Source organism: Mytilus californianus, unplaced genomic scaffold (genome assembly GCF_021869535.1).
Source record: "Mytilus californianus isolate M0D057914Y unplaced genomic scaffold, xbMytCali1.0.p SCAF_1, whole genome shotgun sequence".
Lineage (NCBI taxonomy): Eukaryota > Metazoa > Mollusca > Bivalvia > Mytilida > Mytilidae > Mytilus > Mytilus californianus.
Window position 1 is genome coordinate 122685268 of NW_026262581.1, and position 482385 is coordinate 123167652.

Sequence of the window (482385 nt, forward strand, 5' to 3'; positions counted from 1 at the left end):
ATGCTGAATCTAACCATGAATTTAGATTTTTTATTTGTGGACCCCGTTATCTAATTGGTTCATATTGAGGTCAAAAGGGTCCAAAATTAAACTTTGTTTGATTTCATCTAAAATTGAATTATTGGGGTTCTTTGATATTCCAAATCTAACCGTGTATTTAGGTTTTTAATTTTGGGTCCTGTTTTTTAAATTGGTCTACATTGAGGTCCAAAGGGTCCAAAATTAATCTTAGTTTGATTTGACAAAAATTGAATTTTTGGGGTTCTTTGATTTGCTGAATCTAAACATGTGTTTAGATTTTTGATTATGGGCCCAGTTTTCAAGTTGGTCCAAGATAGGGTCCAGTATTTAAACTTTGTTTGATTTCAACAAAAATTGAATATATGGGGTTCTTTGATATGCTGAATCTAAACATGTATTTAGATTTTTGATTATGGGCCCAGTTTTCAAGTTGGTCTAAATTGGGGTCCAAAATTAAACTTTGTTTGATTTCAACAAAAATTGAATATATGAGGTTCTTTGATATGCTGAATCTAACCATGTATTTAGATTTTTTATTTGTGGGCCCCGCTATCAAATTGGTTCATATTGAGGTCAAAAGGATCCAAAATTAAACTTTGTTTGATTTCATCGAAAATTGAATTATTGGGGTTCTTTGATATGCCAAATCTAACCGTGTTTTTAGATTTTTAATTTGGGTCCCGTTTTTTAAATTGGTCTTCATTGAGGTCCAAAGGGTCCAAAATTAAACTTAAGTTTGATTTTAACAAAAATTGAATTCTTGGGGTTCTTTGATATGCTGAATCTAAACATGTGTTTAGATTTTTGATTATGGGCCCAGTTTTCAAGTTGGTCCAAGTTGGGGTCCAAAATTAAACTTTTTTTGATTTCAACAAAAATTGAATATATGGGGTTCTTTGATATGCTGAATCTAACCATGAATTTAGAATTTTTATTTGTGGGCCCCGCTATCAAATTGGTTCATATTGAGGTCAAAAGGGTCCAAAATTAAACTTTGTTTGATTTCATCAAAAATTGAATTATTGGGGTTCTTTGATATTCCAAATCTAACCGTGTATTTAGATTTTTAATTTTAAGTCCCGTTTTTTAAATTGGTCTACATTAAGGTCCAAAGGGTCCAAAATTAAACTTAGTTTGATTTTAGCAAAAATTGAATTCTTGGGGTTCTTTGATATGCTGAATCTAAACATGTGTTTAGATTTTTGATTATGGGCCCAGTTTTCAAGTTTGTCCAAGTTGGGGTCCAAAATTAAACTTTGTTTGATTTTAACAAAAATTGAATATATGGGGTTCTTTGATATGCTGAATCTAACCATGTATTTTGATTTTGGACATTGGACCATAATAGGTAAATTAAAAAAAAATCAAGTTCTTAGACCACATTCTTTCTGTGTCAGAAACCTATGCTGTGTCAAATATTTAATAACAATCCAAATTCAGAGCTGTATCAAGCTTGAATGTTGTGTCCATACTTGCCCCAACTGTTCAGGGTTCGACCTCTGCGGTCGTATCAAGCTGCGCCCCAGCGAAGCATTTTATTAGTTCTTTTCTTTGAAATAAGGGAGATAATCAGCTACTTTTGGTTTAACATAGTCACTGCCAGTGTCATCTGATGGCTTACTTTTTACTGATTCCAAAAATGTAGGTTTTTTTTGTATTTCTCTTTGAAATAAGGGAGATAATATTGGCTTCTTGCAGTTTATAAAAACGCCACTTCCAGTGTTATATTTGATAGTTTTCATTACACTGGTTCTAAAAATAAATGATTTCTAATTTAATAGTGAAAAGTAATGTCACAACTTACAATTTGCCAATACCGTATGTTAATAACTTTTACAGTTACTGAGGAGTTGTGATAAAAAGCAAAGTTCAAATTTTAGAACATGACCTTGACCTCAAATTTTCTGCTTATGGACCAGGAACCTTATATCACAATCCTCTAGGTCTATATGACTTATGGTTTATGAGTCACACCAACATAACACTCAAGTCATGCACCAAAGGGAAATAACTCTTTTTAAATGTTACCTGACCGCTTTAGTCCAAATTTAACAGATCATCCTGAAGAAGTAACAAATATCTTGGAGAAAAAACTTCAGTGATAACTTTTATGCTATCTGAGGAGAAGTGATAACAAGAAAAACAGTATACAATGTACTAGGATTTAGTTCCCATATGGAAAAGTTTTCTGTTATAAAGGGTGAGTTTTAAAAGCACAATAACTGTTTGGTGTCATTTACCAAATATCTTACTGGCATTTCAGACACAAAAGTGGCAGAGGGAATCAGAACAAAATCAAAAGGTCTTGCCACCGTTCTGTAAAAACCCATATTATAACAAATATTTAATCAGAAATGTTAGTAATTACACTTGGGACATGAGTACAATTAGACTTGATGTTTCACACATGTACTGTTATTGTCTACGAGTAAAGCCACATCTAATGAATTTCCTATCAAGGATAATGAATTGCACTAAACAAAGGAAACAAAAAAGGTTGTGATAAAACATGTGTTTAGATTTTTGATTATGGGCCCAGTTTTCAAGTTGGTCCAAGTTGGGGTCCAAAATTAAACTTTTTTTGATTTCAACAAAAATTGAATATATGGGGTTCTTTGATATGCTGAATCTAACCATGAATTTAGAATTTTTATTTGTGGGCCCCGCTATCAAATTGGTTCATATTGAGGTCAAAAGGGTCCAAAATTAAACTTTGTTTGATTTCATCAAAAATTGAATTATTGGGGTTCTTTGATATTCCAAATCTAACCGTGTATTTAGATTTTTGATTTTAAGTCCCGTTTTTTAAATTGGTCTACATTAAGGTCCAAAGGGTCCAAAATTAAACTTAGTTTGATTTTAGCAAAAATTGAATTCTTGGGGTTCTTTGATATGCTGAATCTAAACATGTGTTTAGATTTTTGATTATGGGCCCAGTTTTCAAGTTTGTCCAAGTTGGGGTCCAAAATTAAACTTTGTTTGATTTTAACAAAAATTGAATATATGGGGTTCTTTGATATGCTGAATCTAACCATGTATTTTGATTTTGGACATTGGACCATAATAGGTAAATTAAAAAAAAATCAAGTTCTTAGACCACATTCTTTCTGTGTCAGAAACCTATGCTGTGTCAAATATTTAATAACAATCCAAATTCAGAGCTGTATCAAGCTTGAATGTTGTGTCCATACTTGCCCCAACTGTTCAGGGTTCGACCTCTGCGGTCGTATCAAGCTGCGCCCCAGCGAAGCATTTTATTAGTTCTTTTCTTTGAAATAAGGGAGATAATCAGCTACTTTTGGTTTAACATAGTCACTGCCAGTGTCATCTGATGGCTTACTTTTTACTGATTCCAAAAATGTAGGTTTTTTTTGTATTTCTCTTTGAAATAAGGGAGATAATATTGGCTTCTTGCAGTTTATAAAAACGCCACTTCCAGTGTTATATTTGATAGTTTTCATTACACTGGTTCTAAAAATAAATGATTTCTAATTTAATAGTGAAAAGTAATGTCACAACTTACAATTTGCCAATACCGTATGTTAATAACTTTTACAGTTACTGAGGAGTTGTGATAAAAAGCAAAGTTCAAATTTTAGAACATGACCTTGACCTCAAATTTTCTGCTTATGGACCAGGAACCTTATATCACAATCCTCTAGGTCTATATGACTTATGGTTTATGAGTCACACCAACATAACACTCAAGTCATGCACCAAAGGGAAATAACTCTTTTTAAATGTTACCTGACCGCTTTAGTCCAAATTTAACAGATCATCCTGAAGAAGTAACAAATATCTTGGAGAAAAAACTTCAGTGATAACTTTTATGCTATCTGAGGAGAAGTGATAACAAGAAAAACAGTATACAATGTACTAGGATTTAGTTCCCATATGGAAAAGTTTTCTGTTATAAAGGGTGAGTTTTAAAAGCACAATAACTGTTTGGTGTCATTTACCAAATATCTTACTGGCATTTCAGACACAAAAGTGGCAGAGGGAATCAGAACAAAATCAAAAGGTCTTGCCACCGTTCTGTAAAAACCCATATTATAACAAATATTTAATCAGAAATGTTAGTAATTACACTTGGGACATGAGTACAATTAGACTTGATGTTTCACACATGTACTGTTATTGTCTACGAGTAAAGCCACATCTAATGAATTTCCTATCAAGGATAATGAATTGCACTAAACAAAGGAAACAAAAAAGGTTATCTAAGACTTTCAAAATTATGATTTTATTTATTTGTGAATACAGTAATAAAATCTGGAGACTTTAAGTACTGAATTTCAGTAACTGAAAGGTCACTTGTAAAGTCGTTATGAAGTCATAAACATTTTGAAATTGACATACTTGACCTAAAATTGCCATTTTCACATAGCTTTTGTCGAGCCTGCGACTTTTGTCGCAGAAAGCTCGACATAGGGATAGTGATTCGGTGGGGGCGACGTTAACTAACTTTTTTACCTACTATATTTGGTGTATGGAAATATTTTATGATGCACATGTCAGTCTCGCAGGCTTTATTTGACTTTGACCTCATTTTCACGGTTCATTGCTCAGTGTTAAGTTTTTGAGTTTTGGTCTTTTTTTCTAATACTGTATGCAATAGGTTAACAATATTTGGTGTTTGGAAATATTTTATGATGCACATGTCAGTCTCGCAGGCTTTATTTGACCTTGACCTCATTTTCATGGTTCATTGCTCAGTGTTAAGTTTTTGTGTTTTGGTCTGTTTTTCTTAAACTATAAGCAATAGGTCAACTATAATTTTTGTATAGAAGGATTGTAAGCTGTATATGTCTGTCTGGCAGGTATCATCTGACCTTGACCTCATTTTGTTGGTTCATTGGTCAATGTTAAGTTTTCATGGTTAAGTTTGTTTCTTAGATACTATAAGCAATAGGTCAACTATATTTAATGCATAGGTTGATTGTAAGGTGTACATGTCTGCCTGGCATGGTTCATCTGACCTTGACCTCATTTTCATGGTTCATTGGTCAATGTTTAGTTTTCTTGGTTGAGTCTGTTTCTTAGAAACTATAAGCAATAGGTCAACTATATTTAGTGTATTGAATGATTGTAAGGTTGATAGTTGTAGTAAAGCTTTATATTTAGGACTATCAACATAATATCAATGGTTAGTAAAGAAGGTGAGACATTTTAGCGTGTGCACTCTTGTTGGACATAATAGATATGAGCAAATGCCTTACCATAAAGGATAATTGATACAAAACATGTTTATAAAATACATTTTGTAGCAAGTAATATTTTGGTTAAAGCCTTATCTCGTATCTAAATATTAATGAAAAGTTATCAAAATGAGGCTATCCAACTGAACAAGGTATTTTTATGCCCCCGACGTAGCGGAGGGGCATTAAGTTTTACCCTTGTCCGTCTGTTCGTCCGTACGTACGTACGTCCCAAAGTTGGTTTCCGTTCTCTAACTTTAGTTTGCCTCAACCAATTGGTATGAAACTTATACACAATGCTTATAACAACAAAATACAGATAAAGTTTGAATTTTGGTGGCGTCACTTAAACCTTTCTAGAGTTATGCCCCTTTACAATTGGAAAAATTGCTAAATTTTTCATTTCTGTTCTCTAACTTTAGTTTGCCTCAACCAAATGGTATGAAACTTATACACAATGCTTATTACCACAAAATACAGATCAAGATTGAATTTTGGGTGCGTAACTTTAATCGTTCTAGAGTTATGCCCCTTTACAATTGGAAAAATTGCTAAATTTTTCGTTTCCGTTCTCTAACTTTAGTTTGCCTCAAATAAATGCTATGAAACTTGTACACAATGCTTATTACCACAAAATACAGATCAAGTTTGAATTTTGGGGGCGTCACTTTTATTGTTCTAGAGTTATGCTCCTTTACAATTGGACAAATTGCTGAATATTTTGTTTCCGTTCTCTAACTTTAGTTTGCCTCAATCAAATGGTATGAAACTTATACACAATGCTTATTACTACAAAATACAGATCAAGTTTGAATTTTGGGGGCGTCACTTAAACCGTTCTAGAGTTATGCCCCTTTACAATTGGAAAAATTGCTAAATTTTTCGTTTCCGTTCTCTAACTTTAGTTTGCCTCAATCAATTGGTATGAAACTTATACACAATGCTTATAACCACAAAATACAGATAACGTTTGAATTTTGGTGGCGTCACTTAAACCTTTCTAGAGTTATGCCCCTTTACAATTGGAAAAATTGCAAAATTTTTCGTTTCTGTTTTCTAACTTTAGTTTGCCTCAACCAAATGGTATGAAACTTATACACAATGCTTATTACCATAAAATACAGATCAAGTTTGAATTTTGGGGGCGTCACTTTAATCGTTCTAGAGTTATGCCCCTTTACAATTGGAAAAATTGCTAAATTTTTCGTTTCCGTTCTCAAACTTTAGTTTGCCTCAAATAAATGGTATGAAACTTGTACACAATGCTTATTACTACAAAATACAGATCAAGTTTGAATTTTGGGGGCATCACTTTTATTGTTCTAGAGTTATGCTCGTTTACAATTGGACAAATTGCTGAATATTTTGTTTCAGTTCTCTAACTTTAGTTTGCCTCAATCAAATGGTATGAAACTTATACACAATGCTTATTACTACAAAATACAGATCAAGTTTGAATTTTGGGGGCGTCACTTAAACCGTTCTAGAGTTATGCCCCTTTACAATTGGAAAAATTACTAAATTGTTCGTTTCCGTTCTCTAACTTTAGTTTGCCTCAAATAAATGCTATGAAACTTGTACACAATGTTTATTACCACAAAATACAGTTAAAGTTTGAATTTTGGGGGTGTCACTTTTATTGTTCTAGAGTTATGCCCCTTTACAAATGGAAAAATTGCTGAATATTTTGTTTCTGTTCTCTAACTTTAGTTTGCCTCAACCAAATGCTATGAAACCTATACAATTTGCTTATTACAACAAAATACAGATCAAGTTTGAATTTTGGTGGTGTTGCTTCAACCGTTCTAGAGTTATGCCCCTTTACAAATGGAAAAATTGCTGAATTTTTCGTTTCCATTCTCTAACTTAAGTTTGCCTCAACCAAATGTTATGAGACTTACACACAATTATTATTACCACAAAACTCAAATCAAGTACAAATTTGGATACCTTCACTATTACCGTTCTTCAGTTATGTCCCTTTATAACTTTATATGATATGCAAGCTGGGGCATCATCTGTGTCCCATGGACACATTCCCCATTTATTTTTATTTCATTTACATTTTTTGGTTGATTTTTGACATCTTAAAAATTATTATAGATAGTTTAAACAGCTAAAATTATCAGTTTGAAAAGATCTTTAATCAAGTTAACACAAACTCCTTATAGGATTATTGTCTGGTGATGACAATTTTTACCCATTTTTGCATATTTGGCTTTTATCTTGAAAATTATAATATTTATAAAGAACGTAAACAGCTAAGGGAGTATTTTTATCTGTTTTAAGTTAATTTACAAACTCCTTTAATAAAGGATATGAACAATGTGCTGAAATTGAATGAATTAGTGTGGTAGATGTCAATTAGATCATAACAGGCATATCCAAATAAAGTTCCCTGAAGTCACAAACAACTTCCCCCACTTGAATCTCTAGATCCACTACTGATGCAATATTTTATTTATCAATAATAATATAAATAGAAATTGTATGCATGTATGTTTGTTATAAAGATAAAAGTATTTAAAATTTTTGGGGATTGAGATTTTCATGTTTTTGGAAGGGTTGAATTTATTTTCCATCATCAAGGTGTGGACTTGACACAAATATGAGAAATTCCAATGTTTCCTCCCAGTTATTCTATATATTTTTGCACCCCATTATTCTCTATTCTTTAAAAAAAATTAGTTTTTCTCTATTCATTATTTTTTGGGCCATTATTCTCTATTTTGTAAACCCCATCCAGACCCTCATCTATCAAAGACAACAGACAAAATGTGGCCAAAGCTCTCCTGGCCTTTTTAAATTGTCAGGCCAGAAACAAGATATAAACTTACTTGGCTTGGTATATTCATGCACATGTATCAAATAAAGTAAACATGTATAAATTCAAGTTAAAATAATATTTTAAAACAACTTAAAATATGAAAGTGTGAAAAGAAATGTGTTTGATATATGCTGAACAAAAATTGTGTTTGGGATTGGCCATGAAAAAAACACCATGTTTTCTGTTCTGGGTAAAAAAAAAGATTGACTTGAGGTACAAATCCCTGCCCCACCTCTTAGATTCAAATGGTTGCTCCCTAAAGGGATCAGCTAGAAAAAGATCTACAAGATAAGTCAAACATGGAAGAAAACATCAATTGACTCATTATTGGAGTTATTGCCCTTATATAACAATTGTTTACCAATTATATGCAGTTTTGGCTATTTTTGATATATTCAAAACTGTAATAATGTATATACATGTACTTTAGAGTAAGACTGTCATCGATTCATGCTCCTGGGAGCATCTAAAGTCATGATTTAGGAAGCCAAATTTTAAAAATATCTGGATAAAAGGGATTATTTTTAGCTCACATGGCCTGTGCTTTAGTCGTAACTTCGCGTCCATTAATTGCCCATCCTTCTGTAGTAAACTTTTTTTTAAATCTTGTTCTCTGCAACTTCTTGGCCAAAAGTTCGTAAATTTTACCTGAATATTCCATAGGCAATCTAGTTTAAAGATTGTATCCGGAGATTTGATCAATCAACAAATGGGGTTGTTGTTAAAAATAGAATGAAGAGGTAAAATGCAGTTTTTGGCTTATATCTCTAAAGATAAAGCATTAGGAGCGAAAGTGAAATGGGTCAAAATTATCAGCAGGTCACGGTATACTGAAATATTTAAAAAACAAATTGAATAACCAATTTTGGAGTTTTTGACCAATACATGTCGAATTTTAGACAATTGCACCGTTTTTGACCTGTACCTTAAAAAACTAAAACAGTTGGAGCAAAACTTACAGGATAATAGTGATCAGCAGGACAAGGTCTGTCTCAAATGAAATTTTCAGAAAAATTGGAAAACCAATGTTGGCCCTGAAATGTCATTTTTTTATACGACCGCAAAAATTTTGCTGTCGTATATATTGGTATCTTGTCGTCGTCAGCGTCGTCCGAAGACATTTGGTTTCCGGACAATAACTTTAGTAAATGTAAATAGAAATCTATGAAATTTAAACACAAGGTTTATAACCACAAAAGGAAGGTTGGGATTGATTTTGGGGGTTATAGTCCTAACAGTTGAGGAATTAGGGGCCAAAAAGGGACCCAAATAAGCATTTTTCTAGTTTCCAAACAATAACTTGTGGAACGGTGTATGGATCTCTCTGATATTATACCACAAGTTTCCATACCACAAAGAGATGGTTAGGATTGGCTTTGGGGGGTTATGGCTCAAACCGTTTAGGAATTAGGAGCAAAAAAGGGGGGAAAACAAGGGTTTCCTGGTTAATGGACAATTAAAAAAAGTAAAATGTTATGTTTGGATTACCTCCCTTACACTGCTTTTAAATTATGTATAAAGAAATGTTGTATTGTCTTGAGGTGATTAGCTGTCAATTTATTTTTAGAAGTTACTATTTAAAAATGCTGATTAAGGAATATTAATTTTAGCCATGATTATGTATGTCATTTTCTATTTTAAGACTTTTATGATGTATTTAAATGGGTAATTATGGTTGCAAACTCCATTGGAAACTTGAATTGAGATTATGACCATATCTTGAGGGAAAGAATTTTTTTAGGGGGGAAAAAGGGGGGGGGTCAATTCGCAACAGCATAGTGTATTGCACAAAAGCAACAAAAAAGGGGGGGGTCAATTCGCAACAGCATAGTGTATTGCACAAAAGCAAAAAATTGAGTTCTTTGACTACAGTTATTCTATGTCGGAAACCTATTATGTGTCAAATATTTAATTACAATCCAAATTCAGACCTGTATCAAGCGCGAATATTGTGTCCATTTTTGCCCCAACTGTTCAGGGTTGGACCTCTGCGGTCGTATCCAGCTGCGCTCGGCGAAGCAACTTATTCAAATTTCAAGTTCTTTGTTATTACTAGTATCTTGAAAGCTATAACAGATAGAGATACATTTTGACAGTAAAATTGACCAGAACAGACCCACAAAGTGATCTTGGAAGAAATCGTCAATTGATTGCTTATAGGAGTTATTGTCAATAACTGGCCTGACGGGTATCCCTTTAACTATGCTGCCACCATCTGCGTTTACAGGTACACAGGGGACCTTAATAGACTAGAAATAGCTAGTATTAGACAGAGAATGGTTTAAACACGGTGTACTATCTTTATTATTTATTTAGAAGTTATTATCTCATGGGGGGACTTTTAACTAGGTCGAAGGGGTCAAAATACCTCGGAAATATTTAATCTCAATATTAAAACGAGTGAATAACTCAAATAGGGGGAGGGGCGAAAAGGGTTAGGAATATTCAAATACGCTCTAGTCTGTGGAAATGATCACACTCCTGTCGTGTAGTTTATAGAACAGATTGTCTCTGTAAGGTAGAGGGTGAACCTCTAAATTGTCAACATATAAACTATCAATCAAGAAGTGGAAACGCAAGGAACGGTACCAACAGACTATCACACAAATGAATATTTTCTGTCCGACAATCAAATAGTCTCTTGTCTAGGCGTAGCAAGAGGATCTATTCTCACATGAGACAGTGTTATGACACCAACAACCAGAGACAAAGTTGGACTATTATTGTGTAAGTTTACTGATGGATAAATAAGATATTTAAGAGCATAATTTTGTATTATTAGTAAAGCATTTCATACAGATATCACAGTGAACCAAATTACAGTTTTAACATTTTCAGAAGTATAAATATATTTCGAACTATCAATGTATCCAGTTATTTGCCACATTGTTCAACCAACTACCCAATAATCTATATATTATATCTTTGTTTTACATATATGTATATATACCATCTTCTATTAAATTATACATTTAAAAAAACAGTACTTCGTTTTTATTTAATTAACATCAGCCTCCTGGAGTAAGCACAGGAAGGCAGACTTCAATCACATTTGAGATTGAGAGTATTTAAAAGTGAAATTTAATTGTCCTAGCTTCTTACTATTCCTATCTTAGAAAGTATACAGAAATTATTTATGTTCTCTCTGATTACTGGAACAACTCAGCAAACAGGATACTTAACAATATGTCTTAAACAAAAATGGAGAGGAAATGGGGAATGGGGAAGTCGAACTTTATTCCGTTTTGTCTCAAAGAAACAGGTTAGCAAATGAAAACTAGCCTGAATACATAGACCCGCTATTTATATTTCCATTGAATTAAATCCATGTTTGGTTCTGATCTAAGTCCAGAATACTAAACTTATAGTGTCCAAATATTTGGTAATTTAGAAAAATCAACTGCACTAAACAATTGAAAAAACTACACAAATGTGTATTTAAAAAGCCAAATATTCTTATAGCTGCAGTGAAACTGCTTAAAATCTCATGAAATTCATGATAAAAATATGAAAAACTTCAGCGAATGTGAAATATACGACAGTAATAACTGACCGTAAATCTGGAAATGTATCTGTAGGTCTGACTTAGGAGGAAGAGCCCCCCGGCAAACGGGTGCAAGGTTTTTGTCTCGCCTTGACGGAGTCAACAAGCGAGATATAAGTATGCTGTTTCCGGAGGCGGCGGCATCAACAATGTATTAGTTTGTGATTAGGTCTAGTTTAAGGTGAACCACTAGTGGTTGGTCAATGATATTTGGTATGCAGTTGTATAAGCATTGGCATATCTCATTTCCATGGAGAATATTTGGTCCCGCCCCCACAGTCATGGTCTATTGACTTGGAAACCTTTGCTTAGTTTACATGTATTAGTTTGTGATTAGGTCAGTTCAAGGGGAACCATTAATGGTAGGCCAATGTTAATTGGTATGCAATTGTATAAGCATTAGCACATCTCATTTCCATGATAAATATTTGTTTCCGCCCTCTCAGTCACGGTCTATTGACTTTGAAACTTTTGCTTAGTTTACATGTATTAGTTTGTGATTAGATCAATTTAAGATGAACCGCTAATGTTAAGTCAATAATATTTGGTATGCAAATTTATTGGCATTTGCAAGTCTTGTTTCCATGGAGATTATATAGCCCCACCCCTTCATCATGGTTTATTGACTTTGAGTTTATTATGCTATTACCTTTGAATGATGAGTTTTACACTTTTTGCATTTTTTTTAATGGAAGTTATAGTAAATAAAGTGAATCTTTGAATAGTATAGATTTTCAACAAATTAAGTTTTCATTGAAGAAATCGTCTATTGATCCCTTATGAGAGGAGTTATTGCATTTAAAAGACGATTATTGTCCACTTTTTGGGGGTTTTATTTGCAGAAATAGAATAGATGGAGAGAAGTTTTGAGAAAGCAAAAATGGTTAGCAAAATAAGATATATAATTAAGTCAACATAAGCGAATTTGTCAATTGAACCCTTGTAGGAGTTATTGCAATTAAAAGATGATTTTTACCCATTTATGCAGAAACCATGATAGAGAGAAGTTGTTAAAAGCAAACATGTTAAGCACAATAAGATCTAAAAATAAGTCCACGTGGCTAAAATTGTCAACTGACACCTTATAGGAGTTTTCGCCAGTGAATGATACTTATTTCCCATGTAATGAATTTTTAGCAGAAACTATGATGATGATGGATGGCTGCTTAACGTCCAGCGGCAAATTAATATGCATATTCAGGACGAGAACATGTTAATGTAATATGAATATTTACCCTGCTTTGTACTAGACCGACACGCTGAGCCGGATTTTTAACGTGCTAGTTCATAAGGTAACAGTCCGCAGGAAGACATGTCACCTTACCCGGACATATTATTCTGACTCCGAGCCGACCAGTCTTTGCTTTTACTCCTTAATTCCGCGTGCTTAGCGGAGAAGCAGCAAATACCAATTTTAAAGTCTTTGGTTTGGCCCGGTCGGGATTCGAACCCACGACCTCCCGCACTCGAGGCGAACACGCTACCACGAACCACCGAGAAACTATGAATGAGAGAAACAATATAGGTACTGGCTACGATTACATTGAAATGTAACAATAATAAAAAAGTTATTGTTACATTGGAGACTAATTGCCGGAATGCAGGGTTGGGTAAGGAACCGATTGATTACGAATGTAACAACAATATTCGTGTCTACGGTTACATTGTGTTATTGTTACGTTAATGCACTTCAATGTGTGCTGGGACTAGTAATATGTATTGAAATTAAACTTGAAAACTTTTATTTTGATTTTACAATATTACATACATTTTTTTTTATTTACAATGGCAGTTCCTACACATCCAGTATGTTGTTTCTGGTCCATGTTTCAGTCCGACGTATTTTTGATGAAACCACTCTAGGCAGCCATCACAAACGAGTGAAACAGCAATGTGCACGTAAGTTTTGCAGACTTTACAATTCCACTCTGCAATATCCCTTTTTGAAGTTATAGAAACTTTCAATGTCTGCCATGCTTCAGGTGAAAAATATTTTTCTTAACATCGAACCATTAAACTATATTTTTCGCCTTTGGCACTACTAAACTGTAGTAGTATCTTGAAGAATATTAAACAATTATTACTTAAAACTATTTAAACACTATTTGTTGAATAATAATAATAATAATAATAATAATAATATCATTATTACTATTATTATTATTATTATTACTATTATTATTAAGTACATATCGCAGAATTAAGCAACAAAACTAAAGAAGGTTAAAGTTGAATAAATCTAACGTAGCAATAACACAACGTAACCGTAGACACGAATATTATTGTTACATTTGTAATTAATCGGTTCCTTACCCAACCATGCATTCCGACAATTAGTCTCCAATGTAACAATAACTGTTTTATTATTGTTACATTTCAATGTAACCGTAGCCAGTGCCAACAATATATTGGAAAAGATCTACAGACAAGTCACCAACATGGTTGAAATCGTCAATTGATCCTTTAAAGGAGTTATTGCCCTTAAAAGGTTTTTTTTTTCATTTTTGTGTATTTGGCGGACTACAATAGATAGAGCGGAACAGTTAAAAGCGGCAATGTACAGCACAATAGATTTTGAAATCTACAAAAAAGTCATCTTACCCAAAACTGTCAACGGTCTAATTGAATGAGTTGTTTCCGCTGAGGGATGAATTTTACTCATTTTTTTCATTTTTGTCAATCACTATAGTGAATAGAAGCAAAAAATATCAGCAAGTATTTCTTGCCCTTAAAGGGCCTTGGGAGGCTCTTGTTTTCCGTGATAAAGGAATTCACACCTGTATTAGAGTATTAACAGGAAAATGCTCCAATGTTTGTTTTAATGGACGAAGGAAGAATAGCACATAATAAAAGAGGACATTAAATAACAAAACACGCCTTAATTTTATATACTTTTTTATAACGTACGGCTTTAGTCACTATCAATAACATCAAAGTTAAATTTCCTTTCAGTATTAAGTAAAATCAAGGATGCACATGAAGAAAAGGCTAATATTTGGGTCGTGAAATAAATTTCAGTTAGGTATTTCTTTGAAAAGTAGATCGCGATCACTTTCACACTAACATGAGCATAGTCCATGCATGGTTTACTTTAAACATCTTTATTTGGGTGAATATGTTGCAATCAATGAGATGATTATCTATATAGTTAAACCTTTTAGTTATAAAATATACCCTTCTTGTTGCAATAAAAAAAATGCTACCCTACCCCAAATATAGCTTTCGTTAGTAGAGTGATGACTTTCCTACAGTACTTGGGTTCACGCCTATATATATTGGCACTTTTATATTGGTGAGTTTCTTTTTTTAAAGAATTTCAAAGCAACTTGTTCAGTACTTCTAAGGGAACTGAATATTGAGCTTTTGACTACAGCCGATTGCATTGAGTGTGTAGGTAAAGGTAATATCTTTGGTTAGCTTGCTTGCTAGCGGAACCGTGAAGTCATTATTAGGTTAGGTAAACTACCCTCCTTTAAGAGTAGACTAGTCCGGCGGATAACCAATCTATCTGTCTGTAGGACTAGGCTACTTCGAAAGGAAGGTAGTATACCTTACCTAATAATGACTTCACGGTTTAGCTAACACGCAAGCTAACCAAAGATGTTACCTTTATCTACACACTCAATGCAATCGGCTGTAACATTTCCATTTAAATAGAACTTTCTCTCTTTTTGTTTCTTTTGTCTATGAACTATAACTTTTAGGATATCGCTATAAAGATTTGTAAAGTCTGATTCATTGCAGTAAAAATGTTCATACAAGTATAATATTCGTTCGTGTACAACTTTAAATGGTACATTTGACTTTTATGATAGAAAATTGAAAAAGCAGAGGAAATATGTATCTCTCTTCGATGGAAATAAAACTGCTGATTATTTGATTCTCAATAAAATCATGGTGCAAAAAAATGAAACAACATACGTCCTGAGCGCTTCTGAATTTATCTTCACCAGGAACGCTCACAACCGAATATTTGAAAGCCAAGGATGTATAAGAACCGAAACAGTTGAAGAGCTATATGACAAAAAAAAGTTATAAATAAGTAGCTAAATCCGTATATCGCTAACTTTGCCCGAGGGAGTTTAAATTTATTTTATGCCCCCTCTGCGGTGTTACCCTTGTCCGTCTGTACGTCCGTACGAACGTCCCAAAATTAGTTTTCGTTCTCTAACTTTAGTTTGCCTCAACCAAATTTATGAAACTTAAACAAAATGTTTAATACCCTAAAACACAGATTAGTTTAAATTTGGGTGGCGTCACTTTTACAGTTCTCTAGTTAAGTCCTTTTATAAAGTTACATGTATATGCAGGCGGGGGCATCATCTGTGTCCCATGGACACATTATCCATTTATAAACGGACAATTTTAGAAAGTTTCGTTATAAATCATGTCAGTTCCGATGTACTGACAACTAAGCTGAAGGTAGCCTTGGGGACTGATAATCCACCAGCAAAATACCAATTCGATGCCAAATTTTAAAAAATCGTAAAGCTTTCATTTTTTTTATCAAAATGCGTGCCTTCAACAGCAATATGAGTGCAGCGCTTCATAACATTTTTATATATGGAAATATGTATTAAAAAAAAACGAAAAAAAACAACAACATATATATGTAAATTGAATATTCAATTTCTAATAGGATTTGACAACTTTTGAAATTTTGATCCCGTGAGTGAAATAAATACTGGGGAAGTTGGCCATATCTCCTTATTCCGTGAGTGAAATAAATACTGGGGGAGTTGGCCATATCTCCTTATTCCGTGAGTGAAATAAATACTGGGGGAGTTGGCCATATCTCCTTATTCCGTGAGTGAAATAAATACTGGGGGAGTTGGCCATATCTCCTTATTCCTATCTTTTGTAGACTTGACTTTACATGGTTGTCTTTGGTTTAGGATCGACCTGTACACGTTTTTTCTGTCGTTGGTGAGCCATCTCATTGACGCATATCTCGCATCGCTTGATATATATATATATACACGATTTATTTCATGCAACATTTCCAGAGCATGGTTCCATAGAAAAAATTTCTCGGCTGCGATGAGGGAGAAATTGTCCAAATGTCAAAAAATTACCCCCTTTCTGACAATTTTCAAAAATCGATAGACCTTAATCAAAGGGCATAATATTTATCTTCAAAATAAGACCAAAATCGCCGTCAGGTATTTCGTTCCATTACATTTTTTAATTTACCCTATTTGTCACCGTACTAATTGTACTTGCGGGATTTCTTATCTATTTAAAATGTAAACCTAACACGTTGTTTGCATGGCAAAAGTAAACTTGCTAATTTATTTAAAAAAATTTTAAAAAATGCTTTTAGTCATACAATGCATTGATCTCTTTCTGGACAAATTATTTATATTTACCGTTTTATGAGAATCTAATGTCTGTTATACCAATATATATTTTAATGACAAGCTCTATATTTCTGATAATATATATCAAATCTAACTTTTTATTATGATGTTTTGATCCAAAAAGTCATTAATTTTCATACCATTACTCCAAAAATACTTTAAAGTTTAATTATTTCAATGACGTCTTTTAAACACTTTTACTTGCTTTACATCATGTTGTGTATCTTTCCAAATGAACAATTCTAAAAACAAATTTACGAAAGAATTTTCTTATATTCAATAGCGTATACTAGTATATAAAATGTTAAATTAAACTTTTAAGGTGTTTCAATGTATGTAGTGATAATAACAATTATTTTAATTGATCTAAGCAAGGATTTGTATACTATATACTAATCCTTGATGTGAGTAAATATATGTAAACTTGCTTGTTCATTATGCATTAACAACGATTCATTAGAATATCACATTCAACAACGGTGGATGGAACATACTATATGATGCTGCTACTGTTATTTTTGAATGCGTTTATTGTAATTAGAACTGGTTTGGGGTATTCCGCTGAAAATGTTGTTAACTTGAAGAAAACATTATTTAAAACATACGATAAAGATGTCAGACCATCACTGGATTTTTCAAAGTCGTTGGATGTAGATGTTAAATTAGTTTTTCACGAAGTTGATGAAGTAAATGAAAAAAGTCAAAGCATATCTGGTTCGGGAAAACTGAAAATAAAATGGAATGACGATTATTTGACATGGAATGAATCAAACTTTTATGACATTAACCAAATTCTTGTACCAGAAGAAGCGATCTGGAAACCGGATATAAGAATTCATAATGGACGAGCTTCGATAGGCAGTTCCGAGTCGAAATCGAAACAGGTGAAAATAGGGAAGAATGGGGATGTCACATGGATACACTTTTTGTGGTTTGAAACCCAATGTGCTATCGATGTAAAATATTATCCTTTTGACAACCAGTCATGTGACATTGAATTTATATTCCTAAATGGTGATGGTATTTGGATTGACTCTGCAGTTGTTGATACAGATGTTACTGAAGTTAAAGATGATTGGATAATAGAAAAGACTAATTCTAGAATAGTAAATAGAAACAATATACAGAGAGCTCAGTTTAAATTGTACATCAAACGCAAGCCATACAGAGTCCTTCTAGAATTTGTTTTTCCTGTAGTCATGATGGCCGTGCTGGATCTGTTCACGTTTTGTATTCCTTGTGATAGCGGAGAGAAAATATCTTATACAACAACCATGTACCTTGCATTTTCAGTCTATACCTTTATTTTGTCGTCATATCTCCCAGAATCATCAGATAATTCTGTAATAGCAATATTTCTAAAGGCGATGATGGTACTTGAAACAGCCATTGTAGCAGTAACAGCCATACAATTGAGAATAAATCACCATAGCATCAACACGAGCCCTCCATCTTGGGTGAAAGTTATTTGTCGACTTACTAATAAAGTAACTTGTTACAGTAATAAGAATAAAGTTACAGTTATCAAAGAAAAATATTCAGAAGATTTGGATGTCGACGAGGAGATTTCTGAAGAAGATGTAAAACGAACTTGTGACAATTTGGACAGGATTTTATTTTGGCTTTTCGCTGTTGCAATGTTTTTGACCTCTCTCTCCTGTCTTCTTATAGTATCTTGACGAGCAGTTTAAATTCTTAACTTTTGACTTTGATTGGTTAAATATGTCCTTAGTTATCAATTTTTACTTTTCATTTAATGAAATTGGGATAAGGATATAATTTAAGGTCACGTGAGTTATCCGAAAACTTGGGTGAAGGTTATAAAGTTTATAAATTGGACCAAATTGTCTAAATTAAATTGTATCAGTGATAATTCTAAAATATACCAAATGTAATTGAATGAAAAGTCAAAAAGAGTATCAAATTGTAATTTCCATAATAAATAAAAGTTTGTTGAATAACATATAGCATTCTCCAATATCTGTTACTCGATGTACACATGTTCAAGTTGAAACCCTGAACTGTATGCATACAAGTGAACATCAAAGCACTTACTTTAAGAGAATAACACTTGTTGCAGAATAGAAAAACATTTGTGTGTTAACATGATGTTCAATTTATATTTCAATCTCCATCGTTGAAGATACTATAGTAAATGTATATTTAGTTATTCTAAGACTGCGGAAATTTCTGCTTTACCTAAATAATCTACACTTCTGTCCCACGCCGGACAAATCAGATAATGAACAATTTGAAGATGACCTTAACATTTAAGCCATAGATTCCTAAGAACGGTTATCTCCCCAACATAAATTATGTAGACGTATAAGAAGACAGTATCACCCCGGACTAGAACAAGAAGACCCTAAAATTTTAAATTTTGAACAAACAAAAATCCAGCTTTATCAAAATTAAAAAAAAGGTGTTCAGGATTTCCTTCGGTGCAAGGTCACTGAAAATTTAAAACTATTTGTGAATAAAAAAAATCATAAGGGGTTCCGCGGAACCCTGTGTCTGGCCTGCGATTACTGCTGTCCGTGTAAAAGTGTAATATTGACCCAAAAAAATGAGTCCATTTATCAGTAAAATACAGAATTAAAAAAAAATCAAACTTTTTCTTTAGATGGTATTTAATGGTCTTGAAGATTAGCTGCTCTCCAAGTTTCATAACAATCCATGAAGGTTTGCAAATGCATCATGTCAAAGAAGTTTAATCCCAGACTGTCTGTAAATTTAACTGTAAAAAAACTACGTCCATCTATCAGAAAAATACTAAAAATGTAAAAAGTATATTTTCAAAGGTTCGCTTCAGACATCATCTCTTAGACCCCGTTCACACTAGGACATTTAGATCGATTTAAACTAGATCGGTTCACTTTAGATCGATTTAAGGGCCAATGTGAACGCGTTGAATCGATCTTCAATCGGTCTAAACTAAAACACTAAAAGAGGTGGTTTAGTTTGAATCGGTCTAAAGTGAACCGATCTTACTTTAAATGTGAACGCAGAGATCGGTTTAAACTAGTACGATTGAATCGAAAATAATGTATGCGCATGTATAGCGGCACAACTATATCAATGGTTCGTTGTTTGACCAATATTTCTCTGTTAACAGACCTTTGTGTACATGCACGTAAAAACAAACTGAAAACATTATTGTCTCACTATCTATGTTCGAGCACATCATATTAATAAACAGTTATAAACAGTTTACCAATAAAATGTCTTTATTTAGTACAGTACTCACACTGATTACGATCTATTGTGTGTGTCATGAAGTAGATCAACAGTTTGTGTCATTGCATAATGGCAAAACTACAGGAAGGTCACCCTTTATCAAATCTTACCCAAAAGACAGTGAAGATCATCATGCTTTGTTATTTGCTCCAAAAATTACCATTACAGAGAACAAATTTGTATCCATGTATTTTTGGTTATATCATTCATGCAAAATACATTGCTGCAATAAAGCATTACACGCAACTTTGAAAAACCACCACTTGCTGCTAAAAATTTTATTAAGCGGCCAAATTGAACTCAACCCAGGCCCTAGAATGCCACGCTGGCCATGTGGTTCATGTGGAAAAAATGTCACTTGGAAATGTAAAGCTTTAGAGTGCGACTCTTGTAAAACTTGGATCACGTAGACTGTCAAGGAGGTATGCAAACTACAATGTATAACATAATGGACAACAGTAACCTGTCCTGGAATTGTATTAAATGTGGACTACCAAACTTTAGCAGTTCATTTTTTAACCATACTGACCTATCATCATCTGTCACAAACAATTCTTTTTCGTTGTTAAGTGACATTGGTAGTCCTGGACAGCCACATGCTTGTTCATCACCAATATCACAAAAGGACACCAGAAAACAAAACAAAAAAGGTACAAATACCCAAAATAAGTTACTCAGACCTTTAAAAATAGTAAATATTAACTTCCAGTCTATTAAGAACAAAAAACCAGAAGTAGATATTCTGATCGATACCACACAGCCTGATATAATAATAGGAACTGAAACCTAGTTAGATCCTAAAACATCATCTTATGAATATTTTTCAAAAGATCAATATACGGTATTTAGAAAAGATAGACCACCAAATAAAAAAGGCCAATGTCATGGAGGCGTACTCATAGCTATATCAAATAATTTTTTATGTACAGAAATCAAAGAACTAGACACAGGATGTGAAATGATATGGGTAGAACTTTTAATATCAAATGCACGTAAATGTTATATATGTGCTTATTATCGACCTCAGCCAGATGATGATACATCTTTAGATTTGCTAAATGAATCAATAAGTAGAATAAACGCCAGCTCAAAGTCAGCCATAATTATTGGTGGGGACTTTAATTTAGGGAACATCAATTGGGAAACAACAAGCGTCATCCCTGGAAAAACAAATCAAAAACAACATCAGCAATTTTTAGACATAATAAATGACTATTCTTTAGCACAAGTTGTAAACATACCAACTCGAAATGATAAAATATTAGATCTTGTGTTAACAAATTATCCAGCCATCATTGAAAAAACTGAAACCATACCACCATTAGGAGAGGCAGACCATGATATTGTATATATAGAATGTTTATTATCATTAAAAAGATGCCAAACCAAGCCACGTAAAATCTATAAATATAAAAATGCAAACTGGCAAAAAATAAAAGAGGATATAGATCAAACATATCAAAAGATCATGCATAAAAAGGATAGTGAAGATACAAATACACTTTGGCTAATATTTAAAAACTCATTACAAAACACTATCTCTGAGAACATACCACAGAAAATGATGAGAAACAGCAAAAATCTACCTTGGATAACAGACAGTCTTAGAAGACAAATGAAAAAGTACAAGAAAAAATATCAAAAGTACAAATTGAAAGGCAAAGGGAAACAAGACCAACTCAAAAAATTAAAACATGAAATACAAAAACAACAAAGAACATCTTATTGGAATTATATTGAAAATATGATATGTGGTATACCAGTTGATGACAACCCTACTACTATATCAAAGAGCTTCCCCAAAAATCTGTTCAGTTATATAAAAACACAAAAGTCTGAAAGCTCTAACATACCACCACTCCGAAAAGAGGGCTCACTTACATCTGATTCAAAAGCAAAAGCTAATATTTTAAATGAGCAGTTCAAAAAAGCATTCACACCTGTAACAGATGATCCAATACCAGATAAGGGCGTCAGTAAACATCCACAGATGCCTGATATTAAAATACAAAAACAGGGCATAGAAAAACTTCTAAATAACATCAATATCAACAAAGCAGCTGGGCCTGATCTCATCCATGGAAAAATTTTAAAAGAGTGTAAGACATCTATCACTCCCATCTTGTCAATCATATTCCAAACATCACTGAACTCTGGAAAGATCCCAGATGACTGGCGTCACGCAAGTGTATGTACAGCATTCAAAAAAGGCGACAAACACGACCCTATAAACTATCGCCCCATATCATTGACTTGCATCTGCTGCAAACTACTAGAACATGTTGTAGCTAGTAATATAATGAAACATCTGGAAAAAAATAAAATTCTATATGACTTACAACATGGTTTTCGATCATCTCGCTCCTGTGAAACTCAGCTAATATCATTTATTCAAGATCTTGCAAATTCAAATAATAAAAACATTCAAACAGACATCATAATAATGGATTTTGCAAAAGCATTTGATAAAGTTTCACACCACCATCTCATGTATAAAATCGGTTTCTACGGTATAAATTGCAATGCATTACATTGGATTCAAGATTTTTTAACAAACAGAACACAAACAGTAGTCCTTGAAGGTGAAACATCAAATAAAATTCCTGTAACATCTGGGGTACCTCAAGGCACAGTGCTTGGTCCAATTTTATTCTTAATATTTATAAATGATTTGGCAGAATATATTGAACATAGTACATTAAGATTGTTCGCAGATGACAGTATCATTTATAGGGAAATTAAAAAAACCAGATGACACATATAAATTACAGTCTGACTTGGAAGCGGCCGGCAGATGGGAGCAGGACTGGCTCATGCATTTTCACCCTGATAAGTGCAACATTCTCAGTGTAACTCAAAAACGCAAACCTTTAGACTTCACTTATAAATTACACAATCACTCTCTAGAAAAAGTTGACTCTACAAAATATTTAGGACTAACTCTTCAATCAAATTTAAAATGGGACAAACATATCAATAACATGACATCAAAAGCAAATCAGTCTCTTGGATTTATTCGTAGAAACCTTAAAATAGCCTCACCTAAAGTTAAAGCACATGCATTTAAAGCTCTTGTCCGACCAAAACTAGAGTACTGCTCAACTATTTGGGATCCACATCAAAAACAGCAAATTTCACAAATTGAAAAAGTTCAGAGAAGAGCAGCGCGCTTCTCATGCAACCGCTTCCATAACACCAGCTCAGTTACTGAAATGATGACAGACTTAAATTGGTACCCACTTGAAATTAGGCGTTTACGATACAGACTTGTCTTCTCCTACAAAATTATACATGAAATTGTTGCAGTCCCTACATTTAACCTTTTGATCCCACTAGACAATAGAACTAGACATAGCAATCCACACTCATTTAGGCAAATACAAACATCTAAAGACAGTTATAAATATTCATTTTATCCACGAACAGTTATAGATTGGAATCTTCTGCCACAACAAATAGTATCATGCAGTACAGTACAGGGATTCAAGAGTATGATCTCAGAATCTGCTCTCATCCCCATTTTCTATCCCTAACTATTTTGTTATCAAATGTATATAGTTTTATCTAAATGAAATTTTACAAATGCACATACATTATTTTGATTTTTTTGATTTTGTTTCTTTTTATTTTTCTTGCTACAATGTAAATTATAAAATTTTATAGTCGACGCCCGGCGAATAATCTTCAATAATTGAAGGATCGCTAGAAACTTAAAGAAGAAAAAAAACATATTGTTTTCGCCGTAGCATAAAATTGATGTATGATTTGCTTATCAGCTATGGACGTGTAAAATATATCTAACCACAAATGGGATATTAAGCTGGATAACGTGAAAGTTAGATGACGAAACTTGCTACATAGCTAACAGACTATATATGTAATGTAAAAACTTCGTAATATTTTATAAATCAATATCATTTGAGAACTTTTTTGAAACGCTTTTGAAACGGGTTCTAATCAAAACAATAACAATGGCGACCTCCATGGCCAAAGAAAGTGAACACAGTTCTGACCATTTGTTAACGAATTCACAACCTATTATTAATTCACCATCTCTGAATATCAACAAAAGGTCTAACCCTGATAGTCCAGATAACCTCCCTGCAACCCAAAAGCAAAATACACGACAGATTAGGCGTCGCAACTCCATAGGCGACCTACGAGATATCGTAAAAAAGACACCAGCAACACGTAAAAACATTACAGACAAGGTCATTGAAGCACTCACCAGTCCAGATGTTCTCAACACAATAATTCCAGTATTGGCTGAAAAAATCAGTGAAACCTTAACTCCACTAATTGAAGAACAAGTGCAAAAATGCATCGCAGCACACGTTGAACCAATTAAAAAGTCTGTCAATGAACATGAAGCCAAAATAAATGACCACACAGAAAAAATATGTAGACAATTCATATGGATAAATAAAATAGACACTCAGTTAAAGGAAAATTCTAGAATTTTGGACCTTTGGGATTCCGAGCTTGAGGCACTCCATAAAAAAACCAAGGATATAGATAGTAGATTAGAAAGCCAAGAGCAGTATTCTCGTCGGACCAGGCTCCGCTTTCATAACATCCAAGTACCAGTTGACGGACACGGACAAATTCTTCACCCAGTCAATACGGATGACAAAATCCTAAGTATTTGCAACAGCCAACTTGGCCTCGACCTCTCTATTAACGATATTAGTAGAAGTCACGTCATTGGTAAAGCTAAATATGGCAAGTGTCAAGTCATTGTTAGATTTATGTCTTACCGTACTAGAGACATGGTATATACAAACAAAAAATATCTGAAACACAACGAAGATGGTATTTTCATAACTGAGAATCTTACCAAATTCAGAACAGACCTGACAAAAAAACTATCCCAGATGAAATACAACAACCAAATACACGCCTATTGGACTTCAGATGGTCGTATATTTGTTAAAAGGGCTGAAAATAGTCGAAAGGAACTGATAAATAGCTTTGATGACATCTCTGACATCGAACGGGGCATTACCGAATCACCTAACCAACAACGTTCAGATACTGATAGGAGTCCAGAAACAAATGAAGTTAATAACTCACAACAGTCTAATAATGGAGAGTAAAACTGTTTGAACAAAACTTAACTGTTTTTCTTGTCTAGTTTGAGCTGTTGAAATAATTGCTATACAATGTATATTGACTTTCCGTCGTTAATACCATAAACACGTTTGTCTGAACTTGAGAATTTTAGTAGTAATCAGATGGTCTAATCCAACAAAAGCTTTTTTCTTTGTTTTTGTTTTAGTTATCTGAATAATTTCATTCAACTGCTAGTTACATCATTTATCCAACACACTCTCTTTCCTCTGTTCACTTGTACATACAATTGCAACTTATTTCTTTTTTCCACTAATATTATTAATTCCAGGCTTGACAATTCAAGTATAATTATCAAACTCGTATTGTGACGATGTCTGTTTAAGTTCCTAAGTGACTAAATACATTTGAAAAAACACATAATATGTGATACCCCCCTTTTTTAAACTGGATATAACAGTGAAAATTTGTACCCTTTAACAAAAAAATAAAAACTTTATTCATATTTAATGCTTTTTTCTCACCTAAATAAAATCAATACAAATAATCTAAATTTAATAAAACATTTTTTTGTAAACCCGATAGAGTTTACTGCTGTGATGATAAATGTAATATGACTTCTTTTTGTTGAAAACTTCAGATGCCTCCACCTTTAAAGATTTATGTAAACAAATTGTTATAACCATGCAAAAACATGCAGTTCACTGACGTATACTTGGGTTTTTGTTTCAAATTTATGATAACAAATACCTAAGTATGAACAACTATATTGAACACTTTTGAATGATATTGAAATATAAAAGAAGATATTATTATCAAAACGTATTATTGATGAAAAAAACCTGCTTTACTTTAAAAAATTGAAGCAGTTATTAATACTGTAAACCCTCACGGCCTCTTTTGACGTTAATTGACACTGAGAATGAAGTTATCTATTTAAATTCGGGTGCGTTTGACTAGAAAGTCCTAAAATATTAAAGACTTCTTGAAATTTGAATTCGCAATTACATATACGAATATAGCTATATCGCTGTTATTATTTTTTTTTGTCTGTACTGCACCATGTAATGTATATGATGTATTTTGTTGTATTGATGTCACTTGTAGTATTTGTTTTCATCTTGCGTGGCTCTATACATAAATGTTGAGTTTATAGGTGTTTCCTTTTTTTACTTATTTAACTTTTTTTAATATTTTATTTAGAACTAATAAATTCTTCTCAATCACTCAATAATTCTTAAATGCAATTAGGTAAGAAGTTTGTAAACTTCCATAACCATATGATTTTACACGTAACAACATATCAGTATAATGCTTTTTAAAAAAAGTTCGAAGTCTTCAAGTAGTAAATCATTTCCCATTTCAAATACAAATGCTTTCTCTCATATTCCAAACCTTGTTTCTTTTGTTTTGTATATTTTTCTTTTATTTGTCTTTTTTGAATTTTTCCTCAGTTATATGTGATGATGTGTGTGGTTGTTGTGATTTATATATTTCGTTTTGCTGCCTTATTATATGTATTATGATTTCTATGATAAAACCCAACGGGTAATTGTATAGAACAATATAGGGCAGCTATCGGGTTATTTAACTTATGTAGATGCACTTTTAGACTCGGCAGCTTTAACTCACGAACTAGTGATAGCTCTTTAAAAGAAATATTACTTACCAATTTCAGATGCTCGTTACTCGTCGTCTCTCTCTCACTTCTCCAGAGCTTAAATCCGAATATAGATATTGTTTTTCTGTTATTTGTTTTAAATGTCATCCTAATTATAGGAAATATTGAGACTAATCCAGGTCCGAATACAGATATTATAACTGACTCTACTAGTATAAATGAAACCTCACTATCCATATGTAACATAAACATACGTAGTCTACGAAATAAGCTTAATTTTCTCCAAAACTTTACTGACGAATTTGATATATTAACTATAACTGAAACTCATTTGGATCCAAGTGTTAACATTGACGATTTGCAGCTTTCCTCATTTTCAAAGAATATAATCCGAAAGGATCGTAACAGTGCCGGCGGAGGCATTGTCATCTATGTAAAGGATGATATATCCGTCGTACGTAAAGGTGAACTCGAAAACCACATTGATGAGACAATATGGGTAGAGATTAAAGGTAAAGGTCAGTCATTTCTTCTTTGTTGTACTTATAGGCCTGAGTGGACGGACAATGACTATTGGACAAGACTTAATTATTCGCTGGGATTGAGTTACCAACTAAGCGAGAATATTGTGATAACAGGAGATTTGAACTCTGATTTATTTTCAATCCATAATAATAAATTATATGATACAATGAATCTTTTTAATTTAGAAAATGTAATAAATAAACCGACAAGGGTGACTGGACACAGTAGCACATTACTAGACCCGATAATAATCAGCGACACAATTAAATATTCTGTTGCCGACGTACTTAAATTACCGTCGGAAATAAGTGATCACGATGCTTCTTTAATATTTTTAGAATGTCCGAGATTTGCATCCAAATCATTCAAAAGAGAAATTTGGTTGTACGATAAAGCAGATTTAAAAAAAATTTCTTCCGGACTTGATTCTGTCAGTTGGGATGCACTTTTTTCTGATGTTGAGGATGTCGACGAGATGTGCAATAAATTTACTCAAAAAATCCTTGCCCAGCAAGACAGAGCATCCCAACTCGACATGTTTATATACGAAACAATGACAGACCATGGTTTGACAACGAGTTAAGGAAAGAAATCCGCAGAAGAGATCGATTTCGTAAAAAAGCCTTAAAAACTAAAAAAGATTCTGACATTAATAAATACAAAAAGCAGAGGAATAAAGTAAATAATTTGAAAAAAGCTGCAAAAGAAAAATTTGAAAGAAGCTTGGATAATATCATCTTAAATAACGTGGCTAACCCCAAAACTTATTGGAAGATAATGAAAATGCTTATTAAATCCAATAAGGGTTCTGGTGATTTACCACCACTTAATAATATTATTCACGATGAAGATGTAGTGTACGGAGACGACGAGAAATGTAATCTGTTGAATAAATATTTTAGTCTAATTTCTTCCCTAGAGGAGGAAGGTGTTCCCATCCCTGAAGTTGAACCAAGAACCAATATTATTTTAAATGATTTAGTAATTGAAAAATATGAAATAGTTGATATAATTAAAATTTTAGATCCTAATAAGGCATCTGGTCCAGATGTCATAAGTCATAAAATGCTGAAAATGTGTCCTGAAAAAATAGCAATTCCTTTAAAAATAATATTTAATAAATCCCTACAACAATGTAAATATCCCACCAGCTGGAAGACTGCAAATGTAATTGCTTTTTTTAAAAAGGGAGATAGTTCGCTACCATCTAACTATAGGCCCATATCGCTTATAAGTTGTGTAGGGAAAATAATGGAGCGAGTTGTTTATAAACATGTCTTCAATCACCTACATAGAAATAAGTTAATATATGAATACCAGTCTGGTTTTCTTCCAAAATGTTCAACAGTTCACCAGCTTTTAGAAATTTACAACTGTATTTTAAATTCACTAGAAAATAAAGAAATTAGCTGTTTCGTTTTCTGTGACTTTTCTAAAGCTTTTGATAAAGTTTGGCATCAAGGATTGCTATATAAAATGAAGTCATACGGTGTGGACGGGAAATTATTGAATTGGTTTAAAAGTTACCTGAACAACAGACAACAGCGAGTTGTTATTAAACAATCGTCGTCAGAGCTTTGCAGTATTTCAGCTGGTGTCCCACAGGGTTCTGTTTTGGGACCGCTCTTATTCATTATTTATATTAATGATATTGCTGAAAATTTGATATCTTTATGTAGATTATTTGCAGATGACACATCTCTCAGCTACTCTAGTCGTGACACGTCACAAATAAAATCAGTGATCAGTCACGACCTGAGTGAGCTGAGCGATTGGTCTAAGAAATGGCTGATGTCCTTTAACCCAGAAAAAACAGAAATTATGTTGTTTTCATACATTGAAACTCCGGAAATGAATTTTATATTCAATGGTAAGAATATTAAAGTTACAGATTTTCATAAACACTTGGGTGTTACATTTAGTAGAGATGCTAAATGGAACACTCATGTGGAAAGTATCATAAAAAATGTATCGAAACATTTGAATGTACTTAGAAAACTAAAGTACAGATTAAGTAGAAATAACTTAGAAAAGCTATACTTGACTTTTATAAGACCGTTACTCGAATACGCCTGTGAAGTTTGGGATAATAATTTGGGGTTATAGTAACAAATTAGAGCAGCTGCAGCTTGAGGCAGCCAGAATTGTAACAGGTCTTCCTATTTTTACTAGTAGTAGAATTATTTATGATGAGATTGGTTGGGAAACTCTAGCTGAACGAAGAGAAAGGAGGAAGTTACAATTATTTTATAATATTCAACATAATAATGCACCAGCCTATCTTTGCAATTTAATTCCACCAACAATCCAAAGTACAGCTGTTTACCCCTTACGTAATGGGAATGATATAATATACCCTTTTTGTAGACTTTCATTGACCCAAGAATCCTTCATACCTTCAACTATACGACTGTGGAATAACCTTAATGTGCTGACCCGCAACATTGACTCTTTAGGTAAATTCAAAACTGAATTAAAAAATCTTAAACTGAATTCAAAAGCCCAAGTACCCAAACATTATAAATTTGGCAATCGTAAACTCAACATCATTTTGACTCAACTTAGATGCTCAGCCTCGTTTTTGAATTATGATCTTAACAGAGTTAATATAATTTCAGATCCGTCTTGTAGCTGTGGTGCTAAGCGTGAAGATTCATTTCACTTCTTTTTTGAATGTCCTAATTATACGAATATAAGAATCAAACTATCTAATAATCTGAACTGGTTACCAGAGAACTCTCTATTAAATTTGAACATCTTAACCTCCGGTGATTCGTCATTAACTAATGATGAAAATGAAAGAATTTTAAAAAATGTATATGAGTTTATTAAAGAGTCAAAGAGGTTTCTAATTGTGTAATACAGCACACTAAAGTGCATATACATGTATATTGTGTACAACCATTCACATCATCACACATCATCTTTTACATATCCAATATATACAATGTATTGTTTGCATGCATGCTTTGTAAAAAATTCTATTGTTATAAATTGTTCATGGGAGAAGACTTCATAAGTTTGATTAACTTGTGTCTCATCCCTTTTGCATATTTAAGCAAATAAAATATGTTTAAACTAAAAACATAAATTTGCGAAATCTGTGTCTTCTTTTTTTAGTTGATTTTTTTCTTTTCAGGAACCGCAGTATTTCGTCGTGTTGTAACTTCGTTGCTACAGTTTTTTGTTTCAAAATCATAGAAAACTGCAAGAACACCAGTATCAAAATTTGAACTTGTGATTCAAGAGAATCAATAATTAACTTCATCCAATTTTTTTTTCAAGTGTGTGTATCAGTGTATCAACACATCCATTTGAAAAATTAGTTCTATTTATACACAATGTTTACAGTTTTACGGGTAATAAGGTCAGATCAATTGCATTTTTACATCGCGATGACCTTGAGGTCACTCCGATGTATTGCTATCGCCTAGATTTCCATTATGTAAATTAGTTTTGGGTTTGTAACCGATCTATAAACATGATAAATATGCGCACATAAACGAGTGCAAAATAACATTCCTTGTCATTTGATATAAATACATCTCTTCAATGAATACTGATAAAAATATTTTTGTTTACAACATAAATTAATAATGTGAAAATGTTTTGTAGTTAGATATATATATATAAGTAAAAAATCATTGATAATATCAATGCACACGTACCGAAAAATTGTGTTAAAGCATGCGGAAGAATATCTCAAAGAACGTTTTGCGACAGGACCGGTAACTCTGTAATTGTTTTTGCGGGAAAATATGAATGCCTACTCGTATCCAATCTTAGAAAAATCGAATTTTTACAGAAAAGTGTCCACCATGCACTTGCATTGCACTATTTTTAGACTGACAGTAGAATAGAATGATATACAAACGGATGCAAATCATATATATATGTAACTGTTATTTTAATATAATATATAACAACAAATCAGTGTATACTGATTTGTATCACTACAATATAATAGTTATTACGGTGAAGTTGAATTTCCTGTCATTTATTCATCATACTCGCACGCACTTGTCTAGAAAAAAATATATCTCTGTACATTAACCTCAGTTTCAGGTAAAGAGATATGTTGTTTTTTTTTCTGAGACAAGTGCTTTTGACCATCCTCAAGAACTTGTGGTCATCCGATGTTCAGTACTTCAGTACTTTGATTAATGGCAGTTGCTATTTGTCCGGCTAGCCGGACGAATAGTACCAGGACTATTTGTCCGGCCAATACAATGCGCATGTCACTATTTGTGTGTGCGTGTGCATGTAATATTATCTTCATCAGCACCAGGGGGTTGCAAATTATATATATGGACATTTAAAAAGCAATGTTTTGCAATCTTTAATTGTTAGGCCCCAATATTGTTACTGGTAATTGAAATTGTTGTTTTCTTCATATAATTATAGTCCAATGTGGACAACGTATATAATTTGAAAATTTTTTCATACATATTCCATATTTATTTCTTTATCTGTGGCTTCACATTGTAAGAAGAGGGAAGAAATTACTTGTAAAACAAACTTGGGTCGTGATTGACTCATGCATTTTAGGTTAACGTAAGGATTTGGTCTAGTTGAAAAAGATACAAAATTGTTATGTCTGAAGCTGTCAAACAGAATTATAGACCCCCTTAACATAAAGTTATCCATATTTTGAGTGAGAGTTGGTAGATGTTTCTATAATGTTTTCCCCAAAAAGTAAACAACACTGTAAAAATCTTATTAGGAAATCCCAGGTGGGATTTTCTTTTTATTTGCATTTATTGTTCTAACTGAGAAATACACTACGTGAGGGGGTCGGGTGACACATGGTTTTCCTTTTTCCAAATCACTCTATTTTCTTTTTTCCCCAGATCCAACCTTTGTTGTCCCCTATATTCCATATTCCCACTTTTTACAACCTATATCCCACATCCACACCTTTTATATCCCACTTTTCCTTGTGATTTCTCTAATTTTTGAGTTCCTTTTATAAAATAAGATCTTTCTTTGAAGTTCATACTATCGTATTCGCTTGCCAAATTCTGAAACTGAAAAATCACAAATATTGATATCGCTGTTTTCAGCCATGATCTCAAAATTGTAAATCAGTGATCGGATTACACGCAATCCCCTAGTTCTGCTGAAGATAATATGACACGCACTTCCGCACGCACATAAAGTGACATGCGCATTGCCATGGCCGGACAAATAGTCCTAGCACTATTCGTCCGGCTAGCCGGACGAATAGCCACTCCGTTGATTAATTGTAGTGTGAACGCACTGGTTCAGATTGGACCGATAGAGATCGTTATGATTAAAGATAATGTGAACGCTAACTGGTTTTATTTAGATCGATTCAAATTAGATCGATTAAAGAAAAATGCTAGTGTGAACGGGGTCTTAATCATTAAAAAGCTTCTGCCAAAGTTTCATAAAACTCTGAAGGTTTGACAAAGTAAATGATCACGGTGTAACAAACTTTAACCCCAGACTGTATCTATTTGTTATCAGTAAAATACGGAAGCCGATAAGGGCCATTCAAAAAAAAAAAATTATGTCGTAATTACGACATAACATGTCGTAATAACGACATCACTATGTCGTAATTTCGACATAACATGTCGTTAAAACGACATCGCTATGTCGTAATTTCGACATAACATGTCGTTATAACGACATCACTATGTCGTAATTTCGACATACCATGTCGTTATAACGACATCGCTATGTCGTAATTTCGACATAACAAGTCGTAATTACGACATCACTATAGCTATGTCGTAATTACGACATAGCTATGTCGTAATAACGACATCGCTATATATATAAAAGAATATGTATTATGATTGCCGGGCGACTAAATGACACAGAAATAAGCAACTATAGGTCATCATAATGCCCTCAATAATGAGAAAAGCCCCCGCATAGTCAGCTATAAAAGAGGGACGAAAGATACCAGAGGGAGAGTCCCCGAAATGACAGCTGTTTAACAATTTAATTCAAACGAGTGAAAACAACGGTTTTAATAATGTACAAACAAAGACCGAAACACGAATATGTAACACAACAACAAATGACAACCACTGAATTACAGACTCCTGACCGCTATCTGATAATAACGACAACCTTATACATGTAGTTTAACTTTTCACTTTTTGAAGCGATAGGAATTTCAAAATGGTCGCCAGTAAAGGCAAAGTTTGTATCGTAAACAAATTCATCTTTTTTTTTTAGAATAATGAACACTATATTCAATCAAGCTTAATTAAAGTTATTCACTAGCACCTCAGACTTGCACATACTAGAACTTTATTTATAATCAAGTCAAATGAGACCCAGTTGAATAGGGGAGCAATTCAAGCTCCCTGGATCCTCTAATTATGTTTGGCATTGCAGGTTATGAATAAGATGAATTTTAAGCTTTTCCCAATAAAGACTATGTTAAACTTTGGACTCATAGTGCTCAGACCCACGGATCTCTGTACCTTCATTTGTACACACTTGAATCTTAATGTACTACTGAGGCTTGATGCAAATTATAACTGCATTGCTATTGTTGGTTCTTCATGAGATTCTTCAAGCGTCCTCCCCATTGAAGCCCTATTAAAACTTTGTACCCCAAGTTCTTTTAACCACTGTTCCCCAGGACAACTATTCCTACAAACTTAGAGGGAGGGTTGGGATCCCGCTAACATGTTTAACCTCGCCACATTCTTAATGTATGTGTCTGTCCCAAGTCTTTAATTTACATATTTGTTTTTCGTTTATTTTTGTACATAAAATAGGTCGTTTGAATTGTATTACATTTGTCATTTCGGGGCCTTTTATAGCTGACTGTGCGGTATGGGCTGTGATCATTGTTGAAGGCCGTACGGTGACCTATAATTGTTAATTTCTGTGTCATTTGGTTTCTTGTGGAGAGTTGCGTTTTTGAACAAACCAGCGTATCTCAAAGCCTTGATAACCTCTGTAGGCCCCAAATAAGACGAAAAAACATCAAAATTGGAGAGAAAACTGAAAGTAAATGGTTTCTAACCTCAGGGATATTAACCCTTGGCATGCTGAATTGTTATCAGAAATTGTCTAAATTTCGAGTATTTGTAAAAAAATATGCAAATGATATGCAAATGAGCTGTACCCTGATGCTGATGCATACTGATTGCATTAAATCTAAGATAGCCAAGGGTTAATATCCCTGAGGTTAGAAACCATTTTTTTCAGTTTTCTCTCCAATTTTGATGTTTTTTTCGTCTTATTTAGGGCCTACAGAGGTTATCAAGGCCTTGGGATACGCTGGTTTGTTCAAAAACGCAACTCTCAACAAGAAACCAAATGACACAGAAATTTACAATTAAAGTCACCGTACGGCCTTCAACAATGATCACAGCCCATACCGCATAGTCAGCTATAAAAGGCCCCGAAATGACAAATGTAATACAATTCAAATGAGAAAAACTAGCGGCCTATTTTATGTACAAAAATAAACGAAAAACAAATATGTAAATTAAAGACTTGGGACATACACATACATAAAGAATGTGGCGGGGTTAAACATGTTAGCGGGATCCTAACCCTCCCCTTAAGTTTGTAGGAATAGTTGCCCTGGGGAACAGTGGTTAAAAGAACTTGGGGTACAAAGTTTTAATAGGGCTTCAATGGGGAGGACGCTTGAAGAATCTCATTAAGAACCAACAATAGCAATGCAGAAATAATTTGCATCAAGCCTCAGTAGTTACTGTACATTAAGATTCAAGTGTGTACAAATGAAGGTACAGAGATCCGTGGGTCTGAGCACTATGAGTCCAAAGTTTAACATAGTCTTTATTGGGAAAAGCTTAAAATTCATTTTATTCAGAACCTGCAATGGAAATGCAGGACTTCATAATTTACACAAATATATACATGCCAAACATAATTAGAGGCTCCAAGGAGCTTGAATTGCTCCTTTATTCAACTGGGTCTCATTTGACTTGAATATAAATAAAGTTCTAGTATGTGCAAGTCTGAGGTGCAAGTGAATAACTTTAATTAAGCTTGATTGCATATAGTGTTCATTATTCTAAAAAAAAAAAAGATGAATTTGTTTCCGCTACAAATTTTGCCTTTACTGACAACCATTTTGAAATGCCTATCGCATCAAAAAGTGAAAAGTTAAACTATAAGGTTGCCGTTATTATCACATAGCGGTCAGGAGTCTGTAATTCAGTGGTTGTCATTTGTTGCTGTGTTACATATTCGTTTTTCGGTCTTTGTTTGTACATTATTAAAACCGTTATTTTCACTCGTTTGAATTAAATTATTAAACAGCTGTCATGTTGGGGACTCTCCCTCTGGTATCTTTCGTCCCTCTTTTATAGCTGACTATGCGGGGGCTTTTCTCATTATTGAGGGCATTATGATGACATATAGTTGTTAATTTCTGTGTCATTAAGTCTCTTGGCAATCATAATACATATTCTTATATATATATATAGCGATGTCGTTATTACGACATAGTGATGTCGTAATAACGACATGTTATGTCGAAATTACGACATAGCGTTGTCGTTATAACGACATGTTATGTCGAAATTACGATATAGCGATGTCGTTATAACGACATGTTATGTCGAAATTTCGACATGCTATGTCGTTATTACGACATAATTTTTTTTTTTGAATGGCCCTTATCGGCTTCCGTAGTAAAATACGGAAAAATAAAAATAAATATTTTCAAAATTTTGATCTGGATACTGTATTTTGGCCATACACAAGCTTCTGTCCAAATTTCATAAATTTCCATGAAGCTGTGACAAAGTCATTGATGACTGAAAAACTTTAACCTCAGACTGAGCCTGATTGTTAACTGTAAAAAAAATTAGGTCCATTGATAAGTAAAATACGGAAAAATCAAAATAAATATTTAGAAAATTTCGATCTGGATAGTCAAAAATGAACAATAGATTATTTTTTCTATGCAAACAATCGATATAGTTTTGACAACAGGTTTTTGCTGACTCCTGGCCAATCTGTTGATAAAAGCCTCAGGTAATCTTCGAAAATATAAAAGAAGTTGAAAAACACCATTGATATTGTATGTCTCTGCTGAATCTATAGTTGACAATGTTATTTCAACTGATTTTATTGTTTGTACTTATGTTGTACTGTTACACCACTGTCCCAGGTTAGGGAAAGGGTTGGCGCCTTCAAAAATGTTTACCCCCGCCACATTCTTTATGTACCTGTCCCAAGTCAGGAGCCTGTAGTTCAGTGGTTGTCGTTGGTTCATGTCTGTCATAGTTGTTTTTCGTAAACTGTTTTGTTATAAATTAGGCCGTTAGTTTTCTCATTTCTGGGCCTTTTATAGCCGACTATACGGTATGGATTTTTCACATTGTTGACAGCCGTACAGTTGCTTATAATTGCTTACATCCACCTCATTTCAACTTTGGTGGATAGTTGTCTCATTGGCAGTCATACCACATCTCCTTATTTTCAAATAGATGTTTTTCTCTACGCAACCAGTCGATTAAGGTTGTATGTCAATCGATATAGGCTGTACAACAGTTTTTTGACTGACTGAACACCCATCTGTTGATTAAAGTACGACTGATATCTGATTTGCAAACACATATACGGCTTACCTTAATATCTACTCAACTGTGACGAGCAGTACTTGGAAATAATAAAGGAAGCGACCACAATCACAAGTTGAAATAAGACCATGACCACAAGAACAAAAGGTAAACAGACAAGAAACACTCTACAAAACACTACACAGTAAACAAAACAACACTTGAATTGATGTGCTCCGAAAGTTAGACATTTAGCTCGTGCTACATTATTGGCACCCGATTTCTTAATTTTCTATCTTCAGTATTCAAGAGGATGATTGTTTGTAATTTGCAAAACCACAAAAATATGTATCTCAATCAATGTACATGCGTATTCATTATGTTGATAAGTCAAAACAGATGTGTGGTCGTCATGAACTGAGCGCAAGCTAGACATTCCACTCCGACTTATCATTAAACCAAAGCAATTCTTAACCCAACTACTTATATTAAACTACAACTGACCACAACATGGCCTGGTCTAGAAAAGACATATTTTTTTCGAAATATTGTATAAGAAAAACTAAACGAATTGGCACGAGATGGTATCAGTGACCTTCCTATTAAAGTGGCTGTTGACCTGTTAGTGTATTTGTATTAAATTGGTTGTTTACTAGCAGTTTCAATTGTCTCTGAAGAACAAAAAGTTGCTGTAACGCTTTCGTTGTTTTTTCACATAGCGCAATATGATTGTTTGTTATATGGAACATTTCTTTATTACTTTATTTCTAAGATTTTGTACTACCTCGATCCTGTTGAAACTGTCATGTTTACTCTTTTTTTTATTTCCATCAACTATTTTTTTAAATTGTTACATATTTTTCAGCAAGTTGGTTGAATTATTATTTGGCATAAAGTTCGTTGAAATTGTTATTTATTTATTTTATTTTTTGCCTTTGTAAATTTACACAATCAGACGGTGGCATCCAACCTTAACTTGAGACATACACATAACTTTTTCAATACTACTTTTATGAATATCAAAGTCTTTCATTTTCTTTGTCAAATAACAGAAGAAAAGGAACCATATATAATCATTTCCGAAAAGAAGTCTATTGGTAGTTCATTTTTAATGCTGCGAAAAAATGTCCAAATTTCGGTCTATTAATTGCTGCTATAACATGAACCTTTAAAATAGTAACTGGATTTTTTTTCATCCCACTGTAAACTATACAGGAAATATAGGTTAATATCCGAGATTTATGGTTAAAAAAAATATTGCTCAGAAACAAATTTGTACTGTGATCTTGGTCTTTGACAAACTGATTATAAAAAGATTATAAAAAAATAAAAGGAATCCTTTTCTTTCTATAAATAGACATATTATCCAGATAAATTTGGTGAATTCGGTGAAGGTTCGATATATGGTTACAACGGAAATCACAACTGCCCAAATTTCAGTCTATCAAAGCTGCTATGACCCTGACTTTTGACTAATTTGACCCCAAATAAATAAGGGTCTTCTTCACCCCTGGGATAGGCACATGATGGTGTAACCGGCTTAAATTACTTGTCTTATATATCTGAATGAACAACTCTGAAACTAAATGTGAACTTTAACGAATTATAACACATACATGCAAAATGAAATCAATTCTATATCTCATGGGAAAATAACAACTGCGTTTTCCTTGGAACGTTTAAAGTATGATGACCGCAATTCATTAAAACAAGTATATAGATCTATATTATTTTTACCAGTCTGCATATTTTTGTATTCACATGGTACTGCTACTTCTCTCTCTACATATAAGATATTATGAAATATAAAAAGACATATATTGTCTTATTTACGGTATATGTATTTGCATTTATTAGAAGTAATTTTTTTCCGAATATGTACAACTTCCACAGAAGTAAATCATCCTTAACATGAAAAGTGTGATTCAATTTAATGTACTTTACTTTAAGTATTTATGCAAATGTTAATAATTTGAAAATATTTAGGCTGAAAAACAATTTTTGTAAATTTGATAGAACTGTTAAAATAATGAAAGTACAGCCTATATTTCTTCTAGTGTCAATCTAATGAAAATATCGATCTCTGATTTCGTTATCCTCATATGAGTATACGAGCACGCGAGTTAATTTAGATATGAATTTTAATTAGATTCTACAAGTGTTTGACTTATGCATTTGTTGTCATCATCAGACTGATGGTATGAATAGAAAAATAATAAAAACGACGGCGGTGCTTGATAACTTAGCTAACATGTACTTGATAACTTTAGCTAACATGTCCTTGATAACTTTAGCTAACATGTACTTGATAACTTTAGCTAACATGTACTATATAACTTTAGCTAACATGTACTATATAACTTTAGCTAACATGTCCTTGATAACTTTAGCTAACATGTACTTGATAACTTTAGCTAACGCGTACTATATAACTTTAGCTAACATGTACTATATAACTTTAGCTAACATGTACTATATAACTTTAGCTAACATGTACTATATAACTTTAGCTAACATACAGTCATACCCTTCAACAAGACTTAATTGAGTTTTTTTTTCGTATATATGATGATTAAGGAAAGCAAATCGTTTACAGAATAATCTACAGCCTGGCGTATAAGTTACTAGAACTAAATATTTTATAGCTTTATCGTTTCCTATAGTTCTTGGTTTGAATAAACTGACTGTAAAATTCGATATATTTCAACAGGCAAAGAGACTTTACACAAAATAACAAGTCAGGACTCTAAATAAAATGTCGTCTAATGAACTTTGGGAATTATCAAAATAGAATACAAGAAACCCCATGTCAAAGTGCTGAATCGTATACAAAAATATAAATTGCCTTTGTTTTAAGAAATGTTAAATATTTGTTAGCTTTGCTTCGGACAATACCATACAAAGCTGGGAGTAAAGTGTTACTGATTGGAATAAGAATAAAGATTCACTTATAAAACATTATATAATACCATATTTTTAAATATCCTGCGATTTCCTGCTTGTTGTCGCAAGTTTTGTGAAATCTGAGCCGGACTCTAGGCATAATATATTTATGGGGAACACACATCCAAAGATCCATAGAGGTAATAACAAATCGTGAAGGCAGATTGTATTTCACAACTTATTAGAATTCATTTAAACAGGCTTTAATACTATAAATAAAACTGTACCCAAGTACTTTCAATGCTGAATTATAATATTCTAACTTAGTTAAGATGCTCCTCATATATCTTTAATAATAACTTGTGTAGAGCTGGTAATTTCCTACTCTTCATGTCTATATGTGTGTTACTTTGGGGATGTAAACCACTTTTGCCTTGGTGCTATCTGTACAAACAATCTAATTAAAATTCATAGCTATATTAACTCGCGTGCTCGTACATATATAACTCATATGAGTATAACGAAATCAGAGAACTATATTTTAATTAGATTGCTGTACAAGCAAAAGAGAAATTCTGATGAGCAACCACAGATGGCTTACGGCTGAAGACCTTACATTGAATGTTAAGTACTGACATCTGGTATTACGAATCTCTCGTATATGAAGAAACGATATTTAAAGACGTATTTGGATTGATTAAAAGTCTGGAAGATTTCTTCTTAGACGATATATTCATCGTTGTATTGTTAATAATCTTTTGCAGCTGTTGACATTTTTTCTACACATTTATATATATACACAGTCAATGGTTTTAGGTTATGTAACATGTATGTTACAATAAACTGTAGAGAAAAATACATTTATCCTGGCTGCTTATCTCGATGGAAGAAACATGTTTTATTCAACATTGCCCTGTTATCTTACTTGCAGCCACCATTTGTTTTGGTTTACAACTAGTTGTTTCCATTTCTATTTGTCTTTTTATTTTATTTTTATTAGGAAAGGAGAACGAGGTGGGATATAATAACCAACAAAACAATTCAACATATATATCAGCTTTTATTATATTTTAACAGATTCAAAAGATTAAAAGTGTTAATACCCTTAATCTAATAACATATCGAGGCAAATTATCTAACCATTGATAAAACAATGAAGAACACCCTAATCACAGATCAATAAAATGATAAAGTGTGTATCATTACATAATCGTTGCACTATTTAGGATAATTGTTATAGTTTTTTCGTGACATTGCTTCTTCATTATCGTTTTATAACATGTAACAAAAATAAATATTATATATAATAGTGGCAACAAAAATAGGGTACAAATGTTGAATCTGCAGAAATGGTTTCTTCAAGTATGGGTTTGATTGCGAAAAGATGTTCGTACAATGGGACATCTTTCAAGATCCACAACAGTGAACATGAAGTTGTAGAACTTGAATCAAATTCATACTAAAATATCAAATAAGCTGTATCAAAACTTGAAGAAACTTTATTAATTGCAAGGAAACTTATGGATCTCTATGCAAAATAAGTTTATGTTTAAAAAATCACTGGTCGGTTTGGCAATACATTGTATCATCTCTATGTCCAATTGGGTCTAATACAGGGAATGCGCGAACAAATTTCCCTTCGGAAAAAATCATTTCACACCAGTAACAAGGAATGTTATATCCAACATAACCAATAATGTCATCGAATTCCCGAAACTGTCTGTCTAGTGACGCAATCATTTGTGGCTGTTTCCATGTATTAACTATTGCCTCCGTCATCAGCTCGTCAGAAACGAACCTTGGCAAAGGACCACCACTATTCTGCTGAAAATCGTTGGCAGAATAAAGATAGCGGTCGTAATTTCGTTCTAATTGTTCTACCAATTCATCTTCGAATAAGAATTTTCTTTTGGCATACTTTTGCCAATTGTCTTCTGAAAAGTGTACGGCTTGTTTGAATGCCGCTTCTCTGACAAGATCAAAACACTTCATATGCGCATCTTTCTTGAATGATGAAACAGGATTCACAATTGTTTTCTGTCTGTTGTCTTCTGTCGACACTGTGATGTTGTCAGCAAGATCTTGTTGAATTGATGGAGCAATTGTGACAACAGACGATACTCTCATCTCTTGCTCGTCTGGTGAAGTTCCCTTTTCGCCTGTTGAATGTCGGTTAATTCTTATATTCTTTTGGACCTGTTCAGACATTTTACCTTTAAGACTGTCTGTCCTTGATACAGATTTGCGTGAAGAATTTCTTTCCCATTCGTTCGACACTTGTTTCTCGTGTTTCATGGACTCTTTTCTATCATATTCTCTTTCCTCTATTTTGTAATCAGTTCTTTCACGTTTATATAACGATGTATGCTCCTTTGAAGCCCTTTCCTCGCGTTGGCCAGGTGATTTTCTACGAGATTCATCTGATATATATCTATCATGTTTATGTGGATTTGTTTCAAAAAAGTCACTGTGTGATCGATAATTTCTTTTCTCATTTTGAGTATAGTTGGAACGTTCATCTCCAGTGGAAAATCTACGTGTTATTGTTAAATTTTTGTAGCTAGGGACTCTAATCTCTGAAGTCCTCCATTCGAAAGAAGGCCTTGTATATATATTATCGGTACAACGTTCTTCGCTAGTATGTTTTAATGTCGCGGTGTGATTGTAATAGTGTTCCCTTTCTTCGCTATATCGATATTGCGTTCTCGAATGCTCAGACGATTGATAACGATAATGTGCAGACGGAGTAGGACTTTCACATTTTGATTCGAAACTTCTGTATTTTCTTATATAATCTGACACAGATTCGTATGGTTTTCTCATATGTTGTAATGTTCCGTATCGTGAATAGTTTCTACCTCTGTATAGAGAGGGTCTTAAACTACGACAAGATGGTCCATCGGTACTGTATGGTCGTCTTTCATTTGCTTCTATTCTATTTCTCAGGTCGTGTTGATCTGTTGTAGATTCATTGGGTAGATAGTCTACACCTCTCCTACTTGAATAATCAAACCAATCAAATTTGGATCTGTTATTTTGTGTTTCTCTAGTAGGTAGTGAGCGTCCTCGCGACAATGATCGATAAGATTGAGATCTTCCTCTGTATGGCGGTCGACCCCTTAAAACTCTACTATAGCGACCTCTAATATATCGAGAACTATATCGGAGACTAGTACTTATATACTTACTACCTCGCCTTGTTAATAAATACCGTTTTAATGAACTACTACCGTATTGTGCTGAAGTTTTACGTTTGTCCTTTTTTGTCGAGTCCACCTCGTCACGAATTTCCCCTGGTTCTAAATCATCGATTTCCCTGTTTAAATCTCTTGTCTTACATTTCGATTTCTCTTCTTTATTTTTTATCAGAAGTGATTTTTTGTTTTGAAAATTCGTTATGATTTCATTTGACTCGATGTTCGTTGGTTGGCCATTGACGTTATTACCAAAAGGAACACCTGTTTGGAAGAAAGAATAGTATGGATTATAAATGCATTTGTTGTTGGTATTTAAACTTTTTTTTATCTTTCAATCAAAATCTGTTACTTCTTCATCTAAAGTTTATATGAAGTCTGTATTATTGAACTTTTAAAACATTTTAAGAAGGACAATGTCTGCTAATTTTATAGAATCTGTAACTTCATTATTTGTCTCATAATATTATTTATCAGTTGTGTGCTCGTAGCAGATTTACTTTACCTGTTGAACAGCCTGTTGAGGTTTCACGGCTTTTGCTGGGACACGATCTCGAACTTCCAAGGCGAAGTTCATATTTCTTATCTTCTATACATTCACACTCAATATGATCTAATATGTAATTCATTGTATCAAGACATGTCTCCTGTATATTCATGTTGTCTAAGTTTCCGATAAAGTTAAAACTACCTAACTGAACTTTGTGTGTTTGCTCTGGACTGTCCACAATGCTGTGTACTTGGTGTTGACTTACATTAAAAACTGCATTACTTTTCAAAACACGTTGTCGTTTATTAATACTCTTCGTTTTACTGTGAAAATTATCCGCAACCGATCTCCGCTTTGATACGTGCCTGGTTCTATGTTTACAATTTAAGAATTTCGAATATTTTATTCTTTCATTTATTCCATCGTCGAATTCCATTTCATCGTCCGAGAAAAATCCTGAGGACGATCCATCGTAATCCGACGATTCATTGAATTCACTACTTTCTGTTGTATCCTGAACTAGTTGCTGTACATTTTCTATTGTATTGTAAACTAGTTGTTGGGTATTCTTTGATGTATCGTTAACTAGTTGTTGCGTATTTTCTGTTGTATCGTTAATTAGTTGTTGGTTATTATCTGATGTATCATAAACTAGTTGTTGGGTATTTTCTGCTGTATTGATAACTAGTTGTTGGGTATTTTCTGATGTATCGTATAATAGCTGTTGGATATTTTGTGACGCAGTTGTACCTAGTGATTGCAAAACATAATTATTCTTTTGCAAATTAGCTGTTAAATAATCTCTTTTAACATGAGAATCTTCTTCTTTGTTTTCCTGTTCTAAATGTGATGACGAGCTGCTAAGGACTGTTTGATTATCACTTTCGCTGGAATTTCTTTTTTCCGGAATGTTTTTCTCTTCGCTAGTATTTTTTACTCGTCTCTTGGCAATACTCTTCTCGCCGAATTTGTGTGATTTAGCTGTATGATTTTCAGAATGTCTTTCATTTTGGGACTCTCTGTTGCATATGGTTGTCCCTAAACCATTATCCTTATTGTTTTTTGCTTCTTTAATATATGTATTTCCTTTTGCTTCTAGAAACTCATCTATTGACTTAATTGTATCTCTTACGCTGATTATTTTTCCATCTTCTGAGTAATTGTCTCTCAGAAGTATTGACTTTTCAACATAAATTTCTACACGAATTTCGGTAAATGAGTTATTCATATTTATTCATTAGTGCTTTAACTTCATGCGTAATGGATTTTTGGTGATCCTACAAATACAAAACAAAAACAAAATAAATTTCTATTCAAATTACTTGACATAAGAATTCGACTGTTTCAAAAGTATAATTGTGTTATTGATAAATAAACTAGAGGCTCTGAAGAATCTTTGTTGTGTGCATTTTGAATACTGAAGACTAGATAATAATTCATGAATAAGATTTATTTTTTGTAAATCTTGTATTGCTGAAGACTAGATAATAATTTACGACTAAGATTTTTTTTTTTTTTTAAATCTTGTATTGCTGATAATTATTATTTCAGTTTCTTTCTGTATACTATAGTTTCGGTCCAAAATACCAAAACAAATGGATAAAAATCGTCTTTCAAGGATAAGAAGTGAAATTACAATTTCGGCTTTGTTAACCTAATTGTAGATCTTGACTTGCTTGTCATTATTACTGTTAACTGCTTTCTTTGTATTCTGTAGCTATAGAGTTTTATTTCTCAACATGTTACAAAATTTTAAATGCCTAAAGATAGCTCAAAACTGCAATATTTTTAGGTTTTGGTAAAGTCTGAGTTGAGACATTCTTAACCAAAATCAAAATTCTACTAGACGTAATGTTTTCAGATAGAAGTTAATTCACGTCGATTAAGGATATCCTTCAATGCAAAATATGGCAAAATTCTATCAAATCTGTCTTCCAATGTCTAGCATTAAATAACATTTAGATTGTATGGATATGCGTGCAATCATTGAAAAATATTTTAAGTGCAATATATAGATTCTTCAATATTCAAATTCTAGGTAATTGGTTTCAACAACTTGCGGATTTTGACCATGCGAGCCACGAAAGAAAAAAAAGGATAATGTTCCTACTTCCTTAGAGTTTCTGGATCATTTTAATTTCAAAATCATTGATTTTGTATCAATATATTTTAAGCGATCAATTATTTACAGAAATTTTATACGTCAATTGCGGTCGAAAATAAAAGTTACATTCTATACTTCACACGGATAAACGTGCAGCGATGCATATTATTGTATTATTTAGTCTTCCTCCTATATACGGGTTGTTCTAATGATCTATTATATATGGAGTTAAAGTAGGCTACATGCGTGTGATGTTTGAACACAATACATGGAGCCTAAGACCTAAAATATTAATAGTATACTAATCCCAGACAATTTGAAAGTCACACTTTAGCTTATATGTTCGTCCGTGTAAACTTTAACTGACGTGTGACTAGCACATGCTAGTTGATAGTTTAAAGGAAATTAATATATGAAATGCCATAATTAACCACTCAATATTAGAGTATATATGGTGTAAAACGTGTGACAGCTGCTACGCCAGTAGCCCTAGGAGTACGATACTAAAAGTCCTCGAAAATTAAATCTGAAATCGTAATGGGGATGAGGGAACAGGTGCTTTACAAAGAGTCATTTAATTATTTGTGCCAACTTTCTGGATTATACAAACATTTATATCATATTATTTAGATTGTTCTCAAGTACTTTTCGTTTCCTCCTTTTACTAAACAACATATTATATACTTGAAAAGGAAGTCATTGCACTTGAAATCTTGTACACACCATGTACACGGTCAGTGCATGTTTACAGTATAAGGCAATCTAATAAATATAAAAAGTCTATGAATGTGAGTGAACTTACCTTGCCACGTTCGATGTACTATACGTCTTATCCTCCAAGATTAATGTTCATTAGTGTTGATAGAAGATCTGTGGTATATAAATACATTTTACAGATAGCGACGTAACAATTTGTTGATAATGTACAGCAGTGTGCAAATATCATATGATATCTTGCCGCATATCAGTAACCTAGTATTTTTAAATACTACTTGTTAAAAAATACTAATGGTTGTTCCTTGATGTCATTTCTTAGTTTCACAAATCTCAACTTGATTTTTTTTTATATTATCATCCTGGCACTAAATCGGTATTACAATCTACCAACTAACGAGTGGTCACAATACAAACGGAATAACAGATTAAGTGGATAATTTTATAATATCAGTTTCAACATTTAACATGAAATGAAAAATGACATATAACGAGAATGTCAATGGATAATAGGGTCAAAGGGCATTTCTAGATGTTAGAAGATAATTGGTTCCTCGAGTTGGTGTGTCGTTTTAATATGTATGGAGAAACAGTAAAATCGATTAATTTAAACAATTATTGATATCCCAACATTAAGTTTGAAAATGACTTTGAAATGAGACACAAATATGGTTGGCCACTTTTTTCTGCTCGAAGAGTGTACACAACATTAAACATACTGCCTAAAACATCTCCATTCAAAATAAATGCAATGTGAACTTAATACTTTATACTTAACAGTATTATATAAATTACGCTTTGTCATAAGGCATGTCATAAATACTTATTTTTTTTTAATTTATTGGTTCTCGATACAGGCATCGCGTCAGACGAAGACTTGAAAATTGAGATGTCCTGCCTCTCTGCTATGTGCGGCAAGTAAGAGTAGGAGCAAATATTGATCGGCTCTGAGTCATAATAGTGTGTCCGGGTAGGGTGATTTCCTGAAGACTGAAACTATGTGATCCAGCTCATTTAAAATACGACTCGGCGTGCATTTGTCTAGTCTAGAGCGGGGTTCATATAATCATACCACATCAATGTTTATGCATGTTGTATTTGCTACTGGACGTTAAACAGCAATCCATCCATTTATCAAGATTCAGTCAAGTGTGCACATGATTTACATATTTACGTTTTGGCTAAAAAAAATCAAATTAAAGATGAAAAAAAATGTAGTTAGATAACACTCCTAACAATAATGGTACATAAGTTGATTCGTGTACCATGGAATTCATATTACCGTGGCTTCGGACGAGATTGAAAGAAGTGAAAACATTACTAAATCTTGACTATAAACAAAGAAACTTAAACTGACAGAGTCTCAGTCTGGTATTGGCCTCAAATTTTATTTGCCTTTTGTCCCTAGTCCCTAAACAGCTTTCTTGCAATACATATAACCAATCAGTTTCACTTGATAAAATCGAGAAAAAAAACACGATATGAATGAAATGCCTGCAATACTTATCTTGTAGAAAGTAAGTTGTAGTTTTTGGTAGTACGAAAGTTTGCAAATAAATGGCCTTATACTTTAAGCCATCATTTTATACAGTGAATGAATTTGTCTCCTATCAGTCTTTTATCTGGAGACCTTGGGATAGAAAAAAATGTTGATTGTGAGGTCAGGATTTGTCTGCTCATCAATTAAATTACAAAATATTGTTATATTGCCATATAAAATCCTTTATACTATATTTACTATAAAGTGTGTATACCATTGACTTCTTTATTTAAGGCTTACATTCGGTGTTGCACTTGCTTTTTCATATGTATAAGCCTGTATATAGCAGTGTCCTTGTCTTGCTAATTGTTTTACCCCTTCCACTAAAATAATCTTAAAAGTTTGTTTAGGTATATAAAAACAATCATGTAATATCATATCTCAGATATGATTTACCTGGTTAAATTATATCTTTGATATAGTTATATAAAAATGTATGTTTTTATCATTATAGAGTCTACACTACAAAGCTAATTTAGAACCCTTGTATCTAGTACTTCATAGTCTCAAATCTACAGTTACATATTAAATATGTAAGATTATTTAATATGCAAGATTATTTATACATGTTCTGAATTGTTTCATTATGAAATAGTTTACAATTTAGTATATAAAGGCCATTTGTTGTGATGAAATATCTGTCAATACGATTTCATTTTATCTTTTATCAATATCATTGCACAAATCTTAATAAAGGCTTTTATAAATTTTGTTGTTTTTGCAGTGTTGTTGTTGGATATTTTGTTAATTTGCCGCATGGTTGTTTTCTATAGACTCTTATTTTATTTTCTGAATAACCTGTATATTGTAACTAACATGATCCCAGTGGATTTGAGTTTCTATTTTTACCAACATGAAGAACTATTAAAAACAAAAATAGTGGAATGCCAAAAATACACATTCATCCAAGAACTGAGTTAATCTAAAAGTGCATTTCTGAAGAACAATAGATGCAAATAATGTAAAAAAAAACCCTGGGAATAGTATACTAACTAGTTAATATATCAAGCCTTAGAACTCATGACCCAAACAAATTTTTTACAGTGTGGACCCCCCCCACCTCCCCTTTTTGCTTCTGTTTTGTACATGGAGCATGAGAAGATGGATTAAGGTGTACGGAATAAAATTTAAAAAAAATAATGCACTGTCAATACTGGGGACTCTGTTTAACAACAAAACATTGTGATTCTTGAGCCAGTATTGGGATGTCAAAGATACCTGTCTATGTAAGTATGGGGATGTCAAAGATACCTGTCTATGTAAGTAAACATACCAATACACGCTTGCTTAGTAGCTTAGTATTGAATTCATTATTTTTTAATTTTTATATTGGATAAAGCACAAGATTAGAGAACAAAATACACGTTTACAAGATATCTTAAAAATGATAGATATACTTGTTTTAAGGGGAGACAACACTGTAAACATCCTTTTTTGCAGGAGAACATACCCTGAAGCCAGACATTTTCAAAAGACTAGGTAAAAACCTATGAAAGTCATACAGTTTTGAATATCTGGAATATGTTTGTATCATGCCTACATTGGTTTACACAGGACCTGATTTCAGGTTTTTTATGTTGAGATGGGGCAATTTTTGTTTTCATCTTCTATAGGTAGAACTGTTTTTATTATGTTAAAAAATTATACTTTATTTTTATTTCATTATAAACTTTAGAAAATTTTGATTCCAGTAATATCAAGTTTTAAATAAATAATAAACAATACCACTACTAAGGGGTAACTTATACATGGTCCCTAAAATTATGACACCAGGAATAAACCGGTAAATTAAACCCTCATAATCACCTGAAAACCAAACAAAAAACAATCAAAATTTTTAGGTAACTAGTTATGGGGTTTAACTCTTGATCAGTAATTGTCAAAATCAAACTTGACCTGTATCTATCATCAATAATATTGTGTTCAAATTTCAAAAGATTTGGTCATGTGGTATTTTAATTATCATCCTGAAACCAAATAAAAATACCAATTTTTAAAGTAACTAAGGACATAACTCTTGAACGGTTAATGTCAAAACTATGAAAATTAAATTTTTTAAAGCATTTTATGGTTCATGACATTGTGTTTAAATTTCCTAAGATTTGGTTATGTGGTACTTTAACAATCATATGAAAACCAAACCTTTGACAGACAGACAGACTAAATGACGGATGTTAGCACCACTATATTCCCCTCATCTTTAAGGGGGTATAATAACCAGAGAAACCTTCTTACAAATGCAAAATTTAAGTATCAATTAAACAACAAATGTGTTTCTATAAAATATTTTTGGTAATCAGAAACAATGAAAAGTAAGCATGTCAATGTACAAAGTAAATTTATTCATTTTGTACAATTAAAACAAATAAAACAATTAAAATAATTCATCAAACTATAATAAGAGTAAAGAAACAGAAAAAAAGAAATGAAGAGTAAGAAAGTAACAGTAAAACAGCAAAAGAAAACAAAAGGTGACTAATAAATTTTAAATTAGTAATAAACCTGTACTTTCATCTTTCATTCTTATTTTCATCTCATATGATTAAGCAGGGTTTACAGTAAACTTCTGTAAAACATGTACATTTATGATTGAATAGGTTTTTGATAGTGACATACATAAATCTATATTGAAACACATCTGTCATCTTTTAATTAATATACACTAGCATTTCTTGCACCTATTCCAGATATAAAATCAGTCAAGACTTCTATTTCCTACTCATTGTTCTTATACTGCTGCCCTGTTGAGATTGTTCAAATTATACAAAATTCACCAGTAAAATGAATTTGTTATGAAAGTTGCAGCAGAACTAAGCCAACCACCTTCCCTTTTGTTATCAGCTTTATTTCTTGCTAGAGGTTTAGTGTGAGCTTTTGGACTGTCTACATCCTCTGGTAGATAATCTGGCAATGTTGTATTCTCCTTGTCCACGTCTCTCATGTTGGAACCAAATGCTATAAGTTTCTGTAAAAAAATATTGTATACACTTAAAAAATATGATTATAACAACATTATAAGTAACAAGATACTGACAAAGGGTATGAAGATTGATACTGTAAAATCTTTATATAGGCATAAAAAACTCTACCGAAAAACACAAAATTTTACATATAAGGAAATCCATTTTTTTGGAGGGTAGATAAAACTTGCCACGTAGATAATTCAGCATTTTACACTTTTATCCTACCTTCTAAACAATAGCCGAGAATTGCCAAAAAAGTTAAAAATTTAACAAGAGAGAGAAAGATTTTCTAAATGAATGCAAATATGGCTCTGAGTTTCATAAACAGAAATGAGACAGTATTGGGTTTTAAGGAGTTAAAGAAGAGAAACATCAAAATAAAGATATGATAAAAAAAATTAACAATCCAGAACATATCCTCTAGAAAATACAGAAAGGAAACATAAGGCTTTAATTTTTAGGCAATAAAATAAGAAGCATCAAGATTTAAACAGATCCTTAATTTGTCTGTATAAACTGAATAATAAAATTTAAAACAGCTCTATCGAAATTTTTAATCAGTTTTGAATGTAAAATGTGTAAATTTCATTGTTAACAAAATATACATAGACCAACTTTCATATAAATTTAATAATAATATTGAGTACAGTACCTCCTCTCCATTTTCATCTCTAACCACTTGTTGGGCTGTCATGGTTTGTGACTTTGCTACAGCTTGGGCTAAAGTCTGGAAACAGAAATTTACACTAGCTTTATAATACTCTATATAAAAAGTCAGTCTTAAAAATGTCTAACTCAAAAACACATGTTTCTTATTAGACAAAAGGAAAAGGCACTTTTAATTTAACCCTCCCATGCATAAAATTTTAAGTAATAATTTTATATAAGTACTATTGCTATCTGTCTAAAATAACCACCACCCATCAAATTTTAGTGAAAGTGCTATCCAAACCCCCCCCCCCCCCCCCACCCCAATTAAATTAATGCTGGAAAAGCCCTTATTATTTCTACTTATTGTAGAAATTTTTAAATAAATATAGTTTTAATGTCATTTTGACCCTATAATTATACCATCTCTTTTGCGTTCTTAGTTAAAAAAGATACTTGCATGAAGTATTGATAATTATAATATACTGATTTAAATCAAAATGAATTTGAACAAGTTATGTTATTCTTACATTTAAAGTCTATTTTAACAAGTAAGAATAAATATTAATCTACAAATTTAAATTTAGTTTTTCAAAATTATGGTCAATATAGGAGGGATCTAATTTCAATAGATTATTCTATAGATACAGTGTAAAATGTATTAGATTTCTTTAACAACAAAGTCATCATTCTTCAGATGCAGATTATACATTCTCAGTACTATTAATGAATAAAATTGTAAGTAAAAGTTATGTCTTGTCTGCATGTTAGCAGACAAACTATTTGTTGGACTATTTCATGCATTATTTGCATTGCTATAAGTGGACATGACTTAAAAGTATGTCTTACAATTGAACACCAAACAATGAAAATTAATTTCAGTATGACTTAGGAGACCACCTCTTAATTTTCTTGAAATTCTTTGAAAAACTGATGCAACAGTAGGCAAAATAATAATAGTTGACCAAAAGTACTTCTTAATAACTACATTTTTATGGTAAAGAATTATGATTGATGATATTTGGATGTCAGTTTGTACTTCATTTTGAAATCCTACCTCTGGTTTGACATCTTGTTTTGTTCTCATTATACATCTCTTCTGATTTAGGTCAAAGGTTATACTAACAACTCCTTTAACATGCAGTAGCAATCTCATTACAACATCTTTGTCATTCTGAAAGACAAATATTTTGTAAATTGTTTAAGATTTCTTTTAAATCTTGATAAAAGGCAACATCTTAATTTTTAGTAGTTTGGTTGCCTCCCTTTTAGCTAGGTCACTTTATAGCAAATTATTCCCTATTAACCCTGACATATTGTGATCTGATGATTCACTGAATTGCAACAAGCAACCTTGACAAAAAGTCCTCATTATCTCATTTTTCACTGCTAACAAATAAACAACTTTGACTACAAGTCTTATCATATGTCGATCCACTTTATGTAACACAAGCATCCTTGATAACTTGTCTCTTTATTTAATATCTAGATGTCCTTTTGGGTTAATAGTTTCATTGAGTTGCTGTCACATTGATGTATAGCCCTTATCTCCTTTAATTCATAAAGGAATATAACACCGTTTAACTTGACCACTTGATAAAGTTTTAACCCCTTACTTACCTTGACTACAAGTCCTCGTATCTGTAATATTATATGCTTTGTCCTGCCACCATTTACACTTTTGTTTTTACTTGATCCTTGCCTGAAAAGATATATTATACATATATGTCGACATATTAGTTCTCACAGTTTTGTTCATGACTGATAGTTCATTGATATTTATTTTTGTTGTAATGAAATATAGATTGTATTCCAATATTAATTTGTTGAAAGTTTTAAGATAAAGGTTTTAACTACAAGTATCACATAAACTTGACATTATTAATGATAAATTAAAATGAAATCAAAGTTAAATATTATATGGACATGTACACTTTACAATCATTACATACACTAAATATGGTTAACCTATTGCTAAAAAAGTATCCGATTAAACAGACATGAACCATAAAAATGAGTTCAAAGTCAGATGAAATAAGTAAGACAAACATGTAAACCTAATAATCATTCAATATGCCAAATATACATTTTGTATTTTACCTTTTGCTAGTATCTGAGAAAAGGCCATTACCCATAAAACTAAACTTTGACCAGTGTTAGTTGAACCTCGCTAAATGGCATGCACATCTTACAATCATTTCATAAACCAAATTTTGTTGACCAATTACTTATAGTATACGAGATATGGACCTGACCACAAAAACTTAACCTTGATCACAGTTCCATGAAATTAGGTCATGGCCATGTGAACCGTGTTTGACAGACATGTAGACCTTGCAAGGATCTCAATACCCATAAGTGAGAAATTCATACGATAAAGAAAAACATACAGTTTTTAAGCAGTCACTGAAACATGAAAATGAGGTCAAGGACAATGGAGAAGACAACTTAAGATTATACAAGAAATGAAGTATCCAGGTCTTCTTCCTTCTTAAATATAAAGCTTTATAAAAATATTTTACACCAGTGCTTAGCATCTTTATGTCTTACAGGCAGGACAAAAAGTGGCTTCCATTTAATTGCATCTTCTAATTCAGTAATCCTTCTATTTTCAAAAGAATGTACACAAACAATTATTTCCTGTCTTTTTAAAAAAAAATAAAAATATTGGTATAGGTCTTCAATTCCTATTAATTGACTAACTACATCTGAGCAGGAGTGCACAGGCTGAAATATCTTGCATATTTTTCTAATTACTTTGTATTCATTTATTTTCATGGATACAAATTTTCGTGTATTGAGGAAAACTTGTATTTTTGTGGATATTAGATTTCTTGGATTCGTTAAAGTCTGTGTAAATGCATTTAGAAAACGTGTACTTTGTTGAACATTTACAAATACCTACCAAATGTTATCATAAATCTACCAAATTTTATCATATACCTACCAAATGTTATCATAAACCTACCAAATGTTATCATAAACCTACCAAATGTTATCATATACCTACCAAATGTTATCTATCATATACCTACCAAATCCACCAAAACTGGTATCCCATAAATAATAATGAGTCCACAGTATGACCTAAGAAACTCCAGCGGCAAATTAATATTCTGGACGAGAACATGTTAATGTAACATGAATATTAACCCTCCTTTGTACTAGACCAAGATGCTGAGCCGGATTTTAAAGTGCTAGTTCATTCTGCAGGAAGACATGTCACCTTACCCGGACTCATTATTCGGACTCCGAGCTGACCAGTCTTTGCTCTTACTCCTTAATGCCGTGTGCTTAGCAGAGAAGCAGCAAATACCAATTTTAAAGTCTTTGGTTTGACCTGGCCGAGGTTCAAACCCATGACTTCCTGCAATTGAGGCAAACACGCTACCAAGAGACTACCAAGGCGGTCATTGACTATTGAACTATAATAAATGCCTTAGTAGTGTTTTGGAATTTTACCAACCTTGAAAGGGGAGGTTTTGATTTGATCACTTAAAGTTTCTTTGCAAGAAAGCATATTCCAACACTTTTCATTTACCTTTGGTTTAATTTATGAAAGGAAAGACCTCTCAATTCTCCAGGAACAAAATTTACCTAATTATTATTGTTAACAGTCAAAGTGAAATTGTTGAGACCAAAGAGTTTGATTCAGGAACCTGAAGAAAGTTTGATTTAAACAGCTTTCACTTTTTAGAGTAGATGCTGCAACAATTTTAACAATTTATCTCTTGTAGGAAAACAGATTAAGAAATGAACATCCTCTGTTTTAAAGAACCATCCATGATAGAAGGACAAAAAGACAGGACTTTTATCTTCTTACCTTGATTTAGTTCCTGATGAATTAAATGAATCTTTTAATGGTGCATGTTTCTCTGGTTTCTGTGTTAATAAATCATACAATCTTTCTGCAAGGTTAGCAATATTTTCATTTTCTCTACAAAAAAATTGATGAGGATAAAACAGAAGTGTTTTTAGTACAAACACTTATTATTCAAATTTAAGATTGCTTATAATTTTTTTACAACTCTGTATCCAATATGCTCTTCTAATCATACATAGACCTATAAATGAAATAGATGGATAGTACCTTCATGCTTATAAATCAAGACATACTTATTTCCTTTCATTTCCCCAATCCTGAAAACAACGGAACTTCCTTGAAACCTGAGATTTATGTCTTAAAAATAACATGAATCAACATAATCTGTTTTTTAATCATTTCAATAGGATCCAGTCACCTTCTCCTTTACATGACCTTCTAATGAACTATTAACCTTCATAACAATTGTTGCACAGTGAACTTACCTGTTTAGTAGGATCTCTACTTGTTCATTCAAACCAATAAATGTTGATAGTGTTGGTCTGTACTCTGACACTTCAGCCAGAAGGATTAATGTCTGCAATAACAAGTAGATAGTACGCTGAAAATCATTGCTACTGCATAATTTAAATTTTTTATATGTGCTGTGGATTCAGTTATTTTTATGGATATTCACTTATGAGGATTGAGGAAAAATTGTACATTCATTGATATTTGGGTTCATGGTTTTGCCAAAGTCTGCACACAAGATTATCCTATAGAAAATTGGTCTTTGTTCAACATTTTATTTGTGGTTTACCAAGGCCCACGAAATCCCAGAAATCATGTATCCAACGAATAACACCAAGTACATGAAATGAATAAAATAAGTTGTTATAACAGATAAAAGCATTCAACACATGTTCGGGACAAAAATTTACAAAATCATTTCTTTCCTCCTTTTTTAGAACATTATACATATCTTTTCGTTTGTTAAAAAAACTACATAATGTTAAAAAATACAATTTTTTGTATTGTAAAGTATGTGATATTATATTAAAATTGTTAGGCATATAACACATTTCCACTATCACTATATCTTGGTACTGTATAGTACAGTATTAACACTTGAGATTTTGGATTTTTTAAAGTGGGAAGCCCTAAATGTTATTGTGGAATAAACAGGATGTTTCATTGTAATCTATGTAAACAGTCATTATATGCAGTGGCCAGTCACTACATATAGTCACAGATGGTGTAGTACGATGCAGTCCGGTAAATCTGTCCACATAAGGCTTTGATCGTATGTATTTCTGCTTATGTACAAATTGTATCAAATTTAATATAAATCGATTCACTGACAAATCAATTTTGAGAAGTTTCTCATTTCCTAAAAAATATCAGATACCGGACACTACTGTATATCACTATCACCATAATCAGGCAAATTCTAATTACACTATGTCTGCACTTAGTTGATCTTAAAAAATATCCTTTAAATTGAACATTATATATGTTAATACCTCTAGAGCTGTTGTGACAATTTTTACATCAGGATTAGATAATACCACAACAAGTCCTCCTAAAAATGTTCCATCCTAAAAAATAAATTACATTGTTAGCATGATATTTAATAAAGGAAACAACATGTTATTATGTATAGCAAGAAACAGCAATTGAATTATCATCTTAAGGAAACCAATGCAGTAAGAAAGGTTCATCAACAGCATATAAAAGAAAATTAACATAAGGGCATATATATGATACAGTTTTACTGAAGAAAATTACATTTAAGTTTTTTTTTGCATTTTTCTCTCTCCTTTGGATGGATGAGTGGATAGATTGCTGTTTCAAATCCAGTGGCAAATGAAATGCATATTCAGAAAGAGAACATGATCATGTGATATGAATATAAACCCTGCTTTGAACTAGACTAAAACACTAGGCCAAATTTTTAAAAAGGCCAGTTCACATGGTAACAGTCCTCAGCAAGACATATCACCCTTCCCAGACATATTATTCTGACATCAAGTGGACCAGGCTTTGCTCCTACTCATATCACCAGGCTTCAGTTGGTTTTTAGAGACAATTTTTCTGATTTTACAAGAAAACTCAAAATATTCTCTGGGAGAAATAACCTTGCAACGATTTTGTGAACAATGTTTGCTTTATAAACAAAGATAAACCTTCACAAAAGAAAGGTATTTTTATGTATTTATCGTGATTCCTTTACATAGTAAATAAAATGAGATGTGGGGTATGCAATAAGACTGCAATGTCTAAATACTCTCAATGAGACCGCTACCTTTCGACAAAATTTAAAAAAAAATAAACCTACAGTACATAACATGTACAATGTATATTATAAACAATTTACTGATGATCTTCAAAAAGTGCTCAGAACAACTTTGCATGAGTCAAAATAAATTATCTAAGTCAGTAAATCATTGTTAATATTTGGAAAGCAGATTTCATTTTTACCGAATATTATTTCAGGTTGCCAGATAACATTTTTTATGAATCCTATATAAGATAGTACAATATCGGCTTACTTCCTCATGTGTATATCCTCATCATCTCCTAAGTTAGGCAGCAGGATAAGTAGAAACTTAACAATTAACATGAATTAGGTCAATCTTTATTCATCTCATCAATGAAATATAAAGAAATTAAATGTAAAATTTTCCAACCTTACCTTTACTATGAAACCTCTCTTCTTAGAATCACTTGCCATAGTCTTCAGGGAAGTCAATGCATCTGCAGACAAGGATTTATCTACAAATATTTAAAATTATGTCAATTTTATACACATCAATAAATATTATATAAATTCACTGACAATGTAAACTCACAAACAGGAGAAAAAGGTCTAAAAAAGAACTTCATTCGAGTTACTTTTATTGAAAGAGAATTTAATTAACCTATATTGCAAGAAAACGTACAACATGTACAATTAGGCTTTTCGACCAGGTGAGCTGAAAAAGGAGAAAAGAAAAGTGATTGTTGCAAATTCTCAAGTTAAGTGTAGCAGGTTCCCAAATAGAGTTTTAAGGTCTATACACAATCTTTCAATTAGTGCATTTTCCTGGAAAAATTTGTAGTCACAAAGCAAATATCTGTCTGTGAAAAATATGTTGTAGTTCACAAAAGCTTTGGTATATAAATAACAGAAATAAGAGCACATGTAGCTTACTGAATTTTGAAGGCCCATTTGAAGGCATTGGGCTTTTAGCCACAACTTCGGTGTTCTTCCAGCTGGTACCACTCAATAATAGTTCTAGGAAAAAGTGATTGCTTGTTAATTTCACTGTTTGTATCAATAGTTTTACGGCACTATTATAAACTTATAACTGTTTGTTTGTATATTCTGAACTCAATTGTTCACTTTATAGTCATGTAATTTAACTGTCGACCTAATTCGTCACTTTTTTTTTTCAGTAAGATAGTGTGGTGGATCAATCGCTTGGACCAGCCCCCAGCTATTTTGAAGAGGAATGTCAGTCTTAGCTCTCTCCTATGTTCCGGAGTGTCTGGAGTTCCAGATTACCCAGTAATCGAATAGTCCCTTCTTCTCTTGAGTTTATTTCTGCTGATGAAGCTGACACCCCTTTGTTGTATTCGTTCAGTCCATTTTTTTATGTGATCTTTCATGTAAGGGTCCTCAATTACAATCCATTGGTCCATACTTGAGTCAATCTCACAAGTGAAATGTAGGTGTTTTTCCTGCAAGATGATGAACACAGTCGTAAATTTCTACGGAGAAAGCCTAATGTTGGCCATGTTGCAGATATTATTATTGTGGGTGTTCCATTTTAAAAATCTTCTGAAATCATAATTCCAAGCAGAGACATATGTGTATATATGTCTCTGTTCCAAGGTACGTTTATTTTAGTACTGCTTGTCTAGTTTGAGAAGTATGATGCCCCACTTCTTCACCCATGATTCTAGATGTTTGAGGTCTTCTTGAAGTTTCAGGTGGTCTTCTTTTGATCTTATTGGCCAATTCAATAAACAGTCATTAGCCAAAAAAGGTGTACTTTTGATTCAACAACATCTTTTGATGCGATTCCCCCACATTTGATAGTTACCCCATGTCAACAGGGCTATGGTAAACCACAGGAATCGGAAATTCTATCAATAAAATTCTGTAAATAATAAAGTTGACTATCAATAGAGCTTCTTGCTTCTCTACGAGAAGCTCTATTGATAGTCGACTTTATTATTTACAGAACTTTATTGATAGAATTTCCGATTCCTGTGGGTAAACTGATCATAAAACCCAAGTACTGGGACTCTTACACTTAAGGGGACCTTGTACTTCAGGGTTAGGTTTTAGGGCTAGATCTATAATGTGCATCCAAGGGTTGGTATTAGCCTAATCTATTATTGTCATATTGATTAACTTTTAGGGTTAGGGTTAATTCGGTATCGCTATCAACCTGAGACTACTATAACACATTTGTTATAGAAGTCTCAGGATCAACTAAAGTAAATGCAGGACTATTACACAGTGAAATTTCATGCTAAAAATGTGTGGTTTAAATCAACACATACATCCTCGATTTTCTTGCATTTTCAAAAAATTCTTGGCTCAGCCTTTTTGTGTATCGTTTTTAATATTGAAATTCCCACGTATATTAGCTCTAATTTGATTGGCGAAAGAATGTAAAATTAATTCCGATTGGACAAACGTTTGACAGGAAGTGAAGTTCGAATGAATGGCGGCGACACAATATTATCAATTTAGCCTGTTTTACTGATATTCCGCTGGTTTTAATCTACTGTACGTAATAGTCATCACATTTTCCATACATGATCTATGAGTTTTATTTTGTAATTATTATTTTTTCGAAATGTAATGAAGTTTCCCATAAGCAAATTAGTGTAACACTACACAGTTCCTCTGGCTCTGCCAGTGCTAACATGATCAAGTTCCTCTCTGAAATATCAGATCATTGTCATATTATTAGTTAAATACAGCTTACCTTCAATCTATAAATTGATGAATCACCATCAAAATTAAAAAAAAAAAGAAAGAAAAGTTATGTCAGAAAAGCAGTTGATACCTTTTTGACCAAAAATTATGATATTATGGTCTTTATTCATACACCTTATCACTATTTGGAAATCTGTCCCGCTTGAACTTTTGACGTCATACAACAATCACTTTTCCATTGTGGCGTCAGATATTTTCTATTATGACGTCAAAATTTTACAGGAACTTTTGTGATGTCCAGTAATGGCGAACAAATAGCGATAAGGTGTATTAAGGTATGCTGGAGCTACACTCTGGAATGAGCTGCCTGACGTGATCCGTGCACAGTTAAAGTATGATCAACAACTGGAATGGCAACTCATGCAGATGTGGCTCCTGCAGATCTTAATGTATTGATTTTTATGTTGAGTTTTCCATGCAGCTTTTAGAACTAGTTTTGCTTTATTTATTTCGTCTGCTTTGCATGTGCTTATAATCTGGCTTAGTAAATTACTTGTTTGTGCTTTGCTTTTATATATTTTTTGCTTATGCAATATAGCTGTCTTACATTGTATGTCTGTTGTGCATGAGTTGTGTATGTTTTATATGTCTTAATATTGTATGTGTTGTTATTGTTATTAATGTCGGCAAAAAGCTCTACAGAGCTTATGTATGTAATGTTTCATGTAAACCCGGCTTAAAATAATTTTTTTCTATTCTATTCTATTCTATTCATGTTGATTACCATGTATGTCTGCTACAAAAGTATTTCATTAATATCAACATATTACTACAAAACTGGTTAATTACACAGTGCTTTGGCAATATTCTAGAAATCCAACAAAAAACATTCAAGTCTCCCCAGCAAGTATCAACTCCTAACTGGTATAAATATACTAGTAAATTCTGTAACCATGGCCTTTTCATACTAGTAATAAATCCGCCCGGACACATTTTACAAGGACTAATTTATCTTTTACACATACAATGTATATTCTCCAATACACTTTATCCCTATTTGTTTGCCTTATTGGACATAATACACCAATTTTTTAGTTGTTTTTTATGAATGAGTTACACAGGTTGACCTCAGGTCAATCGGAGTAAAAGATGTCATTGAACAATCAGTTCTTACTGTGACTTAATAACATAAGCATTGTCATGATTGTGACATAGGACATTTACGGGAAAATGCAAGAATCCAAAGGGGTGCAAGCTTAAGACAACTCAGCCTTGAGACAACTTGGACCATCTACAAAAAAAGACATATCCGACCATCTAAGAATTTGCTATCAAATATTATGTTTTCCCTAGGCTCTTCGAGCATTGCGGTACCGCTACGCATAAATTTCGACCGCCATGCTTTCATCATTGCCGCATTGCATCCTGCTAGTGTGAAAATTATAAATGTGTAAAATATTTATTATCAATATTTTGAAAGTGAAGTGACAAGTGACAACACTCCACAGGTGTTTTAAACTCATCCGACTGATAATTGGATGCATCACGCCGCGTGTGCTGGGATTTTACAACCTTCTTGATAAGTTGGTTATACATCGAGACTTCGGTTACATAATAGAAGTTGCAAGTTAGCTGATAAATAAATAGTCAGATTAATCTCCAATGCATATCTTTCAGTGCTAAATAAAAAGTTTAACCTTTTCCAGTATAAATTTCACCTTTAAAACGGGTGTTTGACATCCTTATTTAACTGATCTTTAAAAAGTAGAAATTTAAAATTTGGTATAGACTCTGGTATTATAAAGTAAAACTAACGTAATTTTACCGGGGAATGGACAAAACATTTTTTTAATAAAGTTTCCCAGTTATTTCCTCAGCAATATTCACATCGATGAATTATTTTTTGATTGGTCACAACAATCAGTTATTTTTAGATAGTTGCGGTTGATTGATTATATCAAAGAATACACATCACCCCCACTGGGTCGAGAAAAAGAAATGTCTTATGAAATATTTAAAAGATTTGATAGAAGTTATTTACGGAAATATTGTTTTTAATAAACTTGTGTTGTGCTATTTTTATATCAATGGGTCACAAGCTTAAGTGTAGCAGATTCATTTCCCATTTTTTACACAAGTGGGGCTAAATTTCTTTCACTTCGGCAAGATAGGATTTTCACAATTATGAAGCGTTATAAATAAATCGGACACGGATGTATTTAATAAAATAGTTAATTGTCATGAAATAAAATGTCAGCTTAGCTTCCAAACAGGTAATTGCCAAATATGTCATCTGTATGTCCGTATGTCAGGTATTCTTCATTGACGACTTCTGTAATTAACGCAAATAAACTTTTTTTTTATTGTTTCCTGTAAAATCTCTGTGAAGCAATGATGATATTCAAAGTTTAACAACTTGCTGTTGATGCCATTCTATCAGCAAAATTCGAAGAACAATCATCATTTTAACAACCCACTGTGTAACAACCATGTCCAAGCAACCATCAAAGAAACGTCGCCTTACTGGCCCAACTTTTTTGACAAGTTGGTTAGAGAAGTCTACTCCTTCATCAAATATTAGTCAGACAGATGAAAATCATCACCATGAGGAAAGCCCTGAAGTCGAAATTCAACCTGAACCAGAATGCACTGAAAGTCAACATGTACCAACAGACACAAGAAACCCTACCAGCAATGACCAGTACCACTGTATCACTGACAGAAAATACGAGAATCACAAAAGATCAAAAGCAACGCAAAACAGTATCTTTGTCTGTCTAAATATGCAGCAATTGGTCTTGTCTTGCCAGTTTCAACAGCTGATTGTGAAATGTGTTTTTCATGTTTAAACAGAGTTAAAACACCTTTGATAAACAGACTATGACAAAAAGTGCTGAATTGCTTAATGCATATGTCAATTGAAGGACCAAAGGAGGAAGATTTTGATTTTGAAAAATGTGTGGTGACCTTTGGAAAGTTGAAACAGAGGAAGATATCAAGAAAATAATGTGTACATGACATTAATTTGTAAATAACTATTGCAGACTGGATTATTTTTATTATTGTTTTTTAAGGTCTTTCATTAATTCCTCTCATCTGTGATAAATACTTTAAAGTTCCATGACTTATATGAATTGCTGTACCTATAATAAAACAATTAGATTGGTCATGTTGGTATATGGTTTTAAACATATAAATTATGTAGTGTAACTAATTCTGAAAAAGAAGCGTCGCACGCCGCGTTGCAAATTCACCATGGACCCACCATGCATGAAAAATTTTCTGGGGAAGACACTGAATTATAGACACGTTTTTCAATTATCACCCGTAGTAATAATCTTCGCCGCTTGGCTCTGTAATTACGTCCGCCATTACAGTAATGATAAAGCGTAAACAAAGCATTCAATCGTAACGAGAAATATATAAACAAGTGAAGTTCATCATGTCTACTGAAGTTAAAAGTTCAATGCCAGAAATTTTCAAACAAATAATGGACTGGAATGACGATATGAGGAGTTGGCCAAATTTAATGTACAGTAACATTTATAACTAATTGGTTAGATCATAGGCAGTTGATGGGGAAGAAATGAAAAACTTTAAGAGTTTACAGAGTTACAATTATTTTCAAATTGGAAATGTAGACAAGATATTGTATTTCAATGCAACAGATAGCAAAATAGTTATGAAGGCGAGTGTACGATCATCCCAGACTGTGAGTAGACTTAATGATGCCTATGTTATGTGCACAAGGGAAGGTGCAGTGGAACAAGCCTGGTGTATGTGCATGGTTGGTTTAGGACTTTCATGCAGTCATGTCGGAGCATTAATGTGGAAGATCTAGTATGCTGTGAGAAATAGCATGACTGGAGTGAGTTGCACAGACGAAACTGCCAAGTGGAACCGAGGAACTACCAGGAACATTGAACCGAACCCACTTGTCAGTATTCAGCTGAAAAAAAACAAAATTTGGTGAAAATATGATGGGTAACACAAGTGTCCCTGGACTGCTAGATACACCATTTTATGTTTCAAAAGAGGAATTTAAAGAAGCCATCAATGCCTCACCAATGCTACCTTTATTTGAAATCAAAGGAACAATCATGAATAAAAGTTTTAAAAGTAATCCGTCAGTTCGTACTAAAGAAAGTATTGAACAAGTTCATGGTGAACATAATGATTTGTCATCATGTGCTAAATGTGTGCAGTTTCTTTCTAAATATGTGTTCCTGACGGATTCCCAAGTAGTTAAATTACAGACTGCAACAACACTTCAGTCCAAAAGCACATTATGGAAAGACTGTAGAAAACTAAAAATAACTGCCAGCAGTGCTCACAAAGTGACAGTTAAGGAAACATAAGACAGCACGAACTTTATACGTGAACATTTACACCCAAATTTTGTTGGGAATAAATACACTAAACATGGCCAGCAGGGAGAAATAGATGCAAAAGTGTATCTGAACTCTAATGGACATCAAGTCCAAGAGAAAGGCATTTGTGTGTCACAACAGGAAAACTGGTTGTCCGCCATTCCAGAATTAAACAGGGACAATAGTCGTGCATTTCACCATGTAATTCACACATTGATTTCTTCCATAAAGTTTTTTTTTTTTCGATTATTGGAACAACCATGAACTGAACATGAGTTCCCACCACCTGTTTTGTATTTATTTTTACTCTTCATAACAAAACGAAAAAGAAAATAGTGGAAAACAGAATGTAAACAGAAGATCGATATTGTTGTGATTAAAGCACGAGCCTTATCTATCATTAGTGCTATGGCTGCGGCACCACGTGATAGATTAATGGCAGCGCACATGATAATTAGGTCAGATCTTGAAAAATTTGTCTATACATATTCATTTCAAATTATCCAATCTAATGCATAATATATTAAAGATCTTCACGTTTGTATGCATTTTAGCTTGAGTTATTATTATTTTTCTAATCATTTGATCATTTTTTTCTTTAATAAATTTAGATATATATATTATGTTAAATCAATTCAGATAACATACCACTTAATGTTTCCAAAATTAATTTAATTTAATTATTATGACTGTCATGACTAGGTAAAATGAAATGAGATTTTAGAAACAAAATTAAATATAATGAATAACGGATTCAATTAACGGATAAATTAAGTTTGTTTAATGAATTGATGAAGATTTTATTCTAAATATAGAATCACCATGATTAAGTACAAATTAAAATCTACATAAAATCAATTATTGCACAGCAGTTCAAATGCAGCAAGATTCAAAGGATACTTTTATGTGTAATGTAACCTTTTATCATATAAATAGCCCTAACTCTTTGTTTATACTTTGTTATAGTTGGCATTATAGACGGTCCAAGTTTACTTTGAAATAATTAATATAGAATTCAACAAATAAATAAAACAAATTCAACCTAGACATTTTTGCTTAGATTAAGTTATATAATAAATTGATAAAGATAAGTAAAAATTTGAATTCACATGAAACAAAATAATACAATATGTTTTGCAAATTCAGCAACATGCAAATGATCTTGTCATGTAAAATATAACATTTAATAATTTATAGAGTTCAAATCCTCTTTTAATACTTTTTCTGAGTTGTCATTTTAGACTTGGGGTTGACTTATTAGTCAGTCTGAGTTGAATTATAATAATGTCTGAGTTGTCCCGCAATCTTGGAAAGTCATCTATAGACGTTTTCAGAAAATTTTGATGTCAATAAAAAAAATGTCTGATGCCACAAAAGAAACTAACTTCGTGTACTGGCAGTCAGGGGTACTACTTGTACAAGTAATTTTTATTTACTTGAAGAAGTAAATATTAATATACTTATATAAGTAAATTTGTAGGATACTTATACAAGTGTATTTTATTTACTTGTATAGGTAAAAAAAAATTGGGCTTAGTTATGTCCCTTAGACATTCAGATTTTTTTACTTATACAAGTAAAAAAGTCATCCTATCTTCTTTTCTTGAATTCTTAGGACTTCTTTGCTCTAATAGAATTTTTAATTGTCTGTCCTTTGCAGATGACTTTACTAATCATTTAAGTGTAATTTCATGGACAATGAAAATCTCATTTGTCTGTTATCTTCAGAACACTGCTCATTTACAAGCCCCCAAGGGGCAATTTTTGAAGGCCTTGCCCAAATACTTAAGATCTTTGCACAATAAGGTTCTTTGTTGAATTAATGAGGTGAAACATTGAACTCTAATCAAAAATTATGAGCTAACCTGAGAAAAATTGTTAAAGGCATGTTTTTACATCTCAAAACTAGAGAATTTTTGTGGGATTGTAAAAAAAATTTACTTATACAAGTAAATTTTTGAGAAAATTAAGGGGAGATTATTCAACATTATAATTAACTTATATAAGTATATTTTATTTACTTCTTCAAGTAAATAAAGATTACTTGTACAAGTAGTACCCCTGACTGACTGGGTGGTCATTATCCTGTATGATACAATTTTTATTTTATAAGTCAAGCGAGTAATACACAGATCTTTTATGGCAGAAATATCCTTTTGATTATTATAAGCTAGGAGAGTAATACACAGATCTATTTGCATAGTCGCAAATAGCGATAAGATATACTGTATGCAATCTGACAGCTGGCAACCAAATACAAATGTATGGAAAAATGCACAAATTTGATTGATTGATTGATTGTTGGTTGCTTTACATCCAGTGGCAAATATTCATGCATGTTTCGAGATAAGAAATAACTAACAATAAATACAAAAGGTAGGTCCTGTAAAAAGTGAGTACCGGGATGAAGGGTAGACTTTTGGACTGCCACTGGAAAATAATGGTAAATTGGATAGGAGCAGAAATTTGGCCTTGCAACAGGCCACCTATGTACCTCTCAAAGAGTTGTTGCAAGGGTTCTTAACTGGCTGAGAGTGTAGCACTCTTGACACAGGCATCAGATTTAATGTCCCAATTCTGACCAGACGTTTGAAAGTCGTCTATCCGTCTCTTATGCAAAGAGGACTTGGGAACAATAGTTCATTTCATTCACTCAGATACTGGTCTTGCCTCGGCAAATAACCATCACTTGCTTGAACTCTCACAAATAATTGATAATTGTAGGCTCTGCGTAAAATTTAGAATTATAGTAGAAAAATTAGAAATTTATTCTGAACCAGTTTTACATGCAGCCACTAGTGCACAGCTCTGCAACTGTCAATGCAAATGTGGATTAAATACTTTCTTCATCTCATAGAATACATGAGTAGAAAACTGTTTTGCTCTGGGATAAAATGAAAGGAATTCTTGCAAACACTCAGTCAAAGGCATAACTCTATAAAAAACTAAATTATCTCGTTTAGATTTTAAAGTATATTAAACTTTTACCAGGTGTTGAATACACCCTTTACTTAGAAACCAGCGGTGTGCCTTTAAAAGGCAGGATTTTCGAAAAGACAAGACAAAAGCAGACGTTTGAAGATATTTTTTTTTGTACCAAGAGAACAATCATAGATAAGACTATAAATTTAGTGAAAACAGACTACACTATGAAAAAAAAGAAAAGATGAACAGACAAAAACCATCCATGAACCACTTCACAGAAACTTAGGTTGAACAACATTCTTCAATCCCTTTATTTTCCTCTGTCATCACGACAGAGATTGAAGATTAAAGATTCTGTGTCCAGAGCAATTTTCTGTTTTGGTCCCCTCTTAGCTGGGGCAGAAGGCAGCTAAATCAGAAAATTCACTGTACATAGAATCCCAAAAAGGATGACAGGGACTTCAATAAAAATTTGGGGAGAACTTATTACTGCTCTAGAAGGGTAGGCAATGATTGTAAAATAAATACAAAAAAGTCCAGTTATATCGTTCATTAGATAAATCCTTTTATTTAGCTAACATACCAGCTATGTTTAATGAACTGACCTTTTGGACAACTGAAAATACTGGCCAGCATTGTGTTGGTATGTGAAAAAAACATGACATGGTAAAGGGAGACATGAGAGAGGAGAGGGGTGAAGAAATGATAAAAACAATGAAATAAGGAGACAAAAAAACTATAAAGACAAATCCAAGAAATTCCTCATAAAAAACTGAAAATGTGAAAAAAATACATCTTTATAATATTTGAATTTTTTTTATAAAGAACAAATATCAATATGAAGTGAATCAAAATGGGTACATTGGTAAAATATTCAACAAGAAAGGAGAAGAAAGATTCAAAGGTGACTAATTGAAACGTTGTAACTCTATGGAAAATTCTCATTCATGTACTCCAAAAAACTTCATTTCAATTTTAAACTCTTGCAATCTGCCAATCATGCAAATCATTCTTAAACATTTAAAAAAAAAAGACAGATACAAATTTCCATGTTGTTCATGCAGTAAAACCAATGATACAAGCACTTTATGTCGTAACTTCTGTTATGAAATTGACATTTTGTCTTTTGTTCTATTTTCAGTATTTCAAGGCATGCAGATTTAAGACTAGTGTGATAATTTTTACAGTGTAAAGTATGGATATCATTGATGATTTAGTGGTAGTTGTGAGACTGATTTTAGATTACATTGGAATTGATCCAGAAGATGTGGTAATTAATTCATTACATGTATTTCATTGGATAATTGATGCACAGGTGTATATACACCTTATCGCTATTTATAATTTATTCCTTACCGGATAAATTCTAAAATTACACTACTTTTCAAACCAGTTGAAGCTATCTGGGCCTTGTTCAAACAATGTATTGTGCATAAAACTTTTCATAGAGACATGTTTAAACCATCATAAACACATCAAATAAAGCATTTTCAATGACTTTAATTTGTCTTTTAAAAATTGATTCTAAAACTATCAAAATTTTTAAATGTCCACTTCCCCCCTCAACTCATTGCTGATGACCTTTGTTTTGCTCCACTTGACCTCAACAGGAAGTTGTCTAAGTAACTGATTTTCCTGGATTGGACAAAATATTGATGAGGTGTATTGTGATAAACAATGTATTTGTAATATATGTAATAATTACACAATATATGGGTTTGTTGACATGAGATGGTAATATATGTATTAATTACACAATATATGGGTTTGTTGACATGAGATGGTAATATATGTATTAATTACACAATATATGGGTTTGTTGACATGAGATGGTAATATATGTATTAATTACACAATATATGGGTTTGTTGACATGAGATGGTAATATATGTATTAATTACACAATATATGGGTTTGTTGACATGGGATGGTAATATATGTATTAATTACACAATATATGGGTTTGTTGACATGAGATGGTAATATATGTATTAATTATACAATATATGGGTTTGTTGACATGGGATGGTAATATATGTATTAATTATACAATATATGGGTTTGTTGACATGGGATGGTAATATATGTATTAATTACACAATATATGGGTTTGTTGACATGGGATGGTAATATATGTATTAATTACACAATATATGGGTTTGTTGACATGGGATGGTAATATATGTATTAATTATACAATATATGGGTTTGTTGACATGGGATGGTAATATATGTATTAATTATACAATATATGGGTTTGTTGACATGGGATGATTGACTGTAAATAGATCTATACACTGATGATACAGTGGTGTTGTGGTCAATAAATTTCATATAACAACATAACAAGCAAATGATCATGAAGTATGTTGGGAGACTCCTTTTTTAGTCAACTCAGCAAAACATTTCCGAAAGTTGTCTATACGGACAGTTATGCCGACACCCAAACCCTATGCAGACTAAAAAATAGATGGGTTGTATCAAAATGTAGAAATATTCAAAACTAATTTTGATTGGATTTCTATATAAACTTGCAAAAACACTGTAAATGTATTCAAGTCCAACTTTTTAATTATGTGAAAGAAAGAAGGGCTTTGAAATGGTAAAAGGGTTGATTCAGTATATGAAATTATATCTCTTCAAAATAAGATATCCCATCATTTTCCCCTTTCTCTCTGTTTTTTTTTTCTTTTTGTCAGATGCATATTTGAATATTTTAATCGCAAATATTTTCTAGCAACTCTTGAGTGTTTTTTTTTATACAAGGCTTTACAACATTCAAAGATACAACATAAATTGACAGAAAATAAAGTACGTTTGTGTGAAAACATAAATAAGTGTTTAATCTTTACAGAAGAGTCAATTCAATTGCCATGATAAGCATGTAAACGAATGTCAAGGTAATACTTAGTTTTCCTATTTTACTCCTTTTATTTTTTAATATGGGCCCATGTAAAATCATACCAAAACTGTAAGTTGAATAAAATATTCCAACTTTTTGAACATGTTTTATGTTACAGAGAGCTTTATTAGAAGAATTGAATGCTAGGAGAAGAGTGAGGTTTTATCAAACTCGTCATGCTATCACCTATAATTGGAATCATGTTGTTTCCTTTCGTCAGCGTACAATCAACAGAGTAAATAAAATACAATCAGATGTACGACACAAAAGTTTGATGAGAATCATAGGGTCATATATATCAATGAAACCTGTTAAAAGAGTAAGAATACAGGTAAGTACTGACTTAGAAAATAGCTTTTAAAAATTGTTTCATACGAAGATGAACAGAAATAGTGTTGTCTTGACAGTATAAAAGTACTTGCCAAATGGCAGAGGAACTACTAAATAAAGAATAAACCTCAAGATGTCTAATATGCATATGCCCTATATCTTTATGTTTAATTTTTGTAGTTAATTTGTACGTAAAAGTGTTGACTGAAGCACATTTTTGTATGAAAGGCCCTTCAAGGGCAGAAGTGCTTTTACAACAACTAAGTAGAATTAAATCAAGCTTTTTGTTTGTTTTGTTTTTTTAAGTGCCAGTCTTTGTAAGAATCAGGCAATTTAGAAAAAATTTAAAACATGGGCGAAAAAAACCCACCGACATAACTGCCCTATTTTGAAGTTACCCTCATCTTGAGTTTGAGTTAGAAATGGTAGGTCTTTCGTTTCTGTGTGTCTGAGAAATATCTAGATAAATTTTGGCTAGAATGATAGCAAATTACAGAGTTATCTCCCTTAATTGTTAATTTCTAGTGCATTTCAACCAAATTATATCTTGAATTACCGGAACAGGGAAAGGAAACGAATGTTATATTCATGCACCATTATACATTCTGAACCTAAATTAATGTAAAGTTGAGTGGGTTTTTGTTTGTCATGTTTTCACCACTGCCAGATTCTTAGGCAGATTGGCACTTTAATATTCCTATGCAGTATTGGAGCATTGTCACAGTCATTGACAGTGAGTCTGTGCAGTCACTTTTTATTGGGAAATAAGCTACTTTAAACCTGAATGTTGTGTGCAAATCTAAATGATGAATTCCTGATGAAACATCTATATTTATTTAAAATTGCTATTAATCCAATTAAAATCAAATTCCATGTTTCTATTGTTAAAAGATTGGTCAGTTTAAAATTATTGAGATTTGACATGGTTACAGTGATGGAGAGATGACCCAAAATTGCAAAATATGTCAAAACTTTCAGTTATAATACAATAAAAATCCCAATGTAATAATCCATTTCTGTTTATTATATTTGATTTATAAGATGAAAAAAGATGCAAAATCAGATAGATTAAGATCAAATTGATTCCTTTTATCTTAATTCCACACATCTACACAAATATGATGATTCAGTTCAGACAAAAAGGTAAATTAACAAACCATCATGACCTTTCTTGTTTCTCAACTGGAAGTACAATATTTTTTGTTCAAGTCCTGACCATAAAACTTTCATTTCAGAATCACTTGTTACAGTCTCGGTATCCTAAATACATGTATGACAGTGATAGTGACGATTCTGTTATATCAACGACAAGTCTTGGAACATCTACAGATGATGATGTTGTCTGGGTGGAGGAAGAGTTAGGTGACAACTGTGTCAGGATTAGGTAGGTACACTATAAGTCAAGTTAGGTGACAACTGTGTCAGGATTAGGTAGGTACACTGTAAGTCAAGTTAGGTGACAACTGTGTCAGGATTAGGTAGGTACACTGTAAGTCAAGTTAGGTGACAACTGTGTCAGGATTAGGTAGGTACACTGTAAGTCAAGTTAGGTGACAACTGTGTCAGGATTAGGTAGGTACACTGTAAGTCAAGTTAGGTGACAACTGTGTCAGGATTAGGTAGGTACACTGTAAGTCAAGTTAGGTGACAACTGTGTCAGGATTAGGTAGGTACACTGTAAGTCAAGTTAGGTGACAACTGTGTCAGGATTAGGTAGGTACACTGTAAGTCAAGTTAGGTGACAACTGTGTCAGGATTAGGTAGGTACCCGGTACACTGTAAGTCAAGTTAGGTGACAACTGTGTCAGGATTAGGTAGGTACACTGTAAGTCAAGTTAGGTGACAACTGTGTCAGGATTAGGTAGGTACACTGTCAGTCAAGGATAAACGGTTAACAACTTAGAATACGATACAGTTGGAAGAAGATACTTTTGACATAAGTAGACACAAATGATGAGCATCAGCTATTGATGTGCATTATTTTTTAGATGTTGTTTAAACAGAGTTGGAATCAACAGCTGATATTGTCTTGGTAGAAAAAATATGGGAGGCATATGTGTCGGCTTTGAGTTTACTTATACTTTGTAAAAATACTGAATTTACATTTTGAAATTCTCATATCATTGGCTTACAGTTAATTACATGAAAATTTAGATTCCATAGATCAAAGTTTTGAAATTTTCCACATTGTTATAAATGTTTCAATGTGGAATGAACGAAAGGACATACAGTAAATACTCATGAGGCAGCATAAAAAAAAATACTTTGGAACAAGATGTGATGGTATGATGTGGATGCTTGCATCAAGGCAAGAGGGGTGCATTCTGTGAATCTCCCAAATTGAAAGGAATAGCAATGCAACCATGCTCAACAGTGAAAGTTGTTTAAGGGTCTTTTTCAAAAAGAAAATCTCCCACACCTCTAAGCTGGCTTCTATTAAATATTGTGTCAAGTTTTTGTTAAGACAGGCTATTAAAATAGTTGTATTTGTATGACCCCACCATAGCGAAGGGGGCATTAAGTGTTACCAATGTCCGTCTTTCCTGTCTGTCCATCCCGAACGTCCCCAAAATTGGTTTCCGTTCTCTAACTTAAGTTTGCCTCAACCAAATATTATAAAACTTATACACAATGCATATTACCACAAAACACAGATCAACTTCAAAATTGGGTGGTGTCACTTTTACTGTTCATGAGTTATACCCCTTTATAAACATAAAAATTGCTAAATCTGTTGTTTCCGTTCACTAACTTTAGTTTGCCTCAACCAAATATTATATAACGTATACACAATGCAAATTACCACAAAACACATATCAAGTTCGAAATTGGGTTGCGTCACTTTTACTGTTCATGGGTAATGCATGTTTTTAAACATAAAAATTGCTAAATCTGTCATTTCCGTTCTCTAACTTTAGTTTGCCTCAACCAAATGTTATGAAGCTTATGCTTTAAATCACAAAACTGTCTTAACTACGTGAATCCTGCATCTGTATGTGGAAGTTGACTCATGAATTTTTACAAGCGGGGGCAATAGACACACTCTCCATTTATTTAAGATATTTCTTTTAGACATGGTTTTGGGTACATGAAACTTTATTTCCAGTGATATACAAACAACAAAATATATACGTTGATTTTGAGTGATCCACAGATCCAGTCTGAACCTATCAGTAAACATGGTAAATGGCTGGTTGAGTTAAGATTTAAATTGTTGAACTTTCCTTGTATTAATATATTCCTTTTATTCTCAGAGCACAGAAAAGGAAACACTTTGAAAATGATGCTGCTCTTGATGAGTTAGATGCTGATTTATGTATATCTCGACCCAGCTTATCTCCTATGAGTTCTACTATGATATCCTCAGTGTCTACACGACAAGATCCTGAGCAGACACAGAAGTTATCAGTGATGGAAGAAGAGCTAAATAACTTACGACTACAGATAGCCATGCTGGTGGAAGCTCAAGAACAGATCAATAAATCTCATAGTAAATATTTTCTGAATACAGCTTTTCTCAGTAGAGGATACATTTTTTGTTATCTCACGATTAAACTGTTTATCAGTACTATTCTTCCAATGATTTGTAGGATTTTGACTGACTTTTAATCAGATTCCTATAACATTATTTTAATTATGTTCACTTTTGGTATTTCTTACTATGGTAAAAGAAAAGTATGTTAGTAAGTTCTGATCCGTGATGAAAATAATTGCCCTTTGAATTTTGATATCAATGAAAATAATCCTTGTGATGGATAGTATATTTATTGTCTCGCCTGGGACGAAAGTTGCAGTATGCAAGACATAGGTATTACTATCCGGCGGCAGTGGCGTAAACTATTTCTATAAAGCTTTATATTTCAGAAGGTAGAAGACCTGGATGCTTCATATCTTGTATGCAGAAACCTTATGTTACCTTGACCTCATTTTCATGGTTCATTGGTCAATGTTAAGTTTTTGTGTTTGGTCTGTTTTTCAAGAACTATAAGGAATAGGTCAACTATATTTGGTGTATGTAATGATTGTAAGGGGTACATGTCAATCTGGCAGGTTTCAACTAACCTTGACCTCATTTTCATGGTTCATTAGTCAATCTTAAGATTTTGTATTTGGTCTGTTTTTTAAGTACTATAAGCAATAGGTCAACTGTATTTGGTGTATGGAATGATTGTAAAGTGTAACTGTCTGTTTGGCAGGTATCATCTGACCTTGACCTCATTTTTATGGTTCATTAGTCAATCTTAGAATTTTGTATTTGGTCTGTTTTTTTAAGTACTATAAGCAATAGGTCAACTGTATTTGGTGTATGGAATGATTGTAAAGTGTACCTGTCTGTCTGGTATGTATCATCTGACCTTGACCTCATTTTCATGGTTCATTGGTCAATGTTAAGTTTTTGTATTTGGTCTGTTTTTCAAGGATTATAAGCAATAGGTCAACTATATTTGGTGTATGGAATGATTGTAAAGTGTACCTGTCTCTCTGGCAGGTATCATCTGACCTTGACCTCATTTTCATGGTTCATTGGTCAATGTTAAGTTTTTGTATTTGGTCTGTTTTTCAAGTTCTATAAGCAATAGGTCAACTGTATTTGGTGTATGGAATGATTGTAAGGTGTACCTGTCTGTCTGGCAGGTATCATCTGACCTTGACCTCATTTTCATGGTTCATTGGTCAATGTTATGTTTTGTATTTGGTCTGTTTTTCAAGTACTATAAGCAATAGGTCAACTATATTTTGTGTATAAAAAAAATATAAGGTGTATATGTCTGTCTGACAGGGTTTATCTGACCTGAGTTTCTGTGATGCTTTTAGTAAAACCTTTATCTTTTAAGACTTTCAACATAGAATCAATGGTCAGTAAAGCAGGCGAGAGATTTCAGTGTGTGCACTCTTGTTCCTTTTTTTATACTTTTTTTTCAATTTATTCATGTTTATTGCATCAAATAGAGAGTGGCAAATGTAAACTGTAAAAAGTTAGATTGTAAATTATAATGTAGAGATTTTGTCCAGTTGGAAAAGGTAAAAAATAAGAATAATGAAGCTGTCAAACTGTATTCAAGATAAATTTGTCTATATTTTGAGTTAGAGCAGTAGATTTTTCTATAAGTTTGACATATATATTTGGAAACAAGAATCCATTTTCATCATCTGAAAGTGGTTTATTTTTCAAAAATAAACCTGGCATTTCTTCATTATGGTTTCACTTAAATGATGTTTCTTTAAGCCAAAGCTTATGCATAAATATTATAAGAAGATGTGGTATGACTGCCAATGAGACAACTCTCAATCAGATACCAAATGACATAGAAGTTAATAACTATATGTCATCATACATTCTTCAACAAACAGGCAAAAGTACATACCGCATAAATAACTCGGTGTGAGCCAAGGCTCCGTGTTGAAGACCGTACTGTGACCTATAATGGTTTACTTTTATAAATTTTGACTTGGATGGAGAGTTGTCTCATTGGCACTCCTACCACATCTTCTTATATCTATAAATGACAAATGTGAAACAATTCAAACAACCTGATTTATTTACAAAACAAATATGATATATGGCAAAAAACGACAACCACTGAATAACAGGCTCCTGACTTGGGCAGGCACATAACCAAATCCTCCCCCTTAACTGGGACAGTGGGGTAAAAGTACAACATAAGAACATACAATAAAAATCTGTTGAAAAGGGCTTAACTCATCAGATTGATACAAAGCACATGAAAACCCTAACTGTTCACAAAAGCACACTAGACACAAAATACAGATCTGAGATTTCTCGCAGTTGCTGAAAGCTAGTTCAAAGACAAAAACGACTTATAAAAAATCATATATTTAAGACTAAAATATCAATCAGTACACATCCAACATCAATGGATTTAGTGTAAAGACATCATTAACAGTTCGAGAAAAACATGACTTTATGCAATGCCAAAATATAGGTATCAACAGATTATAGAACCGTTATTGTACTGTGTATAACAATAATATTTAGTTTGGATTTAATTTACTGATAAAAACAATATTCAAAAATCCTTCTAATTTTTTAAATAAAGTTATTTATTATAAGAAAGAGAATAACTTTGATGTATAAATTTGAAATAAAACATTTTGTGTTATATTATTTACAGTACCGGTACCTCCACAGTCTTTCCAAGAAGAAAGGTTACCAATAGAGGATAATGTACCAGTGCCACCACCTTGTCCAATTGCCCCTCCCCCACCACCACCACTCCCAGCAACAAAGCAGTCAACACCAATTGTTACCCAGACTGCAACAGAAAAACAGGTAAGATGATACTGTGCTGCACTGATAATAATATAATATCAAGAAAAAATGTTGTGCAGTCTGTCATTCATGGTTTTAAGTTTATTTAGTGTATGCAAAACTATTCAAAGAAATATTGATGGTTTTAAGTGATTTTTAGAAGTCCCTTGTACCTCCTCACATCCAATTCAATGGAATAGCATGAATGTATTTTTAGAAATTACATTCTATAAAGCAGTGCACATTCTCCCTAAAAAAACAGTAAGTAAAAGACTGAAAAAAAGGTGTTCAATTATTTTTTTAAACAACTTTGTCCATTGCTTTAGTTTTTTTTTTTACTTTTAGACAATAGTGCTACAGACAATACAAGACAACAGAAATAGTACTCCTGAAAATCCCCCAAAACAGGCAACATTGACAGATGTCCTGAAAGGTCTTGGAAGTGTGAAACTGAAAAGTATTCAAAGGTAATTAGTGTGCACAATGAATTTAATCAATTTATAACAATGAGTTGGCATTTATAAAAAATGTTAAAAAAAAGTAGGTTTATGTGGAAATCATTTAGTTTCATATACTTACCTACAGCTTCTTGCCATCAACAGGACAAATTCTAATTTTTATGCCCCACCTACGATAGTAGTAGTAGGGGCATTATGTTTTCTGGTCTATGCGTTATTTCGTTTGTCCATCTGTTCATCTGTCTGTCCGTCCGTCTGTCCCGCTTCAGGTTAAAGTTTTTGGTCAAGGTAGTTTTTGATGAAGTTGAAGTCCAGTCAACTTTAAACTTTGTACACATGTTCCCTATGATATGATCTTTCTAATTTTAGTTTTGACCCCAATTTCACGGTCTACTGAACATAGAAAATGATAGTGCGAGTGGGGCATCTGTGTACTATGGACACATTCTTGTTGTGGCATCTTTTTTAGTTGAAAAATGGGCAAAAAACTCTAAATAGCAATTTTACTTAGTCAAATGAGTAAAAAAAATATTTTCAGGTTTTCAGGACAGCATTCAATCAACAGGACAAATTCTAACTTTTATTGGCATCTTTTTTATGTTGAAAAATTGAGCAATCATATCAAGGAAGCAATATTACATTGTTGAATAAAATTGCAAGAGGAAACAAATTATTCATTGTCAAGCCAAATTTCAGGCAGATGGATTAAGAAAAGTGGATACAGGTTTCATGTAATCAAATGTTCCTACAGGTTTAAACCCAAAGCCTTCAAACTTTCTAGAATCTAGGTACATCGAGCAATGTTGTGCACCTCACTTTTTTTCTAGATGGTGAAACTCAGTCAGTTTTCCTCAGTATTTTGTAAACAAAACAGATCAACTCAGAGCCTTCAAACCTTTTAAAATGTATGTTTATACATTGGAGATTTTCACTTTACTTTTTAAACACATTTGGACAAAGCCATGTAGCCCTGCAAATCAAAATTTGGCTGCTTTTCACTTTTAAAATATATTTTGGTTTATATTTTGCTTCAAATACTATACTAATGTTATTATCATTTGTATGGCCTTTCAAATCAAAAACCATAAAAATCTGGCTATCATAGTCTTTGACCTCATTTTTAATGTTTACTGTTGGGGCTTTGCTGATGTTTTTGTAACAATTATACCATCTTCAAAATTTTTTCCTGTAAATTTTACCTTTCCTTGTTTCCTGATCACATCTCTCTTATAAATCTAAACTGAGAAAGAAGTCTTACAATACCCTGTACATCAGTGACAGCTCCAAATTTGTTTTCTGTTTACAGGTCTCCTGGAGGAACACCATTAAAACCAAGAAGACGAGAATCTAATAATGATCCTGCATCAGTGATAGCTCAAGCTTTGAAAAAGAAATTTGCCAATCAAATAATCAACAGTCCAGATGTTGATAAGGAAAATGACAGTTTTAATTTCAGTTCTCCAGAACCAAATAGCCCTTTTAATGTAAGTGTGGTATAGTTTTATTTCTGATTCAGTTTCTGAGATTGTGTTAATTTAACATAATCAGTTGCTTGTTACAGTTCACTAGATACCAAGCTTATATACCCCCTGCTTTTTGAAGTGGGGGTAAATAGTGATGGCGGCGTCCATCTGTCTTTGACCTTCTATCCCATTTTTAAAAATTTTTCATCTAAAGGATTTTTAGGGGTAATGATTGCATTTCAATCAAAACCCTTATGGTACTTACTTGATATAACTTCCAAGGTTTATGACTACCTTTAATAGTTCAAATAAAATAGTGCAGTGAAGTGTTCATTCTTAAGTTCTGAACAGTCAATGTCATGCAATTTATTGATGATATGTTTAAATACTAAGATGTTTAAGTTAGAATATTATTTGTATTTGAATTATCATATTTGTAAGAAAACTTGTTTAAGGTAACTCTACCTCAAATTTATAATTTGCCTAATAGCTAAATACAATTCAATGTTTTATTTTAAATTCACAAAATGAAAGCAATCTTTACCCTTCAGTGCTCACACGCACTTAGATTTATTTTGGAGAGGATGGATGACATAGACCATCATATCTGCATACTTTTGTACACATTTGTATCCACTTCTTTTACTTTTAATGTCTTATCATGATTTATAGAAATTTTCTCAAGATCTTTACCTTATACTGCCAATGGGCACCTATTTAGTTGGTTTTTTTTGGTCAAAATTAATTTACGGGTTTACTGTTACCAAGGCATGGACTTTGGTTAATTAGTTCTATAGGGTCAGTTGAACCCAGATTTATTCCTGATCATTCGATATTATGCTGGGAAATGGAAAGTTATATGTGTGGTAATATTGAAAAGGAAAATATCAATGTAAAAAATCAAAATGTTCAGAAACGTGTTATATATGATGTAAAAAATATTCCGAATAGTTGGTTTGAAGATGAAAATGTGATTAATAGTATAAATTCATGTATTAGAGATATAGAAAAAAGTAATGGTGATCAAGATGATGTAGATAATATATATTGTGAATTTGTTAATATAATGCATAATGAGATGAATTCCAAACTAAATACAAAAACAAAACTTTTGAATAGTTGTAACAATAAAAAAAAGACGTTTCAAGAAACCGTGGTGGTCCAATGACTTGACTTCAAAGTGGAATGAGACATGTTCGGCTGAGAACCAGTATCTGCGTTGTACGAACAATAGCAATAAATCTGCATTAAGAACTCTGTATTTGAACAAGAGAAAGGACTTTGATAAACTTGTTCAACAATCTAAACGCTGTTATTGGCACCAATGTCAAGAAGACTTGTTATATATGAACAATAATGACACCAAACAATTTTGGCGGAAAATTGGTAACATTGGTATAGGAAATGAAAGGCAATCGGCTATTCCGAATGAAGTTGTGCTGTCAGACGGCTCTGTAACAAACAATTTGGACTCAGTATTGCATAAATGGAAAGATTGTTTTTATAATTTGTTAAATCAGAGTAACAACTCAGATCCTAAACTTGTAAAAGAAGATTTAAATTTAGAAAATATTATTGTTTCTGATTTATTAGATAATGAAATAACTTTTGATGAAGTTCATAATATTGTCATGAGTTCAAAGAATAATAAAAGTCCAGGTGTAGATTTAATTCAATCTGAATTGTGTAAAAATTTCTTAGTTATTTGTACTTTAACAAAATTATTTAATTTATGTTTTAAATCTAGTAAAATTCCAAATACTTGGAATAAAGGTATAATTAATCCAATACCAAAATGTTCAACTTCTGATCCTAGAGATTCATTGTCATACAGAGGTATTACTTTAGCACCATGTGCATACAAACTTTATTGTAGTGTTTTAAATAATAGATTAACAGAATGGTTAGATGAAAGGGAGATAATTAATGATGAACAAAATGGTTTTATCAAAGGCAGGAGTACTATTGACCATGTCTCCACTTTAACGTCAATAATTGAAACTAGGAAAAAATGTAAATTGTCAACTTTTGTCTCTTTTGTAGATTTTAAGAAGGCATATGATACAATTGACAGGTCACTATTGTTTAACAAATTAACAGATTTAGGTATAAGTACAAAGTTTATGTGTGCTTTGCAAGCCATTTATTCAAATATAGAATGCTGTGTTCGTGTGAACGGTAATACTACTGATTGGTTCAGTGTAAATACTGGTTTGAAACAAGGATGTGTTTCATCCACAGTCATGTTTAATATTTTCATTAATAACTTAATTGATGATATAAAAGCATTAAATATTGGTATAGACATTGACGGTGAAAAGGTTGCTATTTTATTATATGCAGATGATCTTGTTTTATTGTCTGAAAATACAGAAGATATGCAGAAATTGATTAATGTATTAGGTGTATGGTGTAATGATAATTGTTTAAAAGTTAATTTATATAAATCAAAAATCATGCATTTTAGAAACCCCTCTGTGATAAGATCAGATTTTGTTTTTAATATAAATGGTGAAGTCATTGATTATGTTTCTAGCTATCAATATTTAGGATTAGTATTAAATGAATTTTTAGATTATAAAGTTATGGCAAAGGCAGTTGCAAAGTCAGCAAGTCGGGCATTAGGCCTTCTTATAGTAAAATGTAAAGCACATGGTGGCTTTCAACACAATATTTTTACCAAATTGTTTGACACTTTAGTTTGGTCAGTCATCAATTACGGCTCAGCTATTTGGGGTACAAGTGAGTTCTCCTGCATTTCAGCAGTTCAGAACCGAGCCATGAGATTTTATATGGGAGTTGGAAAGTATACCCCCAATGATGCTGTTTCAGGTGACATGGGTTGGAAGCCTCCATATGTTAAACAGTGGTCTAACATTTTAAGACACTGGGCAAGATGTACAAAAATGGATAAAGACAGGATAAATTATAAAGTATTTATATGGTCAATTAGAAAAAGCAGTTAAAAAATTAAAAATTGGAGTTATAAAGGTATAGATATGTTGAAACTTTACAATATGGACAGATTTTGTAATGTAGATGATTATATACTGGATAAAAATATAATTTATCAGTTAGAAGTTAATATTTTTGATAATTATAAAACTGAATGGAGTACAAGGCTTGATTCTTATGGTCAAGGAAATAAGTTGAGAACTTATAAATTGTTTAAATTTTCATACTCTACTGAACAATATTTGTTGCAAAATATACCTATTCGATATCGCAGTGCATATGCGAAATTTAGATGTGGAGTAGCACCTTTAAAAATTGAAACTGGTCGTTACGAAAGATTAGATTTAGATAAAAGATTATGTTTCAATTGTGATGATATAGAAGATGAAAAACATGTACTGTTAACATGTCCATTATATGAAGATTTAAGGCAGTCTTTATTTATTGATATAATTCAACATAATAATATGTTTTTAACTTTGTCAGATGATGAAAAATTTATATTTTTGTTCAAAAATGAAAATGTTTGTAGTTCTGTTGCCAAAACCTGCCATAATATTTTATTACGACGAAATAGTATCTTATACTGTTAAAAAATTATTGTTATTTTTTTTTTTATGTACATGTAACAGGTTTTATCCTTGAATGTGCATGGTGATATTGCACTTTTATGTTTTGTGTAAATAACAAAATTATGTTTTAATTCTGTTGTTTTATAATTGTATATAACAGTCTCTCATAGTTCTTTTAAGAATGGCACATGCATTCTAAATTTTTATATTGTGTACTTGATATTATAATGTGTTTATACTTGTATGTATGTGGTGAGACTTTAATAAACTATTGAATCTGAATCCTATTCATGCCCTATCAGCGTTTCCAGTAAAATTGTTACCGGATTGTGTAACACACTAATTAACTGACAATGGCATAAAGTTAAATACCTTGCCTTTGGCTGTTTTATCGCCTTTGTTAATCATTGTTTACTGCTAATTAGGTGATTAAAGATAATTGAACAAGTACTAGATATTTAATACAGAATGTCCACATGTTATCCATTTGTAATGTTTATGTACAGCATGTACACCTGAAAAACTTTATTAAGTAGGCATTAAAGAAAATAAAATTTTAAATAATTTTAAAGGCATACTTAGTTATCAATATTATAGACTGGTATCAGCAATAAAACATTTAAATTTCTGATGATTATTTTCCTTACCAAATATGTACAAGTTTGTTTAGATTAAAATTAAAATAATATGATTTGCTTCATGGTATGATAATTTGAAAAAAAAGTTCTTACTGGAACCAACATCAAGAACACAATAATTTCTAAATATGCTTGAAATATAACTAATTTCCTCCAGTTGAGCCTAGCAATATTCAATATAATTTACACTGTCCAACAGTGCCCTTACAATCTGGGTTATTGTGCTAAAGTGCCCTTTTAGATAACTAGCACCCTTCTGCCCTGAGATTCAAGCTGGAACTCTGTATAATGCTTTTGTGCATCTTTATTTTGATCAGAATTTATTTTCGAGGCTTCCTTCCGAAAATCATGTGCGTACTATCTAGAATACCATGGCCATATCTGCACACTATAGTAAATTTATGTACCTGCGATATCCTGTAAACAATACTCCAACTCAGAGCGCTAAAACCCATTGGGATCAATAGTTAAGAGACCTCCAAATTTCAGTACACCACTCACTCTATTCTCTTAATTTATGTATCTGCTCCTCCTAAAGCCCTAATTATTATATAATGAAACTTATTCAAAATCTTTACCATATAAAGCAATTTTACAACTCCTAGTTTGATTTTTGGTTTCCCTTGGCAAATCATGGACTTTGCAAGGGGCTGGGGATATTATTTTGTGAGCTTTGCTTGCAACTACTTACCTCTAAAAATATTCCAAGATAGTAACATTTTTTAGGACTTGTTTTGGAACGTGGGATGTCACTGCGCAGTCCATATATAAAAACATGGAAAATGACAACCAAGTTCAGGAAGCAAGTTTCTATCTCAAAAAAATAAAAGATCCATTTTCAAGTAGATAAATCATTGATCATTTGATTCCTTATCCATTATACTACATGAATATGTACTGTTTATTCATGTGCTTGCCCCTGATAGCACAAATGAAAGCATTATTTCCATGAACCCCCCATTTTGTACTTCTGGATCTTTTACCATTTCAAAATATAAACTTGAGCCTTAGTTATTTAATACTGTTTTTGTAGTTTATTCCTTGTAGTTAAATTTGGACATTCTTCAATTATCCACTGTCAACAAATTATCCACTGTCAACAAATTATCCACTGTCAACAAATTATCCACTGTCAACAAATTATCCACTGTCAACTAATTATTCACTGTCAACTAATTATCCACTGTCAACAAATTATTCACTGTCAACTAATTATCCACTGTCAACTAATTATTCACTGTCAACTAATTATTTACTTTTGGTAAATTTATAGATGATTATCTTTTACATTAAGATGAAGTTTTATCATGTCATATCTACCTAACCCCTACAGAATACTTTGGGGAAAACAAACACATTTATGATGGCCTAAATGGTTGAATATATATTTTTCAGATTGGGTCAGGTCACAGAAGAATCAGAAAGAGATCTGTGTTGTTTGACGACAAGAATAGACTGTCTGGACCACTAAGATTATAGACTTAAAATGAAGGATTAATTGTTTTTATCAGTGATATTGTCAATTGTGCTCAATTTTAATAAACAGTTTTTATTATATCTATAACAGACTGCTATTTTATTTTACTTATTGTATGTAACTGTACAGGGCTGTTCCAGAATCAATTGTATGGGGGGCAAAGGAGACACTTTTTACAAAATTGGATGGGAGGTAATTATTTTAGAGAGATAGCCTGAAAAATTATAGGAAATATTTAATTAAAATTTTATGTAAAGATTATGTATGGTTGGGTAAAATAAAAAATGCCCCCCATCCTACAGTTATTTCTGGATTAGGCCACAATAGTTAGTACTGCATAATTGGAAGATTTACGATAGTAGAGGGGCATTATGTTATTCTGTATGATCGTCTGTCCAGTATCAGCTTAAAGTTATTGGTTAAGGTAGTTTACCAGGAAGTTGAGGTAACATCAACTTGAAACTTTGTACACATATACATTATGATAAAAACTTTTTAAATTATCTGCTAGATTATGGAATTGATTTTGAGTTCGTGGTTCACTGGTCATATAAATGTGAGTGTGAAACCAGTACATTTCAGGTTAAGTTTTTGGTTAATGTTACAACAAAGTTGCGGTTTGACCCTGATTTCACAGTTCACTCTGAACATAGAAATGTGATAGTGCAACCAGGGCATTATGTTCTATAAACTTATATTCTTGTATTCAAAAGATAAAAGTTAGAGGCAAACAATGCAAAATTGTATAACAACACAAAGAATCAGCTTCATGAAAATATAACAGTGTCAGAAGTAAATTTTATATTTAGTTTGCCCATATTTATATAGAAACAATGTTTATAAAAATCTCAAATAAAGGGATACTGTAGTGTTATCAGATATAATCCCATATATAGCTTGGATTGATCTTGTTATCAGACATTTTTTGATTAAAAAAAAAAAGACTACTATGTGATGCAATGTTGTTTATGCTAGTAGATGTCTATTTCTATGATGAGATCCAATTGGACATTTCCTTCTGTTAGTCCAATGAAAAGGACTGTAACAGATAAGAATGTCTACCAGTATATTATAATTTTGCTGCCAAGTAAGACATATAATTCAAAGCTCAGTCCTTCAGTATTGATACATTTAGTGTTCTGTCTTTTTTAGCATTGAAATTTAATTATGTCTAAATTTATAGTATTGCCTTCGACAAAAGTCTCAGATTGCAAGACAAAGGAATGCTTATCATGTCACCAAGGCTTAGACTAATTGTACTAAGCTTTATATCTAAGAAGGTAGAAGACCTGCATACCGTTCTTCATATCTTACCTTAAATTACAAAGTTTCTGTCGGATATATGTCCATTGTCCTTGACCTCATTTTCATGTTTCAGCAACTGATTAAACAAAATTGTGTAATCTTTTTATCACATGATATTATAACTATTATGAGTGATAGGACAACTGTTTGGTATAGGATCATTTCAATGTCTTACATGTTTCATGCCATACCATACATGGATCAGTGATAATGTTAAGTTTTCATGGTCAAGTTTTTCAGATATCAACTATATTTTGTGTATAGAATGATTTGTAAAGTGTACATAATCTACTGGCAGGGTTCATTCGACTTTGACCTCTTTTTCATGGTCCATTGTTCAGTGTATAGTTTTAATGGTTAGTTCCATCTCTCAGATACTTTGCAATAGGTCATATTTAGTGTATGGAATGATTGTAAGGCGTACATGTGTCTGGCAGGGTCTGTCTGACCTTGACCTCATTTTCATGGTTCAATGGTCGATGTTAAGATTTCATGTTTATGTCTATTATCAGAAGTGTAAGCAATAGGTCAACTATAATTGGTGTATGAAATGACTAAAGGTTTGCATGTTTGTTCGCCAGTGTTCATTTAACCTTGACCTCATTTTCATGGTTTACCAGTCAATGGTAAATCCTTATCTCAGATTTTTATGCCCCCGCCGTAGGCAATGGGGCCATTAAATGTTACCCTTGACCGTCCGTCCCATTTTTGTTTCCAAACTCTAACTTAAGTTTGCCTCATGCAATATTATGAACCTCATACACAGTGCTAAGAACCAAAACTTGCAGAAAGTTCGAATTTAGGAGCCTAGTCCCTTGCCGTTCAAAAGTTATTCCCCTTTATAACTTGGAAAATTGCAAATTTTTTTATTTCTGCACTCTGACTTAAGTTTGCACACACAAATTTTATGAAACTCATAATGCTAAAAACTACAAAACGCAGACAGAGTTCGAATTTGGGCAGTGAGTCATTTATTTGTTCTAGAGTTATGCCCCTTTTTAACTTGGAAAATTGCAAGCTTGAGCAGGAGTATTCATGTCCTCAGATACATTTTTCTTTTATTTAGACAATAGGTCAACTAATTTTGGTATAGAATGATTATAAGGTGTACTTGTCTGTCTGACAGGGTTCATCTGACCTTGACCTTAATTTTTATGGATTATTGATTATGTGAGGTTTATGTGATATATGTAGTTTCTTCAATAGAATTTCAACATAAATTCAATCCTAATCAGTAAAACAGGCCAGACATTCTTGTTTTAAATTTGGATCAGGAAAGGGAAGATTATTCTACCATTATATTGACTGATGACTGCATCATGTGGCAAATATTACTTGCATATTCGGGAAGATATCATGTTACTGAAATATAAATAGACCCTACTTTGTACTAGACTGACACACAGAGTTAGATTTTTAACATGCTAGCTTACAAATGACATCCTACTATATGCCAACTACTCTTTACTTTAATCCAAAATGCTGCATGCTTGGAAATAACAATTTTACAGACCCAGCAGAGGATAAAAACTCGGGGCCTTCCGACACACTAGACATCAGATTTTTCTGAGAGTTAATGATAAAAACTAAACATAACAGCAATAAAAACGCTGTTACTTTGCTTTTTGTGTGTTTCTGTTCTTGTATTGATTTTGTGTCATGGATGGATACTCATATCCTTTGTTTTTTCTATTATAAAGGGTCTAGGACAAAGCAGGGTTCATATTACATGGACATGTTCTCGCCCTGATATGGTTGTTATTATTACCATTTGACCTTAAACACCAGCCCATCATTATCACATCAAACAATGGATGGATTTGGGTTTTAACAACCAGTGGCAAATACAACATGTATATCAGGATGAAAACATGTTAATGTAATATGAATATGACTCCTGCTTTGTAGTAAACTGCTACTTTGTGCCACATTTTTTACTTGCAAGTTTACAATGTAGCTGTGAACTTGAAGACATGTCACCTACCCTGACATTATTCTAAAACACAGCTGGTCAAGTCTGCTCTTACTCCTAGTAACTAGTGCACATCAAAATTGTATGATTTGAAAATAAACAGAATGAACTTCAAAAAATTTAATATTTATTGGACGGATTATTTTTGTAAAGAGAACAATTAATAATTTTAAACAGTGATTGAACCAAGAAGTTATATCACTTTTTTCAGAACTGCATATCACTAACACCTTTTCAATGTTAGATTAATTCTTTAAATTTATAATCATAAAATCTCAATTATATAAAACATTCATATTTCAATTTCATAAATTTTCAACAAAAAAATTGGCAGTAAATATAAAACAAATATTTCATAAACATCACAGATAGTTTTTATAAATACATATATCTCTCTATAAATGCAAAAGTTTTTTTGAAGGTTTTTATCACAGTTTCAATGGTGGTCTATCTTCACTATCTAAAATACATTCAAACACATTCTCCATTTTGTCCAACATGTCTCCAACAATATAATATGCCTGAAAAAAAAATAGATTAATAAGTTTAATAGTTATTTATTGTCTTTAAAACAAAATCAAGGATTTATACAATATATTTTATGGTATATAATAAAAAGCTTTTGAATGATAGCAAGATTTGTCTCTCTTATTAATTTTTAATATAGCAATATTTCTTACTTTATTGCTAATTTACATGAATGTGGGAAGACAAAACATTACAGACATAATATTACTGTGGATTCGTTTATTTTCTTGGATACCAACTTTCATGGATTGAGGAAAATATGTATTTAAGTGGGTATTTGATTTCATGGTTTTGCCAAAGTTTGCATACAAGAGTTTTAAGAAATGATACTTGGTTATACATTTAAATTTGTGGTTTACCCGATATACTCAGAAAAATTGGTATCCGTAGAATAATAATAAATTCACAGTATTATAAAAGTACTTGCTAAACACTTAATGCAAGCAATATATCATACACTTTTTTTGTATTGTAACTGTTTCCTGTAATACCAATATAATTGAATTAAATACTTTTTTCTGGTTAGATTTTAAGTGTTTTTATTAGAAACCGTATCATCTGTTCTTCCTACTGTTTATGTACCTTTATTTTGGGTGCTTATTTCTATTATCATATAGAAAAACTGTTTGAATCTCTTTTCTGTATGCAGTTCATCATCATTTGCAAGCCAAATGAAAATAAGGTCTGCTACTTGTAAAAGTTTTAAACAATAATGACCTACTAAAATTTCTTGAAATTTTCCTGTTTTTATACTTTTGAGTATATAACCTATCCAGGATAGGTTATGCATTTTATACACTATAGTATCATGATTGGAAAAAAGGGTCATGCTGAAAATATTTGATGTCATAATTAAAAACTGATTGTTGTTTGATGTCAGAAGGTTATTGGAGAAATATCTAGGGTCATTCAGAGACAACATTCAGCTAAATACCGAAAGTGTCAATATGTCTATACATTGAACTCTTATTATACCTTAGCTTGTAATTTTTCCTTGTATTTTCTATATAAAACTGGATCAGAATCTGGTATTGGGCTCTGTGGTGCACTAGTTGGTGTTTGAGTTCTATCTCGACTTTCAGGCTGTAATGCTCCTGGTGTTGCAGATCCTCTACTAGGACCTTTCTTGGCAGGCGGACCAGGAGTTGTCTTCCCTTTGGTATCTGCCTTACCAGCCTGTGAATTTTGATAAATTGGTATCAACTAAAATCTATTAATCTATTAATCAATAAAATGAAATTTATGGTAAAGAAAAGTGAAATAACAGAGTTTCTAAATTGTATTTTGTCAGCATCATTTCTATTTCTTAGCATAATAGTGGATATTGAAAACCAGATGTGCAATTAAAAAATGAAATTGATATGACTCAAATGAACTGAATGCCAATGGTTTTATTGTCATACACTGACACTAATACAAATATTTTACTCTTTTTTTTGATGTGATTGTACCTTTCTTCATGAGATACATATTTTTATGGATTTGCGGTTACCAGTACACAAATTGTAAAATTGAATAATGAACAAAATGCATATTTCAAACTGATTTGTTTTGTGCAAACCCAGAAATTCAGTAACATTAAAACAAAAGATATAAAATTATGTTCCTACCACAAACTAACAAATTGCAATTCATGAATTATTAAACTTTTCAAGCTATTCCAAAGACTTCTAATTCATGTATACAGTATATATATCACTGTTTAAGATATCTCTTTATTATACATACATCTTTTCCTTTAGCTGGTTTGGCATCCTTGGCAGGAGAAACTTTCTTATCTAATGATGGTGTCTTATTACCCTTTGACTTAGAACCTATATCAAATAAAGTAACATATTTTAAATATACTAATAAAGAAATCGATTGTTTATTGGTTGGTTAAAAGTTCACATTAACCAAGACATGTTAGTCATTATTACAATCAAATTTTATACTAAAAGAAATGCTGTGAAAAGCTAATTTCATTTTCCCCATAGAACAATTGAATTAAAATGAGAGTTTTTTTTTTTAGTTTTTTTATGAAACACATGAACAGATGATATTTAAAAAAAAAAATAGGAATAACATATTGACATTCTATAACTATATCCATCTCAAATGTCTATGAGATGGTACCACTTGATAAAACAATAAAAACAACATGCACAAAAACTGAAACAAAATAAAGTAACTATCTTCAAGACAATTTGTATGCTATTCTCCACAACAGATTGTGTGCTGTTAACAACAAAAGTGCAGATTGATTTTACTGTTTAATCAACAGTTCATTCATTTAATCGTTCCATGTGCTCAGTTATGTGCAAATACTCGGTTTTTTATCACATCATTGCCAGTGTTCTCATGCTACCATATTGTGAGAAAGAACAGTGTTCTCATGCTACCACATTGTGAGAAAGAACAATTGGGAGAACTTCGAACTCAACAAACATAATTTTCAACTTATCTATGTTGACTATTATGTAAACGTATGCAAACAAATATATACTTGTGTATGTTTCTCTTTCACAAGTGAAAGATTTATAAAGTAATGAATGTCATTTATCTTGCATTCAGTTAAGTTTAATGTTGTAAACATTTTTTTGGGGTTCTTTTTCTTTTGCAGTGTCAGTTGATCAATATGGCACCAAAATGGTCTAATTTATAACAAATTTGGTGAATATTGTGAAATCAAATATATATTTGTCTATGTGTCTCTTCAAACAAATGAAAAGTTTACAAACTAAGGAATGTCATTTGTTTAGAATTTCAGTTGAAGCTAAACAATTTTGTTTGGTTTTCCCTGCAATATTTGCTTAGCTATTTTGTATGAGACAAAACAAGGCACAAAAAGGATGAATTTATAACAAGTTAATAAAATTTTAACAATAAATTCAAGAGAAAACTAATACAGCATGCTAATACCCTTAGGCGGGGAGTCAGGTATTGGCGGCAAGGACTTTTTTAAAGTTCCTATTGTAGTAGCTGCCGCAGTCAAACGTCTTTCGCTAACTCTTCTTTCTTTAAATCTTTTTCCTGAATTAAAATGCTTTTATTCTATTTTCTTATTCAAGTATAGGTATTTTTACAATAAAGTAAATTAGTTTCCATATTTACATTGATACAAGCTAATTCATTGTATATAACAAGTTATAAATGAGGTATGTATATATAAAAAAACTGAACATCTTGCACTTCCACCTTTAAGCCAAAAATAAAAAAGGTTTTCCTAGTGTTGTCCATCCATTCCTTTTGATAATTACTGATATATTTCCTTTTAAACATTTTACTAATTCGGTAATTTTTGGTAAAATTGGGGTATCTTTAAAAATCATTTCGTTTCATTTAACTTATCATCTGGAAACAGAGGATTTTAATAGTTTTTCTTTTCTTAACAAGAATAACTACATAATAAAGTAAAAAAAAAGTTCTCATGAAGTGAGGATAAAAAGTAAGAACAAACTATCATTATCACCCTTCATCAAACATACTGATAGACTTATATTAGGTATACACTGTAAAGGGAACAACTTTTTGAGGGAGTGTTGGCATACAAATTAGTCATATACCCATTCTTTAAAAAAAACGTGGAAGCCAACAGCAAACAAGCAACTGACATTATATTAACTGAACATATTTTAAGTCTTTAGACCTTATCCATTAAAAATATATAAGCGTTAGTAATATATATATATACCAGTACATGCTTTTCTATGTTATAGAAATACCTTTAATACGATGATCTACCAAACAGTATAAATGAATTGTTTAGAGATTTGTATAGAGTTCATGCTTATAAATATATTATATATCTTCTAATTTCATATGGTCCTAAGACTCCCGACTTATTTTAAGAGAGAATATATGTATAACCATACTCCTTAACATACTTTTAAAAAACTCAGAGATTTTCAACATGAAGTAAAAGATTCATATAAAACCATTTTTTACTTATCATTTAATTATGTTTTATACATGATATTATCATAAGCAGATTGATGTTATCTAAATAACATAGCTTTGTCATTCACATGAAATATAGAAAAAAAGGAGAATTATTGTTAGTTTCATTATTTTAATCGTTTACATCTTTTGTTAACACTGAAACAGCATAAGTTTAAGAAATGCTATAAACAAAAAGAAACGTTATATAAAGTATTAATCTTCTCAGAGAAACAGCATTTTATAGAATTTTCAGATGAAATTTGTAGAACAGAACTAAGCATTTAAACCTAAATCTACTTAAAATAACATAAGTCTAAGAGGAGCTATGAACTGAAGATGGTCATGCCATTTAATGGGAGACAACTCACTATCACTGTCCAAATGGACGGAAGATGTTTCACGAGAATATCCTTCTGTAACTATGATATGCACAATAAAAATGAAAGAAATTTCAGGGTGTTATTAACATTTAAATAGCTGAAAAAGTACATTAATACTAGTTTTACAAAGATCAAAAATTTTTCTGTCAACAGAACTCTATATTAAATATTCATTAACATTGAAGGAAAATAATTGTTATAGAGTGACATTTTTTTTCAACCTTTGTTAAAATAGACAAGAAGATAAAAAGATTAACAAAAAACAAAAATGATGTAAATATATGCATTATGATAAAAATCTAAACTGAGTAAACCCTTTATCCAAATATAAAATACTCCAAGATGGCAGTAATGCTTTATATAATATGAAGGTATCATAATCCAACAAGCCATTTCCACATGCAGATCTTGGTAATGATCCATACACAATTGGGAAAATGATTATATTTTAAATGACACTTCAGTTAGAGTTGCATGTTATAATGTGACACAAAGTTGATAACTTACTGTCCTCTATTTGATCCAAAGATTCTCTTTCAGGCAGTCCCATCACTTGTCTTATAGCTATGGACTCACTCACTATATTATCTACTGTCTCCAATAATAACTCATACCTGAATTATAAAAATTAAAATAGGGTTAAATTAAACTACCCGTATCATCAAAATTATACTAAAATGGATGTAAATAATAATAAATAATCTGAAACAAATGTTAGTACTAAAAGAAAAAAAAAAATTCAAATAAACAATAAAATCCTACTCAAAGATTTGTAAATTTGAATACATGCATTCGGTCTTGAACCAATCACCTGTAAAGAATCAGAAATAATACAATTGCGTTGTTTATCCGATTAATCTATATTGCTTTAAAAAAGTCTGCCTTGAAAGGTTAGAACTGTTGGATCTTTTTTCGGAGGCTCTTACCCAGCTTTATATAAATCTTTTTTGATAGGATTGCTTGGACTATAGGACATTTTAGACACATGGGTATTCATCTGGTGGAGGAAATCTTCCTTTCTTTCATCGTCATCATCCATTGCCATCAACTCCTGTAATAAAACATATATAAAGTTAGGAACACATATTCTATAGATTTAGATCCATAGCAAGGACAAAAAATATAAAATGAAACCATTCCTTGGAAGTAGTGTTTTCAAGGTATTACTATAAAAAGAAGTTTATGAAAAATTAAAAGAACATAACATAACTCTATATACAAACTTCTGAAACAGTTTCATTGCAAAATTAAAAAAATACTTATAAGAATCTCTTTAATTCAATAATTCAAAACAATTTTTTTTTTCAATACAAAAGGTCAGAAGCACCATATGAGTGGCTTTCCCAAATAAAAAGGTCAGTACACCTGGCTTAGCTGTTGGCATAAACCAGTAAATAATATAAAACATGACTTTCTCAATTGCAAAAACAACCCCTCTTTACAAGTAATTATCTAAGTAACTTACATCTTTCAGATCTTCCACAGATAAATCCCATATCCTGTCCTCTTTCTCTTCAGGGTTTATTTCAGCATACAACTGTTTCAGTGCCTGGACAGCATCATGAGTGTAGAAAAGCTATTAAGAATATAAAGATCAAATTAAAAAATTTAATTGCACCAATTCGTTGCTTAAATAGAAGAAGAATGTGTCAGAGAACACGAATGCCCCCTCTCAAGCTTTGCAATTTTCCAAGTTTAAAAAGGGGCATAACTCTAGAATGGTAAGTTACTCACTGCCAAAATTCGATCTCTGTCTGCAAGTTTTGATTTTTAGCATTGTTTATGAGTTTTATAAAATTTGGATGAGGAAAACTTAAGTTAGAGTGCGGAAACGAAAAATGGGATGGACGGAAGGACGGTCAAGGGTAACACTTAAACCCCCCGTTGCCTACATATTTACAGTTGTTATTTCATTTTTTATTTTTTTTTAAACAGTCTGTAATTTTTTTTTTATCTAAATCATCAGTAGAACATTACAAGTTCAATATTCAGAATCATTATTTTAACAGTTTTTACCCAAAACTAGAAAAACAAGAATGTGTCCATAGTACACGGATGCCCCACTCGCACGATCATTTTCTATGTTCAGTGGACCGTAAATTTGGGGTCAAAACTCTAATTTGGCATTAAAATTAGAAAGATCATATCATAGGGAACATGTGTATTAAGTTTCAAGTTGATTGGACTTCAACTTCATCAAAAACTGCCTTGACACGGGACAGACGTTCGAACGGACGGCGGAACGAACGGATGAACAAACAGACGCACAGACCAGAAAACATAATGCCCTATTACTGTCGTAGGCAGGGCATAAAAATTTGTAATAATGTTATACCTTAGGATTATTCCTAGAGAATATTTCCTCCTCAGTTATATAAGCATCTACAGGTGACGGTGGTCTATCTTGTATCTTGATACCATTGATGATATTATGGAGGATATTTCTTACAATCTGCTCAGCTTGTTTCTGTTGTAAATCTCTCTGTAAGATAACAAAAAAAATAGATGAACAATTTCAGATTGTATAATGCAATCAAGTTAAACCTTTATGCACCATTTTTTAATTTAAATTCTAAAATTAACTGAACTAATTAAACACACGAAGACTCATAGAAATTGGAAATCAGTGCCAATAATATCAATAAATACAATGCTTCAACACAAAAATAATTTTTGAGTCCTTTTGGGGAAAAAAATGCTTATTACTCTTTACAATATTTTGGTACATTGTATTATACAAAAAGTAGGCATTTAACTTTTGAAGTGTTGGACCTAAAGTGGTCCACTTACATTTAATTAGCTATGAATGTCATACTGTTGTTCTGTTAACTGCATGCTTTCATTTAACTGGCATATACCGTAATACCATGCTTGCAAATCTTGTTTCTTTTTTTAAACAAACAGCATAACAATAACTTAGACCCTCAGACCTTAACTGGTACCCATAATCTCAGGCTTCAGATAACAGTATTAACTTTCAATATAATGGGTCAAACAAAATAGATATTGGTCTTGAATACAGCCAACAGCTTTTTGCAAATATTTTAATTCAAATTTACAAAAGAACTTTTCAATAACAAACATCACTTTCAACACTTATTTTGAAAATTATTTTTCACATACCTCAAGTTGTTCTCTTTCCTTTTGGAATTTATCTTCCTGTAAAGCAATACCCCTTAATGTAACTATTAATGAGGCTCCTCCACATAACACTGGACGGGTCTCAAATTTCCACTGTTCTGTGAACACACCAGCATTGGGGGATTTGAAAACAAATGGAAACTTCATTGTTTCTCCTGGTAGAATCACACCTGTAAGACAAAAAAAAATGTTTAAGGAACAACAACTTTTCATAGTTTCTGTGCAAAATCATTCATTCGATTATAGGCAAAGTTTTTCAAACATTTTTTTTTTTAATTTGAATTGCTATCTGCATGATCTTATGGGAAATACTATGTATTTTTACCTGCTGGGGTCTTGAGGAAAACACTGGTACTTACACCTACTGGATCTTATGGGAAACACTATGTATTTATAAGTGTAGGGAGTTTCATTCAAATTCATTGAAATACAGACTTTTTTCATTTAAAAAGCATTTGACTCGCTAAGTAAAATTAAGAATTGGAAATATAAATCTCAAAGCTTGATTTCTGTACAAAAACAGGAAAACGTAACAGCACAATAGAGTCCTCAATAAGTGTGTGATTGCCCTGAAAAAGGACCAATCTCAAAAAACAAGTTTACAAATGTTATATTTTTATAACTCAATATAGTACATACCACTACTGTTATTAAAATAGAACCTCTGAACCTGCTGGTGTACCAAATCAAATGGGTTATCTTTAGGTAGTTTCTGAAGAAAAGAAAATGTTATGGGTAAATACTATAAATTTGTCATTTAAGTGTTAACTAGATTCATTCATCCATTTTATGCTTTAATGTTTTCATTCAATGGAATTGTGAACTGAAACAATAAAGCCAAGTTTCACATGACCAATGAATCTAATTTTTTTCAAAATGTCAAGCTCTAAACACCTTTTAAATATTACCTGTCAACCAAACAAGCCAAGTTATGTTTAGCTGATTCATGGCAACCATAATAACATAAATGGTGATCAATACCAATATTATTTTTTATTGGTGTATACAATTTTCATTGTTCTTTTTTCAAACAGTGTAAACATTGTTGATGTTGGTTTTGAGTTGAAAATGATAAATTGTAATATCAACTGTTAATGAGAAATTACATGTGCAGAGAATAAAATCAATTATTAATGTTTTAGGCTTAAATGTCTGGGGATTATAATTAAAATTTTAATTAGTTTCTTTCAACAAACTAATAACAAAATTCTCAAAACATCATATTTTCAAACAACAAAAAAAAGAACAAAATCTGAAACTCTAATAATCAATAACACATGTACCATATCAAAATAATCTTCTTTTGAAGCTATCTAAAAACAGAAATTACAAATACAACTTTCAAAATGCTGAAAATATTTTATTATAAAACATAATAAAATAAGAAAACATTGCTGTGTGTCTGTGTACCTCAGTGCTAATTATTGGTACAGTTTAGATTCAGACAAAAAATATTTCTAAATGTGCATCTTTATGACTTAAATAGAAGCACATCAAAATTTCAAAGTTTTTTAACATAATAATTATCTTTTATATTTAGTTTCAATAGTTTTATGAATCAATGATACATATGAAACCCTTGAAAGTTAAATTTTAGAAGTTTACCTATAAAGACCTACTGTAAACCAACTTATTTTTGTGGATACTTTATTTCGCGATTAGCCCTTTCTAGTCTATTTCACGGTGATTTAATTTCGCGATTCTCAAATTTACTTGATGTAGTTAAATTATGGAATAATCCAAGTTTTACATATTCGCTACGATTTATATTCGCATTATTTTCTACTCGCGAAAATCTCGAATATAAATCGCTCGAGAAAATTAGTTGGTTAACAGTATTTATTGAAAGAGATAAAAAACTTTTTAAAAGATAAATGTCTTCTAGTTCATAAAGCCACCATTACATGTTTCCCTCAACATTCCACTACAGTCAAATCCAAATATATGTACTCAACAACAAAAGAAATGCACCACCTTCATTAGTTTCTTTGGAGTAAATTTTTCTATTGCATATTATATTTCTATAAACCGTTAACACAGAGATATGTCTCGCCTATTTGTTATTTTGATAATGCAAATGTTGAAATTAAAATAGCAATACTTCAACATGTAAGTTATGCAAATATTCAAAGACAATGAACCATGACTGATGGTACAGGGCTAAACAATCTCCATGGAAATGAGATCTGCCAATGCTAATACAACTTCATACCAAATACCATCGACTTTTCATAAGTCGTTCAATTAAACAAACCTAAACACAAACATTAACTTGTAAACTATGTAAAAGTTTCAAGTCAATGAACCATAATGAGGGGGTGGGGTTATATAATCTCCATGGAAATGAAAATTTTAAATACCAATACACTTGCATACCAAATATCATTGACTTAACATTAGTGGTTCCCCATAAACCGACCTAATCACAAACTAATACATGTAAACTAAGCAAAGTTTCTAAGTCAATAGACCATGACTGAGAGGGCGGGGCCAAAAAATCTCCATGGTAATGAGATGTGCAATGCTAATATAATTGCATACCAAATATCATTGACCTGCCACTAGTGGTTCACCATAAACTAGACCTAATCACAAACTAATACATTGTTGCCGCGGCTGACGCCGGAAACAGCATACATATGTCTCACTTTTCACCAGAAATCAAGGAAAATGACTTTGGTTTTCAGTTTCATAATCCGATTCTTGTCTAATAACCAATGTGAAATTGACTTTTCTCAGACTTTTGATTTTTGACTTTTGAGGTTTAATTCTTCATTGTCTCCACTAACTACTGAATGACAGGTTGATACTATCATGCATCTAAACCTACCTTCCAGTCATAGTACACAGCAGTGGTTCCATCATTAACAATGTACAGATAAGATGTCACCCTGTCACCAGAATATGTCTCAAATGTCACCCTTCCTTCAATACCAACTTGTCCCTGGTAACTATAACCATCACCAATCCATCTAGCTGGCTGGCCAGCAAAGTTCAGTGAAGGTCCAAAAACATTTTGGTTGGTCTGATCTCCTGGTTCCTTCTCTGCATCTCTATAAAAGGAACAAGTTTATGATGACAATACTAGTTATCAATAACAAATTGTAGAATGCAACATTCATGGAAATTGCAATGTAAATTGAGAAAGAATACATTTGAACTATAAGTTTTTTATACTATTAATGTCAATTTTTACTTCTAAACCTACTGATTCCTATCAGAGAGATCTTCAGTCAGAAAGTACTTACATGTCCTGGTCATCTAAATCATCCAAAGACATTCTATCTTCATGTACAAATTCTACTTCAGATTCAGGTCTCTTCATCTGAGGCTGGTTTGTTCCTATGATTTCAAGGGCATCAAATTCCTGAAATATGGATTGATGGCCTCTTTTAAATAAACATATTACATTCAGAGTATTACAACACATGTACTGATAAATAATTTATGATGCAATGTTCAAATGATTTTTATGTTAGATTTGTTGAACAAAAATACAGAATAAATTCTATACAAAATAGAAAGAGTAACCATTGATAGTATTCATCTACTATTGTGATATATTTAGGACACTAAGCGCGAGAATTTCTTCAATGAAACATAAAAACATGTAAACATCCACAATATTTTAATTAGTAGAAATAGTGTACTGTATTACTACTCCGAGGCTTGTGCTAACATTTATATTCAATGTGTCAAGAAGTGTCTATATAATACTTACTGGTTTATGAGGATCTAGTTCCTTGATATATTTGCCCAGTTCTTTCTTCCTTTTCTCCAAGTAAGGAGCTTTGTGCCATGGATAATGGACTGGTGCAGTATGAGTAGGAGCCCAGTGCCAACCTTTCTCATCACGTATACTCTTAGGTATACCTACATGTGTTACTGGCTGGGGATATCCTTTCTCGTTCTGTGTCAGAGTCATACTGTAAAGATATTAACATTATTCCTCAGCTGTCAATAAATCTTCTATAAGTCAAAAAGTTTTCAACAAAAGGATGAAAATATTTCCAAAAATCCATAAAAAATAAAAAATCCATCACATTTTTTAAATATAAGTAGCATCAACAATGGAGATGGAAAGAAAGCTACAAATATTGATACCTTACAACAGAAAAACCACAAAAAGGTAGAATTACACAGAATCCATCTACAAACTTTGTTACCTACCTTAATCCTGAACACAAACTTAAATCAGTTGGATTACGTCTGAAATGTCCATTTATAACATCAATTTGGACAAACTAGGGAAAAATAATTGTTTAATGACCTTATAATAACAAATAGATTACCAAACTGTTTTCTTTCCTTACAAGGATATTATTTTTAAAAGTAAACTGTTCAACTGTTTAATATTTATTTAATAATGTAAATATGAACAAGAAATGATTGTAACAGGATGCTGTTACGAAGTCTCCCAAACGAAGCTCCCATAATTCGAAATTCCCAGGGTCGCCTGACATTGGGCAACGTCCAGTGAAAATTGGTTTGGTCCAGTAAAGTTATATGCATTAGTGATGCCTGGGGACTAACCTTGTATATCATTCAAATCATCTTGGCATGACAAACCAGAATATATATGGTTTAGGGGTGGAGATCTCAACCATTTACAAGATACTAGAATATTGGGGGTGGGGAGGAACCCCTGGGGACTGGCCCTATACATCATTCAAATGTTCATTACATGACGAACAGGAATATATATGGTTTAGGGGTGGCGATCTCAACCATTTACAAGATATTAGAACATTGGGGGTGGGGGGAACCCCTGGGGACTGACCGTATACGTCATTCAAATGTTCTAGACATGACAAATAGGAATATATATGGTTTAGGGGTGGGGATCTCAACCATTTACAAGATATTAGAACTTTCTCAAATGGCAGGGGGTCGGGATGACCCCTGGGGACTAACCCTGTCTATCATTCAAACCATCTTCGCATGACAAAGCAGAATATATATGGTTTAGGGGTGGGGATCTTGACCACTTAGAAGATATTAGAACTTTCTTAAATGGCAGGGGGTTGGGGTGACCCCTGGAGACTAACCCTGTATTTCATTTGATGTGCTTTATCATGACAAACCGGAATATATATGGTTTAGGGGTGGGGATCTCGACCATTTACAAGATATTAGAACTTTCTCAAATGGCAAGGGGTGGGGATGACCGCTGGGGACTAACCCTGTATAACATTTGATGTGCTTTATCATGACAAACCAGAATATATATGGTTTAGGGGTGGGGATCTCGACCATTTACAAGATATTAGAACTTTCTCAAATGGCAGGGGGTCGGGATGACCCCTGGGGACTTACCCTGTATATCATTCAAACCAACTCAGCATGACAAACCAGAATATATATGGTTTAGGGGTGGGGATCTTGACCACTTAGAAGATATTAGAACTTTCTTAAATGGCAGGGGGTGGGGGTGACCCCTGGAGACTAACCCTGTATTTCATTTGATGTGCTTTATCATGACAAACCAGAATATATATGGTTTAGGGGTGGGGATCTCGACCATTTACAAGATATTAGAACTTTCTCAAATAGCAAGGGGTGGGGGTGACCGCTGGGGACTAACCCTGTATAACATTTGATGTGCTTTATCATGACAAACCAGAATATATATGGTTTAGGGGTGGGGATCTCGACCATTTACAAGATATTAGAACTTTCTCAAATGGCAGGGGGTCGGGATGACCCCTGGGGACTTACCCTGTATATCATTCGAACCATCTCAGCATGACAAACCAGAATATATATGGTTTAGGGGTGGGTATCTTGACCACTTAGAAGATATTAGAACTTTCTTAAATGGCAGGGGATGGGGGTGACCCCTGGGGATTTACCCTGTATAACATTTGATGTGCTTTATCATGACAAACCAGAATATATATGGTTTAGGGGTGGGGATCTCGACCATTTACAAGATATTAGAACTTTCTTAAATGGCAGGGGGTGGGGGTGACCAATGGAGACTTACCCTGTATTTCATTTGATGTGCTTTATCATGACAAACCAGAATATATATGGTTTAGGGGTGGGGATCTCGACCATTTACAAGATATTAGAACTTTCTCAAATGGCAAGGGGTGGGGGTGACTGCTGGGGACTAACCCTGTATAACATTTGATGTGCTTTATCATGACAAACCAGAATATATATGGTTTAGGGGTGGGGATCTCGACCATTTACAAGATATTAGAACTTTCTCAAATGGCAGGGGGTCGGGATGACCCCTGGGGACTTACCCTGTATATCATTCAAAGCATCTCAGCATGACAAACCAGAATATATATGGTTTAGGGGTGGGGATCTTGACCACTTAGAAGATATTAGAACTTTCTTAAATGGCAGGGGGTGGGGGTGACCCCTGGGGACTTACCCTGCATAACATTTGATGTGCTTTATCATGACAAACCAGAATATATATAGTTTAGGGGTGGGGATCTCGACCATTTACAAGATATTATAACTTTCTTAAATGGCAGGGGGTCGGGATGACCCCTGGGGACTAACCCTGTAAATCATTCAAACCATCTTAGCATAACAAACCAGAATATATATGGTTTAGGGGTGGGGATCTTGACCACTTTCAAGATATTAGAACTTTCTTAAATGGCAGGGGGTGGGGTAACCCCTGGGGACTAACCCTGTACTTCATTTGATGTGCTTTATCATGACAAACCAGAATATATATGGTTTAGGGGTGGGGATCTCGACCATTTACAAGATATTAGAACTTTCTCAAATGGCAGGGGATCGGGATGACCCCTGGGGACTTACCCTGTATATCATTCAAACCATCTTAGCATGACAAACCAGAATATATATGGTTTAGGGGTGGGGATCTTGACAACTTAGAAGATATTAGAACTTTCTTAAATGGCAGGGGTGGGGGTGACCCCTGGGGACTAACCCTGTATTACATTTGATGTGCTTTATCATGACAAACCAGAATATATATGGTTTAGGGGTGGGGATCTCGACCATTTACAAGATATTAGAACTTTCTCAAATGATAGGGGGTGGGATGACCCCTGGGGACTAACCCTGTATATCATTCAAACCATCTTAGCATGACAAACCAGAATATATATGGTTTAGGGGTGGGGATCTTGACCACTTACAAGGTATTAGAACTTTCTTAAATGGCAGGGGGTGGGGGTGACCCCTGGGGACTAACCCTGTATTTCATTTAATGGGCTTTATCATTTAGAACATTTTCAATTAAAAAGTTTGTGTCTATCACGAACGGTTTTCAATTTATAATCATTTGAAAATTTTAAAAAATAAAATCCCATAGGGTTCTATAGTAAAACCCTCTTTTCTTTTTGCCCCTCAAAGTATCCCTTTAAAAACCCCATTGCAAAAACAAAACCCTGATTGCACCACTAGACATGTTAGTCTAACATATTGTGAAACCCTAAGTTAATCCGACAAGCGGTTTTGGAGAACGGGTGCGGACAAGTTCAAATTTAAAAGCGGCGGAAGAAGAAGAAGAAGAAGAAGAAGAAGAAGAAGAAGAAGAATAATAATAATAATAAGAACTGAGCAAAAACAATAAGTCTTCCCAAACTTCGTTTGGGAGACTTAATAAAAGAAGATAAGGGTCATACATCAATGAGACAGATGTAACCCTTTAAATGAGACTGCAGTAACCCTTTAAATGAGACTGCAGTAATGCAGTAAATGAGACTGCAGTAACCCTTTTAATGAGACTGCAGTAACCCTTTAAATGAGACAGCAGTAACCTTTTAAATGAAACTGCAGTAACCCTTTAAATGAGACTGCAGTAACCCTTTAAATGAGACTGCAGTAACCCTTCAAATGAGACTGCAGTAACCCTTTAAATGAGACTGCAGTAATGCAGTAACCCTTTAAATGAGACTGCAGTAACCCTTTAAATGAGACGGCAGTAACCCTTTAAATGAGACTGCAGTAACCCTTTAAATGAGACTGCAGTAACCCTTTAAATGAGACAGCAGTAACCCTTTAAATGAGACTGCAGTAACCCTTTAAATGAGACAGCAGTAACCCTTTAAATGAGACTGCAGTAACCCTTTATCCACACTTACTGAATGCCTGTATCGTCATCTCCAAATCTTTCCTGTTGTTTCCAAAATTCACTCCCAACACGATCTTTAAATAGAAAAGTTTACTTCACAGGTGATATTTTACTATATCTACATGCAAGAAAACCTGATAGTCAACTAATATCTTGCTGCTTTTTAATTCTAAATTAGAATACACAATCAAATAAATAATTTGCTGCATTGAACAATAGTTGTGTTGAAATCATACAGATCAATTAAACTGTGGATAAAGTTTTTGTATGGAAATTCAAGTGTTTTCTAACTGTAGAATCATAATTGGAATTCAAGAATTCATATTTTAAAATATCATTAATTCCTTTAAAATACACTTACATCCTTTGCCATAGTCAGTAAGGGGTATAGTTCTATCAAGTATATATCTCTCCTCTTGGATCTTACGATAATTATCTGCAGCATTCATTGCTAAGTCTTCAGGATTCTTTTGTAATAATTCTGAAAATAATATTGGTATCATAGTTAACAAAAGATCGTATTAAAACAGACATGTCTGTATACTTTTATTTTAAAAAATTCTTAGAATATTACCTTAGTTTAAGACAAAGTCATGCTTTTCTTTATTTAAAACTAATTTTTCATGAACATGTGCATATTTCAACAATTTTGCATGGCAATCAAAATTAGAAAATTATACTGTCATGAACAGGGAAATATAGTGTAATACAGTATTCTTGGAAATTGAACTGTCCCAAGTAGAGAAATATCATATGGTGTCCTACTAGAAGCTTGGTAAGACCAGACTAATATATAATTTTCTATCTTACAAATAACAATCAATTCATCTAAAAAGTCTTACTAGATATATAGCCTTGCTGCTTCTTTCTTTCAATCATTTTCATTTGCCAGTTATGTAAAGCTTTGTTCTCATTAGCATGAGATGGTGGTTGGTGAACACGTTTTTTCTTCTCATACTTAAGTGTTGGAACACTAGTTTCTCTTTCTAGCTCCCCTCCTGGTACTGTTACATCCTAAAATTGAAAGCAAGTTTTAATCAGTTTTATATATCACAGAAAATACGCAAACAGATCTGTGATAATTAATCTAAAAGAATGTGTAGAAAAATTTTATTAAGATTTGTATATTAAATCTCTGAGAGTTAAAATAATAAGAGTTTTTTTTCTGTTTCAAGTTTGGGGCCTCAACTGTTTTTTTGTCTTTACATAAACGTTATCTAGATCCAAGTTATCAAATGTCTAAACTAATTGTCTACAAAGAAACCAACAATATTAAACAATCAGGATCTTATGCAATGGCCATACAGTCCTGTCAGTTAAAAGGAATTTTACTAATGTCTTATTCTAAAATATAACCCCCCTTCAACTGAATTAATTGAATCTGCAGAAGATTAAACATACCAGGAGGTCTCCTTTTTCCAAAGCTATCTTCTTGAATTCTGAGAAAGTACCAAGTAAACTGTGTGGTAAAACTGACCCATCTTGTGAATATCTTGGTCCAGCAAAACCTAGGAAAATTCAAAGTTGCACAATAAGGAGTGAGCAACTCATCATGTTTACCGTAACACAGTTTTAGTGCAAAAGAAAAGCCTTTTCAAACATTAACCACTGTTCAATTTTGATTTTTAATAACTAATTTTGTGTTTTATACATAAACATATATATGTCTTCCGAAATTTAAAGATTAACACATTAATATAAGGATGATACCTACCAGAGTAGTCTGGTACCTTTATAGGTGCATCAGGTGGAGCAGGTCGGGCAACAGTCACACTATAAAATAAACAGAAAACCGGGTCCTTTCATCAATTTAATAAAAGCATATTGTATAGGTATATTTTGTAAAGCAGTAATATCGTATTTTAATTCTAAATATTAAAATTAAGGCATAGAATTATAAAAAGTTTTTTAACTTGTACTTTTTGGGGGTGGAGTGCTTTTCAATGCTTACATGATCTAAGCTTTCATACGAAAAAACTTTCTTAATTTGGAATTGATAACAATTTGTTAAAAAGGCTTCAATATTCAATGTTAAATAATCAATTATTCAGTAAATGATTTTAATTTTTTCATGGTATCCTACAATTAGTAAATTACTATACACATATTGTTTTATATAAGTTCTAATTGGAAAAAACTCATGTTTCTTAGATCAAATATTTATCAAATAATTAAAAGTCTCACATTTTAGGCTTTGGTTTGTTCAATTCTGACTCAGGTTTCATTTTCTTGACAATGACCTTGGCAGTTTTTGGTGACCTCTCCTTTTCTTTTGGTGGTGATGTATCAACAATCTAAATTCAAAACAAATTTAATTTATACATCAAACATTTCTAAAGAAACACTGAAAAAGTCTGCCTAAAAGTACTGCTAAATTTAATGAAACATAACATAAAAAATATTCAAGAGCAACCAGAATTGCTTGATAGTAGAGTTGTCAATGTGGGGCAGAAAAATATGAAAGTCATTCTTCTGTTAAATAAAACTCCATTTAAGCTTCCAGACAAGGCAGAATTCACACACAAAATAACAAATATGACCTTTAGACAGAGAAATGAAAAACGGGAACATAATTTCTACAAAAATATCATAATGGTAACTATTGGATACATGATAAAAACATATTACTAGTAATATATTTAATAGACACTGATAGTTTCTTAAAATTTCAGTCTACACATAGTTTATTGTGACCTTGATCGTTTGAGCTCTATACTTTGAAATCAAATGAGATTTTCCCCTTCAAATGACTGAATGGATTATTCAAATATATTATCCTGAAATCAAATATCAATCTATTTAGTTATAGTAGTTGCAACCTTGACTTTTGAGTCTTTGGTCATTGATTTCAGTTTCTATAGAGGCTGTTCTCTCTCTTGAAGGCATTATTAACATAAGATTAATACATACTATGAGTATGATTCAAAAGTCAAAAGATATCTTAAAAAAATTATGTCTGCAAATAGAAATACAGTGCATTTTTGTCGTACTGCCACCTTGTGGGCCAAGTAAAATTGTTTCTATTAGTGAGGATGGTTATGTAATGAAATTTATATGACAACTAATACATTTTCAAAAAGTGGTCTTTGGAAATAAATGGAAGAAAGTGTTGGACAATCATTATAAAGTAGCATTAAATTGAGGGAGCACTGTATTAACTTATAACCAGACCGTCATCCTTAATCATATCATATTAACATAAACCAAGATTGACAAAGTTCCAAGTAAGTTTATGAGGTGCAAGAAATGAAAGGCAATTTTCAAAAACAATCTGATTAGAATACTGATCTTGTGTTCAAGCTTTGCCTACAAGGATCTAACTACAATCCGTTTTAGTTTCTGTTCTGGTAATTATTACATAAGCTAATGAAATTTCAGTCTTCAAATTTTTTAAGGTGTGTATTAATACGACAAAACCAGAGGATCCTAAAGGTCTTTAAAAGAGAAAGCAGAATGGAGTGTTTTCAGATCCTTGTAAGCAAAGCTTGGACACAATGTGCTTTTGTTTATCATAATTCTATTGACAATTATGTTGAATAACTTTTGTATCAAGAGCAAACTGATATCAAAATGGTTTTTTATTTAAATTCTTTGACATAGTTGAAAACAGAATAACTATGAGAACTTTCAGTCAGGGAAAACATGGTTTGTTTATTAGTTGAAGTTGGCTTTGAACTAGCTTCAGTAACTGTGAGGTCTCTTTAAGATTGGTACTTTTGTGTTTTTTGTGCTTTTGTTAGCTTTTTTTTTGTACTTCAGCGGTTGTTGGTTGCTGTCTGCTATATCTGGTTTTTAGTTTGTTGTTTATAGCATATAACAGGCAGTTTGTTTCAAAGTTTGTTGAAGGTTGTACAGTGCCCTTTAGTTGTTAACATACTGTTTCTTTGTTGTCTCATGTGAATAGTTCTCATTGGCAATCAAACACCACATCTTTGATTTTGAGACTGGAAATAGACATTTCTTTATATCAATGAATCCTCCTAATAAAAAGGATTGACATCATTGACTTATCTTTCAGGAAATTTTTTTTCATTTTCAAACAAAAGAAATAAAAAATTGCTTAAACATGTCCCATAGATGGGTAAATTACTACATGTACTAATAATAATCTTACATTCTTCAGGTCTTCCTCCTTGATTTGAAGCTTCTCAATCTCTTCATTCCAAAGTACATTTCTGGTGGGTGACTGATTTTCATCAGTAGCATCCTGTGATGGGGTAGCTGATTTCTCTGGTGTCCCTCCTTGGTTCTTTCCTCTCTTTATCTTATCTGGAAATAAATATCAAATTATTTAATTTATGCTGATCATATTAAGAAATGTATATATTTGATGACCAATTTATATAACTTGGAATGTGCTTTTTATGATTACCCCTTTTCTTTTAAGATATGTCAAATAGAAAATGTTGTGATGTTTGTCTTGTCTTCTAGACTAAAAATTTTGTAATGTTTTTGAAAGGTAATTCTAATAAGACAAATTGTACTTTATTACCTTTTCAATCATTAATATTCCCATATCACAAAAGGTCGAGAACAGATGGCTGATATCATTTTTGAGCCCAAACATTTTACCAAATATTGCTCATCTATATATATTTTCACAAATATGAAAAAAGATAAGTCACAAGAAGTTTTGAACTGAAGTGTAATGAATGATATGCAGTAAAGACCAAGCAATAAAATATTTTGATTAGCACCTTTACTTGAAAGCATCAAAGACTCAATATATGATCAGATTCTATTACTATTTCACTGTGAAATGCGTCTTATGTAGTTTTACGTGTGAAAAGAAAAGTGATAGAATGAGTGTAATAATGACGTAAATCTCAAACGAAAAATGTTTTTCAGTCAACACTTTAAGTGTCATTTAAATAATAAAGGATGCATTCAATATTCTTTTACAAAAAAAAAATGAAAATATAAAAGTGAAATTGAAGAGAAAGTTCTTAAATGTTTGTGGGAAAACACATTTCTTTTATGTCAAATAAAAAATAAGAATGTGCATTCAAAATGGACCTTTTCATCGTAGTTCATGTTTAGTGAAAAAACAAGTGTCATCAAATCTCCATACAACAAATAGTCAGCAGGTAAAAAGTTCGTAAATTTCAATAAACTGTCACTGTGAAGAGTTTAAAAGGACAAATTTTAGGTCCATAAAATTTTCTACTCAGTTGACATTAAGAGGTCCTTTACAAAATACATAATAAACATGAAATTTCATGACAATTCAAGAGCTTAAACCATAGTTGGTATGTCTGACAGGATATCATAAGTGCAATTAAAATAATAAAATAAAAAATTACCTAACAACCTTTAACCATGTTTTTCAATGTACTTTTCTCCACAATATTAAACTGCCATATAAATAACTTACGCATTCTATTCAAATATGAAGACCATTGACAATAACTATGATGCACTAATTTATTAAAGTATCCTTCAAAACATCAAAAACTACTTTGTGAAGAAAAAAACCCATGTGAAAAAATATAAAAACATAGAACAATTATAGCATAATTGGAGTTTTGGATATTTGTCAAAATGTCTGAGTGTGGTAACTAACACACTGTAGAATTAAAAACAATCAAAATAGATTAAATATCAAAATTATCTCACAAATCAACAATTAAATGCTTATTCAATGGAACATAAATATATACTGGTTATCAGCTCACAGTAAATTGTGCTGTTTATCTAACCCTATACCCAAAACATCATTAATTAGGCAGAGTGTTTATCTAGCAACTGAACCCCCTTACAAAGTATTATATAATTCTTAGGAATCAAGACCCCCCAAAAAGCACTATTCATTTAATTACTAAATCTATCAAGATAAAATTACAGCCACATATATACCTATATATGTACTAGTACATGTATATATATACATTTTTGAAGAGAACAATTATTACAAATTTGAACAGAACTTAAAACATGTGATCAGTAATCTCATACTGAACCTGTCCAACATATTTCAAAATAATGTGAGTATATTTTTCACTTTTTCCAACATTTCCTACTTTTTCTTCTTTTTTGTTGACTAAAGGACTCATTTACATCCACAAATTGAAATAAATTAAGGAATATTTTAAAAGGAGAGTTTTTAGTCATCTATCCAGTATCTTAAATCTTTTTACAAGTTAAATTCCAGAACTAATATTTCTAAATAATTTGAACAACCTATGTAAAAAATCTTATTAAAAGAGTGATAGCTTATAAGTATTTTGAGCTTTCTTTCAGTATTTCAAGCATTCCTTTATAGGTCAGTATAATTTGTTTTTCATTTTGTGTTTTTGCGATCTGTTATATTGTTATGATAAGAGTTATTAAAGTGCTTTTCATTTTTTAAATCTACTGATCAAGATTTAAAAGGGGGAGGGTTGAGAACTACAACAACTAGTTTACCCCCCACCCCCATCCCGGTATATATTGTATACCCAATATCTTCATTTACTAATATTCAGATTATACTTGGTAAATTTTTAATGACTAAAATCGCTTATATAAGAAAAATTAAATGTAAAAACCTTTAAAATGAACAAAGAAACATTACGTAAAATTCATCAATCATTTCAAGGCAACTTGCTTGATCAATAGACAGACCCATAATTAATCAAATAGGAACTTTGTGCTTTAAACATTATACAACTAAGAATAAAAATAAAATTACATAACCTCAATATTGTGAGACATCCAAAACAGATAGACAATAGATACAGTAACAATATTAAATTGTCTCTACAAACAATAAACTGTTAACACAGAGATATGTCTCGCCTTTTTGTACTTTTGATAATGCAAATGTTGAAATTAAAATAGCAATACTTTAACATGTAAGTTATGCAAATTTTCAAAGTCAATGAACCATGACTGAAGGTACATGGCAAAACAATCTCCATGGAAATGAGATGTGCCAATGCTAATACAACTGCATACCAAATACCATAGACTTATCATAAGTAGTTCCCTTTCAACAAACCTAAACACAAACATTGACTTGTAAACTATGTAAAAGTTTCTAAAAATCAATGAACCATGATGAGGGGTGGGGCTTTATAATCCATGGAAACGAGACTTGCAAATGCCAATACATTTGCATACCAAATATCATTGACTTAACATTAGCGGTTCATCTTAAACTGATCTAATCACAAACTAATACTTGTAAACTAAGCAAAAGTTTCAAAGTCAATAGACCATGACTGAGGGGGCAGGACCAAATATTCTCCATGGAAATGAGATGTGCTAATGCTTATACAACTGCATACCAAATATCATTGATCTACCACTAGTGGTTCCCCATAAACTGACCTAATCACAAACTAATACATGTAAACGAAGCAAAGTTTCAAAGTCAATAGACCTTGACTGAGGGGGCGGGGCCAAATAATCTCCATGGTAATGAGATGTACCAATGCTAATACAACTGCATACCAAATATCATTGACCTACCACTAGCGGTTCACCATGAACTGGACCTAATCACAAACTAATACATTGTTGAAGCCGCCGCCGCCAACAGCATACCTATGTCTCGCTTTTTGACTCCGTCAAGGCGAGACAAAAATCTATAAACAAACTATTAAACAAGAGTGCACACGCTGAAATGTCTCGCCTGCTTTACTTATGATTCAATTTATGTTGAAAGTTTGTAACATGAAGGTTTTACTACAAGTATCACATAAACTTAACATTATCAATGTTCTATGATAATGAGGTCATGGTCAGATGAACCAGACCAGACAGACATGTACATCTTGCAATCATTCCATACACCAAATATAGTTGACCTATTGCTTATAGTACTTGAAAAACAGACCAAAACACAAAAACTTAACATTGACCAATGAACCAAGGTCAAGGTCAGATGAAACCTGCCAGACTGACATGATTCCATATACCACATATAGTTGACCTACTGCTTATAGTATCTGAGAAAAGGACCAATCATGTAACTTTAACCTTGATTACTGATCCATGAAATGAGGTCGAGGTCAGGTGAACCCTGTCTGACAGACATGTAGGCGTTGCAAGGAACCCATATACCAAATATAGTTATCCTACTACTCATAGTAAGTGAGAAATTCACATGACAAAAAAACTGTAATTTTTTTTCAAGCAGTCGCTGAACCATGAAAATGAGGTCAAGGACAATGGACATATGACAGACGAAAACTTCGTAGCATAAGGTATCTGCATACAAAGTATGAAGCATCCAGGTCTTCTAAATTCTGAAATATAAAGCTTTATACAAATAGTTTACGCCGCCGCCACCACCGGATAGTAATACCTATGTCTCGCATACTGCGACTTTTGTCGCAGGCGAGACAAAAAATTATCCATTACAATGTTTGCATTGTAGAAAAATTTCTAAATTCTGCTATAGACTGTGCAATTCTTAATTCTTTCAAAAAGGCGAGTGGAACTAATGAAAATAGATTAAAGCATAAGTAAGAAAGATGTATTGCAAAACTTTCAGCTATTTTTCATAATTAAATTTTCTAATACAATAATATAAACGTTAATGCATAAACAGGATAAGTATTACAAATAAAATATCAATAGTGCCTTCATTATTATCAAACCTTTAAACAATAGCAATATAAAATATTAATGTCTCAATTTAAAATAACAGCCACTGATGCTGATATTTCCATCATTTCAAGGATATAGAAAATGAATCATTGATGAACATTTATTGATGATACTTGTCAAGCTTCATGAAATGTTCATGAAATTTTTGTAGCACTAGCTTCAACAGCCAATATTAAAGCACGAGTCATATTATTTCTTTTTATTGAACATATTTTACTGTTCAGACAATTATCTCAATCCAAATGAAAGATCAGGACTGGGTTTTTTCAGCTATGTTTGTCCTCTAGTAATAAATTTTCATAAATAATACATATATAATTTTTTTTAACTTTTTTTGTTAACAGATTTCTTCACTGGTACAGCTATTTCAGTGGAGATCCCTGTATATTAGTACCTAAAGACCAGGGTATCTTCAAGTATATATTTATAATTCTTATATTTCTGAAATATATAAAACAGACTCAGCAATTCTCATGCACACGATGTCCATAAAACTATAGTATATTGATGTCCCCCCAACATGTAAATAAGCAAATTTTGACACCATTTTAGAAAAATTAATAAGGTTTATTCCATGTATAGGCAATAAGGGGTCTCAGTTCAACTAACTTTGTACTATGATCATCAATGTATGGTTTTCTTCCATGCACACAAATAACATACCTTTAAGTAGTGGTGAAAAATTTTGCCAAATATCTGCCTCAAACTGAAAGGTGTACTCAAGTTTCAGAGCAGAAACTATTTTTGTACATATGGACAAGGGTGACTAATTTGAATGAAATTTTTACCATGACATTCAATGAAGTTTTCCGTCTTGAATGAGTGAAACCTTCTAGTAGTGGTGGATAATCTTACCAAGTTTTATAACCAAACTCTAAAGAGTTTTAAAGTTAGAGAGCGGAAACCACTGCAGTACATACTACATACGCACAGCGGTGGCTTAGTTGAATTAAGAGTTTTACCAAGACTTTCAATGTTCTGTTCTTGTTTAAAACACTTTCTAGTAGTGGTGAATAATTATGCAACGGTTCATAATCAAGTTCCAAGGGGTTTTAAAGTTAGAGAGTAAACACAATTTGTGTACATATACACAGCAGTGTTTTAAGTTTTTGAGTATTTTGTATTTCATTTTACATGCTAGTGTACATGAAACACCTTCTTGCTGAGTTGAATGATCATGCCAAGTTTCATCATTTAATAACTCCTAGGGGTTTTTAAGTAAGACAGCTGAAATATTTGTGACTGACATACATGTACACACAGATGGTTGGACAGTAAAGCTGATTACTATAACCTTATAATAAACAAATATTATGTGAAATGTCAAAATATGAAAAATGGCATCATGATCTTATTGGAAAAGAGAGGCAAAAGATACTAAAAGGACGTTCAAATTCATAAGATGAAAATAAACAGACAATGCCATGGCAAAAAAAGAAAAAAAGACCAAAAGACAAACAACAGCACACAAAACGCAACATAGAAAACTAAAGACTGAGCAATATGACCCCACCAAAAACCAGGGGTGATCTCAGGTGGAAGTAGAAAAAAAAAATATACATTCCATTTAAGAAAAGAAAATTTCAGTCATTTTCCCCTCATTTTCTAAAAATTATCTGACCACTCAAATCAAGAGCCACACAATTTCTATGTCATGATTGGGTGATTGATTGATTGTTGTTTGATCAATGTCCAGTGGCAAATATTTCATGCAATTTCAGCATGTGATCAAATTATATGCTGAATCAAATGGGATTATAGGTGGTTCTATAAAACAGGTTGTCTATGACCATATTTCATATTTATGTTCTGCTCATACAGAACCTGAAACACATAATTAAGTAATCCAATTTTCATCTTAGTAACTAGGTTTGATCATATGACCCCTTTCACCAGGTAAGTAGAAAATCTTAATGATTTGAAATTTGAGATTTACTTTAAAAACAATGAAACAACATTACTGATATATGGTTTCCTATTATTCAAACCTGAACATTTCTAAGAATATGTTATTAACCAAGAGACAGAATAAACAAAACCATTATCATAAGAATTTGAAAAACGTATATCAATGAAATTTCTATAAAACAGAAACATTATATCACATAAAATTGACTTTAAACTTACGCCCAGTTTGTGATAAAACTGACATGCGTCTTTCTCTTGGATGTCCATGATCTTTACTTGGACGACGAGGTTTTAATTCTTCTTTAACCATGTTAAATGATTTAAGTTATAAGTTTGCTTTCATAAATCCAAGTCAAATACCCCAAATTTTACAGTTTGTATATTTTTCCAGTGATAAATATATCACAAGACCTAAACATGAAAAAGTCCAATATGTTTCAGTCTTTTGAATTTCAATAAATATAAACATGGATCAAACACATTTCTCCTTTATTCATATAAACTAGAAGTTTTAAATGTTCTTTATGTGGAAAAAGTTCCTGTGGTCCGGTAGATTATAAATCAATGACTGATTTCCAAATAGCGTTACTAGTCCTCCCCAACAAGTGACAATACATAAAGTATTCCAATAATGATTTTTTTTCCTCTGATACACTGAAGTAGTTTTACATCAATTCTCCACAGCAGGACTAATTCTCATAGAATAGAAAATCCACTTCAAAATAAGTAGATTAACTTTTCATTTCATACTTTTCTATAATGATTATTTGCACAGAACTTCCAATCTACACAAAAACTTATCTGTCAATTATTTGTAATAAAAACTTATCCCATCTGAATATGTCAAACTTACAAAGACACGTAATTAAACAATTATTATCACAATATCTCAACTCAATGTACTTTGTCAACCAAAACTTAGAAATACAGTCAATTCTGTGTTCAGTATGCGTAGGTATTGAGGATCTACACGATCTAGCTAAGAATGACAGTTTAAACACCCGTCACATAGACAAATCTCTCACTCTGATCTCATCATGACTAAGGTAAGCTTGATATAAGAATTTGCAAGGATCCAACTTTAAAAGTGTCAATTTTATAATCTATGTTTTGTGTTTATAATAATTTGAATAAATATTGTAATACAAATTGCAATTAAATAGTTCTAGAATTACAGTATGGTGATTATATAACATTTGTAAGAGATGATATTAATAAAGTGTATTACTAAAGTTTTAAAATCACATTACAAATTACTAGTTTTGCTTGATTTTTTTTAAAATATGCATATACAATTTCTAAATAATTATTCCATTTTAAATCCCTTTGTTTTTTTATACTTATTCCAATCAATTCCCAAGTCTATTATAGTTAATAAACTGAAAATTAAACTTTCAAATAAATTTCCATAAAATCTAATTATATAACACAGCATAACAACCTTTAATACATTCATTATGCACCTGTCCTAAGTAAGGAACCTGTTTCACTGGTCGTTGTTTGTTGATGTGGTTCTTAAGTGTTTCTCGTTTCTTGTTTTTTATATAGATTGGGGCCCTTTAAAGCTTGCTGTTCGGTGTGAGCCAGGTGTGAGCCAAGGCTGTGTGTTGAAGGCTGTACTTTGACCTTTAATTGTTTACTTTTTACACATTGTGACTTGGATAGAGAGTTGTCTCATTGGCACTCATACCACATCTTCTTATTTCTATTAAAATGTAATTTGAAAATTTAATATACTTTTGAGACAGATTAGCAAATTATTTAATTTTGGGATATAATTTAAGAAAATATCCAATTATGAATCAATAAAAGGACATGCATTATAATGCATCCTTCAGAGATCTGCACAAAAGAAATGATCACAAGTTCTTTGTTAAAAGAGGAGACATATAATACATTGTTTTGTAAGCCCATAATTTTCTTGTAACAATAAGGCAACTGTAATTTTTAATCTAAAATTCTGACTTAATTCTTCAAGGTAGGATACAAAAAATTGCCAAAAATAAAAATGAAGATAACCAATCACAAAACTGTCAATAAATTGACAAAATATAAAACGAAATGATTCAAATAATGCAAACTATGCTGTACAGATTCAGATTCAGATTCAGATCAGAATTTAAAGTTGGTCACTATGACCCATTAAATGTTGAAGAATTATACTATTTTAAAAATGATAATTCTACTAGTGATATATTGCTGATATATTGTTATTGAACCCTAAAAGGAAAACTGAAGCTGAGCAATCTTATGCTAAATTTAGGTCAAGGTGACATGATAATTATTGAACTGTGAACTTTACTTTCTAAGAAAACAGAGTGCTGAAATGTCTTTTATATAGTTAAACAAATTTTTGAGAAATGAGATAAGTGCAAACATAAATAGTGTGCAATTAAATGAACCAGAATCTTGTGTGCCATGGAGCATGAATATGATGATCCTACTGAGCAAAATCTCTAAAAACATGGCCTTTTTTCCAGTCATAGAAAGGTGTATGCAGAGAGAATTATGAATCAGATGTCAGTATAATAAACTTTGTTGACAGCTAACTGGTTCCTGTGTTAACCCTGATACAAATTTAGGTTAGAAATGTCAATGTTCCAAAAATCTAACCTTTTAGTTAATATTTGAATTGTAAAATTAGTATAGTTTTAAAACTCTAAATGAGCAATATCTGAAATTTATTTAACTAGTAATAATAGAATAAACTCATATGATATCTGCTAATGTCTCTTTTAATATAATTAGAGGTACATGTACTATAATATGCTCACAAAGGAGGGTATGACGTTTGGGGATGTTTTTTTACAGTTGATCCTAAAAGTCATTAAAAAAATATTTCAGAAGGATAGTGAAAAAGTTTGCTTCTATTGAAATTAGTAAACAAATAAAAAAAACAACATTGATAAAAAAAAATCTTGTTCCTTTATGTCATTGAAAAAAAAAGGTTTGTTTTTCATTAATATGAAGGAAAAAAAACTCCCCACACACACATGCAAAACATTTTAAATGGTCAGTTCTAAATTTCTTTTTGATCTTTTGTGATGTTAACATATAATTATTAACAATTCTGTTTTACTTGAAATATTAATATTTGTATAAAAATAAGGAGATGTGGTATAATTGCCAATGAGACAACTATGTGTGTACGTCATCAGAAAATGAATTTGCTTCACAACAAAATTATATGCAAAGAAAAAAAAAATTGTAACATTTTTGCTTCTCGAAAACAAGTTGAATAAAATCCATTTAGAAAGGACTCCACAAAAATATGGCTTGATATGAAATACATTAAGTGAAAATAAACAAGCATACTGTGAGTATTGCATGGCAATACATAGTCCCCTACCAGTTAAAAATTCATTGTACTGGAACAAAATTCTAACTTGATCTGTAACTTGTCATGGTGTAAACTATATAACAAATATCAAGTCAACATCTTCAAGCATGACGAATAAAGTGTTGAAAACTGATTATTTATAGATAAATTTTCGAAAGTCCAAGGACCATAACTCTGCACAAAATCATCAGACCGGAACAAAATTCAAACTTGAACTGTAACTTGTCATGATAAAACTATATACCAATTATCAAATCAATATCTTCAAGAATGACCAATAAAAGTGCAGAAAACTGATTATTTTAGTGAATTTTCTAAGTCAAAGGACCATAACTCTGCACAAAATCATCAGACCGGAACAAAATTGGAACTTAATCTGTAACTTGTCATGAAAAAACAATATACCAAATATCAAATCAATATCTTCAAGCATGAAGAAAAAAAGTGTGGAAAACTGATTTGCCGGACTGACAGATGGACAGACAGACAGAGTGCAAACCTAAAGTCCCCTTCGACTTCGTCGGAAGGGGACTAAAATTTGATGAAGATATCCTTACAAGAAGTGTAAAAAGGATTTACAAACATATAAACATGTGGTAAGATACGAAAAAAGGGAGTATGAGATTTGGAGGAGTTCTGAATGCAATGTATATCCATTTTTTAGATCTTGTGCATTTTGCATGTGGTTTAGAACCACTTGTTCTACATGATTTCCTAAAAATTCTGTTTGAAAAATATTTTTTTCAAACTAAAATCAATGAAAGGGGAATTAGCAATAGGATGGATGTATTGGTGTTCAACTTCCAGTGGCAAATATTACATGCATATCAGGACAAGATCATGTTAATGTAAATTGAATATCCACCTTGTCTTGCACTATAGACTTATACGGGATATTAAACTGCTAGTCCACTAGGTAACAGGTCATAAAAGGACATGTCACCCTACCTAGACATCATTCAGACTCGAGAGTTGACTAGTCTTTGCTCTTACTCCTATTTAAAATGCTTCATGCTTAGCGAATATTATATAAATATATCAAGGTACAAAAGAGAACAGCGGTCAGTCACTGTTAAATTTGTATGTAGAATGGAGAAATTCTCCCTCTAAATATTTTGTATCTGTAAAAAGGGTAAGACAACTTTAATTAGTTATGTAATCATATTCACCAAAAATGGGAATTATTTTTTCAGAAGTAATCATGCAGCTATATCAAATATGAGAATTGTTTTTATTAATGGTCAATGTAGATAAAATTAAATTTATTAGCACATGAAAAATGATTCAATTTAAAGTTATTACAATTATAAAAGATACATTAATCACCTATAGTAATGTTAATTAAACACCTGGACTCAGCAATTCAATCTTTATCTCATTTATTTTTAAGTATATACCATACAAAGTTATTCAAACGGTAGATATATTGAATTGTTGTTACACAAGCACAGAGATGGGTCCATACACATCCATAGAGATCACGAACTTGATAGTCACTTGGATATTTTAAGAACCACTACATGTTCATTGACAGACAATAAGATAGATCAAAATACTTCTCAAGGATCAATATAGCACATGCCTGCAAATAGGTTATGTAGTAGCTTGGTTAAATATTCATTTCCGTCTTCTTTTATCTGGTAATTCAAAACACTTGAAAACAAAAAATTATAAGGGATCTTTTGGTTCAAATGGCATTTATACTAAATAAAAGGTCAGAACAGATTATTAACACTGTTTTAGTGGTTGCTTCTATGACTTTATTCAGAATAACTGTGTAGTTCTTAGGATATTTTTATACTTTAAGACACAATAAGTATCACCATGCATCTATTAAGACTACATCTTTTATAATATTTTCTTATACATTGTATACACTTTCATTTGTTTGGACTAAATATGCCAATTTCCCTGAACTTGCTAATTTGTATAACACAGACTGTAAAAATACTAATCAAACTGACAAATCTATCATAAAACAGAAATAAACTTTATTTACATCATTTTTGAAAGAGACATTATGTGATGATATTTGAGTCATTGCATTTTTTTCTCCCCTGTGAAATCTCCAGCCTCTGAAAACTGATGTAAATGCATAATCTCTTTTTAGGTCATTTGTACAGAATGCCCTAATAAAAGCACAAGTTTGTACAAGCTCAAATTAATTCAAATTAGAATAATATTTTTCTCCTTTCCTGTCATGAAACTTAAATTATTAAGCTCATACTACTTTTTCTTTATACCTTTTGTATTTTCTAATAAATTCAAATTTGTAATGTTGAACTCATAGCAACACTGGAGTATAGAAATATGTAATTTAATAAGATATTAAATTCTCATTACCTTTAAAAATATGATAAATTACATGAATGGTTGAATATAATTTCAAACCAGCAGGATGAATAATTATTCTTTTTATATTCTGATGTTGTTTGTTCAGAATACACAAATGCTCATGACAACATAATTCAAAGGGTAAACAGAAATAAGGGGAGTAACTCTTTGCATAATAAAATAAAATGCCTTGTTTTGATGAGAGAAAACAAACTAAATGTATCTATAATTATATTAAATTATGTAACAACTGAAAAATGTTATGGCAATACAAGAATTGATTTATTTTTTATGTCCAGTGGTAAATTAACCAGAAATAAAGTTTCAGACATTGCCATATGACAATCAAAAAATGTTGCAAATGATTTCCAGTGGGAATGTTACTTTTAAAATGCATTAAACATAATCAGGCTAAAATATGGAATGATATCATACTTAGGAAGTTATAACACTGCCTGCGCTTCGGCACGATTTTATGATTTAGCTTTAATTCTAAGGTCAATTAAAGCTTTTTTGGTGACATAATCTGTTAAAAAAAAAACGTGAAAATCAGGATTGAATTCCAAAGAAACTTCCATTCAAAGTTTCCTGGATCCCTCCTTAATTTTGAGCATAAAGAAAGACTAAGCCTAACTTTGAGAAAATGTTTCTATTAAAAAATATGATCACTTTGAATCTGCTAATGTGGAGACAGTTATATAACTGTTGGCAAGGCAATAAAGATAAAAGGCAGAACAAAATCGTACTGTTCCTTCTATATATATTGATATATCTTCTTTAGAACTTTGCACAAAATAGTGCAAAAATCATACAGTGAAACCTATTTTTACCAGAAATTAAAAACAATTATAAGAAAATGACATTTAACCCAAAAATTTTACAAAATTTGATCCGATAACATTATTAGAAAATCATGTTAATGAATGTTGCCTTTGCATTAAATATTTGTTATTTATATCTGATTTCTTTTTCTAAGATATAAATGAGGTTTAGCTGCATTTTCATACTTTTTTCCGTGTACACATGTATTAATTTTGTAAATGATCTTACGTCTTGTTCCATTAGTTCCTATGATAGAGACAGTGGAATGTTTCCTATCACTACCTCTCCTTGAGGAAGCTGAAGGAGGGGCAGAGTTATGTTTCCTCCCACTAGATATAGGATTAGACACTGATCCTATTTGTACAGACATTCTTCTTTTGGCAATAGGGTCCATGTTCCAAATTTATCAAAATAAATCTGAAGTTTCTCACAACACCAAAAATTGTTAATGTTTTTTTTCCCAGTTTAACAAAAGTAACATACAAGTTAATTACTTCCTAAAATAGTTCTTCACAACAGAATAAAAACATTTCACTGCTAAATATCTATTTTGCTATAATGGTCATATCATCCACTTTTTCTACCGTTTCTCCTATGATTTATCATTCACATGTACAAATAAATTCTTAAAATAATATCTCCCAAAACAACCTTTACCAAAAAAAATACACAAAGTCTTCAAAAGAAGACAGAAGAATGAAATTTCTAAGTCAAGATTCTGTTGTCCGTAGACATAATTTAGTCTTTCATTCAAATCCCAGGAAATTAACCTTTAAAGGATATATTACAATGTAAATTTGACAAGCTAATTATGAATGATACCCTAACTGCGTTTGTTTAACATCAAATAAATGTTTGTTTAATATCAGAGCCCTTGTTTGATTTTCACAAGCACTTTCTTGTGCAGGTAATGCCACATCACTTAAACATTCAAACATAACTTAAACCAGAAAACATTTGATCAATACACTTTCCTTGTATCCAATCCGTTTAAACATTGAACACTTTTGCAGTTGTCTGGTACAGAATTACTTTATTTTTGTTATAAACTTATACCCCTTACCGTGCCTTACATTTGAATAAAACAAATTATAAAGAATACAATATCAATATGTGGTCAATAATGGAGTTACATGTGCGGTCAAGGATCATAAATAGAAAAGGGTAAGTTTTTTCCATAATTTCATAGCAATTTGCTGCAAAAGTTTAAAAATTAATCTAAATTTAAATTTATTTCCTTGTTCTTATTTGTCATGGATACTTAAAAAATAATTTGTTGGAGATATTGTTTTTTTTTCACTGGTGAACTCGCTAGGGTCTAAAAAGGTGAGTACACACTGTAAAATATTCTTAGTGAGAACCCAGGGGAGGGTTCAGTACTTAGAAACCATCACGTATTTATGAGCATATCCCAAGTCAGGAATTTCATCAACGGTCTTTTTTATATTCCAGGGTGTTTTTTTTTTTAGAGATAAAGATTAAAATATGGTATGTCATATTCCTGGCAAAACTATGACCTAACCTTTATAAGTTGACTTTGATACTTAAAAATAAACTTTTAGATATCAACATATGGACTTTAACATGGTCTAATTTCTAGAGTTCAACCTCTAAATGGTATTTTTTCTATTGTTGTATACACCACATAGCCGTTTATTCATGTTTAGCAATACTGGTAATCTGTGATGAGCAGAGTTTGAATCATGTCTTCCCCCCCTGGTGATATTTGGTAGGAACATATTTATACAGGTTAATATCCAGTTGAAATTAAACAAAAGAAATGGAACTCTTTATTAGAGAAGGTTAAAAAAGCCAAGTTGGTATATATTTGAATTGTTTTCATCTGTTTCTATGGGCTTAAAAGTTAAATGTGGGTGCATAATTTAGTATTTTTCGTATCTTATATATAAATTTTTACTTAAATTATAGAATGGAACATCGAGATATTTGTAAACTTTTGAATTAAAGACAAATTTTCACAAAACATTCGATTGTGGTAGGTACAAAAACATGTGGATCTTTTTTGTGCATAAGCATAAATTCCACCAATAAAAAATTCCACAGAAAGATGAATGATCTTCATAACCATTAATTTGCATCTCTGCCCTCGGCGACAGTTTTTTGTGAAAAAATCCTAAAACTGGGCAATTATCTCATCAAAAAGAGAAAGTTGAGTACACCTTTTCATGTTCAGGCGTGTTTGAGTTGACTGTTTTGTCTTGAAATGTATAAAGCAAACATATTTGATACATCATCTCGCTTCTAATCCTATTATTTTTATATATTTAGGATACAGGTTTATACAAAACCATTAAAAATTCACAGTTCTAAAAAATGAAATATAAGGGTCAAGTGAAATGCCTTTCTAATGAGTCATAATAACAGAGTAGGTGTGTTTGAATAACAAATTTTTAGTAAAAGTACTTGACGACAGACTTTCCAAGTGGATCTTAAAAATTTAATTTTTAGTGTGTGGTATTTAGGGTTATAAGTCTTCAACCTCTGAAAATATCTAGTCTGCCCTTCCACGAAATACTTAATTAGATTTTTTTTAATATTATTTTAACTTTCGAAAATTCCCCTTGGCAACCGATCAGAAAATTGTTTAAGTGGAAAAGGCCTAAAATTACATTAAATGATGCTTAACAGCCAGTAGATAAATTTGTCTTTTAACATACAACTGTCATGTAAGAATTATAATGAAGCTATGTGGATAAATTCATCGGTTTTCAAGAGCTAAATTGACAGCGCGTCATCCCTACAATGGCTTCCATTTCAACGCTTTAAAAAATTAGGTGGCGTAATGGGGAGATAATGTTGACGAAGTAGAATCCTAACTGTATAATTGTAGTTCACAAACTAGTTAATGGGCTAATTAATATAGGCATTGTTTACATAAGTTTTTGAAATGCTGTTGTGGAAGGGCTGCTTTAGATATCAACAATATGACCTTGTTAAAAGATATTTTTACTTAAAACATCTATATTTTACAAAATCATTAAAACATCCTCTGACCATATGGTATAAGGGAGACAATCCTATTTAAACTCATCATAGTAACAATCAAAATTAAAACATCCTCTGACCATATGGTATAAGGGAGACAATACTTTTTCATCTCTTATAGTAAAATGAAAATTAAATCTCCTCACTGGCAAGCACAGTGACCAAGCATAAAAAGTGTAGAGTCTGGAGATTTAATCTGAATTAGATTGCATTTTTTCTTACTTGATTTCAATGAAATTTTAACCATTACACTCTGATTTATTTATGATACTTTGTTATCTTATCTTTAAAAGCACTTAGTTATGAAAGGTGGTGCAAAAAATTAGGAATTAATACAATGTCTTGGGATATTTTAAGAAATTTGAGGAGCTGATTACACAAATGGGCATCTTCAATCGAGGATGCTGCTGAAAATAGACTATGTTTTATCATCTGGAAAAACTGCAATAATTCCCCAAAGGTAAACTGACAAAGTGAAGGGTCATCTTCAATGAATATCCAAACATTCTAGAAAGTTTGAAGGCGGTTGGCTGCAAAGTGTAAGAGAAACTGATTTTACAAAACAAAAAAGCTCCTTTACAAACTATTCTGCCCAATGTTCACCTTACCCATACAATAACTTGGATTTACATACCTATGCAGCCTGGGAAAAAATAGCTGACTTTTGGCAATGTACTTTAAATATGCTAAAATGAATCAAGAAGTTGTGACACCTCTTTCCATAAAATTTCTCTAAAAAAATTTATACAAGTTTTAGGGGAGGAGGGTCTATAAAATATACCTACAAGTCAAATCCTATTATAAATGTTATCAATGTTTTCCCCTTAAAGATAATATTTAAATATCTATGATTTTGTATACAAAGTCAATTGCATAATGCTAAAATATGTATTGTTCAAACTTCATCATAAAATGTATCACTACTTCCTTACCAACCAACACAGAAGCTGCTAATCTTTTGTTTGTATCGCCCCATTTGGATTTTTTCCCACTGTCATCTGAACTTCCATTATTCCTTTTTGATGAATCTCCCCCTCCTGAATTAGCCACAAAAGCCTTTTTAAGTAATAAAGTAGCTCTTCCTATCCCAGCCATCTCTGATCATCAGCTGTGGACGATTGCTTTATTTAATTAATGTACAAAATGTTTCTATCATCTTTATGACAAGTTATTGTCACATAAATTACTTTCTAAATTCCTATTTATCAAAAATGGTATCAACATTTGAAACTTTATAGATCCACAAAATCTTTAATAAATGACACACCTCGTATGTTACTAAAATATTATAAAAAAAAACTTTCTATAACTTTATAAAATAGAACTATTTTTACCAATTACTTAATGTTACTCTTATACATAAGATTTTTTTCTCTTTTACAAATCAGACATTTTTTTTGCAATTACATATATATATATTAATTGAATAATGTCTTGAAGAAAGTGTGATGTTAACTTTCTGTGCATAATGTTTAATTGTTTTTTTCTAAATATTATCATCATACATGAATTGTACCTACTTCAGAATATCTCAAAACCTACCTTATGTAAGAAAACAATAGAAAATCCGATAGCCAAACTTAACATGTAAACAAACTGCAGGAAATGCTTTCAGAATTTAGGCCCCAAAAAATTCAAAACTAAATAGTGGTTTCTATTTGGTGTATAAACAATGTTTCCTTCAAAGAATTTCAAAGGAATAAGTGACAACCATGCAAAATAATACACCATTCAGTTCACATACATGAGTAAACACAATATTGTATTGAACTAAAATACTATAACTAATGAAGGTTCTGTCCAAATATTTGTTATTTTTTCTGACCAAATAAAAATACCTTTTCTTGTTACGCTACAATCAGATATTTGATATGGCTATTTCTAACCCGTTAGATTTCCCTATAATGACTCCTATTATTATTTGATATGGCTATTTCTAACCCGTTAGATTTCCCTATAATGACTCCTATTATAAGTGAAATTTTGTGAATTGAAATAAATAAAAGAATAAACAATGTTCCATTAGATTTCACAAAGTTTACACTAGTTAATTGTGCTACCTTTTATCTGTTTCTTTGTTAATGTCCATTTACACAAACCTTGATTGGTGCTCAATTACAAAACTTTATCTTTTAAACAAATATTGTTTTGAAAAAGAACCAAAAAAGAAAAATGTTCATGGTACAGAAAAAATACTTCTAAGGGATAAGTTAATTAATTTTTACAAAAATTCCATAAATATACAATTCAGATGTGTAAATTTCAGCATGGAATTCGATAAGAAAAAATTCTCCAAAATTTCTATATTCAATAGTTAATGAAAAGTTACCTTTCTGATACCCCTAAATAAAGTGGTGAAAAGCAATTAAATATGTCAATATTTGTCTGATATATCACAAGCGTTTCATGAACACTACTCTGGTTTTAATGAGAGAAATTTAATTTTCAGATGGTAAAGGGTACTGCTGATTCCATGTAGAGATAAAGGTAATAAATAAAATTTTATTATAATAATCTTAAACATATATTTCCTCGTTTTTGCAGAAATTTAAAAAAAAAAAAACTGAAAATAATATAATTATTTATGATATATATAAAAATTCTGAATACTTAATATTGTAAATGATGGGATATGACCATTGCCTTTTTATGTATTTCAAAGTAACATTCAATATACAGCACTTCTATCTAAAAATGTGATGGTCACTTGATTTCATTTCATATAAATTTTCAAAACACAACATTCAATTTTGAATAAAATTTGTGATTTGTTAAAAAGCATAATTGTGTGCACATAGTACAAGATCAATGGGAAAAAAACTGTTAATTAGGTTAATGGAGCTAATAATTCTATAATCTTGGGTCACTTTCATATGGCATGTGTTGTTTTCATACTCAATGAAAGCATATGACGGATGTTGACAAATATGACATTGGTTGACCATATTCTTTAAATTTCATCTCACAATTATATGTTACATGTAAGTGCGAAGTCAAAGTACATGCTGAAACTTCAGGTACACTAATCTATAACCAAAGAACAGATCATCTTATGAACACAAACCTGGTTTATGTTTTAAGGTTAATTAAAATAGTATTCATAGTACAATGTAGCTGTAGTATTCAAAATAGTAATCATAGTAGCTGTAGTAGTCAAAATAGTAATCATAATAAACTATACTAATCATAGTAGGTGTAGTACAGTTAAAATAGTATTCATAGTACCTGAACTGTTCTTTGGTTACAGATCAATGTACCTGCAGTACATATATTCATTCCTCACAGATCTTTTTGAAACTATTTTTGGTATAAGCAGCCACCCAATTTTTCAGCTTTAAGAAGAATCATTATACCAACCTCAATACACAAAATGAAATAATTTTAAGACGAAGTTTCAAGAGCCTGTTTCCAAGTATTTCCCATATGATCTCATTTTAAACTAGGCTCAATGAAATTATCTGATTTTTCCCCAGCATCTGACATTTCTCCCTTTTAAATTAATTTTAATGGTTTAACATTTCAAATACAATATCAAGCCACGTCTAATGTCTACTTTTTTTAAAGGCTTTGTTCTGGTTTCTGAACAAAATAAACTTATTAATAAAAAAATATAACTTTTTTATTATATTTGGACCAACAAAATATTTTATAAAATAGAATAAAACTATGTTGATTTGCAGTATCATCATAGCCTGAAGTTCAACGCTTGCTACTTCTACTAATTTTTCACAACCACTAAGCAAGCTCAGTGACCCATAATTTTAACGATGTATTTTTGAAAATAGCTCGATGTACACTACATTTAGGCAAAGTATAAACGAATTTTGTCAGTTTTTGTTTACTGTGGATTAGTTATTATTCCTGGGCTATCAATTATCATTGATATCGTGAGTATAGGGAAACCACAAATTTATGTTCAGTGAAGTATAAATCAAACACATCCATGAAATACATGTACTATTTTTCCTCTATCCAGGAAAATTGGTACCCACAAAAATAAATGAATCCACAGTATACTTCAATATTACATTATAAACACAAAATAAGGTCTTCCAACTCATAACATGAAAGATCTAAATGAAAAATTATTTACTTATCTGACTTATCTGAAAGACATACATGCTTGCTAATGTAATAACTATTATAAAGTACCAAATTCATCTCAACTTTATTCCTGAAAATTTCCATTGTTGCTATAATATGAGTTATTCCTTTTTACAGTGATAAAATTGTTTAACTGGTTCAACTTGCCAAAGAACTTACTAAAATTGACAGCAGCATATGTTACAAATGATTTTTAAAAAGTTGCATGTCTTACATCTGGTTTTGAAGCTGTACATGTGTTTTAACCTTTCAAAAGGTTTGGTTATGGTAATTCAAATATTACAAAGTCAATAAGGTGGTATTATTGCCAATGAGACAACTATCTGTCAAAGGCCAAAGGACAAGGATAAAAATTTACAAGTCACCGCACAGCCTTCAACAATGAGTGACACCTATATTGTGTACAGTGTAGCATAAGCTCAAAAAGTCCCTAGATGACCAGATATGAAACACTTCAAAAGAGAAAATCAAAGGCAATATAAATTTTAATTAATTTATCAATATGTTAATGACAAATATTTTTTTTTAGAAATTTTAATCAAGTAAATAATGTGGAAGAAATGCTGAAAAAGAACATCACTGAATGTTGGCTGAGAAAACAATGCTTTTGTTACAGATATTACAAACATTTAAAGTTAAACACATGTTTCCTAAACTCACATATATTTTTAAAGACGAAATATTTGAAGGCTTGGGTAAAATATATATAAATTTGATCACTACAGTGTTCTCCCCAGGCCTTTTAAGCACTTCTGACATGTGGTCCTACCATTTCAGAGCATGGTCCTATATTTCTAGCCTGTGGTGCTATAATTTTCAGTAGCTAGCCTGTCAATACTCAGGTTGTGAGTTGGAACATTGCTCATGGCAAGGTGTGTTTGACTCTGATCTTAATTTCTTAATTTAATTTTTGCTAATTTTCCTGCCCAAAGGTCACTTTAATAGACTTCCTCCAATAACAACTGGCCACCATTAAATAGCCAAGAGTGCTAAAAGTAGTGTTAAACACCAACAATCAATCAATCATACATATACAAACATGTATAAATAAGATGTTACTTACTGGACTTATTTAATCTAGATATCATTCTCAATGTATGTACAGAACCTCTTAGTTTTATCAAAGCTGGTAAAGGTTCTTTAGAATTGAGCTTCATATCCCTATTGCCTGAACTGTGAGGTACACTTAATCCTGATTTTATTTCTTTTTCTTTTCCAATTATGTACTTTGATTTAGATCGGGACACAGCCTTCATTCTCAGTACATGTTAAATCCAAACACATAAAAAATGAATGCAATAAGCTATTCAATTATAACTATAATGTTGTCCAGTGTGTGCTGAGTGCTAATTGTAAAGATACAATTGATTCTACAGTTGACATCTATGTAAACAATGTTAGCAATACTTCTATGTTTATAAACAAGACATCATTTCAAATCATTATTTCTAAATCTTTACGAGAATTTTCACTTCAAGATAATTCAAATCCTTGCGCAAGTTTCTATACTTGACACTTTAATTTCAGCTTATTTCTAAGTTCTATAGTAATAAAGCAGATCTTATTGTTATTAAAAATATCTTAAATAAAATATTCCATATCTCCAATACTTCAAAAATTAGTAATATAATCAAATTCTCCACTTATCCCCTTCTTATCACAGTTCATAAATATTGAGAAAAATCTTGTCCAGGACATTACATATCTTTCATCAATACAAGTCATAATTTAGTTGAACTTAAGCAAGCAAATTTTATGTTAAAACTACATGTATTTCCATCTTAAGAACACTTGATTGAAAGTTTAATTGTAGATTATACCTGGATAAGAAGTAAAGATAAAGACTGTAATTTAATGTCTATTATAAATGTATGATCTTATGTCTTATGATCAATATTCATAAAATTTCTGGTTTACACCTATGACAATTAATTACCCTCATAACCATAAACAAAGAGCTTATCTTTATTCATGAAATATTCTCCTCCAATAGATAAGTGTTCTGGTCAATTGACAAAGTGTGCATACATATACAACATGTACTAAATGTTCTTTCAAAAGCAGGTCAATCATAATGAAGCTTATGAAAGATCTGAAACTGGCATTTCAAATTATTTACAGAGAATTGGCTCAATATCTACTCTCGGGCCATAACATGAAAAACAAAACAAAAGATTTTCTTGCAATTGTCTAGGTTATGGGAGATAGGATTGTACTTTAGTTTAAAAAAATATGTCAACTCTAACTTAATTTTTATGTTATCTATAATTACTCATTTTACAATCATTCTCCCTAGACCCTAGGATGCTGGAAACAATCATTTTTATGAAACTTGAGATTGTCATCTTTAGGTCACAAGATCATAACAATACTCATATAAGATAAAGAAGACAAAAAACAATGAAGAAACCTGTTATTTCAATGAAATGCCCATTGGCATTCATACCATACCTTCTTATTTTTATAATAGATGTTTTGGGCCTTTTGGGTTGTAAGAGTTCCTGTCAACCCCCCATGGCAAAGAGTTGAGTTATTAGTAATTTTTTCTGATGTTTTACAGTCAACTTTTACTCTCCCACACCCCACCCCCCTTAATAGTTTTGTTGGGTCACTCCTGTCCAAATCCCCAAAATAATGTTGTTGGAGTTGCTCCTGCCCATACCACATCCCCCCTTCCCCCAATATTTTGTTGTGTACCACCTGCCTCATCCTTTGAAGGTCCTGGATTCTCTTCTCTGATAAAAAAAACCCCAGAAAAAACAAGAATGTGTCCATATTACACGGATGCCCCACTCGCACTATCATTTTCTATGTTCAGTGGACCGTGAAATTGGGGTAAAAATTCTAATTTGACTCCTATGTTCTATTTTTAGCTATGTCGGCCATCTTGATTGTCAGGCAGGGTCATCAGACAAATTTTTGAAAGAAGATACCCTAATAATGGTTGTGGCCAAGTTTGGGAAAATTTGGCAAAGCAGTTTCAGAGGAGAAGATCTTAGTTAAAGTCAACAGACGGCGGACAACACCGATGGACAACGACAACCACCAAGTGATGGCAAAAGCTCATATTTAGGGCCAGGTGAGCTTAAAAAGAACACCTTACAATCAATCAATACACCAAACATAGTTGAATTATTACTTATAATTTCTGAGAACGGACCTAATCATGTAGCTTTAACCTTGACCAGTGATCCACGAAATGAAGTCAAGGTCAGGTGATCTGTCTGACAGACATGTAGACCTTGCAGTGATCCAATATACCAAATACTATAACCCTATTACTAATTATAAGTGAGAAACTCACATCTTGAAAAAAAACTGTGCAGTCCATGCAATGAAAATAAGGCCAAGGAGAGTGGACATATGATGAACCAAATATTCTTAACATAAGGCATGTATATATTCCGGTTGACAAGTCTACTTCGTTTTTGTTTTTATTGACCGACCGTGCAAGGGCTGTATAGCCAGTCAAGGTCATTAAAAACTTCCATATATATACTTCGTTTTTGACACGGATGGCAAAGTGTTATTTTCATGCGACATGTTTGCAATTTTCATTTCACATGTTTTCATGCTTGAAGCTCATTAATTACTCAGCATTTATCCTGAAAATTAATACAAAGCAATTTGTAGCTTTTATTTCTCGTTCATGAAATGGCCATTTATTTTCCTGTTTGTCCATGGACATAACGTTTCCGTGGATATAATGTTACCCCCCTTTTTATGATGCATGCATTGTATCATTACTATGTTGATCTATGTTTAAAACAGCTCAGCAGTAATATTTGGAGCAAAAATTTAAGAAATGATGACAAAATAGCATACCAAAAATATCGTTAGTAAGCTGAAATATATATTTATTTTCTACATATTTATGTCTTGTAAGATATTTTTTTTTCTTCTTTTTTTTCCAACCGACCGACCCAACTTTTTCATATAAAAAATGTTGGACACATGTTTCATATTATAGTTAAAATGCAATAGTGATTCTTTGCTTGATTGGTGTATCAATCAAGTGATTGGTTGTGTAAATAAACAAAAGCATGACAAATCGCCCCACTACCCAATCCACCCCATTTTATCAGCTCTCCCGCTCATGAAAAGGAGTCAAATTTCGCTGAATTTAGGCATGCCAACTTGCACCATCAATGAAAAGGAGTCATATCCTGCTGAATAAAGATCTGCCAACGCGACCCACTTATAAAAAGGGGTTTAATCTAAACTAACATCCCAACTTAACATAATAATAAGCTGCCTTCCTAAGGTTTTTATCAGTTAGTGGTGCAAGTTGGCAGGTTTCTATTCAGTGGAATTAAACTCCTTTTCATTAGTGGAGGGAGTTGGTTGGTCTAAATTCAGGGGAATATGACTTGTTTTCATTTATAGTAGGGCGAGTTGGAAGGTCTTGATACAGCAATTTAGCATGCCTATATTCAGCAGGATTAAACTTTTTTCATTTGTGGTACATGTTTGTTATAATGAGTGGGTGAGTTAGTCTGGAGCAATTTTGCAATAGGTGAGATGTCATGGATTCTAAATAAACTGATATTTAGACATAAAATGCATAACCATAAAAAGTAGTGTTCTCTTCATGGTCTATACTTCATCTCAGACAGATCTTGTTACTTCCATCCACTAACAACAGGTATCATGTGTTGTTACATGCTCCTGAAGGGAGCATAAATGGTCCATTTGGGTCTATACGACTATTCCTTAAAATAAACATCAACAACATAGGGACTATTATTTTCCTGTCGCATGATCTTGTGTGAAAATGGGAGAAAGGTTTTCTGTTCTTCTCAGGATTTTTCCTCAAACATCATAAAGGAGCAGATTTGTATGTGAGGAGCAAATGATTTAAAGTAAATTTGCATAACTGATTACTTAAAAAGTATAATATTATGAGAACAATTACAATGTCCTAAAAAAACACTAAAAAATCAATACACTAGTGTATCAAATATCCTTAACTTTTTTTTATGTTTATACATGTTTACAAATGTACATTACCATCATGACAGCAGCTGCCTGTGACAAGAAGCAACAAGAAGAAACATATAGTGACAGAAGATAAATTAAGCGAAAAGAAAGTTTAGTTACTTCGAAAACAAAGAGATTAATAAAAAAATCAATGAATTACATTTGATTATTTGATGATCAATATTGATGTATACCACTGTGTATCTATTTTACCTTTTTTGGTTTGATTTGGTTTGAAACTTTTAAGAAGATATTCAAACGTGCCAACTCCACATAAATCTTGATTCATTTATATTATATACACTATGATGAAACCAGAAAATATATTATCTTATACATTTCCTTGATTATATATAATGAAAAAACCTCAACATTTCCTATTTTCTTGAACAAATGTTTATCTTCTTTTATCAGTACACAGCTGTGTATCAGTGTAATGAAATATTGAAAATCACTTTATTACAAGTATATTTAAAAATCACTTTAATGCATGTTTCTATATTTATTCATTTGAAATAATTAATAGTTAGATTTCTAATTGAAGCTAAATTTGTTTTCTTGTTGCTTCTTGGCGCTAAATTAGTCTTCTTGTCTTTAATACTGAGACCAGAGACTGCCATGTTATAAAGCATCACAAATTAGTGTATTTGTTTACCAAAAAGTATCATAAACTTTCACAGGTAACAGTTGCCTCATATTCAGGGTTTCAGCTATGATTTTGAGGGCTTTAGTCACTTTTGCGCGAGATGAAAATCAACCTTGTTTTGGGTAACAGCAAGGGATCAAGGACGTATATTACTAGCTATGCATATGCCTAAGTCCTTCAAGGACTAGGATTTTTGAAGGCCTTAGGCATGGTACAAATGTTTGCAGTTACTGCATGATTTGACTGATGTAATGCTTAAATATGAAGATAAGAACAGGGATCTGGAAATCTAGTTCACAATTTCACTTAAGTTATTTTCAGGGGACATTCCTGATCAACAAAAGTTGGGTGCCTCTTTTTTAAAACCACAGCATAATTGAACTTTTAACGACTATTTCACTGCATAATCATTATCCTTGTTAATACATTTAAATCGATATTTGGAATTCATTTCTTTAAAGTTGGAAACAAGGACTTGTATCAATCCTTATTGGAAAGATTCTAATGACTAAATTGTAAATTAATAGAGAAATGATCACGTTTACTTTCGATTTTTAATCGAAATGAAAATGGGAAGTGACAATTGGATAATAAATTCAGAATGAATCCGGATTCATCTACGGATTAGTTTGTGTTTAACAAAAGGCAGGAAATTATCATTTTTTTAAATTAAGTTGCTTAGTAAGAAATATATTTGTCTCTTTCGTTTAATTTGATACTAAATGTTTTTGTATTTTACGTTTTAGTGTCTATAAATTTATATGAATACTTTCACGCATGTGCAGTACATAGTTAAGGAAGCACCTGTTTGACTCCTGAAAAGATTTCTTAACGTTTTGAATAAAGTTCCATCTTTTTAATCAAAATTGTCGAAAGGTTTTGACAAAAAGTTATATCAAATATGACAAAAATATGTTCATATGACTAAACTACGACAAACGAACTGCAAAATGTGATCGTCGGAAATTAAAACGCGAACTGTCCAGGGGAAAACAATTTTGTTCAAATGACAAAACTACAATAAACAAACTGCAAATTGTGGTCGTTTGACAAATATTAAAATTGAAATGCCGACTGACTGATTTTACTGGGATAAATAATTATGATGGTCAATTATGAGGTTTATTAATAATTAACGGATTAGTGACCCATCTGATGGCGATCAGCGGATTACCTGTAATCACAACTTTTAACACCTGTTGTAAAAGTTAATAATTAGCTGAGGGTCATAAAATTGTCAGAAACATGAAGAGAGGTAGAATAATAGTATTTTCATGCGAAAATATTTTTACACTTTCCAAATTTAAGTGACAAAATTGATTTGAAATACTTTCGTCATTTTGAAAAATGTTTCGTAAATGACAAAAATGACGAGTGCTAGCAAAATCACTGCTCCTATCATCTAAAACAAACAAAAACCAGGTAACATATTGATTGAGTATTTTTGGGGGTAGAAATGAGATCATGTAGATGAGCACTAAAAACCGGTCTTACTAATTTGCGAAAAAGAAGAATCTTAGCGACAAGAAGCGTCAAGAAGAAAAAATTAGCAACAAGAAAGTTTAAATGCTATCAAAAAAATAAATTTATAGAAAAAAAGGTTAATTAATAACAGCTGATTTTTTGTTTAATAGTTTCAAATTTTATTTCATTTAGTATCACTACAGTTTTGCAATGAATTTTTAGTGAAAACAAAAATTACATTCTTTTAAAGTATGTACAATGTATCAATATGAACATTTTGAAACAATCCCTGAATCATTATCACGTCACAACAGGGAGTTGGTATTAAATTGTGTAAATAAAAGCACATGGCAATACTCTAAATATAAGAGAATACATGAGGAGCTTATCCTTCAATTATCTGTTTATACAAAGTGCATAAAGAATTAAGAAGAATGGCTAAACAAAAGTAAATAATAAAGAAATGACCCCCACCCCCATCCTACACAAATCCAACCATTCATTTACCTTATGATTTTTGTCGAGCCTTCGACTTTAGTCGAAAAAGCGAGACATAGCGATCCTACATTCCGTCGGCGTCGTCGTCGTTGTCGGCGGCGGCGTCCACAAATATTCACTCTGTGGTTAAAGTTTTTGAAATTTTAATAACTTTCTTAAACTATCCTGGATTTCTACCAAACTTGGACAGAAGCTTGTTTATGATCATAAAATAGTATCCAGAAGTAAATTTTGTAAAAATAAAATTCCATTTTTTTTGTATTTTACTTATAAATGGACTTAGTTTTTCTGCCGGGAAATATTACATTCACTCTGTGGTTAAAGTTTTAAAATTTTAATAACTTTCTTAAACTATCCTGGGTTTCTACCAAACTTGGACAGAAGCTTGTTTATGATCATAAGATAGTATCTAGAAGTAAATTTTGTAAAAAAAAAAATTTCCTTATTTTACTTTTAAATGGACTTCGATTTTCTGCCAGGAAACAACACATTCACTCTGTGGGTAAAGTTTTAAAAAATTTAATAACTTTCTTATACTATTTTGGATTTGTACCAAACTTGGACAGAAGCTTGTTTATGATCAAAAGCTAGTATCTAGAAGGAAATTTTGTAAAAAAATAAATCCATTTTTTCCGTATTTTACTTTTAAATGGACTTAGATTTTCTGCCAGGAAACAACACATTCATTCTGTGGTTAAAGTTTTAAAAAATTTAATAACTTTCTTATACTATTTTGGATTTGTACCAAACTTGGACAGAAGCTTGTTTATGATCAAATGCTAGTATCTAGAAGGAAATTTTGTTTTCTTCCAGTTAACATTACATTCAGTCTGCAGTTAAAGTTTTTAAACATTTATTAGATTCATAAACTATCCTGGATTTTTACCAAACTTGGACAGAAGCTTCTTACAATCAAAAGATAGTATCAAGAGGAATATTTTTATTGATTTACTTCCTTATTTTTGTTGAGCCTGCGATTAACAGAAAAAGTAGGCGAGACACTGGGTTCCGCGGAACCCTTACGAATTTTTAACTACATAAGTAGTGATTATACACTTATACTAAAAAAACAACCTTTTAATGCATGTTTCGGATCAACTGAACTTGGCGACCACAATACTTGTATACTAGTATTGTCAACAATACTCATATATAATGTACAAGTATTGTACAAAAAATTTTAAAAATCAATAGGGTTTGTTATTATTCATTGATGTGTTTGATTAACAACTTGTTGGTGTTTTTATTTATTCATGATAACAAAAACATACTTAAATTAATCTGGGACTATTATACTAACAGTATAATAGACCCAGAATTAATACACAAGAAAATATGTACAAAGAAATCACAATAATAAATCAGAAATGTTCATATGCTGCAGCTGTAAGGAGGGTGATTCTCATCTGGTCAATTGTCTTTGTGTCCATGTCTGTATGCTGACACATGATGTTGATGAATTATAGTCATTTCGTACCCTAACCATATCGTACCATGGCAAAAAAACATTCGTACCCTGACCATTTCATTACAAAAAATGAATAAATGTTTCTAATTTTCTATCCTGAAATACATATTTTTCAAATCATTACATCACTTTTGAATATTTTTGAGTAAAGGCAGTAATAATTACTCTACTTCAATGTATTTATATTTTATATAAACAATACTATCAGTCTTCACGCTAAACCACAGGCCCAGCAGCCCAGGCTTGTAAAATTACTCTCGGGCCTATTAAAATCATATCTACAGGCTAACAGAATCTAACTAAAATTTTCCAAAAATTAAGCTCCGGGCCTGTAGATTTTAAAGTTCATCGTGAAGACTGTTCTATGACAATACTTGTACATTAATTATATACGAGTATTGTTGACAATACTAGTATACAAGTATTGTGGTCGCTAAGTTCAGTTGATCCGCATGTTTCTATAATTATTTATTTTAAATTATTAATATTAAGATTTCTTGACGCTAAATTAATTGTTCTTGTCGCTAAACTATTCTTCTTGTCGCTAATTAGCGAGACCCCCTAGAAACTATCTAATTCTTAACGGGTTGCCCTTTCCAACCATTATGATGGTGGAAATCATTCCACTTGAGCTGTAATTCATCTGCTAAATTTTAAATGGATCGTTCAACAAATGGTACAACGGATAAAAGAAGGAAATATTAGATGTCAGAATGTTTAGGGTTTTTTTTTCATCGTTTATAACTATAAGTTTACACTATACACATTTTCATTAAGATTTTCTTCTATTCATTTTGTTACACACCACCAGATTTTGGTCTTTGCAGACTTGACTGCTTTCCTTTGACTTTTGTGCTCATATTGATCTATATGCTTTTTGTCAATAATGATTGCGTTCACTCGGGTGCCCGTTCTCAAATTCTGGCGGCCATATTGTTTCTTGGCAACTAAGGAAAAATATCGCGAGATTATACGAAGTTTCCGGTTTGGGGTAAATCTCAAACTTTTATAAGGCTTTCTCAAAGTACAGAAAATCTAGGTTCTCGCCTCTGATCATATTTTTTTCTGTTTTTAAAATATTCATAGTGCAATGAAATTAACAACAAAATCGTCAATTCATTATATAGTAATAATGTGATATCAAAATTAAAAGTTGTTAATTAAATTTGATAGTATTATATGTATAATACATGAACTCATGAAAATCGAGTCAAATTCAGTCAAAACTTATTAGAAAAATAATCAGCAGAAACTGTTATCAAGCTCGGAGGTAATTTTTTTAAATTTCATGAAAATTGTAGAAAAGGTGAAAATATATTTTTACATTATTTTTTATTTAGGCAAGGATTTATAATAATAGTATAAGTACTTGATTAGGGCCTATATAATATTAGGGAAATTTGAAAAAGGACTGCTGTGACTATAGTTCACACAGTGCAACGATTTCTGCTTTCATAAGGAAAAAAAAGGTATATATTATTTTTAGATCTGAAGCCACATGTGGAGCAGGAGCACCTGAGATCACCCCCAGTTTTTGGTGGGGTTCGTGTTGCTTAGTCTTTAGTTTTCTATGTTGTGTCATCTGTACTATTATTTGTCTGTTTGTCTTTTTATTTTTGGCCATGGCGTTGTCAGTTTGTTTTCGATCAATGAGTTTGAATGTCCCTCTGGTATCGTTCGTCCCTCTTTTAGGAAACAATCACTGCACTTTTATATCTATGATATCATTCGGTAGTATTCTGCATACCAGTGGTCAAGAATCTTTATAGTACTATTTGAATAAATCATTGCTGTGGTGCAGTAACAATTTTATACCACTGGCTCAGTTTTCTCTGTCATTTTCATAATGGATTCCCCGCATGTTTTTTCCGTGTTCCAGCGTCAAAGTCGTTTTGCATTCCGACCGTAGGTTATATTGACCATTTTGATTAGCCTGTAAACTGGAATCCGCTCGTATTTATGCTACGCTCAAAGTGTGGTAGTAAGCCGAGAACCAGCTTAATTAGCCTGGCATCCTGACCCAACCTTCTTTTCGCGCCAGTAAGCAAGCAGTTAGCCAGGACCCCAGGCTACATTTAGATAAGGGACCAGGGAATAAGTCGTTCGCACTGTGCCACAATCATATTCAAGTCAAGTCTTACAGATTTTATTGGCCAACATCAGCCGAATGCCTTCTTAAACAACAAACCTAATGTTTTACTCATTTAAGATTCAAAAAACCATAAAAAATTCAAATCTTATTTTATCAATCAGACCTTTCACTCCCGGGCCTCCCGACTCGCTATTGTCGCCGGGTGTGTATCTGAAAACGCAGCGACAAACATACGTAACGGAGCAGAGTGATAGAATCAAAATGAAATATCTTTAAAAGTAGCGTAAAAGATTAGAGTATTTTACCGTGTTTATATTATTGGCATGGTAAATAGACGTACGACATTAATACTCGATCATACTTACATGTACACTGAATTTCTAAGCTTTCACTAACAATAATGATAATTTGTGGTAGACACGAAACAATCTGGTGTATACAGTTTGATAACAACTGTTTATGCTGAGACTAATATTATAGTAGTCTCATGTTTATGGAAAACTTGACTAATTATAGACATTGACTATATAAAGTTCGTGGTAGCGACCGCAACATTTAAAGATACTGATAATTATATCCATAAACTTCTAAAGAAATGAAAGATAATTTTTCGACCCTCAAATTTATTTTTGTCTTTTCTTTCAAGTGAAATTGTAGAAGTTGTAGTTGTAGATGTAGATTTAGTGCGTGTTCTTCAGCTTCTTACCTTTATTGGCACTGCTTAGTTTCATTCTTGTAATGGCTGATAATGTCCTTGCTGAAGGGGTCCTGTCCAAAGATCTTGATGAACTTCTTCCAAATGACATTGTATCTGATTATTCCCTGTTTGTGTAATAATATACTTTGCTTGTATTTTTCAGATATTAGATAGATCCAATTCAGAAGCCAGCATTTAAGAAGTACTAAAAACAAAATGTTCGATGTCGTCTTGCTATAATAGTCATGGAGAAGAAAAAGACTAAATATTTTTAAATGTATTTACATAAATATGGTTTCTGTTTCTCTCTTTGTATCGTGTGTGTTCGCAAATGTAATAGTCGAAAATACGATCGTTTAAAAGTTATTACATTGTTCCATTGCATCAATTTTATGGGATCATTTCCATGTATTATATCAAAGGAAAATTGATCCATCGATTCCAACAAATTACTTTCTTTGATCAATTTTTATGTGAAATTCGAATGTAATAGCTACAACTCTAATTCTCATATAAGTGAATGTACAAATTCTCATCATAAGTACATTTAAATTCATAGGGTTTGTTAAAAAAAACGATTTGCAAAAGCAGTTTTATGTTATAACGAAAAGAGCGTGACACATACATTTGTACTTTGTTTTGTCGATACAAGCCTGCAAGAAATTGAAAAGCCTGATTTTGTAACTATTTTTTATGAAACTATTAAGTCAAATGTACAAAAAAAAACTGCAGGTGTATGACCACTTTAATTAAAACAAATTTGTTTCAAAGTTACGATGATAACAATAAGAAGATTTTAATTTAGATCAGAATATAGTGATACAAGAAGTTTGAAAATTGAATATTAAGGGACCCTCTATCAAAACATCAGATCAATTTTCAGTGCTCCTGGAAATTCTAAGCACAATACATTTTGTCGAATTACCGTGACCAATTTTGTGTACAACTGTTTCACGGGAATTTCCAATAAACTATATTATATCCTTGTAATTATGACCCCTCGCAGAGTCTCGTCAATATGCACTCACAGACTTGACACAGATAACGTCAAATTGTTGATGGCGGAGTTTTTAGTTTGTAAAGAATTTTTTTTGTTTCCATGACACTGCATCAAAATATATCACTTACCTTTATTGCCACTAAATAAGGACAGGACAAGCCAATTATATCTCATTCAAATACCGTCAATTATTTATTGTATTACATGTATAGTGAGCAATAAACTGGCACGTAATTAACTATCATTAATCAATACAGGTTCTTTAAACAAATACAGAAAAGGTTTCATTTTCGTTTGTCCAAGCAACAAAGAACTTTTTAAGAAATCGATGTTCTCCAGATGACTATTTCTTTGGAATATTTTCTTTTTCCATTGCCCCAAAAATTTAACTTGAGAAATCAAAAGTTGTTTATATTAAACGTAGAAGATTCCATATTTTTACTACACCCAAGATGTCTCAGAAAGGAGTACGTTCACGAAGGGTTAAAATTGGCCCTAAGATGTTAATGATTTTGATGATCAGGCCAAAATACTAATCATTTCTCATAGAAATAGTTGTGATATTACTATATCGATACAAAAATCAAAGTACTGAAGTACTGAACATCGGATGACCGCAAGTTCTTGTGGATGGTCAAAAGCATTTGTCACAGAAAAAAATCACATCTCTATACCTTAAACTGAGGTTAATGTACAGAGATATATTTTTTTCTGAGACAAGTTCGTGCGTGGATGATGAATAAATGACATGAAATTCAACCTCACCGTAATAACTATTATATTGTAGTGATACAAATCAGTATACACTGGTTTGTTGTTATATATTATATTAATATAACAGTTACATGTATATATAATTTTCATCCATTTGTATATCATTCTATTCTACTATTCTAATAATAGTGCAGTGCAAGTGCATGGTGGACACTCTTCTGTAAAAATTCGATTTTTCTAAAAGATTGGATATGAGTAGGCATTCATATTTTCCCGCAAAAAACAATTACAGAGTTACAGGTCCTTGCCGGGATTGTCGCAAAACGTTCTTGGGATATTCTTCCGCATGTTTTTACACAATTTTTCGGTACGTGTGCATAGATATTATCAATGATTTTTTACTTATATATATATATATCTAACGACAAAACATTTTCATATTATTAATTTATGTTCTAAACAAAAATATTTTTATCAGTATTCATTGAAGAGATGTATTTATAACAAACGATAATGAATGTTATTTTGCACTCGTTAATATCCGCGTATTTATCATGTTTATAGATCGGTTACAAACCCAAAACGAAAGTGACGTAATGGAAATCTAGGCGATAGCAATACATCGGAATGCCCTCACGGTCATCGCGATGTAATAAGTTCATTTTGGCACATCACATTAAAAATGACTAAATGACCGAAGTATTGACTTCTGAAGTATGCATTATTTGTGTTGTAACGTCAGTTTTGGTCAAATTTTCAATAATACTTTATAACAGTTTTTAGGATAATTTACTTTGGCCGCCACCCATGATCCAGAAAGTTTTTGTGTCTAGGGATTCAATATTTGCAACGTTTGGTTACAGAACATAAGCTTTTAGGTCCGAAGAATGCACAAAATACGAACGAGACAGGTATACAGACTACAATTGATAAACAACAGGGAACACTTGAAACTAATAAAGCTTTGGAAAAAACAAACTAAGAAAACAAAAACGTACGAGAGTAACACCAGGTGCTTCTAATCCGAAAAAATAGACACTGTATTGTCCTCTTTAATTGTTTAAAGTTGGCAATTAAAAACCATTTAGAGTCGGAAAAAAACACAGACAACATGGCCAAAAGAATGTTAACAGAAATAGACAAAACAGCTGTTTAAGTTATCAAAACTAAAGGTCCAGCAATTTAAACGCCAACAAATTCCGGGAATGAACTGAGGTGAATCACTAGAGCAAAACGATTGGAAACCTTACTACCGAAATAAACCAAACATATTGAAATTTCGTGATCTTACGAATTCTTGAAATAAAACAACATGTGATTAACAAAGGGATGAAGACTTGCTAAGTTGAAAATCTTGTGTTTGATCCTTTTTTCGTTGTTTTGGACAATAAAATGTGTTTGAACTAACAAAGGGATTGACGTTTTGGATAACATTGCTAGTAATTATATAACCCGGACAATTGTTCGTACCTTATTGTTAATTTTCCTGTAAAAAAAAGGTTTTCCTTTTATTGGACGGGGATGTTCCTTTGGCGCCATCTTACAGTGTTTGTTTATCTTAACTCGTTCACGATGCCCGTGTAGATGTAGTGACGTTTTGGATTTCAATGAACGTAATCTATGTATTACTGGTAAATTATTGAGTCAAGGATTTCGTTACCACAAACTACACAAAAAACCTTTACTAAATTCTTCCAGAGATTTGGTTTGGAAGTTTGGCTGTACCTATAGAAAACTTATTACAAACGGGATAACACACCCTAATTTTTACGATAATGTTGTTTACCGATCCGGGTAAACTTATCGATCCTTTAAATAAACTTATTCTAAAAGGTTACCAATCCAACACTGTAATTAGACCTCTGAATATTGTTTTTATCGTTATAAATATTGATTTTGTTATCAGTAAATTAAAACCAAACTACATGTTATTGCTATACACATATGTACATTTACGCTTTTACAATCTGTCGATACCTATATTTTGGCATTGCACAAGGTCATGTTTTTCTCTGACTGTCAATGACGTCTTTACACTAAATGCATTGGATGTTGGTTTTGTACTGATTGATATTTTAGTCTTAGAGACATATGTTTTTTTTTTTTTTTGTTATCGGCTTTGAACTAGTTGTCAGTAACTGCGAGTATTCGCAGATCTATAATTTGTGTCTTTTGTGCGTTTAAGGGTTTTTATGTGATTTGTATCGATCTAACGAGTAAAGCCCTTTTCAACTGATTTTTATAGTTTGGTGTTATGTTGTATTGTTACACCACTGTCCCAGGTTAGGGGAGGGTTTTGCGCCAGCAAAAATGTTCAACCCCGCCACATTCTGTATGTGCCTGTTCCGAGTCAGAAGCCTGTATTTCAGTAGTCATTTGTTGCTGTATATCAACTTTGTTTTTCGTTTATTGTTTTGTACATAAATCAGGCCGTTAGTTTTCTCGTTTAAATTGTTTTTCATTTGTCATTTTATAACTTACTATGCGGTATGGGCTTAACTCATTGTTGACATATAGTGGTTAACTTCTATGTCATTTGGTTTCTGGTGGAGCCTGTGACTTGTCAGTCTCATTTGCAATCATACCACACCTTCTTATTTTATATATTGATTATATTCTTACTGTTTATAATGTCTCCGTACCATGAATTTTGGTTTATGACAACAAAGATATATAAGTACAGCACATTAGAGGTCCACTTCTTGTTTCTTATGAATATTACAAATATGAGTATGAAAACAATAGAATTAAATGATAAGGCGTACTTTTCATTGTCATTAACGAGAAGAGGAGGATGGAATGACTACAACAATAGGAATAAATCAGTGATCACCCGTGACAAAGAAATTCCACAACGGACAAAGTAACCACGAAGACGTCCATTAAACTTTTGAAGAGATGTATTCAACTTTCATTGATACATATAACCATCATCTCCTTTAATTCCTATTCAAAGTTCTTAATCTGGTCATGCATACAGACAATATGCCGCTCTACACTCTAATATCGGCCACTACAGTGGCTTTCGTGAAAACGTGTTTAACAAGGCAGAAAGACCGTGATATGCAATGTCACAAATAATTTGTGTAGGCTACAGAATTTAAACACTGAAAAATATAATAGAAATAAGGGAATTGATATTAACCATCACAAAACCCCTATATATGCAGTTTACAAAACTAAAAGCAAAAGAATATAACTGTTATTGCTTTTCTTTGTCTTGTTTGTTTCATACAGCAATATTATTAGAGAAAAACGGCGTGTAAAATTAAACTTTTTATAAAGTTCCTATAAGAGGAATCAAACTGTTTATAAAGTTCATACAAGAGGAATTATACTTCCTTAATAAATTCCTATATTCCTATATACATTTGTGATTAAGTTGAATAAAAGATTGAAAAATTTATGACATTGTATATCATGCATATCATGTTGATAAAAATAAGAGACATGCATCATTGCAAACAGTCGCATATCAAACTAACAGGGAAATGTACACACTGAAAAAAGAAGGCAACAGAAGGAAACAATCACCGAAGAAGGAGACTTAGCAATGGGAATGAAGATCACCGTGGGAAATCTCAAGTTCTAACAACGACGATGACCATCTTTTAACGTTGGATTTAGCAAGGAGGTTATAACCTCCTTGGATTTAGTAAGAATTGGCCATTCATCTAGGATTTTCAGGTCATGATCGATTACTGTTTGTATTTGCAATCTATCATCACTCGAATAACTGAGAGAAGTGTCATCTGCAAAGAGTCTAGTAAGTGTTAATAGATTCTCGGCAATATCGTTTATATAAATAATAAAAAGAAGAGGTCCTAGGACCGTCCCTTGGGGGACACCGGCTAAAACAGGGGCGTGTTTTATTGGTCTCTTCTGCACATCTCCAGAATGTCTTCTGGTGAAGAGTCAAAAAAAATGAATCTGGACCTCTTCTGGAGATATTCTACGGAAGATCAATAAAACAAAAATTCAATTTGCCGTCGAATATAGCAGATTTTTGTTATGTTGGATGACATAAATGAATTTTACGATGATTTTATAGAAAATTAAGATACATCCGGTAGACTTGACTGTAAAAGTGTGCTCTGTTCGTGACATTTTTCTTTGTTGTTTCCTCTAACTCAATTATGCTAGACAAATCAGGCTTAAACCCCCACTATATGATTGTTAAGAATAATCTTAAACTGCACAAAAATTCGTCAATGTTTGTCTCGAATATAATCAAAAAGGACATCTTGTCTATCCAATTTTTTTAAAGTAACCAAACTGGATTATTTTTGTATAAAGCAAAGATATCGGAAAGTTCTCAAAATCATTTTTCTCTAGTGGTCCTTGAAGCAAATCTTCTGGTCCAAACTATTATTTCTATTGCAAAATTTCGATGGTAAAATCCTTCGGACCACCACTTTTAAAAAATTTTCATTGTATATGGATCTATATGCAAGTATACAATGTATAACGTTACCAGACATTTCTCAGACTGTTTCTTTTTTTTTTTTTTTTTTTTAACAAATCCGTTGGTTGTGTACTGATTGATACTTCAGTCTGGGAGAACAAGTTTTATTTCAGTACTAGTTGTAATTAGCTTTGAACAAACTTCCAGTAATTGCAAATACTCTTATTTCGGTGCTTTGTGTCTATTGTCTTAATGTAAGTTTTTTTTGTGTGTCTCGTACCGATCTTTTGAGTCAATCTAATTGCAATTGATTTGTGCAGGTTGTTCTTATATTGTACTGTTACACCACTGTCCCAGCTTCGGGAAGGGTTGAGCGCTCACAAACATGTTCTTGTACTGTTACACCACTGTTCGAGGTTAGGGGGCGGGTTGGGCCGGATCCCACTAACATGTTTAACCCCACCACATTCTGTATGTATGTGCCTGTCCCAAGTCAGGAGCCTGTAATTCAGTGGTTGTCGTTTGTTGCTGTGTTACATATTTGTTTTTCGTTCATTTTTTTTGTAAATTGATTAGACCGTTAGTTTTCTCGTTTGAATTGTTTTTACATTTGTGATTTCGGGGCCTTTTATAGCTGACTATACGGTATGGGCTTTGCTTATTGTTGAAGGCCGTATGGTGACCTATAGCTGTTAATTGCTGTGTCATTTGGTCACTTGTGGAGGGTGGTCTCATTGGCAATCTTCGTTTTTATATCAACCCTGCCATATTCTTTGTGTGCCTGTCCCAAGTCAGGAGCCTGTAGTTTAGTGGTTGTCGTTGGTTCATATCTCGACTCATAATTGATATTTTGATTGTAAATTATTTTGTTATGTATAATTCAGGCCGTTAGTTTTTTCGTTTGAATTGTTTCTCACACTTTTCACTTCGGGCCTTTTATAGACGACTTTTAATACAGTATCGGGTTTTGTCATTGTCAGTGAAGGCCTTAATTACGGTTGCCTATAATTGCTTACATCCACTTCATATTTAAACACCGGTGGATAGTTGCCTCATTAGCAATCATACATCTCTTCGTTTTTATATTATATACCTGACTTTTAAACTCGTGTTTTCCTCAACCGAGTCCTGAACATGCATGACATATTTGTCACTGGGCGTTAAAAATTAGCAACAAACAATCAATTTAAACTTGTGTTAAATAAGAAGAAAAAACATTTGATATTTATTCATTTATTGGGGTGGGGGACAGGAGGATTTCATATATGAATATGGTTGCCTGGTAAGAGCTGAAAAATAGGCATAATTAGCGACAGATTAAAAAAGTTAATAATGCCCTTTCCTTCCATATTCTTCATCTATAAATTTAAACTGACCCGGCACCACGGAATAGCCCAACTTAGTGTTGAAGTAGCGCTAAACACCAATCAATCAAAATCCCTTCCCTAGAATAACAAATAGTCGTCCCTTAACTGTCCGTGTAGTTCTTATATTTATCCAGCTTATCGTCCTACAGGGATGTCCTACTAAGACTGTCATACCATAAAAACGTTTATAACACAGCTCACATTCTAATATATCTGCATTCATAAATTTATTAATGTCATTTAGACTAAACGACGCCATGTTTGTTATGTGCCTCTGCCGTCTAAACTACCTATCAAAAAAAGAAGAGGTGGAAGAGAGCCCGAAGATCTTCCCTATGCAAAAAAACAGAAATGGACCTCTTCTGGCTCACTACCGAAGAACAAAAAAACACGCCCCAGATCTTTGACATGACTGTTTGATAACTACCCTTTGTTTTCTTTCATTTAAATACCTATGGAACCATTTATGTAAGTTACCTTGAATGGTCGATAATTAAAGGGAAGGAAACTATCCCCCTTTTGAATATAGCGATAACACTGGAAATGTTCCAGCTTGATGGATATTTTGACTGCTTAAGGGATTTATTAAAATAATTTGAAGGGGTATATGGCTATCTTTTCAAGACAAATTTTTAACATCTTATGACTTATTACATTAGGTCCCGATACCTCCTTTAGATCTAGAATCATAATAACATCGACAATTTCGTTTAGATTTATAGTGATGCCATTTATGAAAAAATCAGTTATTTGTTGTTCAACATTTAGCAGAGGAACGTTTTCTTTTTCTAATGAAGAAATTAAACTAAAATATTTGTTCAAAAGTTCGCATTTCCCATTGTCCTAATATAGACAATGTCATCTAAACTTTCATCTTTTATTATATTTTGAAGTGGAGGGATATTACATGAACCGATGTGATTAAATACAAACAGCAGAAAAACAAGGTCAATAATTTAAAATAAAATGCAAAAGAATATTTTGAACAAAATATAGAAAATATTACTTTAGAAAATATATAAAATCCAAAAACCTACTGGAAAATTATGAAAATGCTTATAAAATCAAATAAAAGTTCATGCATTTCAATTTGTATGCCAATTAGTAAAAACAGTTGTTAGTTTTATAACAAAAGGATAACACTAACGATTGCAACAGTAAAGTCCTGATTTATTGAAAGCCACTTTTATAAAACAGGAAGACTTGATATGGTGATATGGAAAATTCATATGCAGAGAAGAGAAAAACATAACTAATCCCTAAATGAATGTAATTTATCAGACTCCAAAAGCTTTTATACACACCATAAATAGTAAATAACAATTGAGATACAAGTTGTCTCAAAATAAAGGAAAACAGTCCTGTTTCTAAAGCTCATTCAAATAAATTTTATATTTTCCGACAATGTACATATATTGTATATAACCTCTATCTGTACCTGGTTCCAAAAGTGTCAGATTTTCCTGACGCAATCAAACACGACCATTTATAAATAAGGAAAATTATTGGAAAATCGTAGTCACCAAACATGAGGCAAACAATATACGAATGTCCGCACTTTAAAGTAAAAAAGGGATCTAAATTCAAAACAATATAGTGTTTCATACTTTGTCAAAATATAGTTTATACCGTGCCAATTTCAAAAATATAATAAAAAGTCTAGATCACCGAGATTTTTCAAAGCTACAGCATAGTCAGATTCTGTAAGGACTATACATGGAAAACACTTTTGTGTGATAAGAAAGAAAACTAAATGATATAATTTTATAATAAAGAATGAGAATATCAGTAGCTTGTGAAAACATGACAGGAAAAATAAATGATAAGACTGACGGTTTTTAGTTGTCTCATTGGCAATCATACCACATATCCTTATTTCTTTTATCTAATTATAAAATAGAATATGAGACTATATATATAGTTCTTGCGGTATACCATCTTTTCCGCAAGTTTATTGTTTTCTGTTTGGTATTAAATCAATAATTAAGATCCATATTATGTTATATCTATATCTAGTGATCCGCATATTTGGCAATCGCCATGGCAGTCAGCAGGGTTTAAGAACATCCGTTGTTCGACCTGTTAGTCAAATGCGTTTTGTTTAAATATACTTTTTCACTTTTTTTGGTCTTTTGGAAAATGTTTTTTGTGCTGTATTTAGACCCCTCTACCAAGAAATTTGTTATGCATGCACACGTATAAAAATTGCGGTTTTTATCCAACGCAATTATAGGTTTGAACGTTGTTTTCAATTTAGACTTGTTTATAGTTCTTATAATATATATGCTTTAAGAAAATGAAAATAAAAAGTGGGTTCATCGTTCTCGTTCTCTTGCCAGACAACAAAATAGATAACTTTACTTTACATTCCTTTCTAAGAGTAAATTATCTGTGTTTGTTCTCTTTTATGATAAAGAGTAAACATTTTGAATTAATGGAATAACGTTACTCAAAGATAAAATCAAGGATTTGTATAGTAAGAATCAATACAAATCCTTGATAAAATCATAAAAATTTCGTTATCGAGTAGAAGAAAACCTGACAAATCAATCCGTATTTGAATCATTCTTTTTCTAATTTCAGTAAAAATCTGTACCAAATATTTCCAATCAAAAATTAATTTCAATAACCAAATCTGCCATAATGATAATTGATATCATTAACTGCCATCTTGGTCAACACAAAAACATTCTATAATGAACAAATTTAACCTGCCTCGGGAATATTTCAACTAAAAATATTCAAACACAAAAAAAAACCAAAAAGGGTCATAGACCCAATCGCCTGTGGTATTGTTGTCTTTCTTTCTTTGGTATGCAAGCTTTTATAAATAATTAGTTATGCAAGTTTTCTTGACTTCGAAGTTTTTGTCCATATATGTTCCGGATATATCATTGATTTCCTTAAATGGTTCTGCGAATTACAATATTCGTTAAAAACATTTTACAGACAAAGATTTAAAGTCAAAAACACGCATTTCCGGTTGCCCGGAATGGGAACCTACCAGATTGTTTTTGATAAGAACCAATGAAATAAACCAAATTTAGACAGTTTACTGAGTGCTTTGATTATCTACGCAATGTCTTACAAGGTAATGATTCAAAAGAAGTCTGATTTTAAACCAGAACATATTTCATAAGCTCTCTGTTAGTCTGACATATCCGATTGATGGATTGGTGTTTAACGCCTGGCAATTTTTACGTGCATCGATGCAATACGTTTCGGCCACACTGGTCTAATGGTTATGACTGCAGTGCTGAAGGTCCCGAGTTCGATTCTGACTAGGGGACTTAGATATTTCAGTACTTAAGAAAGGTGATTTTCATCATCCCCCACACCTCTGGTACCCAGACCAGAGTTAAGCTAGAATGGGCACTTTGATTGTCGACTTTGACCTAGAGATCAATCTGCTGATATCTTTTTGGTTTGTCTGTTTCTGACCTGTAGCCTGTTTGTTCTCTCTTGAGTACGTCAGCTTCCTCCAGCAAAATAAACAGACTTCCTGCTGTTCTAGCACTACCTTTGTGTTGGGGTGGGGATAGTCCTTGTAAAAAATGTTGTAAATACCTTAGTGATACATCTCCATAATCCAGATAGGGAGTAACATGGATTCCACTGTACCCTCACAGCTCTCGAGCAGTGCTCTGAATAACAGAGAAATCTACCTGTACATACATACATACATACTGCCAGTTTAGCCACAGTTGTTTAAACAAAATACATGCATACCAGAACATGTTGATGTAATAAAAATATGGACCCTGCTTTGTACAATACTGACACCTGAGTCATGCTTTTTAACATGCAAGTCTGGCAAGATAACGTTCCACAGGAGGAGAGGGGTGGCTATTTTCTTATTGTGCCACCCCCTGAATCCCTTATAGCCACAATAAACATTCTGGAAAATTAACCACACTTGGATCCAGTGGTTTTTTCATGGACAGGCTCCTGATTTGGGACATAAAGACTGTGGCAGAATTAACAGATTAACCATGTTTGTGAACGCTAAACCCTTCCCTAACCTGGTGTAACTGTACCAAATAAGGCCAAACTGTGAAAATCAGTTGGAAATGACTTGACTGAAATGGATAGCAAAAAACAAATAACATTAAGACAAAAGACTCAAAGTACCGATCTAAGGTCTCTTAGTCATGTTAGTTCAAAGCCAATTGCAACTAATAAATAATTATAAAGTTCTTGAGGACTAAAGTATCAATCAATACACATCCAACAGATAATGAGATTTAGCTCAAAGACATCACAAACAGTCTGAAAAAAGCTGAAATTGTGCAATCCCAAATTGAAAATATAAGTAAATAGTGTCCATAGCATGGAGGACCATAAGTTTTCATCATGTTCATAACTGTGTAGCCATATATATTTAATATGTATGTTTCTATTTATCAAAAACAAAATCAATGTTAGTACCCTAGTATTGATAAAACAATATTCAGAGATCTTACGACAGTGTTTAATTTTAATTGATAATTTAAAGAATAAGTTTATTCACAGGATCAATTAGTTTAGCTTGTTACTTAATGTATGGGCCAGGTGTATAAACTTGGATTATTCTATTGTCAACCAAATTTCATTGAAAGTATTGGAATGTCATATGACTAACACTTTCTTAAATTATCATCAAAATTATATTTAACCTTTGTTACAATTTAATTGACTTTATATTGTTTATGCAAATTATACATGTACATTTTGTGTAGGACCATGGATTTAATAATGCTTTGAACTTTTACATGTTTTTAAACCATTAGGGGGAGGTACATGTACATGTATTTGAGGTGGCTAAGAAAAATGGTATTATATACACATCAAAGTTGAATTTCAGAAATTGCAGTGTTTTGAATAGGTATGTTCTATGTTGTGAAGAAAGCATAAACAATTGAATTTTCATAGGAATCTAACATCAAGGCATCAAAATGCATCAAAAAAGTATTGTTCGATTGTCTTTCAGAAAGAAACCCCTTCAGATCAACAGCTTCACCTTGCTGCACTTCAGGGTAACTTGGAGAAGCTAAAAAGAGTATTAGACAGTGGTAAAGTTCATGTGGATTGTAAAGACAAGGTTAGAATTTAAGCTAAAACTAGTATTTGAGATCATTAAAGTTCACTTAGACTTGGGTTTATTGGAATAAAACCAATGTACTACAATGTACTATTAATCTTCATACTTTATATATGATAGGGTAACATTTTGTTGTTCCATCTCAGAAACGTTAAGTGTATAAAATAAAGATATGTGGTATGACAGCCTTCAACAAAAAAAGCAAAACTAAAAATTACAAAGGAAAATATTGTTTTAAGTTGTGATTTGTAGTGTGTATCCAAGTACATGCCTATTTCATCATTGTGCATGTTCATTTCTAGCCATTCTCAAATTATATACGGATATAAGAATCAGGAGATGTGGTCTGATTGATTACACAAATATAGTCACTTATAGTTACCCATATCAGAAATTGTTAAATTTGTGTTCATATAATTTTCATTTGAAATGAATGTAATCAGTTATATATACCAGGACATTTTACCAAATATAAAACACAGTTAAGTAAATTTAGAACCCACTGTGTGCATCCATCAACTTAAGCTGTGGTGTAAACACCTGTTATTGTGAAAAAAAAGTTTCAAACAGTAATTTGATTTATATTTTCTAGAATTAATTTGCAAACAGGCATATTTCTAATGTCCACATCAATGAATTGCATGTTTTAATTCAAAGTCTGTTCAATAATTGATTATTGTTGAATTTTAAGGAAGGAACAACCCCATTGATATTGGCAGCGGCTAATAATCACTTAGACTGTGTTAAAGAATTACTGAAGCAGGGAGCAGATCCAAATTCCAGGAGACTGGTGGGTTTTATTTTCATGGTTTTTGTCGAGCCTGTGACTTCTGATGCAGAAAGCTTGACATAGGGATAGTGATCCGGTGGCGTTAACAAACTTCTTAAAAGCTTAATATTTCAGAAGGTAGGAGACCTGGATCCTTCATATTTTGTATATAGATGCCTTATGTTATGAAGTTTCCATCTGTCGTATGTCCATTGTCCTTGACCTCATTTTCATGGTTCAGTGACTACTTGAAAAAAAAGTTCAGATTTTTTAGTATTCTTAATTTCTCTCTTATTATGAGTAATAGGATAACTATATTTGGTATGTGCGTACCTTGCAAGGTCTTCATGCCTTTCAGACAGTTTTTACTTGACCTCGACCTCATTTCATGGATCAGTGAACAAGGTTAAGTTTTCGTGGTCAAGTCCACACCTCAGATACTATAAGCAATAGGTCTACTATATTTGGTGTATGGAATGATTGTAAGGTGTACATGTTCAACTGGCAGGTGTCATCTGACCCTGACCTCATTTTCATGGTTCAGTGGTTAAAGTTAAGTTTTTGTCGAGCCTGTCGCAGAAAGCTTGGCATAGGGATCCGGCGGCGGCGGCATTAACAAACTTCTTAAAAGTTTAATATTTCAGATCCTTCATACATGATTGGTCAATCTTAAGTTTTCCTGGTTAAGTTTGTTTCTTAAGATACTATATGCAATTGGTAAACTAAATTAAAAGCATGTAATGATTGTAAGGTGTACATGTCTGTCTGGCAGGGTTCATCTGACCTTGGCCTCATTTTCATTGTTCATTGATCAATGTTAAGTTTACCTGGTTAAAATTGTTTCTAAGATGTGCAATAGGTCAACTATATTTGAAGCATACTTGGCGTATGGAATGATTGTAAGGTGTATATGTATTTCCAGTTAGGTTTATCTGACCTTGACCTCATTTTTTTTTGGATCAGGTTAAATTTATGTGATAGTTGTAGTAAAGCTTTAAATTTAGGACTATCAACATAATATCAATGGCTAGTAAAGAAGGCGAGACATATCAGCGTGTGCACTCTTGTTATTATGTGGTTTCATTTTGATCATGAGTATATGTGTACTGAAAATTTTCAGTGAGCTTTATTTTTTTACATTTTTAATGCATTGATTGTTTTGGATGGCCTGAATTCTTCTTCTTCAATGAAAATTTTATGTAACATATTTTATAGGATAATCTGCAATTTTTTGCCTTTTGGTTATTCTGATCCAATCTGTGACTTTAAAACTTGAAGTTGATGGGCACTGAATGAATTTAGTGATATTTAGTAAAACTTCTGGACAGGTGGTACTGTGAATAACTGATGACTTGTTAGCAAGATTTGTCATGAAAATGTATTTTCAGAACAGTTACCGTGCATAAGAATGTATAGGTAATCATAGTTTTTTTATTTTAATTTAATTTACTTTTAATAATAATAACATTTTAAATGGGCTTGGAAAAAAATAACAGTAATTTTTTTTCCTGCCTCAACATAGTCACAAATGTCAGACTAAGGCGTGCTGTTTCCAGAAGTGGTGGCAATGTCAACAATGTATAAATTTGTAGTTAGGTCAGTCTAATGGGAACTGCTAATGGTAGGTCAATGATAATTTGTATTTCATTTTCACAGAGGTTATTTGGCCCTGCCCCCTCAGTCATGGTCTATTGACTTTGAAACGGTTTGTTTACATGTTAAAGTTTGTGATTAGATCAATTTAAGGGGTAACACTAATGGTAATTCTAATATGACGACCTATATATCATCAACCAGTATAATCACAGTATATCTACTTTTGGCGCAGACACATAGATACACAAAATTGGCTGTTCCGCGTTACGCCCATCTTATTTACACGACCAGGTAAACTCAAATTTTGACAGTAAATCCCATGTTTTACGTAGGCCAAGCTTCAAATACAATACGGTTATCTCTTTTCTGACGCAAAATAAACAAATCGGTCCATTTCAGTTATTATTTCGATGTAAAATATCAAAAAACAAAAATTCCGTGAAATGATGTTATTGGTTTTGGCAACTAAACAAGGTGACATCATTTGTATGCTTCGGGCATCAAATGTAAACACCGGGCATTTTAAGGCTTCTTGTATGCCTCAGAATGTAATGAAGTAACACAAAAAGAACAAATTTAGGTGAAGAATGTGAGTTTTTTCATTTATTAATGTCGGCCATTCTGTAACTTTTCTTCATAGGAGATCAGTGATTTCTCACTAAAAGTACAAGTAACTTTCCTTCCACCATAAAGTTAAAAATAGTCCATCATCAGCTATATACATATATAAACATCCTGTACATTTGACTAAAACACATTGTTTATATACAGCAAATAAAAGTGTCTCTTCCTGCTAGTTATTTCATCACACATCTAAAAACTCATACATGTGATGTATATAAATACTGTAGAAACTTAAATGAAGTATTTAGTTGTTTTGCCTATTTAAAATTAAAAAAATTTTAATTCATTTGGTTTAAATTAAAATGACATTTATTAATAAAATCTAAAATAGGGTATAATTAAAATTTTGATTTTGTTACAAGGGAAATAACTTGAAATGGTCTTGCTAAAAGATGATTTGCAGAACCGATATTAAATTACGGAGGGGCTTCCTAAAATACGACGGAAAAGGGGCGTGGCGCCAAATTTTTTTCCTAAAAAGGGCAGGGCATCAACAAAAAATGGCAGGGTGCCATACCACGCCAAAACCTCCTGCAGGAAACACTAATTATTGAATAATATAATATCATTTATATTATTATATGTGGGGTAAAACGGAACAGCCAAAACAGTATCATGTGTATAGGGTTTTCACAGTTGACAAAATTACAGAATTTGTCCTATTAGAATCGAAATAATTCATGGCAGCCGTAGATTTGTTTTCATTTAACCATGGGTTGAGCATTTATATTCATATTTTACCTCTCGCTGGTGCTCAGGATAAAATAATCGAATATAAATGCCCAAACCATGGTTAAAAGAAAACAAATCTACGGCTGCCATGAATTATTTCTTAAGCATATAACATTTGGTATGCAGTTGTATTAACATTTGCACATCTCATTCCCTGGTAGATTATATGGCTCCACACCCTCAGTCATAGTTCATTGACTTTGAAACTTTTGCACACTTTACATAATAAAGTTTGTGTTAAGATAAGTTTAAAGTGAACTACTTATGATAAGTCATTGGTATATGTTATGAAGTTGTTTTAGCATTGGGATTTCTCATCTTCAAGGAGATTATTTAGCACCTTCAGTCATGGTTTATTGACTTCAAATGTTTTGCATAGTTTGTATGTTTAAATTTTGCCATTTTGATTTTAAGTTGCATTATACAATAAAAATTACATACAGACAAGACATACCTCTGTGTTAATAGTTTATTAGTTCTAAGAATTGCTTATCAGTTATATAAAAAAAATATATTTCATACAAATTATTGTTTCATAACCCTTATTTTGTTTAGCTAATTGGTATGAATGCAAAATAAGTTAATCATTATATTATACATATACATTGTATATTATATTTAAGTGAGTTAAATATTTAAAATCCCAATTGTTTTAGACTGGAACCTGTGCACTGTTTTTTGCTGCTCAAGGTGGATTTTTAGATATTGTTAAATTATTATTAGACAGTGGAGCATCAGTAGATTTAGCCAGTTATGTAAGTATGAAAATATATATACAGAATTCCTTACCTTTTTGGAGAATTTATTTTGTTCCCAGTATTTAACCCAATACATAATTATGTGATGTCACATATTCAACAGTCTCTTCTTAATCAGGAGTGCATCCCCATTTCTCGTGTTGCCTTTCAGCATTCAACTGTGGTGACATCACCTCTGTTGTCTTGCTGGTTTTTTGTGTCATTGTCACTCCTGTCGCACATGTTTTTCTAATGTTTTATCTGTGTGATTTAAGGGGTTTTATCTATTGTAGCCATTTCATCTTTCATCAGATTGTTATTTCTGCAACTCCTTGAAAATGGCTTTACAGAATTTTAGCAAACTTACTCTGATTCTTCTACAGGAAATTAAGTTGTGCACCTGTTATTCTTGTTACTGATTTGAGTGTTTTCTGTTTATTGTCCCCCACGAAACACGTTGCGGGGGACATGGAAATACTGGGCGTCCGTCCGTCCGGTCTTGTTAGCACTCTCAGGTGTACAGTTCTTGCCAGATTTTTATGAAACTTATATCATAGGTTTATATCAGTAATGTCTTGGACAAGTTCATAAAAATCAGTGCGGATTAATTATTTTTAAAAGAGTTATGCCCCTTGGAAACATTAATTATATGGAAAATTGCATCGTTAGCGCGCTTATGTGTACAATTCTTGCCAGAATTTTATGAAACTTATATCATAGGTTTATATCAGCAATGTCTTTGATGAGTTTGGAAAATCAGTGCCAATCTATTATTTTTAAAAGAGTTATGCCCCTTGGAAATATTAATTATATGGAAAATTGCCTTATGAGCTCTCTTATGTGTACAATTCTTGCCAGATTTTTATGAAATTTATATTATAGGTTTATATCATCAATGTATTTTAGGAGTTCGAAAATCAGTGCCGATCAATTATTTTTAAAAGAGTTATGCCCCTTGGAAATATTGATTATATGGAAAATTGCATTCTTAGCACTCTCATGTGTACAATTCTTGCCAGATTTTTATGAAATTTATATTATAGGTTTATATCATCAATGTCTCAGACAAATTTGAAAATTGGTGACGATCCATTATTTTTAAAAGTGTTACGTCCCTTGGAAATATTGATTATATGGAAAATTGCATTGTTAGCGCTCTCATGTGTACAATTCTTGCAAGAATTTTATGAAACTTATATCATAGGTTTATATCAGTAATGATTCGAACTCTCAACCTCAGTGTTGACTAGCTAGTGATATAGTAGTTCGACTACTTAGACTACTCGGCCACCGAGGCCCCCGTTTGTCTAAGATATTTATAAATTGTGTTAAAGAACAAAAAAAAGTACTTTTTTTATACGACCGCAAAAAATTTTTGCGGTCGTATATTGGTATGACATTGGCGTCGTCCAATGACGCATTAGTTTTCGCACTCTAACTTTAGTTTAAGTGAATGGATCTCTATGAAATTTTACCATAAGGTTCAATACCACAAAAGGAAGGTTGGGATTGATTTTGGGGGTTATGGTACCAACAGTTAAGGAATTAGGGGCCAAAAAGGGGCCAAAAATAAGCATTTTTGTAACTTCCAGACATAACTTGTGTGTTAGTGTATGGATCTCTCTGACATTGTACCACAAGGTTTCATATCACACAGGGAATGCTGGGATTGATTTTGGGGGTAATTGCCTCAAAATATTAAGAATTAGGGGCCAAAAAAGGGGCAAAAAACTAGCATTTTTCTAGTTTCATGACAATAACTTATGTGTTAGTGTATGGATCTTTCTGAAATTGTACTACAAGGTTCCATATCACAAAGGGAAAGCTGGAATTGAGTTTTGGGGTAATTGCCCAAAACATTTAGGAATAAGGGGCCAAAAATAAGCATTTTTCTAGTTTCCAGACAATAACTTGTGTTCAAGTGTATGGATCTCTCTGAAATTGTACTGCAAGGTACCATACCACAAAGGGAAGGCTGGGATTGAGTTTGGGGGTGATGAATCATAAGGGGGTTCAAAAAATTTGGGGGGGGATTTTTTTTTTTCCTTTTTTTCTTTCTTTTAAAATTTTCCATTTTAAGTTGGTTATTTCTGTTTTATATTTAAAAGCAAATAATAATGATATGGTAGGAGATACACACCAAACAGGATGTTTAAATATTATATAATAAGTATTGTGCAATAGCAAGAAATTTTCAATTGCACAGTATTGCACAATAGCAAGAAATCTTCAATTGCACAGTATTGTGCAATAGCAAGAAATCTTCAATTGCACAGTATTGTACAATAGCAAGAAATATCCAAGTGCACAATATTGCGCAATAGCAAGAAATTGTCAATTGTACAGTATTGCGCAATAGCAAGAAATATTCAATTGCACAGTATTGTGCAAAAGAAGATACTTCGTATAAATTGCTTATTTCTTGACCAATTTCAATGGGGTTTTATTCTTGAATTCTTGGGGTTCTTTAATATGCTGATTCTAACCGTGTATTAAGTTTTTGGATTTTGGGCCCCGTTTTTAAATTGGTCCACATTGAGGTCCAAAGGGTCCAAAATTAAACTTTGTTTGATTTCATCAAAAATTGAATTATTGGGGTTCTTTGATATGCCAAATCTAACCGTGTATTTAGATTCTTAATTTTTTTTGGGCCCCATTATCAACTTTGTCCTCATTGAGGTCAAAAGGGTCCAAAATTAAACTTTGTTTGATTTCATCAAAAATTGAATTCTTGGGGTTCTTTGATATGCTGAATCTAACCATGTATTTAGATTTTGGATATTTGGACCATAATAGGTGAATGTCCAATTTAAAATTTTTAAGTTCTTAGACCACATTCATTCTGTGTCAGAAACCTATGCTGTGTCAAATATTTAATCACAATCCAAATTCAGAGCTGTATCAAGCTTGAATGTTGTGTCCATACTTGCCCCAACTGTCCAGGGTTCGACCTCTGTGGTCGTATCAAGCTGGGCCCAGCGGAGCATTTTATTAGTTATTGCCCTTGAATAGATAAAATATGTGCAATGTGGGGGACATTGGAACTCTGTTCTTTTGTATTATTTGGAGATGGCAGGCAACACATGTATGTCTTCCATTGAAGACGTACATATTTTATTATTATTGTTTTCCCTTAAAAATAATACTTGATTAAATAAATGGGCTTAGTAACATAAGGGATGTGAGTTAAAAGGATTATTTCATCAAAAACTCCAATGTAAGTACAGTCAAACCTGTATTAAGCAGTTACTCATGGGAAGAAAAAGAGTGACCACCCAAAAAGAGGCGACCTTTTAAATGAGGTTTCAAAAAATTCTAATTCCAATATCGCCCTTGGTCAATTGTTTTAGTGTTTTCAATTGGTAGAGTTATCAGTGAAATTAAAAATGGCAGATTCCTTCCTTGTAAATTGGGAAAAAACACTCTTAATAGGTTAATAATTGTGGAGAACTAAGTCTGTGATACTGTTTTCAATGGGAACTGAAAGAAGTCGAACACAAGGAATTCATGAATTCACCTCATATTGCACAATCCTCGTAGCAAACGGGTTACGATTCTCATTTTGAATTTGATACTGAACACATATATTTTGTCATCATTATATTGAGAAAACGTTTGGGAGGGTCTAAATTTCTAAAAGTGACAGTTAGAGACAGGTGATCGTTAAGGTTGGTTTGACTGTAACTAGATTTCAATAAAGTTTTCAATGATTCTTCAACTGGTTACGCATGTTGAAACTTCTATATTTATATTTAAACTTTTTGGAATTCTGTAGGGAATAATTGCCTAAGTTATCAAATTAGGTTTGTGTGAGTAGTTAAAGTTTGCAAAGGTGATAGCTCTGTGCAAAGTACTAAGCCTGGTGGTATATGTGTGTGGATTCGCCTCTATGTTTTAGTATCTTTAAATAAAATCATATATGAAATTATTAGATTTATATAAGAAGTCTTTATCTTGAAGAAGAATTTTATCTTGAAGATCAAATTGTTTGAGGCTTTAAGTACTATTATTGAAAAAAGAAACAATCATGCAATTAAATTTGTTAATGCAGATATTTAAACTTATGGCAAAAATAGCAACAATTTCTAAATATAAATATATTATATTAAGCACCTGCATTTTTAAATAATATTCAGGATGGAGGTACACCATTGTTTGTTTCCTGTCAGTGTAATCACCAGGAAGTTGTTGATGCATTATTGAATAGAGGGGCAGATCTTCATGCTCAGATGGTCGATGGTGCCACGGCCCTCTTTATAACAGCTCAGAATGGTCATGTACGATTAATGAAATACCTCATCTCCAAAGGTGCTGAAGTTAATTTATCTAGACAGGTATGTTTAATTTGGTAAAAAATGTATTTTTATTCATAAAAGTTGAAATAGCAAAATTGAACTAAAACTTTTCTGTTTTCACAAAAGCAGTTCATTCATTATTCGTGAGATGAGCATAAAAGACAATACAGTGTTTTAACTGGTTCTTTTCAGGTATTTTTTTTAAATTACAAGAAAAACAGATGTAAGTATTTTTTCCTGAATATGATTGATGACTATATGAATTTATTGATTGTTGTTTGCTTAATGCCATGTGGCAAATATTACATGCATAAGAATAAATTATATATATAGAATCAGTTAGATATATCTTAAAAATTTGAATATACTGGAACGATCATTGATTAGATAATTTTGATCTCCTTTAGAGAGGATGTTGTGCAAGGTCAAAAATTTTACATTGCAACAAGTTTTCCAGGGATTTCAAATAATGAGTTGTTAAAAGAGTTCTCAAATGTACCAAAAGTGGCGATCTCTCCAAACACAAGTATTTGATTATTTGATATATAACCTCCCCTTTCTAACCATACGTGACTGCATGTTTATAATTTCAGTAATCCAAGTTGATGACATCTTCACAAGGGTCTTAATGCCAAATAGGAGAGGTATAACTATGCTACATAAACTATTGTGAATTATATTGGCACATTTGTAAAATTCTTCGTAAATAATAAAATGATATAGTACACTGACAGTAGTGATTTATTTATATTTTACAGGATCAAGCCTCACCGTTATGGATTGCCTCCCAAATGGGACATACACAGGTTGTTAAAGAATTATTAACATTAGGTGCCAAAGTTGATGCCATTAGAGAGGTTTGAATTTTTTTAATATATTTTTTACTGTAAACCAAGTACTGACCTCACCAGTTTTAGTTTCTTTTTCTTTAATGCAAATATATTTTATTAAAGTATTCTTTCACACATGTAAGCAAATAAAGCATTTTGCTTTATACAAAAATAATAAAAAGAGCTCTTGAGGTTTTTAGTTGATAAATAAAAAAACACATGGCATACTTTCCCAATGGTCAATACTACTGTTATTTTCAGTCATTAAAGAATATTTGTCATTATTATAAATATATGAAATTGAGAATGGAAATGGGGAATGTGTCAACGAGACAACAACCCGACCAACAGCTGACGGCCAGCAAAAGGTCTTCAACACAGCGAGAAAATTGCTGGCCCCTTAACAAAAATGTATACTATTTCAGCTAAAATGGACATCACACTAAACTCCGAAACATATAAAGGAACTAAAATTGAAAAAAACATACAAGACTAACAAAGGCCAGAGGTTCCTGACTTGGGAAAGGCGCAAAAATGTGGCTTGGGTAAACATGTTTTGTGAGATCTCAACCCTCCCCATACACCTCTAGCCAATGTAGAATAAACAAACACACAGCAATACACACATTAAAACTCAGTTTAAAGGAAGTCTGAGTCAGATGTTAGAATAGGTAACAAAAGAAACTAAGCAAAATGACAATGATCAATATAAATTAACAATGGACTACTAGTAGTTACTGACATGCCAGCTCCAGAATTCAATTAAACTGATTGAAAGGTTATGTTTTCATCATATGAAAATCAAGCACAATCCCTCCCGTTAGGGGTTTAGTATAATACCGTCATTAAATATACGAGAAGAACATAACCCATATCATGCCAACAACTGGTTTTAGAATAAATGTGTTTATTTCCGATACAAAGACCCTATGAGTGAATCAATATTGATTTCAAAGAATGCCATCTTTAATGACCTGACAACAGTATTGTAACTATATCCCTTTTGAATAAGTGTGTTTAAAGGTTTGGTTAGCTTTTGAGGTGAATGACGACATTTTTGTGCTTTGTTTAGAATATTACCATAAAAGATTGGATGTGAAATACCTGAATTTATAAAATGTCTGCAAGTTGATTTATATTTATGAATGATGTCCTTGTACCGATGACAAAATTTAGTAAATGTTTTGACAAGTTTGTGACATTCAAAACCCTGGTGTAATAATTTTTCAGTAATACAGAGATTTCTTTCATTTAAATCAAATACGTTGTTACATACACAAGCGAATCAAACAAGTTGAAATATATAAACACATATATATACAAACACCATAAGATGGTGACAAGGGAATGTCACCATCTAAAAATGGATAATTAACAATAGGAAATGAAAAATCATCTCTTATCATAAACATTGGTATTAAGCTTCCCGTTAAAGGTATAGATATTAAGATCCAGGAAAGGGCAGTGTTCATTGTTAGTATTAGCTTTATTTAAAGTCAGTTCAGCAGGATAAATCTCTTTTAATAGTGTACATACTGAAGTCCTCATTATTGAGAGCCAATATATCATCCAAATATCTAAAAGTGTTATTAAATTTTTGTATCAGATGTTGTTTCAATGGGTCATTGCTTTACATGTATTTACATTTTATTAATTTCTTTGTAAGTCAACCTAAACTTATGTGTTAGTTTGAGGTAGTCACCAGGATATTATTTCAGTTATCATTGATTTTGTGTTCTATATAATTTCAGGATGGAGCCACTCCTCTGTTTAAAGCTTGCCATAAAGGTCATTTAGAGGTTGCAGAGCAATTACTAAAATATAAACCAGAACTAGGAATACTAAAGGTACAGTCATACAAAGGGATACCTTTTATGTTCATAAACTGATTCAGTCAAAATCATAAACATAATTAGTCAGTGACCTCCTCATTGGATTCATTGTTACATGCTTGCTTTGTGCTAGGTCTTTAGTTCAACCTCTTTTAGGTTAAGGATGTACTTAGGTGAAATTAATAAAATCTAGAATATAAGATTGATACTATAAGTCAGAAGAGCATAAGTTAAGGAACAAAATAAGCTAAAAATATTGATAGGTTATGGAGCTCCTTTTTGAGATATTTAATTTTCGAAAAAATGGTGGGAAAAGGCTGACTCGGACTTTTACCTTATATTTGCATTGGTATTATGTAGGTCTCGATTTAAAAAAAAAAGAAATCTAGAATCTGCTTAAATTTTGGTAAATGACCTTTTATGAGCTATTGAAGTTTTATTTGAAAAGAAAAATGGGTATGTTATGTTTACCCTGTATCGTAGGGAAAAAACAAAGGAGTCCGAACATTTGACAAAAATTCCTAAACCTCACCTAAGTACATCCTTAAATCAGAGATTTTAGAATTGGTTTTGCTACCTTTCCTACTCATACAGTTGCCATTGTGACCAAAAACATACAATAACTTATTAGCGTAAAAGTGATAGGTCATCATGGTGACCTGGTGAACTAGCACATTTTAAATTTTCAACTCATTAACTGGATTTTCAAAGTAAAAATCTGTTATTGATTTGGGAATGTACGGCGGGCAGGCGGGAGGCTGACAAACAGTGTCCGTTCATTTACATTTTTAGATATGTTGTTTCCTGTGACTAAATGAAGGTCAAGTTCAATTTTCACGATTTTAGCTTTTCTCGTTGTTTAGTTATAGCTTTCCCAAGAATTCAATTTTTGATGAATTAATCCATTTCCGTACAAAGGGAAATAACTCATTTTTAAACGACATTGTATTAATGATAAATGAAATTTTGGATTTTTTTTTCTTTTCTTTGGTAAATTGTTTGAAGAATTTTGTGGAAGGTTTGTTTGTTATTCTGTATAAACTAATTTTCTGAATGCTATATATATAATTTTTTTTTATGAAATGAACTCCTTTAATTAGATAATAATCTATTTTTATTAAAGGATATATTTCATTACATTACATTTGTTGACATTGATAGATAAGTTGCAGATCTATATTAGTTTGTGACAAATGAAAGAAAAATGTTTGGAACTATTAATTATATTTGATTATAATTTGAAAATAGATATACATTGTGTTACATCATATCTAATTTTAGAGAACTATTTTTAGTGATTAATCATATCTAATGTTAAGAGTACTATGTTAAACCATATTTCTGTTCAAAGGGAAATAACTCAAACTTATTCCATGAACCAGTAAAGATAACATCTTTATAACTATTTTTTTAAAGTCATGTGTGTTATGAAGATAGATGTCACAGTTGTTATGTGGTATTTTATTTTTGTTGTGTGTGTTAATGTTCAATTTTTACATGATCCTGTTTGGGGTTCAGAATTACAAATATCATTTTTAGTCCCCTACCGACTAAGGGGACTTTAGGTTTGCACTCTGTCTGTCTGTCTGTCCATCCGTCAGTCCGGCAAGTCAGTTTTCCACACTTTTTTTCTTCATGCTTGAAGACATTGATTTGATATTTGATGTATTGTTTTATCATGACAAGTTACAGATCAAGTTTGAATTTTGTTCCGGTCTGATGATTTTGTGCAGAGTTATGGTCCTTTGACTTAGAAAATTCACTAAAATAATCAGTTTTCCACATTTTTTTTTGTCATTCTTGAAGATATTGATTTGATAATTGGTATATAGTTTTATCAGGACAAGTTACAGTTCAAGTTTGAATTTTGTTCTGTCTGATGATTTTGTGCAGAGTTATGGTCCTTGGACTTAGAAAATTCACCGAAATAATCAGTTTTCAACACTTTTTTTTGTCATGCTTGAAGCTATTGACTTGATATTTGTTAAATAGTTTACACCATGACAAGTTATAGATCAAGTTAGAATTTTGTTCAAATACAATGACTTTTTAACCGGTAGGGGACTATGTATTGCCATGCAATACTCACAGAATGCTTGTCATTATTAATTAGATAATAATCTATTTTAAACATTTAATCACAATCCAAATTCAGAGCTGTTTTATTAAAGCTTAAATGTTGTGTCCATACTTGCTCAACTGTTCAGGGTTCGACCTCTGCAGGAAAATCCGGTTAGCTGTCACTTGACAGCCTCTTGTTTTTTTAATGTAGTACAAAACAGGGTTAATTTATATAAGAGAAAATCATGTTATGCTGATTGTTGAATAAACATGTCTTATTTGCCATTGAATATGAAAAAAAAACATCAGATATTATTCAGTTACAACATACTTCAAGATAAATTCACTTATGAACATATGCACCTGGCAGATTTATTTTCTATGACCAGTGTGTTGACCTCAATTTATGAGTTCATTTGAATTTATACTTTTTATTAATATGACTAAAATGAGATGATGGGATAATTTAAATGAGACAGCAACCCAAACAAAAAAAAATGTGCCAAATATTTTTCATTTTACAAATTTCATCTTTTTTTTTCCTTTTCAAAAGACTTTGTCAGTTTTATTTTCTTTATGAATCGTAAAATAGAAATATTGAAGTTTCTGAGTCCAAGGGTCCGGAAACGGTCATATTTGCCAGTCATGACCTAAACTGAAAGCTATTTGTCCTAAACGGCAGATTGGGATTTAGGACAAATTTTATTTTTTACAGAAATAATTTCTGTCATTTCATTGAGATCGGGTTAACTAATCGCCATTTTACACTTGTTTTTGTTTTGTAATCCCTTTCCTGTAATAAAACTGCCACTCCAGTATAGTATGATAATCCTGAGGGCCCTCCTAATAACTATATTAATGCCTGCAGGAAATATTGGCTTATGATCGCTAATCACTTTTTACCTGTGTTTTAAATTCACACCTGAAATTGACCACAAGCTCACAATTAATTTAATCATAAAGAAATTAAAATTCCATGACAAATGCCTTCATTATTTAATTACTTTTCAGCAAAGACATTTGTCAATTCTGATTTCAATATTAACACTTAATTTAATTTACGTAGAAAAAAGTAATTTTTCACGAGTACACATGTGCTTTATTTACTGTGTAATACGCATGCGTGCATATTGTCTTCAGTAGATGAGACACTTAATCGTAAAATGCAAAATGATTTCATGGTAAATTATACGAATGCAGCTATTATCTGTAATATTCAAACACTTTTAAAGGTAATAAAATAAAAAAAAGTCGGTGATTTCCTGTCAATTTGATAAACAAAACGAATTCCGGAAATGAATCCGGAATTACTCGTACTTTAAGTATTGTCTCAGAACTTCCGGTTTTAATTTCGTCTTCAAAATCGAAAGAAACGTTAGATTTGTCTGAGAAATTTACCATTTTGAGTCATTAAAATCATTTCAATTTTAAACTGTTGCCTTCCCTAAACTGTTCTTGAACGTTTTTAGAAAATGGTAAGAAAATTCATGAAGTAAATGCGATGAAACAGTCGATACAAGTTCGTTGATGCTATGTGTGATTTCGACAATTTGAAAAAAAGGCACCAACTTTAAAGTCATCTCAAAATGACCGAAATTTGTGTGAAAAAATTTCCGGATCCTTGAGTTTCTCCAAAATAACTTGAATATGAATCAACAAAGTATATTTGTAATATTATATTTTAAACTTAATACTAAATAACTACCAGTACTGATCACAGATTGAGTGATTGTTTTACAAAACTCAAGTTTGTGGCTAGTAATATCTTACTTTGTAATAATAATGGCAAAAGGAAGATTTCAGCTTTCAAGGACTTCAACGAATCATTTAAATATATATATCAAGCGATGCGAGATATGCGTCAATGAGATGGCTCACCATCCATGTATGTTGTTCCAGAGTATTGCCCCTAAATAATGAAGAAAGTAAATAAATTTCAAATCAAGTTTCAAATTGAGTTCTTCTAGTATCATTTGCAAATGGCTGTTTTTGAATCCTTGACATTTCTAACTTTGACTTCAGATTTGTGATGTTGCAATCCTTTTCCAATTTCATGTTATATCCCCTGCTAATATATTCCAAATCACCCTGTTTTTTCTTTCAAATAATGATACAATAAAAACAGATTAGTCAAGATATTAGTTTTCTTAAATATTGCATAGTCTCTCTAACACTGAGGTTGTGAGTTTGAATCCTGCTCATGCAGCTGCTATTTACTTCGATCATAATTGTCAGAGTTGGATTGCCATTCTACCTGTCGAATGTCAGTGGTTCCCTAAAGGCACTTCAGCATCTACAACTAATGATAACTTTCCACCAAGATAAAACCAAGAGTGCTGAATGTTGAGTTAAGCACTAACAATCAAACAAATCATATATATGATAAAAGGTTGTATGTAGATTATGTTCAATGATGCTGTAAAGCTGAACATCATTTATACAGTTGTGATTAAAGTTCATATTTGTGGGGTTATATTGTGATCATTTGTTTTTCTTTTTTCTTCAGAATGGAGAAACCCCACTGCATGCAGCTGCCTTATTTGGTCATCTCAAAGTAATCAAATTACTTATGTCATATAATGTAGACACAAAAATCAAAAATAAGGTAAGTTGTTTGATTGTACAATGTATTCATTAAGATCATGATTCAAACTATATATATTTTTTTAAAACCATTGAATGAAAAACCAAACATTATGTGTTTCTTACTAACAATATGTTAAACTGACCAGAAAAATGTTTGATTGGTTCTTCATTCTGTAAACATGTAATAGATTTAGATTTAATCATTGTTTGGTGATTGTCAGTCATTTTATGTTTTAAAATTTTGTAGAAGTACACAGAAATATTTCATTTGTCCATGATTATGCCCCTTTACATTGACATTTTGACCCTGTGCAATATAAGCCATATTATTTTAGCACCTCTTATATGATTTAATGTATCTACATAAAACTTTGTATTTAGATACAATCTCAATATGCAAATTTATATTTGGAAAGAGTTCTCATATCACTTTCAATTTATTTATTTGATATGTAATTTGGAATACTGACCCAAATGAATATCTACCTTCTAAGATGATTACATGTTTGAAGATGTAAGTTGATACATTGACTAAAGGAAGGTTTTATATTTGACTATTTTATTCATATTCAGGAGTTATGGCCTATAATTGGAATAATAGTGACACAAATAAATGCAAGAACAATCTTGTTGGCTGTCAATCTGACAGCTTCTCTATGAATTATAAATTAAATTTGTAAGTTTTAAAGTGTTGTTTCGTGATAAGCTTAATATACCATTAGATTTGATTGTACTTTAAACAGGAAGGAAGAACTGCTGCAGAGCTTGCCAGAGAAGCTGGAAATGAACATATAACCAAATTTATAGAAAGTTACCAAACAAGTACAGACAGACGTAACAGCATTCCTAATGGTACATCCACTCCCTCACCAACGTGATGGGCTGATGCATAATAATTCCAAAGCTTCAGAAACAATGTATACTATCAATGTGTAATATTATTTACACTGCTGAAGTGATATTGCCTATACATTCAATGTGAAATATTATTACACTGCCGAAGTGTAACTGCCTATACATTCAATGTGTAATATTATTTACGCTGCCAAATTGTTATTGCCTATAAATTGTGATTTATACAGAATTTAATGCCAGTATTGAATTTTAATTTGCTGGTTGGTATAATAAGTCATGTAATTTGTTTTTACAACAAAGTATTTCTGTTTGAAAGCACCAATTTTGTTGGTATATATGGTTCAAATTTATCATTATGAATTTCTAGATATGTAGATCATTTCTTGGTACCTTATAAAAGCATTTAAGTAAGGACTTAGGGAAGAAAATTTAAACATTAAAACATATGATAAAGCAGTATTAATGTTTGTTCAAATTTTTATTGGAAAATATTTTATTTACCCTACACAATATCTTATTGAGTATAAGTATCCTTTCAAATTTATCTTGTAAGTGTCTGTTATTATATAGTAATCCATACTTGTTATTACCTCAAAGTGAAAGATTAAGAATTCAATTTTAAGATGATATTTGTTTACATGTTTTTTACAATGTTTATTGTTACAAACTTAAAAATACACTCTACTCTACACTCTCATCCATTTTTAATTGAAAAGCTGTTCGTTTGAACTCCTAAAAATAATTGCCTTTAAATCCTTTTCTGCATTCAATCATAGTTTGTCCCCAGTTTTGATGCATCTAGGAAGAGGTTAAATACAAGGAATTTAGGAGTTATTAAATATAAACCCTATTAAAGGCTAAAAAAAAATTTTTAAAGTTATTTTTTTTTATGAAGAAAAACTTATCTTAACTAAAATAGCTATCTATGCAGATGTTGCATACAGTAATGTTATGTTTATTGGTTATGTTATTTTGTCAAGTATATGATACTCATTTGAAACCCTATATTTTATATAAAGTAAAATATGAATACTGAAGATTCATTTATTTTTCGTGGGTACCAATTTTCATAGATTGATGAAAATTGTATTTTTGTGGATATTTGATTTCATAGTTTTGCCAATGTCTGCATTAAAGCCTATAGACAATGTGTGCTTCATTGAAAATTTTAAATCCTTGTTCATCTTTACCCAAATAATCCACAAAATCCACCAGGAATAATAATAAATCCACAGTATTGAATTTTGTGATAAATAGTTTGTACGAAGGCATAACTGGGAGAGACAGTTTAAATAAGAATTTTGAAGTTTTCTAACATGCTGAATTAATTGATAAGTGCTATCTATTATGGTGCAAAGAGTTTTTCAGTGTGATTTTCGTAACTTTTAAGTGCTGATTTCATACATTTTTGTTGCAATATCATGTTGGAAGAAATACAATCACATTAGTTTCTAGTGCTTTAGACTTAAGATTAACAAAACTATTATAGCCATGATATTTTTGTGAGGATTCCGAAATTAAAAACAGTCATGAAGATATATTAAACAGATTAAAAAACAAATCAAACATAATTTTTCTTACCAGCTTTTGAAAAAAATTGTTAGTTTGCAGTTAATTTTAAAATACATTCAGCTGCTTCAGATAAAAAATTGAAATCTTTCAAGCACTTGTGTATGTAGTCTGAAGGAGTGCTTGTTTTTTTTTTTTAATTTCCTAAATGCTTAGTTTTGAATAAATTGAACCTAATCATTTAACCCTTGTCCCAAAATATATGAATTATGGTAAAATTTAAACAAAATTGGGCACAAAATATTAGCCAACGAATATTTAACCAGTATTGTAGATGTTATTAGGTTGTTAGAATAGATTATTTCTATACTAGTAGTAAATAAAGTGGTTTCAGCATATTTATTAGTGATAGACTATGTTTTATTTATATGTAGAAAATTTGTATATTTATTTACATGAATTATGTATGTGATAGAGTTTAAGTTGATGTATGATAATTAATCTATGCATATTGCATTAGAATAATATACAACAGTTATTAAAGTGTGTGGTATACTTCTTTGAAATAATCAGTTACCAGTATACTTTTGCACTATGAATTATTATTGCACCCTTATTGATTTTTTTTTATGCAGCTAACAGATATTGTTTTATAATTGTTTTGAAATTAGAAAAAATGAAATAGATATAGATAGAGGATTAAATCTCAAAGTTGATTAAATAATATATGACCTATTTATAGTTCTTTAAAGTTGATACAAGTATTTGCATGAAAGACTTGTGCATTTTACATTTGGTATAAAGATTTAATGAACACAATGTTTGATATTAAAAGTAATGATGCAAGTTTATTTCCTTTTTTCTTTGGATATAAAATTATGTTACCAAAACAAACAGATTTTTTAAATGAATTGTTTTAATTCCAACTTTGTTTTTAAAAAAGTAAAATTTAAGATGAATACCTTAGTCTTTACTAATTTCCAAATAGGTCAATTTAAATAGAACAATAACTTTGTTCATTACAACTTTCCTCTATCTTTTAGACTTTCGAAATAATTTCGCATATTTTATATTTCTAATAAAAATAATTAGTTTATCTTTCAAAGTTCTTATGAAATTTATTAAACTTCTGTTTGACAATTTGATAAAATAAACTATGATGAAATCTGAAAAGAAACTAGCGTGTTGACATGTAAAGTTTGTCAAGTAAATCACCTACACATACAGGGTATTTCAAGGTAACAATTTCAAATGTTAAACTTTCTAACAAGATGGTTGAATAAGTAGAACTGAAACTAGACCATTGATATTTGGTATGCTAAGACATAAGCATATATCTTATTCATGTGACTTTTGAATTTTTGCTATTTTTAAATGTCATATTTCCTGATTAAGTGTGTTTATAAAGAATAAATTATGCTAAAACATTGATATTTGATGTACTGTTGTGTAAGCATCCTAATATTTCAGTTTCAAATAGGATGTCAGGCTTGCTCCTTAGTTATGCTTCAATGACTTTGGATTTTTGCTTTGTTCAAAACGTTCAGTCATTTTTTTTTCATTTTTTGTGGCTGCAAAGTGTTGATGCATACCTCTTTGACAACAGTTATTTTTTCTGAGTGTTGAAAAATTTTTTGACTTTGAAAAATAATCACAGTCATATTATCCTTAATGTGTAACAAATATCTTTGGTATGTGGTTAAAAAAGGTATGACAGATATTACAATTACTAGTTCAAAGTATCAGATGATGTGTTGAAATTAAGTCCCTGTTTTGTATGGTATTTTCAATCAAATATTTGTATCCCACCACTTTCTATATTTTTATAATTTATTTAATGGCATATCAGGTTGTGCAATGAAGTGTATGTGTGTGATTTTTTAATTGATTCAGAGATGTATTAATAATGTGATAATCTTGTGACATCTTTTTTTTTATCTCTCTTTTGAATGACAAAAATTAATGGCCAATTCAAAATTGTAACCAATTGAAATTGGACTGGATGTAAAATATGAAAAAAAAGATACCAAATAACTTTCTTACTTTCTAAAAATAAACTGTCAATAATCTTAGGATAAAACAAATTGAGAATCGGTTAAGGCAAATATGATTTTCTCTTGGTGTTACAGACTATTGGAAGTGACAGTACTGTAGGATAATCCATAAACTTTAAAAAAGAGTTGTAATGACATATTTGATTTTGATGGCAAAGTTAAAATTCTTCAATCTTTTATGAACAGGGTTTACAATTTTGTGATTTAAGTGTATATTGCGCATGTTTTTTTGTGTTATGCTAACTTAAAAAAATATATAAAATATGTACATAGATATATATTTGTTTCCAAGTTTTTGTAATTTTATTAAGAAAAAATATTTTGTTTCACTGATAAAAGTTTCTAGCATATTTTTTTTCTCTTTATGTAGATACAATTATTGTTTGTACTTACATAGCTAACCTTTGCTTCTTATGTTTAGTTCAGTTTTATCATAGGGCTAAAAGACATGTAGTTTTTGTATAATTTTGGTTTTGGTGCTTATATTATGAATAAAAGTGAGATGATGAGTATGGGTCAATTAGTATTCCAAATTCACCCCTCTAAAAGAATCAGAATAGACATTTAGAGGTCACCAAAAGGTCATTAAGGATAGGTATATGCCAAGCACTGAATCATCCAAGTCCTAATAAGTTGTAGATAAATTTAACTGATACTACAAAAGTCTGTACTGAGAATATGCATATTACCAAGATATACAAAAGTCCATACTGAGAATATGCATATTACGAAGATAGGGGTAAAGGATTTTATTTTAATTTTTTTTAAAATGTCTACATATTTTTAATTCACATCAAGACATAAAAAAATAACAAAGTAATGGTATAATAAGATTTCTCTTAGGTTATAGTAGGTATATAATTGGTGTAAATTTAATTTGACAAATCACTATCTTTTATAGTTAAAGAGGTTGTATTTAGCACTGAGTATCATTGTATCATTTTTCATTTACATTTTAAAGAATGTATGTTTACTGCATACATAGGATATTACATTGCACTCTGATAACTGCAGTTAGTAACTGTATTGCATATAGTGTATGTGTGTTATATATTTTGCATTTATCATGGTGCTAATATCATTAACTTGTGTTTGTGTGTCTGTGTTGATAATAACTGACTTTGGTAACTTTTAACTTACTAAACTTCACACCAGTGCCAAGTCTTATTCACTGCCTTCTTAAGTGCTTAAAGTGACATATCTTTCAATGAATTTTTCATTCCATGGTGATCTAGAATTTTTATACGACCGCAAAAAAATTTTTGTGGTCGTATATTGGTATGACGTTGGCGTCATCGTCGTCCTCGTCTTCGTCCGGCATTGTCGTCGTCGTCCGAAGACACATTGGTTTTCGCACTCTAACTTTAGTTTAAGTGAATGGATCTCTATGAAATTTTACCATAAGGTTCAATACCACAAAAGGAAGGTTAGGATTGATTTTGGGGGTTATGGTACCAACAGTTAAGGAATTAGGGGCCCAAAAGGGCCAAGATATACAAAAGTCCATACTGAGAATATGCATATTACAAAGATAGGGGAAAGGGATTTTATTTTAATTTTTCAAGGGCCAAAAATAAGCATTTTTGTAACTTCCAGACATAACTTGTGTGTTAGTGTATGGATCTCTCTGACATTGTACCACAAGGTTCCATATCACAAAGGGAATGCTGGAATTGATTTTGGGGGTAATTGCCTCAAAACTTTAGGAATTAGGGGTAAAAAAAGGGGCAAAAAACAAGCATTTTTCTAGTTTCATGACAATAACTTGTGTGTCAGTGTATGTATCTTTCTGAAATTGTACTACAAGGTTTCATATCACAAAGGGAAAACTGGAATTGAGTTTGGGGGTAATTGCCCAAAACGTTTAGGAATAAGGGGCCAAAAATAAGCATTTTTCTAGTTTCCAGACAATAACTTGTGTTCAAGTGTATGGATCTCTCTGAAATTGTACTGCAAGGTACCATGCCACAATGGGAAGGCTGGGATTGATTTTGGGGGTAATTGCCTCAAATTTTAGGAATTAGGGGCAAAAAAGGGGCAAAAAACAAGCATTTTTATACGACCGCAAAAAAATTTTTGTGGTCGTATATTGGTATGACGTTGGCGTCGTCGTCGTCGTCGTCGTCGTCCAGCGTCATCCGGCGTCGTCCGAAGACACATTGGTTTTCGCACTCTAACTTTAGTTTAAGTGAATGGATCCTTATGAAATTTTACCACAAGGTTCAATACCACAAAAGGAAGGTTGGGATTGATTTTGGGGGTTATGGTAATAACAGTAAAGGAATTAGGGGCCAAAAAGGGGCCAAAAATAAGCATTTTTGTAACTTCCAGACATAACTTGTGTGTTAGTGTATGGATCTCTCTGACATTGTACCACAAGGTTCCATATCACTAAAGGAATGCTGGGATTGATTTTGGGGGTAATTGCCTCCAAATTTTAGGAATTAGGGGCCAAAAAAGGGGCAAAAAACAAGCATTTTTCTAGTTTCATGACAATAACTTGTGTGTAAGTGTATGGATCTTTCTGAAATTGTACTACAAGGTTCCATATCACAAAGGGAAAGCTGGGTTTGAGTTTGGGGGTAATTGCCCTAAACATTTAGGAATTTGGGGCCAAAAAGGGTTCAAAAAACACATTTTTTTCTAGTTTCCAGACAATAACTTGTGTTCAAGTGTATGGATCTCTCTGAAATTGTACTGCAAGGTACCATACCACAAAGGGAAGGCTGGGATTGAGTTTGGGGGTGATGAATCATAATGGGGGTTCAAAAAATTTTGGGGGGGGATTTATTTTTTTTTCCTTTTTTTTCTTTTTTTCCTTTTTTGTTTCTTTTAAAATTTTCCATTTTAAGTTGGTTATTTCTGATTTATATTTAAAATCAAATAATAATGATATGGTAGGAGATACACACCAAACAGGATGTGTAAATTATTATATAATAAGTATTGTGCAATAGCAAGAAATTTTCAATTGCACAGTATTGCACAATAGCAAGAAATCTTCAATTGCACAGTATTGCGCAATAGCAAGAAATCTTCAATTGCACAGTATTGCGCAATAGCAAGAAATATCCAATAGCACAATATTGCGCAATAGCAAGAAATTGTCAATTGTACAGTATTGCGCAATAGCAAGAAATATTTAATAGCACAGGATTGTGCAAAAGAAGATACTTCCTATAAATTGCTTATTTCTTGACCAATTTCAATGGGGTTTTATTCTTGATTTCATGGGGTTCTTTAATATGCTGAATCTAACCGTGTATTTAGTTTTTGGATTTTGGGCCCCGTTTTTAAATTGGTCCACATTGAGGTCCAAAGGGTCCAAAATTAAACTTTGTTTGATTTCATCAAAAATTGAATTATTGGGGTTCTTTGATATGCCGAATCTAACTGTGTATTTAGATTCTTAAATTTTGGTTCTGTTTTCAAATTGGTCTACATTAAGGTCCAAAGGGTCCAAAATTAAACTTAGTTTGATTTTAACAAAAATTGAATTCTTAGGGTTCTTTGATATGCTGAATCTAAACATGTATTTAGATTTTTGATTATGGGCCCAGTTTTCAAGTTGGTCCAAATCGGGGTCCAAAATTAAACTTTGTTTGATTTCAACAAAAATTGAATATATGGGGTTCTTTGATATGCTGAATCTAACCATGTATTTAGATTTTTGATTTTTTGGCCCCGTTATCAACTTTGTCCACATTGAGGTCAAAAGGGTCCAAAATTAAACTTTGTTTGATTTCATCAAAAATTGAATTCTTGGGGTTCTTTGATATGCTGAATCTAACCATGTATTTAGATTTTGGATATTGGACCATAATAGGTGAATGTCCAATTTAAAATTTTTAAGTTCTTAGACCACATTCAATCTGTGTTAGAAACCTATGCTGTGTCAAATATTTAATCACAATCCAAATCCAAAGCTGTATCAAGCTTGAATGTTGTGTCCATACTTCCCCCAACTGTTCAGGGTTCGACCTCTGCGGTCGTATCAAGCTGCGCCCTGCGGAGCATTTTATTCTAGTTTCAGGACAATAACTTGTGTTCAAGTGTATGGATCTTTATGAAATTGTACTGCAAGGTACCATACCACAAAGGGAAGGCTGGGATTGATTTTGGGGGTAATTGCCTCAAAATTTTAGGAATTAGGGGCCAAAAAGGGGCCTAAAAACAAGCATTTTTCTAGTTTCCAGACAATAACTTGTGTTCAAGTGTATGGATCTCTCTGAAATTGTACTGCAAGGTACCATACCACAAAGGGAAGGCTGGGATTGAGTTTGGGGGTGATGAATCATAAGGGGGTTCAAAAAAATTGGGGGGGGGGGATATTTTTTCCCTTTCTTTTCCTTTTTTTTTCTTTAAAATTTTCCATTTTAAATTGGTTATTTCTGATTTATATATAAAAGCAAATAATAATGATATGGTTTGAATAGGTAAATTAAAAAATTTTAAGTTCTTAGACCACATTCATTCTGTGTCAGAAACCTATGCTGTGTCACATATTTAATCACAATCCAAATTCAGTGCTGTATCAAGCTTGATCCATACTTGCCCCAACTGTTCAGGGTTCGACCTCTGCGGTCGTATCAAGCTGCGCCCAGCGGAGCATTTTATTTTATTTAAGATGTAAAATTTCAAAGTTGGTATCAGTACAGATAGGTTGATGGTCATGAATCTCAATTTTCTCATAAAAATGTCTCAGCATTAGTATTATATAAATAGATAAACTAAAAAAATATAGAGTGTTAATATATGCAGGGTCTCTACTTTATAAAAAATTTCAAAATGATTCATTTTTTTATGATAAATGGTCATTCAGTTGACTTAAACCATGACACATATTGAATTGATTACTTATACTAGTATTGATGAAGTTTCCTTTAAACAAAATACAGTAATGTACAATAAAATGACAAACAGTAAATGTTGTACGTGTACAATTGAAATAAATATTGTACATGTACAATTGAAATAAATGCTGTAAATGTACTATGAAATACACGTTGTACATGTACAATTGAAATAAATGTTGAACATATACAATGGAAATAAATGTTGAACATGTACAATTGAAATAAATGTTGAACATGTACCATTGAAATAAATATTAAACATGTACAATTGAAATAAATGCAATGAATCTTGTATTTATAATTGATAAAGATTGCTCAGAACTCACAATCACAGTTCCTTTGTTTTTGATATATTTTTTCAATATTTACGAGGCTTTGGTGTATATACACCAGTTGATATGTGATGAAACACTTTGGTATATTGTTGGTGCTGTTATAAGAGAATTTACTGCATTTTTATTTCATGTTATTTTAATGCAGCATTATCCCTTTAATGTGACAAAAAAATTCAGTACTTGAGAAATTGTCAACGTCCTTCATTAAACTTTTTCTGGAGAGAGCATAATAAGGGTCAGTGTAACCTTTTTTCATCACTGGTCAGTTGGTGTTGATTAAGTCTGTCAATCTACTTCAGTGTTAACATTAAATTTCTGGGGAGAATACTAATCCTGTCTGATATCTGACACTTTGATATTGTATATTAAAAAAATTGTTGGAAAATATATTTTTTCTTCTCTGCCTTGTTATTGCAGTCTTAACTTGACAAGAATATTTTTAATATTTTGCTGTAAGATATTTTTTATGGAATTCAAATGTATGCATAAAGACCATCTTACTGATGAGTGCTCCTTGGATTTTCTAGTTTTTGATCAGTTGTCATATAGGATAATGAATGAAAAAAATCTTCTTTATGTAAAAAAATGTTCTTTTCCCCTATAAATTTGTTTCTTTTAACTCATTCTGTAAAGTATTGTTAAGTGTATTACTCCAACATTGATGATTAAAAGCAACAAAATGTTTCTGTGTAGCTTGTACAATTAATAGTTTATTTATGACACTGTATATGTATTTAAATTATTTTTGCAGTTCAACTGAAAATATGTTCAGGAGTCGTACATAGAAACTTTCTGTAGAATAAAGAAACCAGGATTGTTAATGACATGTATGTATGATGTACTGAAATTTGTTGCTTAGTCTTTCTGCAAGTTTCTATATACAACAATAAAGTATCTAAAAGCATTATTGATGTCAGTAATTTATATATATATACTGTCTATCCAGAGATGAATGAAGCTGAAAGCAAAATAAACATGTAAGTGAATTAAACAAGTTGTACAAAGCTTTAGTTTTTAGTGTGAACAAAAAATAGATAAATTAGATTTTACAATTTAAAAAAAAAACTTCATTTCCAATTTTCCAAAACTTTACCTTATTAAAATAAGATAGAAATATTTTTGTGACTTTTATGGTTCAGTGACTTGCAACAATGAACTAGGATGAGGTAAATTATCAGCAAGTAGAATACTAAGACCCATAGTATTCAATGTATGCTACAGCAATAGCAATATTTTCACAAGAAGGTTAGAATATGTTCTCAATTAATGTACAACAAATTTAGTGGCACTTAAATGGAAAAATATTCAAATAAATAACAAGGGACAAGAATAGCCAACCAGAGAGTAATAGCAGTTACTTAGAAAGAGATAAAAATTCAATTTGATATTGGATATGAGTAAGTACACCTCTGAACAGATTTAATATTAAGAAAACTGTTTTAAAATAGGAGGACCTTGTGCAATGTAAAAACAAATTGATGTAGCTTAAATTAAAAATGTGGTAAAACATCATGTCATAGCTCTTGAAATCTGTTCAGACAACTAATATTAACTCACATGCATGTTCAGGGAAGAATCAAAAACTGTGATGAAGACATATATAAAACTTGTATATTACATATTATAAGTTCATTTCACAAAGTAAAATCATTTCAGTGCTTTGACATCGATATTGTCCAAAATGTGAAGATGTTGTCAAACTTTGAGAATAAATATTCACTTAAATTAATTTGTTTTCCACATATTATAAAAGAAATGTACCATGATTAAACACTGTAAAGAGAAGTGAGGGTCTGGATGAGGGGGTCCTTCATTTCTGTATTCTTTAATATTTTATGTCATTTTTCTCTTTTCTGTATATTTTAGCAGCCTTTCTCTATTCTTTATTTTTTTGTTCAAATTTTTCTCAATCCTTTATTTTTTGTTGTCCATTTTTGGCATACGATTGCTGTCAAGCAATCTGTAGACTTTTACGATTGACTCCTTTCCAAGGCTCTCACATCAACCGTTTTGTGCTTTATATTAAGGAATAACTCCAATTCTTAAGATTTTTCTGTTTTAAAGAGTAAAACAAACAAACATTGAATGTAAACAACTTTTCGTTAGTTTTCTTCTCATAATCCTCATTTTTTTCCCCTTTTTTATTTGCGTTTATTGTACAATACGGAAAATCAGTATTAAGCAGTATCTATATTTAGGGTTTTATATATTTAGCATCACATCAAAGTGGGAATTCCGCTATTTTGTTAAAATGCGAGAGTGGTTCCTAAATACAACTTTCCATCAGATGAGTACTGAAGTGGTGTTGTTCCTATTATGTTACCTTTATGAAGCTTTGATATTGAAATTCTATAAAGAAATGGAGAATCACAATTGAAAAGTGTTCCTCAATCAAAACATAATTTTAACGGTTTGTTTATGTAATTAAGCCTGTGCGTAGCTTTTTTTTACCTTGAGAGGCATCTGAATAAATGGTTGCTCTGGATTCCCCACTCCATTGATTGATTTGCAACTCAAGAGATCCTTTCTGTGTTTTTATCCGCTATTTAGGGTTATTTTTGTTGCATTATTAACTTGAAAAATGTAGTTAACTGCATAATGGTAGAAGTAGAAGTAGAACACTCCCTCACCCCAAATAGAGTCTTCCTTATTATAAACGCTATTAAGAAACTTACATGCCACTTGTTGCTCACTGTTGATCAAATGTTTTAAAAAAAGTCAAATTCATTTCACATGTTTTAATAAGAAAGTAATCATCAGCTGTGTTTATTTGCTATTATTCCTGTTTTGTTAAAAATCTTGGTAGAACAATAATGAACTCAGGCATTAATAGATTGCCTGTGGATAGATATTCCATTCAAGTCAGGGGTTAAAATCTGTTATAACTTCATGGAATGGTGACTTGTAATAATCAAAAGACTGTGTCCAGAGGAAAATTTAGAAGAAAAATAATGCTTTTGTCTGTGTATTACTTACATACTTATTAACTGCCCTGTATGCCATTGGCATGAAGGGCAGTAACGAAGATTTTCCATTTTTGTTGTTCGTTGGCAGTTTTCTGTAGTGTGCCCCATGTCTGTTGATGTTGACTAGCCTCTGCCTCTACAGTTCTCCTCCATGTCATTTTGGTCTTCCTCTCTTTCTTTTACCTTCTAGGGTCCAGTGGAGTGCTGTCTTAGTGATTTCCTCGTTCTCTTTCCGTAGGACATGTCCAATCCACCTCCAGCGTCTTCTCACCATTGGTAGTAACAGTGCTGCCAAGGTATGTGAAGGTGTCAACATGTGGTAATGTTTTTCCATCCAGTAAAACTGGCCCTGGGTTGTTTACATTTAGTGTCATGATTTCAGTATTCTTGATGTTGATTTTCAGCCCCATTTGTCCTCAATATTTTTGTAGTTATGTGGTCTTATCTTGAATATGTTGGTGTGTGTGAGACATTAATGCTGGGTCGTAATCAAAATCTAGATCTTCCAAGGTGGTGAAGGTGCCCCATCTAATGCTCTTGGTGCATCATCAGTTGTTTGTCTCATTATCCAGTCTATGACTAACTTGGAAGTATATGTCACTATATCCAACCTTGCACATGAAGCTGTTGTAGAATGCCTTTATGAGGTTTATAAGATGATGTGGAATGCCATATGGTCGTGATATTTTCCAAAGACTATCCCTGTGGATGCTGTCAAACGCTTTCTCGAAGTCGACAAAATATATGTACAGTTGCCGTTGCCATTCTGTGCATTGTTCTATGATATTTCTTAATGTAAAGATTTGGTCGATGCAACCTCTCCTGGGGGCGAAAACCTGCTTGTTCTTTACACAGGAGGTCATCAATTGAGTCTGCAATTCGTAATATAATAATTTTTGCCATGATATTTCTTGGGATGGAAAGTAGTGTAATGCCGTGACAGTTGTTACAATCATTAAGTGCTCCCTTTTTCTGGTATTTTTATTATATTGCTGCCATTATTCCAGTCGTATGGTATCTGAGCTTTTTTCCAGATGTCTTTAAAGATGTTATAGAGCAGGATGGCAGATAAGTCCGGGTCTATTTTAAAGAGTTCAGCATTCAGATTGCCATTTCCAGGTGATTTTCAACTTTTTAGATTTTTAGTCGCAGATATTATCTTATGCTTTTCAGGTGGTTCTATGTTGATTTCAAGTTCATTGTTATTCTCTGCTATATTAGGGAGTTATGTAGGAGTTGGTCTATTTAGTAGCTCACTAAACTGTTCTGTCCATCTTTGCTCTTGTTCACTTTCCGATGTTAACAAATTCCCTAACTTGTCTTTTACGAGAACATTAGATGGTGCTGTGTTTTGCCACAAATAATTTTGGTGATTTTATAAAGGTTGCCTTGCTCACATTTGCTATCCGCTTCTTCCGCCTTTTCAGCAAGACTATCCATGTACGTTTTGTCATTTCGTGCCATTCTATTGACATTTCTGTGTATTTGGCTATATTCATGTTGGTATTGTTCCTTCAGACGGTGTGATTTTACCTCATTCAATTTCTTCTTTGCTTTTCTTCTAATAATAATATTGTACCATGTTCCAAGTGTGATTCAATCTTTATGCTTCTGTTTTTGTTTAAATCCAATAGTTTCTTCTGCACTTTCAGTGAATACTTCAGAAATTTCCCCCCATTTATTATCAATTGTTTCTGTGTCTTCTTCATCATTTAAGTTTTCCAAAAGGTGGTATCTATTTCTTATCAAGGTTGTATATTCATTTCTTACTTTGCTCTCATTAAACTTTCCTATGTCAAACTGTTTCCAAGATCTTGTGTTTTTCCATTAGCCATTAGTTTGAGTTTAATATCAGCTGTTACCAAATGATGATCACTCCCAACATCAGCTCCTCTCTTGAATTTTAACATCCAGCAGTAATCGTCTCCACATTCCATTTATCATGATGTGATCTATTTGGTTCTTGGTTAGGAGGCACCATGTCAATTTATGAATGTTACGATGTGGAAAAATTGTCCCTCCTATTACATAGTTGTTAGTGGTACACAAATCTGCTGGTCTTTCACCATTCTCATTCATATTACCGCATCCATGATTTCCCATAGCTCTTTTAAAGCGGGTGTTACTTGACCCAACTTTGGCGTTCATATCTCCCATGATGATTTTGATATCATGTTTTGGGGGTTTGTCTATTTCCTGTTGGAGTTGTTCCTAAAATGCATCTTTGGTTTCCTCGCTGGAATCGTTTGTTGGAGCATAGCATTGTAGCATAGTCATGTTGACTTGTTTCCCTTTTAGCCTTGCTATAATCAGCCTGTTATTTATTGGTTTCCATTCTATGAGATAGTTTGCCATTCCTTTCTTCAAAATAATTGCTACCCCTTCATGATGTGTAGTTTTTCCAGTTCTTGTTGTTATTCTTCCAGAGTCTGTCCATCTACTTTCACTGATGTCTGAAATATGAAGTTTGTAACGTCGCATTTCAGATGTAATTTCTGCAAGTTTCCCAGCAGAGTACATTGTACGGACATTCCAGAACCCAATTATAGTTTTAGTTTTGACCGTGTTAAGGGCCTCCATGCTCTTGTTGGAAGTTTTCTCTCGGCTTTAACTGCCAACAGTCATACTTGCTCATCTGTTGCTTTGGAGGCTCTCTTCCACAGTTGTAGAAAAATTCTTCGTTACTGTTTCTGTAACATAGCTTTTTTACAAGGTAGGGGTAGTCAGCCCTAAGTTCAACTTCTTACGTGGAGATCGGGTTTTTCTGTCAGGATGTTCCTTCCTTTAGACGATTGCTGCAAATGAGCTAACGAGTTCCATCTACCCGATTTTTATGTCTGGATTTACTTCCGTATCCTTTGACTTTTCCTAGTCATCAACAAGGCAGTGGAGCTATTTATCCCATAGCTGGGGGCTAGGTTTGCAGGCATCAGGGCGTGTCTGGGGGTCTAGTCTCCTCCGAGACCCTGTATTTCTGCCTGGATCGTATGATACCCAGGTTACATCTGCCACCTCGAGAAGGATTCCATATCTGGCCACATTGGTATTACTGCATGAGAGGCTATTACTGGCAGGGAAGACTTACGCACTCGGTTTCCTTTTCACAGCAAGCTGCTATCCAGTGGTGAGGCTGAAGTGAGTGACAAGCACAGACATCACAACACACACACTGTACGCATCATATAGTCATTCCAGCTGTGTATTACTAGTAATTGGAATTGGTTGGGTTTTTTTTACTGTTATCTTTAGGTTATTTTGGCTATTTTTTAAAGTGAAAAAATATCTTCAGATTGAATCAAATAGGGACTACATGTGCAGTTGAATTATTTTTGAAAAAGAATACTAATATCAATGGAAACAATGGTGATCGTATCCCTCAGAGCGATCAAGCTCTTTGGTTCTATAGATTTGGCCCATTATTCTCTACTCTGTAAACTCCATCCAGACCCTCAGAATTGGTGGTTATTATAAAAAAAAATAACAAAAATTACATTTTCAAATAATTTTTGACCACTTTCATGACATCTTTTTAGTGGATCAAACTTGAGACTCCAATGAACCTGAATCGCATATATGGTACCATATTGAAATATATATATATCAAAATAAGATACTTAGTAATCGGGACTAAAGAAATATCTAAAACCATTAATAGTCAATTAATGGTTTTGGACTACTAATCATGTTTGTAGTTTCTATGTATCTATTATAGTTTTCGAGATAACAGACAAAAAGCTAAAACTTGCCAAATAAGTCGTGTAAGGCCAATAACTCCAAAAAATGCAGATGAAATGTTTTAAATAATACATGTACTAGCATTTTTTTCAGATCAAGTATTTCTGATGATTTTTGCTCTTAACAGTCCATGTCTATCTGTTATGGTTTTCAAAAACGATAAAAACAAACAATTAAGGGCAATTATTCCTGTAAGAGGTTGAATTAGCATTTCATATATAAGGCATTTTGTAGATCTTTACTGCTGATAATTTTTGCTGTTTCTAGTTTCTGTCTATTTTTAGCCAGGTTGGAAGAAGTCTTATAGTATGGGGATTTCAGGGGATGGGAGGACGGGCGTTGAAAAGTGGGTACCTAATTTGAGTAATTAACTCCTCCTACAGTTTTGCTTGAGCATTTTTTTCACTTTTTTCCAGACTTCGGATCTAAGTCATTTTTAAGAAAAATTTATGAAAGAAGGTACACATTTTTAACTTCTACAGTTTTCTACCCAGATCCCTGAAACTTCACAGGAAGATACATATAGGTTGAAATTGTACACCTGCTATGATGGAATTTTTGAAAAATTTGTTCACATTATTCCAGACTTGGGAACCTAGTATTTTTCCAGAAAAATTTACAAGCTTCATGTAATTGCTACAGACTTGGAGGAGCCAGTACGTTAATGATATTTGATTGAAAATACTATACAAAACTCATTTTGATACTTGAACTATTAAATTTAATACCTGTCATGCCTTATGCAAAGATGAAACATACAAGTACCCATCCTAGATTCTGTCATGGTTTTCTGTATTCAGTTCCGGATTCAGTCTGTGATTATAGTTTTTTAGACATTAATAACTTTCTCAAACCTTTATGTAAGTTAATGAAACTTGGACGGAACTTTCTTCGTGTTCAAGAGATATGTCGAGCAAATTTTCAATTACTATGTTTTCTTTTATTTTTCTGTATCTATAACTGTAAAACTGACCTAGTTTTTTGCAATTCTTAATTTTTCGAATATAATGATAAAAAGACTTACGTTTTTTCGCAGTTAACATTTATACAGACTAAGGTTAGAGGAAGCCAATTTTTTTGTACACATTTGTTTCCTGCATTTTGTGCCGCAGAATTTTCCGTTTTATCCCGACTAGTGCAAAGTTATTTATTGTAAAATCTAATCAGGTCAAGTTATTCATTTTGCGGTGATGATGGCGTAAACTATTTGTCAAAAGCTTTATATTTCAAAAGATAGAAGACCTCGGGATGCTTCATACCTTGAACGTATATGCCTCATGTTACGAAGTTTTCGTCTATTATATGTCCTTTGTCCTTGACCTCATTTTAACTCTATTCGGTATATTGGATCCTTGCAAAGTCTACATGTCTGTCAGACAGGGTTCACCTGACATTGACCTCATTTCATGCATCAGTGATGAAGGTTAAGTTTATGTGGTCAAGTCCATATCTCATATACTTTAAATAATAGGTCAGTTGTGTTGAATGTTTGTAAGGCTTAGATGTCAGACTAGCAGGTTTCATCTGAACTTAACCTCATTTTCATGGTTCATTGGTCAATGTTAAGTTTTTGTGGTTGATACTATAAGCAATATGTCAACTATATTTGGTGTGTGGAATGATAGTAAGATGTACATGTCCGACTGGCTGGTTTCATCTGAGCTTAACATCATTTTCATGGTCCATTGCCCATTGGTCAATGTTAAGTTTCTGTGGTTTGGTGTGTCTCTCAGATACTATAAGAAACAGATCAGCTGTGTTTGGTGTAAGGAATGATTTCTGTGGTTTCACCTGACCTTGACCCCTTTTTCATGGTTCATTGGACAATAGTAAGTTTTTCTGGTTTGGTCTATTTCTCAGATACTATAAACAAGAGGGCCACTATATTTGGTTAAAGGAATGATTGTAAGGTGTACAAGTCTGTCTGGCTAATTTCATCAGACATTGACCTCATTTTCATTGTTCATTGGTCAATGTTAATTTTTGATGGTTTTGTCCCTTATCTGAAATCATAAGCAATAGGTGTGTGGAATGATTTTTAGGTGAACATGTTTGTCTTGCAGGGACCATCTGATATGCACCTCATTTTTATGGTTCATTATAGTCAATTGCAAGTTTTCATAATTAGTAGATATAAGAAGATGTGGTATGAGTGCCAATGAGACAACAGGTCTGTTTATCAGATTCTATAAGTGAGTACAAGACCACTCCAACTGTCTACAAAAAAGACAACCCAGACCGTCTATGAAGACAACTTTGACCGTCAATAAGTCAACTCGGACTGTCTATAATGCCAACTCAGAAAAAGTATAAAATGAGGGTTTAAACTATATAAATGATCCAATGAGCATCTATGACGAAAAAGACAACTCGGATTGTGTGTGAAGAGAAGCTGAACAGTCAATAAGTCATATGACCGTCTATAATGTCTGTAATGGGATTGTGGATTATGAATGGAGTACTTTATTTTAACTCTGGTGGATTATATATATAGTTGTCTCATTGGCAATCATACCACATCACCTCTTTTTTATATTATCAATTTCTTGATCATTTAATTAGAATAATTAAATTTACATTACAGATAATTTAATTATTATGACTTTAGGTAAAATGCAATGAGATGACAATACACAAATATCATAAATATTGAATCAAATAATGGATAAATCATTCATTCATAAATGAGATTAAATGAACATACAATTAGTGAATATAAGTAAACGTCATAATTACAAACAAAATATCGGTATGAGAGCAAAAAGAATAAAGTAAATACATAATAGATAGATGACTGTTTATACAAGCAATATTAAAAGTATTGATAACATATCATGTATTGGCACACCCAATATCACTGTCTCAGAGATCGACTATATTCTGCTACACACTGGACAACATGTGTGTGACACAGCTTGAGAAACTGGACAGATTCATCCATGTTTTTTAATTGAATTAATAAAGATTTTGTAAAAAATGCAGATTCGCCATGATGAAGTAGAAATTATATTATTTACATTAAACCAATTATTAGTGACGTTTAAACCGAGAAAAACTGAATCAATGATAATATCTAGAAAAAAAGACCCTGATCATCATCCGTCATTAATTATGGATAGTAATATAATCAAAACTGTCGAGTCACACAAACACCTTGGATTACATTTTTCGAGTGAAGGCAGCTGCAAAACACAAATTGATGACATCAGCAAAAGCATATGTCCGTCTGAATAGGTTGAGAAGGCTTAAGTTCAAACCGGACAGGAAAACGCTTGAAGTCATGTATTTTTCGTTTGTTCGACCTATTTTAGAGTATGCCGATAAACTGTCCAGAGCATTTGAAAGATCGACTGGAACAAATTAATTATAAGGTAGCACGTATAGTTACTGGGGCAAAAACTCTGCAAATTCTTCTAAAAGAGACCGAATGGGAAACTCTCAGGGAAAGGCGAAAAAATCACAAGCTTATTTTGTTTCATCAGATAGTTAACAATAATTTTCCAGCCTATATCTTTCCAATTTAGTCCCTACCAACTATGGCCAATCACATCCGTATGGGACACGTAACGCAGGAAACGTGCCTAACATACATACAGGAACGAATTATTATCATTACAGTTTTCTTCCTTCTTCTGTCCGTCTGTGGAACGAGATTCCGATTCATATCAAAAATTCTTCCTTATATATTTTTAAGAAGTTTTTAAAGAAAACTTTGGTTGTCCCAAAATATTTTTACAGTGGTAGTAGACTAAGACAAATTTTGCATACTAGAATCAGAACTGAGAGCAGTGGTCTGAATGAATATTTGTATAGGAAAAAATTAGTTACCGATCCTTTTTGTAAATGTAGACAGATTGGAACATCTGAACCTTTTTATTGCGTTGTCAGCAATACCAATTACTTAGAGAGTGTATGCTGAGTAACTTGTCATGTCAGCCTAATATACATAACTTACTGTATGGTAATCCTTAAAGTTTGATACCCGACATTGAGAATACTGATAACTTTCAAGATTGTATTCTTAAAACAAAGAGATTGGTGTGAATTTCATAAACATGCATTGAGATATATAATTATGTATAAAATAAATTGTCGTTAACTAATATTTATATTACCTGTGTAGTTTGGTAGCACTGTAGTACAGTAGTGGATTTGGTCAACAAACACTTCTTATTTCAGTCTGAGACTACTAGTAGTCTCAGTTTCAGTTAAAAAAAAATTTTGACGCCATCCATCTACTATTATATCATATATCATATGGGAGAGGAATTTGTAAAAGTGAAAAATTCACATGTTTTCCAATCCTAATAAAACTGTCATATTGTCATGTTTACGTTAATATTTTCAAAATAAAATAATATTGTTTACACTAAACCAATTATTTTGTTGAAATATCCCAAACTCTATGTTTATAGTCTATGGTGCAATAAGGTATTGCTGTGTGTGTGTAATTTTGAGGTTGTTGGAATTTTACTTTTAATTTCAAAACTTATTGTATATTTGTATTATAATTCTTAATTAGAATATCAATTTTAATATACATGCTTTGCTTTGCATATGTACTATATTTTTTAAAAAGATTTGTTTTTTTTAGAGACTTCTTATTAAAGTGTACGTAAAGTAACTTATAATTAAACAAATTATGGGAAATTCTTAATTAGAATTCAATTTTAATAAATAAAAATAAGAAGACGTGGCATGATTGTCAATGAGATAACCAAAGTTCAAAATATGCAATATGGATGCGTTGCTTATGTATAAATTTGTTAAAGAAGACATTTTTTTTCTTTACAGATTTCTTATTTAAGTGTATGTTTCTATATTTCTTTCTATTCTTAATTAAGTTAACTGAAAATCTTTAATTAAGTTTGGCAAAATAGCGAAACTCTTTATAAGGCATAGGAGGCTATTTTCCCTGAGAGCAGACAAAATAGGACCAAATAGTCACTGCCTATTTTTATTCCAAGACAAAAATTAAAAAAAAATAGCCTTTGGTTTTATCAATCTTCATTTTTAGATTTTATTGCATTGTATACAACCAGAACTCCATGAATGTCATGGACCTCTGATATTACGTATAGATAAATAAGAATAAGAATATTGTATTTCCAATCTGAGATGTTATAGTAGTCTCAGTGATAGTTCCAATAAAAGCTGAGACTACTATAACGTAGTCTCAGATAAAAGGGCCCTACTAGTAAACCTTTTATCACATTAAATACAAATTCATAATATTAGACATAAATTGAGAAACATAAAAGAAAACAACTCAGTTTTACAATAGCTGTTTTATAAGGCCAGGACAGAACCAGATAATACAAATAACATCGTATAGATTTTTATTTTAAAAAAATGTTTCGGGTTTTATTATTTGGCGGGAAATGAGTTATCTAACTTTGTCCAACCGAAATCTTGATTGTTGTTGCTAGTAGTAACGCCAAGCGCTTTACCTATTTCCTGCTTTATTTCATGCTGTTTACCTGTTTTCATCAACCAGTGCAGCAAAGATCAGGTAAGATAAGATTGACAAACATCATAAATGAATTAGGTGCTAAATGAAATACTACACATTCTGACTTACGATCCTCAATCAAGGATCAACAGTCAGTACAGTTAACGGGTAAGGTAAAAAGAAGATGAGTTCAAAATGTGGCCCGGTTGCAGTACTTAAGGCATTTATATTTTTTATCAAATTTGTAACAGTAGACCTTTTTTCTAATCTTTCATTTACAATTTGAAGATATCCCAGTCCTGGTACAGCTTGACAACGATTAGTCTTAGGATCAGTACTGGCCAAACAGCCAGTTACTGATATAAAATCAGATTTTCTTGAATATTGTCTAATAGGAATTCTGTTGCAGCTAAAGCTTTCTTATCAATGTGATCAATTGCGCAGATGACATCATCGAACAATTGACTTACTGTGACGTAATAAGATAAGCATTATGTGACATCAGAATTGTACGGGAAATTGCACAAATGTGAAAGTCTTTGAAAAGGGTACGAGGACCTGTTACTGTCGCTTCTTAATCTAACCATTGATAAAATAGACCTATCTACACTTTTATGTATTTAGCTCTGAATGACCCTAGGTCTGTCTCTGAATAACCTTCTGGTGTCATGTAACAAATTTTCAATTTATACTACGTCAAATGTTAAATTTTTACGGGAACTTGTTTGACTGTAAGTTATGGCAGACAAATTTGCATACAACACTTAATGGGACATTAATCTTATATTATTGCTATAATTGTGTATCAAAATGAAACGAAAGAAGGCACATGTATGTAAAATGAACTAAACAGTTGTCATCATTCCGGCCATTAGTCTAGTTTAAATATTTATGAGGTCTGTGTAAGGCTATTTAAAATGATTTTTTTGCTGTGACGCCTTCATGGGAAGTTGGCACAGCAAAAAAATAAAAAATAAAAATAGTCTTACAAAAAGACGTGTATGTTAATTTCGTCTTCTTCCTTCTCTAAATCTGAACTTATCAAATATTTATGCCACTTGAAATTTAACAATTTACACTGTATAAAAAAAGATAAGTGTAGAGTTTAATTTTGAAGTTTTTAGTTCCTATGAAATAAATTGACATACATGTACTTTAGCAAGCTTAGATATTGCTTTGTCTGAAAATGATAAAAAAAATTCCAAAGTCGCAGATGTCATATAGCAATATTACATCATGTCCATGCAGGTGTATCTTCTCACAACATGTTGAAATACAGAAAACAGAGCATTTCCTTATATATTTTAATAAAATCAACCAAAAGAGAGAATTTGTTACAAATGAAGTAAAATTATTTGTCAGAAGATATTAGCATTAAGTGGTATGTATGCATAATTGTTATCCCTTGGCAATGTTTCAGTGAAATTCCTGTTTCTCTCATTTCATTTGCAAACTTGTGCAATTTGAAATTTTGTGGACATCATATACTAATTTTAATTTTTTTTATGTCAATGAGTTCTACCTGTTGAGCTGGGATCAATACTAGAGTTCTGAGAGTCTGTTTTTCTGCATCCAATTTCATTTTACAATCAAAAGTCACACGATTACTTCAGAAATCTATGCAATGTTTAGATCAATATAAAACGTAATATGCCATTTGGTAAATTTGTCTGTGTGAAAAACTAAACCGATGCATAGAAAAATGTCATGTGATACAATAATTTCAACTTCCACATTGATATAACGACTATCCTCGAACTCTCTCTCCTACAAGTGTATATGATGTCCTAACATGAACTTTGACTCTTACTGTGACATAATAACATAAGCATTGTGATATCAGAAGTGTACTGGAAATTTTACAATTGTAAAAGTCATCTTCAAGGAAATACTGCTGAATATAATTATGCAATATATTTCTAATTATACTGTGAAAAAATCCCCACCCCCCCCCCCCCAAAAAAAAAAAAATCATGGTAAAAGCTAGTTTGAATTTTGTACACAGAAATAGTTTGTTCTTGTAAAGTTTCAGACTGCAATTCTAAATATTATTACGACAAAAACTTTTTTAATAATGCAGGGTATCTGGGTATGACACTAAAAGCTTGCCTGGGACAAGTGAAAGTCATTCACATGCAAGTAAAAGCTGTATTGTCAAATGGGCAAGTAAAAAAGTTGAAACTTGGAAAAATGCCGAATTCAGACTCAATTATTTCTCTTTTTATCATTAAATCATCATATCAATCAGCTCTGACAATATTGTCAAATTCTCTTATTTTTAGTAGACCCTGTATTTTCCCTTTCTTACTATAGCGGCAGTGTAGCCATCTAAATGATATTGATTGACCAATCATAGTACGATTTGGTTGTTGACACACATTTTGATAGACAAATCATCTGAGACCGAACTATTTTAGGTAAAACTTTTAAAGAATGCATGACACAATGATGTAAACCCAAATCGCCAAATATGAAATTAAGGATATAAAAAATATATAAACAAATATAATGAGCTCTCTCATGTTCAGTCACTAATTTATTTGGAGTTTTTTTTTGTGGTAAAAAGTATGTCCATATAATTTCTGTATTATTAAAGCAATATGCATATCAAAACCAAATCAAAATCAATCCCAAATTCAAGATGAACGTGGCAGCTTAGTTAGGACAAGTGCTTCTCACTTTCAGACACCTTGTTAAAAAGTTAATGTTGAACCCAGAAATGTCAAAGGGAGATAACTTTTTTACAGCTCAAAAGATTTCTCCCTCTTATTTCAGATAAGTTGAAAAAATCTGTTGAGCTGTAAAAAAGTTTTCTCCCTTTGACTGATCCTTTTTCAGATGGTAGATAGTAATATTTTGTTGATCAACCTTTACAAGTTTATAAAAAATGTACTGATAATTCCTGCCTGCAGTCATTTCATTTCTTATAAAGTGGTTCTCAATTAGTACCACCTAAATATTGGTAGATGCTAGAATCTGTCTTAAAATTGCTGTTTAACTCAAGCCTTTTTAGTTCATCTTTGAAAACCTCCAGCCAGTGTCAAGATAAAGAGCAGCAATCAATTTGTACTACAGGATACATTTGTTATTATTATTTTGTTTCCTATTCACATGTTCCAAGATATGATCCCCAAGTAAATAACATAGATTTTACCAGTATGAACACTGTTGAAAAGCAGTCAAAATAAAATCTTATTCTTAGGAGGACCCAAATTACATGTGAAGGAAGGGATTGTCCAAAGTTAATATGTTAAATTTTAGAAATGGTGAAAAATGATGCTCAACCTTATATTTTTATCTTTGCTAAAAAAGTTGTGCAGCGAACTTTTCATTCCAGTACATGTTTTTTCATAAAACTTCATAGTCAAAAGTGAAAGAGTTTTAGGTGTGAAAGAGTTTTAGGTGTGAAAGATTATTATTAAAAATTGTTTACTCTGATTTACACTTGTGACGTTCATCCACCATCCAAAGATGTGACAAAATTATTTATATATACATGAAGTGTTACATCTTGTACATTATTAAATGGAGGAAGAAGATTTCAATATTGAATCATTACTCAATGTATAGTTTTGTCTTGCCTGTATTGAATCAATATCTTTATTGTCAGTAGCAGCCTGAATCAGAATGTTTCCTTTGGTTAGGGCTATGTTTTTTTGTTTGTTTAAGAATCTGGAAAATACCGCTGAAAGCAACTACTTGATTGAAATGTTTTTTTTTATTTTCAACTTTCTATGAACAAAAAACGAAAGTAGTAAAATTTATCTAGACATAAACTTGTCCGGTAAAATGAAATTTTGACAGGTATTCACTGTAATAGTTTGAGATAAACCAATAAAAACCACTTCAAAGACCTTTTTTTCTCTAAAACTTTTGACAGAGTGTTACTTAAAAATACACCGGTTGTTAGATCTGTACCCATTGTCATTTAAGTTTATATGTTTATTTTGTTGCCCCACGAATTATTACAATGAACAAGATTTAAGTTGGATATACACTGTACATGTAACATTTAAACTTATTGTAGGCTAATTATGGTGTGAACTACAAATATACTAGTAAAGTTACTGTTTAAACAGCTGATAATCTTCAACTCTCTTAACACTTTTGAACTTTATGGTCACGATTTCATCTTTGACCTTATTTGAATTATACATTATGGTCACGTTACAGTGAATGTGTCAAGTCACAGATTTTTATAAGAGGAAAAACACCATTTTGACTAATGTATTCTAAAAAATCAAGTTGATGACCCCTAAAACTATTTTACACCATTACATTTATATGACAACAACATATCAATTTTTTAGACAAATCAATGCAGTGGGTTGAGAGAAAGGAGCTTTTAAAGATAATTTGAACTAATTTTCTGCTAGGTTTTATAAACATTCTATACAAATATTAAATTTTTTTCTAGATTTTCATTCAATGATATATAATTTAGCAAGTTTGACAGTTACCATAAAATATTTTTTTTGATTTTTAGTTAAATTTCAAGGTGTAAAAGTTGTATGCAAAATTTTAACAAAAATCAGTGACATATTATCTCATTCACTGAATGAAGGTCCATATTTAAGATTTATAAATATAAATTGCATAACAATGTTATTTTATCACACTATTTAGTATGTAAATATTAAAATGTTAAAAATATTTACAATGCGATAAAAAATAAACGCTATATGGGTCAACTGGATTTATAAGGATATGTAGTTCCGGTAAATTAATATGCATTCCTACGCTAATAAAATTAATACCATAATTTTTTCTAATGTTTACATTTAGATTACAGTTAGAAAATTTTATTAGTTTTTATTTATATTTTAATAAGTGCACAGGTCGACAGGTCGACAAGTTGACATTGTAACTATGTAATGAAATTGCAAATACCAGTTGACTGGTCGACAGGTCAACTGTTGAGGTTGACAATTTGACAAACTGAATATCATTATGGTTGACAAGTCGACAGCTTGAAAATTTGATATACATAAAAATACAATTATAATGCACAAGTTGACAAGACAATAGGTCTACAGATTGACAATTTGATAAAATGAAAAATACCAGATACCAGGTTGACAAGTTGACAATTTAGAAAAATAAAAAAACTATCATATCGACCTTCGAAATAAAACCTTTTTTTTTTGCTCACCTGGCCCAAAGGACCAAGTGAGCTTTTCTCATCACTTGGCGTTCATTGGCGTCGTCGTCGTCGTCCGTCGGCGTTAGCTTTTTACAAAAATCTTCTCCTCTGAAACCACTGGGCCAAATTTAACCAAACTTGGCCACAATCATCATTAGGGTATCTAGTTTAAAAAATGTGTCCGCTGACCCCACCAACCAACCAAGATGGCTGCCATGGCTAAAAATAGAACATAGGGGTAAAATGTAGATTTTGGCTTATATCTCTGAAACCAAAGCATTTATAGTAAATCTGACGTGGATAAAACTGAAATTTTCAGACAAATCTGACAACCTGTTGTTGGGTTGCTGCCCCTGAATTGGTAATTTTAAGGAAATTTTGCAGTTTTTGGTTATTATCTTGAATATTATTATAGATAGAGATAAACTGTAAACAGCAATAATGTTCAGCAAAGTAAGATCTACAAATAAGTTGTCATGACCAAAATTGTCAGTCGACCCCTTTAGGAGTTATTGCCCTTAATAGTAAATTTTTAACAATTTTTCGTAAATTTTTGTAATCTTTTACAAAAATCTTCTTCTCTGAAACTACTGAGACAAATTTAACCATACTTGGCCATAATCATTATTAGGGTATCTAGTTTAAAAAATTTGTCCGATGACCCCACCTTCCAACCATCATGGCCGACTTGGTTAAAAATAGAACACAGGGGTAAAATGCAGTTTTTGGTTTATATCTCTGAAACTAAAGCATTTAGAGCAAATCTGCCAGGTGGCAAAAATGTTCATCAGATTTAGATTTATCTGCCCTGAAATTTTCAGACGAATCCGACAACCCGTTGTTGGGTTGCTGCCCCTGAGTAAGTAATTTTACAAAAATTTTGCAGTTTTTTGTTATTATCTTAGATATCATTATAATATCTAATATCTAATACTATTAATTATGATTTTAACCTTATTTTACATGATTTACAAAGCATCAGTAAATACAGGTGAGCGACACAGGCTCTTGAGAGCCTCTAGTTTTTGGTAACATCAACTTTGTCGACCTTTGTAGGTAAACAATGTTTTATCAACCTGTTGACCTATAACAGCAGATAATTGTTTGGTGTTATTGTCAACTTGTTGACCTGTCGACCTTTGTAGGTAGACCATTTTTGTCGAGCCTGCGACTTTTGTCGCAGAAAGCTCGACATAGGGATAGTGATCCGGCAGTGGCGTTAGCTAACTTCTTAAAAGCTTTATATTTTAGAAGTTGGAAGACCTGGATGCTTCATACTTTGTATATAGATGCCTCATGTTACGAAGTTTCTGTCAGTCACATGTCCAATGTCCTTGACCTCATTTTCATGGTTCAGTGACTACTTGAAAAAAAAGTTCAGATTTTTTGGAATGTTAAATTCTCTCTTATTATAAGTAATAGGATAACTATATTTGGTAGGTGCGTACCTTGCAAGGTCCTCATGCCCGTCAGACAGTTTTCATTTGACCCTGACCTCATTTCATGGATCAGTGAACAAGGTTAAGTTTTCGTGTTCAAGTCCATATATCAGATACTATAAGCAGTAGGTCTACTATATTTGGTATATGGAATGATTGTAAGGTGTACATGTCCAACTGGTAGGTGTCATCTGACCTTGACCTCATTTTCATGGTTCAGTGGTCAAAGTTAAGTTTTTGAGTTTTGGTCTTTTTTTCTAATACTGTATGCAATAGGTCAACTATATTTAGTGTATGGAAATATTTTATGATGAACATGTCAGTCCCACAGGTTTTATTTGACCTTGACCTCATTTTCACGGTTTATTTCTCAGTGTTAAGTTTTTGTGTTTTGGTCTGTTTTTCTTCAACTATAAGCAATAGATCAACTGTATTTGTTGTATGCAGGGGTGTAGCTACCTTCTTAATGAAGTGGAATCACAAACTATAGGACGAGGGGTCTGGGGGCTGCCTAAGGCCCCCAGTAGGTCCAGGGCAAAGCCCTGGTAGGGGGGCCAGGGGGGGCAAAGCCCCCGGAAGCTCCGCATATATAGCGTTTCAAAAGAATCACAACCGAAATAAAACTTGGACATTTTTGTTGTGGTTTTTTGGTCAACTATTTGTTTAAATTCGAGTCGAATGAAGACTTAACATTGTCGCTTTTGTTTTTTGTACGTGAAAGCTTTTAAAATCACGGAGATTTGTTCCATATGCTAGTATTTGTATTGAGCAAAGTAGATTTAAAAAAACAAACAATGAACATAAACACAATACTATATGTGGAGTTTCTGTTAGCAAAACATCATGGATACCAAATACTTGGTGGACACATTCTCATATATTTTGCTTAACATATGTATTTAGATGTTTAAAATTTTTGTGGGTAAACTCTACAAGAGAAAGATGGGAATTTCGCAATTTTACGTAGTTAGGAATATTCGAAGTTGAAATTAAAGAACTTTTTCAGAGTAAATGGTACTTTGATCTGGATCTTTTTCATGATCTGCGTTTTTAATTAGCCAGCTAATTAACAAATGCATATGCATTCGACCAGTTGTATGGCAATATCAAGATGATAACCGTGAAGATACGTGTAATAAAAGTTTGGTGTATCTTTCGAACAAGAATCAGCAGTTTAGTGTCCTACTCGGACAGACAGTTCTTTATAAAATTGAATGCCCTAATAGTCCAGTATAACGAGTTAGAATTAACAATTTATTCAAATGGTTTTACAATCAACCATTCGTATAGCCGGCCCATATAGAAACGACTTCGAATTATCGAATCTATATAAAAGATTTTTTTTGTAAAATAAATAAAAACGTAAAACATGTACTGGAAAATGTGTACTTTTTTTTATAATAACAGTTCCAACTTCTCATCTACTAGCATACAGAAACTATTGATTGATTGAATGGTTATTAATGTCCGGTAGCAAATATTACATGCACACAGGACGAGATACGTTGACGTGATGTGAAAATGAACTGTTCGTGTTGTCAAGACCTACATACTTAGTCAATATTGAACTAGTCAAGTTCACAATTAAGGTTACAGTCATTTTTCCCGGATCGATACGAGTTGAAGAGTCTTCATTCTAGTAAGATGTGTACTTTGGGGCGAAGCAGAAAATAATAATTTTCAAGTTTTTTTGTTAACCCTAGAGGGATTATTTTTTTTTTTACACTCAAAGCGAGTATATGGTATGGTTGTGGTACCAACAACTATGTAGCTGGTATTTTCTAAATAAAATTGAGAATGGAAATGGGGAATGTGTCAAAGAGACAACAACCAGACCACAGAACAGACAACAGCAGAAGGCCGCCAACAGGTCTTCAATGCAGCGAGAAATTCCCGCACCCGGAGGCGTCCTTCAGCTGGCCCCTAAACAAATATATATACTAGTTCAGTGATAATGAACGCCATACTAAACTCCAAATTGTACACAAGATGCCCTTAATATAAAAAGTTCCTCTAAGTTTACACCAGTTGTATGTATTTATCGTACACATACACGTCTTACAGGATTAAAAATTCCGCTGCATGTGTATTCCTCTTGCTTTTATTCTTTGTGTAGTTTTTAAAATGCATACATAGAAAGACCAATTCCTATGTGTTCTCTCTCTCTCTTTCTTTTTTTTTTTTTTTTTTTTTTTTTTTTTTGTGAAAACGACGTGGATGCACGTGCTGCCGTGGCTCCTCGTAGCTACGCCCCTGGTATGGAAGGATTGTAAGGTGTATATGTCTGTCTGGCAGGTATCATCTGAACTTAACCTCATTTTCATGGTTCATTGGTCAATGTTAAGTTTTCATGGTTAAGTTTGTTTCTTAGATACTATAAGCAATAGGTCAACTATATTTAATGCATAAATTGATTGTAAGGTGTACATGTCTGTCTGGCATGGTTCATCTGACCTTGACCTTATTTTCATGGTTCATTTTTCAATGTTAAGTTTTCTTGGTTAAGCAATAGGTAAACTATGTTTGGTTTATTGAATGATTGTAAGGTGTGCATGTATTTCTCGTTTGGTTTATCTGACCTTGACCTCATTTTCTTGGATCATGTTAAGTTTATGTGTTACTTGTAGTAAAGCTTTATATTTAGGACTATCAACATAAAATCAATGGTTAGTAAAGAAGGCGAGACATTTCAGCGTGTGCACTCTTGTTTTTGTTAACGACAACTTGTCGACCTTTGTAGGTAAACATTTTTTTGTTTGAATTGCAGATCTCAAGTTAGGTTTATATTAACCGTATCACTTATATATCTAAAAAAAAAGTTTGCAAGGAACTATATGTCCTTATACTCCAGGTACTGGATTATACAGATATGTAGACAAACTAGCTTCATTGTGCGTGCATCTATCTAGGTGAAATCGGATGCAGATAAGAAACTTTTCCAGCTCATTGTACATTGAATTTTGTTGCCTAATTAATAATTTCAAAGTTTGGATGAAGTTCAAGATTATTCATTTAATTATGAAACTGTTGTTGAAGTAAGGTAAGTTTGCAACGTCCATTGGCCAATAATACAAAGATATAAAGGATGATATTACATAATGAACTATTCTTTATCTTTCCTGTATCTTTTCTCATCTTTTTCATTGAGACCATCAGGTTCTTAAGTATGGAGCTGGTGGATCCAAAAGTTTTCTCTTCTCGATCTCGCCGTGGTGTCCCACTCAGTGTTCACTTCTATAATTTGAAAAGTAACATTATCAAAAGGATGTTTCTTTGAGCAAAGATGTCTTGTGAGGGGACAGCTTTTGTCTCGCCTTGACGGAGTCAAAAAACGAGACATAGGTATGCTGTTTCCGGCGGCATCGTCAATGTATTAGTTTGTGATTAGGTCTAGTTTATAGTGAACCACTATATTTTGTATGCTGTTGTATTAGCATTGGCACATCTCATTTCCATGGAGATTATTTGGCCCTGCCCCCTCAGTCATGGTCTATTGACTTTGAAACTTTTGCTAAGTTTACATGTATTAGTTTGTGATTAGGTCAGTTCAAGGGGAACCATTAGTGGTAGGCCAATGTTAATTGGTATGCGGTTGTATAAGCATTGGCACATCTCATTTCCATGGAAAATATTTGGCCCCGCCCCCTCAGTCATGGTCTACTGACTTTGAAACTTTTGCTTAGTTTACATGTATTAGTTTGTGATTAAATCAGTTCAAGATGAACCGCTAATGTTTAGTCAATGATATTTTGTATGCAAATTTATTGGCATTTTCAAGTCTTGTTTCCATGGAGATTATATAGCCCTACCTCCTCATCATGGTTCATTGACTTTGAAACTTTTACATAGTTTACAAGTTAATGTTTGTGTTTAGGTTTGTTTAAAGGGAACGACTTATGATAAGTCAATTGTATTTGGTTTGCAGTTGTATTAGCATTGGCACATCTCATTTCCATGGAGATTGTTTAGCCATGTACCTTCAGTCATGGTTCATTGACTTTGAATATTTGCATAACTTACATGTTAAAGTATTGCTATTTTAATTTCAACATTTGCATTAGCAAAATTACAAAAAGGCGAGACATATCTCTGTGTTAACAGTTTATTGTTGGTTTTGTACCATGATCGATGGTTATTTAGCCGAATATTAAATTTGTTCACTGTTTCTCCCACGTACTGAATGCCACAGGTGTTACATGTTAATTTATAAATTGAGTTCTCCGTTTTACAGTTGAAATTCTGTAGATGTTCTAACTTTGTTTTGTAAAGGAGCTGATGAAAGAACTGCTAGTATTGACAGCTTTACAATATAAGCAATTCCTTCTCCCACAATGTTTATATATATATATATATATATATATATATATCACTGCAACAATTCTGAAATATAGTCCTAGACAATTCCACAAGATTTGGATAAGCATGATACATATTTTATGCATTAGCTACTTTTGATATTTTTTTCACATTTTGGTCTGTATTAACTGCATCGGTGATATTCTACAAGTGGCCAAATGCATTATTATGGTATTTAAAAACACATAAGTTCTTAATGAACACAAACGTGTCAATTATTGTAACCAATATGTGTAAATGATTGACCAGCAAGTCTTCAGTATTCATTTATTAAGAACTTAATAAGTCTAAGTGAAAGTTTTTATAGCTGTTTTATATTTGCAAATGATGATTTTTTTTTCTACAATCTTGTACCATTTGTTGTTGTTCCCATGCCTCTGTTGTTTTCTAGGAAATAAAAAGATAAAATGGTTTGTTTTGGGAATAAATATGGTTTATATCTTATTTTCTGAATGCCTAAGAGATGATTTATATTGTATTTCAGTGAAATAGTGAAATTTAATTATCTAGAAAATAGTGTTGATTGTACGAAGTTTCTCTAAGTGTTCAATATTTATTCAATAATTACCAGGGTTTATCTTATAAAAATGGGTTTTATGCATAGAAACGGATTAAGGCGTTGCATTAAAGTAGGATTAATTAATAAACTTGGCATGGTATCAAAACTTCTTAAAGGAAAATATATATATAAGGTTCATACAAAAAGGCTAATTTAGTCTGAGGTCCTTTATAGCTCACTTTGGGCCAGTCTGAGCTTTTAATTTGCCATCTCTTGGCATTTGTCCTCTATCTTCCCTTGTAAAAAAATTCAAAACCCTTCCCATCTTAAAAGGTATAGAACCACTAATTCGGGCCCATTCTGAAAGAACATACCAGAAAGTAGTACATATTTAACAAAATAGTTTCCTATCTTTGTCAATAAGTAAAATATTTGGGTAATTTTGGTATGAAATGAAAGCTTAAGGACTTGGGATCACTATAGAACCCTTGTTGAAAGTTTCTTATCAGTAATAAAAAAAAATATGAAAATAAGATAGGAGGGCTATTTGCCCTGTTGTTCAGATCAGAAGTACTTGGTTTTGTACTTCTAAACTTCCCTGAACCAGTGTGCTCTAATATACAATTAAAGGTATGTTGAATTTTCAGCACAAGTCAGGGTAAGGTATAGTTTTGACATGAAATAACTGTCACATTATTTGAACTTAAGGCAATAGCTATGAATACTTGAAATTGCAGATTTGAACATAGAAAGCAATGGGGCTATGAATTAGTGGTTTTATTCCAAACCTTTACATGTAAGTTAGGGAGCTACCATTTGATTTTTATGGCGGGCTAGGATGAAATTTGAAAAAAAAGGGCGGACAGGAGTTTTGAGTTAAAAAAAAAGGCAGGGTGAGCAACTTGGCAAAAAAAAAAGGCAGGATGACATGACAATTTATGTAAAAAAAATCAGGATAAATTAATGAAAAAAAAGGCAGGACCTAATAGAGTGAAAAATAAAAAGGCAGGACAGAGATTACAACTAAAAAAAAATGCAGGACAAAATTTTTCATTCTAGCCCCCCCCCCCCCCCATAGAAATCAAATGGTAGCTCCCTTAATAGGAACCAAACTTGGCCTGTCTTTGGCAGATCTGGTTTAAACCTTTTGTCCAATGATTTTAAAATAAATTGTAGCTGATATAAATTAAGGGTAAAATATATATTTTAGTTGAATATTTAGACATTTATTATAGATAAGAGAAATGCCAAATGATGTAAAATGTTCAGAATATCAAGATCTGCCTACATTCTATTGCTACTGATATCATCGTCCTTGTTGGAGTTATTGCCCTTGAATGACCACTTTTACCTTTAAATCTGGAAAAATATAATAGCTAGATAGTAACTGGTAGCAGCAAAAATAGGAGCAATACAAAATCTACAAAAAAGGCTTGATGACTGAAACCATCAATGGATTCCTTATAGAAGTTGTTGCCCTTAAATGGTATTTTGCCTATTTTCTTGAAAATTATAAAATATAGACAGAAACTGTCATAAGCAAAATTGCTAATAAGACTGAAACCATAGATTTGCTCTTGTGAGAGGTTGTTCTTAAATTTTGGCCTTTTTAACATTGAACTCTATTACAGCATTATATGCCTGTGCTGTATCTATGCATTGAAATATATGCATCTTATCTGCAAGCGTTCTGTTTTAATATATGTTATTTATATTTGGTAAAGAGCTCTCAATAGCTTATGTTTGTACTGTTATATGTGAGCCAAATCATTTATTCAATATAAAACTTTTGTATTCATAAAGTATCTATACTATGATACTGAAATTGTGAATAGGAGGGGAAAATTCAGCTATACATCTACAAAAATTATGATATGACTGTAACCATAAATTAACTCTTTAAAGGAGTGAATGTCCATAAATGGCAATGTCTAACCAATTAAAGCATTTTTATATTGACGGGACGTATTATGGTATACAAATGTCCGGTGTCCGTCCGTCTGTCCGTCTGTCTGTCCGGCGTAAACATGTCCCACCGTAACTTGAGAATGACTTATCCAAATTTCATGAAACTTAACATAGTTGTTTCTTATGATGGTCAAACGATCTGTATACTTTTTGGTGAAAATAAGATTAAAACTTTTTGAGTTACGGGACTTAGTAACTAAAACAGGTGTGTGTTTTTTTTCACATGTCGCGCCGTATCTTAAAAACAAATTTATGATTATTGCTTAAAACTTTACACACTTCTTAGTTATATTAATCTTAAGATCTGTATACTTTTTGGTGATGATTCAAAATTTTATTTTAGAGATATTGAGTATTTTGTTAAAAAAGGGGGAGGGGTTTTTCACATGTCGCGCCGTATCTCAAAAACAATTTATGATTATTGCTTAAAACTTTACACACTTCTTAGTTATATTAATCTTAAGATCTGTATACTTTTTGGTGATGATTCAAAATTTTATTTTAGAGATATTGAGTATTTTGTTAAAAAAGGGGGAGGGGTTTTTCACATGTCGCGCCGTATCTCAAAAACGATTTACGATTATTGCTTAAAATTTTACACACTTCTTAGTTATATTAATCTAAAGATCTGTATACCTTTTGGTTTTGATTCAAAATTTTATTTTAGAGATATTGAGTTTTTTGTAAAAAAAAAGGGGGTTTTCGCATGTCACGCCGTATGTCAGAAACTATTTATGCTTATTGCAAAAAAATTCACACACAAGACGACAGGCGTATCATGCGCTCATGGCGCAGCTGTTTATTGCTTTTTAATTTTTTTTTTAAGTAGATAGGAAAAATCAGCAAGGTGTATGGAAATAGAACCAAAATAGTCAAACAATGCTATAATGTATATTTAGGAGATAACTGTAGTGTACTTGAAGCTTTGCTGATGTCCATCTGTAGTTTTACTGTCACAAATTGAGTTCACCTGGTGACACATAGTGGAGACAGATAAACAGATATTTGCAACAGTAAAACTACCGATGCACATCCGCAAAGCTTCAAAAACAATACAGTTATCTCTATTCTTATGCAAAATAAACAAATCGTTCAATTTCAGTCCTTATTTTGGTATAAAATTTTCATTAAACGAAAATTCTGCGAAATGATGTTATCTTTTTTGGCACCTATACTAGGTGGCGTCATGGTATGCTTCTGGTGTCAAACGTTATCACGGGGCATTTTCTGACTTCTTGTCTGCCTTGGAATATAATGAAATCATATATAAAGAAGATTTCTAGATGCAAAACATGAGCTTTTTTACTTATTATTGGAGAAATAACATGTCAATACATTCCGGAATTCAAAATGGCGGCTTCCCTAAGTTACAGACAGGTAGATAGAGAATTGTAAGCTGATTGCCATCCAATCAGAACCATTGAGACAAAATAATTGCATTAGAATTATAGTTATTAACTATTAATGATGATTTATAAAATTTAAATGCTTTGAAGATATAAATAATAATAGATTGGGAGAAACTGAAAAAAGCATGATTGATAAACAAGCAAATTGAAGTTTACAAATCCTGTTATTGGTTCTTAATGTTCTGACAACTATGGAATTTCCACTTTTATTGTTTTTGTTGTTGTCAGAGCATTACTATGCTCATTCTCACTTTATATACGTCAGTTTCTGTCATCTTAATAATAATTACCTATAGCATGATATTATTGATTAAGGACTTGAAAGCAAGCAGTTTTCTTTCTCATTAACTATAGATTTGAGCTTAACTTCCTCAGGAGGATTTCATGAGGCAGTATATAGTTATTCTATGTCAGGACCTGATATAGCACTTTATAGATTGTTAATTTCATTTGTATCCATTTCAGATTGTTGTGACAGGTGTTGTAGACAGGTGATCCTATGTGTTAATTGATCAATTGATGCACAGTAAATAGTTATGAACAGTTATCTGGCTATGGAACTGACATAGAATCTGTCATCATGGTAAATATTAAACTGGTGATATGGTGGAAACTCATATGATGAAAGAAGTTTCCAACAATAATCAGTCTGAGATGTTAAATGGAGAAGCTGCAAACCCAGCAGAAGAGACAAAAGAACCTCAGACTTCAGAGGAAGAACCAAAACAGCGTAAATCTACTGCTTACGAACGCCTTTCATTTGATTTAACAAATGATCAAAGATGCTTGAAAGAAATAACTTTAGGAAAAAGGATTGGGTTTTACAGAATTCGTGGAGAATTAGGGAGTGGAAATTTTTCTCAAGTTAAAATGGGAATCCACGCACTAGTCAAAGGTAATTTAAATGTTTAAAAATATTTTTTCAAGATATCCCTTTTTTTGGTATAAGATATATGTTGTAAATATTTATTATTTTTTTCCATTTTATCCTTAAATAATTCTTCATTTACATGATTTAAAGGTTAACTTTCTACTCTCTTACATTACTCTCATAAATGTGTACTATGAAAATGAAGAAGGTGCAGTGTTGGATTATCAATTGGAGACATGAAAGTTTATATTTTAACCACTGAAGACAGTTTTAATTAAACAGTGATTTGTAAATAATTTCAGATATTAATTTTCTATCTTAAGGTCATATGACACAATTGCAAAAATGTACAGTAGAGGTAATGACGTTGCTAACATAAAATGTTATTTTTTGTGATGTCAAACTTTGACATATTGAGAAAGATGCATTTGACGACTGATTTTAAACATTAGCTTGAAAACAAGTACATGGACCCCTCTTTTTTAAAAAGACATTTGGCTTGATAATGTATGAAGATTATTTGTAACATTTTTATGAACAAATCACATGATTTTTTTTTAAATTAGATAAATATACAGCGAAAAATGTTGTTGTTGTTTTTTTTTTAATCTTAAAAAGAATAAATAAAATGAATTATTTCCAAAGAATTATTACACAAATTAAGATCATACTTATGTAAAAAAGATATTCCAAATAATTTTCACAAAAATCGGCTTGTGTTTATTTTTTGTAACAAAAAGTTAGGTATATCTGTCAGAAGGATAGAATTGTCAAAGAAACCAAAATTTTTAGTAAATATCTAAAATTTCAACTCAATTTATCTCTAAAAGCAGCACATTATAATATATTTTTTATTGCATATTTTAATTGAATAGGTGAAAAATAGCTTTCATGCAAATTTTTGTAAAAAAATCACAGTGGGATCATAACTGTATTGTATGCCCTTAAATGAAACTTATTAAGTCCTTTAGATTTTTTACTCATCCATCTTTTATCTGCAGTTCCACCAAAACCACTGATTAGATTTCAATGAAACTCACAGATTCTCACATGTTATTGTGAACCTGCTAATTTGTTTTTGATCCAATGATTAGATCAAATATCAAATATCTTACTATACCAATAATGGACCTACAATAAACAATCATATTTTTATATATAATCAGGTACTGCTACAAACAACATATTCAATGCAAAGTATAGAACACAAATTCTCAATACAAGTTTGTAGAACAAAGTTGTTGCTTACATGTAGATGAGTTTGGAATTCAGTTTAAGGTTTATATAGACTGTCAATGACAAGGCCTGAGGAAACAGCAGTGACTTCACAAATGATTGCAGTATTGCAAGAAACACCAGGGTACAAGGCTTTTGTATCCTAGATTCTCCCTGTTTCTTGTCCAGGAAAGAAGGCAATGACAAAAATATGTTGAAAAAAATTAAAAACACAAGAGGTGAATGGAACAGTGTCTTGAAACTATTTGTTGATCTGCAGGACAAACCAATGATTTATGGTGTTTCTCTTATATATCTGGTACAACGGACAGGATATCTATAAAACTTTCACAAAAATCTTTTTCACATTATGCAGTAATGAACCTATTATTTTTCTTTATCTAAACAACGTTTGTGTTTCACTAAGTATACATTGTACCATGAACTTTGCCATAACTTTATATGTAAATAAAAAAATAATTGAAACATAATATGGAAGAAAAGTTCCTTGTGTGTTACTTACCAAGTAAATAATGGAGGGAACTTAGTTTATACAATAGAGCATATATAGGAAAGATGGTTTGTAGATTGGTTGCTAAGATTATATGTCATATGGCCTTAACTTCAATATCATGCTCCAGTTTTCAGAATGAGATCTGGCTGGTTCTTAGGAGCTATGCATGAAATATGGTCAACACTATTTGTTGCAAGGAATTTAAATCTGTCTTGCATATATATATGTTATATGGAAGAGGCTTCATTTCCTGTGGTAGTTGAAGCTTTTGGCTCTCAGATATTATACAATAATTACATTTACATAAACTTGTGTACTGTCAGATTTTTATTGGACCAATTAGGGGACCTTAGTTTGAGTGTTCATTACCTTAAATAACATTGGTAAAATTTTGAACCTTTGTCTTTGATTGACTGATTGATATTAATTACCACAAGCAAAAATAAGACAAGTCATAAATGATCTACGAAATCAGAGTGTACCCTGTTTAAAACTAACCATGTTTCAAACGGCTAGTCAAAAAAGAAATCACTTTTTAGACTATCTGTTTAAACCATTTTGTAGCTTTATGTATATTAATGCATTTGGTTCTGAGCATTCTGATGAAGATTTATCCAGAAAAGCTTATTGGGTATTTTGATAACTGTATATTATACATCAGACTTTGGTTAATATTCACTGTATTATATATCTTCAATGGCACCAGTCCTCTGATTAATTATACAAGAACGTTAATGTGTCCAGGGTAAATATATTTACTTAACAGAATCAGTGTTTTAGTAGGGAATTCACGTGTGAACTGCATTGATTTGGTGATGAGAAATATGACAGTATTGACTAGCAGAATAGATATTTTAATTCTGTTCTAGGCATTCTGTTTTTCTAATTTGTCTTTTAATTTTTTTTCCCTGCTTTGGTCTTTGATTGTGACACCAAAGTTAATTTGATCAGTTTTCAGCTACATGAAATATGTATTGTATTTTATTAATGAAACAGAGCACAATATGATTGTCAAAGTTTGAATTAGATATACTTTTATGCTACATTGCCATCAGTACTTCATTTTACTTGAGAGCAGTCTCATGGCATTTTATTTACCTGCTGGGGAATAAAAAAAAGATGTAACCCCCAATCCTATTTCTTTTGTTTTTAATATTTGATGTTTAGTTGTTATAATTGCTTAAACTATAGCCTTATAGTGTGCTAATGGGTTCCAGTGATGTATATGCTAAAATATCTTTTTGAGTTGTTCTTTGTTAAGTAAAATTGTCTTTTAAATAAAACATTTGTACATAATGATATGCATGAGTCTGACAACAGAATGTTTATTGAAACCCAAAAAATGGGCTGATCTTTTGACTCTTCCTTTTGAAGATTATGTCTCATATTGCATTCATCAGAGGTGTTAATTTTTTCCTTCTTGGTTAATAAGTCAGCACAGATTACTGTTACATACAGTAAATATTGAATATCTATTGTTACAAAAGTAGAAATGAAGGTGATAACAGGTCATTTTTTGCTTATTCAATGTAAATTTTTTTATTGTAAAAAATAATTATTTATATTTGTAAAATAAATGACAATTGGATAAATTTAACTGTGTTTTCTTGGATGGATAGGACTGTTAAATTTGAATATTTTGAAGAAAAAAAGTCTGGAAACAAAAGGGCAAGAAGAATTAAGTTTAGGTCAAGGTCACCTGATGAGATTTTAGAAAAAGTTTTTTATGTTCTATACACCTTGCGCATTTTACCTCATATATTCACAAAAGATGGTGCAAAGGTTAGCAAAAAAGGAAAACTTGAATTTCAATGTCAGAGGTCAATGATAAATGTATACGTAAACTGACAGACTGCATTGATATTAAAGCTTGTAGACTTTACTTTATTGTTTAATGTCCACTTTTCATCAAACCAGGCACAATGGTTTTCAATGAGAATATGATGAACCCCATTAAAATCATTGTAAAACCAAAGGAATCACCTCTAATATAAGACATCACAGAAACTGCCCAAACTCAAACTGTACATCATAGTTCAAAGGTCAAGGGCACCAAATTTAAAAACAGCTATTCAAATACAAGGAATTTTGAGAGGATCTGACCATTTTGAATTGCCCTTGTTAATTTTAATTTTATTTGCAGTTATGTATTTTATGATGCCAGGGTAGTTAATAGTTTTCACAGCCTATAATAAGATTACTTAAGATTAGTTATATACCTGGCAGTTTATTGCTTTAATGACCTGAAGAATTATATGAAACCCTGTCCACATGCAAAACAAGATAAAAAAATTAAATATTACTAGCTTTTTAAAAATGAATATAATAGATATTTATGACATCAGCATATCACAATACAAGTTCAAAAACCTTTGATGACCAGATAAAGATTATAATGTTTTGCTCCAAAAAAAAAAAGAAAGAAAATTGAAAGAAAAAATATGAACTGAAAAAGCTGCAGCTTAAAATGAATAGCTGGATTGCTGTTGTTTTGCATATAAAGAGTTTGGATTTGAGAATGTTCTATTTTAACTGCATGTAAATTTGACATGCAAATACATGATAATAGAAAGTGTATCTGTGTTTTTGATTAATGGAATCTTCCGTATTAAAAAGTTGATAATCATTTTTTGAAGACTGTTTCAGTGAAATAAATAAAAAAATTGTCAAACCAATTTGTGGTGCCCTTTTTAGTTGAATTTCTTAGGGACAAACATGAAATAGCCAGACCTGACAGCATTTATACAACTGTTTTTAAAACTTATAGTAAATAAAGAATGTTTCTCTACTATTCAAGATCATTCAAGTTAAATTACTAGAAATATTTAAAAAAATGATATGAAGCCAAGGTTCTCATACAGTCAAGCCAAATTTAACAGTGTTTTTAAGATTTCTATTCCCATTATACTCTGTAATCTGTTAATATTATTCCACATCTGTGTACTTCAATGTACAGCTTTACAGATCTCAACATCTACACAACAATAACAGTGCTGTATCTTTGCTTTGGATTTTATCAAGTGCTTTCAAGGGATTTCGTGTCATGAATTAATACACCATGTCTCTATTACTATGTTTAGAACTTCTGATTTGTATTATATTTTACACATTAATATTGATCTATTTTCAGAAAAAGTTGCAATAAAAATAATAGATAAAACAAAGCTAGATCAGAAAACACAGAGACTTCTTTCTCGTGAAATATCAAGTATGGAAAGACTTCATCACCCAAATATTATACGTTTATACGAGGTAGTAGAGACATTAGCAAAAATGCACATTGTAATGGAATATGCAGGAGGAGGAGAACTTTTTAATAAGATATCAAATGATGGAAAGATGGCAGAATCAGAGGCTAAAAGTATTATGGCTCAAGTTGTAGCAGGAGTTAGTCATATGGTATGTATGATTCCTAAACATTCTGTTTTTCATCAAAGTGATTGACAATTGATTTCTGCCAAAAATTAAATCCTTCAAGTCATCTTATGCCAGTCAGAACAAAGCTCATGATTTTGATTGGACAATTTTCAAATAATAACTTTTTTGTGTGTTTCACTTTCTACGCTGTATAGGAATTAGGATTGATAGCTCTAATAGTTTAGTGCTGAATTATTGGATCACTTGTGAACTATTTAGCCATTAACAAAAAATTCATCAAAGATACCAGGCTTACAGTTATAATTTTGTGTAAATGAGTCCTCCTTGGAATTGATTTTGAAAACTTGATGTAGGTTTTATACATCTCCATGAAAAATAGATTTACTCTCATATCTTTACACATATTCCACAGCATTTGGGTCATTGTGACCTACTTTTCACACTAAATTAACCAAGTTATGTTTCACAATGTAATGGTATAAAAAATGTCATTGATAATTTACCACTACAGTAAATATACTTTATGGTAAATCACAGTTGTTAATAACTTATCTTGCTTGTTTTGGTCCACTTGTGTTTACTTTTTATAAAGGGAAGTTCTTAAACGGTTTTACATCCTTGTTTTGCAGACACATTAGGAAATTTTATTTGATTTTTATAAATATCTTTATACATAAAAAAAATCAATTACATGATAAGTCAGTTCCAGACCACTAAAAAAATTTGGGTGTAACATTAAAATGAAGTATTTTCGTCATACCTAAAGTTAACTTTTATGTTTGAGCACGTACATTTTAAAAAATTATTTTACTACTATGAGAATATATTGCCTTTTATGTTATTAATGCTGTAATTAATCAAAACCAAGGAAAAGACTTTGATCAGACATAATGTACTAAATTATGAATTGATGGAGTATTCCCATGCAGCTCAATATGAGATAGCTAATGGCACTTGTTATATCATATTGATGCAGTGATTTAAATGGGGCAAAGTATAACGAGTACCTGAACACCAATTTTTTAATGGATTTAAAAAAATGAAAATATAGATTTTAATTTTAAATACCTTGTTAAAAGATTGTGTAATTTATGAAAATACTTGACAACTTGAATGTCATCAACCTAAAGATTTTTCATGTGAAGAGTAAATCTGACTGTTTATTATAAACAGATACAGAAGAATCTTGAGCACTTTATTAAGTTTGATCAATTGTACCCCCAGGACAGTTAAACATTGTGACCATAGTGATCAGCCTATTTACCTTTTATATCGCATATTATATAATGAAGAAAATCAACATTGGTATGCATTCCAAGTTATTGTATTATAGTTTTTATATAGATAACTACATGTATATATATTTTCATACCTCATCTCCCTCCAGTAATTATAGTAGCAAAATATGTACTGAATAAAATGATTAGATTTACATGTCTTAAAAAATGTTCAGACATCCTATGTATGGCTTTTAAAAATCATTATAGTTTTTCTTTAATTTTCTTTTTTTTTCAAATTCTGTACTTCAAATTCATAACACCATCACTGTTTTCTGTATACGAAAGAAACTATCAAGTGAACTTTTTAATGTGTTCCATTCAACTGTAATTAGGATTTTTATTTTACAACACATATTCCATATGAGAATCAAACTTAATTTAATGTGTCCTATTTCAAAAGTAATTAGGATTTTTATTTTACAGCACAGATACCATATTATTCACAGAGATCTTAAGGCAGAAAATGTGTTCTACGCAGGACCAAATATTGTTAAAATTGGAGACTTTGGTTTTAGTACAATAAGTCGTGTAGATCAAACTCTCAATACTTTCTGTGGTTCACCTCCTTACGCAGCTCCAGAGTTATTTAAAGATGAGAATTATTATGGAATCTATGTGGATATTTGGGCTTTAGGAATAATGTTATATTTTATGGTGACTGGCATTATGCCATTTCGTGCAGAAACTGTTGCTAAATTGAAAAAGTGTATATTGGATGGTGCTTATACAATACCTTCATATGTGTCTACTACATGTCAGTTTCTAATTAAAAGTATTCTCAAACCAATTCCACAGGACAGATTTACACTCGAACAAATAGAAAAAAGTGAGTGGTTAGAAGGTTGTGAATTCCCAGAAGAGTTAGAGCCCTATAATCTTAATCCAAACCATAATAATGGTGAACTATCAACAGAAGAAAAAGAAACTCGTCAAATTTTATTAGATTTAGGAATAAGCGATGAACATTTTAAATCAGGACATAGAGATTCTCGCAGCAGTATCACTGGTGCCTACAGAATAATACTACACCGAGTACAGAAGAAAAGTCATGGTATGCTAGAGTCTGAAGAGTCCCAACAAAAACTGAATCAGAGTATTAATCCTCGGGATGCAGCTCCTGGTGCAGCACAACAGAAACAGTCCAAACTTTGTGTTATATTATGATGATTGTCACTTTTAGATTAGTAATTATTTTATTCTTCATGTCACCATGTGGCATGTAATTGAAGTATGAAAAAAAGGGAACTGCCAAAACTTCTTTTTTATTTGTGATCAGTATTAATTTTTGTTTGGCTCTTCTGAGATCAGTATTTTGATGACAAGGATAAACTTTGTAATTTAAATTATTCATGAAAATTGATTAGTTTATAGTATAAAATTCAAAATAATAATACATTGCAAATTGAATTTCCTCTTTACAGGAAATGTTATTAATTTTTTTCTAACTTTTTCAAAATTACACAAATTGATGGTTAAATTTTCATTAAAACTGGCAAATTCAGTAATAAAAAAGATTATAAAACATTTCTACTGAAATGGAATTCGAAGAAGAGTAAGGAAAATGGGAAATCATGTTTTCTTTACCAATACACAAGAGTAATAGAAGTAAACAAATCTACTGACAATTGCTAAATAGATTGGTAGTGAAGAACAATGATCCTGTCATTAAATTGTATACACAAATCTTATGCATGTAATAGCAAGTTTTATGTAGCAATAGCTTTTAACTAAAATTGATCTATAAACCTTACAGATTTCCTGAGTATAAAAATAAGTGGTTAAAATATTGATTATTATGAGGTAAAAATCTATTGAAAGTGCTGAGATTATCTTTAAATGAATGATTATCATGAAACAAATACTGGTAGTAATTATACCCCTGCTTTAAAGGACTAGGAATACTGGTTTACTTCTGTCTTTGCTCCTGTACCCCTGCTCTAAAGGACCAGGAATACTGGTTTACATCTGTCTTTGCTCCTATACTCCTGCTTTAAAGGACTAGGAATACTGGTTTACTTCTGTCTTTGCTCCTGTACCCCTGCTCTAAAGGACCAGGAATACTGGTTTACTTCTGTCTTTGCTCCTGTACCCCTGCTCTAAAGGACCAGGAATACTGGTTTACATCTGTCTTTGCTCCTATACTCCTGCTTTAAAGGACTAGGAATACTGGTTTACTTCTGTCTTTGCTCCTGTACCCCTGCTCTAAAGGACCAGGAATACTGGTTTTACCTCTGTCTTTCCTTCTAATATATGTGCCAGTCTTTCTATCTATCACACAATAGACTAAGCTTGTGAGTAAATGGTACAAAATGTTTTTTGGACAATTTAAACTGTGTGACAAGTTTTTCGGATCATTTGCCTGTGTACCTAATGTTTGTTAAATACATGTTATTACACTTACATTGTTGTACACATGCAGCTACAGATCATGAGAGCCATTTTTAAAAGTTCCTTAAACATGTAGCTTTACCCAATAACACATTTTTAGGTCAATCATCTCTTGTCAACTTTGTTTTTGTCAAATTCATGTATTTTCTTCCAAGGTTAATACTTAAATATAAAATTGCTGTGACATTTTTTAGGAAGTACTATTTATAGCTTCTCGATATTTAGTATCACTATAAATTATGCTTGATCTATTCATAAGCCATGAAATGAGATTTGTTTCAGATGTTGGTCCCTTTCTTTTGTTTCTCATTTGCCAGATACATAGGCTCCTTCATTTGAAATAAACATACACATTTAAATGTAAAAAAAATAGCATTTTCAGCAAATAGTAATCAAAATTTCTTGACATAAATGGTACAACATGCTAAACCCCCTGTAGCATGTATTGATATTGACAGTTTGTCTACATCATGTAAGCTGATAACGTATTTCCAGCAAGACCTGGGGTATATATTAATGAGCCAGTAAATTATATTGAAAATGTTGATTATGAATAAATATTTTGTTATAAAAAATGTTGATTACCGGTATTATAAAGGAGTAGGTCCAGTAAGACCCCTTTTTGGACCCAAAATATAGCAGTTTTACAAAATTGTTAAAATGTAAACTTTTAGCTATTTATTGAAAAGTAGAATACTTCTGCTACATAAATTCGGGCTTTTTTTGACAATACAATGCACATATATCGAGTACTAACATCATTAATTCAGGGTAAATTACTGAAATCTTCACAACTGTAGCATTTGAGTTAAATTTTAGACGGTTTCTGTCTTAAATGGAAGTGGCCGCATTTGTGTTCATTCTTTATATTGAAATGTAAGTTGTATTTGATGATAATACATAACATATATAAAGGGTGAGAGTGAACACGGATGCGGCCACTTTCATTTTTGACAAAAACCATCTGAAAAGTGATATATTATGGCATATTTGATCGATTTTTCATATTTAAGCTTGAATTTGAGCGTCTGAAATGACTAAATCAGTTAAAATCTTTCACATTAACTAATTGAATCGACTGAAGTAGACACTTAAGTGTTTAAAAAGTGTCCAAAATCTTTCATCAGATGAACCTGAAATTTGAGGCCAAAATCGGCCCTTACCGGTCCTACTCCTTTCTTCTTATTAAAAATGTGATTATCATATTTTAAAAAAACAACCCTTATTGTCATATTGGTGCAAGTGTGAATACATTTGTTGATTTTATGATTTATTTTTTAATGTAACTTTAATAATTAACAGAAATGTACTATTGATAATAATGAGAAAATTGTCTGAAACCTTGTTAAAAAGTTTCTAGACTCCCCAGATTAGTTATAAGTGCTATTTGTAAGATTTCATGGCATAAAGATTGTGTTAGCTTTTGCCATAACTTTTCATCTGTAAAAAGACTCATCCATCTGTGAAATTTTATTATTTTAACTTATAGTATGCATTGGCTGGTTGAAACCAAATTCCTCCCCCCACCCCCATTTACTCAGATTATATCAACCTTTTCTCAAGCATCTTTGTCACTTTAAACCAACTAAATAAAAGAATACAGATTGTTAATTTGGACATGATAACTTGTAGCAAAATCATTAGCCTATAAAGAAACAAAAAACAGGCAACCAATTAAAAACTGATAGGACAGCCAAAATTTGAATAGGCAAAGTGTTGCAACTTCTCAACTCTCCTCATTCTGAAAATGCAAACATAGTCATATTTGGATGATGTTCAACTGTTCATGCATACATTTACAGTTTTATATAAAGCTCATTAGTTTGATATGAAGTAGGTCAAATTACCAGTAAATTCAACATGAAAAATATTGAATCACTTATATGTTTAGAACTTATTTCAAGGATTGAATTTATGATGTGCAAAGAATGATTTTTATTATTCCATACTCATTTCTTTATAATATCTGCTTATTAATAAGGCAATTAATTTTTTTAGTTAGTTTACTTAGGTTTTATTATTTTAATTTTGGTAAGTTTTCTGGTCCTTTAGCTGTTACAGAAAGTGTTCAGTGTTGATGGATGTACAGACAAGAAATCCGAAAATTGGCTAGGGAAAAAACATTAGCAATGGTGATGATGAGACTTTTATTTTTTAGTTTGAGTCCCATCCCAATCAGGTGATACTGTGAGCCTCTGATTTCTGTAATTTAATATTTATTTTTTTGTATATATACATAAATGTGATCTGAATTAACAAGGCTGTGATATTTTATGATGTGGTTTCATTTTTAATTCTTGAAAACAATGTTGAAGAACAGATTTTCTGTTTCATATTTATGTATACATGTACTTTGAGAATAAAGTACATATATTTATCCTCTCTAGATAAATTTCATTATGATAATTTCAATGCTAACATATACACTTTTTCTGTGGAGAAATCTTAGGAAAATATTTTTTAATATATATCGTCTTTTTACAATTTTTCATAAATATTTATATACTGTTTTGTAATATGTGTTACACAAATTTAGAAAGTTTAATTTACATAAATTGTATTACTGTTTTTGTCAATAATATTAACAACAGATTAAAGATATTTGTTGTTTTTTATTGATCCTGAAATTAAACACAAAACGTGATATAATTTTAATGCAGCATATTTTGATTGTTAACGTACGTGATTACAACATTTATGACAGAACCTAGTAATGAAATTGTTTAATTTTCCTTATATTGATTTGAAGATAATTGTATTATTAAAGTACAATCAAAATGGAAAGTAACTAAATTATGTTTTAATTTCCCTTCTGGTCTCATTTTTGTTTCAAAATTAGTTTACATATTTAAATCCCTAAGAAAGTTGTTAGTTAACATGTACTGAATCAAAAGGCCCATATAAAAACTAGAACAAGCCTGTATATTATACAAGCTGTATTTAAAGTTTAGCCAGTGTTTATATTTGTTTAATAATACACTGTACTGTTACTATTAATGAACAATGAACTGCGTGACAGGTTATTTAACTGATCTTATTTTGAAGGCATGGCTTTAGAGAAGGATTTGTATGGAAAAACATTGGACAGTTTATGACCCTGATAAAAAAGGAGGCAAAAACTTCACGTTTTTGTTTTTTTATTTTTTTTTATTTTTTTTGTGGGGGGGGGGGGGGGGGGGGGGATAGAGGTTAGGATGCATTTTGGACAACCATATTTATATTAAGAAGGAAATATTGTGAATATATGAAAATGTGAATTTAAATGCAAAAAAAATATCAATGTAAGAAAATCCACGTCATATAACTACACTACTGTCTACATATTCCATTATATTAATGTTCTGTTTCTATATATTTATTACTGATGTCATTAGGTCTCTGGTGGAGAGTTGTCTCATTGGCATAGAAATAAAGAAGAGTTAAGGATACTTTTCAGATTAGTGCTTACATTGTTAATTTTAATAAGAATTCAAGTAAAATACAGCATTACAAAGTTATAAGACTTGTTATTAGATCTTATTTTTATGAAATATTTGTTAAAATCTTAGTATTATAATCTATATTTTATATGAAGTTGTCGATAAGAGGATTTTTTGAGTGGCAAAGATGAAACCAACCCTATAGAAGAAATTCTTTCATATTTTCTGTGTTGCTGCACTAAAATCATGTGGTAAAACAATTACCCATCAGTATTCTAAATCAAATATTTTAAGTTGTTAGTTTGGTTTCTTTTTACATTGTTACATGGTAATGTGTATTAGTTCAATGTCCAAAAGGGAGGGAACATAGATAACAGGAAACAAATTTATTTGAAAAAAAAAGAAAAGATTGTTTGATTCAGAGGAGGAAACGAGACAAGAATATGTAATTGTATTGTTGACTGATGTTTTACATTTTTTTATTGCAAAGCAATACTTAAATTTATAAAATTTCTTTGCATTTGTTCAAATTTCATCCAAATGCATTTCCAAAAACAATAAGTAGAATCTTTGTACACATTTACATTTGGATATTTGATTGAATCTCCAACAATTTGTGATCTTTCAGTGTGGTAGAATAGGAATTATTTTGTGTGTAATTTTGTATAAATTGTTAATTATTGTAGACATTCCAATCTGGTTGTTGACAATTCATTTACAAATGAAATAAAAAATAAGAATAAGTCTTCATCAGTTTTATTTTTCCCTGGTTTCCCTACAAAGATATGCTCTATAATTTACCCAAAAAAAAGAGTTATGTTTGGCTTGTTGACTGTAAATTGACTGATGACCAATTCAATGTAGTGTAGTTAAGATAACGATGTTTATTTATAAGTGCTCTACCAGCCACTTTGTAATTGCAGCATATTTTAATTGTAGCAAAGTTAACTTTGCTAAGAGCAATGTGTCCAAAATTTAGAGACATATCATAATGTTGACTGGTGGTTCAAAGTTTTTAAAAAACTTGGTAAATATACTTGGTAGTGCAAATTGTGGTCACCACATGTGAAAAGATTTGTTAGTGTGTTTTATCGCCCTTGCCAACAAGTGGTAAGAGGAATTAGTTTTGCCTTTGTCAGCATTTTCCTTGTTCTGTCTTTGTAAGTCAGTTGTTCATTACGTTCTTGTAAAAACATTTTTATACGACCACAACAAATTTTTGCAGTTGTATATTGGTATGACGTTGGCGTCGTCGTCCGAAGACACATTGGTTTTCGAACTCTAACTTTAGTTTAAGTGAATGGATCTCTATGAAATTTTACCATAAGGTTCAATACCACAAAAGGAAGGTTGGGATTGATTTTGGGGGTTATGGTACCAACAGTTAAGGAATTAGGGGCCAAAAATAAGCATTTTTGTAACTTCCAGACATAACTTGTGTGTTAGTGTATGGATCTCTCTGACATTGTACCACAAGGTTCCATATCACACAGGGAATGCTGGGATTGATTTTGGGGGTAATTGCCTCAAAATATTAGGAATTAGGGGCCAAAAAAGGGGCAAAAAACAAGCATTTTTCTAGTTTCATGACAATAACTTGTGTGTAAGTGTATGGATCTTTCTGAAATTGTACTTCAAGGTTCCATATCACAAAGGGAAAGCTGGAATTGAGTTTGGGGGTAATTGCCCAAAACGATTAGGAATAATGGGCCAAAAATAAGCATTTTTCTAGTTTCCAGACAATAACTTGTGTTCAAGTGTATGGATCTCACTGAAATTGTACCACAAGGTTCCATATCACACAGGGAATGCTGGGATTGATTTTGGGGGTAATTGTCTCAAAATATTAGAAATTAGGGACCAAAAAAGGGGCAAAAAACAAGCATTTTTCTAGTTTCATGACAATAACTTGTGTGTAAGTGTATGGATCTTTCTGAAATTGTACCACAAGGTTCAATATCACACAGGGAATGCTGGGATTGATTTTGGGGGTAATTGCCTCAAAATATTAGGAATTAGGGGCAAAAAAAGGGGAAAAAAACAAGCATTTTTCTAGTTTCAGGACAATAACTTGTGTGTAAGTGTATGGATCTTTATGAAATTGTACTACAAGGTTCCATATCACAAAGGGAAAGCTGGGTTTGAGTTTGGGGGTAATTGCCCTAAACGTTTAGGAATTTGGGGCCAAAAAACAAGCATTTTTCTAGTTTCCAGACAATAACTTGTGTTCAAGTGTATGGATCTCTCTGAAATTGTACTGCAGGTACCATACCACAAAGGGAAGGCTGGGATTGAGTTTGGGGGTGATGAATCATACGGGGGTTCAAAAAATTGGGGGGGGGGGGGGGATTTTTTTTTCTTTAAAATTTTCCATTTTAAATTGGTTTTTCTGATTTATATATAAAAGCAAATAATAATGATATGGTTTGAATAGGTAAATTAAAAAATTTTAAGTTCTTAGACCACATTCATTCTGTGTCAGAAACCTGTGCTGTGTCAAATATTTAATCACAATCCAAATTCAGTGCTGTATCAAGCTTGAATGTTGTGTCCATACTTGCCCCAACTGTTCAGGGTTCGACCTCTGCGGTCGTATCAAGCTGCGCCCAGCGGAGCATTTTATTATAACATACCATTTCTGATTTTTAGCTGAGTTGCTTAAAATGTGATGTATGAAATCTGGGCATCTGGAGTCAACATTTTGATTTCGGAACAACAAATTTTAAGCCATGATAATATCTTCACCAAACTTTCAAAATGCCTCATTGGGTGAGGAAGATCACTATTTATTGTGAACTCACTAGGTCAAAGGTCACAACAGCAATTCATAGTCTGAAATTGGCCATAATTTAAATTTCCATTGTTTTCCTTTGCACCATAGTCCAACTATTACCCAATTTGGTTAAATAATGCCCCACTGAATTGAAAAACCCCTTATTGGTTTCAAGGTCCTTAGTTCAAATTTAAGGTCACAGAAGCAATTGATAGATTGAAATTGAGATAAAATTTGATTTACAGATGATGATATACAAACCATATCTTCATCAAACTGAGCTTAAGTCATATTACAATAAATAAACTGAAATAATTGGAATAGTGTCTTCTTCTAGAAAACCGCTTAATGGATTGAAACCAAACATGGTATGAATGTTTCTTTTGAGGTGCTGACCAAGTGTGGTTACTTTGTAGCTGATTTTCATCCAAGATGGCTGCCAGCAGGGGGAGTAAGTTTAACATAGGACCCTATGGGAAATACATACAAATGTTTTCTTCTAGAGAACCACTGAATAGAATGAAACCAAACATGGCATGAATGTTCCTAATGAGGTGCTGACCAAGTGTTGTTACTTTGTAGTCGAACCATCATCCAAGATGGCCGCCAGCAGGGGACTTAGTTTAACATAAGACCCTATGGGAAATACATACAAATCTAGAGGAGCACTGAATGGAATGAAACTAAACATGGCATAAATGTTCCTTATGAGGTGCTGATGAAGACCTTAATACATGTATTTTTATAGATTGAGATCTACTGTAAACTGCAAAAATATCAAGAAAAAAGATCTACACATGAGTCAACATGAGCAATATTGTCAATTGACATCTTGTTGGAGTTATTGTCCTTATAAAGTCATTTTCTACTTTTTCAATGAATTTATTGGTAATTTCTGTAAACTTTACAAAAGTCTTCTGCTTTTGATTAAATTACGGGGCTAATATTAAACCAAATTTGGCCTCAATCATTATTAGGGTATCTGTTATGATTTTAATCTATTTTTACATGATTTCCAAAACCAAAGTAAAATCAGGTGAGCGACACAGGCTCTTGAGAGCCTCTAGTTTATGTTTGGGAGAGTAGGGCAAAGGTCAAGTTCACAAGACAGATGTTTTGGCAAATGCTTTGTTTCAAGCTTGGATTTTAGTTAATGCCAGATGGCATATAAAAAATGCAATAATTTGACATGACTGTTTTGCACTCATCTAGAAAAGCTACAAATAAGTCACCAATATAAGATGTGCACTTTGAAGAAGAATCCTACCTATAACCTTATATGACTGAAATATATACTCTAGATAGTAATAAGATGGAATATTGAAAGAGTAGTTACAAGAAGCCAATTTAGAAGGGTATGTAGTAGTTTTGAAATTTCAATCAAATTTTCAAATTTTAGCGCTTGTTTTTCCAATCGAAAAATGTACTCTTTAAAAAAACCAACTTTGCTCTATTCAAACTAAAACTTAAAAATTAATATTGAAAAGTAATATACTATCAGCTCAAATAATCATTTCTCTGTATCGTTTTGTCTGCAACAAAAATCATAGAATGTGAAACTCATGAATGCTTATCAGCGGCTTTAAAAAATAATCAAAAAAGCTTAATATTTCATAAGATAAAGGTGTTAGACAAATCATATTTATGGCTTATAGTCTAGATCAGAAGTTTCAGTTTGGTGTATGAGTGGTTCTGAAGTCAATTTCGTGCTTTAATGACTTGCTAAAATCAATAAGTTTTTGTTGAGCCTGCGACTTTTGTCGCAGAAAGCTCGACAAGGATAGTGATCTGGCGGCGGCAGCGGCATTAGCTAACTTCTTAAAAGCTTTATTTTTAGAAGGTGGAAGGTCTGGATGCTTCATACTTTGTTTATGGATGCCTCATGTTACGAAGTTTCCGTCAATCACATGTCCAATGTCCTTGACCTCATTTTCATGGTTCAGTGACTACTTGAAAAAAAAGTAAGATTTTTTGTAATGTTAAATTCTCTCTTATTATAAGTAATAGGATAACTATATTTGGTATGTGCGTACCTTGCAAGGTCTTCATACCTGTCAGACAGTTTTCACTTGACCTTGACCTCATTTCATGGATCAGTGAACAAGGTTAAGTTTTGGTAGTCAAGTCCATATCTCAGATACTATAAGCAATAGGTCTAGTTTATTCAGTGTATGGAAGGACTGTAAGGTGTACATGTCCAACTGGCAGGTGTCATCTGACCTTGACCTCATTTTCATGGTTCAGTGGATATAGTTAAGTTTTTGTGTTTTGGTCTGTTTTTCTTATACTGTATGCAATAGGTCTACTATATTTGGTGTATGGAATGATTGTAAGGTGTACATGTCTAGCTGGCAGGTGTCATCTGACCTTAGCCTCATTTTCATGGTTCAGTGGTCAAAGTTAAGTTTTTGAGTTTTGGTCTTTTTTTCTAATACTATATGCAATAGTTCAACTATATTTGGTGTATGGAAATATTTTATGATCTATTTGTCAGTCACACAGTTTTTTTTTACCTTGACCTCATTTTCAAGGTTCATTGCTCAGTGTTAAGTTTTTGTGTTTTGGTCTGTTTTTCTTAAACTATAAGCAATAGGTCAACTATATTTGTTGTATGGAAGAATTGTTAGCTGTACATGCCTGCCTAGCATGGTTCATCTGACCTTGACCTCATTTTCATGGTTCATTGGTCAATGTTTAGTTTACTTGGTTAATGTTAAGTTTATGTGACAGTTGTAATAAAGCTTTATATTTAGGACTATCAACATAATATCAATGATTAGTAAAGAAGGCGAGACATTTCAGCGTGTGCACTCTTGTTATGATTAAGGCAGATTTTATTATTACTATGAATAATACATGTAAATAAACTTTCTTTTTTATGTGGAATAATTGTTAAAGGTGTACTCTTGATGTTTAAGATTATATACTTTGAAGCTTACGTAGATTTGTTGTTTCCCATTTTGACCTTCATCTCATATTTGTTTGACGATTAGCGTAACGTTTTCATAGTAGGTCAGAAGGGAGATATTAGTTTCAGTCTACTATAACAGTTACTCCAATTTTTGAAATAAAATTGAAGTTTGCTTAATTGATCCCTTAAGTTGATCATTACCAGGTGTTGAGATCAACAAGCATTTGCACTTTCAGAGTCAAACGCATGTTCTATGTTCCTGTGTCTTTAAAATGAAGTTGCATCCTATATTAAAAAAAAATAGCAACATTTTAAAATAAAGTCTCACATCAATATACATGTATGTTGTTAATTTGCATTTTAGGTCGACCATGTGCTTTGTCTCAACTTACGTTTTGTTCCAGCTTATGCTTACACTCATATTTTGGATTATAATAGTTGTGGGATTATGGAAATGGGAAGTTATTGCTCCTTCCTGCAAAGTGAAGACCACCGACTCTAAAAAGGAAGAGATATCAGACAAATGTCAATGAGTCAGCAACCGAAGTTCAACAACACAAAACCAAAAGACACTTATATCTACTTCTTATACTTGCTTTTTCAAATTCTAAAATCTTGGAGTGACAACATGAACTAACAGGTTTTTTTTATTCTAATTTTATTGTATAATTGGGTTGCTTTTTCATTGACCTGAACTGGTAATTTTTGTAATCAAATCTTTCAGTTAAAGCAAAACCCTTTTCTTGCATGATGATTCAAAGTTTGGTGTGTGATTTAAGCAGTTCTATATAATGTCAGTTTGGAAGGCACAAAAACATTATTTATATGAATAAAACGAAAGTTGGTAATACATCATTGAAACAGCGAAAAAAATAACCAAACCCCAGTTATTGAGCAACAGACACAGTTTTCGACAATCCTTGAAGGTTTCATACATGAAATTTGATCTTGACGACATAGAATTTCAATATTTTCTGGTCAGATTTCAAAGGCAGGGCATTTTTGCTTGTCTATTGTTGTTTATTCTTAAATTGCTTATGACAATTGCTAAGATAACTTATAATTCATACTATTTGTTCAACTCTTTTATTGTGTTGCATTAGCTATATAGGAAGATGAACACACGTTAATCCAATTTATTATACTTTATGTCAAAATGCCAGATTTTGATTGGTTAATACGAGGGAGACAATTTACTCTATTCCATGGCAAATACTCTATTACCCTTCACGGAGACGCTTGCTCAAGTGTGCGCTTTAATAAATACGGATGATTATGTACAAGACGACATAGTTTATTACTTTGAATTTGAAATTTAATAGACAGTAATAACAGAACATTCAGTATAATAAATTAAATGACACATATCTGAGAGGGGGATAGAGCAGATTGTTACCCCTCGAAAAGACATTGTCAACCTTGGCTTCGCCTCAGTTGACAATGTTTTCTCGGGGTAACAATCTGCTCTATCACCCTCTCAGCTATGTGTTATTTATACATTATTTCTGTGTGCATTTAGCTGAAAGAAAAAATATTTAATACATTTGATTTTTCCAATAAAATTCAAGTTAACTCTTTATCTCTTTATAATGTGCGATTTAATTTAAAATAAACAAATAACTATTATGGCCAACAGTATATTTAGAATTTTCTGTTTTATCATTTCACAAATCGCAAAAGAGAGTTTAACACCTACAATTATTTCACCGTATATAAGTTGATGAATAATGTATAACTTCTGTTCAAATGCACCAAACCTGCTATGCTATCACTCATTGATTACAATAATTGTTTTGTGTTGTTTTCTGTTTATACATGTTCTTGGATACCATATAGATCTCATCAGTCTAATGTTGTAGTATGAAGCAAATAAGTGATCCATAAATGTAAATTTTCGTTTTCATTTTCTTGGTCTGAATTCTAAATGAATTGTGACAATAATGTTTTAAAATTTGATGTCGTGCAAAGTTCAAGAAATGGAAATTCCTGCAAAACAGCTAAGTTTGCCTCTGGAAAATTTAGGGGTTGTCGAGAAGAAATGAGACATTCATGTCCAGAAAAAAAAGAAATCTCATATGACTTTACAAGCAAATTCAAACATCCAATTGCTTAGAAGCCGCCATGTTAAAATTTTGAACAAACCTGTAAGTTGTCATATGACATGATGTTCTTCAACATCATACTTTAAGTTTATTTGGCCTTTTAAATTTTTTTATCCGAGCGTCACTGATGGGTCTTTTGTAGACGAAACTCGCGAGCGTCTGGCATACATTTTGTTTCATCCTGGTATCTGTGATGAGTTTATTTCCTCCTTATTCTTCACGACATGTTAATGTATGGCAATGTATTCGTCTACTATCAATTCTCAGCTAGAACAAGAATGTGTGTCCAATGTCCATAGAACAACATGCCACACTCGCACCCTTACATATTTCCATGTTAAATGAACCGTCATATCTAGGCCCAAACCATAATTCGGCATATATTTTGGAAAATTCACATTATAACGGAACATGCAAACAAAGTATCAAGTTTATGTGACCACAAAATCGTGGTTAACTAGCTTTAACCAAAACTTTAACCTGATCAAATCGTGGTTAACTAGCTTTAACCAAAAATTTAACCTGATCAAATCGTGGTTAACTAGCTTTAACCAAAACTTTAACCTGATCAGTCAACTGCAAAATCTGGGTCCAAACCCTTATTTGTCATTTATTTAAAAGTTCACATCATAATGAACATGTGTACTAGGTTTAAAGCTGACATGACCACAACTTTAACCTGATACGGGACGGAAGGACGCACAGACGGGGAAACATAAAGCCTCCATCTATAGAAGACGAATTGAAGGACGCACAGACGGAGAAACATAAAGCATCCATCTATAGAAGACGAACTGAAGGACACACAGACGGAGAAACATAAAGCCTCCATCTATAGAAGACGAACTGAAGGACGCACAGACGGAGAAACATAAAGCTTCCATCTATAGAAGACGAACTGAAGGACGCACAGACGGAGAAACATAAAGCCTCCATCTATAGAAGACGAACTGAAGGACACACAGACGGAGAAACATAAAGCTTCCATCTATAGAAGACGAACTGAAGGACGCCGAGACAGAGAAACATAAAGCCTCCATCTATAGATGACGAACTGAAGGACGCACAGACGGAGAAACATAAAGCCTCCATCTATAGAAGACGAACTGATGGAAAACAGAAGGAGAAACATAAAGCCTCCATCTATAGAAGACAAACTGAAGGACACACAGACGGAGAAACATAAAGCCTCCATCTATAGAAGACGAACTGAAGGACACACAGACGAAGAAACATAAAGCCTCCATCTATAGATGACGAACTGAAGGACGCACAGACGGAGAAACATAAAGCCTCCATCTATACAAGACGAACTGAAGGACTCACAGACGGAGAAACATAAAGCCTCCATCTATAGATGACGAACTGAAGGACACACAGACGGAGAAACATAAAGCCTCCATCTATAGATGACGAACTGAAGGACGCACAGACGGAGAAACATAAAGCTTCCATCTATAGAAGACGAACTGAAGGACGCACAGACGGAGAAACATAAAGCCTCCATCTATAGATGACGAACTGAAGGACTCACAGACGGAGAAACATAAAGCCTCCATCTATAGAAGACGAACTGGTGGAAAACAGAAGGAGAAACATAAAGCCTCCATCTATAGAAGACGAACTGAAGGACACACAGACGGAAAAACATAAAGCCTCCATCTATAGATGACGAACTGAAGGACGCACAGACGGAGAAACATAAAGCCTCCATCTATAGAAGACGAACTGATGGAAAACAGAAGGAGAAACATAAAGCCTCCATCTATAGAAGACGAACTGAAGGACACACAGACGGAGAAACATAAAGCCTCCATCTATAGAAGACGAACTGAAGGACGCACAGACGGAGAAACATAAAGCCTCCGTCTATAGATGACGAACTGAAGGACGCACAAACGGAGAAACATAAAGCCTCCATCTATAGAAGACGAACTGATGGAAAACAGAAGGAGAAACATAAAGCCTCAATCTATAGAAGACGAACTGAAGGACACACAGACGGAGAAATATAAAGCCTCCATCTATATTTGACGAACTGAAGGACACACAAACGGAGAAACATAAAGCCTCCATCTATAGATGACGAACTGAAGGACACACAGACGGGGAAACATAAAGCCTCCATCTATAGATGACGAACTGATGGAAAACAGAAGGAGAAACATAAAGCCTCCATCTATAGAAGACGAACTGAATGACGCACAGACGGAGAAACATAAAGCCTCCGTCTATAGAAGACGAACTGAAGGACACACAGACGGAGAAACATAAAGCATCCATCTATAGAAGACGGGGTATGAACACATCGTTTGCCCACCTGTTCTCGTAAAATATTGCTTTGCCAAATAATGCTTAGAATACATTAACCAAACTTTATTGGAATAATCCTTAGAACGTTTTCTTAAAGTTTTACTCAGACTAATAGATAATTTTCTAATATGTTACCATGACTTGATTATAAATGTTGCCTTCCTTCCTTTGCAATCAGATAAAAAAAATATCGAATTGTTCAACCAATATAACTGATAACTTTTAATCCAACTTAAACACGTAAGAAATGTCAGGAATATAAATGCACAATTAAAAATTCTTGCATACATTTTGAATTTATTGATTTGAAGTTTACTGTTAAAGTGCTGAGATTTATAATGATGATTTCCGTAATTATTTGTATTTGTTAGTTCTTTTTTATAATTCCTTTCAAAAAGTGTTCTTGCTTACCTTACAGTTGGCTCTGTATACTAGTTATTAAAATCAAAGTCATTCAGCAACGGTATGCTTTTATTGATTGATTGGTTGGTTGTTTCATTTTGGTTTTGTTAACATGGCAAATAGTTCATGCATGATAAGGACAAAAATAAATTTACAAAAATTCTTTGAAGCATCGGATTTTACATGTTCATTCCGACCGTTCCTGACATGACTACTTTGTAAAACTTGATCTAATTTCTAAATCCGAAGTACAATGGGGATCTTTTTTTTTTAATTGCATGCAAAAATACTTAAAAATGGGCAAAGGCCTACTTCCATTGCTTATTGGATAGCCCTTAGTTTCTCTGAAAAAGTGTCTTGCAGTGTAATAATATTTTCCTTTATAATATTCTTCTTTCTTAAATCCGTCCATGATCTTTGTAGACACTGACAATGTTGAACTTTTAAAGACAATTGATATAATGTTTTTTTTATTACAAATTGACATTTTGTGCAATTCAAATATCAGTATCACATCCATTACCTGCTTCATAAGAAGGAGCTAGCAGGACACACATCACCAAAGAGAGGAAAGTTTAAAAAAAAAAGATGAAAATTTTCCCCGTGTTTCACTTTAAATTTGACCAGATATGACGAACACCTTATATTAAGGACTAACTGTAAACACAAGAAGAAAACAATCACCTTTCAAATAGAGATTTATTTTGAACTTGGTGATATTTGTTAAAATTTAATGCAACTGAATAGGTTTACGGATTTCGCTGTATATAATAAGCTATGCAAGTTGCTGTCTCAAGAAGGAAAAGGCACACTTCATCATCGTTTTATGAATTAATCTGGTCTACTCAAATCTAGCATTGTTTATTCATCTATTTTTAGTAACATACATTATTTTTTTTCAAATCAGAAGTAACTTTTTTCATATGTTTTCCCACATTTCATTGATGCGATCTTTATTTGTCCATATGTTGCATACAGTTCTTTTTATAACGTTTCTTTATCCCTAAACATTAAATATTTTATGACCTTCGGAAATGGTTATGCTCATTAAAGCAATGCATTATAAGAAAAATGTTTTTAATACGAAGTCATTGACTGGTAATAAAAGATTCGATTATTAGCAAACTAGTAAAACAGGCATTTAATGGCCGAGGTGAGAGGTATTGTCCTTAAGTTAGAACAATTTGCTGGACATAAGATTCTAAACGTATCATAGCCAAACTCATACAATCAGTAATTCTAACAGTGTTAAAGGTCAAATTCTGACTAAATAAGGTCATGTTAGATTTTTTTCCGTCATCCCATGTTTCACAACCCATCGCACAGCAAGGAAGAAGAACAAACACACGTGAAATAAAAGCAAATTAACTTAAATGCAATACAATTTTACTCTGTTTTTCAACAATGATTTAATCAATCAAACTTTTGATGTACAAGTACCCGGCCACGTCCACTTGTATTTGTAGTATTTGTATTTTTATCCATCTGATGAGTTAAGCCTCTTTCAACTGATTTTTATAGTTCGTTCTTTTGTTGTACTGTTACACCACTGTCCCAGGTTAGGGGAGGGTTGGGATCCCGCTAACATGTTTAACCCCGCCACATTCTGTATGTATGTGCCTGTCCCAAGTCAAGAGCCTGTAATTCAGTGGTAACCCGTTGTCGTTTGTTCATGTGTTAAATATTTGTTTTTCGTTCATTTTTTGGTACATAAATTAGGCCGTTAGTTTTCTCGTTTGAATTGTTTTATATTGTCATTTCGGGGCCTTTTATAGCTGACTGTGCGGTATGAGCTTTGCTCATTGTTGAAGGCCGTACGGTGACCTATAGTTGTTAATTTCTCTGTCATTTGGTCTCTTGTGGAGAGTTGTCTCATTGGTAATCATACCACATCTTTTTTATATTAACATTGTATCTGATTTAGGACAAAGTTCAAATGTGCCCTTAACCAAATTTCCAAATTTTGAAATGGTTTGTTTATGATTTAAGATAATTATTTGCTTATGATTGATGAACAATCTAAAAAATAATAGTATTTGTTCATATATTTCATTTCTTTTATATATATAATCTTAATTATATTTCTCGACTTCGGTACAACGTGAAGCTAATACCTATTAATTTATTCTCATGTTTACAAATCAATACAATATGTTTCTTAGATATTGATTGTACTGAACATATTTTTTTCTTGTTATTGTTTTAGTGACAATTATTTACAAATACGCCATAAAAGGATGTTGAAATATTCTTTTTTTTTAAACTTGGCAAAAATTGCACCCCAAGCGATAACGTTCACATCACGGGTGTCATTCGCTTTATCGAGAAAAAAGATCGCGAAAGAATACCTAACGGTGGTCAAGTATAACGATTGGATCGTGAAAGCTCTGGTATAGGATCGTGAATTCAATCTTATCGAGAAGACATATGCAAGGTCAATTAATAATCTAATATAATGAATTATACGGACAAATTTACCAAAAAAATAAAACTGTCTGTCAAAAGGGTTTAACATAATGATCAGTATCTGAGAAAATCAAGGTTCAAAAGTAAACCGTTCTTATCAAACTACAAAAGGCAGATTGCTCCTCGACATTTCAATGACATTAAACATGTAAACAAACAAGATTTTTTTCATAATTCGAATGACTAAACAACTTTTCTTTGAAAAATGTCATTCCATTTTAATGATTCAAATGGTTCTTACAGTTATTTTGTGTTAGTGTAATCAGAAATTTTGCAAAAATGGAAATATTTACACAAAACTGATTTTTTTTGGATCGTGAAAGATCGTGTACCGCTTTTTGAAGATCGTGAAAAGGATCGTGAAAGTTCTGATGCTACGATAACTCAGCCAGGAAATAAACAATAAATTAGCCAATATTGTCATACGATGTACGCATGAACGATACTCCTTATTCACTTCAAAGGTAACATCCCTTAAACAAAAAAGAAATAACGTACACATAGATATAAGAAGATGCGGTATGAGTGCCAATGAGACAACTCTCCATCCTAGTCAAAATTTATAAAAGTAAACCATTATAGGTCACAGTACGGTCTTCAACACGGAGCCTTGGCTCACACCGAAAAGTAAGCTATAAAGGGCCCCAAAAAATTACTAGTGTAAAACCATTCAAACGGGAAAACCAACGGTCTAATCTATATAAAAAACGAGAAACGAGAAACACTTATGAACCACATCAACAAACGACAACTACTGAACATCAGATTCCTGACTTAGGACAGGTGCAAACAAATGCAGCGGGTTTAAACGTTTTAATGGTACCAAACCTTCACCCTTTTTCTGAAACAATAGTGTAACATCACAACATAGAAAGACACACTATAAAATATCAACTGAAATAGCTTAACTCAATCAAATGACATATTAACACCATTGAACATACACTGAACAAATAAATTTGACCTATGACACAATGTAAATACAAAATAAATAAACTAAGGGAAGAATAATAAAAGTAACATATTATATCGGTAAGAAATGTTAAACAATTAAAGAAAAACAATATGCTCGAACAAAAATACCATCCATTTGCAATAACTTTAAACACAGGTAAATGAAAATAATTTTGTTGTTAGGTATACGTGTGCAGTACCAATAGAGAAAGGAAATATTTTTACAAAATAAATAATTTAGAATACAAAATAAATAAACTAAGGGAAGAATAATAAAAGTAACATGTTATATAGGTAAGAAATTTTAAACAATAAAAGAAAAAACAATATGCTCGAACAAAAATACCATCCATTTGCAATAACTTTAAACACAGGTAAATGAAAATAATTTTGTTATTAGGTATACGTGTACAGTACCAATAGAGAAAGGAAATACTTTTACAAAATAAATAATTTTGATGTTCATAGTACGAAGTAAAAAGTTCAAAGGAACATCGCCGTCTAAAAAAGGAAAATTAACAATAGGGAATGAAAAATCGTCTCTTATGTCGTAAATTTTCGTATGGAGTTTTCCTTTAGAGATTGAAATTTCCAAATCCAGAAAAGGACAACTACTGCTGTTTATGTTAGATTTAGTTAAAGTAAGTTCTATTGGGTAAATTTCAGTAGTATATTTAGAGAACTCTGGATTATTTAACGAAAAAATTTCATCTAGATAACGGAAGGTATTGTTGAATGTATCAACCAAATGTAACAATGACGTGTCTTTACTGAGTTTGGTCATAAACTGAGATTCATAGCAATACAGGAATAAATCTGCTATTAAAGGGGCGCAGTTAGTGCCCATAGGAATACCTACTACCTGTCGATACATTCTATCGCCGAAACGTACATATATGTTGTCCAGGAGAAAATTTAAAGCTTCAATCATATCTTCACATTTCCAGTAAGTGTATCTAGCATACTTTCCTTTTTCGTTACAGAAAAAGGCTTTAAACGAGTTACAGCAAATAAATTTGTAATTTTTCAAAAGACCATTTAATTAAATATGAAAACTTTTTCTTGATAAGATTGTGTGGAAGTGTAGTATAGAGAGTAGAAAAATCATAACTGTCAACAGAATTAAAAGGACCATCAAAAGCATGTATTTTATCTAAAACCTCTAAAGAATTTTTAACACTCCAAAAATAATTAATACCATTATTTTCATAAGCTTTATTACAAAAGTTAATAACAAGTTCTTTGATAGTAGTAAGGGAGGTAGTTAGAAGCACTGATAGATAAGTAGTAGAACACTTACTAGATGCGGAGATGAAACGGAATTTAAATGGTTTTTTGTGCAATTTAGGTAACCAGTACATAGTAGGGACTTTCAAATGTTCGGAAGAGGCCTTAAGCTGGGTAGTGGCAGTGATATGCTTGTTTACAATTTGACTCTCTGTGGAGCGTACGGACCTGAATGTAGATGAATTTGTAATTTCGTTTTGGAGAACTTCCGTGTAGTATATGCGTCACACCACCACTACATTATTTGCTGCTTTGTCTGCCGGTACGAACACAAACCGCTTTGCGAGTACTTGGAGTTTATTTTTTATTCTGGAAATGGGAATATCATGGACCCTTTTACTAATTTCAGAATTGTTTTCAAAATGAGATATACGAATATTAACAGTATTCATAATTTTATTCAAATAACTGTCTAGAGATTTTTTATCAGATTTTTCACGTTTACACCAATTTTTACAGTAGACAGACAGAGCGTCTTTAATGATCTGACGACACTGTTTCCAATCTATTTTAGATGGAGGACGATATTTCGGTCCTTTCTTAAGAAAAGTTATGACCTCACGGTCTTCGACGATGTTGAGGTCTCCTGTAAGGACATGACCATAGGGAACATATCTAAAACTAGATGTTTCACAATCTCAAGTGGAAGGAACATTATTTTCTATATTGACGTCTGATGTAACTGACGTATAATTAAAAATCAAACTTCTGCTGGTTTTTTTTTTATAAGAATACGAAATAATAGGTGGTTCTATATTATCAAAATATGGAGGTATTTAGCTTTGGATGGTAGAGTCATTGAATATACTAGATAAGTTAATAAAATCAATACCTCTATTTATATATTTTAATTTAAGAAAATGCCGTTTATGATTTTCAGGTTTATCGATACTAGGAAATAGCCTATGATGACAAAAGGCTGTAATAATACGGGTGTATTCATACATTGGGCTATATTTCCATGGCAGATGCATTAAGCATTACAGATACATATATACTTTCACTTATTCAAAAATTTACGCTCCTGCGGGTCCCTTTATCTTGAAGATCTACTTATCTAGACACGTTTTTAGTTATTTTAATAACTTTGAAGGAAAAGTGTTGAATTAAAAAAAAGTGAAACAAAATGAAAGCATTAATGTTCATACTTATCAAAACAATTACACGCTTCAACTAGCTGCAGGTATATCAATTGGTAAAAGAAATATTGTTTTTGATTATTAAGTCTGGTACGGCGCTGGACAATTGCGCTTTTTGACAGGACATTTGCACTTTTTAAATTGAAATTTGCGCTTAAATGTTTAGGATATTTGCACTTTTTAAAAAAGGACATTTGCGCTTTTTCAATAGAACATTTACGCTTTCTCAACATAACATAAAAAAATCATTTAATATAAAAAAAACACAAAACATTCATACATTTATATACAGCTAAACACACGCATATCAGTAGGTATTTTCCCTTTGGACCGATCGTTTGGTATACACCTTGGGTGTGTTTGATTATTCAAAATTAAAACGTTTGATATCCATTGAGCAGTTTCTATTATTTTCTTGTTTATAAATATTGTAATAACAATTAATGTTGTTTATTTAATTATTTTTCATGCCTTCATGCTTATTAGAAAATTACAAATTTATGTAATGTGCAATATAAATATAATGTATATTCATGTAATGTGCAATATAAATATAATGTATATTCATGTATATTATGGAGAAGACGGAACTAAGTTGAAAAACTTGTGTCTAATCCATTTGTTTTGTACAATAAAATATGTTTAAACTAAACAGCTAAAAGCATCAACCTTTCCCCTTCATGCTTGTGTCAGATGAAAACGACAACACTCCAAGAGAGTTGATGGGAGAAAATCCTTAAAACAACCATGACTCTTTCTAAAATTCAACACGTACAGCAGGTGGTTTAAAAATTAAAATTTAGGTCTTCACAAATTGAAAGGATCTTAGATAAACTATGATGGTACAGTTCATCAGACTATCCATGCAACAGAATAACCACAAGAGGAACATAATTTCCAATTTTAATCCACTAATAAGGAAGCTAATTGAAAAATTTCGGTCAAAATTTAAAAGTTTCGTCAAGTTTCTCTATCGTTTACCGAGAAAAACCGGTGCATTACACTTGCGCGCATTACCATTACATTTGTGCGTAAAAATCATTACGTTTGTGCACAGCTTTTGATTACATTTGCGCGCATTCTTTTAGAGGTAAATAAGGTAGATTATACTTATCAATTATTATTTTCGAGCAGGATAAGTCAGTTGTATTACGCACACGCACTTAGTCCTGGAACAATATACAGATAAAAATGCAGTAAATAGTAAATCTGAAGATTAAAAGTACTAACACGTCGTAACATGCTCAAAAATATACGTAGTACTTTTGGATTCTGCTGGATGCCCAAAAACTTGAAGGAAAATGGGAATCCGGCGAAATACCTTTGCAATTATTTATGATGCATCTCCATCTCTATATTAAATATCCCCTGACTTAAGTGTTTTGTCTATACGGAAAGTTATTCCATCGTACACACCCCCCCCCCCCCCCCCCCCCCTCCCGATTTGTTTCTGACAAACGAAACTCCATGTGTGTGTCTTGGTGTAATTTTACAAACAGAATTTAATTATTCATAAAATTGTCATTCGGTGAAATAAGGAAACAGAATGATATGTATTCTGAAATATTCGCATATGTAAGCAGAGGCTGCGCGCAAACGTAAACAGAAATTAATCCCATAATGCGCGCAAATCAAATGCGCCCCTAGAAACGTATACTATATTCTTTATAATATGTCTGGTTTATCCGATAATTTTTTTTCTGAATTTCTCGTTTGTTCGGATGAACTTTCAAAGAATATATGAACATCTTTCCATGACTTTGGTAAATTTTCTAAAGATTACAGGTATACAACTATTATAGGTAAAAAGCGCAAATATCTTGTCAATTTTGTCCAGATTTATCAAAGTTAAAAGCGCAATGGTCCTTTAATGTTACAGGTGAAAAAAAACACAAGCGTCCTTCGTCTGTCTGTTCACGCATTGTCTTTCACGATCGAGATAATGCGTTGCCCGATCTTTCACGATCAATTTTTATGAAAAGTCAACAAAATTCGGTGTTTTTAAAAACAAAATGAACGGTTTCAAGGAAAAAAAAACTTTTATTACATTGTATTATCGGTCACACAAAGAGTCAGTTTCAAATATATCATTTTATATTGGAATGTAGTCATTATAGGTACAAAACGTGTTCTTTTTTAATAAATCCCATAGACTTGTGTTGCGCCTTTTGTGTTTTCTCCTAAAGTACTGCATATTTTATTTATCTTATTGCACAGTATTAATGAGTAAGTTGAATCATTTTGACAGACATAATTTTTTTTCGGATTTGTTCCGCGTTTTGAAAATACAGATTTTGAAGTAAAATTTCAATTAATTAGATTCACGATCCGATACCAGATCTTTCACGATCCAATCGCAATGCTTGACCACCGTTAGGTATTCTTTCACGATCATTTATCTCGATAAACCGATTGACAGCCGTGACATCTGAGACTACAATATGTGTTGTAGAAGTCTCAGTTCACATCTCAATATTTTTTTCTTATGTTTAAACAAAACTTAAATTACTCCAACAAACATTTACTAGAGACTCCATAGATTCTGCTAAATTGACCACCTGGAAAATGCCAAAATGGATACTTATGTAAAAATCTAGATTAAAACGGTAAGTGAATTTGTGTATTTTGCTATTTTTCTAATCCTTGAAAAATTTGTCAATTTTTCATAATATTTAGCTTTAAATCTGCTCCATGACTAATAATTTTTGTCTCGCATGCGATGAAAGTCGATGTATGCGAGACATAGGGATTACTATCCAGCGGCGGCAGCGGCGGCGGCGGCGGCAGCGAAGGCGTACACTATTTGTATAAAGCTTTATATTTCAAAAAGTAGAAGACCTGATTGTATGCAGATACCTTATGCTACGAAGTTTCCGTCTGTCATATGTCCATTGTCCTTGGCCTTATTTTCATGGTTCAACGTCTGCTTGAAAAAAAATCGTCTTGTTCACCTGACCTCGACATCATTTCATGGGTCAGTGATTAAGATTAAAGTTACATGATTATGTGGTGTATGGAATGATTGTAAGGTGTACATGTCTATCAAGCAGGTATCATCTGACCTTGACCTCATTTTCATGGATCTTTAAAAATGTGTGTATGTGATACTTGTAGTAAAACTTTTATCTTTGCGACTTTCAACATAATATCAATGGTCAGTAAAGCAGGCGAGACTTTTCAGCGTGTGCACTCTTGTTTTATTATATCAACAAAAAATAGCACTATATAAGCTAGATTTTGGCAAAGTATGCAAAAGTTCTGCCATTTTTCCCCATACTCCAATAAAGACAATAACTCCTACTGGTAGTTGATAAAATGTTGCAGACATATTGTCATTCTTGTAGATCTTGTATTGCTGGTAATTGTTTTTTACTGTTTCTGTCTATTAATAATAGCTTTCAAGATAGAAGACAACTACTAGTTTCTGTCTATATCTATCATATTTTTCAAGATAAAATGCAAACAGGTCTAAATAAATTTATGGTTCAGTCCTGGGACATAATTTTGACGTTATACTATTCCCAGGTTCAGTCATAGACACAAATTTGTAGGTTTTGTATTGCTAATCATTTTTGCTATTGTAAATATCCTTCGAAAAACATTTTTCAAGATAACAAGGGGAAAAACCCGCTTGAAATGAGTGAAAAATCTTCTTTAACGACAAAAAAGACAATAACTCCTACAAGATATAGAATCTCTATCTATCAATTATATAATTGCACCAATGATAAATTAAGGTATAACTAGAAAGTAAGTTCCAACTCCCTCAGGCAAAATTTACTTTAGATGAATTTGGCTATACTTTATAGGTCTCTTTTGGTCATATAGCTTCTACGTATTTATTCATTCCTGGCTTTCAAATGTTTGGGTTTTAGCGTACTTAATGAAGGTTAATCCACTGAGAAAAGCGCTTCGGACCCACGAAATAAATAACGTGTTATTTTCATTTTCATACCGGGCTTGCACAAACATAAGTAAACGCTAAATGATGTTATTCCACTGTTTAAACATATTGATAGTTTAATCAATATTTGATTAGTTGAGACTATCCCACGTGTCATTGAACAAATCTTCATATTCCATTCTGAGGATCATATTCCCCTCTGAAATGTCGGGATTACTTCGTGCAACGTTACGCGCGGTTAATGTACATAACGTTTTGAACTTCTTATTCTTCTTAAAATAGCGATAGCAAAAATCATTATCATGTTCAAATTTATTTCAGACGATAAAACAAAAAGACTTATAATTAAATTTTGATCCTCACTGTTTATCAATGGGTATGTCGTGTTTAGTTTGACTTACAAAAACAAGCGGATAAGAAAAAAAATGTATGCAAAATAACATTTAATGTATTGATAGTAAACAAAGCATAGGCAGTGGAATAAAACATTCATTTCCCTTTGCCTCGGGAGATATGAAGATTAGCTCACCCTCGAAAAATCATATTTTCCTCGGGCAGAGCCCTCGTGAAATATGAATATTCTTGGGTGAACAAATCTTCATATCTCCCTGCGGCACGGGAAATAAATGTATAATGACCGATTTGTGTTTTATGTCCAATGGCAAATATTACATTTCAGTTCAACCATCTGAAGTAAAGCCACCATAGCTAGTCTAAATGTTGGTGTCTCTATGCTATAGAAAATGCCATATGCAACTAAGGTCGATTCATCATTACCCGCAGCGGCTATTAGTTTTCTTATTGTTGAAGGCCATACAATTACTTCGTTGTCCTTTGTCCTTTGGTGGATAGTTGTATATCATTGGCAATTATACCACATCTTCCTATCTTTATTGGAGGCATTTATACATTGATGATTATAGATCTGTTAATTAAATAATCAGTCGAATAAGATCTGTCCGTCACGACAAGATATTAATATTCCATGAGTTATTTAATTCACTATGATGTTAACAAAGAAAAATGAGTGATTACTAGTATTCAAAGATTTACATTTGATATTTGATATTTGACATTTCCGTTCAAAGTGTTTGTAACCGAGAGAAATCAATCACCAGAGAAGCTCAAAGCCAAAAGATCAGGCTACAAAGTATGTCTTAATACACAGTGAGCTTTATTAAAGATGCTTAATAAGAATACCAAAGGCTGCCAAAATACAGAAAACCGGGTATCTTACTTTTACTACAGTGTCAGTGTTGAGGGAGCCATCAAGGGCAATAACTGCTAAACGGCAAAAGTAAAAATCGTCAAAACCAGTATTCTTGACCGCCAATTTGTAATTTGAAAAGCAGTTCGTATGTTATCGTATAGAATCGACATAAAGACATAAATTACCCAACCAATCAAGGACCATACCTCCTGAATGGCCAACATAAAAAAATCGTAATTATCTAACTTGACCTCCATTTTGTCATCAATAACAGCATATTTATAACAAAAAAAATGAAAAGCACTATTGAACGGTTTTCAAGTTATTACACTTCAACAGCTGGAGTCGATCGCCCGCTTGCCATATTACCCCAAATTCATAAACGAGAAACCCACAGGCACTTGTCTGAATTTTTTTTACCTATGTTCTTTAATATAAGTGTTATATTTAAGTATATATAGCTATAGATGGGTTTTTTTCAGAGACAAGTGCCTGTGGAGGTCCCGGTTAATTGATCATAGAAAAAACATGCTTAATGTTATTTCTCAGTATAAAAACTATATTGAGCTAACATACTTTTTCTGTAATGTACAAAGTGGCTATATAATGTACTGTGGAGCTACTGTTGTGAAATGTTAACAGCTTTTAAGATGAGAAGCAAAATTGATCCTGATGGTCCATTCTTTATATTGTTTCATGTTCAGAATATGTGATTAATTTCCAACAATTTTCACGATAATTGTCTGTAATGGAATTGGCCGGTAGTTTTGGTCACGCGTATGTTTTCCAACGAGCAGATACCAATTATCAGTTTAACGCAACTGATAACACGATATACAGTAACAATTGTTTACTGCCTGAGGTCTGGGACAAATAGATAATTATGTGTTAGTCACAGCTGACATCATAACATGCTCAGTTTCCTCTCATGTTACTCTTATTTCTTTTACATTCTATGTTGATAATGTCATATGGCAAGCCGTTTTACTATTTATTCGAACTTCAAGATATCTCATATAATTATTATATAAGATATCTTATAAACTTTATAAGATATCTCATATGAATTATATGATATCTTATATACTTTATAAGATATCTTATATACTTTATAAGATATCTTCTAAAGTTTATAAGATAACTAGTATATAAGATATCTTATAAATATTTTTCTATATAAGAAACATTATATACTTTAAAAGATATCTTATATAGTTGATAAGATATCTTATATAGTTTATAAGATATCTCATATAGTTTATAAGACATCTCATTTAGTTTATAAGATATCTTATAAATAAAATTATATAAGATGTATTATAAATTATATGAGATATCTTATTAACTATATAAGATAATTATAAACTATATGAGATATCTTATAAAGTTTATTAGATATCTCGAAGTTAGAATAAATAGTAAAACGGTTTGCCATAATGTGTTAAAATTTTGATCTCCAAGGAACATTAATATTCTTCAAGAACAGTTTAGTGGAAACAAAAACAATACATCTTCATTTGGAAATCGGATCTTTTACTTTTATTAACAAAATACAAAGACAAAATTTCCACTCATGATTTACTAAATCCTTAAATATGTAACTTTCATTGCGATACATACAAATTGATATGCTTGACACTGAATGTATCCATTCTAAAAAAGTGGGTATGTAACAGTATAACCCCAAAGTCAATGCAGTTCTTTCTTTATACTGTGAAAGATTACTGTGTTGATGTTTTAAGCATGTAAGGAATCTATCGACAAGGCAAGCTGATGCTACTGTTACATAATTGTGTAAAATAAGTCTCAGCGACAAATCATCTTTCAGTAGTAAACACACACCAAGATCCAGTAAACACAAAGTCTAGCCATTTATGATTAAAATGGGACTTATTTATTGATACAACTAGAGCTAGAGGTTCTAAAGGAATGTAGTCATTAGTTAAGGTGAACACAGGGGCGGATCCAGCCATTTTTAAAAGGGGGTTCCAACCCAGGATAAAGGGGTGGGGGGGTTCTAACCATATGTCCCCATTCAAAAGCATTGATCGTCAAAAAAAGGTGGGGTTATATATTGATAAAAAAAAATAATATATAATTGTGCAGGAAATTTTCTCAGCAAGTTCCATTGAAATTTTGTCACTAGTTTTTAGTGAATTATGAATACATGATGCCTATTCCATTTCGTACATATGAGTTTGCTATTGGAAACGCCAAAAATTCAATTGAGCAAATTTTATATATATATATATATATATATAAAGAAGGAGGTGCAAAATGGCTTTAAGAACTAAAGATTCAGTGAAATCTAGTAAGTGGTCCAATAGTTGTGGAATAATATACAAAACGATCATACTAAGCAGGGTAATGTAGTGTAGCCACCAATATTAGGGTATAGAATTGCAGGCTTTCGTATCAGCAGGTTAGGTGCAGTGAGATTGTTTTCAGTTACGAAATAGTATATTATTATTGTTTTGTTTTGTTCATACTTCTATTATCTATTTTTACATTATTTTTTTAGTTTAGTCCTTTTCCTGTATGTATGACAACGTATATTTCATTCGTCAACTGATAAGAGATTAAAGACTGAGTTATCAAAATCAATGACAGAAAGATTGGAAGACAATATTTAGGTATGGTGTGGAAAAAACTCTTGATATAGCACTATTGCAGACAGTTGCGTTTACTGCAGTTCTTTAGAAAGATAATTATGAAAATGAGCTAAATGTGAGTCAATGATAGTGGGTTCTACAATTTGCGTAACAATTTCGTTTAAATTGCAATTTTATACTTTAATCAAATAATGCTCCGTTTCATGTTTTTGTCTTCTAAAACAAGAAATGACCAAATAACGATTTTCCAATCATCATTTTAAGACGAACAATAGATTTAGAGACTTGAAATAAGATCTTTGTCTCACAAAATTAACCTGAAAATGTTGTTTTGAGGGCAATTTTTTAATGTTGAAACATAGGAATACTATTTCTCTGCCTTTAAGGATTGCTTATTGATTTTGAAAACAATTATATGACACTGAAAATGAATAGTTGTGGGGTGGCATACAGGCATTTTCATTTCCATAACTTACTTCATGTATATAGAAGATGTTTTATTTCCATTAAATGGGCTCACAAAGAGCATAATACAATATAAGACAATAATACGACAACAGCAAAAAAGAAAAGAAAACAATAGTCAAGTATACAAACAAAGAAAAGAAAAAGCAGTTTGATACAATAAAGTTTTTATTATATTGTCAAAAGATGAAGAACTTTTCATTTTCGACGGTTATTCTTATAATATTTTAATTTGTTCTAGCATCTTGTCTAACATGTCATTAACGATTGATATGGATGCAAACAGAAATTTCAAAGGATTGTGTAGTGCATTTTTATTAAATTTATAATTTCATATTTTCCAGAAAAAAGCTTTGAACATGAACTATTTCAACATGAACTAATTACAATTTTTTTTTATTTAAATGGGGGTTTTTCATTGCAAAAAATGCACTTCCTGCATTCAAATTTATACAGGTTGAGTTTTGAAATCTTAAAATTATTGTTCCAAGTCGATCACTGATAAGTATAACCTAAATAAGTGATTACAGCCGATTTCAATGAGTGTGTAGCTAAAGGTAATATCTTTGGTTAGCTTGCTTGCTATCTGAACCGTGAAGTCATTGTTAGGTAAGGTATACTACCCTCCTTTCGAAGTAGCCTAGTCCTACAGACAGATAGGTTGGTTTTCTGTCGGACTAGTCTACTCTTAAAGGAGGGTAGTTTACCTAACCTAACAATGACTTCACGGTTCAGCTAGCAAGCAAGCAAGCTAACCAAAGATATTACCTTTGCCTACACACTCATTGAAATCGGCTGTAAGTACAGGTGAGTACTGCACCTATTAATCAAATAAAATATAGACCCAACTTGAATGTTTATATAAACAGATTTAATAATTTGTCTTTTCCTTTGAAAAAAGACCATTGTTGTTAATCCATAATCTTTTATCTTTCAGACATAAATTATAGAACCATGTGATGTAGTGTAGATCAAAAGATATAGGTAAATTATTAAATCTATCATTTCTTTATATATCAAACAACTTACATTATACATTTGTGTATTCATTAGAGCTTATTTCCTAATGCTTGTAGATTGAGACTTTGGTTGGCTTGCTTGCTTTGTTTGTATAAATGTTTGCTCAGGCATTGTAATTAAGATTGACATCTGCAAATAATATAGATAGGCGGAGCTAAACAGGTATACATTATACTTAAATTTGATTGGATGTTATCCTTGAGGTTAGGAATCTAAATATAATGTATACAGGTTTAACTCTGCCTATTTATATTGTTTGAAGATGTCAACTTTAATTACAATGCTTGAGCAAACATTTATACAAACAAAGCATGCAAGCCAACCAAAATCTTTCTCTACAAGCATTTAGAAATTAGCTCTAATGAGGTCATGAATTGTGAATTGAGTTGTGTAATAAAGTATGCTTGCAAATCATTCAAAGTCAATGAAACATGACTGAAGGCGCAGAGCCAAATAACCTCCATGGAAATGAGAAATTCCAATACTTATCTAACTGCATACCAAATTCCATTGTCTTATTATAAGTCGTCCTCTTATAACAAACCTAAATACAAACTTATAACTTGTAAACTATGTAAAAGTTTCAAAGTCAACAAGCATTCTGAGAGTATTGCATGGCAATACAGTCCCCTACCAGTTAAAAATTCATTGCTCTGGAACAAAATGCTAACTTGATCTATAACTTGTCATGATAAAACTAAATACCTATTATCAAATCAATATCTTCAAGCATGGTGATAAAAAGTGTGGAAAACTGATTATTTGAGTGAATTTTCTAAGTCCAAGGACCATAACTCTGGATAAAATCATCAGACAGGAACAAAATTCGAACTTGATCTGTAACTTGTCATGATAAAACTACATATCAATTATCAAATCAATATCTTCAAGCATGACCTTAAAAAATGAAAAATGTGTCCATGGGACACAGATGATGCCCCCGCTTGCATATAATCTTATAAAGGGGCATAACTCAAGAATGGTAAAAGTGACACTACCCAAATTCGTACTTGATCTGAGTTTTGTGGTAATAATCATTGTGTATAAGTTTCATAACATTTGGTTGAGGCAAACTTAAGAGAACGGAAACAAAAAATTTAGCATTTTTCTCATTTGTAAAGGGGCATACCACCAAAATGGTAAAAGTGGCGCCACCCAAATTCAAACTTGATCTGTGTTTTGTGGTAATAAGCATTGTGTTTACAATTCATAACATTTGGTTGAGGCAAACTTAAGTTAGAGAACGGAAACAAAAAAATTCAGCAATTTTTCCATTTGTAAAGGGCATAACTCTAGAAAGGTAAAAGTGATGTCACCCAAATTCAAACTTGATCTGTGTTTTGTGGTAATAAGCATTGTGCATAAGTTTCATAACATTTGGTTGAGGCAAACTAAAGTTAGAGAATGGAAACCAATTTCGGTACGTACAGACGGACAAGGGTAAAACTTAATACCCCCTCCGCCACGGCCGGGGCATAAAAAAGCTTCTGCTAAAGTTTCATAAAATTCTATGAAGGTTTGACAAAGTATTTGATGTGTAACAAACTTAAACCCCAGACTGTGAAATAAACTAAGTTCATATATCATTAAAATATGGAAAAATGAAAATAAATATTTCCAAAATTATGCTCTGGATACTGTATTTTGGACATTATCAAGCTTCTGTCCAAATTTCATAAAATTCAAGAAGGTTTGAAAAAAGTTAATGATGACAGAAAAACTTTAACCTCAGACTGAATCTGAATGATAACTGTAAAAGAAACGAAGTCCATTAATCAGTAGAATATGGAAAAATGAAAATAAATATTTTCAAAATTTTGCTCTTAATACTGTCTTTTGGTCAGACAGACAGACAGACAGACGGACTGAGTGCAAACCTAAAGTCCCCTTCGACTTCGTCAGTAGGGGACTATAAACCATAATGAGGGGGTTGTGCCATATAATCTCCATTGAAATGAGACTTGCAAATGCCTATACATCTGCATACCAAATATCATCGACTTAACATTAATGGTTTATCTAAAACTGATCTAATTACAACAAGAAATGATTGTAACAGGATGCTGTTACGAAGTCACCCAAACGAAGCTCCCATAATTTGTAATTCCCAGGGTCGCCTGACATTGGACAAAGTCCAATGAAAATTGGTTTGGTCCAGTAAAGTTATATGCATTAGTGATGCCTGGGGACTAACCCTGTATATCATTCAAATCATCTTGGCATGACAAACCAGAATATATATGGGTTAGGGGTGGGGATCTCGACTATTTACAAGATACTAGAACATTGGGGATTGGGGGAACCCCTGGGGACTGACCCTATAATTCAAATGTTTGAGACATGACGAACAGGAATATATATGGTTTAGGGGTGGGGATCTTGACCATTTACAAGATATTAAAACTTTCTTAAATAGCAGGGGGTGGGGGTGACCCCTGGGGACTAACCCTGTATATCATTCAAACCATCTTCGCATGACAAACCAGAATATATATGGTTTAGGGGTGGGGATCTTGACCACTTACAAGATATTAGAACTTTCTTAAATGGCAGGGGGTGGGGGTGACCTCTTGGGACTAACCCTGTATTTCATTTGATGTGCTTTATCATGAAAAACCAGAATATACATGGTTTAGGGGTGGGGATCTCAACCATTTACAAGATATTAGAACTTTCTCAAATGGCAGGGGGTCGGGATGACCCCTGGGGACTAACCCTGTATATCATTCGAACCATCTTAGCATGACAAACCAGAATATATATGGTTTAGGGGTGGGGATCTCGACCATTTACAAGATATTAGAACTTTCTTAAATGGGAGGGGTGGGAGTGACCTCTGGGGACTAACCCTGTATTTCATTTGATGTGCTTTATCATGACAAACCAGAATATACATGGTTTAGGGGTGGGGATCTCGACCATTTACAAGATATTAGAACTTTGTCAAATGGCAGGGGGTCGGGATGACCCCTGGGGACTAACCCTGTATATCATTCAAACCATCTTAGCATGACAAACCAGAATATATATGGTTTAGGGGTGGGGATCTCGACCACTTACAAGATATTAATACTTTCTTAAATGGGAGGGGGTGGGGGTGACCCGTGGGGACTAACCCTGTATTTTATTTGATGTGCTTTATCATGACTAACCAGAATATATATGGTTTAGGGGTGGGGATCTCGACCACTTACAAGATATTAGAACTTTCTTAAATGGGAGGGGGTGGGGGTGACCCCTGGGGACTAACCCTGTATATCATTCAAACCATCTTAGCATGACAAACCAGAATATATATGGTTTAGGGGTGGGGATCTAGACCATTTACAAGATATTAGAACTTTCTTAAATGGGAGGGGGTGGGGGTGACCCCTGGGAACTAACCCTGTATTTTATTTGATGTGCTTTATCATGACAAACCAGAATATATATGGTTTAGGGGTGGGGATCTCGACCACTTACAAGATATTAGAACTTTCTTAAATGGGAGGGGGTGGGGGTGACCCCTGGGGACTAACCCTGTATATCATTCAAACCATCTTAGCATGACAAACCAGGATATATATGGTTTAGGGGTGGGGATCTAGACCATTTACAAGATATTAGAACTTTCTTAAATGGCAGGGGTTGGGGGTGACCCCTGGGGACTAACCCTGTATTTCATTTAATGTGCTTTATCATTTAGAACATTTTTAATTAAAAAGGTTGTGTCTCTCACAAACGGTTTTCAATTAATAATCATTTGAAAATTTAAAAAAATAAAATCCCGTAGGGTTCTATAGTAAAACCCTCCTTTCTTTTTGCCCCTCAAAGTACCCCTTTATAAACCCCATTGCAAAAACAAAACCCTGATTGCACCACTAGACATGTTAGTCTAACATATTGTGAAACCCTAAGTTAATCCGACAAGCGGTTTTGGAGAACGGGTGCGGACAAGTTCAAATTTAAAAGCGGCGGAAGAAGAAGAAGAAGAAGAAGAATAACAAGAAATGATTGTAACAGGATGCTGTTACGAAGTCTCCCAAACGAAGCTCCCATAATTCGTAATTCCCAGGGTCGCCTGACATTGGGCAACGTCCAGTGAAAATTGGTTTGGTCCAGTAAAGTTATATGCATTAGTGATGCCTGGGGACTAACCTTGTATATCATTCAAATCATCTTGGCATGACAAACCAGAATATATATGGTTTAGGGGTGGGGATCTTGACCATTTACAAGATACTAGAACATTGGGGGTGGGGAGGAACCCCTGGGGACTGGCCCTATACGTCATTCAAATGTTCATTACATGACGAACAGGAATATATATGGTTTAGGGGTGGGGATCTCAACCATTTACAAGATATTAGAACATTGGGGGTGGGGGGAACCCCTGGGGACTAACCGTATACATCATTCAAATGTTCGAGACATGACAAATAGGAATATATATGGTTTAGGGGTGGGGATCTCAACCATTTACAAGATATTAGAACTTTCTCAAATGGCAGGGGGTCAGGATGACCCCTGGGGACTAACCCTGTATATCATTCAAACCATCTTCGCATGACAAACCAGAATATATATGGTTTAGGTGTGGGGATCTTGACCACTTAGAAGATATTAGAACTTTCTTAAATAGCAGGGGGTGGGGGTGACCCCTGGGGACTAACCCTGTATTTCATTTGATGTGCTTTATCATGACAAACCAGAATATATATGGTTTAGGGGTGGGGATCTCGACCATTTACAAGATATTAGAACTTTCTCAAATGGCAGGGGGTCGGGATGACCCCTGGGGACTAACCCTATATATCATTCAAACCATCTTAGCATGACAAACCAGAATATATATGGTTTAGGGGTGGGGATCTTGACCACTTAGAAGATATTAAAACTTTCTTAAATGGCAGGGGGTGGGGGTGACCCCTGGGGACTAACCCTGTATTTCATTTGATGTGCTTTATCATGACAAACCAGAATATATATGGTTTAGGGGTGGGGATCTCGACCATTTACAAGATATTAGAACTTTCTCAAATGGCAGGGGGTCGGGATGACCCCTGGGGACTAACCCTGTATATCATTCAAACCATCTTAGCATGACAAACCAGAATATATATGGTTTAGGGGTGGGGATCTTGACCACTTACAAGGTATTAGAACTTTCTTAAATGGCAGGGGGTGGGGGTGACCCCTGGGGACTAACCCTGTATTTCATTTAATGGGCTTTATTATTTAGAACATTTTCAATTAAAAAGATTGTGTCTATCACAAACGGTTTTCAATTTATAATCATTTGAAAATTTAAAAAAATAAAATCCCATAGGGTTCTATAGTAAAACCCTCTTTTCTTTTTGCCCCTCAAAGTACCCCTTTATAAACCCCATTGCACAAACAAAACCCTGATTGCACCACTAGACATGTTAGTCTAACATATTGTGAAACCCTAAGTTAATCTGACTAGCGGTTTTGGAGAACGGGTGCGGACAAGTTCAAATTTAAAAGCGGCGGAAGAAGAAGAAGAAGAAGAAGAAGAAGAAGAAGAATAATAATAATAATAAGAACTGAGCAAAAACAATAAGTCATCCCAAACTTCGTTTGGGAGACTTAATTAAACTATGTAAAACATTCGAAGTCAATATACCATGACTGAGGGGGTGGGCTAAATAATCTTCATGGAAATGAGATGTACTAATGCTAAAACATCTGCATACAAAATATCATTGATCTACTACTACACAAACTAATACATGTAAACTGAGGAAAAATTCAAAAGTCAATAAACCATGACTGAGGGAGCAGGATCAAATAATCTCCATGGAAACGAGATGTGCCAATGCTTATATAACTGCATACCAAATATCATTGACGTACCACTAATGGTTCCCCTTAAACTGACCTAATAGCAAACTAATACATGTAAACTAAGCAAAAGTTTCAAAGTCAATAGAACATGACTGAGGGGGCAGGGCCAAATAATCTCCATGGGAATGAGATGTGCAATTGCTTATACAACTGCATATCAAATAGCATTGACCTACCACTAGTGGTTCCCTATAAACGGACCTTATCACAAACAAATACATTGTTGACACAGATGGAAACAGCACGCCTTAGTCTCGTTTTTTCAACGCTAGACAAAAATAGCCAGCAAATTGACATAACTAAAGACACACACACTTCAATGAAATGCTTTAAAGATATAACCCAAATTTTTCACAGTTCATATGTTCATACAAACACAAAACATGAGAATTATCAAGAACTATATTTCAGTGTATTAAGATAAAGTAGCTATTCTGGTTACTTCCTGTTTGGGAGGCCTTTGGAACTGTATGTTGCCCTCTAGATATTTTTTGGTTATTTGTGTCATTGGGTTGTAATCTCATTGTAATAGACCCAACATCTCCTGTTATTCACCTTAAATTTAATGGCATCAACTATATTTAACTCAATATCAGGGAAATAAAACAACTATCAGTAACTTAAATTTATTTGTGGACGGTATAAGAATTTAAAAATCACAGATCATTAAAAATAAATAAAATATTTGTATAATATATACAACAATATCACAAGTGAAATTCATATAACAACTAGGAATGTTTCAACCAGAAAGATGGCAAATGTTTTCATGTGTACCTCTGGGAGATTACAAAATTCACACCTAAAGATCATTTGTACTGCATACTTAAGTCATAAAGTGACCTAAAAATTATTTTGTTATTTAAACAAGTACATTTCTATCAACTAGTTTGTTTGGGTCGGTGCCACTCGGTGGCCATGCTGATTATCTGATGCACCCCACACAAGTAACACATAATAAATTTACCCAAAGGGGATATATGTACCTAATTCAGTCACATCTACTTCACATGTTCTTGTATAAAACACTTAAAACATTGCTACTGATCGAAAAAAATTATATAAATATTGTTTAATTAGAATAAAATTCTATTCAATTAGTCTCAATATCACTGAGATTTTTTTAAAACATCCTTTTATAATTTCCCCAATGTATTCATGACTAACTTTTAATAAATTATTTTCTAATCAACTTACAATACCTATCTTATGATTGAAAAATAATCTTCCATTTTCAATCTGCTTAAATGAGAATTATCTTGCTTTACCTTATCCAAGTTTATCCTTACTGTCTCCCTATTCAAACTACAAATACCAATATTGAATCTGAGAAAAATTCCCTGGAAATGTCCTACAAACATAAAACCAGCCTTTTGCCATAAAGGTAAAATACCTTTGTAAGTTCAAATGATGAAATAATAAGAAATTAATAGTAATTACCTGCCCTTGAAACTGCAGTAATAAAAATAATGAGGTATACTGTAAACTTCTGAACAATCAACAGGTGACTAGTTTAACCTAAAATATTCCCACTGCAATGATTGTATCTCATTAAAATTATTTAAAAAAAATTTAAAAAGATAAAATTTTAAATGCTTGACACGAGTCTTGGAAAGAAGAATTAATGGCCTATATACTATATTTCCGTAATGCTGTTCAACAATATACAAGAATCAGGTCACAGATTTTTTTTATAGAAACAAACTATAATTAACATAACATAAAATGTAGTCTTAATTCTCAAAATATCATTCCATTTAGCATTCAAAAAATATGGGAAATTCATGTTTATCCAAATATAGAAAATAAGGTCCATGATCAATTTCTGTATTATCAGTTAATAACAATGTTGAGTCTAAATGGTGGAAAATAGGAATTCTAAGACGAAGAAATACTGAAACAGAAATGCTGTATATCTTTTCTCAAACAAAAGTTTAATTGAAATTATAATAAAATATTCTAATATAGTCATCATATATAGTAATGATATATTCTGTTGACGGGACATTGTCAACTTACTTTAAACCTGAATGACAGTTGTATGGGGGTATAAACAAAAAATGACAAAAAATTGTTCATACTTTGTCAAAATGTAGTTTGTATCGTGAGTGCTATTTTAAAAATGATGGGCTACCGAATGTTTTCAAGCTGGTGGTTTTGAAACATTTACACATTTTGTAAGGACTACACAGGGAAATGGCATTATTATGTGAATAAAAGGAAAACAAAATGACAGCATTTTGATAAAATATGAGAAGACAGCTTTTACAAAATGCTTTTAAAAATGAATTTAAACTAGACAAAGATGATGATGTATGTATGAAAACAAATCAACAAACATTAGATTAAGAAACCAGTGATGTTGAAGTACAACTTGAAATGGTTGTGTCTAAACATTGGGGACAAAGTTATGATTTATTCCATTATGTAGGACAATCTATTGTTGTAGTTGTTCATTTTAAACTTCCAAACTCAAGTTTTAAAAAGTGGAAAGGAGGTAAAAATTGTTAATGTTAATAAAAACAAAAATGTACATGGTAACTGCAATATCCAGTTAACCACTGTTCTTGGTTAATGTAGGACTGAAAAGTCATCATAAATGCATTTTTATTCCAACTGAGTAATGAACACTGGATGCATACAAATGACTTAAGTTCAACATCGGTCTTTTATGAAAAATTTAAGTAAAAACAAAATCATCACAAACTGCACACCATTTGTACATGTACTAAAACCCTGCATAGTATAAAAGTATAAGCTTGAAAATTGTAGGAGTAAGCCAGACAAACCATGTAACCTGCATGCATAATTTCCCATAAACATGACAATCTTAAAAATTCTGCCATTTGATGAAAATGTTAAGAAAATCAAAATCCTGACAATATGCACATCCTTATTATATGTTATAGCATCCTGCATATTATAAACATACCAGTTTAAGCTTGTTATTTTTGCAAAGAAGCTATTTTTTGTATTTTGGAAACTGTTCAAAGGAAAGAAAGAAGAGCTGTAAACAGTAAGTGTGCAGTGAGTATTAGTTGTAAAGTTTGTTCAATGCTAATATCATTATCATTGGACAGAACATTACATTTTATAAAATAACATACATTATGTAATTATATCCTGTAAAATTATTAAATGGTTTCCTTTTAAAATTTGAAAAAGGGAAATCCTGCACACACACAAAAATTATGCAGTTGAAATGTTAATTTACATATCTTAAGAACATATCCAGCTAGAATTGGAAAAACTAAAAATCATATCCCATTCTTTATGAAAGAAATGTTGAATTTCTTAATTTTGATTTAAGAACAGACTTATTTCTTGAAAATACCATTATTAATTATTCCTATGGAATTTCATTATCATTATTATCATAATCTATAATCTATAATATCTAATAAATCAGTATCTTCTTTCCCGGTCTCTGAACTGTAAACGTATTGATGTGTCACCAAATGAACTTGTATTGTTGATATGATAATCTAGTCGGTTGTGTCGAGGTCTTTCATCAAAACTGAAAAATAGAATGCAAACTTCTTAAAAAATACAGCAAAAAACAAAATATTGGTAGAATTTGTTTTTTTTAATACACATGTACATTCTACATAATTTCCTTTTTTTAATCATACATGATCACAGAGATTTTTTTTTTATTTCATTAGAATCTGAAATTTTCTACATACTTTATTCATTGTGATCTTTCAAATAAGATTCAGTTATTTCCCTTTGATAAAATTTTCAGTTTAAAATGGTAATTATATCTTTTGTTTAACTTAAAAAAAAAAAGCAAATACAAAGACTGAAAGCATTCCTCTATATAAACACCATTACAGCATTAAAATTATCTGCAAAATATAAAATAAACACTGAAGACAGTATCTGCAATAAGGATCCTGCATATTTATATGTGACTTTCTGGAAGATAGATTTCTCAAAACATGATGAAGACAGATTTAAAACATGCAGTGAACAAATTTAACCCCTAAACATTGAGAAGTGCTCTCATGCAATTTCTATAGTTTTCATCATACATTTAATGACCAATATGATAAGTATACAATAGTGTTAAATTAAACTATTCATTAAAGGGAGATAACAAGTTTTAAAAAGAAATTTGTTTTAAAGCATGAAGACTTCTATTTAATTTGCCTTAGTTTTATAATGATTTTCTTTTAAGATAAAAGTATTTTTCAAAGTTTTCGTAATTAACCTTTTCTAATTTGAATTTACAGTTCACTGATTGAATTATGAATCCAGGAAAGTACGACTTTTTTCTCAAATCATGTAAAATTGATAATTCAAACCTAGATAAATAGCAAATGTAAAATTCTAACTTTCAAATTATAAAATGGCTTGTTTTTTATCAAACTGCAAACAATTTTGTTCATATCTTTTATATTTTCTCATAATTAAAAAACTAAGGCATTGATTGTGTAGTTGATTACATTTATAGTTCTACAAAGGGAGGGAGAAGTGCTTTGAGTGACAGTCTTACCAATTCTTATTTCAAGACCTGTACCTGAAGTAAATATAATCAAAATGAGGAAAACAGAAAAAAGGAATTATGCAGATTATGAAGGCTTCTTTTATCTTGATAAAATCTCAGGATTCTGCAAAAAAACTTACATCAAAATGTGTCATGTTTCTGTTGACCACAGATATCAAAATAACTGTCAATTTATCCCTTTAATATATGTAGCGTGTCATCTTTCTATTCAGCACAGTTATTAACATAACTGTGTCAATTCATCCCTTAAATATATGTAGCATGTCTCATTTTGTATGGATTACACATAATATGAAATTTATTCAACATGAATAAAAGTGGATATAGATTAATGAGACAGCAACCCAATGACAATTAATATCCAAAATACAACTAAAGGGCAACATAGTCTTCAACAAAAGACAGGTGTCTTTACAATATGTGAAACTGTAAATGGACACGTCTATAAAAGTTGTGAAACAATATAACAGAAACAATCAAAGGACAGCCATTAACACAAAATTCTAAGACTCCACTAGAACTTGGATATTTCATTCTTGAAAGTGACCTAAGTTCCTCAGTAATCTCTATTCAAAAATGTTAAGTGGTTAAAATGGTGAGAAAAGTATTCAAGGAAGAAAAACCAAAATGTTTCAACTTAGAAGATTGAATAACATTTAGCGCAGCAAGCTCACACAGAAAACTGTGTGAAGAAGATGTTAATAAAAATTACTGAAAACACTACTGATAATGTTTTTGAAAAGTAAAATTTTCATGGATTATTCTATTTTAGATTTTCCTTCTGTTCTCCTCTTGGATATCATTGTTTTAACACTTGACAATTGTTTATTGAACTACAAAATGTATTTTCTAGAAGGCTATCTTATGTAGCAATATCTTGATTCAGTGGACAACTTTTCTATGGAAATAAACAAAATTGCTGAGCTCTCTTTATTTAAGCATTGCCTATTTCATATTAAAACTTTTACCAGAGACATTTCTGGACTGCTTTGCAGCATAAATTAAAATCCACAATTTAACTAACTACCATTATTCATTGTATATTGTATTTGGGGTACTAATCTGAAACCTCAAAGATTAGAAAACTCAACAATGGACAATGTAATTTATTCAATCACTTCCAATAAGTCTTCTCATCTTCTTGTAATGGAGTTGTTAAGATGCTTTTATGACAGTATCTTAAGCATCATTAAATTAATCTATCATTAAGAAAATAAGTAAAACCTATGGAGGCAATCAAAAGTGCAAGTCAGAGAAAGACATAGTACACTATTCCCCATAGAAAAAAAGACATACAATTCATGTATTTCACAAAACGCAACATTGAAAACAATTGATTGCCAACCAAAAATTAGAGTGAAGTGGTTGCTCCATGAGGGTCAGCAGTTACAGTCTAATTTGGTAATGCCACATTTGTGGAAAAGGGGCTGTCACAGGATTGTGGTTACATCAATTGGGACATATGGGTTTTACACTAGTCATTTTTGGGGCCCTTTATAGCTTGCTGTTCGGTGTGAGCCAAGGCTCCGTGTTGAAGGCCGTACTTTGACCTATAATGATTTACTTTTACAAATTGTGACTTGGATGGAGAGTTGTCTCATTGGCACTCATACCACATCTTCTTAAATCTATATATGGGTCATCATCTGTGAAACATATATTCCATAATGGTCGACCAATTTGTAATGGCCTCCGTAAAACTTTTGAAAGAAATGACTTCAAATTTACAAAGCAGAACTCTTAGTTCAATACTTCATCATTAGCAGCAACCCCAAGGAAACACTGATAGGGAAAAGCTCTCTATAAAATTATTCTGCACAGTTATTGGAAAAATCTGAGTTATTGATTTATGAACTAAAAACAGAAAATTTTCAAACATGATTAAAAACGCTTTCATCGGCTACAAAGTTATGAATACTGAGACAATACTTTTATAGAGTTCTATGAAAAAAAGGTTATTTATTGTTTGTTTGAACTATGCTTGAAATATACACCAGAAAAGTCACTATACTTTTCAGTGTCAACAACATTCCTGAAATGTATGCAATAGCAAGATGGACTATTGAATCCTGCAAACTTTCATTTCTCATGGGAAATACGGCAGTAACAAAGGACTGTTAAACGCAAAAACAACCCCAACTTTTTGATGTCACCATCACCGAAACATATACCATAAGAGGATGTGATATTTCTTGAAAGTGAGAAAGTTCACCTGATATGCAAGAGAGAATAAGTCATATATGGCTGCCAATGCCAAAGACAAGCAAGTAGATATGTAGATGAAAACCTTCACCCTGTAGTTACCTCTTGATAGCTATATCTTAGTGATGAAGACCTGTGACTGTTCACATAATGTTTACTATAGAAAATATAATATATGTATCATGTTTACCTCAAAATTGTTAGCTAACAGTTAAGTTAAACACTACACACCATTCTGTTATAATTTTAAATTTATATATGTTAATATTAAGTAATGTAATTAAATTAATGTAATGTAATTAATGTAATGTAATTAATATTGAATATTTGTTTGGTCAGCTTCATTCCAAGTTTAAACATTGGTACCATAAATAATTTACATGTATATATAATATATATTTGGTTTATTTTTAATACAACGAATATAAAAACAGTGGACTCACATCATCTGTCCTGTCAACAGTTAGGAAAAGAAAATGTACACCTATCCTTATCATAACTACATTTTAATATAAGCATAGACCTTGCCTTTTGATAAAAGTTGGAAATTTGAATACTTCTTGTGCTTTTCAAAAACTAGTAAAGCAAATATTCTCAACCATCAAATTTAGGTGCTAAAGTTATTAATTATTTTTGTTTTTTTTGTTGTTGAAAATGTTGGCATTTCATTTTTTACTGCTTTGACATGATAACATCTTCATTTAAAGAAAATTGTAACTGTCTATAGAGTTTGAAATATCAACCCTGTAATATTATCTGATACAAACAATTTTGTGTTGAAGTTTGAAACCATACATACTCTGATGGTGGATCTGTATTAGCTCGTTCTCTAATGTTATATCTTCCTGGTTTAGGTACTATACTACTACTAGGCTTAGCACTTATCAGTCCTGTCATTTTGTAATAATCTAAGAATGTCCTGGCTAAATTTCTACCTAATTTCATATCTAAGGGAAGCAGTTAAGGACAATATGACAAAATCTATTCCTGTAAACATAATATTTCTCCATTTAAAGATTACCCTCCAAACTTCCGTACTTTTCAGTGAAAGTTTTTTTCTTTAACTTTTTAATGAAAAATAATCTACCACTGACATATCTTATTTGAATTTATATAAGTTCAATCTACATGACAATTGCAAATGTAATTTTTCAACTATAAACTAACCTATTAACTAAAGTCAGGAGCCTGTAATTCAGTCATTTGTTTGTTGTATATCATATTTGTTTTTCGTTTATTGGTGAAAGTAGTTAACATCCAAATCCAGCAAGTTAGAACATTCATTGTTTTACACTTGCTCTGGTGACTTATGTTAACATTGCTAAAACATAAGGGCTTTTCTCATCACTTGGCGTCCGTCGCCGTTAACTTTTACAAAAATCTTCTCCTCTAAAACTACTAGACCAAATTTAACCAAACTTGGTCACGGTCATCATTGGGGTATCTAGTTTAAATAAATGGAGAATGTGTCTATGGGCCACGGTTGCCCCCGCTTGTAAATATTCACGAGTCAACTTCCACATACAGATGCAGGATTCAAGTAGTTAAGAACATTTTGTGATTATAAGCATTGTGTATAAGTTTCATAACATTTGGTTGAGGCAAACTAAAGTTAGAGAACGGAAACGACAGATTTAGCAATTTTTCCATTTATAAAGGGGCATAACTCAAGAACTATAAAAGTGACCCCACCCAATTTTAGACTTTATCTGTGTTTTGTGGTAATAAGCATTATGTAAAAGTTTTATAATATTGGTTGAGGCAAACTAAAGTTAGAAAACGGAAAACAATTTTGGGGACGTACGCGATGGACGGACAAGGGTAACACTTAATGCCCCAGATGTTTTGAAAACTGTTATAAATAGAGGAAAAAGCAAAAATGATCAGCAAGATAAGATCTACAAATAAGTATGCATGGTCAAAATCAACAGTCGACTCCTAATTAGAGTAATTGCCCTTTGATGACGATTTCCAAATTTTTGCATTTTTGCCTTATATCTTAAATTATAATAGATAGATAGAAACTTAAATAAGCAAAAATGATCAGCAAGACAAGATCTACATTTAAGACAATATGGAGGAAAATTCACAACTCCTTATTGGAGTTATTGCCCTTTAATGACAATATTTTTTTGTGTTTTGCCTTACATGATACAATATTATAATAGATAAATAGAAACTTTAAATAACAAAAATGATCAGCAATGCAAGATCCACAAACAAGTCAAATTTTGCCGATATTGTAAGTAGACAGTCACTCTTCATAGGAGTGATTGCCCTTAAATAAGGATTTTTTACCCTCATTTGTGTTATGAGCAAAAACTAAAGAAGATAGAGAAAAAATAAAAACAGACAAAATAATCAGCAATACAAGATCAACAAGAAATTTTCATCATGAATTCCATTCTTGTCTACATTGTTGGAGAGAGTCAATTGTTGATTATGCACATCGACCTAGGTGAGCGACACAGGCTCTTTAGAGCCTCTAGTTTTAAATGTCCTTGGTAGGTAACTGTCAAGTTCACTGGATTCTTGTAAGATTTTTTAAGTTTTTAAATAATGTAAGTTATCAATAAAGGATACATCCTTCTTCTGTATATGGCATTGCAGTACTTGATGAACTTGTCTGGTAACTAAAGAATGATACTTCTAATGTATAACAATGGGAATTGTCATCTAAACATCCTCCTAAAGTTCTGAAGAAAAAAAAACATCAACATAAATCTATAAAACACCAAAAGTTTTTCAGTCAATACTTAAATGACTACATCCAAAAACCACAATGCAGTTATATAATCATTGGGGAGAAATAGATTTGTTTGTCTTGAAAGACAATGATGAGCACATCTTTGATTTATTTTTTACTGTGGATTCAATTGTGGGATACCAATCTTCATTGATTTATTGGTTTGGGAAAACACAAATTTAAATACTGTATGAAATACAAATTATTAATTACTTTGAGAGAAGCAAATGATGAGTTCCCTAAATTAAGTACCCTAGAAATAGCGAATCTTTTCCAATGATGAAAACTGGTCAAAAGAAAGAATCCAGTAGCAGATGAGGAATGATACAAACCTTCTACCTGTTCCTGCCTTTACAGCATCCCTATTGAAGTTTGTATTGTTTAGTGAGAAATCCTCTGCATTAGCACACAATAACTTAGGGAAGACTGATTGTCTCTCATAGCGTTCCATATCTTCATATGTGTTTCCATACATAAATCCATTCATCAGCGTAGAATGAGCATGAAGATCAATGTAAAAATCAAGGACACATTTCTGAAATTATTTACATCATTAAACTATGTATAATTAGGTAAATTCATCAATTAAGACATATATGCTATCTTAGAAATGAAAATTCTTGCAAGGTTAATCCTCATTAAAGTGATCTGACATTCTTTTTAAATGTAGAGAAGGAAAATATAATGGAAATAACTTATATAGAAAAGCTTCTAATGACACAGAGAAGGGGATGACAAAGCTATAAAAATACTTCCATAAAATGTATTCAGTTGACAAGTGGTAATAATGTATGCTATAAATTGTTTTAATTCATTCAAAAGCAGGAAATTATTTACATGTGACTTCCTTTAAAAAGAAATTTAGAATTAAACAGTTGTTATTTAAGGTGGCTCGGGTGTCTTCCTCCATCTTGGATTTCGAAGTAGCAGATAACGTTGGTCTAGATATTTCACGAAATGTGCAAATTTTGAGAGTAGTATGTAATTTATGTAAAAGACTTTTGATGTAAATATAGAAAATTGTGTGTTTTATCATAATTACGGCTGTAATTTCTCAAAAACACCTTATTTGTGTTTGATTAAACACCTTATTTGTGTTTGATTAGATTTTTTTCAACTTTGCCAAATAAGGGAAGATAACTCAGATAAAGTAATTTTTATAATAGAAAGTGTTGTGAATTTACATATTTTGATATGTAGCAAGAAAACTGGTTCGGTGACCCCATCTTTTCTTTTTCTTATCGGAACGCATCTTATAAGAGCTATCTTCTCACATTTTATCTTAAAGTTCTATCAAGTAGTTTTCTTTTTATCACACAAAATTTGATTTTCAATGCATAATCTATACAAAATCTGACAATTTTGCACAACCTCTAGCGTGAAAAAAAGTTTGGTGACCCATACTTTTTATTATATTTTTGAAAAAAGCATGATAAAAACTTCATTTTGACAAATTATCAAAAAATTCTATCAATTTTAATTAAGACACCCCAGCCACCTTAATAAGCATTTCTGCAGGAGATAATTACATCATTGCGATCCAATTCCATCAGATTATTTTTTGTAGCATACAAGGTAGGATGTGCCCATGGTGAAGGTTCTAACCAATGTCTGTTTAGATCAAAACCCATCAATGAACATCTGCAATGATATAAATTAATGTATAAGTTAAATAAAATATGACATTACATTAATGTGAAATGCAAAATATTTGGACAAAATACCATTACTAAACACACCCTTTTTTTTTTTTTTACAAGTTGACTTTTACATAGAATATTTTACTTACAGGGTAAACCTTGTCAATATCACATGCATGTATGACACAAAGAGCTTTTTCTATTTTCCAAGTTGAACTAAAGCTGTTAGTTAACTCACCAAAGGATATCCCTGTCTGTAATACTATTGGTATATTAAAGTTAGTAAACTTGATTATATCCCCTGGAAGACATTGGACAGGGATTATTTTCCTTTATGCACATCCTAAGTTATTGATTTACAATTGAGTAAAGTTTAATTAATATCCATCCAGTAGATAATGGTAGTAGCACTTACAAGGCACATGGGAAATCAGACAGAGGGATGGACGAACAGGTGATTCCTATACCCCCCCCCCTTTCCCCCCCAAAAAAAAAGATTATTGATAAATTTACAATATGAAGTATCAGAAAATTAAATTACATTTATGATTAATTCAACACACTAAGAGAAGATTAGGTCTCTTACCTATAGTTTCCTAAGTAAACACCATCTGGATTTAACATTGGAACTATTTTAAATACAATGTGTTCCCTGAGTACTTTTGCTATAGGATGATTGCTGATTAAAAAGTCTATTACTCCTGAAAAAAACCAAAATAAATAAAACACATAATGTTTAGCTTAATATTATTGTAATTTGTATATTGATAAAATAAGTTTGCATATGTGTATAAAACATAACACAACGGGTGCCACATGTGAAGCAGGATCTGCTTACCCTTCCCAAGCACCTGAGATCACCCCCGTCTTTGGTGGGGTTTGTGTTGCTCAGTCTTTAAGTTTCTATGTGTTTTGCGTACTATTGTTTGTTTGTTGGTCTTTTTCTTTTTTAGCCATGACATTGTCAGTTTATTTTCAACTTATGAGTTTGAATGTCCCTTTGGTATCTTTTGTCTTTCTTCTATTATATCATAGGCTAAAATACAACTTTCTTTAACAAAATATAATACCACAGGACAGAAATATTTTTAATTCTACAGTATTTTTATTGCAACAAAATAAATATAACAACTAACATATACTCTATTATATATCATAAGCTAAAATTATGTGTTTAGTAATATGGAGAAGATTTCATATGTTTGATTAAATTGTCTCTCATGAATCTCATCCCTTAATACAACCTCAACATATAAAATATTAATATTTATCCTTGCTTTTGTATAACCTTAACCAGTCATACAGAGGATGATAGTGTAGAAATGATCCTAATTGTTATATTTACATAAGATGATAGTGTAGAAATGATTTTTTATATTTACATACCCATTCATAGAGGATGATATTGTAGAAATGATTTGTTATATTTACATACCCTGACATACATAAGATGCAGGTGTTTCTCCAGGGTGAACCCTGGCTGTTACATACACAACTCTCTTTGTTTCCTCAGGATCTAAATTATCTGGATTTGTGATTGTGATCATATCTAATCTTCTTTGTTGCTGTAATACAATATTATAAAATATCTTAAATTTTCAAACCAATTTCTGACTTTTTTTCAAAAATGGCCAAGTGCACTTGATTTGCTTTGCAAGCTTGTAATTAAGTTTGTGAGATAATCTCTTTAAATCCCAACTTTGTCAAGTTTACCATTAATACAAAAGTTTACTCAAACCAATAAACGTAAGACCCTAATTGGGTATGTTTCTAAACGTTCACATCATAATGAACATGTGCACTAAGTTTCAAGATAATGTGACCACAACTTCATGGTAAACTACCATCACCCAATACTTTCCCATGAAGATCAGAAAGCATAAAGCCCCTGTAACTATCGTAGGCGTGGCATAATAACATAATAATGGGTAAAATGTTGTAGCAAGTTATCTAATTTAAGCCTGATGACTGCACAGTAACAATATATTGCAAATTAAAGAACCTTTGTGAGCATGCTAACATATTCCATGCCCCCACATTGTCACATGGCAAACAAAATTTCACTAGATTCCTTAGTTCAAAGACTCATAACTCCTCCAAAAGTTAACTGATAAAAATTTCTTGCAGTTATGCGCATCTACATATTATGTCCTCATTAACTACAACATTTCATGAAATTATATTTTGTGGTTTTAGAGGAGTTTTGATGACAAAATTTTGCAGTACATTGTAGTATACTTAGGCCAAAATTATAAGTTAATATGGTCATTACTACTAGAAAAAAAATTGAATCATAATTTCCTGTCGATATGCACATTGACATACAGTACGGGTAGAGACTTATTATTATGGATGTCTTAATCCGTCTAGATGTCAGACTGGCGGGACAGTTGTCTCAGTGTAATTAACACCTGCTGTGATATTAACCTGTACAATATCCGAGTGGAAGGTCGTAAATCAATCTGTATCAGCTTGATTAGAATTAAATTTTACCTGTACAGATATTTTAGTATTTATGGAGGATAGATAATAAATGTAAAATATTGTTTTGTATTCAAAGAAAAAATTACAATAAAAATAAAAATTTAATATGAATATGGGATCAACTTTTTTTAACATGAAAATGAAAGAAAGACGATTTTTAACAATGTACTGTAAAAATGTTTTGCCAATTATAATAATTGTGTTTGTGCCAATAAACTATTTGTATTTGTAAACCGTAAATATTTCATTTTATTCAAAATTATAACAACCAGGACTGTTTTCAATCGAAGTTTTAATCAAAATGTTGAGACATCAATCCCGTAAATTATACGAGTTTTCGTTGATGGTTACAATATTTCCCCCTTTTAACGTCCTGTTCCTTTATGTTATTAATAGAAACACAATTTTAAGTATAAGGTCAACATATCATATTTATAAAGTATATAAACAAATTGAATATAGGCATTGTGAATAAACTGTTATTTTCCTTTCGATACCACGTTCCCCGTCGGAGCCTCTACGTCTATTCATACCTGTCAAGCATTTCTCGCAAGTAAAACAATTTGGTCAGCCAGATCATCCGTGCTTTCTATTTTGACATATATTTCCCGTTAATCTCTTTGAAACAATTGGTTTTTTTTTACAATATTTATAACGCCGTCATCATCTTTCGAATCCTAGTTTTTATATAATAAAAACTTTTCATATGCACGTCAATATTCTATGACTCAACATTATTTTAAATTTTGTTTGTTAATAAATTTACATATAATGGAAATAACAGATTTGTTGACACTCGTTGTATTATAACAAAGATATTGCCTTTCTATTTCAATGTTTGAAATTTGAATGAAAATCGTGTTTTTTATAAACATATTTTACGAATTGTGTCAATCAATACACGAAGATCAAAGTTTTACACTATTCATGATCAGCCGTCTTTACTTTTGCGTCGTATTTCTAGCCATTCTCTAAAGTTCGTGCAGTCAGTAAGATTTTGTAAATCGATGTCGGCAGTTTAAATTGTATAATTCCCGAACTTTAAAGGAGGTGTCCGAATAAATTATTTAAATAGGAATCTGGGTGTTGACTGATAAATATAATAAATAAAATAGTTAAAGAAGACAAAAGCTTGTTTTGTTTATAATTACAAGGATTAAATTTTCTATTCTGGTAAATCAATTATTAATGGATCTTGATAAAGAGCCTCAAAACTAACGCACAATACTGCCAATCATTACGTATCAAATTAAATCATGAATAGATTTTCCCACGGTCGGTCAGTAAGGTCACCTGTGTTAACTGTTACGATATTTCCCGCCATATGAAAATCACGTGCATTTGACAAAATTAATCCCAGCTATTTTTAGCATTCAACATTGTATTGTGAGTGAAGTCAAGTTCAAAGTTCAACCACATGCTGTTGATCACTGATATGTGTATCATGCAATTGTCTTTTCACGGCAAATATTTTTTTTAGATTGGTGTCAAAAATACAACAAACAAGTTAACATGCATTGTGCGTAAATTAATATTATGCAATTAAGAGTCAATGCAGCACCATAAAATTATTTAAATAGGAGTAATTGCATTTCTTTAGACTACAAATCATAGTAAATATTTAATTAACTGGTCATCAAACGATTGAATGCTTCTAGTTTTAATGTCCATTTCATGTCAGTGGCAATTATTTCATGCATATTTAACAAACACAGAAATATCAAAATAAACCTAATTCCCGAGAAGAATCGATATCTTCTTCTAGTGTTATTATTTGCGTACTACTTTAGTTATATATCACCAACTTTCGGACAATATTTGTTTACAGTAAAAAGTAAATTCACAATTATAAAGAATCACCAAACTACTAGTATACAAGTATTGCTCAGTGTAATTATTTTTATTTCAGAACTGACCCAACGCAGACTGAAAATTAAATACAATTGTAGTGTTGTCAAACTAAAACGTATACAGCAGCACTTTGCACATCATTCTGCTAATCAATGGGTTTACGTGGAAAATAAATCAGTAAAACAAAAATAACCTTCCAGAAATAAAAAAGAAAATATTTTAAAAACTGTATGCCAACAAATACGAAAAAGATATATAACAAAAAAAATACAAGGGAACATAGAAAATAATATTTTGAGGAATAAATACAGCATTTGAAATATAAAAAGCCATAATTAAAAAAATAGGCTATTTTTTATTAAAACAAAGTTGTCTCCAGTACTTCACCTGTAAAAATATTTTATGTCAAATACGATGTAGAACTAATCAATAAAGTGGCTGAGAGGTTTAAATCACAGGTAACCTGATTTTGAAATCAGTGAAGCGTAATAATCTAGTAGCACGGATTGAGATGAAAGGACAATTATATTACCGTTCACACCTGGATCTGTTGATTAATGACCATACTACCTACCATAAAAAAGTCGGATTATTCATTTCCGACATGTCCCAGTCCGTTATTTATAGTAATAAGTCTCTACCCGTACTGTAGTATGTCCTAATTATCTACAAAGTTTCTGAAAGTAACTAAAACTTTGTATTTCATCAACTATATAAATTTGAGTTTTCCGAAACTACTTACTCAATAGAGTTTGGTATCCCACAATTGAATCCACAGTAAAAAATATCGAAGATATGCTCATCAGTTGACAATCATTTGGTGGGCAGAATTCAGATCTATTACAAAAATTAAACTTAAGGCAAACAAATGTATTTCTCCCCAATGATTTTATTACTGCATTGTGGTTCTTGGATGTAAATTTATTAATCATGTTAGTATATACTATGATATTGGTTTCCCCATGAAAATTATACAAACCACTGTCAGGCATAACAATTCTCTGGTGAAAAAATCCATATTCTTTTTTTCTAAATTGTCTAGATAATTCTGTAGTCGAGTATAAGAGTAGGGATAACAATAGGCAAACTGGTAAATATCATCTTCCTTGTCAAAGCAAAATGAAAATGACATGACATAATTCTTTCTGTGGTCTGGACATCTGTAGTAATAGACGTGCTTGGCAGGTATTCTCACCCTGAAAAAAAAACAAGACATTTATAGCACATTATTTGTAGTGCAGAAAAAAAATCTATGTTTTTACTTTTTATTTTTCATATAATTTCTACCCATGCAAAAAAAAAAATTGAGAGAAAAGTGCAACATGTCTTTCGCCAGTCCTCTTCTAAAAGATGCGCCTTCTCAAAATAAGTTTCAACAGTGGAAGATGAATCATCTCTTCTGTAGATCGCAATATGGAGTTTTTTGTATATATTTTAAGTGACACATAATATTTTACATTTAATTTCTCATTACAAATCATTTTTTTCTACATAAAGTTTCTATGCATCTTATATAAAGGTGTGGCTTTTCAACTTTATTTTTCATGTTGATGGACCAAGCAGAAGATCATTTTGGCTTGAAAGTTGAAACATTGCATTATATAGACAGTGTTTTCCCAAGAATTTTATTATTATTCTAATGGGATCTAAAATAGCACCGTTTTCCCATAACTATGACACCACATTCACAATAAATTCTATTATATAAAATCTATTCTGAAAGAACTATGGTACAATGATACTATAAGGCCCTGGGGAGAACTGTATTAAATGAGAGACAAGGATACTCAAATACCTGTAGTACATGTTTACCTGTAAACAAATACTTTGTTATGTGTTGTATTGTTATTTATAAATCTAAAGACTTAATCCATGGAGTAAATTATTTCTTACATCTATTTGCCAAATGTTTTTAATTTTCTAACAGATCTGACATGTTTTATTTGTGTTAATTATTGTATAAGCTATAATGAAACTCCCTGAAATACTCCTATTATCTAAAGTGACATTCCATATGGACCATTGGGATACAGGAAATATTGTTAAAACATAGCAACAGCAATTTAGACATCTCATATCCAACAGACAACCACAAAACCATTTTATCAACATCTAGTCAATATTGAATTTGACTCTATGTAATCTATATTTATTTTGCCATAAGCTTTGTTTAAAACTCTCTTTACCAACTTCTTCATATGGTGTATACAATGTATAAATATTCAAACTTGATATGTCTGTTTGTTCTATATATGATAACTGCAGTGTGTTGCTGGTACTTTTTCTTTTGTTTTATTCTGAACTCACCATTTTGGTCTACTTGTAGACTTGACTAGAGGTGACATACCTTCTCTGTATAAAGATTTTGTTTTGCTGAAGTTAACAATATTAAATATTGCTCTCTGAAAATAGAAAACTTTATTAACTGGAATTGGGTTATCCCCCTTATCACACTTTTATTGAAACAATTCAAAATCAACCTTGCATTCCATTTTTGTAATAAACTTTTCCTTAACATTGAATCCTTTGATTCATGTTTTAATCCTTTTTTCTCCCTCCCTCTCTCTCTAAAGGCAAATTTCAATTTTTGTATTAATACAAGAATGATGAAATTGTTATATTGATATAGATAACTCCATAACGCCCTCTTATTTATGATTTTTTTAATCGATATCTTCAATTATGTTTTGTTTCGAATTTACATAATTTTTAAAAAATACTTCTAACTGGTCAGATCCAGTTTAAATGCACAAGGTATAGGGAAAACATGGATAAACCCTAAAATCTGCATATCTGCACTAATTCATTAAGCAACACTTTAAAGGAAAATAAAAATGTCATATATCTGCTGTGTAATATCCCATATATATTCATAACATTCAACATGATTATCCCTGGGAAGAATTAATTCCCCAAAAAATTAGGAATAAATATCCAATAAGTATATCAGTTATCCATAAAATATAATAAGATGGATGCCAGTAGTGGAGCAGGATCTGGTTACCATTACAGAACACCCTGAGATCACCCAAGTTTAGTGGAGCAGGATCTGGTTACCTTTACAGAAAACCCTGAGATCAACCAAGTTTAGTGGAGCAGGATCTGGTTACCTTTACAGAACACCTAAGATCAACCAAGTTTAGTGGAGCAGGATCTGGTTACCTTTACAGAACACCTCAGAGATCAACCAAGTTTAGTGGAGCAGGATCTGGTTACCATTACAGAACACCCTGAGATCACCCAAGTTTAGTGGAGCAGGATCTGGTTACCATTACAGAACACCCTGAGATCACCAAAGTTTAGTGGAGCAGGATCTGGTTACCTTTACAGAACACCCTGAGATCAACCAAGTTTAGTGGAGCAGGATCTGGTTACCTTTACAGAAAACCCTGAGATCAACCAAGTTTAGTGGAGCAGGATCTGGTTACCTTTACAGAACACCTAAGATCAACCAAGTTTAGTGGAGCAGGATCTGGTTACCTTTACAGAACACCTCAGAGATCACCCAAGTTTAGTGGAGCAGGATCTGGTTACCTTTACAGAACACCCTGAGATCAACCAAGTTTAGCGGAGCAGGATCTGGTTACCTTTACAGAACACCTGAGATCAACCAAGTTTAGTGGAGCAGGATCTGGTTACCATTACAGAACACACTGAGATCACCCAAGCTTAGTGGAGCAGGATCTGGTTACAATTACAGAACACGAGAGATCAACCAAGTTTAGTGGAGCAGGATCTGGTTACCATTACAGAACACCCTGAGATCAACCAAGTTTAGTGGAGCAGGATCTGGTTACAATTACAGAACACGAGAGATCAACCAAGTTTAGTGGAGCAGGATCTGGTTTCCATTACAGAACACCTGAGATCACCTCAAGTTTTTGTGGGGTTCGTGTTGCTCAGTCTAGTGTTTTGTGAACTTATGTCGCTGACTGTCTTTTTTTGCCATGGTGTTGTCAATTTCTCTCAACTAATAAGTTTTGAATGACCCCTTTGTATCTTCCAATAAATTTGTTTAACTGTTTGTCAAACAAAGCCTATTCTTGATAAATACATACAAAGTTCTAAATTGTATAAAAATTGACCTGATCTGCTTTGACATTCTCCACTGTGAAATTAAACCAGACTCTAAACCTTGGGTTACAAGTATCTGGTCTAATAAACAAATCATACTCATACTCTGTGATGTAATCAACTCTTCCTAAATTACCTGGAAAATAAAAAATGGATTGTGAATATAATTTATCAAGTTGAAATGAGCAATGATGCCCTGCTTTAAAAATTTGGTAAACTTAAATTTGATGAGCTATGGATGTGAAAATGCATCGCACAGTATATCATGTCGACATCAACCTTGATACCAACTATCTCAGAGGTATACCATAAATACTTCTTTATAAAAAAACACCTTAATAGCAGAATAGGTAATAAATGTCACCATGGCAGATTGTGGTATTTTTTATTAATTAAACGTATATATTGTCATTATGTAGTAGCAGTTGTTTTGGATCTTTCCCACAAGAATTTGCGGGGAAGGAACACTTTTCAATATATGACATAAAAGCAATCCGTCTGCAAACTTCAGTAAAAATGCAACAAATTCATTTACATCATGCATGCATCTATAATATGAATCCCCTTTGAAAACATATGCACAGTGGTCAATACCTAATAATAAAAGACAGTTGTGTATAAGAGTGCCATTAGTAAATTGACATATTTAATCCTGAAAAGCACAGCTGTTTTACATTGGTCAGCATTTAACCTTTAACATTGTCATTGCCCATTAATATCATAGCTCATACATGTATATAGTCAAGCCTTACTCATGAACATATTTAATGCACTCAAAGCTACACTTTTCATACATTAAATCTATTAATTCATATACATAAATCGTGTGCTATAACTTGTTCAATGTATGTCACTATAAAACACAGTTTTCTTGACCTTTACCACTGTATATCTTATAAGCTATCAATCTCCTTTCATTACCAGATTAAATTTTTAATTTTACAATACTATCTTCAAAATTTGGCATCTGCAAATCGTTTAAAAAATGAAATTTTTCAGGATGATCTAGAAAAGAATGAAGATGTCTATATCAAGACTATAGGAAAATTAAACACACAGATCAAAGTTTATTCCAAACTGAATTTCTTTACAAACCAAACTAAACGACTTCCATTTTGCTCTACTTTTTAACCAAAATTCAACTCATTATCTAACATTAGTTAATCAGCAAACCACAAAAACACCCTGTGTTCATCATTGACATGTAAACTGTAGTCATACCACATTCAAAGCAGGCATCAAATATCATATGCCCTTTCTTTGGCCGACCATTATAACCAGGTGGGACAACAGCAAACTTGTTCACATTTCCAACTACTGGTTCTTCAGTGCTGTCAGATTCACTTCCTGCAAAAAAAATTTAATTCTGGTTAAAATATTCATCCCCTGTAGTTAAAAAAAAAATGTTGATTTATATAAACCTAAATTAAATACACTTTCATATATCCATGTTTGTTTGATCAGACCAGTGTTGCTATATAGAAGTGAGGAGCATCAATGGTAAAAACACTAAACTAGAGGCTCTAAAGAGCATTTGTCGCTCACCTAGGTCTATGTGCATCCTCAACAATGGACAGTCTCCAACATTGTAGACTAGATTAGAATTCATGACTAAAATCTCTTTTTTGTTGATCTTGTATTGTATATCATTTTTTCTGTTTACAGTTTCTCTCTTTCTTCCTTAGTTTTTGCCCAAAACACAAAAAAGGTTAAAAATTGTCATTAAGGGCAACCATTCCTATATTAAAAGAGTCTACTAACAATTTCATCAAAAATTTGACATATGATCATTTTTGTTTTAAAAGGTATTTCTATCTTTCATTGTTTTCAAAGTAATATACAAAAATGCTAAAAATTGTCATTAAAGAGCAAGAGCTCCAATAAGGAGTTGAATGACTATTTTGGCCATTGTGACTTATTTATAAATCCTGTCTTGCTGATCATTTTCCCTATTTAAAGTGTTCATTATAGTATAGTCTGTAATAGTTTTCAAGATAATAGACAAAAACACTAAAAATTGGTAAAATTCATCATTGAAGAGCAATAACTCCTAATGGCATCAATCGACAATTTCTGTATTAAGACTTATTTGTAGATCTTGTCCAACTTATAATTTTGGCTTTTTAAAGTTTCTATCTATCTATTATAGCCATTAAGATATTAAACAAAAAAAACAAAAAATGCTAAAAATCGTTATAATAGGACAATATACCTTATCTCTAATTAGTCCAATCCAGAAAAAAAGTCACTCAAACACCTTCCTGTTTGTGTTAAGTGTCACAAAAAAAAAGGTCATCAGTAATGAGCTGAGGATGGAAAAAGTTTAGAAAGTGAACATTTTGAAATTTTGATAGATTATGGTCCACTTTTTTGAAACACAAATTAGTCATAAAAATGCTTTGTTTGAAGTGTTTACGATGATTTAAACATTTCTCTTTGAAAAAAAATTTGCACAATACATTGTTTAAACAGGGCCCCAGATAGCTGATAACATCAATGATCAATAAGGTCCAGGTCAGATTAAGCTTTGCAGACAGACAACATTCTTTATATGCCTGTCCCATGTAGGGAGCCTGTAGTTCAGTGGTTGTTGTTGGTCCATGTCTGTCAAATTTGTTTTTTTTTTGTAATTTGTTGTGTTATAATTTAGGCCATTGGATTTCTCGTTTGAATTGTTTCACATTTTTCAAGTCAGGACCTTTTATAGCGACTATACTGTACGGGTTTTTCTCATTGTTAAAGGCCGTAAATTGCCTATAATTGCTTACATCCACTTCATTTGAGCTCTGGTGGATAGTTGTCTTATTGGCAATCATACTACATCTCCTTATTTCTATCTATATTGAATTATTCATCTTACAATCATTCCATACACTAAATATAGAAAACATTCGCTTATAGTATCAAAGAAACAAACCAAACCAGGAAAAGTAAACATTGAACAATGAACCAATAAATTGAGGTCAAGGTCAGATGATACACGACAAACATCTACACCTTACAATCATTCCATTCACCAAATAGATTAAACCTATTGCTTAAAGTATATAAGAAGCAGACTTAACTAGGAACCATGAAAAGTAGGTCAAGATCAAATGGAACATGACAGACAGACATGTACCCCTTACAATCATTCCATGCACCAAATGTAGTTGACCTATTGCTTTTAGTATCTAAGAAACAGACTTAACCAGGAGAACTAAATATTGACCAATGAACCATGAAAATGAGGTCAAGGTCAGATGAAACCTGCCAGACAGACAAGTACACCTTACAATCATTCCATACACCAAATATAACTAGGCTTTATTACTTATAGTATCTGAAAAGAACCAAAACACAAAAACTCAACATTGACTAATTTAGTCTAATTAATCATGAAAATGAGGTCAAGGTCAGATGAAACCTGCCAGACTGACATGTTCTCCTTACAATCATTCCATACACCACATATAATTGACCTAATGTTTATAGTATCTTAGAAACCAATCTAATCACATAACTTTAACCTTGATCACTGATCCATGAAATGAGGTCGAGGTCAGGTGAATGCTGTCTAACGAATGTACATGTTGCAAGGAACCAGTATACAAAATATAGTTATCCTATTACTCTTGTTGTGAGAAATTCACGTTTTTTTTTTAATTTTCAAGCAGTCCCTGAGCCATGGAAAAGAGGTCAAGGACAATGAATGTACGATAGACGAAACTTCGTAACATAAGGTATCTGCATACAAGGTATGCAACATCCAGGTCTTCTATCTTCTAAAATATAAAGCTTTATACAAATAGTTTAAGCTGCCGCTGGAGAGTAATCCCTATGTCTAGCATTCTGCAACTTCTGTCACAGGCTAAACAAAAAATGGAAAAATAAGTCATTTAAGGACAATAACTCCTATTAGAAGTCGTCTGACAGCATTTGATTTTATTGTAAAAGGAAAGGAGGTGAATCTCAACATTTTGAACATTTTTGTCAAAGATTATCTCTATTTATAGCAGTCTTCAAGATACATTTTTGTAATAGACAAAACTTACAAGCACTATGACCCAGGACAGTAAAAATGTTAATGGGCCAGTAAAATGGCCTCACAGGCCATATCATTTAAAGAAATTTTATGAAATACTGATTTTTGGGCTTCTACTTTAAAATCCAAAAAGTTTTTTGTGAAGACTGTTGAATAGTTGATCCTTCAAATCAATTTTGTAACATTGAAGATTATGTACTGTTTGTATGCATGGGGCCAAAATTAAAATTAAGTTTGTTTCCCCTTACCCGACCGACCCACTAAAAATCCGCCGACTGAAATAATTTTTTTCGAAAATCATGTTGTTGTTTTTTTTTTCGTTTCGCTCAAAAGTTCGTTTTTTAAATTCGTTTCCTTGAATGGTCCGTATTTTCAACATTCCGCGAAATCATTGTCGCCCGTGTGTTTGCAGCAAAGGGTAAACTACGTATGCAAGGATACTGAAATTGGAATGGAATAATGTTTTTAATAAATGCATCCGAGCAATCTTAACTACTCTTCCATTCTAGCTACGCCTCCAATAACAAAATGCGTATCGAGAATGGCCGAGAAGTTACGATTGCACATCCGAGCTCACCCTTGAGCTAAAATGTTAGACCCGGTGTTTCTGAAATTCTGCCGTGTTTGTGGTAAATCCCTGAGTTCGTCTTTATCAGTGGGCGACTCAATAAGTTGTATATTGGCGTGCTATTTATGCTATTTTGTTTCATTTCGTATGTGATATTGGACCATACACTAGTTGTCTTTGGATAAAATAGTAGTTGATTTTTTTCGAGCTCAGTATCATATTGTGTTGTGAAAAGTTGAGATGACTATACCAGCTAATGCTTTGATAAAAGTTCTTGTAAGTTCTTATGTCTTTTATAAGCTATAATGGGCTGATGATTAAATATGGTCACATGTTCAGGGTTTTGTGAAATAAGATGCCAGTGTTTCATTATTATATTTTTAGTTTCTGTATAGATGGGTTGAATTTTGTTAACACTACTAGCGGTTGCTCCCGTTTCGCTGGGCAATGTGTTAGCAAGTTTTCCCTTTCTGTATTTTGTGTTTGATAAAAAAAATCGTTGATTTCAGATATTTGATATCCTCGTTTGAGCTTCTTACTGTTTTTTTAAGATCAGTTTTGCTGCTTGTGTTTCTGAGATACCTCAATACTTCACCCTTGATAAATCCTTTCAATGAAAACACTTTTTGGGTGTGAGCAGTGTCTGTGCAGATATTGATATGTTTCAGTTGGTTTGATATTGGTTTTAATGTCTTGTATCATACTATGCCTTCGTTAAAGAATCTTTCTCCTTTGTATAATTATGACAGTGTCTAAGAATATTATTTCATTACAGGAAAATTCGTAAGTGAACTTCAACTATCATTATCATTTTGTTTCTCTGTGTTGAAAGCGTTGTAAAATGTGTTCAAGAATTAACAAACATTTTAAGGCCTGCTAACTCAGCGAATGCTGATCCGCACATAGGCACGCCCAAGGTTTCATGGTAAAGTTTATTGTTAAAAATAAATTCATAGTTTTCTAGAATAAGCCTTAATAGGCGTAGTCATACTCGCTTGGATCACGGTTTGTGGCTTCTAGTATTTCCTTAAATGAAAAACAAGTGTACATATTTTTTGCATCGAATGTTTCTAGGTAGCAGTCTCGTTGGGGTTTTATATTTTCAATTGAATTAATAAAACTATAAGAAAAATATAGAACCGTGTCTCAATTTATATGTGGTCTACTCTAAGTCACAAAGACATTGATATTTACAAACATTTTCTAGTCTGCAATTGTAGGGTCTTCTAGTCATGCATAATCATGATAATACATTATACAGTATGTTGTTTTAGTATCAATAAAGTTCAATTTGTTTTTTTTTCTGTGTTTTCCTGTGTGTTAGATATATTTCAGGGATTTTCTCTAAAAAAAAAAAAAAAAAAAGCCTACCTACCTACCCACTTCCAAAATGGTGGGTAGGGTAAGGGGAAACAAAGATATTTTTAATTGCGGCCTGGGGAATGTAAATAAAAATATATCCATGAAAAGTACAAAACACTAATAATTTAAATTTTGAGAATTTACTTTGCTGTGACTATGTACAATGTAAGTAATCAAGAATTAAAGTGATTTAAAATTATTTACATTGATATCATATTTATACAGCTAGTTTGTAATTGTGTTGTAGAGAACAGTTGGTGTCAACGGTTCTCTGAAGGATTCAATTGTTGGACATTCTATAACAACTTGTGGTATCATTTTCCTCTTAACTATTGGTATTATTTTGTATGAGGAAAAAAATACCATTTAAAACTTTCTTTTGTAGTAGAGATTTACCAAAGTGTTTGGTTGTGTGTTTTTCTAGTTCTAGTGTCTGTTGGAATTAGTGCTAGTGATGGTAATGCATTTAGCCTGTGTACAATTTGGTAAATATGATAAGTCGGGTCTTTAGGCGGTGCTCTGCAAGTGTTGGCCATTCAAGTTTGTTTAACTTAGTTGTTACACTACTGGTTTTAGTGAACTGTTTCAGTATAATTTACGTTAAATTTTTATCGTAGGATATTTTGTGAAAAGAGAAGACGTCCATTTTTTGGGGAAAATTAAATCCGAAATGTTGTATAGATTCTATTGGCCTGTAGTATATATTTACTTCAGGCCTCTTTAGATTTTAATTCTTATATGACATTCTTCAAGTGCTTTGAGTACACACCCGTAGTAAAATATGAATATATTGTATGTCAGCTGATCGCCAACGTCAAGATTTGTTTGGGCAGTTCCATTCATACTCCCACGTCATAAGTTTTTTTATGAATGAGCTACGTAAGAATATAAGCATTTTACCGGAAAATGCACGGTTGTGAAACTGAAATTCATCAAGGAAACATAAACAAACGATAATAAAATTTGTTAAAAGCCAATTTTTTTTTACATATAAGATTATCATTTAAATTCATCCAAAACTATCTAAGTACGTTATTGTAAATAGTTTAAGCATGTCAATAGACCTTTTTGCTATTTGGAAATCTGCGCTGGTTGAACTTTTGACGTCATACAACAATCACTTTTTCCATTGTGGCATCAGTTATTTTCTACTGTGACGTTGAAATTTTAGGGGAACCTGTGTGATGTCCAGTAATGGCGGACAAATAGCGATAAGGTGTATAGTGCAGTTTTCTCTATTCTTTTACATCAATATTAATAGTGTGTTTAATGACGGGTACAGCAAATGTTTGCCTTCACCTAGAGCGTTTCGATCCAAAATCCTATTAGAATAGAAATAATTCATTGAGGCTTAAATGTATTCTAATTTTACCACAACTTTGTCCTTTATTGCAAATATTTTACCCCTCGCTATCGCACTCGGGGTAAAATATTTAGCATAAAAAATTATAGGGCCAACCCGTGGTAAAATCAGTATAAATTAAAATGTGACAAGGGATTTTGACTTCTATCTGTGCTTATTTTGTAATTATGAAGCCATTTTAGACTGATGCAAAACCAGTAAATCAATTTCTCACAGTGAGCACTACAATTTCAATGACAATGTAAATCCCTCCCCCTTTTCAGCAGTTTAACGCATTTATCTTATATCTGTAAGTTTTATTAAATGTTACTATGCAATGTTTTTGTTGCAAGCAATTTACTATCGCTTTTGTCAAGTTGAACAGTGAAACACAGTCTAAAGCATTAAAAAGTTTCAAATGAGGTTTAACTGCTTCTAAGCAACTGTAAACAAACCAGAATCGCACTTCTTGTCGGCCATACTTATTACCCACAGTTCACAAGTGCGCTACAGCGTGACGAGGTCAGATGTCATTCTGTCGTCATAAAAAAATTTCGGCGATGCATGTTCCTCGACAAAGTGTGAGTGAATTTTGGTGTGTAGGAAGGAATCATCAACCAATCTTACAATTCATAAACCTTCAGGACGGAAAAGCTTTCCTAATAACCCTTTAATTAACATTTTGTAAACCTTCCCGCCACACATGTGTCTGCAGTGGAGAGAGAATGTTTTCTCATATCAATAATCTTACGCAAGTCAAAATAATCCATGAATCTCGGTAGTTTCACTTCTTTCCTTAATTATAAAAATCAATAGAATTGTTGAAATAGTTAATGTTAATTAAGCCTATGGCCACACTTAAAGACTTATTGAATATGTTGATGGGGTTCTGACGTATTTCATACATTACTGATGCTGAGTGTATCCTTGCATTTGTTTTCATTCCGCTGATGGTTGAAGGTTAGGTTCCGTAGTGGTCTGCATTTTTCTTAGTTCATGGTTTAATTTGTTACATAAGTGGTCTCTTAAAATTGACTAGTAATTTTTATTAAGTGGAGACACTAAATTAGTCCGATTTTTAAATATTCAGTTTACAAGAACCTCATTTGGATTTTATTTTGAACACTGAATTTATCTCTGTTCATTCGAATATTCGTCTGCAGTTGAAAGTATTGAGCATCGGAATTAAGATATCTTTTTATTTGACAGGTAAGCAATGTAAAAAAAACTGCTCTTCGTTAAATTAATGTCGACAGTCATGATGATGACTGAAATATATCAGCAATGAATCTGCATAGGTCAAAAATTTGTAAATCAAAACTCAGTAATTTTGCAGGTGAGTCTATCGACACATGGTCATTGAGTAGAGCAATCACTGGTGCTGAGTTTAAGTTGGTTTAATAGCTGCTAGTGATACAATATTGTCAGCCTGGACTTTATCTATTCTAGTCCAAATAATTATGACGTTATTTTAATTCTTTGCTGAGAACCACAATTAATATAGGCTTTCATACAGGGTGATAGGTCGTTGCCGCTGGAATATTACTCGAATAGGTCACATTTTCCAGCTTGAAAATATGTGAATAGGTATGGAAAACTATCAGAAATATATGATAAGGTCAATAAAGTTCCCATTAGTAATTTACTAAGAGTATGAATATGAAAAGCCCTTAAGTTTTTCACAGCCGAAAGTCTCGCCGTAAGTAAACGTTACATAACTTCATAAGGAATCTGAACTTCGAGCACAGGTGATATTTCGTCGATTATGCCGGAATGTGATTCTCCCAATATATGAAAGGTATACATTTCAAAAATCTAAATTATATGAAAAGGTTGTGGTAACAGAACCCCAGCGGCAACCCATATCAGTTACCCGAGTTTCAAGCCAATCAAGGCCAGACATCATACAAACTCGTCAAAGGGATGCCTCAGTAAAAATGTCACAGAAACGCCGTGACTATAGTAATTTTATAAGTGGGGAGGAATTCTATCTTATTTGCTTCCGGTCATTTTAGGTGTTACCCCGAAAATAATCAAAAAAACAAACCAGTTTGCCGCTATAGCATGATCAACGTTATCTCGTTCATAAAATGGACTTCGTATAGTCATTGTAAAAAATGCATAAAATCTAGAATTGCAAGTTGTTGTTTTTTTCGTTTGCCTAATGTAATTTCTATGATAGAAAGAAAACACACATGAAACGTATGATACATATATATAGTTTATATTTCCGTGCGCACGACCGCGGCTTGTTTTCACGATCGTTCATTTTCCCGTACATTTCAGATGTCACGTAATATTACGTAGCGCTTTCACGGAGAGGAACACAACACAGTAGCTGCGGAACCGTAGGTCGTAGGTCCTTATGATAGTTTTTGACAATTTGCGGACATATGGTCAAAAAATAGCATAAGGACCTATGAACTACGTATCCTCAGCTAAGATGATATTTTTTGACAATTTGCGGACCTATGGGACCTATGGTCCGCAAATTGTCAAAAAATATCATAAGGACCATGCAGACCTATAAGCTACGTTTCCGCAGCTAAGATGGTATTTTTTGACAATTTGCGGACCTACATAAGGACCTATGAGCTACGTATCCGCAGCTAAGATGATATTTTTCGACAATTTGCGGACCTATGGGACCTATGGTCCGCAAATTGTCAAAAAATATCATAAGGACCATGCAGACCTATAAGCTACGTTTCCGCAGCTAAGATGATATTGTTTGACAATTTGCGGACCTACATAAGGACCTATGAGCTACGGTTCCGCAGCTAAGGGACACAGGAGCAACTGAGAGTCAAATAAACTGACAGAATTTAATATAACCAAACGAAGGGCCGACATACGGCAAATATTACACGAATGTTTCGGGACAAGACAACCTTAATGAGATATGTATATTTCATGTTCCTGTTTTGTACAGTCACCGACACATCGAGTAACGTTAAAGTCGCTGTCTTTAGTGAGAAGCAGTAAATACTTGTACGCTGTCGGCTAATGTGTCGCACCTACGGCTTTGACTTACTGTTCTTGCTGATATGATTAATATTTAGACTTCTAATGTTTTAGGGTTCAATCATGATAACTGTCTTATCTTTTATTCAGATGACTTTCAAATTCGTGCATTTTTTCAGTCGACCTTTAAAGGGATATTTGTTCGGAATGTACAATTTTCCTAAGCTACATTTTCCCCCATTGTAATGATAATTTTTAATGGTTTTTCGAGCAGTCTGCATACGCATAAGTAACGAGTTTTGAAAAAATCAGTTACAGACAAAACTTGGACATTATTGAATATATATATATATATATATATAAACAAGTCTAAATTGAAAACAACGTTCTATATATATATATATTATTTACTTTACGGACATCGTCACCGACTTTTTAACGGTTGAATTCTTTACTTAATGGAAACCTCTGCATGCACTAGATATACATTCCGTTATTGCATCCTTTCTAGATATACGCGTATAATTTTTTTTCAAATCCTATAAGAATGAATGCTTATTGTTGCTAATTTATTGAAATAATGTTTCACTAATGCCATCTTGGGATGTTCGTGGCTGCATTTACTGACACCAGTTACCCCAGTGACTATGCATTACCGAATTACTGAATTCTCGAAAGAATGGGACCAATCATAAAAATGGGATATGAAAATAGGAAATCAATCAACTGATCTATTTGAGATTCTGTGGAATATTCGAAAATATTAGAATATTAAAAAAGGAATTGTTTAGATAAAAAGCTACAACTTTTGGTTAGGAACTTTTCTGGATAACTAATTGTAATGTTTGTGTTCTGAAAGTGGAGTCTGGGGAAGCAATATAACAAATTATTCAGTTTCTGAAAAACTTGTTAACCAAATTCAAACTTAGTACTATACTTATTGATTTAACAGTAAGAAACGATTTTTAATGCATTTATTTGCTGGAATCCGGCGAAAGATTTTTGCACTGCTAGTTTATACCATTTGGTCAGTCCCAGCATGGTCTGACTCTATTTCAGTTTACTATTATATTTAGTACGGGAGTGTTTAGGAAACGACATCGACTTATACTCATAAGGGTATCACACTGTCGGTCTTGCTTTTATTGTGAGTTATAGTAGCTAAAAGATAACGAACATTAATCGCAGCGCCAGCCAACCAATATGGCAAACATTGAACCATTGGTGGCCTTCGGCTGTTTTCTGCTCTTTGGTCGGGTTGTTGTCTCTTTGAAATATTCCCCATTTCCATTCTCAATTTTAAGTTCGTGTTTTTTCAAATTCATATATGCTGTTACCGTCATAAAGCTTTTGCGGGAGTTGGTTCGAACCTCGGCCGGGGTAAATCCACTTTTGAATAAATATACTGGTATCTGTAAAAGCAAGGTTCCTTCATATTCTAAACATATTTTATTCCGAAATGTGTCTACAAAAATTTAAAAAAATACACATACGGAACAGGACTGTCTCATGTTAAACATCCATTCAATGTACAGTTTGCTTACATTATTTAACAACTTTTGATATTTGATATATCCTGGTTACATTTATGATAGACTTTTTGTGCCGTGAACTGATCACGTGGGACAACCAACTCCCTGGTATTGAAGTAATAGCCGTTGGCAGAGTTTTACAACTGGATTAGTCGGAGATTTGCGAAACTAAAAACTTGTGTGCTCAGTGGTTATCTTTGCCATCATTTTTTGGTCGTGTGATTTCTTCCGGCGTACATGGTCCCTCCTTGACTCATACTGTATCTTTATTGTCAGCAACTATTGTATTCTTTTGTTTATCATATGAATTCTTCAACACATTTGCTAATATGTTATCTACAAATGTTTACAGCCGTGTATCATTTCTGATGCAATTGCTATTCTTTGAAATAATTTTTCGTAATCTACGGGTATGAACAAAGTTAGAAAATTTTCATTGGAAAATCAATAACCTTAAGTCGAAGAATACAGATAAAAAATGAGCACCGATAGGTTGATAATTTGTAAGTTAGTCCCATGGATAAGTAGATGATATGGAAATTATACTGTAATAGTTTACATCAGCAATATCTCAGACGTGTTCAAAAATCAACGCCGATAAAATATTTTTCAAAAGTTATTCATCTTGAAAAGTAAAAAATATCCAACGCGGCTTTTCTTTGTACATTATGGAAAATCAACATTATAAGTGCTATCACGCCGACGCCTGAAATTTATGTCTAGGTTTCGCAAAATTCAGCGCGATTGAATACCGGTATGTTAGACAATAATACACCTGGGTTATATAACTTATAAGGAAAACCAACTGATTGTAAGCCTCCTGCATGCATTTCCTTGGTTTACATCAGCAATATCTCAGACAAATTTGAAAGGTCCGTCGTCAAAAACCTTCTATGAAACTACTGGGCCAACTGGAACCAAACGTGGCAACACTCAGCATTTAGGTAGCTTGTTTAAAATTCCGACTTTGCTGACATGGATAAAAATAAAGCATGGTGTAAAATAAATGTTTTGTCTATTATTTTGAAACTGTCAGACGAATTTTTATAGGAGTTAATTGTCCTTAACCTAAAAGACAAGTTAGACCCTCTTTTTCATTTTTGCCTATTATCGTGAAAACTATCATAGAAAGAGTGAAGCTTGAAATGGTTTAAATGATCAACATGACAGAAGATCTACAAATAACTTAACATGACCGAAATCGTCGGACAAGAACTTATTGGAGTTATTGCCCCCTTTAAGGACGAATTTAACCGTTATGCGTTTTTGCCTTTAATATTGAAATCATTATCTTAATAGATAAATTGAAACTTTAAAAAGCAAAGTCTCAGAACGCGAGACATATGAATGCTAAATCCGGCGACGTTGTAAACTATTTGTATAATGCTGGTTATTTCAGAAGGAAGAAGACCTGGATGATTCATACTTTGTATATAGATGCCTTATGTAACGAAGTTTCCGTCCGTCATATGGCCATTGTCTTTGACATAATTTTCACGGTTCAGTGACAGTGACTGCGAAAGACAGTACATAGTTTTTGTCGTCTGATTTCTGACTTATTAGATGTAATAGAATAATATATTTGGTATATATGGGATCTTTGCAAGGTCTATCTGTCTGTTAGACAGAGTTCACCTGACCTTGACCTCATATCATCATGGATCGGTGATCAAGGTAAAGTTTTCGTTATTTGGCTAGTTTCTCAGATACTGTAAGCAGAAGTTGATGTAAGAAATAATTGTAAAGTGCACATGTTCGACTGATCGATATCATGACCTTGACCTCTTTTTCATGGTTCATTTCTCAGATACTATAAGCAACTCTATTTGGTGAATTGAACGATTGGTCGGTCAACATGTCTTCTGACAGGGCTCATTTGACCTCGACCTCGTCTTCATTGGTTCATTGGTCAATTCAATTCCGTTTCTCAAATACTATTGGCAATAGTTCAATTAGATTTGTTTATGTATTATGCTTGTAAGGTGTACGTTTCCGATACACTGACCTGGACCCCATTTTCATGGTTCATTGGTCGATGATAGTTTTCGTGATGACGTGTTTCTTCGATATTATAAGTAATAGGTAAACTATATAGGTTGTATGGATGATTGTAAGGTGTACACTATATTGCAGGGTTCATATAACCTTGACCTTATTTTCATAATTTCTTGATAATTTTAAGTTTTTGTGATATCTGTAATAAAAACTTGAACTTTCAGTTTCAACATTAAATTCAATCATATGATTAGTAAAGTTACTAAGGCTTGATATCTCAGTGTGCACTCTTGTTTATGTATACAATGCGAGATCATACGAACTATTGGTAACTAACGTAAATAGGACTAATTTCGACGTTTTTCACTATAAGAACTCGATAATAATTAAAATGTTCAATAAATAAAGAACGATGTGTTCTTAAATAATGATTGTTTTTTAAAAGGGGATTTTTTAAGTACAAAGCTGTTCAGCATTTGGTCACCTCAAAATGCACTTAAGGCTTACATGTGATGACTCTGCTTACATTTTTCCTTTATTTATGTCTCAGTAACTTATGAATAAGTGTTATTTTAACATTGAAGTTTTCTCTCTGGTCGGTGAATCTTTATTCACACTTGAGTTTTCCTTGCAAAGTTTTATATGTTTTAATAGATCTATAGTATTTTACTCATTAATGTGTTGTCATCTTCTTTGTGTATGACTGGGAGTCGTGTATCTCTGTATGTAAAAAAATATTTGACCTAGTAAAGTTTACACAAACGTAACGCTAATGCTCCGTTTTGCGGTAAGTTCTGGACAGGTAGTCATTTATAATACGGACTTCAAAGGAATGTCGATTCAAAGTTAGTTATACACCGAATATATAAAAATAAGGAGATGTGGTATGATTGCCAATGAGACAACTATCCAATAAACGAGAACGTAAACAGCTATAGGTGCGGTCAATAACAATGACCAAAACCCATACCGTAAAGTTATAAAACTTGGCAATGGCAGGACAAAATGTGAAGCAATTCAAATATGGAAGACGGCAACCAACGCCGACAACGCCAACCACTGAATTACAGGCTCCAGACTTGGGACTGACCCATAAAGAAATTCTTGGGGTTAATAATGTTTTGGGCGCTCGAGTCCCCCTTAACCTGGGACAGTGGTGTAACAGCACAATATAACAACAAACTGTAAAAATCAGTTTGAAATGGCTATACTCGTGAGATTGGCACAATACAACAAAAACTTAACAAAAAGAAAAAAACGCAAAGGACCAATCTAAGAGTACATCCAGGTATACTGAGCGCTAGTTCAAAGCCAATGTCAACCAATAAATAAACCATTTGTTCCCAGACTAAAATATCAAGCAGCACACATCGAACTGATTTATTTTAAGCCGCAATAAACAGTCTGAGAAAAGCATGACCATGTGCAATGCCAAAACATAAGCACTGATCAACAGGATGTAGGATTTACTGATCATAAGTGACAATAAGTCTTCTGTATAACAATACACATTTAGTTATGCTTAAATTTATCAAATACAAAATCAATGTTTATACCGATAAAGACAATATTTAAAGATTGTAATATTAATAACCTTTAAAAGAGAGGCGAAAGATACCAAAGGGACATTCAAACTCATAAGTCGAAAATAAACTGACAATGTCATGGCTAAAAAAGAAAAAGACAAACAAACAATAATACACAAAACACAACATATAGAAAACTAAAGACTGAGCAACACGAACCCCACCAAAAACTGGGGGTGATCTCAGGTGCTCCGGAAGGGTAAGCAGATCCTGCTCCACATGATTGTTGCACCCGTCGTGTTGCTCATGTTAGTACAAACCCGGTTATAAGTCACATTCGGGAAAAGGGGACGGGGTTGGTGTTCCGACATTTGGAACATATCCGCTATCATCTGTGAAACGGATATTCCATAACGGTCAACCAACTCGTGATGGCGTCCGTAAAATTTACGAAGGGATGATTTCAACTTCACTTGTTCCGACTTCCTCTTGGTTTAATAGCTTCCTTGTGAGCAGCATCCCTCTATCAAGGAAATCATGATAGGCAATTCAAGCCCTGGAATATCGTATCAACGGGAGATATATACTCCGTATGCAGGCGCTGCTGGAATGTTGCTACAAAGAAATGGAAAGTTAAAAATAGATATATCCAAAATTCAAGGATCAATTTGACATGGATCGCATATGATTATCTAAATTTCTGCGACGCTTAGAATGATCTATCGGAAGTATTTTAAAATTTTAAAAAATAAGAGCGGCAAATTAGTTTATTTTATAAGAACTTTACCGGCGGGATATTACCGATTGCAATGTTAACTTTCTGTGTAATGTTTTGCTTTCCCCGGGAAATGGAAATTTTCATTCCATGAATTGTCTCCCACACCAGTTCCTTTATTAACTCGAAATTATGGTCTGGTCGACAATTTTTAGGGGAGTAATTTCCTTGGAAATATAAATAATTTGGATGTTGACACAAGTTATACGGCTCTGATCAGATTTCAATAAAATTTATTTCAAAGGTTTACAGCAGCTATATCTCTGATGAGGTCGAAAATCAAAGTAATCGACATTTTTAGGGAGTTATGCTACTTGGAAATGTAAATAATATCGGAAAAATCAACTCGTGAGCGCTTTCGTACCAATGTTTCTCACTGAAATTCAATGAAATTGATATCAAAGATTTACATCAGCAATATCGCAGACTAATTTGAAAATCAGTTCAAATCGATGATTTTCAAACGAGTTATGCCCTTGAAAATATAAGCGGTACCGAAAATTCCATCATAATACGGACTTGGAAATCTTAGTTTTGTTTAAGAAGGGGTTGGTTAACTTAAGCCATTTACTATGAAGTGATAGGCATTTTTTTCGAGACCATCAGTGTCTTAATCATATGGGACTTAAATCGTGATGGTCAAAACCCAGGTAGATGACGACTCTCTTTTTGAAATACACTTATGCCGTGCACTGACATTTTATTTAAGAATTGAATGCTTCTTTTTGTAAACTTATTGGGGTGTAAAAGCGTTGACCGAAGTACATTTTGTATAAATGTGTGCACGGTCGACGCTTTTACAACCCTATAAAATTACTAAAAGAAGCATTCAATACTTATAATTACATTTGTTTTTGCTAGGATCATGAAAACACGATTTCTATCAAGTTTTCTTTTTTTACCTGTGCACTTTATTGTGGAAGCTCATGTCATCATGAATGTTACATTTCATTTTGAAATGAAGGTTAATTTTCAGAATGACGCGAGATTGCTGTTAGCCAATCAAAATAACGTATTATAATGAAACATACATGTAATGTTATTAAAAAATATGAATTGAAACAAATCAGATGCGGATCCAGGATTTTGAAAAAGGGGTGGCCCACCAACAAGACAACGTTAAGAGTGAGACTTGCAAAAATACAATGCATTAACCATATAATTATGTAGCTCCAAAAAGGGGAGGGACGCCTCAAGCATGTGTTTAGGTACATGCAGGTATAAATCGGAATATCGCCTTGACCTGCATTTCATGCACGATTGTCTGTTTTGAAAGTTTGCGTAGAGTGTCGTACCGTAGAAAATGAATGTTACAAGCTCCTGATTTTGGAAAGACTGAACATGTACAGCGCTGTGTTAAACTGTTCTATAATGTCCTCCTTTTAATTTCCATTTGTGGGATACGGCCAAAAATTTACACTTGTTTCCTGTCTCCTGATAGAAAAAAATATAGTACAGGTCATAGGTAAAATTATTCTATATTTTTTTTTTTATATTTTATATGGACTTCTATATTATGAAGGAACTTGTTCTGCACTTTAACGGTGACATGAAAATTCGGGTAGGTAGGGAGGCTGGAAACACTATATTTTTCCTAACGAAATAATAATAAATGGTATGAGTAAAAACTCGATATGAAACCAAGTGCAACTTTTTATCAAAATATGAAAATAAACTTTTGCAAGTGAAAGATGTAAAATAGTAATGTTTTTTTTTTTTTTATTTCAGATCAAAAATCGTTATATTTACCATAAAAAATAATAATAAAAAAGAATACATGTATTATTGAAAATATAGTGAAAAATTCTTTCACTTTGCCAGATTAATTTACACTCTAGTTTCAACTTTGTGTATTAAATTACTAAATTTATAAAGCAACTAGAATTTATTAAACTATGTCACTGTCGAATCATTGACTACCATGGACGTGTGTCGAATCAGCGGTAGTAAATCAGGCCTTTCGTTCATTGATTATACTGAATGTTTCCCTTTTACCGACTATGAAAATGAACTGTACTCGAAATTTATATTATAAATGCAATTTTGTTTAAGACAAAAAATTCTGTTCTGTCCATTACTTTTGGAACACGAAATTTATTTTCTCAGTTGGCAATATAAAATAAGATAATTCTTCAACCAATACTTATCCAGTCTGAAAAAGGATCAATCAAAAGAGTGGGTACATTAAATCAAATTGTTTAAATTGTTTTCGATTTTTTTATAAGTTCGATATCTGGATTTACCTGCATTTGGAATGCTCAAAGCCAACATCAAAATGATAGGAAAGTATAGACATAAATCATGTGTCTCAGTAGGACAGTAATTATATCATAATCAAGGAACTCAGAACAGTCAGTTGCAACTTTAAGACAACGAAGAAAAGGGTAATTCTAAAATGTTAAAAATTTTAGATAGATATTGTCCTTTCGTCGGGGCTTGTACGGGCATAAACTGGCATAAGCCAAAAATGTACATGGGGGCACATTTATTTCCAACTTCTCTCAGATGTCGACCACATTGCCATATTTCTAAACACTTGAAAATGAAACTATAGTATGAATCAGAGCATAATATTGTTCAATCAACTATAATATGTCGACGAAGTACTTAAATGGCCATGAGCATTGCCAAATTCGTGAAGAAGCTCCTAGGCCTGCGGGATGATTCATGAATAACTTTACTTTTATTTCAAGTTTTTCAATTTATAACTAACAATGGTTTCAAAGATTCTGTCTTATGGTTATTGTAAGGATACATCTCTCAAACAAGGTCTTATAAATTCACAGGTAAGTTAAAATTGGATTAATTCCATAAATTATAGAGAAAACGCGGACTGAAAGCCTCAACCCACTTTTTTTTGGGCAGTTTAAGTAAATAAATTTTCCAATTACATCACTTCTAGACTAACTATGTGAACCCATCTGTCAGTGGAGAGGTATCATACATATTTCATTTTGAAGATGTACTGTTGCAAGGAAACATCTTGAGGGGTCACTTTTTGACAATCTAATTAAAATATAGATCTCTGATTTCGTTATCCTCTTATATACGAGCACGCGAGTTAATATTATAGATCAGAATTTTAATCAGATTGACTTTTTGAAATCACTTGTCTTCCAAGTCTAAGTTGTATCCACACACGTACATGCGTAGTATTTTCCCCTAGCCCTAAAACGCCTTTCATAAATATATATAGTTTTTCTAGTATTGCTATGAAAATAATACCATTGTCAAAATGATGCTTTAAAACAGTTGGAAAAATATTGAAGCAAATTATGCCAAATAGTTTTCGCTTCGCTGCGCATGAAAGCAATTTGTTGGGTGCAATTGAGGCCTTTCTAAACCATGCATAAAACTTATGAAAATATTATATCGCTATCAAAAATGAAAAAGTTTATTCGTAGTTTAGCTGATTTGTCCTTACTTCAAGTGCATCACCAAACTAAAATTCCGTTTCTCTTGTCTTTCTAAACTGTGTCAGCCCTTTTGTCGGATTTTGGCTTATTTTTGTCTTTTCATTATTTGACAATTACCTGAGGTGTTTACCAAGAATTGTGTGTAAATATACCAACAGACAAAAGAATAACATCTGTTCTTTTTTAGAAAATCGAAAATCCTTTTGTGACTTGTGTCGATCTGTTATTAGGTAAACAAATTATACATTTCTCGCTGAATCCAGTAACGAACATATTTAATGTAAGAAATTGAATAAATATCGACAATTTAGCGACGAACATCGATTTTTCTACTCTTATGAGAATAAATAATGCAAGTTCTATTTTCTTTGGCTACTGAATGAACTGTAATGAAGCGGCACGTGCCATTGTAGTTACGATTGCTCTGATTGGTTAGAATATGACAGCTGGAGGTGGCGATAATTCGATGCAAATATTTACTCGGGGGTCACAATCTGTTGTTCTACCGTTACACGGAGCACAAACGTTGGAATATAACAGCTTTGTGTGTAGCAGTTTACGTTTTTCTTTTGTTTGGTTCAATTTTAAGTTTATTTTTTACTTGTTTGTGACAGTTTTTATCTCAAATGCAGGTAAGCATCAAAAGATATATTTAGATTTATAGTAGACTATTTCTAGTAATTATTGATCGCATTTTTAGTTTTCTCAATTAAAATATTTGGTATGCATATTGATTTTTTTCTTCCATTTTAAGATTCTGAAATTAGAAGAACCATCAACGACAAGAACAAAGACGACCAACATGATTTCCTTCAATATGATGACTCTACAGCAGCAACAGAAAATTGTAAGAACACGTTATTTATTAAATAAAGTAGACTAGCATATATACCGATGTGTGTATTTTTATAAATTTACAATACATGTACTGAATGAACTGATTTATTATTTTAACTGTATAAATATAAAATAGTTTGTTAGGTTATAATTTTAAAGTTAATTAGAAGTTCACGAAGGCCATAATAGTAAATTATTTAATGTTAAATTGTGCATCAATGGGATGTATCAAATCAATTGATCCATTTAATAGAGGGAAATTATTTAAGAATTTTGGTGGTCAGTTATTGATAATTTAAATCATATTTGATTAGCACCAATCAGTTATTACATCTGGTCATTATTGTAAGCAAGTATAGGCTAGGACATATGTCCTATGTAAACCAGACTTAATTGCTATTTTATGTGTGATTCTACAAGAGAAATACATATGTTCATACATTTTATGTCAGTTATAATTGTTATTCTTCATCATCAACACATTCAGTAATTCGGCTTGTGTATATGACGGTTTATGACCAAGTTCATTTTGGTGATGAGAATAAAGATATATATATATAGTGATGAGAATAGGGTAATTGGAATTTCTCAGTAATTAGTTCATACACTGGGATAATTATGAGTCATGTTTGAATAATAATTTAATTTTTGTTATGTATTAGATCATAAGAAATTAAGACATATCTGGGACTGTTAATACTATAATTATCCCAGGACATATTAATGTTTTGGTCATGTTGGTTATTCTGAAAAAAAGAGTAGTTACTTATAATTTTAATCCACAGATAGGGATGTCTTTATAGCATGAGAAAGACGGGGCTCACAATGAATGAATTTCCTATATGGGGATCATATGCAGATATGCTCCTCTAAAGAAGCATGTATATGTGGACATAGATTTCGTTTAATTTACATTGCAGTGGTGGATCCGGGGGGGGGGGGGGGGGGGGTTCCTGGGGTTAGAACCCCCTGTTTATTTTTTTTGATGATCAATGCTTTTGAATGGGGACATATGGTTGGAACCCCCCTTTTAAAAATGTCTGGATCAGCCCCTGCATTGAAGTTTAGTACAAATTTGTTATACTCTCTCTGTTTTCACTTGGGGATAATTCCAATTTGGATTAGAAATTCAGAGCCATTTTTCTCATTAGGTTATTTGGTGTAAGAAAATAAACACTATGAACTCTGGATCAAATTAAGGATTCCTCTATTAATTCAGATGTTTGTCTGGTGTACAGTGCCCTTTCTATTGTAAAAAGTGTCCTCTGTGTAACTGTCTTTCAGTTGCAGTGTCATCTGGTTAAAGTGCCTTCATATTGCTTTGTCTTCAAACATAAAAGCACATTTCACTGAGGATACAGCATACATAAATCATACTTCAAAACTTAAGCGAAAGAAAGTGGGTGAGATAGATGAGGAAAAGGTAAATTTTGGATGTAAAACATTTGTAAATTTGTAAGGTCTCCCTTTCTATACCTTCAATGAGCCATCCATTACAATTTTTTATTAATTGATAAAATTTAAAAAATGAATATGATTGATGTTTGTGTGCTTTAATGGTGATTTCCCAATTCATGTTGAATAAATAATATACTGGTATATGATTGCATTTGCAAGTTTTAAACAAGAGGCATCAGAATATATGAATGCATTGTCAGCATAGTGCATATTTATATGCATTCCTCAATAACAACGGTTATAAAGTGTGAGATATTAGAAAATCAAGAGAAAGAATGTTTTCAAACATGAAATAAACATCTGCCAAATCATATCATGCTGATCGGATGCTAGAATTCTCTATCTCTATAGAAACATAATATCATTTCCACATTTCCTTGATTTTTAGGGAAGATATTTTCGAAAATAGATAGATATGAATTAATGTTATCTTGTGTAAACTTAAAGGTTTTAGGTGGGGCTTTCCAATTACAGCTCTATTATATTGATCTACCAGGGTACCAATAGATTTTTTGAAGATTTGAAAGATAAATTTTATACATCAATTCAGACACATATTTTTGAAACTTCAATGCAGACACATAATTTCTTCATCTCCAGGGAAATTGTTTTCGATGCCCACTAGTAAATAAATGTTTTACATACATGTATACCAGTGATCATTATTATGATTTAAGACATTCTGGGAGTCTCACTCTTTTATAAAAGCAGGAGAAACATGGTAAAGCTTAATAAACTACAAGGCAGCTAGTCACCAGTGATTCTCGTAATCTTAACTCATAATCTGATCACATTGAAAATATTTTGGGGAATCCTTTGTTTGCTTGATTTTTTTTCTTTGGAAGACTTGAGCTATAAGACTTCTATTAAACTGCTAATATTTTGTACCTAGATCCAAAGACGAGACTTTCCTTAACTACACTCATTTGATCTTAATTTTTGGCCAAGTACAGTTCAAGTTCCCCTATATTTTATACAGTCTATATAAAATAGGTTTGAGAAATAAAACTCTTTTACCTCTACCTAACCTACTATTTATAAAGTAAATTTTACCCTAAATAGACACATTTCTCCCCATGTTTTATAATTCAATTATATATTTGTTATTATGATGAAACATGCTATATGCTATATATTTCGTAATACTCCATCAATAGAAACTCTTAGTATTATTATAACATAACCAGAATTTAGAAATATAATCACTAAAACATGCTATATACATTCCTTTATACTCCATCAATAAATAGTCTAACATAACCAGAATTTAGAAATATAATGACTTTTCAGTAGGGCTTTCATGTTTTACATTAACAATCTCCAGGGCAATGACAGAACTATGTAATGGTAACTGAATGTACATAAGGCAACAAGGTGAAATAAGAGGAGATTACTCATTCATTGAATATCAAAAAATTCAAATTTGGTTTGAATATTTCTATATTGTTTGCCTTTATAAATCTCTTATAAATTAAGGCCTTATTTTTGAAGAAATGAAACATTTTGAAGGTTCCCCAATTGATTTAACACTATGTTTGCCATGTGGAATCCTTCTGTCTTGGTTGTTATGTAACTAGTTTGCCCTGGTAATTGGCTGTACTAGATGTATTATATTATTATATTTTTGCTCTGTGATTTGAAAAAGATACAGACATAATGAGATACACAGTTTTTGCCAAATACTGAAATAAGTATAGACAATCATTAGACATGCCAGATTGTTTCTAAGAACTGTTTTGACCCAATCAAACCCCTTATCTAAATATGATACTTATGTTTTGGTATAATCAGTCATCACTTCTTGACCATCTGTATATATATTTGTTACACAGTTGATAAGTGTTATCATTACTGTAGAATATAGCTGATAATCATCTGATACCACACTGTCTGTGATAATGTACATTAATGATGAGGAGGCCTCAAGTGGAATCTTCCTATAATTTCATGTTAAAAAAATTTACAAGAAATCTTGGTTAATTTGTAAAGCATGGTTGTGTAATTACAGAATAGTTGAGCATACTTTACTTTTTTTCCTTAGAAACATGGTATTCTGTACATTATTTTAGATGCAGGGGATAATTACTAACTGCCAGAATAATGCATTTAAATATTTACTCTCAGACACAACTTTAGGTTAATTAGCAATAGTGTAAAGAGAATTTACAAAACTATAAGTAAATACAATTGAAGGTGTAAAAAATAACTGTTGATTAATACTGGAAAATTTTTTGCGCTGTCTTATTTCTCCGGAAGTAGTATTAATTTTATATTTTGTGTTTTCATTTAAAAAGGTGTCTATTTCGTAACAAAACTTCTTGAAAAAATTAAACTAATAAATATGTCCCGTTAACAGTATTTAAAGGGATGTGTTTGTGAAAAGGAAATGACAAAAAAAAAAGGAGATATATTAAATTATGATAATAATAATACATAAACAACTTTCTTGGTAAATATTTATGTTTGTGATTGCTTCTAGAAATACAAATATAGGAAAACCCATTAAAACTTGGAGAAATAATTTTTTATCCTGATGTCTGATATGCCATTGACATTTACCTATTTTATTTAGGAATTGGGCTTTGAATTTTTCATTATTGGTAATATATGGAAATGTTTTTTTGTATGCAGTTGTAAATTGATAGTAACATACTAAGTTTTTATTTTTCTTGTTTACCTTATTTAATTCAGCAGTTAATCTGGATGTTTCATTTTTCTAACAATGTCCATAAACTTTTTTGAAAAGTCCTGGAAAGTGCATAGAAACTACATATATTTACACATAGTCTACTGCTGAATTGATTTATTGACTGATGGAAGATTCTTGTGTCTTGCAGTCAATAATACACCCATGATGTCAAGTAGCAATGAATGAATTACAAAAACTAAGGCAATGGGCGATGGGCATTTAGGTTTTAGCACCTCTTATAATGGTGTGAAAGTGATAATGGTACAAACATGTCAGTTAAGTGCTTTATGGTGTTACAGATAACAGGATTATCTTCTATCTTATGGCTCTCCAACAGACTTTATCCAATACATGTTATTTGAGGAATGATCTTCTATCATATGGCTACAGACTTTATCTGCATACCCGTTATTTCAGAAATGCATGTATTATGTAATGACTGTCTGTCAGTATACTTTCATTTCCATATTATAAACAATCTTTACTAGATTCAGATTCAATATTTTATTTTTTTACTATCAGGTATCAAAGAAATTTGCCAAAATGCTTCCAAAGTACAATTGCATGTTAGCTTTAATATAAAAAAGCCAAGGTTTTGTAAAAAAAGATTCAGTTGAATCCTCTTTGGTATGACATGTAGTATAACACCTCACTCTTTACACTCATGTGAGACAATTGGTATGACATGTAGTATAACACCTCACTCTTTACACTCATGTGAGACAATTGGTATGACATGTAGTATAACACCTCACTCTTTACACTCATGTGAGACAATTGGTATGACATGTAGTATAACACCTCACTCTTTACACTCATGTGAGACAATTGGTACGACATGTAGTATAACACCCCACTCTTTACACTCATGTGAGACAATTGGTATGACATGTAGTATAACACCTCACTCTTTACACTCATGTGAGACAATTTAAAAGTAAAACTGATCATTAACCTTTTGATTATTCACACCGATTGTATCATCTGCAACTCCCTCTAAACAAGGAATGCATATCAATGAGACATTGTGAGTTTCAAAGAATCTTCAGTATCTAATGGCATTGTACACCTTAAATTTGATCCAAATTATATTTTGGGGTTTCCAATAGCAACATGGATTTTGACATCAATATGAAAGGGGAATGGGCTGTTAGTTTGTGTGTGCTGCTTTTTATTTATTTTTAAGTATTTTGTTTTCAAGCTTATTACTACTACTGAATTTAAGAAGGATATCTTTTATATGGTCTTTGTTAATAGGTAGTTTGCAAACAGGAATATATGTAGTCTGGAATTGAAAGAATTCATACAGTCATTGACTTCACTTTTTTACATGTGTGTTTCTCATACATGTACATATTGTCAGCATGACTGTATTTTTCCTTCCCTTTTTTTTAGAACCTAGTTCAAATCATAAAAATTGTAAATCAATTATAAGCGGAGTGTATTCATGTAACATATATTTACAGATGGAACATGCTATTCCCCTTGTGCAGCCACCTCAGACACAAAATGGAACCACATCACCAGCATCAATTGAATCACAGGGAGATGAGAACTGTAGCAAGACAAACCTCATAGTCAATTACTTACCACAAACCATGACTCAAGAAGAGATCAGGGCATTGTTCTCTAGTATAGGAGAGGTGGAGAGTTGTAAACTTATCCGTGACAAACCAACTGGTAAGTTAATTACAATTTATCTGTTTTATTACCTGCTGAATGTAAAGCATTTAACTTCCAACAGTCAATCAACACAATTTATACTTCTGAGGAGCAGTTATTTCTTATTATACACATTTTTTAGTGTTAAAATGTTCTTTCAAGTTTTAGACTTTTATATTTTATTTTGAAAGCATTCTGTTTTTACTTTATAATTTTGTAAATGATCTGATTCATTTTTGATAGATAATAAGTATTCATGTAAAACCTTAGTTTTTTGATATACCTACAGTGGACAGACAGCCTTAGGATTCATTGGACATCTTAAGAAAATAACAAATCTTGGCATATTTTTACAGACTTAGTTAATATTGTCTTACTAACTTCTAAGACATTTTCAAAAGAACATTTACTGTTTTTAAACTGCTTTAAACTGCAACATGTGCATTTAATTTTTGCAATTTTCAATTATTGATAAAAGTAAAATATTATATTTGAATTGTTATTTTTTTACAGAAAAAAACCTTTTGGAAGCTCCCTGTACACATACATGTAAGGAACCATAAAATATTCATTTTGAAAATATACACACTTTATTGGTGTGCAGTGCTCCAAGTCTTTAAGCATATAAAACATATGTAATTTTAAGAATTGAATACTCATTTTTTTGCGGTTTTATAGAGTGGTGAAAGCATTTTTAGTGCACACACATACAAAAGGTGCTTCTGTCAACAGCAATAAAACTACAAATAGAGGCAATTAATTCTTAAAAGCATTTCATGAAATGAGATTAAAGAACAGTAAATGTTCATTATGAGCAACAAAAATAAAGTGACAAATACCAAGTAATGACAGACTATGCCATATAAGGAATTGTTATTTTCTTTTTTCCTCTTCCCTGCTTTGTTTTACTTTTCTTATGTATACTGACTTTATTGTTCTACAATTTCAGGGGACGTTAAATCTTTGATTTCAGGTCAAAGTCTGGGCTATGGATTTGTTAATTACAAGTTAGCTAGGGATGCAGAGAAGGCCATTCACACACTCAATGGTCTGAGACTTCAGAATAAAACCATTAAGGTAGGGGGATGATGGTTTGAATGATTACCTACTAACACCTTCGGCATATTCAGTTTTTTTTTCTCAAAGTTCTATCAAATATTTACTTTTTATCTTCATTTCTTCATTTTATGCAGAGGTAGACGATTAGTAAATCACTGCTTTAGATAAAATTTTGAAAAAGTTTTCATAGTTTTAGCCAACAATCATTCTGAATTTGCCTGCCTTTAGAGTTGGGGTTTTAGCCTGAACTATTATAGAAGCTTTATGCATACATAGTAAAACCTTTGTTTGGTATTTTGAACTTCATTCAGCAATCTGACAGTAGAAACAAGATTGAGCAGAGGTTTATTTATAGGAAGAACCATTCAGTATTTTTTTTAAAATTTTGAAATCCTGTAAAAACTTGATACAATTATGACTCAGAATACTTTACTATCCTTGAATCATTGAATTGCATTATTTTCTGTTCAGTCACAAAGTTATATTACATATCTCAATCGTTACTGAAACATGTTACAAGATATTTCATCACATTAATAAGAAAAATAACAAAGTAATGTACACCATATGTTACACATGAAAGACAGCAAATCTATAGTTCTGAATTTCCCATATATTTTTTTTTGTGCTGTAAGGGTGACAGATGTGTCAAAAACAATGAGATGTAGAAAAAATCAATCACATGATAGATTCACCATAACTTATTGTTTAATTTAATCAAATTCAGCAAGTATCCATCTTAATGTTTTTAAACTTTTTTTTAGTGTACATTGAAGTTAATGTATTGATAAAACATTTAATACTAAGGAAAATTTTAACTTGTAAGTAATTGATTTAACTTTCAGGGAAAATCTTTCTTTTATTAAAGATGTATGTTTGTTTTATACTAAAGAAAATAATGAGAATAATAAAAGAGAATGGAAAGTAATGTATATGCTATCTTTATGATACTAAACGTAATCTTGAAGGCTATAAGAAAATGTAATCAAATAATGGAAATCTCCACCATTACAGTATCAATTGGAAGATATTATACTAAGCTCAGTCTTGTTTCTTGTTTCCATGGAGACGAATATTAATATTTTTTCTGTTGTTTTGTACAAATCTCGAGAGGTTCTCTAAATTATTATTTGTGTAGCATATAGATTGATCTGTAACTAATGACATATGTTCTTTAATATGTAATTAACTTACTATTGTCTGACAGTCATAAAATGTCTAATATTGTCTCCTTTTTATTGAATAGAAGTTTGGTGTGCTATTTTCTACTCCTTACTACATGTATAGTTTTATATCCAGAAATAGATTTAATGACAACAGTAGGAAATAATTTGTTTTTATGGTGAAAATAAAACCCATATGGTTCCATAACCCACAAGCAATCTTTGAACTGTCAGCAATTTTTATGAAATTTTTTATATCAAAGATAAAGTATGTGAGATCAAACAAGGAGAAAATTATTTTTTTTCAACTGCATGTTTATGATCTGACTGGTGTATGCATTAAATCAGTATTTACTAATGAACTGCAGCCTGAATATGATATCTCTACCATTCTCTAATTAGTGGTATATAGTCCAATTCCTGCATTAAATTGTGTGCAAATTGGCTTGATGCATAATGACTTAATTGTATGATGTAATATCACAGTGGAATAACAGAGTGCACCAATCGAACAGACCAGATTCCCATCTTCCTAATTTTTATTCTGGCTTTATTTTCATTTCTTTAATTATATTTTTATTTTGGTTTATGATTTTCTTTTTTAGTTTATTTTATTATTGTGGTATATTATAAATGATTTGAGCAGTATTAAATTAGACACACTTACATATCTTAGAACAGCAATTACACAGCAGAATTTAGTTCTAGAAACCTTAGTTTCTCACTGGTTTGCACCTTTTTTTTTCTGTTTGGGGGATGATCTGTTGATCAAGTATATCAAAACAACGAATGTATTTCATGTACTGGATATTCTAAAAACTTAAAGTATGCTTACATAAAGACTTTTCCCTATCAATCAAGGCTTATGTATTAGTGCAGACTAAATCTTTGAATGTACAAGAAGACGGCTGATTAATACAGGGGAAAGATTCATTCTAGATAATGATTATTTCCATTGGGAATATGTCCTCATCAAAACCCTTTGTATTCACATAAATTTTTTTTATAGGAGTATCTGATGATATCTAAAAATACTAGTTTGAAAATGCACATCATATATAAAACAACAAAATCTAAGAATTTACATGAAAATAATGACATAAGATTTTACTAGGTGCTTTTTTCAATAGCACTTTGATAACTTAAATAAAATTTTGTTTCCTTTAAGAGCAATGATGATGATAATGCTTTATTTAAAAAGAAATAAGAATGATTGGAAGGTATCAGTTGCTTGATTAGTTCATTGCACTGTTAAAGTTATGAATTTAGATCAGCCTTTTTGTTCTACAGCTGTGAGTGATATTGCTTTGTTTGTATAGAATATAAATGTCTCAAGAGTACCGATAGGTTCAGCTGTAAATCCTTGATGAAAATTCCATCTAACCAGTCATAGGGATATTTGTAGTCGAACAGTAAAACAGATTTTAAACTTTGAAATTCAGAGTTGTCATGGATAGTTTTTTTAGGGGGCTCTAACATGTCTTACAATATGTCTTATTTCATTACTTCAGATACTTTGAATGATGCAGAAAGTAATAAAAAAGGCTGAAATCTTGGAAAGGGCCTTCTTCATAAAAATCACATAATAGCTTGAAATTATGTGCTTTGTTCATACCACAATAGAGGGATTTTTTTATCTGTTTTTAAAGTTCAGGTTAGATATGCAATAGCACTGTTTTTCCATAATGGCCATATATTTTGTAAGTCTGTAAAGATACTAGTAAAATAAAACCAAGGAGACAAGTTGATTGCTTTTCCTTTAAATAGATAAGGCAAACTATAATAATTTAGCAGTAAAACAGTATAGGATAATTGATTTTGGAGTGGAAATCAGAATGATGTCTTTGGATCATGAATTGCATTGAATAGCATTGACTTTATTTTAATTAAAGCAAGCTGACTGAACTGTACCATTTAAGTTCGATAATTATCAAAACTGAAGTCTTGAAATTGTTATATGTAGATGACATGAAAGCACGTAATCCAAAAGAATTATTCTGAGTTGTGCATATGTTTTACAAATTACCTTTCATCCTTCTTAAATCCATTACTCCACTTTTGGTTTTACCTAAATATAAGCTAATTTAGCCAAAGTGAGGAGTTACAGATTCAAATATATGTTTTCCTATCTACCTTCTTTTGTATTGTCTCCCTTGTTTTTATGACATAAGGGAAATTTGTTTTTGTTTGTTTGCTTCTTTTTCTTTCTTTTTTTTGGGGAAGGGGAGGAGGAGACTTTCAGTGTTAAGCTGTATGACTTACAAATCTTGTTCCAGTGCTTTTTGGTGAACTTCAGAAACTAAGATGTGTTGTAAGAGCAGTAGTTTTTCAAAGTGGAGAATATAAAGTTTTACTCTGGATAACAGCTGTGGGCATATTTAATTGTTTGCAGGCAAGGGCAGTCATGACATATGTACACATTTAGTTATTATATAACTGGGAGTCACAATTAGTTTTTTGATAGTACATTTTCAGTAAAATCTTGGTGGTAGGTTTTGTAATACATTCATGGGAGAGCAACTTACATCCTGCATGTATTGATTATACAGAAAGGAAGAAAAAAGCAGATCAGATGATCTTAATTAACTGTGCTGTTGTCTCTGGAGACAGGATCCCATCTATTGATCCATCCTTGTCCAACTTTACTACAACTTAATGGAGGACAGCAGCTTGAATATTTATTGGATTTTGCCTTGTTTATCCTCTAATTGTATTTAGTTCTATGTTTGCCTTTGTTTTACATCAGTATTTTCAATTCTTTTTTCTTTTTCAGTTGCTGTTTTTTCCACGTTCATGTTTTGTTTATTATTTTCAGGTTTCTGTAGCCCGACCCAGCTGTGAAAGTATTAAAGGGGCTAACCTGTATATATCAGGCCTACCCAAGTCCTTGACACAGTTGGACTTGGAGCAAATGTTCTCCGATTGTGGTGAAATCATTACATCAAGAATACTATATGACCAAAATACAGGTACAGAAAAAATGAGGGTTGCACAGAAAAAAGGGTCCAAAGAGTTTCAGAGGGAGGGAATTAGTCTACTAGGTTTAATTTGTATGATTTTAATTTGATTTTGATTTTTATTCATTCTTCGTCCTGTTTTTACTTAGGTTTCCCTCGCACGACCAAGTAGCGAGAGTATTAAGGGTGCTAACCTTTATATTTGCAACCTGCCAAAGAATATGACCCAGAATGAATTGGAACTGTATTTTTCCCAGTGTGGGAGAATCATAACTTCTCGAATTCTTTACGATAATACAACAGGTCAGACTCGTGTCACGTTTTGGCAATGTTGTTATTTGATGCTTGCATGTAAACGTTTATTGTGACAAATTGCGAGGGCTGTTTATTTTTCTTATTACTGTTTAATCAATTATTATGATTCTCTTTAAATGTTACTTTTAATTGTTGAATTTAAATTGTTATTTTATCTATATTTATGTTTTTTTTATTTCCCTTTCTTCAGAGTTTTAGTTGATTAACAATATTGTTTGGCTTACAAGTTTGCCTCATATCATCTCAATTTTTATACCATATCCATTAGCATGCTCAGTTCCATCATACTTACATGTGATTCACTAATCAAAAATCTTTTCAGACATTTGCCACTTATAATTCTTATTATTATCAGGTTTTGAGGATTAATGAAAGAGAAATTGTTTGATGGGTATTTGAAAGTATAATAATTCTGTTAAATGTTCAATCTGTTTCTTTGAAATATTTGGCTGCTGTTTATGATGTGAAATTTAAAGAAAGAGAGAAAAATAAATTAAAAACCAACTATTAAATCAAACTTTGAACAGTCTTTGCAAAAAGTCAAAACATTCAAAAACAGAAAAATCATAAAAGACATAAATGGATACAATCCATCCATGACTGAAATGAAATATTTCTATTTGCTTCCAGATGGTGAATTGCAAGAACATTTCCAATTTCCAATATTTAATTCCTCCATCCCAGTTTTATCTGTCTTGTCTTTAAATATGTTTTTATTCAAACACTTTGTCTTTTAGAGCATGCAATAAAATCAATGCTTTTATTACAACAAAGAAAAGACATTAAGAGGCATACATCCATTGCAGTTTTAATGATTTAATCATTGAAATACAGACAACTAAAACCACAAAAGGTTTTTTTTTTATAATTTTGTTCATATCTGAAGCAAGCTGAAAGGCCATAAAATTTACCAATATCATCATGTACCATGCAAAAATTTCTTAGCTGTAACCCAGGTTTTGAATCAATACTCCCAACCCACTATATCCACACAAATCAATTTTTCATTGATTTTTGTCTTTGAGTAACTAATGATATTATTTGCTTTAAATGTAATGCACGGCAGCCTGATCACGTTATTCAAATTCTCTTCTCTTCATTATAAACTATTGATAAGACCAAACAAGCTTTTATCTTTGTATTTCAATAAAATAGATTTTCATTTAAAATTGATATTCCCTGGTAATGACGTTTGTTTTGTAATTTGCAAATAAGCTATCAATATTTGTTTTAGATGGTTGGATACAATTGAATACGTCTATGTAATAGGATATCATTATTAAATTGAGATTAAATTTTTTTCACCAGTGTCATCCCATTGCTACAATCTTACTTAAAATAATACCATAATATAGCAGTAATTGGAAATTAATGAAAAAGTATGATGCATTCAGTTCTGCAGAAAAATTTGTGAGTGGAATAAAATTTGTGTTTTGTATCTAGTTCTGTAATATATATATATATATTCGGTTAACTAAATGGACTTCATGAGTAGATCATTTATATTATAAGTAAAAAGAATTTCATTAAAATCTCACCCAAGGTCTTGCAGGTAAAGAGTCTAATTATTTTCAATATTGAAGGTAAATAAATATGTGATTATTTTTCATATAGATCGATCTATGATATAGAAACGGTTTCTCATCAATCTTCTTGAAATATAGATCCTGTGTTCATGCTTCTCTTGCAGGGATCTGAAAATGCTCCGTTCTACTTTCTGTTTGAAAGACCTTTCAGGACTCTCTGGTTTTGTCGTAATGATACACACCTTCAAAAATTAGATTTGAAGGCTGAAATTTCATAGGTAGATGTAATAATGACCAGAACAGAAAGTAGAAAGGACTTCAAAGGAGTGTGAACACAGGTTCTGTATTTTAACCAGCTTGTATTATTCATTTACACATCTGAAAGTAAAATAAATAAATCTTCTATCCCCATACTTCAAAAAAATATCACAAGATAGGATCTGATTATTGTAGTTTAGTGAAAAATATTTTTAAAGATATGGTTAATTATGGTATAAAGATTGCTGTTTTGCAACACATACTTGCACAAGCATGGTAGTTGAATTTAATAGAGCAATTCAATTTTTCATGGCTTATTAAATAAACTGAATCGTGCATTAATGAATCATTAACCTTCCAAAGTAAGTTAAAATCACTGAAGGAAGTGCAAGCTTTAACTTGGTTTAACAAATATACTTTGTTAACAGGTTTGTCAAAAGGTGTAGGATTTATACGATTTGACCAGAGGATTGAGGCAGAGAGAGCCATCCAGAAGTTAAATGGAACCATTCCTGAAGCAGCAACGGAACCCATTACTGTGAAGTTTGCCAATTCCCCAAGCTCCAATAAGAATGCTGTTTTAGCTCCACTGACATTAGCTCCATACCTTCCTCAGACTAGAAGACTTCTTGGTCCCATACACCATCCATCAAGCAGGTTCAGGTAAGCATTTTATTTTGCACATCTACCTTAAAAGACATTAACAGTTTAGAAGCAGACAGTGAGATTGGGATTAGCAAGGTTTCTCTAGCCAATGGCTCAAACATTTAGGCTTCAATACAGATGACAAAGTGTAGGTCAAGTTTGATATTGACGATTTTCACATTTGTCGTTCATGAGTTATAGTAATTCATTGCTGCAACAATGACACTAATAAATGTAATATTTAGTAATAATCTTTAATATAAACCTGGTTTGCTGTCATTTTAACAGCTTCTTGGTTTATTTTTAGAACAGTTATCCCAATTCTGTTTGTTAGTATTTAATCATTTTGTACTGCTTGACAGATGCAGCAAAATTCTAGACTAAAAAATTGTGAATGCATCAACATGATGTATTAATTGTTTGAAAAAACATTTAATGCAAATTTGCAATTGAAATGTATTCGTCATATATTTATTATGATGCAGTATAAATAATTTCACATGGAAACATTTAAGTGACTTGTGGGATCTGTAATCAACACTTGAACAATATGATCATTGTTGCCTTCATTAAGTAAACAACAAAATGGAATATAACTCAGACGATATTTATTCAAAACATAGTTATTAGCTTTCTGCAAGTTTAATTGCATCCAATTTTAGTCAGTTTATTTTTAAACAGTGAAAATAGTAATTGCAATTAAAAAGAAAAAAAATGCAGTTTATTTGAATTGTCTAGACATGGAAAAGAAGGGCTATGGTAAATTAATTCATGACATAAAATCCCTCAAAACAATTGAAAAAACCCAAAGCAAAGGAACAGTTGTTGTTTTGCATCACAAAGTCACAATTAGCCTTTAGCATGGAGCAAAAACAAAGTCACAATGAGCATCTAGCATGGAACAAAAACAAAGTCACAATGAGCCTTTAGCATAGAGCAAAAACAAAGTCACAATGAGCATTTAGCATGGAACAAAAATCAGTGCTTTGAATATCTTGACAGTTGTTAATTTCATTCTTTAATTGATAAGGAGAAATGACTGAAGAAGACCATTTTCTTTATTGTGTTAGATGGAAATTAATGTACTTTATTTACTGTTCATATATACATTTGATCTGTCATCAAAATAAAAAGCATGGAATGATTAGAACTAAAGTATATTTTGTGACTTAATGGATATATCGTATAGGAACTTTTATTCCATTACACTCAAACCAGGATAATATTATTGATATGAGTAAATTTAACAGAAAATGTGAATTGTTCATTTAAGAAATCAGATTAAAAGTACTTGTTTATTTCAGGTTTTCTCCTATGGACACAGGATCTATTTTAGGAGCCAACACAATCATTCCCACAGCAGCCACAGCCACAACTGGTAACACTATAAATGGAGCAGGATGGTGTTTGTTTGTATACAACTTGGCGCCAGAAACTGAAGACAGCACATTATGGCAGTTGTTTGGTCCTTTTGGAGCAGTACAGAATGTTAAAGTGATTCGCGACTTCCAAACACAGAAATGTAAAGGATTTGGATTTGTTACCATGACAAACTATGATGAAGCATTAGTAGCTATCCAGAGTTTAAATGGCTTTGCTTTGGGAAATCGTGTTCTTCAGGTGTCGTTCAAAACCAACAAATGTAAAATGTAAGGATGATGGAAGAAAATAGTGCTATATTACTCAGTCATTCCGGACAGGATTAGATTGAGGAGTTTGATCTAGTCATATTTATATTCTCCACAAAATAGTGCATAAATATTATTAACAATCATGAGAAATTTTCCAGTTCACTTCTGAAGTTGCCAAACAGTTTTTTTTTTTTTTGCTCCTGGTATTAAGACTAGGACCAATAGTTGCCATCACTTTGAATCCATCGTTCTGTGTATCCTTTTATAGTAATTTGATTATGATGTTAATGAATTAAATTCACATTTGGAATGAAATCTAAAGAATTTTCTTTATAAGGAAATTATTTTACGATGTTAGCTATTAATTGGTGAGTGATAGTGTAACAACTAGATCACATTGGCCTTGTATAACAATTTATAAAAAAAAATAATTTTTCTTTAATTTTGACTTTTATTTATTTGAATCTCTTGAGAAGTACTCATTTAATGTTTTAAGTTTACATGGATCAGTGAAATCCAGCATTGAACATTTTTATCCTGGTTTTATGTTTTACCTTCAGTAAGAAGGGTTTAATTTGGAGTAGCATAGATATTTTTACAGAAAAAAAAACACAATTAATTGTATAAATTTTTAATTCTTGAAACAAAGCGGAAATTATGATTTTATGGTAATAAATAGTGTTGGTTTTTTTTTAATCAATTATTATCAAGTACTGTCCGATTTTTAGTTAAGTGTATTTCATTCTTAAATTTTGAAAATTCTGAATTTAGCCAGATTTATAATATTGAGAATTGTGAGGACAATGATACTAAAGGCAACTGTTAGTGTGATTTTATATCTACTTTTAAAACCAATTTTCCACCATTTTAGATGATTTGTTTATACATTATTCATATGGATTTTTATCCCGTATATAACTCAAAGAATCTCAGAATTTGTTATTATTTTTTCAAATGCACATGGAGAGCTCAGAGAACAAATAAATGCCTCGAGACATGACATAATCCAAGTATATTATTATTTATTTATTGACAAAACCATGGATGTTGATATTATTTAATACTTATTAAGTTATATAATTGATTATTAAGATTTCATTTTTGTTGTTATCCCATAAATTGGTGTTCTGTGGTGAAGTAATTTTTTCAGATATTATTTATTGTTTGTCGGTTGTTTACTTTTCATTAGGTATAGAATTGGGCCCTAGGTCCATTGTTTATTACAGTAATTTAGAATTATACGAATAGAAATATAAGATAAAAACTCATTTATTTTACATTCATAGAAACTGTTTTCAACAATTGACCAAATAGAGAAAAAAAATCTATTCAGTCAGGTATGAAAGATATAAAACAACATGTGTGTTTACTGTTTTTATTTATTTATGGTTAAAAGATTAAACTAATTTTTGAAATCAAGTTTATAACAGTAGAAAACAGTTTCTATATGTAAAATGAATATATCTGTGTCGAGCCTGAAATGGTTGGTGAATTTCTGTCTGTTGCATGAATATTTGCTTTAGTTTTCTCAATTATTGTTTTGCTCTTTGTTATATACACTGCTGCACACGAATGCTGTCTTAAATTTTCCACAAAAAAAGTTTGGTTCAGTATATATGTATTCTGTTTTTTTATTTTTCACCAAACACACATTGCCAATGATTGGTTAGAATCAGAATTAAATATAAATGGTAGTTTTTAATTGAAAATTAGTCTTGATAGATAGATTAAAGAAGAATGTTAACTTTTAAGATGTGTTTTTGGTGAATGGTTTTTGTTATTTAATTCAAGCAGTCATGACTTTTGATTTTGCATTTATTTATTTTGGGAGTGATGTTTTATCATTTCAATGAATATGTTTGCCAGAATTTTCAGTTCACTAGCACCTTAAACTGGGACTTATCAGGTCTCAGAATATGTTGGCACAATATTTTTCTTTTTCTTCGTCTTAGTTCTTTTTTTATTGATTTCTGTGAACCCTTTTTTCCAATTTACCATAGTTTCAGGAAGAGACATTGTTAGAAATCATTCAAAATCTGCTGACTTTTTTTCCATGGTTGAAATAGAGATTTGATAAAACCATGTATTGCATCAGATGCCAAATTGATCTTCCAGTTGTTGAAAAGGTATAAATTTTTGAACATTTTTAAATGTTGTGTTTAGGGTTCCATGTTTTACAATATCTGTATATGTTTGAAAGTTTTTAAAACAAGAAGTACCTGACATTTTTACATGTTTGATTTCTTTAATAAAAAGATTAACTTTTTATACAATCCATCTTATTTGATGTCTTTTGGGGCACTCATTATAAATGCTCATATTTTTGCAAATCATTAAAACATTCCTCAGGAAATCTTTCACAAAAAGTGTGTTTTTATTGTTATAACTCTTTGTGAAAGGTTCCTTTATATTGCCCCTTTTGATGTAAATATTCCTGTCACAGTTCGGGGCACTTTTCACAAAGAATTTTTAATATTTATGGTATAAATTTTGAATGGATTTATGGGAACAATTTACATCTCATCGATGTTTTAATCAAACATTACAGACATTGCCTGATTTAAGCTTGACAGGGACCCTGTGAGGGTTGACCATGTTCTTTGAAATATTTCTGTTTTGATTGAAGTATATTTTTGCCATTCTGGCAATTTTAAAAAAACTTCCACTTCTTAATTTATTCTTCATCAAGCAAAGATGAAATAAATATTTTATACTTAAGATATATATGCAATTTTTACCCATACAGTTCTGTATTTGTGAAAACTTATATGGCAATTTTACATTTTTATGTGATGTCGAATTCATATGAACTTGTTTAGAATCGCTTATTGTTAATGATAAAAGCAATATTTACATTTTTTACATTTTCATTGACCAATGATTTTTTTAGAAAGATAACTATGGGATGATAGGTCAGAAATTGTGTGCCAAGCACTAGTGTTAATGAGTTTATTTGTGGTCAGTTAGTGTTTGATCATCGAGATTGGGTAAACGTTTGAAATTTGTGCCTACTGCCAAATAAATGTCTACACGGAACGTGAAGAATCAATTGACAAAAGTTATGATTGTTTGAAAACAATTAACAAAACCCACCTATTATGTATTACACATGACGTGTGCACAACAGTAGAAAATTTTCGGTTTCATTACATATTTCTTTTCAGATTGTTATTAGCAATCTAATGTTAGAGTTTTTCAAACTTTTGTGAATTTTTTTATCTTTTTTGACTTTTTTCATTACTTGTTCCATTGTTTGTTGTTTTGTTTCATGTTGTAGCTGCTCTTTTGAAGGGCTTAACTTTATTTTTTGAAGTACAAATTTGCAAGGTAAGATGTTTTTCCCTTTTGATGCAGGTATTATTTCAATCTATTTTCTACATTAAATAGGGTATAATCTATAAGTTATAACACACACATATAATTTACATACAAGCAGTCATACATAGTCAGTTCTAGTATAAAAATTAAATATAATTCCAAATATAGATGGATAAATCCTAAAAGAAAATATCATTAAACGATATTCTGAATTCAAGCATTAGCTGATAAAAGAACCATGCAGTGGTTACTATTTAGTATAATTTCAAAGTGATTCATATATGCCTTCAAAAGAGCACCTTCATTTTTCTTCATTTTTCATATATCTAATTAGTGTTGTACATCATATGTGTTGTCAGGTTGATTCTAGTCTGGACATTATCCTTATCCTACCTCATATACTGTAACATACACAATTGTCTTCAACTGAGATTCTTGCTAAATAATTTACCTGCTAAGATCAGTGAATCATTTCAGGTTTGTTCTTTCGAATAACTGAATAAAGTTCCATATGCATTCTTTCAGAAAAATAAGGGGAAAAATAATGCTTGACTGTCTTTTCATTCTTCAGTTTGTCGGATGTCTAGCAGTAGTAAGAAAGAAAGATGTCTATTATCAGGGATCACTTTGAAGGCAGTGTACACAATAAAAATTCCAAAGGTCTTGCACATTTTTAGTTGTACTGGTCACATTGATCTAACCTGAACATAGAAATACCACGATAGAAACTTAATTGTCCTAAAGATGTAAGACAACTTCAGCTCTGCAGTCAATGATATCTTCTCAGTTTGAAGAAAGGGGGTTCTTATACAACATATATTCTAAGAAAATACATATCTGTAAAATATCTTCATAAATACTTGTGAACAAAATAGATAACCATTTTATAATACATATACTATGTCAAAACCATAATCTTTTATCTGTGATAACATGTTCCCTACCAAAACCATATTTATATTTACCAAAACCAGCAAGTCCCATGACAGTTTTATTGATCTCATATATGTCCATGCTCAAAACCATGTCTCAGATTGCAGTAGTGAGATTTGGTTTTTAATGAGATTTCAGAAGGAATAAGAAGTGAAGTGCATCAACACTTAACAGTTTAGTTTACAATATAAAAACAGCCATGATAATAACAATTTGGAGAGAAAAAAAACCCATAATAAATTTGTTTACAAGTAAAATGTTTGTGAAGAATTCTTATCCATATAGAAAAGCCAAAACTCACTACTCCCTTTGTAAAGAATGTATGTATATGTTCAAATATGTTATTTACAGAAAAATGCTCCAAGCATGTAAACAATGAAAACATGGAAGTCCTGGTTTTATGTTTTGTCTCAATGAATTACTACTCAAAATGTATACATGCTTTTCTAGTCAGGATTGATAATTTAAAGTGCAATAATATATACATTTTTATCATACTACAGACTTTGATATTTTACTTTATAACAATCACTATTGTAATTTGGTTTTCTATGGTTTAAAATCTGAACCTGAGGGATAGTGTAATGACTGCCTACTATGATACCGTGACATGTGACTGACAACACATACATGTATGTACAGTTTAATTTCTGTTGATTGGCTTTTTGTGTGCTTTTGACATTGCTTTGCATTTGTTTAGTCCCTGTGTTCAATTTGGAATAAACATAGTCAAAGATCAGGTCTTTATCTATAACATTTTATATATAGATAGCCTGATCAATAATGTTGGTTGCCCAGCGTCATGGCTATATTGCAGGCGCTGGCTTGTTGGTTGTAAACGTTATTATGTAGTTGGTTGTAATGCAATATTTGTACTTTTATTACATGTGATGATTATAAATAAAATTTTAAATAAATTTGTTTGATGTAACTATTGGACTTTTTTTAATGTGTTTTCAAAGAATATCCTGAGTTCGAAACGCTGCAAATGCTGCTGGAATAAAACTCCAGTTTACTGTAGGTTGGAGACCACCTTCAATATCACCTGCAGTATTGGATTAGTAAATTATCTGTCAGAAACAAAAGCTATCAGGAAGGTAATTTGAATTCACCTTGCTTAATTGGAACTAAACTTAAACAGATACATGATACAAAGGGGACAAAGCCTATTGATTTTGGGGTTGATAGGTTAAAGCTAAAGGTTCACTTACTACAAATAGATTTTTAATAAATATTATAAATGCTTCTCAGATGACTTGAGTTTCCCTTGCTAAAGGGAGGTTGATGCAGTTTCAGGGGAAGTAACTTTACGCAATAATGTGTGTTCAAAGTCCAGCTGTTACAAGTTTTGTTTATGGTGATGTCAAAATAACAAATTCTGATCACAGGCCAAAAAATTGGAAAACTAAAACATTGAACAAAACTACCAATCGAATGAGTATCAAAAGAAATTTTTTTTAATTTTCAAGTGAAGCAGGAAAATATTTGTTTATTTCCAAATTTTTCTGAACATCGGAAAGAATTTTTTATTAACAATAAAATGTTTAAGCTTTCTTTTATTAAAAAAATGACAATTAAAGAACCTTGTAAATTTGTTCAATATAGATGAACAAATTTAATATGTTAGGCATTTAAAACATTCAATATGGTTTTTAGGGGAAATAAAATGGCTAATATGTTACTTTATTAGCTCACAGGGGCCCAAAGGGCACCATGTGAGCTTATGCCATCACTTGGCGTCCGTTGTCGTCGTCTGTCGTCGTAAACTATTTCAAAAATCTTCTCCTCTGAAACTACTGGGCCAAATACCTTCAAACTTTAACTAAATGTTCCTTAGGGTATTTCTTTATAAATTGTATCCGAAATTTTGATCCATCGACAAACATGGCCATCATGGCTAAAAATAGAACATAGGGGGCAAATGCAGTTTTTGGCTTATATCTCAAAAACTAAAGCTTTTAGAGCAAATCTGACAGGGGTAAAATTGTTCAATTGGACAAGATCTATCAGCCCTGAAATTTTCAGACGAATAAAACAACCCATTGTTGTGTTGCTGCCACTAAATTGGTTATTTTAAGGAAGTTTTGCAGTTTTTTGTTATTATTTTGAATATTATTATAGATATTTATAAACTGTAAGCAGCTATAATGTTCAGCAAAGTAAGATCTACTAAAAAGTAAAATGACCAAAATTGTCAATTGACCCCTTAAGGAGTTATTGCCCTATAAAGACAATCTTGCACAATTTGTTCATCAAGTTTGCAAACATTTAAAAATCTTCTCCTCTGAAACTACTGGGCCAAATACCTTAAAACTTTAACTAAATGTTCCTTAGGGTATTTAGTCTATAAATTGTATCCGAAGTTTTGATCCATTGACAAACAATTAACATGGCCGCCATGGCTAAAAATAGAACATAGGGGTCAAATGCAGTTTTTGGCTTATATCTCAAAAACTAAAGCTTTTAGAGCAAATCTGACAGGATAAAATTATTCAATTGGTCAAGGTCTATCAGCCCTGAAATTTTCAGACAAATCGAACAACCCATTGTTGGGTTGCTGCCACTAAATTGGTAGTTTTAAGGAAATTTTGCAGTTTTTTGTTATTATCTTGAATATTATCATAGATAAATATAAACTGTAAAAGCAATAATGTTCAACAAAGTAAGATCTACAAAAAAGTTAATATGACCAAAATTGTCAATTGATCGCTTAAGGAGTTATTGCCCTTTAAAGACAATTTTACACAATTTGTTCATCAAGTTTGCTAACATTTAAAAATCTTCTCCTCTGAAACTATTGTGCCTAATACTTCTTAACTGTAAATGAATGTTCCTTTAGGAATCTAGTTTATGAATTGTATCCGAATTTTTGATCCATCAACAAACATGGCCACCATGGCTAAAAATAGAACATAGGGGTCAAATGCAGTTTTTGGCTTTTATCTCAGAAACTAAAGCATTTAGAGCAAATCTGACATGGGATAAAAATGTTTAAAAGGTCAAGATCTATCAGCCCTGAAATTTTCAGACAAACCGAACAACCCATTGTTCGGTTGCTGCCACTAAATTGGTTATTTTAAGGAAATTTTGCAGTTTTTGGTTATTATCTAGAATATTATTGGAGATAAAGATAAACTGTAAACAGCAAAAACGTTCAGCAAAGTAAGTTCTACAAAAAAGTTTTTAATATGACCAAAATTGTCAATTGACCCCTTAAGGAGTTATTGCCCTTTAAGGACAATTTTACACAAGTTGTTTATGTTTTTTAACTTTAAAAATCTTCTCAAATGAATCTAGTATAAATTTTGTATTTTATTTCCTTGTCAAGCAACATAGACACTATGGCTCAAAAGGAACATATGGGTAAAATGCATTTATTTGCTTTTGAAGAAAATATGACAGATACAATTAACATTTAAATGGCATTTTTAAGCCACTCATTAATATATATTGAAAAGCAAAAATAATCATTGATCAAAGATTTAAGCAAAAAAAATTACAGGTGAGCGATTCAGGCTCTTGAGAGCCTCTTGTTTTTCATTTATGAACATCTATAATTCAAACAAATTTCACTGTTTTATGGCAAAATTATTTGTTTTATCAAAATAACAAATGGGCAATTCAACGTAAAACTGTATGAAGTTCAGAACTCCCTTTAATTTGAAAGATGGTAGGAAAGAATCCGAATGATTTTTGGTGAACAGGTCAAAGTTCAATGCAATTGTTACTAAAAAAAAAACATTTATGTTTTTTGGAAAATGCTTTCCAGATAGTTATGAAAGGCTTCCTTGCTTAATTGAAACAATACTTATACCGATGAAGGATATATCGGGGGGAGAAGCTTATTGCTTTTTGGGTCAAAGTTCAAGTTGGCTGTTGTTAAAAGTTCGGGTTTTTTTAAAGAAAAACAATAGTTTCCTGATGGTTACTTATTTCCTTTTTGGTTTTAGATTAAACTTATGTTTAGAAATAATCCTGTAGATTTTCAGTCCAAGGCCATGGTCACATGCTTAAGTGTTTAGAGATAGCAAAGGAGGAGAAAGTTGCTTTCTAGATGAAATCTCTTAAATCTGTTTTGTAATTTTTCTGGAACGTTTCATTGAGCATGTGCCTCCAGATCTGGTTTTATAGCCAGGGTAAAGGAGACCCTTGTTCAATTTTAAAGGGGGAATAAAATCTTTTTGAATATATATATATACATATTAATTTAGCAAGATGACACAGCGTGTGCTTCCAGACGTGGCGTACTAGCCAGTAGCCAGGGTCTTGGAATCCTTTTTTTAAGGGGAATGCCCCAAGGCTTTTTTTTCTGTGTATTGATATTTTGGAGAAAGTATTAATAACAATTTCGCTTTCTAGATAAATTACTTTTTATACTCTCAGAAAAAAAATTAGGAGCATATAGTCGTGTTGTAGATTACTCGAGTATACCTGAGACTACTATAATCCAGTATACCATTATGAATTGTAACACATTTGCTACAGTTGAAAAATTACTGATATAAGTAAATGTTTTCTAAGTCTCTTTATTCATACCATTTGGCACCCTTGAAACACAGGACCGTGAGACCATACATGGCACACGTTTTGCTTTCTCTAAATATATGCGATTCAGGCAGTACCAACTTTTACTTATTTTTTAATGGTTTAGATCATAATAAAGATAGTCTGTTGACAATTAATGTCAAATCGAAATGAGAATTTAGAAATTTATGCACAAAATAAGTAATAATAGGTTAATAGGTCAGCTGATTAAAGAACGAGCAAAATCTATTTTTTTATATTTTAAATTAAGAGAAGAAAATATATTACAAATACCATACAGAAACTAACAACAGAAATAGGTTTGTAGTGGAAGAAGAAAAAAAAACTTAAATCCCTAAAGAAACTCTACTATAATCTACTTAAGAAATGCTGATTTTATCGAGGGAATCTGTCTTGATATACTAAAAATTGAGCGATGATGACAAACATTTACAGATCTGAAAAGAATGAAAAATAACACCAGTCCATGCTACAGTGGTTTCAACACATATTTTATTTCAATTAATTGCTTTGATATTCATCGGTAAATTAAATTTAAGATCTGTAAATTTTGTCGATTGATGTATTTCTCCTTTTTACAGGAAAAAAAACATAACTTTCAAAATCTTGAGAATTCATTTTTTAAAAGGCGCATTTATAACTTATTCGGAAACTAACTCCACTGACTGACAGCCGGTCAGACGAACTGTCAAAACAATATACCTTGTAATCTTTTTCCTGTTAAACTGTTACATTATCTGCAGATGAGCTATTTTTTTATGTATTTACACGCATCTTAAATTTTGAGGAAACGTCCAAAACAAGCTACTGGGTATAACTTCAACAGTTCAATTAAGGCAAGTTCTAATTTTCGCTTCATAGTCCCCTTTTTTCGCACACCACAGTTATGTACAAAAGTCACAATTTTTATTTGGGAAAAATCTTATGCCAGTGTTAGGAGCAATTGTTGCCTGTGTATGGAAGGGAAACACTATCTGAGTTAAAAATTTAATCGTCTGTTCATACTGGAAAATTATATCAAATCGCAACACAAAAAAAACCCAAACATAAAAATTTAATCGTCTTTTTATAATAGAAAATTATATCAAATCGCAACACAAAAAACCCAAACAGATAAAAATTTAATCGTCTGTTTATAATAGAAAATTATATCAAATCGCAACACAAAAAAACACTAACAGACATAAGCAAGCTGCATTAGAGACATATAATACAATTGTATCATATGTCTCTGGCTGCATTAATGAACAACTATATGTTACTAAAATAAAAATGTGAAATTACTTATATTAATTATCAGAGTTGAGAGTTGTCTTTGTACACAAGTACATACATCTGTATTCTCTACTGTTAATGTCCTTTAATGACGCTGAACGTTCGCCAAATTACAAATTCTGTGATGTAACCATGTCGAATTCATCTTCATACTTTCCCCCTAAAATTGACAAAACATACAAACAAAACACCTTCAGAGATGTAGTTTGTATCAATAAACAAACGTCATGATTTCTAGAAGAATTAGTATGGTTGGTTCTTACAACTATAATGGCTTTCCCATTTGAAACAATTTTCATTTCCAGTATTCGTGCCAAAAACCCATAAAGCTGAGAACGTTTTCTTTGGATGAGATAAAAGCAACGAGATGCATCCACTTAAAAGCCGCGATCTTGTCGTGTCAAGTTTCCACAACCATATATAACTATCTGCAATTAAATAAAGTATGCTTTTAACAGCTGCATATCTAATTAAAAGACTTGTGTGGTTTATATTCTACTTGATTCCGTGTTATTAAGTAATGATTTGTCTAATAAATATATTAGTTTATTTGAAGGGGTCAGTCTATAGCCTCAATCTTTTTCTTATGATGAAAAATACCAGCAAAGTTTAAAGCATTCTTTGGACTGGACAGATTGACATGAATAGACTTAGTATATTAAACAAAAGATTTGGTTTTCAGTCGAAAAGAACACGTCAGATGCAGTGTTTAGAATACTTCAATTTAATAAATTACTGTGTCAATTCACTTGAATATTTGACTGACTGCATCATATCTATTGTCTATCCGAGGTGATATTGGTGACCGAAGATAGATGGGAGACCATATCTGTTCAATTTGCATCGAAGTAATAAAGCATTTCGGTCTACATTCATTATTTTTTAACCAGCTACATACCAGATGTAGTAATAAATTCTTGCTTGTGAGAGAGCTGTCTCCATCTTCTATCTTATTTATGTTTAACTTTGGCGAGAGTTGCCTCATTGGCAATCAACACATCTATACTCAATTGCTCGCCCAATTTGGTCAATATTACAGAATTATAAACAATTGAAATACTTTCTATAAAACCAGGTTTAACACACCATTTTCTTCGAAAAATGTCTGTACCAAGTCAGGAATATGACGGTTGTTTTTCACTCGTTCCGTTAATTGGTTGATAACGTTTGATTTTGTCAGTTTTTACGGACTTCCGCTTTTTTAATTTACCTTGGAGCTCGGTATTTTTGTTATACTTTTTGTCATTTTATTAGAATTCCAGCTGACATCTTACCACTGCCCAACGTACCAAAAAAAATGCTTCTCATTCATAAACCACTTTATTTGGATGGTTGAACCATGGAAGTATTAACAAACAGGTCTTTCGCTGATTGAATAGTAAATCTTCTGTGTAAATTTGGTTGAAACGGAATGTTTTAAAAAATGACATTGGTTGTTAAAACGTTCATTGTCTAAATTGTTGTAAGTGGTAGAATGCCGTCATCAGTTTTATAGAGTGTTGTAATTTTTAGATATGTCAAGATTCTGTAATAAAGTTGATTAATATCAGCACTCAAACAATTGCTTTTATTTCACTTCATAGTATCGTATCGCTTTATTTAATCTGCTGATTAACGGTGACAAAAATAGAAAATATAGATTCCGTAGCTTCAAATCCCCTTTCTTGATCAAAGTAGACATGGACAGTTATTTCTAAAGTTTTGTAACGTAAAGTTTTATAACTGACTATAATACAATTCAATATCAAAATTGATATTAAAATGTTTAATTTCGATTTAATTGGTAGGAAATTGCAGTTGTAATTATTTTAAGCTTCCGTTGAGGCTAATGAAACCCAACAGAAATATGACCAGAAAAAAGATTTCCTCCCATGATACTTTACTAATTCCTATGTTGTACCACGCACTAATGGTTTTGTTGAAAACCTTGCATTCTAAAGTCAATAAAATGGCGACAAAGATAGGAAAATTGCACCTAATGAACGGACGGTGACGTTTTTCAACTTCACGGTGCGAAATTTACATAATAGGAATTAAGATCTTGGGAAATAATAAATCTATTTGCCGATCCCTATATATGATCGATGAATATAGATTTCTACACTGCAAAATCATATGTCAAACGTGTCAGTCCGTTAACATAATTGTGAATGCTGATCTACATAATTGTAATTGATTCAATAACTGTCATATGCTGCATATTGATTTCCAGTGAAGCATGTTCCCCTTTTTTATCTATTTTATAGGTTTTCCTTTATTTGAAATCCACCAACCCTCACCAACATGAATAAGGCGTCGAACGATTGTCAACTGGTCAAATCATTCGACTCTTATTATAGTGGACTGCAATGAAACATGTGTATTTAAAAATTGAATGTTTCATTTCATATTTTTTTGGGGTGTAAAAGCGTTGACAGAAACACATTTTGTACGAAGCGTATTCTAATTCCAACCCCTTAGTATCTATGAAAGGCATTAATAAAGCCGTTAGGATGTACTGGGGTACTTCAGGATGTTTGAATATCCATATCTACGGATGTGAAAGTAGATAACGAATTTATCCCCAGTCTAAGTCCGAATCGGGCGATTTTAAGGAAAAATTCGGGGACAAAGTGTAACGTGAAAACAACGTTTTTTTTAATGTTTATAAAAGTTTTATAGACATCATGGATAATCTACAGAATTCAAATTTTCACTTGGAACAACCACGGAACTAAGGAAACCGTGCATGAAGTTACTCGGGGTAATGGGTAGCACCGCCCGGGTGTATGGGTTAGAAACACCCGGGGCTATGGGTATTTCAACGACAGTCATTAGCCAATCCAAATCCGAGAAATATATTAAGCCGGGATAACTTATAACATCACGGTTTTATGACGTCAAATATGTTGATGTTTATGTCATGAAAAAAACAACGCAAATATAATCCGCTAAATCAATTATCAGATTTTTCATGATATTAATATTATGAAATATCAGCTGCTCGACAAAAACTTCTGGTGATGTACTTAATGTTGAAAATTCAAAGTTTATTTGATATGCTGAATGTATTTATCCAAAATGAATTCAGCTTGATAAATCTAATAAATTTTAATGACAGTCAATATTATCTATTTTTATGGCTATTGGTACAAATTGAAATTTTGAAACTGAAATATAATACAAAACAAGGAACAAGGAAACACAAATCGTGATTGCAATTAAATTTCATGATCAGGCTTCACGAAACCTGTTAGCAGTGCAGGTTTTTCATTATGTGTTTTTTTTTTCTAGATAGGTAAAAGGGTGTGTGTGCATGAAAAACTGGTTTCACATTTTGACCCTGAAGTCTGAATTATGCGCCGTATCCAGGGGCATTTCCAGGATATTTGAAAGAGGGGGCGTAGAATACAATCTTTTGCCGAGCGGAGCGAGGCGAAAATTTTTTGGACCTTTTTTTGGCTAAAAAACATAAAATAAATGTGAAATGCACTAATGTAACGGTTCCTGACTTGGAGCATGTATATTTTATAGTTAAAGTGTCAAGGTTGGATATTTTTTATGCCGAATTCTCTCCATTAATTGTCTATGGTATATAAAAAATGATTGGATGGATCTTAACAGCAGTAGACCAATAACGAGAAATTCCAAATTCTAGGGTATAGGGCGTTACTTTACATTTCAATAGTCCTAGGCCAGGATTTTATGAACGGGAGGCGTAATTCCGGTTGCCCTGGAATAGGGTTCATGGGGAAGGTCAGAAGCTCCTGGATTTCAACAATTTAGCATCAAATTATGAAGTATTATAACAGACTCCATGATAGACAAATTGGTGAAAATAGTCTGCCTTCAGATCATTCAAATTATGTATTGATTAACATGTGGATATCAAATCTTTGGAAGAAGTTGTAAATTCAGTTAAAAGGTTATATGAAATGGGCATGAAAAATGAAAAATAAATCTTTAACGATAGCTTTTTCTGAACTTTTGATATACCCGTTTTGTTAAAATATACTTTTTCACTGTTTTGGTCTTTTGGAAAATGTTGTTTGTGCTGTATTTAGACCCCTTTACCAAGAAATTTGTTTTGCATGCACACGTATAAAAATTGCGGTTTTTATCCAACGCAATCATAGGTTTGAACGTTGTTTTCAATTTAGTAGATATAAAAAGATGTGGTATGAGTGCCAATGAGACAACTCTCCATCCAAGTCACAATTTATAAAAGTAAACCATTATAGGTCAAAGTACGGTCTTCAACACGGAGCCTTGGCTCACACCGAACAGCAAGCTATAAAGGGCCCTAAAAATTACTAGTGTAAAACCATTCAAACGGGAAAACCAACGGTCTAATCTATATAAGAAACGAGAAACACTTATGAACCACATCAACAAACGACAACTACTGAACATCAGATTCCTGACTTAGGACAGGTGCAAACAGTTGCAGCGGGTTTAAACGTTTTAATGGTACCAAACATTCACCCTTATCTGAAACAATAGTGTAACATTGTATTCATATTTATGATACCCCGTTCTAGATAGTCAAATCTGACCCCTTCCAATGCAAGGCGAAAAAAACCTAATCCCATTTCAGACAATTTAGCTGAAAATGCAACCCCGTTTGTCGGAACATACCCGGTATCATATATATAGCGAGTATCCCCCGGGTAGATGTAGAATGGCCATTGGGGAAGTGTCACACAAAACAACCATTTCATGTATAGATTTACTTACCGCTTTGGTTGTTTAAAAAAGGTGTCCAAGTCACCTATCGGATGGGGGAATCAGTATAAAAAGAAATCAGAGTATGTGTTTAATTAATGAATATGATAAATTGCCATATTCAATACAATATAAGCAGATAACGATAGTTTTTTTTTTTTTTTTTTTTTTTTTTTTTTTTTTGAAAAGGGGGGCGTACGCCCATTACGCCCTTACCTGGACCCGCCCCTGGTATCTTATTTCCTTGTTCAAGTTATTTGTCAACCTGTTCGTAGCTAAGATGTACATGTTTTTTATTGTGTGTTTTACCTTTACGACATATATTCTAGATAAGCAAACAGGAGGGTTGTGTGGACGTAAAACTGGTTTAACATAAGAACATTTTGTCCTGTACCAAGTCAGACAATCTAGCAATGTGTTGTTCGTTGTTGTTTGTCTTTATGTGTAGACTTTTCTCCGGGCGATGGAGGACCGAATGTCGGTTGTTTATGTAGTTTGTTGTATTGCACAATAATTTTAGTGATGCCTATTATCTTTCTATGTATTCTTTTATGCATTTTATGCAACATGCTCTCGCACTTTCACATTTTCAGTGAACAGCAAAAATATGAGTCAAATCCCTTTTTTTGGCATATAATTATATTATTATAAAAAGTTTATATCAAAATTGACATGATTACTTAGTTTCAAGTTGTTGTGCCTACAACTTCATGGTAAACTTCCTTAAACCAAACAAATTAATCGCGAAATTTGGATCAAAACCCTAATTCGGCATATATTTTTGAAAGTTGATATACTGGACATTTGGTGACGACAATTGGTTATCCTTGGAAAATGTAAATGATACGAATGGAATAAGATGGATTGATGATGCTCTAATTAAGATAAAAATGTGTCATCTTGGAGGAGTTAGCTGACTGGATGGATGGATGATGACCAAATTTCAGATAAAAATGAGTCGATTTGAAGAAGATAAGCTGTCTGGCTCAATGGATTATGCTTAAATTCAGATAAAAATATGTTAACTTGAACAAGTTTAGTTGTATACTTACAATTGTCGTCACACCAATCCGTTCTCTTTTCCTCGAATGTGACATACCGAATTAGACTTATCACCGGGTTTGTACTTACATGAGCAACACGACAGGTGCCAAATGTGGAGCAGGATCTGCTTACCCTTCCAGACTACCTTTGACTAAAGCGGAATATTGAAATAATATTATTTCGCTATTAGCAGCCAGTTTGGTTCAATTTTGTCAAAATAATGTAGTACTAGTCTTGACTTGCAAGTCAATATTCAACTTCATTTGAATCCGTATTCGTGCAACCTTAATTTGACCCTTAGCTTGAGATGGATAACGCATGTGCTAAACGTGTTCAACTATTAAAAAGAAAAGAATGTCAACATTGAAAAGTGAAACAAGGGAGCCACCAGAAAAATCAGTTTTTTTACTGATGTGGCCCACAAAACAAATTCATATACATGTAAACGGTGATTTCCACTTTTCAATTAATGACGTGAAATCAAACACACCTATAACAAAATCGCCATTATACGATTGCACGTGCTTTTCTGTCTATTTATATTTATATCTATGTTTATTTCGGATCGTACGACCATCGACAGTCTTCGGAGGTCATCTCGATGGTTACTAGTAATTAGATAGCATTGCACAAGGTCATGTTTTTCTCCGACTGTTAATGACGTCTTTAACCTAAATCCATTGGATGTTGGATGTGTACTGATTGATATTTTAGATGAATGATATTTTCTTATTAGCTGTTATTGGCTTTGAACTAGCTGTCAGTAATTGCGAGTACTCTCAGATCTGTACTTAGTGTCTTTTTTGTTGTGGGGATGTATAAGTACCCTGCCACGTCCGGTCTGTTTTTTTTGTTAGATATATTTCTTTGTATCGATCTGGTGAGTTAAGCCCTTTTCAACTGATTTTTATAGTTTGTTCTTATGCTGTACTGTTACACCACTGTCCCAGGTTAGGGGTAGGGTTAGCACCTTCAAACTAGTTTAATCCCGCCACATTCTGTATGTGCCTGTCCCAAGTCAAGTGCCTGTAATTCAGTGGTTGTCGTTTGTTGCTTTATGTCATATTTGTTTTTTTTATTCATTATGTTGTACATAAATCAGGCCGTTAGTTTTCTCGTTTGAATTGCTTTACGTTTTGTCATTTCGGGGCCTTTTATAGCTGACTAGGCGGTATGGGTTTTGCTCATTGTTGAAGGGCGTACGGTGACCTATAGTTGTTAATTTCTGTGTCATTTGGTCTCTTGTCGAGAGTTGTCTCATTGGTAATAATAACACATCTTCTAACTTTTATATTTGTCTCAAATACGCACAAAATGTTGAAACATTATTACGACCCCATGTATTGTTAATTGTTTCTTTTGAACTTTTTGCAATTCGGATTTACGTTTTAGTATGTTATAAATCAAATTTGAGAATTTAAGTCAAATCGGTGATCATGAATTTGACAGCTCTTGTCCCTTTAAGTGCTCTGGATTTTATAAGTGTAAATTATAATACCCAAATAAAAAATGAGGTGGCAAGAGAAGAATGATCACAAGTCTTACTCAGATAAAAAATATTACATAAAACAGGGTAAATTACATTGAACCTATAGACAATACATCTGGCAAAAAAATGTTCTTTCCAGTCGCTGCAAATCTTAAAATATGAACACGAAATTGTATGAAAGAGTTAAAACTGATACTTTTGTGCAATTTTTACAAATGGGTGTGAAAGAGTAATGGCACTAAATCTATCTTGAGAGTTGCTTAAAAGCTTTTATAAAAACAAGAAATTTTCCGTACATTTACAGCAGACAAATGCCTTGTTTATTCATTGCATCTTAATGGTAAAAGTTCGGAATAAAACAAGACTGTAGTGGAAATCTATAAAATATTTGCATAAAATAATTTATTTGATGGTTTACTGTCGGTTATGACATGCAAACACAGGACTATGAAGACAGATTGGTGCCATTTGCAGCCGTTTTCCTAACAATTCCATCCATATAACTGAAAGCAATTTAATTTCTGCCGAGTTTGATGTATCGTGCTATCATGACTTCTCTTGTATTTCTATAAAGAACTACGAATTATCTTGAACAGCTTTGATCAACCAATATCAGTTATTAGAACAGTTTATAAGGAAACATAATTTTCCCATATATGTATCCCTCGTTGACTGCCAAAATCTGGTTCAGAACATCACTGATGAAGGTTAATCCAGGAATGCGCCAAAAAAAACACACACACACACAAAAAACGAAGCCTCCCTTGCAAGAAAAACAAAGCAAAAAAAAATAGCAAAACAACAACAGCAAAAAACAACAAACTAGCATACAAAACAAAAGCAAATAAACAAAACGGTATTTTTCTCCGTTTTGTACACATATTCCAGCGGTATGTGTAATGAAGAGCATTATCTTCACATTTTAAATTTCGATTCCATTCAATGTGCTAAGAATTGCAGAAAGTAATAAACATACATAAACAATATATTTGTTTGATCTTTTCCACCTTAAGTTAGAACGGATATTGTAAAATAACATATATCAAATAATGCTATTGAAACATAAGGAGAATATATTGAATTTACGTTTTGAACACGAAAAATGTTTTAACGTCGTCAAGATAAACATTTCTGTGATTAATTCTAAACATGTCTTTTTTTCCCCAAAACTATACAATGCTCCTTTTGGGAAAGCGGATTGCGGAGGTTTAAATGCGATGAATATTCAAATATCATTGTGTGCCATTTTTTTTATTTAAATGTTAAACTTCTGTAAATATTGGGTAATCATTTTAGAAATAATTATTGAAGCCTTTATGGAATAAACGTCCACTCGTTTATCCTCTACTGAACCCTTTACCAATATTATTGGTTAATGATTTTCTTAATTAAGCATTTTAAGTAAGACTATTCTTCTCAGAGGAATGGAGTCCTTTTATATTTAACTACTTTGAAAATTAGCCTTCTTTTATGTTCATGCATAATCAATGTAATTAATCAATGTAGCAAAAATTTATTAAACCTCGGAGTAGCTTGATCGATTCTAAAAAACAAAGATTGGGTTTGAGTTTCATCATATGACTTCCGGTCGGATATGACATGCAGAAAATATCAATAAAAACCAGAATATTGCCTTGTTAAGTTAAAAACAAAAAAAATCCTAGAAATGAGCAATCACTAAGGATACATCTTTAGTATTATATAATTATTATACGTTACCTTTACCATTGAAATGTTTAAATAGTTAAAGTCATTAAGGGTTCTTTCTCAACACGTGCCAATCTGTCTTAATTCCTGACTTTTTCACAATACATACTTTTATATATTTATGGGGAGGTATTTTTATTTTGTTGTTTATTACTTTTTGTTCACATCTGGCCAATTTCTTTATACAGGATATTCATATGTCTCATTTATATGTCACATTTTGTGTGGTCCAATTTCTTTTAGATACGTGCAAATGCATTGTCAATTTTTCAATGCAGCATATATTAATATATTAATACAGACATTTGTTGGAGTGTAGGAATGTATTGCTAATTGTTTGATTCTGGATGTAAAATAATAATATCGGTAGTCATTTTCATTTGTACAACAATCACAATGTTATCGATTAAAACCGTCGATGTTTGTCTCCGGATAATGATAAATCATCGATATCAGACATAGACTTTCATCTCTGCAATAATAAATGCGAGAAAGAACGTTTTCTGTCATGTCAAAATTGACATAGCCACCATTTCTAATCTAAGTGTTTTAATAAGTTTTGCATCTTTGCAAGCAAATTGGATGGATTCTGAAATAAAAATCTACAGAATAGTTATATACGTCACATGAAATCAAATTGATACCGATTATAGATGTCTCGGTATCGATGAAAATGATTGTTTTCATTACGCCTGGGTAACTACAATTTAGTAAATTCGTCGAGATTTTTTAATCGATAGGGAAGTGTCAGAATATGAGAAATGTTCTATCTTATTAATTCAGTACCATTCTTTGTTACATTTTAGGTTGAAATTTGTGATATTGATTTGCGGCAGTCTGCCAGAAATATTGCTGATGTAGCGTCAAAATGATGAAAAGCCAAAACGTTTGATGAGAAATTGGCATGTTGATCCGTCTTCGGAGTAGTAAAAACAAAATTCTACCACTTTCTGAAAAAATATGACGGTTAATTTGGTAGAAAGCTTTGTTTTCCCTACATATATAAAACTGTAAAGAAGTTAATACGTAGACACTACTTGAAGCATTAAAACGTTAATTTTGAATGCATAATTTATTATATTATTTTTTTACAGACAGAAATCTATAATTAAGGCGGTAAAAAATACTTAGGAAAAAAGCATAATCAACAGAGTTTCAACACATATAGCATGCAAGAAAATAACGGTTTCTTTACTTTGCATAATTTATACGTTTAATTTTAAGATGAATCATCTGAATTGAAAATAAAACAATAATGTGAGTCACATTCCTTTAGATGAAAGAGAATTAATGCAATCGATTGCATGTCAAACACACGTCAATGAAATCTCATAATGACAAGATGAGTCACGGCTCTGCTTCACACGAATTCTTGATTCAAATGATTAGAGAACTTGATCGGAAATCATAGAAAACCAGAATGATATCACAAACATACACGTACAATGTCGACCAAACATATGTTTTTCTTTTACAAAAAATCTGGTGAAAAGAATCCTGTAAACTTTGTGGATTCTTTTCATTTCATGGGAATGAGGAAATGTGTTCGCTCTGCTTGCTAAAATCCAAAAATTTCTTCTTGCTTGTCAAAAAGTTCAGCACTCACATCAAAAAGTAAAAAGTCATGATATACGAGAAGACAAACATACAAAGTTAGCCAAACTTACTGAAATATGCAATTTGGCAACATATTTACCTTACAATGTTTTTATGTCAATACCTTCGTATGCAAATGCTATATATCATTTGTGCATTGTATCTCTAAAACATCAACAGTATTTGTCTATAATGTGAAGATTTAAAATGATTCGAACACGAATTAATTTCGACGGAATTCTGTTATCTTTTCTTCTGTTTGAAAACAAGTAAGATGAAAAAACTCCAGATGTTTTACAACTTTGTAAACGCTTTTGTGCCTAATAGTCTTTAATGAGAAGCGCGTGCAATGATCTCGTCTGCCGAAGATGAATATCGTCTGCCTCTATCAATTCTGTACTTTGAGAGGGAATAAAACTTACAAAGTACAACATATCCGTATCGTGCTATTACAAGTTTCAAATGAACAATTTTGTGTTTTGAAATACAACATAGAATATGGTCAAACGACTACCACCATCCACAACAAATGATACATGTACTCGTATACACACTTTGTAAAAATACCCTGGTGAATTGTTTTGGCCACTCTGTGGAGCCTTTCTTGCATTACCTCTGCGAAATTTTACTTTCATGTACGAACATTTATAGATTTATAGAGGACATAGAAACATGAAAGCATATGAGAAAGAGAACACCATTTACAGGGTATAAGAACAGATAAAATATAGTTTTCAACTATTCAATTACACTCTGTATAACTATAGATTTTAAATCATCTTTTCTCTGTGGAGTTTATATTCTGACTCTTTTATGATCGAGGGAAGGGATTGGGAGGAATATAATTTAATATTTAGTGAGATTTTCTCTCTACATATGTACTTCAATAAGTGAAAAATGGAATGGTGTGCTACAAAAAGGTACTTATTAAAATAAAATATTAAGATTTTCATTCCCAGGGTAGTAGAAAACAGCAAATGCATTAAGATATCACCTAATTTGGGTATACATTTTAAAAACACATTTCTTAAATGGTTGGGGACCAGTACATACAAATGCACACATCAGATCTTTACTACGGGACGGATAACATAGCACTTTGACTTATATTATCTGCATCTGTCAAGTCAGTACTGGGAAAGACATTGTTCCTTCGCTTATATAAACCATGTATGGATGACAATGTCGATTATAAAAAATTCCAACATGACTCTCATTTCTTCGCAATTTCATTACTTTTAGTTATGTATTCATTCATTTCAACTGAAAGCCAACATTAATACTCGAAGCTTCAACAATATCGACCAAATTTACAATTTGATCTTTGATTAACCTTACTTGAGCCTCGTAGAATATTTTGACATTTACCCAATACAGTCGTATCGATCCATGTTTCCATATAACGGTATTTTGTCGAATTCTTGCAGTATTTTATTGAACCCACCCTGGACGACTGTATAGCAAATGGGACAGAATATAAATGTTAATTGGATTATTGATTACATAGTAAAATAAGGCTCATCTTCCGATGATAAAACCGATTTCCTTTGAGACTCACTTGTCTGAATATCAATTTTAACTTTGTTCCTATGCATACAGAATCAACATAACGTTATATATTGTCCCAATTAAAACAGATTAATGGACATTTTCCTATGCGTATTTTAAGTGTTTTTTTCCCCCCATTTAAATGTTAAATCGTACATACACTTTTCTTATCATCTCAAATGCATACACCCATTCAGAATCTAGCATCTTTGAGATATAAACGCTTTCACTTATGATATATATGTGTAAGTTAAACAAGATGCAGGGTATACGTCAATGAGACAATATCTTTAAAACACAATAAAACCAAAAAAAAAAAAAAAGACGAAAGGGAAAGTCGCAATGGACATCGAGGATATTGAAATTTACCCCCAAAAAAGATCAAGTACTGTAATAACAGCATCCGACCGCACATACACATACTTCTCTTTTTTTTACAAATAGACAAACACAGTTTATAAAATGCTATTTTTGTTTAATTTTTAGTTGATTCTTTTTGGATTTTTTTTTCTGAGGGAACACATTATGGTGTTCTTCGAGTAATTATTATTTTTAAGATGATAGCAAAATATAAATAGAAAGAAAGATAACTCAATTCGTTGTCTAGCTGTTAGTCAAAAGTAAAATAACAAAAATACCGAACTCCAAGGAAAATTCAAATCGGAAAGTCCATTATCAAATGGAAAATTCAAAAGCTCAAACACATCAAACGAATGGAAAACAACTGTTATCTTCCTGACTTGGTACAGGCATTTTCTTATGAATTCTTTGTCTAGCTGTTGGTCAGTGGATATTATTCAAACAAACTTTACCAATATGAATCTAGCTGTTATGCAAAGAAGATCCAAATAAAACATGCTTGGAACATATTTTACCAAAATGAGGATAGCTGGTTGTCTAGCTATTATCCAAAAGAGATTCAAACAAACCAGTAGGTTGAGTAGCTGTTAGTTAAAGAAGATTCAAACAAAAAACCTGCTTGCGACACACTTTACCAATACGAGGACAGATGGTTATCTGACAGTTAGTCAAAGGAGATTCATACTAACCTGCTACACACTTTACCAATACGAGGACAGATGGTTATCTAACAGTTAGGCAAAGGAGATTCAAACAAACCTGCTACACACTTTACCAATACGAGGACAGATAGTTAACTAACAGTTAGTCAAAGGAGATTCAAACAAACCTGCTACACACTTTACTAATACGAGGACAGATGGTTATCTAACAGTTAGTCAAAGGATATTCAAATTAACCATATGGTTGTCTAGGTTTGAGTCAAAGGAGATTAATTATATCCCATTTTCAACTTTATAATACAGATTAAAAGAACTTGTCCAACTAAATTTCATAAAAAAGAATGGCAAATGGAGATACAAATATTTCGTTTTAGGAAGGTATACTAAGTAAATGATACTTTGTAAAATTAGTCCGATTTAAACCAAAAATTATATGAAAGTGACATCATAAAGATGCTTAGTGTTTTGAATCACAACATATTTGTTACGTGTTTTTTAGCAAACAATCTGAATTTCCTATGGGAACCAATTGTACTTCTCTTCTTGCCGACTTGTTCATTCATTCATATGCGACAGACTTCATACAGGAACTTCTGAGAAAGAATGAATAGAATTAGACTTTAGCTTCACGTTCCGCTATATAGATGATGCCCTCTCACTAACTGATTAAAAGTTTGGTTACTATGTTGAACGCATCTATTCAATCGAACTTTAAATAAAGGATTCCACAGAGACAGTTATGTTTGTCTCATACCTTGATTTACATTTAGAATTGGCAATGAGGGTAACGTCATGACAGATGGGATGATTTAAGCTTCCCAATTGTTAACTTTCATATTCAATGTAACAACATTGAAGCAGCGCCTGCATATGGAGTATACATCTCCAGTTGATATGATTATGCAAGAGCTTCCGTTTCCTATCATGATATCATTTCATTGAAAGAGGGTTGCTACCTACAAGGTAGCTATTGAAGCATGGGTTCCATGTGGTAAATTGAAAGTCATTCCTTTGAAGGTTTGACGGACACCATCACGAGTTGGTTGACAGTTATGGATTATCTATGTCACAGATGACCCCGGATATATTCCAATTATCGTTACCACAATTCCGTTCTCTTTTCCCCAATTGTGTCCTTACTTGTGAAACTTAACACTGGATTTGTGCTTGCATGAGCAACACGACGGGTGGAGCAGGAACTGCTTTGCCTCCCGTGTTTTGTGGACTTGTTCGTCTTTTTGTCGTTTTCGTTTTTTGTTTGCCATGGCGTTATCAGTTTTTCTCGACTTATGGATTTTGGATTTTTTTTTTTCAAACAAACATGTTTGCTACAAAATTTACCAAAATGAATAAAAAGATGGCTGTTTAGCTGTTCAAATAAACTGTTAGTTAAATAAGATCAAACAAACCAGATGTTTTTTTCAAGGAGATTCAAACAAACATGACTGTTACAAACATAGCAATACGAGGACAGATGGAAGTCTAGTTATTAGCCAAAGGAGTCTCATACAAACCAGATGTTTGTCTAGCTGGAAGTAAAAGAAGATTCAAATAATCAGATGTGTGTCTAGCTTGTGGCCAAAGGAAATTAAAAAAAACAAGATGGTTGTCTAGAGCTGTTAGTAAAAGGAGATTCAAACAAACAAGATTGTTGTCTATAGCTGTGAGTCAAAGGAGATTCAAACAATCCAGATGTTTGTCTAACTGTTAGTCAGTGGAGATTCAAACAAACAAGATATTTGTTTAGCTGCTTGTAAAAGCAGATTCAAACAAACCAGATATTTGCCTATAGCTGTTAGTCAATGAAGATTCAAATAATCAGCTGTTTGTCTAACTCGTAGTTAAAGGTGATTAAAACAAACATGCTTGTTACAAACTTTCGCAATACAAGTATAGATGTTTGTCTAGCTGTTACTAAGTGGATATCAAATTAACCAGATGGTTGAGGTATTGGCCAAATGAGATTCGATCAAACCAGATGATTGTCTAGCTGTTAGGTATGAGAAATTAAAAAAAAACATGCTTGCTACACACTTTAACAATACGAGGACAGATGGTTTTCTAGGTGTAAGTCGAAGGAGATTCAAACACACATGATTGCTTAAAACTTTACATAAACGAGGACAGTTCTAAAATTAGGATACATATAAAAAAAGGCAAGGAAATCGACATGAAATATAAAATGTTGGCTGACAGCGTTCCCGGTTAGTATTAATCTAGACAAGCACTTGGAGTGCAGCCTTTATAGGATTTGATAAATAAAGGCAATAGTAGTATACCGCTGTTCAACAGTCATAAATCGATTTAACTGAAACAAGTCCGGGTCACAAACCAAAACTGAGGGAAACACATCAACTATAAGAGGAAACAAAACGGAACAACAGAAATACTGAACTGCTACAAAAACAAACGCCAACATACATATAACCGGACTATGATAACATTTACCTTTTATTATTTGTCCTTTCTATGTTTATTAAGGTCTTTCCTTTTTCAAAAGGGAAAGACCTTACTGTATTTCTTCTGTTTATTATTATTATTATTATTAAGGTCTTTCCTTTTCCAGAAGGGAAAGACCTTACTGTATTTCTTCTGATTATTATTATTATTATTCTTTTTGTTCCGCCAAACTTTGACAAAATTTCCCTCCGTAACCGTAAGCCATGTCGCTTTCAGGTTCACACTTTGTATCGGTGTCACAAATACCTATCCGGAACTCACCCTGTGAGTCGTAAAATTTTGTCGGTCCGGAGTTATCCCTCCGAAACCTAAAAACCTTGTTATCATTCAAACACCGTAACCGTAATAGGTAGAAAAAAAGCAAAGCGTGAAATTTGTTCAGGACCAGACCCCGGTTCTTCGTTACATTTGGATCGAAAAGATTCAACGACTCATTGGTAGGGTTATGCCCCTTTGAAAATTAACCGGTGTCGGTTGGCCATCAAAACTCAGAAACCGTAAGTCGTAGCCACCTAGGATCTTCACCAATGATCATCAATTCTTGTGACTTTGAAAATGCCTCAAGGTCAAATTTGTATGTTGACCTTGACCTTTGACCTTACACCTTGTTATGGGATAATCTCAGAAACCATTATACTTACAGAAGTTTTGAATAGTGGAAAATATTTGGGTCATTAAGGCGCAACTTTGTTACTTTCGACCGAAGAGATTTGACCTTTCTGTAAGGGGCATAACCCCTGTTTTAGGTTTCTGAAAAGACAAAATCTTTTACTATATAACCAAAGGTCTTAGATCCATGGGGTCTTCAACAATGACATTTGGGACCAATGACCTTGACAAAGGTCACAAGGTCAAAGGTCAAGGTCATGTTCAGATAGCGAATTATGTGTTTTTGACCTTATTTAAAGGATTTAAAGTGTGTTTTAAAGGTTTTTAAGGTTGACCTTGTTATGGGGATAATCTCAGAAACCATTATACTTAACAGAAGTTTTGAATAGTGGGAAATGTTTGGGTCATTAAGGCGCAACTTCGTTACATTTTGACCGAAGAGATTTGACCTTTCTATAAGGGGCATAACCCCTAGTTTAGGTTTCTAAAAAGACTAATCAGGTTTTACTGTTAAACCAAAGGTCCTAGACCCATGGGGTCTTCAGCAATGACATTGGGGACTAATGACCTTGACAAATGTCCAAAGGTCAAGGTCATGTCCCAGATAGCGAATTATGTGTTTTCGACCTTATTTAAAGGATTTTTAGTGTGTTTTAAAGCTTTTTGTGGTTGACCTTGACCTTTGACCCTAAAACTTATTTATTGGATATCTCCAAAACGATAATACTTACAGAAATAGTAAATAGTGAAAAATAATTGGGACATAAAGGCTCAACTTTTTTACATTTTGACCGAAGAGATTTGACCTATCCGTAAGGGGCATAACCCCTCTTAACTGTTTTAGAAAAGACAAAATAAGCTTTAATTCATGAACCAAAGGTCCTAGACTTATGGGGTCTTTTGTTATGACATCGTGGACCAATGACCTTGACAAAGGTCATAAGGTCAAAGTCAAGGTCATGTCCCAAATTCAGAATTATGTGTTTTTGACCATATTTTAAGGGTTTTGTGTGTGTTTTAGAGCTTTTCAATGCATTATACGCTTATTTAAACATATATTTTACATAATGAAAAGGAAAGACCTCTCGACATTTTAATTATTATCAAGGTATTTCCTTTTCCAAAAGGGAAAGACCTTACTGTATTTCTTCTGATTATTATTATTATTATTATTATTATTATTCTTTTTGTTCCGCCAAACTTTGACAAAATTTCCCTCAGTAACCGTAAGCCATGTCGCTTTCAGGTTCACACTTTGTATCGGTGTCACAAATACCTATCCGGAACTCACCCTGTGAGTCGTAAAATTTTGTCGGTCCGGAGTTATCCCTCCGAAACCTAAAAACCTTGTTATCATTCAAACACCGTAACCGTAATAGGTAGAAAAAAAGCAAAGGGTGAAATTTGTTCAGGACCAGACCCCGGTTCTTCGTTACATTTGGATCGAAAAGATTCAACGACTCATTGGTAGGGTTATGCCCCTTTGAAAATTAACCGGTGTCGGTTGGCTATCAAAACTCAGAAACCGTAAGTCGTAGCCACCTAGGATCTTCACCAATGATCATCAATTCTTGTGACTTTGAAAATGCTTCAAGGTCAAATTTGTATGTTGACCTTGACCTTTGACCTTAAACCTTGTTATGGGATAATCTCAGAAACCATTATACTTACAGAAGTTTTGAATAGTGGAAAATATTTGGGTCATTAAGGCGCAACTTTGTTACATTTCGACCGAAGAGATTTGACCTTTCTGTAAGGGGCATAACCCCTGTTTTAGGTTTCTGAAAAGACAAAATCAGCTTTTACTATAAAACCAAAGGTCCTAGATCCATGGGGTCTTCAACAATGACATTTGGGACCAATGACCTTGACAAAGGTCAAAGGTCAAGGTCATGTCCCAGATAGCGAATTATGTGTTTTTGACCTTATTTAAGGGATTTTTAGTGTCTATTAAAGCTTTTTCAGGTTGACCTTGACATTTGACCTTACAACTTTTTATTGGATATCTCAAAAACGGTTAATCTTACAGAAATAGTAAATAGTGAAAAATGTTTGGGTCATTAAGGCGCAACTTTGTTACATTTTGAACGAAGAGATTTGACCTTTCTGTAAGGGGCATAACCCCTGTTTTAGGTTTCTGAAAAGTCAAAATCAGCTTTTACTATATAACAAAAGGTCCTAGACCCATGGGGTCTTCAGCAATGACATTGGGGACTGATGACCTTGACAAAGGTCAAAAGGTCAAAGGTCAAGGTCATGTCCCATATAGCGAATTATGTGTTTTTGACCTTATTTAAAGGATTTTGAGTGTGTTTTAAAGCTTTTTAAGGTTGACCTTGACCTTTGACCTTAAAACTTATTTATTGGATATCTCAAAAACTATAATACTTACAGAAATAGTAAATAGTGAGAAATGTTTGAGACAAAAAGGCGCAACTTTTTTACATTTTGACCGAAAATATTTGACCTATCCGTAAGGGGCATAACTCCTGTTAACTGTTTCAGAAAAGACAAAATAAGCTTTAACTCATGAACCAAAGTTCCTAGACCAATTGGGTCTTTTGTTATGACATCGTGGACCAATGACCTTGACAAAGGTCATAGAGTCAAAGTCAAGGTCATGTCCTAAATAGCGGATTTTGTGTTTTTGTCATATTTTAAGGGTTTTAAGTGTGTTAAAGAGCTTTTCAAAACATTCTACGCGTATTGAAACATATATTTTACATCATGAAAAGGAAAGACCTCTCAATTGTTCAAGAACAATTGACATTTTAATTATTACTCTTTTTGTTCCGCCAAACTTTGACAAAATTTCCCTCCGTAACCGTAAGCCATGTCGCTTTCAGGTTCACACTTTGTATCGGTGTCACAAATACCTATCCGGAACTCACCCTGTGAGTCGTAAAATTTTGTCGGTCCGGAGTTATCCCTCCGAAACCTAAAAACCTTGTTATCATTCAAACACCGTAACCGTAATAGGTAGAAAAAAGGCAAAGGGTGAAATTTGTTCAGGACCAGACCCCGGTTCTTCGTTACATTTGGATCGAAAAGATTCAACGGCTCATTGGTAGGGTTATGCCCCATTGAAAATTAACCGGTGTCGGTTGGCCATCAAAACTCAGAAACCGTAAGTCGTAGACATCTAGGATCTGCACCAATGATCATCAATTCATGTGACTTTCAAAATGCCTCAAGGTCAAATTTGTATGTTGACCTTGACCTTTGACCTTACACCTTGTTATGGGATAATCTCAGAAACCATTATACTTACAGAAGTTTTGAATAGTGGAAAATGTTTGGGTCATTAAGGCGCAACTTTGTTACATTTTGACCGAAGAGATTTGACCTTTCTGTAAGGGGCATAACCCCTGTTTTAGGTTTCTGAAAAGACAAAATCAGCCTTTTACTATATAACCAAAGGTCCTAGACCCATGGGGTCTTCAGCAATGACATTGGTGACTAATGACCTTGACAAAGGTCACAAGGTCAAAGGTCAAGGTCATGTCCCAGATAGCGAATTATGTGTTTTTGACCTTATTTAAAGGATTTTAAGTGTGTTTTAAAGCTTTTTAAGGTTGACCTTGACCTTTGACCTTACAACTTTTTATTCGATATCTCAAAAACGATTATACTTACAGAAATAGTAAATAGTGAAAACTGTTTGGGACATTAAGGCGCAACTTTTTTACGTAATGACCGAAGAGATTTGACCTATCCGTAAGGGGCATAACCCCCGTTAACTATTTCTGAAAAGACAAAATCAGCATTAACTATTGAACCAAAGGTCCTAGACCCCTAGGGTCTTCAGCAATGACAAAAGAGACCAATGACCTTGACAAAGGTCACAAGGTCAAAGGTCAAGGTCATGTCTAAGATAGCGAATTAAGTGTTTTTGACCTTATCTAAAGGATTTTTAGTGTGTTTTAAAGCTTTTTGAGGTTGACCTTGACCTTTGACCTTAAAACTTATTTATTGGATATCTCAAAAACGATAATACTTACAGAAACAGTAAATAGTGAAAAATAATTGGGACATAAGGGCGCAACTTTTTTTACATTTGGCCGAAGAGATTTGACCTATCTGTAAGGGGCATAACCCCTGTTAACTGTTTTAGAAAAGACAAAATAAGCTTTAACTCATGAACCAAAGGTCCTAGACCCATGGGGTCTTTTGTTGTGACATCGTGGACCAATGACCTTGACAAAGATCATAAGGTCAAAAGTCAAGGTCATGTCCCAAATTCCGAATTATGTGTTTTGACCATATTTTAAGGGTTTTGTGTGTGTTTTAGAGCTTTTCAATGCATTCTACGCCTATTGAAACATATATTTTATATAATGAAAAGGAAAGACCTCTCAATTGTTCAAGAACAATTGACATTTTAATTATCATTATCATTGTTATCATTATTATCATTATCATGATCATTAATTATATCAATATTGAAAATATCATTGTTATGAAAAATATATACTTTTTATCTGTAGAGAGAGATGGAGAAAGAAAAAAAACCATTTTATTAATATTCTGAGAAATAAATCTCAGTTTGCATGCTTATGATAAGATTTTGGTTGAAACATATATAAATTATAGCATGACAGTTATTTCAAGCAACAAGGAAACAACCGATGAGTTTATTCAACATAGATCTCAATTACCGTTCTTTGCATTTCTTAGTAATATTTTTATTCCCAGTGTAGTACGTAAAACATCTAATAGTTCATAAATATTTATCTCAATAACCTATGGAAGGTAGTTACCTTCCTAACTCTATACCTGCTTATTCTATTTTAGTTTTCTTTTTCTATGTATCTCTTTTACACCCTTTCTTCCAACTCATATGCTGCTACCGTAGAATATCACAGCATTTGCATTTTAATGTGATTTTTTTTAATTTAACGAATCGCCATTGATTTAACATTTGAGCAAAACTGAATGTTTTTGGAAAAAGTATGTTAAGGTATTTCCGTGGTAGAGAGGATTTCATTTTGGAGGATATGTACATATTTTTTTTATTATTTTTGTTTGAATGTGTTTGTATTGTGTGTTAGTTTGAATGTGTTTGTATTGTGTGTTATGTTTGAATATGTTTGTATTGTGTGTTATGTTTGAAAGTGTTTGTATTGTGTGTTATGTTTGAAAGTGGTTGTATTGTGTGTTATGTTTGAATGTGGTTGTATTGTGTGTTATGTTTGAATGTGGTTGTATTGTGTGTTATGTTTGAATGTGTTTGTATTGTGTGTTATTGTTTGAATGTGTTTGTATTGTGTGTTATGTTTGAATGTGTTTGTATTGTGTGTTATGTTTGAAAGTGTTTGTATTGTGTGTTATGTTTGAATGTGGTTGTATTGTGTGTTATGTTTGAATATGTTTGTATTGTGTGTTATGTTTGAATGTGGTTGTATTGTGTGTTATGTTTGAATGTGGTTGTATTGTGTGTTATGTTTGAATGTGGTTGTATTATGTGTTATGTTTGAATGTGGTTGTATTGTGTGTTATGTTTGAATATGTTTGTATTGTGTGTTATGTTTGAATGTGGTTGTATTGTGTGTTATTGTTTGAATGTGTTTGTATTGTGTGTTATGTTTGAATGTGGTTGTATTGTGTGTTATTGTTTGAATGTGTTTGTATTGTGTGTTATGTTTGAATGTGGTTGTATTGTGTGTTATGTTTGAATGTGGTTGTATTGTGTGTTATGTTTGAATGTGTTTGTATTGTGTGTTATTGTTTGAATGTGTTTGTATTGTGTGTTAGTTTGAATGTGTTTGTATTGTATGTTATGTTTGAATATGTTTGAATTGTGTGTTATGTTTGAAAGTGTTTGTATTGTGTGTTATGTTTGAAAGTGGTTGTATTGTGTGTTATGTTTGAATGTGGTTGTATTGTGTGTTATGTTTGAATGTGGTTGTATTGTGTGTTATTGTTTGAATGTGGTTGTATTGTGTGTTATGTTTGAATGTGGTTGTATTGTGTGTTATGTTTGAATGTGTTTGTATTGTGTGTTATGTTTGAATGGATTTGTATTGTGTGTTATGTTTGAATGTGGTTGTATTGTGTGTTATGTTTGAATTTGGTTGTATTGTATTGTATTGTATTGTATTGGTTTTTTTGTTGTTGTTGTTTTTTTAACGGTATGGGACATAAACTTCCTTGTTTCTAAATAGCCTTTGATCAGAAAATTTGGCAAGTAATTGGATTCAATCTTCCTGAGCTTGACTTCCGTATTTCCTATAGCAGCTATCTGCTATGTCCCAGCGAACATGTGATCAGAAGGGAAACCATCAAACGAACAGACCAAAACTTAGTTGGCCTCATCGACTGGACAGAGATAATTTCTTTACCACAGAATTGTGTTCAACTACGGTTGTAGTGATAAAATCAAAGGGCCTTGCAACCCTTCAAGTCCTACTAAAAAGTTGGGAATGTCATTTTGTAAACACAAGTCTAATCCAAGCGATATTTATGTCGTCCAAACAATTAGAATCGACGACATCATTACTATTCGAAACCTTTGATACCGTCTTTCAAACTACAACACCCGATTAGTGCAAACTATGTTAGCAGTAGTCTTTTTTTGTACTATCGATATACTTTGTTAAAAGACATGTAAAAGCTTTTAATGCAATTATTTCAATAAATAATGCAAATTAGAAAATATGCATTTGCATTTATATTTCAATTATTTTAGTTTAAGGATGTTCGCTACTCTGTTTCAAAATAATAAGCTTTTTAAAAGACTGTTATAAATTGATAGTATATAGATAACACAACTAAAAAAGCAGAAAATAATGACGGGTCCGTGTCATTGTTTTCGAGATATAAGCCATAGAAAACTTGGCGGGAAATGATTCTCTCTAGATTTTTCATACATTTAACATTGGCACCTTTTTTCTTTCAAAAACTATGAAAAAATAACAAGGATTTTATAAGATTTTCAAATATGGCTTTTTAAACAATATTTAATAAAATTATGAAAAGAAAAGTAGGGGTTAGCGGGCAAAATTTTTGAATGCCACTACATGGATCAAACCAGAGGATTCCGAATATCTGGCAAAAATTCAAAAACAAAAGGAGCGATCACCCTTAACAAGTAAAACTCTTAGAATGAACGATTATTGTTTTGAAATAGCTTTCAATAAGTTTGACTGTCGTTGTAAAAACGTTTAAATTCGTTACCTTTATCTTAAAAAGAGTTTCTTTATTATTGTTCTCGCGTCATCAGTATAGTCTGAAATTGCGCCCATAAAACTATTTGCGAGCTGCAAATTTGTTGAAGGAATGGAGTCACATTAATGTTTTTTTTTTTTTAATTTATTCATTACAATATAAGACAACTTTTCGATAAACATTCCTCATTGGATAAACTAGAGCTAAACGTGCAGCTAACACCACAAAATAACATTGTCTGAAATTTAGCCCAACAATGTAGGTCTGCAAAATTGCTTTGCCCATACCTCAGAGGGATTTGAACCCGTGCTTCTGTGGAACCTATGCACTTAACCAATTAGTCGAGAGATGCATTTTCTCGTCCGCTCATCGAAAGTTGTAAACGACACATAATATATAGTGAATTACTTGCAGATCAGCTATTTTTGTCAGTCGTAAAGGATGATAATTCAAATTTGCGAATTTAAGATTGCTGACGAAGTCTATACATATTACATTTATACAATAAAAAAGCTACAATATTCGATACGATTTCGATATACACCTATATTTGATGTAAATATCACACTTAACTTGTATTTGTGTTGTTATTATATAAAGTTTGATGCTACAACATACATGTGTTGCATTCTTATAGAAAATGACAAATCACAAACATCAAGTAAATTAAAACTTTGTAATTTATATAATTATTTATTAACAATCTTTCAAATTGCCAACAAGAAGCACGAAACATTATAACAAAAAATCAATAATAAAAATATAAATCATAATAATAGATATACACGTAACAATGAATGACATATACATATACATATACAACAAATGCAATTCATATAGCGTCTAAGTAAGTCGCAGACGTTGAATATATAGTGGTGCACCACAATTTTTGCCTTCTTGTGTGGGTGACGTCGAAGACATGTTTGCTGAAGTGGCGACAAGAAGGTTTTGTATTGTTTCTTGTATTAAAACTGTCTGTTCAGTCAAATTTAGGATATTCTCGTCTTGCTTTCTCAATATGTCCTCAAGAAGTCCTCTCACTTGGTGTATTCCCATCTCGATGTCAACTAACTTTGTTTCCTTTGTTATACTCATTGTTTGCCTTTGATGAATAGACAATAACTGAAATAAAAACCAAACAAATCTCTTTAAGTATTCAAGAATCACGAACGTATATTTGAATTAAATAGTATATTTCATATATGTCATTGATATTGTATTTTTCTATTAAAAACACACATTCTTTACAGTATGACTACCTCAGATTATGCTAAAATACATATATTATTCGGGTAAAATATTGATACATACCATAGAATAGTGCTTTATCTTGATCAAATTCAATTCCTTTGCAATGTCATTTATGTTGTTTATTTAAAATAGAATTGAAAACTATTAAGGGATATTGTCTTTTCGTGTGCAGCGTTCTGCAACATTATTTTCAATCTCAATGTAAAATCTATACAGTTCAAAAATGATTTACTTATATTCAATTAGTTTTCAAAACTATTCTTCCGGCTGGCTGGAAAATAGTTTTTTTTAATTGTTTTTGCAAAGTAAACCTTTCGTAAATAAACAATTATTTCATTTGGACATTGTTTAGAATCTTTGCATTATTTTTCAAATCCAATATCAAAATATAAACATGTCTTTCTAGTGGTTATTATTAATTTTTCATATGTTTTTAATAAATTGTAGTTAAAACACTATTATGTTTTGGTTGTACAAAAAGTAAATAAACAAAATGAATGAATGATTCCAAGATCATTGAAAAAATATGTAAAAAGTAAAATAACATAAAATACCGAACCCCAAGGAAAATTCAAAACGGAAAGTCCCTTAATGGCAAAATCAAAAGCTCAAACAAATCAAACGAATGGAAAACAACTGTCATATTCCTGATTTGATACACATTCATTTTGTCCTTATGTTAACCATGTGAAGATTAGTGCATATGAATTATTCAACTATGTTTTTCAGAAAATAGTCAATATATTAAAAAAAAATCTTTTGACTTACAAAAAGTAAATAAACAAAATGAAATCGTTAGATGTATTAAGCGTATATTCAATATAATTTACCAAGGCCTCCATGTTTCCTCTTATTCGCGAATTGTTTGGTGATAGATTGTTTTGATCATATTTTCTACATTGCATTTTAATGTAATTTGGTGAAATTTTAAGTCTGGTTTAAAGACTGAATCGGACTTGACAACTTTTGCTGTCATTATCGAGTATATGCGAAATTAATTGTACACGATAATAAGAGAATGTTGCAAAAGTGTCTCAACTAACTAGCGACATGTTTTCGCGGCCTTAGATCTTTAGCTCCTAGTATAGTCGTCTGATTTGTAATTTTACTGATTGTTCCTTTCCCGAATGTGACATTTTGGCTGAGTGTGAATTAGCATGGCGAGTGATGAATGCATAGCAGGAAATACTTACCCCGTCGACGCACCTGGGCTTGCCCTTTTTGGAGTTCATGCGATTCCCTCAGTTTCTGTAACATTGGTCACTTCTTAATCAATTTACGATTTGAACATCGGTAAACTACTCATGCCTTAATTTCACTTAAAATATAAACATTTTTCTGTGCAATGTTATTGCTATGAATTTTTTCTCATGAACTTAGCTTAAATCTGAAAGGAAGAGGAGAATCGTTTGGCTCTGAAATATTTCAATCAGAACAATTGGAATATTCCCTACGAGGAAGGCAATTAGCGTAAGCGTTAGCTAAAGCTTCTTTAACTTTGTTGGAACAGATTATTCATATGTTTTTCTTGCTTCTTCAGTGACATGACGTTTTTTGTTAAATCAATATAATTTGTTTTCCTCTATTATAACATCATCGATGTTTTACTTCAATTAACAGCAAGACGGGTTCCACGTATAAAGCAAGAACTACTAACCGTTCTGGGTCACATGAGTTCAACCCAAGTTCGTATAAATGTTTAGTTTTTTGCGTCAGTTTTTCTTTTACTGACGAGTTTTGAAGGTCTCCTTGGTATCCTTTGCTTCTTTTTTAGGAACTGAACTTTACATTTAATGTACGACGGATATGTTCCAATTGTCGTAACAACAATCCCCGAATTAGACTTATTATCGGGTTTGTACTTACATGAGCAACACAACTAGTGCAAAATGTGGAACATGATCTGCTAACCCTTCCGGAGCACCTGAGATCACCCCCGGTTTTGATGGGGTTCGTGTTGCTCAGTCTTTAGTTTAGATTTCTATGTTGTTTTTGTATACTGTTGTTTGTCTTTCGGTCTTTTTCGTTTTTTTGCCATGGCGATGTTAGTTTATTTTCGACTTATGAGTTTGAATGTCACCTTTGGTATCTTTCGCCTCTCTTTTAGTGATTAAAAGAATAGTTCAATAAATAATACCGCAATTAGGTTAATCCCAGTTGTCTCAAACTTAAGATCAACCTGCCACATGATTCATTGATGTGATGTGGCTGTATAAGAATTCATCAGATACCAGGCTTATTATTTAATACGCAATATGCGCGTGAGTCTACATCAGTGGCGCTCAAATCAAAACAACTGGAAAGCCAAATCAATAATGAAAATGAAAAGTTTTTAAAAAAAAGTATTTAGGATGTTTTATGAACAGTAAATTTATAAAAATTACTGTATCAATAATATCAGAAGTCCATTAATAGACTAGTAATGGACTTCTGATAATATTCATGCCTGCACAGAAGTACTGACTGGACTGATAATACCATCGGGGACGAAACTTCCATCAGGAGTTGCATCTATCCAGTGGTAAAAACTCGTCAAAGATATCAGGCTAACAATTTAACAGGTTTAATTCGCCAGACGCGTGTTCTGTTTACATAAGACTCACCAGTGACGCTAGAATCTGAACAGTTGGAAGGTCAATTAATAACGAAGTTGGATCTGCTTACTCTACAGGAGCACAATACAAATACTTTAGTAAACCGATCATCGGCCCATAAAGAGCAGGTTACATATAATGATTATAAATAGACAGAAGTAAAGAAACAATAATGATAATGATAATGATAATATAAAGATGTTTTCTTATCGTAAAACGTTTATAACAAACCAGAGCCACAATATAGCATATTTCTTCATGTTCACATGAAGGAAGTCAAATAAATATGTTTTCTGTATCTAGATTTTTTAAATATTTTAAAGCAGAATCTAACATAACGTGTTGTTGTTGTTCGAATTCTGGACGTTCTATAAATAAATGAATTTCATCTGCAATTGGATTTAAAGAACAAAATTTACAGATTAATTTATCTTTGTCAATATTTTTATAACGACCCTTGCTTAATGATAGCTAATTTATAAGCACTGATTTGTGTGATTTCTAGTTTTAAAATTTTAAAGATCATTTGGATAAGTTTCTCTTTTGAAAATGATTTCTTAATTTACACATGTACTTTATTTGGCTACGCTCGTCTGGTGTACAAAATTATAAGCCTGGTATTTTTGATGAGTTGATCTAAAACTACTGGGTTGATGCCACTGCTGTCCCCGGACCAGCCTAGTAGTCAGCACTTCTGTGTTGACATGAATTATCATTGATATTGTCATACAATGTATTTATAAATTAACTGTTTACAAATCTTTGAATTGTTCGAACTACTAAGGATTTTCTACCCTAGGAATAGATTGCCTCAGCTGTCTTTGGCAAAACCTTAAGGACCTCAAGGCTCTTCAACTTGTTCTTTTATTTGGCATTTATCATTTTTATTCCATCGTCACTAGTGAGTCCTATTTAGAAGAAACGCGCGTTTGGCGTACAAAATATAAGCCTGGTACTTTTTATATACCATTCTCGTGCAAATAAATGCTATCTGTAGTAGTAGATAAACAAATGACACTCATTCATGTCTTTGAATCTACAGAACATTTTAATAACTAAACAAATAATATCAGTATGTAGTGGAGTACGACCAAGTTTCTGTGAATATGGTATTAGTATGCACATGCTATTACACACTGGTATTTAGGGGTTTGCATAGGCAATTATATTTTATCAGTCATTTAGAATTATGTTGGAAAATTTAACCGAAAAAGGAGCAAATTATGGTTGTTGCAAAATTTGTTCACCATATTTGAGCAAATCAGCCATACAAAATCCAATTTTGTAACTATCAGTGTATAACCCATTGCATGATTCTTACATTGTCTGGTACTTAACCATAAACTTCCTAAATTTTGTCCCTGTAGATGTGCGATATGCGTATAAAATGACACAGAGACTAAAAACGTATAGGTCGGACAATACGATTATATACAGGGGAAAAGCTTTATTAGCACTAGATTTTCTGTGTTAAGTTATGTTTTTTTAGGTGTTGGTCGGCTTGAATTGAATCCGTCAGGGTTCATCGTCTGCCATCTCCATAAATCTTCACCTAAAATATTGAACATATACTGTTAAAATGTTAGATAGATGGTCTACTTTCAATATATTATGCCATCGTTTCAAAATTGCTCTTCTAAACGGGTTAAAATTAAATATATGGAAATAAAAACAAATATTTAACAAGTAATAAAACGCTTTAGAATAGATATCTACTTCATTCAAAGTTGAATTCAACATGTAAATCTTTTACAGTGTCAACATTTCCAAATGACTACCTACACATTGTATTCAAACCCCTCGTGGCTTTCCATCCCAATTCTTTGGCAGCCAAATCTGGTTTACTGTAAGTTGATGCTACATCACCGGGACGTCTTCCTGTTATTCTATATTGCACCTACAAGATATATTTTTAAATCTCGATTGGTTCTTTTGTCTAGTTTCCATTTTACTGTTTGATGAACTGTATTCAAATTACAGATTTCTTTTAATCATTATTTTAAGAACAATTTGTTTTACCGAGTAAGTGGTAAGGTGAGTTATTTATTTGAGTTCCTAAAATATGACAAAATTCAAGGCATCAACCAAAGAAACATACATGCTTCTGTTTGCATTCTTTTTAATAGTTTAATTAATGATCATATTAAAAAGAGAAATAAATAATTTTTATGAGCTCTAAACCCTTTCCCTAACTGTAGAAAATGGTGTAACAGTGCTCCAATATAACAAAACTGAAAGCCTGTCCAATTTTAACTAATAAATAAAACCATATTTTCCCAGATTAAAATATCAAACAGTTCATCTCCAATGAATTGAGATTAAAAACAATGCAAAAATCTAATTTTCGACAGGGTGTAGGACCATTAGTGAACTTGGGTTGCAATAAATGCTTAGCTATGTATTAAACTTTGCAAAATACAATCAATATTAGTTCCCATAAAGGAAACATTCAAAGATTTCAGAACAGTATATATTTGATCACCTTGAATAAAAAACTAAGAAGATGTGGTATGATTGCCAGTGAGACCAACTTTCCACCACAGACCAAATGAAGTAGCAACTAAATGTCATCGTACGGCCTGTTTCTACACATTGACAATTTTAGTGACAATTTCCTCAGTTTTTGTTTGTTATCTTGACTTGTCTTCTTAATCGTTTTATGAGATGTGAACTTCGGTAAACCATTGTTGTCTTACTTTATGGAATTAAGAAAATAATAAGAATAAGCAAGAAAAGTAAGATATTTGATAACTGGCTACAAAAAAGTATGAAGACTCGTGGTACATTTTGATTTTAAGAAGTTAGTTCATAGACTATTTATTATGGTCTTAGTATTTGATAATAGATTAAAGATGTACCAACAATAACTCTTGTCTCTGTTGCTCAATACCAAATTGTCAATAAGCAACTTCATTTTTTAATTCAGCGGTAACCATGCAATTTAGTTATTTCATTTAATTACATACATCATCATTATTTAATTTAATATTTTGTCTGTGAAATACAATGTCGATATTGACTCAATATTGTGAGACATATATTGTCTGACTGATTTCATACTTGATAACTTTTCAATATTTTCAACAGTTGGTAATTTTTTTCTGATATTTAATTTAAGAGTTTTCATCCCATATTTCTTAATAAATGTTTCTAAAAATGAACTGAAGTTAAACATTTCTGTTTCTATATTGACATTATTTACGTCTTTGTAACTTGCGTTGTAAAATATTGTCTCGTAAGTTTAGTTTTCGTAACTAACTCATATATCCTTTATGTTTGATGTTATGAATGTAGGTATTCCTAGAGTGTATTTAGCTTTATAGTCTCGCACATTTACCACAACTATCAGTTATAGGAGTGGTCGATATGGATCGGACAAAAAATCAATCGAGTAAATTATAATCTTTGAGCTGCAGTATAGATTGTTGAACTTTCAGTCAATGAATCTACGAAAACTCGTGTATGTTTTAATTTCCCCTTTGACATATTCTTATACTTACTGGTTTACCTGCAGCTTTACTGAATGCATTAATCATATCCATCACAGAATAGCCTTGTCCTGTCCCTAAATTGTATATCTACAATGTATACATATACTGTTATATAGAGTGTGATACAAGATAATTATACATACATTAATCATATCCATCACAGAATATCCATGTCCTGTCCCTAAATTGTATATCTACAATGTATACATATACTGTTATATAGTGTGTGATACAAGATAATTATATATGCATTAATCATATCCATCACAGAATAGCCTTGTCCTGTCCCTAAATTGTATATCTACAATGTATTCATATACTGTTATATAGAGTTTGATACAAGATAATTATACATGCATTAATCATATCCATCACAGAATATCCTTGTCCTGTCCCTAAATTGTATATCTACAATGTATTCATATACTGTTATATAGAGTGTGATACAAGATAATTATACATGCATTAATCATATCCATCACAGAATATACTTGTCCTGTCCCTAAATTATATATCTACAATGTATATATCAAGAATTATAATATATTTTACAAATATTTCTACAGAATTGAGGTATAGGTATTAGCTAACACAATTCTGTTGCACTGGAATGGGTAGAAGAATACATTTTTTGTTCTTGATTATCTGATTTATGCAAAACCAAAAATGTACGGATGATCTGATCAAATCATGGTCATTTATAATAGTTACAAAACTGAAACATTAAAAAATCTCATGAGCGTCTGAAAAAGATGAAATAAAAACAAAATTCCGTATGTTTTTGATAAATATTTGTTCATCTTCATGAATACTGTATCCCGGGGTATTATCTAAAAGTAATGGATCTTCACATTACGACAGTAGCTTCTTATCGTCTCGGATGTATTTAAAGTAGTTTGAGAGTATGGAAATGTGATTGTCAATTTCAATCTCAAACGGTAGGTTCCCAATTTTCATACAGATTACAATTATTTATTTGAATTTCAATTTCTCAAAGAAGAAATCTACATTAATTATCGTATGGTATTATACTTTTTACAAAAACAGGAACACATTTGAATTATGCATGTTTTTCAAGTTATAAGAATAATAATTTATAAAGGGAGATAACTCAGATAATTTAATTTCACGACAATAGACTGTACTGTAAATTCACCTTTTCTATGATGTAGCAACAGAGTCATATAAAACAATTGTATGTCTCTTCTGGTAGCAAAGCATGGAATATAGCTACCACACGTTGCTTATAATCTTAAGAAATATTATAAAACAAAAGTATTCTTCTCGTAAATTAATTCAAATTTCTATTATCTAATTGTATTTTTTTGTCGCATAATTAAGTGTGCCTTTTCCTATAAAAGCGTAGGAAAATTCGAGAATATCACACAGCATATACTTTGGAAACGTTTTATTATAAATTTGAATATATCAATATTTAAACTCGTTTTCGCCAAGTATTTTTGGTACTCCAATGATGCATTTAATAGATATTATGAGTATCATCTAAAATGTATACTTTTATACCTTTAAACCACATTTTTCTTCTATCTTTGTCTGTGCTGCTACATGTCCTGTCGCCACATCAGATACGTGAATGTAGTCTCTCACACCTATTTATTGGAAGCAAACAAGAATATATGTCAAATTATTATCGAATTTATTTGATTCTATCATTTTTAACATTTCTACAAATTCATATAATATGTTTTTTTTTTATTTATATACATGTAAATTTTGACGGTTTTTGTCTTAATAACTGTTATATTATATATACACAAAAGGAAGTGTACGGTAAACGTCAATGAAATAGCAACCCAAACGATACAAAACAAATAAAATGCAACAATAGAGGTCAACATAGACAAATGTCTATACAATATGTATTCATGTGTCATTTCAAACGTATATATTCGTATGAAAAAGACCTCAGTGCAAACGAAACGTGTTTTGGGCTCATACATTAAAATGTCTCGAAAAAATAATCCAAATTATTGCATAATCTACTGAATATTTTCTACTAGACTTTAAGCAATAAAAAATCAGTCTTGGACGAAAATAGGTAAAAAGGTTGAGACCATCATTAGCAAACAGCCGAGCAAACAGTGCTTGAATAATACAACCAAAGAGTAAAAAATTACAAATAATGCAAGTACCGAGCATTTGCAACTGGCCTCGAGGAGGACATTCCACAAGCAGTAATACCTTCCAAATTTTAATACTATTATCGTGTGATATATTATTATCAAATAGTCCGTTTCTACATATGTGTTGGCGTTTGTTTTCGTTGCAGTTAATTTTTTTTTGTTGTTCCGTTGTTATCCTCTTATAGTTGATGTGTTTCCCTCGGTTTTGGTTTGTGACCCGGATTTGTTTTCACTTAATCGATTTATGACTATTGAACAGCGGTATACTACTGTTGCCTTTATATATACCTATTTCATTACACACAGAGTTTGTTCCTGGAATATTCGTCATCATGTAAGCTTTAGACCAGAAGGAGCCAAACCAAAATGGGCCAAACGTACATCCAAAACCGTCTACAGTCAATCTAAGTTTCACTACAATTGCATAATTTAAAATACAAAATGAAAATGATTCATTTAAATCAAACCAATATCCAAAATCTAACAACTGTGCCGGTGTTACAGTTAATGACAGTTCACCAGCAGATGTGGTAGTAATGTAAAGTGATGCTGTATAGAAAACGATAATTACATACCATATAAACAAAACCACAATGATAAACCATATAAACAAAGCCCGCAATGACAAACCATATTAACAAAACCACAATGACAAATCATATAAACAATACCACAATGACAAACCATATAAACAAAGCCCGCAATGACAAACCATATTAACAAAAAACCACAATGACAAATCATATAAACAAAACGACAATGACAAATCATATAAACAAAACGACAATGACCAACCATATAAACAAAACGACAATGACAAACCATATAAATAAAACCACAATGACAAACCATTTAAACAAAACGGCAATGACAAACGACATAAACAAAACGACAATGACCAACCATATAAACAAAACGACAATGATCAACCATATAAACAAAACGGCAATGACAAACCATTTAAACAAAACGGCAATGACATACCATATATATATATATATATATAACGACAATGACAAACAACATAAACAAAACGTCAATGACAAACCATATAAACTGAAAACGACAATGACAAACCATATAAACAAAACGTCAATGACAAACCATATAAACAAAACGACAATGACAAACTATATAAACAAAACAGCAATAAAAAACCATGTAAACAAAACGTAAATGAGATACCATATATATATATATTTCACTTTATTGGTCTTTTGGAAAATTTTGTTTGTGCTGTATTTAGACCCCTCTACCAAGAAATTTGTTTTGCATGCACACATATAAACATTGCGGTTTTTATCCAACGCAATCATAGGTTTGAACGTTGTTTTCAATTTAGACTTGTTTATATGTTTTCGTTTGGGCTTGTATTATATTTGCCTTCGGGTTTATATAATCCGTTCATCCTATTTCGACTTATTACAACAATATATATTATATAACAAGATGGCGGCGTGTTGTGGTCGTCCTCCGGACAGTGGTCAGAATTCCAATTCAAATGACGATTCAATAAGTCCAACATTTACAGAATTAGTGTCAGTAAGACTCAATAGCAATTTGGAAGGTAAAACAAACGGAACATTACAAAATGCTGATGCAATCGATGTATTGAACTCATCCCAATGTGACCAATGGTTTGAGTCCCAAAATGTAAACAATGACAATAGCCTGTCCAATTCGCAAGATAGTATTCCATTCAGTCAAGACTCATACATTCCATCGCAGCAAACTATAATGTACTTAGATAAGGTTTTAAATGGCCTTCCCAGAGAAAAATGCATTGACATGATTGTGCATACTTTAAAAGGCAACGAATCATTAGTAACTTGGTACAGAAATATTCTGCTATCCCGGGCGGGCGAGATAGAAGGTTGCCCAAAAGGGAAATTTTGCAATAGAAAAACCACAAATAAATCTAGTAGCATACAAAAATACGCCAAGGATTGTTAAATTCTGCAAATGTTTACAGAAGGCGACGCCTCTGAGATTGACTCTGTTTTCAGTAGGTCGGTTAATCCAACAAGTGACAATTTGCATAATGATACCATTTGTGAACAAAACCCCGTTAACCAGATTGATATTAACAGTACATTGCAGTTGCTAATTGAAAGAGTCAATGGGTTAGAAAATATAATAAAAAGTAAAGACGGGATTGAAAAGAAATTAAAAGCAAAAATTGAAGAACTTGAAAATGTTATTGACGACAACAAACGTCAATTTGATTTATTAAAAGCTGAAATTACCCCAAAAATAGTGAAATTTGAATCGGAAATCAAGACCATGAGTTGGTTAGCATCTGACGTGAGCGAGTTCAATTTTATGGCACATAGTAGTAAAATGAAAGAAATCCAATCGGAAATCAAACAAAATCGTATCGCAATTACGTCTTTACAAAAAACATTCAGAAAAAATCAACCCGTATTGAACCCCAAAATACTAGTAAATAAACAACCGTCGACAATAGGTACGAGTGAACACATGTCTACACCTATGTGTCCAGTTAATACGAATAAATCCACTGTGTCAAATGTGTCAATCGATTCATTGATTACAACCGAAATAGACCGTATGATGTATCAGATCGACCCCCAACAATCCGATCCTATAATACCTGGCGCATACGACTCTGTAGATTTTCTAGAACATTGCGGAAAACACCCAACAGAAATCATTGAAACGGATAATAATGTTGATTTAATTACGCCAACTTGCGGAAAGGAAATTGCAATAGCAAACGAAACCGAACATAAAATGCGATTCATATAGAGACAAACTTCTGGGAGGCATAAACGAAAAAGCTGACAGCGTAGTTACTAATTTGGCCAAAGCATTAGAACCTGCCTTTCAAATTCACGTACGTATCAATGGGAGTCATAATGATCCCAAACCAGCAAATGAGAACTTTACCGGTGTAAGCCGAAAACGAACGTCCAGATTTTACATTACAAACATAGATCCTTCCTCGAGTAAGGAGGGCCTATTGAGCTATGCGAAACAACGTGGTGTTAATATTACGCACGTCATACTGTTCAAACCACGCAAAGGACGAATTTCTGGTAGGATAAACGTTACGATGGAATCCAAAGCATTACTCCAAAACAATGACTTTTGGCCTAACAACATTATCTGTCGACCTTGGTATAATAATCATGCATGGAACGATCGGCTTAACAATGAGCATTCAACTGAGACACATCACTATCAAGATGGCTCTTAGTTACATTCATGTACATTTTGGATATTTAATAACTATAATCATGCTTTCTCTAGTGACTTGGAATGTACGTGGTATCATGTCATCATCAGTCTGCTTATCAGAACTCTTTAGGTATACGAATTGTGACATTGCCGTATTATCGGAGCATAAGTTATTTAACCACTCTCTACAATTTCTTAACACATTAGATAATAATTACCATAGTTTAGGTATAGCGGATACAAGTGTTAACATTGAAACCAGTTAATGTGGAAAAGGTGGCGTTGCAATTATGTACAAGAAAACATTGAAGTTCAACATAAAACCAATTAACTGTCCCGTCTCCGAAGGATTACTAGGAATTGAAATACAGTGTAACGAAAACTACTCTATATTTGTTTTCTCGGTCTACTTACCCGCTGACAGTAATATGCAAAATTACAAATATGAAATGAACATTGTTGAAGATTATGTCAGCAACTATTCAAAATTTGGTCCCGTAATTGTAGCCGGTGATTTCAACACTAGTTGCAGAGTAACCGACCTTGATCGAACTAATGTGAATAAATCAATCGTATTTTCAGATTTCATATTAAGGAATAACATTATTCCGGTTAATGCAAGAACGCTTTGTGATGCTTCATCATTTACGTACATTCCAACTCGAACTTTACTGGATTATTTCTTGGTCAGCGAGGAATTAGCTGGTGACGTTATTTCCTGTGAAAATATTCCCGAAGGAACATTAAGTCTTAGTTCGGACCACCTACCTGTTTTCCTGAAACTGAGTATACCGTATGTTTGCAATTCAACAAATGGTTGCAATACTGTTTGGCCGTCGTGGCGCAAAGCATCGGAAAGCAGTCTTGGTGCATACAACGAACTTACCAATAAAATAGCAGTTGAGCTTTCGGACTTGCCGTTATGTAATTTGTCTGATTTAGATACACAAGCTAACAATCTTAACGATACATTGAAAGACTGTGCAAATATAACAATACCGTCGGGTAACTTTAATCCCAAAACTAAGCCGTATTGGTCAGATGAAGTAAAACAAGCACATACAGCTGAACGTTTGGCTCGCAGGAAATGGATTAACCAAGGCAGACCTCGAGGGGTGAACTTTCCTGCTTACGTCGAATACAAATCTGCAAAAAACGAATTCCGGAATCGTCAACGTTTTGCATATAATGCCTACATGGACAATACTTACCGTGAAATCGACGAAGCAGCTGAGTGTGATGTTAGACTCTTTTGGCGCTTAATATGCCGTCAGAAAAACCGTAAAACCAACCAAATTTCGGAAATACTGCATCACAACCGACAATGTAAATCTCCAGAAGATATTTCAAATGCTTTTGCTGACTTTTATGCAGACGTTTATACACCAACCGAAAACGCTAAATTTGACAGTGATTTCAAGGCCCATGTGACTGAATTCGTAGATCGCACACTCGAGTCATGTGCAACAAATAATGGCCTCCTCCCAGGAGGTGAAATAACCTTGTACGAAATCGAAACAGTGATTAGAAAACTCAAGCTACGAAAGGCACCAGGATATGATAAATGATAAGCTACAAAACGAACATGTGAGGTACAGCGGAAGTAAACTACATACAGTCATTCTCATTATTTGTAATGCAGTGATTAGATTCGGTCGTATTCCCTTGTGTTGGAAGCATGGCATATTGATTCCATTGTATAAAGGTAATGGAAAGTGCAAACAAGCGCCCGAAAACTATCGTCCTATATCGCTATTACCAATACTGTATAAGCTGTTCGAAACTGTATTAAAGAAGCGACTATTAACCTCCTTGAAAAATGATTTGTTCCCCAATTCACAACAACAAGGTTTTCTAAATGGACTTAGCTGTATCACTGCCTCCTTCAACTTCCAAGAAACTATATATTACCTTTTAGAATCAGGATGCAAATTGTACGTTGCGTTTTTGGACAGTTCCCGTGCGTTTGATACGGTGTGGCATAGCGGCCTAATTTACAAACTGTACCAACTTGGAATAAATAGTAAAGCTTTACAAGTGATTTCTGATTGCTATAGTGATATAACAAGTGCCGTTTACGTCAATGAACACGTATCAGTACCCTTCAAAGTCCGACAAGGCGTCAGACAAGGCGGTGTACTATCGACCATCCTTTACTTGGTGTACATTAATGACCTATTAAATGAATTAGAATTAGTAGGAACCGCAAATATTTCGAATATTCGTACAAGCAATCCATCATTTGCTGACGATGTAGTTTGTATTGGTACTTCACCGCAAAGACTCCAAATTATGTTGAATTGTGCGTACGATTATTCACTTAAATTGAGATTTGAGTTTAATCCTCTGAAATCTGTTATCTTATGCTACAGAACTGAACTAGACCATGTATTCAATCTAGGTGATAAAAGTGTTAACGTTTCAACTGAGACCAAGCACCTTGGAATATTAAGGACGGTTGACTTATCACCGAGCACAGATATTCAGCATTCATGTAGGAAGGGTCGCAATGGTTATTTTGCTATAGCCGGTACTGGATCTTGTTTGTTAAATCCGTTAACTGTGTGTGGCCTCTACAATAAAATCGTTATACCTGCGGTACTATACGGATGTGAGCTTTGGAACGGGATAAAACCAAAAGACGTAAGGTGTCTTGAAACTTTCCAGCATTTCATTGTTAAACATATTCAAGGCTTCCCTAAACGAACACGGTCAGATATGTGTGAATCCATGACCAACCTTGAGAGACTACCTATACTAGTAGAAAAACGGAAATTGATGTTTCTGTATAAACTTTGCGAAATGAAGGCAGAATCACTTACCAAACAAATTTTCATTTATAGACTTTATCAGTTTTTCGGAGATACCGGTAGAAAACAATATGGATTCATCCCAGATGTAATTAACATTTTATCAAAATATTCACTTTTGAATTTTTTGAATAGCTATATGTATACGGGCTGTTTCCCAACCAAAGTTCAGTGGAAAAACATTGTCAATAGTGCGATTAACCTGAGTGAGATACTTCAAAAGGAAGAGCGAATGCGTAGTGACAACGATTTTATAAGATTTCTAAGATTGTCTGAGAACAATGGCTATAATTTCCTGTGGAAATATGCAAAAATTACTGGCAGACTTCTAACCGCGAAACATGTAGCTAAACTTTGGTCTATTCCCCCGACTAGCGGAAACTGCAACTTGTGTGGACACTTTGTTCAAGAGACACTTTACCATCAAATTAGTATGTGCACAGAACTTCTCTCACAAAGACACTTACTATATAAAAGATTATCAGAAATGACTACTGACAATTTCGTATACACACTTCTTTCGAAATCAGACGAGTACGTGTCTTGCTTTCTGCTTGGCAATCAGGAAGCTCTCGTGGACTTTTTAGCACCAGAGCATTGTTTGGAATTCCTTAACGAAGGATTTTCCTTTCTAAAACACTGTAGACTGTAAATACTTTTCCATCCAAAATATTAAGTGACATTCTATTATATAATTGCAAAACTTTATAATTGTACATAATTTATATATGCATGTTGTCAATCTCCTATAGGAGGAAATGAAGTATGATGGGCTCATACATTAAAATGTCTCTCGAAAAAAATCCAAATTATTGCATAATCTACTGAATATTTTCTACTAGACTTTAAGCAATAAAAAATCAGTCTTGGACGAAAATAGGTAAAAAGGTTGAGACCATCATTAGCAAACAGCCGAGCAAACAGTGCTTGAATAATACAACCAAAGAGTAAAAAATTACAAATAATGCAAGTACCGAGCATTTGCAACTGGCCTCGAGGAGGACATTCCACAAGCAGTAATACCTTCCAAATTTTAATACTATTATCGTGTGATATATTATTATCAAATAGTCCGTTTCTACATATGTGTTGGCGTTTGTTTTCGTTGCAGTTAATTTTTTTTTGTTGTTCCGTTGTTATCCTCTTATAGTTGATGTGTTTCCCTCGGTTTTGGTTTGTGACCCGGATTTGTTTTCACTTAATCGATTTATGACTATTGAACAGCGGTATACTACTGTTGCCTTTATATATACTTATTTCATTACACACAGAGTTTGTTCCTGGAATATTCGTCATCATGTAAGCTTTAGACCAGAAGGAGCCAAACCAAAATGGGCCAAACGTACATCCAAAACCGTCTACAGTCAACCTAAGTTTCACTACAATTGCATTATTTAAAATACAAAATGAAAATGATTCATTTAAATCAAACCAATATCCAAAATCTAACAACTGTGCCGTTGTTACAGTTAATGACAGTTCACCAGCAGATGTGGTAGTAATGTAAAGTGATGCCGTATAGAAAACGATAATTACATACCATATAAACAAAACCACAATGATAAACCATATAAACAAAGCCCGCAATGACAAACCATATTAACAAAACCACAATGACAAATCATATAAACAATACCACAATGACAAACCAAACCATAATGACAAACCATATAAACAAATCCCGCAATGACAAACCATATTAACAAAACCACAATGAGAAATCATATAAACAAAACGACAATGACCAACCATATAAACAAAACGGCAATGACAAACCATATAAATAAAACCATAATGACAAACCATATAAACAAAACGACAATGACAAACCATATAAATAAAACCACAATGACAAACCATATAAAAAAAAACACAATGACAAACCATTTAAACAAAACGGCAATGACAAACGACATAAACAAAACGACAATGACCAACCATATAAACAAAACGACAATGATCAACCATATAAACAAAACAGCAATGACAAACCATTTAAACAAAACGGCAATGACATACCATATATATATATATATATATATATATATATATATATATATATAACGACAATGACATACAACATAAACAAAACGTCAATGACAAACCATATATACTGAAAACGACAATGACAAACCATATAAACAAAACGTCAATGACAAACCATATAAACAAAACGACAATGCCAAACTATATAAGCAAAACGGCAATAAAAAACCATGTAAACAAAACGTAAATGAGATACCATATATATATATATTTCACTTTTTTGGTCTTTTGGAAAATTTTGTTTGTGCTGTATTTAGACCCCTCTACCAAGAAATTTGTTTTGCATGCACACATATAAACATTGCGGTTTTTATCCAACGCAATCATAGGTTTGAACGTTGTTTTCAATTTAGACTTGTTTATATGTTTTCGTTTGGGCTTGTATTATATTTGACTTCGGGTTTATATAATCCGTTCATCCTATTTCGACTCTTCAAAATTCAAGAGTCTATGTATATATATATATATATATAAAACGACAATGACAAACCATGTTAACATAACAGCAATGACAAACCATATAAAAACGGCAATGACAAACCGTATGATAAAAACAAAGAAACCTGGAAAATGAGAGGATAAGTTGTATATTCTTTCAAATATTTCTGACCTGTTCCATCTGGCGTGTCATAATCATTTCCATAAACGTTCAGTTCCTTCCTCTTTCCTACAAGTATCTGGGCACAATACGGCATTAAATTCGGAATACATTTAGGGTCTTCTCCAATTCTGCCTGATTTGTGAGCACCAACTGGATTGAAGTAACGTAAAACGACAATATTCCAATCCTGGAAATATTGAAATCCATCTTTCTTATTTAAGTAATTACCTCTTAAATTACAAAGACAAATAGATAAATGATAAATTTATCAAAAAAAAGGTCGAGGCATCAAAAAGAGCACCGAGACATATAACAAATCTGGTCTCACCAATACAGCACACCATATACCTTGCTATCGGTCCTGCAAATGCGATACGTTACACAGATCAAAATGTGCTGTACACGATGGTAAAATTCATTGAATTACAATGGCAATCGGGAACACAGATCCTATCGTATCTGCAGTAGTGATAGCCGGTAATAAGGTGTGCATAATAAAAATGCTATAAAAACCCAGGATTCTCCAAGTGACTAATGACTATGTGAAGCTATATATTCCTCTGAAATACCTAATATTACTATACCGTCTCTTTAATTCTTCAGTTTTAGTTTTAAAAAAAGTCACATTACTATTAATCATGTTTTTTTCATTGTAAAATAAATTAGGTTGAATATGTGAGAGTAACCATGATTATCTTTATAAATCGAATTGATTTATTGCTTAACTGCGATCCTTATTTTGAGACAATAATACAGCAGGTTAACTAAAGCATTGTATATTATAAGCGTTTTTATTTTTTAAAATTTAGGTGTTGTTGATGTAAGATTGTGGACGACCAGATGAATATGTCCATAACTTTTATAAATTTAATACTTTTTTCATGTATATAAGTAGTGCGCTAACAATGTTTCTGTTCGTTAGAAAAATACTTTCAGAGGAAAACTTAAATCGCACACAAAAAATGCATGTTTCGTCATTTTTGTTAAGTTCCATGCAATAACATAAAGATACAGGTCATCTTAAAATTTGAGAAAAAACGCCGAAAAAAAATCGTCTCTTCTCCTCCGTTAAATTTTAAAGCATTTAAGTTTTTTCTTTAAAGCCAATATATTTATTAAAAGATCAGAAGATACCAATGAGAAAGACAGTCAACACCATGAACGGCAATCAACGGTCTACGAAACACTACAACACGATCTCCATCAAAACCAGGGTGCTATAGAAATTTGTCGATCAGAAAACTGAGCAAATCTTATTCTAGTCAAGGGTATAAAGATTAAACAAGTTTAAGGAAAATACCCTGTTAAAGTCATATGAAACAAGTTTTGTGCTATTATAATGTTAGAGCTCTAACGAAATTATTGAACCAATGCATGCATATATACTAAACTAAGTCTTCTATGCTTTTTTTAAACATTATTTTTTTATTACGAACAAGGATTTGTATAGTATACAAATCCTTGTTACGAATCATAACGTATAATCGACAAAAAATATTTCACTCAGTGGTTGTTGATCGGAAACTTAAGCTGCTCATTAACTTTCGAGTTTTGTTGCCGAAGTCTACCGATCGTGAACTTGATAAATAATCAATAAAGAATCATGGGGCACCTGAAAAATCAGTGAGTTGATAGATCGAGGTTATTTGTGTTTTATATCTTTTCTATGCGTTTCAATTTGTTAATTAGAATTGGTCATATCAGTTTGTAAATGATTTAGTATATTATTTTTTGTTCAACAGTTTATTTAACACTATCTACCTTACAGTGCACAATTATTTACCTTTTCTTTCATCACGGTTTTCCCTCGCACTTGCGCTGTGCGGTTTCCGAGACGAGAGGTCTCTTGATTAGGTCACTGCTTACGGAAAAGTTGTCGTTGAAATATACTACGTGAAGACAATAATTCAATAGCAGTACATTTCTTTTACAATAAAGTCCATGTATAGTTGTTTTATAGTAAAACTTAGCCATTCAGGTATATAAAATATATTCATTTTTTTCTAATTTGAAGTATCACATGACTTTGAATATATGTTTTTTTAAAAGCTAAATCTGAGTAAACTGTCGCTATATTGTACTAGTTATAACCCAATTTACATTTCATACTCCAAATTACTTACTGGATCTGCTTTCCAAAGATCTTTTAATATTTCCTCTATGAAAAACTTGGTTTTTCCATATGGATTAGTGCATCCACCTATAGGATGATTCTCGTCTACAGGTAAATATTTAGGGTCGCCATAAACCGTGCATGAACTTGAGAAAATTAAATTTTTGACACTATGCTCTTTCATTACCTAAAATGTGTTGTAAATTTTCAAAATGTAAAAAAAAATGAAAAAAAAAGAAGTCTAAGGATCATGAAGTTATTCTCAACATCAATTTCTTATAACCAAATTAATAACATGTACAATGTAATTTTTCATTGAACTAAAAATAAGCTCTGGAATTATGTTGTATTAACTGTTTTCAGGCGAGAATTATTCCCTGTCATTGTGTGTGTTTTTTATTTTGTATGTGTGTGTGTGTGTGAAGGTTTCAATATCCTTTAACAATACAAACATGTTATGTGTACTATAACAGTTCACTTGTCTTTGTGTTTATAAATCTAACCGTAGAGTCAAGAAAATAATTTCGGCGGAATTTGTGTAGCCGTATATTGTTTTCTTGATGTATTTTATATATTATTTTAGGACAACTGCTAAAGCACAAATATTCGGCAATAATGTTACAAAACACATCAAGCAATTCATTGATTTTCAACAAGTCATTATCGGTAATGTCGACTGTTTTTTATGTTCATGAAAAAATTATCTGAAATATCAAAATTTTGAGAAGTAAAATATGATCAGTATACGTTTTTTGGTTTCTGAGATCTGTGATCCTATTGCACCTTTGCTAAATATTCTTTAATGAGCAAAAAAACTAAAAAAAAACAACAACAAAACTAACAATATAACTAGATAATTAACAGTCCCATGTACTCGTCCGCTTGTGCTTTAATTATCTCCAATTAACAATTAATACAAAGTATCAGAAGAGAGATATATATACCAGTCTTGATAATTGTACCCTTGATACCAAAGTTGTCTTTTTCGTTTTGTCAGCTCCTCAACGTTTGTATTAGGTTTTGGATTGCAAAATATTTTGACCTCGAGCGTTACTGAAAAAATATCAATTGTCGAAATGCAAATCTGTTGATGTAAAAAAGGTATCGTTAATATTATTGTCAATGTTAAGTTATTTGTTGTTGTCTTACCTCTAATAGGTTAATGGCTCCTCCTACATTTATGTTATAATATAGTAATGGCAGTTCACAGGACTCTTCTACGTTTTTTAATCCAGCAAAATGTATCACACTGGTAAATTCATGCTGAATGAAAAAAAACCCACATATTTAGCATGGTATTTTACTTGAAAACGATTTATCCAGTTTTCTGATTTATGGGTTTTGGTATGTTTTGTTGACACTCTTCAAATACAATTTAATTGCTTTGTCTTATATTGTACTCATGTTGAATACAAAAATAGTAGTTATGTGATATCAGATAAATTCTTTATTGTGCCTGCACAATAATCACTCCAATAAATTCATTGGTGTATTACTTCATCTTCATGCAAACCGATTGGGTGTAAATATTACTATCATTACCTTTTTAAATACATCTTCTAGAGCAGATTTATTTGTTAAGTCTACATTGTATACAGGTATACTTGTTCCACAAATCTCTTCCACTCGTTTAACGCTTTCTACAAAACAAATTTACATTGTATATAGGTATACTTGTTCCACATATCTCTTCCACTCGTTTAACGCTTTCTACAAAACAAAGTTACATTGTATATAGGTATACTTGTTCCACATATCTCTTCCACTCGTTTAACACTTTCTACAAAAAAAAAGAGATCTAGTCTGTTAAAATTTATACAGGAGAATTTTTAAGAGTTCGTCTTTATATTCCCATAATTATTATATGTGTTTAGATCGCATCTGGTGGTATATTGTTCTTAGCAAAATACGTTTCTTTTGATATTACTTTTCAAAATCATTGCATATCTTTAAAAGCAATATTTAGATATTATCAAAATACGACAAGAAAGCTGTGTATGTACTTAGTTGAAAACTATTCATATTACATATTCATATACCGGGATTAGCGTTGATAAAGTTGTCCACAACAACAACAGAATATCCAGCATTTACCAGTTCTATCACAGAATGGGTACCAACAAAGCCGGCTCCTCCTGTCACTAAAATACATCCACTTGACATTTCTCTAAAGTATAATAAAAATATGCTTTTTAATGCGATATAAAGTCATACACAGATCCACCATTCATAGAAATAAATGAATTTAAACATTTCTGATATAAAATAAAATATTATGTTCAAACAATTGCTATAAATGAAGACCTGTTCATCTCGACATCAAAGTGTGTAAAACAACTGGACATTTCTGTAAATAAAAAAATGTCAGATAACAGTTTGAAAAGGGAAAATTAGAGATACGGCAATTTCTGTTTTGTACTTTAAAAAAGTCTAACCTATACAATTAAAAGACGTAAAAGTTGAAAACATCGCTTAACATTACAATTTTGTTGACCAACAGAAATACTTTTATACCATGATGTCGGCACCAAAATGAAAATATATTTGTTAAAGTTGTTGGGATGTAAACATATTGTATTAAAGTCTTCCAGATATTGACCATCTACATAACAAGCATATCTAGTGTGACCAATGTAATTCGACTACTAAGAAACTAAGAAGATGCTGTATGATTGCCAATGAGAAAACTTTCCACCAGAGACGTAGAAATAAGAAACTAAAGTTCACCGTACGACCTTCAACAACGAGCAAACCCCATAACACATAGTAAGCTATAGAATGCCCCGAAATGACAAATATAAAACAATTCAAAAGAGAAAAATAACGGCCTGATTTATGCAAAAAACAATAAACGAAAAACAACATGATATACAGCAGCAAACGACAACCACTTTTATTAAATTTTTTTTGGGAAAAAAACGTTTTGCCTTCATTACTTTCCATCGCTGTTTATAAAAACCAAACTAATAAAAACACAAAATCGCAACACTCATGTTTATCTTTTATAAAGCGCAGACCAAGAATGTGTGTAAGACCCCTTGACGCTTTTGTCACCAATGGTGCACAGACTTGTCAATTAAATCAATTACGTCGGCATTCTGCTATCATGTCAGATCTCATCATTCGAAGTGAACAGTGGCCGCTATTTTCCACATACATTATTTGTTTGTTGTGCTTTGCCTTAAACTTGATTCTTTAATTAATACGGTTTATCTCATTTATAAGATAAACCAATTTAATGAAAGATATTTGATTAAAGCATCATTCGGATCCGTATCTCGTTTCCCGCTAATTAACGTCACGCGACTCTTCAGCCTTACATAATATTGAACTAGCCACTCTTGTAGATATGATCAGATATGTGAAAGTTTCAAAAACCCACCCACCTCCCCTTGCAATTTACCATCTAATAACATTTTCTTTTGTCTGCTGCTGTTTTATTAATTTTTCAGGATGACCAGAAAAAGCCGGATCCATAATGTTATTGTACTAAATAGAGAGGACAAACAAAGCCGATGGATTTGCTTGCTAAATCATACTTTCGAGAACTATATGTTAATGTTAATTTTAGTGAGTGGCTTGTACTTTTACCAGGATATTCAGATACCAGCAGAGTGAAAATGGAACTATCAATATGTGTTATTAGTTTGTCCGCCAGGAATGCATTAAACTTTAATTTTTCTTTGTTAAAGATCAGCATTTATCTTGAAATTAATTTGTTCATTATATTGTAATAAAATAATTAGTCACAGTCAAAAACGTATGTCGGGATCTGGCAAGATTAAGGGGTTATGATCCTTTCCTGTATTGTACGTCGGATCATATTAGGTTTTTACCTTCCTGCGGTACCGCAGGAAGTTCTTTTGAGACCATCTCATGTATATATAGCTACCATGAGTTGCCGGTTCTAAATTGTTTCCCAGTTCGAGCTTAACTGTTTTATGATCTAGAAATTGTTAATCTTCACTCCCCTGAAACCAGGGGGTGATGCGAATATGAGCCGACGTATTTGGGGATCATGGCCCTCGTTCTCTTTAGTATTTAACCATTGACTTGTCAATTAAATCAATTACGTCGGCATTCTGCTATCATATCAGATCTCATCATTCGAAGTGAACTGTGGCCGCTATTTTCCACATAAATTATTTGTTTGTTATGCTTTGCCTTAAACTTGATTCTTTAATTAAAAATAAACAAAGTGTAAACCAAACTTTAAAGCGTTATTTTAAGAAATAAAATCAAAGGACGTAGAATCGAAAAATAAACGAGCAATTTTAATCAAAATTTGGTTTTAAAAAACATGTTTAGTTCTTTCAACAAAGGTCATCGGCTACTATAAAAATGATAATGTTTTTCAGTAAATGCATTTCAACAATTTAATTGCTTTGATTCAATTGTTGTAAATACTTACAAGACATTATTTTTTTATAAAACTATGAAAGGCATTTCAACCATTATTTTTTATATTTCCTCTATATGTCCTACCGTAAGGTTTTTTTACTTACTGACATCTTAAAACTTACCGGTTGTCTGATTATTATTGACAGCTTTAAAATAGTCGACAGTCTTTGATAATACTGACAGCCATGAACCTACCTGTACCGACAGCTTTGAATTCACCGGTACTTTTATGATATTAACTGACAGCTTCGATTTAACCAGTACTCTTTGATATATAGCAACGACCCAACCGGTTTTTTTTATATCTTTTCGTAACTTCGATATAACCGATACTCTTTGATATTTCTCGATAATTGCTATGAATCTCTTAGTACATTTTAGAGTGCTATCAATAAATTCATACACAACTGGCGAGGTCGTTTACATAAAAGTAATTTTTTTGTTAAGTCATGTTATTTCCAGCTCTTCTTTTTTTCGTTATACGACCTTTTGACCATATGTAATTACCTTTTTGTCTACGCATGATTGTTCTGAACATCTGCAACCTGTAAGAATGCCCTTTGACTGAAAATTGAGTAACACCTTCCATGTGCAGTCGGTCCATTCGACGTTAAATGGAAAATGAAAGTTGATAAAAAATCGGAAACCCCTAAACTGAAAATCAGTATTTAGTAAATAACTGTAATAAGAAAATTGACAATTATTCAAGTGCTTTCATAAAAGGGGTTATTTTTTAATAGACTTTAAACAAACAGATATCTATCAATCACTTAAAATTTTCAAACAGTTGTGTAGAATTTAGAGACTTACCTGTTATTCTCCCTGAAACAATTGACTTGTAGTTTCTTTAATTTATGATACAGTCTTGTCGATGAACAGTTTGCAGCTGTCAATTTTTAAAATCTGTTTATAATTGATTTTTTTGTCAAGACCTTTTGTTTTAACGTATTTCACAAGATATACCTGTACTGTATAGGTATTGTGGACCCAATACATATTTGATAAGAGGTGGAGGTCCACCTTACAAAGATATTATTCCTTATCTCATGCATAGTGGTGCTTCAGAGTTACCCTTGCTACAGCTGTTGGGATAATAACAACAGTAGTGGCAGGTAGGTTTTTGTTCTCTATATGGCTCTAATTTCAACATTAATTCTAGAAAGATTAAAAATGTTTTTTGGTTGACGTTAATATTTATAAGGTATTTTGAATGTTAATCTAGCTTTTTCAAATAAAACTTTTATTTTTTAATGTTTTTACTATTTAACAAAGCTAACCTTAGAATCTTCTGCAAATACAAGTAGACTTCCGTGTATAGCTTATATTATTACTCTCTAACATCTCCACATTTGTTAACACTATGTAGCTGTCATTATAGAATAACTTTAATGACCTAAATAGTAAATAATTTAAACCACCAAAAACTGTCAGCTGGGTTAAACAAGAGTTTAAATGTCTCACATTTCGTACCATACACCAAGTATAGTTAGCCTATTGCTTATTGTATCTGAGAAACAGACCTAACTACGAAAATTAAACATTGATCAATGAACCATAAAAATGAGGTCAAGATAAAATGAACACTGCCAGACGACATGCACACCATGCAATTATTACTTACACCAGACATAGTTGACTTATTGCTTATAGTATAAAGGCAACAGTAGTATACCGCTGTTCAATAGTCATAATTCGATTAAGCAAAAACAAGTCCGGGTCAGAAACTAAAACCGAGGGAAACACATCAACTATAAGAGGAAAACAACGGAACAACAGAAACACTGAACTACAACAAAAGCAAAGGCCAACATACATAGAAACGGACTGTCTGATAACAACTGCCATATTTCGGACTTGGTACAGGACATTTTAAGAAAAAAATGGTGGGTTGAACCTGGTTTTATGGCTAGCCAAACCTCCCGCTTATATGGCAATGTCTGAGAAATAGACCAAACCTGAAAAACTTAACGTTGTCCAATGAACCATGAAAATGAGGTCAAGGTCATATGAAACCTGCCAGACAGACATGTAGACCTTACAATCATTCCTTACACCAAATACAGCTGATCTATTGCTTATAGCATCTCAGAAATAGACCAAATAAGTAGAACAAAAATATTGAATTCCAAGGCAAATTCAAAAAATGTTCCGCTAGGGCACAGCTTGATACGACCGCAGAGGTCGAACCCTGAACAGCTGGGGCAAGTATGGACACTACATTCAAGCTTGATACAGCTTCAATTTATTTATTTATTGATGGACAACATTCGCTAAGTTTTTAAAGGGGTTCACTTCATAAACAAAATTTATATATAGCATTCTGCAAATTAATTTATACAGAATGACAAACAAACCTACCACGAAGTTCTTAAAACAATTTTCCAAAAAAAAATGAAAAAAAAAAATTTCTTAAATATCATTCATCATCAATACAATGTCTTCAAAAAATCTATAAAACTTGCCTTCATTTTTCAAAATATCGAATCATGCTTATAATGAACAGTTGATTTAAAACTATATTTTTACATAATTTCTAAAATTTAAATATGGTGCTTATATCTATTTTTAACTATGATTCTACTTTCAATTTCTTTTAATTGTGCAATACATCATTTAATTTGTATTGTGATTAAATATTTGACAATTTGGATTGTGATTAAATATTTGACATAGCATAGGTTTCTGACACAGAATGAATGTAGTCTAGGAACATAAAAATTGAAAGTTGGACATATATACCTTTTATGGTCCAATAACCAAAATCTAAATACATGGTTAGATTCAGCATTTCAAAGAACCCCAAGAATTGTTTTTTTGATGAAATCAAACAAAGTTTAATTTTGGACCTCAATGTGGCCCAATTTGATCATGGGGCACAAAATCCAAAATCTGAATACATGGTTAGATTCAGCGTATCAAACAACCGATACATTCAATTTTTATTGAAATCAAACAAAGTTTAATTTTGGACCCCTATTTGGACCAACTTGAAAACTGGGCCATAAAATCAAAAATCTAAATCCATCTTTAGATTCAGCATATCAAATAACCCAACGAATTCCATTTTTGTTTAAGTTTCATTTGGATACTTTGGACCTTAATGTGGAACAGTTTGAAAAACGGGCCCAAAATAAAAAAAATTAAAACACTGTTAAACCCCGTTCACACTAGCATTTTTTTTATCGATCTAATTTGAATCGATCTAAATAAAACCAGTTAGCGTTCACATTATCTTTAACCATAACGATCTCTATCGGTCTAATCTGAACCACTGCGTTCACACTACAATTAAAAATGCAATCGATCTGACCTAATTACCCGTAAAACTGTAAACATTGTGTATAAATAGAAATAATTAATCAAATTTATGTGTTGGTACACTGAAACACACTCTTAAAAAAATGAATGAAGTTATTGTTTCTCTTGAATCACAAGTTCAAATTTTGATACTGGTGTTTTTGTAGTTTTCATTAATTTTGAAACACAAAAACTGTAGCAAGGAAGAAATGCTCCAGTTCTGAAGAAAAAAACAACAACAAAAAACAAAAAAAAAACAACAGAAGAAAAGAAGACACACAAATTTATGGTACGGCGAAGACAACTTTTTTTTCGTTTGTTTTTACTTGCATGTATACAAAGGTCTGTTTTTAAACAGAGAAATATTGGTTTAACAACGAACCACCGATACATACTTGGGTGTTATGTTATTACACTTGTAGTTTTGTCGCTATACATGCGCATAGATTATTTTCGCTTCAATCGTACTAGTTTAAACCGATCTTTGCGTTCACATTTAAAGTTAGATCGGTTCACTTTAGATCGATTCAAACTAAACTACCTTTTTTGGTGTTTTAGTTAAGATCGATTGAAGATCGATTCAAAGCTTTCACATTAGCCCTTAAACCGATCTAAAGTGAACCGATCTAGTTTAAATCGATATAAATGTCCTAGTGTGAACGGGGTCTTAGATTGCTCACATTAAAGAACACCAATAATTAAAATTTTGATGAAATCAAACAAAGTTAAATTTGGACCCTAATTATTAAATAGTTTGGACCATGACCCCCAAAATCAATCCCAACTTTCCTTTTGATGTATGGACCTTGTGGTAAAACTTCATAGATATCCATACCCTTATACACAAATTATTGTCCTGAAACATGAAAAATGCTTTTGGCCCCTAATTCCTAAACAGCTACTATAATAATCCCAAAAATAAACCCCAACCTTCCTAATGCTGTATGAAACCTTGTGCTTAAATTTAATAGAGATCCATACACTTATACTCAAGTTATTGCCTGCAAACCAAATAAATAGTTGTTTTTGGCCCCTTTTCGACCCCCTAATTATGAACCGGTTTGGGCCATGAACCCCCAAAAATCAATCCCAACTTTCCTTTTGAAGTATGGAACTTTGTGGTAAAATTTCATAGAAATCTATATTCTTATACACAAATTATTGTCCTGAAACATGAAAAATATTTGTTTTTGACCCTTTTTTGGCCCCTAATTACTAAACAGCTGCGACAATAACCCTCAAAATAATTCCCAACCTTCCTTTTGTGGTATGCAACGTTGTGCTAAAATCTAATAGAGACCCATACACTTATACTCAAGTTATTGTCTGCGAACCAAAATGTCTTCAGACGCAGACGCAGATATCGCCATAACATAATACGGACGCAAAAAAAAAATGCGGTCGTATAAAATAAAGGCAACAGTAGTATACCGCTGTTCAATAGTCATAAATAGATTAAGCTAAAACAAAAAGAAAATGCTGTATGATTGCCAATGATACGACTTTCCACCAAAGACCAAATAACGTAGAAATAAGAAACTTAAGTTCACCGTACGACCTTCAACAATGAGCACAACCCATTACACAAAGCAAGCTATAAAATGCCCCGAAATGTCTAATATAAAACAATTCAAAAGAGACAAATAACGGCCTGATTTATTAAAAAAAACAATAAACGAAAAACAATATTGATATACAGCAGCAAACGACAACCACTTTTATTAAATGTTTTTCGGATAAATACCGTTAATTTTCACAATTTGTCAAAATTCCAGTTTTGAGCTATCTTTAGTCATTTATAGTTTGGTCATATATTTAGACTCCTCTCGTCACTATAATGTGCATTATCCATTTTTGTGGATCCCAGCAATCGCTATGATGAATTCACTTGATATAATGATAAAATGGCTTTAAGTTTTTTTTTCTGTCACCAAACTTCATCACCGTGTTTATTATGTCACTTAACTGTAATTGTGTAAGTGAAAGCTAAAGTTGACAAAGTCAAGTCTCTTATAATATTTTGGTCTTCACGTAGACTAAGAAGGACTTGTAGTCTTGCCTTCATTACTTTACATCGCTGTATATGAAAACACACAAAAACAAAACAAACAAAAACACAACATCGCAACATTCATGTTTATCTTTTTATAAAACGCAGACCAGGAATTGTGTAGTTTTTGACGCTAGCCAGCCTATAATGGTGCACGCATAATTGTGTACATTCCAGGGGTTAGAATCCAGAGACATTTTAGAGTTCTTAATCTCTAATGATCTCTTATGCACAAACATTCCATAATATAAACGTGACCAATACAACTTTTATATTGGCAATTAGTTATTTACAAATATACACTCCATTTTCAGAAAACGACATCTGTAACAAACATAAACTTTTAGCTACCGCTTTACAAGCAGAACCAAATACAATGAAAGTCCCAACTATGTATTGGCTTCCGAAGCTACACAAAACACCTTACAAATATAGATTCATTTCGTCTTCAAGCCATTGTTCCACTACTAAATTGTCTATTCTTCTTACCAGTACACTTGGTACAATCAAAAACCTGATAATAAATTGTTCAAATAAGGCCTTCGAAAATAGTGGAATTAATTACTTTTGGAGTGTCAAGAACTCGTTGGAAGTACTTGATAAATTGCATGCATATATTGGTGATTTTGAATCTGTTCAAAGTTTTGATTTTTCTACCCTATATACCACATTGCCTCACATTCTCATTAAGAAAAAATTCACACACCTAATTAAATGGGCATTTAAAAAGTCAGAATGTGAATATATATGTTCAAACTCTTTTAGGTCATTTTTTAGTAGCAATAAACAAAAAAACTATGTCAATTGGACATGCTTTGATACTATATATGCCCTTGAATTTTTACTAGATAACATTTTTGTTCGCTTTGGAGATTCCGTATATCGTCAGGTTATCGGAATTCCAATGGGGACTAACTGTGCACCACTTATTGCGGACCTTTTTTTGTATTGCTATGAGTTACAATTTATGACAAAAATCAGCAAAGACCCATCGAAACAACATCTGATACACAAATTTAATAATACTTTTAGATATTTGGATGATATTTTGGCTCTCAATAATGACGACTTCAGTATGTATACTAAAGAAATTTATCCTGTTGAACTTACTTTAAATAAAGCTAATACTAACAATGACCACTGCCCTTTCCTCGATCTTGATATCTATATCATTAACGGAAAGCTTAATACTAAAATATATGATAAAAGAGATGATTTTTCATTTCCTATCGTTAATTATCCATTTTTAGATGGTGACGTTCCCTTGTCACCATCTTACGGTGTTTATATATCTCAACTTGTACGATTCGCTCGTGCATGTAACAATGTTTTAGATTTTAACGAGAGAAATTTATGTATTACTGAAAAATTATTACACCAGGGTTTTCGATATCACAAACTAGTCAAAACATTTACTAAATTTTATCATCGGTATAAGGACATCATTCGTAAATATAGCTCAACATGCAGACTTCTTATACGTTCAGGTATTTCACATCCAATTTTTTATGGAAATATTCGTTATAAAGCACAAAAATGTCAGTATTCACCTCTGAAGCTAACAAAACCTTTAAATAGACTTATTAAGAAGGGATATAGTTACGATACTGTTGTCAGGTCATTAAAGATTGCATATTTTGGCGTTAATATTGATTCACTTATAGGGTCTTTGCATCGGCACTAAACACATTTATTTAAAAACCAGTTGTTGGCATGACACGGGTTATGTTCTTCTCATATATGTTATGATGGTATGATACTAAACCCCTAACGGGAAGGATTGTGTCTGATATTCATATGATGAAGACATAATCTTTCAATCAGTTTAATTGAAGTCTGGAGCTGGCATGTCAGTTAACTGCTAGTAGTCTGTTGTTATTTATGTATTATTGTCATTTTGTTTATTTTCTTTGGTTACATCTTCTGACATCAGACTCGGACTTCTCTTGAACTGAATTTTAATGTGCGTATTGTTATGCGTTTACTTTTCTACATTGGCTAGAGGTATAGGGGGAGGGTTGAGATCTCATAAACATGTTTAACCCCGCCGCATTTTTGAACCTGTCCCAAGTCAGGAGCCTCTAGCCTTTGTCAGTCTTGTATTATTTTTAATTTTAGTTTCTTGTGTACAATTTGGAGTTTAGTATGGCGTTCATTATCACTGAACTAGTATATATATTTGTTTAGGGGCCAGCTGAAGGACAGCCATGAATTTCTCGCTGCATTGAAGACCTGTTGGTGACCTTCTGCTGTTGTCTGTTCTATGGTCGGGTTGTTGTCTCTTTGACACATTCCCCATTTCCATTCTCAATTTTATATACAATGTATTACTGAAATAAAAATAAAGTGTAAACCAAACTGTAAATCGTTCTTTGACGAAATAAAATCAAATAAGGACGTAGAATCGATAAATTTACGAGAAGTTTTTAAAAAATATGTTTAGTTCTTTCGACAAAGGCCATCTGCTACTATAAAAATGATAATATTTTCAGTAAACGCATTTCAACAATTTAATTGCTTTGATTCAATTGTTGTAAATACTTACATGACAATATTTTTTTAAAGAACAGGAAAAGGCATTTTAACCATTTTTTTTTTATATTTCCTCTATATGTCCTACCGTCTGCCGCTGTCAGATTTTACCCAGCAACAACAAGTAATAGCTTTTTGATATATGACGACGAGCTTTTTCTATTTATGACATTGTGTAATGGCATGTTTTCATTATTTTAGATGATCATATTTCTTTTTGCCAAAAAAAGTTTTCGTCACATTCAGTAAACAATGTTGCGCGTTATACACTTTTATATCATATCAATATCCCAGCATATCCGGCCTATCCTTGATACCCAATACAACACAATGAATAATGTTCCTCTCTATGTTGGAGTTTTAAAACTGATCATTTTTGTAGAATCTGCTAGCATAAAAATGACTGATTTCAAACGCTACACATTTAGATTATTTCAGTAAAACTTGTACAATGTCGAAAAGAGAATGAAGACAAATGTCAATTGTCTTTGAAACTTTCAGACAGCATTGAATTAACCTGTACTGTTTAATATTTACTGACAGCATTGAATTAACCTGACATATGTAATATAAACTGACAGCATTGAACTAACCTGTACTATTTATTATTTAATGAAAGCATTGAACCCACCTGAATATTTTATATTTACTGACAGCATTGAACTAACCTGTACTATTTAATATTTACTGACAGCATTGTATTAATTTGAACTATTTAATACTTACTGACAGCATTGAATTACCCTGAACTATTTAATATTTAATGACAGCATTGAACTAACCCGTACTATTTAATATTTACTGACAGCATTGAACTAACCTGAACTATTTAATTGTTGCTGACAGCATTGAACATTCCTGTGCTCTTTTTCACTTACTGATAGCTTAAAACTTACCGATAGTCTGATTATTATTGACAGCTTTAAAATAATCGACAATCTTTGACAATACTGACAGCATTGAACATTCCTGTGCTCTTTTTAACTTACCGATAGTCTGATTATTATTGACAGCTTTAAAATAATCGACAGTCTTTGACAATACTGACAGCCATGAACCTACCAGTACTCTTTAGTATGTACCGAAAGCTTTACTTCTGTGATATTAACGGACAACTTCGATTTTACCGGTACTCTTTAATATAAAGCTACACCGATGCTCTTTGGTATTTCTCGATAATTGCTATGAAGCTCTTGATACTTTTATGGTGCTATCAATAAATACATACACAACTGGCGGAGGACGTTTACATAAAAGTCATTGTTTTGTTATGTCGTTTTATTTCCAGCTCTTTTTTTTTCGTTGTACGACCTTTTGACCACATATAATTACATTTGTTTTTGTCTTCGTATGATTGTTGTGAACATCTGCAACCATTATAAAGAATGTTCTTTAACTGAAAATTGAGTAACACCTTCAATGTGCAGTCGGTCCATTCGACTTTAAATGGAAAATGATAGTTGATAAAAAATCAAAAACCCCTAAAATGAAAATCAGTATTTAGTAAATAACTGTAATAAGAAAATTGACAATTATTCAAGTGCTTTTATGAAACGGGTTTATTTTTTGTCATTTTTTAATAGACTTTAAACAAACAGATATCTATCAATCACTTAAGATTTTCACCCAGAATGAGACAGGAAACAGTTGTATAGACTACCACTAGAGACTTACCCTTTATTATCCCTGAAACAATTGACTTGTAGTCTCTTTAATCTATGATACAGTCTTGTTTATGAACACTTTGCACAAACGACGGGTGCCACACGTGGAGCAGGATCTGCTTACCCTTCCGGAGCACCCGAGATCACCCCCAGTTTTCGGTGGGGTTCGTGTTGCTTAGACTTTAGTTTTCTATGTTGTGTCATCTGTACTGTTATTTGTCTGTTTGTCTTTTTTATTTTTGGCCATGGCGTTGTCAATTGTTTTCGATCTATGAGTTTGAATATCCCTCTGGTATCTTTCGTCCCTCTTGCAGCTGTCAATTTTTAAAATCTGCTAATAATTGACCTACTCTTTTCACGTATTTCACAAGATATACCTGTACTGTCAGGTATTGTGGACCAAATAAATATTTAATAAGAGGTGGAAGTCCACCTTACAAATATATTATCACTTATCTCATGCAAAGTGATGTTTCAGATACCCTTGCTACAGCTGTTGGGATAATACTGTTAACCAACAGTCGTGGCAGGTAGGATTTTTCTCTCTACATGGCTCTCACTTCAACATTAATTCTAGAAAGATTAAAAATGTTTTTTGATTTACGTTGATATTTATGGGGTATTTTGAATATTAATCTAGCTTTTGCAAATATAACTCCCATTTTATTTTTTTTCACTGTTTAACAAAGCTAACCTTAGAATCTTCGGTAAATATAAATAGACTTCCGTGTATAGCTTATAATATAACTTTAATGACCTAAATAGTAAATAATTTAAACCATCAAAAACTGTCAGCTGGGGAAAACAAGAGTTGAAATGTCTCACATTTCGTACCATACACCAAATATAGTTAGCCTATTGCTTAAAGTATCTGAGAAACAAACCTAACTACGAAAATTGAACATTGATCAATGAACCATTATAATGAGGTCAAGATCAAATGAACCCTGCCAGACAACATGCACACCATGCAATTATTCCTTACACCAAACATACTAGTAGTTGACCTATTGCTTATAGTATCTGGGAAACAGACATAACCATTTAAACTAAACATTGACTAATGAACCATGAAAATGAGACCAATATCAGATGAACCCTGCCAGACAGACATGTTCACCTAACAATCATTCCATTCACCAAATATAGTGGCCCTATTCAATAACATTGATCAATGAACCATAAAAATGATGTCAAGGTCAGATGAACCCTACAAGACGACATGCACACCATGCAATTATTCCTTACACCAAAAATAGTTGACCTATTGCTTATAGTATCTGAGAAATAGACCAAACCTGAAAAAACTTAACATTGTCCAATGAACCAATAAATGATGTCAAGGTTAAATGAAACCTGCCAGACAGACATGTAGACCTGACAATCATTCCTTACACCAAATACAGCTGATCTATTGCTAAAAGTATCTGAGGAATAGACCAAAAAAGTATAAAAAAATATTGAACTCCAAGGCAAATCCAAAAAGGGGAAGTTCATTAAAACTGACGAAATCAAACGTTTTCACCCAACTGATCGAGTGGAAAACAAAAGTCATATTCCAGACTTAGTACAGCCATTTTCCAAAGAAAATGGCGGGTTAAACCTGGTTTTATAGCTAGCTAAACCTCCCACTTGTATGACAGTAGTTTCAACTTCTGTTTTATTGACAAAATTTGGAGAGTAACCCAAACAGACATTGACCATGATAACTTAACCTTGATCACTGATCCCTAAAATGAGGTCAAGGTCAGGTGAATCCTGTCTGACAGACATGTAGACCTTGCAAGGATCCCATATACCAAATATAGTTATCCTATTACTCATAATAAGTGAGTATTTCACATGACAAAAAAACTCTAAATGTTTTTCAAGCAGTCGCTGAACCATGAAAATGAGGTCAAGGACAATGGACACATGACAGTAGGAAACTCTGTAACATAAGGCATCTGCAAACAAGGTATGAAGTATTCTGGTCTTCTAAAATATATAACTTTATTCAAAGAGTTTACACTGTCAACCTGGCCGCTGGATTGTAATCCCTATGTCTTACATTCTTCTAATAAATGGAGAATGAGTCCCCATGGACAGATGATGCCCCCACTTGCATACAACATTATAAAGGGACATAACTCCAGAACTATAAAAGTGACGCTAACCAAATTTGTACTTGATCTGAGTTTTAAGGTAAGAAGTATTGTGTATAGGTTTCATAATGTTTGGTTGGTGCAAACTTAAGTTACAGAACGGAAACTAAAAATTTTGCAATTTTTTTATTTATAAAGGGGCATAACTCGATAATGATTAAAGTAACCCTACCAAAATTCAACTTGACCTGTGTTTTGTGGTAAAAAGCATTGTGTATAAATTTCATAACATTTGGTTGAGGCAACTTAAGTCAGAGAACGGAAACTAAAAATTTTGCATTTTTTATCCATTTATAAAGGGGCATAACTCGAGAATGGTTAAAGTGACCCCACCAAAATTCAATCTTGATCTTTTTTTTGTGGTAATAAGCATTGTGTATATGTTTCATAAAATTTGGTTGAGGCAAACTTAAGTTAGAGAACGTAAACTAAACATTTTGCAATTTTTCCATTTATGAAGGGCATAACTCTAGAACGGTTAGAGTGACACCACCAAAATTCAATCTTGATCTGTATTTTGTGGTAAAAAGCATTGTGTATAAGTTTCATAACATTTGGTATAGGCAAACTTAAGTTGGAGAACGGAAACTAAAAATTTTGCAATTTTTCCATTTATAAAGGGGCATAACTCTAGAACGGTTAAAGTGACACCACCAAAATTCAAACTTGATCTGTATTTTGTGGTAATTAGCATTGTGTATAAGTTTCATAACATTCAGTTGACGCAAACTCAAGTTAGAGAACAGAAACCAATTTTGGGACGTATGTACAGACGGACAAGGGTAAAACTTAATGCCCCCTCCGCTACTACGGGAGCATAAAAAAGTCGCAGGCGAGACAAAAAAGCATACTCCTACTCCACAATTTGTGTAAGTATTACAAAACAAATTGATGTTTTCCTTTCAAGGAAACCCCACATTTATTCAGGGGGAAACATTGGAGGTTCACAAAAACCATTTAATACCAAAGATTTGCAGATATAAAGAGGAGATGGACGAACATGCAAATAAACACATGACTGGACATAACCATAACTAAACAAACTCTCACATCTAGGTAGGCTTAAATATATAATGTGATAGTTTAAAATATTATGGTCCAATACAATGAAGGAAAATACAGTGCAAAGGTCAAACTAATGAGTTGTAGCAGTCCAAACTACTTAAGTTTCAATTAATAAGAAACCAATTATTAATGATTTTTATTAGAATCTGTACCTTAAAATATTCTTTCATTGTAAAGCAAAATTTCTCCTGAACAAACATTTTATAGTTGTAATATTTTAATAGTAAACTAAAAACAATTAGTAAGGTGTTTGCTGCTCAAATAAAAATAATTATAACATGTTCATAAATGATTTTTTTTTTCATTATATAATAAATACAGGTAAATATAATGGAAAATTTATGTATGTCAGTGTACTTGTTTTTGTGATACAATCATTTGCAAAATTAAAATTTTTGGCAAAAAAATATATCTTTTGATTTTTCCTATGAAATCAAAGGGATAAAATGAACATTAAACTGCACGAAAAAAATATTTGAAATAACAAGATTTCCAAATATTTGACCAGAAGTGTATTTGAAAAGGAAGATTTAAAGAAATATTAACAAATATAGGTGTTACAGAGCTAAAAATGTTAATGTATATCTTAAGAAAATCTGAGAAGGACTACAAACTATAGAAGATAATTTAAAAACCTGGTAGCAAACACCCTTAATAGCAACATAATATGATTATGATTATTTATTATATATTATTGATTATAAACAGTATACCATAATACCTCCAGTCTATGACAGGATTATAAACAGTATACCATAATACCTCCAGTCTATGACAGGATTATAAACAGTATACCATAATACCTCCAGTCTATGACAGAATTATAAACAGTATACCATAATACCTCCAGTCTATGACAGGATTATAAACAGTATACCATAATACCTCCAGTCTATGACAGAATTATAAACAGTATACCATAATACCTCCAGTCTATGACAGGATTATAAACAGTATACCATAATATCTCCAGTCTATGACAGGATTATAAACAGTATACCATAATACCTCCAGTCTATGACAGGATTATAAACAGTATACCATAATACCTCCAGTCTATGACAGAATTATAAACAGTATACCATAATACCTCCAGTCTATGACAGGATTATAAACAGTATACCATAATACCTCCAGTCTATGACAGGATTATAAACAGTATACCATAATACCTCCAGTCTATGACAGGATTATAAACAGTATACCATAATACCTCCAGTCTATGACAGAATTATAAACAGTATACCATAATACCTCCAGTCTATGACAGGATTATAAACAGTATACCATAATACCTCCAGTCTATGACAGGATTATAAACAGTATACCATAATACCTCCAGTCTATGACAGGATTATAAAAACATATCTAACTTCCTACTTGAGATTACCATAAAAAAATAATATTGAATAAAACTTATTAAGTTTCTGGGTTAATTCCAAATTTTAAATATTGTAATCTATATTAAAGAACGTTATCACTTATGCACCTGAAATAGAAATGTCCAGCCCAATGAAAGCTTTTATTTGTTCATTGGAAATTTCTTTATTGTATTACATATTTAAGTACAAGTACACCAACAGAAAATGTAGCAGAAATATAGTATCCCTTTACTATACAATAACACAATGTCTCCATATACTATAATAACAATATATCCATATAAAATAATGACATTGCATAACTTGGTGGTCATTCAAAACAAAACTGTTAAATCAATAACAACATTTCATAATACATAAAACTTTTAATTCTTAAAAATATAAACACAAAAAATGTAAAAATATTCTTTAATTGATTGATTGATTTGTGTTTAATGCCACTTTCAGCACTATTGGCTATATCGTGGTGGTCATTTTTTATTAGTGGAAGAAGCCGACAAGCCAAGAGGAATACCACTGACCTTCAGCAGAAAAATTGGCAATCCTAGCTAATTAAGATTGAACGTTGAATGTTCAAAGTTGAACACACATGCCACTTATTTTCACTTTTTTCCTATCTACATTTATATAATTTATTAAATCATAGCTTGTGTAATGATGTAATAGAGCTGGTGTATTAAAGGCTATATCTGACATTTAGAAATGAAATATCGAAAAATAAATAAAATAAGCATTAGAATAATGGGTAAATATGTGAAGTTTGCCCAAAAATACTTCATAGTATTGTAAATATAAAGTGACAAATTTATCTTTGGAAGGGCACATAAAAGGACAGCTTTTAAAATATCTAGCTTTTGAATGCACAAAATTGAAAAAAAAATCATGAATATGTGTCAACAGGGCATCATACTCGTTTACACTATCTTTTTTCATTGTTCAGTGAACTCTGAAATCTTCGTCACATCCCTAATTTTGCATATACATATATATATATCAAAAAGTTCACTTCGTAATGAACATGTGTACGAAGTTTCAAGTTGATGTGATCACAAACTAATGAATATTTGAAAGATTACCTGATTGTAGTTCAAAATTCATTTCAACAACCAATAACAATTTTTTTTCATCTAATTAAAATAAAAACTAAAAAATAATGAAATCTGATTTTACTTCAAATTAACAACGAATCTGGTGACATATTCATTATTCAAATTAGCAATATGCTAGCAATTACATAACATGGGTTCACACACTGCTGTATACCAATTTTTGGTGATATTTAAGCAACAAAAGAGGTGTCTCAAAATTTTATAACAAATAACTAAGTTTTTAACACATTTCACCTTTTATAGGTAGTAACACTATTCATAAATATTAGGACAATCAACTGAGGCAATCTTGACTTATCCTATGACGTAAAAGCACTGAAAAACAGAAAGAGTGAATATAAAAGGGCACCTCTGACAAGTCAGCATGGTCATAATAATAAAGTTTTTGAAATTTTCAGTCATTCTTTTTAATATGTAAATAAAGAATAATGATTTTTTCGTTGTGACATGTTGTTCGTCCGTTACAAATAATTCTAACAGATGGTAAACAATGTTTGTTTATTGTCAAGTTTTCATATATATATGTATATATTTGTTATATTAATTTTATGAAACCTTTTAAAATAGTACTATTGGTTAGAATTAGTGTAGAATTATCAAAACTAAATTTTCTTTTGTTTAAAAAAAAACTAAAGATATAGCTATTGGCAGGTTATTTAATCTATAGAAATTGAAAATTGTTTGGAATAAAGTTCTGACTTCAAACAAACAAACAATCATTATCAAATTAAACTCAGTATACTGACAAATTAATAATTTCAAAATAATCCATTTGTTTTGTTTGTCACAAAATATTTTTTTCTACTTTTATCTGATTTTTATGATATGAATTGCTTTATTAATTCAGTTTCCAAAATTTTGATTTTTGTTCTTTTGGGAGCATGAAAACAGTACAAATTGCTACTGTACTATCTACAATCAAACAAAATTATCATGGGAAGAACAACTGAAATATAATATAGTATTGACAGACCATTGCCTAATTCTCTCCTCATAAATCCACATACAGATTTAAATCAAGGGGTAAATACAATACCTAAATAATCTGATGTTTGGCATACCCTGAAATGAGCCATGATTACAATAGCTGAATAGCATTTACAGAACCTATTGTCATCTTTCTTCCTTTCTGAAACAGAAGGATTTGTGGATGTTAGGCTTGTCCAAAGTTTAAGATGGAGAGAGCCAGATTACACAAGTTTTAAAACATCAGTTCTGTTATATTAGTCTTGATTATGAAATCAAAAATTTATAGAGGAAATGAAAAAAAATTCATAAATATCTATTCAATAACAGATATTTTGAAATAAAAAATGTACAGAGGGATTGAAGTGTCTTATAACAAAGGATAGGACACATGAACACCAAATTAATAAAAAAGGGACTATACAAAGAAAAAAACATACATTCACTGATTGTCATCAAGCATGAGACAAAGCCAGGTTGATTTAGACTAGTATTTGAATACATTTACATATGAACAAATTACATCCCATATTTCTGTCACATTAAAATTAGTTTACAGAACAATATTATGTGTACAAACCTCAATACATAAATCATGGTTAATAAATGTAAATGAAATATAATAAGTGTGTAAACATTGGCCACAAAAGGAATATAATAAGTTAAGGAAGCACTTAATTAATACATACATGTTTAATAAAAAAAAGTATTATTATTCGTAGATGTCAACTTGACTCTTTTCTTGAAGTGCAAAATATTTGGCACAATACAAATGAACATGAAATGTATTTCATCTAGGTAAATAAAACTAAAAAGGGCAAGGGCTGCAGGTGTAAGATTTGGTCCAAAGTATACCGAAATAAAAAAAATGGATCAGTTGTGGTCACAATACTGGAACAGGCCTTTTATCTGAAAATTACTAAGACATTCACATCCAATTATATTTGCTGATGTCAAAAGATAATAACCTTTTTATCAACTTCAAATAAAATTTTAACTTATTCTTTGATTTTTTGTTTAATGGGAAATAACCTCCACATAATTGAAATTATGCCCAAATATGGTATTCTTCTCAAATGAATACAAATGTTTCCCCAATTCTTCACCTTTAGACTTCATTATATATTTTTTTAATTATGCTAAGCTTACTGCTACTTGTAATTCAAAAGTATCGGCAAACAGAAAGTAGATGTCTAACAGATCCGAAAAGTGCTCACATATTACAACTCATTACTGTCAAGCAGCTAGCTAAATATGACGTCATTCTGTTAAGCATTACTGGAGAAATGTGTGAACAAAATATTTAGTTCATTCACCATATTGAAAAATTCGACAGTTAAAACTATTATTTTTATAAGTTCCATCCTAAGAAATGTGTAAGGAAAATATTTGTGTTGGACAAACAGATGACAAGGTGTTTGCAATTTAACCCACTCCTAGGGTGGGGCATACCTGTCAACCTCTGAAACTGAAAATGCAGGTCATGACCTGCATTGAAGAAAAAAATGTCAGGTCATAACCCGTACGAACTTTTTCTGTCCAATTTTAGTGTTGAGAGTTTTTTTTTATATACTTTAACTTATACATGTACCACTGAGTTTCCTAAAAATAATTACTTTGTATTTGTTAAGTATATAAATATTTATCATTAATTAAATATCTTTCTAAAGCAATGCCCTTTTATTGTTTTATTCACACTAGTTTACTTCTTTTTATTAATGAATGTCATAAACCCCAGCTATACATGTAATTAGAAATCAATTATAGCTAATGTGCTAGCTCCTATACACAGGAGGAAGATAAATAGAAAGAAGTTGGTGTGTTTCCTTTCAGTGTAATATCTAGAGCATATGGATTTGATTTAAAGCTTTTACATTTAAGTGATAACAAAATTATTCTCTCCAACAGAAATGTATTAAAAGGTTCAAATTGTTTTAGAATGATTTTTACAGGATTGCGGATATTTGCAAACGGTAAATCTTTTAATCAGGACATAGAATTGTATGTCAAGCTTGACTGGATTCAACTTTATGGGGTACAATTAACAAACAATCCTCGAATTGTTACTTTTCAATCAAATGTAATGTTTTGATAGCTTTCATTGGCATGGTAAATAAGCAAATTCTAATTTCAATTGTTTACCTTTTCAAAGGACAAACACGAAAACCGAAAGTATATTTGACTTCTAAATACCGGAAACAATATCGGTCAGAAATACGGGTGAAAACAGGTCATTTTCTGAAATCCCGGGTTATTTGAATACCCGGCTGGGCATTTAAAAAATCCAGTGTGAGGGGGAAATTCTCGGGTGGGACCCACAGAATACGGGTCAGTTGACAGCTATCGGGTGGGGGAATAATAAAATAAAATTAGAGGCTCTAAAGAGCCTGTGTCGCTCACCTTGGTCTATGTGCATATTAAACAAAGGACACAGATGGATTCATGACAAAATTGTGTTTTGGTGATGGTGATGTGTTTGTAGATCTTACTTTACTGAACAATTATCTCTATCTATAATGAACTTGGCCCAGTAGTTGCAGTGGAAAATATTTTGTAAAAATTTACAAAATTTATGAAAATTGTAAAAAATTGACTATAAAGGGCAATAACTCCTTAAGGGGTCAATTGACAATTTTGGTCATGTTGACTTATTTGTAGATCTTACTTTGCTGTACATTATTGCTGTTTACAGTTTATCTCTATCTATAATAATATTCAAGATAATAACCAAAAGCTGCAAAATTTTCTTAAAATTACCAATTCAGGGGCAGCAACCCAACAACCGATTCATCTGAAAATTTCAGGGCAGATAGATCTTGACCTGATAAATAATTTTACCCCATATGTCAGATTTGCTCTAAATGCTTTGGTTTCAGAGATATAAGCCAAAATCTACATTTTAACCCTATGTTCTATTTTAAGCCATGGCGGCCATCTTGGTTGGTTGGCCGGGTCACCGGACACATTTTTTAAACTAGATACCCCAATGATGATTGTGGCCAAGTTTGGTCAAATTTGATGAAGTGATGAGAAAAGCTCACGTGGCCCTTTGGGCCAGGTGAGCTAAAAAATGAATAATAATACTTTCACAATTATTAAATATAATGCTGATATCATTTTTATAAGAAAATCATTTAATTTTTTCAATCACAAATTAAGATTCCTTTTGTCCACAACTATGATTACTACAAAGCTTCCCAGGTTACATATGATTATACTTATTATAGATATTCTACATTTGATCCCCTCAAGATATACTGATTTATTTGTAATTTCACAGAACACTAACCATTAAATTAATACCAAATTATACCCAGTCTACATGAGAAATCATTCCCCTTTTGATCACAGATAATTAGCCTAGCTGCCTAGGATTTGCTTAGAAATATATCTGTTAACTTTTAGGTCCGTTTGAATTGAAACCATCAGGATTCATAGTTTGCCACCTCCATAAGTCTTCACCTGGAAAGAAAAATATATATCATTACATTATTGTAGTAATCAAACTGATGCCTGGTGTAGAGAGAGGGCCATGCTTGCTGTAGGTTTAAAACCCCTTCCAGCCATTCTATGAGGGGTCTGTAGGTGGTCTGTTGCAAGGTTAACTTTCTGCCCCTATCCAACATACCCTCATTTACAACTGAAGTATAAATTTCTGACCCTTCATCCTGGTTGTCCCACCTTGCAGAAACTACCTTTTGTTTAAATTGTCATTTTTTTCTTGTCTTGAAGATGCATGAAACAGTTGCCAATAGACATAAAGCATGCAAGCAATCAACAATCAATCTAATCAAAGAAAAAAAGAAGGTGCAAAACAAGATGTGGTATGTCATCGTAATGTAAGATAACATAAAAACTGTAAACTGAGACATAAGATCATATGAAATTTCCGTAGAATGTGCTATGACCAAATTAATGTAAATATTAGCCAATTCTTTTTGCAAGTGGTTAGTTACTTTAATTTATGACAAGCCATTTAAAAAAAATATCAAATGTTGAAATTAAAATAACTCATGTGAAACTCAAATAATAATACTAATGAAAACTTATTGGTACATGAAGCAAGCTGTTTAGCTTAATTTTTTTAATCAATAATAACAAATGTTTAAACAGCCCTCTTTCTAAAATACAAATTGAACTAAACAGATTAAAATCAAAATTGCAACAGTTAAAGTTTAAAGCAATCTTCTGTTTATGTATTTCAAATGTATGGCCTGAAAATAGGTAAGGAAAGGACAAATATCAAAGAGCTTTTATTGTTGTTCTTAATCTTGACAGTTACTAGATGGTCTTCAACAATAAACTAAAGAGCTCATCTCTTACAGCAAGATAAAGACAAGCATAGGATTGACTTGACGGAGGCTCTTTGAAAATCATCAATAACTGCTACATAGGTCTTTGACATATCTTTGTTTTTTGAGATATTCATTTGACGTGACTCTGTAAGTATGTATCCCGTCATACTTTGAACGACAATATTATTTTATTTATTAATATTACTTTTACTGTTAAGTCTGTTTTTTGTGATATCCATTTGACATGACTGTGTACTAATGTATCCCGTCATACTTTGAACTACAAAATTATTTTATGTCTACCTGTGTGAATTTCAAATGCCCAATTTTACGCCAGTACTTAAAACCTTCCATCCTTTATGGATGGATTTTACATAGATAAATAAAATTGTATTATAAAAAAGCAAAATGAGGATGTTAAATTTGATGTATGCCTTTTTGTGCTTCTTCGTTACATTTGTTTGTTTTATAGTGATTAAGATGATAACACAATGTTGACTGCTGTACCCCTATTTTTGACATTTTTACCTATTGTGTCTGTTTGTTTTGTTCACGCATCGTTGTCAATATAACAGAATTTGATGCGACTGTCATACAAGTGAGAGGTTTAGCTAGCTATAAAACCAGGTTCAATCCACCATTTTCTACATAAGAAAATGCCTGTACCAAGTCAGGAGTATGACAGTTGTTATCCATTCGTTTGGAGTGTTTGAGCTTTTGGTTTTGCCATTTGATTAGGGACTTTCCTTTTTGAATTTTCCTCGGAGTTCAGTATTTTTGTGATTTTACTTTTTAATAAGCAAATAATGGAGCAATCAATAAGTTACATATATTGGTGAAGTCTTCCTTCATCTATATTCTTCTTCATATCTACTTACACATTTCATCTAAACCTCGGGTTGCCTTCCATCCTAATTCCTTAGCAGCCAAGTCTGGTTTACTATAACATGATGCTATATCACCTGTCCTTCTCTCTGCTATTTTGTGGGGTACCTTAAATTAAATGTTAAAATAATTCATCATTTTTATATACTTTTTGATGTGCTGGGATAATATACACTTTAGTATTAACTCATATATATATATTGTAAATTCCACTCGACCAACTAGACTATCTATATAGATAGCAGGGAAAGAATATACCATTCAGGGACAAATAATTATATAAACACCTAAAAAGTGTATAAAACAACACCAATATTTTAAAAAATAGGAAACATTAAATGTATGTATCTATAAAGATTTCGGACAACAGATATCCTTCATCAGTATGATTATGATTATTACATCATAATCATACTGATGAAGGATATCTGTTATCAGAAATATTTATAGATACTTACATTTAATGTTTCCTTTTTTTTAATATTGGTTTTGTTTTGTACACTTTTTAGGCATTTAGGGATGACATCAAAAGATTGATGTCGGATAAAAAACTTAATTCAAATAGTTTGGGGGTGGGGGGTAAAAATTGCTGCAAGTTTTGTTATCCGACATCGATTTTCGGATTGAAAAATACGGATTCAAGTTTGGCCCTAACATATGTTTGGACTTTTAAATAAATGAATGCCATCAAATCGTACCGGAAAGCAATTTTTTGTCCGAAAGTATTGGGGCGAAATTAATCATAGTATCTATGTCGTTCAAACACTTTATTGATAATGAATTTTGAATGATATGAAACCATATACAGATCAACACAGATCAACACAGATTTTTTTGGTCCACACGGCATGATGGCATTCTAAAAACAAACTATAAAATTTTCTTTGAATTGTGTTAATTATTTAATTATTCAAATGAAAACTGAAATATAAATTCAAATACAAATTTGAAAGTTATATAGAATTTTTTGAGATAGTAGAAAAATATGACAGTGGTCAACAGACATTGAATAGAAATTACATAGATCATATCACATTCGCTACATTCATTTGGGATTGTGCTTTTCCCTCTCTCCACAGTTGGCACAAATGCACTGCCCTGTCATCACCTTACATTTCAATGGACCACTATTTAGTTAAAAGCTATATATTTTATATGAAACAATGAACTGTTTTATATTCATTTGAGAAAAGAAACAAAAACCATCAAAAACATAAACCCACTATTTATACATGCCAATAATGGGCAGATGAAAAACGCAGAATCCATTCTGACTGTAGTGTTTATAAAATTATAATTTAACAGTGCCTTTTTTGATGCATACTACAAATACACTTTTTTCCAATATTTTTTAAAAGTGATGTCCAAGTCAATATACAGAACAAACATACATTTTTGAGGAAAAACAGGACCCATGATACAAAAAGTATACTCTGAAAGCATATGCCCATATTGGTCAATCAATTTTTCCCAAATTAAGATGGGGGGTGGGGGGGTCAGTGAAAAAACTATGTGAATTAAGTTTTTATCCTACATCGAACTTTTGATGTCGTCCCTTATATATATATATATATATATATAAGTCTAAAGATTTGCACAACGGTACTAATATAAGATGGTAATATACGAAGATGATGTTATAAAATCATGTTGACAAATATCAGTATTGTTAAAATTATTGGCATTGACGAAGGCTATTTGTTTAGCCGAAATATTTGAACACGATTTTATAACATCATCTTCATATTACCATCTTATATAAGTACTGTTGTGCAAATCTTTAGACTTATATAATTTTTCCTTATCTGCACAGTATTGTCTATTCTAGACGATCCGGTACATATTAAATTTGCTGGTTGGTCCTTTTATAGACTTCAATATATTTATATAAAGTAAATCAACAAGAAACCAAGAGAACTCATTTTTGTCGAGCCTTCGACTTTTGTCGAAAAAGCGAGACATAGCGATCCTACATTCCGTCGGCGTCGGTGTCATCGTCGGCGGCGTCCACAATTAGTCACTCTGTGGTTAAAGTTTTTGAAATTTTAATAACTTTCTTAAACTATCCTGGATTTCTACCAAACTTGGAAAGAAGCTTGTTTATGATCATAAGATAGTATCCAGAAGTAAATTTTGTAAAAAAAAAAATCCATTTTTTCCGTATTTTACTTATAAATGGACTTAGTTTTTCTGCCAGGAAACATTACATTCACTCTGTGGTTAAAGTTTTCATAATTTTAATAACTTTCTTAAACTATCCTGGATTTCTACCAAACTTGGAAAGAAGCTTGTTTATGATCATAAGATAGTATCCAGAAGTAAATTTTGTAAAAAAAAAATTCCATTTTTTCCGTATTTTACTTATAAATGGACTTAGTTTTTCTGCCAGTTAACATTACATTCACTCTGTGGTTAAAGTTTTTAAAATTTTAACAACTTTCTTAAACTATCCTGGATTTTTACCAAACTTGGACAGAAGCTTGTTTATGATCATAAGATAGTATCCAGAAGTAAAATTTGTAAAAAAAAATCCATTTTTTCCTTATTTAACTTATAAATGGACTTAGTTTTTCTGCCAGTTTACATTACATTCACTCTGTGGTTAAAGTTTTTTTAAATTTTAACAACTTTCTTAAACTATCCTGGATTTGTACCAAACTTGGACTGTGGCTTGTTTATGATTAAAAGCTAGTATCTAGAAGGAAAATTTGTTAAAATTTTGTTCCACTTTTTCCGTTTTTTACTTATAAATGGACTTTGTTTTTCTTCCAGTTAACATTACATACAGTCTGCAGTTTAAGTTTTTAAAACATTTATTAGATTCATAAACTATCCTGGATTTTTACCAAACTTGGAAAGAAGCTACTTACAATCAAAAGATAGTATAGAGAGGAATATTTTTATTAATTTTTTTCCTCATTTTTGTTGAGCCTGCGATTAACAGCAAAAGTAGGCGAGACACTGGGTTCCGCGGAACCCTTACGAATTTTTTATTATCCAAACACAAAAGTAGACTATAAAGGTTTTTTTACACAAAATGAATAAAAACTTTAAATGTTATTCAGTTGTCTGCAAAACAATATGTTCTTAGTGTGAGTCATTATCAGGATTGGCTGCCTTTTTTTTATGAGATTGCAATAACAAAATCATAAAATGGCAAGTAAGTTATATGTCATAATTAAACTTTGATCTATATAGAGAACAAACAAACAACAGAACGATTACTTACTAGAGGATTATAGAAATCTGAATTGCTCACCTGGTATCTATTCATAACACAGACTTATGTTCCTATAAGACGTTAAAAAGAGCATGGTGCTTTGGAAGCTGAAGTGCTTAAAATGCAGAGAAATTCTTTTGAAACTTCATTTAAAACAGTTTGACCAGAGGTTTCCTATATCAAGGCTTACTGTGTATTCATCAAATAAAATTTGAAAAAAAAAACAATTGGCCCACCAACTGAAAAAAATCTTTTAAGAGTCCCATGCAGATACAAGATTAGAAAAGATTTTTAAAAAGTTAACCAGTGTTCCAGCTAGGATTTCAAAAGGGCAGGGTGCCAATCCTGAAAAAGGGCATTTAACGCGTGATATGATAATATGAAAAGGGCATGTTTTAATAAAGATTATAATCAAACATTGTTTGTTCATTGAATCACTGGTTATAAATATACAAGAACAACATCATTAGCCCAGAGAAAAACTATCTTTATACTTTTTAGGCTGAAAACTTATCAATCAGCTTGTGACACAACGGTTTTAAATCATTGCTTGGCACAGTTAAGCTTTATATGCAGTATTTTTTGAAAAATGTCCTGCTTCATTCTGTTGCTATGGTTTGACACACTTTACAAGTTTCACCTTTCTACCTTTTCTGTGCTTAATGGCAATACAGCACAAAACAGCTGTAAATGCACAATGTTAGGATATAGTGAACAGTGAAAATTTGGATTGAAAATAAAAAATACAGAAAAAGATTACCAAGGCACCCTACCAACCCTGCTACTAAGACCCTCTTTAACTTTTCCCATAACTCAAAACACCTAAACATATAAATTCTAAAGCCAGAAGTTTGAAGACATATTTTATAATATCTTAGTAGGTAACTCAATGCTAGGAAAAAATAAGATTGAGTTATCTTTCTTTATTTGGGTGTGCTCCTTCTTTGGAGGATAATAAACAGTACGTAAAATGTAGAAGATGTAAATACGATCAACAATATGGCGGCCGATTTTGTTATTTTCGTATAAAAAATGAAGGCAGTCAATGAAAAATACGTCTTAATTTGCTATTTATTTCACGGAAAACAATAAGAGCAATGTTTTTAACGAGTTGATTATGGTTTTCGACTTTCTGTCAATTACGTTTTCTCCATGAAACTACGGTAAACATTGCTAATTGTGCCCAAGTTGTATGGAACATTTCTTCAAGTTCAAAGACAAGTGCCGACTGACTGATTATATTTGAATGAATTAATGTTGATGATCATTAAATGACCCATCCGATAAACGGATTACCTATAACAACAGATTATGACACCTGTTGTAACCGCGTTGATTAGCTTGGAAACGTAAACAAAGTCATATACTTGTCGCCAAGTAAATTTTCGTAATTGGCTGATCATATCAATACGAACAAAATAATATACCAATCGATCTTCAAAAAAGGCAGGGCGCCCTGCAAACTGTAAAAAGGGCACAGGGTGGCACTTGGGAAAGGGCGGGCGGACCGCCCTGTGAAAACGACCTAGCTGGAACACTGTTAACCAATCAGAATCAAACATTGTTTCTGGCAGCTAAGTTTTAATCTCTAAGTAGGATGTTTTGTTGAGGACCTTTCAAAAATCATTCATGCAATGTTTGAAAATCAACTAAGTAGTTTCAGAGAAGAAGATGAACATGCAATTCTTAATGAAAACTATGTGCCACCAATGTCATTTGTTGGCAATCCAATCAACATTACATGAGAGCTATTTGTAGAGGGTCTAGTATCTAAACATTTGGCCTTGAAGTTTCAGAGGAGAGGATTTATTTTTAAATTGGCCAATTAGAACAAAAGATTGCCTTTGGTGGCCATATGTGAATCATGTGTTTCAGCCAGTTGAGAACTATTTAATTAGGACCTGACATATATTATTCAAATTAACTTGTTGGAACATTAAGAAACTGTGTAATTTTATATGCATAATAATTTTTCACAAACTTACTTAAACTTTAAATATTGTTAAGGTAATTTGAATGATGCCAATACTATATGAATTCATCATTTTAACCTGTTTTGAAAATTGTATATTTCATAACAATTTCTAATTTGATTTTTCTAATGTGTGTCGCAAGGTGGATTCGGAATAGATGATGAACTTGTGACAGATACGAAGTGATGGCTGTAGGTCACATGGCTATATGGGCATGGTGAGTTATATAATAATCACACACTATGGGAGGGTTTAAATCAACTAAGAATGAGAGAAATATATACATACAACCATAAACATGATGAATTAGAGAATTTTTAAATTTAATTGTTCCAAAATCTATCAGTTTTCCTTCTCTTTTCCATTAAAGGGCTGAAGATCAGTGAAGGCATCCTATATTCATACTTACTGGTTTACCTGCAGCTTTACTTAATGCATTAATCATATCCATCACAGAATAGCCTTGTCCTGTCCCTAAATTGTATATCTACAATGTATAAATATACTGTTATATAGTGTGTGATACAAGATGATAATAATAAGATTATACATGTATTGATTTGCTGTTTTATACAGAACCAATTATTATTATTTTGATCATATAGATCAAGGTTACCCAAGCAAACAAATCAATATTGCATTTGGTAACTTGAAACTATATGTTTAACAGTGCTCTTAATGTTCCATTTGGTAACTTGAAACTTTATGTTTAACAGTGCTCTTAATGTTCCATTTGGTAACTTGAAACTTTATGTTTAACAGTGCTCTCAATGTTCCAAGTGGTAACTTGAAACTTATGTCTAACAGTCCTCTCACAAATTGCAATGCTAATGCTATAAGGTTAAGTTCATTATAGTGTGTAATATCTAATCTCTTTCATAATGTACTCCTAATGAAGTTAATATGTTGTATAATGTGTAGGTATGAATGCTTGAGCTACTTCTGGCTGTTAAAGACATATTTCCAAAATTATGAATCAGATCATAATAACATGCAAATTACAACCATTTCCAGCTGTGTATCACAATTACCTCCCTTTCTGTGGAGAAGTCCTAAAGCAATGAGAAATACTACAACCATTTTCAACTATGTATCACATTTACTTCCCTTTCTGTGGAGAAGTCCTAAAGCAATGAGAAATACTACAACCATTTCCAACTATGTAGCACAATTACTTCCCTTTCTGTGGAGGAGCCCTAAAGCAATGAGAAATACTACAACCATTTCCAGCAGTGTACCACAATTACATCAAAAGTAAATTTTGCAGATAAGAAATGAAATAAAGAATTAAAGTTAAGAAATAGTGGTATATCACTCAAATGAAACTTTACTTCCACCACTCATGAATATTCACAATGCTAAAATGGTAAAATCTGTAGAAAAGTAAAAGTAGCATCAATAAGACAGTAATCCATAAAAAAACAAGCAGACAAAAAATATAGAGGTCAACATACATCTCAAATCTAGTTTTAAAATAAATAAATACTGCCTGTTTGATGAGTTCCTTTTTATTACCTTAAGACCACAGCATTCTTCAATTTTTTTCTGTGCTGCAACATGTCCAATTGCTATATCTTCAACATGTATATAGTCTCTGACTCCTGCAATGTATAGTAGTACAAAAAAATGTACATGTAACAATAAACCATTTATTACATTGGTAGCCATGAAATACCATGATTTTGAGGTAAAATAACTAGAGGCTCTAAAGAGCCTGTGTCGCTCACCTTGGTCTATGTGCATATTAAACAAAGGACACAGATGGATTCATGACAAAACTGTGTTTTGGTGATGGTGGTGTGTTTGTAGATCTTACTTTACTGAACATTCTTGCTGCTTACAATTATCTCTATCTATAATGAACTTGGCCCAGTAGTTACAGTGGAAAATATTTTGTAAAAATTTACAAAAATTTACAAAATTTATGAAAATTGTAACTAGAGGCTCTAAAGAGCCTGTGTCGCTCACCTTGGTCTATGTGCATATTAAACAAAGGACACAGATGGATTCATGACAAAATTGTGTTTTGGTGATGGTAATGTGTTTGTAGATCTTACTTTACTGAACATTCTTGCTGCTTACAATTATCTCTATCTATAATGAACTTGGCCCAGTAGTTACAGTGGAAAATATTTTGTAAAAATTTACAAAAATTTACAAAATTTATGAAAATTGTAACTAGAGGCTCTAAAGAGCCTGTGTCGCTCACCTTGGTCTATGTGCATATTAAACAAAGGACACAGATGGATTCATGACAAAATTGTGTTTTGGTGATGGTGATGTATTTGTAGATCTTACTTTACTGAATATTCTTGCTCCTTACTATTATCTCTATCTATAATGAACTTGGCCTGGTAGTTACAGTGGAAAATACTTTTAAAAATTTACAAAATTTATGAAAATTGTAAAAAATTGACTATAAAGGGCAATAACTCCTTAAGGGGTCAATTGACAATTTTGGTCATGTTGCCTTATTTGTAGATCTTACTTTGCTGAGCATTATTGCTGTTTACAGTTTATCTCTATCTATAATAATATTCAAGATAATAACCAAAAACGGCAAAATTTCCTTAAAATTACCAATTCAGGGGCAGCAACCCAACAACGGGTTGCCTGATTGGTCTGAAAATTTCAGGGCAGATAGATCTTGACCTAATGAACAATTTTATACTCATCAGATTTGCTCTAAATGCTTTGGTTTCAGAGATATGAGCCAAAAACTGCATTTTACCCTATGTACTATTTTTTAGCCATGTCGGCCATCTTGGTTCGCGGGCGGGGTCATTGGACACATGTTTTAAACTAGATACCCTAATGATGATTGTGGACAAGTTTGGTTAAATTTGTCTTAGTAGTTTCAGAGGAGAAGATTTTTGTAAAAGATTACAAAAATTTATGAAAAATGGTTAAAAATTGACTATAAAGGGCAATAACTCCTTAAGGGGTCAACTGACCATTTTGGTCAAGTTGACTTATTTGTAGATCTTACTTTGCTGAACATTATTGCTGTTTACAGTTTACCTCTATCTATAATAACATTCAAGATAATAACCAATAAAATGCTTCGCTGGGGCGCAGCTTGATACGACCGCAGAGGTCGAACCCTGAACAGTTGGGGCAAGTATGGACACAACATTCAAGCTTGATACAGCACTGAATTTGGATTGTTATTAAATATTTGACACAGCATAGGTTTCTGACACAGAAAGAATGTGGTCTAAGAACTTGAATTTTTTTAATTTACCTATTATGGTCCAATGTCCAAAATCAAAATACATGGTTAGATTCAGCATATCAAAGAACCCCATATATTCAATTTTTGTTAAAATCAAACAAAGTTTAATTTTGGACCCCAACTTGGACAAACTTGAAAACTTGGCCCATAATCAAAAATCTAAACACATGTTTAGATTCAGCATATCAAAGAACCCCAAGAATTCAATTTTTGCTAAAATCAAACTATGTTTAATTTTGGACCCTTTGGACCTTAATGAAGACCAATTTAAAAAACGGGACTTAAAATTAAAAATCTAAATACACGGTTAGATTTGGAATATCAAAGAACCCCAATAATTCAATTTTTGATGAAATCAAACAAAGTTTAATTTTGGACCCTTTTGACCTCAATATGAACCAATTTGATAGCGGGGCCCACAAATAAAAAATCTAAATTCATGGTTAGATTCAGCATATCAAAGAACCCCATATATTCAATTTTTGTTGAAATCAAAAAAAGTTTAATTTTGGACCCCAACTTGGACCAACTTGAAAACTGGGCCCATTATCAAAAATCTAAACACATGTTTAGATTCAGCATATCAAAGAACCCCAAGAATTCAATTTTTGTTAAAATCAAACTAAGTTTAATTTTGGACCCTTTGGACCTCAATGAAGACCAATTTAAAAAAAAACGGGACCCAAATTAAAAATCTAAAAACACGGTTAGATTTGGCATATCAAAGAACCCCAATAATTCAATTTTTGATGAAATCAAACAAAGTTTAATTTTGGACCCCAATTTGGACCAACTTGAAAACTGGGCCCATAATCAAAAATCTAAATACATGTTTAGATTCAGCATATCAAAGAACCCCATATATTCAATTTTTGTTGAAATCAAACAAAGTTTAAATACTGGACCCTATCTTGGACCAACTTGAAAACTGGGCCCATAATCAAAAATCTAAACACATGTTTAGATTCGGCATATCAAAGAACCCCAAGAATTCAATTTTTGTTAAAATCAAACTAAGTTTAATTTTGGACCCTTTGGACCTTAATGTAGACCAATTTAAAAAACAGGACCCAAAATTAAAAAATCTAAATACACGGTTAGATTTGGAATATCAAAGAACCCTAATAATTCAATTTTAGATGAAATCAAACAAAGTTTAATTTTGGACCCTTTTGACCTCAATATGAACCAATTTGATAACGGGGTCCACAAATAAAAAATCTAAATACATGGTTAGATTCAGCATATCAAAGAACCCCATATATTCAATTTTTGTTGAAATCAAACAAAGTTTAATTTTGGACCCCAATTTGGACCAACTTGAAAACTGGGCCAAAAATCAAAAATCTAAATACATGTTTAGATTCAGCATATCAAAGAACCTCATATATTCAATTTTTGCTAAAATCAAACAAAGTTTAATTTTGGACCCTTTGGACCTTAATGTAGACCAATTTGAAAACTGGACCCAAAATTAAAATTCTAAATACACTGTTAGATTCGGCATAACAAATAAATAAATGTGATCAAAGATTTTACAAATCTAATGCGCCATACTGTGCAATTAAAGATTACTTCTTGAAATTTTTCAATATTTGAAATTTGAAAAAAAAAATAATATTTGAAGAATAATTCTTTTTAATTTCTGAAATCTGAAATGAGAAAAAATTGACCCCCCACAATTTCTTTTTATCCCCCCCCCCTTTTTTTCCCCAAAAAAATTCTTTCCCTCAAGATATGGTCAAAATCTCAATTCAAATTTCCAATGGAGTTGGCAACCATAATTACCCATTTAAATTTATCATAGTGCTAACTTAATCTATTTTATAATAGAATTAAAAATATAGAGTCAAATCTTTCATATGGATTTTTTTGTAAAAAAAAAGATGCAACATTTGCAGATATTTTTACTGGTCTTCCTTTATAAATATGCATTTCTTTAAACATAATTTAAAAGCAGTGAAAGGGAAGAAACCAAAACGTTGTATTTGGATTACCTCCCTTACACTGTTTTAAATTATCATTATTGTTCATTAACCATTACTTTATACATAATTTAAAAGCAGTGTAAGGGAGATAATTTCAATGATGTATTTGATTTATCTCCCTTACACTGCTTTAAATTATGTTTTGTACTAAAGTATTTGTCCATTAACCAGGACAACCTTGTTTTTCCCCCTTTTTTGCCCCTAATTCCTAAACGGTTTGAGCCATAACCCCCCAAAGCAAATCCTAACCATCCCTTTGTGGTATGGAAACTTGTAGTATAATTTCAGAGATATCCATACACCGTTCCACAGTTATTGTCTGGAAACTAGAAAATGCTTATTTTTGGCCCCTTTTTGGCCCCTAATTCCTTAACTGTTGGTACCATAACCCCCAAAATCAATCCCAACCTTCCTTTTGTGGTATTTAACCTTATGGTCAAATTTCAAAAAGATCCATTCACTTAAACTAAAGTTAGAGTGCGAAAACCAATGTGTATTCGGACGACGACGACGCCGGACGACGACGACGACGACGCCAACGTCATACCAATATACGACCACAAAATTTTTTGGCGGTCGTATAAAAACTGCACAATTTCCTTAAAATTACCAATTCAGGGGCAGCAACCCAACAACGGGTTGTCCGATTCATCTGAAAATTTCAGGGCAGATAGATCTTGACCTGATAAACAATTTTACCCCATGTCAGATTTGCTCTAAATGCTTTGGTTTCAGAGATATAAGCCAAAATCTACATTTTACCCCTATGTTCTATTTTTAGCCATGGCGGCCATCGTGGTTGGTTGGCCGGGTCACCGGACACATTTTTAAAACTAGATACCCCAATAATGATTGTGGCCAAGTTTTGTCAAATTTGGCCCAGTAGTTTCAGAGGAGAAGATTTTTGTAAAAGTTTACGGACGACGGACGCAAAGTGATGAGAAAAGCTCACTTGACCTTTCAGGTCAGGTGAGCTAAAAAATTGACTATAAAGGGCAATAACTCCTTAAGGGGTCAATTGACGATTTTGGTCATGTTGACTTATTTGTAGATCTTACTTTGCTGTACATTATTGCTGTTTACAGTTTATCTCTATCTATAATAATATTCAAGATAATAACCAAAAGCTGCAAATTTTTTTTAAAAATTACCAATTCAGGGGCAGCAACCCAACAACGTGTTGCCTGATTGGTCTGAAAATTTCAGGGCAAATAGATCTTGAACTAATGAACAATTTTATCCCATCTGATTTGCTCTAAATGCTTTGGTTTCAGAGATATGAGCCAAAAACTGCATTTTACCCTATGTACTATTTTTTAGCCATGTCGGCCATCTTGGTTCACGGGCGGGGTCATTGGACACATGTTTTAAACTAGATACCCTAATGATGATTGTGGACAAGTTTGGTTAAATTTGTCTTAGTAGTTTCAGAGGAGAAGATTTTTGTAAAAGATTACAAAAATTTACGAAAAATGGTTAAAAATTGACTATAAAGGGCAATAACTCCTTAAGGGGTCAACTGACCATTTTGGTCAAGTTGACTTATTTGTAGATCTTACTTTGCTGAACATTATTGCTGTTTACAGTTTATCTCTATCTATTATCATAATCAAGATAATAACCAAAAACGGCAAAATTTCCTTAAAATTACCAATTCAGGGGATGCAACCCAAGAACGGGTTGTCCGATTCATCTGAAAATTTCAGGGCAGATAGATCTTGACCTGATAAACAATTTTACCCCGTCATATTTGCTCTAAATGCTTTGGTTTCAGAGATATAAGCCAAAATCTACATTTTACCCCTATGTTCTATTTTTAGCCATGGCGGCCATCTTGGTTGGTTGGCCGGGTCACCGGACACATTTTTTAAACTAAATACCCTAATGATGATTGTGGACAAGTTTGGTTCAATTTGGCCCAGTAGTTTCAGAGGAGAAGATTTTTGTAAAAGTTAAAGACGACTGACGACGACGACGACTGACGACAAGTGATGAAAAAAGCTCACTTGGCCCTTTGGGCCAGGTGAGCTAAAAACCAATAATTTGACATGTAAATTAAATCTGATAACTTTGCTCCTCTGATGTCATACAATGGATGTTGTTATGTTGCATCAAAACAAATTGAGAATTTGAATGTGAAGAAGAGAAACAGTCCCTTGCATTTCCTTCTCTATTTCCATTAAAATGTTCATGTCAATGTAATAAAAAGAATAACTAATGCAAGAATTCAAATATTGTGACTAATTAACTCTGATAATTAACTCAATCACTACAGACATTTATGAATTACTGTGTTGTTTGGTCACTCGTTGAATGTTTTACTACATTTGAATTCTTTGATTAGTCATTCTATAATTTTTAACCAAAATAAGTAGGTAACAAGAAGTCATTTAAATTTCATAGTTCCGATTCTGAATATATCACTGTGTAAAAGGTGTTCAATAATATCCTCTTTTTTATAAAAGTTATAAACATCACCAACAAGAACACACTCTTAAATAAATGGGGAATGTGTCCATGGGACACAGATGGATGATGCCCCCACTTGCATATAATGTTAAAAAGGGACATAACTCAAGAACTGTAAAAGTGACTCTACCCAAACTTGTACTTGATCTGAGTTTTGTGGTAATAAGCATTGTGTATACGGGCATAACATTTATTTGAGGCAAACTTAAGTTAGAGAACGGAAACGAAAAATTCAGCAATTTTTCCATTTGTAAAGGGACATAACACTAGAACGGTAAAAGTGGCGCCACCAAAATTCGAACTTGAACTGTGTTTTGTGGTAATTAGCATTGTGTATAAGTTTCATAACATTTGGTTGAGGCAAACTAAAGTAAGAAAACGGAAACGAAAAATTCAGCAATTTTTCCATTTGTAAAGGGGCATAACTCTAGAATGGTAAAAGTGACGCTACCCAAATTCAACCTTGATCTGTGTTTTGTTGTAATAAGCATTGTGTATAAGTTTCATAACATTTGGTTGAGGCAAACTAGAGAACGGAAATGAAAAAATTCAGCAATTTTTCCATTTGTAAAGGGGCATAACTCTAGAATGGTAAAAGTGACGCTACCCAAATTCAAATTTGATCTGTGTTTTGTGGTAATAAGTATTGGGTATAAGTTTCATAACATTTGGTTGAGGCAAACTGAAGTTAGAGAACGGAAACCAATTTTGGGACGTACGTACAGACAAGGGTAAAACTTAATGCCCCCCTCCGTCAGACTTGGGGTCAATTACATTGGAATGTAATTAATTAAATTACACATTACATTGCAAAAATGATCAATTACACTAATTACCATTACACAGTTTTTGAAATGTAATTAATTAAATTACAATTACTTTACTAAAGTAATGAATTAAATTACACATTACATTTTATCATATTTTTTTTAAACATTGTTTACAATATATATCATGTATATATAGCATGTGTAAAATATTGATGTAAGCTGACAACATAGTTTTAGCATTGCATTTGATCATCATAAGAAGTTTTAATGTTTTGTCATTTAGTCTACATCTCTCTGGTCCGAACACTTTGTTTGGACAAGAGCTGATGTGGCCGGTATTGCTAGATCATAAGATGTGTTGATGGAAGAGGGAATGTGTTCCTATCAACTTGCCAATAAATTAAGGGGTATTTTGACAATTCAGAAATGAAGTCATTTAATTCAACATAATATAAATAAAAAAATTATAAATAAACTAAAAATTTCTTCATGTTTTTTTACTTTACAAATATTCAAAAGTATGCTTGTCACAATATTGAAACTATTTTTTAGTACAAACAGTGTGTAATGTCTAAATATCAGCACTATTTTGCTAATTAGATAAAATACATGTAATATTGGCATTGTCCCTAGGCTGTTTTATTACACATTTTAATCTGATTAATTGCTGTTTGTTTTTACAGCTGATAATCTTTATTTCTATAATCCTTTTGTGTATACTAATTTGACAAAATGATTTTGTGCAGTGATTTAAAATTCTAAATGAACTGTCTAAGAAAGAGTTACACATTTGTTTGACCATAAATACATGTATTGATGGAATGTATATATACATGTTATCAATCTATTTAGATAAAGATCTTTCTTAAAAACTGAACAACACTAATATATGATTCTCACATGTTTTAAAGTTATAAGACTATTAAGCAAACATTTCTGTATGTCAATTAAATACTATATTACCATAATTTCTTATCATTAACACCAAAAAGTACATGTAATTGAGATGTAATTCAAAAGTAATTTAGTATTACACGCTTTTTTCTTTGTAATTAATTAAATTACCATTACATGTAATTAAAAAAATGCTCAATTACACATTACATTCAATTACATGTAAAATTGTAATGCATTACACTTAATTACCATTACATTTTCAATTACCCCATCCCTGCCCTCCGTTACAGTGGGGGCATAATAACCAATTAAACTACAATTCTAGCGAGCAGAATTTAATTGTGTAAGCTAAAATCAAACTTTAATCATTGCTAACTGAAAACCAAGCACATATATCATAACCTGCCTTATCTTTAACATGTCTATCTATTTAAAAAAAAATGTATCACAATATGTTATGAAATCACATACATGTAGCCAATATTCAACTTATTTTGTAAGGACTAGGGATACACCATTTTAAAACAATGTGTAAAATACAACAATTCTTACCAGTGCCATCTGGTGTGTCATAATCGTTGCCATAAACATTTATCTCCTTTCTCTTTCCAACAGCTACCTGAGCACAATATGGCATCAAATTATTTGGAACACCTTGAGGGTCTTCTCCAATCTTTCCTGATTTGTGAGCACCTACTGGATTGAAGTAACGCAATATAACAATGTTCCATTCCTAAAACAGACATATAATAACCACAGATTAAAAGCCAAGGCTCTGTGTTGAAGGCCGTACTTTGACCTATAATGGTTTACTTTTACAAATTGTGACTTGGATGGAGAGTTGTCTCATTGGCACTCATACCACATCTTCTTATATCTATTTACAAAATTTGGTTCTATACTAAATGTATGTTGAAAACATATTTGACTTTGCATGAACAAAAAAATATCTATAAAAAGTAATAATAAAATTAAGAATGGAAATGGGGAATATGTCAAAGAGACAACAACCCGACCAAAGAGCAGACAACAGCCGAAGGCCACCAATGGGTCTTCAACGCAGCGAGAAAATCACGCACCCGGAGGAGGTCCTCAGCTGGCCCCTAAATAAAATTGTGTACTAGTTCAGTGAAAATGGACGTCACACTAAACTCCAAAATATATAAATGAACTAAAATTAAAAAACATACAAGACTAACAAAGGCCAGAGGCTCCTGACTTGGGACAGGCGCAAAAATGCAGCAGGGGTTAAACATGTTTTGTGAGATCTCAACCCTCCCCCTATACCGCTAACCAATGTAACATAGCAATACGCACAGTAAAACTCAGTTTAAAAGAAGTCAGAGTCCGATGTCAGAAAAGGTAACATTTTAGATCATCGATTTTGAAGATTGAGACGTGTAGATACCCTTTGAACGAGTTTAGTATTAAGTATTTTTCCATTTCGAAGTTTCATGATTTTTTTTTTGTTATCTGTTTTACCAATTGAAAGGAGCAAAGAATGGTGTCCAGAATATGAACCAGCACACAGGAATATAAAAAAGTAAAAATGATAAAACTGTTCGGCTAAAGACGTCAAACGTTATCCGTCATTAAGTACCCGACAAAATACGTTAACAACAAAACTGAGGACAAAAAACAAAAGACAGGGTATATCAGGGTAGCGTCTGACATCTGATGCAGTTTTTAGTTTCTTTTCTAACTAACTAAGTAATGTCTATTTATGAAAATAAAGCTTTTTGTTGTAATTCAAATCTTATTACATGTAATATCAGTTTATACATCACGTCTGTTTGATAAGATAGGAACAAAAGTAAATATTCTCTGCGTTTAAAGTTTCCTCAATTTTTCTACCTTGATTATATGGGGAGTCCTGCAATTTTGTTGTGATTCACTATCAAAAGTGTCAATTAAAATTTTAAGGTAAGCATTTTTAGGCATTACAAAATAGGAAAGGCAGGGATATTGCTTAACAAAACTTTTATTCATTTTGGCCTTACCACAAGCCTATTCACAGAACTAATGATTAATCAAACTGAAATTTTATATCTTGACTTCTTTTTTTCTCGTTAATATCCAACATGAAAACAACCTTTAGTTTTCTCAGAATTATTATTGAAAATTGTTAATACAACTTACAGGGTCCGATTAAGACAGATCTTTCATTAATACAACTTACAGGGTCTGATTTAGACAGATCTTTCATTAATACAACTTACAGGGTCTGATTTAGACAGATCTTTCATTATTTCTTCTATGAAGTATTTTGTTTTGCCATATGGGTTTGTACATCCCCCTGTTGGATGGTTCTCATCTAAAGGTAAATATTCTGGTGTACCATATACTGTAGCTGAACTTGAAAATATCAGATTCTTTACATTGTTTTCTTTCATAACCTAAAATAACACAAATATATATCTTCACAATGTAAAAATAATATAGCTATCATTAGAAGTTTGATCATACAGCATGGAGATATCCCTGCATGATTATCTCATTATCTAATTTAAAGATACATAATTCTACATGTGTTTGTTTACAAATAAGGAAAAATCCTTAATAGCTATGTGTTACACTGTCATGTTTGTAGTCAGTTTTGATTGAATAATTTGCAATAGTAAGTTACTTTTACCTCTAGTAAATTAGTTGTCCCTCCTATGTTCACTTTGTAGTAAAGTAGTGGTAATTCGCAGGACTCTCCTACAGCTTTCAGACCAGCAAAATGTATAACGCTGGTAAACTTGTGCTGTAATCATACAAATATATATATATAGTTTGGTCTTAATCAAATATTTATTATCTGCTTTTTCTTTTAACTTAATTTTGCTTTAAATATCAACTACTCTTTTAAAATTTGTATATATTCATTTAAAGGAAGAGTTGGACTGCCCTTAAAAAATTCCTTGTTTGATGTTGCCTACCCATGCCTTGAAGGGTTCGGTAGGTAGGTAGGGATTTTATTATTTTTGCTATTGGCCAACAACATAAGTTACATGTTTTAAACAAGAAAACGACTTAAGAGCAGGAAAAATCTTTAAAAAAAAAAATTTGAAACGATTTGCATCATAAAATTTTTCATGCCCTGTCCTGTGCTATAAAAGATACAGATGCAAGAGGATTTTTCACTACACCATGTTTCACAAAGAAAACAATATAATGAGCACATATGTTAAATGTGGAGACATCTTTTTTCCTTTAGTTATACATTATTTATGCTACAACCATGCTATCGAATTATGTTGACTGTTCAGACTGTATATTTTAAGTGCCATTGCACAAGATATTGTCCTCTTGCACTATTTATAACATAGTTGCATGGAATCTATGTACTCTTAAGTACAAAAACTGATATTAGTGTTCCATAACATGATTTCATCTCAATCAGATGGTTCAGGACTTTTAACTTAAGACCCTGTGCATACTAGCATTCTTTTAATAGATCTAAATTAGAATCAATCTAAATAAAACCAGTTAGCTTTCACATTATCTTTAATCCTAACGATCTCTATCAGTCTATTCTAAACCAATGCGTTCACACTACAAGTAAACATGCAATCGATCTGACTTGTTTTTCCACTGATCAAGATAAAAAAGGGGGAGGTTCCCCAAAGCTAGATTAACCCTGTCAAATGTTCATGTGCCTGTCTCAATTTTATTTGTTTTAGCACAAAACAAGACAGAAATTCTCAGTGAGCCTAATTTTTTTTACCTGTTTTCAAACTTTGTACCAATATACTTTCCAGTCTTAAATATTATTCCACATTTACTTACCTTTTTAAATAAATCTGCTAAAGCTTGTTTGTCTGTTAAATCTACAGAGAAGATTGGGATTTTTGCACCACATATTTCCTCAACTCTTTTCAAACTTTCTGTAACAAAATAATTAACATCAATCAGATGGACAAAAATTGAAATTCTAAAAAAAATATGATCATCCTTATGGTTAGTTATTTAAAAGGGTTAAGTCCAGTAAATAGTTAATTATAACTGGACCAAATGACATAAAATATTAAGAATATTTCTTACGTAAAGTTCTGTTAGGAAGACTCACCAAACTGTATAAGTCGACAAAAAAGTCACCCTGCAAACTATAAGTAGACAAAAAAGTCACCCTGCAGACAATAAGTAGACAAAAAAGTCACCCTGCAGACAATAAGTAGACAAAAAAGTCACCCTGCAGACAATAAGTAGACAAAAAAGTCACCCTGCAGACTCTGTAGTCATCTTTTTTGGTCACACAAATAGCTGAAAGCAATTGGACTTGTCATCTCTTTAGTCCCCTTTAGTCCCCGAAGCTTGGCTAGCTTAAATTCATTGTCAGTAACATGGTAGAGTTAGCTCTTTAGCCATACTTTCCCAGTCCATCTGTGTTGCCATTAACAACTTAAATTATTTCTTTGAGATTTACAAAGCGTTCTCTTATGAAAATGCACCAAATAGAAAACCGATACCTTAAATGTCCCTATTTCTTTTCAATGACGAACAGGTTTTTTTTGTGTTAAATTAAGACATACAACATTCAATATTTGCATATTTTTCAATAATGTATTATGTCTCAATTTGCTTGGCTAATTCCTGCGTAATCAGTGAAAATGTATGACAAATGGATATAAAGATATCTTAGAACATACCATGGCTAGCATTAACAAAGTTGTCTACAACAACAACAGAATATCCTGCATTGACTAGTTCTATGACAGAATGGGTGCCAACAAAGCCAGCTCCTCCTGTCACCAAAACACATCCACTTGACATTTCTTTTAAAAGAAAAAAATCTGTTTAACAGTAAAACAAAAATTAATAATTTACATCTTGTACTCATTTTTGTACAATAAAAGTAAAATCTGTCAGACATGGGTGACAGATTCCCAAGGGTAAGGGGGCAATTAGTCCAAATAATTATGAAGTCTAGAAAAGCTTTTTTTCCTGTTACATCTACGAATGAAGGAAACGTCATATTTATTTGGACTAGGGGGCAATAATATGCAATTTTTTTTTCCTATCAGACATTGGGTCCTGCATGTAAGACAGTTTTGCCAGTCCAATCAACTGTTTGCCAGACCTACTTTTTTTTAAAAATAATAACAAGTTCCCAGTTGGATTAAGATACGCCTAAAAAACCTTGACTAGAACGACAAGGTTTAATAAGGATATGGCAATGGGGTTGTATAGTTACTTTGACTTCATTCAATTTAAATTATCCTACAATATCAAATAAATAAATGAGAATGTTGAACTACACTTGCCAATAAGACAACTATCCATTAACTTAATGGATAGTTGTTTTATTAATTGGCATAAGAACAATTAGATCAAAAACAAAGACAGCTGTGGCAAGCTACATTTACGTCAAAAAGAAGATGAACTTAAATGAAAAAAATACTCTTAGAAAACTAAAATAACACTTGTTTTTGTTTACAATGTAATTTAATTTACATAAATCAGGTCATTAGTTGTCCCTTAATAGAACTTTTGGTTTTCAATGATTTTCAAGTTCATAATTGATTTGGCCGTCTATTGTTCCAATTGTTTTAATTCATGCACCACTGATTTGTCATATGGAGATGAAACCAGTGTTTGTCGTACCTAGGAACAGTATGTCAATATATATGTTCCTGGTCGTACTAACAATGTTCTCGTTAAGGTGCATATTCACGTCCTGAAACATGGTTTTCTGTCTGGACGCACCATTGCATAAACTATGCGTCCGAGAGATACGTCCTAATAACACTTGCTGAGTCTTGTAATCATCAGAATTATCCCTCAGCTATCAGAAAGAAGCAGAAATCATGCTTTTATTCAATATATTTACATGTACCTAAAATTTACTTTTGTTTTCATTCATTGCTATGTGTAATGATAAATCCCAGGAAATACGAAAATAATTATGATCACATGACTTACACTTATTTGATAAATGCAGAGAAGATAGAAATCTGTTTACATCAGCACGTTTACCTATTACCGGCAATAAATGTGTCAATAGAACTTTTGGTATTCAATGCTTTTCAACTACATAATTGATTTGGAAGCCAAGATAATCAGGACCAACAGAAATTTCAATTTTGACGGCCCCAAACAGTAAAATATTTGCTGGCATTGGGTCTGAAACAAAGACATCATTTGCCGGACCCTCTAAAATTCTGCCCCTAGGTCCGACGATTAGCTGCATCACTGAACTTCTGGTATCTTGAATGCTCAAAATATAGTCAAAACCCTGAAATTAAAGTTGTGATATTCCGAAATAACCAATGAATAAAGTTTAAAACATCTTTTTTTTTCTTTTGTATGCAAACATCATGTGTAACAAATTATGTGTAGCCTGTAGGTCATAATTATAATGCCAGAGGTTGATCATGTTGATAAGTCTGTCAGGCATATTGTTTCACCTGAATTTTGGATTATCCAGGATACAAGAAACAAAATTTGTAGTTCTGAAGATAAAATGCGATTGGTTTGAGAAAAGACGATTGAAAGCGCACAATTTAGACTCAAAATAATGAGTATTTGCTTGTTATATCCTTTTTTAATTCCTAAAATTTGTGTATTTTTCTGAGCAAAACAGGAAAGAAAAAGGATATTATTAACAATATGAATATTTTCATGTAAGATTTAAAGATGGAGGAATGTCGAGATATCATTCAGATTGAAGTACCTACTTTTACAACAAAACTCAGCTTACGTGCACTCAAGCACCTGTCTCGTCCGCTGTCGTGTCAACTTTTACAGTGTACATACGAAACTAAAGAGGATTTACAAAAAAAGTCAAGACTTTAAAAAATGGAATTTGTATAGATTATAGAACCATAAATATCATAAAAAAATATCCTGTTCAATATGAATAAATTGTATCCACCAAAATTCATTCGAAACTAAAATAGAATTGCGACTGAATATTATCTCCCCTTTTGCTGTTTAGTTCAACATTTTTGGGCTCATATTTTTTGTTACTTGTCATCATATTCAAGAAACATGGGATGCGATGGAGGAACAATTCCTAGAAGAGACGAACTAGTTAGAACAAAGAAAAAACCGGAACAGGTACATGTATTGAAAATTGAAATTTCAGAAAATGTTGACAACTTGCACGCACTTCCTATTGATTTTTTTGTGTCTATTTTTTTACATCACAAAATTAAATTCGAGTATCATTATAATGAAAATAAGGAGATGTGGTACATGTATGATTTCCAATGAGTCAACTATCCACCAAAGTTCAAATGAAGTGGATGTAAGCAATTATAGGCAACCGTACAGCCTTCAACAATGAGCACATACTGTATAGACGGCTATAAAAGGCCCAAACATAAAAATATGAAACAATTCAATTGAGAAAAACTAACAGCCTAATTTATGTAACAAAATAATTAATAAAAATCAAATATGACAGACATGAACCAACAACAACCACTGAACTACAGGCTCTTCTTCTTCTTTAAGTTTCTAGCGATCCTTCATTTATTGAAGATTATTCACCGGGTGTCGACTATAAAATTTGATTTATAATTTACAAGGTAACCAGAAAAAAAGAAACAAAATCAAAAATCAAAATATATGTACATTTGAAAACATTTTGGAATAGGCACATAAAGAATGCGGCGGGTTAAACATGTTTGTGAGCGCTCAGCCCTCCCCTAAACTGGGACAGTGGTTTAACAGCACAACAATAAGAACAAACTATAAAAATCAGTTGAAAATAGCTTAACTCATCAGAACGATACTAAGCAGAAAACATCAAACAAAAACACAGACCGCACATGGCAGGGTATTTATACATTCCTAACAACAAAAAAAGACACAAAATACAGATCTGAGTTACTAGTTAGGAAAAAATAATATTTAAAAATGATTTAACATTCAATACTGTAAAACAAGAATTTTGATAGTGATATAAAAAATCCTTACATAAAATATGCAATACAAAATTTTATTTTGTTTGAAGAAACATATTAAATGGAATCATAATTGATTGTAGTTATATGCATTAATCAATATTTTATGTAACTTTATAATGAGTTTTGATAATTTCAAAATGAAGATCAAAGTTGTACAGCTTGTGTTTGCAGCTTGGGTTATAGTTTGATCCCCACAATTCTAAAGACAACAAACATGACAAAATATCTGTCTTTGAACTATATTTTATTGTTTAAACATTACAAGCCAAAACTTAAAGTGCTTGCATGCCATATTGAATAAAACCCTAGAACATTATAAAATTGTCAACACTTAAGAATTTCCTATACCTCACAATGTCAGACAAATATAAGAAGTACGGTAATAATAATATTTTTCATTATGGCAATTTTTTCTAATATTCATAATAAGGTAAATGTTAACGACAGTCTGAGTTCTCTTTTCCCCCACCCGTAGACAGTTGTACGCTTGATGCAAGTAAGTTTGATAATGTCTCTTACACATTGTGACGTCTCTGATAACTTCTGTTCACGTTACAAAGCTGTAATAGGAAAATTACATAGAGACAGAGCAGGTTGATATAGGAGAAAGGAAGGAGGATGAAAAACCAAAAATCTAATTGCAGTAATAAATTAAGAACATATAGTGTGTTGGTTTTTATCCCTATTTAAATATAAGCAGTTAATTATATACAGTTACATTTGTATATTAAAAATGGATATTGAGACTGACAGATATTTTTGTTACTGGCTTAAGGGTTGCAATTGTAATTTATGAAGCCAATCTAGTGATGATACAATGTATATGATAAAATTTTATAACTGATATATCTAAAAACTAGATTGTTCAATCATTTAAAAGATGTTTTTGGTGTTTTTCATGTTTTTTTGTGGTTTTTACCCCATAACATTGAACTTTGAAACTTTTATTCTAGATGAAATTCAACACAATGTTTATAATCCATGCCACTTAAGGAAGGTTTGGAAATTGGAATACCATTAGGGATTGTGACACAACCTGTTCCATATTGTTTACTTTATAAAAACAATACATTCTGTTTTCTGTTTACATTCCAGAAAGATAAAGTAGCTGATTTGGCTGCAAAATGGAAACTATGTGCTATTACACAGGAACCACTTAGAACACCAATTATGGGATGTGAACTTGGAAGGTACTCATAAAAAAATCAATAAATCTCATACATGTGATAAGGCTAATAACTTTAAATTGGTATAAAAAATGTTCAAGAGTCTCTAAATGTGACTAAGGTCACAAAAATAAATAAAAAAAGACCCAGAAGAAAATAAGTTTTAAAGTGGTTTAAATGGAATTAACTATGAGCAAATGAGCAGACCACTAAAATCTGTTTAACATTTGTTGAACCCATGACTTCATAATATTTTTAAAATAAATTGATGGTTAGAGGACTTGCTTATATTTATTTATAGTAAAAACGATCTAGTATTGATACTTTCAATCATTATCATAAAATATTAAACTTTTGTCTACCTTCATGAAACAAAGCCTGCACAAAATTATAGTTTTCTTAAACATTTTGCTATTTAAAAATAAAACATATTAAGTTTACCTATTTCAACATAGTTAATTAGGTCCCAATTAGTCTCGTACCGACGAAGTCTAAGGGGACTTTAGGTTTGCACTCCGTCCGTCTGTCTGTCTGTCCATCCGTCAGTCCGGCAAATCAGTTTTCCACCCTTTTTTTCTTTGTGCTTGAAGATATTGATTTGATATTTGGTGTATTGTTTAATCATCACAAGTTACAGATTAAGTTCGAAATTTTGTTCTGGTCTGACGATTTTGTGCTGAGTTATGGTCCTTGAACTTAGAAAATTCACTCAAAGTCAAATAATCAGTTTTCCACATTTTTTTTTGTCATGCTTGAAGATATTGACCTGATATTTGTTATATAGTTTACACCATGACTAGTTATAGAACAAAGTATCATTTTGTTCCAATACAATGAATTTTTAACCGGTAGGGGACTATGTATTGCCAGGCAATACTCACAGAATGCTTGTTATGATACATGTGTACCTGTTCTTTGTTGCTTCATTGCTTTGGATGTTTATTTATAGGCTTTATAACAAAGAATCTATCCTAGAATTCCTGATTGACAGGAGCAAGTTTGAAAATGCATCTGGCTTTGCCCATATTAGAGGACTAAAGGTAGGTAATACATGTGTTAAGAAGTGTTTATTTTGTATCTAAATTCAGTGTGAACATTGGCCTAGATTTTGCAGTTTGTTCATTAATGCATTATAGATTTGAAAGACTGCTGGGAAGGATCTATATAGTGTCTGCCATCAACTCACATCCATCAGAGGTTTGTTAACTGTTACAAAAATCTTTTCCACTGAAACCACTGTGCAGTTAACGATTAAATTAGATCCTAACATTTGACCAAATAAATTTTAAAATCATGTAAAGAGTGTGGTATGATGTCCTTTAATAATTTTGGTTAATGACTCTAAATATCATCACAAATGATTGCCATCATTAGTTCAGATAGAAATCATTAAAAAAAAATACTAAAAAGTACCAATTATTTAAGGGAATCAACAAACTTATAACCCCTATTAGAAATTGTGTATCATAAATCAAACTGCCATCAAACATGACCTCTTCTATTACCTATAACCTCATGAGAACATGCCATGACGAAGGCTAAATGTTGTTAAAAAGTTCTGTGGTGATGGTTCACTTTCTGGTTGGAAAACTGGTAAACATTTATTATTTTTAAGTACTAGATATATACATAATTAGGTATGTAAAACATCAATTTGAGTGATATTGAAAAAAATAGTATGTGATTCTATAACTGTAAATTTATTTTATCTTAACTTGTATCAGTATGATCACTTATTTATTTGCAGGATGTTAAAGAATTAAAACTGACAGACAATCCAGCCTACCAAAAAGAAACAGCAAAGAAAGGAGATTCATATATAGACACACAAACATCACCTTATATATGCCCAGTTGTAGGACTTGAGATGAATGGAACATATAAGTATGTTTAACAAAATATAGTATTTAGTAGATAACAGTATTTCAGATAAAAAATCAATGCCAGCAAATCTTCACATACGCATGTAGTGATAACCTAAAAAACTGAAAGAAAACACAGTTAATCCATACTTTTTAAATCCTTTTCCGATACATGACATCTGTTCCTGTGTGCACAATTTCATACAATCAATCATGGAATTGATGCCCTGAAATTTTTTAATTTTTTGCTGTTATCCAAACAAAATGAACATTTTAGTGTTGTATAGGAATTTGTAATCAGATGCGGATTCAGGATTTTGAAAAAGCGCCCAAACTAGACAAAAAAAATTTGTAGTGGAACCGGTAAAAAGTCTAGATTAGCCATAAATGAAGCACCATAAGAGGGGCCAGCACTCCATGCCCACCACCCACCCCTCTCCTAAATTCACCTCTTAGTAATGATTATGGAACACTTGAGTTTGTTTGCAGATTTGTCATTTGCCATAAAGGGGAGATAAAATGCAATTGTGTATAGGATTAATGAATTATGTACATTTTGGCTTAATGCAGAAATATGTGTTTTTTTCTATCTGAGAAAAATAGGTAAATAGGTTAGGTAGATACAATGGTAAGCACAAGGTTTATTTTCTGTTAAAATAATTCTAGAACCAATAATGAAAATGAAATTCTGTCAAAACCTGTTTGCATTCATTGATGCATCCAAATATCAGTAAAACTTAACAATAATACACTTACAATGTCAGTAAAACTTAACAATAATACACTTACAATGTCAGTAAAACTTAACAATAATACACTTACAATGTCACATTATATTCTATTTTATTTAGTGGCATGCATGTATATTTGTACAATGAGAAAATTCTTAATTAAAGCAGTGGTTGTATGATGCAAGAAGCTTTCATCTTCAAAAGCTTGCTCTGGTTTTATTGTCAAGATCCTCTGCAACAGAAGTAACAGAATTTAAGATAAGGGGGGATAATTTGGCTGTGATAACGTAAACTATTTGAATAAAGCTTTACGCTTCAGAAGGAAGAAGTTTATTATATGTCCATTGTCCTTGAATTAATTTCATGGTTTGAAGCTGCGTAAAAAACTGTATAATTTTATTTTTTACACAATTTTTGTCGAGCCTGCGACTTTTGTTGCAGAAAGCTCGACATAGGGATAGTGATCCGGCGGCGGCTACAGCAGCGTTAGCTAACTTCTTAAAAGCTTTATATTTTAGAAGGTGGAAGACCTGGATGCTTCATACTTTGTATATGGATGCCTCATGTTACGAAGTTTCTGTCAGTCACATGTCCAATGTCCTTGACCTCATTTTCATGGTTCAGTGACTACTTGAAAAAAAAGTTCAGATTTTTTGTAATGTTAAATTCTCTCTTATTATAAGTAATAGGATAAGTATATTTGGTATGTGCGTACCTTGCAAGGTCCTCATGCCTGTCAGACAGTTTTCACTTGACCTCAACCTCATTTCATGGATCAGTGAAAAAGGTTAAGTTTTCGTGGTCAAGTCCATATCTCAGATACTATAAGCAATAGGTCTAGTATATTCGGTGTATGGAAGGACTGTAAGGTGTACATGTCCAACTGGCAGGTGTCATCTGACCTTGACCTCATTTTCATGGTTCAGTGGTTATAGTTAAGTTTTTGTGTTTTGGTCTGTTTTTCTTATACTGTATGCAATAGGTCTACTATATTTGGTGTATGGAATGATTGTAAGGTGTACATGTCTAGCTGGCAGGTGTCATCTGACCTTAACCTCATTTTCATGGTTTGGTGGTTTTACTTAACTTTTTGTGTTTTAGTCTGTTTTTCTCATACTGTTTGCAATAGGTCTACTATATTTGGTGTATGGAATGATTGTAAGGTGTACATGTCTAGCTGGCAGGTGTCATCTGACCGTGACCTGATTTTCACAGTTCATTGCTCAGTGTAAATTTTTTTGTGTCTTGTTCCATTTTTATACGACCGCAAAAAAATTTTGTGGTCGTATATTGGTATGACGTTGGCGTCGTCGTCGTCGTCGTCGTCGTCGTCCGGCGTCGTCGTCCGAATACATATTGGTTTTCGCACTCTAACTTTAGTTTAAGTGAATGGATCTTTTTGAAATTTGACCATAAGGTTAAATACCACAAAAGGAAGGTTGGGATTGATTTTGGGGGTTATGGTACCAACAGTTAAGGAATTAGGGGCCAAAAAGGGGCCAAAAATGAGCATTTTCTAGTTTCCAGACAATAACTGTGGAACGGTGTATGGATCTCTCTGAAATTATACTACAAGTTTCCATACCACAAAGGGATGGTTAGGATTTGCTTTGGGGGGTTATGGCTCAAACCGTTTAGGAATTAGGGGCAAAAAAGGGGGAAAAACAAGGTTGTCCTGGTTAATGGACAAATACTTTAGTACAAAACATAATTTAAAGCAGTGTAAGGGAGATAAATCAAATACATCATTGAAATTATCTCCCTTACACTGCTTTTAAATTATGTATAAAGTAATGGTTAATGAACAATAAAGATAATCTAAAACAGTGTAAGGGAGGTAATCCAAATACAACGTTTTGGTTACTTCCCTTACACTGCTTTTAAATTATGTTTAAAGAAATGCATATTTATAAAGGAAGACCATTAAAAATATCTGCAAATGTTTTCATCTTTTTTTTTTTACAAAAAAATCCATATGAAAGATTTGACACTATATTTTTATTAATTCTATTATAAAATAGATTAAGTTAGCACTATGGTAAATTTAAATGGGTAATTATGGTTGCCAACTCCATTGGAAATTTGAATTGAGATTATGACCATATCTTGAGGGAAAGAATTTTTTGGGGGGAAAAAGGGGGGGGGGGGATAAAAAGAAATTGTGGGGGGGCCAATTTTTTCTCATTTCAGATTTCAGAAATTAAAAAGAATTATTCTTCAAATATTAGTTTTTTTTCAAATTTCAAATATTGAAAAATTTCAAGAAGTAATCTTTAATTGCACAGTATGGCGCATTAGATTTGTAAAATCTTTGATCACATTTATTTATTTGTTATGCCGAATCTAACAGTGTATTTAGATTTTTAATTTTTGGTCCAGTTTTCAAATTGGTCTACATTAATGTCCAAAGGGTCCAAAATTAAACTTTGTTTGATTTTAGCAAAAATTGAATATATGAGGTTCTTTGATATGCTGAATCTAAACATGTATTTAGATTTTTGATTTTTGGCCCAGTTTTCAAGTTGGTCCAAATTGGGGTCCAAAATTAAACTTTGTTTGATTTCAACAAAAATTGAATATATGGGGTTCTTTGATATGCTGAATCTAACCATGTATTTAGATTTTTTATTTGTGGACCCTGTTATCTAATTGGTTCATATTGAGGTCAAAAGGGTCCAAAATTAAACTTTGTTTGATTTCATCTAAAATTGAATTATTGGGGTTCTTTGATATTCCAAATCTAACCGTGTATTTAGGTTTTTAATTTTGGGTCCTGTTTTTTAAATTGGTCTACATTGAGGTCCAAAGGGTCCAAAATTAAACTTAGTTTGATTTTGACAAAAATTGAATTCTTGGGGTTCTTTGATTTGCTGAATCTAAACATGTGTTTATATTTTTGATTATGGGCCCAGTTTTCAAGTTGGTCCAAGATAGGGTCCAGTATTTAAACTTTGTTTGATTTCAACAAAAATTGAATATATGGGGTTCTTTGATATGCTGAATCTAAACATGTACTTAGATTTTTGATTATGGGCCCAGTTTTCAAGTTGGTCCAAATTGGGGTCCAAAATTAAACTTTGTTTGATTTCAACAAAAATTGAATATATGAGGTTCTTTGATATGCTGAATCTAACCATGTATTTAGATTTTTTATTTGTAGGCCCCGCTATCAAATTGGTTCATATTGAGGTCAAAAGGGTCCAAAATTAAACTTTGTGGGATTTCATCGAAAATTGAATTATTGGGGTTCTTTGATATGCCAAATCTAACCGTGTTTTTAGATTTTTAATTTGGGTCCCGTTTTTAAAATTGGTCTTCATTGAGGTCCAAAGGGTCCAAAATTAAACTTAGTTTGATTTTAACAAAAAATGAATTCTTGGGGTTCTTTGATATGCTGAATCTAAACATGTGTTTAGATTTTTGATTATGGGCCCAGTTTTCAAGTTGGTCCAAGTTGGGGTCCAAAATTAAACTTTTTTTGATTTCAACAAAAATTGAATATATGGGGTTCTTTGATATGCTGAATCTAACCATGAATTTAGATTTTTTATTTGTGGGCCCCGCTATCAAATTGGTTCATATTGAGGTCAAAAGGGTCCAAAATTAAACTTTGTTTGATTTCATCAAAAATTGAATTATTGGGGTTCTTTGATATTCCAAATCTAACCGTGTATTTAGATTTTTAATTTTAAGTCCCGTTTTTAAATTGGTCTACATTAAGGTCCAAAGGGTCCAAAATTAAACTTAGTTTGATTTTAGCAAAAATTGAATTCTTGGGGTTCTTTGATATGCTGAATCTAAACATGTGTTTAGATTTTTGATTATGGGCCCAGTTTTCAAGTTGGTCCAAGTTGGGGTCCAAAATTAAACTTTGTTTGATTTTAACAAAAATTGAATATATGGGGTTCTTTGATATGCTGAATCTAACCATGTATTTTGATTTTGGACATTGGACCATAATAGGTAAATTAAAAAAATTCAAGTTCTTAGACCACATTCTTTCTGTGTCAGAAACCTATGCTGTGTCAAATATTTAATAACAATCCAAATTCAGAGCTGTATCAAGCTTGAATGTTGTGTCCATACTTGCCCCAACTGTTCAGGGTTCGACCTCTGTGGTCGTATCAAGCTGCGCCCCAGCGAAGCATTTTATTATTCTTATACTGTTTTTGATAATTGAACTATATTTGATGTATGGAATGTTTATGAGGTGTTTATGTCTGTCTGCCAGATATCATATGACCTTGACCTGATTAACATGGCTCATTAGTTAATGTTAAGTTTTCCTGCTGAACTTTGTCTTGGTTAAGTCTGTTTCATAGAAACTATAAGCAATAGGTCAACTATATTTAGTGTATTGAATGATTGTAAGGTGTACATGTATTTCTCCTTCGGTTTATATGACCTTGACCTCATTTTCTTGGATCATGTTAAGTTTATGTGATAGTTGTAGTAAAGCTTTATATTTAGGACTATCAACATAATATCAATGGTTAGTAAAGAAGGCGAGACATTTCAGCGTGTGCACTCTTGTTCACTTATTATGAGTAATGGGATAACTGTGGCATATGCAATCCCTTCAAGGTCTACGTATATATGTCTGTCAGATAGGTTCACCTGACCTTGACCTCATTTCATGGATCAGTGTCAGATCAAGATTAAGTTTTCATGGTTAGGTTCATTTCTCAGATACTATAAGCTGTAGGTCAACTATATTTTGTGTAAAGAATGATTGCAAGGTGTACATGTCTGTCTCCATGGTTTCATCTGACCTTTACCTTATTTTCATAGTTCATTTGTCAGTGTAAAGTTTTTATACGACCACAAAAAAATTTTTGTGGTCGTATATTGGTATGACGTTGGCGTCGTCGTCGTCGTTGTCGTCCGGCGTCGTCCGAAGACACATTGGTTTTCGCACTCTAACTTTAGTTTAAGTGAATGGATCTTTATGAAATTTTACCACAAGGTTCAATACCACAAAAGGAAGGTTGGGATTGATTTTGGGGGTTATGGTAATAACAGTAAAGGAATTAGGGGCCAAAAAGGGGCCAAAAATAAGCATGTTTGTAACTTCCAGACATAACTTGTGTGTTAGTGTATGGATCTCTCTGACATTGTACCACAAGGTTCCATATCACTAAAGGAATGCTGGGATTGATTTTGGGGGTAATTGCCTCCAAATTTTAGGAATTAGGGGCCAAAAAAGGGGCAAAAAACAAGCATTTTTCTAGTTTCATGACAATAACTTGTGTGTAAGTGTATGGATCTTTCTGAAATTGTACTACAAGGTTCCATATCACAAAGGGAAAGCTGGGTTTGAGTTTGGGGGTAATTGCCCTAAACGTTTAGGAATTTGGGGCCAAAAAGGGGCCAAAAAACACATTTTTTTCTAGTTTCCAGACAATAACTTGTGTTCAAGTGTATGGATCTCTCTGAAATTGTACTGCAAGGTACCATACCACAAAGGGAAGGCTGGGATTGAGTTTGGGGGTGATGAATCATAATGGGGGTTCAAAAAATTTTGGGGGGGGATTTATTTTTTTTTCCTTTTTTTTCTTTTTTTCCTTTTTTGTTTCTTTTAAAATTTTCCATTTTAAGTTGGTTATTTCTGATTTATATTTAAAATCAAATAATAATGATATGGTAGGAGATACACACCAAACAGGATGTGTAAATTATTATATAATAAGTATTGTGCAATAGCAAGAAATTTTCAATTGCACAGTATTGCACAATAGCAAGAAATCTTCAATTGCACAGTATTGCGCAATAGCAAGAAATCTTCAATTGCACAGTATTGCGCAATAGCAAGAAATATCCAATAGCACAATATTGCGCAATAGCAAGAAATTTTCAATTGTACAGTATTGCGCAATAGCAAGAAATATTTAATAGCACAGGATTGTGCAAAAGAAGATACTTCCTATAAATTGCTTATTTCTTGACCATGATTTCATGGGGTTCTTTAATATGCTGAATATAACCGTGTATTTAGTTTTTGGATTTTGGGCCCCGTTTTTAAATTGGTCCACATTGAGGTCCAAAGGGTCCAAAATTAAACTTTGTTTGATTTCATCAAAAATTGAATTATTGGGGTTCTTTGATAGCCTGAATCTAACTGTGTATTTAGATTCTTAAATTTTGGTTCCGTTTTCAAATTGGTCTACATTAAGGTCCAAAGGGTCCAAAATTAAACTTAGTTTGATTTTAACAAAAATTGAATTCTTAGGGTTCTTTGATATGCTGAATCTAAACATGTATTTAGATTTTTGATTATGGGCCCAGTTTTCAAGTTGGTCCAAATCGGGGTCCAAAATTAAACTTTGTTTGATTTCAACAAAAATTGAATATATGGGGTTCTTTGATATGCTGAATCTAACCATGTATTTAGATTTTTGATTTTTGGGCCCCGTTATCAACTTTGTCCACATTGAGGTCAAAAGGGTCCAAAATTAAACTTTGTTTGATTTCATCAAAAATTGAATTATTGGGGTTCTTTGATATGCCGAATCTAACCGTGTATTTAGATTCTTAATTTTTGGTTCCATTTTCAAATTGGTCTACATTAAGGTCCAAAGGGTCCAAAATTAAACTTAGTTTGATTTTAACAAAAATTGAATTCTTAGGGTTCTTTGATATGCTGAATCTAAACATGTATTTAGATTTTTGATTATGGGCCCAGTTTTCAAGTTGGTCCAAATCGGGGTCCAAAATTAAACTTTGTTTGATTTCAACAAAAATTGAATATATGGGGTTCTTTGATATGCTGAATCTAACCATGTATTTAGATTTTTGATTTTTGGGCCCCGTTATCAACTTTGTCCACATTGAGGTCAAAAGGATCCGAAATTAAACTTTGTTTGATTTCATCAAAAATTGAATTCTTGGGGTTCTTTGATATGCTGAATCTAACCATGTATTTAGATTTTGGATATTGGACCATAATAGGTGAATGTCCAATTTAAAATTTTTAAGTTCTTAGACCACATTCAATCTGTGTTAGAAACCTATGCTGTGTCAAATATTTAATCACAATCCAAATCCAAAGCTGTATCAAGCTTGAATGTTGTGTCCATACTTCCCCCAACTGTTCAGGGTTCGACCTCTGCGGTCGTATCAAGCTGCGCCCTGCGGAGCATTTTATTGTGGTTTAGTTTCTTTCTCAGACACTATAAACAATAGGTTTACTATATTTTGTTTATAGATTGTAAGGAATACATGTCTGTCTGGAATGTTCATCTGACCCTGACCTCTTTTACATGGATCATTGATAATGTTAACTTTCTCAGTATCTTAACCTTATAAGGCCATTTTGCATCTCTTATTTTGTTTATTGGCCTGAATTATTTTTGGGGTTTTCCTAAGAAAATCATTGACCTTTCCATCGCTTAATATGGGATTGGGGTATTATTTTGAGAGCTTTTCTTGCCGTACTTTTTTTTTAAGGTTCATGTAAACTTTTAATGAGATAACTTGCTTTACAGTGTTTTAAGATTTGGTTACTATTTTGATATGGAAATACCTTTCATTTGGAAGACAATACATAGTACAAAGTGAAAAACCAAATTTGTCTATCACTGAATTGTGTAATTTGTATTCTTTAATCTGTTTGTTGGAAAAAATGATTTCCTTGAATTACTTTTTTTCATTTTTACAGATTTTGTTTTGTATGGAGTTGTGGATGTGTAATGTCTGAACGAGCTCTGAAAGAAATAAAATCTGAAATATGCCACAAGGTATAATATATTATTCATTTCTCTCTTGTCAGTTCTTAAATCATTTCTATCATCCAAAAGAAAAAATATAAAGATTTCAGGTTTAAGGTAGATAGGGTGTCTTCCTCCATCTTGGATTTTGAAATACCAGAAAACAATCGGTCTAGATTTTTAAGAAAATGTGCAAATTTTGAGAATAGTAGTTAATTCATGTGTAAGAATTTTCATTTCAATATAGAAAATGACATGTTTTATCATATTTATGGTTGTATTTTACAAATAAACTGCTTCGCTGAGCACAGCTGGATATGCCAGCAGAGGTCCAACCCTGAACAGTTGGGGCAAAAATGGACACAATATTCAAGCTTGATACAGGTCTGAATTTGGATTGTAATTAAATATTTGACATATTATAGGTTTCTGAATAAATGTAGTCAAAGAACTTGAAATTGGTTATATGAATTAAATTTATATTCAATTAAAGATTTCTTGCTGTTGTACAATACACTGTGTTGTTGTGCAATACAGTGCTGTTAAGCAATACTTAGTAAATCTGTTGTCAGACTATAAACAACTCGGAAACGTAAAATCGAAAATTTAAAAAAATCAAAAGGGAGCTTACATCAATAGATATAAACAATTTACCAAAGTTTCATAAAAAATGCTTTCGGCATTTTTGAGTTATTGTCCGAAAACTGGAAAATCCCCCTTTTTGTAATGAAAAAAAACCCAATATATCAGAAACGTATAGTCTAAAATTTATAAAAATCAAAAGGGAGCTCATGTTGATAGAAATAAACAATTCACCAAAGTTTCTTGCAAATTGGTGAAATTGTTTTTGAGTTATTGTCTGAAAACTGGAAAATCCCCTCTTTTTTAATGAATAAAACCCCAAAACTCGGAAACGGTAAATCTGAAATTTATAAAAAACGAAAGGGAGCTCATGTCAATAAATATAAACAATTCACAAAAGTTTCATGCAAATTGGTGAAATTGTTTTCGAGTTATTGTCCGAAAACTGGAAAATCCCCCCTTCTTTAATGAATAAAACCCCAAAACTCGGAAACGGTAAATCCCAAATTTGTAAACAATTTACTAAAGTTTCATGCATATTGGTTAAAGCGTTTTTGAATTTATGTCCGACATGTTGACGATGGACAGACAACGGTATACCATAATACGTACCGTAAACGGGCATATAAAAACAGAATACTTTTTTTGTTTGATTCAATTTTTTCCAACTTTGCCACATAAGGGGAGGCAGCTCAAATGTAAGGGCAGATGATTCAGATAAAGTTACTTTTACAATAGAATGTGTTAGGAATTTACCTATTTTATTATGTAGCAAGAAAACAGGTCCCGTGACCCCATTTTTTCTTTTACTTATCTGAAAGCATAAAAATAGAGCTATCTTCTCATATTTTATCTCAAAATTCTATGGTTTAGTTTTCGTTTTATGGCAGAAAATTGGGTTTTCCATGCATAATCTATACAAAATCTGTCAATTTTGTACAACCTGTAGCGTGAAAATAAGCCCCGTGACCCATTCTTTTTATTATTTTTAAAAAAAAAAGCCTGATATTAAGTACATTTTGGCAAATTATTAAAAAATTCTATGGATTATAATTTAGACACCCCATCTACCTTAAACAGATTGTTCATTATAAGAATTTTTGTCAATACCTACATTTTTTTTACCTTTAATTCTGAATGTGAAGGGAGGTTATTGTCTCCCTATTATAAATTTCTTTAAAGTCCAGAAAAAAACAAACAAAAAGCATTAAGATTTTGATATCTTAGTTATACTAATGGAACAAATTTTATGTCTACCTTTCTTGTAAGATATTTTTTAATAAGTAAAAAAAGAAGTGTTTTTTTTTTTTAAGTTATTGCCTTTTGGCAGAAAAAATATGTGCTACAGAGACAGAGGACTTTGGAACTGTTGTCCTTTTATTAGTCCCCTACCGACGAAGTCGAAAGGGGACTTTAGGTTTGCACTCCGTCCGTCTGTCTGTCTGTCTGTCAGTCCGGCAAATCAGTTTCCACACTTTTATTCTTCATGCTTGAAGATATTGATTTGATATTTTGTGTATTGTTTTATCATGACAAGTTACAGATCAAGTTCGAATTTTGTTCCGGTCTGATGATTATGGTCCTTGGACTTAGAAAGTTCACTCAAATAATCAGTTTTCCGCACTTTTTTTCGTCATGCTTGAAGATATTGACTTGATATTTGTTATATAGTTTACACCATGACAAGTTATAAATCAAGTTAGAATTTTGTTTCAATACAATGAATTATAACCGGTAGGGGACTATGTATTGCCATGCAATACTCACAGAATGCTTGTTATTTTTGCAAAACTTAATGTATTTAGTATAATTTACATGATAATTTGCTGACAGATAGCCTCCTAATGTACAGTCATTAAATGTATGGTCCACTTAAACTTTGTAAGTTTAGGTACTTGCAATAAATAAAAATTAATTTCCAATATTAGTGTCATGCCTCTCACTACAACTACATTCTGTAATTCCAAATTATTTTTGTCTGTTTCATTTTAATTGTTGCTTGCATGAGGAACTCTGTGGTACCATATACAATTATAAAATTATTTTTGATGTCTTTATTATTCAAGCAATGTAGAACAAAAAGAATTTAAAAGAAACGACTACAAACGTGTTTGAAAAAAATACACCCATTGTCATCTGTTTTATGAATTGAAAACACATCCTTAAGAAAATGATTATCTTTGCCTTGTAGTGTGGTAAGCCATATTCCACAGATGATATGGTTGTTCTGAATGGTACGGAAACAGATGTTGACGAGTTAAGGACAAACATGGAGAAAAGACGAGAACTAGCCAAGCTTGCTAAGGTATTTGTTATTTATTAGCCACAATGAAGCTCTCATGAAATAAGGTAGCAATTCTCAGGCAAAAACATTTAAATGATTAAAATTATATTAATAAATATGTATAAGATACAACACTTGATCATATTAAAAAGCATAAAGTTCGGTCAGTTGACAGAGCTAAATCAGTACGAACTACATCTTCTGTCAGTTAAAGGAATCATATCAAAAGTATGAAGTAATAATTTTATGTCATTCATTGTCTGAATGTCCTTGTTTCCCAATGGAAAATGGCCTGGTTAGCGCTCTCACAGGTTCAATTCTTGCCAGATTTTTATAAAAAACTTATAGTATAGGTTAATATCAGCAATATCTCGGACAAGTTTTATAATGGTGGACGATCAACTTTTTTATGCCCCTGCCATAACGGAGGGGGCATTAAGTTTTACCCTTGTTCCTCTGTACGTACGTCCCAAAATTGGTTTCTGTTCTCTAACTTGAGTTTGCCTCAACCGAATGTTAGGAAACTTATACACAATGCTTATTACCACAAAACACAGATCAAGTTTGAATTTTGTTGGTGTCACTTTAACCGTTCTAGAGTTATGCCCCTTTATAAATGGAAAAATTGCTGAATTTTTCGTTTCAGTTCTCTAACTATAGTTTGCCTCAATCAAATGCTATGAAACTTATACACAATGCTTATTACCACTAAATACAGATCAAGTTTGAATTTTGGTAGCGTCACTCTAACAATTCTAGAGTTATGCCACCTTTATAAATGGAAAAATTGCAAAATATTTAGTTTCCGTTTTCTAACTTAAGTTTGCCTCAACCAAATGTTATGAAACTTATACACAATGCTAATTACCACAAAACACAGATCAAGTTTAATTTTTGGTGTCGTCACTAAAATGGTTCTAGGGTTATGCCCTTTATGATGGAAAAATTGCTAAATTTTTAGTTTCCGTTCTCTAACTTAAGTTTGCCTCAACCAAATTTTGTGAAACTTATACACAATGCTTATTACCACAAAATACAGATCAAGTTTGAATTTTGGTGGCGTCACTCAAACCATTTTAGAGTAATGCCCCTTAATAAATGGAAAAATTGCATAATTTTTAGTTTCCGTTCTCTAACTTAAGTTTGCCTCAACCAAATATTATGAGTCTTACACACAATGCTTATTACCATAAAACTCAGATCAAGTTCTAATTTTGGTAGCGTCACTTTTACCGTTCTTCAGTTATGTCCCTTTATAACTATATAATATGCAAGGGGGGCATCATCTGTGTCCACGTGTGGAGTGTGGACACAATCCACATTTATTTAAAAGAGATATGACCTGTGGAAATATTAAATTAATGGAAAATGACCTTGTTAGTGCTCTCACAGGTACAATTCTTGCCTGATTTTTATAAAAAAACTTATACTATAGGTTAATATCAGCAATATCTCGGACAAGTTCTGTAATGGTGGAAGATCAACTTTTTTTGTCCCATGCGTAATGCGTTGCGGGGGACATGGAAATACCGGGCATCCGGCCGTCAGGTACAATTCTTACCATATTTTTATAAAACTTATACTATAGGTCAATATCAGCAATATCTCGGACAAGTTCTATAATGGTGGACGATTGACTTTTTTTTAAAAGAGTTATGCCCCTTGGAAATATTAAATAAGTGCAACAAGGGGGACATTGGAACTCTGTTCTTTTTTTTAAAGAGTTATGACCCTGGAAATATTAAATTTATGGAAAATGGCCTCGTTATTGCTCTCACGGGTACAATTTTTTATTAAACTTATAGTACTGTGGATTCATTTTTATTCGTGGTATACCAATTTTCGTGGGTTTTGTGGGTCACAGCGAACCACGAATTTAAGAATTCAACGAAGAATAATCCCGAGAAATGTGTATGGAGTCGGATGTTTATTTCCGGTTATGTTATGCAGTTCTAGTATAGTGTTGACTAGTGATAAACATTGTAACATAACACATGTTTTTATTGAAAGAAGATACAAGTATTTTGATTAAATCAATAATAAATATATCGAATATCAGTGATAATTTACTTTTTAAAATTGATTAAAACTGTTCATGGAAAATAACTGCAAGTTGTTAATTACCGTGTCATAGTTTGGTTTACTGGTGATTAATTATAAAAATCAATAGGATTAAGTACAGGGATATTGCCCGTAGGTAATATTGTTTATGATAGGAACATTTATTTTCACACCTTTTACTTATATGACTGTTTATTATATCGTGATTAGGGAAATGAGTTTTGAATGCCTTATAAAATTCCGACAAGAATTTATAAATTGTAAAACAAACAAATAATTAGTTGTCTCTGTCCATTATTGTAATCAGGTAATAGAAGTTTTCAATGAACACTTTAACCTAGAATGACCAAGCGAGGATTTTGAAAATTCAAAACTTTTTCAATGAATTCCTTCTTTTTTGTTTGTTTTATTATTGATCAAACCAAGGAGGTTATATGATCTCCAAAATCAAAAAGAAATCCATGAATTACGTATTTCAATTTATTTTTTTTTGTAATCAGCGATCCACGAATTTACGTATACCACGAAACTTCTTTTTTTCTCTATCCACGAAAATTGATACCCACGAAAATAAATGAATCCACAGTATACTATAAGTAATGCCCTTGAAGGTCTGTTTGAAATATTTAGTATACAATAAAAACAACTTTTTTGTCCCCCGCACACGCTTTTTATTTATAAATTGTTTTAAAGAACAACAAAAAAAAGTTTGTTTTTTTTTAGTTATTGCCCCTGGATAGATAAAATATGTGCAATGCGGGGGACATTGGAACTCTTTTATTCTTTTATTGGCTTTGAACTAGCTGTCAGTAACTGTGAGTACTCTCAGATCTGTACATAGTGTCCTTTTTGTTGTTAGGGATGAGGGATGGATAAATACCCTTCCATGTCTGGTCTGTGTTTATGTTTGATGTTTTTCTGCTTTGTATCGATCTGATGAGTTAAGTCTTTTTCTACTTATAGTTTGTTCTTATGTTGTGCTGTTACACCACTGTCCCAGGTTACAGGGAGGGTTGAGCACTCACAAACAGACTGTAGTTCAGTGGTTTGTCGTTGGTATATGTCTGTCATATTTGTTTTTCATAAATCGTTTTGTTATAAATTAGGCCATTAGTTTTCTCAATTGAATTGTTTTATATTTTTCATGTCGGGGCCTTTTATAGCTGTCTATATGGTATGGGTTTTTCTCATTGTTGAAGGCCGTACGGTTGCCTATAATTGGTTACATCCACTTTATTTGAACTTTGGTGAATAGTTGTCTCATTGGCAATCATACCTCATCTCCTTATTTTTATTCTTATATATATATATATCATTACACTTGAAAGTTCTATATGACTAAACATTAAAAGTTTTGTGATCACATGATACTGAAGTTAATCTTAATTACTTGTAGAAATCAAAGAAAGCACAGAAGCACAAAGTTTCAGATGAATCACAAACAACAGGTAAAATAAAATTTATTTAACTGATTTTTATACGACTGCAAAAAATTTTTGCGGTCGTATATTGGTATGACGTTGGCGTCGTCATCGTCGTCCGAAGACACATTGGTTTTCGCACTCTAACTTTAGTTTAAGTGAATGGATCTCTATGAAATTTTACCATAAGGTTCAATACCACAAAAGGAAGGTTGGGATTGATTTTGGGGGTTATGGTACCAACAGTTAAGGAATTAGGGGCCAAAAATAAGCATTTTTGTAACTTCCAGACATAACTTGTGTGTTAGTGTATGGATCTCTCTGACATTGTACCACAAGGTTCCATATCACACAGGGAATGCCAGGATTGATTTTGGGGTTAATTGCCTCAAAATATTAGGAATTAGGGGCCAAAAAGGGGCAAAAAACAAGCATTTTTCTAGTTTCATGACAATAACTTGTGTGTAAGTGTATGGATCTTTCTGAAATTGTACTACAAGGTTCCATATCACAAAGGGAAAGCTAGAATTGAGTTTGGGGGTAATTGCCCTAAACGTTTAGGAATAAGGGGCCAAAAAGGGGCCACAAATAAGCATTTTTCTAGTTTCCAGACAATAACTTGTGTTCAAGTGTATGGATCTCTCTGAAATTATACCACAAGGTTCCATATCACACAGGGAATGCTGGGATTGATTTTGGGGGTAATTGCCTCAAAATATTAGGAATTAGGGGCCAAAAAAGGGGCAAAAAACAAGCATTTTTCTAGTTTCATGATAATAACTTGTGTGTAAGTGTATGGATCTTTCTGAAATTGTACTACAAGGTTCCATATCACAAAGGGAAAGCTGGAATTGAGTTTGGGGGTAATTGCCCAAAACGTTTAGGAATAAGGGGCCAAAAAGGGGCCAAAAATAAGCATTTTTCTAGTTTCCAGACAATAACTTGTGTTCAAGTGTATGGATCTCTCTGAAATTGTACTGCAAGGTACCATACCACAAAGGGAAGGCTGGGATTGAGTTTGGGGTGATGAATCATAAGGGGGTTCAAAAAATTTGGGGGGGGGATTTTTTTTTCTTCATTTTTTTTTCTTTTTTTCCTTTTTTTTTTCTTTTAAAATTTTCCATTTTAAGTTGGTTATTTCTGTTTTATATTTAAACGCAAATAATAATGATATGGTAGGAGATACACACCAAACAGGATGTGTAAATTATTATATAATAAGTATTGTGCAATAGCAAGAAATTTTCAATTGCACAGTATTGCACAATAGCAAGAAATCTTCAATTGCATAGTATTGCGCAATAGCAAGAAATCTTCAATTGCACAGTATTGTGCAATAGCAAGAAATATCCAATAGCACAATATTGCGCAATAGCAAGAAATTGTCAATTGTACAGTATTGCGCAATAGCAAGAAATATTCAATTGCACAGTATTGTGCAAAAGAAGATACTTCGTATAAATTGCTTATTTCTTGACCAATTTCAATGGGGTTTTATTCTTGAATTCTTGGGGTTCTTTAATATGCTGAATCTAACCGTGTATTAAGTTTTTGGATTTTGGGCCTCCTTTTTAAATTGGTCCACATTTAGGTCCAAAGGGTCCAAAATTAAACTTTGTTTGATTTCATCAAAAATTGAATTATTGGGGTTCTTTGATATGCCGAATCTAACCGTGTATATAGATTCTTAATTTTTGGTTCCGTTTTCAAATTGGTCTACATTAAGGTCCAAAGGGTCCAAAATTAAACTTAGTTTGATTTTAACAAAAATTGAATTCTTAGGGTTCTTTGATATGCTGAATCTAAACATGTATTTAGATTTTTGATTATGGGCCCAGTTTTCAAGTTGGTCCAAATCGGGGTCCAAAATTAAACTTTGTTTGATTTCAACAAAAATTGAATATATGGGGTTCTTTGATATGCTGAATCTAACCATGTATTTAGATTTTTGATTTTTGGGCCCCATTATCAACTTTGTCCACATTGAGGTCAAAAGGGTCCAAAATTAAACTTTGTTTGATTTCATCAAAAATTGAATTCTTGGGGTTCTTTGATATGCTGAATCTAACCATGCATTTAGATTTTGGATATTGGACCATAATAGGTGAATGTCCAATTTTAAATTTTTAAGTTCTTGGACCACATTCATTCTGTGTCAGAAACCTATGCTGTGTCAAATATTTAATCACAATCCAAATTCAGAGCTGTATCAAGCTTGAATGTTGTGTCCATACTTGCCCCAACTGTTCAGGGTTCGACCTCTGCGGTCGTATCAAGCTGCGCCCTGCGGAGCATTTTATTTTTATATTTATTAGTGCTAGAAAATATAAGTAATACTTTCTAGATTTTTTATGGTATACTAGTCAACCCAATTGTCTACCGTTCTAAAAGAAAAGTGTAAAATCCAATTTTAATTATTTTATGTTCCTTCTATAACTGCTGGCAGCAGTCAGTGGTGAACTATTAATAAATCTAGTTTATATCTCTGTACAATGAAGGCTTAGTTGAGACTTGTATTAAGAAAAAACTTCTCATTTCCTATATAAACTTCAATTTCTGATGTATACTAAATTGAGGTGAAATATAAGTATTCATTGTAACCCGGAAAATCTTATCTAAGAACAATTATGAACATTTTAACAGGAGCTAAAATGTAGAAAATAAAATTTATTACTGCAGACTCCAGCCTTAATGTCATAAAAAATATCCCATTATTTGATATATTCAATTAAACAATAAATGTATATTAATTCAAGCTTCTGCAATTAATGAGCTTGACCTTGTCCTGTGATGTTGCTAGCCTTGACTACTGCTATATTAAAGGGTTATTATAAATAAGCTGTTAATTCTAAACATCATATTCTAATTTGTTTATTGTGCTTTATTTCAGAAATAAATGGTGAGTCTTCAAGTAAACAACCCAAAGTGGAGACAGCATCTTCAAGTGCGTCATCCAGTGGAATTACAAATGGAAAATTGACCAATGGATTTTCAGATAAGAAAATCAAACTGCCCAATAAAATATCGGATTCCAAATTGAAGATGACCAATGGAAAACAAGGAGACAAAGCAGAAAGTATTCAGAAAGACTCCACTGCAACAGCAGTATACAAATCTATATTTACATCATCAAAAAAAGCAAAAAATCAACAATCTGCACACTGGGTTACATATAATCCTTTTTATAATTAAAGGCCAATTATTTTTTTTTTATGATGAAAGTCCTGAATGGTTGCAGTATAATATGGTTAGGGAGTATTACTATGAAAATCAGGATCAGTGATGCTTTCATTTATTGTAATATTTTGTTTTCTTATAAATCTCTTGAATTTAATTTTGTAAACTTATTGGTATCTGTATAGATGGTAAAATCACTGTTGTATACATTATATAAACATATTAGCCGCTTGGTATTCCATTATCAGATTCACATTAAATTAAAGTTAATAATTAACTTAGATTCATTGTAGTTTATAAATTTTTTCCTGAAGATGATACTTGAATGATTTTGATGAAAAAATTTCCAACAAATAAAATAAAAGTTTTTAATATTGATAATAATAATAATTGATGATTATTATAATTGGATCACAGTCACAGTGCAATCAATTTTCACTCATATATAAATAGTTTTATGGAAAAATAATGTGAAATTTTTAATGCAAGTTTCACCCAAATTCATCCAAAACAGACATGGATCTGTTTACACATACAAATCTATTTTATGTATTTCATGTATTTTTAGGTTCACTTTAAAACATTTTTATATGACCGCAAAAAATGTTTGCGGTCGTATATTGGTATGACGTTGTGTCGTTGTCGGCGGCGGTGCGTCCGAAGACACATTGGTTTTCGCACAATAACTTTAGTTTGAGTGAACGGATCTCTATGAAATTTTACCATAAGGTTCAATACCACAAAAGGAAGGTTGGGATTGATTTTGGGGGTTATGGTACCAACAGTTAAGGAATTAGGGGCCAAAAATAAGCATTTTTCTAGTTTCCAGACAATAACTTGTGGAACGGTGTATGGATCTCTCTGAAATTATACCACAAGTTTCCATACCACAAAGAGATGGTTAGGATTTGCTTTGGGGGGGTTATGGCTCAAACCGTTTAGGAGTTAGGGGCAAAAAAGGGGAAAAAACAAGGGTGTCCTGGTTAATGGACAAATACTTTAGTACAAAACATAATTTAAAGCAGTGTAAGGGAGGTAATTCAAATGCATTTGAATTATCTCCCTTACTCTGCTTTTAAATTATGTATAAAGTAATGGTTAATGAACAATTAAGACAATTTAAAAGCAGTGTAAGGGAGGTAATCCAAATACAATGTTTTGATTACCTCCCTTACACTGCTTTTAAATTATGTTTAAAGAAATGCATATTTATAAAGGAAGACCAGTAAAAATATCTGCAAATGTTGCATTTTTATTTTTACAAAAAAATCCATATGAAAGATTTGACACCATATTTTAAATTTTATTATAAAATAGATTAAGTTAGCACTATGGTAAAATTAAATTGGTAATTATGGTTGCAAACTCCATTTGAAATTTGAATTGAGATTATGACCATATCTTGAGGGAAAGAATTTTTTTTGGGGAGAAAGGGGGGGGGGGGGGGGTAAAAAGAAATTGTGTGGGGTCAATTTATTCTCATTTCAGATTTCAGAAATTAAAAAGAATTATTCTTTAAATATTATTTTTCTTTTTTTTTAAAAGTGGGGGGGGGGGGGGGGGGGGGTTAATACGCAACAGCATAGTGTATTGCACAAAAGCAAAAAAAGGGGGAGGGTAAATTTTTTATTTTTTTTGTGGGGGGAGGGGGGGTCAATTCGCAACAGCAAAGTGTATTGCACAAAAGCAAAAAATTGAATATAAATTCAAATCATATAACCAATTCTAAGTTCTTTGACTACAGTTATTCTGTGTCAGAAATCTTTTATGCGTCAAATATTTAATTACAATCCAAATTCAGACCTGTATCAAGTGCGAATATTGCGTCCATTTTTGCCCCAACTGTTCAGGGTTGGACCTCTGCGGTCGTATCCAGCTGCGCTCGGCGAAGCAATTTATTTATTTTAAATTAAGTTTACTTTTCATGTGTAATTAAGTTTAATTTTATGTAGCCTTTAAGCTCACTTCACATTCTTTTTTTTCTGATGAATGAAAACTGCAGTGTATTATATCTTTGAACTTAAGATCAAAACAATTTGTCAAGAACCGAGAGAAAAAAAAGCAGTAAATTCTTTCTTTTGTAAAACAGGACATGTAAATATTATTTATTATCTTGAATAGTTACCAATTTGTATTGCATTGCCTGGTAGAGGTATTTTTTAAGACTACATTTTAATTTCTTATAATAATTCATTATGTGATGCACTGTAGAGATCCTTTTTATGTGTTATAGACCAGGAATCCATGGTCTATAATCAATTATCATGTATTTATATTCATAGTATTCAGTCTGTCTCTGTTAGTTACACACTACTGCTTTGGATTTGTTTCATATATCATGTTTTCTGCTATGTTCCATTTATGTTTGGTATGTTGTTAAAAGAAAATATTAAATTACATCAGGTATTTCAGATACATTTGTTTTTATTGAAGAAAAATTCTATGTTTTTTTTTCCATTTTGAGGAACAGGGGATTGCTTAGATTATTTTGCTTATTGAACAGTTTGAGGCAGTATGTTATTTTTATACGACTGCAAAAAATTTTGCGGTCGTATATTGGTATCACTGCGTCAGCGTCGTCCGAAGACAATTGGTTTCCGGACATTAACTTTAGTAAATGTGAATAGAAATCTATGAAATTTAAACACAAGGTTTATATCCACAAAAGGAAGGTTGGGATTGATTTTGGGGGTTATAGTCCTAACAGTTTAGGAATAAGGGGCCAAAAAGGGGCCCCAATCAGCATTTTTCTAGTTTCCAGACAATAACTTGTGGAACGGTGTATGGATCTCTCTGAAATTATATCACAAGTTTCCATACCACAAAGGATGGTTAGGATTGGCTTTGGGGGGGTTATGGCTCAAACCATTTAGGAATTAGGGGCAAAAAAGGGGGAAAACAAGGGTTTCCTGGTTAATGGACAATTAAAAAAAAGTACAATGTTATGTTTGGATTACCTCCCTTATACTGCTTTTAAAATATGTATTAAGAAATGTTGTATTGTCTTGAGGTGATTAGCTGTCAATTTATTTTTAGAAGTTACTATTTAAAAATGCTGATTAAGGAATATTAATTTTAGCCATGATTATGTATGTCATTTTCTATTTTAAGACTTTTATGATGTATTTAAATGGGTTATTATGGTTGCAACAAACTCCATTGGAAATTTGAATTGACATTATGACCATATCTTGAGGAAAAGATTTTTTTTTATTTGAAAAAGGGAGGGAGGTGAAAAAAAAATTGGGGGGAGGGTAAAAAAGAAATTGTGAGGGGGGGGACAATTTTTTCTCATGGGGGGGGGGGGGGGTTTCAATTCGCAACAGCATAGTGTATTGCACAAAAGCAAAAAAAAGGGGGGGTAAATTTTTTTTTTTTAAAGTGGGGGGGGGGGGTCAATTCGCAACAGCATAGTGTATTGCACAAAAGCAAAAAATTGAATATAAATTCAAATCATATAACCAATTCTAAGTTCTTTGACTACAGTTATTCTGTGTCAGAAACCTTTTATGCATCAAATATTTAATTACAATCCAAGTTCAGACCTGTATCAAGTACGAATATTGTGTCCATTTTTGCCCCAACTGTTCAGGGTTGGACCTCTGCGGTCTTATCCAGCTGCGCTCGGCGATGCAATTTATTAATATGTGTGAGTGTCTACAGTAAACAGTTTACTACCAGAGAGGGACACATCTCTCTAAACAATTTTATAAAATTGGCAAAATCTTCTGAATTAATATTAAAGAATTGTCACAGAATAAACATTTATTTATAAGCCTAGTCTTATGTAAATTATGTATTACTGCTATAGTTCCAGTGATAAAATAATTTAATGTTACATTTTGTACTTGTTTTGTTACATTTAACAGTTTATTCCCTGTACATATTTTTTTTAAAGCAATTAAAGTCAGATGTGTATTTATTAGTAATTGGTCTCATCTTTCTGCCAGTTGGATCAGATAATTGATGAAAAAATATGCCTCCCAGTTGCTTTTACCAATCGACTGTTTTTCATATCCCTGTTTGAATCAAAGTTTGGTCAGATGTTTAAAAGATTTGTACGTAACTGCAAATATTTAAATATAGGCAAAATCTTATACTTATACCATAGGTAAATTAACTATTCACTAGAAGTGAGGGCTGTATTGCATTCACCTTGTTCATCTGTTAGTCCTTCCATCTATTTGTTTGTCAGTTTGTCCAACAAGCACACTTTCCCTAAGTACTACTGAACAGAATTACTTCATATTTAATCAGCAACTTGACATGACTTGTAAGATGTGAACACTTTCTGACATGTCGGACACCTACTTCCTGTTTGCAGATACTTTGAATTTTCGAATAAGTTAAATGAACTTCAAATTTTTCTTCACACTTTTCTCAAGTACTACTGAACAGAATGACTTCATATTTGGTCAGTGGCGTAACATTGATTATTTGTAACACTTTCTGTTTTCAAAATTCTGAGTGGTGGTATACTTTTTTATGGTTTGATTTCATGTCATTGATTGAAATAATATGTAAATCACCTTTTTTACCTGAATAAGAATGATTTTTTGTGTGCAGACTTAGTCAAAGGAAATGGATCTTTCCCATGGCTCTACACATGATTAACCCATCTTCAGTGTGAATACATATTCAAATGAGTTGAATTATTGACTTGCAAGTCAATAATACATTACCAATGTTTTCTGAGCTTATTTTGATGAAAACAAAATGACTGCTAATAGCTTAATATTATTTCACAATTCCGCTTTTATTAATGTTTGAAGCAAAGAAAATCGTACTTTGATTATTTGTCAAAATCGTAGCTAATGTCCCTATAATATAATTTGAAGCCTTGAAACTTCTTTAAAGAATAATGGTCTTATTGGTTGTGAAGTCAAATTTTTCAAAGTTTAGTGTGCCGGTAACACAAAAAAAAATCTAAAAATATTTCATGAAAATTTCCAGAAGCTGAAAAAAAATAACATCGGATAAAAGTAAAAAAATGGCCACACATTTTGACCCAAATATCTTTTTCAAGCAGTATTATGAAATTAGATATGATTGTTCATAACATATCTCTTGATTGACATGTTTAAAACATGACTCATTATGAGGACCTTTTGAGTCAAAATACTAAGCCAATGTTTTTCATTTCATTTTTTTTCTTTTTTGACATCGTTTATTCAAAATCACCTATAGTACCTTATTATTGACTCTTAACCACATATTCTACAAAAAGACAATTTGATAAAAAATTTTAAAAAATAAGACAAAAAATCCAAGACAATTCTATAAATTGCCAATACAACATTTGTTACATTTATAACCCCCAAAGAATAATCGTTGATGGCTCTAATTGCAACTATTATTACTAATATTTGAATATTTGACCCAATATGATGTAAAAAAATATATATATATATAGGACCTTCTTTACAGAACTGTTGGAAGTGATTGTGATCCCAGCATCCCTCATACAAGAATGTCATAGTCACCAGAAATACAAAATTTTCTGTTTTTGGAAAGTTAGCAACTAATTTGCCACTGAATGTTAATCTACTAACAATCAAACATTTGATCTAATTCTTTCTCAAGGCATCATCACCTCACAAAATAGGATGTAGCTGTGTTCACTACTAAATCTACATACAATGAAAATATAGTTCCCAATATATCCCCTATCTATTGATTTTTACACTAAACTTTTGGGAAGTGATTGTGATCCCAGAATCCACCAAACATGAATGTCATAGTTGCAGGAATAAATTACAATTTTTGGAAAGATTGAATTATTTTTCCAACTCTTTCCTAATGCATCATCACACAAACAAGGATATAGCCATGTTTGCCACTAAATCTACATACACTGAAACTTGGTTTCCAATACTTCCCATAACTATATATGTAAATATACATAAATTATCTGAAAATTTAGGTTATAGATAGGTTGTTCATTGTTATCTTAAGATAAGATAAGATGAATAATAGTTTATTTAAGTGTCACATATTGATCTATAATAAAATTACAAAACACATCATAAAAAACTAGAGGCTCTAAAGAGCGTGTGTCGCTCATCATGGTCTATGTGCATTTTCAACAAAGGACACTCTCCAACATTGTAGACGAGAATAGAATTCATGTTAAAAATTTCTGTTTTGTTGATCTTGTATTGCTGATCATTTAGCCTGTTTAGTTTCTCTCTATTTAAAGTATTTTCTTAAGTTTTTGCTCAAAACACAAAAGAGTGTAAATAAAAATCCTTATTTAAGGGCAATCACTCCTATAAAGAATGACAGTCTACTAACTATACTGGCAAAATTTGACTTGTTAGTAGATCTTGCCTTGCTGATCATTTTTGTGATTTAAAGTGTCTATTTATCTATTACAATTTTTATACGACCGCAAAATAATTTTTGTGGTCGTATATTGGTATGACGTTGGCGTCGTCGTCGTCATCATCGTCGGCGTCGTCCGAAGACACATTGGTTTTCGCACTCTAACTTTAGTTTAAGTGAATGGATCTCTATGAAATTTTACCACAAGGTTCAATACCACAAAAGGAAGGTTGGGATTGATTTTGGGGGTTATGGTACCAACAGTAAAGGAATTAGGGGCCAAAAAGGGGCCAAAAATAAGCATTTTTGTAACTTCCAGACATAACTTGTGTGTTAGTGTATGGATATCTCTGACATTGTACCACAAGGTTCCATATCACAAAAGGAATGCTGGGATTGATTTTGGGGGTAATTGTCTCAAAATTTTAGGAATTAGGGGCAAAAAAAGGGGCAAAAAACAAGCATTTTTCTAGTTTCATGACAATAACTTGTGTGTAAGTGTATGGATGTTTCTGAAATTATACTACAAGGTTCCATATCACAAAGGGAAAGCTGGAATTGAGTTTGGGGGTAATTGCCGAAATGTTAAGGAATTGGGGGCCAAAAAAGGGGCCAAAAATAAGCATTTTTCTAGTTTCCAGACAATAACTTGTGTTCAAGTGTATGGATCTCTCTGAAATTGAACTGCAAGGTACCATACCACAAAGGGAAGGCTGGGATTGAGTTTGGGGGTGATGAATCATAAGGGGGTTCAAAAAATTTGGGGCGGGGGATTTTTTTTTTTTTTTCTTTTTTTTCTTTTTTTCCTTTTTTTTTCTTTTAAAATTTTCCATTTTAAGTTGGTTATTTCTGATTTATATTTAAAAGCAAATAATAATGATATGGTAGGAGATACACACCAAACAGGATGTGTAAATTATTATATAATAAGTATTGTGCAATACCAAGAAATTTTCAATTGCACAGTATTGCACAATAGCAAGAAATCTTCAATTGCACAGTATTGTGCAATAGCAAGAAATCTTCAATTGCACAGTATTGCGCAATAGCAAGAAATATCCAATAGCACAATATTGCGCAATAGCCAGAAATTGTCAATTGTACAGTATTGCGCAATAGCAAGAAATATTTAATTGCACAGTATTGTGCAAAAGAAGATACTTCGTATAAATTGCTTATTTCTTGACCAATTTCAATGGGGTTTTATTCTTGAATACTTGGGGTTCTTTAATATGCTGAATCTAACCGTGTATTTAGTTTTTGGATTTTGGGCCCCATTTTTAAATTGGTCCACATTGAGGTCCAAAGGGTCCAAAATTAAACTTTGTTTGATTTCATCAAAAATTGAATTATTGGGGTTCTTTGATATGCCGAATCTAACCGTGTATTTAGATTCTTAATTTTTTGGTTCCGTTTTCAAATTGGTCTACATTAAGGATCAAAGGGTCCAAAATTAAACTTAGTTTGATTTTAACAAAAATTGAATTCTTAGGGTTCTTTGATATGCTGAATCTAAACATGTATTTAGATTTTTGATTATGGGCCCAGTTTTCAAGTTGGTCCAAATCGGGGTCCAAAATTAAACTTTGTTTGATTTCAACAAAAATTGAATATACAGGGGTTCTTTGATATGCTGAATCTAACCATGTATTTAGATTTTTGATTTTTGGGCCCCGTTATCAACTTTGTCCACATTGAGGTCAAAAGGGTCCAAAATTAAACTTTGTTTGATTTCATCAAAAAATGAATTCTTGGGGTTCTTTGATATGCTGAATCTAACCATGTATTTAGATTTTGGATATTGGACCATAATAGGTGAATGTCCAATTTAAAATTTTTAAGTTCTTAGACCACATTCATTCTGTGTCAGAAACCTATGCTGTGTCAAATATTTAATCACAATCCAAATGCAAAGCTGTATCAAGCTTGAATGTTGTGTCCATACTTGCCCCAACTGTTCAGGGTTCGACCTCTGCGGTCGTATCAAGCTGCGCCCTGCGGAGCATTTTATTATCATGTATAAGGCAAAACGCAAAAAAATGGTAAAAATCATCATTAAAGGGCAATAACTACAATAAGGAGTCATTGGACGATTTCCTCCATATTGTCTTAATTGTAGATCTTGTCTCTCTGATCATTTTTGCTTATTAAAGTTTCCATCTATCTATTATAATTTTTAAGATATAAGGCAAAAACGCAAAAAATTGGTAAAAATCGTCATCAAAGGGCAATAACTCTAATAAGGAGTCGACTGACGATTTCGACCACGCAGAATTATTTGTGGAACTTGTCTTGGTGTTTATTTTTTCAATTTAAAGTTTCTCTCTATCTATTATAGTTTTCAAGATAATGGGCAAAAATTTAAAAAAAGGTAAAATTTTTCATTTAAGGGAAATAACTCCTATTAGAAGTCGTCTGACAGTTTTGACATATATGGACAATTGGTAGAGCTCAACAATCTTAACATGTTTGCTCATTCAGATTTTCTCTATTTATAACGGTTTTCAAAATAATAGACAAAACTTGCATTTTACCCCTATGTTCTATTTTTAGCCATGTCGGCCATCTTGGTTGGCCAGCGAGGTCATCGGACACATTTTTTAAACTAGATACCCCAGAGATGATTGTGGCCAAGTTTGGTTAAATTTGGCCCAGTAGTTTCAGAGGAGAAGATTTTTGTAAAAGTTAACGACGACGACGACGGAGGACGGACGCAAAATGATGAGAAAAGCTCATTGGCCATTTAGGCCAGGTGAGCTAAAAAGGATCAATACCCAGCCTTAAAAAACTCACGAGACACTGTATATACAAATAAAAGTTATAATACTAATACTAAAGGAAACTATTTTTTACAAAAAGGCATAGTCATGTTTTACATCATTTACAATTAATATGTACATATGATTATAAAATATATATTCATGAACGCTTCAAAATAACAATAATCTGGAACTCAATAATATAAATCAACGATAAAAACAAAAGAATTATCATTATAGTTAAATTCGTTTAAAAACACCACAAGGGTAAAGGTTACGTAAAAATTCAGTAATATGGTGTAACAACTAGTTACAGTAAAATCATAACGTCTATGTAATATGTTGTGCTGACCAAGATTAGGAAAGGGCTGAGCGCTCACAAACCTGTTAAACCCCAGTATAATTTTCCTGTCAAATTGGTGACCCTTATAAATGCTAAACTAAAAGTAACTTTTTTCTTCAACCCAGTCTGTATTGTTTTACTGACACTTGTCCCAAGAGACGAGATAGTCTTACAACTACTTATAAAGATAAGCAGATGTCGTATGATTGCCAATTAGACAACTCTCCACCAGAGACCAAATTACATAAAAGTTAACAACTATAGTTCAACATGAGAAAAACCAATACCGCATAGTAAGCTATAACAGGCCCCGAAATGACAAAGGTAAAACAATTCAAACCAGAAAACTAAGTTAACAGCCTGATTTATGTACATAAACAGTGAACGAAAAACAGTATGATATACAACAAACGACAACCACAGGCTCCTGACTTTGGACAGGCACATACAGAATGAGACAGGGTTAAACATGTTTGAAGGCGCCAACCCTCCCTTCTAACCTGGGACAGTGGTGCAACGACACAACACAAAAAAAAACTAAACAAAAAAAACAAAACAAATGTGAGAAACAGACTCTTGATTTGGGACAGGCACGTATTGAATGTGGCGCCAAACCAACTATAACCTTGGTGTAACAGTACAACATATGACCACCACCTACTTTGCAAGATGGATTCTTTTGCCATACATTTTGAGAGAATACAGATTTCAATATCTAACTACACAACAATAATGTTTCATTTGTTTGTTTACAGTTCATTTTGATCATGTATAAATATGATTGCCGTGTACACAAGTTGTGATACTCTAAAGATGTCTTGATTAATTAATTGATTGGTGTTTGATTCACGCCCAGTGGCAAATATTTCATAATATTTCAGTTAAAAATTAAGACAAAACTAATATATAGTATGAGGCGTGGATTTAGTCAAAATTATTGTATTCAGGAGTTCTTGAAATATTTCAGGTTCTCCATAATTCGCCTTATGGTAATCAATAACTCATTGAGATGTAAGATCTTCATAATTCGATTTGAGGATATCTTTAGAGCTTATTTCCTAATGCTTATAGATTGAGACTTTGGTTGGCTTGCTTGCTTTGTTTGTAAAAATGTTTGCTCAAGCATTGTAATTAAGATTGACATCTGCAAATAATATACATAGGCGGAGTTAAACCGCTATACATTATACTTAAATTTGATTGATTGTTTTCCTGGACGTTAGGAATCTAAATATAATGTATACAGGTTTAACGCTGCCTATTTATATTGTTTGAAGATGTCAATTTTGATTACAATGCTTGAGCAAACATTTATACAAACAAAGCAAGCAAGCCAACCAAAATCTTACTCTACAAGCATTAGTAAATTAGCTCTGAATATTTCAGGACCTCCATTATTCGTTTTCATGATATCCTGAAATCGAATTGTGGAGCTCCATATTAAGGATATCCTAATATATTTAATGACCCCCTGATATAAAGCATGTGTGCCGATTATATGAGGTCCTGAAATCGAATTATTGTCAGAATATAATTTTTTACGGAAATAATATTCTAAACTGTTTTTCTTTCATTTGTTTGCTCTTTTTCTACCATTTAAACATATTTCTAATGTAAAGTAAATGTAGAGACCAAATGACGTTTATAGGTTAGCGTACAGCCTATAAGTAGTCAACTTCTGTATGTTGAACTCAAACTTCAATTATCTTTATACAGAAAAGTTACGCAAGACTGGTTCTTCTAGGTAAAAATAAATCATGTTTTAAAATAAAATGACCAAGCAAATTTAACATGTGGGATGTGTATATCCGGGAAGAACAAAACTGCAAAATTTCAAAGGTAAGAACCCAATTTTTGCTTTTGAATCGCAATATTTATAACAATGTATCCACTTTTATTATCTTCACACAGTAAAACTGCACATCAACAGGGAATTACCTCAGGCCATCGAGTGTCCCTGTCGTACATCATAAACTGCGATGGCATACGTTTATATTGAAACTGCATCAAAACTGCATGTGTCTGGTCAAATCGATTTGAGGAATGTTTGTATTGCTTTTCCCTCGGGATGAAAATGAGAAAACCTGTTCTGATATCATAAGAACTCAATATGATCAATATAACACCCGACGTTTACAAATAACATTGATTTTGTTTGAAACAAGTCATAAATAAAATTGATTTTGTGTGAAACAGGTCAAATAGAACGGATAAAAGATCATAATATAAAAAGGGGATAAAAGTAAAATTACCGAATACAAATAAGAATGACAATGAAGTATAAAAGGAAATAGGTCATTGAAATGTTATGAACATGTTGTAGTTATATTAACCTAGCTAGGGCATTATATTCAGAGACATAAATCCAACGCAATCATAGGTTTGAACGTTGTTTTCAATTTAGACTTGTATATATGATTGACTATATACTGAGACTTCTATAGTAGTCTCAGCTATAAATACTACATGTATTCCCATGATAAACAAATAAACACTTCACACTAATTAACACATGACTGAACTCTGTGTAAAACTTATGTAAGACTTAAAACTGTATCATAATACCCGTTTTCATTGTGAACGATCCGTGTTTATTATTGGAATAATTAACCTTAATCAACCTAACCTTCATCAGGATTGATCGAAATCAAAGTTTGGGAAGCCAAAATACCGTGATTACAATTAAACGTGATCGAAATCAAAGTTTGGGAAGCCAAATACCGAGTTTACAATTAATCGTGATCGAAATCAAAGTTTGGGAAGCCAAATACCGTGATTACAATAAAACATGATCGAAATCAAAGTTTGGGAAGCCAAATACCGTGATTACAATAAAACATGATCGAAATCAAAGTTTGGGATGCCAAATACCGTGATTACAATTAAACACGGTCGAAATCAAAGTTTTGGGAAGCCAAATACAAACTATTTATTGTCAAAAATATCTTTAAGCTTTGCATGATAATCTGATTTTTTAAAATAAAAAACCCTGAATTACCTGTTTCTCGAGTCTCTCAATTCTTTATTTCACCTGTTGAAAGTCCAAGATTGAGCCTTTTAATTTTTCTATGTTTACGTTTTTCTACAGGTTTGTCAACCATGTCTTTCCAACTACCGTAACCAACAATTCACATTAGCTTTGATATACCATTTATTGACTTGAAACTATAGTTGTTAATCTTTTCAACTTAATGAATTTAAAAATGCTCAGAAATTCGTGATTTTAAGTAATTGTAAGACTACACCCTCTTTTTATCCTGTTCACCATGACTCAACTCGTCGTTTACGAGTTTTGCATCACGGACCTATGAGTGGCGGACCATGTCAGAATAAGGATGGTTCTATAGGGATACACTTTACATCGATATACTTTCAACAAGTATATGTATACTTATAAAAAGCATCGATATACTTATAACAAGTATCAGCATACTTATAAAAAGCATCGATATACTTATAACAAGTATCAGCATACTTATAAAAAGCATCGATATACTTATACCAAGTATCAGTATACTTATAAAAAGCATCGATATACTTATAACAAGTATCAGTATACTTATAAAAAGCATCGGTATACTTTTAACAAGTAGCAGTATACTTGTAATAAGTATTATTATATGTATAAGCATTGGTATACCTTTAACAAGTATCATTATATGTATAAGAAACATTGGTAGACTTATAACAAGTATCAGTATACACATGTACTTATAAAAAGCCGATATGTATACTTTCAACAAGTATCAGTATGCTTATAAAAACATCGGTGTGTTTATAAAAACATCGGTATACGTTTAGCAAGTAATAGTATACTTTTAAAAAGCATCAGTATACTTTCAATAAGTATTAGTATACGTATTTAATAGGCATCGGTATACTTTCAACAAGTTCCAATATACTTACTAAAAACATATGTATACTTTTAACAAGTTTCAGTATACTTACTAAAAGCATATGTATACTTTTAACAAGTTTCAGTATACTTACTAAAAGCATATGTACACTTTTAACAAGTTCCAATATACTTACAAAAAGCATATGTATCAAGAAATAACTAAAAGTTGCCCCAATTTTCTAAGTCTCAACTCAAGGGATAAACTGATATGGCTTATGAACTCAGAAGATAAGTCAATTCTCACTGCTGCTTGAAAATTTATTTCTAAAAATTGTTGATGGTGTGGCTTTCTTGTCTGCTTCAGACGCGAGAAGGACTGAGTGAATAAAACAGCTCCTTGAGCACTGCCCCTTGGTGTCTGTTGCAGTAGGGAAACATGCACTATTCTCAAAACCTATTACTGCAGTATATGTTATTTGCTGTGAATAGACTTAAACTTTAGTTACATTTATGTTTGTTTCTCTGCATCAGATACGCGGAGGTTTGTTAGAGCACTTAAGCTCACAATCCTAGAGCATCGTCCATTGGTACCTGTTGCAGCTAAACAATCAAATATATATATATATACATTTCCAGCAAATATAAGCAAAATAAATAAATAAAGTTAAAACGAAATAAAATAAAAATAACTGCAAATAACATCAAGTGAGAGGACATTTGCCACTTCTCTGGAGTAGCAACCCTAAAATACCTTTTTTTGTTATTTAACATATATTAGCCTGTATCACTCTATACTAATATTTTAGGGGTATTACATGAATGTCATGTAAAAAATACTGTATGTTGTAAAGATTATATTTGTTTGTGTATGCCCCCAAGGGACCTAATTTGGAAAATTTTATAAGTATACTGATACTTGTTATAAGTATATCGATGCTTTTTATAAGTATACTGATACTTGTTATAAGTATATCGATGCTTTTTATAAGTATGCTGATACTTGTTATAAGTATATCGATGCTTTTTATAAGTATGCTGATACTTGTTATAAGTATATCGATGCTTTTTATAAGTATGCTGATACTTGTTATAAGTATATCGATGCTTTTTATAAGTATGCTGATACTTGTTATAAGTATATCGATGCTTTTTATAAGTATACTGATACTTGTTATAAGTATATCGATGCTTTTTATAAGTATGCCGAAACTTGTGATAAGTATATCGATGCTTTTTATAAGTATCCTGATACTTGTTATAAGTATATCGATGCTTTTTATAAGTATACTGATACTTGTTATAAGTATATCGATGCTTTTTATAAGTATGCTGATACTTGTTATAAGTATATCGATGCTTTTTGTCGAGCCTTCGACTTTTGTCGAAAAAGCGAGACATAGCGATCCTACATTCCGTCGTCGTCGTTGTCGGCGGCGGCGTCCACAAATATTCACTCTGTGGTTAAAGTTTTTGAAATTTTAATAACTTTCTTAAACTATCCTGGATTTCTACCAAACTTGGACAGAAGCTTGTTTATGATCATAAGATAATATCCAGAAGTAAATTTTGTAAAAAAAAAATCCTGTTTTTCCGTATTTTACTTATAAATGGACTTAGTTTTTCTGCCAGGAAACATTACATTCACTCTGGTTAATTTTTTTAAAATTTTAATAACTTTCTCAAAGAGGGACGAAAGATACCAGAGGGACAGTCAAACTCATAGATCGAAAACAAACTGACAACGCCATGGCCAAAAATAAAAAGACAAACAGACAAATAATAGTACAGATGACACAACATAGAAAACTAAAGACTAAGCAACACGAACCCCACCAAAAACTGGGGTGATCTCAGGTGCTCCGGAAGGGTAAGCAGATCCTGCTCCACATGTTCCACCCGTCGTGTTGCTTATGTTATTACAAATCCGGTAAATAGTCTAATTCTGTGAGTCACATTCGTGAAAAGGGAAGGGTATAGTCGTTACGACATAAGGAACATATCCGATATCATCTGTGAAACGGTTATTCCATAACGGTCAACCAACTCGTGATGGCGTCCGTAAAATTTACGATGGCATGATTTCAACTTCACCATTTGGAACTATCCTGCATTTCTACCAAACTTGGACAGAAGCTTGTTTATGATCATAAGATAGTATCCAGAAGTAAATTAAAAAAAAGTTCCTGTTTTTCCGTATTTTACTTATAAATGGACTTAGTTTTTCTGCCAGGAAACATTACATTCACTCTGTGGTTAAAGTTTTAAAAATTTTGATAACTTTCTTAAACTATCCTGGATTTGTACCAAACATGGACAGAAGTTTGTTTATGATCAAATGCTAGTATCTAGAAGGAAATTTTTATTAAAATTTTGTACTTGTTTATCCATATTTTACTTATAAATGGACTTAGTTTTTCTTCCAGTTAACATTAGATACAGTCTGCAGTTAAATTTTTTAAAACATTTATTAGATTCATAAACTATCCTGGAATTTTACCAAACTTGGACAGAAGCTCCTTACAATAAAACATTATATCGAGAGGAATATTTTTATTAAATTTTTTCCTCATCTCATTTTTGTTGAGCCTGCGATTAACATCAAAAGTAGGCGAGACACTGGGTTCCGCGGAACCCTTACGAATTTTTATAAGTAAACTGATACTTGTTATAAATATTTCGATGCTTATTTTAGTATACTACTATTTGTTAAAAAGTATGCGAATGCTTGCCAAATTATCAGGATACTTTAAAAAGTATACCGATAGTGTACCGATGGTTGAAATTGAAATCATGATGTTAGTTAGAAGTATCCTGATACTTTTAAAAGTATATCTATATATATATATATATATATACTGGTTGAAAGTATTTCGATGTGAAGTATATTCGTATAGAACCATCATAATTTTGACATGATCCACCACCCATACGGACCTGATGTGCTGTCAGTGGCAGCAGTTACAGATACGTGGAAATGATGAATTTCATATTCTTTAATAATGTGACCTCTTAATCAGTGATCGTTGACTTAAGTGAGACACACTCTTCAACACAACTGGTAAAATTAAAAACCATGTCAAATTACGTTTCCATATTTGTTGTGGTAATTGTACAACCCTTCTCTATACGCAGTAACTTGGACGAGTTTATCATATTTTACAGTAAAGTAGAGCAGATATGATAAAAGGACGACGCGGGATCTACGTCATACCTCAATGAGACAACAACCCAACAAAACCAAAATATATTAGGTCAACACACGGTCGTAGAAATTATACATGTGTCTACATATGTAATGCTCTAAATCGTCATGGCGGCCGAAGAAGTTTGTAAGCAGCTTTTACCTGGCAAGTTTTATTATTTTTTTACAGAAATGTCAAGTGAATGTATTTTGGTGACAGGAGGAGCCGGCTTTGTAGGCAGCCATTCTGTAATAGAACTAATCAACGCCGGATATTCTGTTGTTGTTGTAGACAATTTTGTAAATGCTAATCATGGTTAGTATATACTATCTCTTTGCGAAAAAAAAGTTGCTGTACTTAATCCCCCCTTCTATAAAAAAGGACTATAAATAAATAAGGCTTTTTTATGAAAACAATACTACTAATTGTCATGTTTAGTGTTGTAGTCTCTTTACTCCTTTCCTGTACATATTGACCCACATGTTTATTTCTGTAGTCTCTTTACTCCTTTCATATATATATATTGATCCACATGTTTAGTGTTGTAGTCTCTTTACTCCTTTCATATATATATTGATCCACATGTTTAGTGTTGTAGTCTCTTTACTCCTTTCATATATATATTGACCCACATGTGTAGTGTAGTCTCTTTACTCCTTCCCTATATATATTGACCCACATGTTTAGTGTTGTAGTCTCTTTACTCCTTTCCTATATATATTGACCCACATGTTTAGTGTTGTAGTCTCTTTACTCCTTTCCTGTAAATATTGACCCACATGTTTAGTGTTGTAGTCTCTTTTCTCCTTTCCTATATATCTATTGACCCACATGTTTAGTGTTGTAGTCTCTTTACTCCTTTCCTATATATATATTGACCTACATGTTTAGTGTTGTAGTCTCTTTACTCCTTTCCTATATATATTGACCCACATGTTTAGTGTTGTAGTCACTTTACTCATTTCCTATATATATTGACCCACATGTTTAGTGTTGTAGTCTCTTTACTCCTTTCCTATATATATTGACCCACATGTTTAGTGTTGTAGTCTCTTTACTCCTTTCCTGTAAATATTGACCCACATGTTTAGTGTTGTAGTCTCTTTTCTCCTTTCCTATATATCTATTGACCCACATGTTTAGTGTTGTAGTCTCTTTACTCCTTTCCTATATATATATTGACCTACATGTTTAGTGTTGTAGTCTCTTTACTCCTTTCCTATATATATTGACCCACATGTTTAGTGTTGTAGTCACTTTACTCATTTCCTATATATATTGACCCACATGTTTAGTGTTGTAGTCTTTTTACTCCTTTCCTATATATATTTACCCACATGTTGAGTTTTCCGTGTACAAATACGGGAGATAATTTATGGACTTAGAATTACAGTTGAAGTTTTCTTTCCTTTTTTTCCAGAAACTATGATGAGAATAGGAGAAATATGTGGAACAAAAATAACAAATTACAGTATAGATTTAACGAATAAATCTGCTCTACACGATTTATTTAGTAAGGTATAGATTTATATGTGTTTCATATAAATTTTTTTTTATAGAAGTATGCTTCGAGAATATTATGAAATTTTAAATCATCATCATCCTTAAGATTTACTACATCTATACTATGATGTATATCATCCTTCAAATCTGCTCTAAGATTTAATAATAAAATATGCTAAGACAAACTTTCAAAACTGTATTACTTTTTTAAGATACGCACAGGGTGTATAACTTTATACGAGCTATATACGACTTCATTGCAGCATAAATTCACAAGTGTGATACACACGGCCGGACTTAAGGTTATAGGAGAATCTTGTGATGTACCATTACTGTACTACCGAGTAAATGTTTGTGGGACTATAAACTTGATAGAGGTAAGTATACACGTATTCATAGGCAATGTTCAGGGAAATATAAAGTCTTAACAAGATCGATCTTTTCTGTTGAGAGTTTTTTTTTATTTATGTTAGAATTAGGCAAGGTACAATGAAATGTCATAGTCTATATACACGTAGACTCGTAATAGAAAAGGTACAAGGAAATTTCATACTACTAATCTATATACACTTAGTAATAGGCAAGGACACGTATAGTAATAGACAAGGTACAGGGAAATCTCATAGTCTATAAACACGTTGTAATAGACAAAGACAAGTAGTAATAGACAAGGACACTTAGTAATAGACAAGGACAAGTAGTAATAGACAAGATTCAGGGAAATATCAGTCTTTATGCACTTAACAATAGACAAGGACACGTAATAATAGACAAGGTTCAGGGAAATATCATAGTCTTTAAGCACTTAACAATAGACAAGGACACGTAGTTATAGACAAGGTTCAGGGAAATATCATAGTCTTTATGCACTTAACAATAGACAAGGACAAGTATAGTAATCGAAAATGCACAGGGAAATGTCAATCTTTATTGCTAATATTGTGTTGGTTAGAATTAGACAAATACCAAAAACATTCATTTTTACACTTATGGTAACACCGAGCTGAAAGTAAATGCATTGAGTTTAATACAAGTTATTCTTACTCAACTTTATCACCTCATTACTGTCCTTCCTCTTGTACATTCTTTTAAATAACTTTTTCAGACAGAATAGGAATTTTCAGCACTGGCTGTGCTTAATATATTCTTTATCTCTGAAGTGTCATCGATCGACCATTCCTTTTCTGATTTGTGCCTAAACTTTAACATCACAAATATATATAAAAAGATATTATTTTTTTCTCTCCAGGTAATGAAAGAGCACAATGTTAAAAACCTAATATTTTCAAGTTCAGCATCTGTTTATGGTCCTCCCGAATATTTACCTTTGGATGAGAATCACCGCACTGGACGAGGTGTTAAACCGTACGGTAAAACAAAGCAATGTATGGAAGAACTGTTTAAAGATTTATGCAAGGCAGAACAAGTAAGTCATATGAGTAACCAATATCCACACCAATCTACAAATATTAATCAATCAAACCATTTATCGCCTCCCCACCCCGACACGGACATTTATATTTCAGTATAGTTTCCTGATAAAAAAAAAAAAACACTTGTCCAATCTAAACATATTCAAGAAGAAGCTAGCCTGCAAGGCCAATTTCATGCATAAGAACTTCTGGCCTTTTTACTCTACAGAATAGCCATTTTAGCTATCAAATATCCTCTCATTTTTTATCTTCAGAATGGAATGTTTTCTTTCTTATTACACGTGTTCTGGCGAGAAGCATGATGCCATGTGATTACTATAACAATTTATCCCTAAACAATACCGTACAAATATCCAACTTGGCCTTCAAAGGTATCTTAGCTATTGTTGTTATTTCACATTATTTCAGGATATTTTTATGATTAAGGGATATCAACTTGTAATGCTAGAGGTTCCATAATATTCACTGCATCAAGTTTCATTAACATATAAAAAAAAAGCTGTTAATGCTTCGAGAGTATACTTTTAAATTTACCAGATCAAATATAAATGATATGCATTGACGCTGTTTCAAACTGAGTTGCACAGATTATGTCTTATTAATGTGATTCTATTCATATTCAAGTAATTGAATGTTAAGAATCTCATGATGTATGTATTATCCTTGCCATGATTTTCCTGTTATCCGTGTGATTATATTCCTATTTAAGTAATTGATGATATGATATATGTATTATCCTTAGATGATCGTACAGTTGTTCCAGACAGCTGCGATGTACAATATCAATTGTATAATAATTTGTTGTTATATATTTTTACAGGGCTGGAACATAATCATTCTACGTTACTTTAATGTAGCGGGTGCCCATCAGTCTGGTAAGATTGGTGACAATACACAGGGTCCACCTGCATACTTAATATCATACTGTGCACAGGTAGCGGCTGGAAAAAGATCGGAAGTTGTCATATATGGAAATGATTTTGATACCCATGATGGCACGGGTAAATATTTTACTTAAACTATGTTAATCTATATTTTTAAAAAGATTTCTTTGATAATAGATATAATGTGGATGTATGGGAATGGAGCTTATATTATTTCAACAAACTAATTCTCAGGCTGTGTGGTATGCAATGATTAATTGTTGGCTGCTTAATTTTCAGTAGCAAATATTAAAAGAAAATTAAGTCATGCCGATTGGGACTAGTGTTGATGTTAATTAATTTTTATTCAGGCTAATTATCTAGTTTTCCATTTTATAGGTGTCAGGGATTACGTTCATGTGGTGGATCTTGCCTACGCACACGTATTAGCACAAAAGCAGTTGGAGAAGGAATGTGGTTTACGGGTGAGATTTTAAACAGAAAAAAAGTGTAAAATATAATGGTACCAAAAAAGCTTAAATGTGTTCTTTGCAACTTACCCAGAATAGAAAGTTTCGTCCTTCATAGAACTGGATTACTTGGGTTAATAAGCTCACTTAAGGGATCTTAATTCAAAGTATAAATAAATATATATTGTATATAATTACATTACATTCTCGTGTTTACTGAGACATCGAACAATGCGAAGGAACATTGTCTGTTATTTTACAGATATACAACATAGGATCAGGCCAATGTCATTCTGTACTGGATATGATAAATGCTATGAGTAAATCATCGGGTAAACAAGTAAGTGTGGCCTTTTAATCTTTTCTGTTTAGATGCGGTCTCTTTTTTTCGAACTTCCAATCTTCGATATGTTTGTCTGTAAATTCAAGAACTGAAAACTATATAATGCGACACGTCAAAATCCAAATATAAGTTATTTGCTATTAATAATTATGTCATTCAGAAATATTTGCCTAACGTTTTGTTCTAAGAACAAGTTATCTAATAAGATATCCAATAAGTTATCTAATAAGTTATCCAATAAGTTATCTAATAAGTTATCCAATAAGTTATCCAATAAGTTATCTAATAAGATATCTAATAAGTTATCCAATAAGATATTCAATAAGTTATCTAATAAGTTATCCAATAAGATATCCAATAAGTTATCTAATAAGATATCCAATAAGTTATCCAATAACTTATCCAATAAGTTATCTAGTAAGATATCCAATAAGTTATCCAATAAGTTATCTAATAAGTTTTCGAACAAGATATTGAATAAGTTTTCGAATAAGGTTTCTGTTTTTTTTCAACACATCCAAATATATGTTATTTGCTGTTAATGATAATGTCATTCAATAATATTTGTCCAACGTTTTGTTTTAAGAATAAGTTTTGGAATAAGATATCGAATTAAGTTATTGAATCAGTTATTGAATAAGCTATCGAATAAGAGAAGCTTGACTTGTTTAATAAGAGTGGAAGAAGAGGAAGATATCAAACGAGTTATAAACAATCTTCAACGAAAGAAGTACAAACAAAGAAATAACCATACTATTATAATACGGAAAAGGCTGTCTTAAAGAATGTTCTAGAGGAAGGATGGCAAAGATGTGATTTTTTTTTATAACTCAAGGAAATTTTGATAAAAACACAAACTGTGGAATATGCAAGGCATTAACCTATAAATATAGTTCGTCATTCTCGAGTGCTGCTGAAATAATTCTGGACTTTAATGGAAAGTCCTTATATAACTGCAACTATAAATAGAAGAATGTTTTCGTAAAATAAAACTTTAAAAAAGATCAATGTTCCACGGCATGCATCATGAATTTTTTTTCAATACGACGAGGATTAATGTATCTTTATAAGGTGAAGTACAGAATAGCAGATCGTAGACCAGAGGATATAGGATCTTTTTATTGTAAACCAGATTTAGCGTTGGAAGAGCTAGGTTGGAAAGCCACAAAAGGATTAAATGAAATGTGTAAGATAAGCTTTACCTATACATATGAATATTACATTATTATTATCATTTTTTCTAAGTTTCGATTATCTGCCATCATCATTTCTTCCTTTGTGTTAAGTAAGCAACCAACAATCAATCAATCATTTATGTTAACGTACTAATTGTTTGTTTCGTATATGGAAATCAGGTGTCGTAATGTTAAATATTACTCATGCAGCCATGTAGATTTTAATCTTGGGCCACAGTTCAAATTTCATTTTTCAAGAAAACCTCAGCTTTTAATGATTGGTGTGGAGGAGAGATAATACGACCTTGCTGTGAAGTATTATCATTGGATCAAAATAATTTTTGGCCTTTGGTATGTCGCGTTTTTTCCACTTTTTTCTCATTCATGACGTGTAATTAAGTTTCTTCCAGGACTAATTTATCTGCAAATTCATGTACCAAAAGGATTATTCTCAACTGTTGTATAACCAGTGCTCGGAATGCTAAAATACAATATTTTAGAGGGTTAAGAAATATTATGTTAGGTGTACTCCAATTGGTACAGGCGCGAATGTCATAGCGTCAAACATACCGGTATTCTCTGAGTATGAAATAATATCAATATGAATGAGTGTATATACATTTAGAAAACCACAAAATATTGGACATAAAAAGTTTAAGTTCTGTGACAGGCATGACAATCTTCCGTTCTATAACTTGTTGATGGAGATACGGAGATTAATATAAGACTATTTATAAGAAAATCTTTTTATGCACTTGAAATAGGATAATAAAGCTTTCTATTTTATAAAATCGGTTCCAAACAGTCGGGTTTTCACATTAGGCTACTAAATAAAGTTTCTCACACAAAGTTATTGGGCTCACTTTATTGCAAAATCCTATAAAATGAGAGCAAAACATGTACGTGGTGTACTCAATAAGAAAAAATAGATCAAAGACTAAAATGGCCGGGTTGCGTAGAATGTTTCCAAAACAATGGAAAATGCTCTATACTGAACATTTAAATATTTGAAGAATAACTAAGATCCCAAGTACGGAAAATTGAGATAAAAATTCCCCAAACAATTTGATAATAGCAAGTGCACAACTTCAACATACGTGCAAATTTCTTATAAAGCTTCAGGAATATGGATTGAAAACTGTAAAGATGGGGTTGATTACCCCAAACTTGCACTATTCTTTCATTAATTTAGCTGAAAAAATGATTAAGTTCCCTGGCTAGTCTGGAAAAAGGAATAAAAATCCTCAAACAATTCTATAATAACAGTTGCACAACCTCAACATATGTGCCATATTCCTGTGCATGATGTGTCAGGGATCTGCGTTGAAAGTTGTATGATGAGTTGATTCCACAAATTAGATAAACATTTTTCTCCACCCGACTGCTAATCCTGCCGTCCAACCAAAAAACGACAAATTAGGGTGATTATAGCTTGACATTGTGAAACTGACATTTGTCTTTTGTTGTAGATTGTAAAAAGTGTATGCCCTGCCTACGATAGTATTGATGTTTTACGGTCTGTGCATCCGTCCGTCCCTACGATAGTATTGATGTTTTACGGTCTGTGCATCCGTCCGTCCCTACGATAGTATTGATGTTTTACGGTCTGTGCATCCATCCGTCCCGTTTCAAGTTAAAGTTTTGGTTTAGGGTAGTTTATGGTCACATCAACTTGACAATTTGTACACCTTGATTATGAAGGGATTCAAGGGAACCGTTTAAAATATATACCAAATTAAGATTTTGGCCAAGATATCACGGTCCAATATACATGTAAATAATAAAGTGCGTTGTGGACAATGTGTCCTATTGTCACATATTATAGTTTTGTGTTGTTTTCATGCCAAGTTAATGACTGATTGAAACATTTACTCAAAATTTACTTTTACTCATATAAGATTAGTTTTGAAAGTAATGATGTTTTCAGTATTTTCACAATGAAATGTACATGTTATGTATTTCTATATCTTGATACCTTAGTTGCAGCTACTGTGACTTGACACTACATAAGTCTTTTTTCAATCATAGCTTATTTTCCATTTTTTCCATTTTTAAGGTGATGACTTATGGCGATGGCAATCACGGAACACTGATTCCTCCCCACTCAGTTGATTAAAGTGTTTATATAATATATCAAGGGGGCATGCTTAGACAGCTTACAGTGGAAAGTGGTCCGTGACATATCATCACACATGTGAATGCCGAGAGACAACGAAGAGTACAATCGCTAAACGCTGTCCAAGATACTGATGTCTTTCGTTTCTATATTGAAAATTTTATAATCTTGTTACTAGTAAGAGACAATAAATAGAAGCTTCATTAAAGCGATATGTAACCTATATGTTATACACCTTTTTGAATAGAATATTTAATGTCCAATCATGGGCCTGCAAGGTGGGGGATACTACATAGTAGTCGACAGTCACAATAAGTAGCACACACATAAACACCAAGACAGTTAACAAAAGATATGATCATATTTAACTCGAATAATTCAAGCCCTTTCCGTGTCCGATTTTCTCCCACACATAGCGGTGTGAATTTTCCGGTTGACGGTCTTTATCGAGGAAGACGTTCAGGCGTTAATGTAGCCTTCGTAGATCAGCGGAATATAACGACTGAATTATTCGGGTTAGATCATATTTGAATTATTCTTCCTTAGGTACACCAAAAAAGTCCATTAATTAAAGTTGCCTGTCAATAATGTAAGAACAAATTCAACTATAATATATGACTGGTATACTGGTAAACATTGACCTTTGGTCCCAAAAGCAATAGGCTTCTTCCCCTTCCCCACATCTTCAATCTATATAAGTTTCATTCCCATCAAACAAGGCCGGGAAATTTATTATGGAATTTATTATTATTTATTATTATGGAATAACCGTTTCACAGATGATATCGGATATGTTCCTTATGTCGTAACTTCAATACCCTTCCCTTTTCACGAATGTGACCTACCGAATTAGACTATTTACCGGATTTGTAATAACATAAGCAACACGACAGGTGCCACATGTGGAGCAGGATCTGCTTACCCTTCCGGAGCACCTGAGATCACCCCCAGTTTTTGGTGGGGTTCGTGTTGCTTAGTCTTTAGTTTTCTATGTTGTGTCATCTGTACTATTGTCTGTTTATCTTCTTATTTTTGGCCATGGCATTGTCAGTTTGTTTTCGATCTATGAGTTTGACTGTCCCTCTGGTATATTTCGTCCCTCTTTTAAAGTACCATCCTGAAACCATTTTTCTATTTTTAGCAACAGTGATCTTGACCCTTGACATATTGACACCAAAATCTTAATGCCTCTTCCCCTTCCCTTTGTCTTCCATCCGTATAATTTTCATTCCAACCAAGGAATAAAAAAACTCATTTTTTGAACCAATAACATTTTTTCCAAATTTATTTTATTTTAGCAATTGACCTTGACAATAATCCTATATAGCCCAAAATTAATAGGCTTCAATCCCAAAATCTATAGGCTTCTCTCCCTTCCCCGCATCCTAAATATTTTTAAGTTTCATTCCAATTAAAGTTAAAGAAAACCCAATTTGTCATCCTGAAACAAGTTATTTATTTTTAGCAACAGTGAATTCGACCCTTCACATATTGACACCAAAATTAAAACACCTCTCCCCCTTCCCTGTCTTCATTGTGTGTAAGTTTCATTCTAACCAAGCAAGGGAAACTCAAGTTATCAGGTTCAAAATAAAATCTATTTATAGTAAGTGACCTTGACCTTTAATCTATTGATTATCACAAAAACAGCAGGCTTCTTTCCCTTCCTTATATCTTTCACCTGTACAAGTTTCATTCAATCTAGCTACTGATACTCAAGGTATCACCCATAAACCATTTGTTTCTGACACTCGGAAGGACAGAGCAATTTACTATATGCTCCAGATTGTTTTGGGGGGAGCATGTAAAGAAAAATCTATTGATTTAAGGGTCATAAGAATCAAACATTTAGACACTGCAGCAAAAGAATGACTGATATTTATGAAATATTACAGAAAATATACTTTGAACCAATGCATCAAAATGTTTGGTTGGTAATTCTTAATCCCAATAAATTAGATCACAGTAACCTTTTTTTTTTACAACACAACAGGTGAAGATTAGGTTGCTGAAAACTGATCTTTGGTGTTTATAATATATTTTTCTGATTCTTAACTTCCATCCTCTTTTTTGTTTTTCCATTGGTAAGAAGGTGAGGTCAAGTTCTCACAAATCAAAATTAACACAAAGTTTATATATCTGTCCTAAGTTTAAGTCATCTTAAATGAATTTGGTGTAATTGTCAGATATTTAGTTGTCTCTGTTGAAGATGTCTAAACAGGACAGTAAATGCAAATGGTGCAAGACCAGGTGCTGACCGCTAGTTGTCATATTTGTTTGATAATGAAAGTTAAGAATTATCCCATAGGCTATTATAAAGTGTAGATGAGGCTATTTTTTTTTATATGTTACTGCTCTGGTACAATAGCGGATACATCATAGATATATGGAGAAAAGCATTTTGTACTATACTCACTAACAAAAGAAACACACCACTTCCATTAATTTCTTTGGAATAAAAATGCATATAAATTTTAACACAATCTTTCTGAAGTCATAAACACCAAATTCTGTGAAAATGTAAACTTTCTTAATTCAAATTTTTGACATCTTAAAAAACCCAATGGCCATTTTGAACATACAAATTTTACACGACCGCAGAGGTCCAACCCTGAACAGTTGGGGCAAAAATGGACACAATATTCGCGCTTGATACAGGTCTGAATTTGGATTGAAATTAAATGTTTGACACATAATAGGTTTCTGACACAGAATAACTGTAGTCAAAGAACTTAGAATTGGTCATATGATTTGAATTTATATTCAATTTTTTGCTTTTGTGCAATTCACTATGCTGTTGCGAATTGCCCCCCCCCCCTTTTTTTTGCTTTTGTGCAATATACTATGCTGTTGCAAACTGACCCCCCCCCCCCTACAAAAACAAAATGGCAAAAATTTCCCACAATTTCTTTTTTCCCTCAAGATATGGTCATTATCTCAATTCAAATTTCAAATTTCCAATGGAGTTTGCAACCATAATTACCCATTTAAATACATCATGAAAGTCCCAACTATGTACTGGCTTCCGAAGCTACACAAATCACCTTACAAATATAGATTTATTTCGTCTTCAAGTCATTGTTCCACTACTAAATTGTCTATTCTACTTACTAGTACACTTGGTACAATCAAAAACCTGATAATAAATTGTTCAAATAAGGCCTTTGAAAATAGTGGAATTAACTACTTTTGGAGTGTCAAATACTCGTTGGAAGTACTTGATAAATTGCATGCATATATTAGAGATTTTGAATCTGTTCAAAGTTTTGATTTTTCTACCCTATATACCACTTTGCCTCATATTCTTATTAAGAAAAAAATCACACACCTAATTAAATGGGCATTTAAAAAGTCGGAATGCGAATACATATGTTCAAACTATTTTAGGTCATTTTTTAGTAGCAACAAACAAAAGAGCTATGTCAATTGGACATGCTTTGATACTATATCTGCTCTTGAATTTTTACTTGATAACATTTTTGTTCGCTTTGGAGATTCCGTATCTCGTCAAGTTATCGGAATTCCAATGGGGACTAACTGTGCACCACTTATTGCGGACCTGTTTTTGTATTGTTATGAGTTACAATTTTATGACTAAAATCAGCAAAGACCCATCGAAACCAAATCTGATACAAACATTTAACAATACTTTTAGATATTTGGATGATATATTGGCTCTCAATAATTACAACTTCAGTATGTATACTAAAGAAATTTATCCTGTTGAACTTACTTTAAATAAAGCTAATACTAACAATGACCACTGTCCTTTCCTCGATCTTGATATCTATATCATTAACGGGAAGCTTAATACAAAAATTTATGATAAAAGAGATGATTTTTCATTTCCTATCGTTAATTATCCATTTTTAAATGGTGACGTTCCCTTATCACTATCTTATGGTGTTTATATATCTCAACTTGTACGATTCGCTCGTGTATGTAACAACGTATTAGATTTGAGCGTGAGAAATTTATATATTACTGAAAAATTATTACACCAGGGTTTTCGATATCATAAACTAGTCAAAACATTTACTAAATTTTATCATCGGTATAAGGACATCATTCGTAAATATAACTTAACATGCAGACATCTTATACGTTCGGGTATTTCACATCCAATCTTTTATGGTAATATTCTTTACAAAGCACAAAAATGTCAGTATTCACCTCAAAAGCTAACAAAACCTTTAAATAGACTTATTAAGAAGGGATATAGTTACGATACTGTTGTCAGGTCATTAAAGATTGCATATTTTGGCTTTAATATTGATTCACTTATAGGGTCTTTGCATCGGAATTAAACATATTTATTCTAAAACCAGTTGTTGGCATGACACGGGTTATGTTCTTCTCATATATTTTATGACGGTATAATACTAAACCCCTAACAGGAGGGATTGTGCCTGATATTCATATATAGAAGACATAATCTTTCAATCAGTTTAATTGAGGTCTGGAGCTGGCATGTCTGTAACTGCTAGTAGTCTGTTGTTATTTATGTATTATTGTCATTTTGTTTATTTTCTTTTGTTTCCTATTCTGACATCGGACTCGGACTTCTCTTAAACTGAGTTTTACTGTGCGTACTGTTGTACGTTTGTTTTTTCTACATTGGCTAGAGGTATAGGGGGAGGGTTGAGATCTCAAATAACATGTTTAACCCCGCCGCATTTTTGCGCCTGTCCCAAGTCAGGAGCCTCTGGCCTTTGTTAGTCTTGTATCATTTTTAATTTTAGTTTCTTGTGTATAATTTGGAGTTTAGTATGACGTCCATTATCACTGAACTAGTATACATATTTGTTTAGGAGCCAGCTGAAGGACGCCTCCGGGTGCGGGAGTTTCTCGCTGCATTGAAGACCCATTGGTGGCCTTCGGCTGTTGTCTGCTCTATGGTCGGGTTGTTGTCTCTTTGCCACATTCCCCATTTCCATTCTCAATTTTATATTAAAATAGAAAATGACATCCATAATCATGTCTAAAAATAATATATCTTAAATCAGCATTTTAATTAGTAACTTCTAAAAATAAATTGACAGCTAATCACCTCAAGACAATACAAAATTTCTTTATACATAATTTTAAAGCAGTGTAAGGGAGGTTATCCAAATTTAACATTGTACTTAAAAGTGATTGTCCATTAACAAGGAAATCCTCGTCTTTTCCCCATTTTTGCCCCTCATTCCTAAACGGTTTGAGCCATTACCCCCCAAAGCCAATCCTAACCATCCCTTTGTGGTATGGAAACTTGTACAATTTCAGAGAGATCCATACACCGTTCCACAAGTTATTGTCTAAAAACTAGAAAAATGCTTATTTGGCCCCTAATACCTAAACTGTTTGGACCATAACCCCCAAAATCAATCCCAACCTTCCTTTTGTGGTTATAAATCTTGTGTTTAAATTTCTTAGATTTCTATTTACTAATACTAAAGTTATTGTCCGGAAACGAAGTGTCTTCGGACGACAATGACGACGACGTGATACCAATATACGACCAAAAATATTTTTGCGGTCGTATAAAAACTTAAATCCTGTGTATCTTTTGACCTAAAACAACGAAAGTGACTTTGATTTTTAGTTTCTTAATTTCAGGTCTAATGACCAATTTGAAATTGGCTTATCTCAGACTTTTGTGGTTAAAAATCTCCATTGTCGCCACTAAAATGACAATTTCTCTGTAAACTGTACACTAATTCCAAGGTTGTGTTTAAATATAGTACATTTCTACAAATTTGTAGCAAAAATAAGAAACTGTGAAACAACTATATATGGTAAGATGTGGTGTGTTATTTGTGTCTGCATAATTTCACGAGAGTTGATTATCAAAATTGATCCATCATAATCTATTTATAAATAAATGTTGATAGTGTCCACATGTGGACACAGGTGATGCCCCCGCTTGCATATCATATAGTTATAAAGGGACATAACTGAAGAACGGTAAAAGTGACGCTACCAAAATATGAACTTGATCTGAGTTTTGTGGTAATAAGCATTGTGTGTTAGTCTCATAACATTTGGTTGAGGCTAACTTAAGTAGAGAACAGAAACTAAAAATTCAGCAATTTTTCTATTTGTAAACACGCATAACTCTAGAACGGTTGTGTATAAGTTTTATAACATTTGGTTGAGACAAACTAAAGTTAGAGAACGGAAACGAAAAATTCAGCAATTTTTATGTTTACAAAGGGACATAACTCAAGAATGGTTAAAGTGTCGCCACCAAATTTCGTACTTAATCTGTATTATGTAGTAATAAGCATTGTGTATAAGTTTCATAACATTTGGTTGAGGCAAACTAAAGTTAGAAAACGGAGACAAAAAAATTGTACTTGATCTTACTTTTGTGGTAATGAATATTGTGTATAGGTTTCATAATGTTTGGTTGGGGCAAACTTAAGTTACAGAATGGAAACCAAAAATTTTGCAATCTTTCGATTTTTAAAGGGGCATAACTCAATAATGGTTAAAGTGACACTACCCAAATTCAACTTGATCTGTGTTTTATCAGTGGAAGTCAAAATTAAACATTGCATTGTATCAAGCATTGATTGTAGTTGATTAAACTATAATCATGGACAAAGGAAGATAACTCCAAATTTAAAAATTACTTGATATTTAGAAGAAACGAAAAATTCAGCATTTTTTCCATTTATAAAGGGACATAACTCTAGAACGGTTAAAGTGACGCCCCCAAAATTCAAAGTTGATCTGTGTTTTGTGGTAATAAGCATTGTGTATATGTTTCATAACATTTGGTTGAGGCTAACTTAAGTTAGAGAACGGAAACTAAAAATTTTGCAATTTTTCCATTTATAAAGGGCATAACTCTAGAAAGGTTAAAGTGACACCACCAAAATTCAAACTTGATCTGTGTTTTGTGGTAATAAGCATCGTGTATAAGTTTCATAACGTTTGGTTGAGGCAAACTGAGTTGGAGAATGGAAACTAAAAATTTTGCAATTTTTTCCATTTATAAAGGGGCATAACTCTAGAACGGTTAAGGGCATACGCTAAGTAGCAGGGGCAGATAATAACGTTTTCAAAACGTTTCGTGTTGTTTTCGCGACGTTGTTAATCAGAACGTTGTCATTTCGCGATGTTTCTAATAAGAACGATTACATTTCGCGATGTCGCTTTAGATGAAGACACATTTGCGGAAAATCCAATGACGTCATAGTTCTGGTTGCGCGAATTTGAAAATAAGTACCCTGCTAAGAAAATCGGCCATATCACGAGAATTTTTATATTTATTCATAAATAATGAAGTCAACAGTATTAAAGTGAAATGTGAAAAAAACAAATCCACATTCATAATTTTGTATGTGTTTTATTTCATATAGGAAATTAATAAAAGATATGTAAATAATAATACGTAGATGAGACAGACACCCAACTACACAAAAAGCCCAATAAGTAATTTAGATATCAACGTACTGTCTTGATCAATATATAGTATCTAAACCATTTGGCACACTCTAAATCGTATGGAGAATTGTACGGATAAATTTAACAGATACTATCAACAATATGACCAGACGTCAGGCAACAATCACTTTTTAATTGTGACGTCAAATGTTTTGAATTATGATGTCAAAGTTTACGGGAACCTGTGTGATTTTACGTAATGGCGGACAAATTTGCATACAAGTGTAAATACGTCTTATAAATAAAGACAACGTCTCATACTGTTCCTGACTTTGAATAAGTACATTGAAAAGTTTAACGGCATTTTTAGAATTTAACCCAGTGGAATATATATGAGTATGAAGAAGAACTGTCAGTTAAAAAGACATAGTTATAAGCCCCGTATTATAGACCAAAACAAAAACGCACCTGTTGATGTGCTAAGCATATCCCCTATGTATATATTGAGAGAATAAAATCGATGTATCGGCACACAGGAATTAAGTATCTGACAGACCAGAAAAGTGTTCACACGTTGCAACTAATTGCTATTAAGCTGCTGACTAAATATATAGTATTTCTGTAAGGTAGTTTCTAAGATAAGAAACAAAATATTTGTTGGACCACCGGACGGACGGACAAACAATGTGGTTGCACCCACTTCTAGATTGGAGGTATAATACAGACAAGTAAGTCAATAATTATATGTACCGTAATAAAAAAAATACCCTGAAGACAAGCTTAGGTAACTTATCTATTGATACAGAATCATGCAATTTCATGCTCTAATACCTACTGCTGTACTTCCTATGAAATGTTAAACTACACCTATATTGAGACAATTACGACATGAATTTGCTCGAAACAGCTCTAAATATTCACTTTTTAAACCTGTCCAGCGTAGTTTCTAAGCTGACCGTTAGTTTTCTTGTTTGAATTGTTTCACATGTTCATGTCGGGGCTTTTTAAAGATGATTATACAGTGTGGCTGTTTTTTTGTTTTTTGTTGTTGAAGGCCGTACGATGACCTTTAATTGTATTTATCTTCGTAATTTGAACTATGGTTGATAGTTGTCTCATGCATTGACAATCATACCAACTGTCCTTATTTTTATATTATCCCACTTACCTTGTTTCATATTTTGTCATGTCGGGGCCTTTGAATACTGATTAAAATTATGCTCAAGCTGTGTTGTCTACATAAATTGAAGGACTAATGTCGGACAGAGATGCAAATTAATTTTTTTATCAGATTTATCTTTTTTTTTGTTTCCGAACATTTCTTTTCTAAAAGTAATATACTAGAATATTTTTTGTATCCAAGTTTCGTAACAATTCATAAAGGTTTGGCAAATATTTTATGCTATTTTACGAGTATCCAGCTTTAAATATTTTGATGATTAATATTATTGCTTTCGAAAAAAAAAATTTGGATATACCACTGAACTTGACAGCGTAATCGTGAACAGCGGGAATGATTTCATGACGTTGTTGCGATTAATACTTATTTCAACGTAGTTTAGCGCCTTATTGGCAAACGACCCGTTTGCCATTAAAAATCAAGGTTTATTGCTTTTATTGCAAAAACAAGCACATGGACCCCCAGTTTTTTCTTTTGCAATCAATCAAGTAATGTTTAAAGAACACTCCGCAAAAATTTTAAGAAAAAATCAACGATCGATTTTTTTCTGCACTTCTGAATAGACGCAAAAATATTGTCAATTTCTTTATTTCACTAATAGTAATATAAATTCAGAAAATAACAATTTGGTTTAACCTTAAACTTGTTACAGCATGGTGATGCCATGGATCAAGGGAACATTGTACAAATAAAATGCTCCGCTGGGCGCAGCTTGATACGACCGCAGAGGTCAAACCCTGAACAGTTGGGACAAGTATGGACACAACATTCAAGCTTGATACAGCTCTGAATTTGGATTGTGATTATATATTTGACACAGCATAGGTTTCTGACACAGAATGAATGTGGTCTAAGAACTTAAAATTTTTTAATTTACCTATTATGGTCCAATATCCAAAATCTAAATACATACACGGTTAGATTCAGCATATCAAAGAACCCCAAAAATTCAATTTTTGTTAAAATCAAACTAAATTTAATTTAGGACCCTTTGGACCTTAATGTAGACCAATTTGAAAACGGGACCAAAAATTAAGAATCTAAATACACGGTTAGATTCAGCATATCAAAGAACCCCAATATTTCAATTTTTTATGAAGTCAAACCATATCATTATTATTTGCTTTAATATATAAATCAATAAAATGCTTCGCTGAACGCAGCCTGATACGACCGCAGAGGTCGAACCCTGAACAGTTGGGGCAAATTTGGACACAATATTCAAGCTTGATACTGTCTGAATTTGGATTGTGATCAAATTTTTGACATAATATAGGTTTCTGACACAAAATAAATGTGGTCAAAGATCTTATAAATCCATTGCGCAATACTGTGCAATTGAAGATTTCTTCTTAAAACTTTTCAAAAATTTGAAATTCAAAAAAAATTCCAAAAAAAATATGGATCCCTTAAAAAATTGGGAAAAAAATTCTCCCCCCCCCCAACTTTTTGAAACCCCCCTTGGAGCAATAACCCCAAAACTCAATCCCAGCCTTTCCTTTGTAGTATGGAACCTTGTAGTACAATTTCAGAGAGATCCATACACTTGCACACAAGTGATTGTCTGGAAACTAGAAAAATGCTTGTTTTTGGCCTTTTTTTGGCCCTAATTCCTACATGTTTGGGGCAATTAACCCCAAACTCAATCCCAGCCTTCCCTTTGTTATATGGAACCTTGTGGTACAATGTCAGAGAGATCCATACACTTACACACAAGTTATTGTCTGGAAACTAGAAAAATGCTTGTTTTTGGCCCCTTTTTGGCCCTTAATTCCTAAACTGTTGGCCCCCATAACCCCTATCATGAATCCCAACCTTCTACTTGTGGTATTAAACTTTGTGGTACAATTTCAGAGCAATCGAAATACTTATACACAAGTTATTATCCTGAAACTAGAAAAATGCTTGTTTTGGGCCCCTTTTTGGGCCCCTAATTCCTAAACAGTTGGGACCATCATCCCCAAAATCAATCCCAACCTTACTTTTGTGGTATTGAACCATCTTAAAAAATTTCATAGAGATCCATTCACTTAAACTAAAGTTGTTGTCCGGAAACCAATGCCTCTTCGGACGACGACGCAGACGCAGACGATGACGCAGACAACGACGACATCATACCATTATACGATCCCAAAATTTTTTTGTGGTTGTATAAAAATAACCAACTTATAATGGAAAATTTTAAAGAAAAAAAAAAAGGAAAAAAAGATCCCTCCCCCAATTTTTTGAACCCCCTTATGATTCATCTACCCCAAACTCAATCCGAGCCTTCCCTTTGTGGTATGGTACCTTGCAGTACAATTTCAGAGAGATCCATACAATTGAACTCGAATTATTGTCTGGAAACTGTAAAAATGCTTGTTTTTTGGCCCCTAATTCCTAAACATTTAGGGCAATTACCCCCAAACTCAAACCCAGCTTTCCCTTTGTGATATGGAACCTTGTAGTACAATTTCATAAAGATCCATATACTTACACACAAGTTATTGTCCTGAAACTAGAAAAATGCTTATTTCTTTGCCCCTTTTTGGCCCCTAATTCCTAAAATTTTAAGGCAATTACCCCCAAAATCAATCCCAGCCTTCCCTTTGTGGTATGGTACCTTGCAGTACAATTTCAGAGAGATCCATACAATTGAACACAAGTTATTGTCTGAAACTAGAACAAGAGGCTGTCAGAGAGACAGCAAACTGGATTTTCCTGCAGAGGTCAAACCCTGAACAGTTGAGCAAGTATGGACACTACATTTAAACTTGAAAACAGCTCTGAAATTGGATTGTGATTGAATATTTGACACATCATAGGTTTGTGACACAAAACGAATGTAGTCAAAGAACTGATATATTTGAAATTGGACATTTAAATACCTATTATGGTCCAATATCCAAATCTAAGAACATATTAGAATCAGCATATCAAAGAACCCCAAGAATTCAATTTTTGATGAAATCAGACAAAAGTTTAATCTAGGACCCTTTGGACCTCAATGTGGACCAATTTGATAAAGGAGCCCACAATCCAAAATCTCTCAATACATGGTTAGATTCAGCATTTCAAAGAACCCCATAAATTCAATTTTTGTTGAATCAAACAAAGTTTAATTTTGGACCCTGATTTGGACCAACTTGAAAACTGGGCCTAAAGTCTAATATTTAAATAGAGTTTAGATTCAGCATTTGAAAGATCCCTATATATATATTTAATTTATGTTGAAATGAAACACAGGTTAATTTTATCCATAATATTTTCTGTGCAAATGGAAATAACTCAAACTGGATAAATAGTTCTCTAAAATAAGATATGATGCAATTTTTCAAATTATAATCAATAATATAATAACAACAACCAGTGATGACTAAGTTCTCTAAAATTAGATATGATTTAACACTCAAACATTGTTAGAATCAGCATATCAAAGAACCAAAGAATTCAATATTTGATGAAATTAAACAAAAGTTTAATTTAGGACCCTTTGGACCTCAATGTGGTTTTAACTTATTAATAATAAAAAGCTCAACCGTTTACAAGTTCTTAAACAGGAGGGGAGTGGGGTGACCCCAGGGGACTTTCCCTCAATTTCATTTGATTTGTTTTATTGTCCCATTCAAGAATATATATGGTTTAGGGGTGCGGATCTCAACCGTTTACAAGTTATCAAAAAGAAAGGGGGTGGGGGTTACCCCCTTGGACTTTCCCTATATTTCATTTGATTTGTTTTATTGTCCCATACAAGAATATATATGGATTAGGGGTGGGGATCTCGACCGTTTATAAGTTCTCAAACAGGAGGGGTGGGGTGACCCCAGGGGACTCGCCTTTTATTTCATTTGATTTGTTTTATTGTCCCATACAAGAATATATATGGTTTCGGGGTGGGGATCTTGACTGTTTACAAGTTTTCAAAAAAAAGGGGAGTGGGGGTGACCCCCCTGGACTTCCCCTATATTTCATTTGATTTGTTTTATTATCCCATACAAGAATATATATGGTTTAGGGATAAGGATCTCGACCGTTTACAAGTTCCTAAACAGGAGGGGGGTGGGGGTGACCCAAGGGGACTCGCCTTATATTTCATTTGATTTGTTTTATTGTCCCATACAAGAAAATATATGGTTTCGGGGTGGGGATCTTGACCGTTATCAAGTTTTCAACAAAAAAAAAAGGGGGTGGGGGTTTCCCCAGAGGACTTCCCCTCAATTTCATTTGATTTGTTTTATTGTCCCATTCAAGAATATATATGGTTTAGGGGTGGGGATCTCAACCGTTTACAAGTTATCAAAAAGAAGGGGGGTGGGGGTTACCCCCATGGACTACTTCTATGTTTCATTTGATTTATTGTACCATACAAGAATATATATGGTTTCGGGTTGGGGATCTTGACCGTTTACAAGTTATCAAAAAGAAGGGGGTGGGGGTGACCCCCATGGACTTCCCCTATATTTCATTTCATTTGTTTTATTGACCCATACAAGAATATATATGGTTTAGGGGTGGGGATCTCGACCGTTTACAAGTTCTTAAACAGAAAGAAGGTGGGGATGACCCCAGGGGACTTGACTTTTATTTCATTTGATTTGTTTTATTGTAACATACAAGAATATATATGGTTTCAGGATGGGGATCTCGACTGTTTACAAGTTTTCAAAAAAAAATCATTATCATATGCTGAAATATTTATAATATCTAATTGAACAGAACTATGGTTGTTTAACATACCCGGTAGTACTCTAACATAATTAATAATGGAATAATCTTCAAAATGTCTAATGATATAGCTTATAATCATTACCACTTAGGAAATAGATAATTTTCAAATAAATCTGTCACTCCAATTTTTATTCTGAGATAGAACAAATCATAAAAAGATAACAACAGTAAAATATTTAAAAATTCTACTTTTGGATATTAAAAATGAAGATAACTCACAAAGGAGATATACTAAAATCTTGAAAATTAATAGAGACCTTCATTAAGTCCCAGGAAACAACATATTTAAATTTGAAAAAAACTTGTTAAAGCGTTTTCATGTTATTGTGCGGACTATGTTTGGCAGCCGCCAGAGCCGCCCGCCGTATATAACCATTTTAATAACCGATATTTCCTTCGAAAATCCGGTTAAAAATGCTTATTTTTGGTCCCTTTTTGGCCCCTTATTCCTAAACATTTAGGGCAATTACCCCAAAACTCAAACCTAGCTTTCCCTTTGTGATATGGAACCTTGTAGTACAATTTCATAAAGATCCATACACTTACACACAAGTTATTGTGTTCTGAAACTAGAAAAATGCTTGTTTTTGTCCCCTTTTTTGCCCCCAATTCCTAAAATTTTGAGGCAATTACCCCAAAAATCAATCCCAGCCTTCCCTTTGTGGTATGGTACCTTGCAGTACAATTTCAGAGAGATCCATACACTTGAACACAAGTTATTGTCTGGAAACTAGAAAAATGCTTATTTTTGGCCCCTTATTCCTAAGCGTTTTGGGCAATTACCCCCAAACTCAATTCCAGCTTTCCCTTTGTGATATGGAACCTTGTAGTACAATTTCATAAAGATCCATACACTTACACACAAGTTATTGTCATGAAACTAGAAAAATGCTTGTTTTTTGCCCCTTTTTTGGTCCCTAATTCCAAAATTTTTAAGGCAAATACTCCCAAAATCAATCCCAGTATTCCCTTCGTGATATGGAACCTTGTGGTACAATTTCAGAGAGATCCATACACTAACACACAAGTTATTGTCTGGAAGTTACAAAAATGCTTATTTTTGGCCCCTAATTCCTTAACTGTTGGTACCATAACCCTCAAAATCAATCCCAACCTTCCTTTTGTGGTATTGAACCTTAGGGTAAAATTTCATAGAGATCCATTCACTTAAACACTAAAGTTATTGTGCGAAAACCAATGTGTCTTCGAACGACGACGACAACGACGCCAACGTCATACCAATATACGACCAAAAAAATTTTTTGCGGTTGTATAAAAACCCGGTTAAGTTATGACTGTTCGTTCAAAAGTATTGTTTCTTTCCTTAAAAGTCCTTATTTATGAAATTTCAGGGTTTTCCCTTCATATAAGCAAATTTCGAACCAAATTATCTCAAAAAGTAAGTCATGAAGGTATATTTTTCTTTGCATATTTCAAAAGTACACATCAAAATTGACCTTTTACTAAAATTTCAAGAAAAAATCAACAAGGGATCTCTACTGTATCATATGCCCTTAAAGTGACCCCACCAAAATTCAAACTTAATCTGTGTTTTGTGGTAATAAGCATTGTGTACAAGTTTCATAACATTTGGTTGAGGCAAACTCAAGTTAGAGAACAGAAACCAATTTTGGTACGTACAGACTGACAAGGGAAAAAATATAAAAAAAAATACCAAACTCCAAGTAAAATTCAAAACTTAAAGTCCCTTATCAAATGGCAAACTCAAAAGCTTTCCAAATAACTGCCATACTTTGTTTTGATTGGTCCTGTAGGAAGGACTAAAATGTGAATGTGTCCATGGGACACAGATGATGCCCCCGCTTGCATATCATATTAAGTTATAAAGGGACATAACTGAAGAACAGTAAAAAGTGACGCTACCAAAATTTGTACTTGATCTGAGTTTTGTGGTAATAAGCATTGTGTATAAGTTTCATAACATTTGGTTGAGGCAAACTAAAGTTAGAGAACAGAAACCAACTATGTTACGTACCTACGGATGGGCGTACAGACGGACAAGGGTAAAACTTAATGCCCCCTCCGTTACGGCGGGGGCATAAAAAACCATGGCATTACACAAATGGCACTAGTTTACTTGGCATTTTGGAAATGAAGGTCGAACCTCAAGCATTATAAGTCATTAAGGTAAAACCAACTTTATTTCAATAAAGAATTCCAAAAACAATATTTGTAGTTTTTTAACATCAAAGTAATATATATATATATAAGGAATGAGTCTCTATATCATGTTGAAAACAAGATACTGCATTTTATAAATCTATCACATATGTAATTGCACTATGTTCCTATGAACATATCTCAGATTGAAAGACAAAATAAAAGGGGTCTTTTTGGAAAACAGCTGATATGGAAAGTATTCAATTTAATATAGTTCAATAGATGTTTTATCACTTCACAAGTTCCTTGTGTCACAAGGTATGTAATTGTTAAATACTGTGACCTAACATGTCAAATTATGATGAAGATAGTAAATATCAATAAATATGCAAGTTATACCGTATTTCTGAAATCCATACCATAGTTGTAAAATTTACACCATAAGGTATTTCATTAATTTTTCAATTACACAGAAAAACTACAGATAACTTGATAATGAGTATAAATGAATGTTCCTACACATCTCAAACACATGACATCATAATTTAAATCAATACATTTACTAACATAAGTCAGTATAGTTCATAATACATGATTTCATCACCTGTATCTTCCCGAAAAATTGCAAAAATTACGATGCAATAAAGCTTTAAAAATAAAAAAGTTACATCCTATTAAATTAAGCATTACGAAAATAAAATAGCTCTCATACAGTCCAATGAAAACTGATATTTTTTTGTCTTCATTCAATTGCCTTCCACTATATCACTTTCCATGTACAAGAGAGCTGTTACCTAACTATTCTACGATGCATATGGTGGTGGAGGAGCCTGGTCCATGGGAACTTTGATAGCATCTTCATACTTTGGAGGAAGTAACATCTGGAAGTACAACATTTATTGGCTCATCATATATGACTTAACTTTTAGACAAAAACCAAAATTGTGTGTACATAAGAAGTCACACCTAGGATAAGGGAAGTAACTCTTTAAATCATTGATATGTTTGTGTCAACTATTTCAATGTCATCAATACATCCTACTTCTGTAGTGCATAAAAAGTATAGATGAAACTGACCATAAACAAAATACATTATTGAATTTAAAGAGTTATCTCCCTTATCTCAGGTATATCCCCCTTACGATCAAATAATCATGTGATATTATATTTATAGATTCCTGTATGATTTCTCAGACAACCTTATAGTAGAGAACAATAAATTGCTTCACTGAGCGCAGCTGGATACGACCGCAGAGGTCCAACCCAGAACAGTTGGGTCAAAAATGGACACAATATTCGCGCTTGATACAGGTCTGAATTTGGATTGTAATTAAATATCTGACACAAAATAGGTTTCTGACACAGAATAACTGTAGTCAAAGACCTTAGAATTGGTAATATGATTTGAATTCATATTCAATTAATGCTTTTGTGCAATACACTATGCTGTTGCATATTGCCCCCCCCCCCCCACCACCACCACTTCTCATCTTTTTTTTGCAAAAAAAAATAATATTTGAAGAAATTTTCTTTTTAATTTCTGAAATCTGAAATGAGAAAAAATTGTCCCCCCCCCCCCACCAAATTTTGTTGTTTTTCAATTCCCCCCTTTCCCTTTTTAAAAAAAAATTCTTTCCCTCAAGATAAGGTCATAATCTCAATGACGACGACGACAACGTGATACCAATATACGACCACAAAATTTTTTGCAGTCATATAAAAACCTTAAAATTGAAGAAAAAAAATGTACATATGTAAGTGGCATATCTACTTATCTTTGCAAAAGGTAGACACATTTTAAAATAAGAATGCATCTTAAAATAATCAAAACTATCCATATTTAATTTCAATACAAATAAAGAGAGATGTGGACCATACAAAAAAAAGAGCTGATCTCATGTGCATGATATGCCTGTTGCCCTTTTAGCTTGTCTTTATGCCTTAAATCAATTTATATGATCAATTAGAAATACTGTGAGCACTGCTCAAATAGACCCCCCCAAAAAAAAAAAGAAAAAAAAAAAAAAGAAAGAAAAGACTTGCACACACAGTGGTACCAATTGACACAAAACCTGAATAATTTGGCACAATTAAGGCTACCTCAAGTTTGACTTAGTTTGAGGCCTCAATTTTTGAAAAAATAAAATTCTATAACCATCCAATGTGTGAAAATGGTAAGTTTTTGATGATTTTTCCAAGAATAAAGTTCCATAACTCCACAATGTCATATCAGAAATTTTATAAAAATTAAAAAGAGAGCATATTTCAATAGATATAAACAGGTCACCAAAGTTTCATGAAAACTGCTCAAAGTGTTTTAAGTTATCAGAAAACTGGAAAGTTCCCCCCCTTTTTTATGAATAAAGTCCCAATACTCCAAAACATAAAATCAGAAATTTCTAAAAACTGAAAGGGTTCTTATGTCAATACATATAAACAATTCACCAAAGTTTCATGAAAATTCCTAAAGCATATTTGAGTTATAGCCAGAAAACTGGACAACGGTATACCTTAAACGGGTGTATAATTAGAAACTTTACAACACAAACTAGAGAAAACAATATTTCAAGAATGTTCCTAGACTATTACAGAAGGGAACAACCTCAAGGTCTATTGAACATACAACAAAGTAAACCGATTAGAATATCAGCAACATGTATAATGCCAGCCAAGGCAATGGTTCACATGCTGACACCAATTGAAATGTCCGTCTGTCAAGATTTTATCTATTATACCTAACAGACAAAAAGGTACAGTCAATTTTCCCCTGTATTTATTTAAATAGCAGGGTCAGTTTAGTCTTATAGGAATTAGGATACTTACAATGTCAACATTTTTCTGAACATTAAATTATAAATGCCTATAGATGACCATAAACTATCATTTTTATTGAATTTTGCTTTTTCAAGTTGTAATTGAAATTGACATTCCAAACGTAGACTTAACTTTATTTACAGGATATTTATGTGTTATCTTTCAGATACAAAATTTTCTTTTTTGTACTGAACTTCCATCAATGCAATTTTTTTTAAACAAAACATGTAAATTTAAAAATATTATATTATAATCAGTGGGTATTTTAATCCATTATTTTGAATCAATACCCTGGGATTTAAAAAAATGTACCATAATGACAAATCCAAGTTAAAAGAAATCATTTTTATCTTTGATGTTATGCAATTTTTTGTGACCATTCATGATTCAGTACAAAGAATGTTGTCTGATAAGAGCAAATATCTGCTACTTTACAACAGTTATATATCTACCTCAGAATCGGGATCAACAGTATATTCTCTAACCACATCTCTGTTCACTCTGTTCAGTTGCAAGTACTTGTAACAAGCCCAGATCACACCAATCAAATAGGCCTATATTATATAAAACATGAAAGTATTCAGTTCTGTTAAATCAATACAAAGTATATAGTTATGTGAATTATAAAAATCTGTTAATAAAACAGTCTACAAAAAAAAAACATAGTAATTATAATTCAAAAATACCTACAATTTACCTAAATTGTTAACAGACTAGGATAAATTGAAATCTGTTATAATAAGTTACTACATCAATATATTTTAATTTAGGCCCAATTCTCTAAACCTGCTTCAGTTATTGGTCAAAATTACATCTTATTGTTCTAAATCTAATAAGTGTGCAACTCTTTTTTTCAATTTTCAGTCAGGATTCTACATTGTCAAAATTATATGCCAGTTGTATTGTAAAAAACAAATGTATCAACTAACTATTAAACATAGTTTAATGTACTTTTGGGCCTTTAATCAACTTAAAACTACTGCCTGATCGGTTGTCAGGGACATTTTTCAAAAGTTCAAAAACAGAAAAAAAAATTGCAATTTAATATTTCGTGGAAGGGCAGACTAAAAGACTAAAAATTTTCTGAGGTTGAAGCTGAAAAACCCTAGACAATACGCACAATTTTTTTTATTAAAGTAATGCATTTTTAAGATCCACTTGTAAAGTTTGTCTTCATCGGTTTTCGGTAAAAATTTGTTATTCAAACACACACACAAACTCTGTTGTTATGACTTATTAGAAAGGTATTTCACTTGACCAATATATTTCATTTTTTAGTACTGTGAGTTTTTATATCAACCTGTAGCCTAAATATGTAAAAAAAATAGAATCTAAAGCAAGATGATGTATCAAATATTTTTGCTTTATACGTTTTCAAGACAAATTAATCAACTCAAACACGCCTGATCATAAAAAGATGTATTTACATGAAATTATTGCCCATATTTAGGATTTTTTCCCAAAAAACTGTTGCTGGGGGCAGATTCAAATTAATGCTTTCAAAAAATCAATCCTTTATCTTTCTGAGCAATTTTTATTGGCAGAATTCATGCTTTTATATACACAAAAAAGATCCACATGTATTTACACATACCATAATCAACGGTTTTGTGAAAATTTGTCTTTAATTTAAAAGTAAATAAATATATCAAAGCTCCATTCTATAATTAAAGTAAAAACATATATATAAGATGCAAAACAATCCTAAATTATGCACTTACATTAAAATTTAAAAGCCCATAGAAACAGATGTAAACAATTCAAATACCCGGTATACCAACTTGGCCTTTTTTACCTTCTTTAATAAAGAGTTCCATTTCTTTCATTTAATTTCAACTGGATGTAAGTGTGTTTTCATCAGGATTTTCTAATAATTATTACTTCCCAATTTATCTTCATCTAAGAGGTTTTTTTTTATTTTTATTTTCATAACTTTAAAGTTTACAACTCAATACCTGAATAATGTCCCTGTCTCAACTTAACCTTTATTCAATCTTAACTAGGGGTACTGCAAGCAAAACACACAAAATTATACCCCATTGTATTTATCTTAATATACAACACATTGACCATGACCCTCCAGACAGGCATTATATTTACATTAATATTTCAGGTATTTGGCCAATCAAATAAAACTTAATGTGTTGTGTTTAAAAAAATAGTATTTACATTAAGTCTTCACTTTCTTTTTTTATACAATCTGTGCTTTAATAATTGTTGAAACAAATGCCCCATATGTTACAAACTTTTGTATTGATTTTGAGCATTTGACATTACTGAAACACTGTTAACAATGTGTAATCTGTATTAATTTAATCTATCCAATAGATTATAATTTCCTTTACTTTAAACATTTCATGTTAATTTAATGCTACAATAATTCATATTTATTATAGATATAAGAATTGAATGCATAACATGTGACAACATATTTTTAATAAAGATTGTGTAAAAAAAAGTGATTCTGACATCACTTTACATTAACTGCATTTTTTTTTTTTTTATTTTATGTATGTTTTGAAAAAAAAATAACAATTTATGTTTGCATTGATATAAAAAAATCAAAATAAAACTTTCCTATTCATATGCATTAATATTGCTGAATACTTACAAAATCTGCATTTGTTTAATATGAAACTAGAAACTTGTTCATGCTGTACTACTTACCTTAAATGACAGCCATAGAATGAAACAAATCAGACAAAGAATCATCAGTATATCACGGTCCATTGCCAATAGTCTGTCCATCAAGGGTAGACAAGCCTACAAAACATATTTGCTATTGAGTCACAGCCTAGATAGTGCCATATATTATATTTTCAAAGATCAAAACATAATGTAAACATTTCCATTTTTAGCCAAATATTTCTTAATGTTCAAATGGTTGTTAAATTTCTTGTCTTATGTGTACCTTTGATTGTTTCATAAATTCATTTACTACCCAAAAAAATTCAAATTTTTATTGCAAATTTTTACGTTAATTTTTAGTAATTTAAAGTCTAATCAACTAGGTATGTACACTGTCAACTAATGCCTTATACCAGTAAGTTTAATTAGACAATTGTCAAGTTTGAAAAATGAGACAAAAATGAAACTGTTGAAACAACAAACTTTTTTCAGGTTTTTATTGTGATGCTTAATTGCTGTCTCATTGATGTGTTTATGCATAGTTACTTATAATCATAGTCTTATAATAATGTTTGTTTTGTTCTAGCACATTTATTACTTGTATTTTAAATTTCAAATTGTACACAGAAGCCAAATAGAAATTCTTCATAGCCAATTTGCTAGGCTGACACAAAGAGCATGATAAAAGCCGGAATTACGTTCAACTTTTTCTTTTCTTTAATTTGCTTGACATTAACTCACTGTCACAAAAATATTTCGTGGATGAATGAACAAGGTTAATGCAAAATATTCCTTATCCTAGCTGGGTTATAAAATGGAACACGGCAGAATGCATTCAATCAGAAGTCAGTAAAAAAAGGCCTCACAGAAGAACTTGCAGGAAAATATCCTAAGGGCATATGATAATGCCTTACATTTTGAAGGTTTAAGTCCCATAACTCTGAAAAGCAAAACCAAACATTCTAAGTAGTAAAATTGAAAAGGAGCTTACTTTCACCAATCCCAACATCAGTGTAAAGTTTAAAGTAAATTGTGATCCAAGCATACTTGAGCTAGTGCTAAACATCTGAAAAAGTGCCTTTAATATTACTAGGTATCTGCGGAATAATAGGAACAGTTTCAGGATTAAAAGGGAGCTTACTTTCACCAATCCAAACAAATTCTTAGTTAGAATTAGTTTGATAGAAGCATTTTCAAGCTAGTGCAAGACATGTGAAAATTGTATAGCATTGTTATTGCCTGAATCTGACAGTTAAATCAATATCTTCAAGCATGACAAAAAAAAAGGGCGGAAAACTGATTATTTGAGAGAATTTTCCAAGTCAAAGGACCATAACTCTGCACAAAATCATCAGACCGGAACATAATTCCAACTTGAACTGTAACTTGTCATGATAAAAGTATGTACCATATTTCAAATCAATATCTTCAAGCATGAAGAAAATAAATGTGGAAAGTGTCCATGGGACACAGATGCCCCCGCTTGCATATCATACAAAGTTATAAAGGGACATAACTAAAGAATGGAAAAAGTGACGCTATCCAATTTGAACTTGATCTGAGTTTTGTGGTAATAAGTATTGTGTATAAGTTTCATAAAATTTGGTTGAGGCAAACTTAAGTTAGAAAACGGAAACGAAAAATTCAGCAATTTTTCCATTTGTAAAGGGGCATAACTCTAGAACAGTCAAAGTAACACCACCATAATTCAAACTTGATCTGTATTATGTGGTAATAAGCATTGTGCATAAGTTTCATAGCATTTGGTTGAGGCTAACTAAAGTTAGAGAACGGAAACGAAAAATTCAGCGATTTTTCAATTTGTAAAGGGGCATAACTCTAGAACGGTTAAGGTGACGCCACCAAAATTCAAACTTGATCTGTGTTTTGTGGTAATAAGCATTGTGTATAAGTTTCATAACATTTGGTTGAGGCAAACTAAAGTTAGAGAACGGAAACCAACTTTGGGACGTACAGACGGCCAAGGGTAAAACTTGGTGTGGAAAACTGATTTGCCAGACTGACAGATGGACTGACAGACAGAGCAAACCTAAAGTCACCTTTGACTTCATCGGTAGGGGACTGATAAAAAGGTAGCTTAAATTTAGCTTATATATTAACTTCATACCAGTCCTTCTTGACAGAGCCACAACTTCATATCAGGAGCATAGGAGAAATATCCAACTACAGTCAGACAGGATATACAAAAGTCAAACATCTGAACACAGAAAAACGGCATCATGTAGCCTGGTCTGTTCTGTAAAATATAAAAACAACAGTCAGACAAGGTATACAAAAGTAAAACATCTTAACACAGAAAAATGGCATCATGTAGCCTGGTATGTTCTGTCTACATTTTATCTCTCCCTCATGCAAAGCTCTGATTCCTTAGCCTACATTGGCTATACTTTTTGTCCTTTTGGTTTTATCAGCTCTTCAATTTTTTAAACAAGTTTTGGATTTTCAAATATATTGGCCTCTGGCATCACTGGAGACATTTATTGTTGAAATGCCCATATGTTATGTGTCAACATTTTTCAATATATCAAGAAAAATCAAATTCCCACAGAAAAACTATCTACCAAAGTGACATGGCAACAAAAGTGGTATGTAATTTGACATGGCAATAGTTCACTTAATGACTGTATAAATAACTTTCAATACACATTTGTACCATACAAACAGAATCTTGTTATTGCTACCCCCTACCTTCATAATACCATACAAACAGAATCTTGTTATTGCTATCCCCTACCTTCATAATACCATACAAACAGAATCTTGTTATTGCTATCTCCTACCTTCATAATACCATACAAACAGAATCTTGTTATTGTTATCTCCTACCTTCATAATACCATACAAACAGAATCCTGTTATTGCTATCTCCTACCTTCATAATACCATACAAACAGAATCTTGTTATTGCTATCCCCTACCTTCATAATACCATACAAACAGAATCTTGTTATTGCTATCCCCTACCTTCATAATACCATACAACAGGAATCCTGTTATTGTTATCATACACATCACAATAGCAAAGGCAACACAAAGGTTATCTGTAAAACAAATAATAAATTTGTTGTTGTTAAATTTTTTTTTACATATATCAAGATAACTGTCATGTTTAATTTATCAAAACTTACACTGCCAGACAAAACAATTTCATATACATGATATGAATGCACCCAGAACCAAGCAATTAAAACACTTTGCTTAAACCTTGAGTAGTCTTTTTTATTCTTTTTTTCTGCAATTCATTTGATTATTAACTGTTTTTTTTTCTTCAAAAATGTATATGATTTCCAGTATTTGCATTTAATTAATGGAGAAATATTTGGACGTAACTTTTGGCGTTAGCCTGGCCCACTACCTGCTACATCTTGGTGGAGCAGTGAGCCAGTATCTGAGATGATGCATTTTTTAAAATCCATTTACATATAACTACTGTAACTAAGGATTGTTTAATCAAATTAAATCATTTCCAATATTAAATAAAAACAATGATAAACGTTGACTATATCTTGAAACAACTAAATGAATAATAATGAAAAACAAATTTTACTAGGATTTTCACTTCAACAAGCATCTTGAAGAATAAGCTTTATAGGTATGATGACATGTGGACCATGGTCAGTGCCCAAAGAAGAGGAAACTTGACTTAATTTTTTTTATATTTTATATAGATATAAGATGTGGTATGAGTGCCAATGAGACAACTCTCCATCCAAGTCAAAATTTATAAAAGTAAACCATTATAGGTCAAAGTACGGAGCCTTGGCTCACACATTACAGCAAGCTATAAAGGGCCCCAAAAACTACTAGTGTAAAACCATTCAAACGGGAAAACCAACAGTCTAATCTATATAAACTAGAGGCTCTCAAGAGCCTGTGTCGCTCACCTGTATTTACTGATGCTTTGGATCATGTAAAATAAGGTTAAAATCATAATTAATAGTATTAGATATTAGATATTATAATGATATCTAAGATAATAACAAAAAACTGCAAAATTTTTGTAAAATTACTAACTCAGGGGCAGCAACCCAACAACGGGTTGTCGGATTTGTCCGAAAATTTCAGGGCAGATAAATCTAAATCGGATGAACATTTTTGCCATCGGGCAGATTTGCTCTAAATGCTTTAGTTTCAGAGATATAAACCAAAAACTGCATTTTACCCCTATGTTCTATTTTTAACCAAGTCGGCCATGATGGTTGGGAGGTGGGGTCATTGGACAAATTTTTTAAACTAGATACCCTAATAATGATTATGGCCAAGTATGGTTAAATTTGTCTCAGTAGTTTCAGAGAAGAAGATTTTTGTAAAAGATTACAAAAATTTACGAAAAATTGTTAAAAATTGACTATTAAGGGCAATAACTCCTAAAGGGGTCGACTGACAATTTTGGTCATGACAACTTATTTGTAGATCATTACTGAACATTTGCTGAACATTATTGCAGTTTACAGTTTATCTCTATCTATAATAATATTCAAGATTATAACCAAAAACTGCAAAATTTCCTTAAAATTACCAATTCAGGGGCAGCAACCCAACAACAGGTTGTCAGGTTTGTCTGAAAATTTCAGGGCAGATAGATCTTGACCTGATAATCAGTTTTACCCTATGTCAGATTTACTCTAAATGCTTTGGTTTCAGAGATATAAGCCAAAATCTACATTTTACCCCTATGTTCTATTTTTAGCCATGGCCGCCATCTTGGTTGGTTGGCAGTGTCATCGGACACATTTTTTAAACTAGATACCCTAATAATGATTGTGGACAAGTTTGGTTAAATTTGGCCCAGTGGTTTCAGAGGAGAAGATTTTTGTAAAAAGCTAACGACGACGGACGCCAAGTGATGAGAAAAGCTCACTTGGCCCTTTAGGCCAGGTGAGCTAAAAACGAGAAACACTTATGAACCACATCAACAAGCAACAACTACTGAACATCAGATTCCTGACTTAGGACAGGTGCATACAATTGCAGCGGGTTTAAACGTATTAATGGCAGTGTTCTCCCCAGGATTTTTGGATAGCACCAGGGTAACGTGTGTCAAAATGATTTGTAAAATATGTCGTGTCGCGTTGCATCACCTTTTTTTTTTTCTTGTTAGTTTTTGTGTCATTACCTTTTTGTCTTTGTTTTGTTTACTGTGTTATGTAGACTTTGGGTCAAAAAATTACTGGTAAAAAAGAGGTAAATCAATAAACAGTTTGTATACTTTAATTTCTTTTAAGAATAAATAAAAGAAAGCACTATTAGTCTTTAAACTTAAGTCACTTTTTATATTTTGATCAAGCCAATTTGTCCTGATACTTGTAGTTAAACTACACATTCCCCATTTTTGTTAGATTACACCATAACAATTAAATTTAAACAAGATTAAATTTTAATGCAGAACCTCTAGTAAATTAAAAACTATTTTCCATAGCTTAAGACATGATTCTTTTAAACAACAATATAATTATTATTAGAATCATTATTGTGTTACTTGGTAGACAGACATGAGAAGTAAATTTATATCATCTATCTGTACACTCATATATCATATCAAGCTGAGTTCCAATCAGTGTCTTAAGAGTGGGACTACTTTAACACAAGTCAATTCCTAATTGGAAAATACTACCTATTTATTATAATGTCTGTGCATTAATAAAAGTATGATTATCAAAAATAATTTGCAATATATTTTTGTTGGTATGTTGAAAGAAAGTTTTTATCCTTAAGCTAACATTCTTATATAATTTTGCATTCAATTTGTACTTTATTTCTATTTTCAGTGATAGATAATATTTTAGGAGCACTTATTTGTAATATGCTAAATCAGGGGAAGTAACTCCAATACGTTTAAAATACGCAAATTATTTATAACCAAAGGCTGGAGTAATAGAGTTAATTAACAAATGTCTGCTTGTCCCTCACAAGTCTGATCATTAATTATGATCTCTTAATTAATTAAAACACAAAAGAATCATGTACATCGATTAAATCCAATGATCAAGGTTAACCTCAAAAGGTAAATCGATCACGTGGTGTAAACAACCTAGTTGTAAGAACTGGATTGAACTGGTTTGAACTGGTCAGTTTTCATCTGAAATTTTATACCCCACGGAAAAGGTTGAACATATCGTTTAAAACTTTACCGATTTACGATTTTTTTACCGAAAATTTTAGCACCACGGAGAATAAAATGCTCCGCTGGGGCGCAGCTTGATACGACCGCAGAGGTCGAACCCTGAACAGTTGGGGCAAGTATGGACACAACATTCAAGCTTGATACAGCACTGAATTTGGATTGTAATTAAATATTTGACACAGCATAGGTTTCTGACACAGAATGAAAGTGGTCTAAGAACTTAAAAATTTTCAATTTACCTATTCATACATGTGATGGACTGTGAAACTCAGATCAGGAGATTGGGAAATTTTGGTCAGGAGATTAGGACTCAGATCAGGAGGTTTTTAATCGACATTAATTTTGTTGTAAATGTAACCGTGTGCTGAAAAATGGTCTTTTAAAGTGTGTTTTCTTCAACTTTCCATCCAATTTATTATGTTTATAGTACCCTTGTACTTATAAAGTTTCTCCATCTTTATATTCTACATGTTCAATCTAACATTGTTTTTTTCCAGTATGTTCTTTAAATTTTTTACTTCATATTCTATAAAACAATCATTGCAACCAGAACATTTGTTTAGCTATCTGCAAATAGTTTTTTTTTTTTTTTTTTTTTCTCTTGCAAATAGTTTTATTTGCAAACTCAGAAAATCATTCTATCTGTAAAATTAGGGTCATAGTTATTATATAAATTTCAATTTAAGCCTTGAAAGGAAGTATAGAATCCTCAAATAATTTTCAAATTATTATTTTTTTATTTGTCCTAAGACATTTAAAATCATTTAATAACCATCCTTTTATGATTATTTGTTCAATTTATATTTTATTTATATTCTTTTAAAAATTTTCATTATTAAAAGGAAAGTAACTTAAAACAGGATAAATCAAGGGAAGTAACCCAATAAATACACAGTTTCTGTTACACAACGGCAGTTAGCCTGAGGTAAAAATCGTTGATTACCAGTATGTTTGACACCCAAGCTGACAAGTGAAGCCATATAATTATGCATGTTAATTGATTTACAGGTAAAATATAACTTCAGGTAATGTCAGTTACACCAGATGCCTGAGATGATATGTTGGGCAGAAATTTTTCATTCATGAAAAATTTCATACACGGGATTTTTTCCTCTTCAACGGGAGGTCGGGAGGAGACCCCTGAAAACGGGATTATTGTACTCCCATCGGGAGGTTCACATGTATGCCTATTCAAACCATATCATCATTATTTGCTTTTATATATAAATCAGAAATAACCAATTTAAAATGGAAAATGTTAAAGAAAAAAAAGGAAAAAAAAAATCCCCCCCCAATTTTTTGAACCCCCTTATGATTCATCACCCCCAAACTCAATCCCAGCTTTCCCTTTATGGTATGGTACCTTGCAGTACAATTTCAGAGAGATTCATACACTTGAACACAAGTTATTGTCTGGAAACTAGAAAAATGCTTGTTTTTTGGCCCCTTTTTGGCCCCAAATTCCTAAACGTTTAGGGCAATTACCCCCAAACTCAATTCCAGCTTTCCCTTTGTGATATGGAACCTTGCAGTACAATTTCATAAAGATCCATACACTTACACACAAGTTATTGTCCTGAAACTAGAAAAATGCATGTTTTTTTTTTGCCCTTTTATGGCCCCTACTTACTAAAATTTTGAGGGAAAACCCCCAAAATCAATCCCAGCCTTCCCTTTGTGATATGGAACCTTGTAGTACAATTTCATAAAGATCCATACACTTACAAACAAGTTATTGTCATGAAACTAGAAAAATGCTTGTTTTTTGCCCCTTTTTGGCCCCTAATTCCTAAAATTTGGAGGAAATTACCCCAAAAATCAATTCCAGCTTTCCCTTTGTGATATGGAACCTTGTAGTACAATTTCATAAAGATCCATACACTTACAAACAAGTTATTGTCATGAAACTAGAAAAATGCTTGTTTTTTGCCCCTTTTTGGCCCCTAATTCCTAAAATTTGGAGGCAATTACCCCCAAAATCAATCCCAGCATTCCCTTTGTGATATGGAACCTTGTGGTACAATGTCAGAGAGATCCATACACTTACACACAAGTTATATCTGGAAGTTACAAAAATGCTTATTTTTGGCCCCTTTTTCCTTAACTGTTAGTACCATAACCCCCAAAATCAATCCCCACCTTCCTTTTGTGGTATTGAACCTTATGGTAAAATTTCATTGAGATCCATTCACTTAAACTAAAGTTAGAGTGCGAAAACTAATGTGTATTCGGACGACGACGCCGGACGACGACGACGCCATACCAATATACGACCACAAAAATTTTTTTGCGGTCGTATAAAAATTATACATCGCGGCAAGAACGATACCACCACGGTAGAAAATTATACATCGCGGGCCCGCGGTCCTTTAAGGGCCTGGGGAGAACACTATGGTACAAAACCTTCACCCTTATCTGAAACAATAGTGTAACATCACAACATAGAAAGACAAACTATAAAATATAAATTGAAATTGCTTAACTCAATGCATGAATGAACTTCATATGAATACCTAACAAAATGTAATGAAAAGAGGGGGATACATGGAACTTGGTGCAAATATTTGATCCTGGTGTTTTTCTGGCAACAACTTTTTTGGAGACCCGGGCAGTCCCTGAATTTACTTTGAAAAGTGAACTTGAATGTGAAACCAAAATGTCACCCTTTAAAATGAGCTTGATAAATTACAAACCCTTGCACTTGCTTGACATACCTTTTGTAAATTTCTTCTGCACAAACATGACATCACCACAAGTCTCCAGTTTCACTTGATCACCTTTGACATTAACGTCAATAACAATATCCTGATTTTTAGTGTCCCCTACTGGACATGTTTGCATGGATTTCTCAAGGACCTCTGGATGAATTGAGGCAAAGATTAAAGTGCAGGCCATAAACATGAACCCAAGCTGTAAGGAAAAGAAAGGGAAAATGTAATAATCAGAGAAGTCAAAATATAACAAATTAAAATTTTTAGTGCTGTATTCTTTTCACTAGAGGAATAAAATTTGACCACTGCCAAGATGTGGTCAAGTCATCGAAGCCATACTTTCTCTTTGCTTTACCTTTTCGGTTTTCATTAAAGCATTAACAGGTACTTGCTTAAAATTTACAAAAAAGGTTGACAGTTTCCTTAATTTTAACAAGAGTGAATCGAATATATATATATACACAAAATCTAGTTGACCTACATGTACTGCTTATAGTATTTAAAAAAAACAGACCAAAACACAATAATATGCTCCGCTGGGGCACAGCTTGATACGACCACAGAGGTCGAACCCTGAACAGTTGGGGCAAGTATGGACACAACATTCAAGCTTGATACAGCACTAAATTTGGATTGTAATTAAATATTTGACACAGCATAGGTTTCTGACACAGAATGAATGTGGTCTAAGAACTTAAAAAAATTTAATTTACCTATACAAACCATATCATTA

General features: G+C 32.2%; 12 protein-coding genes and 3 long non-coding RNA genes across 58 annotated transcripts in view; 7 read left to right on the forward strand and 8 right to left on the reverse strand.

The window, feature by feature from the left end:
- Positions 1–40863: 40863 nt before the first annotated feature.
- On the reverse strand, positions 40864–46812 carry LOC127711700 (uncharacterized). Its single transcript, XM_052217814.1, has 3 exons — positions 46410–46812; positions 43519–44780; positions 40864–43277 (listed from the first exon to the last, which is right to left on the reverse strand). Exons 2-3 carry the CDS (start codon positions 44729–44731, stop codon positions 41377–41379), a joined length of 3114 nt encoding a protein of 1037 aa, XP_052073774.1. The 5' UTR covers positions 44732–44780; positions 46410–46812; the 3' UTR covers positions 40864–41376.
- Positions 46813–50180: 3368 nt separating this feature from the next.
- Positions 50181–59899, reverse strand: LOC127712620 (armadillo repeat-containing protein 1-like). Its single transcript, XM_052219177.1, has 9 exons — positions 59829–59899; positions 57970–58049; positions 56798–56872; positions 55781–55872; positions 55296–55409; positions 53093–53174; positions 52530–52646; positions 51477–51551; positions 50181–50826 (listed from the first exon to the last, which is right to left on the reverse strand). Exons 1-9 carry the CDS (start codon positions 59845–59847, stop codon positions 50632–50634), a joined length of 849 nt encoding a protein of 282 aa, XP_052075137.1. The 5' UTR covers positions 59848–59899; the 3' UTR covers positions 50181–50631.
- A 58-nt stretch (positions 59900–59957) lies between these two features.
- Positions 59958–84658, forward strand: LOC127712326 (mitochondrial fission regulator 2-like). Its single transcript, XM_052218698.1, has 9 exons — positions 59958–60057; positions 68647–68775; positions 70526–70738; positions 71973–72121; positions 73992–74227; positions 76872–77029; positions 77354–77475; positions 78773–78950; positions 84490–84658. Exons 2-9 carry the CDS (start codon positions 68701–68703, stop codon positions 84571–84573), a joined length of 1215 nt encoding a protein of 404 aa, XP_052074658.1. The 5' UTR covers positions 59958–60057; positions 68647–68700; the 3' UTR covers positions 84574–84658.
- Positions 84659–87958: 3300 nt separating this feature from the next.
- LOC127711796 (MYCBP-associated protein-like) lies at positions 87959–138017 on the reverse strand. Of its 6 annotated transcripts, none has more exons than XM_052217934.1 (22): positions 125437–125545; positions 124827–125002; positions 108004–108158; positions 106074–106183; positions 105604–105662; positions 105291–105397; positions 104732–104903; positions 104251–104370; positions 103900–103963; positions 99540–99744; positions 99067–99185; positions 98649–98871; positions 96458–96530; positions 95801–95988; positions 95013–95159; positions 94143–94253; positions 93604–93728; positions 93185–93291; positions 92666–92716; positions 90105–90190; positions 89352–89552; positions 87959–88369 (listed from the first exon to the last, which is right to left on the reverse strand). In XM_052217934.1, exons 2-22 carry the CDS (start codon positions 124987–124989, stop codon positions 88277–88279), a joined length of 2679 nt encoding a protein of 892 aa, XP_052073894.1. In that variant the 5' UTR covers positions 124990–125002; positions 125437–125545; the 3' UTR covers positions 87959–88276. The 6 variants fall into 6 exon arrangements, with proteins under 6 accessions (XP_052073894.1, XP_052073904.1, XP_052073930.1 ...); XM_052217944.1 differs by lacking the exon at positions 92666–92716 and adding an exon at positions 92081–92095 and having other exon boundaries at positions 125437–125544; XM_052217970.1 differs by lacking the exons at positions 124827–125002; positions 125437–125545 and adding an exon at positions 137860–138017.
- Positions 109762–142335, forward strand: LOC127712796 (uncharacterized). 3 transcript variants are annotated; one of them, XR_007987319.1, is made up of 4 exons: positions 109762–109873; positions 126344–126381; positions 130872–131077; positions 140007–142335. It is a non-coding gene; the product is annotated as an uncharacterized LOC127712796 (long non-coding RNA). The 3 variants fall into 3 exon arrangements; XR_007987320.1 differs by lacking the exon at positions 109762–109873 and adding an exon at positions 115424–115438; XR_007987321.1 differs by lacking the exon at positions 126344–126381 and having other exon boundaries at positions 109764–109873.
- Positions 142336–150291: 7956 nt separating this feature from the next.
- Positions 150292–412351, forward strand: LOC127712605 (ankyrin repeat domain-containing protein 29-like). Of its 3 annotated transcripts, none has more exons than XR_007987184.1 (10): positions 150292–150420; positions 152299–152409; positions 153101–153199; positions 156787–156885; positions 161004–161201; positions 161921–162019; positions 163744–163839; positions 168392–168490; positions 169215–174315; positions 411831–412351. XR_007987184.1 is itself a non-coding variant. In XM_052219128.1 (9 exons), the coding sequence occupies exons 1-9, from the start codon at positions 150409–150411 to the stop codon at positions 169347–169349; spliced, it is 948 nt and encodes a 315-aa protein (XP_052075088.1). In that variant the 5' UTR covers positions 150292–150408; the 3' UTR covers positions 169350–178987. The 3 variants fall into 3 exon arrangements, 1 of the variants encoding a protein (XP_052075088.1); XR_007987183.1 differs by lacking the exon at positions 411831–412351 and adding an exon at positions 176974–178987 and having other exon boundaries at positions 169215–174846; XM_052219128.1 differs by lacking the exon at positions 411831–412351 and having other exon boundaries at positions 169215–178987.
- On the forward strand, positions 190199–218860 carry LOC127712293 (serine/threonine-protein kinase NIM1-like). The gene is made up of 4 exons (XM_052218670.1): positions 190199–190293; positions 205513–205942; positions 210778–211046; positions 212729–218860. The coding sequence occupies exons 2-4, from the start codon at positions 205651–205653 to the stop codon at positions 213467–213469; spliced, it is 1302 nt and encodes a 433-aa protein (XP_052074630.1). The 5' UTR covers positions 190199–190293; positions 205513–205650; the 3' UTR covers positions 213470–218860.
- Positions 250128–276911, reverse strand: LOC127712171 (cytosolic carboxypeptidase 6-like). Of its 5 annotated transcripts, XM_052218479.1 has the most exons (14): positions 276776–276911; positions 270246–270371; positions 269036–269160; positions 267258–267352; positions 265930–266146; positions 262051–262180; positions 261202–261316; positions 260505–260616; positions 259308–259510; positions 258813–258925; positions 257029–257176; positions 256332–256386; positions 254016–254039; positions 252899–253034 (listed from the first exon to the last, which is right to left on the reverse strand). In XM_052218479.1, the coding sequence occupies exons 1-13, from the start codon at positions 276798–276800 to the stop codon at positions 254022–254024; spliced, it is 1482 nt and encodes a 493-aa protein (XP_052074439.1). In that variant the 5' UTR covers positions 276801–276911; the 3' UTR covers positions 252899–253034; positions 254016–254021. The 5 variants fall into 5 exon arrangements, with proteins under 5 accessions (XP_052074430.1, XP_052074457.1, XP_052074447.1 ...); XM_052218487.1 differs by lacking the exon at positions 254016–254039 and having other exon boundaries at positions 252896–253034; positions 276776–276879; XM_052218491.1 differs by lacking the exon at positions 256332–256386 and having other exon boundaries at positions 276776–276880.
- LOC127712345 (ELAV-like protein 1) lies at positions 277252–309910 on the forward strand. 5 transcript variants are annotated; one of them, XM_052218751.1, is made up of 7 exons: positions 277252–277529; positions 289283–289375; positions 294979–295192; positions 296124–296251; positions 300212–300365; positions 302881–303115; positions 304402–309910. In XM_052218751.1, the coding sequence occupies exons 2-7, from the start codon at positions 289331–289333 to the stop codon at positions 304748–304750; spliced, it is 1125 nt and encodes a 374-aa protein (XP_052074711.1). In that variant the 5' UTR covers positions 277252–277529; positions 289283–289330; the 3' UTR covers positions 304751–309910. The 5 variants fall into 5 exon arrangements, with proteins under 5 accessions (XP_052074711.1, XP_052074685.1, XP_052074702.1 ...); XM_052218725.1 differs by lacking the exons at positions 277252–277529; positions 300212–300365 and adding exons at positions 288995–289160; positions 300503–300656; XM_052218742.1 differs by lacking the exons at positions 277252–277529; positions 300212–300365 and adding exons at positions 288995–289160; positions 300503–300656 and having other exon boundaries at positions 296148–296251.
- On the reverse strand, positions 338808–339561 carry LOC127712889 (uncharacterized). Its single transcript, XR_007987342.1, has 2 exons — positions 339457–339561; positions 338808–339267 (listed from the first exon to the last, which is right to left on the reverse strand). It is a non-coding gene; the product is annotated as an uncharacterized LOC127712889 (long non-coding RNA).
- On the reverse strand, positions 343016–405480 carry LOC127712433 (UDP-glucose 4-epimerase-like). 26 transcript variants are annotated; one of them, XM_052219026.1, is made up of 14 exons: positions 405398–405480; positions 403370–403495; positions 402510–402607; positions 401371–401484; positions 400958–401134; positions 399291–399471; positions 390895–390980; positions 389789–389866; positions 384180–384294; positions 376804–382468; positions 376640–376721; positions 376476–376557; positions 376394–376434; positions 375673–376352 (listed from the first exon to the last, which is right to left on the reverse strand). In XM_052219026.1, exons 2-10 carry the CDS (start codon positions 403491–403493, stop codon positions 382401–382403), a joined length of 1041 nt encoding a protein of 346 aa, XP_052074986.1. In that variant the 5' UTR covers positions 403494–403495; positions 405398–405480; the 3' UTR covers positions 375673–376352; positions 376394–376434; positions 376476–376557; positions 376640–376721; positions 376804–382400. The 26 variants fall into 26 exon arrangements, with proteins under 26 accessions (XP_052074837.1, XP_052074986.1, XP_052074910.1 ...); XM_052218950.1 differs by having other exon boundaries at positions 376476–376598; XM_052218925.1 differs by having other exon boundaries at positions 376640–376762.
- LOC127712972 (uncharacterized) lies at positions 360142–370806 on the reverse strand. Its single transcript, XR_007987354.1, has 3 exons — positions 370690–370806; positions 360436–360563; positions 360142–360176 (listed from the first exon to the last, which is right to left on the reverse strand). It is a non-coding gene; the product is annotated as an uncharacterized LOC127712972 (long non-coding RNA).
- Positions 405629–428882, forward strand: LOC127712607 (replication termination factor 2-like). The gene is made up of 8 exons (XM_052219150.1): positions 405629–405779; positions 407729–407823; positions 408749–408839; positions 409547–409683; positions 418050–418128; positions 420872–420985; positions 424422–424473; positions 427337–428882. Exons 1-8 carry the CDS (start codon positions 405711–405713, stop codon positions 427636–427638), a joined length of 939 nt encoding a protein of 312 aa, XP_052075110.1. The 5' UTR covers positions 405629–405710; the 3' UTR covers positions 427639–428882.
- Positions 428883–438752: 9870 nt separating this feature from the next.
- LOC127712591 (UDP-glucose 4-epimerase-like) lies at positions 438753–452195 on the forward strand. 2 transcript variants are annotated; one of them, XM_052219108.1, is made up of 10 exons: positions 438756–438888; positions 444259–444384; positions 445490–445587; positions 445836–445949; positions 446822–446998; positions 447826–448006; positions 448268–448353; positions 448601–448678; positions 449753–449867; positions 451913–452195. In XM_052219108.1, exons 2-10 carry the CDS (start codon positions 444261–444263, stop codon positions 451966–451968), a joined length of 1029 nt encoding a protein of 342 aa, XP_052075068.1. In that variant the 5' UTR covers positions 438756–438888; positions 444259–444260; the 3' UTR covers positions 451969–452195. The 2 variants fall into 2 exon arrangements, with proteins under 2 accessions (XP_052075076.1, XP_052075068.1); XM_052219116.1 differs by lacking the exon at positions 448601–448678 and having other exon boundaries at positions 438753–438888.
- A 15181-nt stretch (positions 452196–467376) lies between these two features.
- LOC127712625 (lysosomal-associated transmembrane protein 4A-like) overlaps positions 467377–482385 on the reverse strand; it is a 24264-nt gene continuing 9255 nt past the window's right edge. The window contains exons 2-7 of the mRNA XM_052219188.1: positions 481656–481851; positions 475782–475858; positions 474925–475053; positions 472836–472931; positions 470621–470722; positions 467377–468235 (exon numbers count right to left, since the gene is read on the reverse strand). Coding sequence (XP_052075148.1) covers positions 468158–468235; positions 470621–470722; positions 472836–472931; positions 474925–475053; positions 475782–475858; positions 481656–481851 — 678 coding nt within the window. The 3' untranslated portion in view covers positions 467377–468157. The remainder of the gene's footprint in view (positions 468236–470620; positions 470723–472835; positions 472932–474924; positions 475054–475781; positions 475859–481655; positions 481852–482385) is intronic.

Coding starts and splice junctions, on each gene's coding strand:
- LOC127712171 (XM_052218470.1), bottom strand. CDS start 276,800: ATGGCCGACAAGAAGTGCGATTCTG. Junction 261,317..262,050: donor TGCATCTTATGTATGTCAGG/GTATGTAAATAT, acceptor GGTTTTTTTCAG/GAGTAATAGACTTTTTAATC. Junction 257,177..258,812: donor GCCATATACAGAAGAAGGAT/GTATCCTTTATT, acceptor TGCTTCCCTTAG/ATATGAAATTAGGTAGAAAT.
- LOC127712620 (XM_052219177.1), bottom strand. Junction 52,647..53,092: donor TACGAGGACTTGTAGTCAAG/GTAAGTAAGGGG, acceptor TTTGTCTTTCAG/AATGACAAAGATGTTGTAAT. Junction 50,827..51,476: donor GAGATGAAAATGGAGAGGAG/GTACTGTACTCA, acceptor ATTTTTTTACAG/AAACTTATAGCATTTGGTTC.
- LOC127712326 (XM_052218698.1), top strand. CDS start 68,701: ATGGATATCATTGATGATTTAGTGGTAGTTGTGAGACTGATTTTAGAT. Junction 72,122..73,991: donor GACAACTGTGTCAGGATTAG/GTAGGTACACTA, acceptor TTTTATTCTCAG/AGCACAGAAAAGGAAACACT. Junction 77,030..77,353: donor AGACTGCAACAGAAAAACAG/GTAAGATGATAC, acceptor TTTTACTTTTAG/ACAATAGTGCTACAGACAAT.
- LOC127712607 (XM_052219150.1), top strand. CDS start 405,711: ATGGGATGCGATGGAGGAACAATTCCTAGAAGAGACGAACTAGTTAGA. Junction 405,780..407,728: donor CAAAGAAAAAACCGGAACAG/GTACATGTATTG, acceptor TTTACATTCCAG/AAAGATAAAGTAGCTGATTT. Junction 420,986..424,421: donor AACTAGCCAAGCTTGCTAAG/GTATTTGTTATT, acceptor AATTACTTGTAG/AAATCAAAGAAAGCACAGAA.
- LOC127712605 (XM_052219128.1), top strand. Junction 161,202..161,920: donor AAGTTAATTTATCTAGACAG/GTATGTTTAATT, acceptor TATATTTTACAG/GATCAAGCCTCACCGTTATG. Junction 168,491..169,214: donor ACACAAAAATCAAAAATAAG/GTAAGTTGTTTG, acceptor TACTTTAAACAG/GAAGGAAGAACTGCTGCAGA.
- LOC127712433 (XM_052218877.1), bottom strand. CDS start 403,493: ATGTCAAGTGGATGTGTTTTGGTGACAGGAGGAGCTGGCTTTGTTGGC. Junction 399,472..400,957: donor ATCTGTCTAAATCAGACCCT/GTAAGTTGTATT, acceptor TGTCTGTTTTAG/GAATGGAACATTGTTATATT. Junction 343,543..343,772: donor GAGGGGTTTGAATACAATGT/GTAGGTAGTCAT, acceptor TCAATATTTTAG/GTGAAGATTTATGGAGATGG.
- LOC127712293 (XM_052218670.1), top strand. CDS start 205,651: ATGGTGGAAACTCATATGATGAAAGAAGTTTCCAACAATAATCAGTCT. Junction 205,943..210,777: donor AATCCACGCACTAGTCAAAG/GTAATTTAAATG, acceptor ATCTATTTTCAG/AAAAAGTTGCAATAAAAATA. Junction 211,047..212,728: donor TAGCAGGAGTTAGTCATATG/GTATGTATGATT, acceptor TTTATTTTACAG/CACAGATACCATATTATTCA.
- LOC127711700 (XM_052217814.1), bottom strand. CDS start 44,731: ATGAATAACTCATTTACCGAAATTCGTGTAGAAATTTATGTTGAAAAG. Junction 43,278..43,518: donor CTCAACAGGCTGTTCAACAG/GTAAAGTAAATC, acceptor TCTTCCAAACAG/GTGTTCCTTTTGGTAATAAC.
- LOC127712591 (XM_052219108.1), top strand. CDS start 444,261: ATGTCAAGTGAATGTATTTTGGTGACAGGAGGAGCCGGCTTTGTAGGC. Junction 446,999..447,825: donor ATTTATGCAAGGCAGAACAA/GTAAGTCATATG, acceptor ATATTTTTACAG/GGCTGGAACATAATCATTCT. Junction 448,679..449,752: donor GTAAATCATCGGGTAAACAA/GTAAGTGTGGCC, acceptor TATCTTTATAAG/GTGAAGTACAGAATAGCAGA.
- LOC127711796 (XM_052217934.1), bottom strand. CDS start 124,989: ATGGCTGGGATAGGAAGAGCTACTTTATTACTTAAAAAGGCTTTTGTG. Junction 99,186..99,539: donor AACTAGATCCTCATAAACCA/GTAAGTATTATA, acceptor TCCATATTTCAG/GAATTTGATGCCCTTGAAAT. Junction 96,531..98,648: donor CTGTGTACTATGACTGGAAG/GTAGGTTTAGAT, acceptor TCTTTTCTTCAG/AAACTACCTAAAGATAACCC.
- LOC127712345 (XM_052218725.1), top strand. Junction 295,193..296,123: donor TATCCGTGACAAACCAACTG/GTAAGTTAATTA, acceptor CTACAATTTCAG/GGGACGTTAAATCTTTGATT. Junction 296,252..300,502: donor TTCAGAATAAAACCATTAAG/GTAGGGGGATGA, acceptor GTTTTTACTTAG/GTTTCCCTCGCACGACCAAG.